Raw genomic sequence first — 576,716 nt, 5'->3', positions numbered from 1 at the left:
ATAAGGAAACACAAGCTTTAAATGATACATTAAACAAGATGGACTTAATTGATATTTATAGGACATTCCACCCAAAAACAACAGAATACACATTTTTCTCAAGTGCTCATGGAACATTCTCCAGGATAGATCATATCTTGGGTCACAAATCAAACCTTGGTAAATTTAAGAAAATTGAAATCGTATCAAGTATCTTTTCCGACCACAACGCTATGAGACTAGATATCAATTACAGGAAAAGATCTGTAAAAAATACAAACACATGGAGGCTACACAATACATTACTTAATAATGAAGTGATTACTGAAGAAATCAAAGGGGAAATCAAAAAATACCTAGAAATAAATGACAATGGAGATACGACGACCCAAAACCTATGGGACGCAGCAAAAGCAGTGCTAAGAGGGAAGTTTATAGCAATACAAGCCTACCTCAAGAAACAGGAAACATCTCGAATAAACAACCTAACCTTGCACCTAAAGCAATTAGAGAAAGAAGAACAAAAAAACCCCAAAGCCAGCAGAAGGAAAGAAATTATAAAGATCAGGTCAGAAATAAATGAAAAAGAAATGAAGGAAACAATAGCAAAAATCAATGAAACTAAAAGCTGGTTCTTTGAGAAGATAAACAAAATTGATAAACCATTAGCCAGACTCATCAAGAGAAAAAGGGAGAAGACTCAGATCAATAGAATTAGAAATGAAAAAGGAGAAATAACCACTGACACTGCAGAAATACAAACGATCATGAGAGATTACTACAAGCAACTCTATGCCAATAAAATGGACAACCTGGAAGAAATGGACAGATTCTTAGAAATGCACAAACTGCCGAGACTGAACCAGGAAGAAATAGAAAATATGAACAGACCAATCACAAGCACTGAAATTGAAACTGTGATTAAAAACCTTCCAACAAACAAAAGCCCAGGACCAGATGGCTTCACAGGTGAATTCTATCAAACATTTAGAGAAGAGCTAACACCTATCCTTCTCAAACTCTTCCAAAATATTGCAGAGGGAGGAACACTCCCAAACTCATTCTACGAGGCCACCATCACCCTGATACCAAAACCAGACAAAGATGTCACAAAGAAAGAAAACTACAGGCCAATATCACTGATGAACATAGATGCAAAAATCCTCAACAAAATACTAGCAAACAGAATCCAACAGCACATTAAAAGGATCATACACCATGATCAAGTGGGGTTTATCCCAGGAATGCAAGGATTCTTCAATATACGCAAATCAATCAATGTGATACACCATATTAACAAATTGAAGGAGAAAAACCATATGATCATCTCAATAGATGCAGAGAAAGCTTTCGACAAAATTCAACACCCATTTATGATAAAAGCCCTGCAGAAAGTAGGCATAGAGGGAACTTTCCTCAACATAATAAAGGCCATATATGACAAACCCACAGCCAACATTGTCCTCAATGGTGAAAAACTGAAACCATTTCCACTAAGATCAGGAACAAGACAAGGTTGCCCACTCTCACCACTATTATTCAACATAGTTTTGGAAGTGTTAGCCACAGCAATCAGAGAAGACAAAGAAATAAAAGGAATCCAAATCGGAAAAGAAGAAGTAAAGCTGTCACTATTTGCAGATGACATGATACTATACATAGAGAATCCTAAAGAGGCTACCAGAAAACTCCTAGAGCTAATCAATGAATTTGGTAAAGTAGCAGGATACAAAATTAATGCACAGAAATCGCTTGCATTTCTATACACTAATGACGAAAAATCTGAAAGGGAAATTAAGAAAACACTCCCGTTTACCATTGCAACAAAAAGAATAAGATATCTAGGAATAAACCTACCTAAGGAGACAAAAGACCTGTATGCAGAAAATTATAAGACACTGATGAAAGAAATTAAAGATGATACAAATAGATGGAGAGATATACCATGTTCTTGGATTGGAAGAATCAACATTGTGAAAATGACTCTACTACCCAAAGCAATCTACAGATTCAATGCAATCCCTATCAAACTACCACTGGCATTTTTCACAGAACTAGAACAAAAAATTTCACAATTTGTATGGAAACACAAAAGACCCCGAATAGCCAAAGCAATCTTGAGAACGAAAAATGGAGCTGGGGGAATCAGGCTCCCTGACTTCAGACTATACTACAAAGCTTCAGTAATCAAGACAGTTTGGTACTGGCACAAAAACAGAAATATAGATCAATGGAACAGGATAGAAAGCCCAGAGATAAACCCACACACATATGGTCACCTTATCTTTGATAAAGGAGGCAAGCATATACAGTGGAGAAAAGACAGCCTCTTCAATAAGTGGTGCTGGGAAAATTGGACAGGTACATGTAAAAGTATGAAATTAGAACACTCCCTGACACCATGCACAAAAATAAACTCCAAATGGATTAAAGACCTAAGTGTAAGGCCAGACACTATCAAACTCTTAGAGGAAAACATAGGCAGAACACTCTATGACATACATCACAGCAAGATTCTTTTTGACCCAGCTCCCAGAGAAATGGAAATAAGAACACAAATAAACAAATATGACCTAATGAAACTTAAAAGCTTTTGCACAGCAAAGGAAACCATAAACAAGACCAAAAGACAACCCTTAGAATGGGAGAAAATATTTGCAAATGAAGCAACTGACAAAGGATTAATCTCCAAGATTTACAAGCAGCTCATGCAGCTCAATAACAAAAAAACGAACAACCCAATCCAAAAATGGGCAGAAGACCTAAATAGACATTTCTCCAAAGAAGATATACAGATGGCCTACAGACACATGAAAGAATGCTCAACATCATTAATCATTAGAGAAATGCAAATCAAAACTACAATGAGATATCATCTCACACCGGTCAGAATGGCCATCATCAAAAAATCTAGAAACAATAAATGCTGGAGAGGGTGTGGAGGAAAGGGAACACTCTTGCACTGTTGGTGGGAATGTAAATTGATACAGCCACTATGGAGAACAGTATGGAGGTTCCTTAAAAAACTACAAATAGAACTACCATACGACCCAGCAATTCCACTACTGGGCATATACCCTGAGAAAACCATAGGTCAAAAAGTGTCATGTACCACAATGTTCATTGCAGCTCTATTTACAATAGCCAGGACATGGAAGCAACCTAAATGTCCATCGACAGACGAATGGATAAAGAAGATGCGGTACATATATACAATGGAATATTACTCAGCCATAAAAAGAAATGAAATGGAGGTATTTGTAATGAGGTGGATGGAGTTAGAGTCTGTCATACAGAGTGAAGTAAGTCAGAAAGAGAAAAACAAATACAGTATGCTAACACATATATACGGAATCTAAGGAAAAAAAAAAAAAAAAGGCCATGAAGAACCTAGTGGCAAGACGGGAATAAAGACACAGACCTACTAGAGAATGGACTTGAGGATATGGGGAGGGGGTGGGGTGAGATGTGACAGGGTAAGAGAGTGTCATGGACATATATACACTACCAAATGTAAAATAGATAGCTAATGGGAAGCAGCCGCATAGCCCAGGGAGATCAGCTCGGTGCTTTGTGACCACCTAGAGGGGTGGGATGGGGAGGGTGGGAGGGAGGGAGATGCAAGAGGGAAGAGAAATGGGAACATATTGTATATGTATAACTGATTCACTTTGTTATAAAGCAGAAGCTAACACACTATTGTAAGGCAATTATACTTCAATAAAGATGTTTAAAAAAAAAAAAAAAAAAAAAAAAGAAAATACTGTGTTGCCAGATTGTAAGCAAAGGGCCTTTAATATGGAATAGAAAATTTAAATAAACTTCGCACCTTTCTTTAGCTTGCATCCAAAAAAAAAAAAAAAAAAAAAAATGTCTATGGTCACTTTAAGAAGCAAAATTGTCCCAATTCAATAAAAATGCTTAGCATCATGTCGTAACGAGAATTTAAAACTAATTTAATGTTAAATCATCTTGTCTTCCCCAGATGAAGCTAAATATTGCCTGAAATCTCTCTTGCAAAAGCTTCTTTGATCAGAATCACTTCACTCTTAAATGACCCCAGGCTGCAAGTCCTTCTGTGGGTTCCATATCTTGTCCCACAGGTTGTACATACTTATCATCAGAGGTGTGCAGCCATTTCCTAAATGAGCCTCTCCTTTTCTGTTACTCTGGTGCTTTAGCCAGTCTCTCCTCTTTTAGTTTGCTTAATGTGGTTACACCTCAGAGTACTGTGTCCACTGACTGCAGCGAACACATATCAAGTTCCCATAGAAACCCCACTCTGAGGCCAAGGGCAGCCAGCTCCCTTCCACTCTCCAAAGCAATCCACAAAACTTTCCCAACAAACCTTCCTCAAAACCCCAACGCTCTCCAGTCTCTCAAAAATCCTATCCTTATATTTTGGCCATGTTAGTGAGTTGCTTTAAGAGGTTTATGACCACTTGCTACAAAATCTTTCATTGTGGACTGTTTCATCAGTCACTTTGGAATGTAGTAGCATCTGTTGCTTCCATGACTCAACTGAAACTGGGTTGGAAGAATTCCATGTTAACTTGATATGCGCATATATACACATAGAATTACAGGAAATGTGTTTAAAATAGATTGCAGCATCTATTGAATTCTAAATGAAACATATAAAAAGGCAACATTTAAATGTTAAAAAAAAAAAGAAATGTTATAGACTGACCCTGTATAGCTCCTATATTTTCAAGAACGCTTGTTTTTTAGGTTTTTTCTTTTGTGAAATTTCTTCAAATTTTACCTTCATCACTTTTCTTTCTCAGAAATAATGCTTTATTATTTTTTCAACTTTGATTTTTGAAAGTTTTCCAATATAGAAAATCTGAATGTTAGTGTGTTTGCATGTGTGTATCTTCTAGAGTCAACAATTGTTACTATTTTGCCATACTTGCTTTATCCCTCTATTTTTTTTTTTTTTCTGAATCATTAGAAAGTAAGGTGCAGATCTTTACTAGACCCAGGTTATGGAACACCCCAGAACTTCTCATCCTGTCTTTCTCAGGCCTCAGCTTTTTGCTGTGTTTCCCAATCAGAACAGCTGTAGCAAAGGATAATGCTGTTTCTGGTTGTAAAATTGTGGACACCGGCGCTACCATAGACCTAAGAGCCCCATGCACGGTACCTGTGTGGAAAAGCCCCTATGCTTGCTCCATGGCCAGACTGGACTGCAAAGACTCTGGCTTCACCAGATGCTGCCTGTTGCTCAGGTGATACAACCTGGAAATTAGGTGGAGCTCGGACTGGTGGGACTGACTTTGATAATGAGACATGGGACTGGGAGGAAAAAGCAACTGATAATTTGCTTTTGCTCCCCCTCTTTCTCTGTTCCCAGACTATTTCAAGATGTAGTAGATTTGCACAGGCTCTCTGGAGGAGACCAGTGAAGCCAAACAACCATTTGTAAGACTGTGGTCAGTTCAATAATGCAGCCCCTCCTAACAACTGTCCCTCTTGCCTTGCCTCACCTTCCCGTTTCTTTTAACCCTGCTTCTCTGAAATTGCACCCCCTGCCTCCATGAAGGGTTAGCACATATACTTTGTTCCCAGGCTTTATTTTCCAGGGAGATAAGAATTGGTACAATTGGCACCAGCAAGGGCACTTTAAAGTAGACCCCTGGGGGCGGGATTTTGGAGTTGGATTGCTTTCCAGTCTGAAAGCAATAGAAGCCCCATTGCTATTGGTGAAGGAATGGTGATAATCCCTTGTATGTGGTGACATCATGGTGGCGTAGATGTCAAAAACATGTAGTGGGAGATCCAGTGCCTGCTACACATGACTGACTGGTCTGACACAGTTATAACTACAAAGATATTACTGTGGCTTGACTGTTTCTGAAGGCAGCGAAAGTCTGGACAAGACTGACAGATGAATGGCGGCGGATGGATTGTCAACTTAAAGGCAGATGGTGAAAACCAGAGGGCTTTATGGCAGGTTTAACGGAGACTCATCTTCCTCTAGTCTTGGATCAGTTTCTGCTCTTGGTGTACTTCTTGGCCCTAACAGAGTCTAAGCAACTAAACTTGAGACATCAAGGGACTGTGGCAAGAGCAGCCAATGATGAGCTGGCTGATATCAGATCAACTGAGTCACACGTTTTGCAAGAGCAGAAGTAGCAACAATCCACTGAAAAATAGAAATGGTAGATGAGGGCTCAGGCTCAAACTTTTCCAGATGGCATGGAAAAATTACGTGAATCAGTGGTCTGCTTTCCCTTGTCACTTATCTTGCTCCCTGAACACACACTGGTCTCCTAGTACATTCTCTATGATCAACTGTAGAGGATGAAAGGACTTAGGTATGGCTTACAGATGAACAAATGTGATATGTCAGCACTAGCCAGAAATAGACTGCTGCTGTATTACAGCTCCTCTCACGGATTGTCATGAAGGGCGGCAGCAAGAGAAAAGGATTCAGGGTGCAGACTCTGAGTGGTACACTTGATTGACCATTTAATGAGGGAGAGAGGTGGCCTGAGATAGAAATAAGAACTGACTCCTCGGCTGTAATAAATAGTCGGGACACTGGTCAAAAGCCTGGGAAAACGACTCCAAGTGGTCAGGAAATGCTCTATGAGACATATATATGTGAATGGACTTGGGAATGGGGAATACCTAGACAGATATCTGTCTCACTTTACTGACCACCAGAGAGCATTTACTCAAGTAGGATCTTACAAACAGGATGGCGCATCCTATGGAGGTCAAAGATCCTCCTCCCTTGACTACCCAATGCATTCATGGACACAGAGGGAGCCTTCTCTAAGCAAGATGGAGATAAGTTGCTTCCACTACTGAATATCAAAATGTCTAGCATCAGAAGCTCATCTTGCATCCCTGTTGATTTCTCAGCAAAACCAGCTACCCAAATTGGGGCATGACAGTTACTTTGAATTCCTTCCAGTCTGGAGGGGGCAGCAGTGCATCCTTATTGAAATGAACATATACTCCAGATTTGGGCTTTCCTTCTCTGACTTTGAAACTTTAAGTGTCACCACCATTTGAGGGCTTATAGAATGACAGACACATCCATGTTGTATCCTACAGTGCATTGCTTCAGATCAAAGGGCTTGTTCATGGTCAAGAAAATATAACAATTGGCTTATAATCATGGAATTTACTGATCTTACCATTTTATTCCAAATCCCAGAAACTGCTGGCTTGAAAAAAGTGCAAAATAGCCTGTTGGTTGTAAAGCTAAGGTACTAATCTCAGGCAACACTTTGCACATTTTGGGTGCAGTCTTATAGGCTGTGATATAGGCACTTAATAAATGGGAAATGCACAGTGATATGTCCTCAAGAGCTGGAATACATTAGTTCAAGAATCCAGAGGTAGAAATAGGATTGTTCCTTTTTATCACCCCTCCCTTTACTTGTTGCTTCTCTTCCTTGAAAAGCAGTCTCTGCTGGGTTAGAAGTCCTGATACCCAGGTTGGAAAGTGTGCCAAGAGACACAGCAAGAATTACATTAATTGGAAAGTTTCATTACTAACTGACCATTTATGAATTTTTTGTCCTATTGAATTATTAGACAATGACAAGAGTACTGTTATTGCCGAGGAAAATCAACCTTGATTATCTTGAAAAGTTGGTTGTCACTGAAAATTCGATCAGGGAAGAGTATGCTTTTGAATCCAATAGATTTGCTTGGATTACAACCAGTGATAGATCTAAATGGGAAATTACAAAAACTATGGATCAACTGAGATGAGGTGATTAATGGTTTAGAATACCATTCTTTCATTGGGAAAGACACTCTGGAACAACTTAACCAGGCAAGTAACCTAGAATATCTGAAGAGCTGGCCAAGTGTGATGAAAATCTAGAACGAGAGATGCAGATAGGAAATGAAAAATATCAATTTTGACCCAGAACTAGCTGCACATGAGGGCAATCACTTGGTTTGCTAACAGCCCTTATCCAATCTCATATTCAGAGATTGCAGCTACCCCTCACCTTGAAAAATTGGACAGCATCTCTATTCTTAGAAGAGTGAGAGGATCTTGATCTCATATGATGTATGGATATGGTAAAATGGGGCATGTGGCTCTCAGAGGCACCAACAGTGAGCCATGCCATGCACAAATTGTGTACCACACCAGATCTGCTTGGCTTCTCCCACCGTCTGCACACCCAGCACGGCTGCTTGTCTTGCTTCCTGGCCAGAGTGCAGTTTACAAGTTTCATCACTATTTCAGTGATATTAAAGTACCAACCTATGTTTTTGACATTGCTTGTAACACAGACCAAAGAATCCCATGTATGTCGTCTACTGACTGGAGAAACCCATGACCAGGCCCTGGCTGGACTGTATACACTAAGAATTTTGCTTCACCATGGGTTCTCTGGTGGGACCAAGAGACACAACCTTATTGGTCAGGAGAGAACTTTCTGTTGGGTAGACTTTGACCAATAAGAAATAAAAGATGGGAAGAAGTAACAGACGAATATCTTGCCATCTCATGCTTAAAGGTACTGTTCAAAGAAACAGTAACTTCATACAGTCTCTGGAGATCAACCAGTTGTGGTTTGTTCTTTTGTTTTGTTGCGAAGGTATGTCTCAGATATTTAATTCACTCCCTTTTTGCCTGTCCTCTGTGCCTCACTTCCATTTCCTGTCATGTTTTCTTCCCTGGGATTACACTCCAATAAAGCTTTAGCTCATCTGTATTTGTCTCAGCTCCTGTTTTCTAGGTAACATGAACTAAAACAAGATGTCATGATTCCTCAGCATTCATCTTTAAAAATAAAGACATTCTTCTGCATAACCACTATACCATTATCACAGCCAGGAAAATTAATAACAATTCCATGATATACTTACATTATCTCCTAGAATATCTTTCGTAGCTATTCATTTTGAAACAGTATAGAACCAATATTCACACACTGCATTTGTTGTTGTCCTATTTAAATTTTTTTACTCTAAAACACTCCCCTCCCCTTTTTCATGACATTGATTTTTGAAGTGTTCAGGCTAGTATTTTTGAATACTTCCTCACAGTGTCATTTACTTTGTGCTACTCTCTTCTTTTGACTAAAGCAAGCTGAATAGGTAAGGGGCTTCCAAAATACCAGAATATGCAGATCTTTATTCTGAGATAACGGTATCCACTGCCTATTTTTCCACAAACCACTCAATAAATTTATTTAGAGATGGGCCCTTTAATTCTTGCCTCCTGTTACTAGGCTTACTTTCAGGAATTTCACAATTCTTTATAAGGTAATTATTTCTCTTTTACTCTGTCATATTTGTCACTCCTTTTATAAAGATGTTTAATCTGGAGCACTTCCTAGTCTTCTGTGGCAAATTTACTGTCTTTTTCACGGTACTAAACTCAAGCTATGTTATAGGCAGTAGCTTTTTAAATTGCATGCTCTATTTATTGGTTAATATACCTTTATCTTTCTCCTATATTGCAGAAATTCATTGAAAACTCTTTTATATTGATAGATCAACTTCTTTTCTCTCCATACCTTAGTTTCAATTAATCTATTGCCATCTAATGAGCTCTCAAAAAGGAAAGGTTAAAAATATCATTTATAAAAACGTGACCAGAAAGTTGTGTATCTCACATCTGCTTGCATCCTTTGGCACATACTTAGTCAGTGGTCACACATAGCTACAGCAGACCTTGGGAAGGGCATTCTCCAGCTGGATAACACTGTGCAAGAAAAGCCAGATTGTTCTATTGCAAGATGGAAGGATGAATCATGGAATAATTAGCGCTCTCGGTAACACAGTTCCTCCTAAATTTCAGAGAACTTCATGGCATGTTTAGGGATTCTAAAAAGAGGTTATCATCTCAGTTTTGTGGATGCTGATTGTCCTAAACTGTGATCATTTATTTGTTCTATTACATTCTTTATAATTATTTAAATCATGTCATCTTTTATTTCTTACTTCACATTGAATATTTCAAACTTTTATTGCAGAAGTGAATAGTGCTACTATGGGCTGAATTATGTTCCTCTCCCCCAGATTTCTCATGTTGAAGTCCTAATCCCCAATACTCAGAATGTGACTGTGTTTGGAGATAGGGTCCTTAAAAAGGAAATTGAGTTAAAATGAAGGCATACTCACATGGGCCATAATCCAACATGACTGGTGTCCTTATAAGAAGAGATTAGGACATAGGCACACAGATAGAAGACCATGTAAAGACACAGGGAGAAGACAGGCATGTACTGGCCAAGGAGAGAAGCTTAGAAGAAACCAACCCTGTAACACCTTGATCTCAGACTTCTAGCCTCCAGAACTGTGAGAAAAAAAATTCAGTTGTTTAAGCCAGCAGTCTGTGATACTTTGTTTTGGCAGCCCTAGCAAACTGGTACAAATGCTTTCTGCTTTCTCTTCTGAGATTGTGTCAAATATCCTATGCATTTTTCAATCAACCATATTGTGTGTATTATCTTCCTATAACTGTGTACAGTCTTGTGGTTTAGAAATTCAGCTCAGTTCACTATGGAGAAATGAAACAGTGATTTCTCTTGCCTCTGCTAAAATGCTCAGATACTATCATAGGGACATCTAATACAAAAGATATTTTTATTCCTTCTCAGCCTGCCAGCTCTTTCATTCTGCATGCTTGTGTTTATATTCCAAAGTATTTGTTCTAATTTTCAGAACTTTGACAGTTAAATTTTGTTGTGCTTTGGTGAGGGTCCTCCTCCTGGTTCATAGCTGGCTCCTTCTCGATGTGTACTCACATGGTGGAAGGGGTTAGGGATTTCTGTGGAACCTCTTTTTTAAGGGTACTGATCTCATTCATTAGGGCTCTACCCTTGTGACCTAAGCATGTTCCAAATGCCCCACCAACTAATACCATCATGCTGGGAGTTAGGATTTCAACATATGAATTTGGGGGGGACAGAAACATTCAGACCAGAGCAATTATTATGCTTATATTTTAAATGATAGAAGCAGGGACTTATTGTAGAATTCAACAATAAATAAGCTACATATAGCATTTAAAATACAACTTTATTGCATCATAATCTTTACGTAAAATTATTAGATATTAGATATCATAATTAACATCAAATATTAGTTGAATTTAGTCTTGCTTTCCTAGAAATTTGATATGAATGGGACATGATGGAGTAGGTACTGTGTCTTTCAAACTTCTCCAAAGAGAGTGAATACTTTTTTTTCCCTCCAGGAAACAGAGATGTTTAAAATCATTCTACTGACCTTAGAATTACACTTACACAGGTGTGTTTAATAAATGTTTTTCTGTTGTCAATACTGATGATAGTGTTTCTCCCAGTGAAAGTCATTTTTTACAGTAAGGGCTGACCCAACATCCTTTCTCTTTATCACTTTCCACCTCCACAGCTTATTCAAAGTTACAGACACTACTTCTCAGTTTCAGGTGAAAGCAGCTCCACCAGGACACAGTACATCCTGTTAAATCACTCTTTCTCAGTCATTGCTTCTGCAGGCTTCCTGCTCCCCAAGTGTTTGCAATTCCACCAAAATGACATAGAAAACCTTGTCATGTGATCAGCATGGAATCTTTACAAAAGGATCTTCAAACACCCCTCACAGGCTCCTCTTAACTAGTAAAGGGCAACATCTTTGCTGCACATCTTGCCTCAGGTGGTACTCAGATGTTGGTGAAATATCTTTTGAAAGAGAATTCTTGAGCTGTGATGAAAACCAGAGATTTTGACCCTGTTTGTGTGAGCAGGTGATTTTCTCTTTGTTATTACTTAAAGGCAGAGTGTTTGGAAGTATTTTGGTCAATAGAGCAAGTCTAGAATATCTGAGAGGAATTGCACACCTTTTTTCACAGATTAGATAAGAAATAAATACAAGCACTCATACTTTCACCCAATTCACATGATTTTATACTGGTACTTAAAACATAAAAATAATTGTCAAAATTACACAGAAAAGGATCATATTTTGTTGGTAACTTTAAAAACTGCAAAACTTGAATTGGGAATATTGGTAGAAATAACAACCATGATTCCTGGCAGTAAGTCTAATAACTGAAATTTAAAATAGACAAGTATCTAAACAGTGACAGAAATCTTCATTGCAAAATTTGTAATAAAATTATCCTTATTAACTCATTATATTAATATAAAAGGAAACTAGAAAATAGGAAATGTTTTTACTGTGTGGTTTATAAGTGTCTATAAATTAAAGAGATTTAATTTGACTTGAAAAATGTTTTCTAAATAAACTGAAAATTCTGATTAAAATATTTTTACTAACAAGAGACAAAATGGCCTTAAAGTCAAACTGGAAAGATCAAAATATTCATCACATAAAAGTAAAAGTTAAAATTATCTTGTATCTCCAGCTCCATATGTGTAATAAAGTTGGAAGATAATTACCTAAATCAGGATGCGTGCAGATTAGCTTTATTATGGTAAAAGAAAGAAACTGGAACTCCTGGCTCTTCTATGTGATTAGATTTCAATCAGTTGTGTAGTTTATGGCAAATCACATTACTACGTTGGTCACAGGTTACTAATCTTTTAAATGACATTGTTACTAAATCTTTTAGTTAGCTTTATTTCCACTCAGTCGTGAATTTCATTTGTCCTTCACTTTGGTTTTACTTGCCCCTCTCTTGAGCTGCGTCATTCATGTATTCTGTACAGTTGAAGGAACTTAGATGATACGATTTCATGAGGGGGGATACTGCCTGAGATAAGGTAAAGAACTGGAGGATTGAAACCTCAGACATTGAGGGGCAGAAAGTAGGAGTAACTGAGCCTTGAGGAAGCTCTTATGATTTAAATCTCTTTTAGAAGGTGCCATCCTAAGTAAAAATATTTTATTGTAAAATCAAAGGCCTTTCAAAATAGCATTTTTGTGTTCCTGTGAACACCTGTTCATCATAAGTTATAAGAAACTATATGTATATGTATACACATTTTATGTCTACTTTTTTATATCTACTTAAAATAAGGCCAAGTACCATTTTGAGTCCTTTCCATGTATTAACAAGTATATTACATGTTTTTATATAAATAATACAGTTAAGAAAAGAGATAAATTAGGAGTTTGGGATTAATATATCCACATTACTATATATGCAATAGGTAAACAAAAAGGACCTACTGTATACAGCACAGGGAACTATACTCAATATCTTGTAATAACCTATAATGAAAAAGAATCTAAAAAAGAATCTCTCTCTATATTTGTATAACTGAATCACTTTGCTGTACATTTGAAACTAAGACAACATTGTAAATTAACTATACTTCAATTTAAAAAAGAGAGAAAAAGAAAGGAACTTTCCCCAACTTATTTGCCACTTTTTAAATTGCTGATATGGAAAATATTCAATGAAATTTTAAAAATTTCTATTGTGGTAAAATACAAATAACATAAAATTTACTATCTTAACTAATGTTAAGCGTACAGTTTAGCAGTGTTAAGTAAACTCACATTGTTGTGCAACGAATCCCCAGAATGCTTCATCTTGCAAAACTGAAACTCTGTATCTATTAAACAAGTCTCTATTCCCCTTTCCTCCTGGCCACTGGCAATCACCATTCTACTTTCTGTCCCTATGAACTTGACTATTCTGTGTACCTATATCTAGGTATCAAGAGTACCTATACTTAGATATCAAGTGGAATCTTACTGTATTTGTGTGTGTGTGTGTGTGTGTGTGTGTGTGTGTGTGTGATTGGCTTATTTTCACTTAGCATAGTGTCCTCAAGGTTCATCCATGTTGTAGAACATATCAGAAAGCTTATGTCAAAATATTCTTCTTCCTTTTTGAGGCTGAATAACTTTCCAGTGTATGTATATACCACATTTTATTTATCCATTAATCCACCGATGGATATTTAGGTAGCTTCTACCTTTTGGCTATTTGTAAACAATACTGCTATGAATATGGGTAGACAAATATCTCTTCAAAACCCTGCTTTCAATTCTTCTGAAGGTGGAATTTCTGGATCATATAGTAATTCTTTTTAAAATACTTTGAAGAACCACCATACTGTTTTCCATAATGGTAGCATCATTCTACACTCCTAAAAACAGTGCATAAGAGTTCTAATTTCCCCAAATCCATACCAACCTCTGTTATTTTCTGGAGTTTGTTGTTGTTTGTTTCTGCTTATTTTTGGTTTTTGCATAGTTACTGTCCTAATGGGGGAAGGATGGCATTTCATTGTGGTTTTGATTGCAGTCCATGATTAGTGATGTTGAACATATTTCTTTTGCTTATTAGCTATTTTTATATCTCCTTTGAAAAAATATCTATTCTAGTTTGTTGCCCAGTTTTTAGTCAGGTTGTTTTGTTTTTTTTGTTGAATTGTAGGAATTCTTTATATAGTCTTTATATTATCCTTATCAGATGTACAATTTGGAAACTTTTTCTCCTGTCCATAGATTGCCTTTTCACTCTGTTGACTGTGTCCCTGGATGCATAGTAATTTTAAACTTTGATATCGTCCAATTTCATCTATTTTACTAAACTGTCATAAGAATTTTGAATTATTAGAGTTGTGATAGAAGCTCTAGACTTACTCTTTCTACCAAGGTATTCAATAAGAACAAAGACAGATTCAATGAGAGCATTTGTGTTATAAATATAGCAGTTAATTTGAAGATAAATGTGTCTAGAACATGAGCTCAAAGAAATCTGGGCCATTCAAAGATACAAATAGATACAAATCATAGATACAAATTCATAGATAGATAGATCCAAATCATTAGATTTCATAGATACAAATCATTCATAGATACAGATCATTAGTTGAGTAAATTGTTGAATAGCAGGAAGGTGAGACTATTTTAATCAATATTCGGCATTTCCTTCTCCTACACATTTACATGTTGATGTTATCAGATTACCTTGCCTGTTTATTTAGCTTGCTACTATAGTATTTATTTGGCATGTTGTGGTTTGTAAACTGGATTAGATTTTCCCAGATATGGGCCAGGGCAGCATGACATCAGCTCATTCAAATTTTCTTTTTCAGTCAGACTAAATCTAAGTTTACACATTTTTCCATTCAGGTTAATCATCTGACTATTGGGAAATTTTGCTAACTTTGACTAATAAAATAAAAATGTACTTGCTAAAAAACTGGTTTACTTAATGCTACATGATATAGTATCCTTTAAAATATTTTGTTCACTAAATATTTAAATGAATTATAATGCCTTAAAGAACGTTGGTACCTTGTCTTTGTCAGAGTTAATAGTCAACAGAGAGATCCTTGGGTTAAATGAAGACTAATGTTCAAATAAATGAAGTGTAATTGGCAACAATTTTTCATTCTGTTAATTCTTTCCATAGCAATTTCAGATACTGAAATGTGACAATTTAGACTTAGAGTGTTCAAGGTGTTCTGTTAATACCTGTGACAATCACTAGTCTGACTTGTAATGACATCCTGCAGACCTTTTAGTATGAGCTGTAAATCATTGCATAAGGCTCATTTACTCAAATGACCTTTTTTATATGATACTTTCATTTTGTTCTTTTAACAATCATAAAGTGAAATTCTGTACGAAACTGCTTAAATAATATTTTACTAGTCCAATAGCATTTTAATTATTTTATAAATTCACTTAAGAAAAATGTTAAAATGTTTGAGATTCAAGGCAAAATATCACAAAGTATTGTGATTTGCAATTAAGGAGGGAGAAGATTGAAATGAAAATAGGACAGTTAGTATTGATTTAGTATTTTCTCCCATTAGGCTGGTACTAACACTAAATAAACTGCTGATGAAGTATTATTGTTTAGAATATAATTAATAACAAATAGTCCTGTTCTCTATAGCAGTAAATCATGTTAACTAGTGTAGCTTTGGGAGATGGAAAACAAACAACTCTTAAAAACAAACATAGTTTTAATGAACTGTACTGAATAAGGGCAATCAAATCTTTCTATCAAATGTAATCCAACTCTACCTGGGTGTAAAAGATCTGAGCATAATTGATGAAAACATGGTAAATCTTAAGATACAATTTGATACTTGAATGAAATAAGATACTTGAATGAAAAAAAAACAGCATATTTTAAAGGAAATTATATAAATATAATTTATATTATGTAATATATATTATATTAATTATATATATATAACCAAATAGCTGAGAGAACATTAAATGTGTTGTGTTGATCTGGGTCCTCCGAGGAGTAGACACTGAGATGAGAATAAATGTTCAAGAAATTTATTAGTAGAAATGCTTATAAGAGAAAATGGAAGTAGACAGCTGAGGCTGAGAGAGCTGTCAGATGCAAGTATGACCTAGAGTGAGGGAAAGAGAAGGAAGAAAGGAAGATTATGAGGAAACATTGTAGACTAGTGCAAATCTGAGAAATGTACAGCAAAATTGTTACGAAGAACTCAAGGCAAAGTTACACATCAGTGGATCCCTGTGTCAGCCAGGAATGGGCCTGCCTTAGTATCCCTGCCACACCCAATCACTAGCTGAGTGCAGTCCATGGGAAGCATGGTCTTGGTAGAAATATAGCAACGGATTTCAGGGTGCAGCAGCTGGGACCCTCAGTCAGTTATGCTTCCTTGTGGTAGGAAATCTGAAATGTATCTTTATAGCAAACATTTAAAAATAGGGTATTGATTAAATAAATGATCTATAATCCATATAACGGACCAATCATAGTAATTTTTTTAAAAATTGGGTAAATCTGTACGTATTATGGATAAAACCAACATTTTTTTTTAGTAAGAGAAACAGGTTTCAGGAAAGAATTTAGAATGTTATCCCATTTGTACAAAAATAACACCTCTTTAAATATACCTGTCCATATACTTATATATGCATAAATGGTTTCTGGAAGATCAAATATAAAGTCAATGACATTGGTATTTCTAAGGGAATGGGAGAGTGAGGATTGGGACTTGCACATACTTGTGGGAATGCATGTTTTTAGTCTAATCTGACTCCTCCCATCTTTAAAGAATGCATACTGTACTTACTATAGCAACTAATATAATTGACTTTATTCTTTTGATGTTTCCTACTGTTTATTATGTGTTTAACTTGTTATTTTATAATTTCTGTTCTTTTTTTTGCTAGTGTGAACAAAATGCCATTATAGTATCTTAATTCTAAACTTACCTTGGGTCACCTATTTTACTTATGCAGTCAATTAACGATTGTCTCCTTTTCCTCAGGACACATGAGAAAACTTTTTAAAAATTATACAACAATAGAAAATATTTCATGTCAATCAAGTTGCTGTGATCTACCTCTGATTTTTTTTTTTTAGTTCTCTCAAATATAATGACACATTTGAATACTTAAAGTCCCCAACTTCATTCTTTTCCCCTATTAGCAAATGAAACTTTTGGAGCTCTTTTCCTTTCCTCTCCCTCCATATGTACAATTTCTTGGGTCATCTAATATAAATAAGTATTTTACTTCCAAAATATTATTAAAATTTTCCTTATATCATTACTCTTCTATTTCAAGAATCCTTATGAAATACTTATGCAATACGTCCCCATAGTATCTCATTATCTAAAGGTATATAGCATTTCATTGTATTATCAATTGTTAAGACCCAACATTAAGTACGACATTATTTATTTCCTCTGGAAAGGAATAAAACCTTTCTCATAAAATTATAACACAGTCCTCCCATTCACTAGATTTGTTTTAATTTTGTCAACCCTGAAAGAGCATTTTTAAAACTATTTAATTAAAAATATTTTTAATATATCACTCCTTAATATATCAAAAATTTTATAAGCATGATTTTTAAGGTGTTACTAAAAATTCTTCATTTTCTAAGTCAATTGCTGTTAATACCTTCATGGGTTGTTTAAGTTTTCCCACAAGATGTCATCATCCTCTGTGGGGTTAAGAGCACTGGTGACGCAGACATCTCAAAAGAGGAGTCTATGCTTGTATTCGGTGGGATGGCAGTTTCCTGTCACATCAAAGTCTTCTGCTCTTCAGTCTCTGCATATTTTTCTAGCTGCAGATTTGGAAAGGATTCAGACAGTCTCTTTGATTCCACATCAACTGAAGGTGTTTAGAAATCTTCATGCACAATTATTACACACTTCTCCCGGGTAGTCCACAATCTCAGTGGGCCAAATTTGACCTAGGATCCACTTTATTCTGATTCTTAACACAGGACTGTCAGCCTTGGGATCACAGGCTCTCATCTAACAGAGGAAAATAATACTGCACCAGCTTTCTTCTTCAGGTTTCAGTCTGAGTTCTCACTTGCCTATTGGAACCAGATGTTCATTGGCTCAGGAAAGGCACCTCAGGACTTGGAAGTAAAAATGAACGAGATGCATTAAGGTTGTCATTTTCCTGGAGTCCTTTGTTTGTATATTTACATATTTATATTTTATTTATTCTTTAGCTTATATATCCTTTAGCGTACTTTTATTATGTCATTTTCTTGTGCTGGTTTTAATTCCTTATTCCCTTCTCAAGCATTTATTCTTCATGTAAATAAGAATATTTTTACATTTTCATGAAATATAAAGATCTCATTCAAATCTCACTCAGTTATTGAACTTCAGTATGTCCTATAAATGCTATAGAGAGTTCCTTGATATTTATGAGCTATTTTGTGTTCTAACTGTGACGAGCCAATCTTCTACCCCAGATACAATTGAAGGGAGCAAGCAGAGCTCTGAACAGAGCTCACCCAAAAACTCCCCCACCTCCACTGCAGGCCCTTCTCTTGCCAACACGGATTCAAAAATCCTTCAGAATAAATATATTTTAATAATACTTCACATTTTATATATCTTTACCACCTAAAAATCACACTAATAAAGAACAAGCTACTCTCCCTCTCTTCTCTCATTCTTTTCCCCAGTCAAAAAACTTCCAGTCATTCAACCATGCTTGTCAAGCACACAATTGATATCAAGTTTAGAAAAATGCTTTTACTTTTGCAAATAATGGAAGTTCTTTCAGCCTATTTAGCAAGGTAACAATTGAGTCTATTACCTAAAGTATACCTGCTGTACGATTCACTTCTTTGAAATAAACGTCCCAGTTTCAACTCACTGATACTTTCCTTGCAGTACAATTTCTACATAATTTCCTTCTCTCCTTTCAAACTGTGCTATTGTTGCTACTGTTTACAAAAGCCAGAGTGACTTTACAGTTTTGTTGGTTTGTTTGTTTTGTTTATTTAAATCCCTAACGTTGGTGTGCAGAGCATTTTTTCCCTTTAGATTTCCTGTTTTCTTCAGTTATCAAGAAGATATTTTTCAGTTATTTTGCAGAGAAATTTTCGTATTTTCTCCATTACCACTTCTGAATTTTAAGCTATAAAGACCTTGTGGTTTTAAATCAATTAACTCTCGATTTCTGTGTAGAAAATCACCTCTGCTTTTCTTTTTACCGAGTGCTGTTTCTTTCCTCTTTTCCCACTCTTGCGTTATATAATTCCAGTAAATTCAAGCCCTCTGAAGAATGCTTACTATGTGCCATCCTGAAGTAATATCTTGAAATACAAAGTTGAATAAATTATAACTTATTCCCCTAGAATAATCCTATCTGTTAGGACAGGAGATATGTAAAAACGTTATAAAACCATGTGATGTCCTTCAATTGGTGCACTTACCAAAATTACAGGATAAACAAGGAAGAGATGATAAATGCCTGGAGTGGAGGGGGTATGGGGAACTATCATAGGGAAGGAGTTACTGGGAGTTTGGGATTGACATGTACACACTGCTATATTTAAAATAGATAACCAACAAGGACCTACTGTATAGCACAGGGAACTCTGCTTGGTATTCTGTAATAACCTAAATGGGAAAAGAATTTGAAAAAGAATAGATACATGTATATGTATAACTGAATCACTTTGCTGTATACCTGAAACTAGCACAACACTGTTAATCAGCTATACTCCAATATAAAATAAAAAATTAAAAAAATAAAAGTACTTTTTAATATGTAAAAAAGGAATAAATAGCATAGAGTCGGATATAGATTTAGGCTAAAAAACGGAACTAACTTCAAATGTATACTTGCTTTAAAGGTCTAATGACTATTAACTAAAAAGGAAGAGGGGGGGATAATAAACAAAAACCAGAATGGTTATTCATGAGGTACTTTCATTCCCTAGACTCTGAGGAAAAAAACATTAGAATGATAAAAAGGAAAAAATAATAAATGTTAAGTGGGAGGATATTTACCTTTCCCACTGATGTTACTATTTTTCAAAATGTTTTCTAAACATTTCTGCAGAATTATTTTCAGAACCAATTTATGAACATAATGAAACTGCTCTCAGTATCCGATCAACTTGCCTTTTTACCTCTAAAAGTATTACATAAGTTGATATATTTATTCACTAAGCAGTGTTCTAAATAAAATATGACTATTTCAAGAATTCATAGCTAAAAGCTAAAAATGTTTCACCATTGAAAACAAGCCAAAGTTTCAGAAAGTTCTGAAGGAAGTCTCCAGTGAGGAGTTTTAAAAGATGGGTAGGACAAGATTATCAAGACTGGAATCATGTCAGATTGGCAGGATCTTGCACACATTTGGAAAGATTTGCTATTTTCTAAAAGTATACACTTCATAACCTAGCAACTCACTTCATTATTTTAGAGCTCCTTTGCCATCATAAAAGAAACAGAGTTTGATTAAAGAACTATTGATACATGTGGAATTTTCCCCAAAGATCTAGGGTGCTTAAATTCCAGTAGATCAGAGAATCACTAGTAGATTTTTTCAATGTCAATTTCCTAAATTTTCTCTGTGCACTCCTCTTTGAATTGTAGCTGTTTGCATATCCTTTAATGCTACCCTAGAAATCTGTTTTTATTTATTGAGTAATAATAATTTTGAGTGCCTTAAACTTTAACAACACACTAAAGTTGAGGTCTTTGCATCTTATTGACATTGATTGCTTGAGGCCTTGATACAGATAAACCATCATTCTGTTGGTAGCTTACTACCTGAAGTCCTTTGATTAAAGTAATAGCCATATTCTAAATTCCACTCTATCAAAAAATACATGTTTTATTAATGATCCAGATTACTTACTACTACACAAGTTCAATTTTTTGCTACTCCTAATAAAATTAAAATATTTACTGAAGATAAAGTATCATCTACATATGTACCATTTATTGACTAACTAGCAAAGATGTTGCTATTTTGTCTGTAATTTGAGCAGTTTGACTCCTATATCTGCTATAACTCTCTTCTGGTATATGGTAATAGAGGGGCGTAAAAAAGCAAGGAAAATCCATCTTAATACCTCTGCATTTTGATATCTTCAGCAAGCTACCTATTGCCCACACTTATGTCTGTCTTTGATCAGAAGAAGGTCCACTTTTCCCTCTTCTGGTTCCTGCATCAACTACCATTTCCTGGACACGAAGCACATGAAAATCTGAAAAGATGATCTTTATGTAAAGTTTTTCATAATTATATCAAGACTATGTTGGAGAATAAAAGTTGAAATAAAGACACACAGACGCATTTATACACAGACTCACACAAAGACTCACACTCATATCCCACAGGCTTTATTTTCCCCAATTTAAATAACTTTGATCTTTGTTGTCTTATGAAAGTTTGAGACCTCTCTGGCCAAATTACCAAGGCTTCCTATATGTTTTCTATATGAGATTGGTTTACAAAAAGACCACTCCATCTGGACCTGAATTTCTTATCTTTATTACTCTAAATAAGAATCTAAATTCTTATCTATTTTGGATTATAAAACAAAAAAGCACCTTTCAATTAATTTGATGTCCAAGGACATTGGTGCTAATAACTCCTTTCACTTTCCTAACCACATCCTTCCCTGGGTAAGTAGGAAGAGGGTGGGGCATGAGCAATGGCAGGGCTGTAGTCCTTCCCCAGGTCTTTTTGGTGGCTATCTTTTTTCAGAATACCAGTATACCCTGTACTCTTTAATAGTGTAGTATAACAATAGTGAATTAAATCATCATTCAACGTAGTTTTATTATGGTCTTATGTTTTAATTCCACTTACCCGCATAAGGAAAAATGTAATATATGAGGAACTGACCAGGTTTTTTTTTTTCTTTTTTTCAGTTTATTATTATTAATATAATTTTTAAAGGTTACTTTCCATTTACAGTTATTACAAAATATTGGCTACATTCCCTTTGTTGTGCAATACATCCTCAAGTCTATCTTACATGCAATAGTTTGTACCTCCCACTCCCCCGCCCTTAGATTGCCCCCCTTGCCCCTAGATTACCCCCCCTGCACTGGTAACCAATAGTTTGTTCTCTATATCTGTGAGTCTGCTTTTTAATTTTTTTGTTATATTCACCAGTTTGTTGTATATTTTACATTCCACATATAAGTGATATCATACAGTGTTTGTCTTTCTCTGTCTGACTTACTTCACTTAGCATAATGCTCTCCAAGTCCACTCATGTTGTTGCAAATGGCAAAATTCCATTCTTTTTATGGCTGAGTAGTATTCCATTGTATATATACCACCTCTTCTTTATCCATTCATCTGCTGATGGATACTTAGGTTGCTTCCATATTTTGGCAATTGTAAATAATGCTGCTATGAACATTGGGGTGTATTTATCTTTCTGAGTCAGTGTTTTTGGTTTTTATTTTTTTTTGGATATATACCCAGAAGTGAGAATTGCTGGGTTATATGGTAGTTCTATTTTTAGTTTTTTGAAAAACCTCCATACAGTTTTTCACACTGCCTGCACCAACTTACATTCCCACCAACATGTACAAGGGTTCCCTTTTCTCGACATACTCACCAACATTTATTTGTGTTCTTTTTGATGACTGCCATTCTGACAGGTGTGAGGTGATATTTCACTGTGGTTTTGATTTGCATTTCCCTGATGATTAGCAATGTTGAGCATCCTTGCATGTGCCTGTTGGCCATGGGCATTTCCTCTTTGGAAAAATGTCTGCCCTGGGTCTTGGAGTGTGTGAGATTTTGTGTGTGCCCTTTAAGAGAGGCATCTCCATTTCCTACAGCCCCCTGGTTCTCCTGAAATCAAACACTGTTGGTCTTCAAAGCCAAACGTTCTAGGGGTTCTTCTTCCTGGTGCAGGATCCCTGGGCTGGGTAGCCCAGTGAAGGACTAGGACACCCTCGCTCCTTGGGGAGAACCTCTGCAATTGTGATTATCCTCCCATTTGTGGGTCACCTACCTGATATGTGGGTCTTTTTTTTTTTTTAACATAATGTCTTTTTTAACATTTTATTTTATATTGGAGTATAGTTGATTAAAAATATTGTGTTAGTTTCATGTGTACAGCCAAGTTATACATATACATGTATCTATTTTTTTTTCAAATTCTTTTCCCATTTAGGTGGTTATATAATTTTGAGCAGAGTTTCCTGTGCTATATAGTAGGTCCTTGTTGGAGGTTGGAGGTTTGGTTTTTGTTTTTGTTCTTGTTTTTGTTTTTTGTTTTTTGCTTTAGCAGTACCCTCAATAACTACACTTAAATTAAAAGTGTTGCTTAATATTACAGTTCAGTGTTTCCTCTGATCTACATTTGATATTTGCTAGCTCTTAGAGCTGCTTTTACTAGTGCCTTACACACTCTTCCCTCAGTCCTCATTATCAACTGGATTTTGACTCTTCACATTAAGAACCTTTCCTTAATTCTACCACAGCAGGGTTTTTGTTTATTTTTATGTTATATCTTAAGCACACTTTGATTAAGTAATATTAACAGCATGGTCAGTTGGTTTGCAGTTCTCACTTTTTTTGTTGGTTAATTATTCTTTGTTTTAGGAAGGTTGCTGTAAAATAGAGTAGTCCTTATAAATAGAGTTATTATCTCTTTTGTCTAATTCAATCCAATTTATATATGGAATTCGTTCCATGGTTTGAAGGTATTTTTGAACTTTCTCTGATCATTGTTGAAGGCCTCCAAATCCCTGTTGTCAGATTCCTTAAACCTTGCCCATGTTTTTGGAGCTACAAAAATTGACCTTAGGCTTTCGTTTTTCTTTCAAAATTTACTAAATTCTTGATAGCCTCACATTTACCCCGTTGATAACTGTTTGCAAATCTATAATTTAGGGAAACCATGTATCTCTCTGCCTCTCCTTTTCTCATGGAATAGAAGAGTCCCAAACAGTATAAGTATTTACTCAGTTGAAAAAGTGTCAATTTTCATCAGTACTTTTCCTAGTAGTCAATATAGCTATTAGTGTACTATACACTTATTTTAAAACCCCATATTAACTAACAAAGGGAGAAATACTATATGTTTTCCTTATAAATATGTATATTAATTGTGATGTGAAAGTAGGACTTTGCTGAGCACTTTCTTCTTAAGATGACTAGCACCGTAGCTTCCATTTAATATGAGAAAATGATACATACAGCAGGCAAGATTTTATAACTTACAAAGAAGTAAGACAACAGTTCTCTTTTCTTATTTTAAAATTATTTTTAAAAGAATTAACAAAAATATCAAACACTGAAATAATAACTAGGGATAAGTTAGATACACCTACATTATCACAAATAATTCAAGGGGAAAATAACATGGTTTTGAGTAAAATGTTAATTGTTTTTACTTCATGACAACAATTAAATACACTTGAAAAATCAGCCCAAAACCAGACAAAGATACTACAAAAAAAGAAAATTACAGACCAATATCACTGATGAATACAGATACAAAAATCCTCAAAACTACTAGCAAACAGACTCCAACAACACATTAAAAGGATCATACACCATGATCAAGTGGAATTTATCCCAGGGATGCAAGGATTCTTCAATATATGCAAATCAATCAATGTGATACACCATATTAACAAATTGAAGAATAAAAACCATATGATCATCTCAATAGATGCAGAAAAAGCTTTTGACAAAATTCAACACCAATTTATGATAAAACCTCTCCAGAAAGTGGGCACAGAGGCAACCTACCTCAACATAATAAAGGCCATATATGACAAACCCACAGCATCATTCTCAATGGTGAAAAACTGAAAGCATTTCCTCTAAGATCAGGAACAAGACAAGGATGTCCACTCTTCCCACTATTATTCAACATAGTTTTGGAAGTCCTAGCCACGGCAATCAGAGAAGAAAAAGAAATAAAAGGAATACAAATTGGAAAAGAAGTAAAACTGTCACTGTTTGCAGATGACATGATACTATACATAGAGAATCCTAAAGATGCCGCCAGAAAACTACTAGACCTGATCAATGAATTTGGTAAATTTTCAGGATAGAAAATTAATGCACAGAAATCTCTTGCATTCTTATACACTAATGATGAAAGATCAGAAATAGAAATTAAGGAAACAATCCCATTCACCATTGCAACAAAAAGAACAAAATACCTAGGAATAAACCTACCTAAGGAAGTAAAAGACCTGTACTCAGAAAACTATAAGACACTAATGAAAGAAATCAAAGATGACACAAACAGATGGAGAGATATACCATGATTTGGATTGGAAGAAGCAATATTGTGAAAATGACTGTACTACCCAAAGCAACCTACAGATTCAATGCAATCCCTATCAAATTACCAGTGGCATTTTTTACAGAACTTGAACAAAAAAATCTTAAAATTTATATGGAGACACAAAAGACCACGAAGAGCCAAAGCAGTCTTGAGGGTAAAAAACAGAGCTGAAGGAATCAGGCTTCCTGACTTCAGACTATATTACAAAGCTACAGTAATCAAGACAATATGGTACTGTCACAAAAACAAATATAGATCAATGGAACAGGATAGAAAGCCCAGAGATAAACCCACGCACCTATGGTCAACTAATTTATGACAAAGGAGGCAAGGACATAAAATGGAGAAAAAACAGTCTGTTTGATAAGTGGTGCTGAGAAAACTGGACAGCTACATGTAAAGAATGAAATTAGAACACTCCCTAACACGATACACAAAAATAAACTCAAAATGGATTAGAGACCTAAATGTAAGACCGGACACTATAAAACTCTTAGGGGAAAACATAGGAAGAATTCTTTGACATAAATCACAGCAAGATCTTTTTTGATACACCTCCTAGAGTAATGGAAATAAAAACAAAAATAAACAAATGGGACCTAATGAAAATTAAAATCTTTTACAAAGCAAAGGAAACTCCAAACAAGACGCAAAGACAACCCTCAGAATGGAAGAAAATATTTGCAAACGAATCAATGGGCAAAGGATTAATTTCCAAAATATATAAACAGCTCATGCAGCTCAATATTAAAAAACCAAACAACCCAATCCAAGAATGGGCAGAAGACCTATATAGACATTTCTTCAAAGAAGACATACAGATAGCCAAGAAGCACACGAAAAGGTGCTCAACATCACTAATTATTAGAGAAATGCAAATCAAAACTACAATGAGGTGTCACCTCACACCAGTTAGAATGGGCATCATCAGAAAATCTACAAACAACAAATGCTGGAGAGGGTGTGGAGAAAAGGGAACCATCTTGCACTCTTGGTGAGAATGTAAATTGGTACAGCCAGTATGGGGAACATTATGGAGGTTCCTTAAAAAACTTAAAGTAGAATTACCATATGACCCAGCAATCCCTCTACTGGGCATATCCCCAGAGAAAACTATAATTCAAAAAGGGGACACATGCACCCCAATGTTCATTGCAGCACTACTTACAATAGCCAGGTCATGGAAGCAACCTAAATGCCCATCGACAGACGAATGGATAAAGAAGATGTGGTACATATATACAGTGGAATATTACTCAGCCATAAAAAGGAATGAAATTGGGTGATTTGTAGAGACGTGGATGGGTCTAGAGACTGTCATACAGAGTGAAGTAAGTCAAAAAAGAAAAACAAATATCATAGATTAATGCATATACTTGGAACCTAGAAAAATGGTACAGATGAACCGGTTTGCAGGGCAGAAGTTGAGACACAGGTGTAGAGAGCAAACATATGGACACCAAGGGGGAAAGTAGTAGAGGGGGTGGTGGTGGCAGGATGAATTGGGAGATTGGGATTGACATATATACACTAATATGTATAAAATAGATAACTAATAAGAACCTGCCATATAAAAAAAATAATAAAATTCAAAATTCAAAAAAAAAAGAAAAGAAAAATCACCAAAAAACCCAATATTGTCTTTGTAAAACAGATTTGTACAAAGGAATAAAATTGCTCAAAAGATATAAACCAGAGAATCATTTTATTTCTAAGGATTCAGATAGAATGATTCAAGGAGACTTAAATTTTAAAGTTATATTTACAAGACAATCAGCATTACTTGCATTTTTAAAAAATTATATACTTGTTAAAAACTGAAATAAATACACTAATCAATTTCTAGCATTTGGATTATTTTTCACTGTTATTTCATTCCTGACATTTTCTATATTTTTTAAATATCAGAAGTAAAGTAAAATTAGCATAAATGTTATATTTAAAATCCATGATCCTTTTTTCTTAATTGAGCAGGGTTGATTTACAACGCTGTGCCAATCTCTGCTGTACAGCAAAGTGACTCAGACATATACACATTCTTTAAAAAATTTTTTTTCCATTATGGTTTATCCCAGGAGACTGGATATAATTCTCTTTGCTATACAGTAGGACCTTGCTGTTTACCCATTCTAAATGTAATAGTTTGCATCTACCAACCAGTGAGGTCCTTAATCTATGTCCAAACAGAAACAAAATTGAAGCTTATATTTTTATTTAAATTAAAATTTGAATATGCCATTGAGATGAACATTAAATGCAAAAGTGCAGATACATAAAGTTAAAATTTGAAAACATAAACAATATAAATTGACATGAATTAGGTTCTACATTGAAATACATGAGTACGTAGTACATGGAGGTAAGTGATAAAGGTTTGCTAAAGGAAGCCAGATCCTTAAGGTAGTTTTTTAGAAACAAGTAAATTCAAAAGAAATTATAACAAATTTAACTGAAAGGTTAATTAGTGCAAATAAAACAAAATCTTAGTGTATTCCTATGCAGTGCATGGGAGGAATGTGCTTGTTTACCTGTGTGTTATAATTCTGAAATTTAACCCTACTCTTTTGCAAGTATCAATTTCCTTCTTTGTTGCTGTAAGTTATTACTGAATTTTTATTAAAATACCTGAAATTTTGAATAACAATTGGTAGATTTATCTTTGTAGACAATTCTGTCTTTATATTCACTGGTATGATTGAGTTCTAGTTGCAACATTGCATTTGTATGTGGAAAAGGCTGAATAAGTGCCACCATATTACAGGTTTCCCTTGCTATCCAAAAGTAGGGCATTCCTCTCAAACCTTTTGTAAGCTGAAAGGGTGTAAGGTGAAGAAGCAATTACCTTAGGACACATCTTGCTAATGGATGCACAAAATAAATCAAGTTAAAGCACAGATCCTCAGAAACACAGTTCAAAGCATTGGCTGCTCAATGCTGAGGTGCTTAATGTAGTTCCCAGGAAAAGCTTGGCCCTGCACTCTCACTGCTGGAGGTGAGCACTGCCCCTATAATGGCTCACTGCAAAGCAAACATTTAACGTGACTTTCACTTTTTGCCATTTTTGTAAAAGTGAAAATCCTCTTTGGATTTTTTTTTGGTTAATGAAAGCGGGTACTAATGTAGGTCTTTCATAAAAGCTAAGTGGCATAAAGGGAACTTTCAAAAAGCATGTGATGCCTGTTTATTTAAGTCCATAAAAATATACCTACCTCTTGTAGAACCAGACAAAAATTATGTCAGGAAAAAAATCAGTGAAATTATCAACTTCCTTTATAGGTGGAAAACCATGAGTGGCTTTTAGCAAATGGTAATTTCAACTTCATGTTTTTACCATGCCTGTGTCAAAAGGCTTTTAAGCCTGATCGTCCAATGAATCATAAAAAAACCCAAATAGTCCCAAGAGAACAGTGCTTGTGTATTATATGTTTCCAATTCACCACTGAAACTAAACCTGAAAATTTGATTTATTCTCCTTGAATTTCTTGGGAAATACATAGAAAGTGGGTGTAGATAGAAATCCCAGATCTTTGCAATTTTTGAACATGAGGTTAATGAGAGTCTTCTAAGACATATAATTTGGTTTAATTTTAGATAAATCTTTACAAAATTAGATCAAAATGGAATCTTGTATTTTGCCAATAACATAACGTACTTAAATTAAAAACCTAATGATTCAGCTTTGCAAACACCCACTTGTCAAAATGAGTAATAATTTGTTTTCAGAGTCATAAGGAAAGCTAACTTTACCTTAGTATATCTGTAAGTTAAATAAATGTACACTAAAAACACTAAGGAAACACTTAATGGAGCCTATAGATGGTAAACCTACAAACATTAACAAAGAAACCATATGTAAATTACATAAATCTATTTACCTTGATTTTTTCTAAATACAATCTTAGGTTCTGCACTTAAAATTATCCCCTTTTATATAGCTTCAAACAGGATTTAATTTCCATCGTTATGTGCTACCTGTGAAAGTGTGCCACTTTAGTCGAGTTCACAAGTCTGGCTGGTGCTTGCATTATCTTCTGTTAGTTTGGAATAAATTTTTCTGTTTGGTTTTGGTTTAAAAAAATAATTGGGGTAAATTACATAGTTATGTTTTGTCAAGACAAGTATTGCCATTTACTGTTAGAAAAGTAAGCATAACATGAGCAGTGTTTTGCACATATGTCTTAGTGTATTCAAATATAATCTCCAAGGTTTCCCATTTTACACATGGGAAAACAGAAACAGATTTCAGTGATTTGCCTAAGGTCATGCAATAAATCAATGATAGTGTACAAGTCAAAAAATATCCCTCTGGAAGTTTAAAATGAGATTCATTAGTAGTGAAAGCAAAGGACACAAGAAGAGGTGAATAAATATTAAAAATTATAATTGTGAGTTGGTAAGGTTTTATAAGATGGGAAGAGGAATTTGAAACTTGCTTTAAATGTATTTAGTGTCGAGTATGAATAGCATATCAGTAATAGAAACATTTCAGGAGTAACTGTATAATGAGTATAGAGCTTTAGAAATCAGACTAGAGGAAAATTGTGGGTGGCGTGGACTTTTCTTTCAAAAAGGAGATATGGAGAAAATACTCCAAAGGATTAAAATGAATAGAATATTGCAAAAGTGTTTCAGAAAACACAGACAACATTTTCTAAAAATATTTTTCAGGCTTGATTTATGCTATTTAGACAATTACTTCTTAAAATTTCAGTTTCATAAATTTTGTATCTAACTTGTTAATAATAAATCTGGAAATGTCTCACAATACTCAATAATATGTATTTTTTCTATAATGTAATTTATTTCAAAGTAAAATGCTTACAGGAAATAATACAGAGTTCTTACATTAGTATTTACCAGGAGGTGAAAAAAATTGAAAGAAAAGTGATTCATAGTATGGGACAAACATTTTTGTCCAAAGGAAACCAAAAGTTTATTTGTGAATCTTTAATATTTATTTATGTGGTTTTTATGTCATTGAAAATGCGGTCACTTAGCCTAATGAGTGAGCCATTCAGCTTTCTCAATTTCCGTAAGAATGAGAAAAATGTATCCTGCTATACCAATTCTTAATAAGCCCTTAAAAAATCATGATATAGTTTCATAAGAAGTACTCAGCAGTAACTGTAGTTTTCCATAGAATGCTCATACCTCATTTTCAAATATGAAAGACTAAAAGGGGATTTTTATTCCATGGTAGGTAAATTAATATGTGACACATTCAAAGTACATGTTGATAATGAGCTTGAATGTTTCCTGAGACAATTTGTACCTTCTTAAATTATACATTATCAGAAAATTACCAGTTTTGTTATGTTGCAAGATTGTTTCCTAAGAATAATATGTATTATATTCTAGTGGATCATGTGTATCTTTTGAAAATATTGTTTCCAAAATTAGCTTTTTTAGACTAATTTTTTAATGCAAAATGCAACTCTTTTTTGCTCATTAAATGGCAAAATTCTAATTGCCAGGACCAAAGGTTAATCTCATACCAGCACACAAGACCCTTAGAGTTTAAATATTTTTATTGTTGTATTATTATTGAAAAATAACATGGAAAACTAAAATGAATGAAGAAATGAATAAATTGCTCTAGTGATGCAAATAACTTCTCACTAAGTTTTTTGCTTTTCTGTTGTTTATTTAATTCTAAAGTTACTAATTAGTAAGTGTGGATTTAATGATATTTCAAAATGTTTAACTTAAATAAAAATACAAAATAAATAGTTTTCCTTGAGAATATCTAAACTCTTTCACAGGGCATTTTTACTGCTTTAACCCATTACTTATATTTTATGCAGAAAAATTTCCTATTGCTATTAAATGCAAATTCTCAGTACAGTTTTATTTTGGAATGGAAATTATATGCCTGTAGTAATTTGTGTTAAGCCATATGATTAGGTGCTAGCTATGCCGACATAAAGATACATGACTATAGAGACTATTGGAGTGCTGAACCCTGAATTATAGAACATTTTATCCCCTAGAATTTGACAACTCTTCCAGTGGCTGACTCCTTCTTGGCTTCCTTGAGGTCTTAGTTTAAATACTGTCTTCTTGTTTAAGGACTTCCTCAACCCTTCAAAATAAATCCAAGCCGCCTGTCTTGTTATAATTTCATTCTATTGTTATTTTCCTTCATAGAACTTATAACCCATATACTTATTGTGTATGAATATCGTTTTTACTATCATTCAATAAGTTTCTATTTTATCATTGGATACCTGATGCCTAGTACAACTCTCCATATATATTTTGAATGAAAAATTTAATAAATGAGCATAAATTCTTTCTCACATTTATAGGATTACATAATATTGTGTTTGAAAAGGATATGTACAAGAGGTCTTGTATATGATGGTTGATTCTGTTCTAAAACATCTCTGACAAGGATGTGGTCAACTAGTCTCTGAAAACCTCCTGTGATTGGATATATATTAACCCTGACTGCTCCCATTTCATTATTACACAGATTTCACAGTGTAGTCATTCCTATTTCAAGCTTAATCCATCTCCATTGAATGTCCACACATTGGCCTCAATTTTATGCTTTTAGCTACACAGAAAAAAAGCATTCTATCTTCCACATGAAAACTTTCAAATACAGTATTTGAAGCCTTCTATATTTCCCCCAAGTATAATTATATCTAGACATAACATTGGCATTTTCTTCAATCAGAATTGGTTCCATGATCTTCCATATCCAGGTTACTTTTATTTAATGAGCTCTACTTTGACTGAATTCCTATTAGTAAACTGAGGTTTCTGAGGATAGCAATCATATGTTGACTGAATAGTACAGTATTGTAGAAAAGATAAGTGTAGTAGACACTTGTGATGCACCAGCCATATCCCCTCAGCCTGTTTGATTTAGTACAGCTGTGGTAAAAAAATCCCTGATTCTCTTTTCAGTATGCCACACTAAATAAATATAGTAGGGTCTCTCTGTTTTGCTTTCTCAGAGGATCAAGGCCAACCAGCTACGTGCAAGCATAACCCAGAAGTTCAAAGGAGTAAATCAACATGGAATGGGGGTGCATGGATCAATGCTGCATTCTCCCCTTTCTCTGATACAAGAATTCTGAGGATTCTCTAGTTGCCCATCATTGTAACAAGCTCATTATCAGAATTTGATTGGTGTGTTTCCTCTATCTTGTTCTCAATATCCTCATTTTTTTTTTTTTGCTACTGAATTCATGAATGATCTGCCAAATAAACAATGGCGTCCAAGTCCTTGTTTCATGGTCTGCTTTCAAAGGAATGTAAGAACTATGCAATTCTAATTAACTATACTTGTGTTATTACAACTTGATATATTCTGATATTTTTTGTGAAAGCAAAAAAATATTGAAATACCATTGACTATCTTAAAATATTTGTTTATTTTTCATATGCTCTATTAAGTTATACACTAAAGATTTTTCTAATCTACATTTTTTTTAATGCATAGACTATATCTTTATATTTATCTCTTTCAAATATCTTATTGTTGGGTCAAGCCCAATTCAATAACATGTCAACATGTTTTAAGGCATATGACATATCTTTCTGCCTTTGTGTACACCTCAGATGATCTAAGCGCTGCTATTATGGTTTTCAAAACTGATGAAATGAAGCATTAAAGACAAAATAATCAAGGACAGAAAATGTTTTCATTCCTCAGTTGTGGTGGTTCTAAATTTAATCCACTCACTGTGCTTCTAATGTCTTTCTGGAATAATTTTTAAAAATCTTTACCTACATTTCCTTTTGTTTCAAAAATCAAAAAGTATAAATATTAAGTATTATCTAATCTTTTATTTAAAATCAGTATCATGATACAATATAGATATAGATATATTACTTTTCTATTATAGGTTACTACAAGATATTGAATATAGTTCCTTGTGTTATACAGTAAATCCTTGTTGTTTAACTATTTTATATATAGTGTATCTGTTAATCCCATACTCCTTATTTATCCCTCCTGCCTTTCCCTTTTGTGACCATAAGTTTGTTTTGTATGTCTGTGAGTCTGTTTCTGTTTTGTAAATAAGTTCATTTGTATTATTTTTTATATTTCACATATAAGTGATATCATATGATATTTGTCTTTCTCTGTCTGACTTCACTTAGTATAATAGTCTCTAGGTCCATTCATGTGGCTGCAAATGGCAATATTTCATTATTTTTTATGGCTGAGTAGTATTCCATTGTATATATGTACCACATCTTATTTTTCCATTCATCTGTTGATGGACATTTAGGTGGCTATCATGTCTTGGCTATTGTAAATAGTGCTACTATGAACATTGGGATGCATGTATCTTTCTGAATTAGAGTTTTCTTTTCCAGATATATGCCCAGGAGTGGGATTCCTGGATCATATGGTAATGCTATTTTTAGTTTTTTAAGGAAACTCCATACTGTTTCCATGGTGGCTGCACCAATTTACATTCCTACAAACAGTGTAGGAGAGTTCCCTTTTCTCCATATACTCCTTAACATTTATTATTTGTAGATTTTTGGATGATGGCCATTCTGACCATCATCAGTCAGAGTGTGAGGTGATACCTTATTGTAGTTTTGATTTGAATTTCTCTAATAACGAACTATATTGCGAATCTTTACATGTGCCCATTGGCCATCTGCATGTCTTCTTTGGAGCAATGTCTCTTCAGGTCTTCTGCCCATTTTTTGATTGGGTTGTTTGTTTTTCTGATATTGAGTTGTATGAGCTCTTTGTACATTTTGGAAATTAAGCACTTGTCAGTTGCATCATTTGCAAATATTTTCTCCCAGTCTGTAGATTGTCTTTTGTTTAATTTATGGTTTCCTTCCTTTGATGTGCAAAAACTTATAAGTTTGATTAGGTCCTAATTGTTTAGTTTTGCTTTTATTTAATTTGCCTTGGGAGACTGACCTAAGAAAATATTGCTATAATTTATGTCAGAGAATGTTTTGCCTATGTTCTCTTCTAGGAGTTTTATGGCATAATGTCTTATATTTAAGTCTTCAAGCCATCATGAGTTTATTTTTGTGTATGTTGTGAGGGAGTGTTCTAACTTCACTGATTTTCATGAGGCTGTCCAGCTTTCCCAACACCACTTGCTGAAGAGACTGTCTTTTCTCCATTGTTTATTCTTGCCTCCTTTTTCGAAGATTAATTGACTGTAGGTGTGTGGGTTTATTTCTGGGCTCTCTATTCTGTTGCATTGATCTATATGTCTGTTTTTCTGCCAATACCACACTGTTTTGATTACTGTAGCTTTGTAGTATTGTCTGAAGTCTTGGGGGAGTCTTGCCTCCAGCTTTACTCTTTTTCCTCAAGACTGCTTTGGTAATCCTGGGTCTTTTGTGGTTCCATATAAATTCTAGGATTATTTGTTCCAGTTCTGTGAAAAAGATCATGGGGAATTTGATAGGGATTGCATTAAATTGGTAGATTGCTTTGAGTATTAAGTCCATTTTAACAATATTAATTCTTCCAATTTGAGAGCATGGGATGTCTTTCCATTTCTTTGAATCATCTTCAATTTCCTTTATCAATATTTTATTAACACAATAGTTATGCTCAGAATTACATTTTTAAATCAAATAATTTTTTTGAGCATTCTATGTTTGATATTTCACTCTGCTGAAGGGGAAACTATAGATTGCCTACTAAAACATCCAATTTAAAGAAGAGGATATCACAAGGTAACAGGGATTATATATTAAATATTCCCTTTTTAAAAATATATATAGTTTCTGCAGCAATACCCACAAAAATGATTTTTGGAAACAAATTTTAAAAGGAACTCTTGTTTAACAGTGCAATCTTTCAACAAAACAGAAGCAGACTCACAGATATAGAGAACAAACTAGTGGTTACCACATGGGAGAGGGGAGGGAGAAGGGGAAAAATAGGTGAAGGGGATTAAGAGCTCAAACTACCATTTTTAAAGTAAATAAGTCACAAGAATGTAATGTACATACAGCACAAGGAATATAGTCAATATTTTATAATAACTTTGTGTGGTGTGTAATCTTTACAAACATTGAGTCATTCAGTTTTACACCTGAAATTAATATCATAAGTCAACTATACTGCAATATTTCCGCTAGTGGCTTAGGTCTAATTAAGAAGTTATTTATTCTTGTCCATATCTATCAACATAACCAGGAAGAAGTATGAATGTATTTGCTAATCTCTTCTCTCAAATTATTTCTATGGCTGGTACCTTCTAGTCCTCCAGCCTAATAGCATTATTTTAATGATACATTACACATACAGTATACATTTACCTTGGAGTGTGCTTAAAATTCTTGAGTGACCATTTGGATTTATGTAAAAGTAGATTATCAAGGTTAGCATTTTTTAAATATTACATTGTGTTGGGGGATAGGTCTTTAGGTTTGCAGTTTGTTGTTTCTGTTATTGTTACTCTTCTGACTTACTGTTTCATAACATTTTAAAAAGGGAAAATAGCTTTCCTGAATCCTTTGTTTCTTTGGAATGATTCATATAGCTCATTATGTAAGCTCAATTTTTGCCTTCTACTTTGTATATTCTATTCTAAAAATACTTTATATACTACCTAATAGGCAATTAAAAACTGAATGTAATTTATTATGTTGCTGAGCATCACTTTTTTTTCTACCATCTCCCCAATGGCCTTGTGTAGTTCTCAGTCAGCTATTGAGAGTTTTCTTCTAGTGTCTTGAGCTTCATATTTCTTTACCTCATTATACGTTTTTCTATCTAAATAGCAGTTAATTTGGAGTCAAGCTCCTTGGGTTGTGAAGAGTGATTCACATTTCATATTTTAGTTACTAACTTTATAATAACATTTTACTTTTCATTCTTATTTAGACACTTTGACTTGTGTTTTTTCATATTGTTCTTCTCCCTGATTCATTTTAGCCATGAAAATACTTATTTTGAAAGTTCTCCCATCTACATCAATGATTACATAAAGGATTTACTAAAATATCATGAAGAACTAAAACTTCATTATAAGACCATTGTTCTACATGATATATATTCTTTTAATGCAATATTGTTTCTTTTCAGACTAAAACAAAATAGAAAATGTGTCACAAAAAGAAAATGTGTGCATTTTGACTCACTTTTTTTCAGTTTTTGTTATAATTTTGTGTTAGGCCCTCTGAATAAATGAATATAAAAGAGCAACCAAATTTTCAAAAACGATTTAAATGTTTCATATCTTACTGTTGTGTTTTATAAATTCTAAGACAATTCACAACTTCACCAAAACTCAGTGTTTTAAAACGTTTTTGTTTTAGACACGAATCATGCTTACAAAATGAATGTTTATGTCTATACACATACATGAACATGCACACACTGTTTCTCCTTTTACACAAGTGGTGTCATGTCATAAACACTACTCTGAAACTTGCTTTTTTCTCTTAACAATACATCTTTGATATTGTTTTATGTCGATAATTAACTAATGTCCTTATTCTCTTTAAGGGCTGCATAGATTTCCACAGAAGAACAGCAATGTATTGCATCACTCCTTTACTGATGATCATCTAGATCATTTCCCAACATTTATTCATTCAAGTGACACACGGTGACAAATTTGAACACAAGTTGTACTGACCATGTGTGAATATATTATACATTAAATTAGTAGATCAAATAAACATACAAATTTTTTATTAATTGCTAGATATTAACAAATTGCCTTCTGTTGAGTTTTCAAACTTAGTATTCTGCCATCAAAGCATATCAGTTTATTAGTGTCTTTACAATAATTTATTTACCTAGGGCTCACAATATCTATTCTTAATGTATCTAAGTCTATTTTGATTCAATATGGTGCCATTCACATATCATACTTCACAGTACATCTCCCTTCACAATGAATACTTCTTACTTCATACCAACAAATCACACTTTCATATTATAGTTCATGCTTCCAAATTCTAGCATCAAAATTCTATTTTTCTAATTACAATAACCATAAAATATATAATTTCATTTACTTTCCACTAACATGTTTTAAACTATTGTTGTTATATTTTATGCACACACATATACTCAGAAAATATTTCTTGTGTTATCCCTTTTCCCATACTGATTAGTGTTTTCATCTAGTGTTATTTCCCTTCAGCCAGAAGGAAATCTTTTGTTATCTCCTGTGGATCAGGTTTGCTAAAGACAAATTCTTGCAGTTTTTCTTTATCTTCAAATGTCTTTCATCAAATTCATAAAATTTCACTCTCATTTGTGAAGAAAATTTTCACTGTGTATGAAATTCTAGGTTAATATTTACAGTTCAAGAATGCCATTCCATTGCCTTTTGTTCTCTGTTGTTTCTATCAAGAAATCAGCCATAATCTGTTTTGGTGATCTTTACATGAAGTGTCTTATATCCCTGATTGCATTCAAATTTTATACTTTCTTTTATATCAGTTTTCAGCAGTTAAATTCTGATGTACTTAAGTGTGACTTTCTTTGTGTTTATCCTCCTTGGATTTCACTGAGCTTTTCATATTGTATGTTGATAATCTTTTAAAGTCACATTTGAAAAAAATGTCCAGTTTTCTTCACAGGTCTAATACTGTAATCTTTCTCAAATTCCCCGAGTCTCTTTCATTTTTATTTTCATGTGCTCTTCTTTAAATTAGTTAATGGTCTATTGTAAAAAAAAAAAAAAAAAAAAAAAAACCACTGATTTTTTTTTTTTCTGTTATCTCCAAGGTTTTTTTTTTTTTAATTATTTATTTATTTATTTTTGGTTGTGTTGGATCTTTGTTGCTGTGGGCGGGCGTTCTCTAGTTGTGGCAAGCGGGGGCTACTCTTCGTTGCGGTGTGCGGACTTCTCATTGTGGTGGCTTCTCTTGTTGTGGAGCATGGGATCTAGGTGCGCAGGCCTCAGTAGTTGTGGCACGTGAACTCAGTAGGTGTGTCTCGCAGGCTGTAGAGTGCAGGCTCAGTAGTTTTAGCACAGGGGCTTCGTTGCTCCATGGCATGTGGGATCTTCCCAGACGAGGGCTCAAACCCGTGTCCCCTGCATTGGCAGACGGATTCTTAACCACTGCACCACCAGGGAAGCCCCCAACCTGCTTTTAAGGTCATCCAATGATATTTTAAGTTGCATACATACTATTTTTCTTTTCCGTAAATTCTAGTGTATTCTCTTATAGTTTCCATTTCTCTGCTAACGTTTGGTTTCTGATCATTCCTTACCATCACAATTTCCTCTAATTCTTTGCACACATACCCTTTACTTCTTGGAATATATTTATAATATCTGCTTTCAAAATTTTACCCACTGAATCTAAAATTTGGGTCATCTTATGTTGAGCTTCTTTTGAATGTCTTTTATTTTTATATGTGTTAAAATTCACTTATTTATTTTCACTTCTTATAACTGGACATCATGAATAATAGATTGCAGAGGATCTTGATTTTGCTATGTTCCTCTAAAAAGTTAGTTTTTGTTCTAGTATGCACTTAATTGCAGATTGATCACATTTCAACTCGTTTAGGTTTCGTTTTATGCTTTTGTAGAGTAGATTTTATAAGTTCAAGGATTTTCCTAAGCCCCTCTAACTTACTGGGACTCAAACTCCAAACTCTAATTTTAGATTTTGTTTGGAGGAATCTAGAGTAGAATACTCCTAAGGGATAGCTTTCCTTGTGTCTCCACTTAGTTTTAACAAGGTAGTAATAAAGACAGTGCACAATAATTAAACTAGTTTTCTAGTATCTCTCTCACTGCTTCACATCTGGTATTTCTATTCTGTTCTCAAACATATCAAAGCTGCTCTCCAGTAAGCCTCAGCGAGTTGCCCTAAGAAATAGGTGGCCCAGTCTTCATTCAAGGACCGCTGAGGATCTTCACCTAACTGTTGCTCCACACACACACACACACATACACAAACAAACTCTGCAAAGCTCTCTTCAGTACAGCACTGTGTTCTATTTGGCATCCAGCACACTTCATTATATTTGGAAAATTGTCCCAGGCAGAGAATTGGGGAATTATGGGACTCACCTCATAAGATTTCCTTTTCTTGGTGATTATAGTCTTGCATTGCTTGATGTCCAAATCCTGAAAGCAGTTACCTAATATATACTATTCAGTTTTATTGTTTATTGTAGGAGCACCAGCTGAATACTAGTTATTCATTCATAGCTAGAATTCAGAATAAAGTATTAATTTATGCAAATAGGGATTTTTAAAGAATGTGTTGGGGACTTCCCTGGTGGTGCAGTGGTTAAGAATCTGCCTGCCAATGCAGGGGGCACGGGTTCGAGCCCTAGTCCAGGAATATCCCACATGCCACAGATCAACTAAGCCCGTGTGCCACCAGTACTGAGCCTGCACTCTAGAGCCCACGAGCCACAACTACTGAGCCCCTGTGCCACAACTACTGAAGCCCGCGTGCCTAGAGCCCATGCTCCACAGCAAGAGAAGCCACTGCAATGAGAAGCCCATGCACTGCAGAGAAGAATAGCCCTCGCTTGCCACAACTAGAGGAAGCCCACGGACAGCAACGAAGACCCGATGTAGCCAAAAATAAATAAATAAAATAAATAAATTTATAAAAAAAAAAAGAATGTGTTTATGCATCCATTTTGAATTATATCCTTTGGTTTTAAAAGCATAACGATAGCATTCATTAAAAATACTTAGTGAAGCAAACAAAACAATTAGTAGTAGATTTTAATTCTCATTATCCATGACAGGTGAAGTTAAAAAATATTCATGAAAATATAGCATATTTCAATGATATAAGTTACATAAATAACATATAAGTTATGTTGATTTATAGTGAATTCTAAAACAGAGACTTCTTTTTAAAAAATATACATGTAACATTTACTAAAACTGAATATATGTTAGTCTTAAACTTTAATAATTTTCTCAAGGTAGAATATAGGAATTATATGTAAATTTTCTGATCACATGGTCTTCAACTAGAAATTCATAAGAAACTTACATCAAAAGGCTCTACCACATGGAACGTGATATTATTATTTAGTAAACTATTGAATCAAAAAACAGATACAATCAGAAATGGAATGTAATGGTTATAAAAACTTTATTATACTTTACTTTATATAATTAACTTATTATTCAGATAAATAAATACGACCTAAATACTTGTCAGTTTCTGCAATACTGCTTTCAACAGTATAGCATGCTTGGGGTTCTATCAATACCTTATTTCCACAGATTTATTATTTTACCTGTGATAATTTAGAATTATTTGATTGTATCTATTTTATGTTATTTACTTTATCATTTATGGCCTCTGTGTTTCTTTCTTTTTTTTTTTTTTTCTATTGTGTTTCTTTAAATTTTGCTGTCATGTTATGTGATTATTTTGTATTTTTTCTTCAATTTTTTAGATTAGGCTCAACCAGCTCACATTTTCTCTCCTTATGTTTTCTTACCATCTCTTTCTTAAGCTCTTATAACTCCAATTATGTCTCTGATTTTATTGGTAGAAACAATTTCTTGAATAAGATTTTTTTAAAAAGACAATTGAAATGCTAACACAGTTTTCATTTATGCTGCTGTAACAGTTTTCTGGTGAGTATTTTTACTTGCCATTTGGTTTTTCTATGCTTTTTTTGAATATACTATTATGTTATCTTTGCATGTATTCTGTGTGGTGCCTTTGATGATTCATTATTGAAGGAGTTATGTTCCCTTGACAATTCTCTTGTCAGCAGATTAGTATAAAGGAAGCACCAAGGCCCTGTGGTAGGCTTTCAGTTGATCTAGGGGTTTTTTGTGTGAATTTATTTAGCTTATATTTTTTACCAGTAAATAGAAATAGGTAGCTATGAGCTGTGATCAAATTAGTATGTATCTCTTCTCACTTGTAGGCACAGAGAGAGAGAAAGTGAGAGAGAGAGAGACAGAGAGAGACTGCTTTCTGGAAATCCTCACCTGTCTGATTCCTCTTTAAGTACAGGTTTCTCTGTTCTTCGTTTCTAATTTGAGCTCTGGAAGCTCCTGCTGCCAGCTGGTGCATCCCATTTCCATTGTTATAGGTAAACAATTTAGGTTTACTTCTTAGAATGTTCCCTTTATCCTAGAGAAATGAAACTGGTTGACTCTTTCCTGAGATTTTCAGTGATATTACCTTCTCTAAAGACTTCCTGCTCTGTCTCCATACTTTTGAAAGCTGTTCTACGTATGTTAAGCTTTTGTGTTTCAAGTTTTAAAAGGTTTGTTGAAGAGTTTGTATGTTTCTCATTCCCCTTGTTTTTTACTGATTTCTAGGAGGGAATTGTCTTCTGCTGTCCTCAATCTGGCAGGCATGCTCTAGTGACTTACACATGTAATGGATAATTTTGTATTATAGTAGTATGTTTTAAAAATAAATAATGCAGTATGCATTATCCTAATGATGTAAATCTGTGAAGAAACTTCATCAAGGTAATCCTCTCATATCATATGGGGACATTAGACCCTAATCTCTCATTTCAATTTTCATACTTTGTTTAAAATCTTTGATTTTTTAATCTAGTTTCCTTTATTACATTATTATTTTAAAGTTATTTATCTATCTTTTAAAAGTTCATGTTGACATTTCCCTTATGTTTTCTAGCCATACTGACAAAACAAATTTGTATCTCTTACACATGAACAACACTGAGTTGACTCTGAAAGCTTTTTTTTCCCCCTGTATCACTAAAGTCAAAAAGTTGTCTGATAGTTAAGCTAGCATTGATTTCTTTTTAGTTTTTTCATAATGTGTGATATGCCCCCTTTTTTTAATATTAAAGATTTTGTTTATTTTTGTAAAGTTCCTTTCATTATTATTTAATTAATATACATTCATCGATAATCAGAAAAAATGAAAAGATTCATAACACAGTAATAAAAGCAACAAAACCATATTAACAGCATTCATGCTCTAACAATATACATACAACAATTTTAAAATTAAAATTTTGAAAAGTGAAAAAAGGGCATTAAGACAATCAAAGGGATAAATTACCAATAATTTCCAAGACAGCAACTGAAGTTATTCATAACCAAACTGTCACTTTGACAAGATCATCTTTGTCTGTGCTCATGTTTGGCAGTGCCGTACAAGTACCGTGCCTCCTGGTGCACTGACAGAACAGGCCACCAAGAAAGTTCCAGGGTCCTCTCCCTATAAATGCGCTGCATTCTTAGTCTAGTTAACTTTTTTTTCTCTCCTTTGTCTCCTGACCTTTGTTTTTGTAAGTGCTATTGCTATTACTCTTTAAAACCTAGCTCACATACCTCTTTCTAAGACATTGCTAAGTTATCTGCCGTTATGCTGTTTTTGCTAAATCCTTTCTCTTTTCCTGAAATTATCATACTGCAAAATGATTTATTTTACTTGTGTACGATTCTTCAGAGGATAGTATATTATATTTTTGTGTTTAAAGATCTGAGTATATTTTCTGGAACCTAGAAATCACTCAATAAATAGTTGAAAAATTGATCATGTGACAGAATTACACTAATTGTTGATCTTCTATCTGAAGGAATAGATTATCTTCTATGATAAGTTATCTAAGAGTTGAGAATGTTTTAAGATGTTTCTAAAATAATCAATTTACATTGCGCTTCTGTCTTTTAGGGCGCACACCCATGTAAACTAAACACGTCATAGAGTTTATTTAATCTCATCATTATTTCTTAATATCTGTCTGAATTTTGATATGTATTCTCCTCTCTCCAAGTTTTTGACCAAAATAATGAAAATTGAATTGCCTTGTGGTACACTATACATAGTATTATATTATACAAATACATTAAAAGTAAATTATAAGTCAAAAGGAATTAGCTGAGTACTTAAATCACTGCTATAGATGCTTTCATATACTTTATTCCATTGAATTCCATCTGACCCTCATTTAATCTCTGACAGGTATTAAAATATATATATTTTTAAACATCTTTATTAGAGTATAATTGCTTTACAATATTGTGTTAGTCTATGCTGTATAACAAAGTGAATCAGCTATATATATACAAAAAACCAACACATAATAATTATTAAAAATATGGACTGCAATGAACAAGAAAATGGAAGGAAAAAACCCCAATAAATAACACCATCCATGGACAGCTGCACTTTGTGATTGGTGGATTTCCTACTAGCTTTTCTCCTTTATATAAAAATAATTTAGTACTTATAAAAGTAAGAAAATATAGTATTTTAAATGTGTAATGATTTTCCCCATAATATTACATAGAAGTGTTTTATTTGTATTTTGGATTGAATGTTGTGCGGTCCTTGCCCCACAAATTCACACAGTGAAGCCTTAACACTGAGAGCTATATTTGGAAATGGGGCATCTTAGGAAGTAATTAAGGTTAAATGAGGTCATAAGGGCAAGACTCTGATCTTATAGGAATAGTGTCCTTATACTAAGAGATATCAGAGAGCTTTCTCTCACTCTCTCTCTCTGAGAATGCATGAAGAAGCCATATGAGCACACAGCGAGATGGTGATTGCCTCTCCAGGCCAAGAGAAATGGCTTCAGAGCCAAACCTGTCTTGCCACCCTTGATTTTGTACTTCCCAGACTTCAGAACTGTGAGAAATAAATTTCTGTTCTTATAGCCACCCAGCCTGTGGTATTTAATTATGGCATCTCGAGCAGACTATGACATCACATCATACAATATACTGTTAAACATAAGTTAATTAGCTTTATGCTATTTCATCTTATAGATGCGTTTTATTTTATTTTTTTATAAATTTATTTATTTGTTTTTATATTTGGCTGTGTTGGGTCTTCATTGCTGTGTGTGGGCTTTCTCTAGTTGCAGTGAGCGGGGGCTACTCTTCTTTGTGGTGCGCGGGATTCTCATTGTGGTGGCTTCTTTTGGTGCAGAGCACGGGCTCTAGGCACGCGGGCTTCAGTAGTTGTGGCACGCAGGCTCAGTAGCTGTGACTGGCGGCGTCTAGAGCACAGGCTCAGTAGTTGTGGTGCACGGGCTTAGTTGCTCCGGGACATGTGGAATCTTCCCGGACCAGGGCTCGAACCCGTGTTCCCTGCATTGGCAGGCAGATTCTTAACCACTGAGCCACCAGGGAAGCCCAGATGTGTTATATTTTAAATTTTCATTTCCCTAGTACATTATTTCTGAATTTTAAATATTTGAAAATTTCCTATAATAATACCCCATATATAATTTTTTTTAACCTCATCTTAAGATAGATCCCTAGAGAAGGAAATACTTGGTCAAAGAGTGTAAACATTCTAAGGATTTGATACACATTGCATTGGATGAAGATTCAAAATGATCTTTTCAAATATAACTTAGTACTTTACCAGTTTAATACACAGAGAAAACCACAAACTAAACTTTAAATGGCAGTGTCCTTTGTAAATGAAGCACTGGCTGCTGTTGTATTCATTGTACAAAACAATCTTTTCCAAAGCAGTCTTACCTGTCTTTGAGTTGGCCTAGACATGCATTCAACCAGACATTTTTTTTCTTGTTTTGCAGTCAAACACTGGTTGAGAATTTCTTCACCATTATTTTGGCTTTTAGCAATTTGCAAATTACTGTGTCTTCATCAAATACCTTCATTGTAAAAGTACCAAACAAGAACCAAGAAATGGTCATGGAAATAATGTCCATATTTTACCCAACTCTAAGTTAAACAAGTGTCTGTGCCTCAGTCTTTCAGTTTTTCCAGAGTATCCTTTGAACACATTAAAATTCTTTAGTTGAGGATTCCGAAAAAGGCATTTCTGGGGTCAGATTATTTACTTTTCTTGGAATAAAAACATTCAGCCATTGCTACAGTGAGAATTCATCTAATTCTCTCCATTACCAAGATCTTCCCATGTAAAAGACATCTAGATACAATTACAAAGGAATTTGAAATTGCCAAGCTGTATACCTGCAACTATATACACAGCTCTATATAGTTATATATAACTATATATAAATATATAGTTTATAATTGTATTTTTACTGTATTGTTCTCAGCCAAGACTTGTCTCTTTTAAGATGTATAAAATATAAAATATTGTTCAGTCACTGACAGAAGAATAGTCATTACTCAAGTTAGTTTTTAACCAAAAAAAAAAAACCAAAAACCTATGTTTAGGCTTAGTTACATACCCACAACTCTAAAATTCATATTTAACATAAATATGCTGTACAAGTTTTAGATTGATTGCTGATGTTTCCTACTCATTTTCTGGATCCAACTGGAGCTTAAAAAAAGCTAAGCAGTTATATTGAAATAATTAACTTTCTCCACGGCAAGTAGTCCATTCTCTATAATGAGAATGTCATATTAATATAAGCTAATACAGGTTTTCCTGCTTACACAGAGGGGACATTTTATAGTAATGTATATCACACCAAAAATATTTCTCTTTTCACATTAGATTGTCTAACATGGGAAATCAAGATTCAAGATACTTTCTTAAATATTTGAGGAAAATTGAGATCCAGAAAAATCACTATATTTTTCCTATGCCTTCATTATACCTAATATTTATCATTGGTTCTTATTGGGGTGGTATTTTTATACATATGTAAGTTTGAAAAACAAAGCTGCATATGTTGCTGCTTGATTGATATTTCCACTGTTATGATTTCTTACTAAAATGCAATACTAAGCACTGACATTGTTAGGCAATCTGTAGTGTTTATACATTACAACATTATTATAAATTAAATTTTTTAGAAATTTTAACTTTACATTACAAAAATTTGAGGTTCAAATGAGACTTGAACCCAGAAGTTATTTAGGTTTTATTTTATATTTTGTTTAAGCAAAGAGTGAGCTACTTTTAAAAGCTATGTGTGTTTATTTTACATTTAGAGTTTTGGGGACTTCAGCACCTTAAGTGTAGGAAGGTTGGTGCTACAGGCCCTGAACATTTTCCGAGCACATATGCACTGAAGGATGAGGGCATGTGTGGGACTCAGTGTACTCGCTACCCCAGATCGGGGCTCTTGCCTGGCTTTCCAACTGGGGCTGCACTAGCAACAATTTGCGTGTGGCCCCACTGTGGTCATGGGGCCAGGTCACTGCTACCTGCTACTGGCTCTGCTACAGGCACAGAGGTTACCTACAGTGACAGTTTTTATATCACCTGTGAGTGTAAACTGATAGTGCCTTGCTTCAGTTCTCTGTGCAGGCACTTTTCTCCTAATCTAAGTCTTCCCGGTTACCACTGAATTTCTTAAAAATGAAACATCTGCTCAGACCCCCAGCATGTGCAACCAAGAAAGTAGAAGAAGTTGAAGCTTTTGAGGCAAACTTTAGCCACTAGAAATGAAAGTCTGTAGATAAATTATGTTTCATCTTGTCACCTCCTCTATGATTTTTATACACTTCCTAACAGCTTCATAAACCCTCCATAAAAGTCTCCATTGAGACCTTAATAGTCAGCCTGCTGTGATGCTCTAACCATCTTGGTAATATACTTACTTGTATTTGTTCTCCCTTCTTCCTTTCTTCATTTTCCTTTTTTCTACACTCTGCTTCCCTGGAAGTACGCTGCCTGCTAATCTGTTGTCACACAAGCATTTCCTTAGGCTCTGCTTTCTAAGAAACTCAAGCTAAGATAGGGAGATGGGAAGCAGAATGAAATTGAATGCAGGTATTTTTCCTGATCAATCGTATTAAAGGGCAAGTTGTAGACCCTAGCTGATTTTATGTGTGGAAAACATATAAAACACGGGTGAACTTTAAGCAATAAAATAGTTCTGCCACATTTAAGAATGCCTTTATTATTGGTACGTGTCAAAGAAGAGATGATAAGTAATAAGTGGACTCTGCTACCAAAGGTTGTCAAATGTACCTTCCCTATGAAACGGTACTTAGGTATTGAAAATTTACATATTAATAGGTTTCTAAAATCTTCCAGTCATTGATCTCCTAATATAAATTCATTCATCCACTTAACTAATATTTAATGAGTACCTATTATACAACTGTGTGGAACTTACTATGTACTATGTATTCTAGCCACCAATGTGCAAGACAAATCCTTGTTTTTGTGTAGCAAACATCCTAACAAGATGACAAAGGAAACATGGAATGTGGTAGATGATAAGCAATAAGAAGAAAAGTAAAACAGGATAAGGGTTTTGAGAAGAAAAGAGAAAAAGTTGGCAAGGCCTTGGTGGTGAGGCCTTGGTGGTAACTACCTCTGTTAGTAGCCCAGTAGATCTGTCATCCGTGGACACGATGATGCGAGTGAGTACAGACATTTTATAATTATAATAAAAGAAATTTAGAGGATACTATATGGAGTAGAAGGAATTGGGACTCTTCCTCTGTAATAAAACTAACACAATTATTTATAGCTTTAATATTGTTCTTGATTCTTAACTTGAATAAAGGTATAAAACGAAAATTTATTGAGTGTTCATAAAACATGCCAGGCCCTCTTCTAAGCACTCAACATGCATTTGATCATTTAACCTTCCCTGGAACCCTGTGTCTAGATAGGTGCTGTTATTATCAACATTGTGCAGATGAGAAAACTGAGGTTTTGAAAACTTAAGTAACTACCCTAAAGCCAGTAAGATAGCTATTGCATAAAGGAACCAGAATTCTGAGCAGAGGCTGTCTGAGCATATAGCCCAATGCCTAACCACTATCTTATGCCTTATAAAGTTCTTTTCCTTTAGAAAACCTCTGGTTGATGTTCTGTTGCAATTTCAAAGGCAAAGAAAAAAAAAGTAGTGAGAGAGAAGTAATTGTCTTAATTTTATTCTGAGAATTTGTCAAGGCATAGGGAAAAGGACAACAAAATAGTTCATATGTTTAGACTGAATAAAATAAACTTTGATCACCTGAATCAAAACTGGTGAGCTTTACAATTGTTGTGTTGGGTCTTCAAATCTCAACTAACTTCTATAGCCCGTGTACATTTCTATTGCTCCAGCAATCATCTTAATGTGAGAAATATCTGGAAATACATTTAATGGATCTTAATTAAAGCAAAATTTCATTAAGCAAAAATCATCAAAAATGTTTGATCTGTATTCACGTTTATTGTCTTTAATTATAAAATATCAATTTCACAGTTTAGAATAATAAAGTTTTGACAACAAATTGTTCTAAATAAAAATAAGTTTAGAAGATTGTTTTTAAAAACAATTTTCAAAACAAATAAAAAATGTTTATATTTCAAAACCTCCCAGCAGAATAATATCTTGAGTAGATAATGTAACCTTTGATGAATATTAAGTACAACCCATTTCTTATGTGAAGCTTTGTACAGTAAGCACATTCTTAAATTTTTTGAAAAACATAATTGAATTGAATACTTAGACGTGAATACTTATTTTGTCCCATTGTTAAACTGAATTGAGGTAGATATACCTTGATTAACCTCTGTGTAGTAGTTTCTTTTAGTTAACAGGTCAACTATTTTCTCATTAATGCATTTTAATTCTAATGAAATTTGAATTGAATACACTGTTGAAAATATATTATGCATTAGGAGAGAGGAAATCATCTTTCTCTATATTCTCCAAATAATATTTCCTCCAGCCAAAGGGAGAATTTTTTTTTTAATTTCCTCTCTTCCTCGGTCATCCTCACACAATCATACTACAGAGAGTTTCTTATGACATTTCTTTAAATGAAATTGCAAAAATGTATTTTATTATTAGGTCAGTAATTGCAGATCTTTTGTTATTTCCATAGGATACAGCGAAAGGCAGGAAAATGTAACTGTCAGTATTTTAATGTTTCTATGTTTTTCTTAAAGATTTAAATATATTATTCTTCAGAAATTATAAAGAAGTCTATTTGTTATAAAAGTGAAGGCTTTATTTAAAAGTCATAATTCAAGTGAGCCTACAAATTATTGCAAGTGAAATTTTAAAAAAAAATCTATCTACTGATCTATCTAGTAAAATGATATCCCCATTATTCAAGGGGCAGATTTTCAGTAAACAAAATGTTTTAAAATATAGCTTTTGTGCTTAAGTTTCATATTTGACATTCTATTTTAAAGCTAAATCCAGAAATACACACAAAGTTTCTCAGAGAAGCAAATTTACCTTCAGGTTCACTAGGAAACCTATGTAAAATGGGACAACAATTTTACAGACATTTGGCATTCTTCATTCATAGGTAAATAATTGCAAAGCACTAAAGTGGACTTGAAGGAATTAAAAATTGCTGTTTATGATCCTAAACTTTAGTCAACCATAGAAATTTAGAACATGTTTAGAACACTAAATATTAATAAAAATTTTTATTAAAAGTTTATGTAAAATACAAATTTCTGTTGTCTAGAGTATCAGTATTTTTTCAAATGGTGCCAGATAACTAAAATACCTCTACATATTTAAGGTTATATTCTAGACAGAATACTTAGTTGCAAAATGTTTATAAGTTCATCTAGTTTATATAGAATTTGGTGACGTGAGTTTTTCAATGCCCCATGACCTGGATGAAAAACAACTCTGCTTAGTGCTAGTTTTTAACCAAAACTTTCTTAAACTTGGTGAAAGTGTGTTAATTTTTGGAATGTTCCCTTAGATATTAGGATGTCTATTTGGCTGACCAGAGCTTTCTATCTCAATTCAATCTGACAATATACATAGACTCAGCCAACTTATAGTATTTTGTTTAATTTTAAAAAATTACCCTGGGACTGCTGTGGTTTTACAGTAAATGAAATGAAAATACAGTGATATGTGAGACAATGTAATTTAAAATTTAGTCCTTTGTGATATAGAGGAAAACAAGTTGTCAGTGAGTTTCACGTGTATTTCCCTTCCCCAGAATTATGTGTGATTTACAATTCATAAAAAGTGTTTTAGGGGAGAATAAGAATGCCTACAATGTGATCTCCATGTCTCTCTGGGATAGTTTTAGGAGACTGTGCATTTTATTTACTAGGGTTGTATAGCAAGAGAGTACTTAGAAATCTCATCTCTCCTTGAAGCTGAAGGAATAGTGTATATGCATAAAACAATATTTACTACAGTGCTGGGAGGTCTATAAATATCACTGTTAGGATGGCTGATTAGGTTGTCTCACTGCACTTTCTCTGCCTCTATGTATTTGTAACTTTTCTATGTATTTGTAACTTTTTGCTCAAGTTATTTTGTCTTTTGATTCCATCTTCTTCAGAGGCTTTCCATAGTATGACTGCTCAGCACTTAAGGTTACCTCAGTGATAGGAAAGAGTTAATGTGATTGCATCCATGTTTAAATTACTTCCAGAAAATAACTCCAGCTTTGGAAAGACTAAACCCAACTTTGGAGATGCTAGAACCCAAGATGTAGGGTGAAGTTTTGAACTATTAAAAAGTAATGAACAATTAGATATGACCTTGATAAAAAAGAATAAGGAAGATTTCCCAAATCCTAGTTTCCCTCACAGTGTCCTGTTACTCTAGTTTGAATTGACACTATTATAGAACTCATTCCCCATGAATGAAAGAATTATCCCCTATTAAAATGTAAATGCCCCAGAAAAGACAGTACAAGAATCGATCAATCATTTATACCTTAATGAGAAATAGTCACTCAAACCCTTTCCAGCACTTCAGTTATCTGAAATTGAGCATTGATAGGATGGAGATGAGAAAGAAGCACTTTGGAAACCAGGAGTAAGGAGGAAAAAAATAAAAGGGAAATGAGAGAATGCTGAGACTAAATGGCATGATTTATAATGTTACAAAGACATTGAATCACAGTTGACAAACAATTATTGGAGGTAGTGTGCTGAGCTCATAAAAGACTGCTACTGGAAAGCCTTTCAGTGGCATACTTGCACTTGAGGAAAAACATTTTATTCTTTCTGTCCTCTTCTTTGCCTAGAGGACTACCATTCATGGTGAAGGGTGCTGACATATCACTCCCATATGGGCATGGATCTGTATTTATGCAGTCAGTTTAGGTGTACCTGCTTTGAGAATACAAATATAAGCACATCTTCTGAACTTATCAGTGTAACACAAGAGACAATAAAGTCTTCACTTTTTAATTATGCCCTGTATATGATTTAAATAGAATGGTTTTTGGATCATGCAAAATGTCTGTGATTTACAAATATTTGGTGTAAATGTAAATTTTTGGAAAAATGTCTATTTAGTAAGGCAACACATATTCCAATCTTCTGCATTTATAATATTTCTTATGTAAATTGCATGATACCGTGCTTTGCGTATCACTTCATATAGTTTATCAGTCTATCATTGTCATCATCATTATCATTATTTGTGTGTGTGTGTGTGTGTGTGTCCAGAGTTATATAGGAAAGTCACACATGAGCAAACAGGTGGTTCACTGGCTTCAAGGACAATTCTTGAAGGTACTTTAAGAAGAATTCTCTCTCCTCTTTCAGGATAATCTGTTATCTTCCCACACAATCATGAAAGGCAGACTAAGATAATTATATTATGATTATTAAATAGATATATATATATATACAATATCATATGCAACATATTATGCATTGCATATATTGTATGTGAATCTATATAATATATATTATATAGGAACACATATGTTACTGGATCGACACCAGCCATAACAAATTACAATAAAATGAATACATATTATATGAGAACATTAAGAAATCTCTCTTAAGTCTGAGGCTTCAGAAACATGATTTTGATATAATAATAAAGTTCATAATAAAATTCATCTAATGATTTAATTTGAGGCAATTCAATTAGTTCGTTTTTACCCACAAATACTTTAAAAAGTTTATAATTAGTGTGACTACCAGAATGGCAATGTATATATGGTTGTGTACTTGAATGTTCATGAGTAAGATCTTATCTTTATTTTGTCATATCTTATTAAAGCTATTTTCAAATAGAGTTTTGTATTAACTGTGGTCATTTATTAACTCAACTAAGCAATTTTCTTATAGGTATTTAGTTATAATTTTCTGATTAGCCATTTGTTGGATTGCTAGTCATTTTATAATCCTCTTTACATTTTGTTTTTGACTCTTTGTATTATTTTTATTTAGCTTATTCTTGGGGTAAAACTGTAAGATAATAGGGCTCATGAGCAAATTAAGTATATTTATCTGTTGGTGAGAAATCATTTGTTATCCCTGTCAATAAGTATGCAAAATTTTAAAAACTCATCAGTTAGCTTTGTAATGTCAAACCAGATTTAAATTAAGAACAGAGAGAAGTAATACATTAATTATATGCTCATAGTCTTCTGTTTCTTTCGTAAATCTGTTATCTATTGTTTTACTCCATTACTCAGAAACGAGAAACACCATCGTGAATTTATGCTTTTTATTAAAGGTAAAATTTCATGTAACTGTAAATCTGAAAATCTCACTATACAAAGTTCTTACTGATGTAATTTGGAGCTTTATCTCCAATAAAAATTGTAGTTTTATTCATAACTGAAAACAATCAAAAGAAAACCTGAAAAGACAAGTCACAACTGTCCAAATTTTACAGAATTTTTCTCTTTTCAACAGTCAGCATCAACACTATGAAGTAAATTGCTTTTGAATACTTCTGTAGCAGATGTCAGCCACCTTGCTTATCACTGAACAAGCCACATTTGAACTAAACAGCTCAGCATCGCATTGAGGGATATGCGGTTGCTGATTGAACACAGGTGTAATGGTTGATATACTGTCACACAGTCTGACATTAACCTAAGATCTTTGTTGAAATAGCTACTACTGATGGCACAAAATGTAATTGCTAATTTTCTGCCTGAGTGGTTACATATTTTCTCTAAATCTTAAGAGTTATTCATCCTTTTCCCACTGCCCATTCCTCAGAGTTTAAGGCAGCTGTGTCAGTGGTCCATGGACCAGTAATTGAACCTGTCACTTGCAATCTACTGATTTCATTCTTCAGAAATGTGACTACTGTTTTATTCACTCTCCTGCTTATTTTTCTCTAGGTATCAAACGTCTTACTTGAACCTAAGCTAACCAATATTCATAGTTTACCTTTAAGAGACTTTTTGGTCACCGAGCAAAGGGATCGTGGATGACTCAAATCTGACTGTATTTCCAGTTTTAGATGCCTGGCTTTCAAATGAATTGTTTTTTTTATGAGCCTAATTCTAATCAATCAATCAATTGTACTGTGGGTATAGAAGTTGTGGAGTTATAGTGGAGAAAGGGCTAGGAAGCTGAGATAGATTTACCATTCCTATATGAATGAAAACCTTCTTAGAATGACTTACCATAACTCAGTCTACTTATACATCTTTCCAGAACTTTACTGAGTGCTAGTGCTTAGTGACTAAAGATCAACCAGTGGTTAGTTGGTTTGACAATAAATATGCCAAAATAAATTTAGTCATAATACATTTTCTACTTTAAATTTTAGTTTCTACTAAAATAATTAAGTCGTGGTCCACAGTAAAATAAAGGGGAGATAATATACAGCAAACTTATGCTTAAATAGAGGATTTTTCCATCAACAGAAATTGTGGGTTTTGTCAAAATCCTTTCAAAATTAACTCAGACTCAAAAGAACTATATGTTTCATAACACCTTACTTTAAATACTTATTTATTTGCCAAAGATAGGAAAAATTTTCCTAAAACTATGCCTGACTGATGAATAGACATGACTGTAAAGCTATTGGTTGAAATTTTAGATGGTGGATCTTGTCTCTTTAAGTGAAAAAAATTTTGATAAAATAATCAGTTTGGCTTAGTGGAAAAAAAAACAGACTCTGGTTTAAAATTCTGCCTTTACTCTTTCGTGACCTAGGGTATATCACCTTCATCTTAGTGTCTCTATCTTTAAAAGGGGTAAAATAATCCTTGTTTTATGAGTTGACGTCAGTATTAGAAATATGTGGATAAATTACCTCAGGCAGCATCTGTCACATAACAGAGACTTGACACTATTGTCATGGGATCTGCTCTGAATCCTGAAGTTCTAGTAATAATGAGACAATTTACTAATGGAAGAGTCAGCTACCAGCATTAGGATCGAGGAGAATGCTTTCAAGATTAGATGAAAGAAGAAAGCAGAGCTCTGGGTTGTAATTCTGATTGAGGAAATATAAGACCAGGTATGCTTCTTATTGTGGTTTCAGTCATCTGGGACTGCTTGACCGTGGAAGGAGGTAGTGTGCATATACATGAGAGGTGCACTAAAATGCAATGTTTAGTGCATATGTTAAGATGCTCATTGACTGATTTTATACAAACGCTACATTATGAAGCAGAATTATTATTTGGTGCCACAGTAATGGGGAAAGTGGCATGCCTTAAGTTAGTTTTTCAGAGTTGCATATTTATAAGATAAAATTTCTAAGTTAAAACTATAACTAATTTGCTTCACTTGAGTTTTCTTTGTATGTGATTTATGAAGCATTTTAATCTGGCCTCTAGATGTCATGTTCCAGGTTATAGAAGCAAAGGACGTACAATGGATGGGTACACTTTGAAAAAGGATGGGCAATAAAGAACCCAGTCTGAGGGATGGAAGTTGGTTAAAATTGAAATTAAGAAGTAGAAATCATGAGCATTTGGAAAAGATAAGTTACAGAGCAAGCAAGCTGCAGGGACAGGGGTGTAATGCAGTTTTCTTTTGTTTGGAAATGCTGTCTTGACCCAGTTTTTAGGTCCTGGTTAGAGGCTGGTCAGTTTCCCTTTGTGAGCAGCTAAGTAAATCCACATCCCAACCACTTCCCTTCTCACACTCTCTTTTCTAGGACCACTCTCTTTTCTCTTGTCTAAGTATCAGGCAAGGTGGGTCAGTTCCTCCCTAACTCTCGGTCATTCAAATTAGCCAGTCCACAGGGAGTCTGCTAGAGCTAGCTTACCCCACCTGGCTTGCCATACATAAGCTGCCCCCTTTAACTCCAGCTTGCTATTACTCTGTCCTCAGGTGCAACCCTCTGTGTGGCTCTGACTGGCAGCCTTCTCTGGTTTGGAGCTTTGCCTTTCATCTATCTGAATGGCATTGTGTTGTGTTCTGCCATCAAAAGAATCTTTAAGTCATATAGAATAAGGAATGTCAGGTAATAATGTGAGAGATAACAGATATCAAAGGTCAAGATGTCAAGAATCCATGAGTTAATACAAGAGCAAAGGAAAACAGTTTTCAGAGTTTGATTTCCAGGAGAAGGTATGGTCTTACTTAGGTTGATCATGCCATAGAGTTTTATTTCTTTGCCTAGTAAAGAACTCATGATTCAAGCTGCCAAACATTTAAATCTTATAAAATGAGTCATATTTTATGGCAAGACAAGAAAAATTTAAACATAAAAATTTGTTCTTTGCCCTTTGGCCTCCTCTCTCCCCACATTGTGCATTGTATGTATCTGCATCATGCGTCGACAAAAACTCCCCTATCAGCAAAAATATCTGTAAAGAACAACATTCTCCTAGCATCAATAAGACAACTCCTTAAAATTGACTTAAAATTGAATCTGGTTAAAATTGACTGATGACTCAGACTGGATTGTGTAAACTGTCAATAATACATCATTTAATATATAGCCCTCTGTCTCAAAAACTTGTCTAACTGTGCCTTGACTTCTGATGCACGGAACAGTTCTCAGAGCTTTCTGAGATGCTCTTCCCAGGTTATAATCCTCAAATTTGGCTCGAAAAAAAATTTCCATTGCTTTCTTGGATCGACTGATGAATTTTTGGTCTACAATCTCATCTCAGAAACTGCCAACATAATCCACTCACTGGCTGAAGGCAAAAAATAGGCATTTTTTTTCTTAAGAGCATACTTAACATAGAATAAACTGGGCATGTAGAAAGTGTACAGTTTGACAAGTTTTGGCATATGGGTATACCTTCAAAATCATCACCACAACCAAGAGCATAAATACATGCATCACCCCAGAAGCCTCCTCATTCCCCTTCAGAGTCTCTCTCCCACTCTTTTTCAACCTTTCTCCCCCCAACTCTAATCCCTGCCTCCAGGCAATCTCTGAACTACTTCTGTCACTATAAATTGATTTGCATTTTCTAGAATCTTACATAAATAATACAGTATAAACTTTTATGTTGGACATCATTTATACAATATTATTTTAAAATGTATGCATATTGTTGCATGTATCAATTGTTCATATTTTGTTTTGATGAGTAGTAGTATTTTATGTGGCATAGCGCAATTTTTTATAGATTCACCTGATGATGAATATTTAAGTTGTTTAGAATTTGGGGTTACTACCAAAAAAAAAAGCTGCTGTGAACATTTGTGTATACATCTTTGTATGGACATACATTTTCATTCTTTCATTTTAGGGTTAGTACTTTAGAGTAAAATAGTTGGAGCATATGAAAGCTGTATTTTCAAATTTTTAAGAAACTGTCAAGCTGTTTTCCAAAGTGGTTCTAACATTTTACATTCCTACCAGCAATCTTACGAGGTCCTGTTCCTCTACATCCTTGTCCGCACTTGATATGGTCAGGCCCTTTAATACAAGCCAATTTTATAAATATATAGTGGTATCTCATCATGGTTTTATTTTGCATTTTCTTAATGACTAAGGATGTTTAGCAGTTACATATGCATATTTATGATTCGTACATGTTCTTTGTTGAAGTTATGAATTCACTAATAAATAAATTATGCCCAATTTATTTATTGAGTTTCTTGTTTTCTTATTGTTTCATTTTGATTGTGTTTATTTCAATATAAATCTCTTATCAAGTATATCATTTGCAAGTACTTTGTCTTTTCCTCTTTCAATGAAGTCTTTTGAAGAGCAGACATTTAAAATTTTGATGAAGTCTAAGGCCGTGTTCTTGATTCTTCTGGGAATTCCACCTTTAAATTTATCTCTAAAATGTCCACTTTACATTCCTATTACTACTCTCCTTTTTGTAGCAGCTCTCATTCCTTTTCTTCATGATCACCATGTCCTCTTAAGTCTTTGCTTCCATATTTTACCCTCCATCATAGCCACAGTACTTAATCCAACTACTTTAAAAAATATAGTACAGATATTAATACTTCCCTGCTTAAGAATTTTTCAATAGTTTCCAATTGGGTTTTTAAAAGTAACAAGTTTTTTTACACAGCCTATAATAAATGTCCTTCGTGGTCTGGCCCCTGCCTGACTCTTATACTTTATTTTGTACCATAGTCTCTCTTGATCACTATAGTTCATCAATAACACCCTCCTTTTTATCCATCTGAAAAATACAGTTATTTTCTACTTAGGGGCTTTGCTCTTACACTTTTCTTTGCCTGGGTTATTTGTTTGACTACTTGATTTGTCTGCTATCACTGACTGCAAAATGAAAGCTTCTTGGTAGCATGGCTTAAGTTTAAATTCTATGTTTCTTTGTTCCTCTCTTTCTAGACTTGGGACTGGAATAAAGTGAGCATTCATAAACAGTTGCTGAAAAAATATACAAATTTGTAAGTATACAAATTGTTTTGACAATTCTATACATCATTAATCCAGACTTTAATATAATAATTTAATTTTCTTTTTATTATCAATGACCATCTTAGAGGATGGTATCATTACCATCAACAATGTGTACTTATTGAATAGATGAGATTGTGAGCAATACCACAGTTTTAACTAGCAAGGATTGATTGGATTCTTGTAGAACACAGAAGTAAAGACACATAAAGACTAACAATAATGCAACTAAAATATGAATCAGATTCTGGTCCATACAAATCAGATTTGGTCCATTCTCCATTTGTCCCTTCAAATCTTCAATCCACATTCTTGGCAATGTTCTGTTCCCTGGAGACTATCACATGCATCAGCTGTTCTTTTTTCCTCTTGGACATTATGTTTTGCAGCAAAATGGAAGTTGGATAGAAAGTCCTTTGGGTCGTTTTTTCCCCCTTTATAGCTGCTTCCTCCTCAAACCCCTCAGACCTGGGATTGGTAAAGGCCTGCTATTTCTACCTTCATACCTTGTTGGTTCCTCTTAACCCTGCTTACAACTTTAAATAGCCCCTTCTTTTAAACTCTGTTTGATCCTCCTTTTGAATATATTATCCATTTTTCTCTCAGACCTTGGCTTACATAAGATTTTTCCATTACTAGAGATATAGTGATTCTTTGTTTTAGTTCCAGATATGGGAAAGGCTATTTTGGGGCTGCTCAATCAACACAAACAAGGGACCATAAAAGCTATGCTAAGTATTTCCACAATTTTTAAAACATACTTATTAGATAGATTTCCTTCACTGTTGGATTTTATTTCATATATTATTCCAAATGTGTGACAAGAATTGGAAATAGTAGGGAAATAGTAAGACACATTTCACTAGGCACTTATTTTAAAAAGTGAATTTGTTTGTATGTATGCTGCTTAAAATAAACTGTTGCACAAGATTTATACAAGGTTGAATTACTCAGAATAGTACTGGAAGTTTCTGTTTTTGTATCAAGAGTTCTTACTGATATAATGATGAGAGTGAGGAAGATATTTGTGTCTTACTATCTAGGACATATTCTTACCTAAGGTGAGAAAAGCTAATATCTGAAGGAAGCTGAAGAAAAAAGATGATAGAATCTATGAGAAAATGTTATAAAAGGTTGCATATGTCAGGTGTCATGTCTGCCACTTAATATGTTCTTAGAGCATCCTTTTCATAATATTAACTCAAAAAATGAAGGTAAAAGGTCCAAATGGAATGATCTACATTTAAAAATGACTAATAAACAAGAATGATCCAAACAGAATTCACAGAGATTATAAATTCCCTTCCACACACATACACACACACAAAATAAAAGGAACATAGCATGGAGAAAAGAGTTGAAAATATACATAAGATACACCCTTAAACAAAGACATTTCAAAATATTTCTATTTTCTAAACACATAGAACATGACATGGACTCTAAAAAATTGATAAAAGTATATCACAAGAAATCGAGAATTGAAAAATAATGAGGTAAAGAGCTTAGTAGTTACAATGAATATTACAACAAATGATTTTTGTAAGTAAGAACTCTGTTGGAAACAATGGAATGTAAAATATATCCTATTGAAAATGAAATTGGTGACAAGAAGACCAGCTTGAGAAAAAAATAAATCAAACAAATCAAGTATAAAGGAACAAAGACAAATAGGTAACTCTTGTTAATGATAACTAAGAATGTAAAATATAAAGAAATAATTGATGTAATTGAGAAGAAAATAAAATATGTGAAGCAAATGAAAATTTTTCTAAAATACAATGAAAGAGATAACTATCTAAAGATAGAATAGATGAAAACTTTTATAAGACCTAAATCTACAGAATGCAAGAACTTTTGTGGTAAAAATGTGGATCTAATCTAGTTCTATGTATAGATAGAGGTAAAATTTTAGATATATAGATATATATTGTAAAAGATATCCAGCAAGAGAGAAAAACATTGAATAATAGTTTATCTGAAATATAATATACATATATATGAGTCAAAAACCTTAGAAGGACAAAAATTAAGCTCTTCTTAATTTCTTTTTTGCCATAGTCATTGTCAGAGTACATGCTAGTAACAACACAGTGCTTAGAAGAAACATGAAAGTCATGGTTCTTGAAAGTTATAACCAATGAAGTTGCTATTCAATGTAATAAATTTAAAACAAATGACATTTATAAAAGCCATTTGAACATTAGGAGCTATTTATACTCAAATTAGGACTCATATAGTATATTATCTATTTGTCCTCCTTGAAAATGTATTTGATGATGAAATCCAGCTGTGGTAGGCTGATAAATGCTCCCAAAGATTTGTGTGTTTCCTAATTCCTGAAGACTATAAATATCACCATATGGGGGGGGGGGGAACATCTATGCAAGTGTGATTAAATTAAAGATCTTGAATTAAGAAGAAAAACCTGAATTATCTGGATGAACCTAAATGTCATCCTTGCAAGAAAGATGCAGATGGAGAACACACACACACACACACACACACACACACACACACGGAAGAAAGCAATGTGAAGATGTAGTTGAGTGACACCTGGGATGGTGGCTCCACTCTCCGGAACCAAGAAGGTTCTGTTGGCCCAGGTCCTTGAATCTGTGCCCTCAGTGTCATTCTTCTTTTATTTCATCCCATCTCTGCTCCTTTCAATGAGCTGGCAGTGTTTCTGCTGATACAAAATTCTCAAAAACCGTGGTCATTCCTTGTTTGTATTCTGTGGATATTGTGGAAATCCACACCATTAGATACAAGGATTCTCCACAGATTCTTCCTGGACAAACACATCTCTATTCCTGGCTTGTGCTGAGATGGACAATTGAATCCATAGTTACACACAATCTCTTTTTCAAATGTTTGTCCTGTCACAGACTTAAGGCTATCTCTAGATCAAGGTAGTCCGAATAGGCTGATAATTTTATAAATCATCAAGTGCAGACTCTTTTTTGCCTAGCAGTTTCTTCTTCAATTTATATTTTCTCTCACATTTTTCTATAAGCAGCAAGGGGAAACCGGGCCATGCCTTCCACACTTTGCTTGGAAATCCCCTCAGGAAAATATCCAAGTTCATCAATTACAAATTCTACTTTTTACAAAACAGTAGAACTTAATTCATCCAAGTTCTCTGCCACTATAGCAAGAATCAGCTTCTCTCCAGTCTCCAATCACATGTTCTTCATTTCCATCTGAGATCTCATCAGAAGAACTTTTAATATTCATTTTTCTAAGAACATTCTGTTCACTATCATATATGTATTTTCTAAGATGATAGAAGCTTCCTCTATAGCCTTCTTTTTCTCCTGAGACTGCTAGAATCATTGTTAACATCCATATTTCTAAGAACAGTCTTTTCAAGGAAATCTAGGTTTTTTCCTATTATGCACCTCAAAACTCTTCCATTCATTACTGTTACCCAAATCCAAAACCACTTCCACATTTTCAGGTATTTGTATAGCTGCAACCTACTTTCCAGTATCAAAATCTGTATTTCTTAGGGCTGCCATAACAAAGTACCATAAACTGGGTCACCCAATACAATGGGAATTTATTCTCTGACTGTCCTAGAGGCTAGAAGATATCAAGAAGTTGGCAAGGCCACACTCTCTCAAAATCTCTAGGAGAGAACCCTTTCTATGCCTGTGTCTTAGCTTCTGGTGTTGCCAGAAATGCTTGGCATTCCTTGACTTGGTGTGTGTAATTTCAATCTCTGACTCTGTCATCACAGTCATCACATGGTGTTCTCTCCCTGTATCTTCACATTGTCTTCTTATAAAGATACCAGTCATAGTGGACTAAGGGTCCACTCTACTCCAGTATAAGCTTACCTTAACTAATTACATCTGCAGTGGCTCTATCTTCAAATAAGTCCCCATTCTGTTTTATTTAAGATTAACACTTCAACATGTCTTGTTTGGGGACACAGTTAAACCCATAAAAAGTACTGAAGCATGTGACAACATGGATGAACTTCAAAAAAGTTATGTTAATGAAGAAAGCCAGACAAAAAAGTTCACATACAATATTCATATTATATTAACTATCCAGAATAAGTAACTCCATAGAGATAGAAAATATATTGGTGGTTGCCACAGACTGGGGGAATGAGGGAATAGGGGATAACTCTTTAATTGGTATGTGGTTTCTTTTTAGAATGATGTAAATATTTTGGAACTTATATTAGTCCACTCAGGCTGCCATAACAAAATACCACAGACTGGATGGCTTAAACAATAGAAATTTATTTCTCACAGTTCTAGAGGCTGGAGGTCCAAGATCAAGATGCAGACAAGTGTTGGTTTCTAGTGAGATTCTTCTCCTTGGCTTGCAGATGGCCACTTTCTCTCTCTGTCTTCACATGGCCTTTTTTCTGTGTACGCACACTCCTGGTATAACTTCCTTTTTTCATAAGGACACCAGTCCTATTGGATTAGGGCCACACCCTATGACCTCATTTAACCTTGAATACCTCCTTAAATGCTCTCTCTCCAAATACAGTCACATTGAGGGTTATGGCTCCAACATATGAATTTGGTGGGACAATTCAGTCTATAACAGAACTAGATAGAATGGTAGTTGCACAACAGTGTGAATAAACTAAATGCCACTTTGATGTTCACTTTAGAATGGTTAATATTATATGAATTTTGCCTCAATAAAAAAACTTAAAAGCACATTTAATTGATAACCTCTTCCATGCCCTATGTATAACTCTATTCACAGTTAAATTATGTTCAAGTATAACAAAGACTTGGTTGTATACGTTCAACTTCATTAAAATAAATATAATGAATTTTATTCCATAAAATATTTAATAACAGCATCTAAATTAAATTCATATGGGATTTCATTTTAGGGCCTGAAGAAAGTTTAACCTCAAATTGAAATACTGATCTATGAATGCTTAAACTAATATGCTGTTTGGTTTCGAAAACTACTATTTGAAAATAATTATTTGAAAGTAATTATATCCTAATTATTTATGTGGCAAGCCACCATTACTGCTTTTCATCAATTATTTGTTTAATTATGTATCAATTGTTTATTAAAATAGGGTCAGTTATAAAATCTCACACAATCCAAGTAGCTAATTTTCTCTTTATATTTGGTCAGTTTTAAAGGTCAGTATTAAAAAATGAGTTTTAAATAGCAATAATTATGTATTCAGATTTTAACTATTATTAAGTAAGGAGTGACAAATTTAATTGAGATTATGACAAGTATATAACCATCTTTATCATTCAAGAATGTTCCCTTTACCTCCTCCTATAATCCATAACATTGTATCATATATAGTTATGTCTGGTAAACATCCTGCTGTTTTTGAGTACTTATTTATGTAACTCAAAGGTAAAATAGGGCTAATATTCCTTCTGTTTTAATGAATATGTATATTTTTTTAACTTTACAGTCCAATTGTGTTGAAAGTAATGAACTCTCTCCAAAAGTGACAATTCAAACTAAATTATTGAATTGATCAACAGCACTACTTAAATTAACTATTATTGTCCCATTCCTGGAAATACTGAAAGCATGCAGGTTTCAGCCTCCTTTCTTTACCCACAATAGTAACTCAAAGTTATGAGGAGATATATAATTAACAGAGATTAATATTACAGAAAACATTAGTTTCTGCATCTTTGATAGGCACAGGGCATTCCCAGGGGAAATTTCAGTCTTCAAAAACAATTTTGGGTCATTCATAACAGCCAAAGATAAAATGGGAAGACATAGTCCCTTGATTCTAACCAGAGGCCTTTCTGTATGTGCTAAATTGCAGATGAGGTATATAGCAGTTGGTCAGCCTTGAATGTGCCATTTCTCATACTTTCTTAAATGCCTGCAAGGCACAATCTCACTGTCAGTGCCCCAAACCGGTTCTGACACACAGGAAACATCTAGTCTTAAGTAGTGTAACAAAATAAAGGACACAAAAGAAGCAACGATGAAAAGGAAAGAGAGGAGGGAGGGAGGGAGGGAGGGAAGGGGGAAAGGAGGAGAGGACAAAAAGGCAAAAAGCAGGAAGGATGAAAAATGTAGGATCAGTCTGTTAGATTTACCTCCAGAATACCTGACTGTTCTTTTGTCATCTTTTAGTCTGTCTTCTCTCATAGCTCAGCAGCTGAACTATGAAAAATATTTCCATAATTAGAATAGCACTTTTTTCCAACAGAAAACAAATTAATCCTGCAACACTTATCTGATTTTTAACAAAGTTTACCTGGAGGTAAGAAAAAAGGATAATAACAAAATCGATTCCACTTACCTCACTATATATTTTGATTTAAAGAGTGACTATTATCTATTCAATTCTTTTGCATGCCTATATTCATTTCTTTCACATTTTCTTATGCTGTTAGATATGACATACATTTTAATCAACAGTTCTAAGATTATCAAAGTCCCACATGACTGGATCATAACCAAAGATAAAACAGACAGCCAAGGATTCAACCTCCATGCTTGAGACCTCTGGTCTTAACCTTAACTAACACAGAAGACTATGTACCCAAGTTCATCTTCATAATTTACCTCTATCCTCTGAAGCTAAGAGCAAAGTACTTATCTGAGACTAGCAGAACCTCCTTGACAAAAGAAGCCTTGGCAATTGTCTTGGGCAGCTACTCTGGGATCCTCAGTCACTGTTACAGCATGCTTTTTTCCTTGCCTCCCTACGGAATTCCATCATTTTTGATTTTTCTAATGAAAAATTATTTCACTGTATTTACAAAGAAAAGATCAACCTGGTTTTGTAGTCCAAGCAAAATAAGTATACATCAGACTTACCGAGTATGCCATAATTTCTAATTAAAGAAAACTCAAGCTTTATGTAGTCATATCTTTGGTGCTTTGAGAAATCTTAGAGATTATCTACTGCATTGTTTCAAAAATCTAGTACCATGAAAAACTTTATTAACTGATATCATTGAATTACAGGGGTCACAAACACAGTTACCAGACAATATCATAAGTGAATGAGTCTGGACAAATACTATACAATTAGGAGTGCTAAGAACTCTGGTGAACATGAAAGTTTATTCTTATTCTCTGTATTTTCTTTCTAAAAGTTGCTAATATTCAGCCCCATCTGATTGTTGTCATGCTGGATGTGGACTCAGTATCGCAAATCAACATTTTTTTAAGAGAAAATGAATATATTAAATTTATATTAAATATCTTAAATACAAGCAAATATATCCTTAAAAAACATAACCCGGAGGCAGATCCAACCAATTGATTATCGTGTTGTGAGCTCTATTTATTAGATGCCCAACCAAAAACTGATCCCATGATTAAATATGCTATTGAAATTTTGGCATAAACAATGTAAAAATGATTTCTTTGTCCCAAGACTTCAGAGTCTATAATATTTAAATGGAATTGTGAATTCTAAAGAAGAATATGATGTGTAGAAGATTTCAGGAGGCTAACATTTGTGAGCCCATTTTAGAACTGTCAAGCTTAGTTCAACATTTATGGATTGGCTGCTAGAGTTATTTTCCAGTTCTACAGACAGATTTTTAAAAGTGCTTGAGGAGTTTGCAGGCAAATAGGAGGAACATATGTCTAATGGGGTCTCAATATAATCTAACAAATGTTAAAAAATTATGTACTCTCCTAAGAAAGCAACATATTCTTCCTTGGAGGCTGGCTACCTTCTTGTGAGTATTAATCCATAAGTAAATCATGGCCTAGTCCTAGTGAACATTCAACTCAGGTAAAGAAATCCCCATATTCTGTTTTCAAGCTCACCAAATATTATCCTTATGAAGTTTCTTTGTCAAGAGAAATAGCAAGTTAAATACCAGTTTAACTAGCAGTTGTGACTCTCATTGTAAATTAATATGTGGGTATACTGTTTTAAATATTAGTCTCTTGTGACTTTGCCAGAATATGTTAGCGTACTCAATTCTAATCTATCTATAATAAACAAATTAAATTTGTAGGGCAATTCTGGGAACCAAAGCCTAAATGATAATTAACTGATGATGTTAAATTTCAGTTTATGGGCAACTGCCTATCTAACTAGACAGACAACATTACCCAGGTTTTTATGGACTCCTGTGTTAGCCACTTTTGAAATACGTTTTAAAGCAAAATACCAGGATAAAGTACAAATAGAAATTTGGAATATTCTGAACACATAGTAGTTATTTATTGTACCACCATGTATGAAAATCTATAAATTCTTGGAAGGTTTGTAATGATAACATAAATTGGAACTTCCAAATAATAAATTTAAAATGATTGTAAAGTGAAAAAAAATTAACACATTTTATTTTATTGAACATTCAAGCAATTGATGTTACACAAAACTAAGATGTTCTTAACAGTAATAAAAAAAGAAAAATACTTTACAGAAAATGCTATTTTAGTTTTCCAGTTTGGCTGTACAAAAATGGAAATAAATTTTATATAATTAAAATTAACTGCATAGGTTTAATGAATAAATACCAAATTTCTTCTTATCTTTCCCAGTAAAAATTTCAGAAGTATTACAAATGGTTTTAAATATTAAAATTACTAAAATATTAAACATTTTGCATAAAGAGGTATACTCTGATTAACATAGAATAATGAACAATTACATAAGTGTCTCTAGGAACTCAGCCTTCCAGTATCACCCTTAATTAATTGCGAGGTAAGTATTACAGCTTAATCTTAATGTATTTTGTGTGAGTTTATTAGATTTTATGGACTTCTAAAAGTTAAATATTTCTATAAAATGTATAACACAAATTTATTCATTTGCAAAGAAATTATTAAATGGTCGTTATATGGAAGGGTTGGTATTAGGAATTAAGAAAACCAAAAAAAAAAAGCAAATTTAAAAGTAAAAAACAGACAAGAAAAGAATAAAAAGCAGATGATCCCTCAATGAAAACAGATAAAATTTCATACAAATAGTCAACAGATAAGAAAGATTCCCGCTATTATTCAAGAATAGGTTGAAATATAAAAATGGCAACAGTTGGGTCCAAGGGAAGCAGTGACAGTTAAGGGTAAACCATGTTCAGTGTTTAAGCAAATTAGGAGATATGGAAGGCTTTTAAATGGGAAAGAACTAATGAGATCACTGCTTCCAGCACAGTGAGTGAAATAGATGGGGCTGACTAAAGTAAAATGAATCATGTGTCCGGTTATTTCACTAATTCAGTTCTGAAGCTCATAAATTTTGTGAATTATAAGATTATAGTACACTAGTGTGCAAAATACTACCTGTAGGACAGATTTGGTCTGCCAATTGTTTTGTAAATAAAGTTTTATTGGAACACATCATAGACTTTGTTTATGTATTGTCTATGGCTGTTTTCATACCACAAGAGCAGAGTTGAATAGGTGAGACAGAGATCATATCACTCACAAACCTAAATTATTTACTTTCTTGCTCTTTCTAGAATATGTTTGCTGATCCTTGCTGTAGTTGATAACTACAGTTATATATATGATTGATGAGATTATATAGGGAGAATGTATGAGATCTGAATAGCACTCAGAGTTGATCTCCAAGATGTTCCTAAATTAAAATGGCAAAGAAAAAACGTAACCAGAAGATAGAATGAAAAAGGGGGTCAAATATCTAGTAAGAAAAGGAGGAATATGGTGCTATAGAAGGCAAGAATTTATAGTGACATATGGAAGAAGAATGGTTAACAGTGCCAAATACTGTCTAAATTCAAATGAGGTGTAAAGTGAGAACTAGGAAAGAGTGATTGGTGTCTTAGATAAGAGTAGTTTCTATAGACTAAGAAACTAAGAAATGTGTAGTGCATGAAGAATAAAGGGAAGGTTGGAAAATAGAGAAAACTTGTACAAATATCTTTGAGGAGTATGTAGGATTAAAGGAAATTTTTGTAATATTTATTTTTATGCCAGAAACTAATGACAAAGAACTATGAGAGAGAGAGAGGAAAGGATTGAAAATTTAATAGTTTGATAAACCCTTTTGAATATGTGAAGGAAAGGTATTCAGAAGAAGACATGTTGTATGGAAATGCGGTGTTTTCCTTTGTATCTAGAGCATTTGGTAATATCTCCTCTGACACTTTTCTCATTCTTAGAAGGAAGTGTTAAGAAGGAAAGTCCTCCTTAAGACTGAAGGATGAGGCAAAAGAATTGGCATTCAAAGGTGTGAGAAAAGCTTTTGATATAGTGATGGGTAGAATGTGAATGAGAACAAACCATGAAAATGAAGACTAATTAGCAGCACTGAGGACTCAACTGAAGTTGAAGTCCCTGGATTCATAAAGACATTGTATACTTTCTTCTCTGTTTCTTTCATTAGTTTTCTGCCACCTGGATATAGGCATGGCTGCAGCATGGAGCCATTCAGAAATCTACTGTGTCACATGGTCTATGGTAGACATAGATATAATTTGGAAAAACCTCAAAATTTTAAGTCAAGGGTCATGTAGGAAGACGGGCATGTGTAACCTTTCCATCCACCTAAGTAAATTGTTCTAGAACCCATTCACTAGACAAGCACAGTTGATTTCCATGACAGGATAGTGACCCTGAGTCTCTCTCATGTTTTCTCTCTTTTAATGATGTCACCATGAGCAGTCCTGGCCCTAACATTTGCTGGGTCTTGAACAAGTATACTGGCGGAAGCCTACATATAATCCATGCTGTTTGTAGGCTATGTTCACTGGCTATTGAAGCAGAACCATTAGTGTTGAGACCAGGAAATACACATTAAAAATATCTCTGTACACAAAAATGGACACTGCACTCCTGATAGCAAAGCACTCTTATACACATTAAAATACAAAAAATTCTCTTGATTTTCTGTGGTTTAGACAGAGATTATCAGACCAGACCTTAGACACTGAAACAGACTAGAGCATATTACCAGGAGATTCTGACTTATTTACATTTAGTTTCCTAGACACTTGTATTTTAATTCAACAGCACTCAAATATAACTAGGATTTATGTTGTTGTGCATGCTTCTGATGCTTTGAGGCAAAATGGAGCATTAAGAAAAATGAAAAGTTTATATAAAATATTTTTTCTCAGGTTAAGTCTATTAGATCATTGCCATGATTACTGCAGGATAGTAAAGCTGAAGCTGTGTTATTTCGAGCCACATTATTTTAGTACACATTTTGCATGCAACCTATTTATAGGCTCTAGATATGCGAAATCTTTAAGGAAATTACATGTCTATGCTATTAATTTCAGCCTGATTTACTCTCCCAAATTATGTTTTTTTAAATGAAAATGAACCAAAGTGTCAGGTTGCCTAGAGTTTGCCTTAATTGGTGGTCATAGGGTCAGTTGTTATTTTTGTAATTTGTCATCAGCGACAAAGTAAAATTCAAAGAATATATTTGGAACACCAAGAGAAAAGAGAATTAAAACATGTAAAAAGGAGGATGGTTTATTAAAATTCTAAACATTTATTTTAGATTTAAGCATATAATCTATGCTTTTTCCTTGTTTTTACCTAGGTGGGTAAGTGTAAGTTTATATTTATTTTAAGGTAATTTTTCTATGAAATTCTGATATTATACATTTGCTGATCTATCTAGATAATATTAACTCCTGTATTATTAATCACACTGGTACCAATATCAATACTAGGGAACAGTGAGGTTAAATTGACAGACCGGGGTCAAGAGAAAAATTATTAATAAAATTCACCCTTTCTGATCCTGTTCTAGGATCCCGTATCACACCTCACTCTCTAGATTCTTCGTGGTTAGACACACATTGTGTTCAATCATTTGAAATCGTTCCATTTTGAAGTTAAGGGATGTGGAAATACCAACAGACATTTTCATCATTCATAGGAACGACACAAACACTGAATGATAAACAATTGAATAATGTCTCAAAATATTCTGATTTTTACAAACACTATTATGACATGAAATGAATATTAAAATTATGTTCCTAAAAACTTTTATGCTTTCATTTTAGACTACACCTGTAATTCAGCAGGAAAATCTAAAATAACTGTGAACAGAAACATTATTTTCAGGTGAACATAGACCTAGTTGAGTGTTCTAATTTTACCTTATATATGACAGAAAAATCAGATGGTGTAACCCCATCACCATGTAAATTGCATCTAAGTTTTAAACAGGAAGTTAGGGAGTTATTATAAATGACATCTAAATTAAATTTGGGGTTGTCTGTTTTATCATTTGCAAAATAAATCAGAGTAAGCTAGTAAGATTTTAAAAAGACTTGATTGGTACGACGGTTTTGCTTTTTATTTCAGTGGTTGACTGTTTTTCAGACTCATTCAAGGGAATTGAGTCTCTCAGTCCAAGATAGATGGGAAAAATTGATCTCCAACAAGTACATGTGGGTACTGGGTATTACATTCTGAAAGTATTTCCACAGGTATTATTAATAGTCACTGCTCCAAAGGCCCTGAGTGCCTCTCTCCTGCCCATTTTTCCCAGGACCTCCCCAAATTCCATCAAATAGAGGGGTCTTACAGGACTTTGACTTGCAGATGCCTTGTATGACTGACTCTGTACCATATTGTGTCTCTCATCCATCTGACAAGTGAGTCTCCCTTTCCTAAGTTTATAAGCATCCCCCACTCTGGGGTTGGGGACTGAATGTTAACTGGCATTGTGTATTGAATAAGGGCAAAGTGGCCCTTAATAAATTAAACAAAGTTTAGCTTCCCTGAGACTAACATGGGAAGTTTTGGATTTGGGAAATTTGAGCCCTATTCTCATGGTAAAACTATGTGTCTTGGGTAAGGAGGCTGTATATATATGGCAGAATACTTCCCAGTCCAAACTTAGAATGAGGGAGTGAAGATACCCTTCTTCAAAAGGGACCACAAAATCTTAGACAAAGAATCTCAATAGTTAAGAAAAAACTGAATACAAGAATGACCTTCCCAAATTTCTCTAGTCTGGACTAGACTTCAGAGTCCAAAGGTATCCCAAATATTAACAGATATTGAACATCTTTCTACCTTGTAAATGAGAGATCAGGGTTAGATTGATTTTTATGTGGGAAACACCTATTTTTTATACCAAGGGATATTGAACAAATTTATATTTATAGGATTGTTCTGTTCTAATTTTTAAAATTGCATATGCTCATTACTAAAAATTTGGAAAACACCAAAAATTAAGACTACAAGAACAAAAATAGACTGGTATGTTATTAGACTGGTAGGTTATTAGAGACAGATGTTAGTTATTCCCCACACCCCCACGTGGACATGTAATTTTTCATCTTCATTTTGATTCTTAGTATGTTTCTTTGCATTTTTCTTTCCCTTGAGATTTTAGTTATATAGGTAGGAAGAAGAAACTGACTCATGAGTATTCAGATGTCATTTCAATGTACAGTCTTTTTGAATGTATATTTATTTTGTTAATTGATATGTTCATATTTCTGTAGCCTTGTTTTATGCTTTCTCCATATTTCCATTATTTTCTCTCTGTCTCTTTTTCCTCTCTTTTGCTTGCTTTCATCCTTTTTAGAGAATAGGAAGTGTAAATCCTGTGGATTTTTGTGTATGAAGTAGTGCCTTACTATTTCTTTATTTGTTTAATGTTTAAAGTGTGTCCAAACTCTATATATGCAAAGGCAATATTATATCTGTATTTTCAACCAATCTTATCTAATCACTTTTCCAGTTTTATTTATATCATAAATCAAGATGAAGGGTTTATTATTATTAAAACTATTTTAATATATTCTCTTTGCAATTATAAATAAAACAGATTTTTGGACTTCATTACAACCAGCTGATTTTAATATTCATTAAAATGAATATTAATGAATTCATTGTTTCCATAACTGTGTACCATTAATTTTATTAACTTTTTTATACTGAACTATATAAATACTTGTAATAAATTTAATAAATGTAAAAATAAAGTTTTCTATAAATTAAAATCACAAGCTTTTTACTAGAAAAGCAATGTTATTCTTTATGTTTCATTTTGTTTTGAGGGCTTACTAAATGCCAGGCACGGTTTTATTTATTTTTATGTTTTAAATTTTTATTGAGATATAATTGACATATTAATTTCAGGGGTACAACAATGATTTGATATTTGTATAATTAGCAAAATAATCGCCATAATAAGTCTAGTTAACATCCAATACCATGCATAGTTGCCAAATTTTCTTTTCTTTGTGATGAGAACTTCTAAGATTTAGAAACTCTTAGGAACTTTCAAATATGGAATACAGTATTATAAACTTTAGTTACTATGCTGTACATTACATTCCCATGACTTATTTATTTTATAACTGGAAGTTTGTACCTTTTGACCCCCTTCACCCATTTTGTTCAGCCCCTATCCCCCACCTCTGAACTCATTTTTTTTCATTTTTTTTTAATAAGTAAAATCATACAGTATTTGTCTTTCTCAGTCTGACTTATTTTACTTAACATAATGCTCTCCAGGTCCATCCTTGTTGTTGCACATGGCAAGATTTCATTCTTTTTTATGGCTGACTAATATTGCATCATGTATACATACCACATTTTATTTATCCATTCATCCGTAAATGGACAGTTAGGTTGTTCCATATCTTAGCTGTTGTAAATAACGCTGTGATGAACGAAGCAGTGAATATATCTTTAGGAGTTAGTATTTGTGTTTTCTTCACATAAATACCCAGAGGAGGATATACCAGATCAAAACGTAGTTCTGTTTTTAATTTTTTGAGGAACCTCCATTCTGATTTCCATAGTGGCTGCACCAATTTACATACCCACCAACAGTGCACAAGGGTTTCCTTTCCTCCACATTCTAACATTCTAACAGATGTGAAGTGATATCTCATTGAGGTTTTGATTTGCATTTCCCTGATGATTAGAGATGTTGAGCATATTTTTTTGTACCTTTTGGCCATCTGTATGCTTTCTTTGGAAAAATGTCTATTGGGATCCCCTGCCCATTTTTAAATCAGATTATTTATTCTTTTGATATTAAGCTGTATATGTTCTTTGTATATTTTAGATATTAACCCCTTATCAGATATATGATTTGCAAATGTTTTCTTTCATTCAATAGGTTTCACTTTCGTTTTGTTGATGGCTTCCTTGGCTGTGCAGAAGTTTGTTAGTTTGATGTAGTCCCACTTGTTTATTTTTGCTTTTGTTGCCTTTGCTTTTGTCAAATCCAAAAATCGTATTCAAGACTGATATCAAGGAGTTTACCACCTATGTTTTCTTCTAGGAGTTTTATGGTTTCAGGTGTTATATTCAAGTCTTTAATCCACTTTGGGTTAATTTTTATGTATGGTTTATGGTAGTGGTATAGTTTCATTCTTTTGCATGGGGCTGTCCATTTTTCCCAACACCATTTATTGAAAAGACTGTTCTTTCCCCATTGTATATTTTTGGCTACTTTGTCATAAATTACTTGACCGTATATTTGTGAATTTATTTCTGGGTTCTCTATTATTTTCCACTGACCTATGTGTCTGTTTTTTATGGCAATACCATACTGCATTGGGCAATGTTATCATTCTTGTGCTTAAATATTTTATAAAGTTTGCAATTTAAGAAACTTAGCATCCTATCTGAAATGCTGTTCTCTCTCTTCCTTCTCTTGTCTACATTTCATTTTTAAATAAATTTACTAATACCAACACAAATTCTTTGAAAATACTGATATTATCAATTATGCATAATATTTTACTTAGCTTTCTTTCTTCCTTCTTTTTCTTTCTTTCTTTCTTTCTTTCATTTAGATGTTTTTCCAACATGTAGGAACATTATAGAATATAAATCCCTTTCACTTTCTTGAAACGACTTTTTAAATGATTTATAGGATGAAGTTATTGACCCAAAAAAGTATATCTAGTTCAAGATTCTTGATATACATGTCTAATTGCTTTCCAGAAAGTTATGTTTTAGAATCCCAGTATCTGCATGTAAGAATATGTGTTTCATCATGCCTTCATAAAAGCAACAACAAAAAAAGAGCCCTAAAAAATTATCTTCATTTTGCCTTACTTTTGAATGATTTTAATACTAACAGGTTGAATATTTCATGTTTGCTAGCAATTTGCGTTTCTGTTCAGATTATCATCTGGCCATGGTCTTTGCCTGTTTTTGTATGACAAAATCTTTTATTGATTTCTTAAAGTTTAAAAAATACAAGTTAAGGATAAAAACACTTTTTTGTATTTGGGACCAATACATGTGATTTTTTAAATCTGATCTTGCACATTATGGGACATGATGTAATTTCATGTGTTCTGTGAATAATTTAAAGTATGGATAGAAATAAAAATTATTTCTTTTTGCCTGTTCACCTCCTAAATGGCAGTACTTCATCATTCCTTGGAAGGTAGAAAGTCCACCGAAAACAGGAAGATTTGTATTGATATTTCTAGTTTCAAAGGTATTTAAATATCCATCTTATTATCTTTTTAATAAGCTTTTCAATGGGAAGTAAAAGAATCTATAACCAAAATCTTACCTGAAATTTGATTTACTTCATTTAAATAATATGTGGTAGAGATATGTGAAAAGGAAATTCTAAAGTATATCAGAGATTAAGTATGTTATCAAGCGCTGCAAAACTAATAATAAATTTTAAAAAGTAGTCTTAATATTCATTTATTTTTGTGATGATTCAGGTAGAAGATATATTTTGGAAACTATTATATCTTAATTACTAAGAATTTTAATTAAAATATAAACAATTCTATACTTGTGGATTATTATTTTAAATTAAATGGCTATAATAGAAGATATTTAACTGCTATTATTTCTATATAGCCAAAATATACACAACTCCACAGGTTATATGTATCCGAATGTTGATAACTTTTTACAATTATTAGTTAAATTAAGTTAAATGACTGGTTTTAAATTTTTATAATTTAACTTTTAATAATCTACTTAAGAAAAATACGAAGTTTTCCCAAATAATATGTGTTTTGAATTTTGTAAAGGTTCTATTCTATTCATGTTAAAATATGATGATGTTAGAACATATGTCTTTAATTCACATTTTATGAAATCTTGATATGCTTCCAAATTTCTCCATGTATTGCATACAACATTACTAAGAAGCATTGATACACAGTGCCTCCATTCATTTAATAAATATTTATTGGGGAGCTTTTATTATGCATACTATCTTTTTTCAATTTTATAAATTCAAATAATGGTGGATCTTTAGAATTCAAAAATGTCTAATTTATAATTTATGGTATCATTTTACAGTATGTACACATACACACATATTAATTTATTTTAAAATTAGTCTGTGGCAGTATGTTTCTATTATCAGTAACTAGGATACATTGAGAAAAATGGAACCATTATTAACTAAAACTCAGGTGACCCTTTCCAGGCCTTCTACTCAATAGCTGTGACCTTGATTTCTCACTAACCATTCAGAAATTCTATATGCTTAATCTTGGGGGCCACATTTTTCTCCTTTAAAAAATATGAAAGTTTTAGGTTAAGTAATCGCCAAAGTATCTGAACCTTTTATTACCTTTTGTCTGTATGAATAATTTGGAGTCAAAGCCAGCAGGGATCACTGTGAATATCTTATTCCCTTTGATCAGATCAAAGGTACATTTTTTAGCTTCAGAAATGGAACCAAATCAATGTCTACCATCTCCACAGATATTTCTAGACACAAAATCACAGAGTGTAGATAAAACACAGCTCTCCTTCTGCCCTCTTAAGTAGAAGAGAAGAAAAAGGAGAAAAACAGGGATTCTTGAAGAGTGAGAAATAAGGGCATTGTTATCATTTCAAGCAGGACTATTTCTTCAAAGAGTCAGAGAAATTGACTAGAAGTAGAAAGTCTAGGAAACAAGTCTTCTGACTTCTAGTTAGATATTGGTCCACTTTGTAGTATAACAATTTATTGAGTATAAACGTATTTTTATAGTCTAAATTTAAAAACGATTTCTTCCTTTTATGCTAGGGTGAGGTCTTGAAGACAGTGAATTTGTTGTAAATGTTTACAGAGTCTTGTTTTTTCCAGTGAAACCCAGACAAGTCACCTGAATACTTTGGCTGGATTGATGCTTTCAAGAATTAGGGAGTTGAGACAGAAAAAGTGAAGTGATTTGGACAGATATGTAATGCTTAGTAAATATTTTTTAACTATTAATAATAAATGATTATCAAAATTAAAAAAATTCAGAATTAACTTAATTGAAAGTTTATTTGTGTTGCAGAAATAATATGTGTCAGAGCTTTATTCAAACCTAAGCCTTCAGACTCAAGAACCTATATTCTTAACACTGCATTAAGTTGGGTTCAATGATAGGTATCCCTCATAATAGTAGTTATTTTTATCATTATTTTCATGATCATGATGACTGTTAGATATGTCAGAAATACCTGAGACTGTATCATATCCCTGAGTTTACTGTAGTCTCAAATTTCTAGACCTCTTTCCTTGCATATCTCCATGCATATCTACTTTACATTAAGATTTTCATTGATTGAACTACAGAAAGAGGATTCTTTTTGTCCCTGACTTATTCCCTGGAATTTCTACTTTTATTTCCTTTTTATTCTTACATGACAAATGTACTGCATGTTCAACTAATGACTTATCAAAAGCTGTGCCCTTCAACACCAGTGATCCAGAAAATGTCTTACTTAAGAGGTAGCTGTATAATTCATTTATTAATTTTATTTTTTCTATTTGTATATTATTTTGGATTTTTAGCATAACATACATCTGCAAATAAAAACAGTATTATCAGTTCCTTTTCATTGCTTATATTTTTATTTTCTTTTGGTTGCTTGGTTGATTGATTGCCTTACATCATAGAACTCTAGTACACTGTTGAATAGAAAGGGTTGGTAGCTGGCATCCTCTTGTTCCTAACTTCAGGGAAAAGCTTTTAGTATTTCCACATTAAACAGGATGTTTGCTATCATTGTATCAGATTAAAGAGGTTTCCTTTGTTTTTAGTTTTCTAATTTTTACAATAAATGAATTTTGAATCTGAAAAAAAAGAGGTAGCTATAAATTTATTTCCTTGCTTTTTATTGAAAAAATGTGTTTTCATTCTTGTTAGTTTTTCTATTTAACTGAATTCTATAATACTTATAGGGTAAAAATTGGTTTTTATTTTAGATACATCACATTCTCTCTATCATTAAAATGTGAATTATTTTGATAATTTCTATTGTTATTTTCTGGCTCACAGACTTGTTATTCTTCATACATGTCATTTAATTGACAGGTAAAAATCAACACAATGAACTCAGATTGTCGTTTGAATCTTCACTCCAGTTACATATTAGGAAGCTGACATTATCTGCCTTACTGTACCTAAGCCCTAGTTTCCTCACCTATAAAATTATAATAATGATACTTTCCTTACAATAGCATAAAAATAGAAAATATAAAAACGTGAAATTTTTGGTTATTTTTGACAGGTTAGTAAATATTGGTTTCTTACTATTAATAGCAAGTGATTAGCAAAATAAAGACATTTCAAAATTAATTTAATTGAAAGTTTATTAATACTGCCAGATGTGGAAGCAATTTTATAAAGTATTATTTATTCCTGGGAAAATAAGAAATCTTCTTTAATCTCCACATACGCCATTATTGCAGTGAGATCTCTTTATAAGTGACTTTTTACTAGCAGCAGTTTTGGTGAAGCTTTTCTTGACTCTAATTTGCTCTGAAAGATTCATGTGTTTTTTTTAAAGTTCCCATGAACAAGTTTGCAACTGAAATTGAAAATTCGCCTGACCATATGTCATTTTAGATTTAGTTCCAGAAGAGGATAAGATAATCAGGATGAATAAGGAGTTGCCTACTGAAATGTCTGACCATAAACAAATGTGAAAATATAACAAAAAAAAAAAAAATAATAAGCTGCATTAAAGTGCATGATTAGGCTTTGCAGCAAAATTTGAGACTCTCTTGAAACTGTTTCTAATTTCATTAGTGCACTTAGTTAACTTAAAGCCATTTTTAAAGATGTAAATTTCAGCTTCCAAGTCAACCTAAACATTTGTTGCAAAAAAAGAACTCTAGTTCAAGGCAAGATTGTACCGTTAACCTCATCAACCTTTTTTTGTATAGGATGCCACTAGTCTTAAACTATGTGTAGAAAAAACATTGATGCAATCTTTACTGCATCTAACGTGTTCTGCCTTGTAATATCATAGTTATTTTTGTACATGCATTATTTCTCCAACTATCTAGCATGGCATTTTAAATATATTAATCATAATTATAAATAGCTGTATATTCTCCTCATGTGCATAAAAATGTGTAAGTAAGTAAGGAGTGAAATACTGAATAAGCCCTACCTTTGGAAGAAAAAGAACAAGACTCAAAATAAATGTCATTATTCTTTGACAGAATAACTATAAATTCAGCTTCATATATAAGACATTGGATTATTTAGTTCATTTGTATTTATATTTTAATTAATTGTCTTATAACAGGCTTTTAATTTGACATACATGTCTCAAGATTCTTTTTTCCTGTTTCAGAATTAATCAATTATTTTTTATTTGTAATGTTTCCCTCCATGTTTTCAAATTGGTTTTAGTGGTTAACTTAGAGATTATATATGCATCTTTGCATTATGACAGTTATACAAATATTGAGAGTAATGAAAGTGTAATGCAGGTACTTTTTTTTTTTTTTTGCCTTTATTCCCATGGGTTCTACTCACTTCTTTTGTTTCATTCTTGCCATGCATTTTAACTTACATATATTTGAGGCCATATAAAACACTACTGTTATTATTTTAAACAGTCAGTATCCATTTATATTTACCCATGTATTTAAGCTTTACAATACTCTTTATGCACTTTATACAATCCTTTATGCACTTTCATATTTTTATCTGAAATCATTTTACCTCTGCTGAAGAATGTGCTTAAATTTTCTTTCAACACTTTAAAGATGCCAATCCACTGTTTCCTGATTTCTTCCATGTTATTTCTCCAATGAAGGTTTTTTCCTGACTGTTTTCAAGACTTTTCTCTTTGTCTTTGGTTCTTGGCTGTTATTCCAAAGTGACTAATACTTGATGTTACAAGATGAATGCATAGATATAAGATCCATTCAAAGTGCAAATTGGGTCTTTGGATTTGAATGTAATAGAATACAAAAAATTTGGTAATATTCGTTCACATTCCATATTATGACTATCTTTATAAAACTAATACTTGTCAATTTTTTGTTTACTAAGGAAAAATATCCCCATTTATCTGAAAAGATTATTCTTATCCAATTCTCCTCTATTTTCTTATAACATAATTGTTTGAGCCCAGATTTTATTCATATACTTCTACCAAAATAATATAACAGATTGATTTTGGAAGCAGATATGATAATCCAAGTATCTTCTAATAAACCGGATATGAAAGATATTTACAAAAATGTGAAGCAAATAATTATAGCAGTAATTATATTTTGTTTTGGAAAATATAGTTATAGTTTGTAAATATATGTTCTGCTACATTAGCATAATGAATATATTGGTATTTTTTAAATGAATGTGTATTTTGAATATTTCTGCCTTAATTTCTAATACATTAAACATGTATACATATGCAATTCATGCAAAAAAAGTGCACTTTGGGGACTTCAATATTTTTAAGAACATAAAGTTTGAAAAATACTCTTTCAGATGTGCCTGCATGTGGTCTTCTTTGTATTTATCTTGATTGGTATCCACAGAGCTTCTTGATATTGTTCATCTACTTTGGGAACTTCTCAGGCATTACCTATTCTAATATTGTTCTGCTCAATTCTGTTTTATCTTTTTCTGTGATTCCAATTAAACATGTTAGACCTTTTACTCTGATCTACATGTCTTCTATGGTCTTTTCTATTTATTATTTTTTCTCTGTTTGTCTCTGCTTCAGTTTGTAATTTTTTAATTGACTTATCTTCCATTTCAGTAAAATATCATTGGCTATGTATTCTATTTTTATACCCATCTACTGAGTTCATAATCTTATGCATTATATTATTTACTTTTATAATTTCCATTTGAATCCTTTTTTTATATGCAGACATTCCTTATTTTACACAGTATGGTTAACTAAACTCTTGCATCTTGGAACTGTGTCTTTGCATTGCCCAACTCTCTAGTCACTGGAACTGTGCAAAACAAGAACACATGTTTCAGTTAGTACAGTGATGCAAAGTGAGGACTCTTGGTTTTCCAATTATCTCTGATATTTTATATTTTTCCTTTGTTTTCTTGAACACATTAATTATATTTATTTAAAATTTATTCTTTGTTAACTCTGTTAATTACAAGTAATACTCAGAATACTATCATGTGATGAGAAAAGGAGTTGCTCCACAAGGTAAATTTACTACATCACCGCTTAATTCAGTTGATTTTTTTTAAGATCAAGAATTTCAGTGACAGATGCAGCATATTAATTTACACTCTGCAAGCAGCTCTTTATCTTCTTGACCTTACTGATTTTTGTTACAAGTCATTATACCATTTCATGTATGGTATAAAAACCTTATAAGATTCTCCCATCCTGACTTTTGTGCTATAGTTATCATTCACTTTACTTCTACATATTTTATAAACCTCATAATGCATAGTTACTATTTTTACTTTTAACAGTAAATTAACTATAATATGATGTAAATAATAACAATGAACATATTTTGTGTTTTTCCAGGTTGTTTCCAATTTAAGTATCATTTATGTTGCCTAAAGAGCTTTAGTCAGCCTTCCTTATAATTCAAGTCTTCTGGTAATTAACTAAGCAACTTTTGTGTATCTGAAAGCTTTCAATTTACCTTCAGTTTGAAAGATATTTTCACTTTTTCTAGAATTTTAAGTTGATAGTTTCTTTTTTTTCTTTCTTTTCTTTCAAGACGTTTAAAGATATTTATCCACTGTATTTTGGTTTATGATTTTTCCAACAAAATTCTGCTGTCAAGCTTTCCTTAGTTCCTCTATAAATAAGTATCATTTTCTGTGGATGCTTTTAGGATTTTACTCTTTATCATTGGTTTTAAATAATTTGATTATGAAACACCTTTTTCCTTTTCACATTTAATATACTGTGTTTCATTGAGTTTCTTAGTTCTGTGGACTTATAATTTGCATCAATTTTTTTTCAAAAACAAGTTTTTAAGAAATAAAACAACTTTTATATTTCAAAATTGTTTTTTCAAAGTTTTTATAACTCTTCTTTCCTCAGGGACTCCAATTACGTGTATATTATCCCACTATAAACAAGTCAATTTTTCTTTTTCATCCCAAGTTTCATTTGGATAGTTTCTATTGGTATGTCTTCATGCTCATTAATTTTGTCTCACTTGCTCTTAATTCTTTTCTTAAAGGTCTCAAATGTTGTGTTCCTCACCTCTAAAATTTTGATTTGGGTCTTTTTTTTATGTCTTCTATGTCTTTAACATATTCAACCTTTCCTTTAGCTTTCTGAATTTGTAGAATGAGGTTATAATAACTGTTTGACTCTCCCTGTCTACTACTTCTATGCTCTGTGAAATTTCTGGGATGATTTTAATTGATTTATTTTTCTCATTATGAGTCAGCTTTTGCTATTGCCTTACAAGCCTGGAAATTTTTGATTAGATATCAGATATTTTAACTTACATTATTGGGAGCTAAATGTTTTTGTATTCTTATGCATATTCTTGTGCTTTATTCTGGGAAACTGAATTTTTTGTAATCCTGTAATTCTTATACTTTAATTTTTTGTGTCTAGTTTTAAGTTTCTTAGGTAGAAACAAAGCAACATTTCTTCTAGGAATATTTTCTCCCACTGTTGAGGCATAATCTTCTGAGTACTCTACACCAGAGGTCCCCAATGCCCAGGCCATGAATCAGTATCAGTCCATGGCCTGTTAGGAACCGGGCTGCACAGCAGGAAGTGAGTGGCGGGCAAGTGGGTGAAGCTTCGTCTCTGTTTACAGCCACTCCCGATTGCTTGCATTACCGCCTGAGCTCTGATTCCTGTCAGATCAGTGGTGACATTAGATTCTCATAGAAGTATGAACCCCACCATGAACTGTGCAAGTGAGGGATCTAGGTTGCATGCTCCTTATGAGAATCTAATGCCTGATGATATGAGGTGGAGCTGAGGCTGTGATGCTAGCGCTGGGGAGCAGCTGCAAATACAGATTATCACTACTAGAGAGGTTTGACTGCACAGAGACCATAATAAATCAATTGGGAAACAAGCTCAGGGCTCCCACTGGATCTACATTATGGTGAGTTGTATAATTATTTCATTATATATTACAATGTAATAATAATAGAAATAAAGTGCACAATAAATGTAATGTGCTTGAAGCATCCTGAAACCATCCCCCTCCTCCCTGGTCCATGGATAAAACTGTCTTCCACAAAACCGGTCTCTGGTGACAAAAAGGTTGGGAAACACTGTTCTACACAGCTCCCTATGAATTTTGAGGTTCTCCACTATGGTCTTTGGGAACAGGAACTATTCCTGATTCTGTGTGAGACCTGTAATTGTTCCCTCTAATCATTCAGGTGGTTCTTTACTCAGTGATGTCTAGTTTCCTCTGTATATGCACTAATATTATGTGTCTGATGCCGTGAGGAAGACTTTCATGAGATGTTGGGAGTTCTCATTCTGTTCAGCTCCCTTCTCTTTCATACATTGTCCTGTGAACCAGTACCATCATGGCCTCTGGGACACATAGCTACATCTCCTTAAATCTAGAGATCATGGAAATTCCAGAATCCTGGAAATAGAATGGAGAAAATACAACAAACGTTTAACAAGGAATTACAAGAACGAAGAGCAAACAAACAATGATGAACAACACAATAAATGAAATTAAAAATTCTCTAGAAGGAATCAATAGCAGAATAACTGAAGCAGAAGAATGGATAAGTGACCTGGAAGATAAAATAGTGGAAATAACTACTGCAGAACAGAATAAAGAAAAAAGAATGAAAAGAATCAATGACAGTCTCAGAGAACTCTGGGAAAACATTAAACATTCGAACCAAGATTCGAATTATAGGGGTCCCAGAAGAAGAAGAGAAAAAGAAAGGGACTGAGAAAATATTTGAAGAGATTATAGTTGAAAACTTCCCTAATATGGGAAAGGAAATAGTTAATCAACTGCAGGGAGCACAGAGAGTCCCATACAGGATAAATCCAAGGAGAAACACACCAAAACAGATATTAATCAAACTATCAAAAATTAAATACAAAGAAAAAATATTAAAAGCAGCAAGGGAAAAATAAGTAACATACAAGGGAAGCCCCATAAGGTTAACAGCTGATCTTTCAGCAGAAACTCTGCAAGCCTGAAGGGAGTGGCAGGACATATTTAAAGTGATGAAAGGGAAAAACCTACAACCAAGATTACTCTGCCCAGCAAGGATCTCATTCAGATTCAACAGAAAAATTAAGAGCTTTACAGACAAGCAAAAGCTAAGAGAATTCAGCACCACCAAACCAGCTTTACAATAAATGCTAAAGGAAATTCTCTAGGCAGGAAACACAAGAGAAGGAAAAGACCTACAATAAAACCCAAAACAATTAAGAAAATGGTAATAGGAACATACATATCGATAACTACCTTAAATGTAAATAGATTAAATGCTCCAACCAAAACACACAGACTGGCTGAATGGATTCAAAAACAAGACCCATATATATGCTGTCTACAACAGACCCATTTCAGACCTAGAGACACATACAGACTGAAAGTGAAGGGATGGAAAAAGATATTCCATGCAAATGGAAATCGAAAGCTGGAGTAGCAACTCTCATATCAGACAAAATAGACTTTAAAACAAAGACTATTACAAGAGACAAAGAAGGACACTACATAATGATCAAGGGATCAATCCATGAAGAAGATATAACAATTGTAAATATTCATGCCCTCAACATAGGAGCACCTCAATACATAAGGCAAATGCTAACAGCCATAAAAGGGGAAATTGACAGCAACACCATCATAGTAGGGGATTTTAACACACCACTTTAACCAATGGACAGATCATCCAAAATGAAAATAAATAAGGAAACACAAGCTTTAAATGATACATTAAACAAGATGGCCTTAATTGATACTTATAGGACATTCCATCCAAAAACAACAGAGTACACTTTCTTCTCAAGTGCTCATGGAATATTCTCCAGGATAGATCATATCTTGGGTCACAAATCAAGCCTTGGTAAATTTAAGAAAATTGAAATCGTATCAAGAATCTTTTCTGACCACAACACTGTGAGACTAGATATCAATTACAGTAAAAAATCTGTAAAAAATACAAACACATGGAGGCTAAACAATACACTACTAAATAACCAAGAGATCACTGAAGAACTCAAAGGGGAAAATCAAAAAATTCCTGGAAACAAATGACAATGAAAACACGATGACCCAAAACCTATGGGATGCAGCAAAATCAGTTCTAAGAGGGAAGTTTATAGCAATACAGACCTACCTTAAGAAACGAGAAATGTCTCAAATAAACAACCTAACCTTACACCTAAAGCAATTAGAAAAGGAAGAACAAAAAAAACCTAAAGTTAGCAGAAGGAAAGAAATCATAAAGATCAGAAATAAATGAAAAAGAAATGAATGAAACAATAGCAAAGATCAATAAAACTAAAAGCTGGTTTTTTGAGAAGATAAACAAAATTGATAAACCATTAGCCAGACTCATCAAGAAAAAAAGGGAGAAGACTCAAATCAACACAATTAGAAATGAAAAAGGAGAAGTAACAACTGACACTGCAGAAATACAAAGGATCATGAGAGATTACTACAAGCAACTATATGCCAATAAAAGGGACAACTTGGAAGAAATGGACAAATTCTTAGAAAAGCACAACCTTCTGAGACTGAACCAGGAAGAAATAGAAAATATAAACAGACCAATCACAAACACTGAAATTGAGATTGTGATTAAAAATCTTCCAACAAACAAAAGCGCAGGACTAGATGGATTCACAGGCTAATTCTATCAAATATTTAGAGAAGACCTAACATCTATCCTTCTCAAACTCTTCCAAAATATAGCAGAGGGAGGAACACTCCCAAACTCATTCTACGAGGCCACCATCACCCTGATACCAAAACCAGACAAAGATACTACAAAAAAAGAAAACTACAGGCCAATATCACTGATGAACATAGATGCAAAAATCCTCAACAAAATACTAGCATATAGAATCCAGCAGCACATTAAAAGGATCATACACTATGATCAAGTGGGGTTTATCCAAGGAATGCAAGGATTCTTCAATATATGCAAATCAATCAATGTGATAAGCCATATTAACAAACAGAAGGAGAAAAACCATATGATCATCTCAATAGATGCAGAAAAAGCTTTTGACAAAATTCAACAACAATTTATGATAAAAACCCTCCAGAAAGTAGGCATAGAGGGAATTTACATCAACATAATAAAGGCCATATATGACAAACCCACAGCCAGCATTGCTCTCAATGGTGAAAAAATAGGAAATACCCAGCAGCTCTAGAGGAAATACCCAGCAACTCTTAGGAAATACCCAGCAGCTCTAGAGGAAATAAATTGCTGAGTTCCAGCTTCAAGGAAGAGCTAAATATTGCATCATATGATATCTCTCTTGACTGAACTATTAAAGCATTGTATCAAAAAACAAGAAAATGTGACATTGTAAAGCCTTTGGAAATATAAGTTGTAAAACAGCAAATAAATTGAATTGCAAAAGTGAAAAAAAAAAAAAAAACCCAAAGTTAGCAGAAGGAAAGAAATCATAAAGATCAGATCAGAAATAAATAAAAAAGAAATGAATGAAACAATAGCAAACCATTTCCTCTAAGATCAGGAACAAGACAAGGTTGTCCACTCTCACCACTATTATTAACATAGTTTTGGAAGTTTTAGCCACAGCAATCAGAGAAGAAAAAGAAATAAAAGAAATCCAAATCAGAAAAGAAGTAAAGCTGTCACTGTTTGCAGATGACATGATACTATACATAGAGAATCCTAAAGATGCCACCAGAAAAATACTAGAGCTAATCAATGAATTTGGTAAAGTAGCAGGATACAAAATTAATGCACAGAAATCTTTTGCATTCCTATACAGTAATGACGAAAAATCTGAAAGGGAAATTAAGGAAACACTCCCGTGTACCATTGCAACAAAAATAAAATACCTAGGAAGAAACCTACCTAAGGAGACAAAAGACCTATATGCAGAAAACTATAAGACACTGATGAAAGAAATGAAAGATGATACAAACAGATGGAGCGATATACTATGTTCTTGGATTGGAAGAATCAACATTGTGAAAATGCCTGTACTATCCAAAGCAATCTACAAATTCAGTGCAATCTCTATCAAACTACCAATGGCACTTTTCACAGAACTAGAACAAAATATTTCACAATTTGTACAGAGACACAAAAGACCCCGAATTGTCAAAGCAATCTTGAGAAAGAAAAATGGAGCTGGAGGAATCAGGCTCCCAGACTTAGACTATACTACGAAGCTACGGTAATCAAGACGGTATGGTACTGGCACAAAAACAGAAATATAGATCAATGGAACAGGATAGAAAGCCCAGAGATAAACCCACACACATATGGTCACCTTATTTTTGACAAAGGAGGCAAGAATATACAATGGAGAAAAGACAGCCTCTTCAATAAGTGGTTCTGGGAAAACTGGACAGCTACATGTAAAATAATGAAATTAGAACACTTCCTAACACCATACACAAAAATAAACTCAAAATGGAGTAAAACCTAAATGTAAGGCCAGACACTAAAACTCTTAGAGGAAAACATAGGCAGAACACTCTATGACATAAATCACAGCAAGATCCTTTTTGACCCGCCTCGTAGAGTAAGAAAATAAAAACAAATATAAACAAATGGGACCTATTGAAACTTAATAGCTTTTGCACAGCAAAGGAAAACATAAACAAGATGAAAAGACAATCCCCAGATGAAATATTTGCAAATGAAGCAACTGACAAAGGATTTATCTCCAAAATTTACAAGCAGCTCATGTAGCTCAATATCAAAAAAACAAACAACCCAATCCAAAAATGGGCAGAAGGCCTAAATAGACATTTCTCCAAAGAAGATATACAGATTGCCAACAAACACATGAAAGGACGCACAACATCACTAATCATTAGAGAAATGCAAATCAAAACTACAATGAGGTATCACCTCACACTGGTCAGAATGGCCCTCCTCATAAAATCTACAAACATTAAATGCTGGAGAGGGTGTGGAGAAAAGGGAACCCTCTTGCACTGTTGGTGGGAATGTAAATTGATACAGCCACTATGGAGAACAGTATGGAGGTTCCTTAAAAAACTTAAAATAAAACTACCATATGACTCAGCAATCCCACTACTGGGCATATACCCTGAGAAAACCATAATTCAAAAAGAGTCATGTACCACAATGTTCATTGCAGCTCTATTTACAATAGCCAGGACACGGAAGCAACCTAAGTCTCCATTGTCAGATGAATGAGTAAAGAAGATGTGGCACATACATACAATGGACTATTACTCAGCCATAAAAAGAAACAAAATTGAGTTATTTATAGTGAGGTGGATGAGCCTAGAGTCTGTCATACAGAGTGAAGTAAGTCAGAAAGAGGAAAACAAATACTGTATGCTAACACATATATATATGGAATCTAAAAAAGAAAAAATGGTTCTGAAGAACATAGGGGAAGGACAGGAATAAAGATGCAGACATAGAGAATGGACTTGAGGACACGGGGAGGGTGAAGGATAAGCTGGGACGAAGTGAGAGAGTGGCATGGACATATATACACTCCCAAATGTAAAATAGATAGCTAGTGGGAAGCAGCCGCATAGCCAGGGAGATCAGCTCGGTGCTTTGTGTCCACGTAGAGGGGTGGGATTTGGAGGGTGGGAGGGAGATACAAGAGGGAGGGGATATGGGGATATATGTATACATATAGCTGATTCACTTTGTTATACAGCAGAAACTAACACACCATTGTAAAGCAATTATACTCCAATAAAGATGTTAAAAAAAAAAGAATTTTGTTTATCATAATTTCATGTAAATAAATGATCAAACCTAATGACAATCTATGCTCCTATGTGTTTACTGTATATATTACTTTTCATGAGGCAATTTTAAAATTCTTGTCTTGCATTATATATATAAGAAACATGTAATCATTATGGTTATCAATTAAAAACACATCCATCAGTAACAACTAGAAATTATTTGTTCACTGAGTAGTAGCAGCTATTAAATAAAAGCTGAAGCAACAACCACAAAAAGGCTAAGGATATTAAAAAGACTCTGGATGGGTAAAGATGCTTTTATTCATTAGAAATTGAGATGTGAAAATAGCAACCCAAGAGGAAGATTTGGATAATATCCTTAAGGTTGAACACAATATAAGTTTAAAGCTTATATTATATATAAGCTAATATATAAGAGCAAGTTTTCATTTGCTCCTCATGCAGCTATGAGTAAAATATTAAGAAAAAAAAGATGGAAAAAACCAAAAGAGATTATATATATATATATATATATATATATATATATATATATATATATATATATATATATATATATATATATATATGTTTACTCACAGACCATTAGTCCTTCTTTATCTTTTGAAATGTGAAAATAGAAGAGTTTCTGGAAGATCAGCATATACTTTCAGTATTTTGAGCTAATAAACATCTGAAAACCAAGTCACTTTCAATATCCACAAGAAATACAGTGAGTAATATTTTCCTTGCATACCAGTTATAGTGTATTTACATCTTTAACATTGCACAAAAGATAAATGAACCTAAGTTCATTAAAAAGTAGCTTATATAAAGATAATATTTTAAACTTGTGGCCAATCACTATTCTAGTTTTATACATTTAAAGGAACTCCATTAGCAAGATAATAACTTATTAAACAAATGGGCCTTGAATATAAACAGTAGTTTTGACTAATTTTATAGAAAACCCTACATCTAATAACAGAAAAAAAAATTAATCCTTTTAGAACATTCTTTGAGCAATTAGCTTTATCATTCAACATTGTTTAAAACAATCCCTGGTCTTTGCAAATTTATGCAAAATACATTCTATGTACATCTCACTTAAAAATAACAATTTTTAGAAAGAATATTTAAGAAGATATAAAGGGCTACTATGGTTATTAGCTTAAGAAAGATAATTTGCCCCCTCCCTATTTTACTTTGCTGTTTCCACAATCTGTGGGAATTAGAGTCTAAACTAATTGAGTAAGCTAATATAAATAACAATGAATCAAACCCAGTATCAACCCCAGGATAGACAGGAAGGGCACACCAAGAGATGATGCAAGGTATCATCAATTCCTTTCCTCGGAAAAACAGTTTTAAAAGGATAGAGTCCAGTTGATGCAAATGAACAGCAAATATATCACCCTTGCAGTTGTTTCCTCCTTCTCCAGACATTGACAATTACCTTTTCTGCAACAATGTATTATTGTTGTTTTAATATTTGAAGTACTTCTTAAACTTCCCACTTTTTCTCCTTTTCTGTAAATTGTAATAGTGTACCATCTCTGTATTACTTTAATGATCTATTGAATCAACATTTGTCCATATCAATCAATCTATGCAATGATACTTGAGTACTTTAAGTAAATTCATATCTCCATGATATCCTCTTCAAAAATCTACAATGGTCATTTTCTAGCCTATTGAATCTTGACTTCTGTGTAGGAACCTCAAATTTAAAAAAATTTCCTTTGACTTATTTGGACCCATTTTCCAATGATTGTATTTTTATTCACAGCAAAAGGTATAATTGTTTTTAAAGAGTTTTTTTTAACTAAAATTATTTTTATTTTTTAATGTATCACAGGAGCATTAAACTGAAAGCTTTACTGCTGCCCTGAATATATATGTAGACATCAGATGCTTAAGGATAATGGTTTAGGCCTTTTTGAAATTACTATGAGAACAGGTATAAACTAAGCATAGAAGGTTAAATAACAGTTAATAAAATCAAATTTTGTCATAAGTATTGGTATTAATTACAATTTGGAAAATGTCCCTACTTGTCCTGACACTGTATCTGTGATCTGTTATTGCTAACACTTTAAAGAATGGAGTCACTGGATTAAATGTGATAGATTTTTTTAAACTGAGGGCCATGGCAAGCATTAATCAGATTTGAAGTATGGAAAGTAGTAATATTGTTTAAAATTTTGTGATGATGGCCTGTCAATTTATTGCCACTGCAAAAAGAAGATCACTAAAGTGATATGAGAGATAGGAAATGTTAGAGTCTTACGGATGATATACTCATTAATAAAATGTGATCTATTGAACATTGCAGAGTCATGATATGAGAGAAAAATATTGGTAGATCTATCAAGGAAGACAACAAGGTTTTAGTCATGAGCAGTTAAGTAGGGCCTTGTAAATTATTTGGCAGTGCAGAAGTGACAGTAAGAGATTGAGGAACACCTAGACATTGAAATTGACTAGCTCATAGGACATCCAAGAGCAGAAGGTCAACAAGCAAGGAGACAATTAGGTTTGCCAAACATTACTAACGTGAGATACAAATTTGAAAAAAAAAATCATCATTTAAAGTCAAGTCACAAGTTATAAAGAATGGTGCAATTCATAATTATGTGCATGGGAAAATTTCCAGGATTTTGTATAATGTGATTAAAGGAGGTTAAAGAATAGTTCAGTATGATTCTGTTGACATAAAGCCAAGGTCCAAACCTAAATTACCTGTATTTATATTATGCTAGATATTAAAGAAGAAAAAGTATGGAATTGTTAGCTATCATTTACTCTGGGGTAATTTTTAAATGGAATAACTTTTTTTTAATTTAAAAATATGGAAAGGGTAAAGAGATCGTTCACTTTTAATTCAATATGCTTCTGTTTTTTCTTGAAAAATAAAAGGATATAATTTACTTCAGCAAAAACTATTTATTTGAAAGAGGAAAAATTTAATTACGTATAATACAAGTTCGAGAAATAGGTAAATATATTATGAAGGCAAAGGAGAAAAATATGGATTACAACTGTTTTATTTCAAAGAACTTTTAGAGTAGTCATTAAAGTAGGCTTAAAGACAGCACTTCTGGATTCTGTATTACTTCCCCTTCACTTTCTCTTTCCCTTTCCATTTCCATCTTTTACCACTTCACAGGATCTCCAAAGCCCTGCTCTGAGTGAAGATGGTAAACAAAGAGGAACATTCAGACCACACAATGTTAGAATGACTGATCATTCTCGAATATGCCAATGTTACTTCTTCCATCTTTTCATTCTATCTTTTAGAGAACATAGAATTCAGTTATAAATTGCATTCTATCTGTTAGAGAATTCATTCTTTCAGTGAGTATAGAATTTAGTTACAAATCACATCTGTTTTTTTCCCAAAAATAACACTGCTTTTAATGCTGAGTTTTCTGAACATAGGTTTTAGTTGGCATCATAATCTTAACCAATTTATAGTCTAAGATTGGTTTGTCAATCTATTTTAGATGCAACAAGCTAAAAGTGTATTAACATAGACTGATGTTTGGCTACTTCATTCTCAAACTATTGTCTTTATCACAGGAGCAAAATAGAGTTAACAAATAGAAAGGATAGTATACAATTAATTATACTCTGAGTCATCCAACCCTAATTGTTAAAATTCATCATTACTCAGCACTGCTGAGTCTCTTCCCATATTCTGATTTCTGTAATAACTGAGCAAGTAAGAGGAGATTAAAATGAAAAAAGAAATATGTATCTCTAATGGCAGAATTGTCTCAGGATTTGTCAGTTATGATTCATACTAGGTTTCATAATTGCCCTTGATTATATGTGCTATGTTCCAAGAATGATCTTCTAATAAGGTATTACTATATGATTATGATTGTGAATAAAATTTTTGAATACAGAGGAAAAAAAATTATGAACACAAGGAGAGCAAATTTTGTATTTATTCTCTTTTCTGACACTTTTTGAGTCAGTTATAACTGCATAAGAAGTTTCCAGGAACTGTATTCCCTGTCTTAAAATCAGTACTCCAAAGAAATTCTTTCTTTTTAAAAAATTCCTACCATTAAACGAGCAATTTTATATGATTGGTGTCAACTTGGTTTTTTTCCACATCTACAAAGCAGCTGCTGTCAACCTTTCAACGTTTACTGAAAATAACCCTTCATCAGAGCACCCAGATTCATACACAATACTATTTCACCATTAAGTCTGAAGACTTGATTCATGTGACTGTGCAACTTTGAAATTTCCTATTTTCCAAACTTTTAGTGATTTAGAAGAAAGTGAATAAAGTAGAGAAGCAACTAAAAAGTCACACTCAAATTGAACTTTTCTTTCTTTTTCTTTTAAGAGATGATGAGAATTCCACTACATTAAGAGAAGCCTTTCTCCTTAGCTTTGTTAAGATAGCAGAGAACCCATGAAATAAAAGAATATTACAGGATTGCCAGAAAAAAATTATTGCTAGGATGATTTTTAAATGATCATAAGAAAATGAAACTGTATAAGTATGTAGATTTGCTTTCCCATAGCTATGTCTAGAATATTGCTCTTTGGGATATATAAAAATGTCCTTAAAGGTGGGCTCATCTTTATGATTAATACTTTGAAACTTCCCAACAAAGCTTGAAATCAAGGTTGGTACAACCTCTTATTAAAATATGGCAGTAGGTTTGCAAACATGTTAAATTGTGTAGAAAATAATTGAAAAATCACATTCAAAAATAATATTTGGAATAGGAGAGAAAAATATATATATAGTAAACAAGTCTTAAAGTGTGTTTAATGTTAAAGGATCTTTAAATATAAAAGTCCACACAAGAAAAAAACTATCTTGATCCAAGTCTTTAATTGTTATTCACTAGACTCTCTTAATAAAACAACAAAGATAGTCTAAACTTATTTTTTTAATTGAGAATTAATATAGTGTATTCTAGGGATTTTTAAATTAAAAGGATCTACTTAATAATAAAATACTATGAGAACTACTGATTTCAAATTCAACTTATTTGAATTTGGTAAGTTAAAAATCGTATATTTCTTTGTTTCTCAAAACTTTAGTTTTTAGATTGGAAATTTAACTGTATAGAATTATTAAGTAATGCCACAGTTATATTCCCTGCTTTGTGAGGTAAAATGCCTGCGATAGCTTCATAGGCAGCCAGTGTTTTGTCTCTGATCCCTCTCTCTCTATTCTAAATTTAAAGAGAATGGTTTCTCTTAGTGATCTCTTTGCTTCTTTATTGTGTTCTATTTCTACTGCTCTAATGCAGTTTACTGGCATTATGGTATTCAAAGAGTTATACGGATTTTAAAAATACTTTTTTTCAGATATTAAACAGTGAACAGTATATAAACATTAGTAAGTTAAATGCAAATTATGTTGTTAGATCCTAGAGTCCCTTAAGTCAGCCTGCCTCCTCCCTGAGAAGTGATGTTTCTTTACCAAGTTGTATATCTAATCTGTCTCTCTTGTTCTTATGATGCTAAGCATTTATCTGATTCCCTTGGAAGAATCCATTATGTTGGCAGTTAAGCACAATATCAAGTAAACATTTACCACACTAAGTATCTGGGTCACTCTAGCCCTTATGCATTTTTCTCATATAAATGTTTAAATCTCCTCAGGACTACACAAACACTTTCCCCTGTCCTTACTCAACTAAATTTCTAGGCTAAAATTTGTCTAACTATCTTCTTTCTCCCATAGCGTCTGAGATAAAGACTTTCGTTTGTTTAATAGCTGTCTCACAGTATTTCTTAGGTTCATCACATACAAATATGTGCACAATCACTGGATGTGTAAAGGATAACTCTTTGGCAAGACAGAATACGGAAAATATAATTGCGATTTTGTTGCAAGATGTGATTTCATCACATGCTATTACATTAAGAAAAATATAAAATATTATAATCTTTATTTCTTAAAACAATATAGATGAACTTATTTGCAAAGCAGAAATAGAGACATAGACATAGAGAACAAACGTAGGGATACCGGGGGGGAAGGGGGGTGGGATGAATTGGGAGAATGGAGTTGACATATATGCACTACTATGTATGAAATAGATAACTAATGAGAACCTACTGTATAGCACAGGGGACTCTACTCAATGCTCCATGGTGACCTAAATGGGAAGGAAATCCAAAAAAGAGGGGATATATATATACACATATAGCTGATTCACTTTGCAGTACAGCAGAAACTAACACAAAATTGTAAAACAACTATACTTCAATAAAAATTAATTTTTAAAAATATGTGTATTTCAGATTGGTGAACTGATTCACACCCTTTTTCTTTTTCAAAAATGGTTTACCCAAAAGACACTTATTTTGTTAATCTGTATATTTTATTATCAAAAATTTATCATATGCAGATAAGCCACACACCCAGAGCTTTATCCTCCAACAAATTTGCACAGGAAAATAAAAACACCTGATGCTAATTAAGTAGGTAAAGAGGATTAAACAATGCTAAGAAATAACCTTGGCTTTAATCAGTAGTAAATTTATTTAAAATGTTAAGAAAATGGAAGAAAAATGATAAAATAATTTTTGCTAAAAGGGGTATTAAGAACAATGTTTTGATTCTTTAAATTCTATGGGCAATATGCTTACTGGTGGTCTTTTAATTACTGGGTAGGAAGCTGAGAAAATGGCCCCCAGCAGGAGTACAGAGTTTTCATTATGCATATAGAATAGAAACCTTAGCTTAGGCTTTTAAGATATATTCCTGCATGAAAAGAAAAATCTGGTAAGCTGTGCAAGTATGACTTAGATTGCTCTGGTACACAGTCAAATGCTAAGCAAGTACATTATTGCATACAGAGGAAACTTGTGTTGTCCAGAGAAGAAGGCAAGCAGTTGTAGATCCTGCCACATGAAAGGAAGTTTCCTGAGTATTTTATGAGTGACAAAAATAACATCGGGTAATCATCCACATTTATTTTTGAGGAGTCCAAAAGATTCATTGGTAAACACTCTTAATTTCTACAGAAATCATACATTGCCACAAGGCATGTCACACTGACATAACACTTCTGCAGAAGCCAGAAGCATAGACTGAGGTAACTTACAGAAACAGCAAGAATTATAGTATAACCTTAGTCCATCTGGACTTATGAGATAGTTTTAAGTTTCATTAAGCTTTTATTAGAAGTATGACAACTGTCCCAGTCTATTTTCAGAAGCTTGTCTGTCCAGTTGCCCATGAATTTTATCAGGGCAAAAGTGCAGATAGTGTTCAAAGTGACTAAGGCTATTATTTTGTAGAAGATTGTAAATACCAAAAGTGACAACTTTCTACCATGTCTATTGAACTAAACGTTATTATCTTCTTCCAATGGAATGCAATGCATTGTACCTCATTTACACATATTTATGTATTTATTCAAATGTTTCTAATTTTTCTTATGATGCTTTCTCCCCAACCACCTTCACAATTATTTACTTTCTCATGCTCACCCCACAATCCATAATAATAATTTTGATCATGAATTTGATCAATACCAAAGTCCATAGAACTGATAATATCTTGTAATCTAAGCATCACAGAAATATTTCTATACCATCAAAAAGAAATAGTGGCTTTGTTCTGATGGCTAAGCAAAAATTTAGAATTTATTTTTAATGTAGGTCCAAAACTGAGTTTGATTTTTGAAAAATTATTGAATATTAATAGTTCAGTATTTTCACATTTAAAATCAAAACAATTTTTGTTGTGCTCAAATGACTTTAACTGGTGATGAACTTGATGAAAAAGCAAAGAAGAATTTTCTGATAAGAAGATGATAGATAACTTGTTTTTAGAGAAAAAATTTTCATGGCTATGTGAAATAATAGTGTCTTCATTTTCTGACATTAATATTGCTTTATGTAATTTTTTAACAATAAAAAATGCTGCTTTGATTTTGACATTTTGAAATAGTTTAATAAAATTTACTAAGGTTTAATACTTAGTCCTTTGTCAAGATATAATACATACAAATTTAACAAAATTTTTCAGTTTGAAAACCATGCAGAAGTAAAAAGCCATTTCTAGAATAGGAAAAAAATTCACTTTGTATGATGAATATAATACTATGATTTGGGGCTCAACTTGGATTCTATGGATAGGAAACATAATTACATTAGCAATATTAGTTACTGCCTAAACAGTAAAACAAAAGGAAACACTACAATATTATAACATTCTACAAGAATTATATAAAATTCTAGTACTCATTTGTGACATTTGAGTAGACATCCTAATATTCTGTTATTGCTTTAATAGCTCCCAGTCTGTGTCCTATTACTGACTTCCATGAACAGTGTGAAACAACTGGGTTTTTGCAACGCAGTTGTAGATCAAAGTGGTTTATCATATAAATTGCTATCCATAGGAGTAGATAATTCTGATGAGATTTACTTCATTTACTTTTAAGAAATAAAAAAGTATCCCTAGATTTCACAGAGCATAATTAAAATACTAATTGAAATACTATGCTATATGTGTTCTGCATGTCATCTCATTTTTCAGAGTTCTGCCAGTAGTTTAAACATATCTTGCAAGCATATAATAATAGCAAGCAATGCCTTTGTGATCTTTTTATCCAATGTTGTAGACCAGATGTTTGGAATTTACCCTCTATTATAAAAGTAGTTAAAAGTAAGTGAATGTAGAGTTCGTTTATTACGAAAATTGATAAAGGCATTAGCAAAAAATTGACAGAGACATTAGAATCCATAATGAAGCTTTTCTATGTGGTTTTATAGGTAGAATCAACTGTACCTAAATATTAACTCTTTCTTTCTGGCACCTTTCACTGTTTTAATCTTAAAATACACACATTAGTTTCTGATTGTGTGAATTAATTCAAATTGACATGAACCAAAGATTAGCTTAGACAGTGAAATAATCAAATTTTTATAATTTTTGTTTTTAAACTTTAGTTTTCTGTCAGAAAAAAATGAAGAAAATAAATCTAAGATAGAATGTTTGTAAAGAAATTGAAACCAGTCCAAATTGGCAAACTATTTTAAAGTATATACAATTAATATATACTGCTAGCCCTTTTTATAGTTGTAGTCAGTAATGTAACTTTAGATTCCACTTATCATAATAAGTTGCAATTTTATACTATAAATCAAAGAAGAATATTTTGCCTGTTGCACCAAGAAAATAACAGATTTATTTGGCTAGTAAATGAATCTCCTGAATTTGCTATCAACCAAATATGTGATATTTTATTATAAATGTTATGAAATTAAAGGGAACAGAAAATTATTAGTCCAATAAATAAGGATATGGTTATCCTTATTTAAAGTTTTTACCTTAATCAGGACATGACATTATATATTACAAAATGTGTATTTGGTTTTCAGGTTTGTGTTGAGGATTAAACAAAAAACTGCACAGAATATAAAGTACATAAGTACTTATGTGGATAAAACATGTCCTTACTCCTATTTCTACATATTATTTTTCTTTGTTTACTTGTTTTATTTTGTTTTCATAGCAAGCTATGAAAATGGTCATACATTTGTGTTCTCTAAACTGATGCTAGCACTCATCTTTTCCCCCCTAAAAGTTTCCCCACAAAATATAATATGTTTTTCTATTAGACCGGTTGTGGATTAGTAGTTTTCAGAAGAATTAGATGAATTTTAATGTGCATATATTTTCTTTGTAATTTATAAATGAACCTTTCATATTCACCAACCTTCCATATTCACCTAACATAAACCATATTACCAGTTCTCAGTATTTTAATCTTCTGATATAGTATTAAAATATAGAAGATACAAGCAGTAAATCTTAATGTTTTATTTTCAAAATATGTTCCACTTTTGCATTTGAATTTATTCTCAGTCTACTTAAAAGCAAATGTTAAAGCTCACGAGAGGATAGCTGTTATTTTCAGCTCCTCCTCAAACCATCCTTGCAGCCGATTGAAAACCAGGATGGAGGAAATTAGCCGAATTTGATACAGTTCAGCTGAAGCTGAATGTTCCTTTATCTAATCTTAAGGGGATCAATAGCAGAAAATTCTTTTCCCTTAAACTTACGGACTTAAAACAACTTTGAAAAGCTAATAAATTACTAGGCAAAACGGGTTTTATTCAATAACCATGAAAGAAAATATACCAAAATGACTCTCTATAGTTAATATTTGAATAAATAATATATTCAAGACATTTTTATTAAAATATTTTTTTAAACTTCTCATTTTAAGATCAGATGAAAGATATGCCTCTTGAAGGATTTTTACTTCGATGAACAATCTTATACTTCCACATTTACATAACGTTCAAAATAAAATACATTAAATACATGGGGCACTAATTTTTATTAAAGAAGCAACAAGAATCAAAATATTTCTTTAAAATGTGATCAATCTAATTTAAAATAAGATAAATGGAAATTCAATCTATTTATGCAGTAAGCAGAATAATGCCCCTTGCCTCACAGATATCCATATTCTAATCTTCAGAATCTGTGAATATATTCAGTTTCATGGCAAAGGGGAATTAAGGTTGCAGATAGAATTAAGCTTACTACTCAGCTGACTTTAAGATAGGCAGATTACCCAGGATTATCCAGATGGATCAAATTTAATTGCAAGAGTACTTAAAGGTAGAAAAGAGAGGCAGGAGAGTGAGTCAAAGGAAGATGTGAGTGTTGAAGAAAGGCACGCAGAGATGTAACAGTTGTTACTCAAGATGGAGGAAGGGGGCCATGCGTTAAAGACTGTGGGCATCATCTTAAAGCTGGAAACGACAAGGAAACAGATTATGCTCTAGAGACTCCAGAAGGGAATGTAACTCTTCTGACTCCCTGATCTTCTTTTAGCCCAATGAGACCCAGGCTGGACTGCTGAACTACAGAACTGTAAGTTGTTTTTCATTGTTTTTAAGCCACTCAGTTTTTGGAAATTTGTTAAAGCATCAGTAGAAAACTAATGCAATACATCATACTTTTCGTATCAGAGCAAAAGGGCAAAATACACACACAATATATGGGTTTACAAGGTGTGTGTGTGTGTGTGTGTGTGTGTGTGTGAAGTTGACTTTAGTTGAGTCAATTTTACAATACTATCCAAAATTTCAAATATGCCTTTTGTCTTTATAATCCCATTTCTGGTAGCTTATTCTAAAGTTGTATTTACATGTATGGAAAATATGTGCACAAAAATGTTGATTTAAGACAATTTAACTTAAAAAATTTGAAATAATGAAATACAGATCAATGAATAATCGCTTCCTATGCCTCTGTGTTTGTGTAGGTGTTGCTTTCATAGACTGTATAGCTATAGCTTCAAAGAAAGACATCTTGGCAGATGGAGACAACTGAGGGTTAATTACTTTCAAGAATAAATTTTTGCAAATTTGAATGTTGTACCATGTGCATAAACAACTTATTAGAAATGGGTTGGTGAATTTAAAACTGAATGATATCTCAAATTTCAGGGCTAATGGATAGTGATTTTTTAAAAATGTTATAGAGGTTTGGGTGAGAGTTGGAAAATCTAGTCTTCTAATTCTGGCCCACTTTTTGTTGGGGTTAAAGAGTTTTTGCTGACATCCTCATAGATTTTTCTTGAATCATGATAGATGAAATTGCAACAGTTTTCTTTGTCATAAGGTTAAGCGAAAAAACATAAAATGAGTAAACAGCAAATAGAAGACTTTGTAGAACAGCTGATAACTATCTTGTTTGAAACAAATTAAGTCACTGGTACTTGAGCCATTCGATAGGTAAGGTTTCAGGTGTATCAGGGTAAACAATTAGAATAAAAAAGCCCTTCTATAAGGGGTTTGTGCTGAGGATGAAGTGATTCTTCTCACCTGGGACTTGCAAAGGAGACTACGGTATGTGTAGCTCACTTCGAAGTGTGCTGTAGGTATGATGAGAAAAACCATCCATTTGTAATTGCTACTTTTAAAGGCAGATGGGAGGAATGGGAACTCTCCCAATAAATCAGTTACACTTTTAAGAGAGCCGCGTTGGACTACTCCCATGGCATTTCCTCCAGTGAAGAAAGTTGTAACAAATAACCTCGGATATTCCTAAAGTCAGCAATCCAAAGAGTGTTTATCATTCAGTCTTGGTTCCAAACCCCTAGGAAAAGAATATGGTGATGGCCATATGGGCCTCCTAGGAAATGTTTATTATATGTTGCATAAGAACCCTATGGGTCATAGGTCTGCTGCTATACATAGAGTGGAGAGGTACCACTGGGTGAAGACAAAATACAGTGGCTGGGCACTTGGTGGGATAGGGCTCAGATGAGCAGCTGTATTTTCTCTAAAATGAAAATGAGTCTAAGTTTGATAGGCTCAAGAAACAGAAAAAATAACCACAATATGGAGTAGGGTACATGATGGTAAATCCTCTCATACAGATCAGAACTGTCTTAACTTAATTTTGTTCTTATTTAATTTTATATGAATTTTTGCATAACACTAATCAATGTATCCAACAAGGTAATAGAATAAATATATTGAATTAAATGAATTATGAAAAGTAACAGTTTAAAGAAATATGCTATTTTAATTTTAAATACAATATAAAGTGCTTAGATAGTATGAAGTCCTTAGAATCAGTTAGAAATGTTTGGACAATGCATAAACATCCTATATATTTCAAAATAACAACTATTGAAATTCATTAATACAAATATATCTAGTAAGTCAAAGTGCTTTTATAGCTCTTAAAATTTTTGCTATAGTTACAAAAGATATGATTGCATATTGCTCTGAAAAAAAAAAAATAGAATAGAACAACAAACAAAATCAATGGAAAATTATATATATATATATATATATATATATATATATATTTTTATGATCTTGTATATAAGCTTGATTCTGGAAAAACTTTTTCCTGAAAACTAAAGAGGACATTTTTTTAAAGCCACAAACTTCATATAAAGAGAGTTAGGAGAGCTGAACTCCTTCCTCATCTATGCAGCCTCGGTGCTTTCAAAAAAGCAATTTTAAGTGTGTCACAAGGTCAACTGTGGACTCTAAAGTAGTAAATCCACATATTTCCAGCATAGTTTCATGGCAGAATTACATGCTTTCTTTCATAGGACAAAAGGCAATGAAAAGGAGAAATAGCATCTGCTCAGCTTTAGGCCTGATTAAGGGAAATTAGTTCCATCAGCATATGTAAATGCCGATTACTTACCTAGCAGAATCTTAGAGCAGTAAAGAAGCATAAATGTTAGCTGGTACAAACTTGTCTCGGTAGTCTGGGCTTGAATACTATTGTCCTAAGTGGTTTACTCAAAATCAACCAACTACGACAAAACTGAAACTTGAATACATGTTTTGTTATTTCTTAATGGACTAAGCGTCTCTAATATTTGCCTGCTTGGTACCAACTTGTTTGAGGAACTGTCCCCATTCTACACGTGTTTCTGATTTTCTACCAATCACAGAGCCTCAGGTGCAAACAATGGTCTTAGGACCTAAGTTTTCACTTGGGGCATTTTTCTTTAGGGAAATTTTCTCAGTAGTGATTTATTGGGACAGTAGTCTATTTGAACTTAATCATGTTATGCAGCATCGTGAAGAAACTTCTCATGAGTCACAGCTATTGAAAACTGAGTCGACATCTTTGCCTTTTTTTTCTTGGTTTTGGGGTGAAAGCTGAGTATAATCATTAAGGTTGAAATCAGGTATAGATTTTTCATAAATGCCTTTTGTCAGGTTGAGGAAACTGTCTTTATTCCTGTTTTGCCTAGTGCTCTTTATCATTATTCGATGTTGATTTTTGCTAAAAACCGTTTTCTGCACAATTTGAGATAATCATATGGTTTTCAAGAATTTGTGTGTGTGTTCACGGAGGATATTTGTTTGTAGTTTGTCAGGTTTTGGTATCAGGATAATTCTGGTCTTATAGAAGTATTAGAAAATGTTTGCTTTATTTCCTGAAAAAGTTTGTTTGAATTTACTTCTCTAAATGTTTTGTAGAATGCATGGTGATTCTTCACTGCATGGTTCACTTTCCAATTTCTTTAAGTGTCAGCCCCCTAGCTTTTCTAATTGTCCTCAGTGGAAAAAGTAGTCTGAATTACCTGGTCATCTGGTACAAAAGCATAAAAGAACTTGGTAGTGGCTCTTCTTTCTTGGTTGGAGATGCTGATGAAAGAAGTCAAATTGAAATTGACTCATCTCAGTACCTATAAAGGGAAGCAGAAATGCACAATATCCTCTTAGCTTTACCCCTAAAATGTGTCTAATTACCTGGGTGAGTCAAGTGAAGGAGAAATATTCAAAATATTAAAGCGCTGATTAATGATTACTAAAAATGCATAATATCACAGACGTTTTAATCTAACAGTCATTGTAATGACACGTAAGACAGGCGATTATATAAATGCTGTACTCTGTTTGCCCTTGGTTTTTCTAACGTAACCCTGAATTTATCTCATGCCTTTTTCTTCATGATTGCAACACTTCTGTTCTATATACTGTTGCTACACAACAAATTATGGTGCTGTAACACATTTTATTATACTCAGGGATTTTTTTAAGGTCATCTATTGCATATAGCACATAGGAATGCCTTCTCTTAGATATACAATGTTTGGAGCTTCAACTGGAAATAATCAATAGGCAACTTATTTTGCTCACCTCAAGATACTGAAAACCTGCCCTTGTGAAACTTGGGCTCCCATTTGTCCCAGAGCATTTGGGGAAAATATGTATTGAAGAGTCATAGGCAGTTCAAGGCCATGAAGAGTCATGGCCTTTGTGATCAGACAATGATTTTCAAAAGGCTAATCCAGTGATGCACTTAATTAAAACCTTCAGTTTAAATGCCACTTTAATTTTAGGTTTTCAAGTTTTATATCATTGATCCATTGCCTTCCCCTTTAGAGGGGAGAAATGCATTACCCTATAAACTCCATTACATAGTGTTGTGAACAAGGAGTATCACTGATGGACCACTGGTTTTTGTCATCTCACCATTGCTAGGAAGGTGGTGAACCAACTATTCCAAAAGTTATCTGAATATATTTAATGTAGTCTTGAAGACTGAATGCTAAAACTCTTTAGCTAAAAAGTCTTAAAGAAACTCAATTGCTTATGCAGGGAGTATTTTGTGATTACAGAGCCTTTGATAATCTACCAGGAGTTTATATTACCTAATGCATTTCGATAAAGCATAACTTTATTAAGGTTTGTTAATGTGATTTTCTTTTTAGTAAGTATATGTATTAGTCAATCCAAAATTTTCTCCAAGCAAATACCATTATAGTCATATTCAGTGACAAATATCCGTGTTTGTCTTTTCTGCATTTTGAAACAGAATAATTTTATGATAAATATCTTCAGTTAATGGATACTTCATTACTTCTACACATTGTACAAGCAAGTCTTGATAGGTTTCTATACTTTGACAGGCAAATTTCATTCCTTATCATAGCTCAAGTTACTATTAAAATATAAATCTATAATATATATCTAGATACTTTTCAGAGAATATAACTTCAAATTTTCTATGTTATGCTTCTCAAAATGTCAAGATACAGAAGTCTACATAACCCTTCCTTAGAGATGTTGAAGAAACCATATAATTTCCATTTGGAGATGATTCACAGTGCAGCTACTGAGAAAAATCATATCCGTTATTGACTCTTTTGACTATGACTAATAGCGTAAGACGAAATTTGATAAAAAGGACCTATAAATTTGATTATCTAAAATAGAAGAGTATTTCAGTTTGCATCTTTAAACATTCCGTAGGAGTTTGTTGTTCAAAATTTCAGTCATTTTTCAGTTTTTTGCATTATATTTATCTTATAAACCTCTCTATATTAGAAAATTTATTTGGCTATAATTTGAGAGCCAGTAAAATAGAGTAAAATCCTTTAAGTTAATACATTTAAAGTCATACTTTGACCCATAGTATATGCTTCGAGAAGCAATACTTGGACTACCCAAGCCTTTGCTCAAGATTTCCAAAATTACAGTAACAAGTACTTAAAAAGTAGTATTTGGACATGCCTTCCCTATTATGCAATTAATCTCCTCTTTGACAAGAGACCTCTCAGGGATCATTCATAGATTTAACCATTAAGCACAAAGAGGCCTACTGAGGACCATCTTTTTTTAGTTGGTCATCCGGCCTCGTAACAACAGCTCTGTCATGTGGCCAGAATGAACTATGATTTTTAGGTATGGGTTAGATAGGAGGGAGAAAGAAGTATGAATGTCTTGCAATGGAGTTTAGCCTAATGAACTTTAGTAAAAATGGGGGCTTTACATATCTTTCCTTGCTCAGTGGAGATGTCAGCTTTTGGCTGTGAGGTCACAACATATTTCCAAAATTATTACTGTGATGTTGTTATTCTTTGTGAATATTGACAGTCCTGAAGGTCCTAGAGTCAAGGAGTAGGGGATATGAGTAAAGGCAAGACTCAGGTATTCATGACTCCCTAAAAATGTTAATTATGTAAAACTTGTTTATATTTTATTTTTAGATTATTTACATTTTTATATGAGTATCTAGATTAGTGTCTTTTTTCCACTTTGTAAGAGGTGTAGTGAAGTGAACACTGAATAGACTCTCTCAACTTCTAATTTTTCAGGCCAGATGAACTAGAGTTTATATCTAACTAGTACTATTATCCAGGAGAAAAAAAGGATCCAGAAACATAAAGTATGAAAGGAGAGGTAAAAGATGTGGAGTTATACATCCCCCAAATCCCAAATTCCCTAACATGTTGAATAGAAAAGCTTATGAAGAATATACCCAAGCTGTTGTCAATTGTTACCTCTTAGGAGGAAACTTAAATTAAGGGTTGGTGATTAAGGGTTTATGGCAGTATTTGGTTTTGTTTTTCATCTTTTGCTGTTAGAATACCTTTACAGTGAAAATGTGTGTATTCCTCCTGAGTTTAAAAAATGTAAAATATGAAATATAAATGTCTAGGAAAATAACAGCAATCATAACTATGAAAAGGATAGTGATCAGGACATTTTGCATTCTTTAATTTTATACCCTTTTGTGTTTAATTTCTTTTTACAGCTAGAATGTGTTCATTCATGTTTGCAGCACTTAATTTTTAATTCTTTTCCACTTGACATTGACAACTCAAGCTTCTTTCCTTCCCTCTCTTCCTGGCTTTTTCTGTTTCCTTTCTATTCACCTGTGTTTGTCAGCCTAGTCCTCCACTGTTACATCTCATGGATTAATAATGGCAGTTGATGCTTAGATGTGAGTTATATCTTAAGAGTATGGTAGAAAACAGTGGAGTAAGCTATTAACCTGTAAAATTGTGTTCGACACATCAGCCTTATGGAAAGTATGCATGTCATTCATGAATTGGCTTATATTCTTGTTCCCAGAAAATTGCCAGTGAAAGATCTATATTCATCAGACCGCCTTATATCTTAAGGAGGAAATGTTGGCAGGTGTTAACATAGTTTAGAATATACAATATAAAAAAAGTTTGCTTATAAATATTACATAGGCCTCAAATTTTCCACATTTTTTGCTAAGATGTTTCTAGCATTTAGGACATAAGTTTAGCAGAAATAAACATAGCAGCTTAATGTGTATTTATACATTGGGAGATGACAAGTCAACAGTGCAAATTTCCACTTTTCTCAGGCACAATTAGGAATTCTCACATCTAAAAACATATCTGAGGAACTATTATAAATGGAAGAAAAGTCCATCTTTCTTAATAATTAACAATTTAACAAGAATGGTTTTTTGTATTCACCCTGTGAAAATACATTCTGAATGCAAATAGAATCGTAATTTTTGTTAGACATTTTACTTGCTGCTTCTGTTTGAAAATAACTCTGCACACATGAGCTCATCAAGAGACCATTCTTCTTATTCAGATTTCAGCTAAACTGTCAATGCTTTAGAGAATTCTTCAAGAAACTAGGTAAAACATCTCTCTCTTCTCCCTCCCCAACCAAGATACTATTTATCACATTATCCCCTAAATCCTTAAAAACTCTAACCACTGTTCAATTATCTCCTTAAAATAATACTTAAGCACCACAGTAGTAAACAAAAATAAATAAACAATCTCTTTGTTTATTCCTGCATCTCCATTATCTATAACGATATCTAATATCAAGTAGCTACCCTATAAATATTTTTGAATGAATACATTTTAATTATTGAATAAATACCAGCAAATGAGTAACAAATCTAATATTATTCTACTGGTGTACCCTGCCTTCACCTTGTCTAGATTATATTTGATCAGAAAGAGAAGGGTAAGATTTCTTCCAATGCCAATGGAGATGATCCATGTTACGACTATCGCTGCGAATTTTCTCAGCCATATGGTTGGCGAATTCTGGCTTCCACAATCTTGCAAGTGCTGCTGGTCTATGTCTTTCTAAAATTATGCTCATCCGGCTCCCTGCCTGGTCTATAGCAGTTGTTCAGGAAGGAAATTTCTGCATCCAGTTACCCCACACTGATAAAACATGGACAACAGGTAAAAAAATTTCAGTATCTCAAGTAGCCACTGTTTATTTCAAGTAACTAACTTTTAAACTTCTAAACTCTTGATTACAAACACATTTTCTATTCTGATAATTATTAGCCACAACGTACATTTCTTTATATGCCACACTGAGCAAGAATGTTGGGCCAAGAAATTTTCTAAATATTTTCTTACTGAGATACTTCTCATGAAGATCACATAGTAAATAAATAGTATGATAAATAGACATAGGTATGCATGAAAATATAGAAACAGAGGTAGACAGCATACTAATTTTTAAGGAGCATAAACTAAAAGAGTAAGGCTCAAAAACAGTATTCATACAAAAAGGAACAGAAATTGAAACATAACAGTGGATAACACATGGGCTTGCTGTGCCGTAGGTGTGAAATAGGCAGTGGCAGCTGAAAGTTCAGTTCCTGATAAATGGAACTAGAAATGCTGCACAAGATATGGGAAACTAACTCTAATCTTACTGCTTGAACCCTGTGTCCAATCAAGGTGTATATCAATGAGTGAAAAACTACAGTTGATTTGACTTAAATTCTTAAAATTTTAAGATAATTATAGATTAACTACAGTTCTAAGAAATAATAGAGAACACATATATTCTTTCCCCCAATGAGAATATCTTGCAAAATTGTAGTGTAATATTGCAACCAGGATATTGGCATTAATATAATTAGAATACAAAATGTATCTATGACGCCAAGGATCCCTTATGTTTTTCTTTTACAGCCACATCAGGCAAGCACTAAGCTGTTCTCTATCTCTACAATTTTGTCAGTTCAACAGGTTTTTTTTTTTTAAATGATTGACTTTTTTTTTTTTAATTATGTATTTATTTATGGCTGTGTTGGGTCTTCGTTTCTGTGCGAGGGCTTTTTCTAGTTGCGGCAAGCGGGGGCCACTCTACATCACGGTGCGCGGGCCTCTCACTATCACGGCCTCTCTTGTTGCGGAGCACAGGCTCCAGACACGCAGGCTCAGTAACTGTGGCTCACGGGCCCAGTTGCTCCGCGGCATGTGAGATCTTCCCAGACCAGGGCTTGAACCCGTGTCCCCTGCATTGGCAGGCAGATTCTCAACCACTGCGCCACCAGAGAAGCCCAGTTCAACAGATTTTTTTAAAAATAATATGCTATCTAATATTTTAGGATTTACTTTTTTCACACCATATAATTCTCTGGAGAGTCATCTTATTTTTTGTGCATATCAATAATCTATTCCTTTTTATTGCTGAAAAGTATGTAAGGGATGGATGTACCAGTTTGGTTAACCATTCATTCATTCATTGGAAGGCATCTGTGTGGTTTGCAGTTTTGGGACATTATAAATAAAGCTGCTAAAAAAAACTTGGGTACAGGTTTAATTACTAAAGTAATTCTTCATTTCTTGGGGATAAGTGCCAAGGAGTGCATTGATTGTTTCTGGAATCTAGACACTAAGTGACCCTAAAACTCAGTCAAAATCTTTTCCAGAGAGAATCTACCATTTTACCTTCCCACCAGCAGTATAGAATGATCTGTTTTTTTCCATACCCTTGGTAGCACTTGGTGTTTACACTTTTTAAAAAATTTTAAAATTTTAGCCATTCAGTTAGGTATATACTGCTATCTCATTGTGGTATTTTAAATTGCATTTCCCTAATGACTATGATGTTGAAGATCTTTTCATGTGCTTATTTGTCATCTATATATCCTCTTCTGTCAAAAGTCTCTTCATATATTTTGCCCATTTTTTAGTTGAAGTTCTTGTTCTTAAGTTTTGTTGATACATTATTCACATAGTCTAGATACTAGTCTTTGTCAAATACGTAGTTTGAAATGTTTTCTCCCATTTTGTAGCTGCTTTTTTTTTTTCAATTCATCAGTTTTTCCTTTTATATCTTGCACTTTGGTGCCAAATCTAAGACCTTTCTTCCTAGCCCTAGATCTCAAATATTTCCCATTTTTGCATGAAAATGAAATAGTCTTATGTTTTACATCTTGTTGCATGAACAATTTTGTGTAATTTTTGTAAGGTGAGACTTAGGTTATGGTTCATTTCTTTTTCACCTGTTGAGGTACAATTCCTCCAGGACCTTTTACTTTTGAGACTATCATTCCTCTGTTGAATTGCTTTTATGTAGTTGGGCATATTTGTTTCAGTGTCTCTCTAGGCTTTTTATTTAATTCCATTGGTCTACCTCTACCTCTCCATCAATTTCACACAATCTTGATTATTATGAACGTATGTCTTGAATTTGCATAGACTTGTATGAGCTATTCTAGTGCTGTTTGCTATTCCATATAATTTTGGAATAATCTTATCTATGTCTGTAAAAATGAATTTGTGATTTTGAGAGCAGTTATTCTAAACCTTTATTACTTTGGAGAAAATTGACAATTTAAAAATTGAGTTTTCCCATCCATGAAATTAGTGTGCCTCTTTATTTAGATCTCTGGACTTATTCATCAGTGTGATGATTTTTCAGCATACAATTCCTTTACATGTTTTTTATATTCACACCAAAGTATTTCATAGGCATATGCAATAATAATGTATTTAATTTTGGTGTACTTGTGGTCATTGCTAGTGTTTCAAAATAATTTTTTTGTATATCATGTATTCTGTGATCTGAATGGAGTTGCTAATTAGTTATGAATGTATATTCCTTGATTTTCTATGTAGACAATCATGTCATCTGAAAATAGGGCCAGGTTAATTTTTTCTTTTCTAATCTATGTGCCTTTTATCTCCCTTATTATGCTTCATTATACTATCTAGAAGTTCCAGTTGTGTGTTGAATAAGAGGGCTGAAAGTGGACATCTTTGTTAATATGTCGGATTATACTGATTTTCAAATATTGTACCAGTCTTGCATTTCTAGTGTAAATCCCACTTGATCATGGTGTAGAATTCTTTTTATATATTGCTGAATTTTATTTGATAATATCTTGCTAAGGACTTTTGTGCCTATTTGATTGTGGATATAAGCCTGCATTGTTCCTTTTTGTTCTGTCTTTGGTTTGGAATTGAGAAAATAATAGGGTCCTAAAATAAATTGGAAGTGTTTCCTCCTTTTATTTTCTACAAGATAATATATAGAATTGATGCTAATTCATTGAACATTTGGTAGAATTCTTCAGTGAAATTATGTGGGTCTGGGAATTTATTTGGGGGAGCTTTTAAATTATGAATTCAAATTCCTTAGTTAAAGGCTAATCATATTGTCTGATTTGTATTAGATATGTTCTGGTAATTTTATATTTTTCCAGGAAATGGTTCATTGCATTTAAGTTATCAGGTTTAGGTGTGTAAAATCGTTGATAATATTCCCTATTATACTTTTGCTGTTTATATTTCAGACCTGATATTGGTAATTTGTGTCTTTGTCAGTCTTGGTAGCAGTTTATCAATTTCATTGTTCTTTCTGAGAACCAATTTTTTGCTTTGTTGAGTTTTCTAAATCTGTGTTCTCTTTTAAATTCCATTTATTTCTGCTACTTTATTTTCTTCCTTTTTTGTTCTATATTTATCTTGGCCTTTTTAATCTAGATTGTTGATGTGGAACTTGAGAATAATATTGTAAGACCTTTCTCCTAGTCTAATATATACTTTTACATATGACCACTTCCAAAAGATGGAATAAAATAGCAGAAAAAAACACAAAATTCATGTGAGAAATCATATTATGGTAGATATAACAATCCCTTATAGAAATTTAAGTGAACAAGTGTAAATGAGTAAGATTATCTTAAAAGATTTTTAAAATATGCTGTTTACAGAAAACATAGCTTTAAATATAAGAATGTAGAACATTGAAAATTAAAAATAGAAAACATGTAACATGTAAAACTAATCAAGATAAAATAGATTAAAAAATATATATAGACGTTGTCCTTGATATGATGTGATTAGCGTGGTACTTTACCTCAATGGTTTACCTACCAAAAAAATAAATAAATAACTTCATTCTAATCATGAGGAAAACATCATACAAATTCAAATGGAGGAAACCTACAAAATCATTACACAGTACACCCCAAAACTGTCAAGGTCATCAAAAACAATGAAAGCCTGAGAAACTATCAGTCAAGAGGGAACTAAGGAGATAAAATGGCTAAACGTAATTTAATTCCTGGATGGGATCATGAAATAAAAAGGACACTAGGTAAAACTAAGGAAACCTAAATAAAATATGGAGATTACTTAATAATAGGTCAATATTGGTTTATAAATTATAATAAAACTACCATAATAATTAGTGTAAGATGCTAATAATAGGGGGAGCTTAGTGTAGAATTTATGGGCACTCTAAAGATGTATACAACATGGTTAACAGGTATATCCTTATTAACAACAATAAAACATGATTTTAACGTTGAAAAACTACTTTTTTAAAAAAGCGTACAGGAGTCATCTCATTATAGTGTGTCTTAACAAACTCCCCCCAAAATAATTATGAATATAGTTTGAGACCACAGTGGAATATAACTAGAAATGTTCAAATTCCTAAAAATTTGGAAAGTGAATATTGTACAAAAAGATAAATCCATTATATGAAAGAAATTATAATGTAAATTAGAAAATATTTTAACTGAAGGTATATTAATATGCCATAAAACTTTGTAGAATTCAACTTAAGATATGCTTATAGTGCAACTTACAGTCTCAAGTGTGTATATTTGAAAGGAAAAAGACTGATTATCAGTGATCTAATTAGAGAAGCATATAGAGGAAATAATGAAAATAAGAATGATAAGAAATTAGTGAAATAGAAAACAAATGAACAATAAGGAAGTTAGCAAGCCGAAAGTTGATTTTTGGAAATACGTTGAATGATGGAGGCATAGAGAGAAAATAGATTACCAATATCAGTGATTTATAACAATGTAGCTTATTTGGTGTCAATTTAGCTTTTCAATTTTAGCTTTTAGGAATAATTCTGTTCCTACACACCTCTGCCCACCCATTTATACTGATGTTGTCATAAATTGCATATTTAATTTTAATGAATGTTTCTTTTAAATCATGTAGGAAATACAAAGTAGAGTTACAAACCAATAATGCAATAATACTTGGTTTTATCTTTGCCTATGTATTTACCTTTACCAGCACATTTATTTCTTTATGCAGCTTTGAGTTTTTGTCTAGTGTCTCTTCATTTTAACCCAAAAAACTCCCTTTAATATTTATTGTAGGGAAAGTCCAATGTTAACAAACAAAAGCAAAGGGAGTTTATCTGGGAATGTCTTGTTTTATCCCTCATTTTGAAGGGTCTGCCACAAATAGAAATCTTCACTGGCAATTTTTTTCATTCTTAGTGCTTTCACGATGCTCTTTGTCTTTGACCTTTAGCAATTTGACGATATCGTTCTTTGGTGTGGATCGTTTTGAGTTTTTATCCTACATGGAGTTTTTTGAATAACTGGTTTGTGTTGATTCATGCCTGCCATCAAATTTTGGACTCTTGGGCCATTTCTACAAATACTCTTTCAGTTTCTTCCTCTAAGTCTTATCCTTCTGGGACTCACATCATGTATGTTCGTCCTCTTGGTCATTTTCCAAGGATCCCTTAGGCTCTGTTCTCTGTTCACTTTTCTTTTCCTTTTTTATTTTTTTTCTCTTCTACAGACTAGATAATCTCAATTGTCCTATATTCAAGTTTACTGATTCTTTCTCATGCCTATTTAAATCTACTGTTGAACACTTTAGTGAAATTTTCATTTCAATCATTGTACTTTTTAGCTCCAGAATTTCCATATGGTTCCTTTTCATAATTTTTATCTCTTGATTGATATTCTCCTTTTGTACAAAAATTATTTTCCTGGTTTCCTTTAGTTATTTCTCAATGGTTTCCTTTAGTTCTTGAGAATATTTAAGATAGTTGATGTAAAGTTTTTGCCTGGTAAGTTCAATGTCTAAACTAACTTCAGGGATAGTTTTTATAAAACGTGTTCCCTTTTTTTTAAAGGGGGGTGTACTGCTATGATTCTTTGAATTTGTTTTTTGTTGTTGAAAACTGGACATTTTCATATTATAGTAACTCTAAATCAGATTTTTGCCATTCTAACTAATAAGTTAACAAGATCAATAGAGACTACAATTGAAGTCATTTAACTAGAAATATACAACTAGAGAATCACATTTAACAAATGGTGCAATTTACAGAAACATCAATACATTTAAATGCCTATGAATAAAGCTGACAAATGATATGCATGCTCTCTGTCCCAAACTGTAAAACAGTATCATAACTCTCACCACTATTATTCAACATAGTTTTGAAAGTTTTAACCACAGCAATCAGAGGAGAAAAAGAAATAAAAGGAATCCAAATCGGAAAAGAGGAAGTAACTCTGTCACTGTTTGCAGATGACATGATACTATACATAGATAATCTGAAAGATGCTACCAGAAAACTACCAGAGCTAATCAATGAATTTGGTAAAGTAGCAGGATACAAACTTAATGCACAGAAATCTCTTGCATTCCTATACACTAATGGTGAAAAATCTGAAAGAGAAATTAATGAAACACTCCCATTTACCATTGCAACAAAAAGAATAAAATACCTAGGAATAAACCTATCTAAGGAGACAAAAGACCTGTATGCAGAAAATTATAAGACACTGATGAAAGAAATTAAAGATGATACAAACAGATGGAGAGATATACCATGTTCTTAGATTGGAAGACTCAACATTGTGAAAATGACTATACTACCCAAAGCAATCTACCAATTCAGTGCAATCCCTATCAAAGTACCAATGGCATTTTTCACAGAACTAGAACAAAAAAATTTCCCAATTTGTATGGAAACACAAGAGACCCTGAATAGCCAAAGCAATCTTGAGAAAGAAAACCAGAGCTGGAGGAATCAGTCTCCCAGACTTCAGACTATACTACAAAGCTACAGTAATCAAGACAGTATGGTACTGGCACAAAAACAGATATATAGATCAATGAAACAGGATAGAAAACCCAGAGATAAACGCATGCACATATGGTCACCTCATTTTTGATAAAGGAGGCAAGAATATACAATGGAGAAAAGACAGCCTCTTCAATAAGTGGTGCTGGGAAAACTGGACAGCTACATGTAAAAGAATGAAATTAGAACACTCCCTAACACCATACACAAAAATAAACTCAAAATGGATTAAAGACCTAAATGTAAGGCCAGACACTATAAAACCCTTAGAGGAAAGCATAGGCAGAACACTCTATGACATAAATCACAGCAAGATCGTTTTTGACCCACTTCCTAGAGAAATGGAAATAAAAACAAAAATAAACAAATGGGACCTAAGGAAACTTAAAAGTTTTTGCACAGCAAAGGAAACTATAAATAAGAGGAAAAGACAACCCTCAGAATGGGAGAAAATATTGGCAAATGAAGCAACGGACAAAGGATTAATCTCCAAAATATATAAGCAGCCCATGCAGCTCAATAACAAAAAAAACAAACAACCCAATCGAAAAATGGCCAGAAGACTTAAATAGACATTTCTCCAAAGAAGATATACAGATTGCCAACAAACACACTCAAGGATGCTCAACATCACTAATCATTAGAGAAATGCAAATCAAAACTACAATGAGGTATCACCTCACAGCAGTCAGAATGGCCATCATCAAAAAATCTAGAAACAATAAATGCTGGAGAGGGTGTGGTGAAAAAGGAACCCTCCTGCACTGTTGGTGGGAATGTAAATTGATACAACCACTATGGAGAACAGTATGGAGGTTCCTTAAAAAACTAAAAGCAGAACTACCATATGACCCAGCAATCCCACTACTGGGCATATACCCTGAGAAAACCATAATTCAAAAGAGTCATGTACCACAATGTTTATTGCAGCTCTATTTACAATAGCCAGGACGTGGAAGCAACTGAAGTGTCCATCAACAGATGAGTGGTTAAAGAAGATGTGGCACATACATACAATGGAATATTACTCCGCCATAAAAGGAAATGAAATTGAGTTATTTGTAGTGAGGTGGATGGACCTAGAGACTGTCATACAGAGTGAAGTAAGTCAGAAAGAGAAAAACAAATACTGTATGCTGACACATATATATGGAATCTAAAAAAAGAAAAAAAAATGGTTCTGAAGAACCTAGGGGCAGGACAGGAATAAAGACGCAGACATAGAGAATTGACTTGAGGACATGGGGAGGGGGAAGGGTAAGCTGGGACGAAGCGGGAGAGTGACATGGACATACATATACTAACAAATGTAAAATAGATAGCTAGTGGGAAGCAGCCACATAGCACAGGGAGATCAGCTAGGTGCTCCATGACCACCTAGAGGGGTGGGATAGGGAGGGTGGGAGGGAGACGCAAGAGGGAGGAGATATGGCGATATATGTATATGTATAGCTGATTCACTTTATTATACAGTCGAAACTAACACACCATTGTAAGGCAATTATGCTACAATAAAGTTGTTAAAAAAATAAACAAAGCAGTATCATAGAATTTTTTTAAATAAATGAATAGATGACTACACCATTTTCCTACATTCAAGTTAATCCCAATCACAACCAAGTATTTTGTTTGTTTGCTTAAACAAAATAACACCACTTCAAATTTGACTGATAAAAAGAAGATCTGAATAGTCATATATCTTCTATATGATAAAACGAATTAATTCTCAAAGTCTCCACAAAGAAATCTAGGAATAAAATTTCCTGGGTTTGACCATTTCATTTTATCCTTATCAATCCTCATTAAAGTGAATATTAACTATAAAACTTAACTATAAAATAATTAAAACTTAATTATAAAATAAGACTGTGATATTAACACAGTAACAAATCAGTGAAAACAGAACAGTGTCCAATAACAAACCCATACACGCATACAAACTCACGAATTATAACCAAGGTGACATTGCAGTACTGTAGCAACAGGATGGCTTTTTCAAAAAATGGTGTTTAGTGGATTATATATCCAGATGAGAAAATGTAACCCTTGAGCTCTACATTTTTCATACTGTGTTCTGAAAAGAGAAAGTTTTCATATTTATGACATTACAATGTCAGTGTTAAAGTTTGCTTGTCTGAGTATCTGAAAAAGAAAGGGAAAATTTTATGCTTTATCTTAGTGTTTTTCTGTACCTATTATCCAACTGGGACTAAAGAACAATCACAGGAAGAATAAATACAGTAAGTCCCCTACATACAAACGAGTATCATTCTGAGAGTGAGTTCATAAGTCCAATTTGTTCGCAAATCCAACAAAGTTAGCCTAGGTACCCAACTAACACAATCGGCTATATAGTACTGTACTGTAATAAGTTTATAATTTTCTTCACACAAATAATACATAAAAAACAAACACACAAAAAACGTTTTAATTTTACAGTACAGTACCTTGAAAAGTACAGTAGTACAGTACAACAGCTGGCATACAGGGGCTGGCATCGAGTGAACAGGCAAGAAGAGTTACTGACTGGAGGACGGAGAGGAGGTGGGAGATGGTAGAGCTGAAGGATCGTCAGCAATAGGAGACAGAGGGCAAGCTGCAATTTCATTCACCCCTGACGTTGATGGTGCAGGTTCTGATTCCTTGCTAGATTCAATTCTGTCTACCCTCTTGAAAAAAATGATCCAGTGATGTCTGGGTACCAGCTACATCACCGCTGCTTTTATGCTTGCTTCCGGACATCCTGGGCTTGAAATAAAGATACTGCACTACTGTGCTCTATACAGTACTGTACGGTAAAGTATACAAAAGTACAGCCACTTATAGAGGATGCACACACGTCACGATGTACACCAGGCACGTGAACTAATGTGATTGGACATGCGAATTCACGTTTGCATCTTTGAAAGTTGCAACTTGAAGGTTCGTATGTAGGGGACTTACTGTAGATGACTAAATGGGTCAATATTCAAAACTGTAGCATTAAGTTAATGTTGTCTTTACAAAATGAGCTTCATGCACTGAGTTCCAAAAGAATGCATGTAGAAATATATTCGCACTCTGGTGGCATCTTATATATGAATCAGATTTAACAACTTATTTAACTTTCAAAACTGTTAAGATGAACTTTGTAATAGTACTTTCAACATAGCTGGAAAAACAAAGAGCTTCAAAAAGTACCAGTCATTCTCTGCCCAATATATCATTTAATTTTAGCTGTGCATATTCAGAATTAAACAGTGAATACTAAAAGAAGGGGGCATCTTGGTTCCTGTGCTTTTCATAGTTCACTCTTCCCTCTAGGTTCCCTTTGTGGTACATTCCACTGTCTTCCTAATGTGGTTCTAAATGATATAAAAAAGAACCTACTGCTTCAGGAAGAATCTAGAGGAGGAATAGTCCATGTTATCTAATTGCGTTATTTGGTGTGGACTTACTCGTCCATAGGCATTTCGTTTAAGTTGGTTTTGAAATGTGTGAAAAATATTAAAGATGAAAATCTCTTTCTCATGACCTAACTTGATTTCCAACTATCACTTCTTCAAAATAGAGCATATAAAAAGATTCTACTACTATCTCTTCTATTTAATTATGGTAAATTTTCTTAAGGAACAGAATGTATGATTTAGTCCTCTCCGTCTTAATGAAAATATATCAAATGTCTAATTGATCTAGCAAAAATATGTTGGCGCTTTTTAGGTATTGATAACACTCTCTCCTGGCTCAATGCTGAGGCACACTTTTAAATGTTTTTACTGTTTAGTCATCGACAGGGGGATTATTTTGGTGGGGAAGAAGGAGGAGAATAAACTCTATAAATCTGTACTCACTTGGATGAATAGTAACAATAATGAAACAGGCAATATATTTTAGTGCAGTTATTTAACCTTAGGTTGTAATATTGATTACTGTTTTTCTTTTAACAATGCCACATATGTACATGCAACATATTTGCCAACAAATTTGGGAAAATTAATTTCTTACAAATAAAAGCTCTAAAGTTTTGATGGACAAATTATTTAAATTTGAAGATAAGTTTTGCGTTTGTATCATCAATATGATAATTTTATACTTTATTGTCAGAGAAATTTAGAAATTTTATCCTTGCCCATTTCAGTCACAGAAAATCATGTTCTAATTTTAAAATTTACTAAAACAATTTGCAATTTTAATTTAGTCATGTTATTCAGTGAAAATATCACTTAATTCAGGCCTATAGAGTTAATAACTTTCATGAGTCATTTAGATTTTATGAAGCAGTCCAAGGCTATGCATGACAATCTGTGGAAACAGAGTTAGCATATCATCTGGATTTAATGTTGAAGGGACTTTATTTCCTTTCTTTTGAAATACCTGCTGTTTGACAAGCTTTGAGGAGTGTAATCATTATATACATTATGCAGCTATCTATTTCCATTGCCATAGGTGTGATGTGAAAATTTAAATAACTGAATAAAACTTTCAAGGCCACACTAAAATTTAATATATTGCTAGTAGAGGAGGAGGGGTACTTGAGCTTAGATCAAAGTGATACATGATCTACCAGTAAGTGTGAGTTTCCGCAAACACTATTTTTTATGAATAAAAATATGTATAAACAGATACTTAGAAAAGGTGAGTAAACTAACATCCAGTCACTAGAGGTAATGATCACCCTGATCCTGGATAGGTAACTTAAACTGTGGTCCAAATAAAGTTCAAGCAAAGCTTCAAGGAACATTTCCTTTAACTTACCCAGGAAAAATCTGCTTGTTAAGCATCAATTATCCTTTTTATTTTTTTAATGTTTTTAAATATAAAAAAAGGATGATATGTCTTTTAATCCTTGCTTTGATGGCAAAAAATATGTGTACACATTTCATCTTTCCAGAATTAAGGCCATGTTGAGGTTAGCTACTCATGTTTTTCTTTATTGCACTCCTTTACGAGTAGCAGCCTGCATTATTGCTTATGGAGCTAATGATCTCAAAGTCATTTGGAGGAATTTTAAAACACAGAATGAAGCCCATTAGAGCTCAGTAGCTGTTCATTTTACACAATATAAGTACTGATGTTCCTAAGTGCGTAGACTATATAGCATAACATAGAAGAATTTCATCAAACTAGAGGCACAAATGCATAATTATACTACCTAATTATATTTTTCTCTCTTCCTGAATTTAGAGATTCTGGAGTCCCTTTAAGGTATATAATGAGTATAACTGAGTTATTAGAAAGATACAATAAAATAGTATCTTGATAAGACTCTTTTTCCTTTTGTTTTCATAGTGATTAAACTGTGGATAGAAAACCCTTTAAGAATAGTCTATTAAATGAATGATTGATTTTTATGTTGGGGTTTTGTGATGGATAATTACACTTTTCCTTTTTAAACACTGCCACAGTAAAGGAATTTTCATTTTAGGCATGTTTGATAATCAATGAACTATTAATTGCACCACTTCATATTTTTTCTCCAGTGCCACTTGGCTTGTTATATACTAAATCAGTAACTTATTGACATCAACATGTTTCACTTCTCATTTCAAAGTAGATTTTAAATGAATTATTTTTCTTTATTCTATTCCTTGAGATGAATGAATTAGTAGGTGAATTATTTTTTTTTCTTACATTTGCTTTTATGTTAAAATCCTGTTCTCGAATTAAGCATATTGGGAAAATGTATGTCTCAGTTATATTAAGCCTCAAAATAACAAATATCATCAATCCTATTCTAATTTAAAGCATTAATGTTTAATTTAGTGTATATTAAATTCTTTCAGACCTTTTATATTGGCTGAGTTATGCTTTCCAGAATTTATATTTAAAATCTTTTATTTGAAATGTTAAATTTAGCACCTGTAAAATGTAATATAAGGAGGCATTTGGGTAAGCACTAGAAATCATTACTATTTATTTAACTCTCTCTTCTAAATAATAAACATCAGGTGCTTGGTGAAATGTGTTTTTTAGATGTCCTGAGGTTTATACCCCTTTGTTCAATGTCAGTGAAAGACATTTATTTTCAGGTTTTGCACAACAGTTTATGGTGTAAAACAGTAAAACTACATATGCTGAACAATGAAATCATTTTTTGGTGCTTGATGGGAGTATAGTATCCCTTGACATCTGAATTCTACTTGTATTATCAAAGTATCTAATAGACAATCAAACACATCTTGATAAAATCAGTTTTTATTCAACCGATCTTCTTAAAGATGAAAAGGACATCTCTGACAATGATAATGCATATTGTATCAACTCCTATGTTTTTACCAAAAATGTTAGCTTAAGATCTACTTAGAAGCTGTAAACTTCTGAAATGTAACAAATAAATTAGAAAGCAGAATTACCTAATGACTATGGAGGTTTAATCCATACACTAATTAAATGAGGGAAACAAGAATCTATACATATTTTATAACAATTTTTTCTATGGTTTTAGAACTATGGGGAATAAGTGAAACACAGAGATAATGGAATTTGTATGTATGTGAACTTTTCATGGTACATGATATCATTGATTTATGATTTTTATATTTTTCTTTTCTACATTTACATCAAATCAAATTTTTTGAATTTTAAAATGTAATGTATTTTTAAAGTAAAATGTTTTATAATATTTATCAGTTATAGGCTTACATTTTACATTCCATCAGTAATTTTCTAATTGGAAATCAATAGAAATAGAAATATTTTCTCAGGAATTTGGGATCTAAATAGGTAAATGTGAGTAATACATATGTATTATTACTAATTTGGCATATTAGATCTGAGTCAAGAATAATTAACAAAGGTAACTGACTACTGATCTTTATAGTTATCTGTATTTCATTAAATCTAAAATTACATCTGTTATAAAATTCATCATCATCTTAGGCGTCACCAAAGAAGAAAAAAAGCAAACCTGCTGATCAAACTAGGGTATGATGATTTCTTACCACATCAATGGTAAGGTCAATCTACATTTCAGAGAAAAGCAAATGTGGAAAAATAGGCATCTTTGAATCAAAGAAATTAACTGAAAACAAGTTAAGGGATTTTCTAAATTTTATGAAGAAATTGTAGGCTTGCTGTTTTTATCTGGGGAAAAAGTCATATATTTTTATAATGTCTCTGACATAAAAGGAAAAGTAAAGGTCACTAGAATGCTGAGAGATACCCTGCTTTTTCATTTTCCCTTGGATCTTTTATTGTTTTTGTGTGTTCAATCTCCATTCATTTTACCTGTATCTCTGATTTTCATCTGTCTACATAATATCTTTATATATCTTTAGAACTCTCCTCTAAAATATAAAGACCAGTTATAATGTTTTTTTTTTTCTTTCCTTCTCAGAAATTAAGTATTTTACACTTAATCATTTGTTCCTTCTGTTACCTTTTTCTCCTTTGAATTTTTTGACAGCATTTTTCTTTACCTCCCTGATTCCCCCTTTATAGTCATCTAGTCAATGTTTTTGTTGTTTTTCCTCTTAATTGCTTTATTTGCTCTCATCACTTCAACAATAGTCTGTACTGGAAATGCCTAAATCTGCATTTCATTCCCAGACCCTTATTTCCTCATTTTTCAAAATCTCTGTTCAGATGCTCAGATATCTTATATTTAATACAAGGGAAAAAATGCATATTTTCCCTCCTTTGGAGCTTGTCCAGTCTTTCAAGCTGGAAATCTTGGAGTGATGCTCAATTCATTCTGCTCCATCACCACTTACATTCATTTGTAGTGGATTCTATTTCATAATTTTTTAAAACCTGTCCCTTCCTCTAAATCCCTAATATAACTTATTAGTATTCAAATCCTGTCATTCCTCCACCTAGACCTGTATAAACAAAACAACAAAAAAGTTACTATTTCTTCATCAGAGAGCTCTTTTTGCCTATGCCAGATTTCAGGTATCTTCTGTATTTTCCATCTTTCTCTCTCTCCCTCCAGTTCATTCTCAAGAATTTGTTGTGATATCTTCCACATCACTGATCTCCTGCTCTGCCTCTTCTGCTTTTAAACCCATTCATTTAATTCTTACTTCAATGTATTTTAGTATTTTATATATTCAGTTTCTAGAATTAATAGAAATTGTGTGTGTCTGGTGTTTTGGCTGCCTCTAGGTTTTAGAGTCTAGTTTCCTCCTGTGCTTGTTTTTGACCATTTGCTGAACATAATATTTGAAATATAATATATTTATATAGATACGTTGAGGAACGCAGTAAAGTTATTTCCATTCAAAGGGGATTTATATTTGCTTCTGTGAGGCATCTGGTGCCTTTTTCAATTAAAGATCACATTAAGCCATTTTCAAGATTTGAATTTTTTGGTATTACCTAGGGGATTTGAACTGGGTTATGATTTTGCATGGGCCAGCTTTACCCTGAAGTTGCTACCATTTGACCTTGTGTGTTTGAGGGAAAAGGTCTTATCTTTTATTCATCCCTTTGAATGTAAGCTGAGCTTTGATATTTTTTGTTCTAGAACTCCTTCAAAATAAGTTTGTAATATGTGGAGAAGAGAAATACTCTTATGGCAAGAATGGTTCTCATGCCTGTCTGCATCTGGATTCTTGTTTCACTAAATATTAGGACTTGACAGCTTTTTGATGCTTCTGTGATTTAAAAAAAGACAAAAACACACTTTATCATTGTGTAGTATATTCAGCAGGAAGGTTAACACAGGTAATCTAGCCCGCCAGAAACAGGAAACTGCTCATACTGTTACAGTACTCTGTTTCTATATTGATACTCTTTCTAGAACATAAATTGTTTAAGGGTAAATGCTTTGTCCTTTTTCATACTTGCTTATCCCACTGAAACCAGATGAATGCTTCTGATAAGGTAATAGACAAAGTATCTCTATACCTCATTTAATGAACTTTGGAATCGAATACCACATGGTCATTAGATTTGTTATGACATACACTACATGCCGTATTGGATATAATACTTAACCTAAGTCTCAGCTTATTCATCTATAAAATGGTATAAGAGTGACAATCTATACTAAAATGAGACCCTGCAAGTAGTTAGTATTACTAAGAGAAAAACACACAGATAAATGCTTTACCTGCATTATCAAATTTAATTAGACACAGCCCTTAGGGTAGGTAGAATTATGTTCCCCATTCTAGACCTCAGGAAATCGAGTCTGAATGTAATCTGCTTGCCCAAGGTGCCACAGCTTGTAAGTAGCAGGACATGGAACAATAACCCAGATATGACTCATTCTACAGTCAGTACTTTGAGCTGGACTCAGTATGTAATAGAAGGTCTTATTTATATTTGTATGCATGTATTTTTAATAGTTATTTTTATTACTGAAATTGTTTTCATGCATCTGCTGTGCATTGGAAAATAATTCACAACACACATTTAGACTTGAGTAAATAGTTTTAGTCCAAAATATTTTACCTTTTCTATGAAGAAAATCAGGTAACAAGATCATTCCTGATTTTATTCTCTACTTTCGTGTCCTCATTTCTAATATATATCCCCTTATGCTTTGGATTTAACAGTGTTTCATGTTATCTCCTACTCTTGTTTCTTTGCGATCATTCCCTGGTGATCTCATTTACTAAGTGTGTTCCTTAGCAGTTTTCATATTCCTAAAATTGAAAAGAAATTACAATGCATATTTTAGACCTATTTGTATATAAATCATAGCAATTGTCAATTTATTTTCTAAGCTTTCCACCCTAAATCAACTTTCTCTATTATGGAATAACCACCAGATAATGAACATCATTAAAGTAAATAGGGATGATTCATATATGTGAATGACTAATATGAAAAATTATCTAAAAGAACATATCATGTCTATCTGCTCTAGGGAGAAAAAAAGTCAATTACATTATTTAAGGACATCATTAACCATAAGAAGAATCTGAATCTAGATTGCCATATAATGTAACAAATTTGTGTTTACAGAGCTATTTAAAAGTAACATTTTCTAACTGAAAATTTCATTTTTTTTTCAAAATAGCTTCTACATAGATGAAGAAACTAAATCATTTCAGTAACTGACTGTAACTGACTGGGTTTGCATAGATGATTATTTTACCCAAACCTAGTAAAATCACATTATTTAATATATTTAGTAAATAATACATTCAGAAAAGCATTGAGGTAGAAGTGAGATATACCAGCCTAGTAATGGGAATATTAAAAGAAGGAATTAAATTTCACATTGCAAGAAAGATGTACAGTACATCTGTACAGATTACAGAAACCCTGGATAGCCTCATTTGTCATAAGCAGAAGTGACAAAAGGGACCAAAATTTAAATGGCATCTTAAAATACTGTCGGCAAAACTGTCTCAGGCTTGTATATCTCCCTGCTTCCCCATATCACATTCACAGATCAGTTGTTTACCACCACTTTGAAGCTGGAGAATTAGTCCTGAAAGAAGACTGCACTTGGTTAGGTGGATCTGAGGCTTCCCGAAAAAGACTTTTGCAACAGAGTAGAGCGTTCTTGTATTGGTATTGCTAATGGTAGTTGAGAGTGGAGTTGACATAACTTCATGATTGTTCTGCTTAAGCACTCAGAGAAAGCTGCCAGTAGATACATCTACCCCTCAAAAGAAGTAGACCTTTCAGTATCTTTATACGTTAGAGAGGAAATTAAGTAACATTAAACTGCTTTGATTCAAAACATCAAGCAAAACAATCAAGGATCTCAAGGCAAATGAGAAAAACCATCAACAATAAAAGAGGGTGCATAGAGCCGCTCATCACAGAGGAAACACATAATTCGGAACAGAAGAAAACTTTGAAAATCACATACTTTGTGTGTTGTGACATTCAAGAAGATAAGCATCCATAAAAGAGGCTACTGTGATAATAAGTGTAATTGGGAAAAAATATGCCTAAGGAAAAATTCACTAGACAGGCAGTAAGAAAATAAATATCTCAGAATATAGAGAAAATAAACACTTTATGGTGTTAAGGGCTATGTGGAATGAGGAAGATGAGATTTGATTTAAAAATCATACATATGCTGTATTAATCCACATAGACCAAGGTGTATTTGATAAGCATACCAAATAGGAAGACTAGAGGAAACAAAGGAAAAGAAACAAAGAAATAACATATCTCAGACCAAAAAAAAAAAAAAAAAAAAAAAAAAAATTCAGTTATGTTATTGTTGTGGGAAAATTATTAAACACACAACTCTGATATTTAGACATATTTTTGTGAGATTTCTGGATACCAAGTTTAAATAAAAACTCAAAGTTTCTGTGGAGTATAAGTTTGTTAGTAATTAAGAAGATAAGAATCAAAATAATAACACTATCAGCATCACTGACATTGGAACACAATAAAACAAAGTCTTCACATATCAGGGGTATTGTCAGTATCACCTATGGATACAGACATAAAATTTAGAGGTTTGGGGGTAAGCACCAAAAGGAAAAATTAAAGGAATAGTCCAAAATTGATACATGAAGACAACTTTAAGAAGAGTACAGAATAAGAGATGCCTTAGTAAATCTCCCTGATAGCCTGATTATCCTGTGTTGAACGATGGTATCCACCTGAATTTGATATTTGCCATTTTGTATCATAATATGATTATTCTGAAAAACAAGAAGGAGGTATGACATTGAGGTTGAGAGAGTGAATACAGACAGGAATATTTAAAAAGCCTGTACTGATGATTTGGTATCCAAGGCATCTGATGATTTCTGTACTTTTTTTTTTCTCATTTCTGGATTAAGTAGAAGCATCTATGCATGCTGAACCACAGCTTATTCTGTTTTAGTGGCTGTTAGTGATCGCACTGGTCAAATCCATCATGTACAACAACCTAAAACAGGCTAGTTTTACATTTTTTATAGAAAAGAAAAACACAAACTGTTTTCTGCTAAGTCCATTCAACATAAATTCATGATTCAATATAAATTAACATCATCAACAAAATTAGCAAAAATCAGACGTTGACCTCTGCTTTTCTTCTTAATTATACAAATAACTCTTGGGGTGGGGGTAAATTTCTCATTGCTCATGTCAATATATTCAGTCCTTGAATCACTGAAATTAATTTGGTCCACTCAAGTTTATGTTTACTGCATGATCAGATTGTGGGCCCCAATCTATAACATCAAATTACTTAAATAAGAATTTTGGGAAGGTTTGTGCAATCTGCTAACGATTCTTACATATATACTGGCAAAATGAAGTATCAAAGTGGGCTTTCATCCGGAAAAGTGCTTTACTCTGAGGTGGGGGTAAGAGGGAATAGGAATGCATGTAGAAGTTGAGTGAATTTTTAGGTCATGTACATGAGAATATACAATGCTAACAAACTTGATTTGAGGTAGAGGTGTCTCTACAGTTTGATGAGACCAAGTGAGACTTCACAATGAAAAGATTTCATAGGTATGAAGGGACAGAAAACCCTCATAAATTGTTATCCATCTTGAACTTGGTCCACTTGGGCATTATAAAGATAGGAAGTGTGATTTTGTTTACATCAATTACAAAATGATAAATGATTTAATGATGAAAATCATCTAAAATTCAAGCTTAAACAAAAATAAAATGATAAAAATATTTTTTCTTTTCACCATTAGCACAAAACTTTTATAATATTTTGGTACAGGTATAACATTTTTGTAAACCAGTAAGCCAGGCATAATTAATTTTTAATGAGTGTTTGTAAAATCTGCCGAGTGCTATAATATACTATGTGTAATAATATGTGGTAGGGGAATAGGGGGACACAATGAAAACATAAAGTGACAAGGTCCTTACTCTTCAATCAGTTCTCATGACTTCTATATTCCTTAGACACCTGGTACAAAATATAAAAAACAATTATACTGTAGCTTTCTAAGTTTTGGGATCAGGAAGTATGAGTTCTTCAGCTTTGTTGTTCAAGATTGTTTTGGCTATTCAAGGTCTCTTGGAAATTCTATATGAATTTTAGATGGGTTTTTCAGTGTCTGAACAAAACGTCATTGGTATTTTGATAGAGATTGCTTTTAATTTGTACTATTTGGGTAGTATTGACATCTTAACAATATTAAGTTTTCCAGTTCATGATCATGGGATGTATTTCCATTTATTTATGTCTTAATTTTTTTTCAGCAGTGTTTTGTAGTTTTCATGGTACAAATCTTTGACTCCTTTGGTTAAATTAATTCTTAAGTATTTTATTCTCTTTGATGTTACTGTAAATGGAATTATTTCCTTAATTTCTTTTTAAGGTTGTTCATAGTGTATAGAAATGCAAAATAACTTTGAGTGCTAACCTTGTATCCCACTATTTTTCTGGATTTATTATTTCTAACTTTTTTTGTGGAATTTTTAGGATTTTCTACTTACAAGATCTGCGAACAGAGATAATTCTACTACTACTTTCCAATTTGGATGCCTTTTCTTCCCTTTTTTGCATAATTGTTCTGGGTAGTATATCCAGTACCATGTTCAAAAGAAATGACAAAAGCAGGCATTCTTGCCTTATTCCTAATCTTAGAGTGACAGTTTTCAGTCTTTCACAGTTGAGTGTGATAGAAACAAAACAGTGTGGTACTGGCAAGAAGACAAATATATAGACAAATAGAATACAGAGCCCAGAAATAAATGCTTACATATATGAATAAATGATTTTTGGCAAGGTTGCCAAAATAGGAAAAAGACAGTCTTTTCAACAAATAGTAATGGGAAAACTGGATATCCACATGCAAAAGAATTAAATCAGACCCTTACTTAGCACTAAAATTAAAAAATTAACTCAGAATGTACCAAAGACATGAATATATAGCTAATACTGTAAGACTCCTAAGAGAAAACAGAGATAAATCTTCATGATGGAAATTCAGAAGAATTTTAATTCTTTAATCTTGAAACATCTATAATTTTATTATATTTTCACATGTTGGCATCAACCAAGTTAATCAAAATAAAGTATTGAATTGCAGGGGGAAAATGAAGAATATAAGACTGTTAGAATCAGAAATTGCTTTATGTTTTCCCCAGTTCATTTGGTCAAGATGTTTGTACTTAAGAGTATGCCAAAAGATATTTTTCCAACATTTTAGTATGTACATTGAAGATACAGCTGTTTGCTTGTAAATAAAACTTTGCAAAAAACTCTTTATGAAATTAGAATACTAGCATCATGAAACTATTTCATACTGATTTTTTTAAAATAAAGAATTAAAACCTATTTTTAAAATTTCTCTCTTTTCAATGCCTTTATTTACTAATCCACCAAAGACTTTGTCATTTTGTCTGGTCTACCACACTCCTCTGCCCTTTATTTTCCACTCCACTGTCCTTAGGCAGACTTTCCTGTTCCACTGTGCTGAACATGTCTCATATACACTTTCCCTTACAATGCATAATCTGGACTGTGTCATGTCAGGGATGGAAAAGTGCTTTAACCATATTTAACACTTTGTTCCCTACTGACATATAGTGAAACTTATTTTGATGAATTTTTGTGTTTTTAAGCTCTTGGATAGATTTATTAAAATGTTTTATGCAATTTAATAGAATGACTTGTTCAGATATAAAAGGAGACTTTAGAGATTATATATTATAAACATCGATGAAATGTGAAATTTTCAAAATTATTTACTTCACTTAATGATTTCTATAGTGAATGTTATAATAAATACAATACATTTTAGACATAATATAAATTCACGACTGAAATGTAGGCTTAGAAATACCTTTATAAATCTACAAAACAAAACCGCTCGTTTTATGGAAGTAAAGTTCCACATATACCCAAATCAAGGCAAATAACATGGGCAGGTGTAGAATGAGGTCTTTCTTCTAACTCATAACAGCACCCCTCATCCACTAATTTGCCAGATGAAGTACTATACAATGTAAATTCTAAATATGGTTTACCTGAGTATAAAATGTCTCTCATTGACCTGTTATTCACTAAAATATTTTGAATATATTTCTTGATAAGAGCAAATATATTTCGGCTAATTACAAAAGTATATAGTAGGTCTATACGATGTTGCTACTCATTTGTTTCTTTATATAGCTGTCCAAAGATGTTCAAAATGTGTGCTAAATTCCTTCAGTATGATACCATAGAGTAACTGTTAAAACTGTGTTTGAAGTTAGAAAGATTTTCTGTAATGTGATATGGAGAATACTTGAATGACAATATATTTATTTGGTTCCTCTCTCCCATGCCCCTCCCCATACTTACACACACACAAAAGTACACTGGAGTGTGGGAAGGAAATTGAGAGATGGAGGAGAAAGAAACTGAACTTATTGCTGTTACCAAGATTTTGATATATCAAAATATTCTATCTTTATTTGACATGTTCTGATTGTCACAATTAAAGTGCCAAATGCCTAATCATAGACACGTAGCTCACCCTAAACATTTATACAACCTTAAAGTTAAGTCCACTTTAGACCTAGCTTTGTGACTAATTTTTAATATGACTATGAACATGTAATATTGATATATGTCCATTTCCTTAAGTGTAAAAACAACACTTTCCCTTGTTTTATTTCTAAATTCATTCAACTTGTTTCTTTTTTAAAAAATACGGTATGGGAAGGGATTCTGTGGCTGCTATCAACCTCAAAACATCACTATCAATTAGTGATATCTGCTTGGCTGTTAGAAGAGATGAGATACATATCATGTTTTGTTAATTCCAACTAGATAGATATTCATCTTAATTCTTATTTATTTTTAAACATAAAACATTCATTTAAAAACAAAACTATTACTAGATCTAAACTGCTTTTGGGGAGCCCATATTCATTAATGGATTTAATTCATTTATTGCTCACTCATTCAATAAATATTATGTTTCTAATTCTAGGGCTTGTTATTTCCACTACTACTCTTATAATTTTTGTAGGTCTGTCATGGTTCCCCCAATTTCAAATACTTAAAACACTCAAGATCTTAATCATACTTTAAAATAATAAAGTCCTTCACCCTTCCTACAGACATGAAGCAGAATTTATTTTTGCCATCTTAATTGTCATAATTAGCAAGAAATAAGGGCTCAAAGACAGAAGAGTAAGTAATAGGAAATGCTTACATCATTTTGTGCCCAAATATTTTAAGTGTAAGTTAAAAGAAATTGTGCTCCTAACAGGTTGTTTATTCCTTATTACTGACTCTGAGTTTGATAACATTCCTTTTATCTTTTTGTCTCCTTCCAGGTTTTTTACTTCAATTTAACATACTTAAAAATTACCTTGTCTTGCAAACTACTTTGTGCTCTTGAAAGGTTTTGAAAAGCTTAGTGGTTTCCTATTGTTCTTAATTGCTTGAAATGCAGGAAAATGAGTAAAAGAAATCTTATTTCCCTTTGAGATAGTTCCCTTTCCATTTAGAGATCTTTGCAGAAATTGTGCCATTTTTCTGACTATTTATATGATTGGATTTATTATCATCTAACGCTCAAGTGACTGCTTAGACAATGATTAACTAATAGACTATAATCCAAGAATAAAACTACCTGGTTTTCTTCAGAACAAAATGAATATGCATATATATATATATGTATTACAATAGACAGATATATAAAATACATCATATTAAACAATACACATAAACATACACATATGTAGTATCAAAACCAGAATTATTAGTGTATTTTTCAAAGATTCTTTTCACAATGCAGTGGCCTTTGCATTATTCTTTCATATAGACAACATAGTCAGCACTCCTGGCATAGATTCTCAACCCTGGTGTAGACTCTCAACCCTAGAGAACTTTGTAAAAATTTCTCTATTACTTTGAAAGAATGGACAGCTATTGGATTACAATTAAATTTAGGTAGAAATTGAAAGATGATATTTCAAGTTCTCAATATCAAACTTCAGAGCCTAAATATGATAATCAAACACTGAATTAGATTTTCTGTTAGACTGATACATATATTAGCAGAAAATCAGGTTGACATTTTATCAGTAGCTGCTCTTCTCATCAGAACTATTTTACTCTACATTGCCTACATTCATCTTGCTCTCCTTCCAAGGGAGATCACACTATAGAAAACTAACATTTATGTTAGAATTGGCAACATACTTAAGGTAAAGAAAATGCACCCTGAAGGTTAGCAAATGTTTTTGGATAAAAGAATGTTCCAAGTAGTACCTTTAGTTATCAGAGCCATGTCATATGATTGTATATTATTTAGAATGCATTGATACTAATATTCTCCTTAACAAAGATTTCTTATTTAATTTTTGCACTTCAATATTTTTCCCATTACTGTATAAATCTTTATTTGATCTAGAAATATTTATATTTCATATATCAAAATATCTGTGACAATATGTGAATTATGAATTAATGTATTATCAAGATAGAGGAAATGCATAAGATTCAGTGTTCTGCAAGCATAATTTACTTAAAAATTTTCTCATTAATTTGAATTCAGTCAGTAACACGTATCAGTAGATAAATCCACAAATATTTTTTAAATATTCATATTAGATTTACTCTATTCCCTTGTTTCTCTGTAACCCATCTCACCATATGTCTTTCTCTTGAGTTAATCATAAGTATTTTCTCTTTCAGATTTTAGTAGTATAGCCACATATTCAATCACCTCCTTAGGGAATTTTGTTCAACTGAAATGGCTTACTGGATCCTATATTCTTGGATAGACTCTACTGCTGAGTATCTTAATTTATTCAGACATTTAAAAATGGAAATAGCCATCATAACCTTCGAGTTCACATTTTCATCAACACTGATTTTAGTTGGTGCTTGTCTATCAAAGGCTTTTCATTTTTTTTTTTTTTTTTTTTTTTACAGGTTGTTGGTGACTAACAGCAAGTTTTGTCTATACTGCTTGTTCCTTAATCTGTGGACCCTATTTATTCTCCAGTTGTTTGCTGATATCAAGTTTTCTGCTTCCCCTTTTCCTTCCCTTCCCTTCTCTTCCTTTTCTTTCCTTGTTCTCTTCCTCTTTCTCCTCTTCAACCCCTTTTTTTCTAATTCTTTGTTAAACACAGATGGATGTAACTTACCCATACTATTAATAGTCAACTTTCCAGGCTTTTTACCTAGGGCTGCATGATTATTTGGTGTATGGCCTGCCTTAAATGTTATCCCAGGTAACATTTCACTGATAATCCTCTTTCAAAGCTCCAATCCATTTCTCTAGAGCTTGTCACCCATCCCCAAGCCACTGTCATGTATTTTAAGTTTGGGTTATGGCAACTCCTTAATGTGAGCAACGTCAGTCAGGAAAGACTAAGCTCTGCAGCAATAACAAATAATTTCAACTTCTCAGTGGCCCAGCCCAACAGCATTTTCTTTCCTACTCATGCAACTTAGTCATTATGGGATAGCAGGGGACCTCTGCTCGTTGTAGTCACTGCAGAAGACCCAGGGTGAATACAATTCTTTCTTAACACATGCTGCCATAGACCACCACGGAAGGGTGAAGATAGTAGGGATCTATTTCACACTGGCTCTAAACTTTATGCAACAAAGTGAGACTCCCTACTTCTCACATTTTATTGACCAAGGTAAGTAAGAGCCTAACTTTGAAAAGCGCAGGGAAGCATAATCCTTTTTGAATTGTTCTTATTATCTTGTTCATTTTTATACTATCAAAATTTCTCATTTACTCTTTTTCTATTACTAAAATACTATCGTTTGAACAACATATCATAGTAATTTAAAACCAATATTTAATTGTAGCCACAAAAATAATTTTTGAAAATCTTGTATATAGTTGGTATGTAGCTCTAAATAAATATACACCAAATTTATGAAGTTTACCAATATTTATTGATCACTTATATAGTGAGAGCCCTATACTAGTACTTAGAACAACTCTGTAATAGAGGTATATCACAACTGATATGGAACAAATATTTTTAGCCATGTGGTGCTTCAATTAGTTAATAGCCACATCCATGTCCATGTAATTTTACTGCTAGTTGTAAACAGTTGCCTACTTATTAGATTATGTCTATAATCAAAAGTGGAGCCAGCTAATGGTCTTACCTCTTTTACCTAGTCTTTGAAATGCATAATTGTAACTATAAATTAAAATCATAGACGACTCTATTTTAGAAAAATACTATCTCACTATAGGACATTAAACTAAAATCTGGTAGTCTGTTACCTCTTTAAATAAAATATCTCAATGAGAGTAAATAACAGGTGCTGATAATACGGAGAATATCGTTTTGCAGTATTACTAAAAAGCATTATTTTTTGTTGCCCAAACTTGACAGAACACCAACTGCCTGAAGTTTTGTCCTTTAATTGCCTGTGAATTATGTGTTCTGAATGTGTGGTAGTTTAAGAATATGTTCATGGTAGTTTAACGTATATGTAATATAATATGTATTGTGTATGAGAGAGAAAATGAATTAGAGTCTTAGTATGATTTGATTATATTTGGAGGCTATAAATTGAAACAAAAATGCTGGATTTTTGTAGTTTAGTCCATAATAACTGAAAAATTCTTAAAGAACTTTGTTTTCTCAATTCTGAGCCTTACACAGAAAATCAAACTCTTCATGGTAGTGAAAAAAATACTTGTAAGCAGCTGTAAAATTAGTTTGTGATATTTCTTCTTAAGGCCAGTTTCTTAGAATATAAATATCCATGCATGCACTGGCTTGGGATCAAATATTACAGCATAGTATCAAAGGTAACTAAAAAACTATGTTAAGGCTATTAATCATCTAGGAATAAGTCCTACTAAAAGTTACCAGGCTCTAGTTACATAATGAAACCAAGAAATGATCATTTGTTAACACTTTTCTTCTCCCCCATTATTTCATGATGCTTGATTTGCTGTCATAGTTTTAGTAGTAATTTGTACAGTTACACAGTAAGTGGACCATGCTTTGAATTCAGCCCAATCTCATAAATATACATTGATCAGTAAACCTATATAAGTCATAGTTCTTATCTGGTTTCTGAAACTAGACTTTCAATGTTACCCTGAGACTTGTGGTCAGGATGAGACCAGGAAGTACATGCACATTTTGTTAGTTGAATTTCTACCTTAGAAATGAATTACAATGGGAAAATTGCCTTTCACTACACTATTTAATGGGGTTCATCTCATACAGAGAATCTGGAAGATCACACAAAGAAATAACTAACAAAACCACTTTCTGGTCTCCACATAAGTGCGTGCAAAAGAGAGTAGAATGATACTGGCTGGAAATTTTCCCTAAATCCTTCATAATCATAATGTACAATAAAGTTAACAAAAGCAAGAACAATAATTTAAATTATGTGTTGATACCCAACTATAAAGTTTATATATTTTCTTATATTAAGATCAGGAAAGTACTATTATAGGTGTTTTTATAACACTCTGTGAGAATTATGTCATTGTAGGGAAATTGTAATGAATTTTTGAAACATTGGTAAATAAAATTTATATTTGTAGTTATATATCTTATTCATTAACTGATATGCAAAAAGTCTGTCTTCACTTCATTTTGAGATAATCATCAGTGACTATAGCCCTCAAAGAGGTTTTTTTTTAAAATATGTATTTGATTTATGCATATACCGCCTTGTTACTTAAATAAGTCAGATACATTAGATACATTAAACAACAAGAACATTCTATTCATTTGCTTTAACAGGCTAACAAATTATTAAGGGTAGTATTTTTAGGTGATACAGAACAAAGAGCACAACAAAATAATTTGATGTCTTCAAGTTTAAGAAAATTTAAATCAGTGTTTCTTAACTGATACATTTGAATTTTATAAAAATAAAAATGCAGTGATAGACTTGAAATAGGTATCAGTGACATTGACAGTAGGTGTTTTAGGACCATTCTCTATGATTAAGCTGCCATCGTTGCCTCAGATAACATGAACAAGTGTTACCAGAATTGGCTTGATGAAGACCAGACTGCAATTGAGCAATACAGTTAAAACATGATATAAAAAGGCAGAAGCTAGGGGGAAGCAGCCGCATAGCACAGGGAGATCAGCTCGGTGCTTCGTGACCACCTAGAGGGGTGGGATAGGGAGTGTGGGAGGGAGGGAGATGCAAGAGGGAAGATATATGGGGATATATGTATATGTATAACTGTTTCACTTTGTTATAAAGGAGAAACTAACACACCATTGTAAAGCAATTATACTCCAATAAAGATGTTAAAAAAAAAGGCAGAAGCGTACATAACTAAAAGTTCGTATAGTAAGAGTAATGAAAATAACCATAGCCTTACAGCATCAGAATACAAGTATTCCAAGTGAGATACTATTAAATTCCATTGGGAAACTTCCATGGTATTCATAAGGATAGATTGTGAAGCTTAAGAATATTTTTATGTGTTAAATTTTCAAAGACAGGGAAATTTTATTAAAACTATCCTATGTTTCATATTTAGAAATTGAACATGGCATTAGTAGAAGATCAAATTCTACATCAACTTCACTGCCACCTGTACACCTATACTGGTATAGAGTTTTAGGTTTAAACCTATAATGAATCAGTTTATCAGGATACCCTTATTTAATATTAAATCAATATATTATGATCATTAGGTGTGAGAAAAAGGAGACCAACATTCAGTTTGCATATCCATCCAAGGTCTATACTTAGCTTATCTTATGATTAAGGTGTATAATGAAAAGTTGTCCAATTGTTGAGATGAAATAAATTGGGAAAATGCATTGTGTGTAAAATACACTACAACCAGCAAGTGCGCTTGGGTTCAAATCCCAGCTCTGTTACTTAGTAGCTGTGTGACCTTGGGATAGCTAGTTAACCTCTCTATGCCAGAATAACCTGACCTGTAAATGGAAGTAATAGCCACACCTAACTCATAAAGTAGTTAAGTGGATAAAGTGAGTTCATATTTGTAAAGCATTATAGCAATTTTTGATACATTGTAAGTAACCATTAAAATCAGGTCTGTCTCAGACGTAAAGGAATGCACAACAGAATATGTAATAGAAGTGTGATCAAGTTTTGAATAGAAAGAAATCCAAAGCCGAACTTTAACTCAGCATAGTAAAGTAGATTAGAAGTTGTAGAGTTCCTAGGTACTGTCCCTTGACCTGCCAGTGACAAGCTGAAGCACTTTTTAATGGGTTGATACGTCATCTTATAATGAGTGAAAATATTCTCTTGCCTTTCTTTTGCATAAACGTGGTCAAAAAGGTTTGTAGGTTTTGCTTGCTAATTTGCTTAGGGCACCTTCTTTGGAAAAATTAAGAACAAACTGACATCCATCACCAGAGGGAACTAAGACTTTGAGACCACCTGCTACTTACTTTGACACATCAATGCCAACCTTTCGGAAAGTGTCTAAGCCATAGGGGGTAATGACCAGGTGTGCTGGCATACTTTGCCACTTCATTTCTGTGTTCAATCTGATTAAAGTGCAAGCAGACTATTTTAGAAGTTTTTAGTTTTTGCTAAATGAATTTCTTATATTAGGTTACACTGGTTTTTCTTGGAGAGAAGTTTTTTAAAATGGCTTGATTGGAGAACAATTTTCAGATATTCTTGCTTTTTGTTTTTATTTTAGAGCTTTGCTTTTAACTAGTAACTGACGTTCTCTCTTGGCACTCCCTCTATTATAATGCTTACCACTTAATATTTTAATTGTCTCTGTAATTTTAAATTCAATTCCTTAAAGGTAAGGGCCTTATTCTTTATATCTGTTTTGAATAGCCCCATAAACATGGCATAGGTGGAATATACTCCTGCCAGTCTGATAGAGGACAGAAAAATTAACTACTAGACCCACCATCAAAAATCATGTTTATTGAGGACTGCTTCTGTTAACAGAGGTCTAGTCCTACAGTGATTTAACGATAAAAATGAGACCTCATATCCAAATAGAATGCCCTTAGACTGACAAGCAAGTATACTCTGTGTTTCCCTATATCCAAGTTAAGAGTTAGGTATTAGGTTTTCAAAGAGAAGACTAGAAAAAACACTGTGATTTGGGGATAAACATCTTTTGAGGGTTTCTCTTCAAATAAGGCTTCTAATGAGATTTTTCTTATTTTCCATGGGTGATTGAGACCATAGGCAAATGAAATCAGACAGACCTCTGCCTTCCAAAAGGAACAAAGCTACTCAATTGAATATTGGTCCTAGTAACAAGTTCTGATAATAATCTCATATTTTATTTCATCCTTTTGAACTTTTTTTGACCATTTCTTTATCTTTATTTTTTATACAATTTTAAAAGTTACTTTACGGTTATTACAAAATATTGGCTGTATTCCCCGTGTTGTACAATACATTCTTGAGCCCATCTTATACCCAATAGTTTGTGACTCCCACTCCTCCCATGCCTATATTTCTCCTCTCCCCCATGCCCCACTGAAAACCATTAGTTAGTTCTCTACATCTGTGAGTCTGCTTCTTTTCTTGTTTTATTTACTACTTTGTTGCATTTTTTAGATTCCACATATAAATGATATCATACAGTGTTTTTGAACGTTTTGGTTCAGTTCTCTGGTTTATATTTTTTCTCTTAGCTACCTTACCCTCTGACATTTTTTTAAATAAAAATTCTAACTCGTTTTCTAAATGATTGTAATTGAAAGTAATGACACTAATAACAGACTATAAATCAAGATAATTTTCTGGATTTGAGATTTGAATAATCCTACAGTATGCCTACTTCATCATTAAATCTTTACTGGATTCAAAGACAAGTCTCTTAACTTACTTATTCAATTACTAAAAGATATTAATTGTTGGATTCAATTAGGAGACTGATGCCTGAATTTCTACATTAGTTCCAAGGTTCCTGTAAAGAAAGACTAGAATATATTTTTAACATATATTTTGTGAAATTATATCTAATTTAAAATAATACCCCTTAATATATACCCCTCAATATCTGATTCAGCACTGAACTCCATTACTCTCTTTATTTGGGAGATTTTGCTGATGAACATCATTTAATCTATTGAATCCTGCTAATTCTTTTTTCACTCATCCTGAGATTTATCTTATTCACTTATGTATATTTATATGAGCTTATACTTTCTTCTTGTCAATTCTCTGGCATTTGTATTATTTATTTTGTCTCTAAGATCTGTCCAAATTCTTAGTATAATGTCTTCAAAGAGAATAATTCATGTTTGATTTTAAAATTTTAAATGTATTAAAAACAAATATATTTCCATTCAGTGATGAAAATAATCACCCCAATTTTGCAGTTAAGACACTAAAAGAAGTAGCAATCCTTGAAAAAATTTCAAGTATCAAAAACTTGCTGAAACCTAAGATATATATTATATATACGATGTATATAAAATATATCATGTTATCATCAGATATAACATTTTATTAATAAGATTTCATATTTTTCATTTGTAAATTTAAATAATGTTGCTACCAAGTTTAGAGATCAGAAATCATTTAGAATTTAGTAGAGACAGCAAGCATTTCACATTGTGACATAATGCCAAATATTCATACTCCTTACATGAAGGAAAAATAAATATATAAAAAATAAATACAAAAAATGTTTTATTGAGATGATTAATTTCATGTGTTTCATGCTCCTTTCTCTCAAGTATAATTCTCAGAGGGAAATCTTATTATTCCTCACATAATAATTTTAAAATATAATAACTATAAATATATTTTGCATGATAAGCAAAAGAGAATGCAAAACAGTTCACATTTCTCTCATTGAAGTCTGGAGTGGAAGATAAAGGTCTTTATTCTTAAGATCTATCCCAGTGCCTAGAACAATTGAAATCCTTAAGAAATATATGTAAAATGGATTTAAAAAATAATATTTTAAGGAACTAGTTAACAAATCAGTTATGTACTCAATTCCTTAATTCAACACTAAACATATAAAAGTCAGTTTTTTGGGGGTACCTACTTTTTTTTCTCTAATCCTTTATTATACAGAATTCAGTATATATCAGTACAACTTTCCAGAGGCCAGGTAAAAATGTACATAACGTTTCTTTTTCATACAGCAGCTAGAGTTGTGGCTATTGCAATCAAGATGTAACAATTTTTGCTTTTTCTAGAAACCAATACGTGTAAGGACTATAACTGAGTATTTTAGAGCATGTTGTTTTTTAGGTCTTACATATTTCACAAAATATACAAATTGTCAGTACAAATGCCTGTACTTCTGAAGTTTTAAACTTTATAATCAGAAAACATTTTTATCTGAGGAGATTGCATTTAAAGTAGTAGAAAATTATTTTATGGTTCCCAAATGTTTTTTAACAAATACTTTGTGAGTAAAGAAGCCATCAAATAGCTCAATTAAAATAATTAGTGGATTTAATCAATGGATTCACAAACTAAACAAAGTTCTTAGCAATACCATCATCCAGTGAAATACATTTATTTAAATATTTGATTAGTGTTTAACACAGTTCATTATGTGCTTTAGCAATATTGAAATAATGTGCTTAATAGTCCTAGAATATAGCCTTGGGGCATAGTATACTATATTAAACTCTTAGTGGAGATGAACTTAGGGTATTGCAACTCTGCTTCAAATTGGAAGCTTAAGGAAAATTAATGAGAGACTTAGAGATATTAGGAGAATAAATAAATAGTCACTCTGTAAATAAAAAACCATCCCCTGGGTGAACTCTGGGTTAATTTCTGGTCCTTGTTGTACCCATTGTATAATTAGAACATCTTTGTAGAATGTAGAAATATATTGGCATACATATTGTCTCACTCAAAGCAATTTAAAATTAATCTGAGAAAATATTTCCATGTATAATTTAGTAATAACAACTTTTTTTATAGAGATAATGTTATCTTAAATATCCATGTAACTCATTTACATTTCACATGGTTGTTTTGGGGATTATTTCTGATTATTCCATTTTGGCATGTGGCATGTGCCAATGAAATGTGACTACTTTATTACTCCTGGGTCCTCAGTGCCTAAGATAGTTTATGTATGTATATATATATAAAGAAATCAATAAATGTATTTTAAGTAAATAATATTTAAACAGACAAATATAAGACATCAGGCCAGGATGATATGGCTGTATGAAAAACAAGTATCATAACCTTTCAATAATATGAGATATTGAGACTATTGATACTTTAGTATTAATCCATTAATCCTCTCCTTTTCACTATTCCTGTGTACCTAAAGAGACAGCCCTATTCACTTCCAAATGATCAACATCCTCATTGTGAGGAAGAACAAACAAAAAACAAAACAAAAACAACAAAGGTAAAACATGATAGAGACCCCAAGAACCTTTCTTCAGAACCCAGAGCTACTGAGAAGTAAGTCATTTAAAAAGAGTGATTATTATTTTGACTTGAAAGGTAAAACATGATAGAGACCCCAGGAACCTTTCTTCAGAACCCAGAGCTACTGAGAAGTAAGTCATTTAAAACGAGTGATTATTATTTTGACTTGCAAGGTAAAAATATACACTGAGAATTGATTTGATTGCAGATTGAAGATGTATAAGAAAATGCAAGAATAAGTATAATATATATATAAATGTTCAAAGTAGACACTAATGAAAGAAGCCACCAGCTGAAAGTTGTTTTAAATTATGATTTTATATTTGCCTTTTTTTTTTTTTAATAATTTTTAAAATTTATTTATTTATTTATTTTTTTTTGGCGGTGTTGGGTCTTCGTTTCTGTGCGAGGGCTTTCTCTAGTTACGGCAAGTGGGGGCCACTCTTCATCGCGGTGCGCGGGCCTCTCACTATCGTGGCCTCTCTTGCTGCGGAGCACAGGCTCCAGACGCGCAGGCTCAGTAATTGTGGCTCACGGGCCTAGTTGCTCCGCGGCATGTGGGATCCTCCCAGACCAGGGCTCGAACCCGTGTCCCCTGCATTAGCAGGCAGATGCTCAACCACTGCGCCACCAGGGAAGCCCTGTATTTGCCTTTTATATAGGTATTTCTCTTTTAAATCAGGAAACTTGTTCACTTTTTCCAATTACTTATGCTAGGCGTGTCCTTACTTTCTCTCTTCTTTTTCCTTTTACTTTTTAAAAAGATTAACACACTCATTTTTTAAATATTAAATAATGAACAATTTAATTTTTTAAGAATCAGTTGTTTTTTTTGTTCCTGTCCTCCGCATTTTCTCCCATACCTGTCCTCAGACGCACCATTTTGGTAATTTAGTTATTTTCAATGAGATTTACACTTCTACATGTCGTGAAATACTAAGCACCTCTACTCCTACCTTCTCATTCATTAATTTTGGACTTAACATATTGACTTTAATTTTGGTATGTCAGGATATGAAACTAGTGAGGTAAATTGTTATTAAATGTAATACTCTTGCAAATACATATGAGTATTGTAGTTGACCCTGGAACAACATCAGGCAGTTGAAAATTCACCTATAACTTTACAGTTGGCCCTTCCTATCTGTGTTTTACGTCTGCAGATGCAACCAACCATGGATTACTCATCCAGTAGTATGTGTCTATTAAAAAAAAAAAAAAATCTGTGTATTAGTGAATCCTGGCTATTCAAATCCGTGTTTTTGAGAGTCAACTGTACAATGTATCATGGTTATGTTTTGAGTACTATTTTACAAAATCTTATATTTTGAAATCATAGATATACTTACACTGGAAGTTGCAAAGATAGTACAAAGAGGTTCCCTTGAACTCTTTAACCAATTTCCCCCAAAGTTACATCATACATATTTAGAGTGCAATATTGGAACCAGAAAAGTGAAATTGATAGAATGTGGGTTACATGTCTTTTATTACAATGCATAGCTTCCTGTAACACCATTGCAATCAAAATACAGCACTCGTCCATGATCACAGAGTTCTCCCTATAGTGTCACACCAACTTTTCCATATACCTAACTCCTGGCAATCATTATTAATCTGTCTTCCACCTCTATAATTATGTCATTTGGGAATGTTATATAAATAGAAACATATAGTATGCAAACTTGAGTTTTTTTTTTTTTTTTTTCACTCAGAAAAATGCTGTTGATGTTCACCCAAGCTGTTATGTGTAGCAATGGTTCATCCTTTTCATTGTTGAGTAGTGTTCCATGGTATGGATGTACAACTGTTAACCATTAGCCTATTGAGAGATATTTTGATTGCTTCCAGTTTGGGACTATTACAAATCAAACTGTTATAAACAATCAAGTAAATATTCCTGTGGACATAGCCATCACTTCTTTAGTCTACAATTGCAATAGCTGGCATTTATGGTAAGTGTCCTTTTAGTTTTTAAAGGTATTGCCAAACTGTTTTCCAAAGTGGCTGTATCATTAAACATATTCACCACTTACCACAATCTATGAGGGATTCCTCTTCTTTACACCATTGCCAATATTTGGTATTGTCACTACTTTTTTTTTAAAATTTCAGCTCTTCTATTGGGTGCATAGTGATATTTCATCATGGTCTTAATTTGTATTTCCCTAATGACTAGAGATGTCAAACCTATTTTCACATGCTTATTTTCTACTAATATATCCTCTTCAGTGAAATGTCTCTTCCTGTATTTTGCCAATTTTCTAATTGTTTTTCTAATATTTTATATATATATATATATATATATATATATATATATATATTATGAGTCCTTTGTCATTTAGTTGGCAAATCTTTTTTCCCAGTCTGTAGCTTGTCTCTTTTTTTTTTTTTTTTTAATTATTTATTTATTGATTTTTTTTTTTTTTTTTTGGCTGTGTTGGGTCTTCGTTTCTGTGCGAGGGCTTTCTCCAGTTGCGGCGAGCGGGGGCCACTCTTCATCGCGGTGCGCGGGCCTCTCACCGTCACGGCCTCTCCGGTTGCGGAGCACAGGCTCCAGACGCGCAGGCTCAGTAGTTGTGGCTCACAGGCCCAGTTGCTCCGCAGCGTGTGGGATCTTCCCAGACCAGGGCTCGAACCCGTGTCCCCTGCATTGGCAGGCAGATTCTCAACCACTGCAAATGGGTGTTTCTTGGGGCTGACTTCGGTCTGCGTTGCACATGCCCTCAGCTGGAAATTATTAAACCCCTGGTCACTGGGGGTTCCCCCTGTCCCCTTAGGTGTTTGTGGTCCCCCACTGGTGCCTCGTAGGTGCCCTAGTTGTGCAGAGACGCGAATTCTGCATCCTCCTAGTCCGCCATCTTGACTCCGCCTGCCCCTGTAGCTTGTCTCTTAATAGCGTATTTCAGAGAGAAAAAAGTTTTCATCATGATGTTTAGTTTATCAATTTGTTATTTTATGGATTGTGCTTTTGGTATCATGTGTAAGAATTATTCACCATGCTCTAGTTCCAGAAGATTTTTGCCTGTATTATCTTCTAAAAGTTTAACAGTTTTACATTTAAATGTTTTTCCATTTTCAGTTAATTTTTGAATAGGCTGTGAGGTTTACATTTTGGTTTGTATTTTTGTTTATGGATATCCAGTCGCTTCAGTACCATTTTTTGAAAAAATATTAGCCTCCTCCATTGAATTATTTTTGTACCTTTGTCAAATAATAGTTGGTCATATCTGTGTGGGTTTAATTCTGGGTCCACTGTTCTGTTCTATTGTTCTATGTTTCTATTCCTTCATAATATCACATAATCTTAATGAGTGATGTATATCTTATGTCTTGAAATTAAGTAGAGTGATCGCTCCCACTTTATTCTTCTTCAGAACTGTTTTAGCTATTCTAGGGCTTGTGTCTTTCCATATAAATTTCAGAATAATCTCATCTAGTTATAAAAAATATTTGGGAGATTTTGATTAAAATTACCTTAAATTACATTAAAATTACCTTAAGTCAATTTGAAAAGAAATGATGTCTTTACTATGTTAAATTGTCTAAGGGATAAATGTTATGTCACTCATTTATTTAGGACTACTTTGACTTCTTTCACCACTGTTTTATAGTTTTCAGCATAGAGGTGCTATACAGGGTCCTTTGATTTGCACCCAAGAATTACATTTTTTGGAATGTAAATATTATTGTAATTTTCATTTTAATATCTTTGTATTCATTGTTAGTATATAGAAATGCAATTGGTATGTGTATGATAGCAATGGTGAGAGCAGACATATTTGCCATGGTTCTAATCTCATAGGTAAAGCATTTAGTCTCTCATCATTAGTTATGATTATAGCTGTATATATTTTATAGATGTTACTTATCAAATTGGGGATGTTTCCTTCTATTTTTCTGAGAGTTTAATCACAAATTGGTATTGAATTTATGAAATGATCTTTATCAGTTCCTATGATCATGTGGTTTTTATTTATAGACTTTTAATATGATGAAATATATTGATTTTTCAATTATTAAAGTAGCTTTAAGTCCCTGGAATGTACCTCAGTTGGTCATAGTATACAGTTCTTTATAGATATTGCTGGAGTCTCTATGCTATTATTTTGTTAAGGATATTTGTGTCTATATTCATGAGAGAGATTGACCTGTAGTTTTCTATTTTTGTACTGTCTTTGTCTGGTTTAGGTAACAGGGTAATACTAGCTTCACAAAATGAATTGGGAACTATTCTCTCCTCAGTTTTCTGTAAGAGATAGAGTAGAATTAGTAGAAATTATTCCTTAAGTGTTTGTAGAATTCTCCTGGAAACCATCTTGGCTTGGAGATTTCTTCATTAATTTTAATGAATGTGTTAAGATCACAGTCTTCATCTAAAATGCTTCTTAAAATTTTTTTTACCCAAACATTTGTATAATTATACCAAGTTAAAGTTCAGAATGAACTACCACAAGAGAAAAATGAAAGAATACTATGAAACTTCTGAGTTAGGTGATATTTCTTATCAATAGGTGGGATAATACAATAACCTTATCCCAACCTCTATCTTCTCATATAAGTATTGCCCCCATAGGAATCTACACTCATAATTCATTTTTTTAAACAAATAAACTATATTTTTGGAGAAATTTTAGGTTTATAGAAAAATTGGACAGAAAATAGAGTTCCCATATACCCCTCCATACATAGTTTGCCTTATTAAAGTCCATAGTTTACTTTAGGGTCCAGTCCTTGTGTTGCACAGGTCTTGAACAAATGCAAAATGTTGTGTATATATATTATTATAGTATATCATATAGAATAGTTTCATTACCTAAATATCACCTGTGCTCTACGTATTCATTTCTCCCTCCCTCTCCCTGAACCCCTGGCAACCACTGATTTTGCATTAGTTGTTTTAGTGAGTTAATTGCTACAAAAACTCTGAAGTTATTATTAATGTTATTACAACCATTATCCTCATTTAATAGATGAGAAAACTTGCTGAAGGTCATGCTGTTAATAAGTAGTAGAGTCAAGATTTAAAAGCAGAAAAATGTGACTATGGGACTCAAACTCTCAATCACTGTTGTACTGCATTATTAGCCACATGAATTAAAGTCCCAAGAGACAAATTTTTTTTTTTTAATTTGCTAGAATATTTTATTATCTCTTGGTTTCAATAATGACAGCTCAAGTGGAATGGAGTAGGTAAAGAACGGAGTAGAATGAAAGGATTAAAATCTTTGTCAATTTTAGTATATACATATTCCCACATCCCAGGGTCACTGACTAAAATAAAAGGAGTCAATAACATGGATTGTACAATGATTTCCTCCCCCCATGCCTTGACATCACTCATATTTATAGCTATAAGTGTCAAAGGCTAATATTTTCTATTGTGTCCTTGTTTTTATCTCCCCTGTTGTCTTTGGGTTTCCCTAGGGTTTACTTCTTAAATAGGTTATGAGCCTTATAGTTCTTTGAGCTGTAATCCACTGATATTTTACAGGAGTCTGATTGATATATGGGAAAGGTGCAATTAATACAGTGTCTAGATAATTTTGAGCACTCAAAAATCTATTGTTAATGGTCATTTTGAGAGGAGAATAGTTTCCTTACAGAGTGTATAGCATATATTTGACAAACTCTTTGAATACCAAAACATTCTCATCAATGAAAAGAAAATAGTGAGTCATTACTGCATGTTCTGTATCTACATAGCCCTATATGTTCAAAATTTTCAAAAGGAAATGCTTTTAGATCTACTTTCAGAAGAATAGAGGCTATAAAGAAATTGCTCTGACCTAACAGATTCTTCACACTAACTTATAAACTTAGAGGTGCAAAGGAAGAGAATTGCATTTGAATGGTCAAAGTATTGTCACTCTAGATCTTTTTTATGCAAAGAATCTCTTCATATAGTGCTAACGGTAAATGTACAGCCACATGGGTACTACCATGGTCCTGAGTGCTTGACAACTCCCAATCCCCTGTTCTTAGTGTGAGCACCTGTGTGTCTGAATTCCCACCAGCAGTGCACAAGTTTTCCTTTCTTTCCACATCCTCACCAACACTTTTTTTGTCTGTTTTTTTGTTAACAGCCGTTCTAACAGTTGTGAAGTGGTATCTCATGGTTTTGATTTGAATTTTCCTGATGAGTAGTTATGTTGAGCACCTTTACAAGTACGTGCTTACCATCTGTATGTCTTCTTTGGAAAAAATGTCTACTCAGATCCTATACCCATTTTTAAATCAGATTGTTTTTGTTTTATTGAGTTGTATAAGTTCTTGGTATATTTTGAATATTAACCCTTTATCAGAAATGTGATTTGCAAATATTTTCTCCCATTCAGTAGGTTGCCTTTTCATTTGTAGATGGTTTCCTTTGTTCTGCAGAAGCTTTTTAATTTGATGTAGTCCAACTTGTTTGATTTTGTTGTTGTTGCTTTTGCTCTTGGTGTCAAATCCAAAAAATTATTGTGGAGACCATTGTCAAGGAGATGTCCACCTATGTTTTCTTCTAGGTGTTTTATGGTTTCAGGTCTTACATTCAAGTCTTTAATCAGTTTTGACTTAATATTTGTGTGTGATATAAGACAGTGTTCCAGTTTCATTCTTTTGCATGTGACTCTGCAGTTTCCCCAGCACCATTTTTTGAAATGACTGCCCTTTCCACATTGTATATTCTTAGCTCCATCGTCATAAATTAATGGAACATATATATATATATATGGGTTTTTTTCTGGGATTCTATTCTGTTCCATTGATCTATGTGTCTTTTTATTTCAGTACCATGCTGTTTTGATTACTGTAGATTTGTATATACTTTGAAGTCAGGGAGCATGATGTCTCTAGTTTTGTTCTTCTTTCTAAAAATTGCTTTGGCAATTTGAGGTCTTTTGTGGTTCTATAAAATTTTATGATTTTTCTATTTCTGTGAAAAATGCCAGCAGAATTTTGATAGGGATTACATTAAAGCTGTAGATTGCTTTAGGTAGCATGGACATTTTAACAATATTAAGTCTTCCAATCCAGGAGCTTAGAATATGTTTCCATTTATTTGTGTCCTCTTCAATTTCTTTCATCAATGTCTTAAAGTTTTCAGTGTACAAGTCTTTTACCTCCTTGCTTAAATTTATTCAGAGATACTTTATTTTTCATGCTATTGTGAATGGGATTGTTTCATTCTTCTCTCTTATTGTTTATTATTACTGTAGAGAAATGCAGCAGATTTTTGTATATTGATTTTTTATTCTTGCAAGTGTACTGAATTTACTTGTTCTAATAGTTTTTTTTGGTGGAATCTTAGGGTTTTCTAGATAGAATATCATGTCATCTGATAATAGTAAAGAGTTGCACTTCTCCCTTTCCAATTTGGAAGACTTCTATTTCTTATTCTTGAATAATTGCTCTAAATAAGACTGCCAATACTGTGCTGAGTAAAAGTGCTGTGAGTGGGCCTCCTTATCTTGTTTCTGATCTTGGAGGAAAAGTTGTCTGCTTTTCAACATGGAATATGATGTTGGATTTGGACTTGTCATATGTGGCCTTACTATGTTGAAGTATGTTCCCAATAGACCAGCATCAATTTTTGCATCAAGAATATTGGCCTGTAATTTTCTTTTCTTGTGGCATTCTGGCTGGTTTTAGTGTCAGAGGAATGCTCTCTTTGTAAATTAAGTTTGAAAGTGTTTCCTCATCTTCTATTTTTTTTGGAAGAGCTTAAGAAGGATTGGTATTAATTCTTCTTTAAATATTTGGTAGAATTCATCAATAAAGCTGTCTGATCCTAGACTTTTTTGTTGTTATTAGGAGGATTTGATTACTCAGTCTATTTACTAGTAAGTACTTGGCTCATATATTCTATTTCTTCTTGCTCTATTTTTTCAAGTCTTGGTAGGTAGTATGTTTCTAGGAATTTATCCATTTTTTCTAGATTGTCTAATTTGTTGACAGATAAATGTTTCATAGTAGTCTCTTAAATTTCTTTGTATTTCTGTAATATCAGTTGTGACACCTCCTCTTGATTTCTGCTTTTCCTCTCTTTTTTCTTTGTGGGTCTAGCTAAAGTTTTGTCAATTTTCTTTATTTTTTTTTAAAGAACCAGCTCTTTGATTCATTGATCTTTTCTATGGATATTTTAGTTGCAATTTCACTTATTCCCCCGGGATCTTTGTTATTTACTTCCGTCTACTAACTTTGGACTTCATTTGTTCTTCTTTTTTTAGTACCCAGATGTGTAAAGTTAGGTTGTTTATTTTAAATCTTGTTTCTTGATGTAGATATTTATCATTAAGACCTTTCCTCTTCAAACTCCTCTTGCTGCATCCCATAAGTTTTGATAGGTTGTATTTCTATTTTCATTTGTCTCAAGGCACTATTTTATTTCTCTTTTGTTTATTCTTTGACCCATAGGGTGTTCAGTAGCATGTTGTTTAATCTCCACATACTTGTGAATTTTCCAGTTTTGTTCTTGTAAATAATTGATTTCTTGTTTCCTACTATTGTGGTTGGAAAAAATGCTTGATATAATTTTAGTGTTCTTACATTTATTAAGACTTGGTTTTTGGCCTATTATATGATCTACAATATCATGGAAAATATTCAATATGCACTTGAGAAGAAGGTATATTCTCTTGCTATTGGATGGAATGTTCTGTATACATTTATTAAGTTTATTTGATCCAATGTTTTCTTAAGGTGGAAGCTACTATTTATTTTCTTTCATTTTTTTTAAGCTGAGGTATTGTTAATGTACAATATTATATTAATTTCAGGTGTACAATATAGTGATTCACAATTTTTAAAGGTTATATTCCTCTTATAGTTATTATAAAATATTGACTTTATTCCTTGTGTTGTATTACATATCTTAGTAACTTAATTATTTTACACATAGTAGTTTGTACCTCTTAATTCCCTAACCCTATTTTGCTCCCTTCCTTCTCCCCCTCTCTACTGGTAACTACTAATTTGTTCTCAATATCTGTGAGTCTGGTTTTTTTTTATTGTTGTTTTTATATTCACTAGTGTATTTTATTTTTTAGATTCCACATATAAGTGATACCATACAGTATTTGTCCTTCTCTGTCTGTCTTACTTCACTAAGCATAATACCCTCCAAGTCACCTACGTTGTTACAAATTGCAAAATGTCACTCTTCCTCATGGCTAAGTAGTATTTCATCATATATATATATATGTGTGTGTGTGTGTATATATATATTTATAAATTTATCTGTTGATGGACACTTAGGTAGTTTTTATATCTTGGCTATTGTAAATAATGCTGCTATGAACATTAGGGTGCATGTATCTTCTCAAATTAGTGTTTTTGGAGTTTAATGGATAAATACCCAGGAGTGGAATTGCTAGGTCATATGGTACCTCTATTTTTAGTTTTTTGAGAAACCTCCATAGTATTTTCCATAATGCCTGCACCAATTTACATTCCCAAAAACAAGATGTGAGCATCCCCTATTCCTCCACATCCTCACCAACATTTGTTTTTCGTAGTCTTTTTGAGGAGAGTCATTCTGACAGGTGTGAAGTGATATGTCATTATGGTTTTAATTTGCATTTCTCTGATGATTAACAATGTTGAGCATTGTTACATGTGCCTGTTGGCCATCTGTATGTCTTCTTTGGAAAAATGTGTGTTCAGGTCTTCTGCCCATTTTTTAATCAGGTTTTTTTTTTTTTGATGTCGAGTTATATGAGCTGTTCATATATTTTGGATATTGACCCCTTATTATATAATATGCAAATATTTTCTCCCATTCAGTAGGTTGTCTTTTCATTTTTTTAAAAGCAAGTAATTTTTAAATAAGACATTTAATTGTTATTAAAATGATATTATTAAAGACTGTCTTCTGAACAGGCACAACTTTGTATTGAGATTTTTAAAAAATTCCTCTCAAAATCTTACAGTTTACAGGAACTATTTCTTAGTTGTTTCGTGGTAGCAATAAGATTTTTGTGTTCACAGTTGCTTTAGATTACTTACTTCAGATATGAGTCCTAATTTTAAGAAAACTTTTTTCACTCATTTTTAGTATAGTCAATTAAAATGAGAAAAGCTATGGCAAATGAATGCTCTACTACTATACACAGAAATATGGATAAAGCTCACAAATACAATGATGTTCATTAGTTCCCCAGATAACTATTCTATCATTCCATTTATATATAAAAGCAGGCAAATAGTTTGGGTTATTAGAATCCTGTCTTGAAATTTGATTGTGACTGCAAGGGAATGTGAGGCTTCTGGGTTCCAGGTGTAATGTTTGTTTCTCACTCTGTTGTTGTTTATCTGAATATATTCAGCTGATGAAGTATACCAACCTGTACAATTATGATTTGTGCATGTATAATAAAATATAAATTTATAAAACAATAATAATTTCAGGGTACATGTTTCTCATTTTAAAGAGGTACCAAATTTTGATGAAATCTCAGTTTTACTCAGATTTTGAAATTCTTAAAATCTTCAAATGTATTTAATTATTTTTAAACTCTTCATCTATACTTTTAATAACACAAAACAGGATTTATGGCTTAATGTCTCCCTGAATTTCTTTTTTTTCCAGGTTTATTGAGAAATAATTGATATATATCACTGTATAAGTTTAAGGTATACAACATGATGGATTAATTTACATATATTGTGCAATAATTACCACAATAGTTTTAGTTAACATCCATTATCTTCTATAGATAGAATTTTTAAAATATTCTCCTGAAAATGAGAGCTGTTGGGATCTATACTCTTAACAACTCTATGATATATCATACAACAGTGTTAATTATAGTGATCATGTTTTACATTACATCCCTAGTACTTATAACTGGAAGTTTCTACATTTTGACCACCTTCTTCCAATTCCCCTCTCCCTCCAACCCCCACCTATAGTAACCACAAATCTGCTTTCTTTTTCTATGAGTTTGGTGGGTGGTTTTTGTTTTTAGATTCCACATAAAAGTAAGATCATAAAGTATTTGTTCTTCTCTGACATATTTCGCTTAGCATTATGCTTTCAAGGTTCATCCATTTTCTAACAAATGGTAGGATTTCCTAGGTTTTTATGGCTAAATAATATTCCTTTGTATATGTGTGTGTATATGTATATATATGTGTGTGTGTATACCACTTTTATGCATTCATCCATCAATGTACAGCGAGGTTTTTTCCATATCTTGGCTATTGTAAATAATGCTGCAGTGAACACGAGGGTACATATATCATTCTGGATTAGTGTTTTTGTTCAGAAAAATCCCCAGAAGAGGAATTGCTGAATCATATGGTAATTCTATTTTTAGTTTTTTGAAGTACCTCCATATTGTGTCCCATTGTGGCTGTATCAATTTACAAGCCCACCAGCAGTGCACAAGGGTTCCCTTTTCTCCATATCCATACCAGTATTAGCTTTTGGGTCTTTCTGATGTTGACCATTCTAAGAAGCATGAAGTGATAACTCATTGTGGTTTTAATTTGCATTTCCCTAATGGCTAGTGGTGCTGAGCATATTTTTATGCACTTGTTGGCCATTTGTATATTTTCTTTGTAAAAATGTGTGTTCAAATTTTTTCATATTATTTAATTGGATTATCTGGGTTTTTTGTGCCATTAAGTTGTATGAGTTCTTTATATATTTTGAATATTAAACATTTAACAGATACATGGTTTGCAAATATTTTTTCCTATTTCGTAGGTTGTCCTTTCATTTATTGGTTTATTTGGCTGTGCTGAAGCTTTTTAGTAATTTATTTTTACAAGCTTTTTAACTCAGTTTCTTTTTTTAGTTCCTTAAAGGATAGATTTTGGTTGTTTATTTGGCACTTTCTTGCTTGATGTTGGCATTTCTTGCTATGAACCTCCCTCTTAGAACACCTTTTTGCTGCATCCCATAAATGCTTGTATGTTGTATTTCTATTTTCATTTGTCTTAAGGGAGTATTTTAATTTGCCCTTTAATTTCTTCATCAATCCATTGGTTGTTCAAGAATCTGTTGTTTAATTTTCATGTATTCATGAATTTTCCAATTTTTCTGTTACTGACTTCTAGTTTTATGCCATTGTGGTCAGCAAAAATACTTGGTATGATTTTGTTGACCTAAATAATAGACTGCCACATATTTTCCCAACAAAGATGTATTTTGGGGATCAGTAGAGAATTGCAATTCGAGATCTGCTACCATGGAGAGCCACTTGCAAATTTCTGGCAGAGCAAGGAAAGGAGAACACTTACAGAGGAGAAAAGGAAGTTAGGAGCACTGTAGTAAACAAAGAGTTCATGACTCTTGATTGACTGTGTCCTTGCCAGGAGAGAAGAGGTGTTTTCTTCCATTTGGGCTCTGCTTTCATTGCAGAGCATGAAGCACCCCCTTCTGGTCTCCAACTGTATTTAACTGAGGTTTCGGTTTATTCATTTTTTACAGTTTCAGCCTTCTTGAATTTACCAATTCTTTTTTTGTGGTGTAACATATAGTCTGCCCTAGAAAATGCTGCCTGTGCACTTGAGAAAAATGTGTATTCTGCTGTTCTTAGATAGGATGTTCTGTGTATGTCTGTTAAGTCATTTTGGTCTATAGTGTTGTTTATATCTGCTCTTTCCTTATAGATATTCCTGTCTGGATCGATCTATCCATTGTTGACAGTGGGGTATTAAAGTCCCCAACTATTATCATATTGCTGTTTATTTTTCCTTTTAGCTATGATAATTTTGCTTTATAAATTTAGGTGCTCCAATATTGTCTGCATAAATATTTATAATTGTAATGTTGTCCTGGTGAATTGACCTCTTTATCATCATATAATGACTTTATTTGTTTCTTTTTTACCATTTTTTATTCAAGTCTATATTGCCTGATGTGAGTATAGCTACCCTTGCTTTTTTTTTTTTTTTTTTTTTTTTTGTGGTTACCACTTACTTAAAATGTCTTTTTCTATTTTTTTACTCTTGGTCTATTTGTGTCTTTAAGGCTAAAGTGACTCTCCTGTAGGCAGTGTATTGCTGGATCTTGTTTTTTTTTTTATTTCTTCAGGCATTCTATATTGTTGATTGCATTATTTAATCTATTTGCATTTAAAGAAATTATTGATAAGTAAGGACTAACTATTGACATTTTGTTCATTGTTTTCTGGTTGTTTTGTAGATCCACTGTTCCTTGTCTCTTATCCTGCTGTCTTTTTCATGTTTTGATGTGTTTTGGCATCAGTACACTTTGACCTCTTTACCATGTTCTTTTGTGTAATTGCTACAGTTTTTTCCATTGTAGTTACTGTGGTGCTTATATAAAATATCTTAAAATTATAACATGATATTTTAAGCTGATAACAACTTAACTTTAATAGAATGCCTAAATTTTGCATTTTACTTCTCCTCCCACTCACATTTGGGTTGTTGCTCTAACAATTTACATATTTTTATATTGTATAGCCAATAACAGATTATTGTAGCTATGGCTATTTTTATGCATTCTTTTATTTGAATTTTAGAGTTGTAAATGAATTATGTACCACTATCACCAAAGTATAGAATCTAACTTTGACTGATTTACCATTATCAGTGAGTTTTACACTACCTTTTAATGTTTTTAAGATGTTAGTGTCCTTTTACTTCCACTAAAAGAACTCTCTTTTGCATTTCTTGTTAGGTGGTCTAGTGGTAATGAACGACCTCAGCTTTGTTTGTTTGGGAAAGTCTTTATCTCTCCTTCTTTTCTGAAGGACAGTTTTACCTAGAATAGAGGTGACAATGTTTTCTTTTAATATTTTGAAAATGTCATACCATTCTTTTCTTGTTTGAAAAGTTTCTGTTGAGAAAGCTGTCAGTGGTCTTATGCGGCTTCCTATGTCATGACTCTTCTCTTTTATCTTGCTGCTATTAAAATTATTCCTTTGTCTTTGACTTTTGAAAATTTAATGTTAATGTTTCTTGGTATAGCACCATTCAAGTTCAACCTGTTTCATGGATCTGGATGTTTATTTCTCTCTTTGTTCGGGAAGTTTTCAACCATTATTGCTTTAAATATACATTCTGTCTCTTTATCTTCTCCTTCTGATTTCTTTTCATTGTGTCCCATAAGTCCCCTAGGCTTTCTTTTTTCTTTTTCATTCTTAATTTTCTTTGTGATCCTCTGATCGGATAATATCTAATGTCCTATCTTCCAGGTCCCTGATTCTTTCTTCTGCATGATTGGGTCTGCTTTTGAAAGTCTCTGTTGAATTCTTCAGTTCAATTATTGTAATTTGTAACTCTAGGATGTTTCTTTGTTTGCTTTTTGATAATTTCTATTGCGATGTTGAACTTCTAGTTTTGTTCATGCATTTTTTTCCCCTAATTTTGTTTAGTTGCCTGACTCTGTGTTCTTCTTGTTCACTGAACTTCTCTAAGGTGATTATTCTGAATTCTTTGTCTGAAGACAAAGTTCATAGGTCTCCATTTCTTTAGGATGAGTTACTATAGCTTTATTATTTTCCTTTGTTGATGTCATATTTACCTGGTTCTTTGTGATCCTTGATTCCCTATCTGATCATTTGAGTAATTAGGTTCCTCTTCCAGACTTCACAAGTTTGCTTTGGTAGAGGCAGTCTTCACCAATCAGCTCAGTTTAGGTTTCTGGGCATGTCTGTTGGTAATGTCCAGATCCCACCTGCCCAAGGACACTACCAACAGACACATCCAGACACCCAAACTGAATTTTTATCAACAGTCTTTTTGATATTTGTATCCTCAAACCCATTAAATTTTTTTCTCTGAACCTTGAAGCGAAAGTCTCAGTCAATAATGTTGTCTAAAATGTCCAGAATGACCATCTGTTTGTTAATACCTTCTGAACATTCTTCATGTTTTCAGGATTTAAAATGAAGTTTTTATATTATGATAGTCTTTCTATTGATTTAAAATTGACAAGCAGATAGTGTATTTCTAAGAATCTGAATTAACAGGTTAAAATTTTAAAAAGCACTAAAGTTTTGTGGCATCTTTTGTTAGAATTTAGGTTTATTTTTATTCAGCAAATTTATTTTCTAAAATCAAATTTCAGAAAGCTAGAGCTTTGAATGACATGTCCAATTCAAATCACTTCTCAAACTTGAATTAGAGTTTTACCAGTTGGTTGGCATTCTATTCTCACCATCATGGTCTACTGTTTTCTTTTCTAAAGTTTGACAATAAGATGCAAAAAAGTGTCATGCTATCAAATGTGAAGTAGATATTTTCCCCCTGAGAAGTAACTTTCTACAACAGGTCAAACAGTTGTCTGAAAAACATTTAAATTTATGAACTCTTCATACATTTACATGACAATGGGTCACAATATAAATTCATGTATCCTTGTTGTGTAAATCGAGAATAAGTACCAAGATTAACTAAAGTTGTATCTCAAAAATGACATTTAAAACCTAGAGTGTTTTTTTCTGTGTTCTTGCTGTTACTCTTCGTCTGCACTTAAAATAATAACTGTTAAAAAGTTTAGGACACCAACACTGTATTCAAAAGGGAAACTAAATTCATGCAGAAACAGAATTGTACTCTGTCAAGCATTAAACCTAATCAGTTTCCTCAGTAATGAATCTATAAATTCTAAGGATAAAGATAGCATTGTGTAGGAAAAAAGGAAATGGGTTAGAATCTCTTAGAAAATAAATTTGACAATACCTGGATGAGTACTTTAAAAAATCCTTTTGGTTCATCTTTCCTTTATTTAAAAAAAGGAAGCAAATTATGTTATTTGTTAGATCCTTGAAAAGATTGTTATATTCAGTCTTGCTCTGTATCAAATAACTTGTAGAGATTTTAAAAATACATATGAGTATGCATCTCCAGAAAAATGGGAACTGTAGTGATGGGATATAGGCATCATATTTCTAATTATTAAATTATGTATATGTATATAAATAAAATATATATCAGATGGATAGTTATATCTATATATATTTATTGTAAAGGTGTTGTTTAATCAATTTTGCTATTAATAGTTTTCAGTTTATTTTTACAAGAAACAACCTTTAGAGGCGCTTGTGAGGTGTTTCCTTGCTTATAATCAAATATGTCCAATATGTGATTCCCCCACATAACCAAATATTTACTGGCAAATAGTCACAAGAACAGTTTATACTACATATGGTCAATGACATATCATCTATCTGCATTTAAGCACTCTGCAAGAAAGGTACATTGAAATAAGCAAAAATATATCAACAGCATGACTGACAAAACTTGTAGTTTAAGAATGGTATAAAATCTTTTATGTTCCACTGGAGAATGTAGTAATGAAAAGAAGACTAGGCATAGAATGAGACTCAAAATGTTAAGCTGTTTGCCTACCAGCCACTAGAAAAAATTACATGCAAAGGTAAATATATCTGTAAAATATATATTTTATGAACACCAGTTATTTCAAGATGGAAAATAAAATCAATAGTATTTATGCTAATTAATAAATAATCTGTGTAGCAATGGTCTTGTGGTATTTAGATCTGCTGTAGAGACTCATGATTATGGTTTCTTTAGTGCTAAAAACCACCCATTTTGTATTTTAATGAGTTGCATACTTCAATCATCTACTTTAGGATGTAAATTGAGACTAATGCACACAGACTTCCACCACTGGCTATTAATGAAGCAACAAGAAATAAATTAATCCTCCCCCATATACTACTGTAAAACTTGGGTAAAAGAAAACAACAGTTTTCAAACTGAGCACTGAAGAACTGTGATCCCTGTCAGAAGTGAAACAAACAAGATGTACCCTACAATAACCCTGGAATTTTGCATAGAGATAATTTGTGACTATGATAAGAAGGAGTAAAAGAAATAATAAGGCTGAAAGTCTGGCTGGTTTAGGGAAATTGGATTTTGGAGATGGTGAAGGCTGAGGAAGCTGGAAGTTTTGAGTCATTTCTCATGAGAGGTAGGAGTTATGCAGAAGGAGATATCCCAAGGATTCTATATAGCAGTTGTTTGAATCTTTCCTGAGTACTATGTTAGTCATGCTTATGGTGAAACTCCACAGTACAGACCTTATAAGGCTGGCAGATTTTTAGGTGAGCAATTTCCAAAACTCACACACATTAGGTAGCTAGTAAATTCTGACTATCTAGAGTGAAAAGTCCTTGTTGAACACATTAGGTATTCAGTGGAGGTTTCAGAGGGGTCATGCCTTAGTAGAAAATTTGAATTATTAATGAAATGATGGAATAAGGACTTGTAGGGACCAACTCAACTTCTTGCTGGAACGAAGTCCAATAATCTTTAAAGAAGAACAGCAAAATAGAGACAATGAACAATACAATAATCATAATGTCTGGCATCACATTGTCTAGCATATAATAAAAATTACTAGATTTCCCAAGGAGCAGGAATATGTGACCTAAAAAAGGCAAAAATCAATTAATAAAAGCAGACCCAGAAATGACAGAAGTTATAGAATTATCAGACAAGGACCTTAAAATAGAAACTATAAAATATTCAATTATTTGAAGGAAAGATTAAACATAAGACAGAAAATTAAGGTATGAGATATAACCAACTGAAATCTCAAGCTATTAGTTTAAATATATTAAATTATAAATTCACTGGATAGGATTAACAGATTTTGCACTACAGTAGCAAATATTTCTACAATGAATCTGTAATAATAGAATCTTTCCTAATGAAAGCACTGAGAGAAAAAAATCTTTAACAAACTCACTGCATACAGAACAATTCAAGCTGTCTACTGTGTGTAATCAGAGTCCCAGAGGAAGGAACTATAGAAAAATATTTGAATAAATAGTGACAAAATGTTTTCCATGTTTGATTACAAGTTAAAATAGTAAAAATTCAAGAATATTATAGGAGCTACTCAAAAGAAGGAAAAAGATGAAACTAAGATACACCATAATCAAACTGGTTTAAACACGTGACAAAGAAAATCTTAAAAGTGCAACAATGAGGGACACAGATAGGCAAAAACAGCTGATTTCTCTGAAACTATGCAAGCATAAAGACAATAACTTCTTTAAAGTATTAAGGTGTTGTGGGTGGAAGGGAGGGCATGAAGTTAAAATTCTATACCCAGAAAAGGTATTTTTCAAAAATGAATGTGAGGGACTTCCCTGGTGGTGCAGTGGTTAAGAATCCGCCTGCCAATGCAGGGGACATGGGTTCGATCCCTGGTCCAGGAAGATCCCACATGCCACAGAGCAACTAAACCTGTGTGCCACAACTACTGAGCCTGTGCTGTGGAGCCTGCGAGCCACAACTACTGAGCCTGTGTGCCACAACTGCTGAGCCTGCGTGCCACAACTACTGAAGCCCACAGGTCTAGATCCCATGCTCCACAACAAGAGAAGCCACTGCAATGAGAAGCCTGCACACTGCAATGAAGAGTAGGCCCCGCTCTCCACAAGTAGAGGAAGCCCGCACGCAGCAACAAAGACCCAGTGCAGCCAAACATAAATAATAAATAAATTAATTTTAAAAAAATGAATGTGAAACAGAGACACCCAGCAGAGTTGCAGGTAGAGATTAGGGTACTTGAAGAGATAAAATGAAGACTGATAGAGATCATAAATATATGGTAAATGTAAATTATATATTTCTATTGTTTAATTTCATAAAACCTAATTGACTGTCAAAAGAAAAAATATTAATGATATACTGTGAGATTTCTAACGTGTAATAAATCAAATCTTGACAATACTGTAAAGGTAAGTACATAGAACACTATTGTAAGTTTCTAATATTATGTGTAAAGTAATATATGTCAGAAGAATTTTATGTTAAAAATGCATTATAAAACTGATCACAAAAAATAAGTAATGATAACAGTTTACTTATTCAAAAAAATTAAGAGAACAAAGGAAAAATAGAAAGCATACAGCAATATAATAGACTTAAATCCTATCAAGCCCAAACTTGTATTAATTACAAATGATCCAATTAACCATTAACCCTCCAAGTAAAAGACAAAGATTGTCATACTACATAAAAAGGGAGCCAGGACTGATCGTAGTCCTCAAAAAAAAAAAAAAAATTAATTAATTAAAAAAAAATTACATGTATAGATATTTTAATATAGAAGGAAATAAATATATGCACCCTGAAAACAGTAAGCATACGAAAACTTTAACAACTATAATATCATACAAACTGGACTTCAGAACAAGGAATGTTACTAGGGAAAGTTTATGATAATTGGATTTGATTCATCAAGAAGACATAACTGTTCTAAATATCTGTGAATCAACCAACAGTTTTATAACACATGACAGAAAATTTGACAGAAAAGAAGAAAGAGAAAACACTTCTCTCCTAGAAATTGAACGGTACATAGAAAATCGTGATGGGTTAGGAAGACTACAACATTAGTGACCAACTTACCCTATTTGACACTTGCAGATCAATGCCCCCAACAACAAGAAAACAGGATACACATCTTTTCAAGGACATATGCTTCAAAGTATTTTATATTTCTTTCTTTTTTTTAAAATAAATTTATTTATTTATTTTTGGCTGTGTTGGGTCTTCATTTCTGTGTGAGGGCTTTCTCCAGTTGCGGCGAGCAGGGGCCACTCTTTGCGGTGCGCGGGCCTCTCACTGTCGCGGCCTCTTCCGTTGCGGAGCACAGGCTCCAGACGCGCAGGCTCAGTAGTTGTGGCTCACGGGCCTAGCTGCTCCGTGGCATGTGGGATCCTCCCGGACCGGGGCACAAACCTGTGTCCCCTGCATTGGCAGGCGGATTATCAACCACTGCTCCACCAGGGAAGCCCTATATTTCTGATAATTTCTATTTGTCCATAAGATATTAGGTTTGTTACTCAATTTTCAAATATTTGTGGATTTTTCTGATACCTTTATATTTATTTCTAATTTAATTTCATATGGTTAGGACATATACTCTGCATAATTGAAATTTGTGTTATGTCATAGCATATGGTCTATGTTGGTGCTTGTAACCTGTGATGGGCAAGGATTTAATTGGAAGGGTCACAAGGGAGCTTTCTTAGGCTTATTAAAATGGTTTTAATTATATTGGTAGTTACACAAAAGTATACATATAATCAAACTCGTCAAATTACAATAATAGTGGATGCATTTAATTGTATAAATTATACCTCAATAATTCAGTAAAGGAAAACAAGACACATACATTTTCCACCATCTATTTTATTTTAGTTTAGAGACAATATAATGTCTGTGAGACATGTTAGCAAAACATACACTCCCAAATTTGCCACTAAACATGAACAGTAGTAAATACATTTAAGCATATGGAGAGAAGTACACTTTCATAACTCATCAGGGAATGAAAATTAAGACTGTAGAGAATTACTATATTATACCCACTAGAATTGCAAAAATAGATAAAATGTTTGATCATTGTGAGTGTTGTTGAGGAATTAGAGCACGAGAAACAATTACTATAGGAAGTTAAACTGTTAAACAGCCTCTTTTAATGTACATTCTCACATTATCGGGTTGAACACGCACAAACTGTCAGTTATCCAGCTTTCAGATATATATACCAGGGATGTGTACAAAAATGTGCTCAGAAACATAACTTGTAATAACAAAACACTGGAACAGAGATCAATCCAAAAATGTATTCAACAGACAATGGATGGTTATACTGTCATATATTTACACCCAAAAAAATATGATTCAAGAATAAAAATAAACTTCAACTGAATTAACACATGAAATTTAGAGGCAAAATGTGACTCAAAAAAGTGTTGCAAAAGAGTTAACATATGACTTTCATAAATCATATGAAAAATGATTTTATTATCATTTTTATTATCTGTATTCTAAAATACAAATAAAAATATCTATATGTTTAAAAACCAAGATCTTGTAAAGATTATAGGTTAAGCTTAATACATAGCCAAGGTTGAAAATTATTTTTCTAGAATTAACAGGTAATATTTTTTAAAATTCTGTAATTCCTTACCACCATATTTTCCTTGGAAAATTCAATTTTGAAGTTTTGTTTGTTAATTTTGTAACACATTTCAGAAAGTGACTGGTGTTACAAAATTAATAAATGGATTTGGGCAACATGGATATCTATATAAGCATAGGAAGGAGAGTAGCAATTAATGTTACTTTGCAGGAAAGAAAAGCAATTTTCCATTCTTAAGAACCTAGAAGTAGATGAATATTTTCCAAAGAATTAAATATGGCACTCAAAGCCATGATCCATCATAATCTCTTTATTTTTTTTTAGATATTTTAATTTTTATTGGAGTATAGTTTGTTTACAGTTTTGTGTTACTTTCTGCTAAACAGCAAAGTGAATCAGTTATACGTAAACATATATCCAGTCTTTTTTAGATTCTTTTCCCATATAGGTCATTACAGAGTATTGAGTAGAGTTCCTTGTGCTATACAGTAGGTCCTTATTAGTTATCTATTTTATATATATAGTAGTGTATATATGTCGATCCCCAATCCCCCAATATATCCCTCCTCCCCTTGCCCCCCTGGTAGCCATAAGATTGTTTTCTTCATCTGTGACTCTATTTCTGTTTCATAAATAAGTTCATTTGTACCCTTTTTTTAGATTCTACATACAAGCAATATCATATAATATTTGTCCTTCTCTGTCCGACTTACTTCATTCAGTATGACAATCTCTAGGTACATCCATGTTGCTGCAAATGGCATTATTTCATTCTTTTTATAATGGAGTAATATTCCATTGTGTATATATATATATATATTATATATGTATATAATATATATAATATATTATATACATATATAATATATATATACACACACACACACACACACACACACACACACACACACCATCTTCTTTATCCATTCCTCTGTCGATGGACACTTAAGATGCTTCCATGTCTGGGTTATTTTTAATAGTGCTGCAATGAACATCAGTATGCATGTATCTTTTCAAATTAGAGTTTTCATGTTTTTTAGATATATGCCCAGGAGTGGGATTGCTGGATCATATGGTAGCTCTATTTTTAGTTTTTTAAGGAACCTCCATACTGTTCTCCATAGTGGCTGTACCAATTTACATTCCCACCAACAGTGTAGGAGGGTTCCCTTTTCTCCACATCCTCTCCAGCATTTATTGTTTGTAGGTTTTTTTTGATAATGGCCATTCTGACTGGTGTGAGGTGATACCTCACTGTAGTTTTGATTAGCATTTCTCTGATAATTAGTGATGTTGAGCATTTTTCATGTGCCTCCTGGCCATCTGTATGTCTTCTTTGGAGAAGTATCTATTTAGATCTTCTGCCCATTTTTCAATTGGATTGTTTGTTTTTTTGATACTGAGCTACATGAACTGTTTGTATATTTTGGAGATTAATCCCTTGTCAGTTGCTTCGGTTGCAAATATTTTCTCCCATTCTGTGGGCTTTTTGTTTTGTTTATGATTTCCCTTGCTGTGCAAAAGCTTTTAAGTTTAACTAGGTAGCATTTGTTTATTTTTATTATTTTCATTACTCAAGGAGGTGGATCAAAAAAGATCTTGCTGCTATTAATGTCAGAGAATGTTCTGCCTATGTTTTCCTCTAAGAGTCTTATAGTATCTGGTCTTATATTTAGGCCTTTAATCCATTTTGAGTTTATTTTTTTTGTATATGGTGTTAGTGAGTGTTCCAATTTCATTCTTTTAAGGGTAGCTATCTAGTTTTCCCAGCACCACTTACTGAATAGACTGTCTTTTCTCCATTGTGTAATATAGTCTTGCCTCCTTTGTCATAGATTAGTTGACCACAGGTGCGTGGCATAATCTCTTTAATATAAAGATCCCACCCATCAAATTCTTTTCAAGTATCTAAACTTTGGATCATCTCAGTGTCAGGACACTGGTGGGCCTAGAAGTTGGCAGGAAAAAGCTGTCTGTCCAGGAAACAACCCCTGGTGTGCAGGAGGCAAATGAAGCTGAATTCTACTCTACTTGAAATCAAATTTGCTAAACCTCAATGTCTTTTAAAGAATTGTGTACACCCTAATTAGTAAAATCTAATCATTAGAATGTCTTTGACTCATAAATATTTGACTATGAAAGATTTATCACATGTCCTTTTGTTGTTGATCATTGTTCACATTACTGTAATGTCTGACAGGACTCTAATGGTGTCATAAATTCCTGAAAGAATTAATGAACTCTCATGTCTAGCTTACTATCATATCTAGCTTAATATTTGGTTAGAAAAAGCATACTATAGTAGATTGTCCACTTAGTTCCATAAAAATAACTAAATGAGTAAAGAACACTATTTCACACCTGTAATATGCCTTACTTTATAATTCATATCTTTTAACATGCTTAGAATATAGCTTTAGGCTTTGCTGAAACACTTTTAAAAATCTTCAGTAGCTAATGATATTAAATGTGCATTTGTGTCAAACACAGAAAAACTCATTTTATTATCCTTGTAAAATATTGTTAGCAGTACTGAATTATGGTAATTATCATGGACAGTCTTAAGATTTTCTCATAACTGCACATGTAAACAAACTAAGGATGATATATATTTTTTCCATATCCTCTAAGAAACAAGTATTTTTCTGATATATAGAACATTTCTAACTCAATATAATCCTTCTAGAATGAAGCAATTTTTACCACTATTACCATCATGAAGTAGTATTGAAACTCCTTTTGAGGAAACTGAATATACGAATTTAAGAGTACTGATCCACTTGATTACTCAGATTGACTATTCATACGCCAATTGCCAAGAAAGGAATTGTAAAGCCAAATGTTAAATTTGAATCATAATCATAAAAGGAAGAGATGCCCTGTTATCCAGTTACCCAGAGGGCAGTGTGAGTGCACTGCTGTTTTATGGAGACCCTTAAATGTTCTGAAGATCCTTTCCAACTTCCTAATTATTTAATCCATTCCTAATAAGTAAAATATTTAACTAGTATAGCCAATGGCATAGAATCGTTTAAGCTATCATTGGCGTATTTTCCTTGGTATGAAAGAAAAATTTAGGAGTACATTTTGAGGAAAAGTCAGAGCAAATGCTATCACCCAAAGATAAAGAAGGAATCCAGAAGCTTGGATAGAATTTTAGCAAAGACCTTACAGAGAGTATTTACTTACATGACATTCATATGCATATTGAAATGCATTATTTGATGTACATTGATCCTTGCTCATAACAGTATCTCCTTATTTATTTTAAAAAGAACAACCATTCCTTTGTAATTCATAGTTATTGCAACACAGGGTTAATGAGCAATAATTTAGAATCACTATTATGTAACTGAGAAAATATAAGTATCTCTCAGCTCTCCAAGACATCATAATATTTTCAATTCTACACTTAAATGACCTCACCAAAAGTGCTTTCCAAATGTGCCTATCCTGTTGGTCTGAATTGCGGGAATACACAATAAAGTGCTCTTTCCCTGTATATAATTTATTTTAAGCAGAGGAGCTATTATAGCTGCCATCTGTTTTGGCTACTTCTCATCTTTTTTTGGCATATGAACAATGGTTTAGTGAACAAGTGAATCATGGACTTATTTAAAACTCTAGACAGTGCTATAAAAGCTCACTGTCACAGTGAAAATATACACAAATTATGGTTCAACAACATTTATTGGGGACCAAATTTGCAATGGATGTTATCTTTCTCTTCTATTTGACACTCCTATTAATTCTGACCAGATACATTGAAGTTTTTACAGTAAATTTTCTCCAAGAACTTGCCTGGTATTTAAACCTTTTAGAATTAATTCAAGGAAAAGAGGGAGAAAAAATGTAACTTCTTTTGAAAAGGGTTCATAAAGCATAACTATATTATATTAAATGAAAAGATACCATCAGAACTCACAGTACTTTGATCAGTTAAATTCTAAATTTATATTTATTTAAATTTTAGAAAAAATTTCCTTTCATCATAATTAAAAAATTAACTAATAATACTGTATTTGTTTCCTGTGGCTGCTATAATAAATTATCAAAAAACTGAGTGGCTTAAAACAAAGATTTATTTTTTCCTCCCAGTTTTGGAGGTCAGAAATCAAGGTGTCATCAGGGCCATGATACTTCTCAAAGTTCAAGAGGAGATCCTGTTCCTTGCCTCATTCAAATTTTGGTGGCTGTCACATCCATTAGTTTGTGGCTGCATTAATCCAATCTCTGCCACTGTCTTCACAGGACCTTCTCTTCTGTCTGAGTCTTTTCCTCGCCCGTCTCTTAAAAGGGTACTTTTAGTTGAGTTTAGGGTTCATCCAGGAAGATTTCATCTCAAGATCCTTAGCGAAATTTTATCTGCAAAGACCCTTTTCACAAATAAGGTAATATTAACGGGTTTTAGGGATGAGGATGTGGGCATTTCTTTTGGGGGGGCAACATTCAAACTACTATAGATTGTATCTGCCAAAACTTAAATATCAGGATAGCATATGATAAACTCTCTTAAGTTTAGGAGTCTAGTTTATGAAGAAGTAACAGAAAAGAGAAAAAAAAGGCCATTTCTTATAGCATGCCTACACTCCATAGGGTCCATCTTCATTGCCCTTCCCTATAAATCATTGTTTCTGATATTCAAATCTTTATCTCTGTTTGATACCATTTGCCACTGCCCAAAGGTATGATATATCCTTATCTCACACCACTTTTTCCTCAACTGAAAGGGGTTGATTAAGTGTGCCACTTGAGGCTTACCAACGGGGGGATTTCCCCTTAAAGCTGTTTTTTTGTTTCTTTGGTTTTTTTTTTAAGGGCTGCACTTGATTAGAACTGCTGTGCCAAGCTGTGCTTGGTGCTTGTTCATGTACCCATAGACCAAGTCAAGCATTTTTTAAAAATTCTATGTATTGTCCATAGGGAACTTCCCATGTTGCTATGGCTGTAGTTGAGGAAAAAGTCTATTGATGCCTTTCTTAAAGTTCAAATTTAGGAATAAAAGGAATCAAAAGATTTATTGTTTGGGCATAATTATCAAGTTTGTGCTGGAATATTTGGTGAAATTAAAGCTATTTTTTTTAAAAACAGCAAACATAATTTAATGATGCAAATAATATCTTGGCAGTTTTTTTTTTTTTTTTGGTTTCATGTTCTTTAAATAGTGCAAAAAATGGAAGAGAAGGAAACATACTGCAATTTATAATTTAATAGGTTTGACCAAGAATCAATGGTAGACTTATGGAAGTAATTTACAGCTGGATTTGGAATTCTCCACCCTTATTTCTGGGGATATTTGGATGCATGGATTTAACTCTTAGCTAAGATAAGGGTAGTGGAGTTGATGATGTGCTACCTCAAGTCCAAAATTCCCCTGGTAACCCCAAAGGACAACTGGTTTATTGATGGTTTCATTTGGCATAACTCGGTGGAAAACATGATTAGAAGGCAATAAGATCATGCTGGGAATATCTGCCTTGAGCAGATTTCTAGAAGACCTTGCCATCTAATCTTTTTTATACTTCATAATTTTTGTGACCTGTTGAAGAAATCTCTTGCCTTCCAAGATTGTAAAGATACTCTTCTATGTTTTCATGTAGAAGATGTATTGTTTTAACTTTTGAAATGCATATCACTTCATCTGGAATTCATTTTTGTGTAGTACAAAATAAAGGCAAAGTTTCCCATATGGATACCAAATTTTCGCAGAACTCTTTATTGTAAAGCCTACCTGTTCTGCAAAGCACTATAGGATCACTGTTTAATAAGTCCAGTGAAATATATCTGTGGGACTGTTTCTGCATTCTTTATTGTATTCCATTTTTCTGTTTTATTTTCATTCACAGTATCTTAATTAATGTAACTTTATAATAGATCAGTAGGTAGTGAAAGTTTCCAGCTCTTTTTAAAATCAATATTGTCTAGATTTTTCCTATATTATTGCATTACCATGTATACTTTTTAAGTTGACATATAATTGACACATAACATTGTTAGTTTCAGGTGTACAACAAAATGACACAATATTTGTGTATATTGTGACATAATCATAAAAATCTATTTAACATCCATCATCATGCATAGTTATAAATTTTTTTCTTGTAATAAGAACTAAGGTCTTTCAAATATCTAATACAGTATTAACTATAGTCACATGGTATACATTATATTCCCATGACATATATTTTATAACTGGAAGTTTTGTCTTTTAACCATTTTCATTCATTTTGCCCACCCGCACTCTCCCATGCCCTCACCCGCCAACCCCGGCAACCATCAATCTGTTCTCTGTATCTGTGAGAACATTTTTTGATTGTTCTGTACATTCCACAAGTAAGTGGAATCACTTAGAATTTGTCTTTTTCTATGACTAACTCACTTACCATAACGCCCCCAAGTTCCTTTCGTCACAAATCACAAGATTTATTTAAATCACTGAATAATATTCCTGTGTGTGGGATATATAAAGATACCAATTTTTTTAATATATTCATCCATCAGTGGACACTTAGGTTTCTTCCATGTTTTGGCAATTGTAAATAACGCTGCAATGAACATGTGGGTGCATATATCTTTAGAAGTTAGTGTTTTTATTTTCTTTGGATAAAACCCAGAAGTGGAGTTGCTGGATCATATGGTAGTTCTACTTTTAGTTTTTTTTAGGAACTTCCATACTGTTTTTCATAGTGGCTGCACCAATGTACATTCCCACCAAGAGTGCAAAGGGTTCCCTTTTCTCCATATCTTCACCAATACTTGTTACCTCATATTTTTGATAACAGCCATTCTAATAGACATGAAGTGATATCTCATCGCAATTTTGATTTGTATTTTCCTGATGAGTAGTGATGTTGAGCACTTTTTCATATACCTGTTGGCTATCTGTATGACTTCTTTGGAAAAATGTCCTTTAAGTTTGTCTTCCCATTTTTACTCAGATTATTTTTGTGCTATTGACTTGTATGGCTTAATATATTTTGGATATTAACCCCTTATTAGAAATGTATTTTCTTCTAGGAGTTTTATCATTTCAGGTCTTAGACTCAATTCTTTAATCCATTTGAGTTATTTTTGTGTATGGTGTAAGATAGTAGTCCAGTTTCATTCTTTCACATGTTACTGTTATTTTGTTTTATGTATTCCTCATGTAATCACAAAGCAATAACCTATAGCAGAAGCACGAAAGATACAGGAGTCTAAGCATAACACTTCAGTAAACTATCATATTACAAAGGAAGAGAGCAAGAAGAAAGGAACAGAGAAATTATGAAGCAGCCAGAAACAATTAAAAAATAGCAATAATTATGTATCTGTCGATAAACTTTAATGTAAATGGACTAAATTCAATCAAAATACATAAACCCATCTGTATGCTGCCAACAGTAAACTCACTTCAGATGTTGAATGTTGTCACATGCTTTTTCTGAGTCTTTTGAGATAATCATATGATTTTTTTATCCTTAATTTTGTTAACATTGTATATCATATTGATTTGTGGACATTGAACCATCCTTGCATCCATGGAATAAATTCTTCTTGATCATGGTGTATAATCCTTTTAATGTATTTTTGAATTCAGTTTGCCAATATGGTGTTGAGGATGTTTGCATCTATGTTCAGCAAGGATTTTGGCCTGTGATTTTCTTACCTTGTGTTGTCCTTGTCTGGTTTTGGTATCAGGGTAATCATGACCTCATAAAGTGAGGTTGGAAGTGTTTCCTAATTTATTTTTGGAAGAGTTTGAGAAGGATTGGTATTAATTCTTCTTTGAATATTTGGTAGAATTCACCAGTAAAGTCATCTAGTTGTGGACTTTTTGTTGTTGTTCTTGTTGGGAGGTTTTTTGATTACTGATTACCTCCTTACTAGTGATTGGTCTGTTCAAATATTCTCTTCATGTTTCAGTTTTGGTAAGTCGAATGTTTCTAGGAATTTATACATTTCTTCTAGGTTATCTAATTTGGTGGTGGATAAATTTTCATAGTAGTCTCTCATATTCCTTTGTATTTCTGTGGTATCAGTTGTAACATTTCCTCTTTCATTTCTGATTTGTTTATTTGAGTCCTCTCTTTCTTCTTGGTGTATCTAGCTAAAGGTTTGTTAATTTTGTTTATTTTTTAAAGAACCAGATCTTAGTTTCATTGATCTTTTCTATTAACGTTTTAGTCTGTATTTCATTGATTCCATTCTGATCTTCATATTTTACTTCTACTAATTTTAGAGTTCATTTGTTGTTCTTTCTCTATTTCCTTGATATGTAAAGTTAGGTTGTTTATTTTAGATCTTTGTTTCTTGGTGCAGACATTTATCCATATGAACTTTCCTCTTCGAACTGCTCTTGCTACATCCCATAAGTTTAGGTAGGTTGTATTTCCATTTTCATTTGTCTCAAGGTAATTTTGTATTTCTCTTTCGGTTTCTTTGAGCCATTGTGTGTATGATAGCATGCAGTTCAATCTGCATATATTTGTGAATTTTCCAGTTTTCTTTAATTTATTTATTTTATACAGTGGGTGGTCAAAAAAATGCTTGATATGATTTCATCTTCTTAAGTTTATTAAGACTTCTTTTCTGACCTAACATATGATCAGTCCTGGGAATACTCCATATGTGCTTGAGTAGAATATGTATTCTGTTGCATTTTGGTAGAATGTTATATATATTTTTGTTAAATCCACCTGTACTACCACGTTGTTTAAAGTCAATGTTTTCTTACTGATTTTCTGTATAGGTCCTCTATCCACTGATGTTAATGGGGAATAAAAGCCCCCTACTATTATTGTATTGCTGTCTATTTCATCCTTTACGTATGTTCATACTTTGTTTGTTTAGGTATTTCTATACTGAGTGCATTAATACTTAAACAATGTTATATTCTCTTGTTCGATTGACCCCTTTATCATTATGTGATGATCTTTGTCTCCTATGAGAGTCTTTGTCTTAAACTTTATTTTGTCTGGTATATCTATCCCAACTTTCTTTTGGTTTCTATTTGTATGGAATACCCTTTTCTATCCCTTCATTGTCACTCTGTGTTTGTCCTTATATCTGAAGTGAATTTCTTGTAGGCAGCAAACAGATGAGTCTAGTCTTTTGATTGGAGAATTTAGTCCATTTACATTGAAGTTTATTGATAAGTATGTTACTATTGCCATTTTGTTGTTTTGTGTTGTTTTATAATTCCTCTGTTTCTTTTTTCTCTTTCTTTGCGATTTGATTATTTTCTTAATTGGCATTCATAGACTCCATCTTTTGTGTGTCCTCTGTAGATTTTTGCTTTGTGGTTCACAAGAGGCTTTCATAAAACAACTTACTTTATAGCAATCTATTTTAAGTTGCTAACAACTTAAGTTTGAACGTATTCTAAAACCCAGCATTTTTAGAATTGCCATATCTTTAAAACCAGCTTGTCAGAATCTTTCTTATAAACAACATGCTATTTTGATTATAATGAGACAACTCTATAAAGAATTAATATATTTATAATATTGAGTCTTTCAATCCATTAACATTCCCTATCCCTCCATTTATCTAGTTCTCTTTTTAATACTTCTTAACTTAGAATAACTATAAAACATTGTTTTGTACATCATGTTTTCTTAGCTTGATATTTTATTTTTGTATGTTATTAAATGGTATCATTTTATATTTTATATCCAAAACTTTTGTACGTATATAGAAGTATAAATATATCTAGATAGCTAACAAGGTAAGTATATAGATAGGCATGCATATAAATATTTGTATACATCAAGCTTTTTTATTTACAAAATTGTCATTTATAAACAGCAAATTATTATTTTTTTCTTGCCTTGTTTTACTGACAATATATCCAACACAATCTTGGTGTGTTTTATTGAGTATACCTTTTTTATTCTGGATTTCAGAAAGAAAGATTTCAGTACTTATTCTTTACTGAATCTGTTTTTGCTCTTGTTTTTGTTTGTTTTTTAAGTGAACATTCTTTATGAGATTAAGATAAATCTTCCAAATTATCTTAGCATCTTTGAATGTTTGTCAATTATATGAAATGATATTTTTGCAACTACATATACACCTTTCAATAGATACCATATGTATGTTTTTCTACCTTATTAATATGGTGAATTATATTGCTTGATGTTTCTTTATTGTGTTTCTGGGAAACAAATTATGTTGAGATATATTTATTTTAGTTAAGTAGATAGATGATAGGTGGATGGATAGATAAAGATAGATTTGATTTGTTAATATTTTGTTTTGAAATTTTACATCTATGTTTATGTGAAAGGTTAGCCTATAATTTTCTTATTTTGTAATATCATTGTCCAGTAACTAAGTTATATTGTACACATAGACAACTTTGCTGAGTATTTTGTGTATAATCAGTATTATTTCTTCCTTAACTGTCTGGAAATAATGTAGGTGACACCATCTTGACCTGGTAATCTCATTGAGTAAATTTTGGTACACATTCTGATATATTTATTAAATATAAGTAATATTCTGTTTGTCAGTTTTGGTAAATTGTGTTTTCCTAAAATATTGTTAAATTCATCTGAAATACAAAATATTTGGTGTAAAGTTTATCATAATTATTTTTATTTTCCTTTTTATTAATGCCCATAAAATTAGTAGTTTTCATGCATGTTTTTCTCTTTTTTGCTTGATTAATTTTGTTTTTTGGTTTATAAATTAGCTTTTAAGAATAACTAAAGTGCTTTTGTTGATTTTCTTTAAGGTATGCTTGTTTTTTTATTTCATTGAATCCTACTCCCACCTTTTTATTGTTCTTTATTAATTAAAATAAAGATGAAATTCAATGAGAATACTATAAATCAACTTGGAAGAATGCTATGAAACAAAACTAAACATTTATGTAATGAATATGGATCATTTGACTTATTTTCTAATTTTAGTCCAGATGTAGTATTGTTTTCACAAGTTTACAAATGATAAGAATTAGAAAGAGAAAACTTAAGTAAATTACCTGTAGGTTGCAGAGATAGGGTTGGAGGTGAAACTAGCATTTAAATCAAGGTTTTCCAGAATTGAAAGTCCATTATTGTCTCATATTACTATACTGCTCTGGCAAATGTTTTGTGAAGTTACACTTATAGATCTTAAATAGGTGTCCAGAGTTTGTCTACCATCTATCATTTGACCCTTTGCTTTCACTAGCTAAATTTTCACACCTTATCCTCCTCGCATATTTTTTGTAAATTGCAATATTCCTTTTTTTCTTTCCTTTTCCTCCTTTTTCTCACACAATTTTATTTTTATTTCCTTCCTTAGTTTTCAGCCAAATATGTAACTCCAGACTATAAATGCATAGCAATAAGATAGAATATATTTTGAAAAACATTCTTCCATTTCTTTTTTTTTTTTTTTTTTTTTAATGCACCTGGATTAGCTTAGCCAAAGTTTGTGGGTTTATTTGCTCAATTAATGGCCGCTGACTGATGAGCTGTCTGAAAAACACCCTATTGTTCCTAAATTAGTTGAAGCAAATAAATATGTTTCTCATTCATTATTTGGAAAACATCTGCATTGGTAAGCAGCTTTTGCTACAGTAACAGATTCTTGACTAGAAATGACCTAAATAAGTGAGTATATTTTTATATAACAAGTTTGAGGGCTGGAGTTTGAGGGCTGCTAGTATTGGTTTAGTGGTTCAAAGATGTCAAACACAATATCTCTTTGATTCCCTTGACTTTTCTCCCATGTCTGCACGGTGGCTCCTCAAGAGCCAAGTCTTTTGTTAACATTCAAAGCAAGAAGGCAAAGGCAATCAAATGTGAAGGGAGTGGTAGATGGTAGTTACAGATGTCACTGACTTATGAAATAGTTAGCTAAGGAATAGGTCAGGAAGGGATTAGAGGTCCTGCAAGGAGAGGAATATGGGACAACTATTGGAAGGAATGAGTCTTGGGGTAGAAAATAAATGATTAGTAGAAATTCTAAGCAATGGTCAGGGTCAGTGAATGCTTGCTTTTTACCTGGATTGTTATAGGTTTATGAGAAAAACAAAGAAAGTTTATTAAAAATATGCATGGAGGATTACAAAGTCAATAATGTAACTTAGGACTCTGGTTTATAACTGATATAAACCCAAGTCAAAATCAAATAAATAAGTAAAGCAATCTCTGGCTTTCATAACAGAACATTTCAGTAGTAGAGCTGTTTCCAAGCATAAATTATCTCATGTACTCAAGATTACATGAGAGGTATATCTGTAACTCAGTGCTGATTTTCTCCATGTTGGCTTCATTTTAAAGAGGTTACTCCTGGGTGAGACAAAATGGCTTGATTCTACTGATTTGGCAAACCTAGATGAAAGAGAGTGCTTCATTCACTATAGTTTCAACCCAGGTGTTGGGATTTGAGTTTCTCTGATTTGGTCTGAATCAGAGCAAATGATCAACTTTATAATCAAGTTTAAATCATTTATTGTGGCCAGGAACATCCAGGTGTGGTCACCCATCTACAATTACAAAGACTGAGATTGGGAATAATTACTTCCCACAAGGAAATTCAAGGGAAATTGATGTTAAAATAATAGATACTTATGGCCAGGTAAACTGGTTCAAGTTAAGTTGTCTGTAAAATGTGGAAATTTAAAAATCGCCATGGTTTGGTTTTGGGATTCTAAGAACTGCATAAGTAAAAGAAGAGGGGTTTTTTTGGTGCAGATTTGCTTCAATGGGAACTATTAGAGTAGATATCCAAGGATAATAATAGAGCAGAAAAATCCAGATGAGAAAACCTAATGGGAAGTAATATGAGAAAATTGGGTAGGGTACAGATGCTGAAGGTGTAATTTCACAGAGGGTGCAAATTAATGGTAAATTGAGAGAGAGGAAAAAAAAAACCTTAGAGATATAGATTAAGACAGTGTGTTCAAAGGGAATAGAAATTTTTAAGATGCCAGTGACTAGGACAGTGCCTGGTACCAGACAAATATTTGTTGAATCTATGCAGGTAAAATAGAACATTATAAAATCCAGGGATAATTGTATTGGCAGTTAAGTACTTTGAAAAGATGATGTATGATGATGTATTCAAACAATAATAGATCATAGTTTCAGAGTATTTGACAGGTGAAGAAAGGAGCTCTACCTAAATTCATGGCTGCTACTGGAGTTAAATAAGCAAAGCATAAGGAAGATGAATATGAAACCTACAGCAAAATTTCTTTCTTTCAGAATGGGTCAAAACCAAAGTCACTTTGTAGAAATGGATTTTCTGGAAAAATGGAAATTGGCAATTTCCCTTAATACTCTCATTGAAAGAAAATCTCATTTTATTAGAGTAATGGTAGGTAATAAAACATGACTTCCCTCTTGTCCCATTTAATGAATTAGAATGTGCAAAACCCTGGTAATAATTGACATAAAAAGGCTCATAAGCATCATTAATGTCTTCCTTACCAGCATTTTAATTTTACAAAACCAGCATTTTTGTTAAAATTATAGTACATTAAAATGAGTTTTATCCTACTATTTGCTAAAGAAGTATGATGACAGTCTTTAAAAAGATAAGCATGGGTGGTGGAGAAGGCAGTTCAGAATTTGGCCTACACCATGTGAGAATTTTTTCTTAGACTAAAGATGTAAAATGAGATCAACTAAATATTTTTGGTTTGAAAAAAACATGATAATTTTCAAGTTTTATGTATTTAATTTCCAAGGATTTTTATTTGAAACTTTGAATAGTTAAAATCATTGAAAAAAAAAAGAGCATGAATCAAAATCTAAATGTAGGTTAGGCTCTGAAACATTGGAGAAAGTGCTGAATTTGGCAAATATGCAGATATGTTTCTGGCAATAATAACGTATAGCTTTATCATCTACTGCTTGATCCTCCAGTGGATAATTAAGCAAGTTCCCTCTCCAAACAGTTTGTCCTAAGTGTACATAATAATATCACTAATTAAAATGTCCCATTAATGTCTTCATTTTATTTCATAGCTCAGTTAATTTTCTAGGCAGGTGAACTAATACATGCCTATTATTAGCTTACATTTTGAATCATATCCAATGGTAATTCATAATCATTCTATGCCATTTCCAGCTTTGAACTAACTCCATATGCTGAAGACTTAAAAATACTCTCCCACTCTTTGCTTCTTTTGTATTACAAATTTTGTAACTTTGCCAAATACAGTCTTAGATGCTTAGCTCTTTTGACAGCTTTTATTTATGTATACTTAGATTAGAAAATACTGTATCTTCCATTCCAAATGTCTTTAGTTCATGTATATTATGAAATGAATTTACAGACATTTTATTCAGTTATTTGAATTTTATGTAAGGTTAGTTTAACCTGCTAATATCTATGACTGAAAAAAAAATTGATGGCAAGTCTATAGCGTACTGGGTTCACAAGATCTAATCTGTGGGGTAGGAAAAGGAAGGGGAAGATGACCACCGACAGGTAACAAAGAAGGCCTGAGATAAACTGTATTCAGCTTTGTCTTGCCCTTGACTTGTCTCCCACTGATAGATTTAAGCCTTATATGCATGCCAATATATTACTAATTTAAAAATTTTTCTAATAACTTGTTTTAAAATTAAAAATTTTTAAGGTCTTAAGAGATGTTAGTATAATTTTGGGGGAATATCTCTCCTTCTACAAGACAGTAAATACTGAGTCATTAACCTCCATGTGGGGACTGGTTATGGACTTTAGTAACAATGATTCTGAGATGAGGGAGGCATATGATGCTCTTGACTTGTACCGAGGTGTTTTACATAACTTAATGCACTTCAGACTCATCAGACTAATTGCCATTGAATTTCCTTGATTTTTAGTTTATTCATTTTTTAAAAATAAATGATAGTTTTGGAATACATGATCTGGTATTCATCCCTTCCAACTGTAAGCCCAAATACTAATGGGAGATTGACAACCCCTAACTAAAAGTGTGGAACTCATTGTAATAGCAGTCCTTTCTCTCTTGACATTGACTTCTGTAGGACTGGGAACATACACACTGGTTCAGGGATGGCAGGGAATAAATTTGTTAGTGAGACTAGAAAAGAAATTTACCAGATGCCTCTGGGAAGTAAGGATTTTTTTTTTTTTAAACACTCTTCCACTAGACACATATTATGGTTATAATGCATATTTCTTTATTCCCAACATAGTATCTCATTGTTTATTGGAGAGTGAGACTATTCTTAAATAGAGCATACAAAAAATAATTATACACTTCAGTATTAGCTATCCAGTTAAAATTCCTATGTGTATCTTAATCTTTCACTTGCTGAATAAAATGCAATCACAGACTATCCCTTACACCTTGAATCTATGTGACATCATTGGAATTGGTTGAATAGTTCCAACTGAAAATAAAATCTTAGAGCATATCTGAATAGTGAGTAATCAACTTTTGGAACTTTGCTGCATATTTCAATTATGAAATTGAAATGCATACCCAGTACTCTTATTTTAGTAAAATGGTTGCAAGCCACATATCCCATTCAGATAAAATCTCCTTTTCCTCTCAAAATTGTCCCCACAAAACTACTCAAATAGCAAGAATTAAAGTTTTATGAAATTTGCTTATAAACACATGGTTGCAGTTGGGGTCTTTTGCTGTTTCTTTGTTTTTTTCTTTCTGATTGAAAGAAATGAAAGAAAAGTTTTAACGTATAAAACAACATAACACTTTTATTCTGGGTACATTATCAATGTATTTTAAAATAAATGTAACTCAATACTAACTTGCCCCATCAAGAGAAGCTCAGTAGGTCTTTAAATACAAGGTAATGTAAAGAAAAAAGTTTGTAGAAAATATAATTAAAGTGGGTTAACAATAATCTCAATAAGGCAGCCAACGATTTTTTTTAGCTTTGCTCATCTGACATTTGGTGTTGTTAACAGTATAAAATTAATTTCCTCAAATCAAAATACATTTTTATTAAAAATCATTAGACACATCAGATAGTAAATATATCAATTTGGTGTGATGCTGTCTCATAGCTTTTCATTTCAGATTTATAGAGGAAATTACAGGCCTATGATACAATCATATCAGATATAACAGCCACGTATTTGAAATATTCTCAAAAAAAAAGAAAAGTTGCTATTTTCAAACACTTTTATAATTGACACCTGCTCAGTAGGGCTGTCTTCCCCAAAGTATACATCTCACCTCAACAGTCAGTAGGGAATGCCCTGCCTTTTAATCATTTCCGGAAGTGCTTCAACACTTATGGGAATGATAGTGCTGTGTCATTCCACATTGATTTAATCAGTGACATGTTCCTGGAAGTCACTTCATGGTACACTATTATATAAGAAATGAAGGGAAATTACTGCGGAAGAGGGGGAAAAAAACCATATGGTACTGGACAACAGTGATCATTTCAAATACTATAAAGCATGTCACTTAATCTATTTCTGCCTCAATGTAACCTCCCTCCTCTGTATCAATATTATTAAGGTATATCAGCTACTATGAAGAAGCACTTACCTTCTAAGAAATGTATCTTAAATATAGCGTTAAAGAAGTATGAATTGCTATCCTGAAGCTGAAAAACTATGTTTTACGGCTTTAATAAACATCATTATCTCCATACATTATTCACATTCATGCACATGAGTGTGTGCACACATACCCCTCATGCATGCGTGCACACACAGAAACACACACACGCACAAAGGGAATAAATTTGTGATAGTTGTTGAAATTGCTTTACTAAATGTTCTGTTCTAAAAAGTGAAAACTGCCTGGATTATTTTAATTAACGTAGGCTTTAAGCATTTAATCCTGGTTTCCTTGAAATGCTTTTGGTAGGGGCAATGTTTTAAAAGTTGTCGGTAACTTATGAATATTAAAACAAAAGAAAATCTTAACATGAATTTGGGAAAGTCCAGTGCTGAGATGATGACTTTATTATATTCACTATTTCAAGTTTCAAAGCTAATCTAATGGAAGTACACATAAAATCAGTTTAAACAGGTTTTGAATAGACTATAAGCCATTTATTTTTAGAAGTTTTATGCAATGTAGATTTTTAGTATTTCTAATTCCTGGTGTTATGTTTGTATTGTGTGAATTTCTTAGTATTAACACATTTTTCTGTAAGGTGCATTTTGTACAGAAAAAAATTCTTGTCTTCAAATGTCTATCAAAGTGTCTGTACCCTGAATCTTTTCAGATCTCCCTTGTTTCAGCAGTTTCCTGAGGCAGGAAGGAGTTTCCTAGCGTTTTTGCCAAAAAATCTGAATAATTTGTTCATGTACATAGTTACCTCCTAAAAGGGATTTGAGGCATGCTCCTTATAACATCAAAAATTTGTTGTTCTTTCTCCTACATTTTTACAACACTCTCCCAAAATTCTGAGACACCAGTTCCAATAAATGGTTTTTTGTTTGAGTGAGAACTGGTCATCTGCTTTCCTGTAGGGGTCATCTGGACTTGTTTAATCATGACATATTTCTAACATCACCAGAAATAGAATTCTGTCTTAGTATTCTCAAATAACTAGATTCTAACCCTCTGATTATTTCACATATCCCCAAATCTGACTTATATCCCATCTCATTCCCAGTCCACAAATCCTTTCAATGTGCCTCTCGACTGTCATCAAGTATCATCAAGGTATGTCTTAAATCCTCAACTTTCTCTGAATCATCCCTTTAACTTCTTTTTCTAATATGACCTTGGCTGTCTTCTGAGGTCACTAATTCCACTATGCCCTTGAGATGGCTAATCTTTCCGCTTTAGAGTAGGCGATTCTTTTTTACTCTTAATGGCTGCTTTCAGACTATCAGACCTCTATCCCCTCACACTACACACATACACACACACTCACACTCTCTCAGCTCCACTGAAGTTCACATGATCAGACCATACCCCTATTATCACTCTTTGTGCAGTCTTTCTGGTCAGTTCTCCTTGTTCATGGATAATTTTAGTATCTGCTTTACTGACACCTACTCTATCACTGTCCTGGTCAACATTCTTCAAAATTGCATTACCGTTTGAATAATCCATCCAGCATCCTGTCCATTTGGTTCCTTGTCTTCACTTTTATTGATTTTTCCTCCATCTTACACTCCTAATATGATACCCTAAAACTTGTCATTATAATAAATGCAACACATTCCAAATCTCCATTTCAATTACCTTATCCTTAGAGCACTACCTGCAATATTTAAGACTTATTCTTTCTAGAACTGAAGTTAATTAATAATCCTATTCTCCTAGGTGACTATTTTGCAGGTTATTTTTTATCTCCTTAAACTTCCAAAATCCACCTTCTTCTCAACCAGTAATCTTCCTCTGTCAGTGCCCTGAAGCCAACAATCACTAGGGATATTTGGTATTTTTGTAATTTGTACAGTGATCAAAATTTGTCTGTGCTTAAACAAGATTATGAGGTGGTATTTGTTTGTTTTTGTCTTAGTCTCACTTCATCATAGTTCTAGAGTGATATTCCCACCCACACATGTCCTTAAATAGTTTAGAATAATTATAAATAACTGTATATATGAGATAATAAATTTACTCTGAAAACTTGGCATTTGAAAAAAATTGACAATATGGCTACCAAGGGTGGCATTTCCTTGGTAAAATCACCACAAGTAAAAGTTTATCCAATTTTGAGCTAGCATCCACATTTTTTTAGTAATCTCAATTGTAAATACCCATGTAATATAAATTTTGATTTTTTCCAGAAATTATGCTTTTGACATTAATTGGACCTTACTGCATAGATATGTGTACAGTTTTATCTAAGTTCTGAGATTAGAGTTGCACAACTAAGACAACTCAGTACTATATATTGAAGTGGAATGAGGGTGAGGTATTATTTTGGAGTAAGAATTGATTTTGTTTTGAAATGCTCACCTGATCCTACATTCAGTGGTAATTATCTTGATTTATGTTCTCAGAAATATACCTAAAGACTCAATTCCTTTTTAACTTCACTGACTTTTTTTTTCTTTATCAAGGTATAATTTACATACTATAAAATCTACTTCTTTTAAGTGTAAAGTTTAAACTTTGGTAATTGAATACAGTTGTATAACTTCCACCACAATCAAGATATAGAAAATGCCCACCACCAGTGTGACCTTTTCTAGTATTATTCTGTGAGATTACTTATGTTCAATAAGAGAACATCTTGACCTAACTGTGACTGCGAGGCCAGCTTCTAATAACACTGAATACTTGCTCTTAGGGTTAGCTGGTTCAGAATATCAGGGGATTCTTTTCTCTTTCACATTTCTCCCTTAAATAAGAACAAAGTGTTAATCAGAAGATAACTTCTACATCTTCCCAGTACCAAATATACTTATTTTCAGCTAGTTTCTGCTACATATATAAAATGTCATTATTCCTATACAAGGCAAACCTTTCTCCCTATGTATTGGATTCTATCCCATATCACTAAATCAAGGAGCTTCCTTCTACAATTTTATTTTCTCGCTTCTTTTTAAAATATCTTTTATTTTTTATTGAGGTATAATTGATGTAACATTATTACTAGTTTCAGGTGCACAACATTTTGATTTGATATCTGTATATACTGCAAACTGATCATCACAATAAATATCTGTCACCATACAAAGTTACAAAGTTTCTTATGATGAGAACTTGTAAGATGTACACTCTTAACATCTTTCAAAGATGCAATACAATGTTTTTAACTATAGTCACCATTCTGTAAATTACATCTCCATGACTTATTTTATAACTGGAAGTTTACCTCTTGACCCTCTTGAAACATTTTTCCCACCTCCCATTCCCCTTCCCTCTGGCAATTACCAATCTGTTCTCTGTAGTTTTTTAGTTTACTTTTGTTTGTTCATTTGTTTTTTTGGATTCTGCATATAGGTGAAATTATACAGTATTTTTTCTATCTATGTCTGACTTATTTCACTTAGCCTAATAGCCTCAAGGTCCATCCATGTTGTCGCAAATGGCAGGATTTCATTCCTTTATATGCAGTTGAATAGTTTTCTATCGTATATATTTACCACATATTTTTTATCCAACATCTATCCATGGACACTTAGGTTGCTTCCATATCTTGGCTTTTGTAAATAACATTGAAACAAACAAAGGGGTGCATATATCTTTGCAAATTACTGCTTTCGTTTTCTTCAGATAAATACCAGGAGTGGAATTGCTGTATTGTATGGTAGTTTTTATTTTTAATTTTCTGAGGAAATGTCATACTGTTCTCTATGGTGGCTGCAATAATTTATATTCCCACCAACAGTGCAGGAGGTTCCCTTTTCTCCACATCCTTGCCAACACTTTTTTGTTTTTGATGATAGCCATTCTACAGGTGTGAGGTGATATCTCATTGTGGTTTTGATTTGCATTTCACTGATGATTAGTGATATTGAGCATTATTTCATGTGTCTATTGGCCATCTGTATATTTATTTTGGAAAAAATGTCTATTCTCATCTCTGCCTTCTAAAACATTTTTTTTCTCTACACTGTATCATTCCTATGAGCAGACAAATATTTCGTATTATCTCCCACTTTAAAAGTAAAGGTAAAAAAAACAGCTTTCCCTTGATCTTCATTCTCCTCCAGCTTTTATCACTTTTGTAATATACTTCCCTCATTTCAAATGAGATTGCTTAACTACTGTACATATTCAGAGTCGTGGCTTCCTCTCCTCCTTTCTCCTTAAATCTCATCTAATTGTCCCCAGCATTTGCCAGCAGCAGCTACGGTCAAGGTTACTAATTCCTCCATATTGTCCAAACTATGGGTTAGTTCTCAGCCCTCATTTTTTCTGAAAATCAGCAACATTTGACATGATTGCTTCCTGATTTTTGAAACATCGCTTTTATTAAATTTGCAATTGCAGTATCTTTGTTTTCTTCTCAGTCCTTCTGAATCTCCTTTGATAGAACTTTTCTTCTTGCTGCTGTGCATTTTGAAGAGTAACTTCAGATTGTGTCCTGTCACAAATTTTCTTCTCTTTTTTACAGTTATTCTTTGGGTGATCATATGACCTATAGAGAAATAATTATTTCCATCCCAGACCTTTCCCTTGAATTTTAGACATTTATATCCACCCAGCATATAAAATGTGGCCTGCCTCAAGCTGTTTTCTTCACTCTTCTGTAGTCTACTATCTGATATCTGTTAGTATCCTAGGAATCTGTCTAAACCAGTCGCCATTCCTGCCTGGGATGATACAAACTATATTTCACAGACTCTCTTTCCAGTGGTTTTCTGTTAGGTTCTGCTAATGTGAGACTGTGGCAGGAGATTGGAAGCTGGTAAAATTATAAAATACTTTTATGGCTTCTGAGTGTCTCTGACAGTGGTTGTCCCAGCTGTGCTAGTGGAGATGGTGGTAGTGAGAAAAACTTGAGAAACAGTAATAACAGCAACAGTGGAGACAGCGACAGGAATGTGGTAACAGTACTTAAGGCAGTAGTAGCATTTGCAAAAAGAGGGAATGTGAGTGAGCCCCTGGCTTCCTGCTTAGCCAGTTCAAACACAGCAAGCAGAAGCTTCAACTGGGAGAACAATCCCAGGCTTGGAGTGACACCATTCTCCCTATGCTTCTCCAGCTCTAAGAGTAATAGTGTCTTCCTGCAATTGTTCATTATTTGCTAACCTCACCTATCCCTTTTTGTTCCTTCAGTTCTTCAATCAAACTTTTGAAAACGAAATTCTCTAAATTACCTCCATTTATATTTCTTGAGTTGTTTGTTTTCATGATTGAAGACTGACTGATAAAATATTTGAGCCAGAAGGGCTCTGAGGAAACGGATATTTTGGGATTAGTTAGCTAACATAATTGCTTTAAAACAGCGATTACATCCTTATCAGTGGAAAATAAACTGGAAGATAAATTGATATTACTCAGAGATAGATGCAGTGACTGAAAACTTTGGTCTTCCTTGTTTGGAAGAGTGAAATATCTTCCTCTGGATGAAGGATAGTTACATCCTATTAGGAAGAAGCATGGTTATTCTCTTTGACTGAATAACCAACATAGTGGACAGTGTCAAATAGTGTCTTGTCTCTTGGTACAACACCCATCCTTCCATACCTCATTTTTACCTTCAAGTTAGAAAATGTAAATTATGTTTCCTAATCCATTTTGCCAGCTGGCTTCCCCATTGCATTCCTCTAATGGAAGACAGAGGCAAAGGATCTGAATACAGGAAGAAGGGAAAAACCAAGCCATTCTAAACTGCCAACTAGTCTTTCAGTAGTTAAAAATTGTGGGTCAGGAAGTGATCGTTTAAACTGCCATAACAAAGAACTCCAACATCTCACTGGTATATTTATTGCTCAGACTACATGTCCACGACTGGGATAATCTGGGGATTCTGTTTCATGTCAATCTAAACCAGAGATGCAAAGGTACAGAGCATCCACCATCTGGAACATTGTTAGCTGCTGTTGGCAGAGATAAAGAGCTTCTTTTCACATTTTTTTAGCTTAAGAATGTCACTCGGCCACGCCTATCTCCAAAATTGTCAGGAATCTGGAGATAATTTGTGAACAATATTAATAAGCACTACACTAACCTTCCACCATAAGAACATGTACTTCCCACACCTTCGTAAAAAAAAAAAAAAATGGCCAGCATTAAAATCTCTATTAAAAAAAAAAGAAAAGAAATACAAATTCTAGGGTATTTTCAGCTTTTGTACTTATCTTTAATAGAAACATCATCTTTAATCAGTTTTTTCCTCCTGTGTTCCTCATTGAAATAATTGGTACTCCATAAACTCAAGTTTTTTAAGCAAAAAGGTTTTGGATTCCTTTCTTTGTCTTACATCACATATCTAGTATATCAGAAATTCTGGCCACCTCCAACTTTGAGATGTTTGCCAAACAAGAATATTTCCAGCACTTCCACTGCTACCACGTTGGTCCAAGCCACCATCACTTTTTGTCCCAGTTACTATAAAAACTTCCTAACTGATCTCTCTGCTTCCACTCTTTTTCTACAACAGTCCTGTTGGCCCTTTTGGTATGTAAGTCTGTTTGTTGCTCCCTTCACCAAATTCATGTGATGGCATCTTATCAATTGTGAAGTAAAATATCAGAGCTGTTATCTACCATGCTCTACAAAATCTGATCCTTAACCACTTGATGGCTATGCCAGTGATGGATACAGTTGTATTGGTATAGGTAAGTAGGTAGACAGATAGATACATATATACATATGTAGATAAAATGGAAGTAATGTTATTATTAGTCAAAATCCTTAGTGTATGCAAAAGCATTGGCTGTTTAGAGACTTTTAATGGTGATTCACAGAAAAGCATATGGCATTTGGTAGCACTTTGTCACTAGATTTACTGCTCCTATTAGACCTTGGATATTCCAGGGAATAGCAAAAACACTTTTTTAAGTTTGCACTTGTGAGTAAATGATAAAGAGATTAAATGAAATGTGATAGAAGTGGAATAAGGTTGCGATTCATAGAAGGGTAATGACTTTGACTTAGGGCTTTACAGGGATATTATTAATTACATGTCAATATCAAATCTTAACCATGAATAAACATTCTTAAATTCCTTCTAAAAATGAGACTTTTAAATGAAAATACTGAACAAAATTCTTATCTTTATAATACATGAATATTATAAAAGTTTTTTTGATCCCTTGATTTGTTTGATAAATGTGCTATTTAAGATCTTCAGAGTCAAATTCATTGTTTGAAGGTTTTTTCCTTAAGATTTGTTAAAAAGGTTTTTATGTTATAATCTCTATAAATGGTTCCTATTTACATTTTATTCAACAGTATTAAAAATTGCCATCAATATTCCAACAATCAATAGAACTATTTATGAAATTTCATCATTATAGGAATATGTATATAATTAACTATAAGAAAATTATTGAGCTTGTATAAAATTTTTTTATCCACCATAATTTCAGTATTTCATAAATTATTTAATTCTAAAATAAACCAGAAAGAAAAAATTGTACAGCCTATCAGAAATTACAACACACAATAGAAAAATAATAAAATTTAGAAATAATAAAAATAATATGTAAAATTACTTTTGCCTAATCACACTTACTACATTAGGGATTTTATCAGGGTCAGGGATGTGAGGCAAAAATTTAAGAATCTTATACTTGGGAAAACCTGTGATAAAGAATAGCTAGTGAGCATATCAGGGAAAGATCTGGGGAATGAGAGGGAAAAAATGCCTATCATACCAATGAACAACACAGAAAAATGTATACATAAATACAGTTTTATCAGTTTGTACTGATATTTCCAGTGTGTAAAGGTTAGTTAGAAATATGAATCTCAGGCCCCATCCCAGACCTATTGCACAGAATTTACATTTTGGAAGGCTATTTTATGTTCATTAAAGTTTGAGAAGCACTGGTCTAATAAGCTACTGAGAACTAGTTTGGATTGAATGGAATGTCTACCATATTGGAGATCCTTTTCCTGGTTTCTACCTTCCTTCCATCTATCAAACAGCTTCCAGCTGTTCCATTGAACACAAGATACACAGCTATTAATGAGCATTCTTGACATTTTTCTAAACACTGAGGCTTGGATTTCTATGGTAGTAGAGAAAAACAACAAAAGAGAGGTTAACTGAAAGCTTACCCCGAAGTATTACATGCTTTGACAAAGGAATAAATTCATCTGGCCTTACATAGTAAAGGGAACACCAACTCCGCTGATGTTTCATACAGTGGTTCTCAGATAGTCTGATGGTATTCCAAAAGAATATAGTAAGTAAAGCAATTCTGCTCATATATTTTTGAAATTTTTAAATGAAGGATTATGTTGGTCAAAACATGTTTTGCTTCTTTAACAAATTCTTATACATTGTACATGAGATATGATGACTGCCTGGGTGATTTCTTCTTTACTATCATGAATGGTTCATTTTGTTTAACATTTTATGTCTATAAATAAGTTATTTGTTAAATTTTCAGTTTATCATTTCACTTGCATTATCATCCAATAAGCAAAATAGATCAAAGTTTAAATGGCTGAGAATTCTTTATTGGAATGGAAGTATAGTTGTTAAAACAGCAATTTAAATGTTATAACAAAATTAATCAAATGGCACTATTGAATTCTTTTTTTTTAAATTGGGGTATAGTTTTTTACAATGTTGTGTTACTTTCTACTGTACAGTGAAGTGGAGTTCCCTGTGCTATATAACAGGTTCTCATTAGTTATCTATTTTATACATATTAGTGTATATATTGTCCATCCCAATCTCCCAGTTCATCCCACACCATTATTCAGCCATAAAAAGGAACGAAATTGGGTCATTTGTAGAGACGTGAATGGACCTAGAGACTGTCATACAGAGTGATGTAAGTCAGAAAGAGAAAAACAAATATCGTATATTAACACATATATGTGGAATCTAGAAAAATGGTACAGATGAAGCAGCAGTATTGAATTCTATACAATATTAATAGCATAAAATATGGAATAAGCAATACTATCCCAACTCTCTAATGTTTTTCTTTTTAATGGGATGAAAACATTATTTTGCAGAATATGAATTCATTCTTGTCATATATAAGGTTCGTATATGAAAGAAAACTGATCAATGACTTTTTTGTTGAGTTCATCACTGAAAACTACACAAAAACAGTTTCCTTTGTTGATGATTATTCTGAATAATGATGTAAGCTAGAGTAGGACCAGAAATGATGAAAACCAAGTAAATATGAAGTGAAACCAGGTATTTCTATGTAAAATGAACAAAGGAGTTTCCACATGATTTTGGATTTGTACATTCCTTCATTCAAGGAGAACATTAGGCTTTAAAAATACACCCTCTGATTGGAAAATTGTAGGTTAAGAAATAGCAAAAAATGTGTCCATGAACCAGTCACAGAAAGAATCTCCAGTTTTTCATGTGCAGTGCCAGGATATATGCAATAAATACAAGACTTCTGTTTCACACCAATGTGTATTAGCTATATAAGGAAAAAGATGCTCATATTTTTTAAATGGGAAGTGATTTTATTTTATTTTTTATACATTTTTTTTTATTTTTATCTGCATTGGGTCTTCATTGCTGCACGTGGGCTTTCTCTAGTTGAGGCGAGCAGGCACTACTCTTCATAGTGGTGCACAGGCTTCTCATTGAGGTGGCTTGTCTTTGTTGCGGAACACAGGTTCTAGGTGCGTGGGCTTCAGTAGTTGTGGCACAGGGCTCAGTAGTTGTGGCTCGTGGGCTCTAGAGTGCAGGATCAGTAGTTGTGGCGCACGGGCTTAGTTGCTCCACGGCATGTGGGATCTTCCTGGACCTGGGTTCAAGCCCATGTCCCCTGCATTGGCAGGCAGATTCTTAACCACTGCACCACCAGGGAAGTCCTGGGAGGTGATTTTAAAAAGTAAATATTTTCTATGATTTCAAGAGCCTTGCTCAAGTGATGTTTTTAAGTATCTTGAATAGACTGAACTTAGCATACTTTGCTGCAGAAACATCACAGTATTTAATGCCGGAATAAGATCTCAGCCTTTTTAAGACCAAACTGTGTAGAAAAGCATTGACTTATCTAGAGTTTGACATTTTTACCACACCTAATGATTTTCTTCCCTTATAATAGAAAACAGCTAATGGTCATATTTAATAACCACATCCAACTACAGCAACAAACTCTGAGGAAAGAGCTTCCTACCTGAATTTGATCAGAGAGTAGATGTGAAATTGATATCTCTATTTTTAAGCTGAAACATTGAGTCTTCCATGTCTTGAGTGTAATGTCCTTCAGTTTTGTATCTGACAGTGTGCTTACAATATTTTTTAGTGGGAAATTTTGCTTTCATTTCCAGGTCTTTGTCCTATCCCCATATTCTGAGACATCTGACCAATGATATCAATTATTCTCAATGATATTAATACTGAGTTTTTTATATGGAGTATCAATAAAAGTGAGAAAAGAAACTTAATAAACATCCAGAACATAGACTGTAACACATGCTTTAACCTACATATCATCAAGCCAGATGGAAGTACCTTACCATCCCTCTAACTTACATGAACAATCATTTTATTATCAATTAAATATTTACATTAGTTCAAAAATATGATTTACTTTTAAAATTATTTAAAACTGGCAGCCTATGTTTTCATAAATGCCATATATTTGAGATAAACCATCTGGATATTGTTAATGTAAAATTTTTTCACACAGGTAGAAATGTATTTCTCCTTTAGCTCCCCATCTGCAACTACAATCAGTATAAGCAATATTTCAGAGCAATAAAGATATTGATTTACACAAACTGTGAAAAGATAATTTAATTAATATAAATCAAGTGTTTTCCTTATTCCTCCAAGCCAATAGGTTGAAAACCAAGCCAGTTGTCCTTAATATGATTTTATTTCCTGATTTTGTATTTTCTGTCAGTAATTATCTAGACTCCACAATTTAGTTTTTAAATTTGATTCTCTACCTCACTTGCATATTTGTGCAATATTTTCTCATAATCTGTTAAATTTACTCCCCAACTCAGACACTCATTATTTCACACCTATATTAAACACTAAATAAAATTTCCTCCCATTATTGTGATTTTTCTATTTTAGGTTCGTTCTGTCAATATTCATTACATGTGTTTGGACACTGCTATTAAGTACACACTCAGGATTATCATGCCTTCTTCATTGATTCACCATTTTTTCATTATGCTATACGTCTTTTCTTCTCCAGAAATACCCACTTGAATTCAATCAGACAAATGGTACTTTGTCTCACATTAATAGAGCTGTGCTAACTTTTTATTATTAATGTTTGTTATATTATTTCCTCCCTTTTATTTTCCACCACAGTGATTCCTTATATTTAAAGTAGTTTTTAAAAACACCATATAGTTGTGTCTGAATTATTTTCTACCTAGTCTGACAGTCCTTGACTTTCAAATGACATGTTTATCCTCTGTATATTTCCTACAGTTTTTAATAATGTTGTGTTTAAGGTCTATCACTTGCTTTTTGGTTTTTCTTTGCTTATCTTCTTTGGCATGAATTACAAGTATTTTTAGAACTTAGTTTTTTCTCATTTGTTAGATATATATGTACTATTTTAATACATGATAAAATATGCATATTAAATTTTTTACTATATTCTTTCAAATGATAACAGAGTACTTTACTGTCTAATAACCTTACCAGAGTATAATTCCATTTACCTCACGTTTTTGCCTTTGTAAATTTGTGTAATATTTTTCTTCTACCAACTGAAAATAAATGGTTATTTCTCCTTTAAATGTGCTAAAAAGTTTTTAAACATTTATACAAATATTTTATTTTTCTAGTGCTTTCTATTCCTTCTCACAGAGTTATCGTTTATGAGATAACATTTTACTTCAGTTTGAGTAACTTCTTCAAGCTTTTAATGTAGCTTAGTGTTCCTGATAACACATTGTCTCAATTTGTGTCTGTCTGGAAATAACTTTCTCTTTTATTAAGAACTTTTAGTTGAATATAGAACTCTAGATAGACCATTTTCATCTTTCAGAACTTTCAAAATATTGGTTTTTGCCCTCTGTTTATTTCTATTAAAAATTGGCCTTTAAGTGTTTTGTTTCTTTTATTATTGTTTCTTTTTCTCTGGTTGCTTATAAATATATGCACTTTGTATTTTGATTTTTTTTTTTCAGCAATTCAGGTATAATATGCTTAGATGTGATTTTTTAATAATTCATGATGCTTGTTTCATTTATCTTCACGACTCTGTATTCTATATCTATCATCAAATTTGGGGAATTTGGTGTCATTATATTTCTAAATGTATTTTCTGATTCATTCTCCTTTCCTTCTGAGACTTAAATTATACTTTTTTTGGACCATTTAATACTGTCCTACATATCTTGGACACACTGTTCTTTTATTTTTCTTTCTAAAAAAATTCAGTTTTGATAATTTTTTATTGATTGGGCTTCAAATTTACTTATTCTTTACTGTGTCTAATCTGCTCTTGCGCCCATTACTTGAACTCTTCCTTTCTGATATATTTGTAAATGTCTAAAAATTTTCATTTGGTCTTTTTTATAGTTTCACTTCTCTGCTGAAAGCCTCCATTTCTTCACTTAGTTTACCTTTTCAAATACATCCTATAGCTATTTTATCATAATAATAGGAGTTATTTTAAAACCCCATCTGATAAAACCATTTGCTCCATCTCTGGTCTATTTGTATTGACTATTTTGTTTCTTGATTATGAGACACATTTTCTTCTTCATATATATAAATAAAACTTATACATAGTCTGTAATTTTTATACAATATATAATTTTCATATACTATTTAAAATTTATGCCAGGTATTTTATATAGAAGACTACTAGATAGCAAAGTGAATAATATATACCCTTAGGAAATAGTACATCACTTTTAGGATGCTGCAGTGGGGGACTGAATTTATCTGATCTGCACTTGAACTTGCCTGGGTTTGTTAAAGATGTGGCTTGATTCAGTTGACCACTGGCTTAAAATGTTTGAATGCTGTTTTTGGACTCTCTTTGGCAGGGTTTGTCTTCTTTGAACTGTCAAAGTTTGAGAGATTTCTTTATCCTTTACAGAGAATCCATCAGCTTTCTGCATATGAGGGAATCTCTGTCTGCTTTAGATTCTGGCTGGCAGTTTTGTGGGTTGTTGGCAAGTTCTCTCTACTTTCTGCTCTCTGATCCCAACTCTGTCTTTGTATCCTTTGGGCAGTCTCTCTCAGCTCACTTCTTTGCCCCACTGCTTTATATTTTATAAAAGCCCAGATGGCTTAAAGAGGCTTTTTTCATCAGCTCTCCTGGCCCACTCCCAGACTTCAGTAGCTAAAAGCCTAATGTGTCTTCAGGAATTTCTTTCAGATTATCCCTACTTGACCCAAGTCTTCTATAGGTGGAAGCAGGGAGTACTTAGATAAGGTTATTTCAGCTCTGTGTACTGCTCTATCATTTAGTAGCTGAAAACTATTAAAGACTAGTTAAATATTCAGCTGGTTTTGCCTTACCCCATATATGGCAGATTTCTCTTTTACCTCCACCAAGGATAAAAGGAATTGTGCTTTATTCTCTTCCAAGAAGGGCTTGCCCTTTTCTGGAATTTAGTTTTTTTAGGTTTCTTCATGTCTCTTTGTGGTCACAGTGTCTGTTTTTCATACACATTATAAAAAATAAATCAAAAAGTATGCAGCCCAAAACTGTAAATATAATTTGAGAGAAAAGTGTTAAGCAATTGATAAAAAAAAAATTCTTATTATGCTTTTGTTTTAGGGCATTTGCTAACTTTTTAATATTCGTAATTTGTTGTGATTTTACTTATTCTAAAGAGTCCCTTTTATATGTAATCTTATATTACATAATTTTTATTGAAGTATAGTTGATTTAAAATACTGAGTTAATTTCAGGTGTACAGCTAAATTATTCAGTTAAACATACATATATATCTACTTTTTTCAGATTCTTTTCCCTTATAGGTTATTATAAAATATTGAGTATAGTTACATGTGCTGTATAGTAGGTCCTTGTTGGTTATATATTTTATATATAGTGGTATATGTATGTTAATCCCAAGCTCCTAATTTATACCTCCCCTCTTTTTCTCCTTTGGTGACCATAAGTTTGTTTTCTATGTCTGGGGGTCTATTTCTGTTTTGTATATAAGTTCATTTGTACCATTTTTTTAAATTTAACATGTAAGTGATATCATATGTTATTGGCTTACTTCATATAGTATGGTAAATTCTAGGTCCATTCATGTTGTTGCAAATGGTATTATTTCATTCTTTTTATGGCTGAGTAATATTTCAGTGTGTGTGTGTGTGTGTATACACCACATCTTTTTATCCATTCATCATCTGTCGATGGACACTTAAGATGCTTCCATGTCTTGGCTATTTTAAAGAGTTCTGCAGTGAGCATTGGTGTGCATGTAACTTTTTGAATTAGAGTTTTTATGTTTTTAGATATATGCCCAGGAGTGGGATTGCTGGATCATAAGGTAGCTCTACTTTTAGTTTCTTAAGGAACCTTCATACTGTTCTCCATAGTGGCTGTACCAATTTACATTCCCACCAACAGTGTAGGAGGTTTCCTTTTCTCCACACTCTCTCCAGTATTTATTGTTCATAGATTTTTTGATGATGGCCATTCTAACTGGTGTGAAGTGATACCTCATTGTTGTTTTGATTTGCATTTCTCCAATGACTAGTGATGTAGAGCATCTTTTCATGTTCCTCTTGGTCATCTGTATGTCTTCTTTGGAGAAATGTCTATTTAGATCTTCTGCCCATTTTTTGATTGGGTTGTTTGTTTTTTCTTGATATTGAGCTGTATGAGCTGTTTATATATTTTGGAGATTAATCCCTTGTCGGTCGCTTTGTTTGCAAATATTTTCTCCCAATCTGTAGATTTTCTTGTTTTGTTTATGGTTTCCTTCGCTGTGCAAAAGCTTTTAAGTTTAATCAGGTCCCATTTGTTTATTTTTGTTTTTATTAACATTAGTCTAGGAGATGGATCCAAAAAGATCTTGCTGTGATTTATGCCAATGAGTGTTCTATGTTTTCCTCTAGGAGTTTTATAGTATCTGGTCTTATATTTAGGTCTTTAATCCATTTTGTGTTTATTTTATGTGTGGTGTTAGAGAATGTTCTAACTTTATTCTTTTACATTTAGCTGTCAAGTTTTCCCAGCACCACTTATTGAAGAGACTGTCTTTTCTCCATTGTATATTCTTACCTCCTTTATTGTAGATTAATTGATCATAGACGTGTGGGTATACTTCTGGGCTTTCTATCCTGTTCCATTAATCTATACTTCTGTTTTTTGTGCCAGTACCCCACTGTTTTGATGATTGTAGCTTTGTAGTATAGTCTGAAGTCAGGGCACCTGATTCTTCTAGCTCCATTTTTCATTCTCAAGAATGCTTCAGCTATTCAGGGTCTTTTGTGTTTCAATATATGTTTTAAGATTGTTCCATTTCTGTGAAAAATGCCATAGGTAATTTGATAGGGATTGCATTGAATCTGTAGATTGCTTTGGGTGGTATAGTTAATTTGACAGTATTGATTCTTCCAATCCAAGATCACAGTATATCTTTCTAAAAGCAAGACCCATATATATGCTGTCTACAAGAGACCCACTTCAGATCTAGAGCCACATACAGACTGAAAGTGAGGGGATGGAAAAATGCATTTAATGCAAATAAAAACTAAAAGAAAGCTGGGGTAGCAATACTCATATCAAATAAAATAGACTTTAAAATAAAGACTGTTACAAGAGACAAAGAAGGACACTATGTAATGATCCAGACATCAATCCAAGAAGAAGATACAACAATTGTAAATATATTTGTACCTAACTTAGGAGCATCAAAGTATATAAGGCAAGTGGTAATAGACACAAAAGGAAAAATTGACAGTAACACAATAATAGTGGGGGATATTAACACCCCACTTACATCAATGGACATATCATCCAGACAGAAAATCAATAAGGAACCACAAGACTTAAATGACACGTTAGAGCAGAGGGACTTAATTGATATATATAGAGAGAGCATTCCATCTGAAAGTAGCAGAATACACATTCTTGTCAAGTGTGCATGGAACATTCTCCAAGATAGATCACATGCTGTGCCACAAAACTAAGCCTCAGTAAATTTAAGAAAATGGAAGTCATTTCAAGCACCTTTTCTGACCACAATGCTATGAGATTAGAAATCAACTACAAGAAAAAAACTACAAAAAAAACACAAACACATGGAGGCTAAACAATATGCTACTAAACAACCAATGGATGACTGAATAAATTAAAGAGGACATCAAATAACACTTAGAGACAAATGAAAACAAAAACACGATGATCCAAACTCCATGGGATGCAGCAAAAGCGTTTCTAAGAAGGAACTTTATAACAATACAAGCTTAACTCAGGAAACAAGAAAATCTCAAATAAACAACATAACCTTACACCTAAAGCAACTCGAGAAAGAAGAACAAACAAAACTGAAAGATAGCAGGAGAGAAATCATAAAGATCAGAGCAGATATAAATGAAATAGAGATGAAGAAAATTGTAGAAAAGATCAATGAAATTAAAAGTTGGTTTTTTTGAAAAGATAAAATTGATAAACATTTAGCCAGACTCATTAAGAAAAAGAGAAAATTCAAACCAATAAAATTAGAAATGAAAAAGGAGAAGTTAAAACCAACACCACAGAAATACAAATGACCATAAGAGACTACTACAAACAACTCTATGCCAATAAAATGGACAACCTAGAGGAAATGGACAAATTCTTAGAAAGGTAAAATCTTCCAAGACTGAACAAGAAAGAAGTACAAAATATGAACAGACCAATTACAAGTACTAAAATTGGACCTATGATTTAAAAACTCCCAAAAAAAACAGAAGTCCAGGACAAGATGGCTTCACAGGCAAATTCTACCAAACATTTAGAGAAGAGTTAATACCTATCCTTCTGACACTATTCCAAAAACTTGCAGAGGAAGGAACACTTCCAAACTCTGAGGCTACCATCACCCTGATACCAAAGCCAGACAAAGATACCACAAAGAAGAAAATTACAGGCCAATGTCACTGATGAACATAGACACAAAACTCCTCAACAAAATACTAGCAAACCGAAGCCAACAGTACATTAAAAGGATCATACACCATGATCAAGTGGGATTTATCCCAGGGATGCAAGGTTTTTTCAATATCCACAAATCAATGTGCTACACCACATTAACATTGAAGAATAAAAACCATATGATCATCTCAATAGATGCAGAAAAAAGCTTTTGATAAAATTCAATGTCCATTTATGATAAAAACTCTCCAGAAAGTGGGCATAGATAGAGGGAACATACCCCAACATGATAAAGGCCATATATGGCAAACCCACAGCTAACATCATAACTCAACAGTGAAAAGCTGAATTTCCTGTAAGATTAGGAATAAGACAAGGATGCCTACTCTCACCACTTTTATTTGACATAGTTTTGCAGTTCTAGCCATGGCAATCAAAGAAGAAAAAGGAATAAGAGGAATCCAAATCAGAAAAGAAGAAGAAAAACTGTCACTGTTTGCAGATGACATGATACTATACATAGAAAATCCTATAGACTCTACCAGAAAGCTACTAGAGCTCAACAATGAATTCAGTAAAGTATAAGATACAAAATTAATGCACAGAAATCTGTTGAATTTCTATACACTAACAACAAAAGATCAGAAAGAGAAATTAAGAAAACGATCCCATTTACCATCACATCAAAAAGAATAAAATACCTAGGAATAAACCTACCTAAGGAGGCAGAAGACCTATATTCTGAAAAGTATAAGATGCTGATGAAAAAAATCATAGATGGCACAAACAGATGGAAAGATATATATATATTTTCTAAAATTGTATAAGCTTCAGACTATATAAAACCTGGATCTGCCCATTCTCTGTAAAATAGCATTCAGTACTCTGAAAGATCTAGCTCCTCTATCTCCTAGAATTGTATATATAAATTCCTCTGGAAGACACTATTTATTATTGCTACACCTCCAATCTCTGTAGTCTGAGTTTAGGTGACCTTTCATGCTGCTCTCTGTGCAGCATTTGTTCATAATAATTACTCTTTTCTCAATATTTGTGTGTTCTCTACCTTTAATGTAAGATCTATATATCTTACCAATGCATCATGCATCATTTGGTACTTAGAATCTTTTTGTTGACACTTTGCTATCTACCAGAGCCATTGATAAATATTATATATATTATTATATATATATAATTATAATATATAATATAATATTATATTATATATATTAAGTTGTTTAACTCTCAGAACAAATCTATGGAATAAGTATTATTATCTGCATATCCAGATGGGAAATTATGACTTCAGTGAATTGATCAAGGTCACATAGTAGGTTATTCTAACAGTGGAGTTAGAATTCCAATTCAAATGTGGAATGGTACATATACACCTCTGCCCATTTGCTTGGTGATTTTTAATTACTACTTCATAATTAATGTATGTTATAGAGAATAAGCATGAATTTGTATATCACTAAAAATGCCATTGTTTCCCCAGAGGTAATCACTATCACTATTGGAAATTAATTGTTTATCTTTCTAGTGCATATTTAAAAAATTTTACTGTGTATGTAATAAAGTCTTATTTCTCGTTCTTAATATTGTTTATTCAACTTCTACTTCTTGTTCAATCTTACTAGGAATTGGTCAATTTTATTAGTATTGTTCCCCAGTGAACCATATATATATAGGATTGATCCTCTCCTGTCTTTTTGTCTTCTACATCAGTAATTTCTGCTCTTAATTGTTTTGTTCTGTTTTCACTAGGGTAGTTCTGCTTTTTTTTCTAATTTTTTAAGATTACTGATTAACTCTTCTTTCTACACAGGAGAATCTCACATTCATAAGATTCACAATTGAAATTTCTGTGATGTTTCTATAGTTTGTGCTCCTAGAGGCCTAGGAAAAACTACCTTAGGGTGTGGCATTGGCCATCTTTCTCATTTTAACCATTCTTGTGAGTAAGTGATATTTAGTATTTCCCAAAAGTTTAATAAAATTGAGGATCCTTTCATATCTTTATTAGCAATTTGGATATCTTCTCTTGTGAAGAATCTTACCAAGTCTTTTGATCATTTTTCAAATTTGTTGTTTATATTTTTATTGAATAATAAAAAATTTATTTGTGCATTCTCAATACAAGTTGATTTCCATATATATATATATACATATATGTATATATACACTTCTACCTAGTGGATTACTTTTTCACTAGTTTCATGATTACTTTTGATGAATAGTGGTTTTTCACCATAATGGGATCCAGGTGATCAGTGTTTCCTTTAGGTTACTGTTTTTCTGATTGTATGCATGTATTTACTTATGTGTATGTATGTATATTTATATTGAAGTACAGCTGGCTTACAGTATTATATTAGTTTCAGGTGTACAACATAGTTATTCAATATTTTTATAGATTATACTCCATTTAAATTTATTATAAAATAATGGCCTATTTCCCTGTACTGTACAATATATCCTTGCTGATTATCCATTTTATACATAGCAGTTTGTATTTCTTAATCCCATACACCTATTTACCCCCTCTCCCTTCCTTCTCTCCACTGTTAACCACTAGTTTGTTCTCTGTATCTCTGAGACTGTTTCTGTTACATATGTTTGTTTTGTTTTTTAGATTCTACATATAAGTGATGAAATAGAATATTTCTATCTCTCTGACTTATTTCACTAAGCATAATACTCTCTAGGTCCATCCACATTGTTACAAATGGCAGAATTTCATTCTTTTTTATGGCTGAGTAATATTTCATTGTGTGTGTGTGTGTGTGTGTGTGTGTGTGTGTATGCACCACATCTTTTTTATCCATTCCTCTGTTGATGGACACTTAAGTTATTTCCATATCTTGGTGATTGTAAATAATGCTGCTATGATCATTGGGGTGATCATTTTCCATTCCCTCACTTTCAGCCTGATGTCAGTCTCTTGTATGCAGCACATAGATGGGTCTTATTTTTTTTTATCCAGTCAGCCACTCTATGTATTTTGAATGGAGTATTTTGTCCATTGATATTTCAAGTAATTATTGATAGGTATATACTTACTACCATTTTATTACATGTTTTCTGGTTGTTTTCATTTTTTTTTTCTGTTCTTCCTCTTTTTGTTTTTTCCCTGTGGTTTGATGATTTTCTTTAGTAGTATGCTTGTGTTTCTTCCTCTGTAGTTTTTGTGTATCTGTTGCAGGTTTTTGATTGCTGGTTACCATGGGGTTCATATATGTTGATCTATACCTATTTGTTTGAATCAGTAGTCCTCTAAGTTCAAACACCTTCTAAAAGATCTACCTTTTTTACTCTCCTCCCCCACATTTTGTGTTTTCTATGTCATATTTTACATCTTCATGTTTAGTCCTTTACTGGTTATTGTAGTCCTATTGATTTTATACTATTTTGTCTTTTAATCTTTGTAGTAGCTTCTTTAAGTGGTTGATCCTCAGCTTTTGTTACATATTTGCCTTTACTATAGTGGAGCTTTTCCTTTCCTACAGACTTTTACTTCTTCTTATGGCCTTTTCTTTTTCACTTAGAGAAGACCCTTTAACATTTCTTTTAGGGTATGTTTGGTATTTTTTTTTAATTGAAGCATAATTGATTTACAATGTTATGTTAGTTTCAGGTGTACAGAAAAGTGATTCTGTTTATATATATATAAAGTATTGAGTAAGATATGTTTAGTTTTGATGAATTCTTTTAGTGTTTGCTTGTCTAAGAAATTCTTTATCTCTCCTTAAATTCTAGATTATAATCTTGCTGGGTAGAGTATCCTACGTTACAGATTTTTCCTTTGAGCACTTTGAATATATCATGCCACTCCCTTCTGGCCTGCAAAGCTTCTGCAGAAAAATCAGCTGATTGCCTTATGGTAGTCCCATTATATATGATTATTTGTTTTTCTCTTGCTGCCTTTAGAATCCTCTCTTCACCTCTAACTTTTGCAATTTAATTATGATATATCTTGTGGGTCTGTTTGTGTTCATCTTGTTTGGGACCTTCTGTGCTTCCTGTACCTGGATATCTGTTTCCTTCTCTAGGTTTGGGAAATTGTCAGCCATAATTTCATCAAATACATTTTTGAACCCCTTCTTTCTCTTTTCTTTTTCTGGGACCCCTATAATGCAAATGTTGATACACTTGATGTTGTCCCAGAGATACCCTAAACTGTTCTCATTTTTTAAAATTTGCTTTTCTTTTGGCTGTTCTAATTGTATGATTTCCATTATTCTATCTTCCAGATTGCTTATGCATTATTCTCTATCACCTGGTCTGCTGTTCTTTCGTTTCACTGTTTGTTTTTTTTTTCATTTCAGTTATTGTATTCTTCAGGTCTGACTGGTTATTTTTATATTTTCTAGTTCCTTGTTAAAATTATCACTCTTTTCATCTATTCTTTTCCCTAATTCAGTTACCATTCTTTATTACTAATGCTTTCAATTCTTTATTTGGTAAATTGTTTATTTCTGTTTCATTATTTTTTCAGAAGTTTTCTCTTGTGAGACGAATTCCTCTATCCTCTTATTTTGCTGAACTTTCTCTGTCTTTATGAAATTAGGTGAAAGAGTTACCTGTGGTGACCTTGAAAAGGATGTTCTTTTGTGGAAGTGTCCCTCTGCAGTCTGTGTGTGCCCAATGGCTTTGGTGGGAGAGCTAGATTTGACCTGAACCCAAGTCATGTCTTTGCTTAGGGTGTGCTGGCAGCTATCACCTTGGTAGAAGGTGGGGCTGGAAATGGAAGGGCTAGGTCTGGAGTCAGGGGTGAGGCAAGGCTTCCCCTCTGCCCAGTGGCTGTCACTGCCCTATCAGGGGGTATGGTATGTCCCAGGTTAGTGGAGCAAAAGTCCTGAGAGTCAAGACTGAGCTGGTTCCATTAACTTTAATGTGTGCTCTCGCCCCTCCCAGCACTGGCATCCTCGCCTCAGAGGGAAGCAATGCTGCAGCAAGAGGGGTTGACATGGGCACTCAGCATGGGTCAGTGCAAAGGCTGTGGTGGTCTAGCCTGGGTCAAAGGCCTAGACTGCTTCTGACATGCTGCCTGTGTAAGTGCTAGTAATGGCTGCCCCTGCCCTACTCACACACCACTTTGGTTCTGAGCCTCTTTTGTCCCTCAGAAATGAGCTCTCCCCTTGAGCCTCTGCTACCCTCACCCTGGTGTGGGGCTTCACAGCAGGGCATGCAGAGCTTGTGTAGGATTTTGGCATGTATCACAGCACAGGCCTTGCTGGTCTAGCCACAGGTAGAGGTCAGAGATGCTTGTGATGAGCTGCCTGGGTAAGCTCCAGTAATGGCTGCCTCCCCACTTCTCAGATGCCTCTTCAGGTCCTAGCCACCTCAGTGTCTTGCAGCCAAGCCTTCACTCCAGTGTGGAGCTGTGTCAAAAAGCAAGCAGGGATGGAGCATTTGCTTGGCTCAGGCTGGGGGGTGGGAGACTAGACAGCCACTCCAGCACTTTTCAATCCACCATTTCCGACCTGTTTCTGCAGGAGGCAAGCATACATGTAATCCTCATGTACAGAGTACCGGCTTCCCACAGCACTCCTGTTAGTCGCACCAGCCCTCCAGCCCTCCAGCCAGCCAAGGGGGCTCATCTTCCCTGTGTCAGACCCCAGGGCTGGCAAAGCCAATATGTAGTTCAAACTGCTCAGCCCTCAGAGAGGATCTCTGCCCGGGTAATCTCCCTTTTCCTCTGAGCCCTCTCATAGGGTCACAAGTCTGGACCTGATGGCTTGACTTCCCTTCTTACCCAATTTCCTGTGGATATTTCTTATAGCCTTCGTTGTAGTCTTTCTGCCAGTTTCCAGTTACTTTTCAGTGAAAATTATTCCACAGGTAGATGTATTTTGATGTGTTCGTGGTGGGAGGTGAGTTCCCCTACATCCTCCTACTCTGCCATCTTGATCTCCTCAGGTTACTAGTTTTTTAATGTGTGTGATTTCTTCCAGTAAATTTTGCCCACCCAAAGTTCTTCACTGTTCTCCCAGTTGCATCATGTTACCTTACACATTTAATCCCAAAATGTGTCTGGAACTGAGTTTTGCATATGATTTTAGGAAAAGATAAAAGTTCTTTTTTTTCTCAATATGGAAACTCAGTTGCCTCATTAACATTTCTTTAAAAGTTTCTCTCCCTGTGTGCATTGCAATGGCACTAAAACAAGCAGTTATTTCTATTCTCCTTCATGTCTTTCTGTTCTTTCTCATTCTTCACTATTTTGTCTCTAATTGCACTGATTCTATACTCTTATTTTCTATAGCTGTACCTTAAGACTGCATGTCTGATGGTGTAATTCTTCTAAAATTGTTCTTCATCGGGTTATTTTGGCTATTTTTGGCTCTGAACTTCCATTTATTTTGTAAAATCAACTTACAATTTTTCATGGAAAAAAAGTGCTTTGATTTTGTATGGAATAAGGTTGAAAATACAATTTAACTTGGGAGAATTGTCATCTTTAAAATACTGACTTTCAAACTATGAATATGGCACATCACCCCATTTTTAGCTTATCTTTCATAGGATTTATCCCTAATTGCATTTTGTTTTTGAATCAGTTTTAAATAAAATTGTTCTAAATTTCTAACTCTTCATTCTTAATATGTAGAAATTCAGTTGATTTTTGTGTGTTGAATTTTTATTCAGCATCTTTGTTGAATTACTTTATTCTAAAACCTCATCTCTAGAACCTTTAGGATAATCTTCCTAGACAGTTATCTCAACAAATATTATGGTACTTTTATTACCTTCTTATTAATGTTTATTTTTGTGTTATTATTATGCTGTCTAGTAACTTCAGAATGCTGAATAGAAATGGAAATAGTAGATATCATTATATCATTCTAAATTTCCAGAAGGAAGTTTACAATATTTTATCACTATGAATGATGATTAAAGATTCTGGGAAGAAGGCAGCAGCAACTGTTGGGAGAAATTTCTCAATCATGTTAATTCATGTTCAGGCATAAAAAGCCTTTTTTTTCAGATTTATTATGTTAAAAGATAATAAAGATAGAGAATGTCTTGGTAGAGACATTCCAGGATAGTAAAAATAAAGATCTATCCCTCACCTCCTTCTAAAAGATTTGTTTAAGTTTTAATGTAAGAAAGATAATGTTTTTCTCGAGAGGCAATAATGATCAGGTTTACAATAGTCCTTGAAAAGTCAGGGGAAGGAGTTGTCATAAGCTGAGTGTCCTTTTGCTATGAAATTGAAGCCCTGTGTGTATAGCACCCACCTGGTCTGCCTTCACATCTTCATGGAATTTAGGATCAAGGGAAGCTGATGTGAAAAAGCAGCTCTGTCTACTACCATGTCTGTAAATAATAACTGTCTAAATCCGGTTGGGCTTATTGTCTCCTTACTACGTGAAAGTATGGCAGGACAACTTAGTAATAGCCACCACAAGAAATGCTTGACCACCTGATAACCCTATAACTGAAGACCCAATTAATTTTACTGCTCTCCTTATTCTCAATCCTAATGGTAAAAAGAAGCAACTCTTGAAGCTATCTGTTCTGCTATTACTAATTTATAATTAAGATGAATATACTGCTATCTCTTATTTCATAAATTGAAGATATGTTTGTTTATACTATATTATGTTAGGTAAACATTTTAGCTCATTGTAAACCTAATACAATTTACTGTTTAGTCAAGTACTATACAATACTATGATTACATTCTTTCATTTATAATTTATTTTACCCTTGGAATTAATCATTTCTTTACTGTTTTATTAGTCTAGTTCCTCTGCCTCTTCCTTCTCTTCTTCTTCTTTTACTTCTGCTGCTTCTTTTAAATTTGACTCAGTCTCTCCATGCATTTCCATATCATACATTTACATATTTCCTCAAAGTAAAATGGACAGATAATTAATAGATATTTTTTCCCTTGAGTTGTCTCTACTAGATTCCTCTCTGTCTCCCTCACTGTGGATTAGTAATCCTTTAGGCCTCTTGATTAACTCTGCAACTTTGTTAACTTGTTAATTGCCTTCACCTTTCTCTTGTGTTGTTTCCCTGTTTTCTGAAACCTTTATATTCTGCTTTCTTTGCTTACTCTATCATTGTGTAAACTATGTAATCTTTAAAGAATCCTTTTGTAATCATATTTTTACTCTAAAAGTAATTTTCTTTTTAATACATGTGCTTAATTTGGTACTTTTATGTGCAAGAATAAGTGCTGATAATGAAAAGAAGACACTATTCTAAGGGCTTTAATCTTCACAAAACACATTTAATCATCTGAAAAACAAGTAAAGGTATATTTTATTATTACCTTTATTTTACATATGAAGGCATTGTAACATAGTGAGATTAAATAATGTATCAAAGACTATACATTTAGGAAGAAACCAAGACAGATTTCAAACCTTCACAGTCCCTGGAGCTTATGCTGTTAAACATTACACTATCCTGTTTCTCAGAACAAGCATATTGTCTTTTTTTGCATATAATTTTTTATTCTCAGACTTTTCTGTTTACTTGTTTTTCTTTTTTTTCTTGTCGATAACTGTGTTTTAGTGTTTTTCTCCAGTAATTTGGAAGGCACATAGACTATTTTTCAAAATAATAGTAGTTGCTTTAAAAAACCACATAGAGTATTCATGGAATCTGTTTCTCTAAATACTAAAAGTAAAAATTGTATAGCATCAGTTGATGGCATCATATATAAGATGAAAAAATTAGTATGTGTTCCCTTACTAAGCCTTTTATTATGTCTTAATTTTTAAGTGACATAGAAATGTTAACCAAGTCTAATGTTGTTAATTTTTTAAATATTTTTCTTCTTGAGAAAAATGTTAATTTTTAACATTTGCTTTCAAAAATAAGCACAAAGCTTGACTTTTCATTAATTACCGTCTTTTAAATTTGACTTTTTTTTCCGCTGGAAAGTATTTTTATATGAATCAGGGAATTTTTTCCCTTGAATCCTTATTTTTAACTCCCAATATGCTAGATAAAAGAAGAAACCCCTTGATAACAGACACTCTGTTTATACAAATGCCTGTTTTGGATAATTATTTGTATCAGATCCTCAATTTCTCTGAACAGTGATTAGAAAATCCCAGCTACACAGTGAGTACAGGATTTTATTTTTAAGGTTTTTCAATGATACTGGGACATATATACTTCAACATAAGAATTAGATGGTCCAAAATACAGAAGTGTATTATCTTAAAATGTATGTGGCCTTAACTATTATATGAGATTTCATTTGCATTAGGTGAGTGCATAGGTAAGCAACATTTAATAATAATAATAATAATAATAATAATCCATTATAGTATCAGACTCCCAGGTGAAGATGTATCAAATATTAATTTTATCACATAAAAGTCCTAGGCAGTATTTGCATAATTACAGTGAAGTAAGTGGAGATAAACCCTCTATCTATGGTTTCAGTGAATCATTGTGTAGTGAAACTGGACATAGATTGTTACTAAGCAAATAAATGTGAGAAATAAATTGTACTTCTACAGAGAATCTCCAAGAGACCTGTCTTCTTTCAGTCTCAAATGAATCCTATAAATTTGCCTAGAATATCTAAAAATCAATCCCAGGAAATATTTCGAAATAAGTTTCACTTATATAAAAATTAATGGTCATATTTACTTAGAAATTATCTTAAAACAATATTATCAGAGGGCAAAACATGAAGGAGAAAAGGGAAATGATGTTAGTTGGGTTCCTAAAATATATTAGACAATTACATATTATCTATTTGATTATTACAGTAACACTTAGAGTTTAGTATTTATATCACTGTTTCATAAATGAAACAATGGAGACTCAGGCTGATTTTAAAACACACCTAAATACATATCGATAGTTATGAGTAAATTCAGTATATGTACCCTGGCATTTTGGCAATCTGCTTTATCAAGGAATGGAGAAGATGTTTGAGGAAAGTGAGCTGTGTTGATTACAAACACTGACTCATAGATGTTCCTTGGATTATTCTAGTTACCAAAGTCAGTAAAAGTTTTTTAAATATTAAAAAAATTAAAGTTTTAAACTGAATTTAAATATGTTTAATGATTCATTAATTATATTACTTTTTCTATAGTTTATTTTAAATTTTTATTGTCTGCTTCAATGATTGTTTTTAGGATCAGATAGCCATTCTCTTTTTCTCATGATATACTTATAAAACTCAAATGCATGGTTATCTATATATACACTGTTCTCCTTTCCTCTTTATTTCTTGTTGTACTCTACATTTATTTTTTGTCTATTTTTATCTCTCTCTTACTTTCTATTCTTTTTTCCACTCCTCTATAATATTCAATCTTAAATAAGAAATACTGTTATTTTTTTCCTATTCATCTTATAACTGAAACTTTGTACCTTTGGACTGCCTTCATCTAACTTACCCTCCTCTGACCTCTTTTTCTATGAGTTTGTTTCTGGGTTTGTTTTTGAAATATAATTGACCTATAACACTATGTTAATTCCTAAACCATGATAGGTCTAGTTGTTATCTGTCACCATATGAAGATATTACATAATTATTAACTATATTCCCCTCACTGTACCTTTATACCTGTGACCCATTTATTTTGTAACTGAAAGTTTATCCTTCCCTCACATATTCCTCTCCTCTACCAATCCATTCCCTCTGGCAACTGCCTGTTTGTTCTCTGTGTCTATGTCTCTGTTTTTGTTTAGTTATGCGTGTTTCATTTGTTTTGTTTTTATATTCCATGTATAAGTGAAATGACACAGTAGTTGTCTTTATCTGACTTATTTCACTTAACATAATACCCTCTAGATGCACCTTATTATTGCAAATGGCTAAATTTCATCCTTTTTATGACAAATATTTCATTGTACATGTTATACATACCACATTTTTATCCATTCATCTATCAATGGGCATGTAGGCTGCTTCCATATCTGGGCTCTTGTAAATAATGCTGCAATTAACATAGGGATGCATATATCTTTTTGAATTAATGTTTTCATTTTCTTTTAATAAATACACAGGAGTGGAATTGCTGGATTGCATGGTAGTTGTATTTTTAATTTTTTGAGCGATCACCATACTGTTTTTCTTAGTGGCTGCACCAATTTACATTCCCACCAACAGTGCATGAGGGTTCTCTTTTCTCCACATCCTTGCCAACACTTGTTACTTGTTGTATTTCTGACAGTAGACATTCTGACAGGTGTAAGGTGATATCTCATTGTGGTTTTGAGTTGTATTTCCCTGATGGTGAGTGATGTTGGGCATCTTTTCATGTGCCTGTTGGCTATCAGTGTGTCTTCTTTTGGAAAAATATCTAGTTGGGTCATCTGCCCATTTTTTAATTGAGTTGTTTGTTTTGATGTTGAGTTGTATGAGTTCTTTGTATATTTTGGATATTAACCCCTTGTTGGACATATCGTTTGCAAATATCTTCTCCCATTCACAAGGTGGCCTTTTTGTTCTGTTGATTGTTTCCTTAGCTGTACCAAAGCTTTTTAGTTTGCCCTAGCTTTTCTGCTTGTCTTCAAGTCTTTCTCATCAATAGTTGCTCTATAAATAGTTGTAATTTTGCTGTGCCCATGAGAGGAGGTGAGCTCAGAGTCTTCCTGCTCCATCATCTTGACCACTTTTCCTATTCACCAATTTGTCCAAGCTCCTCTACTAGGTGCTTCACTCTTTGGCTCATGGCCTCATTTTTCCTTCTTCAAAGCCAACAACAAAGCTGAAATCTATTCATGTTGCCATTTCTCTGGTTCTCAATGCTGTTTTTTATACTTAATATATAAATATGTATAATATAATCTTTCTCTCCCCCTCTCATTTTATTGCTTACTTTCTCTGACATCTTTATTCCTAATTATGAAGACTTGATTTCTCTGATCAACAGGCATATGAGTCAAATATGACTCTCCTGGCTCCCAGTCTACCATGATTGACCAATGAAATCTCCATAAACTGACTATGATTTTTGACGTTTCACTTCCAGATTCCCTGGATAATCTGATTGCTGCATTCATTGCTGCATATCTTTTTTTCATCAGTCTCATCCCTTATGCAATCACATATGTCTTGGGTAGCAGATTGGTAGAGTGTGGCTTTAAACTTCTGCCTGCCTATCAAATTTTATTCCTTGTTACACTTTCACCTGTATTGCCAAATGTCTGACTATAGAGAGACACCTTAATAAGTGAGCCACCAAGACTCAGCTAATCATCACCTTTGTTATTACTGCTGATCTTCCACTACTGTCACTCTATATGGGCAATTGAGTGGAGTAGAATACTTTTTTTTGTTGTTGTTGTTTTTTAAGCATATGACATGAATTAAGTCTTCAATATATGTTTTGGATGAATAACCAGAGAAAGCATTATTTGTCATATACAGTAGACATAAAATTTATTTCGGTTGGTAAGGCAAGAATTTCAAACGTGATAGTTTTCCATTTCTTCATAGCTGAAGAAAAAAATGCAAATAATGGCAAAAGTTTGCATTAGCAATTTGAAAAAAATCTACAGTCCCTCAGTGGTCAAAAGTTTGTTTACAAATGATGGCACAAGGACCATTCCAACTTTATAATATTTTGACATTTAACTTGGAATTACTACATGTGATCAATATACAGTATTGTTTTCCATTTATATTCAATAATGAAATCTGAATTTATTATAACAATGTAACAGTTGCAAGTAACTACTAGGTAACAGCATCTAAATACTGGACTCTTTTAAAAAATATTATTTAAATAAATTGCAACAGGCATTAGAAGAGGACATTACAAAATACCATATATAATCATGATATTAAGTCATTGCATATCCATTAAAAATATATTAATATGTTTATAGAAAGCCTATGAGATAATGATCATATAATTGAAAAGAGATGTGTTCCCTCTTCTCTTTCAGCCTTCTGTGAAGCAGCAGATCTAGTGCACACTTTCCCATAAAACCTTGTCATGATTAAGCATCTATATCCTAAATCACAGCAAAACATTTTTTTACTGTAAGGAATCTCCTTATTATGGAGAGTAACTTTATATTTCCAGTCATTCTATCATTACTAAACAATCTAAAGTTTAGTATGAAAATCATATAGTTTCTTTTTCTTTTTATAAGTTCATAGCTTACAAACTTGATATATGCATTTATTATATATTAGATATGTATGCTTGTGTGTATTATAAAATAACAAATGTACAGTAAAATATGTAAAATTTACTTTGAATTTTTCTTAGGCTTTGGTTATTAATACTTCAGCTTCTTTAAGAGTATGTTTTTATAAGATATGAAAGAGCAACATTTTAAGATTTATTGTAATTCTTGCATTACCCAGGGATCAACTGTTTACTGTAAGAAAAAACATGTTCGGTTTTGCTATCAATATTTAGAAAACATGAGTTATCTTTTCTTACTAATCCAAACAAGTAAGCTCATATTTTCTAAGTACCCTAAAACTATATAAACTTATCTATATGGTTGCACAATTTTCTTTGGTGCTTCAGTTCACAAATTCAAGTCCCAAATTAGGAGTTGTCAAATGCTGACACAACAGCTAAGAGAAATGACTTTCCATGGAAGGTGTTCACATTTTGAAAGGAAAGTAAAACCAAGTTATCTTACTCTATGGTCCTTGGAGAATATCCAGATAAAACTCCCATGACATTTTTTAAAAAGAATGAGAATAACCCCATCTTTATGTGAACTGTGGTAATTATTCTTACTCCAACAGTTCAAAATTCTAATGGTTTATGTGAAATATATATAACTATATATTAGCTATACTATTAGCCCAGTAAATTGTGAACTTCAAACTATTCAGTCCCCAATTTATAATATAGCCTTAGTGTTCTTACAATATATATTTAACCTAATTTTTTAAATCCTTGCAGTTGAAAATCTTTCCAAAATGCACTAGTTTACCTTTCTGCCTTGGATAGAAACAAAGAATTTCAAATTATTAGAGTTTTCTCTTAGTAGTTTTGGTATCTAGAGTGTTGAATAATACCATTACCAGTGCGAGAAACCTTTGTGTATATATAGGTGATGTAGAGAATTGGTTTAAATGTATATCATGGAAGTTCCATTTTTAATTAAGTCCCTAGTTATTTGTGTGTGTGAATTTGTCACTTACTTTTCGCTTATAAAAAGAGAGGTTAGAAAATTTTATTAATGAAATAGTGTAATTAGATAGTCCTCAGTCAGTTGATGATTTATTCTTTTGAGAAGTATACTCTTTATTACTTTTATAGAGTAAAGCAAAAGTAATTCATGAAATAAATTCTGCCTAAAAAAGAAAATGTCCTTTGTCCCATCCTCCAGGAAATACTGGAAAAGATCCATTTAATCAGTATTTCAAGATACACAAAAGTGTCCATGTATTGTCCCAGATTCTCAATGGAAATTCCAAAGGTGATTAACATTTTTATAAGAAAAAGGTAGATATCAGTATGGAAAGAGCATGGAATTTGGAATCTGAGAGCCACAAATTTGAGTTCTGGTTGCTCAAGTGACAAGCTCCTTGGCCTTGCCAAGTTTAACTACTTCCTAAAACTAAGTTACCTCTTCTTCTAAATAGAGATAATAACATTAGAATTGTTAAGACTAACTAACATAAACTTCTTAAAAACAATATGTACTCAAGAAATACAAATTCCCTAATCTTGCCCATATATAATAATATGCTTTTCCATGACTAGGTCCATGGCTAAAATTGTCCAGATAAATGTAATATGTATAATAGCATATTGTAATATTTAGATATGAATAAAAACAATTTTCCTTTAAAAGAGATAGTAAGCTTTAGTACAGATTCTGTTAAAAATATACATTTTTATATTCTAATCCTAGAGATTCTTATTCATTTACTTTGATGTGAGAATCTGAGAAATAACATTTTTAGTCTTAATTGATTCTGATGCTTGTTTCCTGGGAAATCAGATTTTGATAAGCATTACTAAGAGCTGATCAGTTCACAATAGGAAATACCTGTATACTTATGACAGCAAAATAAAATGAAGAAATAAGGAATTTTCCACTATTAATTAGTTATATTGAACAATTTTAACTAAATAGTTATATTGTCCCAAATACCAATCAATGAAAATGTATTTAATAAACTTGGCATATGATAGTTTTGAGTGAAAATAACCAGATAATATAAAATTCATGTCTAAATAAGGGGAAAAGGAACATAAATTCTTCTGGAGTTGAGCCAGGAAGACTTATTCAGTAAGTGACATTCCAGAGGAGTTTATGTTGTGAGAAAGTTTCACTGTGCATAACCCTTTTACAGACCTTAGATTCTAGGGTGCTGAATCTCCTATATAATTGAGCAAATGACACATTATTGAGAATAAAATGGAGTGGAGATAATCCCTTTTCCTTTTCTGGATAACATGGGGAAAAAGTACAATACTGATATTAGTAATGAAGTTTATTATTGACACATATTTATACTGTTGACACAATTTATTGAATTGAGCATTTATATTTAAGTGTATTTCTACTTTTACTGTCGAGAATGACTTCTTTTTCAAATTACACTTATTACCATTACCTTCTGTTCCTGGAGGAGAATATAATATATTTTAATGTCATTGGACAACAAATTAGGATGAGACATGAATGACTTTTAAGTCCAAATTTTTAAGTTTGGAGAAGCAACAATTGAAATAAACCAGTGTAGCTTTGCACATATATGAAGTTGTTCACTTTCTTTCTAAAGGTTGTCTGCTGTCTCTAATAGTATAGTCGATTGTTGTATAATTACCCTAATGCTATTTTATGAAATGAATAATGAAGATGAAAGGCAGTGTATATAGAATTATCTTTCTGTTAGTCTTTTACGGTTTTTAGAATGCAAAATGAAGGTAATATTAGTAGTAACTGACACTCCACGTAGCTTGTTTATGCTATTAACAATTACTTTGAAATCCCCTGTACAAGTAATAAACACAACATTTACCAAAATTGTTTAAATTAAAAACTAGGTTGTCATTTGCTAACTAAATATAAATTTAGGAATTCTTTTCACACCACATATTCTTGATTATAATCAGGTCAGTTTTATTCCTTACTTTCTTAATATTTACTTGAGTATTTATCAAAAGATAATTTGTCCATCACCGTGAATAGGTAAATGTTTAAGAAGGGATTTCATCACAATCAGAGCTTCCTCTCAGAAATGTTGTAAATTAATGTGTCTGAGAGGAATATGGTAAAAATAATGCTTCAAAATCAGTTGATAACAAAGTATTCCTGGTAAGGAAAAATTGATATAAAGAATGACTTGACTCTTAACTGTATTAAAAATTATTGGTTCTATTTTCCATGCATGTTTTAACTTGTATAAAAAATAAAATGCATGCTCACATTTTAAAAATACACTTATTAACAATGGTCCATATTATATTTTCTAATCCCCGAAAGAGATGTAAAATTTTAAAGCACAGACAAAAGTTAAACTCTCAAAAAATTGATACAATATTTTAAATGAATTTAAAAAAAGAAATATTTCTAAGTCTACAAAATAACTACAGGGAGTTCTGTTTTTAAAAAGATAAAGGTGATTTTTGCCTTCAGGAGATAAGTGTGGACATTTGAGGATTAAAAAGAAAATACCCAACTTGCAAACTGTTCTAGTCATAGCAAGTTTCTTTTTTTTTATTTTTGCTTTTATTATACACTGAGCTGTTGTCACAATTTTACCCTCAAGCTTCATAGATAATAAATATGTAAATGAATAATGATATTAGATGAAGAGGATGTACTTAATTTATAAAATGACCTATGTAGTTCGAAAGCCTGTTAACACACAATGAACTGAATTCCTGAGTTTCTAGAGGAATAACAATAAAAGAAGATATTTTAAATATTATTTTTAAATTATATAAATTGGGTTTATGTTTTATCATCTTTGTATAAAAATAAAGAATAGCACAATCATAGTTCTTTTTTAAATTTAACTATAGTTGATTTAAAATATTGTGTTAGTTTCAGGTGTATAGCAAAGTGATTCAGTTTTATATATTTATATATATATTTATATATATGTATATACTCTTTTTCAGATTCTTTCGTATTTCTTTTTGACAACTCTATATAGAAGTGGAACTTTGCAAAGTCTCCCAATCTTTAAAATAAATACTATCAGGAAAATAGTAATGATAATTTATACCAACCTTTTATTAAATGTTAACTAAGTGGAAGGCTATTTATTAAAAATTGTATAGATATATATCACTTGCTCCTCATAACATATTTATCATATTTATGTCATTTTGTAGACAGAACCAAGTTTCAAAGAGGTTAATTAACTTGCTCAGAGTCATGCATTTGGCTGAGTAGTTTCATGATGACTTCAAAGTTGTTTAATCACTACATTCTACTAGCTTCCACATGCTGATGTTTCTTTAAATAAATTCAGGTATATCATTAAAAATATGAATAGTCCCTTTCTTTACTTGATTAGAAAGTTTCATCAGTAAATTTACCTGTTGTTACCTCTCATCTGACAATGCTGTATTTTAAGTGCAAAATGCCTTAGTGCTTTCTAATTCTACTATGTGAATAATTTGGTCTACCACCTTTATTTAAAGTTTAACCTTATAGGGTACACTTAGCTGGAATTCCAGTGCTAGAATTAGAAGAGTCCTTCAGTGAACATGTTATTATAGGTTTGTGTTCATAAAGTTAAATTGGCTCACTAGAGGAGGTTCTCTCCAGGTGCATTGAGCAAGGTCTAGTTTTTCAGTAGCTACTTGGAGGTAGTTGCTTAGAAAACCAAATCAGATTCACAGGTAATGAAACACAGTCTCACGCAACTGGTTTTGTTTGGGATTATCCAGCTCTTTGCTTCCCATGCAGGTGGCAAGTAATTTTTTCAATGTATTATTATTTTTAGCAGTTCATTGAAGTATACTTTACATACAATACATTGCAAATATTTAAAGTATGTAAGTTGATAGGTTTTAGTATATGTTTACAACTGTGAAACCATCACCACAATCAAGATAATGAACATATCCATAATTTCTCCAAGTTTCCTCATGCTTTTTGTAATCCCTCCCTCCCTGCTACTTTATACCCCAACTCTCCACATTCACAGGCATCTGCTGATCTGCTTTCTGTACTTTAAGATAGTTTGTATTTTCTAGTGTTTTATATAAATGGAATAATACAGTGTATATTCTTTTTGTCTGGCTTCTTTAACTCAACAGAATGATTTTAAGGTTAATCCATATTGTGTATATTAGTATTGCCCAGTAGTTTGCCAGTGTATGGATATACCAGAATTTGCTACCTATATGTTCACCTATTGATGAACATTTGGATTGTTTCCAGTTTGGAGCCATTATTAATAAAACTGTTATGCACAATGTTGTGTGTATGTCTTTCCATGGATGTATTCTTTCTGTTCTTTTGGAAAATACATAAAGTCAAGTGGCTGATCATATGGTAGGTGTATATTTAACTTTTTAGAGAAATTGCCAATCTTTTGCAAATTGTGCCATTTTGCATTTCCAGTAGCAGTGATACATTCAGATTTTAAATTTTGGCTATTTTTATCATTGTGTAGTAGTGTCTTATTTTGCTTTTAATTTGCATACCCCTGATAACTAATGAAGTTGAGTGTTATTTCCTATGCTTTTATGCTATCTGTATATCTATTTTGGTGAAGTGTTGGTTCAAATATTTGCCCACTTTAATTGGGTTGTTTTCTTATTCGGAATTTTGAGTTCTTTACACATTCTAGATAACAACTTCTTTAATGAGATATATGCACTGTACATATTTTATCCCACTGTATGACTTTTCTTTTCATTCTCTGATAGTGTGTTTCAAACAGCCAAATGTTTTAATCTTTATTATGTCTAATATGTTTTTAAAAGGATTGTGCTTTTGGTGTCGTATCTAAGTTTTTCCCTAATCTAAATTCCCAAATATATCTCCTATCTTTTCTTCTCGAAGTTTTATAGTTTAGGTTTAGATCTATGGCATTTTTTGAGGTGTATACGTATAGTATATGAAGTATGGATCAAAGTCCGTTATTTTCCACATGAATATCCAGTTGTTTCAGTACAGATTTATTTTAAAAGACTATCCTTTTTTCCATTGAAGTGCTTTGCATTTTTGTCAAAAATTAGTTGTCCACATATGTGTGTGTCTGTTTCTGGACTCTGTTCTACTCTATTGATCTCTTTGTCTGTTTTGATGCCCATAACACACTGACTTGAGTAATGAACTTTCGTGTGTGTGTGTGTGTGTGTGTGTGTGTGTGTGTGTGTGTATACACACACACACACACTGTTTTTTAATTCAGGTGTTAGCCTTCCAACTTTTTTCTTGTTTTAGGTTGTTATGAGTCTTGTATTTCCTTTTCATTTTCATACTAGTTTTAGAATCAGCTTGACAATTACTATAAACAGTTGGCTGTTTTTCTGTTGTATTTGCATTGAATTCATAGACCAATTGAGAGAAAATTAACAATTTAAAATTATTAAGTCTTCCAGCTTCTTAACAAGGCAAATAACTCCATTTATTTCTATCACTTCTAATTTATCTCAGCAGAATTGTGTGGTTTTTACTGTACAGGTCTTACATATCATTTATCAAATTTACCCCTAATGGTTTCACATGTTTGATTGTTATAAATTATATTTTTAATTTGAATTTCCAATTGCTTATTCCTAGTTCATAGGAATATAGTTGATACTTGTATGGCTGTTATCTCACAACTTTGGTAAACATACTTATTGGTAGTAGCTTTTGTGTAGATTCCATTAGATTTTCTACATAGATGATGATGTCATCTGTGAATAAAGACAGTTTTACTTTCTGTGCAATTTGATGCCTTTAATTTATTTTTGACCATATTGCACTGGCTGGAACCTCCCATACAGTGTTTAATAGAAGTATTAAGAGTTAATAGCCATTTGCTTTTGGTAGTGTTGTTCTTGAACTTTAGGGCTAAAACATTCAATCTTTCTCTTGAATAGGATGTTAGTTGTAGCTTTTTTGTAGATGGACTTATTTAGGTTGAGGAATTTTCTTTCTATTTCTAGTTTGCTGAGAGTTTTGTTTGTTCATTTTCTTAGATGTTCGATTTTGTCACTTGCTCTTTTTCTGTCTATTGAGATCATCATATGGTTTTTATTCTTTTGTGTGTTCATATGATGGATTTAATTGATATTTTTCTAATGTTTAGCCCACCTTTATTCCTGGGATAAACTCCATATTTTATCTTTTAAATGTTTTGTTTCATATTTGTTTGGCTTAGTATGAGGCAGCTGATGGCTTTAAAGAATTGTTGGGGAGTAATATTTTCCTCATCTTCAATTTCTGGATAAATTTTAGGATGTAATAGTTCTCCATATATGTTTGGTATAATTCACCAGTGTAGCAATATGGGCTTAAAGTTCTCTTTGCAGGAAAGTTTATAAAAAGCATTTTCCTTAATAAAAATCAACTCTTCAGTGTATCTGTTTCTTCATGAGCAATCTTTGGTAATTCATGTCTTTCAAAGAATTAGTCATTTCCTTATAAATCATCAAATTTAGTGGCAGAACACTGTTTTAATATTACGTTCTTAGTACTTTGATATCATCTTTTCTATTCATGTAATTGACAGTTTCTCTTATCTATTTATTCCTCATCAGTCTTGCTAGAAGTGTATCATTTTATTGATCTTCTTAAAGAACCTGATATTGACTTTACTTATTTTCTCTTTTCCTTGTCTATTTTAATGACTTGTGCTATCATTTTTATTTCCTTCCACTTATTTTGGGCTTAATTTGCCCTTCCTTTTCTAGTTTCTAAGGTTGAAGCAAAGGTTGTTAATCTGAGATCTTTCTTCTTTACTAGAATGGATTTTTAATGTGATAAATATCCTCTTAAGTATTGCTTTAGTGGCATCCTGTAAATTTTGATGTGTTTTATTTTCATTCAGTTAAAAAACTTTATAATATCCTTTATCTTTTTTGAACCATGGTTTATTTTAAAGTGTGTTGTATAGTTTTTAGATGTTTGGTGATTTTTATATAGCTCTCTGTTATTGATTACTACTTGAATTACACTGAAGTTACAGAAAATCTTTGAGTATTTTGAATCATTTTGAAACTATTGAGTATTTTTATGCCTGTAGTATTTTCTACCTTGGAAAATGTTTTGTGTGCACTTAGAAAGAATGTCTTCTATAGTGGTTTAGTGGTGTTTTCTAAGATGTCAATTATATCATTTTGCTTTGTAGTGTTTTTCAGCTCTTTTATCCTTGCTGATTTTCTATCTGTCCTACCAATTGTTGATAGAGGGGTATTGACATCATCAACAAAATTGTGTATTTATCTATTTTTCTTCGAGTTCTATCAGTTTTTGATTTTGAATCTGTTATGAGGTTCATGAGTTTTAGGGTTTATATATCCTCTTAAAGAACTGACCTTTTTTATCATTATAAAATAAACTTTTGTATCCCTGGAAATAATATTTGCTCTGAAATCAACTTTACCTAATTTATAATATAACCACTCCAGCTTTCCAGCTTCCTTTGACTATTGTTAGCATCAAATATCTTTTCTCAACATTTTACTTTTAACCTATTTGTTTCTTTATATTGAAGTATGTTTTTCATGAGAAACATATGATTAGGTCTTGTTTTTTAATCCAAACTGACAATATTTGACTCTTAATTGATATGTTTAGTCCATTTAAATTAATGTGATCATTGATATGGTCAGGTTTAGGTTTACCATCTTGCTCTTGTTGAAAACATATATCCCATCGGTTCTCTTTTATTCCTGCCATCTTTTGTGTTTTTATGATTAAGTTTTGGTTCCTTTGTTGACTTATTAGCTATAATTGTTTTGTTATGTTAGTGCTACTTTAGGATTTACAATATATATTTTTAACTATTCACAATTTGTTTTCATGTCATATTATCCCGTTTCACCTTTAGTATAGGCATCTTACAGTATTATATTGATAATTCCATTTCTCTCTTCCAACCATTGTATTAATGTTTTCATGTATTTTACTTACTCATATGTTATAAACCCCACAGTAAATTATTACCTTTTTAAAGGAAGTTATTTTAAAAAGCTAATTAAATAAAAATAAATCACTTATTTACTCACGTATTTACTATTTCTGGTACTCTTCATTCTTTTGAGTTGATCCATATTTCTATCTGCTGTCATTTTTCTTTCTGCCTGAAAGATTTTGTTCAACACTTCTTGAAGTGTGAGTTTGATGGTAATGAATTTTTCAGCTTTTCTAAGTCTGAAAAAGGTTTTATTTTCATCTTCATTTTTGGAAGATTTCATTGGGCATAGGGTTCATGATTGACATTGTTTTTCTTTTTTTCTGTTCTTTAATGATGTTGCACTACAGTCTTCTGGCTTACATAGTTTCCAATGTAAGGATTCTGTGGCATCCTTACCTTTGGTTTTTTTGAATATACTATGCTTTTTTTCTCTGGATGCTCTTATAATGTTATGTTTGTCATGTTTTGGGTGATTTGGTTATAATGCACATTGGTGTAGTTTTCATCATGTTGCTTGCACTCTAAGTTTGCTGCATTTCTTTGATTTATAGTTTCCATCAAAGTGGTAATAATTTTGGCCATATTTTTTTTCAATTTTTTTTTTCTGTGATCCTCTTTCTCTCCTTTAGGTTCTCCAGTTACAAATATATTAGACCCCTAAGTCATTTAATGTTTTCCCATGGCCCACTAATGATTTTTAATTTTACTCCTTTTCTGTCTTCATTTGTAAAATTTGTAGTGCCCTATCTTTAAGTTCAATAAGTTTTTCTTCTAGAATGTCTAATCTACCGTTAATCTCATCTAGTACATTTTTCATCAAAGACATTATAATTTTAATCTTTGGATGTTTAACTTAGACCTTTTAAAACATTTTTCCATGTCTTTATACAAAGTTTTTGAATATATAGAATGAATTTCATAACTATTTTAATGTCCTTGTCTGTTGAACATCTGGTTAAATTCTGGGTGAGTTTCACTTGGTTGATTTTCCTTCTCAGTAATGGTCAAATTTTTTTTAAATTCTTTGCTTCCCTGGCAATCTTTTATCAGATGTTGTACTTTGTGAATTTACCTTTTTCTTTCCTGGATTTTTTTTCTCTATAGATTTTCATGGGTTTTGTTCTGTTCTGAGGTGTAGTTAAATTTCCTGAAAACTTTTTAATGTTTTTGATTCTTGCTTTGGGGGGCAGTACCAGAGTAGTGTTTAGCCTAGCATTTTGGCACAAGATCCTTTTGTGTACTTCATTCACTGCGCCATGAATTATGAGGTTTTCTAGTCTTTCTAATGGGAACAGGCCATATTCTCAGTCCTGTTAAGCACTGGACACTCTTACCTTTAATACTCTCAAACATTTAATTACCTGTCCTTGGGTACTTTTCTCTCATGTATTCAACAATCAGTCAAATAGTTGAGAGAAGTCCTTTATATTTATCTAGATTTCTCTATCTGCACAGAACTTTATTCTCCTCTACTTTGTTCTGCAAACTCTTTGCTTTCACTAGAATCTCCACTCCATGTTTCATCTTAAGATTCTTCCCAGCTTCATATGAGTTTCCTGTTTTTATATCTGGAAATTTTCTCAGGGCAGTAGGTTGGAGAGATCATAGTACTCACCTCATTTCCTTTTCACCTCTCAATGATCATTCTCCTTTTTTGTCTTAAATTTTTGGCTGTTTCCAATAGGAGGGTGAATCCTGTACCACTTACTCCATTTTGGCTGGAAGCAAAACTACTCAATGAGTTACTGAGAAACTGATTTGTTTTTAAGAGCAATAATTGTTAAAAATATTCCTCTTTGGTAAAACATACTGAAATATTGACACAGTGATATTATTTTATAATGTTTCTAAAAGCCCCCAAAATATTGTGTTGTGTTCCTTAGTTTGGATTTAGCCACAATCCTTTTTATACAACATTGCTAACATTCTGATTTGCTTCTCACAACTTTGTACAGTATTTATGAGAGGTAAAATTTTGGCTCATAAACTTCAACTATTTGGAACTATTTTTCTATGAAACCCACTGTCACTCATATATCAGAAAAGAAACCCAGAAATCTGGCATGATAAAGACGTGTGAAAAGTTTTTATTTTTGGTCCTGACACTTTACAAATCATACGATTTCTCTGAGTTTGTATTCTCATATAAAAAATAAGTGTAAGATCTAAAATACTATGACTACTAGAACAGACTCTTGTACAAAAACACTGTTACAAAAACTTTATGAGTGAGATATACTGAGAAAGAGAGATAACTGGAATAGTACAATATTTAAGGATGAAGGATGATAGGACTCACATTAACACTGAGGGTTCACCTTGAAGCTCAGCTACTTTCAGTACACAAAAATCATCTCAGTCTTGAAACACATAGAAATATTCAAAAAATGAGAACAACAATAAAAAGAAAATAAATCTTGAAAAAGTTACAGTTGTATATGTACAACTTTTGTTTTAAATTTAATCATTACCATAAAGACTGAACATATTATATAATAATACACTTAAAAAAATTTTCATATGTTGTGGGTGTGTCAATATAAGTACAAGGTACTTGTGAACTACCTTAAGTTTCTACCTTAAGTACTATTTTTAATTTTGTTTTTTTTGTTAAGTAAAGCAAAGAGGGAAGTACATATTTATTTTATTTAAATAAAATCAAGTTTATATAAGAGATATTTATTCCCTGATACTAAAAATTGATAGGAATTTATTTACATGAAAATATGTGTGTTATATATATATAATTTGAAATAATTGATGTAATATATATAATACAAAACTTAATAGACAGTAGAATTAACTTTGCAATCTCAACGAAAAGAATGGCTTTCATTCATGCTTTATTTTTTCTTTTAAAGTGCAATGTTCCTTGGTATCCTCTTTCATTTTTTTTTTGACTTTCAAGTTACAGAAGAATTTTCTTTATCAAATTAATAAAAACTGTGACAGCTAATCACAGCTTCCACTGTTAGAGGGGTAGAAAAATTAAGTAAGGATAAATTGATAAAATATATTTCAAAGGACTCTCCATTTTGTTATCTTTTAATGAACTTAGTCATTTAAAATCCTTCCAGAATTCTAGATGTTCTTTCTGAAATATGGTAGGTACTGAAAAAATTTCAGCCTAATTTTGTTCCTTCACTCTGCTCTTTGAGCCTGGAGATCTAAACTTTCTAGAAAGGCATTTTTGGGCTTAGGCAGCTACAGCTGGGGCAGCCAATTGGCAAAACTTTGATCTCAGTTGGAAGAATATGAGGGTCTTGGGGCCAAATTCTAATGATCTGTGTTCATGTTTCCTTTTCCTATGGTTAAAAAACTCAGAATTTTTTTAGTCTAAAATTTAATACATTTTGATAAATATTTAATTTGCATTTATAGGAATTTTCCAAGTTAAGCTCAATATCAAAGTTCTTAGAATGTATTTTGTTTTGAATTTAAGAGATATCCTTATTATGTAATCATAACATTTTTTAAATTTTATTTATTCTTTTATACAGCAGGTTCTTATTAGTCACCCATTTTATACAAATCAGTGTATACATGTCAATCCCAGTCTCCCAATTCATCACACCACCACCCCCACCCCCTGCTGCTTTCCCCACATGGTGTCCATACATTTGTTCTCTACATCTGTGTCTCAATTTCTGCCCTGAAAACCGGTTCATCTGTACCATTTTTCTAGGTTCCACACATATGCATTAGTATAAGATATTTGTTTTTCTCTTTCTGACTTACATCACTCTGTATAACACTCTCTAGATCCATCCACGTCTCCACAAATGACCCAGTTTCATTCCTTTTTATGGCTGAGTAATATTCCATTGTATATATATATACCACAACTTCTTTATCCATTCGTCTGTCCATGGGCATTTAGGTTGCTTCCTTGACCTGGCTATTGTAAATAGTGCTGCAATGAACATTCGGGTGCATGTGTCTTTTTGAATTATGGTTTTCTCTGGGTATATGTCCAGTAGTGGGATTGCTGGGTCGTATGGCAGTTCTATTTTTAGTTTTTTAAGGAACCTCCATACGGTTCTCCATAGTGGCTGTATCAATTAACATTCCCACTAACGGTGCAAGAGGGTTCCTTTTTCTCCACACCCTCTCCAGCATTTATTGTTTGTAGATTTTCTGATGATGCCCATTCTAACTGGTGTGAGGTGATACCTCATTGTAGTTTTGATTTGCATTTCTCTAGTAATTAGTGATGTTGAGCAGCTTTTCATGTACTTCTTGGCCATCTGTATGTCTTCTTTGGAGAAATGTCTATTTAGGTCTTCTGCCAATTGTTGGATTGGGTTGTTTGTTTTCTTAATATTGAGCTGCATGAGCTGTTTATATACTTTGGAGGTTAATCCTTTGTCCATTGATTCATTTGCAAATATTTTCTCCCATTCTGAGGGCTGTCTTTTCGTCTTGTTTATGGTTTCTTTTGCTGTGCAAAAGCTTTGAAGTTTCATTAGGTCCCATTTGTTTATTTTTGTTTTTATTTCCATTACTCTAGGGGGTGGATCGAAAAAGATCTTGCTGTGATTTATGTCAAAGGGTGTCTTCCTATGTTTTCCTCTAAGAGTTTTATAGTGTCCAGTCTTACATTTAGGTCTCTAATCTATTTTGAGTTTATTTTTGTGTATGGTGTTAAGGAGTGTTCTAACTTCTTTCTTTTACATGTAGCTGTCCAGTTTTCCCAGCAACACTTATTGAAGAGACTGTCTTTTCTCCATTGCATATCCTTGTCTCCTTAGTCATAGATTAGTTAACCATAGGTGCATGGTTTTATCTCTGGGCTTTCTATCTTGTTCCATTGATCTATATTTCTGTTTTTGTGCCAGTACCATATTGTCTTGATTACTGTAGCTTTATAGTATAGTCTGAAGTCAGGGAGTCTGATTCCTCCAGCTCCACTTTTTCCCTCAAGACTGCTTTGGCTATTTGGGGTCTTTTGTGTCTCCATACAAACTTTAAGATTTTTTGTTCTAGTTCCATAAAAAATGCCATTGGTAATTTGATAGGGATTGCATTGAATCTGTAGATTGCTTTGGGTAGTATAGTCATTTTCACAATATTGATTCTTCCAATCCAAGAACATGGTATATCTTTCCAACTGTTGGTATCATCTTTAATTTCTTTCATCAGTGTCTTATAGTTTTCTGCATACAGGTCTTTTGTCTCCCTAGGTAGGTTTATTCCTAGGTATTTTATTCTTTTTGTTGCAGTGGTAAATGGGAGTGTTTCCTTAATTTCTCTTTTAGATTTTTCATCATTAGTATATAGGATGCAAGAGATTTCTGTGCATTAATTTTGTATCCTGCAACTTTACCAGATTCATTGATTAGCTCCAGTAGTTTTCTGGTGGCATGTTTAGGATTCTCTATGTATAGTATCATGTCATCTGCAAACAGTGACAGTTTTACTTCTTTTCCAATTTGTATTTCTTTTTCTTCTCTGATTGCTGTGGCTAAAACTTCCAGAACTATGTTGAATAATAGTGGTGAGAGTGGACATCCTTGTCTTGTTCCTGATCTTAGAGGAAATGCTTTCAGTTTTTCACCATTGAGAATGATGTTTGCCATGGGTTTGTCATATATGGCCTTTATTATGTTGAGGTAGGTTCCCTCTATGCCCACTTTCTGGAGAGTTTTTATCATAAATGGGTATTGAATTTTGTTAAAAGCTTTTCCTGCATCTATTGAGATGATCATATGGTTTTTCTCCTTCAATTTGTTAATATGGTATATCACATTGATTGATTTGCATATATTGAAGAATCCTTGCATCGCTGGGATAAATCCCACTTGATCATGGTGTATGATCCTTTTAATGTGTTGTTGGATTCTGTTTGCTAATATTTTGTTGAGGATTTTTGCTTCTATATTCATAAGTGATATTGGTCTGTAATTTTCTTTTTTTGTAGTATCTTTGTCTGGTTTTGGTATCAGGGTGATGGTGGCCTTGTAGAATGAGTTTGGGAGTGTTCCTCACTCTGCTATATTTTGGAGGAGTATGAGAAGGATGGGTGTTATCTCTTCTCTAAATGTTTGATAGAATTCACCTGCAAAGCCGTCTATCTGATCCTGGGCTTTTGTTTGTTGTAAGATTTTTAATCACAGTTTCAATTTCATTACGTATGATTGGTCTGTTCATATTTTCTATTTCTTCCTGGTTCAGCCTTGGAAAGTTATACCTTTCTAAGAATTTGTCCATTTCTTCCAGGTTGTCCATTTTATTAGCATAGTGTTGCTTGTAGTAGTCTCTTAGGATGCTTTGTATTTCTGCGGTGTCTGTTGTAACTTCTCCTTTTTTATTTCTAATTTTATTGATTTGAGTCCTCTCTCTCTTTTTCTTGATGAGTCTGGCTAATGGTTTATCAATTTTGTTTATCTTCTCAAAGAACTAGCTTTTAGTTTTATTGATCTTTGCTGTTGTTTTCTTTGTTTCTATTTCATTTATTTCTGCTCTGATCTTTATGATTTCTTTCCTTCTGCTAACTTTGTGTTTTGTTTGTTCTTCTTTCTCTAATTCCTTTAGGTGTAAGGTTAGCCTGTTTATTTGAGATTTTTCTTGTTTCTTGAGGTAGAGTTGTATTGCTATAAACTTCCCTCTTAGAACTGCTTTTGCTGCATCCCATAGGTTTTGGATTGTCGTGTTTTCATCGTCATTTGTCTCTAGGTATTTTTTGATTTCCTCTTTGATTTCTTCAGTGATCTGTTGGTTATTTAGTAACGTATTGTTTACCCTCCATGTGTTTTTCTTTTTTACGTTTTTTTCCCCTATAATTGATTTCTAATCTCATAGCGTTGTGGTCAGAAAAGATACTTGATATGATTTCAATTTTCTTAAATTTACTGAGGCTTGATTTGTGACCCAAAATGTGATCTATCCTGGAGAATGTTCTGTGCGCACTTGAGAAGAAAGTGTAATCTGCTGTTTTTGGATGGAATGTCCTATAAATATCAATTAAATCTATCTGGTCTATTGTGTCATTTAAAGCTTGTGTTTCATTATTAATTTTCTGTTTGAATGATCTGTCCATCGGTGTAATTGAGGTGTTCAAGTCCCCCACTATTATTGTGTTACTGTCAATTTCCTCTTTTATAGCTCTTAGCAGTTGCATTATGTATTGAGGTGCTCCTATGTTGGGTGCATATATATTTATAATTGTTATATCTTTTTCTTGGATTGATCCCTTGATCATTATGTAGTGTCCTTCCTTGTCTCTTATAACATTCTTTATTTTAAAGTCTATTTTATCTGATATGGGTATTGCTACTCCAGCTTTCTTTTGATTTCCATTTGCATAGAATATCTTTTTCCATCCCCTCACTTTCAGTCTGAATGTGTCCCTAGGTCTGAAATGGGTTTCTTGTAGAGAGCATATATATGGGTCTTGTTTTTGTATCCATACAGCAAGCCTGTGTCTTTTGGTTGGTGCATTTAATCTATTCATGTTTATGGTAATTATTGATTTGTATGTTCCTATTACCATTTTCTTAATTGTTATGTGTTTGTTTTTGTAGGTCCTTTTCTTCTCTTGTGTTTCTCACTTAGAGAAGTTCCTTTAGCATTTGTTGTAGAGCTGGTTTGGTGGTGCTGATTTCTCTTAGCTTTTGCTTCTCTGTAAAGCTTTTGACTTCTCCATCAAATCTGAATGAGATCCTTGCCAGGTTGAGTAATCTTGGTTGTAGGTTCTTCCCTTTCCTCACTTTAAGTATATCATGCCAGTCTCTTCTGGTTTGTAGAGTTTCTGCTGATAAAGCAGCTGTTAACCTTATGGGAGTTCCCTTGTATGTTATTTGTCGCTTTTCTCTTGTTGCTTTCAATAATTTTTCTTTGTCTTTAATTTTTGCCAATTTGATTACTCTGTGTCTCGGTGTGTTTCTCCTTGGATTTATCCTGTATGGGACTCTCTGCATTTCCTGGACTTTGGTGGCTATTTCCTTTCCCATGTTAGGGAAGTTTTTGACTATAATCTCTTCAAATATTTTCTCTGGTCCTTTCTCTCTCTCTTCTCCTTGTGGGACCCCTGTAATGCGAATGTTGTTGTGTTTAATGTTGTCCCAGAGGTCTCTTAGGCTGTCTTCATTTCTTTTCATTCTTTTTTCTTTATTCTGTTCCACAGCAGTGAATTCCCCCATTCTGTCTTCCAGGTCACTTATCCGTTCTTCTGCCTCAGTTATTCTGCTATTGATTCCTTCTAGTGTATTTTTCATTTCAGTTATTGTATTGTTCATCTCTGTTTGTTTGTTCTTTAATTCTTCTAGGTCTTTGTTAAACATTTCTTCCATCTTTTCAATCTTTGCCTCCATTCTTTCTCCAAAGTCCTGGATCATCTTCACTATCATTATTCTGAATTCTTTTTCTGGAAGGTTGCCTATCTCCACTTCATTTAGTTGTTTTTCTCGGGGTTTATCTTGTTCTTTCGTCTGGTACAAAGCCCTCTGCCTTTTCATCTTGTCTATCTTTCTGTGAATGTGTTTTTTTTCCCACAGGCTGCCAGATTGCAGTTTTTCTTCCTTCTGCTGTCTGTCCTCTCAACATTTTTCTTTATATTTTCCTATGGTACAGATGAGTTTATATGAATATAAGATTGATTTAAGCTTTACTTGAAGTTCACGTTTGAGTTTAATTTTAAATAAGGAATTGATAGCAGTGGCAGTGGTTTTAGTTTTTTTAAAACTAAAACTACATTTTCTAATTCTTTGACTTGGCCTTAATAGTGTGTTATGCAACTTACAACTGTGTCATTAAAGCTTTAAAACTTTGTCACTAAAATAAAACATCTTGTTAAAGTTTAGTTCATCCTGGAAAAAGTAAGGATGGGGCCAAGCTTGCAAAAGACAGTGTACCAAAGTTGGTAGAAAATTATTTTTCTCTGTTTTGTAATTGAAGAAAAATAGCCAATATGGCAAGTATTAGTTTGTATCCCTCTCTTAAGTTATTTCAGTGTATGTCTTTTGGTTGGAAAATAATCAACTTTTTGTTTTCTCTGAACATCTATCTACCGGTTGATAAAACAAGCTATATGTGGAAAAATTCCAACTACTCTAGACTACTCAAAACATCCATGTGTGACAGCACTGCATTTTGTAGCAGTGTGGTTTGTTTTGTACAAGGAATACTGACATTTTAAGTGAGGAAACATCAAGGAATAGGATGAGAAATACTAGAAACTCTTGAGGTTGGATCTCATCTACAGTTTCAAAACATGATTATTTCAGCCCTATCCATTTTCTCACATCTTTAAAATATACACAACTACAGAGAGCAAAGGATAAAAGTTGTTAAGTCGTGCAGACCCTGATTCTGGGATACTTAGTAAATAGCAATGCTGTAACCAAAAAATAAAGTTTCAGTACCTTTTTCCCCAGGGTACCTAGGGTCTCTGGAGAACGTGAAGGTCACCACTTAGCTGGCATCTGAATTTATTTTCTCCCTTCTATTCTTTAGCACAACTTACTAGTTGTACTTAAATCTAGCAGATTCTATTGTCCTTGAAAGATAAACAAATACTGTAATTTTTTTCACATGCATACAAAAAGGTATATGCAGTATTTATTGGTTAAATAAATATGCGGTATTTGAAATTCATATGGGGTCTTCTAATCTGAGGTTTGTTTAATAATTCAAAGTAAACCAGTGATAAAGAGAGCAATGCATTGGGTGAATTGCTTATTAATTTTGTTAATAGAATTTAATGAAGGGATTCCATTGTATAATATATAACATGTTTTTTAATGAAAGTAGTTTTATCTGAGTAATTAAAGTTTGAGTTATCTATCACAATATGATGGATTATTTATCTTCAGATTGTGTACCAAATTATAAATCCTGTTTCTATGCTCTGAACAGCTAAATTAGAAATATGGTATGGCTCTAGGGAAGTAAAAATTAGAAATTGGTGCAAATAGAAAATAATTGATACAGATCTCAGTCCTCAGTGACCCTGGTAGCTTCATTACCACCATACTGAAAGTGATGAGTCAGAAATGTGTCTATCCCCACCATTTCTATAGCCATTGGTTAACTTGGGATTTTTATGTTAGAAATATTATTTTACATATTTTGGCAATTAGGTACAATTTTCCTCTTGAACAAGTTTCTTCAAATATTAAATAAGTTTTTTTGTTTTATGGATAAAGAGAGCCTGTAAAATTTAACATCTAAAATTTTTCCTGCTGAAAATTTCAGTTCTTGAAGGTAATAGTATCCGCCTGCAGTTAGAACATATAGCCATCAATTGCACTGCTGATGATCAGTGTTGCTTATTTTCTTAATTAGTAAAGTAATGGATTCAGATATGTGATAGGTGATTTAGTTATGAAAATAATCAAGAAATGAAATGGTTAATATGCATCTTACATATATTGGAGATGAGTCAAATCTGTTCTGATAATTGTTCCACCCATTTTGCAATTACTTTGGTACTTGTTTTTCTAGATAAAAAATGTCCTAGTACTTTTATATGCAAAGGATCCCAGCTGACCCAAGGGAGCTTTTGCTGCCTTGATCCAGGTGGCCACAAGCTACGCTGTAGGTCAGAGCTTCTCAATATGTGTTGAATGACCAGTTCATATTTTATTTTTTTAATATCCAATTCATTGGGAACTGAAAAGAGATTTTTAGTGTAATTTAAGGAAGCACAGAATATTCACTTCAGTTTTTGTTCAAAAATAACTCGGTGATATTACACGTTTCATGCCTATCTTCAATCTTTCAGCAGTCACTAAACTTTATAGTTAAATTCTCTTTCAATGAAATAATTTTGATATTGTATTATTTTTACCTTTTTTTTTTTTTTACATATGGCAAACTTACCTTAAAGCATCAGTGTTGTAAAATGTTCCCAGCACATAACTTTCTCCACTTGTGACTTTGACAGCCCACTAACTGGACTATAACTTGTTCAATAAGACAAGCTCACTGATCCCATTTTAGGTTGTTGAATCAATATCAAATTGCTATAAAAGTTTCTAAATACTTACTTTCAATTTCTGTACTTAAGTCGTCATGGACCAAAAACAAACAATTCACGATCACTAGCAGCAATCCTTAATGACACTTTGTATAGCACCATTCTAGGTAGCAACAGCTCGTAAAAGATTTGTATAAACTTCAGGGGAACCACAAGTTTTAAAGTAGTATCACTTTTCTGTGATCAATACAGATAGGTTCTTATGATCTTAGAATGCCTCAACAAAATTAATTGATGTATATCCCTTTTTATGTGGATATTTAAAATAATTAATTTGCTTGTTAATTTATCTAATCTAGGTTGAATTCACACCAGTGCTGCTCTCACAAGATGCTACTCTAAGTATGTCTGAGTTTAGTAACTCCATTTGCTAAGGTAAAAATAAATAATAATAGGGTTGTACTATTATTTTTCTCTCAGTCTTTATCATCCCTCTTCAGCAAGGAGGGAGGACAGGCATTAAGAAAGAAATCAATTAAAATTATTAAGTTTATATTAATTAATAATACATCAAAATAATGGGCATCAGAAGAACAAACTCTGACTTTACCATGTTTGAGTTCCCTTTTATATGAAGACAACAAGTAGGATAGTTGAGAAGATGAAATAAGGATTCATGGATGCTTGTTTTGTTAATGCTGGTTGCAAGAATCTCGGGAGGTTGACAGACATGTGAAGCACACGAGATACTGTCAGTTACGCAAGATAAGCACACATCTTTTACTTAAAATGCCCGTCCTAATGAAATCTTGTTCCTTAATCTCTAAAAAAAATAAAATAAATCTTCACCCCAGAAGCTTTTCAAGGTGAAGTACTTTTTTGCCCCAGTTACTTCCCTGGATGTGGCTCTGTTCAATTACATCCCATTAGCGAGAGGTGGAGGCTGGTGATTTACTATGAGTTAGCCTCCAAAACTGCCCCTGCCACACTTTGTTTTTAGGTTGCAAATATGTAAAATACTTAAAATTCTTAATTATGTGTCTGAATGCACATTATCAAACTATTATATTTTATTTTCACTAAAAAACACATATACTCATGATAGAAAGTGTAAGTATATATTATATATGTAAACACATATCTTTATATCTGTATATAGATATATATAGATATACACATGGACACAGTTGTAGATATAGATAAAAGTAAATATAGATGGATAGATAAAATACTGATAAATATGAATGTAGATACTTAACCTGATAAATTTCTCCACCCTAGTAAAATAAACTGTCATTTTGATTAATAATGTATATCACAACCAGTTGGGAAGTACGTCATGTATGATAAGTGAGAAAACACAAAGAATTAAATTTTGAAATCAGACTCACTCAAGTAAATGATTTTATCATGCATCAAGGATATAAGTAATTACAAATCATTAGTGAAGCAGGGAGAAAACAAGGACCACCAACCATAGCTCTGCATGTCCTTCTTAGCTACATCCAAATGTACTATGGCCAAAATTTGTGTGTTAGTTCTCTAACATATGAATCTACCTTACTGAAGATGAAAGAGCTATTTTGATCATGCAACATCTGTATTTTATAAGCATATAGTCACATAGCTTTTAGGACATTTTCCAGAGAACCATGCTCTATATATCTGCACATTCCAGGTTACCATAAGCACCAGGTTACCATAAGCAATCTTAAGCAAATTAGGTACATCCTACTAAAAGCATTCCACAGAAAAATCTCTCCTACTAGTAAACAGCATTAGTGTGTTTTTCAGTAGACCTATCATCTTGTACAGATTTGTAAGCATGTTATGTCATCGTCTTTCTTCCCCAGATGGAAATCCCCAGAAATGGAAAAGAAGGGTTTGTAGACCTCTCGTGTGACTATTTCCTTCTCATTGAGAAAGAAAGAAAAAAATTGAACAGGTTATATGAACTTTAGAAGATATTCAGTGAATGTCACTTAAATCTATTTGGAAGAGGTATGGAAATGACTGAATTGACTAACTGAACAACTTTCATTTCTGTTGCTCATAGAAAGAATTTATTCTCACACACACACAACATCCCACTATACCATTTTCAAATCATCTAAGATGAACACATGAGAATCTCAAAAGATGTAAAATCAATCCAATAAAGGTCTTTCAGGATGCATGTGAATAAATTAGTGAACTAATATAAAAATTGAATATCTTGATTTTAACTGATGAAAAGTGAAATTTTAAATTGTAACTAAATAATCTTGAATTAGTAGAGAATAATAGTGAAATTTACACATGGGTACTTAATTTGAAAGAAGTTTTAAAGTAAATTTTTATTAAAATATTTGTAATTTTAATGAGTATATACTACATAGAATATTGAGAAATATCAAAAGATTATGGCATTACATATATACTATTCTTTATACTTGATTTAAATTCTATAGAGAGCTGATGAACTAATATTTCTTAAAATCATTTCCTGTAAAACTATTTTCCTTATTATCTGATTAGAAATTCATCTGTTTCACAGTCACCTGGGGTCAAGTAATAGATGCATATATCTAAGTTCCAGATATATCAAATTAAATGTCTCTTGTTGGACTTAGAAAACCTGCATTTTAGCAAGCTTCAAATGTACTTTTATTTTTTGCAGTACAAAGCATGAGCATCATAGACTCTAATAATGGGCATAATATCATGATATTATAAGCTAATAATAGTCCAGTCCTGAGACTTGAATGAGGTAATTCATGTAAGTTGCTTATCATAGCACCTGGCCATTAGACAGTACTCAAAAAAATATGTTCCTGTATAGTGTTCTTAAAAGTATTAAAATTATCCTGAAAAAATTTTAAGATAAAAATAAGCAATTTAACTGAAGAGTCAGGCGTAAAGAGTATGTTTTATCCAAGTAAAATTAATAGAATAATCATATAATTCTTTAATTGTGGAGATGGGCAAGCTTAAACTGCAAACCCATTTTTAAAAAATGCTTCAAAATGTAGAGCTGAAAGATTAAGCATAACAGAAGGCATTAGTAGGAAACATTTTTTTAAGTAAAAATAAATATAATCCTTGTTCAAGCGTTTGATTAGCCTAAAACTTGTTACTAGAACATTTTAAGAACTAGGAAACAGAACTGGAAAAGGTACACAAAAGAAACAAAAATGATGAAGATAATGGTTTCAAATGACAAAAGTCTCACAAGATTAAGACCATACAGCCAGGAAAGATGAAAACTAAGTGAGCATATAGTTTAAGATGTACTGTTTAGGCAAAAGAGCCTCATTACCAAGAAATAACCAAAATAGTGAAAAAGAGCATTATTTGTTGAAGTGAAAACACAACTTTAGAACAAACAAAATAAGCCCAGCAGGGATAAATATATAAAATACATATTTTCTACATTAAAATGTCAAAATATAAAATCACTTGAATGGAATTTTGTTAAATTAGTGGATTGTAGAATGTGGGGAGGAATTTAAAGATATTTACTATATGTCTTAAATTCTGAATAGGTCAGTATAACATAGGATGAAGGGAGGGAGGGATGGATAGATGGATGGATGGATGAATAGATAAGTAAATAAAGTGACTTTAAATGGCACACTGTTACCCTAAAAGGGAAATATCAGTGAACTGGCAATAGCATAAATTTGAAACAATCTATATTGTCATGTTACCTTAAAAATATGTGTTTGAATCAAAACTCTAAGCCCTATTTTCTTTAACTTAATAAGCTATAGTTTTATAATCAAATAAGAATTTTCCAGTCAATTATTGATATTTTTCCATATGGTTAGTGACCAAGAGGGTCTGGTCTTAGCATTCCTTTCAACTGGTCTAAATGTTAGGCAGGTTTCTTCTTGACTCCAGGCCCCTGACCTTTCTTTTCTTTGAGCGTTTACTTTAGGGAATTTGCAATTGTAAATTCTTTCTCTGCCCTTTTGACATGTAAATCTCCAGTCTCTTGCCAGTTTTAAAACTCAAGAATGTCTTTCTCAAAGACCTGGGATCCAACTCTTTGAAATATAATCAGGAAAGATAGAGCCTCTCTTTCCTAGTCTCTGTGGGAGGGTAAGACCCTAATTCAGTAGAAGTCTATTAGAAAATACAGATCTCTTGATCACAGTGACGAACCTCCCCACAATGTCCTCTAGTCCTCTCCACTAAAGCACTTAAAAACTCTCCTATCTCTTATTTCACTGGAGTTGAGTTCAGTCTCTCTCTCCTATGGATTAGATAAATAAACTGACATTGGATATTAGCATAACAATTAGATATGTTATTATTTGATTGTTTGACATCAGGTAGACCAAGTACAAGTTAAACTATCTAGTTAATCCTAAAGTAATAAAAAAGGTTCTCTAAAAAATAAAAAAAAAGAAATATGGCCCGTGTCATTTATATATTGCCTGTGTTTACAAGAGTTTGTATTAAACTGTGTAATGTTGTCAATGAGTGCAAAATTATCTGGTTTATTTTAAATGCTCACCACTTGAAACACATAGTTAAGAGTATGTTACCTTTATCTGTCAGTAGGAATAATCTAACATTCGGGCTCAATTACTATTTTTATCCTCCGACAGAAAGATATATAATCTTGAGTTCTGTGTAATTAGTATCAGAGGACCCCCAAATTATTTCAGGTGAAGGAAAGAAAAAAATTGCAGCTTTGTACCTGATTTTTTTACTTTTGGAAAACTTTGAAATGTTCTAAAATCTGTAGTGTAGCACATATCATTCTCTGATACCTGGAGCTATTAGATAAAATGACTAAACTCCCATCAATCACTCCCTGTGGCAGCAATAACAATGTTAGTGGAACAGAGCGTTGTTACAAGATCAGTGCCTCCTGCTTTGAGAGTAAGCATCTCAGCTTTACCTCATTTATTTTTCATAACTTCCTTCCCTTTGACTCAGCACTTAGGAAGTAGTAGGAGACTGTTTTCTGACGATGTTCAATGTCATTTAAGTATTATATTTAGAGGTAATAAAAGTGCATAATAATTGAGAGTCATATTTAAGATGCTAAAATACTAAAGTATGTAAAGAGCTTAACCAATTAGAAACAGTTTGGGACATTATGAAATGGATTTTGATTAATCACTGTTATTTATGCATTTGAAGATTACTCTTAAATCCATAGAAGGCCTCTTAATCATAAAATATGTCCAGATTTAGTTTACTTCCTGGTGTCAGCTCCTGGGGAATATCCAACAGTCTCCATGTCATCTCATATTTTAACATAGAGCCATGGCACTCTGGGCAATATATAAGAAAGTAAAGACACAAAGATCATGTAAGACTTTTTAAAGGTGAATCTGCTGGCAAATATTATTGAATACTCTGTATTAGTCAGGACTACTCAGAAAACAAATTTCCCAAGTACATCTACCAGAAAACAATTGAACCCAGGGATCTGGATACTTATCTAATCTTTGGAAGGGATAGATAAGTACAAATTAGTACATTGCTATTAGGTCTTTGGATTTTAGACCTCGCCACTACCACTGCCAAAGAGCCGGAGAAGGTCAGGTTTGCACATGCCACACTCATGTAACTGGTGACCAGCAATAGATGCGCAGGCCAGTTCTGGCTATCACTCACTTCTCTCAGAGCATTTCTGTCTTCCTTTAGCATCTGAAAATGCTATCAGCCTTCCCATTGTCTGATTTTCACACAAGTGCATCTAACTGGCAAATCTTAATTTACATGCAGTATCTTAGCTACAAATTAAGGTAGAATTTTTTTTAAACCCTATTGTCTTTGAATAGAAGGAGAGTAGAATGAAGCTGGGGAAGGCAATCCAAGTACTTTGCACACAAACCTACTAAGGCATGCAGAAAGCTTTCCTGTCTGTTGTAAGAATGCAGAGGTGGAGAAAGTGAACATTTCATTCCAGTGTTTTCTTACCTCAGGACAACTTTTCACGATCCCAGCTTCCTGATTGGGATTGTTTGCTCTACTTCCATTAAAAGAAAATCTTCCACAGAATCAGAAGCTCTGAAAATTAGGGCAATAGTATCAAAACTAATAACCTCATGAAATATTGATGGAAAACACAGGATTCAAAATTAAAAGGCTTAGGTTTCATCTGGACTTTGCATTAACTTGTTGTTTGAGTTAGGCAGGTAACTCAGTCTCTTTAGACCAAAATTTCCCTTAATTGAACTCATATTACTGTCACCTACTAGGTTCTACTAAGACCTGGAAGAGTGTGGAGAGGTTAAAACCTTGTATGATTCTCCACTCTTAAAGACATTACTATCCAGGGGGCAACACAGAATATGTAATCAATGATTATATCAATGGAAATATAAGCTGGTAAGGATGACAAATGCAGGCTGAGATTTTGGGAAGGCTTTAAAATGGGGGTAGCATTTTGTAAATGGTCACAAAGACATTTGAGAGAGAACTCACTGTATAGGCAGGTAAGAAAGCCAGTAAAATACAACAGCATGAAAATTTCCTTCTCTTTTTGAAGTTTCCTCCTATTCCCTAAGCACCAAATATGGGAAAAATTTACTCATTATTTAATTCTCATGATAAGACTATTTCTACAATGAGGCTTTCCTTGATGTCCAAAACTAGTTTATATTTCCATGTTAAAAGTTTTCGAACATCGTGTTCTTCCTTTCCTTTTTTCAAACTCTCATATTTATGTATGTTTTAGTGTCTGATTTATTTATTAGATCTTAAGCTCTTTGAAGGCATGGATGTGGTTTAATCTTCCTGGATCCCCAGCCCCCAAACAGCATGGCATGCTTCATACTCTGCACTTAAGAAATACTTAATTAAATATATGAAGAGGTAAATGAGTTTTTTCTGGATGGCAAGAGAATAGAGAACAGACTGGTAAGGTGGTAGCAGGAAATATAAAAAAAATTAGTGGGTTTCAGAAATGTTATAAAGCATCTTGTGAAATTAGTTAAGGGTTTTAGACTTTATTTAATAGGCAAAGGAGGACTTGTAAGACTGTTAAGCAGTAGGAAGTGATTCTATATGATATATATTATAACTAGGTAGCTGGTGAGAAATATATTGATTTATTAACTTCTTTCTGTGTTCAAATTGAGGGAGATGACCTTTATGGGTTGTTGGCAGTTTCAGCATCTGGAGGAAGAGAATAAATTACTTCTGGAAGGGAATTCCTGGGTTTTGGGGAAAAAAATTACCATGGTGGGCCTTTTTTTTAGACTAATTTAAAGCAAGTGCCTGCCTATTCTTCTTGGAGAAAACTGAGATGTCACTATAAATCTGAATTCAGAAGCTGAAGATTGAGAGATATGAATGTGCTTTGTTGAGAAACATATATTAAATTTGTCTCAAGCAGTCTGTGCCCTTGAAGAATTAGAGATTCATTTTTCATAACTATGCATTAGGTCAGATATTACTTAAAATGTAACTGATGTAACTGAATCTATTTAAGATGTAAAAATCTAGACTTTGGGAATTGCACTGTTGATTACTCTGATTATTTTGTTCTGGTCTCTTGAAGTCAGCCACCTTTTGGGTGTGGGATATTTCCTCTGGAGAGCACAAGTGTCCTCACTTGAGGCCCTTCTGCTGTAGAATCTGAACACTTTATGTGAGAAAAAGAGGATGCTTTTGCTTTTGAGGTCTGAATAATTTGAAGCTTGGTCTCTGAAAATAAAGATATAGAAATTTTTGTTGGCTTCCTGTTATATAGTAATCTAACTCGATTTAGGAAGAAGCCCTGAGGTTCACTTATTAGGACTTGTTAACACAAGGGGTCCCTGAACACAGTGTTAGCTGCAGTTCATTATTGACTACAGTCTTGGTCTCTGCTGAGCCTTCGGGAAATTATGGAAGTGGCTTGGGTCCACACTTGGACTAGAAACAAGGTTCAGTGACTTGATGAGATGGGCTGAGGTTGTCAGAAGTAATAGTGATATAAGTTTGGGTCTGCAAATAATGGAAACATATCAGAGCAACTACCAGAAATTAATTATGAAAGGAGAGGAACCTCAAAGAACAAATGCATATTCTGCCAATAAAGGCACATAGGCACAGAATGTTTATGACTTCATCATGCTTATCTCTAACCACTTCTCACCTGTTGCTTTGTCTTTAATCCCTACTAATAAATGTGTATAGCCATGCACCTAATAATCCATCGGTATAGTTGTACTTTTATTTGAGATTCAGGAATGGTGGGTGTTCTAATCAAGCTACTTGACAATGATGGAATTCAATCCCCCACTCGATACATAAACACTGGAGATAGAGACATGAACAGGGAGATAATTGTATAATCTTCAACAAGCCTTCTTTACAATGAAATGCAGAAAATAAAGAAGAAAACACAACACAATTTCAAGTGGTGGTAAAGTCTATGAAAGAGAATGAAACAGGATGAGGGCCATAAAATGGAGAGAGGTCTTCAATGCAGAAAATTCAGGAACACTCTTCTTCTGAGGAGGAGCCATAAGAAGAAGTTTGGGTTGTATTTTAAATGTGAAGACAGTGTTTCAAATGGATTTGAAACAGGAGAATGAAGTAACATTTATCAAAAGTTCATTCAGGCTGTTGTGTGATAAATACATTGTAGAACACAGGTGGAAATTCAGAGTCAGTTTGGACACTGCTGCAGTAGATTAGGTAAGAATTGTTGTTGACTCCTGCAGGATGTTAGCCATAATGGTAGTAAAGGATGGTAGAATTTGAGAATTATTTTGAAATTAGGATCTGTATTCATACAAATATACATTTTGAGCCAAAGTGGTTGAATTCATATATTATTTACCTTTCCTTTTTAAACCACAAGCACTTGGATAGCAATCAATTAATTCATGCATCTTTATTAAACTCATATAATTCAGGAGGCATTCTTTTTAGCTTTTAATATTTTTTCCTCTTTATAACTTCTTTGCAAGCTATTCTTCTTTATTTATTAAATGCCTATGTTACTTATGGTATTGTTTTCACCCCACATCCTCTTCTAACTGGAAGTAATCTTCTTGAAAAGCCTCATATAGATCAATAAATTCAATAACCACCAAGTGCCTAAAGCTTCTAAAATCTACGTGTTCTGCCCAGGTTTCTTTTCTGCATTCTATATGCCTATATCCAAATACCTATTAGTATTTTGCATTTTGTGCTGGCAATTCTCTATTTGTCACTACAAATCCAGTCCCCATTCTTTTCCATCATATCTGTGACCTGGGAAGCTGTACTCTGTGGAGTACTGGCCTCCCTTGCCTCCTGACTTTCTGATGGATTTGGCCAATGAGAGGCATTGTGACAGATTGAAAAAGACAGGAGAGAGAGATCAGGGTATCCTTTCTGCAAACTTGTCAGGGTATTTATTACTCCCTGCTGTGAAGAGGTTTGCCAGTAGCTGAATTCATTAATTTCATGGCTCTTGTGAGGCAGCGTCACTTCTGGGACTGTATCTCCAACTGAATACCAGTAAAGTCTTCTTTCCTTCGGCTTTTAGGTCCATGAGATGATAACAACTTCCTGTGCTTCCTAATCCCTGGGTGATTTACTTTCACTCCTATTCCCATTAATCTTGCCCATTTCTTTCTTAAAGATCCCTTAATTAAATATTTTAATTACTCCTTAGAGAAAGTGTCAACAAACTTTCTTTAAAGGGTCAGATAGTAAATATTTCAGACTTTGCAAGCCAAGAGTCAAAATTGAGTATATTATATTTTTATATCAAAACTACACTGTATTTTTGACTGTTCAAAATATAATGATTGAATATATTTTTATAATAATTGTCTAGTAATGAGAAGAGTGGGATTAGTTTTTTGGGAGCCGGGGATAACATATTGCTTAATTGGATTTTATGGTGAGTGTTCCCTATCATCAAATTAAATAGAAATGTTCATCTATAAAAACTACTCTTAGCTCATGGTTTATAAAAAATAGGCAGCAGGCCTGATTTGGCATCTGGGCCATAGTTTGCTAACCCCTTCCTTAGAGTGTGCCATAGTTTACTGCTTGGGACCTGAATAATAAACATCAGCATGCCCGACAGATACCTCAAACCTGTACATCCTTTCATAGCCCTTCTCTTGATAACCAATAACAACATTTACATCATTCCAGTCAAAATGTTTTCTTCATATGTTCTCCTTTCTCCAGTATATTCTATCTAAAATACAAATTTGTGTCCTTACTCTATTCCTTTAATTTCCTCTCAGCTGCTCACAGTGTTCAGAAAGAAAAGCTTCTCCAGCTTATGCCTTCATTGCTCTTCAACATGCACCCTGTGCTCTAGTTATATGGATCATTTGCAATTCCTTGATGTGACCACCTTCCTTCTTTTACCAAACTCCTGAATCATCTGTTGGCCCTTTCATTCTTCCTTTCCTGGCTAATACTTCATGAAGCTTTCTGAAGTTACTTCTTCCATAGGCTGAATTTGATAACATCAAAAAAGGCTCTTTATACATGTGTATACCTCCGTCATAGGATAATAGGACTGTATTGCGAATGGTGACCCATGTGTAATATCCTCCTGTTATAAGTTCCCCAACAACTAGGACAACTCCAGACACATAGTGGGGCCATAATACATGTTTATAGAATTAATAAGTGAATGAATAAAATCAATGATTTGTTAGGCTAGATCTCAACAATCCACAAAGGCAATGCTGTAATTTTAAAAAAGTATAAAATGTTTGTACTCTATCTCAGAATTCAGTCTACCATGTTACTATAGACTGACTGATTTCGTACAAACCCAGAAAAAATTACTGCACACACAAAGAAAAATGATGCAGTAAGGGTAAGAGACTACCTAAAAGATCATATTTTCAGCAGTTTAAAAGAGAAGAAGGGTCAGTCAGACATGTAAGTTTGGAATTATCCCTTCTGTGAAAGCTGCTTTGATCCTAAATAACTTTTGCTGATCATTCAACATAACAGTGGTTCAGAGCCTATCCTTAGGGGTTAGATGTGTCCTGGTCCCATCCCATCTGATCCTTATCTGCTCTGTGACCTTGAGCAAATTTCTCAGTGTTCCACTCTCCTCTCTTCTTTCAACTATGGAATGAGAATAAAAATAGATCTTGCTTAACAGGATAAGACCCTTAGCACTTTAACTGGTACAACTTAATCCCCAAATATATTCTTTTTAAATTATTGTATCAGTATTCCTGGCATTAATATCACCAAGCACCTACTGAATAAGAGGAACTAAGCTCTGGAAATATAGAAATAACACTCACTTCAGTGTGTTAGAAAAGAAATCTAAATAAATAAATAAGAGCAAATCAGGGTGAAAGCTATAAAATAAGCAGATAAAAGGGGGCACAACAGAAAAATTGTCAATGTGAAATAGAATTTTGAAAAGGATCTTGAAAGAAGAATATGAGTTAAGATGGAAACAATATTTCAGGCAATAGCATGATATGTAAAAAGGCCATACATTTATAAAAGCCTGGTAAAGAAAAGTAAAAGTTAAGAAATAAAAAGTGGTCAAAGGTTAGAGTACAAAAGTAAAATTCTACTTGGACATCAAGTGGGGTTTACTTTATCTGGGATGCCTCCTCTTAATGTGAGACTGGCTTAGGCCCCCAAGCACTTCCTTATGTTTATCTTTACTATCAAACATTTCGTACCATATTGAAATTACCAATGAACTCAAGAACAGGAACTGGGTTCTTTTCAGTGCTGTATCGTCAAAACCCAGCACATAATAGGTGATCAATAAACACTTAAACTGGTGCCAGGCAACTCAAAAGGAGAGTTGCTGTAAAAGACCTAGTAAGAAATAACATTCAGGTAGGGAGAAAGGTCTTCATATGTAACTCTTTTTTTTTTTTTTTTATAAGTCAATAGGGTTTTTTTTTTTAATTTTATTTATTTCTTTATTTATTTATGACTGTGTTGGGTCTTCGTTTCTGTGCTAGGGCTTTCTCTAGTTGCGGCGAGCGGGGGCCACTCTTCATCGCGGTGCGCGGGCCTCTCACTATCGCGGCCTCTCTTGTTGCGGAGCACAGGGTCCAGACGCGCAGGCTCAGTAGTTGTGGCCCACGGGCCCAGCTGCTCCGCGGCACGTGGGATCTTCCCAGACCAGGGCTCGAACCCGTGTCCCCTGCATTGGCAGGCAGATTCTCAACTACTGCGCCACCAGGGAAGCCCTGTAATTCATTTTGGAAGCAGATTCTAACAGCATTATTATATTGTATGAGTTGGAATAAAAGGAAGAATTAATGATTACTTTAATGCAGGGGTTAAAATAAATGACTACAAGAGCCTTGGAGGTAATGTGTCTTAAAGTAAGATACTGAATTTTTTTGGTTTCTGTCAATCTGAAAATGACTATGGGTGAATATATGCCAAGTAGTTAGTCTGGAGGTGGGAAAGTGTTCAAATTTGGGTGCTATTTACTTAATAGGATAAATCATATTAGAATTCATGATATTTCCCAGAAAGTGTATAATGAGAATTTTTAAAATGCTGGATCCTCTGAGAATACAGATATTTAAAGAATGGGTTGCAGAAGGAATGTGGGGAAAGCGCTAAAGTTGTTGAAAATGTTTTTTATTCCAGTGATACTGAAATAATTAAGCTATATCATCAGATAACAGTCTACATATTATTGTAAAGATGATGAAATTCAGAGTTAGAAAAGGTTAAATAACTTACCCCAAAGGGATGGCTCATCCCTGAGTCAAAAGATAGACTCTGTGAACCTGAAACTATGTTTTTCACTCTACCGTGCTGCCCATGGGTTTCTCCTGCTATAAAATGAAGAAGTTGTGTCAGACACTTTCTAGGGGCACTACATAACATTTTATAATTTCAGGTAAAGAACCTCTTATTTATGTATTTATTACTGTGTCAAATAATGTTCTAAAAGGTTTGTATATATTAATCCTTATTTAATTCTCACAACAAGCCTATAAGATAATTGATACTGTAAGATAATTTTTTCCACTTAAATTCTGCCAGAACTGAGGCATGAAGATATTTGGTGACTTGACCAAGGCCACATAGGCAGGAGCAAGCAGTGCAGCTGTAGAGCCTGTGCTCTTAACTGATAAGCTTTATTGCTGCTCTGCTTTGGCAACCATTACTGCAGAATTGTTCAAATTCTTCATCTTACAAATTCATGAATACAGTAGGAGGTAAATCTTGGAAGAGAAAATTTCTAGGCCTTTGAAAAAATAGAAAGAAAATAAGAGCTGGAAAGTGTGAGATGTGACTTAAAAGCCCTATAGATGTCCCTAAGACTTGTCGTCATCAAAAGGGAGGCTGTCAGTATACTGCCATGCTCTCAGATTATAGTTATTATATATATATTATATATATATATATAATATATATATATATAGGCAATTCAAAAGCTTTATTTTCTGGTATTTTGTGTGTTTATGTTCTTCACAAGTATTTTGAAATAGTTTAAATATTTCAATTGAATAATAATTCAGAAAAATTTTGTGTATGGAATCATTAAAGAAGTTCTGACTGTTCTTAGTAACAGGTACTTTAATGAAGCTAAAAGGGTAAATGAGCAAAGTGGCCTTGAAAGTTGATAACCATGTGTGCATTATATGAAGTACATGTGTAATGGATAAAAAGATTTTTACTTTGAGCAATTACTATCAGTGTGAGAATTCTATATATGAGCAAATATTTCAATCAAATTTTTCATAACCATAATTATCTAAATACAGTTCTTCGTGACAAATATATAGTTTACCACATTTAGTAATTTATCACAGTGTAGCGAAATTTGAAGATTATTTACAGCTTTTACAAGTTAATTATGAAGTATTTGATATGTAAATTATAGAAACAATACAACAGGAAATGATGACTCTATCCTTTGAATCAAAAATACACAATATCAAAAAGGATCCTATAAATTTTTTCTACCTGAAATATAAATAACTTATACCTTCATCAGATTTCTGAGGAAGACTTGTATTTTTATATTGGAAAAAAATGAACTCTACCTCACTGAAACCTGAGTATATAGGCATATAAGTTGAGAATATCAAGTACTGTGAAGTAAGGTGCACATCTAGGAAACAGGTACTTATGAGTCACTTTTTCTGTTATCATGAGATTAGATGCATGAGATGGAAGAAGACTATCCAAACTGCCATTTGGAACTATGCTGACATATTTTTTTCTTAGAAGCAACACCAAATATGGAAGAACAACATAAGAACAGTATTTATAACATTTGTTAAAATATCTTCAATAGAATATCTACTTTTAGATAATGTCTTATATGTGGGATATAAATAAATATGGCAAAGGTATATCCCCTACACTCTAAGATTTTCTTATAAGGGAGAGAGACTTGGAAGAGTAGAAGGATTTATGCATGAGTGAAAGGAATCTTTCCTACTGAAAGGAAAGATTGAAAAGCTTAATTTGGGGGATGGGGGGAGTGTATTAGTTTTCGATTACTAAATAACAACTTACCGCAAATTTAGCAGCTTAAACTATACCCAATATCCATTTATTTATATCACAGTTCTGTAAGTCTAAAGTCTGGGTGGGGTTGGCTGGTTTCTTTGCTTAGGGTCTCTAAAGACCAGAGTCAATATGTTGGCCTAGATGGGTTCTTATTTGGAGCTCCTTGGGAGAAATTCTCTTCCAGACTTATCCATGTTGTTGGCAGAATTTTTCTTTGCAGTTGTAGGACTGAGAATTCTGTTTCCTTGCTCGCTGTTAGCCAGGGACCTCTCAGCAAATAGAGCCTGCCCACCTTCCTTAGCATGTGGCCCTTTCATCTTTATGTCTAGAAACTGTGGCTGAGATGCTTCTCTTGCCTCAAATCCTTCTGATTTCCTCTTCTTTGTACTAACTGGAGAAAATTCAGTGCTTTCAAAGGGGCTTGTGTGATTAGATCAGTCTCACTTAGATAACATCCCTATGTTAAGGTCAACTACATTATAAAAACATGTTATTAAGGGAGTGATATCTCATTTATTCACATGTATCTGAGATTAGGGTGTGGAATCCTAAGAGAACTTTTTTTTTCTAAAGAATTCTGCCAACCACAGGACCTGTTGGAAGAGTCCTCAAATGATGTAATGTATTAGCTGACCAAAGAAGGAAGACAGGCCTTCAAGAGGTCATTGTATGGGAAAGTATTTTGGGTTAAGGAAAAAGCTCAGAAATGCCTAGATCTGAGAATGTACAAAGTGTATTTAGAAAATAAGTATTGCAATGTGACATAGAACATACATATTGTAACAAGAAACAGGATTAAGGGATAAAAGGTTATAAGGGATCAGGTTTTTGAGTGCTTCTGTGAGCTTCCAAAACTTTGTTCACTATTTGGTATGAAATAAGATAAAATATGTCAATATTTGCAGATACTCATTTTTATCTGGAGTAATTGAATGAATGAATATTTTTCCTTCCATGAACTGCTTAGTATTTATCTTTTTTCTTGAATTAAACCCTAAGTTTAGATATTAGCACATGAGGGCAAAATGTCACGTACACCTATTAAAAAACAAGAAGCAAGAGTCTCTTAAATATTTTGCTTGGAACTTCTAGATTAACAGACTTAATGATAACATTAGCCCATACCATTCACTAATAGTGGAAAAAGATATGATACTTCAAAAATAATTTCCTTTATTTCAAATTCCTTTCCTACATCACAGATGTTGCCTTTTCTCAAAAGATATTTTAAACTGGACAATTCAATTTCTTCAGGGATTGATTTATAGAAAACTGATCTTTCTGCTTCTGCTCTATGAAACAAACTGAAAACAAAAAGAGAAATGAGGAGCTTTTTGATGAAAAAGTAATGAATATATAGTGCTACTATGATATATATGAAGATGTGCTACCAGAAGAGAGGGGAACACCTGACCAGGCTGAACCAAAAGTACTGAAATAGGAATGGCAGGAAGAACAGGCGACAGGAGACACACGAAGAACACACACAAAAACTTTGGTTAAAGAAGAGATGAAAGTTATCTTCAAAATTTTCCCCAAGAATTTAGAGGAATTGTTGGAAAAATCAGTAAAAAATTACAAAAAAATATTATTAAATGAGCTATTGGTGGTGCTCAAAAAGAATGGGAAATGATAAAAATGAAAGCCATATGGAAATAACAGAAAAGAAAAAGATGCATCATAAAAAGGCCACCATAAACCCAGAGCAGACTTCAGAAAACCAGGCAAAATAAATTAAGCAAGAACAAAGAATTAAAATAACTGGAGAAAACAGAAGAAATGTTACAAGAGAGAAATAGTAGATATTTGCATAATTTGCATTTCCAAAAATAAAACAGTATTAAGAAACTAAAATATAATTCAAGAAAATTTATTGAAAGAAAATGAGTGATCCCATCTATTGAATCAGATATAATTCTAGAAATATGAATGCAATTAATCAAAGTGATGGCCTTGTGGATTTGCCTCATTTTAAAGGTAAAGAATATATTCTGCAATTAAGTAAAATACAAAATTAAGAACAAAGGAAAAACAGACTAGTTATAAAACTTTTCCTCGTTGAGATATAAATATAAAAATATGACTAATTTTCATCAGTAACTGGTAAAGTGAAGTGAGGAACTGTAGAGCAAGAGACAGAGAAAATTACATGTATATGCTACAGTTAATTATTAACTAGTTAATCAAAACCAAACACAAATAAGAGACAACTATTGAAATGAAAGTTAAAGGCTTCAGGAGTGGTAAATGATAGATAGATAGATAGATGATAGATAGACAGAGAGAAAAATGTACATTATTAGAGTCAGTAAAAATTGTTGGCATTTATTGAATATTTAAATGTCATAGTCAATTTTCAGTGCTTACATGTGTGTGACTGTGTGTGTGTACATAATATCATTTAATTTTTACATCTCTCAAGAGGTAGTTATTATCACCTTTTGAATATGATGAGAATGAGACAAATATACTTAGGAAACCTACCCAATACTCCACAGCTTGTAAGTGGTGGCTCTAGAGATGAGGTACCAGGCAGCCGAGCTCCATGAACTGGTGCTCTGAACCATTGCAAACTGGTGGTCTTAACAAGTGTAAACTGGTTCTTAATGGGTGCAAACTTCATCTGAGGAAAGATAGTTAAAATTACAATTTTAACAGCTGTTTATTGGCCACAGTCAAATCTCTGAAACATAACAGATAGTCTTAAAAGAACTTTATACATGGGAATACCTTAATGTATGACAATCCAATAATAACTAAGGAATAAATGAATGATCTTCAACTTCTAACCACTGCCAAACCCACATTCACAAATCTCAGAGGCTCACAGATTAGATCATAACAACTTGTTAATATTTAAATAGTCTTATGACCAGAGAGAGTTTTCAAAGTATTCAAATGAAAAGGCAAACAATTTTACAAAGAAATGATCAAGAGAATAAATTCTTCAAAATTTAAAAACATTTTTGCCAAACACCATAAAAAGATACAGTATCAATTTAAAAAAAGAAGTCTAAGTGAAAATTGAATATCCATAATCTGTGAAGAGCTTTTAAAATTAAAAAAAACAAGTTGCAATAATTGTAATTTTAGTGATTTTTCTTAGGAAATAATCAGAATTGAAGGCAGTTTTAAAAATATATGATTGTTTATTTTTGAAACTACACATTCACAAATATGGTCAAATAAATGATGACGTGTGTCAGTTGGCATATTTTGCTGTCCTAAAAACCATCATTCAAGTAATTTTCCATGAAAGGGTAAAATTCATTGTTTCCTGGTTAAAATGAAAAATGTATGATATATAACTGTATATATGAGTCCAGTCTTTAAAGTAATATTTATGTAGTCGATTCATGCCAGATATATGCACATATTGATATATTGCCTGCGGCAATTGCCAGAGACTTTGTAAGGGCCATTTCATTTTACACATGACTGGGCTCTTTGAAACAAAAAATTTGTACACTGGGCTCTTCCTGCTCTAATTCTGAGAAATATTGTTGAGGATTTTTCCTTCCAGAATATACTTGTTTTTGTTGTTATTTGATGCCTTACTGCACAACCAACAGGAGGTAACACTGAGTTTACTTCTTTTTGGGGGATCATAGCTGATTACATAATATGTGAGGCCCAGTACAAAATAAAAATGTGGGTTCCATTATTCAAAAATCAGGAAAGCTGTGTCAGTAAAGGTACTAATAAATACACAGAGAGAGAGAGAGAGAGTGTGTGTGTGTGTGTGTGTGTGAGAGAGAGAGAGTTCAGACACATAAGTTAAATGATGCTTTTTATATTTTATCTGTAATTTCTAGGTGTTTGTAGGAGGATATTTTCCCACAGAATACTTCCAACTACCATACTATTCTTGACAAAAAAAAACTTAGTCGATCTAAGAAAGATATGGAAAATTTTATTTGAGCCAAATTGAGGATTATAACCTGGGAACAGCTTCTCAGAAAGCTCTGAGAACTGTTCCGCCCATTAGAGGTCAAAGCACAGTTACCTAAGTCTTTGAGACAGAGGGTTGTACATTAAATGACATATCATTAACAGTTTACACAGTCCAGAGCTACATGTACAGAGTGAGTAGTGGGTCATGGGTCATGGTGGCCCCTTACAAGATTAAGAAGAAAGGTTATCTCTTAAGGAGTTGTCTTGTTGAGGCTAGGAGAATGTTGCTCTTTATAGTTGAGCAGGAATTTCTGCCCATGGGGAGGTTTGGTCGATGCATAATACAGATACACAATGCACAGTAGAGGAGAGAGGGAAAAAATGTTAATGTTCAAATTTTCCTTGACTTGCCTTAGAATACAAATTTTTATTTCATCACTATTCTAATATTTTTTTAAAAGCTATTTGATTTTGTTGATCCTTTCTCCTACTTACTTTATGTTTACTTTATTTATGGCGTAGTTTCTTGAGTGGAATCCTTAGATCTTTTATCTTCAGGCATTTTATGTATTGTTTTAAAAAATGAATTCCTACCTTGTATGAGGAGACATGAGCCCTTTGTTTCCTATGGCCTGCATTGTCCTGTGACTGCCCTGAGTGTGTTAACTCAACAGACTGAGCTGTTCAGGAGGAACCACCAGCTTTCTGATCTCCAGCAGAAACAGGTAGTAGTACGCTACTTCTTCTACATACCCGACTTGATTGCCTGGTGTTCTTCTGGTTGTTAAAGTACCCTCCCACCCAGCCAGTTTCTGATGCAATCATTACAAGTTCTCACGGTTACATAGTAAGTTAGGCACAGTTGTCCACCTCCTAACTTCACTGAAATTATGTAAAATGTTACTTGGGTGGGTTCCCTCTCTTGAGCACTTATGTTTGCTTCTGAGTTTTGTCTCCACCATCTGGAATAATAGAGTAAAAACTTTGCTATAATTGTCACTTCAGTTTTATCCCTAAATTTTGATATGTGATACTTCTATTGTTTTGTCATCCCTATATTTCATCCCTATATTTCATAGTGATTTTCTCTATAACACATTGTTTAGATTTATGTCTTCACTTGTAAATATCTAAAATATCTCCCTTTCTATTTTCATTTTTACTTTCTAGTTTCATTTTATTTTGTTTAATCCATTCATATTTATTTTTATTTTTGTTATGTTTTGAAAAATGTCTAATATGTGTTTTCTGTGTATCATTTTTTAATCTTTGCTTCTCCCACTTTCTGCTTTCATGACTTCCTGATTTATTTGTATTTGTTCATTTGTGTATGCATTTTTATTGATTCTTTAATTGTGCTTTAGAGTTTTGACAGGCTTATGGTAGAATGAGAGTAATAATCGATCATTAAATCATACATCATTGAAAAGAATATGAAATAATTAGGCATATAATGGTTTTTACATACAATAAATGTAGAATATGCAAAATATAACTAAATTTGGAAGAAAATATTCGACAGAACACGAAACTAATTAACATAAAAATTGGGTGAAAATGTCTTCTTTAGAGATAGATTCTAGTCCTTTGTGGTTTACTCTATTTTAACTTGTGGTCTTCTAGCTTCAACCATTTTTGATAAAAAAAATTACCATGGTAATTATTTGAAATAAGATCAAGTCATGTAATAAACATATTGTGAATTAAATAGAGGTTAATCAGTTGTAAACATTCATAGCACAATATATTGAAGGAGGAAAAAGAGCAGAATTATAATTAAATTTGAGTGAGACTGTTTCATTTTTATTTTAACAATCATTTCAGTTAGGTTCCCACTAAAGTGGTTGTTTTGATAATTCATTTTTAAAAATCTCATTTTAAATAATTTTTAAAATCTTATTTGACCATAAAGAAATTACCAGGGATGCATTTACTTTATTGCATTACTGCAGAGATTGCATTATTTGAGGGGCTTAACATAGCTTTTGAAAGAAAATATAAAAATTGACACTTCTCTAAATGTTCAGTTATAATGTTACAAATATAGTAGGGCTGAAATTTAATAATTTTTAAAGAAAATGATCACACCAAAACTTAACATGCAGGTACAAGTGACAATAAAGAAAGAAAAATCCTAGTTTTAAATCATATTAGACAGACAATACAGTCTGACATAATTTGCAGTTGAATAAAATTAATGTATTCACTAACCAGTTCTTATCAGCAGCACATTAAATGTAGTATAAAGCATGTAAAATTTAGCAAATCCAAAAAGTAAATATTCTATAGAGCTTTCATTGATAAAATGGAAATTCAATGAATATTTTATTATCTATTTTCTACAAAGCATATTTAGTACTTCTCTGTGGGAAATATAACAATGGATAAGGTATAATTTCTGTCCATCAGTAATTTAAAGTTAAATGTGGCAGAAAACTTAATTATAAAATATCACAATTTTAAGTTAATATTATATATGTTACAGAGCATATGCTGTATAATATTTGTGTTATATGCTTTATATATATAATATATAATATTTGTTTTAAATTTGTGATAATTTTATAGTTAAGTTTTTCTGTCTCCAATTTTAAATTATTAGGGTTAGTGCCTGGAGGTGCATATGTGGGGAGCTTCAGATGTGGTGCTAATATTGTTTGGTTAATTTCTTGATCAGCTTAATGGGTAGATGGATGTATTCAGTTAGTAAAAATTCATTAAGCTGTGCATTCCTGATTTGTGCACTTTTATGAGTGTATATTTTATTTCAAAAATACTTTAAAAAATACATTTATATTACTGAAAGAGATTCAAAAGTTTGAATGTTCCACTAAAACTTGTTTGGAACAGTCCCAAATACCAGCTGGACAGGTAGAGGAAAAGCTTTATTTCTGTGGGTTTGTTGCCTAGTATAGCAATTTATGATATTCCTGGCCAAAGACTGGGGTCATCAGAGAAACTTGTATATTGTAGTCTATTAAGAGTAAAGTGAAACATTTAATTTTTCATCTTGAAACCAAAAGTTCTCACATAGTATTTTTGATTTTTAAGTGTTTAGATGGGTGACATAATTAAAAAGATGTATTGTTTCTTCATGGTTTTAATTGCATGCTCTTTAATTGTGTCCACATTATGTGCCCAACTTTACCCTCTTTTAAAATTATGTTGTGGACCATCCAGAAATAAAATTCAGACATAATCTAAACATAGACATTTTCTTCATTGGGTAGAGTGATTGTTTGCTACTAACATAAATCTAAGTGAGAAAAGCTTGACTCATCCATTATAAAGGAAAATCGCAGCGCAGTATCTTTCATTATCTTTTTCCAGATCTTTCTTTTTACTTATATTTTGCTGTTTCTTAATCTATCCTTTGAGGTTAGAGGAATTCCAGTAATGACAGAAGTCAGTTCTCTTCTATCAGTGTTTTCTCTCAGGGTCTTTGAACCATGAAACACTCCCTTGTCTCATGTGAATCAGCAAATATCAGATGAATTAAATGATAAATAGGTCATGTAGAAATTCTAAAAAGTGATGTGTTAGTATAAACTCATCCACCAGGGATGGAATTGGGCGTATTAGGGTGGTTAGGATTTTGGTAGACAGAGAAAAATAGAAGATGCTTTCAAGGGAACTGTCAACTTTAGCAGAGGCTGAAAATTTCAAAAACGATATCACCAGTATTCCTAGTTTCACAAAATCTGGGGACCATTGTCATCATCTCCCATATCTGAGATTTTTGAACAACTACATTAATTTCCTCTTTTATAATTTTGAAACAGGCAGAGACAACATGGAAAGTGAGGCCCATAGGCTGTGGGAAACTACTTCAGCTACCTTTAATCGGGATTTAAGTTGGCTGTAAAATCACATTTTGAAATTAAAAAAAAAAAAAATTTGCTACCAGCGATGTAGAAATGCTGTGATTTGTCATGAACATTTGTCCAGTGCAATGAAGAGGCGTATTTTCAGGAAAGGCAGAGAATTCCAGTAGTTTCCATCAGAAATGGTGCAACTCTATCTACAAGTATTGGTTGGCCAAAAAGTTCATTCGGGTTTTTCCATTAAGATCTTAACGTTTTGGCCAACCCAATATTTATTATAGTGAAAAACTGTACATTTTAAAAGATGCATTATTTATGTTCATATACCCCACACTACCCACTTATACCACACATATTCATTAAATGAATAAACTGACTGAATCTTGTAATATCTTATAAATTCCCAAATAATGTTAATAGTCCTTAACTCAGCATTTAGGATTTGGGGTTTTTTTTTTTTCTTTTTTTTAAAATTTTATTTATTTTTGGCTGCTTTGGGTCTTCGTTGCTGCCTCGGGCTTTCTCTAGTTGCAGCGAGCGGGGGCTACTTTTCGTTGTGGTGCGCGGGCTTCTCATTTCAGTGGCATCTCTTGTTGCGGAGCACGGGCTCTAGGCGTGCGGACTTCAGTACTTGCCGCAGGCTCAGTAGTCATGGCGAATAGGCTTAGTTGCTCTGAGGCATGTGGGATCTTCCCGGACCAGGGCTCGAACCCATGTCCCCTGCATTGGCAGGCGGATTCTTCAACCACTGCACCACCAGGGAAGTCCGAGGATTTGTTTTAACTTGATGGTAATGGATGAATTGTAGTGCAAAAGCAAGAAATGTATCTTGAAATAGAGCAGACTTGGATTCAAAGAGCTGCTAATAGCTATTTTTCTAATTTTTAGAGTAAAATTGTGTAGATATTTAGGTTAGAAGCTTTACATTTAACAACAAATGAGTTTGTTGCTTTGGCACTCACTGCATAAGCTATTGCATAAGGAATTTCATAAAGGGGGTGTCTTAATTATTAAAAAAAAGTATGTATAAATATAATCGTAAGACTTTTTCCATTAGTTTGTTTGAAGAGCTAATCTGCCTGAAGAAGCAATTAAAATGCTTTCATTTTAAGTGTATATTAAATAAATCAAATATGTTGTAAACATTCATTATAGATTTATTTTGATATTTGTTCTGCATAAATTACAGATATATGCATAATTTTATCTTTAAACATCTAATAACATTTGATAATCAGGGCACACAACCATGCACTATAAGTGTTGATGTTTAGCTAATAAAATGACTGTTTCATTGCCTGATTTATAAATAAACCAAAGAGATCCATTAGCAAAGCTAGTCTTTAGCTTCTTTTGCCTGCAAATATCTTTTTTTAGCTTCATTACATTTACAATTTATATTCCTGATTTTTTGATAATTCCCATCAGTATCACAATTTTTCCATCCATCAGTATGATCGTATTTTTATATATTTGGATTGCATGAGGGACTAATTTATTTTACTTTTCTTAATTTTGGCCATCTTTATTCAAACTGCTAAAGAGATATTCTCTAGGTGTTCCAACTCAAAGCCAGGGGTTACTTGGGCACTCAGTCTTAGTATGTGATCTAATTTCAAAATGGAGGGTATGTGCAGTCTATCTTATTGGCACTTTTCTGGCCAATAAGATAGGTAGGAAAGTCTGCTGAGGTGGTGCAGTGTAAAGATGATACCTCACACTGGGAAAGACTTTAAACCCTGCCTCTTCTCTATTACTACATGTGCTAGAATAAGGATGTGGTATTTGGACCCAAAGTGGCTGTATTATAACCATCAGGGGGAAAAAGTTGATAAAAAAAATTGTAGATGTAATTGCAATGACATAATATTAATGAGTTATTAAAACAAACTGGAACTGCCTAACTCTAGCTTTTCTTATAGAAAATACATAATCATTTCATTGCTTAAGCCAGTGCTAGTGAGATGATTCTGTTATTTGCAGCTGGATGCATCCTAATTGCTGTATACTTTTTGGTAATCTATACATAACTACCCACATCAGTTTTTATTTTCTCCTTTAATAATTAACTTTGGGGAAGATTTTTATAAAATTTTACATAGATAAGAAGTTATTGTTTGACAGGAAAGCACCAATAAGTGTACCATTGAGTTTTCTGAATAGCTTGGTAATTCTTTCTGCCCCCATTAAGCAGCAGAAATCCTATTTTCCTCCTGATAACCAGGCTAAGTAACACTTAGCATAGTGACATAGTGAGCATAGTAACTCCTTTCTTTGACTCCTGGGCTACTGGTATGAGGAGCACAAGATGGGAGGTGACATTAGCTTTAAGTTTAGCGAAACCCCCTACCATGGCTTCTGATAGAAGCATTGTTCCTCTCTGGGAACTAGGAACTCTAGTGCATCAGAGATAAAAATTGTGGAGAAGGGAAGCTTACATTTCTCAGGTGAATCACAGGGGAGAATGATGAGCAGGGAATCTTCTCCATCCACTCCTTTGTTGAAGACACAGCATTACACTCATCAGGGATATAACACCAATTCATTAGTTTAAAATATATACCATGTCTAGAAGGATAGCACTCCAATCCCACAGTGCTTCCAGTGGAACTATCCACAGGGTCATCCTCTCAAAGAACGAGTTGTTGTACTTTCCAACTCCTACCACCAAGAAAGAGGCACATGTCTTGGTAGGTCAGCTTGAGTTTTGGAGATGGTGTCCACCACAAAGGGAAATATTACTTCAGCTTATTCATTGGGTAATTTGGAAGGCTATCAGACTTGAGCAACATCCAGATCAAAAGATGGCATTAAAAATGTATATGCTCTGATGTAACGTAGCATGCTACTTAGGCCGTATGACTGAAACAGCTGTGGTTTTAGAGGACTCAATGGTAGAAAATATTCTGTGTGGAGTTTCTGCCAAGTTCTTTACACTAATAATATTTACATTATCTCTGATAGTTAAGTGCAGTCAACAGGTCTCTGCTATTCCAGAACTCTGTCTTTGCCACTGACACCATCAAGTCAAGTTCCACAGAAGATATCCCTATAATTAGCTCTGGCCTACAGAGGAACACCACTGTTAAGCTTCTTAGTGATATTAATGCTCCCTTCACTAGTGCATTTCTTATTGTTTTGGTGAAACACACACAATGAGTTGGGTTTTCTAGTCTTACATAATAAATCTGTCCTAGTGTACCTGTATCTCAGAGTATGTTCCTCAATACTTTGTCAGAATCTCCACTTTATTAACTATGGGCCATCATTGTACCCACATGTTCCTACCAGGATTTTAAATACTGAAGAAGGAGAAAGGCCTCCACTGTCACTAAATTCTTGCTTATCCAGCCTTATATTCCATCCCTGTGGTCCTCTACATTCAAAATCATTTTCCCATGAATGTTACTCTAGTACCTTCCAGTACTTATTAGTCGTTATTTCAGTTCTTTTCATGATTAAGCTCTTATTTCCTGTATCAGACACAATACTTCTCCAGTTATTCCATGTTGAAATTTGGCCCTAGTTATTTATCTAGAAACAATTAGGGGTAGTGATTTCAGACCCTGAATAGAGCGAGTATTACCTTGCAAGACATCATATAAAGTCTTTGCATGGTCATAGTCAAGGGCAGGCCTCTTGACTTACATTGTAAGCTCAGAGGTTCCAGGGAAATCTGGTGGTTCAGAGTTCTCTAGTATTTCAGTGTAGGTATCCTTACCTCAGATCTCAGGGTATCCTTGTCCTTAATTTAGTCTCAGAGGCTTGCCAGTGCTTTATATTCAGCCTTATTTGTAGCATTTTTTCTTCTTATAATCAGGGCTTAAGCATGAATTTGAGCACAGACTTGCCTTTTGATGCCAGAGATCAGGGTCCCTTTACAATGTGATAGAGGCTCTTCTGTAACTTTTGCACCATGTTTGAGTTAGCAGCTGACTGACCTGAGCTTGTTTTCTTCCATCCTTGCTTCAGTGGTACTTAATAACAAATAACCAACTCCACATTCCTTATAATTACCGCTACCTCTGTATCTCTCCATTGTTAGAGATATTGCATAAGTCACAGATCTCCTTCCACATCTGTTATATCCCAATTCATCACATGTGAGAGTTGCAGTAATTGTGATGATTCAGCTCACCAAGGGTTATCACCACCCACTTAGCACCAGCAATGTAATCCTTGTTGCCATTTGGACAACAAAAATTCAATTTCCAAATTATATCCTAAAAAACTGCCTCAAAAATTCATGGTTGTTAATACCTGTCTTAGTTTGGATTTTGCTAGAAGCAGACACTTGGACAAATAGGATTTAATTAAAGCAATTTTAATGGGATATCATTCTAAAAAAGTGTTATGGGAAGGAGGAAGGAAAACAGGAAAGGAAAGGCAGGTGATAAAGTGTATCTTATTATCCAACTGTCATCATGGGCAACGTGAATTTAACTCAGTGAAGAACTCAGAGTTAGTAAAAAACATGAGCTTCAGGATAAACTCAGTGGAGGGGCAAGAAAGCTAGGATAAAATCCTATCAAGCATGGATCAAAGTCTGCTCTTCAGGGCTTATATTTTTATCGCACATCCAGTTTACCATGTGCACAGGCAGGGAGGTCTCCAGAAGCTGATAAAAAGCTTTCAGGAAAAGAGAGATGCTGGTAGTGAAAGTGTGACTAATGCACTGAAATGGTAAGATACAAGAGGAGTGGGGAGGGCACCATAAGTATCTGTTACAGTTATATCCTATCTGAATCTTTTCAGGTATTCCTCTATTTCTTTTTCATTTTATTTTTTTTTCTCATTCTATACTCCATATTACCTCCTGAACTTTTATGGGGTCTATTCTCTCTCATGCTCTTATAATTTAATTTTTATTTCTGAATAACTTTCCCTTCAATCTCTTTCCTAAAATAGTACAATTCATGTTTCACATCCTCTGTTTACTACACACCACTTCTTGTTGTTTGCCTGAGTTCCTGTATTTGCTTTGAGTTGTTTCATTGTAACTGTAATTTCTTCAATAATTTTTCAAATTCATGTCGGATTGTTGTGGCATAATATTCCTGTATTTCAGGATGAATTTTATCTGTTTTTGTTTATTCTATGGAGGAGTTGATGCTTGTTTTTTAATTCTTTTATATATGTATGCTGCAATTTCATTTTGGATTATTAATACTTGAAGAAGGTGTAATTTTGTACCATTTATTAGCAAACCATCACATATTTCCTGCCACCTAGTTTCAATTAATATATAAGTTGTGTTTTTTCTGTTTGTTTTTTCTATTCATCTTGTTTTTCAATATGCCTTATAGGAATTGATGTAGTTGGATCCAGATCCAGAACTTGTAATCAATCTAAAAAGCGTTTTAATGAATTTATTTTTCATTTTCACAATTTGTATTTAATGTTCTTAAACAGTTTTTCAGACACTTTGTCTTGCCTCTTGGTCTAAAAAATTTTTTTCCTAACATAATTGTAGATTCACACACAGTTGTAAGAAAAATATAGAGAAACTCCATGTACACTTTACCCAGTTCCCAGCTGTGGTAACATCTTCCATTGGTATTGTACAATATTATAATCCATATGTATCAAAAAAGGACATTAATAAAATACATCAATCTTATTCAGACTTAATTAGCTTTACATACTCTGCATGTGTATTTAGTTCTATGCGATTTCATAACATGTAGATTTCTGTCACAACTGCCACAGTTAAGATATAGAACAGTTCAATCAATCAATCCCCTTGTGCCACTAACTTTGCCATAACCACCTCCCTTCATCCCCCCTCCCTAACCCCTGGAACCAACTAATTTGTTCTCTATCTCTATAATTTGTCATTTCATGATTGTTATATGAATGGAATCGTACAGTATTTAACCTTTAGAGTGGCTTTTATCACTAAGCATAATTAAATTGAGATCCATCAAAACTGTAGTGGATATTGATAGCTGTTTCTTTCTATTGCTGAATGGCATTCCACGGTACTGATGGTTTAACACAGTTTGTTAAACAATTGATTTCATCCTTTATGTTTTGAAATATCACAGCATATTTATTTTGGGTTAATTTCATACTACATTATTTTTAAGTATCAGAGTATAAATTCTACACTTCATTCCATCTTCTAAACTCTCTCTCAAAGGAGATTACCAACTCATGAAGTTTTTAAACTCTAGCCATGAGCTTTTTTTTTTAAGCTAAGAAAACAACCTTCATAGGTATGTGAGCATCTTATAACAACAAAATAATCCTAATTTCTCCTTCCCATACCTTGTATCATTGCTGTCATTTATTTCACTTTTATATAAGCATATAAGTGTGTATGTGTGTGTGTATATATATATGGTATTTACCTAAACATACATAATTGAATACATTTTTGATATTATTATTTTGAACAAACTTATATATTAGAAAAATTAGGAATAAAAAATAAAAGTTTTTATTTTACCTTCACTTATTCTTTCTTCAATACTCTTCACTTTTTATGTAGATCTGAGTTTCTAACCTATATTATTTGTCTTTTCTGTAATGAACTTCTTGTAACATTTCTTGCAAGGCAGGTGGCAACAAATTCCCTCTATTTTTATCTGAGAAAGTCTTTATTTCTCCTTCACTTTTGAGAGATAATTTTGCAGGGTAAAAAATTCTAGATTGGCTTTTTTTCTCTCTCTCTCCACTTTTAATATTTCACCCCACTCTCTCTGGCCTACACAGGTTTTGAGAAGTCAGATGTAATTCTTATCCTTGTTTTCTTTTTATAGGTAAGGTGTTGTTATTGTTGCTACAGTTGTTGTTTTTTCTCTGACTTCTTTCAGGATTTTTTAATCTTAGATTTTCTGTAGTTTGATAATGATATGCCAAGGGATAGATTTATCTTTAGCATTTATCCCAATCGGTGTTCTCTGAGCTTCCTGGGTCTGTGGTTTGGTCTCTGACATTAATTTGGTTAAATCCTCATTCGTTGTTGTTTTAGATATTTCTTCTATTCCTTTCTCTCTTCTCCTTCTTTTATTACCATTAATGTGTATGTTATACCTTTTATAGTTGTCCCCTCATCCTTGCATACTCTGTTCTATTTTTGTTGTTGTTTTTCCAGTCTTGTTCTCTTTGCTTTTCAGTATTGGAGGCTTCTATTGATATATTCTAGCTCAGAGATTATTTATTCAGCCATGTCCAGTCTGCTAATAAGCTCATCAAAGGCATTTTTAAGTTATGTTACAGTGTTTTTGATCTCCAGCATTTCATTTTGGTTCTTTTTTATGATTTCCATTTCTCTACTTATACTGCCCATCTGTTTTTACATGCTGTCTACTTTATCCATTAGAGCGCTTAGCATATTGAGCATGGTTGTTTTAAATTCCCAGTCAGATAATTCCAACATTGTTGCCACGTCTGGTTCTTAAGCTTGTCCTGTCTCTTCAAATTGTGTTCGTTACCTTTTGCCTTATAACTTTTTCTTGATAGGTAGGTATGATGCAATAGGTAAAAGCATCTGTTGTAAATAGACCTTTAGTAACGTGGTGGTAAAGTGGTGGAGGGAAGGGAAGTGTTCTGTAGCCCTACAGTTGGGTCTTAGTCTTTGGTAGCCTATGCCCTTGGACTGTGAACTTCACAAGTACTTCTCAGTTTTCCCTCCTTCCCCTTTAATTGGACAAAATGACTGGAGTGGACTAGAATTGAGTATCTCCCTTTTCTCACATGGACAGCTAAGAGCTGGCTGGAGTTGGGTATTTCCCTTCTCCTATATCAGTTAGACGTTTCTAAAACCCCAGCAGGTTAGGCTCTGGTTAGATAGTTTTTCCTGAGTACAGGCCTTGTTAAGAAGAAACAGTGCTCTGGAATATTTCGAAATGATTCCTTTTCCTCTCCCCCTGCTGGAAGCATAAAGAGATTTTTCTCCAATGTTTACTGTGAAAACCTAGTCCAGCTCCTGGAGGTAAAACTCACAAAAGTATGAAAAGTGTGGACACCACCACACACACCCCGCCCCCCCCCACAATGACTGAATCCCAGTGGAGTTTTTAACTCTCTGACTTTTCACACTGAGCCTCCAGTAATTCACCAGTTACAGTTCAGGTTTTCCTTCCCTGGCACTGATTTCTGTTTATGAGTCTCTGTTCTGGTAAGTCCTGACTCCCTGTGTTCGCCTGTCTCTGCAGTCTTGGGGGCAGCAGTTTGCCCTGTGTCCTCCCCTCTCTTATGAATCCAAGAAAAGTTGTTGACTTTTTAGTTTGTTCAGTTGTTTACTTGTAGTTGGGATGGAGTGGTGACTTCCTAGCCCCTTACATGGGAACCAGACCCAGCTTGTTTTATTAAAGTGTTGGTTACTATGGCATATCCAAGTGCTTTGGGCTTTGGAGGCATACTTGCATGGTAATTTTCGTGTTTGTCATGCACAATCCTCTGGATATCAACTGTTTCATTTCTATTAGCTTCTTATTTTTAAGGTTTTTATACTACTTTAATAAGACAAATGTTTATTGAATGCATGTGTGTTGTGCAGTCTCAGGTTCAGAATTCATTTGGATTATTGTTTGATCATAGCTACACCTAAGCAGAGAGGAAACTCTTTTTCTTTTCTTAAGCCAGTGGGAAGATACTTTTCAGCCCGAAGTTTCATAGAAAGGGAAAATTCTTGTGTCCTCACATTGGTTAAACTAGGTATGGAATCTCCAACTCTCATCCGTGTACAGAGAAAGAAACTATGTTGAAGACTATGTTGAAACTATGTTGAACAAATCCAGAAAATCGACATGTTTTCCCTTAAAATTACTTTCTGTTAAAGAGGCACATTTTGTTTGTAAATAGCCATTTTGTATGTATGTATGTATGTAACTATATACATTTTGTATATAAACAGCCATGTACACAGGTAAGCAGTTTGTGCTCTAAGTAAAATGTAAAGAACTATACAAAGTTGGAGGTAGGGACATATGAAAAGAAAAACACTGTGTTAGCACTGAACAAATCAGGGTGAGAGATGTGGGTCACTGCCACTGTGTCCTCTTTATTATTCCTAATATTCACCATTCCTCCCAAACTTACTCACAGGTAGTATGAAGTAATCACTAATTATCCTCAAAACATAGGTAGAAAAAAACTGTGCTTTACTAAGCTGAACAATTTATCATTTTCTATATGTGAACATTTTTCTATTTGATTATGCTGCTAGAGAGCACAGCATGAGCAAAAGAGAGACGGCGCACGTTTTTGGAAATTGAGTTTGAGACCAGATTATAAGGAGATCTGATCCTAAGGAGTAAGAGTTTTATTCGTTAGGCAATGGGGCATCATTGATTTTTTTTTTTTTTTTTTTTCTGAACCAGGGATTAATGTGATCTAATTGTACATCAGGAAGAAGGCTTAGGAAGAACTGTAGAATTGATTAGAGAAAAGTGACTGAAAGCTAAGTAGTTTTGTATATTCTTAAGTATAAAATGTACAGTTCTAATGATGAGAAGCAGTTAAATATAAAAGTAAAATAAAGTTAAATTTAGATTAAATATATTTCAACTAGATGATACGTAAATATATATCCAATGACACATGAGCATTTGGTTTAATGCAGTTTTCTGTGATTAATCCTTCCCATCTTTCTTATGATGTCAGTCCACTGGCCTTCCTCTGATGTTTACATCTGTGAAAGATCTTGCAGTGATAATTATTTCATTGAAATATTTTTAATTTGAGGTATTTATAATAATCTGTTATGATAATTATTGTGCCCTTCGAGCATTTCTTTTAAAACTGAAATCCTATTTTCTTTAACTTATGAGAATGTTACAGTTTTGATTGAAAATATTTTCTCTTTTCATCTGAAATTCTCCACAATCATTTCTGAAAACAACCATAGAATGGAATGTTTGCTAACTTGAATGAGTTTAGGAACAATTTTTGACTCAGTAAATAAAACATTTAAGTGATCGGAGTATTCATGGATATGAAAAATCTTTCTTCCCTTGTAAGATTTTGTGAACACTCACAAAATGATATGGAGAATCTATAGTTAGTTATCTCCACATTAAGGAAAAAAATAATTTAGGCTTGATTGAATTCAGAAATTCAGTTACCAAGCAGTTAAATATAGGGACAAATTATTCGTACATAGAACTTTAAGTCAAAATCAACAAACTCCTATTTTAATCAGAAATCTTTCCATGGTAGTGTGCTTCTTTCGCCCTGTCGGAAAATATCCTCAGTCTTTCATGGTGTGGTATTTCTCTTATTTCTCTTTTCACACAACATTTGTGTTACCCTCCTGGTCGGATATGTTTTTACTGAAAGTAGGAAGAGCCTCAGTTTCATACTTCTACCAATTCTTTTGCTTAATTTTGTATTTGATTATATTTGATTGTATTTGATTATAGCTACTTTGGAGCTACTTCTCTTAGAATAGGAGGAGATATTTGGATTGTCCCAGTAAGTGACAACAGTCAGATGTAATTTGTTTTCTGTCCTGGCTATCACAGCTCTCAATATTTCTGAATTTTCTTTTATCTGTTAAACAGTGTAGTCTTTTATCATGGATTCTCTGTCTTCAAAGATTGAAACATATTTGGTATTAGCATAAAATTTGGGGGGAAAGACTAACTTGAAATGCATATTGCCAAGAATGTTGGAGTAGAAAAGTTATTCAGTCAACATCTGAGAGTTCATAATGGGCATAAGAGGCTATGAAATCCTGAATAAGGACATAATGAGACCTCAGAAAAAAATAGCTGAATTGCGGGTACCATCATTCTTTCCTGACTTTCCAATGGGTAAATTTGCCAAATGCTTCAGACTGCACCAGATATACTATACTTGTTCATGGGGAAAGGGGGTAAATAAAATGAGTGGTTGGAAAAATGCATAACATGAATACATTTACAAGATAATTAATCAAAGAACACAGTCCATGGGTAAAAAATAGAGCGTGAAAGTTAGAGCACAGTATCAGAGAAGATAAATTACCAGGAAACAGTGAGTTTAGATAATTCATTTTCCACATTTGATTCTTAGGCCTAGGTAAGAATGGTATAGCTGCAAATGTATCTGTTGAGAAGGGGCGTTTGTCACATAAACATATAGTACATGTAGTATATTCTAATGATATAATTCTATCTTGAAGCATTAAATATAGGAATATGTTCTTGCAGGGTAGGAAGTAGAAAGTGGAGACAGAAGTTCATGTGGAAAATGTATCTCAACATTTCTTTTATGTGTATTTGAAACACTTTGTTTAGGTTCTGGTGTGTTGTAAGTGCTTACTAATTATTTGTCAATGCAATGGATGAAGGTCTAAGACCTAAATTTCCTATTGTGCTCCCTAGTGGTAATTGCTTGAAAGCTGTAGTCAGACTATATAAAATATAGTAGGACTAGGGAAATTTTATAATTCTTTCAGAATTTAGCCTGGTTCATTGCTCAGCCTGGTTCATGGCCATTTTCTTAATGGTTATTGCAGCTCGAGCTTTACAATGGCCTTTATAGCTCCTATTAATAGCAATATTTTCCCTTATATATTTGTCAAGTATTAACTTCCTATCTGTAACTCTTATTATATTCATTCAGTGTATCTTTCTTTTTTGTAATACATGATGTTCCCATATATCATGTTAGTTATTCAGTCAACATGATATTAAACATGTAATATATATTAATAAACTATGATAAAAGTAGCATTGGCATTTTTCTGCAGAACTGATGGACTAGTTATTCAGATAAATATCACAACAACTTACACTTATTTGTTCATGGAAATGGGTTATTTTCCAGGAATATTTGATGAAAAATTTCCATTCAGCATTGTCTTTTAATACATAGTAAAATCTCACTTATTTATCCGTTAAGTAGATTATGCACATTCAAGCCTATGTCATCCATATTTAGGCATTATATTTTATTATATTTCTTAAATTTGATGCCAGAGCTTACTCATTTTTATCTCAAATGCTTTTTTGTCACAGGGACGCCATTCACTAGTGTTATACTTTATAAACATCACAATTTGTAAGACACACACACACAGAGAATATATATGTGTGTGTGTGTGTGTGTGTGTGTGTGTGTGTATGATTGCTTAATACATTCATGAAGCTTTGTAGCAGGTGAATAATTACTTACATAAACTGACCTTAGTGGCTACCATAAAACAGTCTAGTTATTGCATTCTTAAAGTGACTGTAATTAATGTAATCTCCAAAGCTGTAAAATATTATTTCAGGTTGCAGATTATCTGTAACATTTGTTGCACAAGATGGTAGTTTAATGTGCAGTCAGTGTTATAATTCACTGTTAATCTTTCAATACTGAACATTTAAAGTGCCAGTTCTTAATAAATTACTGCTGTAGTATCATAGGTTTGAACTCAACTTCAGGTAAAAACGAGCAGTTAAATGTGCAGCAAAACTGAAACATTAGGAAACATGCTAACCTTAAAAATGAATGTTAATATCTGTAATATTTCATAAGCAAGAAATCTGAACACTGGATAAGAATTTAGAGTATTTGATAGCTTAGCTTTGCTGCTTATTGCAAAAGCTTTGCCATCCTATGAAATAACAAAAAGCTATATATGAACTGGCACAAAATAGTCAAAGAAAACATGATCTATGAAATGTATGTTAGAAAATTATTTATTTTAGAAATATTATTCTTATTCGGCAGGTACCAAAATTGTCAATTTCAGTTGTATATATTGAATAGTTTGGGCCTTTAACCTTGTGGTGACAAAAATGTGCAGGTGTGGAGTGGGTCAATAACTAAATAAAAAATCTATATAGTGTTATTTTTGTATCAAAAGTTGTCTTAGCCACCAGTGCACCTTGTTCTTGAGACACTGCTAAGTATGCTTAAAGGATTTGAAACTCCAAAAACTTTTATTAAACTGTAGACTACAGTAAATGTGTTATTAAAAAGTAAAGAATAGGCTTCTTTCAATAAAACTGCCCTTGGAACTGATAGACCCTTTAGAAACAAACTATAGTTGATCCTCTGAGACTATTTTCTTTTTATTACTTACTCTTAGTTTTTGCTTAGTTTCTTACACTATCTTAAACAGTATATTCTTAAAGTACTTAATTATGACATAAAAACTTTTGATCTTCCCTTAAATTTGGACCCTCTTTGATCAAATAAGCACAAAGATCATTCTGCTATTATGTATTCCTACTATTAAAATCTATAAATAAATTAGAATATTTATCAATAAAATATGTTTATAATATGTATAAAATTCCACTGAAGTATATAAGTAAAAACAGTTCTTGTAAAGGAAGATAAAGGAATGAAGTAGAAATACTAGTGTGTGGGCCTCTTCTAAACCCTTCCTTACCCTTCCAAGTTCTCTGTATTCATAAATCAGGGGTATTGACACCTGACTGAAGTGAGGAAGAATATACATCGTGTTCAGAAGACAAGCTATAAGATAGCAATGAAATGTTGTCTAGACTAAAAATGGAAATATTGTTTACATTCAAAAAAATTATCATTTTTCCAAACTATCAATTCTGTCAGGTTTTTAAAATAGATGTAGAAACAATAAGAGTTAAAATTTGGAGAGTTGTTGGTATAATTTAGACTTTGGAGGAAGAAAGAGGTGGACTTATAGTGAAGAAGGCATTTTCTTGACTTAAACTTACTGTGAATATAGTTTGACCACATTGACCGAAGTATATTTAATGGTATTTAACTCATTTAACTGGCAACTGTATGAAGCTTTCTAAATACAACACACATTTCTCTCTGAATAACGTAAGTTATATGTTAAATCAGACACTGTAAACTATTCCTGAGCAATAACTTTAAGAATTACAAATTATTTTCTAGGGATAGTCTGGGAATTGATACAAAAGCCTGAATTCTATACTCTCTCTCTCTCTCTCTCTCTCTCTCTCTCTCTCTCTCTCTCTCTCTCTCTCTCTCTCTCTCACACACACACACACACACACACACACACACACACAGACACACACACACACACACTCTAATATATTTCTTTATATACTACTGTATTTATATAATAGAAATGTCTGTAATTACCTTTACTGTAGATATATATGCCTTTATGTCTTATATATGCTGTCATGGATTAGATTATTTTATAATCTAATTTACTTATTCTGCTTCCAGAGTTTCTTATATTTTGAGGGTCATTTCATACAGAAATGTGTTTGCACCTTAAAATTTCCCTCTATATTTATTTGTTTTTGATAGATTTCACTAAAAGGATGCCTATTATGACAATCTCGCATAATAACACTGATGAACCATGAAATATGAATGTAAAAACTATGAATGTATAAAAGGTGCCTTTAATCTCAGATATTAGAATGAATAAAATTGTCTTGTAAAATTTTCATGAAGCCATATAGGATTAAGTATAAAATTTTAAAGCCTTCAGAAGGTAAGCTTGTTGTTCTTTATATTCACAATCCTAAGTCAATTTTTTATGAATTAGATTTTTAAACTCAAGCATCTTTAATTTTTACCTCTGAAAGATCTTAAAATAATCTATTCAGTTTTACCACATCTCTAGATATACATAAATCAATTGAAGAAAATATGTTTAATAGTTAAATAAAAGCTTTGTCACTTTATTTTAAAATGAAATTCTAGTCATAGATTAGGTGACCATAGGTGCATGGTGCTGGGAAAACTAGATAGCTACGTGTAAAAGAATGAAATTAGAACACTCCCTATCACCACGCACAAAAATAAACTCAAAATGGATTAAAGACCTAAATGTAAGGCCAGACACTATAAAACTCTTAGAGGAAAACATAGGCAGAACACTCTTTGACATAAATTGCAGCAATATCTTTTTTGATCTACCTCCTAGAGTAATGAAAATGAAAACAAAAATAAACAAATGGGACCTAATTAAACTTAAAAGATTTTGCACAGCAAAAGAAACCATAAACAAGATGAAAAGACAACCCTCAGAATGGGAGACAATATTTGCAAATGAAGCAACTGACAAGGGATTAATCTCCAAAATATACAAACAGCTCATGCAGTTTAATATCAAAAGAACAAGCAACCCTCTCAAAAATTGGGCAGAAGATCTAAATAGACATTTCTCCAAAGAAGACATACAGATGGCTAAAAAGCAAATGAAAAGATGCTCAACATCACTAATTATCAGAGAAAAGCAAGTCAAAACTACAGTGAGGTATCACCTCACACCAGTCAGAATGGCCATCATCAAAAAAAAATATCTACAAACAATGCTGGAGAGGGTGTGGAAAAAAGGGAACCCTTCTACACTGTTGGTTGAAATGTAAACCGGTACAGCCACTGTGGAGAGAACAGTATGGAGATTCCTTAAAAAACTAAAAATAGAGCTACCTTATGATCCAGCAATCCCACTCCTGGGCATATACCCAGTGAAAACCATAATTCAAAAAGACAAATGCACCCCAATGTTCATTGCAGCACTATTTATGATAGCCAGACATGGAAGCAAGCTAAATGTCTACCAACAGAGGCATGGATAAAGAAGATGTGGTACATATATGCAATGGAATATTACTCAGCCATAAAAAAGAAAAAAAATGCCATTTGCAGCAATGTGACTGGACATAGAGATTGTCATACTGAGTGAAGTAAGTCAGACAGAGAAAGACAAATATTATATGACATCATTTACATATGGAATCTAAAAAAAAGGGTACAAATGAACCTATCTACAAGACAGAAATAGAGTTACAGATGTAAAAAACAAACTTATGGTTACCAGGGGGTAAGGGGGGGAGGGATAAATTTGAAGAGTGGGATTGACATATACACACTACTATATATAAAATAGATAACTAATAAGGACCTACTGTATAGCACAGTGAACTCTACTCAATACTCTGTAATAGCCTATATGGGAAAAGAATCTAAAAGAGAGTGGATATATGTAGATGTATAACTGATTCACTTTGCTGTACACTGAAACTAACACAACATTGTAAATCAACTATACTCCAATAAAAATTAATAAAATAAAATAAAATTCTTATGTATTTCCAGGATACCATCAAAAGTGTTGCTCAGGAATTCTAAAGAGGCATTTGGGGAAAAAAAAAATGAAAACATTCAACTTGAGTCCATTTAATTAAGAGCTCATTTTCTTGACTTCCTACTCCTCTTACCAATATTACTTCAGATTTTCTGTCTATTGTAAGCAGATTACAAAACATGAAGTAAAATAAAGAATATAAGGAGATCTTAAATCCTATTCCAGTTCTGCCACTGTTAGCTGTGAAATCTTACATATATCAGATAAGCTCTCTTGGATGCATTTTCCCCATCATTAAATGAAAGTGTTGGACTAGTTGAATACTGTATTTTATATATATCAGCTGTAGGGATGAATAAAATTTGAAAACCTGGAAGGCTCAGTGTGTTTCTGCACATAAATGCACATTTTTACATTTTGAATAATCATGTGTCTGAGTGGCACTCAACCAAATATTAATTTTCAACATTATATTAATTTATTTCTACTTCATGTATTATGTTAATATGTCAGGCTTTGTATTATATTTAAATATCAATATAATATAAAATAACATGTTATTATGCAGATAAAATTTCTGCTATGTATATGACATATATTTGCTAGTAAAGGATGAATGATTTAATGCTTTATTGGAGTACAAGTATAAAATTAAAAAGGCATGAGGTTAGATATCCCCCTTTATCCTTAATAGGTGAGTATTTCTGCTAAAGAGTACTTTTTAGGAAATAAAACTTAGGTAAGTTCCGTAAAAGCAAAGTTTGTGATTTCATTGTTATTTAAAATATCTGTGTAGAATATTTCTACCAAAAATTTTAAAAACGTATAAATTTGAAAAAATATTATCAGTACATAAACAGTACAGGTTAACACCATTACCATATTAGTGCATTTTACTCATTCATGTGACTAATGATCTAAAACAGTAGGAAATTTAGGGAAGAATACAGAAGTCACAGAAAGAAATACAGATAAGCAATAGACTTGTAGAAATATCTTTATTTTCTTTAGATTAAAAAAACTTAAAGTTAGGGATATATTTTTGTCTTGCAAGCTTATAAACATTAAGAGACTGGTGACGACTACTGTTTGTGGGTATGTGAGGAAATAGACGCTAGAGGGAGATTTGTCCATGGTTGTCAAAAAGTCTTTAAGTGAATATCTTGGGATGTAGCAATTCCACTTTTAGGTTTTTCTCTTACAGAAAAACTACGCGAGTGAAAAATAATGAATCAAAAAGATTTCATAGCATCAGTGCAGCATTTTTTTCTCAAGCTGTCACAAGATCTTAACCACACCACTGGCATCCTTCATATTGTCCTACCTGCTGACCATCGTGGTTCCTAACAAAGTTTGACCAAAGGCTAGATATATCTCAATAGATCTTAAAATTATAATCAAATGTAATTACAAAGTTAATCTGACTAATATTTAATGATATGCATGGCTATTATGATGCTGTATAAGTAAAACTGGCCAAGTATTCATTTAAATCACTACAACTAGTATTATGCTTAGAAATTAAATCAAATCTCAGCTCAATTCAAGAAATATTAAGTTTATGCTGTATGAAAATAACTATTCTATGGTTACTATATCATGGGAAATGACTTTCATCTATTTTATGGGACTTGTTCTGCCCTTTACTGCACGCATATTTATGTTTATCTTAGCCATTCCAGGAAAACTACAATTTACTGCTGGCTAGGATTGTTTATGTGTGCCAAAATATAAATTTTTATGATATATTTTAAAATATACAGTTATGAATATGAATGTTATTGATAATATTAAAATTCTTTTATTGTGACATATCTCTTTCTCCCTGCCCCCCAATTCACTCAAATTGATTCCAGTATATAAGAGATATTATATTTCCTCACTGAATTAATATTAAAAATCTATGAAGTTGGTAATGCTTTTCTAAAAAATTCTGTCATATTCCTTCAAAATATTAACATTATAGAAATAATCTCGCATGTATGTTCTCAGTATGACACATTTTAAAATATTTTATTGAAGTATAGTTGATTTACAATGCTGTGTTAATTTCTACTGTAGAGCAAAGTGATTCAGTTATACATATATATGCATTGTTATTCTTTTCCATTATGGTTTATCACAGGATATTGAATGTAGTTCCTTGTGCTATATAGTAGGACCTTGTTGTTCGTCTATTCTATATATATATTTTACATCTGCTGATCCCAAACTCGCAGTCCATCCCTCCCCCCTTGGCAACCAAAAGTCTGATCTCTATGTCTGTGAGTCCGTTTCTATTTCATAGATAAGTTCATTTGTGTCATGCAGAATATGACATATTTTGATATTTAATACTTCTGTTTCAAAAATAGATAAAATCAACTGAATAAATTTAATACATATTTAAATACTCTCTAAGTAAAATAGATTTATAGAGACTTGTGTTTCATTCTGTATCAATGAGTTCAGCCAAAGGAACACGAGTTTTACCAACATTATATTTATATACATTTAAACACTAATAGATAAATATTGCTTTCTAAAACAACATATGTATTATCTTTCCTGTAACCATCATTTCAAAAGTAAGCATTTTGAAGAGCCTTAAACATAGACATAATGTTTACAGTATCACCACTAAAGGGAATTTGGCAAGATATTGTCAACAGAATAAATACTAATTCGTCAAAAATAAATTGAAAAGGATGAACAGTGAGGTATTTTTAAGGTTTTAATGGTAAATGTTTAAATGTTGTTTTCCTTGTTTTTTTTGCAAAACTGATTGCTAAGAGAAAGACTTGACTAATAAAAGCAATTTGAGTCTATAAAATATGTAACTGATGTAAAAGTAAGTACTATTTTGGACTTATAACCTGGAAAACATGGGAAATATGGGTTAAGAGGATTTTCGTATGGCAAATCATTAATAATGATAATATTTTATAATTTCAATAAGTAGAACTAAAATCTCATCAGTATAAAATAACATACATCATGTGCACTTATTTTAAATAAGGAGTTTTAAAACAAGCAAGTAAAAGTGGAAATTTGTGACTGCAGTTAATAAATACATGATATTTAAATTTTCTGGGATGTAAATGATTCAAGGAAAATTCCCTTTAGGTTTTCATTGAATGAGAATTCTTTATGTTATTACTGAGCAGTAACACAATTAGAGCATTTCTAAGACGTTCTTAAGATTATCTTGATAAATCTCTATATATTAGGACTAAGGAATTTCATTGTGAATTGAAACAGAATCTGTGAATCTGGAGCAAAATATTAGGACAGTACAGAAGTGCTTCACACACATACTAACTATGCCCATCATCTTATTGGCAGTTATCCTGCTGTTTCCAGGACTTTCCACTTATTACATAGAATCACCAAGAATTCTTAATTTTCATATGATTTTGCTCAAAAATAACTTATTTCACCCCCTAATTCCAGTATAGTTTAATTATAACTATAATTATCAATACTGGTCCGTGGTTTGAAGCATTATTGTAGATTACATTTTGGAGGTGCTGGGGTTTTTTTTAACATTAGAGTTTTGTCATTTCAGTTCACTCTAATGGAGCTAAAAATGGAACACAGTTGCTACATATCATGGTTCTAACTTGACCGTGAATGACAATTTCAGTTTTTCACTGGATGGTGGGCATTAATCAATTACCATTATGACAAAATTTGTTGAGGGAATAAAAATATATGTTGTTTGGATATACAACAGTTGGAATATAACTATAATTATGTCTTAGGAATAATTTATTAACTGCTATCATACCAATAAAACTTAGAGTAACTCAATGACTTAATAAAAAATATGAGTGTTCATTACGTGTTTTTTTTCTTAAATAAAACATGATTCAACACCAAATGTCAAAACAGATTTGATTACAATCACACACGATTTTTATCTTACACTTGGAAAGGGAGATGCAATGTTGTTTCCCTCTGTTTCCATTTTGACAAATGCTATTAATTTTTACAAAGAAAAAATATAAAAATTATCATAAGTTGCCAATGATTATTTTTGAAATAAACTGTTTCTTTTTTCATTTTATTGAAGTATAGCTGATTTACAATATTATATTAGTTTTGGGTGTACAACGTAGTGATTCAATATTTTTAGAGATTATACTACGTTTAAAGTTATTACAAAATCAGGCCTATATTTCCCTAAGCTGTACAATATATCCTTGTTGCTTGCTTATTTTATACATAGCAGTTTGCTCTGTAAATCCTCTACCCCCTCCTACCCATCCCCCCTTCCTTCTCCCCATTTGAAACCACTAGTTTCTTCTCTCTCTGAGTCTGTTTCTGTTTTTCTATATATATTCATTTTATTTGTTACATTCCACATATAAGTGATAAGATGTAATATTTGTCTTTCTCTAATTTCACTAAGCATAATACCCTCTAGGTCCATCCACATTGTTACAAATGGCAGAATTTCATCTTTTTTTTTTTTGCTTTCTCTTTCTTTTTTATTTTTTTAATTGAAGTATAGTTAACTTACACTATTGTGTTAGTTTCAGGTGTACAACAAAGTGATTCATTTATATATATGGAAATATATATTTCCATATTATTTTCCATTTTAGGTTATCACAAGATATTGAATATAGTTCCCTGTGCTATACAGTAAATCCTTGTTGCTTATCTATTTTATGTATAGTAGTTTGTATCTGTTAATTCCATATTTCTAATTTATCCCCCCCCTTTAGTAACCATAGGTTGTTTTCTATGTCTGTCAGTCTGTTTCTATGTTGTATATAGATTCATTTGTATTCTTTTTTACATTCCACATATAAGTGATATCATATAATGTTAGAGTTTGCCAATATTCTACAATTAGGAGTAAGCATCAGGGAACTTTATGGGATCCGAATATGTTTTAAGTCTTTGTTTCAGTTGTGATAAAATGAGGGTATACATGTGAAAAATAGTTGAGCTGTACACTTAAAATTTGTGCAGTTACTTCTCTATTCTATAATTCAATAAATAAATTAAGCACCATATTATGCTACTACTTACCCTCAAGATGTTGAAAATTACTAAGACAAACTGTATCAAGTGTTGGTAAGAAACTGTAACTACCAGAACTCACAAAGAGATTGAGTGCAAAATTAAGTACTACCACTTTGAAAAACTGAATATAAATATATCCTAGGACCCAAAAGTTCTTATGGTTTATAATCCTAAGAATAAATGTTCACAAAATGCGTCTATAAACATGTTGTTGAAGTACTGCTTGTTAAAACCAAACACTGGGAGGGTAAAAGAAAGAAATGTCTATCAAGAGTAGGCGGGATAGTAAATCGCTATGTTAAAGTAATAGAATACTGTACAGCAATAGATGTGTGAAACCTAAAACAATATGGTTGAGGGTCACAAAGATAAAGCTGAGTGAAAGAAGCCTGACTTAGAAAAACATATACTGTGTGAATGCATTTATATAAAGTAGAAAATGGGCAAAAGTTAATCTACTGTGTTAGAAGGCAGGAGAGTAAGTACCCTTGAGAAAGAGGGAAACGGGCATGACACTGATGGGGCATAAAGACTAGCAACATGCTACTTCCTGAACTGATTGGAGGCTTGATCTTAGTAATTTATTTAATTTATTTAATTTCATTTAATTGTACATTTAGGTTTTTATGTTCTCTGTATGTTGATTATAAAATTGAAATTTTTAAAAAGCAGCCAACTCTGGAATAGCCCTGTTATATCTATAGCATGACCACTACACAGAGATTAAAAAGGATTTTTGAGATTTTAAAACACACACACACGCACACATACACACATACACACCATACCTTTTTATTTTGGAGTGCTCTTAGATTTATAGAAAATTTGCCAAGATAGTAATGAGAGTCCCAGTTCCTCTAATCCAACTTCCTCTAATCTTAAAAAACCATGATGCACAAAAAATCTACAAACAATAAATGCTGGAGAGGGTGTGGAGAAAAGGGAACCCTCTTGCACTGTTGGTGGGAATGTAAATTGTTACAGCCCCTATGACGAACAGTATAGAGGTTCCTTAAAAAACTAAAAATAGAACTACCATATAACCCAGCAGTCTCACTACTTGGCATATACCCTGAGAAAACCATAATTCAAAAAGAGTCATGCACCACAATGTTCACTGCAGCTCTATTTACAATAGCCAGGACATGGAAGCAACCTAGGTGTCCATCGACAGACGAATGGATAAAGAAGATGTGGCACATATAGACAATGGAATATTGCTCAGCCATAAAAAGAAACAAAATTGAGTTATTTGTAGTGAGGTGGATGGACGTAGAGACTCTCCTACAAAGTAAAGTAAGTCAGAAAGAGAAAAACAAATACTGTATGCTAACACATATATATGGAATATAAAAAAGAAAATAAAATGGTTCTGAAGAACCTAGGGGCAGGACAGGAATAAAGACGCAGATGTAGAGAATGGACTTGAGGACACGAGGAGGGGGAAGGGTAAGCTGGGACGAAGTGAGAGAGTGCACTACCAAATGTAAAATAGATAGTGGGAAGCAGCTGCATTGCACAGGGAAATCAGCTCTGTGCTTTGTGACCACCTAGAGGGGTGGGATAGGGAGGGTGGGATGGGATAGGGAGGGTGGGATACAAAAGGGAGGGGATATGAGGATATATGTATACATATAGCTGATTCACTTTGTTATACAGCAGAACTAACACACCATTGTGAAGCAATTATACTCCAATAAAGATGTTAAAAAATACCCAACACGATGCATTTGTCAAAACCAATAAATTGTAAGGACACAACACTACTAAATAAACTAAACTACAAACTTTATTCAGATAACACCAGGTGCAGCTAAAGTCTTTTTCCTCATTGAGGAACCCAACAAGATACCATATCACATTCAGTTTTCAGGTCTCCTTAATGAGTCGCCTCTGATGTGGGACAGCATCTCAGTCTTTGTCTTTCTCAACCTTATTTAACAGTTTTGAAGAGTACTAGTCAGGCATTTTGTCAGATGTCCCTCAGTTTGAGTTATTCAGATGTTTGTTGACGATTAGACTGAGACTGTATTTTTTGAAAGGAAGAATATCATGAAGTGCCCTTTTTGTTACATGATATAAGGGAGGGTGCATGATATCATCATGATTTTTTTTGATAATGTTAAGCTTGATCAGTTGGTTAAAGTATCACATGCCTGGTTTCTCCCCTACACTGTTATGATTTTTTTCTCTTTGCATTTTCTATACTTTGGTAATGAGTCAATGACTCTTGCCCACTCCCAAAGGGGTGCTGGGGAATGAAGCTATAGCTCCTGAAGTGAGGAGTATCTACATTTATTATTTGGAATTCTTCAGCAATGAGGACTTGTACTTTCTCCTCCATTTATTTATTCAAGTATTTATATCAGTATAGAAAAATATATAGTTAATTTATTATTAGAATTATAATCAAATAAATTTATTATTTAAAAAATTTTCTAATTTTAGAACTTTAAATATTATTGTGGTTTGATTTGCATTTCCCTGATGATTGGGAGCATATTTTCATGTACTTGTTTGCCATTTGTCTTCTATGGAGAAATGTCTGGTCGGGTTTATTGCCTGCTTTTTAATGGATTATTTGTCTTTTTGTTGAGTTATATGGATTCTTTTTTATTTTGTGTATTTTAAAACCTTATCACAATTATTTTCTTAGTTTTTTTTCAGATTGTTCATTGCTACATGTATGTAAACACAACTGATTTTTATTTGGTAATGTTGAACCCTTCAACTTTGCTGAATTCATTACCTTTAGTATTTTTTTCTTGTGAATGCTTTGAAATTTTTGTTTTATATATAGAATCATGCCATATGGGAATAGAGATATTTTTACTTCATTTCCAGTGAGAATGATTTTCTCTTTTTTTTCTTGACTAATTGCCGTGTATAGAACTTCTGATACAATTTTGAATGGAAGTGGTGAAAGCAGAAAAAAAACTTAAAAGTGTATTTTTCTTACAGAAAATTTGCAAGATAGTACACAGAATCTCCATATGCTATACACCCAGTTTCCTTTATTATTAATAACTTATACTTGTTTGGTATATTTGTTACTATTAAGGAATCAATGTTGATAAATTATTAATTAAACACATACTTTTTTCAGGTTTTCTTACCTTTTACATAATGCTATTTTTTCTGTTCCAGTATCCCATCCAGTATACATTGTTAAATTTTATAGTAATGTCTCTTTCGGCACTTGTTGACTATGACGATTTTTCAGCCTTTCTTTGTTTTTGACGGCCCTCAGTTTTAAGCAGTACTGGTCAAATATTTTATAGACTACCCCTCAATTAGGATTTGTCTGATGTTTATCTTACAATTGGGCACAGATTATGATGGGTTTTTTGGAGGAAGAACACAAAGAGAAAGTGTCATATCAAGAGTATCATCGCAACTTATCAGTGTTGACGTTAACCTTGAGGTAGGGCTGAGGTAGGAATCCTAAGTTACTCTTTTTGTTCTCCTTTAATACTGTACTCTTTGGATGTACTCACACTAGAAAGAGTGATGAGCTATACTCCACCTGCTGGAGGAAAGAGCATCTAAGTAAATTATCTGGAACTTTTCCATATGAGCCATTTGTATATGTTCTCCTTTATTTATTCAGGCATTTATATATATATATATATATATATATATATATATATATATATATATATATATATATATCAGTATATATATTATATATATATATATATATATATATCAGTATAGACTAATATTTATTATATATGCATATAAGTTTATGTATATATTGTGTATATATGTAACTATTGGGTTGGCCAAAATGTTCATTTGGATTTTTCTGTAAGATGTTATGGAAAAACCTGAATGAACTTTTTTTTTTTTCTGAATAAACTTTTTGACCAACCCAATATACATGTAATAATACAATAATACTTGATATATTTTTGCTCAAATTATTCTAGCTTTAACCATTGGAAGTGATTTCAATTGGCTCCTATGTTACTTTGGCACACCCCTATTATTAGGCATGTGCATGTGTGAGAGAGAAAGAGCACTTCCCTTCTGACCTGTAAGATGCTCCAGGTTCATCTTGTATATTGCCTGCCCTGGCACTAGAATCAGCCATTTATTTCAGGACCCCTGGTTTCTCTTATTACAAAATGGTATTAGGACTAAGATCAAGGTAATAAGTGTGCTTATAGCTACTGACATGTTGTTGCTTCTAGGTCCTCTCAGCTGACACAACAAAGGAGTACATGTATGTATGTATACTAATCCGTGTAATATACATACATACTATATATATATACACATATATATATTCACTTGTTTATCTGTTAACTTCCCACTCCAACAGTGAGAAACCTGGCTACCACCATTTACTGCCCATTTATTTAATTGTATAATTCCAGTATACATACCTAGCACAATCAGAATTATTAACAGGTACCAGCATAAGAAAGAACTTTACTGAGTAGAGTGCAATCAATGTGTTCTGTGGGACTTATGTTTACAGTTGACCCTTGAACAACTTGGGGTTAGGGACCCTGGTCCCACACACAGTGGGAAATCTGTGTATAATTTACAGTCAGCCCTCCATATTTGTTGTTCTGCATCCGTGGATCTTGTAGTACTGGACTACATGTTTATTGAAAAAAATCCCCACATAAGTGGACCTGCACAATCCAAACCCATGGTGTTCAAGGTCACTTGTAGTTTCTTTTGTCTCTAGCCTTACATATTCCACTCATTTCCAAAGTTTCTTAGGTCAGCACCATTTTTCAGACCCCCTTCATTGACGTAGTTTCATACATTTATAATCTGTTTTATAACATCTTCATTTCATACCAGGATCCCCCAACCACCTAAATTATTTTTTTCTAATTTGTATACACTGTGGTTCACTCCTTGTGCAGTAAAGTTCTGTGAGTTTTTGCAAATGCATTGTCATGTATCTACCATTACAGTATCATAAAGAATTGTTTCATTGTTCTAACAATCCCCCGTGCTTCACCCATTCAGTACTTTACCCTCCTCCATCCTTTTGGCTATCACTGATATCTTTACTACCTATCCGTTTTTGTTTTTCCGAAATGTCATATAATTAGAATCATACAGTATGTAACCATTTAAAGATATGTTTCTCTCACTTATCAATATGCATTTGTAATCTACCTATGTCTTTCCATGGCTTGAGAGAGGATTTCTTTTTATTGCTAAAAACTACTCCATTTTATGGATGTACTACAGTTTGTTTATCCTTTCACCTAATATTAAAGGACATTTTGATTGCTTCCAGTTTTTGTCAGTTATGAATAAAACTGGTATAAGCATTTATTGTGGGTTTTGGCATGGACCTCAGTTTTCAAACCAGGAATATGTGTGTTGTGTAAAAATCGAGAATATGATTGCTTAAATGTATGTTACAAAGTGGTTGTAATATTATGCATTCCCAACAGCAATGAATGGGGGTTCTTATTGCTCCACATCTTTGCCAGCAGTTGGTATTATCAGTATTTTGAATTAAACTATCCTAATAGGTGTGTAGTGTTATCTCTCTGTAGTTTAATTTGTAATTATCTCTTGGTGAACAATTTGAGCATCTTTTCATATGCTTATTTTCTATCTCTATATCTTCTTTGGTGAAATATCAGCTCAAATATCAGCTTCTATATTTTACCCATTTTTAATTGAGTTGCTTTCTTGCTGAGTTTAAAGAGTTTTTGTACATGTTGTACAAAAATCCTTTATCACGTCACATCCGTGTCTTACAGATATTTTCTCCCAGTCTTGACTTGTCTTTTCATTTTCTTACTACTGACTTTTGAAGAACAGAACCTTTTAATTTTGATGAATCCAGTAAATCATTCTTTTCTTTCATGGATCATATTTTTGTTTCCTATCTAAACTCATCAAACCCAAGGTCACATAGATTTTCACCTGTGTTTTCTCCTAGAAGTTTTTATGGTCTGTAGTTTACATTTATAGATATGATCTGGTTTGAATCTGTTTTCATGAAAGGCATAAGACGTGTATCTAAATTCATGGGTTGGTTTTTAAATTTTAAAAAAAAAATTTTTTTTTTTCCAATCTGGACTTCCAGTTGTTCCAGTGAAATTTGTTGAATGTTCAGCTAGCCTTACATACCTGAAATAAATCCCATCTTGTCATGGTGTATTATTTTTATTATATATTGTTGGATTTGATTAATGTTTAATAGGGGATTTTTTATATCTATGTTCATGAGAGATATTGTGTAGTTTTTCTGTTTTGTAATGTTTTTGTCTGATTTTGGTATTAGGAAAATTTTGGCCTTACAGCATGATTTAAGTGTTCCCTTTGCTTAAATTTCTGAGGAGAGATTGTGAAGATTTGTTAACATTTTTCTTTTAAATGTTTAGTAGAATTCACTGTTAAACCATCTGAGCCTACCTCTTTCTGTTTTGGAAGGTAGTTAATTATTTGTTCAATTGATTCAAGTAAATAGACAAAGGCCGATTCAAATTATCCATTCATCATTGTGTTGATTTTGGTTTTCTTCATCTTTAAGGAATTGGTCCATTTCATCTAAGTTATCAAATTTTGGAGCATGGAGTTGTTCATAGGTTTTCTTTATTACTCTTTTAATGTCTATGGGAACAGTAGTGATAATTTCATATCTAATATTGGTAATTTGTGTCATCTCATTTTTCTTAGCATGGTTAGAAATTATTAACTTCATTTTTCTCTTTTCAAACAATTATTTTTTGGTTTTGTTGATTTTTCTGTTATTTTCCTATTTTCAGTTTCACTGATTTCTGATCTAATTTTTAATTTGTTTTCTTCCACTTCCTTTAGTTTTATATTGCTCTTCTTTTTCTGCTTTCGTAAGATAGAGTTTTAAGTTATTGATGTAAGATATTTCTTTTTTTAATATATATATTTAGTGTTATAAATTTCCCTGAGCACTATATTAGCTGCACCCTACAAATTTTGATAAGTTATATTCTTATTTTCATTTAGTTTAAAATAATTTTACTTTACATTTGAGATTTCATCTTCAACCTACTGTTATTTAGAGTATGTTATTTAATATTCAGATATTTGGGAATTTTCCAGCTATCTTTCTGTTACTGACTTCTAGTTGCCTTAATAAATTTGGGCTGCTATAACAAAATACTAGAGTCTGGGTAGTTTATAAACAACAGAAATTTACTTCTCACAAATCTGGAAGATGGGAAGTCCAAGAGCATGGTACTAGCAGTTTTAGTGTGGTGGCTGGTGACGGCTTACTTCCTAGTTCATAGACGGTGCCTGCATGTTGTGTCCTTACATGGTGGAAGGGGCTAGGGATTGCTGTGGGATCTCTTTTATAAGAACACTAATCCCATTCTTGAAGACTCCACCCTCAATCACCTAAGGTCTTCCCAAAGGCCCCACCTCCTAATATTGTCACTTTGGACATTAAGATTTCAACATAAGTATTTTGGTGGAAAACAGACATTTAGACCATTGCACTAGTTTAATTCTCATGTCTGAGAACATTTTTTAAATGACTTAGTATTTTCAGAAACTTAAAAAAATATATTTTTTGGCCCAGAATGTGGTTCATGCTGGTGAATATTGAACGAGCCCTTGAGAAGAATATGTATTCACAGGTTGTTGTAGTATTGTATAAGTATCACTTACATTAAATTGATGGTTAATGCTATTTGGGTTAACAGTATCCTTTCAGATTTTCTGCCTGCTTTATCTAACAGTAATGGAGAGGTATTGAAGTCTCCTACAATAGTAGTGGATTTCTCTTTCTCCTTTCAGTTCTATCAGTTTTTGTCTCTCATTATTTAATGCTCCCCTTTATTCCTGATAATTTTCCTTGTTTTGTTGTCTTCTTTGTGTAAAATTCATAATAACTATGCTAGCTTGCTTTTGATTAGAGTTAGCATAATATATATTTTATATTTCTTTTAGCTTTTTTGATTCTTTAATAGGGGTTTCTTATAGACAGCATATAGTTGAGACTAGTTAGCAAAACTTCAATAAAAAAGACTTCAGAACAAGGAAAATTATCAGGAATTAAAAGGAATATTACATAATAAGATTTAGAAGTGGATAGAACAGAAAAGAGAAATAGAGAAATCTATTATTATTGTTGGAGCCATGTAACCCCTCTTTCAGGCTTCCTTGTTTGTTTTTACTTTTGACATGTCTTCCTCCTGAAAGAGAGGCAGCATCTTACAGTTTAATTCAACTGTAATCCACTATTATCCTGAAACTCTTTTCATTTGTTTTTTAGTCATTAGGTAAAGGAAGTATTCTATAATCTTATGTTTAAACCCCAAGAGTTTTAGTGGGCCTCTGTCTGGGCTGTGTCCACCACAAGTGCTATTTCAATGGCAGAGCTATTTTTTCCTGTTAGATAAGGTAGGAAGCTAAGGCCTGCTGGTGTGGAAGGAATGTCCTTCTCCAGCTGGCGTAAGTTTCTAGTAAAGTCTTTTACCATGGAGAGTAGGACTTTGGTATGGAGAACATTCTAGGTATATTTCACAATGATTATTATTCCCTTACCTCTGCCAGAGTTGTGAGAGGATCTTTCTTGGAACTTCACCGTAGAACCTAGTTGGTTTCCTAGAGTTAAACCCATTAAAAATGTGGACCCTACTCCCCAGACTTTAACATCCATAGTTTATCACTCTTGACCTCATCCATAATTGGCCTCCAGCAGTTCATAAAAGTTACCATTCAAGTGTTACTACCAGTTCATGGCTCCTGTACCTTCTTGCTGTGTAAGCTGATCTCAGCTATGACTCTGTATTATGCTGTCTCTCTAGATTTGGGGGTGAGTGTTTGTCTTGCAACCTCAGTTCTCTGACAGTTACAAGAAAAATAATTTATTTTTGGTCTGTTCAGCTTTTTCTCCTTGCAAGTTGAGAATGACAGCTTCTAAGCTCTTTATATGTTGGTGCCAAAACCGGAAATTATGAATATCATTATTTATTTTGTTGATTAAAATGTTCTAATTTTGGACATTGAGAAATCTCTCAGAGCAACCTCCATTTTCTTTAGGTGTTGTTGTTGCTATTATTATTATTATTATTTAACATTTACTTTCTGGCAATACAAGAGGCCCTAGTCTCATCTTGTTTTTTCCCTGCCCCTTCATAGAAACAGCCATTTCTCCAAGGAATCCTCTGTTTCCTTTTATAGGAGAATGACATTTAGAAACCAAAAATGGTCACTGGGTTTGCTTGTTTCTGTTGCAGTTCTAGAAATTTTCAACTATGCCTCCATGCAATTTTCACTACCCCAAATTTATTTTTCCTGCAAACATTATCTATGCTTTTTGAGTACAGGAAAAGTACAAAAAACAAGAACAAGGTACTTAAAATATATTCTCTTACTACCTGTGAAAACTTAAATCAGAGCATCTAGGCATATGACAAAAGAATATCTATTGTTCACGTACTCTATAAGGTGTTCTAAGGCCTCTAAAGTTCAAAAAAAAAAAAAATTGTCCTAGAAAAAAAATGATCTCCACACTAATTTAGAGAAGGAGGATATTATATATTTTAATTTTTATTACAGGAATGATATGTGTGAAGTAGAAATATAACCCCAGGAATATTAGGAAATCTAAGGAAATAATCACTGTTTTTAGCATAGCAATTTTAGGAGAGTAATAAAGTCAACAAACTTGAATTCATGTAGGAGATGCTGTACTGTACTTCTGTATATCATTGCAATCACCCTTTCAAGATGGAAGCACTTTTTTCCTACTTGCTATAGATGTTGGTGGCTGAGTCTGTGTGCCTCTCTGGTAATTGCCCTGGTTGAAAAGAGCTACCGATACCAAGGTTACCCTCCCCTACTTTCAGGAGTAATCCATATCCAATGATTGGTCAGTATGGGGCTCTGGAAAGCCACTGCCCTTGCCTCAGCTGGGACAACTTTAAGGAGCAATACCAGCTCTAGAGCCACTTTTAGGATAGCCTCGCCTGCTGTTGAAAATGTTCTGTAGTTCAAAGTCTTCCTCTGCCCAGTCCTGCTTTTCTCACGCCTGACTAGTGGTACTTTTTAGAGTACGTCCCTATAAAGCTCCTGCACCCAAATCTCAGAACCTCAGAGTCTCTTTTCAAAGAACCCAACCTCTGACAAGGTTATGTCCTCATAATGCACTATGTGATGAAACAATGGAAGAATAATAAAATAGTTTAAAAGTTTTATTGTGCAATTAGGATTTGGCTGACATATATATTTACTTTTTGCATTTAGTACTTCCAATAACCCCTTGAAGCTAATTTTTGAAATAGACATCCATCCTAATTATGCCATCATTCAAATTGTATCTATTTTGAACTTTGATTCTAGTCAGGCTGTTGATTAAAGTACTTTTAAATAAATAAATAAAAGGTACTATCAATATTTAAAAGGTACTTGCAAATAATCAATGCATCTGAAATTAATTTTCCTGACTTAAAAACAAAAACACTGAAGTTTACAAAAAGCCTACAAAAAGTGTTATGTCCTAGAGATTGCCATAAGTACTTTTATTCCATTTGCCATAGATTAAAGGGGAAGATAATTCTTTTGTTAATTGGTTTTTCTTTTATATATTCTCATAATAGCAAATACAGATAATAAGGAAAGAGAGGAAGAAAGCTAAAATAGTTAAATCACTGAACTATTACCACATTTAATGTTTTTGTATATCTCTTTTGTCTTTTGCTTTAGTTTTGATTGAGCTATGATTATATTACCTATATAAATTAACACACCTCTATACCTAATAATCCAATACTTTTATATATCATCAACTTATCAAAAACATTGATTACAGAAGTAAAAATTATTCTGAAATATTTTAATGAATATATAATATTCTATTGAATATTCATAGTTTATTTCCCTAATGTTATTTTATGTTGTTTTGAATATTCCCTATTATGGAAGTAGTATAATATTTATTTATTGCATGATGCTTTCATAGTATTTAATAAAATTTTGGTATTGTGTCTCTGAAATAGAACTATAAGTGAAATGGTATACAGACATTTTTTCATCTTGAAATATATTACAAAAGTTTTATCAAATATATTTTAAATCATTTAAAGTGCTACCTAAAATAGAAGATACCTATTTTATCATGTCCTTGCCAGCATTATATATTCAATATAGGCTAATTTTAATAATGAAAATTGAAGTTGAGGGACAGTCCACTGAATTTAAATGTTAATCATTGTATAATCTGTATGTGTTCTGAAATAGTTACACAGCTTAAATTATACAAAATAGATTAGAGAGGGCGAAATAGGCAGCTTGAAAAATGTTAGGATGTTGGTTTGTCTAGGTAGTGGTAAAGAAAATGGAAATATATACAAAATTTTAGGTATATTTTTGAGAAGGAATTAACAATTTTATGTGAGAAAATTAGAGTGGAATTGTGAGGAAACTGTAGACTTCAAACTTACTTTTAGAAAATGAGCCAGAATCTGAAGGTACATTTTGAGCCTGTGTCCTCAAATTTCATTTTAGGCACATATGCACATACTCCAAGTCTGAAAGAAGTGTGAATGTGGTGTGAATGCTTGAAAGTACATGAGTGTCTATATGTGGGATTTGCATGTGTGTATATGTGAGTGACTGTGTATGTGGGGTAGGTGCATATGTGCATCTCTGTGTGGGAGTATGTGTATGTATAAGAAGATGTTGACGGAGCTGGGGTGTACATTTATATGAATATGTGTGAGTGTGGGTGCGTGTATTATACATGCATGTGAGTATGTGTGCGTGAGGAATGCACATGTGTCAATTTGGGTGAGGGAATACAAGTGTATAAGTGAGTGCATGTGTGAGGGGGTGGTATGCATACATTTATATGAGTATCTTTTGGTAGTGTCTGTGAGTGTGTATTTACAGAGATATTCATATGCTTGTATGTGAGTGTACGTTTATGTGGGGAAGTGCGTGTGTGTATGGGAATGTGTATGTGAGATGTGCACATCTGTGTATGTAGGTGAATTCACATATCTGTTTGAGAGTGTGCTATGTGTGTCTTCTGAAGGAATATTTACTCCCATTTTGGGCATGTCAAGCACTGGAGACTGAGATGAGATAATCAAATATCAAGGGAAAAATTAGGATTTGGTACTATCACAGATGCAAAGAGAGGAAAATATTTAATGAAATAGAATCATCAGTAGAATCATCTGAGATACAGAACGAGGTGAAGTAAAAGAATAATTATTGGATTGAGCAATGTGGAATCATTGGTGACCTGAGCCAGATCAGTTTGAATCAGGGTATAACCCAGACTGGAAGATATCAAACAATAGTTAGGAATTCAAGAAGAGGCAATGGTATATACAGATTATTTTTTCAAGATGTGTGGTTATGAAGGGGAGCAGAGATACGAGGCTCTAGTTGGATGGTGTTATAGGCAAATAGGGGTTGGGGAGTTTTGTTTTGATTTTTAGTGTTATAGGCAAATAGGAGGGGTTGGGGGGGGGCTTGTTTTGATTTTAGGATATAAAATAGTACATGTTTTTATATTTATAGGAACAATCTATCAAAGATGGAGAAAGAAGGACATCCAAAGGATAAAATGAGGAGGATGGGATCCAGTGGACAATTAGAGATTTTGGCTTTGAGAGGAGTAGGGACATTTCTTCTTTTGAAATGGGAGGGATAAAAGGAAGATGTGCTTACTGAACAGGTAGATTTTAATAAGTAGTGAAGGGAAGGGAAGAGTCCTCCAGTCTGATGGTTTCTATTTTATCAATAAATTATCAATAATAGGTAATATTATAACTTGTGTGAGAATAGCTTTTGCCAAAATAATTATGAAATAAAAGACAAATATGATTGAGTTGCAGGGAAGTTTTGAGTGTCAGTTTGACCCTAATGGTCTTGAACATGTTTTGGACACTAATATGAATGTATGATTCTCAGAAGCAATGTTCACCCAGTCAGAGATGAGCATGGAAAATGTAATATATTGAGCTCATCATGATTTTGGATTTATTAGGTAATTACAACTGAAGGAAAGAAAGACTAAGGTTTTGAGCCGGTTGCAAAGCTGATTTATAATAGTAATTCACTGAATATAAGATAGAAAATGAGAACATGATGAGAAAAAGATAGAAAAAATATTTTGAGGTCACTGGATTGAGTTGTATAACTGCATTTTATACATTTTACATTTCGTACCTCCTTCAGTGAAGCCTGTGGTGATTCAAAAACAAGTGGGAGAAAAGATAGGATGTTTCATTTGTTATTTGTTACCATAATGAATATCTTAATTCCTACTACTTGCCAATTATTATTCTAGGTACTACAGAAACACAGTGTAAAAAAAAGAATAAAGAAACTATCCTTCACCCCCTGGAACTTAAATCCTAGTGCCAGTGGCAGATAGTAAACAAACTCATGTATAATATGTTAGCAAGCAGTAAATGCTATAAGTAAAATAAAACAAACAGCTAAAGATTGAAGTGTATATTCTTAAAATTGGTTTGTTTAGACCAAGCTTATCTGAAAAGGTGACATTTAAAAAGTGATTTGAGGGACTTCCCTGGTGGAGCAGTGTCAGGGGATATGGGTTCGAGCCCTGGTCCAGAAGATCCCACATGCGTACATGTCGCGGAACAGTTAAGCCCGTGCGCCACAGCTACTTGAGCCCACGTGCCACAACTACTCAAGCCCGCGCACCTAGAGCCCATGCTCCGCAACAAGAGAAGCCACCACAGTGAGAAGCACGTGCACCATAACGAAGAGTAGCCCTTGCTCGCCACAACTAGAGAGAGCCCACGCACAGCAACAAAGACCCAACGCAGCCAATAAATAAATAATTACATAAATTTATTAAAAAATTTTAAAAATAAAACATGTCTCAAAAAAAAAAGTGATTCAAGGAAGTAAAAAGCAATAAGCTGCAAGAATACTTGAGAAAGTATATTTAGGCAGAGGGAATAGCAAATTAAATGTCCTGAGTTTGTGGCACACTTGACAGGTTTGAAAAAGAGCAAGCAATTGTGGCTGGAGAATATGGCATCTAATTTTTAGAGATAACCAAGGAACTATGATGGAAACTTTAAATTTCATCATCAGAGTAGTGGAAACTTATTGAAGTGCCCTGAACAGAGGAATGGCATAATCTGATTGACATAATAAAACCACTACTGTGTTTTTGGTGGCCAATAGGAAGAGAAGGATGGAAGGCTATGGAAACATTCCAGTTGAGACATATGTGGAATAATGTTAGTGATGATGGAGAATGGTTGTAACCAGTTGATGTTCCTTATAAATGTAACCATACATTCACCATGTGACCCAGCCATTGCAATCCTAGGTATTTATACAACAAAAGTGAAAACGTGCATTACCCTGAAAAGAAAAGCTGAAAGTATTGCTTGCTGCAGCAAGTAAGACTCATAATTGTCTGGTACAGGTTTACTGTGCAAAGCATAGATCTCTTCTAACATAAGGTTTTAAGAGCCTTTGAGTTTAGCAATTGATACACTTTCAATTCAGGAGTATTTCTGAAAGGGATTGGTTAAATCTTAAAGGTAGAAAGAAGTGCTTCCATTGTTGCAGAGCTGACAGTGGATTTTTTTTTTTTTTTTTTTTTTTTGAGAGAGTGGGTACTTTTAATTCTCACTTAGGATTTTGTCATAAAAATGTTGATGCAGAAGTAATAGCTTAAGTTCTGTGATAGTCCTCCCAGGTGTGGTAACAACATGAGGAATTGGGAAGATAAGTATGGACTATCCCTTTGAGTTTATAATATGGGAAGAAACAAAAATTTAAAACAAGTGTGAAAAGGAGAGTGGGAAAAAAAGAGATAATGGAAAAAACTAATTCCTCTAAGAGCTGGGACAACATACCTTAGACAACAATAAGTATACATAAAGGAATACAACCTGGGAGAGAGTGTACACTTTTTTTTCCCCTAAGGAAAAAAAAAAATGGATATGTGAAAAAAATAAGTATCGTTGAGAGGGAGGGAATGTGGTGCATTACACATTTTCTCAGCAAGTTAAATTTCTGAAACTGAAGAGTGTTGGGAGTTGTGTTGGGTTTTAATGGAGAGCTGTGAGAAAATTAAAGATGATAAGCCTAATTTAGAAACTTTAGGATTTGGAGGGCATCTGTCTGTAGCTGATCAAATTCTGTTTTAAAATATAATTTTTAAAATATAATATATGCTACTTTCTTCTAAATTATTATTTCATGGCCCTCTGGGGTATTTAACCTTGTAAATCATATTCATTTTCAAAATTTGCCATTGAACTACTTCTCCTAAAGGCTCTATTTTAATGTATTTATGATCGTATTTATATTTTACATGTTGCTAATTGGTCTTGTATTACCTTGAGCAGGAACGTCATTTATCTTTGTTGCTGGACTTTAATGCAGTCTTAGGTAGCCTGTAAAGACTCTGTGAAGACACTGCAGGGGAAAAAAAAAGAGATTTTAGGAAGGAACACATTAAACCTTTGTATCTCATTTCATTTCAAAAACAAAGTAAAAAATGGGTAGCAGTCCTAGGTGGGTGTCTAATTATTTTTGCTTCAAGAGTATGAACTGTTACAAGTACTTTTGTCTTTAAAATGAAAGAGAATATATAATAAAAGAGCTAGTGACTCAGTATCATCTTAGTGCTTTCAGATTTTCAAAAACTTATTTTAAAATAGTTAATAAATTGTCAATCACCCATTTTTTTCTGACAGGAAAGAAGAAATCATTCACTTGATTTCCTACTGACTCGATCATGGAAGATTAAGCTATCAGAGAAAGGGAAGGAAACAAGTTTAGGAAAAAGGAAGTAAAGATGTATATGCATATGTTCTCTGGTGCTTATTTTTTTTTAAAAAAGTCCTGTGTGTGAAATATCAATATCCATAACATGGAAGATAATATCCATATGTAAAATATTACAAAAACTTCCTACATGCTTTAGAGACATACATGCTTTTGAATGATATTAATTTGCTATTCTTTAGTTGCTTCACTAAAAGTTATATGCATCCTAGATTCTTAAGAATAGACAATCATGACAGTTTGAAGCAAAAATCTAATCTAGAACATTTTTTTCTCTAACTCCCTTACATATGAAAAAATTATGGAGAATAATGGGGAATTAAAAAGTAAATATGGACTTTTGAGAAATATGTGATTTTGTAGTCACTTTTCTTCTTGAGTATCTCAGGTTATTGCTGAAGTTTAGGGCCACTGAAGCCTAGCTTAATCCAGATTTTATGAGGCACTAGAGTGCTCTAAATTCAGACAAATAAACCAAACAGCAAACATACACGCAGAAACAAGCAAAACAGTGTCAGCAGTATGAGCCTTCATTCATTTAATGGATGTTTATTGGACATCTATATGTCGAGCATTGGACTGTATCTAGATTTATATGACATGGTATGGTATTTTAAATGAGAAAATTTTCAAATTAATGAGTGAACCAATTACTTTGTGTTAAATCTTACAATTTCATATAGACTATAAATTTTTAAAACTATAATAGAATATTGTTTATAAAATCCTTTCCAAAATATTATGTGAGAATACCTTTAAAAAGGAGAAAGGGAAGATCCTGACTTGGGAGTGAGAGTATTGCAAGGGGACCCTAGAGGAAAATGTTAAATCACAACTAGCTTTGCAGTCTTTACCCCTTAGGATTTTGATTGAAAGGCTTCATAAGTATCCTTCTTTGCCAAATAATAATAAAGGGTTATGGGTGAAAAAATTTCCAGCTTCACCTTTTTTTGAACCAGATAGGATTTTCATACATGGTTGTTTGTAATATGGAGTAGATTTGGGGGATGGCAAGATAAAGGAGAAACCTAATTTCCTTTTCCTTTATATAGTACATAGTACAGTATATTCTTGATACAGTATATTTTACATCATGATTATGTGAATTTTCTAATAAAAATTATTATTTTTAAAAGTTTGAAACATTCAGAATGTGAGTACAGGTATTTAATGATAAATGATAAAGTAATGCAAATATTTTGGAATTACTTCTATTTTATGAAAGGAAACCTAAGTTCTGAAAGATAAAACTAGCATATGAATTTACTAATTTTAAGAAAACCTACTAACAATGAGAAAGCTTAGGACAACTAAAACATATTCACATTTGGTCTTCTGTCTTCTGTTGTAAGAAATCCCACATGCTTTGTACTGTGTTATTAGGTTTCTGTAGTATCCAGAATTCAATTCCTGAATCTTGTTTGACTAAGCTTGCCACTATTCTTTATGAACCTGGCATCACTCTCGAGAAACAATGATGTTCCAGATTTCATGATTCTTTGAGATGGAAGAAAGACTTGTATTATTTGTAAATGGGCTTTCTCTCCTCATAGATAGATAGATAGATGTTATAGATATAGATATAATCTTTATAATACATATAGTCTTTACTTTAAATATATATTTCATATATATATGTATATAAAATCTTTGTCCAGCTTCCTGGTCTGTATATTTCTCTGATTACAAAATGTAAATATCTTTTTTTTTTTTTTTTAAGGGGTGTTAGTTTAGCTGCAGAGTTCGTTAGAAACTTAAGTTCTCATTTTTTTTTTTTTTAAATAAATTTATTTATTTATTTTTGACTGTGTTGGGTCTTCGTTTCTGTGCGAGGGCTTTCTCCAGTTGCGGCAAGTGGGAGCCACTCTTCATCGCGGTGCGCGGGCCTCTCACTATCGCGGCCTTCCTTGTTGCGGAGCACAGGCTCCAGACGCGCAGGCTCAGTAGTTGTGGCTCACGGGCCTGGCTGCTCCGCGGCATGTGGGATCTTCCCAGACCAGGGCTCGAACCCGTGTCCCCTGCATTGGCAGGCAGATTCTCAACCACTGCGCCACCAGGGAAGCCCCAAAATGTAAATATCTTTAATTTGACAAGTAGTGTATCTAATTGTTAAAAAAAAACATTAGCAACTGGATCTCTTTGATTTATATATAAACTGAAAAAATGTAGAAAATTCCCCAGTTTTTGTCAGCAGTCTTTATTTTCTTTATATATCAAAAATGACCATATTTTGTCTCTATTGTTTTATAAGTCACATATTTATAAGTCCTTGGTATATTCATTTCATATCCCAAGATCTATTCTTTTATTGGTTTTCCACAGTTTATAGAATCTCATTTAAAAATTGTAGTTTATCTAGCTCTACCTTGTTAATTAAATTTAGATTCTGTGTATTTTACTTCCATAACTCAATTTTAACTAATTGAAGGTTCTCATATTGAGTCTAAAATTAAAATGTCTAGAAGAATTGTCTCTGTGTAAGAGACAACTAATATTTTGAGAGATTAGATAAATGGAGAGAGTACTATACTTACCAATTAAAATATTTTGCCTCAAATTTTATTCTACCAAAAAAAAAAAAAATCCTTAGCAGGCATAATAAGTACAACTTCTGTTTTTGATTAAAGAAATCTGGCTTTGAATCCTAGATCTATAAAACAATAATACCTCAACAAAGTGGTTTAAAAAATAAATACATATACATAGACAAATATTATACATCCAAGAAAAAATAATAAGACATCCTTTAATTTTAAAGTGATTTTCTGATTATTGATTGACTACTTGGAATATAAATTATGTTTAGAAGGGGCCTGAAAAGATAGTTGAGTTCCTAGATGTAATTATCCTTAAGATATTTTTATATTGTCATTATAAACCATTAGAATTATTTGTTTGATTAAATACTAAAAACTCTTCTCCCCAACTGCCTGGTCATTACATACCGCATCATTATAATAGAGAAGAGTAATACTGTAATACAGCATGTAACATGATTCTATGATGGCTTAAGAACACTTTTTTCCCCTGAATCTCTTGTCACATTTAATAGAGTATATGATAAAAGAAAGGTATAATCTAATCCCAAATTTCTGGGACAAAATTTTGGGTCTGATACTGTTTGGAAATCAGCTAAAATTGAATGTCTACTTGAATGTTTCTATTATGCATTTAGGACAGGAATGGCAACTTACATATTTGGTTGGTATAGACTATTTCTTTTTTATCCGAGAGATTTGATTTGTTTAAAAGTGGAGATTTTCATCTGTAGATTACAGCAGAATATTCTTTTACCAATTAAACTTCTTTTCCATTTTATAAGAGGTAGATTTTTGTTTTAGGAAATACATCATAGTTTCCAACTCTTGATAAGAAGATTTTTTTCATTGTTTCATTTATTAACCTACATGAGCATCTGTTTTAATGAAACGTATTTTTTTATTAAGTTGAATAAAATTTTGAAAAAATATGTAATGTGCGAATGGAAAAATTTATTTCAGGAGAATAGTCTGCTTAAAAATATTTTAATAGTTTCTGCCTCTTCTAAAACAATTTTATTTTAAAAAATATTTTCCTTTTGAAGTAACAATTTGTTTAAATATATTAAACTGATTGAATAATATTAACTATTTCTTGAAATTTTTCATGGGTATTCTATATTTTTTTTTTAAATGCTGAAGTTGTGGTTTTTTGAGAAGATATTTTAATTCACTTGTTTAATCCTTTTTTTGGGGAGGGGAGAGGAGCAGGGAGGGTAGGCAGGTAATATTTAACGAGCACATTTTACCAAAACTAAAGGTTAATGGCACAGAAGCTGATGTCCAAAGCATAGTTTACTTTCTCATTTTCACTCTGCTCTTGTGTGATTTAGAAAAAAGCACTTGAGTTTCACAGGAGAAAAAGAGGTAGTTAATGAAGAAAGACAGGCTTCATTCTGTGAAATGAGCAAAGTTTGGTACTCTTTCTGCTTATTTCAGTTCCTAGCAAGTTACAAGAAGATAGCTACTCCTGTTTTTTGATGAGGAACTTCAGCTTCCCACAGTGACCCAAGTTGGAAAAATCTCTCTTTATATTACTCATTTAAAATTTTTGCATTTCTTCATGATGAAAATACTTAAGTTTTACTCTCTTAGCAGTTTTCATTTATGCAGTACAATATTATTAACTATAGTTTTACCAAACTCTCCCTATTTCCACCATCCCCCAGCCCCTGGCAACAACCATTCTACTCTCTGTTTCTATGGTTTCATTTTTTTTTAATTCCACGTATAAGTGATTTCATGCAGTATTTATCATTCCTTGGCTGGCTTTCCTCACTTAGCATAATGCCCTCCAGTTTCATCCATGTTGTTGCAAAAGACAGGACTTTCTTCTTTTTTAAAACTGATAATACTCCATAGTGTGTGTGTGTGTGTGTGTGTGTGTGTGTGTGTGTGTGTATACGTATCACATTTTCATTATCCATTCATCTCTTGGCAGACACTTAGATGGTTTACATAACTTGGGTATTGTGAACAGTGCTGCAGTGAATATGGGAGTAGTACAGATGTCTCTTAGGGATACTGTGTTCATTTCCTTTAGATATATACCCAGAATTAGGATTGCTGAATCGTATGGAAGTTCTGTTTTTTAATTTCTTGAGGAACTTCTATTACCGTTTTCCATAATGGCTGTACAAGTTTAGATTCCCACTAACAGTATACAAGGGTTCCTTTTACTTCACATCCTTACAAGCATTTGTTACCTCGTCTGTTTTATAATAGCCATCCTAGCAGATATGAGGTGATGCTTCACTGTGGCTTTGATTTGCATTTCCCTGATGATTAGTGATGTTGAGCACCTTTTCATGTACTTGTTGACCATTTGTATACCTTCTTTGGAAAAATGTCTATTTAGGTCCTATACCCATTTTCAATTGGGTTATTTATTTCTACTATATTGAATCATATAAGTTCCTTCTACATTTGGGGTTTTCTGCTTCTAGTTTTATTGAGAATCTAATTGACAAACAGCACTGCATAAGTTTAAGGTGTACAGCATAATAATTTGACTTACATACACCATGACATGATAACCACCATAAGTTTAGTGAACATCCATCATCTAACATAGATTCAAAAGGAAAAAAATTTTTCATTGCAATGAGAATTCTTAGGATTTGCCTTCTTAACAACTTTCATGTATAACCTATAGCAGTGTGAATTATATTTATTATGTTGTACATTATGTCCCTAGTGCTTATTCATCTTAAAATTGGAACTTTGTACATTTTGACTCCCTTCATCCAATTCCCCATTTCCTGTGGTAAGCAGAAATCTGATCTCTTTTTGTGATTTTGTTTGTTTTTGAAGTATAATGAACCTAAGGTACTATGTTGGTTCCTGGTGTACAACATAGTGATTTGATATTTCTATACATCACAAAATGATCACTACTACAAGTCTAGTTACCATCTGTCGCCAAAGATATTACGTTATTATTAACTATATTCTCCACACTGTGCATTTCATCCACCTAACTCATTTATTTTGTAACTCAAAGTTTGTACCTCTTAATCAACCTCACCTATTTCTGTCATCCCCCTTCCCACTTCCCCTCTGGCAAGCACCTCTTTGTTCTGTATATCTGTGACTCTGTTTCTGTTTTGTATGTTTGTTCATTTCTTTTGTTTTTGATATTCCACATATAAGTAAAATCATATGATATTTATCTTTCTCTCTCTGGCTTATTTGACTTAGCATAATACCCCCTCTAGGTCCATCCTTCTCGCAAATGTCAAGATTTCATTCGTTTTATGGTTAAGTAATATTTCACCATATATATGTGTGTGTGTGTGTCTGTGTACACACACACACACACCCCCCACATCTTCTTTATTCTTTCGTCTATCTGTGGACATTTAAATTGCTTCCATTATCTTCACTATTGTAAATAATCTTGCAATTTACAAAGTTGCTGTTCTAGGTGCTGGGGCTGTACAGTGAAAAACACAGAATCTCAGAATGAATCTACAGAATCTCAGAATGAATCTCCACAGAATGGAGCTTATTTTCTGGGAAGAGAGAGACAGCTGCACCTTCCAGGGACCAGTTTCTGTGCTCTGTACTACTACATTCTGATTCTCTTCTTCTGATAATATTGCCTGAAGTGTGGGAGGTCTTTGTGGAAATTCTGGATTAAATTCATAAGAAATTTACATGCTATCCCCACACTTACACACTTGTAAACGGGCATATTAAGGTATATGTTTGTGTATGTGTATGTGCCACACACTCTTCTTAGCTAAGTAACCTCGTTCAAGTTACAACTCTGGGCCTCAATTTCTCATGTGAAAAATGGGGATTATCCTAGTACCAATCTTACCTTGTAGGGACTAAATGCATGTACATAATTTAGCATAGTGTCTGGCACAAACTAAGAGCTTAACAAATGATGGATAATATTTATTATCATTATTCTTACTAATATGTATATATTTATGCACATGTGCCTAATATTCCTCAATAGAATAAAATAAATAATTGTGGACCTCAAAAGTAAATAAATAAATAAAAGGGATGCATATATCTTTTCAAACTAGTGTTTTTGTTTTCTTCAGATATATATCCAGGATGGAATTGATGGATTGTACAGTAGTTTTATTTTTAATTTTCTAAGGAAATGCTATACTGTTTTTCATAGTGGCTGCACAAATTTATATTCCCACCAACAGTGTAAGAGGGTTCCCTTTTCCTCACATCTGTGCTAACACTTGTTATTTCTTATCTTTTTGATAATAGCCATTCTGACTGGTATGAGATAATACCTCATTTTGGTTTTGATTTGCATTTCCCTGATGATTAGTGATGTTGAGCATTTTTTCATGTGTCTGTTGGCCACCTGTATATCTTCTTTGGAAAAATGTCTGTTCAGATCCCCTGCCCATGTTTTAATCAGGTTGTTTGTTGTTTTTGATGTTGAGTTGTATGAGTTCATTGTATATTTTAGATATTAACCTTTTGCCAGGTATATCACTTGCAAATATCTTTCTAAGTAGGCAGCATTTTCATTTTGTTGATAGTTTCCTTCACTGTGTGAAAGTGTTTTAGTTTGATGTAATTTCATTCATTTATTTTTGAAGTTGTTTGTCTTGCCTGAGGAGACATATCCAGAAAAATATTTCTGAGATCAGTGTCAAAGAGCATAGTGCCTATGTTTTCTTCTAGGAGTCTTGTGGTTTCAGGTCTTTCATTTAAGTTTGTAATCCATTTTGAGTTTATTTTTATGTGTGGTTTGAGAAAGTAGTCCCATTTAATTATTTTGCATGTAGCTGTCCAGTTTCCCCAACACCATTTGTTGAAGATACTATAATTTCCCCATTGTATGTTGTGACCTCTTTGTCATCGATCAATTGACCATGTACATGTAGGTTCATTTCTGGGCTCCGTATTCTGTTCCATTGATCTGTGTGTTTGTTTTTGTGCCAGTACCATACTATTTTGGCTACTGTAGCTTTGTAGTATAGTTTGGAGTGAGGGTGCATGAAACCTCCAGATTTGGTCTTTTTTCTCAAGTTTATTTTGGCAGTTTGGGGTCTTTTGTGTTTCCATACAAATTTTAGAATTATTTGTTCTAGTCCTGTGGAAAATGCCATTTGTATTTTAATGGGGATTGCATTGAATCTGTAGATTGTCTTGGATAGTATGGTCATTTTAACAGTATTGATTCTTCCAATCCATGAGCATGGTATAGCTTTTCATTTGTTTGTGTTGTCTTCAATTTCTTTCATCAGTGTCTTAAAGTTTTCTGAGTGAAGGTCTTTTACCTACTTACTTAGATTTATTCCTAGACATTTTATTCTTTTTGATGTGATTGTAAGTGGGATTGTTTTCTTAATTTCTCTTTTAAATAGTATGGTGCGAGTGTATAGAAATGTAACAGATTTCTGTATATTAATTTTGTATCCTGCAATTTTTCAAATTCATTGGTGAGTTCTAATAATATTTTGGTGGCCTCTTTAGGATTTTCTACATATGGTATAATGTCATATGCAAACAGTGGCAGTTTTACTTCTTTCTTTCCAATGTGGATTCCTTGTTTTTCTTATCTGACTGCTGTGGCTAGGACTCCTAGTACTATGTTAAATAAAAGTGGTGAAAGTGGGCATCTTTGTTTTGTTTTGATTTTAGAGGAAATGTTTTCAGCTTTTCACCAGTAAATGTGATGTTAGCTGTGGGCTTGTCATATATGGCCTTCATAATGTTGGTTATGTTCCCTTTGTACGCACTTTATGGAAAATTTTTATCATAAATTGTTCTTGAATTTTCTCAAAAGCTTTTTATGCAACTATTCAGAGTATCATGTGATTTTAATTTTTCAATTTGTTAATGTGGTTTGTCACATTGAGTGGTTTTTGGATACTGAAAAATACTTGAATCTTTGGGATAAATCCCATTTTATCATGGTGTATGATCCTTTCAATGTACTATTGGATTTGGTTTGCTAATATTTTGTTGAGGATAATTGTATCTCTGTTCAGCAGTGATTTGTTCCATAATTTTCTTCTTTTGTGGTGACTTTTCCTGGTTTAGGATCTGGGTGATACTGGATTCATAGAATGAATTTGGAATTGTTGCTTTCTCTGCTGTTTTCTGGAATAACTTGAGAATGATGTGTTAACTCTTCTTTAAATATTTTGTAGAATTCATCTGTGAAGACAACTGGTCCTGGACTTTTGTTTGTTGGGAGTTTTTCTTAATTACTTATGTAATTTTACTACAGGTAATTGGTCTGTTCATATTTTCTATTTTTTCCTGATTCATTGTGGGAGACTGTACATTTCTAGGAATTTGTCCATTTCTTCTAAGTTGTTCATTTTATTGACATATGATTGTTCATAATAGTCTCTTATGATCCTTTGTATTTCTGTGATATCACTTGTAAGTTCTTTTTCATTTCTGATTTTATTTATTTGGGCCCTCTCTCTTTTTCTTGATGAGTCTGGCTAAAGCTTTATCAGTTTTGCTGGTCTTTTCAAAGAGTCATATCTTAGTTTCATTGATATTTTCTATTGTTTTCTTAGCCTTCATTTCAATTATTTCTGTTCTGATATTTATTTCTTTATTTCTACTAACTTTGGGTTTTTTTCGTTTTTCTTTCTCTCATTCTTTTAGGTATAGGTTTAGCTGTTTACTTGAGATTTTTCTTGTTTCCTGAAGTAGGCTTGTATTGCTATTAACTTCCCTCTAAGAACTGCATTTGCAGTGTCCCATAGATTTTGGATTGTTGTGTTATTATTATTTTTTATTTCCTTTTTGATTTCTTCAGGTAACCACTAGTTGTTTAGTATTGTAATGTTTAGACTTTACCTGTTTGTGTGTTTTGCTGTTTATTTCTTGTGGTCAATTTCTAATCTTAGAGTGTTATGGTCAGAAAAGATGCTTGGTATGACTTCAGTCTTCATAAAGTTTATTGAGACTTGTTTTGTGGCCTTACATATGATTTCCCCTGGAGAATGTTCAATGTGCACATGAAAAGAATGTGTTTGCTGCCTTGGAATGAAATGTTATATATGTGTAAAAGTCCATCTTATCTAATATGTCATTTAAGGTCAGTGCTTCCTTATTGATTTTCTGTCTGGATGCTCTGTCCATTGACGTAAATGGGGTGTTAAAGCTTCCTATTACTGTCTTACTGTCAATTTTTCTCTTTATGTTTGTTAATATTTGTTTTATGTATTTAGGTACTCCTATGTTGGATGCACTTACAGTTATTAGATCTCCTTGTTAGATCAATCCCTTTATCATTATGTAATGACCTTTGGCTCTTGTTACATTCTTTGTTTTAAAGTTTATTTTTTTCTGAAAAAAGTATTGCTACTCTGGCTTTAGTTTTATTTACATGGAATACCTTTTACCATCCCCTCACCTTCAGTCTATATGTGTCTTTAGACCTGAAGTGAGTGTCTTGTTGGCAGCATATGTATGGGTCTTGTGTTTTTGTTTTGTTTTAGCCATTCTATCTCTTGACTGGAGATTTTAGTCCATTTACATTTAACATTATTATTGATGGGTATGTACTTATTTCCATTTTGTAAATTGATTTCTGGTTGTTTTTGCTGATTTCTGTTTCTTTCTTCTTTAGTTCTCTTCCCTTGTGATTTGATGACAATTTTTAGTGTTATGCTTGGATATGCTTGGATTCCTTTTTTTTTTTTTTTTTTGTATGTGTATCTGTTATAGATTTTTGGTTTGTGGTTAGCATGAGGTTTATATATAGTAACTGTATATATGCAATTATTTTAAGTTGATGATTTCTTAAGTTGGAACACATTTAACAACCCTGCATTTTTAATTCCCCTGTTCCATGTTTAATGTTTTTGGCATCATATTTTATATATTTTTGTATTGTGTATCCCTTTACTACTTACTGTGGATATAGATGATTTTACTTCTTTTGTCTTTTAACCTTCCTACCAGCTTTATAATTGGTTGATCTACTACCTTTACTGTATATTTGCCTTTACCAATATTTTTCCTTTTGTAATGATCATATTTCTTTTTTTCTTCTTACACATATCCCTTTAACATTTATTATAAAGCCAGTTTAGGGGTGCTAAACTCTTAGTTTTGCTTGTATGTAAAACTCTTTATCTCTCTTTTAAATATGAATGATAGCCTTGCCAGGTTTGATTACTCTTGGCTGTAGTTTTTTTCTTTTTTTTTATCATGTTAAATACATCATGACACTGCCTTCTGGTCTGCAGAGTTTCTGCTGAAAAGTCAGCTCATAGTCTTATAGGTATTCCCATGTATATGACTAGTTGCTTTTCCCTTGCTGGTTTTAATAGTCTCTCTTTATATTTAATTTTTGCCATTTTAATTACAGTGTGTCTTGGTGTGGACCTCTTTGGGTTGATCTTGTTTGGGACTCTGTTCTTCCTGATGTCTGTTTCCTTTCCCAGGTTAGGGAAGTTTTCGGCATTTATGTTTTCAAATATGTTCTCTGCCCCCTTTCTCTCTCTTCTCCTTCTGGGACCCCTATAATGTGAATGTTAGTACTTGATGTTGTCCTAGAGTTCTCTTAAACTGTCCTCATTTTTGAATTATTTTTCTTTTTTCTGTTTAGCTCTAATGATTTCCACAACTCTCTCTCCCAGTTTGCTGATTTGTTCCTCTGTGTCATCAAATATACTGCTGATTACTCGAGAATATTTTTTATTTCAGTTATTGTATTCTTCAGCTCTGTTTGTTCCTTCTTTATATTTTCTAACTCTTTGTTAAACTCTCACTGTATTCATCCATTCTTCTGAGTTCATTGAGCATCTTTTTGATCATTACCTTGAACTCTTTATTGGGTAAATTGCTTATCTCACTTCTCTTAGCTGTTCTTCTGGGGTTTTATCTTTTTTCTTCATTTCAAAAACATTCTTTGTTGCCTCATTTTTGCCCAATTCTATTGTTATTTCTGTGTATCATGTAGGTCAGTTAAATTTCTTGATCTTGGATAAGTGGTCTTATGTAGGAGATATCATGTGGGATCAGCAACACACTCCCTTCTGTTCACTAGAGCTAGATGCTCTAGAGGTGACCTTTTTACAAGCTATGTGAGCCCTTGTTGTGGTGAATACAACTACTGTAGAAGTGCTGGGAAGTGTGGCTGGTACCTGGCCCAGTTGATTGCTAGCTCCTGTCTCATGTAGAGGCTGCTAGCTGCAAGTGGGTGGGGCCATGTCCATGACTAATAATGTAGAAGGAGGACTCCAAAATGGTGCTTGACAGCACCAGTGTCCTCATAGTACAATGAGCTCCCACAAACGGCTGCCACCAGCATCTATATCCCCAGAGTGATTGCACCTGCCTCCTGCCTCTCCAAGAGGCTCTCAAGATCAGCAAGTGTGTCTGACCCAGGCTCCTTTCAAATTATTGCTTCTGCCCTGGGTCTTAGAGTGTGTGAGATTTTGTGTGCACCTTTAAGAACAGAGCCTCCATCTCCTACAGCCCTATGGTTCTACTGAATGCAAGCACCACTGATTTTCAAAGCCAGACATTCTGAAGGCTTATCAGATATCTAATTTACAAATATGTTCCCTCATTCCATAAGTTGCCTTTTATGTTGTTAATGATTTTCTTCACTGTGTAGAAGCATTTTATTTTGATACAATCCCACTTGTTTATCTTCGCTGTGTTGACTTTTCTTTGGTGTGAAATACTAAAATCATTGCAAAGGAGAATGTCACAGAACTTACCCTCATGTTTTCTTTGAGGGGTTTTATTTATAGCTTCTTGTTTTACATTCAAATCTTTAATCCATGTTGAGTTGATTTTCATATGTGGGATAAGATAGGAGACTGGTTTCATTCTCTGCACGTGGTTATCTAGTTTTTCCAGTACCACTTAATAAAGAGACTATCATTTTCCTATTATATATTTTGGCTCCTTTATCTAAAATTAATTAAACATATTTGCATGGGTTTATTTCTGGGCTCTTTATTCTGTTCCATTGTTCTATATGTCTGTTTTTTGTCAATACCAAGCTCTTTTGATTACTATTGCTTTGTAATACAGTTTGAAATCAGGAAATGTGATGCCTCCAGCTTTGTTCTTCATTCTCAGGATTGCTTTTGGTATTCAGGGTTCTTTGTATTTCACATTAATTTTAAAATTAGTATTTTTTTTCTGTGAAAAATGACTTTGGAATTTTGATAGACATTGTATTTAATCTGTAGGTCACTTTGGGTAGTATGGACTTCTTAACAATATTAATTCTTTCAATTCCTGAACACAAGACACCTTTCCATTTATATGTATCTTCTTCAATGTCTTTCATCAATGTTTTGTAGTTTTCAATATATAGATCTTTAACCTCCTTGGTTAAATTTATTTCTAAGGATTTTATTTCTTGACGCTATTAATGGGATTGTTTTCACAATTTCGTTTTTTGGATAGTTTATTTTTAGTGAATAGAAACACCTGATTTTTGTAAGTTGATTTTGTATCCTGCACCTTTACTGAATTCATTTATTAGTTCTAACAGGTTTTTGGTGGAATCTAGTTTTCTATGTAAAAGACCATGTCATAATGCAAACAGAGAGTTTTGCTTTTTCCTTTCCAATTTGAGTGCCTTTTGTTTCTTTCTTACCTGTATGCTTGACTAAGACTTCCAGTACTATGTTGATTAAAAGTTGTAAGAGTGGGCATCCTTGTCTTGTTCCTGATTATTAAAAAAAAAATAGCATTCATCTTTTCACTGTTCTGTATGATGTTAACTGTAGGATTATCATATATGTCCTTTATTATGTTGAGTTATGTTCCCTCTGTACTCACTTTAAGAGTTTTTGTAATAAAAGCCTGTTGAAGTTTTGTCAAAAGTTTTTTTCTGCATTTAGTCAGGTGATATTATTTTCCTTCATTTTGTTAAAGTGTGTGTCACTACTATTGATTTGTGGATGGTGAACCATCTTTACATCCCTGAAATAAACCCCACTTGATCATGGTGTATGATCCTTTTAATTTATTATTTGGTTTGCTAATATCTTGTTGTGGATTTTTACATCAATGTCCATCTGGAATATTGGCCTGTAATTTGTGTCTTGTATTATCCTCATCTGGTTTTGGTATCAGTTTAATGCTGGCCTCATAAAATGAGTTTGGAAGTGTTCCCACCTATTCTATTTTTTTTTTGAAGAGTGTGAGAAGGATTGGTATCAGTTCTTTAAATATTCAGTAACACTCACTAGTGAGGCCATCTGGTCATGGACTTTTCTTTGTTGGGAGGTTTTTGATTACTGATTCAGTCTGTTTACTCATTATTGGTCTGTTCAAATTTTCTATTTCTTCATCATTCAGTCTCAATAGGTTGTACATTTCTAGGAATTACCCAGTTCTTCTAGGCTGTCCAATCTTGAGGCAAGTAATTGTTCATAGTGGTCTCCTAGAAACTTTTGTATTTCTGTGGTTATATTTATAATGTCTCCTCTTTGATTTACTGTTTTACTTACTTGAGTCTTCTCTATTTTTTTCTGGTAAATCTAGCTAAAGATTTGCCTTTTGTAATTATCTTAAAAAAAAAAAACCCAACTCTCAGTTTTGTTAATCTTTTCTATTGATTTTCTTGTATCCATTTCATTTCTCGTTTTGCTCTGATCTTTATTATTTCCTCCTTCTTACTTTGGGCTTAGAATGTTCTTCTCTTTCTAGTTCTTAAACGACAAGTTAGGTTGTTTATTTGAGATCTTTCTTTTTTTCTTTCCTCTTAGAACTACTTTTGCTACATCACATAATTTTTGGTATGTTGTGTTTCCATTTTCATTTGTCTAAAGATATTTTTAGATTTCTCCTCTTTTTTTTCTTCAGCCCATTAGTTGTTCAGGAACATGTTGTTTAATATCCACATTCTGTAAATGTTCTGGTTACCGTTTTGTATTTCATTTCTAGTTTCATACCATGAACATGTGGCCAGAAAAGATGCTTGATATGATTTCAATGTTCTTAAATTTGCTGACTTGTTTTGTGGCCTAACATATCATCCTGCTTCATATATGCTTAAGAAATTTTGTTTTCTGCTGCTATTGGATGGAATATTCTGTATATGTTTTTTAGATTTATTTGGTCCAAAGTATAGTGACAATTTAGACCAGTATAAACAATTAAGTCCAGTATTTCCTTATTGATTTTTTTGTCTGAGTGATCTATCCATTGTTGAAATTGTGGTATTGAAGTCCCCTACTATTACTATTTTGCTGTTTATTTCTTTCTTCAGAAATCTTAAAGATAATTTTATATATTTATGTGTCTGGATGTTGTGTGCAGAAGTATTTACAACTGTTATATCCTCTTCATGAATTTACCCCTTTATCATTAACTAATTACTTTCTCTGTCTCTTAATACACTCTTGGTTTTGTTTTGTTTTTTTCTGATATAAGTATAGCCTATCCATGATTTCTTTTAATTTCCACTTGCATGGAATATATTTTTCTATTCCTTCACTTTTTTTTTTTTTTTTTTTGCAGAACACAACCTTTTTTATTGAAGTATAGTTGACTTACGATATTGTGTTGGTTTTAGGTGGACAACATAGTGATTCAGTGTTTTTGAAAGTTGTATTCCATTATAGGTTATTACAAGATAATGGGAACAATTCCCTGTGCTATATAGTAAATTCTTGCTGCTTATCTATTTTATATATAGAGTTTGTATCTGTTAATCCCATACTCCTAATTTGTCCTTCCCCTGTTCCTTCTCTCCTTTGGTAACCACAAGTGTGTTTTCTAGGTCTCTTAGTCTCTTTCTGTTTCATATATACATTCATTTGTATTATTTTTTAGATTCCACATGTAAGTAATATTATACAGTATTTGTCTTTCTCTGCCTGACTTATTTCACTAAGCATAACATTCTCTAGGTCCATCCATGTTGCTGCAAATGGCAGTATTCCACTCTTCTCTGTGGCTGAGTAATATTCCATTGTATACATATACCTCATCTTGTTTTTTTCCAGATCAAATCCTCTTTATTATAATTATTATAATTTTTTCTTTCTCTATCATAATTCTTGATTACACTTACAACATTTTCATTGCTCGGCTCAGAAGGATCTGTGTGTTTTTCTTGTTTAACATCAGTAACTAAACAGCAAGACTTTGGACAAACATTTAAGACAAATTCCTGTCATAAAACCCAAGAAATATCAATCTCCCTTTTCAAATTTCAACTAAATATTATTCTGAAAGTGGTCCTACATAACACTGTTTTTTTTTAACTTATTATTTTATATTGAACTATAGTTGATAAACAATGTTGCATTAGTTTAGGGTGTACAGCCAAGTAATTCAGTTATACATGTATCTATTCTTTTCCAAATTCTTTCATCTAGATTGTTACATAATACTGAGCAGAGTTCCTTATGCTATACAGTAGATCCTTGTTTGGTTATCCATTTTAAATACAGCAGTGTGTACATGTGAATCCCAAACTCCCTAACTATCCCTCCCCCCAAACTTCCCCCTTGGTAGCCATAAATTAGTTCTCTAAGTGTGTAAGTCTGTTTTATAAATAAATTCATTTGTACTTTTTTTTAGAATCCGCATATAAGCAATATCATACAGTATTTCTCTTTCTCTGTCGGACTTACTTCACTCAGTATGAAAATCTCTAGGTCCATCCATGTTGCTGCAAATGGCATTATTTTGTGCTTTTTTATGGCTAGTAGTCCATTGTATATATGTACCACATCTTCTTTATCCATTCTTCTGTCAGTGGACATTTAGGTTGCTTCCATGTCTTGGCTGTTTTAAACAGCTCTGCAATGGACATTGGGGTGCAAGTATCCTTTCAAATCATGTTTTTCTTTGGGTATATGCCCAGGAGTGGGATTGCAGCATCATATGATAGCTCTCTTTTTAGTATCTAAAGGAATCTCCATACTGTTTTCCATAGTGGCTGCACCAACTTACATTCCCACCAACAGTGCAAGAGGGTTCCCCTTTCTCCACACCCTCTCCAGCATTTATTGTTTGTGGACAATTTGATGATAGCCATTCTGACTGGTGTGCGGTGATATCTCAGTGTAGTTTTGATTTGCATTTCTCTGATAATTAGCAATGTTGAACATCTTTTCATGAACTTCTTGGCCATCTGTATGTCTTCTTTGAAGAAATGTCTATTTAAGCCTTCTGCCCGTTTTTGTATTGGGTTGTTTGTTTTGATGATATTAAGCCACATGAGTTGTTTGTAAATTTTGGAGGCTAATCCCTTGTCAGTCAAATCATTTGCAAATATTTTGTCCTGTTCTGTTCATTGTCTTTTTGTTTTGTTTATGATTTCCTTTACTGTGCAAAAGCTTTTGAGTTTAATTAAGTCCCATTTGTTTATTTTTGTTTTTATTTCCATTATTCTGGGAGACGGATTGAAAAAGATATTGCTATGATTTATGTCCGAGTGTGTTCTGCCTATATTTTCCTCTAAGAGGTTTATAGTGTCTGGTCTCACCTTTAGGTCCTTAATCCATTTTGAGTTTATTTTTGTGTATAGTGTTAAAGAACGTTCTAATTTCATTTTTTTACACGTAGCTGTCAAGTTTTCCCAGCACCGTTTATTGAAGATGCTGTCTTTTCTCCATTGTATAGTCTTGCCTTCTTTGCCATAGATTAGTTGATCATAGATGCATGGGTTTATTTCTGGTTTTTCTGCCCTGTTCCATTGATCTATATTTCTGTTTTTGTGCCACTGGCATACTGTTTTGATGACTATAGCTTTGTAATATAGTCTGCAGACAGGGTGTCTGATCCTTCTAGCTCCGTTTTTCTTTCTGAAGATCGCTTTGGCTCTTCAGGATCTCTTGTGTCTCCATACAAATTTTAAGATATTTTTTTCTAGTTCTGTGAGAAGTGCCATTGGTAATTTGATAGGGATTGTATTGAATCTGTAGATTGCCTCGGGTAGTATAGTAATTTTGACAATATTGATTCTTCCAATCCAAGAAGATGGTATATCTTTCCATCTGTTTGTGTCATCTTTGATTTCTTTCATCAGCATTTTATAGTTTTTGGAGTACAGTTCTTTTGTCTCCTAAGGTAGATAATTCGTATATATTTTATTCTTTTTGATGTGTTGGTAAATGGAATTGTTTCTTTAATTTCTCTTTCTGATCTTTTGTTGTTAGTGTATAGAAATGCAACAGATTTCTGTGTATTAATTTTGTAACCTACAATTTTACCAAATACATTGATGAGCTCTAGTAGTCTTCTGGTAGTGTCTTTAGGATTCTCTATGTATAGTATCATGTCATCTGCATACAGTGACAATTTTACTTCTTTTCCAATTTGGATTCCTTTTATTTCTTTTTCTTCTCTGATTGCCATGGTTAGGACGTCAACAACTATGTTGAATAAAAGTGGAGAGAGTGGACATCCTTGTCTTGTTCCTGATCTTAGAGGAAATGCTTTTAGTTTTCATCATTGAGTTTGATGTTAGCTGTAGGTTTGTCATATATGACCTTTATTATGTTGACGTATGTTCCCTCTATGCCCACTTTCTGGAAAATTTTTGTCATAAATGGGTGTTGAATTTTGTCAAAAGCTTTTTTTTCTTCTGTTGAGATGACCGTATGGTTTTTATTCTTCAATTTTTTGATGTGGTGTATCACACTGATTGACATGTGGATATTGAAAAATTCTTGCATCCCTGGGATAAATTCCACTCGATCATGGTGTATGATACTTTTAATGTATTGTTGGATTTGGATTGCTAGTATTTTGTGAAGATTTTTGAATGTATGTTCATCAGTGATATTGACCTGTAATTTTCTTTTTTTGTGGTATCTTTGTCTGGTTTTGGTATCAGAGTGATGGTGGCCTCATAGAATGAGTTTGGGAGTTTTCCTTCCTCTGAAATTTATTGGAACAGTTTCAGAAGGATAGGTGTTAGCTCTTCTCTAAATGTTTGATAGAATTCGCCTGTGAAGCCATTTGGTCCTTACATTTGTTTGTTGGGAATTTTTAAATCACAGTTTCAATTGCATTACTTATGATTCATCTGTTCATATTTTCTATTTCTTCCAGGTTCAGTCGTGGGAAATTTTACATTTCTAAGAATTTGTCCATTTCTTCCAGGTTGTCCATTTTATTGGCTTACAGCTGCTTGTAGAAGTCTCTTATGATCCTTTGTATTTCTGTGGTGTCAGTTGTAACTTCTCCTTTTTCATTTCTAATTTTATTGATTTGAGTCCTCTCCCTTTTCTTCCTGATGAGTCTGGCTAAAGGTTTATCAATTTTGTTTATCTTGTCAAAGAACCAGCCTTTAGTTTCATTAATGTTTGCTATTGTTTTCTTCCTCTCTATTTCATTTATTTCTGCTGTGATCTTTATAAATTGTTTCCTTCTACTAACTTTGGGTTTTGTTTGTTTCTCTTTCTGTAGTTGCTTTAGGTGTAAGGTTAGGTTTTTTATTTGAGATTTTCTTGTCTCCTGAGGTAAGAATTTATTGCTATAAACTTCCCTCTTAGAATTGCTTTTGCTACATCCCATAGGTTTTTGGTCATTGTGCTTTTGTTTCCATTTGTCTCTAGGTGTTTTATGATTTCCTCTTTGATTTCTCCCATGATCCATTGCTTGTTTAGTAGCATACCATATAGCCTCCATGTGTGTGTGTTTTTTACCGTTTTTTTCTTGTAGTTCATTCTAATCTATGGTGTAGTGGTCAGAAAAGATGCTTGATATGATTTCAGTCTTCTCAAATTTACCGAGGCTTGCTTTGTGGCCCAGTATGTGGTCAATCCTGGAGAATATTCCATGTGCACGTAAGAAGAATGTGTATTCTGCTGCTTTTGGATGGAATGTTCTATATATATCAATTAAGTCCATCTGGTGTAATGTGTCATTTAAGGCCTGTATTTCCTTATTGATTTTCTGTCTGGATGATCTGTCCATTGATGAAAGTGGGGTGTTAAAGTTCCCCACTATTATTGTGTTATTGTTGATTTCTCCCTTTATGGCTGTTAGTATTTGCCTTATATACTGAGGTGCTCCTATGTTGGGTGCATATATATTTACAATTGTTATATCTTCTTTTTGGATTGATCCCTTCATGATTATGTAGTGTCCTTCTTTGTCTCTTATAACAGTCTTTATTTTAAAGTCTATTTTGTCTGATATGTGTGTTGCTACTTCAGCTTTCTTTTTATTTCCATTTGCATGGAATACCTTCTTCCATACCCTCACTTTCAGTCTGTATGTGTCCCTAGGTCTGAAATGGGTCTCTTGTAGACAGCATATATATGGGTCTTGTTTTTGTGTCTATTCAGCCAGTCTATGTCTTTTGGCTGGAGCATTTAATCACTTTACATTTAAGGTAATTATCAATATGTATGTTCTTATTGTCATTTTTTAATTGTTTTGGGTTTGTTTTTATAGGTCTTTTTTCTTCCCTTCCTCTCTTGTTCTCTTCTCTTGTGGTTTGATGACCATCTTTAGTGTTGTATTTGGTTTGCTTTTTCTTTTTGTGTGTGTGTATCTATTGTAGTTCTTCGGTTTGCTGTTCCCATGAGGTTTTGATATAGCAGTCTGTATATGTCCAGTGTTGTTTTAAGTTGCTGGTCTCTTTCCTGACTAGAGAAGTTCCTTTAGCATTTGTTGCAAAGCTGGTCTGGTGGTGCTGAATTGTCTTAGCTTTTGTTTGTTTGTGAAGCTTTTGATTTTTCTGTCAAAACTGAATGAAAGCCTTGCTGGGTTGAGTATTCTTGGTTGTAGTTTCTTCCCTTTCATCACTTTAAATATATTGTGCCACTCCCTTCTGGCCTGAAGAGATTCAGCTGAGAAATCAGCTGATAACCTTTTAGGAGTTCCCTTCTATGTTGTCATTTTTCCCTTGTTGCTTTTAATTATTGTTGTGTTTAATTTTTTTCAGTTTGATTATTATGTGTCTCAGCATATTCCTCCTTGGGTTTATCCTGTATGGGACTTCTGTGCTTCCTAGATTTGGGTGACTGTTTCTTTCCCATGTTAGGGAAGTTTTCAACAATTATCTCTTCAAATATTTTCTCAGGTCCTTTCTCTCTCTCTTCTCCTTCTGAGACCCCTATAATGTGATTGTTGGTGCATTTAATGTTGTCCCGAGGTCTCTTAGACTGTCCTCATTTCTTTTCATTATTTTTTCTTTATTCTGTTCCATGGCAGTAATATCCACCATTCTGTCTTCCAGGTCACTTATCTGTTCTTCTGCTTCAGTTATTCTACTATTGATTCCTTCTAGTGTATTTTTTCATTTCAGTTGTTGTATTGTTCATCTGTGTTTGTTTGTTCTTTAGTTCTTCTAAATCTTTCATAAACATTTCTTGCACCTTCACAATCCTTGCCTCCATTCTTTTTCCAAGATCCTGGATCATCTTTACTATCATTATTCTGAATTTTTTTTCTGGAAGGTTGCCTATCTCTACTTCACTTAGTTGTTTTTCTTGCATTTTATCTTGTTCCTTCATCTGGGATATATTCCTTTGCTGTTTCATTTTGTCTAACTTTCTGTGATTGTGGTTTCCATTCTGCAGGCTGCAGGATTGTAGTTCTTCTTGCTTCTGCTGTCTGCCCTCTGGTGGATGAAGCTATCTATGAGGCTTTTGCAAGCTTCTTGATAGGAGGGACTGGTGGTGGGTGGAGCTGGGTCTTGTCCATCTTGTGGGCAGGGCCATGTTCAGTAAAACTTTAATCTGCTTGTCCATTGATGGGTGGGGTTGTGTTCCCACCCTGGTAGTAGTTTGACCTGAGGTGACCCAGCACAGGAGCCTACAGGCTGTTTGGTGGGGTTAATGATAGCCTCCAGGAGAGCTTATGCCAGTGAGTACTTCCCAGTACTGCTGCTACCAGTGTCTTTGTCCCCACAGTGAACCACAGCCAACCCCTGCCTCTGTAGGAGACCCTCCAGTAGTAGCAGGTAGGTCTGGCCCAGTCTCTTAGTGAGGTCACTGCATTTTTCCCCTGGGTCCTGGTGCACATGAGACTTTGTATGCACCCTCCAAGAGTAGAGTTTCTGTTTCCCCCAGTCCTGTGGAAATCCTGAGATCAAAGCCCTCTGGCCTTCAAGGACAGATTCTCTGGGACTCTTCCTCCCATTGCCAGACACCCAGGCTGGGAAGCCTGATGGGTGGGACTTAGAACTTTCACTCCTGTAGGATAACTTCTGTGGTATAATTGTTTTCCAGTTTGTGTGTCACCCACCTGGCTGGTATGGAATTTGATTTTGTTGTGATTGTGCCATCTTGTTGTGGCTTCTTCTTTGTATTTGGATGTAGGATATCTTTTTTTTGGTAGGTCTCAGCATTTTTTGCTCAATGGTTGTTGAGCAGATAGTTGTGATTTTGGTGTTTTCATAGGAAGGGGGTGAGCTCATGTCCTTCTACTCCTCCATTCCTTCACTTTCAATTTCTGTGTCTTTAAGCTAAGGTGAATCTCTTATAGGCAGAATATAGTTGATAATCCATTCAGCCACTCTATGTCTTTTGAGTGGAGAATTTAGTTTATTTATATTTAAAGTAATTATTGATAGGTATAGATTTACTCTTACCATTTGTTAATTTTTCCCTGGATGTTTTCTACTTTTATTCTTCCTCCCTTGCTCTATTCCTTTGTGATTTGACGATTTTTGAAGTGTTATGCTTTAATTCCTTTATTTTTATCTTCTAGTTATCTAATGTAGATTTTTGCTTTGTGGTTACTATGAAACTTAAAATAGTCTATTTTAAGTTGATAACAGTTTAACTTTGAATACTACAAAAGTGCTACAGTTTTACACCTTCCTCCCATATTTTGTTTTTGTTATCACATTTACATCTTTTTATATTGTATAATCATTAACAAATTATTGAAGTTATAGTTATTTTTTATACTTTTGTCTTTTAACCTTTTACTAGAGTTATAAGTGATATAGCCACCATCATTGCAATTTTTGAATTTCTGAATCTAACTGTATCTTTACCAGTGAGTTTTCTACTTTCATATATTTTCATGTTAAGAATTAGTGTCCTTTAATTTCTGCTTGAAGAACTCCCGTTAACATTACTTGCAAGGCTGGTCTATTGGTGATGACTCTTTCAGCTTTTGTCTGTCTGGAAAACTCTTTATCTCTCCTTCAAGTCTTAAAGGTTACCTTTGTTGGGTAGAGTATTCTTGGTTGGTCACTTTTTGTTTCAACACTTTGGATTTATCATTCCACTCCCTTCTGTCCTGCCAAGTTTTTGCTGAAAAATCCTCCTTCCCTTGTATGTAACAAATTGTTTTTCTCTTGCTGCTTCTAAGATTCTGTGTCTTTAATTTTTTTAATTTATTTTTATTTATTTATTTTTTTAACATCTTTATTGGAGTATAATTGCTTTACAATGGTGTGTTAGTTTTTGCTTTATAACAAAGTGAATAGAGAGGTTGTGTCTTTAACTTTTGACAATTTTAATTATGTCTTCATGTAGGCCTTATTGGATTCATCTTAGGTGGGCCTTTATGTACTTCCTGTATTGGATGTCTGTTTTTTGTTTTTGTTTTTTTCTCCAGGTTAGGGAAGTTTTCAGCCATTAGTTCTTTGAATAATTTTCTGTCCCATTATCTCTCTCCTCCTCCTCCTAGGAACCCTATAGTGTGCATATTGGTCTTGTTTGTGGTATGCCATATGCCCTATATGCTGTCTTCACTCTTTTTCATTCTTTTTTCTTTCCCTCCTCTGACTGGATGACCTCTACTGCCCTGTTTTGAGTTAAATGATCTTTCCTTCCTCTTGATCTAGTCTGTTGTTGAATCCACTATTGGATTTTTCAGTTCAGTTATATTCTTCAGCTCTGTGATTTCTTTGGTTTCTTTTATATTTTCTATCTCTGTTGAAATTTTCACTTTGTTCATTCATTTTTTTGTCTGACCATGGTGAGCATCTTTATGACCATTAATTTGAACTCTCTTCATGTAAATCACTTAATCTCCAATTCATTAAGGTTAGTTCCTATAGATATATTTTGTGCCTTATGTTCCCCAGTTCCTTCATTTTCCTTGACTCTCTGTGTTGGTTTCTGTGCATTAGATAAGGCAGCCACCATTCCCAGTCTTAACAGACTGGTATCTTATAGGATATGAAACTTGTTAGTTAACCCAGTTCAAACTCCTAGTTGTTTCTCAAACCTTTTTGATTTGCCAAGCCTCTGTCCTTCTTAATGGCTCCCAGTAGTTGAAGTGTGCCAAGATCTGTCAGTATCCTAAAGGGGAGGGTTGCAATCAGCACCTAGATGCAGACTGATTAGAACTTGAATCATTAAGTTTGGAAACTATATAATTAAGCCCTTTCTAAGGAGAAACTGGGATATGGGAGTTTTGCCTGCTACTTCCATGCTAGTTCCTGGTGTATAGCTATGTGGGGTACTGCATACCTGTTAACAACTGCTTCTTTGTTTGATAATGCCCTGTGAGACTTGTGAATGTAAGCCTCATTGCCTTTCAGAGCTAGGTGATTTTGAATTTTGAGCTTTTATTGGCAACTGTAAAGGTTGGAGTGCTAGATGTGTAGACAAGCTTCTTCCAGGGAAACACTGGTAGCTTGGTTTTATTGTTCATGTGAGCCAGAGAGAGAAGGCAGAGGAAGTGCCCAACAGCTCTCTAGGACTCTAGGGAGAATTGCAGTCAGCCTGTGGAAGCCGGACTCTCAGGCAGCAACTTATAAAGCATGCAGTCAAACCCTTTCCAGGAAAAAATGGGGGATGGGCATTTTTGTCTTTTCCCTCTGACCTGAGCTCAAGTGAGAGAGCCATGGTGAGTACTCATGTATCCATTAAGAGCTGCTTCTGTGGGACTCAGGATATAAGCCCTGTTGGCTTTTAGAGCCTGGTGTTTTGGGATCCCACTTCTCTGGTGGAAGTCTTAAAAGTTGGGGTACGTGATGTGTGGTCCAAGCCTTTCACTCCTCTGGGATAAACTGGGAGTTAGAGTGTCCCTCCTGATTTAATGGTATTGTGCCAGGGTTAGGGTTTATTGTAAGAGTGTGTCTCAGCCTTTCCCACCCATTTCAATGTGGATATTTTCTCATTTGCCCAGTGTGGGGGAGATACTCAGCTAGTTTCTGGGCTTTCTCTCAGAAGGAATTGCTCTGTTTATACTTGTATATTTGGTGTGTCCATGGGAAGAGGGAAGTTCAGAAGCCTCCTTTGTATCCATCTGGTCCTTCCATTAGTATTCTTATTTGTTTATTACTTGACGTTGATTAGTTGTCGTGATGGAATGTTTGTAAATAAACCTACTTTCATATATTTAAGTGACTAACAACTTATGGCACATAGTTTATACAGCCAACTGTGTGCTGGACATTGGAGATAGGGAAATATGAAACAAGGTCCTTGACCTCAAGTAATTATTGGGAGCTATATACATAGATTTGCAATACATTATAATTAATGTTACAGTAGAACAGTGCCTAAGAATGCACAAAGATGATGTTCCTAACTGTGACAAGGGGTAGGAGGCACCACAGAAATCTTTACGGAGAAAATAACATTTGACCTCACTTGGGAAATGCACTCGGTGAACTCTAAGGAATTGTAGACAACATAGTGAGTGCAAAGCATAGAACTGAAAAAAGGATGGAACACATAGAGAACAGAAATATGTCAAGACTGGAGCATTGCATGTGTATTGGAGAGTGATGGGGAATGGACAGAAAAGGTAAGAGTCCTATAATGATGTCTATGTTGTACTGAAGAGTTCCTACTTTAGCACATAGGCAATGTGGGATTATGAAAGTACTTTAACCTTGTGGCAATGCCACCCTTTTCTAGCCCCAGTTCAATAAAAGCAGTAGGCTTTCCTGATTGCCAGGTCAATTCTCAGATGCTGTCAAGAGAGCAAATTCACTTTTCTCCATGTATCCTCTTTTAAGAGTCAGTCCTTGTTGAAATAACAGGAAATAGAGGAGGCAAAGCAAGCTCTAATTGTCTCAATGATTTACACTGAACTAGGACAGGATGAGTGGCAGAAGCAAACCTATAGTGCTGCACACCTTCTCAAACATGCATGCTTCAATGTACATTTTTATAGGAAACCAAAAAATAATAATTATCTCTTTTGACTCCACCCATGTTTCCTTATAATGCTTCCCACTCATAAAATAATCTTTAAAATCAATTTCAGGCATACTGGTATGTTAGTGAGAATAGTCATTTTAGGGAAGGCAATGTTATCCATGTAAAACAAATAAATAATACCAGTTGCTACTTGTGTTTATGATTTACACAGAAAGGGAAAGGATGAAGATAGGTAGAAGCAGGCATTAGCTTGGGAACAATATACAGAAGGGTCAAGAAAAAAAAATTGATGAAGGGACTTGTATGGAAGAGAAAGACATCAAATTTCTCAGACATAGGTAAAAACTAGATAAAGAATATTAATAAAATTTGGTGTTTAAATGTTAATATTTTCTGAATAAGTGGTAATTTATTTCTTATTTGGAAAGTATTTTATAGCATCATAAAAATCACTTATCTTACCATCTATAGAAAACCTTGTGAATACTTGATAAATTTCTCCTTAAATCTTTTTTCTAATTCCCTATTTTAAAACTTGTTTTCTATATTTGAGATGATTTTTTTAAATTGTAAAACATGTACATTTATGAGAGCAGGTCTCTCTTTTTTTCAGTTCTTGCTTATCAATGGGAATGTCTAAAGCCATGGAAGTGACCTTGGCCAAACACTGAGAATGAAGCTTCTGGAATGTTCACATAGTCACTGATGAGGGTGTTTTTCTGTATATCTGAAGCAGTGAACCAGGATGTACAAGGCTCTCAGCATTGTTGAAAGTATACATAAAGATTCATAATAGGCAACTGGTGCCTGGTTTGGTGTCCACACATAGCCATGCGACCAGCTCTCTTTTAAAAACTCTGCACTCTAAGAACCAAGTGGGCTTCCCCAGTGGAATGATTTGCAACTGAAGGGAAAAGTGAATCCATGTAAACCATGCAAAGAAGAAGCTTGTGCCTAGCCTCTCAAACGTTCACCTAATGTGTATATTTATTATGAACTGAATTGTGCATCCCCACAGTTCATATGTTGAAGTCCTAACCCTCAGTACCCCAGAATGTGACTGTATTTGGAGACAGAGCCTTTAAAGATGTCATTAACATTAAATTAGGTTATAAGAATGGACCCAGGCTTCCCTGGTGGCGCAGTGGTTGAGAATCTGCCTGCCGATGCAGGGGACACGGGTTCGAGCCCTGGTCTGCGAAGATCCCACATGCCGCGGAGCAACTAGGCCCGTGAGCCACAGTTACTGAGCCTGCGCATCTAGAGCCTGTGCTCCGCAACAAGAGAGGCCGCGATAGTGAGAGGCCCGCGCACTGCGATGAAGAGTGGCCCCTGCTTGCCACAACTAGAGAAAGCCCTCGCACAGAAACGAAGACCCAACACAGCCATAAATAAATAAATAAATAAATAAACAAATAAATAAATAATAAACCCCAAAAAAGGTAAAAAAAAAAAAAAAAGCTTTAAAAAAAAAAAAAAAAAAGAATGGACCCTGATCCAATAAGACCAATGTAAGAACATAAGAAGTAGAATAGACACCAGGGATATGTGCACACAGAGAAAAAGCCACATGAAGACATCCAGAGAATACAGCCATTGGCAAGGCAAGGAGAGAGATTTCAGGAAAAACAAATTTTGCCTGCACTTTGATCTTGGACTTCCTACTTCCAGAACTGTGAGAAAATACATTTCTGTTGTTTAAGTCACCTAGTCTATGATGTTTTGTTTTGGCAGCCATAGAAACATAATACAATATTATTCTTTTTTTTTAATATTTATAATTTCTTTTTTTTTTTTTTACAATATTATTCTTGCTATTGCTTCATTGTATCCTTTGTAATGAACTTTACATGACTATAACTTGTTGTTGAGCTGCCTGAGTCCTTAAAGTGAGTCACTTAAACTAGTGGGAGTGATGGGATCCTGAGTAGTATATTTTCCACTTTTTTTGTAATAAGCCTTTTGGTACATTATGTATATGTTTTCATTATATTAGAACATATGACTGTGCCAAAATACATTTAACTCTTTTCCTGTTTGTGAAATTTAAATTTTTATCCAGTCTTTTACCATGGTAAATGACACTCTGAATAGATTTAGAAATGTCTTAATTCACATTTCTGATTATTTTCTTAAGGTACGGTTCTAGATTTTTATACTATGGATCAAAGAATACACATATATTAAGGATCTTGGAACACATAGAGTTTCTTGTCTATTGTTAATCAACAGGTGTATCAGTAATAAATGATCATGTTACCCTCTGTACATTGGCTACTAGCAAGGTTAGACCCTTATTTTTTTTTTTAATTAATTTATTTATTTTTGGCTGTATTGGGTCTTTGTTTCTGTGTGAGGACTTTCTCTAGTTGCGGCAAGCAGGGGCTACTCTTCATCGCGGTGCGCAGGCCTCTCACTGTCGTGGCCTCTCTTGTTGCGGAGCACAGGCTCCAGACGCACAGGCTCAGTAGTTGTGGCTCACTGGCCTAGTTGCTCCGCGGCATGTGGGATCTTCCCAGACCAGGGCTCGAACCCGTGTCCCCTGCATTGGCAGGCAGACTCTCAACCACTGCGCCACCAGGGAAGCCCTAGACCCTTATTTTTGGACCAGTACCAGCAAGTATGTAGTAGTACCTTTTTTTTTTTTTTTAACTAACCAAATATCTGTTCTTTGATCCATCACATTTTTCTATCATTTTCCTTTTGTCTCATTTAAAAATATTTAAGTTTGCTGTATTGTAGACAACTTTTTATGCTAAAATGTATATTTTATTGAAAAATGATTTTGAATGCATAAATATATTACAGTTTTGCTAAATTCTGTTCCATAAATATGCATTGCCAGATGTTGCATTTACAAGGATTTTTTTCTCAATGCCTTTTCCCTAAACTCCTTCCTTATTTTTCATTGTGATTATTTGCCTCTTTGCTGTTCCTTGATTTTAAATTCCACTTGACATATCTGAAGTCTTTCAAAACTCCTCTGCATCCAAACATCACATGACATTGTAGGTGTAATCTTTTCTCCAATCTTTTACTTTCTAGGAACTTTCAATTTTATATTTCTCTATCTAGTCTCATTCTATTCTTCATAAATACTAATATCAATTTTACTCAGTAGGTAGGTAAGTAGATATACAGATAGATATTGAGACTTGGACAAAAGAAAGAAAGAGACTCAGTATAATATGTGATGGACATAGCCTTTAATTAAATATTTAACTCCCTTTTTAGATTCTGTGTTTACATAGTGAAACACCCCTTATATATCAAAAATATTCCTAATTTTTCACAGAAAGTGCACATGGAAAAGCATGTCACTTTTTAAAAATCAACATCCTTATATTATGATTAAAGGTCATTAAAGAGAAAAAAATTAGTGCAAACAAGGAAACATTTGTTATTTTAGTTGTCACAGTTTTATAACTAAACACATTAAACTGTTTCTTTCCCACTTTTAATTTATAATTGTTATGAATATAGATTTATGAATATAGATTTGTTCTATGTAAAAATGTACCATTCATTTTTCCTGTAACATTTTAAAATACAAACTCCCATCTTCAGTGTACTGTTAAGATCATTTGACCTGGATACTACAAACATCTAAATCAAAGCCTCAGTCTTTTTAGACACAATAATAAATATGATGAAATCAGAAAAGAAACATTGTAAAACAAAAGTTAAATTAATATTGTTAGGTCACAGAAATGTGTCTTCAAATCTTTTTGTGGGTATATGAAAGAAGGAAAACCAAGTTTTTTTAACAATTGCGTCAAAACAACCAAATTAAAAATGTCAGAAATGAATGCTTGGCTTCCATTAAATTAGTTCTCTTTTTAATCTATATAGCAAATAGAAAATAGAAACTTAGTTCTTATTAGATATTTAAACCATTAGCATTTATGGCAAAATTTATAAAAAGTTATTTTAAAAATCTATTTCACTTTTAGGATTTAGTATTTATTTATAACTACTAATATTGAATTACTAAAGTGAAGCCAGTAATAAAAATCCACCTAAAATAAAAGAGAGGTATTGATTATTTCCAGAACTTAGAGGCTTGATATATTTGAGTCAACTTATTAAGTGTCATTATTTTTTTTTTTTCATCCTTTCTGGCCATATATCAAACTGTGGTATTTTCTACATTTTGCCATGATATCTCTTTAACAGATGGGATAATTTAGGGGTATTGTAGAAGGATAATTGAAGACAGTATATTTTATTTTCTGTATATATGAAGAGCAAATGCTTTAGTAAATGGGCAGACTCTTATACTTTCAATTAAAACATACTTAGATTACTTAAATACTAAATAAAATAGATATAAAATAACTTCTAAATTTAAAGTAGGCTCTGGGTTGTAGTAGTAAAAGTTTATTTTTATTAATTATTCCCCCTATGAATTTATTCAACAACTATTTATTGTCTGTGATATTTGAGCAGTACTTTAGATCCTAAATATAAAAAGGTGAATTAAAGATACAGTCTTCAACTTAGAGAAATATCATTGCTGGTGAAAGTTGAATCATTGCCTTCTTCATGTATAGTGTCTGTCAACTTCTACTCATGATCCCTCTTTTTGTCTTTCTCTCTCATTTTTACCTGCACAAATATCCTGGTTGGCAAAATTTCATAAAAGAGCATGAGACTAATTTTTAAAGAGAAATGTAGGCAACGTTTGCAATGAAAAGTATAATTAAATGACTTTGAAGCCATTTATATTGATTAAACTACACTGGTCCATTATTAATCAACTAGTTGCTGTTTATTGGAACATTAGATCTCCTAGGGATAAAAATCTCTGCAATATTACTGAGTTGAAATATAAAGAGTTGAAATTTTGGCATTTTGCCTACAATCTACAAACTGTCAGTGGTTGTGACCATGATTATTTTCCACATTTAAGAAAAGTTAATGCAGAACAATTTTTTACATTTTTACTCAGGGAAATATTTGGCAGCTGATGAGAAGAATGTATAAATGAGAAATCAGATATAAAGCTGAATGCTTCAGAAGATCAGGTCATTATAGACAAAATAAAATTAAAAGAAGAAAGATGTAGTTACTTCCTTTGAGAAAATAGTCACCTTCTGTTGTTATTGTGTTGCTGCTTCTAAACATGTATATTAATTACACCAACTCTTTGAGTGATATTCCCTAGTGATTATCTACTTTTCAACACTGGCAAAAATTGGTAATGTGTGTACACATATTATCTGTATACTCTTCATATGAAGGTATCAAAGATGTCTTGATAAGTACTTGAACTCATTGTACTTATATGAGTTAGATTCTTTTCTACCATAAATTACAAATAGAGTCTTCCTAGTACCCAACGATTTTTTTCTGTTGGTTCTACCACCACATTTGTACAAAAATCTGTGTTAGAGTTCTCCAGAGAAACAGAACTAATGAGTTTTGTGTATGTATGTAGGCATGTGTGTGTGTGTGTGTGTGTGTGTGTGTGTGTGTGTGTATGTATGTATATAGTGGGCTTATATATTTGTGGGGGTTGGCAAGTCTAAAAATTTCAGGGCCAACTAGAGCTCCAGGGGAGACTTGATGTTGTAGCTCAGCCCCAGAGGCAGAATTCCTTCTTTTTCAGAAGAGGTCAGCCTTTGTTCTATTAAAGTCATCAACTGATTGGATGAGGCCTACCCCCATTATAGAGGATAATCTGCTTTACTCAAAGTGCTTTGATTTAAATGTTAATCTCATCTAAAAAATATCTTCAGAGTGACATTTAGACTGGTTTTTGACCTAATATCAGGGTATGGTGGCCTGGTCAAGTTGACAAACACACTCACAGTGGCTGAGCAATCTGCTAACTTCTGGTTTTCAAATGCAAAGGGAGAAATGAAAACCATTTTGGCGAAGTAATTATATTCATTCAGTAAACTTTCTTTGTTAGGAGAAAGAATGAGTCATAGGTTTCTTTAGCGAGAATATTCATGGAGAAAATATTTGCAACAATGAAAGAAACACAAAAATACACAATTTATTTTTTCTTCATGGACTTATTACTAACAATTCAGCACTTATTCATAACCCAGAAAGATGTTAGCCAAAATTCACATTTTTAGAATGTACTTCCCAGGCTACAGTCTTAACTTACATGGTTTTGCTTATCTATTAACACTAAAATATCCATTGGGCCTAGAATGGTGTGACAAACAGTAAATACTTTTAATGTGTTTTAAGAACAAAAGTAGGAATTAATCAAAGTATAAGTAAATGAATGCAGCACTATTCAAGCCTACATTCTTGTTTTGAGTCCCCACAGTGTTATATAATTATGGAAATTAGGAATCTGCTGTCTATCACTTTCTCTCTTATATTTTCAAGTTTTATATTAATTGCTGTACCATTTCTGTATACTTAGAGTATATCTTATTTGATTAATTTTCTCCAAATTCTTGTTCCTTTTATTCCATTTTCCCAGATAAGAAAAATGAACTTTTCCTGATACTTTTCAAGTAAGACCTACTACCTCAATTGATTCTAAAATGCACTTTATATAAACGGAAACAAATGGAGTAGTTAAGCAAAAACATGGGCCCCTTCTTTAAGTATACGGTAGATATTTTAAGAGCTTTCAAATACTCAGTTACTGTGTTAACTGTGAATTGTGGCCAGAGAAAAAAGAAATGCGAACAAACATCTAGTCTGATGAAAGCTATTTCTATTCATTAAGAAATCCTCTGAAATGTTTTTCCCTGAGACCAGGGTACTCCTGACAGTACGGCTAACAAATTGTATATTCCTTGCCATTTATTTTCATGAACTTAATTGACCATTTTAGGAAAGAAATGGCCCTTTATGATAACAACAAGATAAAAGCCGGTAATTGACTGAAATGCTTGAGTACAGCTAGCTAAAACCACTTTCAACTAATGGAGACCTGAATGAAAGGCCTGAAAGTTTCAGCCAATTGCAGAGAAGGTCACAAGATTTTTGAATCTTACAAAAAAATGTTTTGATGATGCATCAACTTGAAAAAGGTGTGAAAGAAAAGAGAAAAGATCACATCGAAAATTCTTTTGTAGAGCAACTGATTATCATGCACCATGCATGATGTATTATGGAAAATTGATATTATTTTAAAAGCTTTTTTTCAGTATTATTATGCTGTCAGCACAAGGTTATTTCATGTAAATAAGACCAAGAGGATTTATTAATATTTTCAGAACATGGTAAAAAACAAATTCCATTAAACACAGGATTGATAATCTAAATTAAACAATTACGGATTTTTTAAACAGTCTTATAAATTATTGAAGATTTTATATTTATTGGCCCAAAAGTAATAGATAATTCTAAATTTACCTTAAGTCATTTTATCTATATAAACTAATTTTAAAATACCCAAATTGCCGTGCATGTCATTACTTTACATGATTTAATTTACTTATATATTTATATCTAAACATATTATGGCTTATATAGTCTCTCACTAAGCATAATATATTTTTAATGGTTTATAGCTATTGATGGTTTTATTTTCTGTCTATTCATTTAACAAAGACCTTATCTTTTTACTGTTTTAATAAATTGAGAGAGTACCCAAGTCAGAGTCCTGCTACAAAAATCACTCAAAGGTACACATTAATTCATACTTCTGCTAATTGTTTTCAATGGACACTCTTAATGCATCATAAGAAATTGTAATATTTGATTTGTTTTGCTCATCTTTGTTTCTTATTTTTAAAAAATTTTAAGTGAGGATATGTTGCTTTATTAACAACAAAAAAAGGATTTTTAAAAATGTATATGATTGTGAAGAAAATTATAGAAAAAGGTGTAGCAATAGAAAATAAAATATTAAATGCCTGTTGATTTAATGCATCCTTAAAATTGTAGATAAAAAACCGTTTTTTGTAACTAATTGGATGTTCCTTCTCTAGACCCTGAGGATATAATTCATATACCAAAAAGGTAGAAAGCACTGAATACTTTATCATCATATATGAACTTATTTTCCTTTCTACTTTGGCAAATTAGACTAAAGAATCTACATCCAATAAAAACATATGCTCCCCTTTACTCTTTTTAAAAACAGATCACTACGAAGACACAGACTTCCTATTTTCTTGAAATTTGCCATTTTCCTGTTAATGGTAAAACCCAGTGGATATTTTAACCCCACTTTAAGACAATTTTACAGCACTTTATACTACTGATCATACAACTTTTGTAGATTATCCTCTTTTGGCCGTTGGGAATAATCCTATTGTTACACAGTTTCAATGACCTTTTCTTTATTGTGTTTTCACAGTAGGTATAGACAGTGCTTTCACTTCTTCCTTGATAGTGATTAATGCATATGTGCCCTTATGTCCAGATAATCTGTTTGGTTTTTTTTTTTTTTTTTTTGTCTTTTCTATCGGAGAGCTTATTGACTCTGTGTTTCAACTATTACCTTAAAGTAAATGGTTCTCCTTTTATACCACAAGCCTCCTGAGTTCTTTTTCAGTTGCCTACTAAAAAACCCCACAAATGCGTATTTTCATTTTCACAAGTAATCTACAAAAATAACCTCATATTTTCCCTTCCAAAACAACTCAGTGATTCTATTAATCATCGGTGAAATCTGATTTATCTTGAATTCTTGAGTCCCAATATTTTTTGGTCATTTAAAATAAATTTCATCAGTAGGATGCCACATCTCTCCTTTCAAGTATTAGTCTTTTTGACAAGTGTTAGTTCCACCTTACACCCTCTACTCTTTCTCCCATGTTTTCTCCAGTGAGGAGACTGAGCTTGAGAAAGATAAAACTCATTTAAAATTACTGTATATGTAGTTTCTAATACATTATATACGTTATCTATGATAAATGTGAAATTTGATAGGGCAAGTATTAAGATGTCTTAAATACATGGCTGTAAATATTATAAAGTTAATAAAGCCATGGAAATAGTAAGGTTATGAGATGATAAGAACATGAACTAGGTGGATAACAATACGAGGAAGAAGAAATGAATTTAAAGAACATTAAGAAGACTGAATTAGTAGAGTTATTTAACTGAGTTTAATCAAGTGCCTCAAAGGAAGTTGTTTCTGAAATTTTCTTATTTTAATTTTGACTAGAATGACCTGATCTTTTGAAACATTCAACTTTGTATTCTCATTTACACACTGCCAAAATAATGTTAAAGTTCGATGAGATATATAAAATCCCTGTGGCAAATTCCACAGGAAGTTAATTCTTATTGACTATTCACTAGAAGAATTATATAGAGAGCTTGTCCAATTATGTGACTCACAGGGTGAGGGAAGAGGAAAAGTTTTCCTCTAAAGAAAAACTTATACTAAGGAAACTTAGCAATCCTGTGCTTTGTAAATGAATGGTTAATGCATTCTTCTTTAACTCCTTTGTAAACTTCTCAAAGGAAGCTTTATTAGAGAGCATTGTTTTCCTCAGCAATACCTGTCTCACAGATATACCAATCCTTCTATAATAATCTGTTACACTCTTCCACAATGAATGCTACTACTCAAGGCTATGACTTTACTTACTTTTGCAGTTATTTGTGTAAATTGATACTTTCTTACATCAAGTTCCTAGATAGTATAGCTTATTTTAGTACTTTCTGATTTAAGTATATGCGCATGTTCACAGGTTTCAGCTGGAAGAATTTTAATACAATCATGTCCATAATTAATTTAAAAGCTTTCTCATTGACTGTTTCCAGCAAGTGAATCCTAAAATCAAGAAATTTTTGAAAGTTACTAAGTTTATATTGACCATTCTGATAATCTTATGATGATTATATTCGTTTTCTAGGCTGCTATAACAAAATACCACAGACTGGGTAGCTTAAAAAACAGAAATGTATTTATTCACTGTTCTGGTGGCTAGAAGTCCAAGATCAAGGTGTTGGCAGATTTGGTTTCTTCTGAGGCCTCCCTCCTTGGCTTGCAGATGGCTGCCTCCTTGTAGAGTCCTCACATGGTCTTTTCTCTGTCCATTCATATCCCTGGTGTCTCTTTGTGTGTGTCAAAATTTCCTCTTAGAAGGACACCAGTCAGATTGAATTAGAGCCTATCTTAGTAGCCTTATTTATTAACTTGATCACTTCTTTAAAGGACCTTTCTCCAAAACAGTTACATTTTGAGGTACTGGGGGTTAGAGTTTCAACTGTGAATTTGGGGGGATGTATTTAGCCCATAGCACTCTGTAGTCTTGACACCAAAATTCATGTCCTCCTCATGCAAGTTACATTTACCCCCATCCCAAAAACCCAGAAGTCTTAACCCATTCCAGTATCAGCTCTAAATCCTAAATCTCAACTAAATCAAAGTGTAGTTGAGATTTGAGGTATGATTCACTCTGAGGCAAAATTCCTCTGAATTGTGAACGGTGAAACCAGACAAGTTATCTGCTTCCAAAATAAGTGGAAGTGCAGGCTTAAAACAGACATCCCCTTTCCAAAAGGGATAAATTGGAAAGAAGAAAAGGGTCACAGGAACCAAACAAATCCAAAACCTAGTAGGTTGAGTTCCATACGATTTTAATGATGAAGAATCATCAGCCACCAGAATGGTGCCCGACTTCTAGGCCCAGCGGAGCAGCAGCCTGGCCCACTGAAACAAAGGAGCATGGCCCTGCCCCCTGGAACTCAGGAGGAGATAGCCTTGCCTTGGACCTGTGCCCTCTGGTCCGGTGGTGGCAGTGGCAGGCTTGAGGATATCAAATCACTTTCAGGGTCATTCTTCCATTTTCTTGAGTAGCTCTATAGTCCCATCCAGTAGAATCTCAAAAGCCCAACAGCCTTCCTTCATTTTGCCCTATCTTTGTCTCCTTTAGTCCAAGCTGGCAGTGTTTCTTCTGGTTCTGGTAGAACCCCATCTTTATTCTTATTTCTGCTAAGATGGCTAATTAAACCCATAATCTCTTTATCAAATGATTGTGCAGACACACCCTCTGTATTCTCTCCAGCACACACTTTCTCATTTTTTACAATATGGATAGGCTGAGAATTTCTCATATCTTTCAGTTCTGGTTCCCTTTATCTTAACAGTTTCTTCTTTAATTTATAATTCTCCTCCTACATTTTACTATAAGCAGTAAGGAGAAACCAGGATGAACCTTCAACACATTCTAAATTCTTTTCATTGCTAAAATTTCACATTGCTAAATATCCAATTTCATCTCTTACAAATTCTACCTTCCACAAAACACTAGAATATGATTCAGTTCTTTGCCACTTTATAACAAGGCTCACCTTTCATCCAGTGTGAAATAACGTATTCCTCATTTCCGTCTGAGACCTCACCAGAAGCACCGTTAATATCCCTATTTCTACTAACAATCTTTTCAAGACAATCTAGGCTTTTTCTAATATGCACCACAAAACTATTCCAGCCTCCTACCTATTACCCAGTTCCACATATTTTGGTATTTATTACAGCAGCACCCTGCTTCCTGATCTGTATTAGTACTGATCTGTCTAGATCTGTATCAGTCTAACCAAAATCTGTATCAGAGTTTTTCAGAGAAACAGAACCATCAAGAGTGTGTGTGTGTGTGTGTGTGTGTGTGTGTGTGGAGAGAGAGAGAGAGAGATTTATTTTAAGGAATTGACTCATAAGATTGTGTAGATTTAAGAAATCCAAAATCTGTAGGGTAGACTGGCAAGTTGGAGACCCAAGGAAGATTTGCAGTTTGAGTCTACAGTCTGCTGACAGAATTCCTTCTTTCTCAGGGGAGGTCAGTCTTTGTTCTATTAAAGCCTTCAATTAATTGGATGAAGGCCACCTGCAACATGAACGGTACTCTGCTTTGCCATTTTAAATGTTAATTTCATCCCCCAAAACACCCTTACAGAAACATCCATCTGTAATGACGTTGGACCAGATATTTGGGCACCATGACCCAGCCATGCTGACATATAAACTTAACTACCCCAGTTATGCTGCTTTTTCGTTTGTAATACCTATTTGGTGATACCTAGAAGTTAATTGACATTTGGCTTCAGAAATGTATTGAATTAATGTCTTTGAACTTCCTTAATTATTACAAGCCTATACATAGAACTGTTTAGAATTGGCTTCCAATATATGTGTAGAGACATAGTTATAAACCATATATTGTGAAATCCAACTGAACTTGTCCCAACTTGATTAGTTAATAGTTTCTGCTATCATTTCATTTTTCTCCAGCTTATGCTATATCAAACCCTGCATGGAGAAATCATTAAGTACTTTTATCACTTGCTATTTTTATGATTAGTCTGGAATTTTACTTAACTAATTTGGCTGCAGTCCATCTAAATAATAAAATGAACTAGCTGCAACAGTTCTGACCAATTCTGAGTTCTTCTCTTTTTATTAAATATTACATTTATATATTTTGCATCTATAGACAGATCATCTATAGTTTTTTTTTTTAATTTCATCAATTATCTACTACATTTAAGTACCTTAAAGCACATGCAAACAATAAGAGAGTTCTCATTTATATTCAGGTAATACTATGCACCATTTATTGATTAGTATAGGAACAAGCAATTACAGTATTTTATTGTGTAAGACACCAATAAAAAGCTGATTCAAGTACAGTAGCCCTAATAAAGAGCTCTAAAACTATTTAAGGACTGTATAGATAATGCTATTTCACATAATTTAGATTCACATATAATTCTTGCTTACAAGAAAATAAGACAACAGAACAATATCTTGATGATCTGATTCCTAAAGTGTTATATCAACAAGATCTGAATATGTGTGTACTGCATATAAACAGCATGTCTGTACTTTATACTGTTTCATAATTTTATATGGTCAAGCGATGATGATGTACCTCTAGATAAAACCTGTCAGAATATGTGAGCATATGTAATCAAATCATTCTAGGTGAAAGTGATGCCAATCTCATCTAAACCTTTTCTTTGTTTTTCCCCCTTAAAAGACCTCGGTTTTGCTTGACTGAGGAAATCATATATAAATGGAGGACTATTTCAAGATTTCAGGTGTAATGTTTGCAAACAGACAGCAGTGTCTGACATGATGCAGAATTCTTCATGATGTACCCACATCTATGTAAAGTTCAACTAATCTGTTGAATTATCTTTTATCGTCTCTGGAACATACTGTCTTTTGTCGCCTGAGATCTTTCATGAACAGATACTAACAAAGTATCTCACGCTAAAAGCTTGAGAAATTATATTTGGCATATATTCTCTGATTTTCTGTATTGATAATAGCCTCACATTAGAGATAATGAACTTCAAAACATGCTATAGGTATTTCTATGTAAGTTTCAATAGAGGAGACACATCATTTATCTTCCTATTAGACAAACTAAATATTCCCGTAAAGTATTAGAGGAAACAAGTCCTTAGGGGAGAAGATTTGAAGTAAAATTTACACTCATTGAAAAAGCCCTTGTTTCAATTATTGTGGATTATTTTCAAGGCAGTATTGTGGGGGAATTGCTAACACAGAGTAAATTTAGTGGGTTTAAGAGGAAAAGGAAATAATGGAGGATCTAGAGACCAAAGATTCAAAGGGGAGGATTGCTGTAGTATGTTATTTTTGTTTTTGCAAAATGATACAGAAATGTATGGCCCTATCTATGCTTGACTTTTGTACTGTCTAGAGATAGAAATATTTTAGCCTCAAATTTTGGGTCTTATAAGCATGGTAGACATTTTGACACGGGGAAAATTGAACCTGTTGTTATCTGTGAAAGTAATGCACAATTATGATCTTCCTGAGATGCCTATTATGTAATAATCAGGAAATTTACCTTGTTGTAATGTAAGGAATTCAAATGTGTCTTGAGGACAGGAATTTGCATGTGTGTGTGTGTGTGTGTGTGTGTGTGTGTGTGTGTGTGTATGTTAATTGCTCACATTTATTATGCAGCTGACCATGTGCAAATTAATCACTATATATCTGCTTATGGATTAACATTTGAATGGATAATCCTAAATCAATGGAGTTTCTGTTTTAAATAACAATACACAAAGGAAAATCACAAGTAATATAAAAAGAAATCCAAGGATGATATTTAACATTTGAAAGGATTTCACTAAACAGTGCATTCAATAGTATATTACTAAAGGAAATTAATTAGCATATTTATTTAGGTATAGCTTTCTGTCCAATTTACAATAATTATATCATCATTCTAATGAGATGATGATTTTGAATTTTTTCTGCAAAAGTAGAAATCTATGCTTCATTCCTGAAGTAGTAAAACAAAATTCTAGTCAAAATGGTGCTGTCAGCACTGGTCTTAAATTCTGCTTTTACCTCAGCACCATAGATAAAATATATGAGGTGCATATTTTATAATAATTAAAGGCATAGCCACAATGAAAAATAAAATAAATATATAATGAGCAGAAACACAGGGAGGCAATCTGGGACTGAAACAAAGGAACTTTTGGTTTCCAAGATGATATGTAGTCATGGGCCTCAGGGAGTTTGATTCCTGCCAGCTAATGGAGACTAAGTTGACATAGATGGTAGGTGATCATAGTATATATCAGTTGATAAATCTAGGAGCTAGAGGATACCTGGAGAAATATAAGGTGCACTAACAGAGGTGTACCCATTTATAAAGTTAAATACTCAAGGCGGTAGAAATCAACAGAGAAGCCTTGCAGTATGAGTAGCTGAGTTACCCGTAGGTATGTGACTGGATTTCTAACATACTAAATTTTATGTTAGAGTAGAAACTCCCATTAGCAAAAACAAAAACCAAAAAATGTTTTAAAATTAAAATAAATAAAAATAAAAAACAAAAGAAAAACTGATTTTGCACTTGTACTTTGGTCCCAGTAGTGTAACCATAGAAATTTGATGGAAAAGAGAGAAAAATAACAAAAACAACAATAATAAAACCTCCCACCACAGATGAGCATGCAATGGCACCGACTGCCCTTTGCTCCAGATAACTTTTTCTAGGATGTCTATAATTAATATCCTTGGAAGATATAAACAGTATGTCCTTCTGGAGCAAAGGGCAAGCATGCAAAGAGTCTGGTTCCCTAAGCTTATGGTTCCTTTTCTGCAATGCTAATCACTGCAAGTACAAGCATCCATCTGGGCCCATCCATACATTGCCCCTGTATTATCTGGTTGCAGGGAGAACTGATACAAACAGGCTGATGCCTATGAAGTTTGCTATGTCTTTGACTCAGGAGTCTTACGTATTTTATCAGTATCCATGAAATTGTGGCATGCTGATTTGTAAGATTACAAATAAAGATCCAAAGAATAATACGGTGGTGAGTTCCCTGGCTTTTATTTTTTGCCTTATATATCTCACACAGGGGGCTAGAAAATCTGACAACCTGGAACTCTCAATGAGTATAGACAGAAAATTGCCTCAACAAAAATGTATTTTCTCTAATCAAAGACCAAGAAAGTGGTAGCCTATCAAGAAAAAATATTTAGACAATAACCCCTCTATTCCAGCCAAACACCACAGAAAACACTGTGCTCCCACTCCCACCCATGCTGAGTGGGAAGCCACAGACCTTCATGCAAGGTACAGTGAGACACCCTAACTTTCTGCCAGGGTGGTAGCTGAGAGCACTGGGGGCTTTGATATCTGCTGAGCAGTAACAGGATCCCCCTTCCCTTTACTGACTAGTATAGACCACATGAGGAACCCCAGACTCCCACCTAACCCAGAAATAATGAGGGACCCCATTCCTTCCACACTGGGGATGGTGTCAGAGGAGGTATAGTGGAGAGTAAAAACTTTTACTACCATCACCCATTGGTAACGAGTCCACAGCCCCATCTTCAATAGTGCCAGCGGAGGCCACCTGCAGAGCTGAAAGTCCCATCCTTGCCCAGCAGTAACAGGAGTCTCCACTCTATAGATTAATGGAGGCTGAGTGGAGACCTGGATTTCTACCCCCACTTGTCAGTGACAAGGCAGAGCACTCTACTTCCCATGCTAGAGCAGTGTCAGGAAAAGCCAACTAAAACAGAAGGCTTAAATAAGCTAGAGTATTATAACATAATACTCAAAATGTCAACCTTTCAGTTTAAAAAAATCTTTCACCAAACCAAGAACCAGGGGGATCTCAAATTGAATGTAAATAATACTAAACAGATGCCAACACTGAGGGGACAGAGATGTTAGAATTATCTGACAAATATTTGAAAGCAGTCGTCATAAAAATATTTGAACAAGAAATTATAAACAAGCATTAAAAAATAAAAAGATAGAGATTCTGAGCAAAGAAATAAAAATGTCAGAAATAAAGAAATATAAGGAGAGCCAAATACACATTTTATAAAATAAAAATATGATAACCAGAAAAAAATTATTGGGTGGTCTCAACAGCAGAATGAAGAGGACAGAGAAAAGAATCAGTGAACTTGAAAATGGAATAATGGAAATTACTCAACAGAACAACAGAGAGAAAATAGACAACAACAAAAACACAAGACATGTTTCTCCAGGGATGTGTGGGAATATTAACAAAAGATTAACATTTGTGTCATTGGATAAGAAGAAAAAAAAAGACAGGGCTGAAAAAACTACTCAAATAAGTAGTGGGTGAAAATTTACATTTGCAAAATATATAAACCTACGGATTCAAGAACGTGAGCAAATCCAAACAGGAAAACTGAAATAAGTACACATCAAGGCATATATCACAAACTTCCGAAAAAGAAAGAAAAAATTCTAGACAGTAGTGAGAGGGAAAAGGTATCTTAGCTACAGATGAAAATACAAATAATAGCAGATTTTTCATATGAAATCATGGAGGCCAGAAGGAAGGATAATACCTTTTTTTAAGTGGTGAAAGAAAAGAAATGTCAACCTATATTCAGCAACAATATCCTCAGGAATTAAGGAGAAATCAAGACATTCTCAGATGAAAGAAAACAGAATTTACTGCTGGCAGACCTGCTTTAAAGAACGGCCAAGGAGAGTTTATTAAACAGAAAGAAAATGGTAACAATGTAAACTTGGAACATCATGAAGGAAAAATTATGTAGTAAGCAAAAATATGGGTAAATACAATTGACTTTCTTTCTCCTCTTGATTCTTCTAAATTATATTTGACAGTTGAAGTAAAAATTATAAAACTGTCTGATGAGGTTCTCAATATACAGCAGAAATACTTGGGACAATTACAAGTTGTGGGGGATAAAATGGGGGTAAGGTTTGTACACTTCACTCACACTGGTAAAATGATAATACTAGTAGACTGTGATAAGTTATATATAATATAATACCTAGAGCAATGACTCTAAAAGCTACATAAACATACGCATTTAAAAAATCCCTATGGATAAATCAAAATAGAGTTTCAAAAAATTGTTTAACCCATAGGAAGGCAGGAAAAATAAAGAAATAAAATACAGAAAGAACAAACAGAAAATGAAAACCAGACTTAAGCTCAAATAGATCAATGTTACATTAAGTATAAATGGTCACAATACAACAATTAAAAGACAGATAATGGCAGAGGAGATCCCAAAAACATGTCTCAAAAATATGCTGTCCATAGGAAAATCACTTCAAGTATAATGATATAGATAGTATGAAAAAATATATCATGCAAATATTAAATCAATCAGAAGAGGCTCTATTCATATCAGGTGAGGTAGACTTCAGAACTAAGACTTAGGGACATTATATAATAAAAAATATTTAAAGAAGAATGATTCTAATTCTACATAATCTCTTCCAGAAAATTCAAGAGGGGGAAGAGATTCATTTTTTTTTTTTTGTTAGTATTACTCTGTACCAAAACCAGACAAAAATAGAACAAAAAGAGAAAATCACAGATTTATCTCTCTTGAATATAGATAAATATCTCACATGCAAAGATCTTTAACGGGAAATAACAATTAATAATTATATATCATAATCGAGTAGGGTTTGTTTCAGTGATGCAAGTCTGGTTAAATATTCAAGAATCAGTTAATATAACCCACCATATTAACAGGATAAAGAAGCAAACTCATATGATCATATCAGCTGATGCAGTAAAAGCAATGCATAAAAAACAAAATTTGCCACCCACACATGTAAAAACCTTCAGAAAAATAGGAAAGGGGGGAGGCATTCTCAATGTGATAAGTAGCAACTACAGAACACCTACAGTTAAACTTAAACTTAGTGATAAAAGACTGAATGCTTTCCCACTAAGGTCAGTTCTAAGACAAGGGTGACTGCCATTATCACTCTTATTTAGTGTAATGCATTAAGGCAAGAATCAGAAACAAAAGGCATGCAGATTGAAAAGAAATAAATAATACTGTCCTTATTTGCAGATGGTATATTTGTCTAAACAGAAAATCACACAGAATCTATAAAAACAAACTCCTATAATTAACAAGTGAATTCAGCAAAGTTATTGGTTTCAGGATAAACCTAGAACAATTAATTTCATTCAATATGCTACCAATGAATACATGGGCACTGAAATATGTATAATCCTAAAAAGTAAAATAACTAGATGTATAGCTATCAAAACTGGTACAGGACATGTATGCTGAAAACTACACATGATGACAAAAGAAATCAAAGTATATCTAAATAAATGGAGAGATATATATACCATGCTCATAGGTTAGAAAACTCAACATAGTAAAGATGTCGACTTACCCATTGTTATATATGTTTAACAGAATTCCTATAAATATTTCAGCAAGACATTTTGGAGCTATAGACAAAATTATTCTAAAATTTGTATGAAATGTCAAAGAAACTAAAATATTTAAATCAATTTTGAAAAAGAAGTATAAAGTTAGAGGAATCAGTCTACCCAGTTTTAAAGGATTATTGTATAGCTAAAGTAATCAAAAATGTGTAGTATTGGTGGAGTTACAGAAACACAGATCAATAGTACAGAATAGAAAACCCAGAAATAGACACCCACCAATATTCCCAATTGATTTTTTGGACACAGGATAAAAGGCAATTTAATGAAGGAAATAGCCTTTTCAATAAATGTTGTGGGAACAGTTGGACATCCATAGGCAAAAAAATGACCCTCAACCTGTCTCACACATTATAAAACACTTAAAATAGCCATGTACTTAAATGTTACATAGTTTTACATTTTGAAAAAATTAACAAAACCTTGGGATCTAGGACCAGGCAAAGAATACTTAAAATTGACCACTAAAGCAAAATCCATAAAAGGAAAAATTGGACTTCATCGAAATTAAGAACTTTTATTCTGTTAAAGCATCTGATAAGTGATGGAAAATTTTATCTACAGACTTGGAGAAACCATATGCAAACCACATATCCAACAAAGGACTAGATCTAGAATATGTAAAGAACTCTCAAACACAACATTTTTTTAAAAAAAACATAGAAAATGGACAAAAGACACGAATAAACATTTTACAGCAGGGGATTTACAGATGGCAAGTAAGCACATGAAAGATTTTCAACATCCTTAGCCATTAGTGAATACAGATTAAAGCCACAGTAAGATACACACCTATCATAATAGCTAACTAAAAAGTAGTGATAACACCAAATGCTGATGAAGGAACTGGATCACTCATACATGGGTGTTAAGGATGCAAAATGGTATAGCCACCTAGAAGTCAGTTTGGAGGTTTCTTAAAACACTAAATATGTTTAACTGCTATACAACCCAGAAATTGCACTCAGAGAAATGAAAAGATATGTTCACATAAACATCTATACATGCAAGTTTATAGCTGCTTTATTCATAATAGTTAAAAACAGGAAATAATCCAGATATCTTTCAATAGATGAATAGTCAAGTAACCTGTGGTACATCCATACAATGGAATATTACTCAGTAATGAAAAGGAACAAACTGTTGAAATATGCAGTAAGCTGAGTACATTTTCAGAAAATTATACTGAATGAAATCCCAATAGTTTATATCCTGTATGATTCCATTTATATAATATTTTTAAAATGACAACATTGTGGAAATAGGGAGCAGATACGTGGTTGCCCAGGGTTAATGAAGCTTGGGACCTGGAATGAAGTATTTGTGATTGTAAAAATGCAACCTAATTTATCCTTGGCGTGATGGCAATCTTCTGTATCTTCACTCTATCAAGATTCATATCCTGATTATTATATTGTACTATAGTTTTGCAAGATGCTACCATTGGAGAAAAATGGGTAAATATACATATGATCTCTCTGTATTATTTCTTCCTTTTTTAAATTTTAATTTTATTGGAGTGTAGTTGATTTACAATGTTGTGTTCATTTCAGGTGTACAGCAAAGTGATTCAGTTATACATATACATATATTCATTCTTTTTTAGATTATTTTCTCATATAGGTTATCACAGAATATTGAGTAGAGTTCCCTGTGCTATACAGCATGTCCTTGTTGCTTATCTATCTTATATACAGTGGTGTGTGTATGTTCATCCCAAGCTCCTGATTTATCCCTGCCCCGACCACATTTCCCCTTCTGTAACCATAAATTGGTTTTCAATATCTGTGAGTCCGTTACACTTTTGCAAGTAAGTTCATTTGTATTATTTTTTAAATTAGATTCCACATATGAGTGATATCATATGATATTTATCTTTGTCTGACTTACTTCACTTAGTATGATAATCTCTAGGTCCATCCATGTTGCTGCAAATGGCATTATCTCATTCTTTTTAATGGCTGAGTAATATTCCATTGTATATATGTACCACATCTCTGTATTATTTCTTAAAATTACATGTGAATCTACAATTATCTCAAAATTTAAAAAAATAATTTTTAAAAACTAAATGAAATTTTGTTCAACTGAAGAAGTTTTGGGTGTCAGATTGATAATTCAAAGATTTCAGGATAATTTCATTGAATGATCACACCCTCTTAAATTTCACATTGAGCAGAATTATTATAACATTTGATTATTTATGAACGTTTATTATCTATGGAGCTGCCTCACAAGATTCTGGATTAGATTTAACCTACTAGGGAAAAATATACAATCATCTTTTGCATTGTACTATCTTTGCTTTATATGGGGAATTATGCAAAGACTTTTAATTATTGAGAAGGGTAATTAATTAACTTCAGGAAAAAAAATTGTTTCATGGCTGTTCATTGATTGTGGTACTGCTTTTAGTCACGCATGTAGAAAGGGGCATAATCATCAGCTTTATCCCTCATAACAAACATTTCAAACCAAAATTTCAATATGTGATTTATAATATGTTCCTGCAGTACTAGTGTCCCACCATGGTTAAAAAACATCTTTATGAAACTATTTCAACATACCTGACTTAATTTCAGCATTGAACAAAATTTTTGTCATTGTTTAGACTTCCCTTAAGCTGTATTTGATTATTATAATATATAATTTGAAATATTGGAAATTCAACAAATTTAGTACTCAAACAACAATGTTCAAGTTTACCTTCCCAAGTACCAAAAAATAAAATGAGGAAAATAATACATTTCCTAATTATCTAACAAAGTGATTGTGAGAAATCAGTTGGAAAACAAGTGAGAGGACAATTTATAAAAGTATAACAAGCTAAAAAATAGCCTCTTTCCTATAATTCTTGTAAATATCAATTTGTTGCAATCTAAGTATAGTATGAAATGTGATTCTTCCTCAGCTAAATGTAATGGTAACATTCTCCAGGCTTTTGTCAGGACTACTTTTCTTTCTTACTTTGTTTTGCTTCCCTCAGTAATCATCACACCTTAGGATTCAGGTGCCCACTATAAGTTGATGACCATTAAGCCTATATCACTGCCTAAGACTTTTTCACTAATGTTTTGAAAATATACAGTTTCCTGCATATATGTGCATTTGATAGACTCAGTCATCTCCAAAATTGTGCACTTATCTTTCTTTTTAAATTCTATTCCTTTTCTGGCTCTATATCTCATTTAATGACATCATCCACCACTTTGTTTAGCTAGATACTTGGGAATCATCTTTGAGTTTTCTCTCTTCCTTAATTCCTACAATCTATCAATAACTGTCACTAAATTCCATTAATCTCCCTTAAATATGTTACCTTTAGCCATTGACTTTTCTCTGTCCCTGCCATTTTGGTTCAGATGCTCATTCTTTATCATCTGGACTCTTGTAATAGTCTGCTGCATTTCCTCTGTGAGCTCAATCACAAACCCCTACTTAAAATGCATAAAAAGTTCTACCCTGACCAAAGTTTAACGTTCAACATTAGAGAGAATGCAGGGTCCTTTCTAACCTTTATTGCTCTATCCTCAACACAAGTTTTCATCTCAGTTGAATCAACACTTATTTTGTACTTCTGTGGTTTCAGAGTCACTTCTACAGACGCTCTCTCTCACACCCATATCAGTGATAAGATTTCACTACCTTGTGCCCTTGATTAACTCTGTTTATCTTTCAGAATTCATCAGAAGCATTACTTCCTAAGGTATACCTTTCCTAATACTTCCACAATAAATTAGGTGTCTCCTTCTTTTATGCTCCATTCACATTCTCACTTATCACAAATACTTGCACACTATTTAAAATGCTCACTTGGTTGCCTCACACTTCAATCAGACTGTGGCAAGGATTGTGTTTTATTCACAACTTTATTTCAAATCCCTTGCAGATTGTTTGCCACAACTAGGAGTTCAATAATTGTTGAATGAATAAATGAGTGAAGGCACAGATAAATTAATTTGATTGTAAAAATCTCTAAAGTGTCTGCTTATATAGCCTTCTTGATTTTGAAGCACATAAAAAGATATTTTGCAAATATCTGAACCAAAGCCCACTTCATACTTTTCTTTTTCTTAGCAAAAGGAGTTTAGTTCACAAAGTGTATATGTGAAATCAGTTTTGAGCAGTATCTCTTTCCAGTGAACAATGCAGTATATCATGTGAAGGCATTTTCAGTCATCTCGCTCTCCCCTTAACCCTCGCTGCCACCCTTAACCTGAGTAGCTATGAAATTAGAAAGTCTGGCTTTTTCTCCTTAAAGAGGATTGACGTGTAAGAATCAAATATTTTCTCAAGGTTGGAGGTGAACACTTTATTCATCAGGCAATTTAACAGATTCTTTTTTCAACTTACTTCCAAGTGCCTATCTGCAACAAATGTTCTTAGAAATGATGTTCAAAGTAAACTTCAATAGTTCATTTTTGATTCATTTTCAGTCCTCCTTCTAGGTAAGGATTTATTGACTTGGTGTGTTAGTTCCGGTGCTCTGCAATGCAGACCCCAAAATGGGATAGGGCAATATACATCTGTGAAGAATAAAGGGGCAGGGGATCAGGAGTAGCCAAAGAGAGCCCATTGACTGTAAGCAGGTCTGACACCTGTGAGAGATGAGGGTAGGGAGAGGTGGATTACACAGGTGGAATCAGACTCCTGTACAGCTCTATGAAAATTTCAACTAGTCTGATGGGAAGTCCTTAAGCCAAAGGTTCCTATTAGAGTACGAATATCCCCACCATGTATAGACATTGGCAAGTGGAAATACGGCCTCAGTGCAAACATGGTTGTGGACTCTCACAGGTGGCAGCTGAGGCTGTCAGTTGAATATGCTCTGTAGCAGGGTAACTGAGAACCCTATTTTCCTGGTGTCACACTTAGGTCTGAGCAGGGTATACAGAATTATGCCTTTATGGATAATTTTGACTATTATTATATTTTTTATCCTCCAGAAAAATAAAGCTACTTCTAATCTGAGATTTCTAATATGAGATTTAAGTCATATCGGGTTATCAAGCATAGTGTGGGAGAGCACCACACTTGGAAGAACAGAGCCAGCATTTTCCTGCAGGTTTCACTACCACTTTTAACAAAATATGATCTATAAGTATTTGTCTGAAATATCCCTGTGTATATTTTAGAGGATTTGGAATAATCTGTCATAATATCTCAAAAGTCATTTGCTCTTATAGTATCATTTAATTTCTTCAGTTAAAACAAAACTAACGGGGGCTTCCCTTCCCTGGTGGTGCAGTGGTTGAGAATCCGCCTGCCAATGCAGGGGACACGGGTTCGAGCCCTGGTCGGGGAAGATCCCACATGCCACAGAGCAACTAGGCCCGTGAGCCACAATTACTGAGCCTGCGCGTCTGGAGCCTGTGCTCCGCAACAAGAGAGGCCGCGACAGTGAGAGGCCCGTGCACCGCGATGAAGAGTGGCCCCCGCTCGCCGCAGCTAGAGAAAGCCCTCGCACAGAAACGAAGACCCAACACAGCCAAAAATAAAAATAAATAAATTAATTAATTAATTTTTTTAAAAACCCACAAAACTAACAATTGTTCATTTAAATTACCCCAAATCCCTAATTTATTAAGGTCTTTCAAAGATAATAGACCTTGCCAATATTTTGACATAACTAAATCCTATGAAATACTTATTATATGAATTAAAGTAATGTACACTGCTGGGAATCACTGTAGTAGTAAATAGAGCTTAGATTTTAGAGTCAGAATTGAATTGGACCCCTGGCGCTTCTTTTAAGTAATTGAATATCTCTGAATTTGTTTCATTGTCTATTAAACAGGAAAAAAATTAAGAGAAACTTTGTAAGGTTTTGAGGATCATCTGAGATAAATTTTGTAAAGAATTTATTGTAGTGTTGAGCATATAATAGGTACTGAAAAAAGTGTACGCTTGGGAGTCCAAGTATGGTCATCAGTCTTACTAAGGAAATTTATTAATTTACAAGTTAATATTTGTAGAAGCTAATACATCTAAAAATAGTCACTATTTTAATTTAATAAGCATTTCTAATCTATTTTCTTAATTGCCTAATGGGGATATTAATAGTACATAATTTACAGATTGCTGTGAGGATTACATATGAAAGTGAATATCAATTGAATTACCCATGCATGTATGTATGTATCTACTAAATGCCTATCAAGTTTATAGTATGAAACAAGTATTCAAAAATATTAGCTATGGTCATCCTTATTGTTCTCATTTTAATAATTCTCATCTTTCTTTTCTGTCATCATCAAAAATTTCATCAAGTTCCATGAGGGACAACTTTGTATGTTGTAGCAAAACTTCTACGAGGTAGAAAAGGTTCATTAATATTTGTTTTATGGATGACACTGGCCCTGAGAAAAAATATAACTATTAGGAGTTATGAGGATGTGCAATCATTTAAAAAGGTGTATTAGGAAGTAAAACAGAAGGCAACTGCTTTCCAGTTCTTTTGATTTTTTCCCCTTTTCATTATGTGTTTTTTTTTTTAATGTAGTGTTAGTTTCAGGTGTACAGCACAGTGATTCAGTTATACATACATACATATCTTCTTTTTCAGATTCTTTACTCTTATAGGTTATCACAAACTATTGGATATACTTCTCTTTGCTATACAGCAGGTCCTTGTTGGTTATCTATTTTATATACAGTAGTGTGTAAATGTTAATCCCAACCTCCTAATTTATCATTCCACTCCCTTTCCCCTTTGGTAACAATGTTTGTTTTCTATGTCTGTGAGGCTCTTTCTGTTTTGTAAAAAAGTTCATTTGTATCTTTTTTTTTATATTTCACACATAAGTGATATCATATATTTGTCTTTCACTGTCTGACTTACTTCACTTAGTATGATAATCTCTAGGTCCATCCATGTTGCTACAAATGGCATTATTTCATTCCTTTTTATGGCTAAGTAATATTCCATTACACACACACACACACCCCACATCTTCTTTATCCATTCATCTGTCGTGGACATTTAGGTTGCTTCCATGTCTTGGCTACTGTAAATAGTGCTGCAATGAACATGGAGGTGCACATATTATTTTCTAATTATAGTTTTCTCTGGATATATGCCCAGGAGTGGAATTGCAGGATCATATGGTAACTCTATTTTTAGGTTTTTGAGGAACCTCCATACTGTTCCCCATAGTGGCAATGCCAATTTACATTCCAACCAACGGTGTAGGAGGGTTCTTTTTTCTCCACACCCTCTCCAGCATTTATTATCTTTAGACTATTTTTTTTTTTTTTTTGTCTGTGCCGTGCAGCATATGGGGATCTTAGTTCCCTGACCAGGGATCGAATCTGTGCCCCCTGCAGTGGAAGTGCGGAGTCCTAACCACTGGACCGCCAGAGAAGTCCCTATCTGTAGACTTTTTGATGATGGCCATTCTGACTAGTGTGAGGTGATACCTCATTGTAGTTTTGATTTGCATTTCTCTAATAATTAGTGATATTGAGCATTTTTTCATGTGCCTGTTGGCAATCTGTATGTCTTCTTTGGAGAAATGTCTATTTAGATCTTCTGCCCATTTTTTGATTGGGTTGTTTGTTTGGTTTTTTTTTTTTTTTTTTTTTGATATTGACCTGTATGAGCTGTTTATATATTTTGGAAACTAATCCCTTGCCGGTTGCATTGCTTGCAAATATTTTCCCCATTCTGTAGGTTGCCTTTTCGTTTTTTTTATGGTTTCCTCTCCTGTGCAAAAGCTTTTAAGTTTAATTTGGTCCCATTTGTTTATTTTTGGTTTTATTTCCATTTCTTTTTTTAATTTAATTTTATTTATTTTTTTATACAGCAGGTTCTTATTAGTTATCCATTTTATACATATTAGTGTATATATGTCAATCCAATTTCTTTGGAGGCAGATCCAAAAAGATATTGCTGTGACTTATGTCAGTGTTCTGCCTATGATTTACTCTAGGAGTTTTATAGTATCCAGTCTTACATTTAGGTCTTGAATCCATTTTGAGTTTATGTTTGTGTCTGGTGTTACAAAATGTTCTAATTTCATTCTTTTACATGTAGCTGACCAGTTTTCCCAGCACCACTTATTGAAGAGACTGTCTTTTCTCCAATGTATATTCTTGCCTCCATTGTCATAGATTAATTGACCATAGGTGTGTTGGTTTATTTCTGGGCTTTCTCTCCTGTTCCATTGATCTATGTCTGTTTTTTGTGCCAGTACAATACTGTTTTGATGACTGTAGCTTTGTAGTATAGTCTGAAGTCAGGGAGCCTGATTCCTCCAGCTCTGTTTTTCTTTCTCAAGATTGTTTGTCTATTCAGGGTCTTTTGTGTTTCCATACAAATTTGAAATTTTTTGTTGTAGTACTGTGAAAAATGCCATTGGTAGTTTGATAGGGATTACATTGAATCTGTAGATTGCCTTGGGTAGTATGGTCATTTTAACAATATTAATTCTTCCAATCCAAGAACATGGTATATCTTTCCATCTGTTTGTTTCATCTTCAATTTCTTTTATAAGTGTCAGAGTTTTCAGAGTACAGGTCTTTTGCCTTCTTAGGTAGGTTTATTCCTAGGTATTTTATTCTTTTTGATGTAATGGTAAATGGCATTGTTTCCTGAATTTCTCTTTCTGATCTTTTGTTGTCAGTGTATAGAAATGCTTCACATTTCTGTGTATTAACTTGTATCCTGCAATGTTACTGAATTCACTGTTGAGCTCTAGTAGTTTTCTGATAGCATCTTTAGGATTTCCTATGTATAGTATCATGTCATCTGTAAATAGTGACAGTTTTACTTCTTTTCCAGTATGGATCCCTTTTCATTATGTGTAATGAAAAAGCTAATTAAAATAATATAACACAAGTTGAAAACAAAAAATACCAAATGGAATTTGAAGACAGACCTAAGTGAAGTCTTGATATGTTGCACTCATTGCTAGTTTAGTGTACTGTCAGTTTTTCTTTACTTCACAATGAGTAATAGCATAAGAAAAAATGTATTCAATTTAAGCTGCATTGAGAGAATGAAGTGATGAATTATTAATTTGAGGTAGCTTGAGAGAAATTCAAGTATTTAAAGTAATGAAGTTTATTGAACAGAATGTAAAAACTCCTAATGTGCTTTATTTATTTTTTTAATTAATTCATTCATTCATTCATTTTTGGCTGTGTTTGGTCTTTGTTGCTGTGCGCAGGCTTTCTCTAGTTGTGGCGAGCGGGGGCTACTCTTTGATGCAGTGCATGGGCTTCTCATTGTGGTGGCTTCTCTTGTTGCGGAGCACAGGCTCTAGGCACGCAGGCTCAGTAGTTGTGGCACACGGGCTTAGTTGCTCCGCGGCATGTGGGATCTTCCCAGACCAGGGATCAATCCCATGTCCCCTGCATTGGCAGGTGGATTCTTAACCACTGGGCCACCAGGGAAGTCTCCCCGAATGAGCTTTAAAAGGCACAGCCCCCTATGTACATTTGATATAATTACTGCTAATTTTAATATATTATAGAAATAGTTATCACTTGTAGTACTGTTCATAAGTAAGAAGGAATGTGACCTAAAGTTGTATTCAAATTTTCTCTTTCTTGACATCTTGATCTCTTATTTGTGGACAAGACAGAGGAAAATGTTCATGTCCTGGAATGCCCTGAGTAAAAACATTTCAGTGCAAAGGAAAAGTCCATAAAATCTACTGTACACATCACTTTTGTCTGTTGAAAGATATTTTGCTCTTATCTGATTGTAGTGAAAGAGAAACAACAAACAGGCAATTTTTTATGAGTTTAGGATTACGGAATTTAGTGTAAGGGATGGGCATAGTGTGTGTGTGGATTCAACATTTTATTTGCTGTTATAATTTAAGTGAAACTATTTTCTCAAGATCAGTTGTTGTTAACAATGATACTTATGTCTTTTCATGTGATTGTAATAAACTAATCCAATTCTCCAAGCCAAGTACAATGGTCATTTAGCAGTGAATATGCAGTTTTATCTTATTTCATTGTAAAACCTATATAAATTGGTTTTGATACTGTACTCTTATGTTACTTTCAAGGAATTTGTTTCCTCTATTAAAGAAAGACTTGTGTTTTTCTGTTTCCAAGAAATAGACTACTAGAGTTCTCTGTTTTCTTTCTGCTTTCTTTCCTAGGTTGTGGATATAGGCATTGTTTTGCTTTGGTATCCATTGTTCCATCAGTTACACTGTTGATGTCCAGACTCATTGTCATTAAAACCCTTACAAGTAAATACATTTGATTTATATTAAATAAAGCTTGTATTCCCTTCTTACTACAAAGTTCATAATCAAAATTGTAAAATACTTTATTATATATATATACATAGTAAATTCTAATTCAATTTTCTGATAACTTATTGATAATATATTTAAACTACAGTGTAGTGTCATTGAACAACTAGTTAAGATAAACATATAGAAGAAAAACTTTGCCCATTTCAAAATTCAACTTTACTACTCTCATCTAGATCTATTAACTCAGCTTGTGGAACTAAGGCCTGGTAGTGTGAGGTTTTTTCCTTATTTTTTAATTCAGCTTTTAAAAATGGAAGTATAGTTGATTTAAAATATTATGTTAGTTTTAGGTGTACAACATGGTGATGCAGTATTTTTAGAGATTGTACCCCATTTAAAGTTATTACAAAACAATTGCTATATTTCCCTATGCTGTACAATATGTCCTTGTTGCTTATTTATTTTATACATAGTAGTTTGTATATCTTAATCTCCTACCCTTATCTCACCCCTTCCCACTTCCCTCTCCCCACTGGTAGCCACTAGTTCGTTCTCTATATTGGCTAGTCTGTTACTGTTTAGTGATATACATTTGTGTGTTTTTTTTTTTTTTTTTAGATTCTACTTATAGGTGATAACATAGAGTACTTCTCTTTCTCTGTCAGACTTATTTCACTAAGCATAATGCTCTCTAGGTCCATCCAGTTATTGCAAATGGCAGAATTTCATTCTTTTTTTATGGCTGAGGAATATTCCATTGTATATATATTCCATATCTTTTTTGTCCATTAATCTGTTGATAAGCATTTAGATGGCTTCCCTATCTTAGCTATTATAAATAATGCTGCTGTGAACATTAGGGTATGCATATCTTCATATCCTTTAGAATTACTGTTTTTGCTTTCTTCCGCTATATAGCCAGAAGCCTAATTTCTGGATCATATGGTAGTTCTATTTTTTAGTTTTTTGAGGAACCTAATTTACAATCCCACCAACAGTGTACTAGTGTTCCCTTTTTTCCACATCCTACACAATATTTGTTATTTATAGACTTTTTCATGATAATATTTTGAAAGGTATGAGGTGATATCTCATTGTGGTTTTGATTTGTATTTCTTTGATGATAAGGAATGTTGAGCATTTGTTCATGTGCCTGTTGGTCATTTGCATAACTACTTGTGAAAAATGACTATTCAGGTCTTCTGCCCATTTTTTTTTATTGGGTCCTTTTTTGATATTGAATTGAATGAGCTGATTATACATTTTGGATATTAACTCTTATCAGTCATATCTTTGCAAATATTTTCTCCCAGTCCGTAGGTCATTTTTGACTACATCCCATAGTCACTTTTGTTGATGGTTCCCTTTGCATGCAAAAGCTTTTAAGTTTAATTAAGCACCATTTGTTTATTTTTTGCTTTTATTTATTTTGCCTTAGGAGGCAGACTAAAACAATATTGCTACAATTTATGTCAAAGAGTGTCCTGCCTATGTTCACTTCTAGGAGCTTCATAGTTTCTGGTCTTACATTTAGGTTTTTAATCCATTTTGAATTTATTTTTCATACATTTGTGAGGAAATATTCTAATCTCATTCTTCTACATGGACCTGTCCAGTTTTCCAAGCACCACTTACCGAAGAGAATGTGTTTTCTCCATTGTATATTCTTGCCTCTTTTGTCATAGATTAATTCACCATAGTGTGTGGGTTTATTTCTGGGTTCTCTATTCTGTTGAATTTATCTGTATGTTTGTTTTGGTGCCAGTACCATGCTGTTTTGATTGCTGTAGCTTTGTATTATAGTCTGAAGTCAGGGAGCTTGATACCTCAAGCTTTGTTCTTTTTTTGCAAGATTGCCTTGACCATTAGGGGTCTTTTGTGGTTCTGTATAAATTTTAGGATTACTGGTTCTAATTCTGTGAAAAAAATATCATGGGTATTATGATAAGGGTTACAGTGAATCTGTAGATCACTTTCGGTAGTACGGACATTTTGACAATATTAACTCTTCCAATCCCAGATCATGGGATATTTTTCCATTTCTTTGTAATATTTTCAACTTCCTTCATCTGTGTTTTATAGTTTTCAGATTATACGTCTTTCATCTCCTTGGTTAAGTTTACTCCTTGGTATTTTATTTTTCTTGATGCGATTGTAAATGAGATGGTTTCCTTAATTTCTCTTACTGATAGTTCATTAATAATGTATAAAAAAGCAACAGATATCTGTACATTAATCTCATTAATTAAAATCTGCAACTTTACTGAATTCATTTATTAGTTCTAATAGTTCTGGAGACTGTAGGGTTTCTTACATATAGCATAATGTCATCTGCAAATAAGGACAATTTTACTTCTTCCCTTCCAATTTGAATGCCTTTTATTTCTTTTCCTTGTCTGATTGCTGTGGCTAGGTCTTCCAATACTATCTTAAATAGAAGTGGTGAGAGTGGGCATCCTTGTCTTGTTTCTGATTTTAGAGGAAAAGCCTCTCAGTTTATCACCATTGCATATAATATTAGCTGTGGGTTTGTCACAATTGTTCATTATATTGAGATATGTTCCCTCTATACCCACTTTGATGAGAGTTTTTTTTTTTTGTTTTTTTTTTTTTTTATTTATTTTTGGGTGTGTTGGGTCTTCGTTTCTGTGTGAGGGCCTTCTCCAGTTGTGGCGAGCGGGGGGCCACTCTTCATTGCGGTGCGCGGGCCTCTCACTGTCGCGGCCTCCCCCATTGCAGAGTACAGGCTCCAGACGTGCAGGCTCAGCAGTTGTGGCTCACGGGCCTAGTTGCTCCGCGGCATGTGGGATCTTCCCAGACCAGGGCTCGAACCCGTGTCCCCTGCATTGGCAGGCAGATTCTCAACCACTGCGCCACCAGGGAAGCCCGAGAGTTTTTATCATGAATGGATGTTGAATTTTGTCAGATCCTTTTTCTGCATCTGTTGAGATGATCATGTGATTTTTGGTATCAGTCGTTATTTTTCATACTTCATTTTTATTTTTTATTTGGGTCCTCTCTCTTTTCTTCTTGATGAGCCTGGCTAAAGGTTTACTAATTTTGTTCATCTTTTCATAGAAGCAGCTTTTAGTTGCATTGATCTTTTCTATTGTTTTTTTGTTTGTTTGTTTATTTGTTTGTTTTTTGGTCTGTGTATTATTTATTTACTCTCTGATCTTTATTATTTCCTTTCTTCTGCTGACTTTGGGCTTTGTTTTTCTTTTTCTAATTCCTTTAGTTGAAAGGTTGGGTCATTTATTTGAGATTTTTGTTTCTTGAGGTATGCTTGTATCACATAAACTTCCCTCTTAGAACTGCTTTTTCTGCATCCCATAGATATTGGAAAGTTCGTATTTCCATTTTCATTTGTCTTGAGGTATTTTCTGACTTCCTCTTTGATTTCTTCATTGACCCAGTGATTCTTTAGTAGCATGTTTTTTAGTCTCCATGCATGTGTGCTTTTCCCATTTTTCTTCCCATAATAGATTTCTAGTTTCGTATCATTGTGGTCTGAAAAGTGTTTTATATAATTTCTATCTTCTTAAATTTGATGAGATTTGTTTTGTGACCTAGCATGTGATCTTTCCTGGAGAATGTGCTATGTGAACTTGAAAAGAATGTGCATTCTGTTGTTTTGTGATAGAATGTCCTGTAGATATCTATTAAGTCCAACAGGTGTGTTGTGTCATTTAAGACCACTGTTGCTTTATTGATTTTCTGTCTGTATGTGCTGTCCATTGATGTAAGTGGGGTGTTACAGCTACCTACTATTATTGTACAGTTGTCAGTTTCTCCCTTTATATCTGTTAGTATTTGCTTTATATATTTAGGTGGTCCTTTATTAGGTGCATATATGTTAACAAGTTTAATATCTTCTTCTATATTGATCCCTTTATCACTATATAATTCCCTTCTTTGTCTTTTGTTATAGACTTTGTTTTAAAGTCTGTATGTCTGATATGAGTTCTGCTACACCTGCCTTCTTGTTTCCATTTGCATGAAATATCTTTTTCCATCCCCTCACTTTCAGTCTGTGTGTATCTTTAGCTTATAAGTGAGTCTCTTGTAGGCAGAATATTGAAGGGTCTTGTTTTCTTGTTTTCATAAGTCATCTATGTCTTTTGATTGAAACATTTGGTCTATCAGCATTTAAAGTAATTATTGATAGGTTGTACAATTGCCATTTTATATCCTGTTTTCCGATTGGTTTTTTCTTTTAGTTCTTCCCTGTTCATTTTTTTTTTTTTTTTTTAGTTTCTTTCCTTGTACTTCGATAATTTTCTTTAGTGGTATAATTTTGTTTCTTTCTCTCTTGTATTTGTGTGTCTATTATAGGTTTTTGATTTGTGGTTACCATGGGGATCATATATTTTGACCTATAACTGTATCTATTTATTTTAAATAGGTTGTCCTTTAAGTTCAAACATGTTCTAAAATAACTACAGTTTTACTCCCTTCCCCCACACTTTCTGTTTTTGATGTCATATTTTACATCTTCATCTATATCCCTTTACTGATTATTATAGTTGTAATTGATTTTTACAATTTTTTTTTGTATTTAATCTTTATATTAGCTTGTTTAAGTTGTTGATCTCCAGCCTTTACTACAGACTTGTCTTTAATAATGGGATTTTCTTCTTTTCTATGGATACTTAGTTCTTGTTATAGGCTTTTATTTTCTACTTCAAGAAGACTCTAACATTTTTTTAGATTCTGGTTAGTACTGATGAACTGTTTTAGTTTTTCCTTGTCTGAGAAGTTCTTTATCTCTCCTTTAATTCTAAATAATGATCTTGCTGGGTAGAATAACCTAGGTTGCAGGTTTTTCCCTTTCAGCACTTTAAATATATCATGCCACTCCCTTATGATCTGCCAAGTGTTTGTAAGAAAATCAGCTGATAACCTTATGGGGGTCCCCTTTTATATGACTGTTTTTCTTTTCCTGCCTTTAGAATTCTGTCTTTAACTTTTGCCATTTTTGTTATGGTATGTCTTGATGTGGATCTGTTTGGCTCATCTTGTTTGGGGCCCTGAACTTGGATATCTGTTTCCTTCTTCAGGACTGAGAATTTTTCAGCTGTAATTTCATTAAATACATTTTTGACCCCTTCTCTCTCTTGTCTCCTTCTGGAACCGCTGCAATGCGAATATTGATACATTTGATGTTGTACCAGACATCCTTTAAATTATTATCATTTTTTAAATTTGTTTTTCTTTTTGTCATTCTGATTGGGTGATTTGCATTATTCTATCTTCCAGATCATTTACGCATCCTTCTGTATTACCTGGTCCACTGTTCATTTCTTCTATTGTGTTTTATTTTATTTTTTTCAGTTATTGTATTCTTCAGTTCTGACTGGTCTTTTTCATATTTTCTAGTTTCTTATTAAAATTTTCACTGTGTTCCTCTATTCTTTCCCATAATTCAGTTAGCATTCTTACTAATAATGCTTTGAATTATTTATCTATGAAGTTACTTATTCCTATTTCACTATTTGTTTTTAAAGGGTTTTCTCTTGCTCTTCAATTGAGACAAATTCTTCTGTCTTCTCATTTTTGCTTATCTTTTTATATCTCTATGAAATTAGGTGAAACAGTTACATCTGGCAGTCTTGAAGAGGCATCCTTATGTGGGAGTATTCCTATACAGTATCTGTGTGCCCAGTGGCTTTAGTGGGAGAGCTGGATTTGACATGAACACAAGGCATGTCTTCCCTCAGTGTTTGCTGGCAGCTATCACCTTGGTAGGAGGTGGGGCTGGAGATGCAGGGGCTAGGTCTGGAGCAGGTGTGAGGTGGGGCTTCAGCTCTGCCCAATGACCATCATCACCCTGTCAGGAGCAGTGTCAAGTCCCAAACTGCTGGAGCAGAAGCCTTGAGAGTCCAGTCTGAACTGACTCAGTTCTCTTTAAATGTGTGCTCTTCCTTATCCCAGTACCAGGACCCTCAGCCCCAGAGGGGAGCAGTGCTGGAGCAAGAGTGGGTGGTGTGGGTATTCACTGAGGGTCAGCACATAGGGTGTGGCAATCTGGCCACTGTCAGAGAGCCGGTCTGCTTCTGATATACTGTGCAATCACCAGTAATGTCTTCCCCTTCCAGAATCAAAATTATTTAAAATATTTGGTTTACTGCCATCTTCCAGAATCAAAATTATTTACCATCTTCCAGAATCAAAATTATTTAAAATATTTGGTTTACTGCATTCTCATACTTTTGCATTTATTATTAAAACTATTAAATAGAGCCCAATTTGCATCAACTTGTTTCATATTTTTTTGTTTTAAGGCTCCATGTTGCTTTTTTACAATTTTTGACTTTATCTTTAACAATAGAGATTATGGTGCTTTTGGCTTTATTCTGTCCAGTATCTGGAAGAGCACAGAGCTCTTTTTAATCATCTTAGTGCAATGTTTCTCAAATGACTGGCTCTTCCTTAAAAATCATATTTAGATATGAGACTTTTAAGCTTCAGTTGTTTTGAGAGTTGTCATATTTTCCTCTGATTATAACAGCAGTCAGATCCCATTTCCTTCTTTCTTCTATTAGGTGAACAGAAAAAAAAATATATATATATGTGTATATATATATTGCCTAGTTCTGCACCTCTCCCTCCCACTGCTAGTTTCTTGCAAAAAAATATTTATTTGGCACTTAATCTAGCCAAGCACTGCATTTGGCACTGGGGATGTATAGTTCAAAAAAGACACAATTGCCATATTTAAGGTGCTTTACCTAAGCAGAGAGAGGTTAAGATTGATATGCTCCTCTTATTACTTTAAGGGCTAGACATTTCTGTGAATATATCAGAAATGAATGTGTGAAAATTTATTTCCACTACCAGCTTCTTGCACAATTTCCCCACTTGTCTTAGATTATAACTTTGCTTCCATCTAATCATAAACAAATTTCGAGAGAGGGAGATAAACTATACTTTCTGTAAATTCTTCTAGCATCCTTGGATGAAATCTTTTGTGGATTAAATATTGCTTCATACTTTATGAATATTCAATTAAAATAGTTACTCTCAGTTTGACTATGGAAGAGCTTTGAATTCATTGGAATATGTGGGTTTGAAAAATGTGAGGGTTATTATTAGTGAAATTTTTACAAGGACATTCTTATTTAATTCCAGATTTTGAATTAAAAGCACTTTCAGAATCACCATTAAGAAAAGTTATGTTGCATTTATTGAGCATAGGTTGTTTTAGATATATCAGCTCATTTTTTCCCTACATCAACCATGGAGTGAGAAGACATTTTACTGTAAAGTGTTGCTTTTCCAAGTTTACTGTGCAGAGGAATCACCTGGGGATCTGTTAAAAATGCGGATTCTGGATCAATAGGGGTCTGAGGTCTAGACAGCTTTTCTGCATATCTAATAAGCTTCCCAGTTATGCTGATTTTGTTTCTCCAGGGACCATACTTTGAAGAGCAAAGCTGTAAATAAACCCATTAAACACAGAGTCTGGAAATGTAAACTTTAGCCTCACCTCTCATTGTTCAGTTGATGACCTAAAGCAAATTACTTTACCTCTGGGCTAAGTCTTTTCATTAATAAAGAAAAGATATTTGAGTTTTATTATTTTTCATAATCAAGAAGCTACTGATCACTGAGGTAGAGATATTTCTCAAATTCACATGAGTAGTGACTACTCTTGTTTTCTGACTGTAGGTGTTCTAATGGCAAGTTGAAGCTTTCACTTTATCATACAAGCAACGGAACCTGAACCCATTTATATAGAGCATCATAGCTGAAAATAAGAGAAATCTTTCAGAGCTAGTTTACAAGATACCTTGAGAAATTTTAGTAAATTGGATGGTTATTACTTTAATGGATTTTATATTTTTCATGCTATAACAATAGTTTTCTATTTTATTCATTTCCACTATTCATTATTTTTATACCATAGCCCTTTTTCTACTTTTAAACAACCCTTGACCAAGTGATAGCAGCACCTTTAAGCAAAGCTATTCTTCACAGCAGTCTTACATAAATGCCAGCTGTGATTTCATTTATACTGAATCACTGTAATTCCTGAAACAATTTATGAAGTCGTTTATGCAACCCTGATTTCAACTTATATTCTCATGAAATCAAGGTATGTGGAAACCATACTCATCTGTATTTTTCTATGGTTCATTTTTGTAACTAAGGTTTGGCTTGTAGATGTAAATTTATTGGCATGCCTTCATTGCCTAGTAGAAGCATCCTTCTAAAGCAAGTGTGGAGAAAAATCTAAATATGCTTACATGCAGGTGTATTGTGTACCTCACTGGCAGTGTTGTAGTTACTGCCTCTTCCAGTCTACACGATAGTGTTTGGGCATGGATAAACAGGTGCACATGAGCATAGGACCAAGTCTACCCCCAAACACAAGTGACCAGTGTGTTTCTGCATATTTAGGCCAACTGGTAGTTTTTTATTGACTGCAGATGGTTACTGCCTATGCAATAAGAAGCTTCCAGTTGACTGATTACATTCTTAAATAACCCTAAAGTTTCTTTTGCTCATGGCTGGGAGCTCCAATTGGTACTCAAATGTAAAAGGATAAATTTGAGCCCACATGAAGGCCTTACAACCCAGATGTGCCCTTGAAGCCAATAGAGATTTCAAGCCTCATTTACAGCCTCAGGCTCGTCTTGATATTTTAAGAACCCAAAGAAATGAGCCAGTTTCAACTCTACTCATCTTTCCCTGAGGTCTTCCCAGGTTTATAAATATGTGCTTCCTGGGGCCCAGCTGAAAGCACTGAAGGAGACCCAGAGTCAAAATATATATGTAAATTATTTCATGTTTGGAACATTTCTTATAATAGTCCTGGCTGCGAAGGTGCTTCAAAAAAATGCAGTAAATGTGTTTTTAGGTGTCAACAATGTTTACTAAGCAACTGGATGTGGGGGGCCACACAGATATACGCACATGCACACCTGCACACACAGTAATGTATGTTTTACCCTCCATTGTTCTATAATCATGATGAGTCCATATGGATAAATATAGAGTGAGGAAGAATGTGATTGGAACTATAAGAATGATATGAAAAAATGCTATTAAAAAATCTGAAAAAGAGTGGGCAATACTCTTCTTGCTGTGGGGATAGAGAGAGGAGTACAGGAAAAAGGTCTTGGCCTTTCCTCAGGTATAATTTTTGATAGCAAACTTGGAACACTGTGGAACAGGTTAGTAATGTAAAATGGCCACTGTATCTGGGAATACATGATTTGGTTTCCAGGTCAAATTTGCCAATATATGATCAGATAAGATGGCTGATTCATTCCCCTACCCACGTTGGGCAGCTGTATCTTCATGTGTAAAATGAAGAGCTTGGATTTCATGATCTCTGAACTTCCTAGTATCCCCTAAAGTTCTGTAACAATTTTAAAAGCACTTGAGAGGAATTGTAAGCATTGTTACTCCCCTTCTTCTCAAACCTCCACTTTCTGTGCACAATCCCTAGTTTACGTTTGTAGCATTTTATCATTAATTGACAGATACGTATTATTTATTTTATGTACTCCCCAGCCGCTAGAATGTAAGTTGCATAAGAACAGGACTTTATTTGATTACTGTTACATCCTCAATGTCTGGCATGTAGTACACATTCAATAAATATTTCTTTAATGAATGATTGAATGAATCAGTAAACATCTTCCAATGCAATGATTTTTTAAAAAAATAAAATAAAATAATATATATGTGAAAGCCAACAGCCTCATTCTGTTTTATCCTGAAACACTTTTTCAAAAGTAAAAAACCTGTTATTATATATTGATAATTTGAATTGTATCTAGTTAAAAGGAATACATACTTTAGAGTCCAAAAAGTCAAATAATAATTCAGTGTGCAGCAGACAATACATATGGCCTTTTCAATGCTGCAACTTCTATCTTCTTGATATGTTGACAGAATGAGGTTGATAGGGAGCAAAATGATCATTCATATTAAAATAAGTCCGGGAATTCCCTGGTGGTCTAGTGGTTAGGATTTGGTGCTTTCACTGACAGGGCCTGGGTTCAATCCCTGGCTGGGGAACTGAGATTCTGCAAGATGCATGGTGCGTCCAAAATAAAAAAATAAAATAAAATAAAATAGTCCTTGTTTTCAAGTAACACGCTGGAGTAGATTTTTTTTTTCTCAGCTTGCTAGAGATAGACTATATGGTTAAAGCAATAAATGTCTTTGTAATGATAAAATCATAATTTTATAAGATAAAATGTTTAGTAGTGGGATAGTGAAAAAAAGCCTAAAAATGCTATAAAACATTAAAGAATTTTTTAATTGAAGAAAAAAGTGTTATAGTCTACTGGTCTTTTACAGAATGACTTCTAGATTAAGGAACAGTGGTCAGGAATGTTTAAAGACCTAGAAATATCAATACCTGTAAATGGATTATGTGACAAAGAACATAAAAACAAAGATCTGATATCAAAAGAGTAATGTTAGAACATTAACTATAAAGTACTACATGTAAAATAATAAAGTAAACTGAATATAAAGCAAGTTTTAAAATAGAAATTAAAATATACTGATAGGCTTTTAGAAATTATTATATTTTTATTTATATCTTCTAGAAAGAGTAAAAAAATAAAATATCAAAAAACCTTTAAAAATTAATTTAAAACTTTTTAGCTAAAGTCCTTTTGACATATAAATTTTTTTCACCGAATTTGAATTAGTGTTTTATAGTGGGCTTAAGTTGTTATTACATGTATTGAGATTAGCTAATGAAATTAGCTAGTGAAATTCTTGACATCTTGCTTAATCAGATACTAATTAATATCATATGCTAAATTCCTAACCACAGCAAGCATATAAATATAATGACAGATATCATTGGCTTCAAAATACAGCTTTCTAAGATATAAAATCTTTCAGATAATATAATACATAACAAAAGGGGAAATTAAGACCCATTAGACATATGGTATGCCTGAGTCAGAACAGAATTATGTTAAATATCCAGAAGCAGAGCCATAAAAAGAAATACATTTGTTTAAAGAAAATCAATATCTTAGTGACTGATGGAATGTACAGGTAAACTTGATTTTCTAGCAGTTACTTCTAACAAAATATGGGACAGAATATGTAATATACGAAATCGTTTTAATTTACTTTCTGTCTAATACACCAATTATCATCATGTACCTTAGGCACTGAATTTCTAAATGTTATATATATATACATATATTAATTGCATTTATGTTAACTCGGTGTGGCAGTTTCTAACATAGCCCCCTCTGCTCTCCACTTCCTGTTACTAACAGTCTTGGGGTGTGGGATTTCTGACTTGCTTCTAGCTAATACAATACTGCAAAGCTGATAGGATGTCACTCCATCATTACTTTACATAAGCAAGTCACCTTAGTGGGGAGACCCACATGGCAAGGAACTAAAGGCTGCCTCCAGCCAACAGCCAGCAAGGAACTAAAGCCCTCACTCTAACAGCCAATGAAGAATTGAATTCTGAAAACCACATAAACTTGGAAATAGATCCTCCCCTAGATGTTAGCCCTGAATCCTTAGTTGCATTCTTGTCAGAGAGTCTGAAGCAGAAGACCCAGCTGAGCTGTGTCCGGACAGAAGCAGAACCACAGAAACTGTGAAATAACAAATATGTGTTGTCTTAAGCTGCTGAATTTGTGGTAATTTGTTATGCAGCATTAGAAAACTAACACATAGACTATTAATGATGATTTACTTAAAATGAAGTATCAATGATGACTTTATTTCACAAATGTTAGAATAAGATAGCACTAGAAATGCTAAAGATTTCATAATATTTCTATTTTCTTCCATTTTACTTAATTTAGGTTTATTGACATATAACTTACATACAAAAAAACTACCTTTTTTAGATGTACAGATTGATGAGTTTTGACTAGTATAGACAGTTGAGTAACCACAAAACATTTGAGATAAAAATAAGTTGGGGATGATGGAAATATTTTATAATACCTGGCTATTTTCATGGTTAGTACAGTTCTTTATCCTAAGTGAAATCAGAACCTCTGCTTTATTTCTATCTCTGTATTCAATAATTAGGAAAATATATAAAAAACAAATAAGTAGTGCAATGTAATAAAATTTTAGTTTAATAAGGGGCATTGTAAACTTTCCTAAATTTGATAAATTCGCTTAAAATTAGCCTGAAGTCTTGGGTCTTTGGAGACAATACATTTCAAGATACCACCTAGAAAACAAAATACCACCCAAAGTAGGGCAGTGTTAAAAAGTGAAGTTGAACTAAAACCATTTATGTAGAAAAGCTATATCCCTTCCCATAACCCACAGCAACACACACATAGACGCAGATACAAAACTATGCACATTTCTATAAAATAATAAAGTTGATATTCATTTGTAGAATCTGTCATTAATACATGAGCCATAAAGACTCTTGCACTGAGGAGGCAAAATGCTTTTGCTATACTGAAACAGATGTATCTGCTGTGTAGTGATTAAAAAAAAAAAAAAAAAGATTTGTTAGAAATCCGTTGTGATTACTATCTGGACTTCCTGAACACATTTGTTTGCTCCCTTACAAGGATATGTTTTGTTTGTTTTTTGTTGTTGTTTGAGTTTTTCCCTCCAGGTAAAAAAGAAATGCCAGATTATATATGTATTGGATGTATGAATTTTTCCCTTCAGATGTTTGAGCATGATTTTGTTGAATTATATCTGTAAGCAGAATTGTGGTTTTGTAATAAAGAATTTGCTGCTCCTAGGGCAAATTTGGGCTCTGAACTTTTATTATGCAATATTGGGGGATCTGTATAATAGTATACTTGGTCAGTCAAGCAAGTGTGTTTGTAAGTTCCCTGACCAGTTACCAATATATGAAATTTAATGTGTCACTCTAATAAAAGAATTTACAATAAATTGAGAAAAGTATTTTTTAAAATAGGGGCAAATATTTGAATAATTATGGAGAGAACCAATATAGAAATGGCTCGTAAATATTATGCTATACAGTTGACTGAATTGAGCAAAAAGATGCAAAGGGATGCATCTTTTTGTTCAATTCAGTCAACTGCATTGCTCTCAAACTACAGGAATCTCACACTAAATGCAACTCAATCTCTTTTGCCTTGAAAGAATGTGAGCTTGAATTACCTGCTTTGTGATTGCATTCTATGATTTCTGAGAGTACAGGTGACGCCAAAATCACTGAGTAGACTTCTGTAAATTTCAACTTTATCAGAAGGAAGCAGAGTAGATTATACTGGAAAATATACAGAAGCAAGAATAAGGGAAGCGGTGGTATTGTAAAATTTAGAGAAGAATTTCATAGATATAGTGCTGTTTTGGCTTCAGTTTATTCTTGCAGTATGCATGCCATCAGCTTCTACAACTAGTTTATCTTAGGTATAGAAATCTGAAAGAGTTATAAAGCATCCATTTATGTGAAAAACCTTTAAAAAAAAAAAAGCATGGCTCTTATCTACCCATCAATGTTTACTGAGATTTATCATTGAAAATGAGGATGTATTTAGCATGTGTTGTCTGGGAAGTAGTGAATTAGAACAGAGAAAAATGACTATAAAATGACTATTTTACCATTGAAGTAAAATATTCTATTTCTTTTCTTTAAAATTTTTTTTCTTTCCTTTGAAGAAAGGGAATCATGACAGTGAACAAAAGAATGATCAATACTTTTAAAGCACGTTAAAAAGCTGCTTAAAACAATTTGTAATAGCAAATGTTTTATAACCATAGTTTCCTTTTATTTTCCTGAATAAGAAACATCAACGGTAATAATAGTGATAGCTAAGTAATGACAAAAATAACTAACATTTATTGTCCTAGATGTTGTGTGAAGTAACTTTTAATCCTTATTAGGTGCATTTTTATTTCCATTTTGTGGATGAGGAATCTGAAGTACAGAGAGGTTATATAACTGGCCAATGATTCCACGGGCAGTAATCACAGTAATTATGACCAGAGGGATTCAAGAGCAAGCAGACTAGCTCCAGAGCCAATACCCTTAATCTTGATAACATTTGAATGATTATACAAATAATTACTCCAAAATAACTCAACAGGGCTACTAGTTTATTTTACAAAGTATTTTTTATATAGAAAAACATACTGCCTAGCAAGCTTTTTACAACTTAGGCTTCAATCTTCATGAGTCAACTAAATTGATTAAAATGTCAGTGTTACACTTGATTAAATATCTACACTCCTCTAAATTTAACCTCTAACTTTATCAAAGAACATTCACATTTTCTTAATAAGGCATATCACTTTTTAATAATTGTTTCTATCTTGAGGCTATAAAATTATTATGGCTTTTATGGCTTTATTAAAACCTGTGATTAGGAAAGCCAAAGTATTTTGAAACATCCCATTTGTATTATTAGCAAAACTCACTAAAACATAAGATGGCATTTATGTCTGGTTAAACAAATTGACGATGAAACTGTAGAATACTGACCAGTCCTCTTCTCGAGTCCTTACAATGCTGTGTTGAGGGTCTGAGTGCCAAAATGTTAAACCAGGCAATTGACAATTTAAAATTATATGCTGATTCCCTTTGTGAATATTTGCAGCTTCAACTGCCAATTTTAATTTACTCCACTGAGCAATTCTCCCATTAAAAACTCAATAATTGTTAGACCACTGCAATAAAACCTTCAAACATTTCGCCTCCAAACACAATATTTGTTTCAAATAAACTTTTGGTACAGAAGCCATATTAATTTATGTGCTATAAAATGTTAGGCAAGTAATTAGAATCATTTTTTAACTCCCTGTGAACTTCCAATAGCATAAACAAAGAGGAAAAACAACAATTAATTAAACAGATGTAAGATGAGGCTGCTATATATTGAATTTATATAAAACATGCATATGTATGTATTTAGTTTGCCAAAGAAAAGGCATTTTGTTGACCCAGACTTCATTAACTTGTGTGCATATGTATGTAGACATGTATACATACATATATACTTTCATACACATACAAGTTTATGTAGTCTGGGTCAACAAAATGCCTTTTCTTTGGTAAATTTACCAAAATATAGGATATGACAAAAAATAACCAAAAGATGTATATTCTGGCTACAATAATACTGCCATGTCATGTAATTTTCACTTCCTTGCAAGAAGGTTACAGCAATGTATCACAGTCCAAAAAGAAAGAATAGTAACTCAGTCCATTTTCCTCACTCCCATTTTCAGCCAACTCTTTCGTGGAAAGAGGTGAATGTTCTTATATATAACTAGGATTCAACTTTTCTAATTTTTTTATTGGCTTTCCTGCAGGTTTTAGAATACATTCTTGGTGAATAAGATACTAACTTGTATATTTACAAGAGCAGTGTTAATTACATATTGAATTGAAACTTAGTGATACATGATTGAGATAAAAAAAAAAAAGTCATCTTCCTCTAGGCTTTTTTCAGTTTCCAAATCATGTCTTCCATCACTGGCTGATTTTTCTAATTTTCTAGTATACCAGTTTTTTTAAAATGTCCTCTATATTTCCATCTTTTTTCCTACAGGATTATATTGAATTACTTCTATTTGTTAGTTTTGTGCTTTTCTTTTTTTTTTTTTTTTTTTTTCATTTTTCTTTTTTATATCAGTGATGGAAATATTTGAAGAAAAATTTCTCTGAATCACCCTTTTGGTTTGAGTATATTAGAAAATGATTGAAAATATCAGTAACAAAGAAGTCAAATAACTTATACACTTAATAATTTTCCATTTTTAGAATTTAAGTGTATTGTTAGTCACTTCTGCAGGCTTTCCCATTGTCCCTTTCATTCTCCTTTGGGAATTTTCTTAACGCTGATTCTTCTTTCCTATTGAGTGGGAGGAAAATCACAGACTATAGATTCACTACAAATAGAGATTTTTGATTTGAGAGTTTTCTTCCTTATACTTATGCATGGTGCTTTCCTTATATCTATAATAACACGTTTGCCCAATCTCAACCTGCCCACCATTTATTGTCTGTGGTAATATTCTAAAAGGACCTTAAAAATTCTTTGAGATGATTCGAGAGTATTGGCTTATTATTATGAAGTTTTACATATCAACTTGAGTATTATATTATACTCTTCCCTCATCTTTGCTATCATTGGCAAATAGATCCTAGAGCTTTTCTCAAGTTTTCTGACCTATTCGATCAAAATTTATATTAATACTGCAATCACCTCCATAGGGCAGGAGTTCAGAACATCAGGTATAAGCTCCTCTTTATGATATACATTTTTACCATTTCCTAGTAATATTTGCTAAAGGAATTTTTTTTCTGCCTGTCATTAATTCAACTGCATCTACCACCATTAAAATCCTACTACCAAGGAATTCACATAAAAGGAAACTATTATGTATCAATATAGACAAGTTTCTTTTTCCTTGACAGATTAAGTGAGGCCTTCATGTGTGTGAAAAGAGTAAACACCATTTAATTAAATGAAGCAGTTATAAAGCATAGGGACATATGAAGTGAAGTGAAGGAAAATAAAAGTAATCTATTAATGTCTCCAAAACCAGTGGTGTAAGGTAAATTTTAGACTTGAAAATATTTGTATGCCTCATACATGTTATGCTGTGCTCCATACATATTATTACACATGTGAATTACTTAAAAGATTTATAATATATCTCATGAATTTTGCAAGCTAAATTTCAGTTAAATTCAATGTGGTATCAGCAGAAATGATCAGCTATATATAACAAATAATTTTTGAAGTCTGTGGAGAAGGCAAAATATATGAATACATATACAGAGAGAGATTTACATTTTTAATCAACGGAAATTAGAATAGTTTTAGTGCATACCTATACTTTTATTATTGTCTCCAAATTACTAAAGCACCAACTGATCTTGCTTTTTTGCTATTGACTTCATTTTTCATTACACATCAGCTGATGCTCTAGTTTGCCGTCAAATGGAACAGATTACTTCTGATACACAGATAGGGTATAGGGTGGTGCTTCAGCTTGAGATAATCCACAAACAAAACATCTGTCTTCTTTAACTGTTAGGCTCAACACTCCATAAATTAACTTACTTACAGTTCTATGGCAGCAGTCACTTCCTAAACGTAGTCTACAAACTCCTCCATATCTTCACAGTCCTTCACAAACTCTGCATTTGTTCCCAACCAAAGCCAGCATAACCTTTTCAAAACAAAGATAATGTCCATCTCATGCTTCAGTACCTTCCAATTGTTCCTACTTAAGATTCATGATATCTGTCTGTCTTCTTTTTCTTTATTAATATTCCGGTTAGATCTTCTCACGTAAATGATTACTTCATCACCTAAAGATAAAGTCTGCCTTATTACACTGTAGTTGGTATCAACCTCGGTGAATTCAAAGCTCCATGTAGACAAATATAGCTATATCCTAGACAGTTGATTTCCTTGATCTTCAGATTCTTCAGTTTCCAAGGCCTTATCTGAATATTAGCATCACTGACAACTCTTCTAGTCTGATATATTAAACTCGAACATCTTATTATCTAAGTACAATATGCATGTAAGTCTCATTCTTTGTTTCCATTGTACCCTACTTACTAACCTCATTAAATGTCATTCATTTTTGAGGCCCTTAAATTTCTCCTAATATGTCAATCAACACCATGTTTAAAAAAAATAGTTTGTGACTGTTTATTAAGAGGCAAGTTCAAGTCACTTATATGTTGTTATTTCTGATATATTTGGACATTTTCTATGTCATTTTGTGTTTTCTTTGTATACCATTTTAGTTTTTTTTCCCCCCCCAATCTTGCTTTCCTGTGGCTGCATCAGGTTTTCTTAATTATTCTTCTTTTTAAAAACACTGTATTTTGAATTTTATTTGTTCCTTATAAATTACTAATATGCATACTATGACAAATTGAAAGTTAATCAACACACTTATCTTCTGAACAATACAGGAACCATAAAATGATTTATCTGAGATCTTCTCATTTGGTGTTTAGTATTATTTTTTGTATAGTATGTTGTTTCTGACCTGACTAATTTTTAAATTCTCTGAAACTTTTCATCAAATGAGTAATAAAGTAGCTAATATATTTACTAATTCCTTAATTTACCATTTCTTTTCCTTGTATATGACTTCTTCCTCTTGTTTTCTGTGAAATTCATTATAGTATTTTTTTCTTTATGAAATTCTGAATGTAATCTAAAAGCTCTTTATGTTCTTCTTATTTTTGCATGATAATCTAGGTGGACATAGAAGTCTAGTGACAGCTCGATATTCCCTCAGCTATTTGAACTTGTTAATCACTTGTCTTCAGTCATCTATTCTTATTAATGAGAAGTATTGTCAGTCTAATGAGATAGTGAAGTGCTTTTGATTTTCTCTAAATTTAATGTTCTGCATTCTCTCTATGATGTATATAGGTAAGGATTAGATTTTTATAATGTTTGAAGATTGGCATACAGTCAGTGTATGGATTCAGTATTCTCTCTGAACCTAGAAAACACTCGATATTATCTTACAATATTGCTTACACTTCCTTTTTTCCCCCCCCTCTGGATTTTCTCAGTATATCCTTAGCATTTTTAACATCTCTTCCGTATTTTCCACCTTTCAAGATTACTGTACTATATTGCATGGGTTATTACTGCAAATCTTTTATATAATTCTATATATTTTAAATGCTATTTAAAAATTTAATTACCGTATTTTTAATTTTAGAAGTTATACTGAGTTATTTTTCAAATATTTTTATACTATCTATGAATGAATAAATAGCGTTTATCATTCTATGCCTTTAAATATTTTTGGTCGTTTTTTATAGTACTTTTATAATCTCCTTTAGTTTCCTGTTATTTATTTTCTGGTACTGCTAAATCTCCTGTTTATAGCAATTGACTCTCCCTCATGGTAGTTTATTTCCTTATGAGGTGGCTTGTTAAAATTTTGACTCATCTTTGAGGAGCGGTACTTTTTGTACCCACCCCTGTAGAGAGTTCCATATGACTTGGTTCTAAAAACATTTCCTTCAAAATCATTTTGCCACTCTGGCTTATATTATTCTAAGATAGCAACTGAATGTGGACGTGTTGCAGGTCATTATCTTATTTTGGTGTTGGTTTCTACTCCCAAGTTGCAATGCAATTCTAGATCTCACATCCATGTGTGACAGAGACTCTGATTTCCTATTTCTCATGACTAAGTTTCCTCCCATGACTTCAAGTGTGGATCAAATGGTCTCAGTTTTCTAGTCTTTGAGCAAAGCAGGCCTTGTTCTAGCTGCCTGCTTCTACAAAGCCTAATGCTATATCTTCTCTTCCAGGTAGCGTTTAAAACCCTACTCTGCAGGTTTCTAATCATATCTCCATAGACCACAAAAGTTTAACATATACATATGATTCTGTTTTTTTGTTTCACTTGGTTTCCAGCATCAATGGTTTCTTTTACCTCTTTAAAATGTGATTTTATTTGTTTTTATGTTTTACGTCATGTTGACTGGTATTTTTCTTATACTAAAATTGGCTACTAGAAATTACAACTGGAAACAAATATGCAATCATTATTTTGTGTTATAAAAAAGGAATGAAGCAATTATTTAGACTGGCATCTTTCCCGGAATGGATGTCTACTTATGCACTCTACTGACTGATCTATCCCAGAGGCTTATTTGAACTTGGAAAAAAGAGTATTGTTGAAAAAAAGAATATAGATATGGGAATGCCACGGAACAGCCAGCATTACACTTGCTTAGGATGTTAAGGATAAAGGAAATGTCTGACGGGTCAAGTGGACCCTGTGAAGACAGTCCACTTTGAAATCACTTAAGATTCACCACTTGGGAGGCTGGCTGCTGAGCAAAGATGCTGTGGTGTAGATAGCTGTGGAACTGAAGAGACCATGCTGGATTACATTTCTTACCTTGGGAAATTGTGCAGAGGGTCCTTTCCCTGCAGGGTTCCCTCAAGTATTCACACATTTCATCCATTTGATAAACAACTTTCTGTTCCCTGTCTCACAGAGAACACACATACTGTGTCTTAACCAAAGGAGAAACAGAAGCAAACAAAGGTCTACAATGTTGGATAAATACATAAGCATGAGGTACTTGCCTCTCAGATCTACTCCTCCTTCCCACATGAACTCGCCAGAGGAGTGGGAGCCAGAAAAAGAAAAGGAGGAGGGGGAAGTGGAAGAGTTGGAGGGGGAAGAGGAAGAGTTGGAGGGGGAAGAGGAAGAGTTGGAGGGAGAGTCATTTCAGGAAAAGAATACAGTCTACATTTTCTCCCCTAGTCCCTCCTGCTAAAGTCTACCCAGTGCTGATGGGAGGGAGCAAAGCTAATATTAAGTGAACATGGAGTAGATTCTTTAATTTGACTAGGCTTTTACATACTTGAACATGAACACAAAGTAATGGAAACTGTACAAAATGTAGTTAAGGGAAGGAAAAAGGAGATTCAAGGAAGCGTGATAGAAGGCAATGATTGGAGAAAATTAAAATCAATTCATTTTGATGAATTGTGTAATAAAGTAGTTATGTTTTTTTTTTGTTTTTTTTTTTACAGAGAGTGAGGCTTGTCTTTGTCAGCTCAGCTCTCCTTATTGATGGCATGTCATTTATTTTATAAATGAAATCGTCTTCAGTGTGGTGAGAAAAGCATTTTGCAGGTTTTTCTAGTCAAAATGTTGATTTATGTTAAGGATTACATTTTTGAAACTCATTGGAAGTTAAAAATATTGAACTTTTAAAGGAAAGCAAATGTATGATTAAGCATTTATTACCAGGAGTCAGTGAGTGTTCTTAAGCTATAAGAACTGCCCTCAGACACATGGGGTGTTCTGCCAGTTTGACCAGTAAGCTCACATTTTCACACTGAGATGGCTCCTCATCCACCCTATTCTTTTCTTCCAGTAGACCTTAACATTGGGCCATTTGTCTTTCTAACTGCCTCATGCCAATGTTCTGCCTGATTTCTATCCACAAATCCCTATTTTTTCTGTTCAGCTTTCTCCAGATACGAGCACATGAATTTATTTTTTAAAAAATGTTTATTGTGGAATGTAATAGTAGGACCTATGTAGAGAGACAGAAATTAACAAAAGTGACAATAAGAAAATTATAGACACTGCTAAACATATGAGAAATATAGCTTATTAAAATGAAAATAATGTTGTATTAGATTAAGAACATGTGATTTGTATCCTCATTTCCTATTACTAATGTGCTGTGGAAGAACCTAAATTTAAATCTTAGCTCCATATTTTCTAGTTAGAAGTAGCATTAGACAAATCACCATACTTTTGAATCATACATTGATTTGTAGTGCAGAGTAAAATACATCCTTGTGTTGTGGGGGAGGGGAGGGAGAAGAGTGGGGAGGGATTAGGGAGGGGAGTATGCAGTGTGTATTTAGATATATAGGTAGGTATTTAGATGGTGCTTTTAGTGTAGGGCATGTGATAGGCAGATGTACAATAAAGGATAGTTTGTTTTCTACCAACACATCTTGAGTGTCGACGCCTCCCTTTGAGTCAAGAAGCAAGAAATTCAGAAAAGCAACACAAAAAATAGGGCAGGTTTTTGGCAACAAGGTGAGCTCTTTTGGAGCCACATATCCTCTAGTAGACAAAATAAACAGGCAAGCAAGAAAACTAATTTTCTTGGAATAATAGGTTATGAAAATTTTCCCTCTTCATGGAAGAGATAGACCAGCACTGGAACTACAATCCCAAGTGATAAACATTCAAGCCAGATATGAAAATATGTTTTCTCAATATACTACTCTAGATTTTTCCATAATGGGACCAGAAGGATTATCACTTGTATATTAAAGGTCCTCATGATCTTTCTCAACACATTCAACCAATGTTTATTAAGTACTTACTGTGTACAATGATTTAAATTGTTCCTGAATTGTCTAGACATCATGTCCTGAGCATTCACTATTTACTATTATATCTGTTTCTTCCCTTGAGTTTTTTTTTTTTTTTTTTTTTTAAATACGGGCTGGTTTTCTTTTTTTTTTTTTAACGTGATGATCCATTTATTTATTTATTTATTTATTTATTTATTTATTTATGGCTGTGTTGGGTCTTCGTTTCTGTGCGAGGGCCTTCTCCAGTTACAGCAAGTGGGGGACACTTTTCATCGCAGTGCGCGGGCCTCTCACCATCGCGGCCTCTCTTGTTGCGGAGCACAGGCTCCAGACGCGCAGGCTCAGTAACTGTGGCTCACGGGCCTAGTTGCTCTGTGGCATGTGGGATCTTGCCAGACCAGGGCTCGAACCCATGTCCCCTGCATCGGCAGGCAGACTCTCAACCACTGCGCCACCAGGGAAGCCCCCCTTGAGTATTTTTATCTGAATGTATTTTTCAACCTGATTTTACATGTCTTCCTTAGTTACATAACCTTGAGCTTTATCATCATAAGTCACAGCAGGGCCTCGTCTCAATAGTCACAATATTATCATGGGCTATAGATTTATTTATGCTGGATATGACAACGTCAAATTTCTCTGCTCAACCTCACTGATATTTTTCCTATTGCTTTTTATAAGTTTCACAAATTGTTAACCCTCATGCACATTTTTTCTTACCAATTTGAATAACATTTATAAAATTTTTGCAGAGTAGAATGGAGTCTAATCCAACGTCAAATTAAGCTTTTATAACCTCCTAACCAATATTTCCTCCCTTTCTCCCAGATCCTATTTTGTCATCTGTTACTCGGCAATTCTCACTGACCCAAGGAAGCTCTTCCAAGACTTTCACTTCAGATGAACTATTTAGCAAAAAGAGCCTGAAAATTTTTTTCACATGGAGAATTATTTCCTTACGATACTGAATCATCCGAGGGCAGAGACTCTCAAGGATAGACATGGATATTAAGGGAACAGATAGATAGATGATTTAAAGGATGACAGAATCTTCTAATCTGCATAGAAATTAACAAGGCCATGGTAACTAAGGAATATTTGCTTTTATCAAATAGTGGAGGATTTAGATTACATACCTAGGACTTTGTACACCTAGATCATTTCCATTTTGATTATATCACTCTACCCCCTAAATCATTCCAATTAATTCACACCCAGGGCCTGACATTTTCATCATCTATGGGTTTAGATCTTTAGAAAATTATTGTTGAAATGTAACCATGTTAATTAGGAGGGAATTAAAATTATTGATAATATCTTAGACACTAGCATATTATTAAGATTATTTAAATTACAGGTCAAACTGCAGTAATGTGTTCTTAAAATTGGAAATTAAAGTTTAAAAGTTGTGATATTGACACACACTGGTGAGATAAATAACTTGATTTGGGAAAGTATGGAAATGATGAGAATGGGATTTACCCAGGTTGTACTTTGGAATGGTACCTCATTGAGGGGCAAGTCCTATATTCCTGGAGGTGGAGGGGAGTAAGGGAAATGGTGTCGGGTCTTAAGGAGATGTGCCAAAACAAGGAAAGAGAGGCAGGAATCAAAAATTAATATAATTTAATTTATGTATTTTTTTCTAGGTCCTGTACCTGGTCCGGGCCTCTTTCTTTATTGTTACTATTTTAAACTAGCTCAGGATCCACTGGATTTGATCAGATCTTCTTCCTTTCTTGGTCTATCTTGTATTTACTCTTGTCTCCATTATCTGCGGTCATGAAGCTTAGAGCTTTGATTTCTGAAAGCTCTCCATGTCCCTTGGTCTCTCTTTGTCTCTACTTCCTCTTCTATGTCTCTGTCTCTCTGTCTTGTATCTCTCTCCCTGTATCTCTCTCTCTTTCTCTTTTTCCACACACACACACACACACACACACGCACACAGAATACAAAGTACAGGTGAATCTCAATGCCGTAGGGTTACTAAGAATGGGCACTTTTGATATCTCAAGCCTGAAAAGAGTTAGGAGACAGCAATGGTTATTATTTGTGCCTAAAGAGAGGGAGCTGAGTCAGGGCCACCCTTTAGATAAAAGTGGACAGTTTGTATTAACCTTTCACAGAAGAAGTCAAGGGAATGATTACTTGGATCTTACTTTCCTATCTAACTCTCATTTCCTGCCTGTGTTCCCCATTGACTAGTCCCCATCCCCCAGAAATGATAGAGCAACAGACCCCAGTGATATAGCTCATAGAGTCACAAAGCAGGTAGAGGATCTTAGAAGGAGATCTAGAGGAGCAAATGGAAGGTATTGGGTACAATGTAAATTTACTTGAATGAATGAGTATCGTCAGCAGCTTTTTCACAGTATTCAGACAATTTATTGACCACATTCAAAATAAAATTATGAAAGGCTTACCTTTTATTATAATTATTCAACATAATTGTTCATCATATTTGTTCACAAATATGCATTACTGGGCAAGAATATCCGGAGTATATATTCAGTGATAAACTGATAAACCTCACACGGTGGAGGAAAATAATACCACGCAAAAAAAATAGCCTCTTCATTGCTTCAAAGACACTTCTGGGAATTCTTCAGAAGAAATTATACAAAGTTATCTAGCTAATCCAAGAGATCAGATGATCAAAAGAGCAGAACACCTAAATTATCTCCATGTTCAAACTATGTTAAATATTTTAATAGCATGTTAAATGAAAAAAAAAATTAGAGAATGTGAAATAAATATTTAATTTTACACAAAAGATAAATTTATATCTTCATCCTTATTCTGTTTCTCATCAGGTGCTGCGCTCTAAGTAAATTAGCCATAAGTCAAAGATTAAAAGTAAAACAACCAAATAAACAACTTGATTTAAACTTCATTTTTTTTTCTAGTATTATATGTGATAAGTTTCCAAGATTCGTGTTCACTTAAAGTTTAGACTATATATTTCTCTAGTGTCAAGAGAAGCAAATTCATAGATTTTAATTATTATACTATGACTATGTAAGTTATTAACATTTGAAGATGGGTGAAAGTATACAATGCGAACACTATATACAATTTTTGAAACACTTCTTTCAACGTAAAATTATTTTAAAATAAAAAGCTAAAAATCAACAACTACCAGAACCAACTGCCTTAATACTGAATTACTTTTGTTTATATGTAAGTTAAAAGCACTATTTGCAAAAGTACAAATCTTCTGAGTAAAATACCTTCATTTTGGGAAAAAGTAAATAGAAAAGTAGCAGTTATGAATTCATTAAAAAAAAAGTCCTCTTGCAAGAGTATTTACTCTAAAAGCCTAGAAAAATGAGAACAAAAAAATACTGAACTAACCACTTACAAATTTCAAAAATATTGCTGCATGTTTGATATGAAGTTCTAGGGTTTAATTTTGCTAGTCTTTTGAAAAGAGAAATGTTCATGTCAGATTTTGAGATGGAATTTTTCTTGCATGAGACAAAACAATGGAATTATATTGAAAACCCTGTTTTAGGAAACAATTTTAATAATAATTGACCATGAAATATAATAAAGCAAAAACATCAATCTGGTTGTCCTTGACTTAAATGACTCCCATCAAAGAGTCATTTTTTTCACAGCAGAGTGAAAATATAAATTGTGTATTTATACCCACTATATTTTTTTAGAGTAAAAAATCCTTCATTTCATCCCTTTCCTTAACTCAGAACAATGAATCACTTAGAGAGTTATAGTGAAAAGAGCATGCTAATTCCAGTTCTTCTACTATTAAAATTTTTAACCTGAAACAGGTAGTTTAACAATTAAAAGACTGTGTCATTCTTTTTAAATTAAAGTAATAAGGTTAAAATTCATTATAGAATTATTGAGTAACTTAAAGGAAAAATATATGAAAGCTAGTTATAAAATAAAATATCAATACTAGTGTTAAAATTACTGCTTATACTTCTATAATGATTTGGAAGAATAACAGCAATAATATTTATGCCAACTAACATGATGCAGATGGAAAAACTTTATTGTTCCTTGAACTTGTGCCCTTCTGACAAGTTTCAGGATTAGCTTGGAGATGTGTAACCAATACATTTGTGAAATATTCACCTCAAAAGTCCAGGTAAAATTGACCTCAAAGTTTAGCTCCATGATCTGGCAAAGTCCAAAGCACTCTCCTCAGTATTTGCAAATTCCCAAGGGCATGTTTTCAAACTACTGTCTGCTCATGGTATCTGTGTTCTCACAGGCTAACTATCTTTTGCCTACATCCGCCTGGAAGCAAAATTTCCTTCTGCTGTTCTTTGGCATACAACACACATACACACACACTCCAATCACATCAAGTATTCTGATATAGAATAAAATGAATCTTTATAGATTACACTCATGATTCATACTGCACACAGCTGGTAACTTCCTCTTTTTCTACTCCCTCATATTCTTATTTTTGCCTAGATTCCTTTCTCTCAAGGGCCAACATATTTTTGGTTATGGTCAGACTCTTTGAAAACTCTGGGTTTTCATATTCAATATTACATATATATAAACATTTATATATATATTACATTTATGTATAATAATTATATAAAGCAGTATATGTATATATACACACTTATGTATGCATATATATTTATGTATGCATACATATATACACACACATGCAGTTTTTCTCCTTAGATGAATTATGCTTCCAGTGGTTGAGGTAAAATATCTTCTTGATATAATCATCCAAGTTTTGGTGGTGGATTGGCCACCTGATGATTATTTAGCTCCATTGGAGAAGCCCAGATACCATCTTAAATTTAATTCAGGTATGAATTCTTTCAAAAATATTTTATAAATTATCACTGGCTATAGTAGAATATCTTTTCTAATCTCATTTTGGGTATCAATTTTCTAAGTATCATAAAATGGTGAATAGCTAGAAATATCAACAAAAAATGCTTGTTTATGAGTGGTGGAGGGTGATCTTTAGTTTTACTTGACTTTAAAATGCCTTTGGGGCTTCTCTGGTGGATCAGTGGTTGAGAGTCTGCCTGCTAATGCAGAGGACATGGGTTCGAGCCCTGGTCGGGGAAGATCCCACATGCCGCGGAGCAACTAGGCCCATGAGCCACAACTACTGAGCCTGCACGTCTGGAGCCTGTGCTCCGCAACAAGAGAGGCCGCGATAGTGAGAGGCCCGCACACCGTGATGAAGAGTGGCCCCCGCTTGCCACAACTAGAGAAAGCCCTCGCACAGAAACGGAGACCCAACACAGCAAAAACATAAAAAATAAAATTAATTAATTAATTAAAATGAATAATAAAATAAATAAATAAATAAAATGCCATTTTTGTCATTCAAGTTTCAGATGTCTCCAACCCATTATAGTATTTTATATCCATATATTTTTGTCTGTGTGTTCAGCATTGTACCTTGTGGCTTTCAAGTCAAATTCAGTTAGGAAAACAAAAGCCATGTAGGTATTCCAAAGAGGAACCATTTTTTAAATATCAAGAATAGAGTCTTCCTAAAGATGCCACCAGAAAACTACTAGAGCTAATCAATGAATTTGGTAAAGTTTCAGGATACAAAATTAATGCACAGGAATCTCTTGCATTCCTATACACTAATGATGAAAAATCTGAAAGAGAAATTAAGGAAACACTCCCATTTACCATCGAGACAAAAAAAAATAAAATACCGAGGAATAAATCTACCTAGGGAGACAAAAGACCTGTATGCAGAAAACTATAAGATACTGATGAAAGAAATTAAAGATGATACCAACAGATGGAGAGATATACCATGTTCTTGGATTGGAAGAATCAATATTGTGAAAATGACTATACTACCCACAGCAATCTACAGATTCAATGCAATCCCTATCAAATTACCAATGGCATTTTTTACAGAACTAGAACAAAAAGTCTTAAAATTTGTATGGAGACACAAAAGACCCCGAATAGCCAAAGCATTCTTGAGGGAAAAAAACAGAGTTGGAGGAATCAGAATCCCTGACTTCAGACTATACTATAAAGCTACAGTAATCTAGACAATATGGTACTGGCACAAAAACAGAAATATAGATCAATGGAACAAGATAGAAAGCCCAGAGATAAACCCACGCACTGATGGTCAACTAATCTATGACAAAGGAGGCAAGGATATACAATGGAGAAAACACAGTCTTTTCAATAAGTGGTGCTGGGAAAACTGGACAGCTACATGTAAAAGAATGAAATTAGAACACTCCCTAACACCATACACAAAAATAAACTCAAAATGGATTAGAGACCTAAATGTAAGACCAGACACTATAAAACTCTTAGAGGAAAACATAGGAAGAACACTCTTTGACATAAATCACAGCAAGATCTTTTTTGATCCACCTCCTAGAGTAATGGAAATAAAAACAAAACTAAACAAATGGGACCTAATGAAACTTAAAAGCTTTTGCACAGCAAAGGAAACCATAAACAAGACGAAAAGACAACTCTCAGAATGGGAGAAAATATTTGCAAATGAATCAACGGACAAAGGATTAATCTCCAAAGTATATAAACAGCTCATGCAGCTCAATATTAAAAAAACAAGCAACCCAATCCAAAAATGGGCAGAAGACCTAAATAGACATTTCTCCAAGGAAGACATACAGATGGCCGAGAAGCACATGAAAAGCTGCTCAACATCACTAATTATTAGAGAAATGCAAATCAAAACTACAGTGAGGTATCACCTCACACCAGTTAGAATGGGCATCATCAGAAAATCTACAAACAAATGCTGGAGAGGGTGTGGAGAAAAGGGAACCCTCTTGCACTGTTGGTGGGAATGTAAATTGATACAGCCACTATGGAGAACAGTATGGAGGTTCCTTAAAAAACTAAAAATAGAATTACCATATGATCCAGCAATCCCACTACTGGGCGTATACACAGAGAAAACCATAATTCAAAAAGACACATGCACCCCAGTGTTCATTGCAGCACTATTTACAGTAGCCAGGTCATGGAAGCAACCTAAATGCCCATCGACAGACGAATGGATAAAGAAGTTGTGGTACATATATACAATGGAATATTACTCAGCCATAAAAAGGAACGAAATTGGGTCATTTGTTGAGACATGGATGGATATAGAGACTGTCATACAGAGTGAAGTAAGTCAGAAAGAAAAACAAATATCGTATATTAACACATATATGTAGAACCTAGAAAAATGGTACAGATGAACTGGTTTGCAGGGCAGAAATTGAGACACAGTTGTAGAGAACAAACGTATGGACACCAAGCAGGGAAAGCGGCAGAGGGGGTGGGGGTGGTGGTGTGATGAATTGGGCGATTGGGATTGACATGTATACACTGATGTGCATAAAATTGATGACTAATAAGAACCTGCTGTATAAAAAAAAAAAAGAATAGAGTCTTAAAACATATGGACATGGTTAGGAAAGTAACTGTCAGGGAATCCACCGTTGAGTGTTCAAGAAATCAGGAAAGCAATATGTAGGTTCGTCAAGAAATTAAAAATAGAACTACCATATGATCCAACAATCTCACTTCTGGATATATATCCAAAAGAAACTAAACTATTATCTTGAAGAGATATCTTAACTCCCATATTCATTGCAGCATTATTCATAGTAGCCAAGTTATGGAAACTGTCTGTCAATGGATACACACACACACACACACACACACACACACACACACACAATGGAATATAATTCTGCCTTAAAAAGGAAGGAAACCATGTTATTTGTGATAACAAATGAAGCTGGAGGACATTGTGTTAGGTGGAATAAGTCAGACAGAATGACAAATACTGTATGGTATCATTTATATTTGGAATCTGAAAAAAAACCCGTCAAACTCATAGAAACAAAGTAGAATGGTGCTTGCCACAGAGTTGTGGGTGATGGAAAGAAGGAGAGGTTGGTAAAAGTGTTCAAGCAGCAGTTGTAAGATGGGTAAGGTCTGAGGATCTAATGTATACCATTTGAGACTATGGTTGATAACACTGTATTGTATGACTGAAATTTGTTGCAAGAGAGTAGAACTTAAATGTCTCAACAAAAAGGAAAGAAGAACAAGTGAGGTGGTGAATGTTATTTAACTGGATGGGGAAAATCCTTTCACAATATATACATATATCAAATCATCACATAGAACACTTTAAATATATTACATTTTTTCAATTATACCTCAATAAAGCTGAATAAAAAAGAAATTTTGCAAAGTTAATAAGTGGTGGAGCTGGGTTTCAAACCTAGGTAGCCTGGATCCAGAATCTACACTTTAAACCACTAATCCTTACTGACAGAAACTGTTCTCTCAAATTACATCTTAATGGCTTTACAACTTATTATGCTTATAAAGTAAGGCCGTTAATTAAATTCCAGGCTGCCACAGAAACATATAGCTTAGGGACATCCCTTCTTCTGTGGGTTCCAAACCAATGAAAGGATTGTTTGAGCTCCAACAGTTTGTAAGTATTGTGTCATGTGGAACTTATCTGAGTCAGCTCCCCATATACTTACATAAGCTGGTATAAGGGAGCAATTTTAACAAACTTCATGAACACTGCAGAGACATTAAGCTCTTCTTGAGATTAAAAAAAAAATAGAATTCTTCAAATCCTTAATGACTACAAGGCATGTTTGACCCATGCTGACACAGGGTCCTCCCAAAAGTGATGTAAATATACCCTTTTCTTAATGCATGAATCTATTTAATATATATTTTGAACACTTAAAGCTACACCACACATATTAGACAAAAGCAATCAATATTTGAATCATCTAACAGATAAAGTGCAACAAAGGCAAAGGAGCCACACAGGTGTTTCAAGAAGAGAAAAATAGTAGGGAAGCCCACTGCACATTGAAACTAATGATATTTCAACAGCTGATTTTTAATTGTATATAATTCATTGATTGCTAGTTGGCATGGAGTTTCAAATGATCAGATTCTGGGGAAAATAATTATGTTATGAAAAGGTTTTGCTATTATAAACTAAATTTCATAATTGTGTTATTTTTTCTTGCCTCTGTTTTATTTTGGTAATGTTGCCACTTAACATAAGGAGTTATTTTCTTCTATTAGTAAAATCGATGCTTTGGTAGAGACATGCCAAATGTATATTTTAGAATGTTATAGCAGGTAGAGAAATAACCCTGTGATTCTTTGTTTCATTATTTTTAATCTTTTATTATTATTCATACATTTGGCAAGTTTAAGGTACTGCCTTTTTATAGTTTCCCTTGTTTAAATTTCCAGTCATTAATGGAAATACTAAAACAAAATATGATGATAAAAATAGTCCTTAAATAATTCCCGAGAGAGCTCCTAAGACTGACTTTATCTATTCCTTGCAGGCACAGCCTTAACTTATCATAAGATGTGAACTCTATTTAGCTGACACTTTGGTGGTGTAAGTGTTTTTCACAAGTAATCAGCCCCTGAATAATCAAAGGTGTGTACCATCCATCAGCTTTAATGAAGCATTAAAATACTTTAATGGAACTTAGGATAATTAGAAAGTCTCTTATGCAGTTCATCTACTATCAAGAACATTTTCAGGATTAATAATAGTGGAGTGAGTTTTCCAACAAGGAATGGGCCCTTACTTTACTTCTGCAATCTCATTTGTAAAACTAGAATTGTTTTATGTGTTTCAAGGGGATGTTGGGTATAATTTATGATTAAACTGTTATAAAGTATTAATAGTTCCTTTGCTGAAATTATAAGTCTGTTCTCCTTAAGGACCGATCATAACAGAGAAAAGGAAAAATAATACAGTTTTTCAAAGATTCAAAATTATATTCGAAGGAATATAGTGACTCAGAGAAGATATTTTACCCTAGAGATTGATATTTATCTAATAATGCCCTAAAGACTATTGGGATAAGGTAAAATTTACTGTGAATTAACAGGTTATGTATAATAATTTAACAAAATTAAGTTGTATAATTGACGTTCAACATTATTTTTGTAACTACATGAAAATCAACCACTTCTTCAACAATGAATATTAAGTCAGCTGAAAAGCAGGAGAATTATTACATGACTTATTGTTGATCCAGTTGTATTGACAGTATCTCAGCAATTGCTTTTCTACTGAATATCTAATATTTATTTCTCACTTATAGAACCTCTATTATATTTTGGATGACAACATACGTACATAAAAAAACTAAATTTCCCAGCCTGATTTGTCCCCAGTGAGATGATAGAAGTTTGTGAAAATTATTCTGCTAGGACTATGCCCTTTTGCCCTTCTATCCTCTCCCATCTGAGGTTTGGAATTGGTAGTCTGGTAGTTAAGTTGAGTTGACCTCTGTGCTCCAAGATGGTGGAGCAGAGGGAGGGAGAGAGTCTAGGTCTCTGAATAAGCATGGAGCTTCTTACAAACCCAGGACTTCTCACCTCAAGTTATTTTATGTGAGGGAGAAATAAATATCTGTCTTGTTTAAGCAATTTTATAATTCTACTGAATACAAATTATGAAATAATATGACTTAAGAAAGTTAAATATGTGGTAAACAACAATTTTAACAAAGGAAAGACATAATATTTAAATGGTAAAATAAGTAAATTAATAATTTAAAATAATAATACATTTAAAAATAAAAATGACAAAATAACAAAAAATAACATAATCTTAAACGCAACATGATACACTGAAAAATAATTTAAGTGTGTGTTCTGGATAACAAAATCCTGGGTTTTAAACCCAGTTCCACCACTTATTAGCTGTTCAAACTTGGGCAGTTTATTTTACCCTGTACTTCAATTTCTTAACTTGTAAAATGAGGATAATCACTGCCAATTCAATTACATACATATAAAATCCTTAGAAAACCATATGGTCCTTAGTAAGCATCCAATGATAAGTTTCATTTATAGAATGAAGTTAAATTGCAAAATTATGTTATATTTTTATTTTAATATCTAATTTTAACTAAAAATTATTTTCTTAATCTTATTCGTTTCAGTATTTTATGTTGGGCTGTTGTAATTTTTTACATTGTTTTTATTCTTGGTTTAAAAATAGTAGCCAAGAGGGCTTCCCTGGTGGCGCAGTGGTTGAGAGTCTGCCTGCTAATGCAGGGGACACGGGTTCGAGCCCTGGCCTGGGAGGATCCCACATGCCGCGGAGCGGCTGGGCCCGTGGGCCACAACTACTGAGCCTGCGCGTCTGGAGCCTGTGCCCCGCGACGGGAGGGGCCGCGATAGTGAAAGGCCCGCGCACCGCGATGAAGAGCGGTCCCTGCACCGCGATGAAGAGTGGCCCCCACTTGCCTCAACTAGAGAAAGCCCTCGCATGAACCGAAGACCCAACACAGCCAAAAATAAAATAAAATAAATAAATAAAGTAGCTATAAAAAAAAAAAAAAGAAAAGTGCTTTAAAAATAGTAGCCAAGAAATGTCTTAAGATAGAAGTGTGTTCCAAAACAAAGAATAGATCATTTCTCTATTATAGTTGATCACTAATAATATTTTAAAATATTATCATTGAAAATATTAGTTTAAATCTTTTTTGGTCTTGTGCATTTGAATTCTTAGGCAGGCATACAGAGGTAGTGTATGACAGGGATTCTTAAGGAATGGTAGGAGAAGATCTGCACGAGCTTGTAAAGGAAACTCACCAAAGAATTTTGAGGAAGTAGGTGATAATTAAAGGTGAATGTGATCCATTTTAACATGTTGCAGTGAAAGTGGCAAGACCTACAGCAGTATGTGAATATACATTCTGGAGCACTTGCCTGTAGTTGTGGAGAATGGCACACTCAAGGGACATGTAAGCCATTAGAAATTTAAGTCTGGGATTCATTGTAGAAGACATTTGGGATTTAATGCCACTGGCATTGATGAAAGAGAATAGAAAAATGAAAGAGCTTTTAGTCTCCCTAGTGGAGCCCCAAGCCATTCCAAATATAATGATCAGTTTTATGGAATGCTGCCTAAAACAATCAATCATGTGAGAAAGTATATATTATAAAGGAAGCTCAGAAAAGAGAAAAGTTTAAGAACAATGGAATGGCCACCTGGGCCAAACTGTCTCTCTCCTTCCTCCCTCCCTCTCTCCCCCTCCTCCACTCTTCCTCTCCCCAACCCCCCACCCCCTTCTCTGACGAAACTGGTAGGAGTGAAGGTTCCAGTGAATTTGGCAATGTGAGGTCTTTGTGACCTTGGCAAGAGCAATTTCATCAGAGTTTGAGAGGAAGCTAGGTAGATTGTTGGAGTGGTTTGAAGAGCAAATGGGAAGTGAAGTGTTGCATCCACAAAGTGCAGACAATACTTTTGAACAGCTTTGCTGTGGAGAGGGTGGCAGAGGACACTGGGCAACAATGTAGTGTAAACGTATTAGGGGTAACAGAACATATCATTATGCTGATCTGAATGAAAGGAGAGAAAAGCTTCGATGAACAACAGAGGATAAGATAGATGAGGAATAGTGGAGTAATATACTTACTCATCCTGTACTTTGATGGGTAGAGAAAATAGTTTCTTTGTCTCTAACCTGATTTCTTAAGGTCCTGTTGTTCTGTGTAGCTGATGCACTAAGTTTTTCCAATTAAAATTCTTTTCCATTCTTTTTAGGTTTAAACAATGTCTTTTCAGTTTAAAACTTCTGTCAGTTTCATAGTGAACTTTCTGTCAAAGTTGGTTAGGCTTATATATCACATTTTGTATTATTTTTTTTTTCCACTAAAGTGGTACCTGAATATGAGGAAGAGGGACAGGCTTACCGTGTTTTCAAGAAGAGGTGAGAGAGGGAACCAGGTTTCCCCATACCCATTTGCATTTTAGTTAACTCTGTTGCTGGTGTCCATTCAGATGTGACTGGTCTCATCACTAGACCAGCTGGCCTGAACAATTTATCTGGCCTCAGTGTCCCCGTCTGTGGCATTTGCTTTTTCCGATTAGCATGCATGTTCGCCAGCAAGCTTGATATGCTGGTGTCCATTCACTGCAGCACACAGGATATTCATGGTATCCCGAATAAGACATCACATTGGGAGTCAAGAATACTGACTTAATCACCATCTTTCTACCTCTTTCCCACCACTGGTGCTTTCTTATTTCTTACGCATAACATGGGACATTAAGCCAAGCCTATATTTCAATTTCTCCTAAGCTCATATCTTTCTCAAGTTAAGTCCAAGAAAGAAAGCCATTAACCTAAAGTCCTCAATTTATCCATTTATGTCCAAATATATCTAAAGTACTTTTCTCACCTATCAGTGTTAGGTCCTGTTATCAGACTTCCTAATTTCCTCTCTCTTACCTTTTTTCTTCTCAGTCTTTCAGGAATAGGAGGAACCATATTAAGGATTTTAGTATGCCTTATGTCATATATACCTGCCTTAAATCTGTATGCCTCATGACCTAGATCATAGAAGGTTTCCTTGCCATTTCCACTCCAGGGACTAGAAGAGCTAAATATTTATTTCCTTAGCCACCCTGGCTGTTAGGAGTAAACATGTGACTGAACACTAACCAAAGGCCTGGATGTGGAAACCTGCTGGAGCCACTTACTTATAAAAGACAAAAGGGGTTGATGCTGTCACCTTCCTTCCCACAGCCTTTTTCGTGCTTGGAATTTAGGAGGAAAAAAACCCAGTGATGACCATGGGGAAAAGAGAGTGAATCATGGATAAATAAGTTCTACAAAATGTTTGAATCTATTTATGTGAAGAACCCAGGCCAACCCTTTCCTATCCACAAACTATTTAGTATCTGAGGGAAAAAAAACCTTCAAATTTGTACTATTTGGAGTATTTTCAGGCTTATACCCAAAAGCATTTCTGACTGACGTGCTCTGCTTTCTGTCTGTGTAAAATGCTCTTTCCTCCTTCTCTCGTGTCCTTAAGATCCCTAGTTTAATATCCCTCCTCAGAGCAGAAGATATAAAGCAGGTCCCAAGATTATGCTTATTATAAAACCCTATATTTTATGATAAAGATTATTATAAATTTTTAGTCAAAATGTTATCTACCTAGGGCTATCCTATGTAAGAGAATTACTGTAACATAGATTTTCAATAACTGGAATATACCCTGAAATTTTGGAGACTTCAAAATGCAAATTTCTATCATTTAAAGACTTTTCTTTTTCAAAAAGAAAAAAAATTGTTTTGGATATTATTCTTTTGTTGTTATTGTAGTTGCTTCTAACCAGGTATTAGAAGTTATAGTAGTGGGCAAGCAGATGGTGACCAAAGCTGAGTAGGAACAGATACAGGTGCCAGAATGCTGGTTAGGCACATTTGGTGGCTCAGGGATGTGTTGCCCTTCATGAGACTTGCAGATCAAGAACAGAAAACTTGCTTCTCAGTAGCATTTCATAATAAAATAGGCAGTGAATTTTGGTGATAATTCACACATAAATGCAAATGATGAATAGGTTAATGACTTAGATCTACTTTATTTGTGTATGAATTTTTTACTTCAGTAATTTTGTTTCATCCAAATAGTATTAAGAAAGCCATTTTTGTCAACAAATATATCAACCTTAAAGCAATAGTTACCTACCATTGATAGCCATTCATCAAGTTGGATGTTTGGAAGAGTGATCCTGGCAGGCAATCTCACTGTGATCTGTGACAGGGATGAGAGGATGGTGGGCTTAGGGACACTTTTAATCTTGGGTAATTTCATTCGATCTGTGTACTACATTGTCGTGTTCAGTGTCAATTATTTTTTTTCAGTGTCAATTTTAATGAGTGAATGTCTCTGTCTCTAGCATGCTCATACCACTTCATGAAGTGCTGCCAAACTGTCTACCTGGCTTTATCACAGTAACTCAGGGAGTTTTATAACAATATATATTTTTTACACTACTCCCAGATAGACTGACTCAGCAGGTCTTCAGTGTGGTGTTAGAATATATATGTGTTCTCTCTCTCCCCCTACTTCTCTTTCCTCTTCTCCCACCCTCCCAAGGATGAGAGTTCTGATTCTCAGCTCAGGTGATATATACATGGGACTCATTGTTCAGGAAATGCACCTCTCAGGTTACTCTGAAGTGCAACTGCAACATGAGGTGTCTGTAAATAACTTATCTATGTTGCCTTTTAAAGACTATAGCCCAACTCTGACCCCCACATTAAATCAAAGCTATTCAATGTACAAGAAGGAGCTGCTCTCACTGATGACCACTTTTGAGGCTACAAGGTACTCAGCACTTTGAAGCTTGGGCTCTCTGATCCATAGGTATGCAATTTTTTTCCACCTATTATTTTTCAACCATGTTGCTCAGTTCTGGAAAGAAAGTAAAAGCAAGAAGAGAAATTCCCTAATTGTATTATGTTTGTATCTTGGGTTGATAGAAAGATTTGGGTTGTCAACAACCCAGAACTTTTGAGAAGGTGATAAATAAGCTGATCTCTGGAAAGTCATGTAACATAGTGGAAAAAGAGGGCATTTTTCCCCTGTTCTGGAGTATCCACTGCAGAGAAAGCAGTTCATAAAATCTTCCCTCTTTAAGGCCTCCTGGGTCACATTCTCTTATGATATTGGCTTCAAACCATGTTTTACTTTTGTAAGGTCCTTGTAAAGTGTGTGAGGCATTCTTTTACTTCATGACTGCCCACCCTCTACTGCTTTTCTACCTTAATCATATTGGAAATTCATTCTAGTGATTAGCTGCTTGTTTTTTGTTTTGTTTTGTTTATTTGACAAATAAATCATTACCACCCTTTACTTTGTAACAAAGGGGTGCTTTTCTCAGAGGGGAAACGATTACATGCAGTTTGCGTGAGATTGATCCCCCTCCACAAGCCAGGGATGTGGGAAGGGGACCTGGGCCCAGCTAAATAGAATACTCTAGATAATTGTTTCATCTAGGTGACTGGTTCAGTGTTGGGCCCATGATCCAACACATGTCCATCATGGCTTGCAATGAAAGTTTTGTTTCTCGAGTTCTAAGGACAGGCTGTTTCTAGCCAGTTCAAAGCTGGGGGTCTGGAGGCTGATAGAAGTATATTTCCTGCTACAGGGAATCTCACTGTCTAATCAACAAAGAGGAATCCCCTGGATTCCTAGTTACATGAGTTAATAATTCCCTTTTAAATGTTTACACAAGCTGATTTGAAATGTTTCTATCATCTGCCAAAAAAGCAATCTTAACACACTCATTTTTTCAAAGCCAAATCACATAAAATGAACCAATTGACATTTTTTAAATAAATGCATGTATTTCCCATATTCAAAAGTTCATACACTATACCATTTGACGTGTCTGTCCTGAATTTTATTATATAAAAATATTTTTTTCATTTTATTTCACATCCCACCTTTTCCCAATTTAATAAGGATATAGAGAAGAGAGTGCCAAAAATTAACGTCATAATGATACTGGTTTTGTGTAACAGTTTACCTAATGAGTAAGGCAAGTCTTAGCTTTTAACATTTGACTCGAAGTTTGTATAAATAAAATATGAATAATTTTCTATTAAAATTATGATTTGCATTTGTTTATATTTAAGCTTCTATGAAATGTCTCTCTATATTCCAAGAAAATATTCAGTTGTTTATTCTTATTTTGCCTGTTCACTGTGTACTCTATCATCTAAATAATTCATTAAAATGTTGAATCAGACTTTCCCAATACTTATTCACCTTTGTTTCTTGTCTCTAAGCTAGTTTCCTCTCTATGACAAGCCAGTAACCTTCCATTTTACAGTTCCTGTAAATTTTTTTGTAACTTTAGGTATGAAAACCTGTTCAAGGCATTTCAAAAGTTTAGAGAGATTGTATTCTCTATTTTCCTCATTATCCAAGAATATTTATCCTGCAAAGAATGCCAATAGATTTATCAGGCACAATTTTCTCTTGACAGGAGCCGTGCTATTATTATTATTGTCTGAGGTATCTGAAATTCTTGCTAAGGTTTCTACAATTCTTAATAGTTTTACCTCCCCTCCCCCACCTTTTATTCCTCTGGAAAACATTCATATTTAACATAAAAGGAGCCGTCTTCCATTTTAAAGCTTGATTTTTGTTAGATGGTAGTATAATTAATACGAGGCACTCACACATTCTTTCTACTAACATATTGGTTATCCCCTACGTATGGACTGAATGTTTGTACTCCCCCCTCACATTAATGTGTTGAAGCTCTACCCTCCCAGTGCAACTGTTTTAGAAGATAGGGCCTTCATGGAAGTAATTAAGGTTAAATGTAGTCATAAGGGTAGGACCCTAACCCCAGAGAATTAGTGTATTTATAAGAAGAATAGGTGAGACCAGAACCCAGCCACTCTGTGTGTGCACACACCGAGGAAAGGCCATGTGAGCACCAGTGAGAAGGCAGTGGTCTACTACAGAGTCCTCACCAGAAACCAACTATGCTGACAACCTAATCTTGGACTTTCAGACTCCAGGACCATGAGAGAGTAAATTTCTGTTGTTTAAGTCATGCATTCTATGATATTTTGTTGTGGCAGCCTGAGCAGACTAAGATACCATATTTATGAAACAAACATAGCATTCAGGAGTGAGCAATGTCTTTTCCAGCTCTAGGGTTTATTCTGCAGACCACTTTTTCTAGTGAACTTTTTGTTGTTGTTGTTATTGTTGATGTTTTCTGGTGTGTCTCATTTTTTTCTGTTCCTCTGATCTCATACATACTTACTCATTGGGGAAATAAAGCTAGAAATAGAGGTGAAAGTATAGCATATTTTTATAAAATAAAATTGTATCCTCAACCTTGTTAGAGTGTATGGTTAATTTTGATTGATTCAGGAAGTATTTATTGAGTATCTGTTAAGTGCTGGGATCCTGCCAAGCAACTTGGGATAAATAAATGACTAAAACTAAGACTGTTATCATTGACGAACTTTCATTTCAGTGGGAGTGGGAGTGTGTAACCACACAGGACACACGATAAAAAATATAAGTGAATCAAATCGTATTTCAGAGAGTTATATATGGTATGGGAAAAAAATGAGGACATAAAATCTTGGGTGCACATTGGCAGTATTATCAAGGAAAAAAGGTAATAAAAGTTGAGGTCAAAGAGATATTAGTGGCAAAGGCTTTACAAGGCAAGATTTCTTAACCATGGCATGGAATAAAACACAGAGAGTGTTCATGAATTTTGATGGGAAACGTTTTTTTTCAGTCTCACTGTGGTGGGCTGAAGAGGGGAATCCCCCAAGATATCCACATCCTAATCCTCATAACCTATGTGGATATATTATCTTACAACATAACAGGTACTTTGCAAATGTTATTAAGGATCTTGACATGGGGATTATCCTTAATTATCTGGTGAGCTCAATGTAATCACAGGGGTCTATATAAGAGGGAGCCAGAAGGATCAGAGTTAGAGAAAGAAAATTAAAGGACAGGAGCAGAAATAGGAGTGATATGCTCTGAAGATGAAGGAAGGGGCCACTAGCCAAGGAATGTAGGTGGTCTCTAGAAGCTGAAAAGGCAAGGAAACATTCTCCTCTAGGGCCTCCAGAAGAAGCAAAGCCCTGCCAACACCTTGATTTTAGCACAGTGAAAATGATTTCAGACTTCTCACTTCCAGAATTGTAAAATAATAAATGTGTGTTGTGTTAAGCTACTTAATTTGTGGTAATTTGTTAGAGCAACAATAGGAAACTACTATACATTTCTAACTGAAATGTATTATCTCTTAATATAGGAGTATTAATAGTACATGTGACTTTACCACAAAAATAAACTACAGATATTTTTATGTCATATTACAGTTCTTGAAAGTATCTAAAACTATTGTTTATGGCCATGATTGCTTCAAAACTCCAGTAGTTATCAGGTCCAGCACTAGGGCAAATCAGTGCTAAACTTTACATAATACATTACTCAAAAAACATATGTATTACTGTACCATAAATTTCTTAATGTATTGAATATTTTGAGAGCAACACTTCCATATAGTTGAGTTCCTTTGGAAGCTTAAAATATTTTGCATTTGGAAACATTAATTTGAAGAAGGGTCCATAGGTTTAACCAGACTTCAGAAGGTACCCTTGGCACAAAAAGTTTACAATCCCTACTATAGGGCTTCATAGGCTACTGTAAAGACTTGGACTTTTACCTGGAGGGAAGGGGGACCTATGACAGAAGAGTAACATGGTTTCACATAACTTTTTAAAAGGATCACTTTGGCTACCATGTTGAGGAAGTACCACTGGAGGCAAGTATCTAGGCAAGAGATAATGGTGTTCAGACCAGTATGGTAATGGTGTAGGTAGTAAGGAAAGGTCAGATTCTGATTATATTTTGAACTTTGAGCCAATGGGATTTCCTGATGGCATGTATGTATAGTCAGCAAAAATAGATTTCTATATTGTTGTTGTCTGTGTGTATGTTTGTTTATCTGTTTGATGATTTTATTTATTTATTTTTTGGTGGTGATCCAGTAGAGATCTTCATGATGTAGGAAAGTGAGGAAAGAATTGCTAGAGGAAGTTCTTGAGTATGTAATAGGGATGAGCTATGATATATAACAAGAAGACTGGTTTTACATAGTAGCATGGATAATCCTCTCTATGTCTAGAAATTAAACTGGAGTAACTTATTTTGCAGGTCCAGTTCTCTAACTTCCAATTCTCAGTTCTTGAACTTCCAATTTTCCAAACTAATTTATAAACTTCCAAGGATACAAGGCAGAGATAAATGTATTACTCAGTAATAATAGTAGAAAATAATTGAGACCAGGAAAGTCATGGAGAATGTTGTTATAAAAATATTTTTCAGTTGTGCAAATAAAAGCTCAAAATTCCTTTTTAATAAAAGCAAACAAACCCAGTTTCAGCACCTCGTTTATGCAAAACATTGTGCTATATGCTGCGAATAAGATGGGGTCTTTGCTTCCAAGAACCTGTATTATTTGAGAGAAAATGATATATACTTGTGTGATATTAAATACTAATAAAACATCTGTAAAACCAGTGATAGAAGTAAATGAGGGATTGACATAAGAAAGGTTACGATAAATTTCAGTCATAAGTGCTGTAGGAGCTCTGAGGAAGAAGTCACTTTATACGACAAAAATGAATAAATTGTTAGATCTTCTGCTAATGTCTCCCAATCAAGATACTTAGAGAGAAAGGTGGAAAAAAGCCCTGCAGATAATCCCTGGACATATAAACTTATGAAGTTACTAAATACCTGTTTACACACACACACACACACACACACACACACAAAATGAGAAACTGTTTTCCTATGTGCCAATTGTCATTATATACAACATCATTAGTTACCAATATAGACATGAACTTCAGAAGGAGCCAATGAATTTTCTTCTTTTCTACAACACGTGAATGTGGCAGTTCTGACTTCCAAATTGTTGTAGTTGCTGCTCAGTTTTGGTCAATGTTATGTCACTTTTGATGTTAAAAAAAAGAATAGTGTTAGCATTTTAAAGATTTTTAACTTTTTGGATGACTATTTTACTATTATTGAAAAAATTTACCCTGTATAAAAAAGATGCAAACTTGTATTAATTTTCTAAGGATGCTATAACAAATTACCACAAACTTGATAGCTTAGAACGGCAGAAATTTATTTTCTGATATTTCTGGAGGCCAGAAGTTCAAACTTAAGGTGTTGACATGGTCAGGGAGAATCTACTCCACAAGTCTCTCCTAGCTTCTGGTGACTGCTGGCAATTCTTAGCATTCCTTGGCTTGTAGTCACATAACTACACTTTCTGCTTCTGTCTTCATATCACCTCCCCTCCTCTGTGTGTACAAGAGTTCAAACTTTGCCACAGCCTTTCCCACAATTGTTGTCCCCCTTTTTTTTTTAATAACACTCATCCTAACTGGCATGTGGTGGTATATGACTGTGGTCTTGATTTGCATTTCCCTGATGATTAGTGATGTTGATCATCTTTTCACATACCTGTTGGCCATTGTAGGTCTACTTTGAGAAACATTTATTCAAGTCCTTAGCCCATTTTAAAATCAGGTTATCATTATTATTATCATTATTTTGCTATTGAGTTGTAGGAGTTCCTTATATATTTTGTAAATGACCCTCTTATCAAATATATGAGTTACAAATATTTTCTTCCATTCTGTAGATTACCTTTTCACTTTTTTCTTTGTTTCCTTTGCAGTGTAGAAGCTTTTTAGTTTTGTATAGTCCCACTTGTTTATTTTTGCTTTTGTTGCCTGTGCTTTGGGTTTAATAACTATGAAATCATTGCCAAGACTAAGGTCATGGAGTTTTCCCCTACTATTTTCTTCTAGGAGTTGTACAGTTTCAGGTTTTATGATATATAAGTTTAAGCCTTATGGTGTTTAATACATTTGAGTTGATTTTTGTGTATGGTGAAAGATAAGGTTCCAATTTCATTCTTTTGCATGTGGATCTCCAAATTTCCCAGCACTATTTGTTAGATTCCATCCTTTCCCCATTGTGTATTCTTGGTACTTTATCCAAGATTAGTTGACCATATATGTGTGGATTTATTGTGTTCCATTGGTACATATAGCTAGTTTTATGTCAATACCATACTGTTTTAATTACTATAGCTTTGTAATGTATTTTATAATCAAGAAGTATGCACCTCAAGCTTAGTTCTTCTTTTTCAAGATACTTTTAGTTATTCAAGGTCCTTTCTGGTTCCATATGCATTTTAGAATTTTTTTTTCTATTTCCATAAAAAATGCAGTTAGGATTTTGATAGAGATTACATTGAATCTGTAGACCAGTTTTGGGTAGTATGGACATTTTAACAATATTAAGTCTTCCAGCCAATGAACACAAAATATCTTTCCATTTGTTTATGTTTTCTTTAATTTTTTTCATCATTGTTTTATAGTTTTCAGTATACAAGTCCTTCACTTCCTTAGTTTATTCCTAAGTATTTTATTCTTTTTGATACTATCATAAATGGGATTGTTGTTCCAATTTCCTTTTCAGATAGTTTGTTATTAGTACATATATTATTGTATTATTATACATATATGTTTATATATTATATAGTATATATTATAAATAATAGTGTGTATATATATTATATATACTGAATATATATTATATACCATATATAATATATGGTACATACATATTATACCTACTGTATATATACACACATATATACAGTGTGTGTGTGTGTGTGTGTGTGTGTGTGTGTGTGTGTGTATATTAGTGTGTGTGTGTATTAGTCTAGCCCCCCAGAGACTAGTATATGCTGGGCCCCATTAGCTCTATGAGACAGGTGAAATAGAATCCAGTACCTCAGGTAGTACTCAGACAAATAGGAGCATTAGATGTGCAGTCCAACACCTTTTTTGTTCAGAGGGAAGCTGGGAGCTGAGGGTTTCCTCCCAATCATATGGCACTGTGCCAGGGTGTGGATTTTGGTGAGCAAGTGTCTTCATTTTGCCTACTCTTTTCATTGTTGCTGGTTTCACATTCTCCTGGAGTATAGAAGCCTCTTGGTTAGTTTCTGCATATCTCACAAAGGGAACTGATATGTGTGTTGCTTTTGAATTGGTGTGTCGGGGATTTTGGGGGGAGGGGAGTGTCCAGGGCTTCCTATTCCAGCATATTGGTAAAGTCATTCCTCTGCAGTTTAAAATAATATGGTCAGGGCAGATCCCACCAAGGTGACCTTTGAGTAAACACCTGAAAGAGGTATTCAAATATACAAATAAAATAGCATTCTGTTCAAAATATGATGTCAGGTATTACATATTAAATGTATGTGAGAAAACATGCAGTTTGCTCTCAAAACACCATTTTTATCTAAATTCAATTGTTATAAATATGTTAGTTTCCTACAATTGGTAAATACAGTTAGGGAATGTATATTTCAATGATATTATGATTTCATTTAAGTACAACAGCTATTTATTTGCTGTTCAGGCAATGATCACTTAATATATAGAACCATTCTTTAGACTGTACATGCCATGAGCTACTCAGGGATTTAAGTGCACTCTTGAAAACTGTAAACTATGATTCAGTGAATGACTCTGGTGCCCAGCTAAAACCACTTTAATTTCAGTGATGGACTTTCTTGAACTTTCTTTCCCCAAGTACCTTTGCAAGAATGGAAAGGTTATAAAGTTAAAATCAGTCAGTGCTGGAATGGACTATTTAACTCTTCTATATTCCTTCAAATAATGTTTTTCAAACACCTGGGCAGCATTTCATGCTCAAAATCACAGTGATTCAATAAGGACAAAAGCAAATATTAATTCATTAAAAAAAAAAGAGGTGTTGCATTTTAGATGTGATGCAAACATTGCCCAACACGTTTATTTTCTGTGTAGTATGGTTTGATTTCCATCAATATCTAAAAAAACATTTTTATGTGGATCTTTTTTAGATAAAGATACAACAATTTCCTCTAAGGAGAGGGGAAGGAAATTAGAAAGTGAAAGAAGACAAAAAACCTTCAGTTACAGTGTTCTGCTCCATATAGAGAGCAATGTCTTTAATTACCAATCAGTGTTTTTGAATTAAATCTTATCAAGTGAAACTAAATCTAAACTACATCTCATCGGAATTTAGTACACTCTTAATGAGAAGTGCAATTTAATAATTACAGTTTAACCAATCGTGGAAGTTAATTGCAAAAATGCTATCTAATTGAGATCCTAAGAACTTAAAATAGTATATAGTGTAATACTAAGGGTCTTATGTGCTGATACTCATGGTAAAATTTTTAATAGATTAGGTCCAATGGTGAGATGAAATGTAATAGTTGTATACAACCTTATATAATACTTGTATATAATAGCCTTTTGCTGACCAAAAAAATCCATACATCTTTCCTTTTCTCTGTTTTTGTGCATTAATTGTTAATCTTGTACATTACCAAGATTTGAATGGATTTTATTGAAATGTCATTAAGTTCTTAATGATATAGTGAAAAATTAGTTCCTTTGCAAGTTAACCTTCCATTAATCTGTTACTTGAGATACCATTCGTGTCATTTTATTGGCAAATAAACTTATCCCTGCTTCCAGAAGTGAAAATAGGTTCTACAGTACCTAACTAGAAAGAACATAAAAATCGAAATATATGTCGTATAAACTTTACCAAGTTGTTCAGCATCCAGCAGAATATCAGCTTAGAGCAATTACCCATTAAATACTTGCTGATCATTTGATTCTACATGTTCAGAGAGCCTCAGAGATATGGTAAAGAAATATAAACTACTGTATCTTGAACCAAATGAATGAAAGCTGATATATAATTCTCTGATACTGTTATGATTGCATCCTTCACAGTAGCTTTCCATGGTATAAAATAATTATTCTATGCAGATATAGACATGAAATATAGATACCTAAATACTTGTATCACATTATTCTAGTGTTAAAACATTCAATTGTTGTAAGTATTTACAAAGTCAGGAAAAAGACAAATATAGATCTGACAAGTTTTAGTTTCTAGATCCTTGAGAATGCTACAGCTAGATTTCAAGAACTCAATTCTAATATCTCCCTCCTGCTTTCCCTTTGCTTTATTTTCTCCAATATGTCTTCAACTTAAAAAGCATAATGGTCCATGTCATATCTGAAGATATAAATAGTATCTAGAGGCAGGTATACCTTGCTAGGCATTTGAGAGCAAGAAAATACAGCATCTCTCCTTTTTTGGTGCTCAGAAACTTCATGACATAACGCATCACCTTGGTTATTTGGCAAGTCAGAAAACAAAGTACAATACAACCTGGATACCAAAAGGTTATTATTTTAGCCATTTTAAATAGAACTATTTTAATATAAATGTTTCAACCATATTAAATTCACTGAATATAATTTAACTAAGATTTACTCACATGACTCAACATAGTCTCTGTGAACATTGGTTGTGTTTAACATGATGACATTCCTTAATTATGAAGATGTGCTTTTGTTTTGAAACATTCATTGTAAATTTCTGCTCCATAGTCCTGAAGCTTTCAAGGAAGCACTGTACAATGAACCTCTTAGGAAGTGCTGAAATAAACAGTGACTTTTAATCAAATTATCACAAAATCTGTATGCCACTGTTTTTACAGTGCCTGTCTGATTAGCTGGGATCTTGTTAAATGCTGTTAAATGATTCTGGTTTAGGAAATTTGAGCTATGGACTGGGATTCTCCATTTCAAACTTTTAGTTGATGTTACACCACTGGTACAAGGACCACAATTTATGCAGCGAGATTTTACCAAAACAAGGTACACCCATTACAACAATTCAAACATGTGATCCTTGCAGAATTAGGTGTAATATTTCTACTACTGAAAAGAAAGGAGCCTTCCCATGGACTAGGCCTCAAATAAGGTAATAAAATTATCATTTGTTGTGAATATGATTCATTATTTCTGCTCCAGATAAAGTCATAAGAATAGGCTTCTACCCCTTTGAAGTGGCCTTCTGGTTGTGGCCTTCTGTCTGTCACAAGCTGTCACTCCTAAAATGAATGTTCTAGATCTGTTCAGGTTTTTCTAAAAAATGATCTCACCAGCTATGGTCTCAATATAAGTACTACTTAAAGGTTAGTTAATATAATTACCCTGAAAATACATAGGGAGTATAAAACACTTTGGCTCTTGGTGTTATAAACTTCTGCTTTGATTAATTGGGACCTGTACTCTCCCCTGATGTTAACAAGGTCCCCAAAAATACCTGTTCAATAAATACCCAGACTGTCATGTTCTGACATCCCCCCACTCGAAGCAGTATTTCTTTTTTACTGTCTCTTCTAATTTTTCAGCTGCCAAGTCTTACAACTGTCACTTTGCCTGCTTCTTACAAAATTACCCCCTTCTAATTTGTTGTTGTTGCTGTGGCTTAAGAAACCAAATGAACAGTCTCATTAGAGTCATGTCTAAAATAAGAAAAAATAGACTGTGAATAAGGAGGAACTTTAGGGTGTTTTATGAATAATATGTAAGGGCTTTTAGTGATTTCATTTCCTACTTTCTAGTTCATGAGAGACTTTATTTCTTATCTCTGGGTTTTCATCTAAATTCCAGATATTTAATGATAGATAAGTGATATCTAGAAAAATTGTCTTACTGGTTTTAAAGCAATAATAATTAGCATAACTTGGCAAGAAATCCAAGTTAATTAAAATAACAGAAGTGTATTTTATTCCTGGATCTAATGATTGATAGTTTAGAGAGGAAAGAAACCTCACAGTTTCCGTTCTTTACTCAGCATACAAACTTTTACAAGCAATTCCATCTTACATTGTTGAAAAACTAAAAAGGAGTTTTAAAGTCTTCAGATAAAAAGCAGTTGGGGATTCCAGAGCTCATCTGTATTTTAATTTTTCTTTTGGATCAAATAGCCTTTCACTGAATTGTGGTTAGTCTATTCACAGAGATCTGTATCTATAGTCATGTCAATATAAATGAAGCCAAAACATAATGAAAAATAAATTTCCATCAATTTGTTTTATTGTTTGGCTAAGATCCAAAAACCCTATTTCCATTGTTGTTACAGCATTCTTATTCCAGGCAAATTAAATCAACCTCATCTCATGTTCATGTTAACAATTCACCCGCAGTGTATAAATTCAAAGTGTAATTTGGCTCAATACAAGGATAATGGTGTGCATATAATCTAAAAAAAAATATTCTTGTAGACTGAGGATGTGTGCACGCCTCTCCATCACTAGCCAGATCTCTCCCCCTATAGCACTGATGAAAAGAACTCCCAGTGGCTTGGCAGACCCAGCACTTGTGGGAAAGATTTAAACAGTCTTGGCAGGCTGATCATCCAAGGCCTTAGCACACTTACCATAATCCAGATGTTACCACAGTTAATTCTGGGCTCTAAATGTCCTGACATTACTTGTTAAGTTTTTCCAATCTACTTAGCCCTTTGTTCTCTGTTTTTTTGTTTGTTTGTTTGTTTTTACTGTTTTGATTCTTTCCTTCCTTTCTACCTACCTGCTCTCCAGCTATGTCATATATTATGCAAGGCACTGGTGATATTGTGATATTTGTGCCTTTTACATGTCCTCAAAAAATACAAAATCTTAAAGCCAAGATCATTTGAGAAATACGATCAGAGATATATTACTAGACTCCTGTGTAGTTTTTCTCAGCATATTATATTTTTAAGATTCTATTGTCTTAAATTTTATTTTCATTAACCTTCCCTTCTCTCTCTCTCTCTCTCTCTGTCACTTGTGATGGGCTGCAACCCTATTTTGCCTTCCTTTCTTTATCATGCAGATTACAATACCACCTGTCTCATAGAGTTGTCATGAGGATTAAATGGGAAAAACATATAAGGTGCTTTGATCATTACCTGGCATGTAATAAGAGCTCAATACATTTAGCTAAATAATTATCATTACTAACATCATTATAATTAGCACACCTAAATTTTCTCTGCAATTAAAAATCATAGAGCATTGGCCATTAAAGGGAGCACACATGAGACATCACTGAGCCTGGTGTTATGCTTATAAGACACTGCATTAAATAAACACAAAGAGGTTTATTCCCCTTTTAACTCCCTTTTGAGTATTTGGATTATGTTGAGGAAATAGATAATTTGAGTCAAGCTGTCTTTGACATTCCTCTAACAGGAGCTAATCTTCCTTTTCTCCAAAGAAAGATCAAACAACAGAATGAGTCTTGCCTGTGCAAGACTATCCAGCTCTATTTTAATTACAATTTTATGATTACCTTCTATTAATAAAATGTAATACTGGCTTTCATTGATGGTAGAATATTATAGTTTCCATTTATGGTAGAATATTACAGGCATATATGTAATTCAAATGAGTTAATTAAACTATTAAGTAAATAAGATAACAAGACATTTGTGGATGTCTCAATAATTATAAGGACAGCACATGAGTAACTCAAGTTTGGGAAACACCAATATAGTCCAACATCTTTATTTTACACAGGGGAAATCTGAGTCCTTGAAAGCAGATGTGGCTTACCCAAGATTAGGATCCGGGCCTACTTACTTTAAAAACTTACTGATGTGCATCAATATCATACCAGGTTTTATTATAGAGAATAATGTTCTATGGGTTCTCATTTTAACCCTATTAGACAATTTAGATTTTTATAGAGCAGGAACTTTTATCATTATATAGGTCTCATGTGCCTACTTTCCAGAAAGGACCCAATAATATTTTACCTGATCTCAAAAGGAAGAAGAGAAAAATGGCTAACAAGATAAAAATTTTTAAAGAGATGAATTTAAGAATTCTTAAACCTAGATTACTTTTAACCTGAGGTATGATATAGAAATGTAGTGTTCATTAACATACTGGACTATAAAACTGATGGTCACTGATGGAGCTATTATATTTGAAATTTGTTCCATGTAGCACATACAGTATACTTCAAAATATTAAAGGAAAGGGGTTTTCTGGAAATTATTTAGAGAAATGGTATGTATCTCAAACTTCACTAGCTAAAATATCATGAATATATTATCAAAACTGAAACCTGAAATTTTTGCTCACATTAAAAAAAAAATCAAATTCAATATTAAATTGCCTGCTAAATTATAGCCTAGAAGCTGAGGGTAAATCTGGTAACTGATGATTTGGTGTTAAGAAGGCAAAGAATTTCTTTAGAAAGAAAGAACTAAATCTTCTCAACCTTAGTAATTTTGAAGCACAGTTTTACAACTGTTCAAAATAAAATTGAAGGAAAATAAGAAAGTGTTGAAAACTGATTTTCTGAAATTGTGAATAAATTTTAAAATTCTCCACAATTTTTCAATATTAAGATAGAGGATTAATTAATCAGCATTCATGTAAGAATATTTGCATGTTGTGAAACTTTGAAATATGTCTGGGTGAGGGCATCATGTATGAATTAGTTTATAATAATACCATTATTTCTTGACTGCTTACTTGGAAGTCACTGGGCTTAACTGTTTGAAATATCTCATGTAATTATTGCAATATTGCAATTATTGCAGAATGAATATTGTAATACTCATAGTATTTCTCATACAGGAGAAAACCAAGGTATAGACTGGTTAAAACTTAATCGGAATTTGAACCCAGGTTTGACTCCAAAGCCATGAATCTCAACTGCACTCATTTTTTGCTGACTTACATTTATATTCATGCTTTACATCTTATCTTTATCCTAAAAATAAATTTCTTAAATCTTTTGGCTTTAACTCAAGACTAAAACCACTTTGACATGTTTTAAAATAATATTTTATTCCTTGTAATTGGAAAAGTAGCTGTAAAATGCATTTGTCCTTTTATGATTGATTATCTTAGATTTAAAGGTAGTTATTCATACTATGTTGCCTTTTTTTCTTTTTCTTTTTTTTAATCCTTGACTTGTTAAAACGAGTTTCTATTTTAAGCAGTTTTAGGGAGGAGACACTCCTGTGCTCAGCACATTCAGGGGAGAAAGATCAAGATGGTGGGAGGGTACTGAAGCAGCTTTTACACTGAATGGTTAGTGAAACTGAGTTTGTTTGCCTGGAATAAAACAAAAATGGGGAGATGATAAAAAAGCAAAAGAGCATGACTACTGTCTTTAAAAACACTGCACTTCATAACACTCACAAAGAATCTTCATATAAATGAACTAAATCTTCAAAACAACTACAGGAGTTATAAAAGGATAGGTATTGTCATTCCAGTATTATAATTGAAGCAACTAAGGTCAAAAGAGTGCTGGTCCTTTCGCAATATGACACAGTTAGCAAAGTGGCAAATTCTACATTTGAACTGAGATTTTCTGACTCCAGATTCTACACGTATGTGTGTGCCTCTGTGTGTGTGTATGTGTTTATAATATCACAGATGCCCCTATTAAAATATGTGGGATTGTGGGTAAAGAGGGTCTTTCTAATAATGATGACTGTTTCCTAAAGATAAAATGTATTTTCCCAGAAATAAAAGGTTTTTGTAATTCTAGCTGTTTAATTATAAGTTTGATAAGCCCTTGGAAGAGCTATCTTAAAAAAAGAATAAAATAACAAATGACTATAATACTAGGTAACTAGAACCTCCTGCTCAATTGTGGAATTCAATAATTGTATGAGATTTCATCATATTTCCTGTTTTTGATTATGAAATATTTAAAATATATGCAAAATGATAGAAAATAGTACAACAAATAACTGCTTACCCAACAACCAAGTTAATAACTTACCATTTTATTCAGATCATTTTTTTAAATTAATTTATTTATTTTTGGCTACGTTGGGTCTTCATTGCTGAGCATGAGCCTTCTCTAGTTGCGGCGAGCGGGGGCTACTCTTCGTCACGGTGAGGAGGCTTCTCATTGTGGTGACTTCTCTTGTTGCGGAGCATGGAGCTCTAGGTGTGCGGGCTTCAGTACTTGCAGCACGTGGGCTTGGTAGTTGTGGCGCACCGACTTAATTGCTCCACAGCATGTGGGATCTTCCCGGACCAGGGCTCAAACCCATGTCCCCTGCATTGGCAGGAAGATTCTTAACCACTGAGCCACCAGGGAAGCCCTACTCAGATCATTTTTAAAGAGATAAAGCGTTACAGATACTACTGAAGAGCCTCACTTAAAATTTCCCTTGATCCCATTCCCTTTCATCTCTCCTTCCCTCCCCAGAGCATTAGCATAGTCTATGGATCCATTTCATTTCATATATATGTATATATGAATGTGCCTGTGTGTGTATGTATATATACACACATATGTATATATGTATGTGTGTGTGTGTGTGTCTGTCTGTATATATATATATATATATATATATATATATATATAGACACACACACACACACACAAAATTATCAACATGGGTTGTCAAAAAACTGTGATGAGTCTGAAATATCGCTCTACTTGCATGCTAACAAGTTAGCCTGCCACATTTCATGGATGCTAGTAGAAGATAAACCATCCTGGATCAAAGAAAAAGGACTTTATTATTTGAAGCAATAATAGTAGACAGAATAATAGCATTTTTATGCAGTGTTTTCCCAAATCCTGGTTCTCAAGTGTAATTGAGAGAAGGCCCCTGCACTTACAGGGGATACTATTACAGGAGAGGAAACTTGAGCTTAGAGATTCCAAAGATTTTATAATGGACAATATATATATAATGCACATGTCTGCCCTTTGTTCCAGAGTGAGACTTTGCCTGTATCTCTGAAGGATGTTCCCTATAAAAGGAATCCTTGAAAGGACAGTCCAGTATAGTTTGGGATGATTTATATAACAGCATTGTTTTTGCTCTATTTTGTGTCATATTGTGCATGGGAAGAAAATATTTTAAGATCTGAGACATAGACTTGGCCATCACTTTTGAATTATCCTTTTCATGTAAGAAATTTTTAAATTCTATTTGATTCAAATTATTATATGTACCTTAGTTCCTGAATCTTGTCATGTCATAGCATACATAGGAGGTATATTTCTGCAAGAGTTCTTTAATGTTACAGCAAGTATAGTGACTTAAATATGTAGTAGTTAACTCTTTTGATAGGATTTTAAATTTGCTAAGAAACAGGATGGATTATTATCTCTAAAAGAAAGTGCTGTCGTAACTGCAATAAACTGAAATTTTATTATTATGCCATTCTCCTAAGTATATTCAAATAGTTATTTAGTATGCCGAAGAGTGCAATTATGATTACTCATTTTTATCCTAAATTGGCATTGGACTGTGCAATATGAGCCAAAAAGGAAAAAGAGAATATTTGTAAACAATATTTAAAGTGTTACTGAAGAAATGAAATGAAATGTGATATGCATATTTTCTTCCATATTGCTTGGGAAGTTTGTTCCGCTTAAGAGATTAATGGTTTTACAAATAAGAAAACACAATCATTTTGGGAACTTAGCTTGATATAATCAAAGCTGGACAAGTGTCACACTTCCTTCTGGTCTGGGAATACCCAAGATGCTGAAATTGGAATTCATGAATAAAACCACCTCTGGAGGAAGCCCCGTCTGTTCTTTTCAGCTTATTTAGGAGAGTAAAGAAAAACAGCATCTTCCAGGAAGATAGTATTCAAGTATAACTCCAAACAGCCAGAAGAGAAATAACCAGACATCTGCACGTTACTAGATGATCAGAGAACATTCTCAGATAAACTCAAACTTTTATCTGACCTTAATTCAAGGAATTACTCAGAAAGAATATGTTCCTTCCTGTAAGGTTTTAATACTAATAAGAACACATTGTACAAATCCACACACACCATAAGGATTTCCTGTGGATATTTAAATTTTTCAGTAATATATTTATATACGGTTCAAGAAGGGTGTTTAGTAAAAGTAATTGGTCATAAAAATCATTAGAAAGTCTTCATCTATAGAATTAGTATTTTGGCTCTTTGAATATAGTAATGCACAATTATATTTGTTCAATTCAAGTTGTAATAATTGTTTAAAGTAATTAAATATCTGCTAGGAGTGGCATGGTCCTAAGCACCCTACTTGTGTTGTCTCCTTTGTTTTTATTAACAGTCTCATAAATATGTACACTACTTTGTCTTATTTACAAAAAATTTCAATTGTGGACACTTGTATCCATCTTCTCTAACATCTTCATCATCTAAGATATAATCGTGTTCTGCTTAGACTAGCTTATTAGGCTATTTTCTAGACCAAATGACATTCCTGGACTAATATTCTCAAATAAAATGTAAAGAAATGGACTAGGTTATTTCTAAGGTTCTTCCTTTTTTTAATTCTCTGCTGGGGAGGAACAATTTTTGAGCAGAAAGTAGAGTGGAAAAGCCAGGGGTTTTGCTCTGCCATTTATCTCTGTGATGTTGATCAAACTGCCTCTTGTCTCTCAGCCTCAGTGTCCTAATTTGCAAATAATGAATATGAATATTGTGGGGAAGGTTCAATGTGATTATGCATATACAGTATTTAGCCTACTTTCTGGCATGTGTAGTAAAGCCCAATAAATTGGTAGCTATTTTAATTAGTGTCATTATTAGATAATTGATAATTATATGTGAAACACAGTAGGCAGGGGCTAGGTTTGCCAGGATATTTGGACATAATTCTTTGGGAAATGTGCAGGTTTTAACAGATTTAAGAAAGGGAGTGACATGTTCACATTTGCATTTTATAAACATCACTGGGATAATATTAGGGAGGCCAAATGAAAAAGCTACATTGGAAATTTTTTCCCTCATTAACTGTTTTGAAAAGTATCCCAGATTCTATACTTTAGCTTATGTTGATCTCATCTTTGATTACAGATTGACCAGTTATAACCAATCATCATATCCCATCCTCCTGGACTGTATTACTTTATAAGTAGGCACATGGCCCAATTCAGAGCAGCCAAATAAAGGAAACTATATTCTGGGCCTTGTCCTATTTAATGTGTGTGTGTGTGTGTGTGTGTGTGTGTGTTTCTTTTTCTTACTGGAATGCACTGTAGAAGTTTATAGCTTCAGAAACTCCTGACAGCCATCTTGTGGCAAACAAAAAAAAAGGAAAAAATAGTGCTAAGAATGGAATCAACACCACCCAAAATGATGAAGGCCTGGACCAATGCAGTAGCAGTAGATATGGCTTAATGTTTTGTCATAAAGATTAGAGAACACAGTGATATGGACTTAATGGTATTTGGTTCATTTGAAGAAGATGGTTTGAAAGGAAAGAGTAGATAACTATCCTTACTTTTCTAGCTTGCACAGCTATATGGATGACAGTAACATTTGCTGAGGTAGGGAATACTGAAGGAGCATTGGATAAGGAATAGTTAGATATAGGTAGGTAGGTAGGTAGATTCATTTTAGAATACTCTATCCATCAGGTTTCAATTCAGGAAATAGAAAACAAAAACAACTCCCAGTCACTCATATAAAAAGGAATTTAATTCAGAGTTAGATGCTTACCAAGTCATGGAAAGGGCTACAGATGATGCCTACAGTCAAGGTATATCATATTCGGTTGATTACAAGGCCATTATCCTGTAATAGATCTATAGATCAGGAAGCTACAACCTCTACTTCCAATCTTCACATCCATGCACACTGTCACCATGTGCTAGTGGTATCTAGTGCTACAAACACTCACTTCTGTCTCACCTGGATTGCCAGAAAGTGTGGCAGAAGGAAGGTAGTCTTCATCTCATCTATATCTACCAAATATCAAATCAGGACCTCTCACTGTCAGAATCAAAATCAATTCTAGAAACTTATTTGCAAAAATTTTATAGTCTCTGTGTTATAGGCAGAAACATAGACTTAAGATAGATACTTATGTGCCAAGAGATCATCTCCAGTTAAAGCACTCATGGGTCTTTAGATACAAATGATTAGTAAACAACTAGATAAACAGGTCTGAAACCTGTGTATACAGGTCTCAGAATGCAAACAATTTTGTAAGATGGATGAGAAGAGATGAACCATTGTTCTGAATTGTTAAAAACCTAACCATCCTCTTCAGACTAAGGATTTTGGCTAAATTTCAAAGAAAAAGCTATCTCCCTGGATACAAAGCCATGTGTTTGCTTCCCACAAGGGCACTAAGTTGTCACGATGGGAGTTGGAAGTTCTAATCCAAGGTCCGTGTTGTGAGGTCCCATAGGGTCTTCAGGCAGTCATCAAATTGTAACAGTCATGTCTGTGCATGCACATGTGCTTTTTCTTCTGGGGAGATAATAGCTTTAATCAGAATATTTAACACAGCAAAAGGTAAGAACCATTGTTTGGAATTTCTGCCAACCCAACACAAGAGATACCGCTAATAAACTAACCTCAAATTGGGTCAGAAGAGGGCTCTTCAAGTCACTGACTATAAATAGAAAGCTCACTCTATGCAGACCAACTGTAAAGCACACTTACTTTGTCCATGAGGAAAGCAACAGTGAGGTCAGAACTTTTGCCTCAACACAATTTCTCTCAACCGGAAATTGGATCAGCCTCACAAGATCGGATCTGAGAAGGGCCTCACAATAATGGAGCTTATTCTAGGAATCAAGAATGACAAGGGGGATATTATGAGTCATTGAAATCTTCAAGCCTTTATGCTACTTCCATAAAAGTTAATCCCGTTTGACTGTTTCTTAATTCAAATGCCAACTTTGTCAGTGAGAATAGAGTCTTGATTACCTCACGTTTCCCACCAAGCAATAGGAGTTTGATACCCTCAGAAAGGTAACCTAACACTGAGTACTTGTGTTCTCTCTGGGCCAAGAGCTAGGAGTTAATATAGCACAAACTACCTGATAAAGTTTCTTTATCTTGGCATCAAAAATTGGGGATTAATTATGACTGTAACTATAATCAATGTGTATATACTCACACCTAGGTCCATAAAAAATGAAAGAAAATGAAGAACATTTTAGGGTCCAAAATATTTGGTAACAAAAATATACAGATTCCAAGATACGTAAAGCTGTATAAATATGGTGTGATTGAGTTTACTTTTTAAAATGAGTTGAATAAGACTGAGAAGGACAGAGAAAATGGAATGAGCTAAGGCAGAGAGGTGAGAAAGAGCTTGCAAAAGGAAAGAGACAAAGTTCAGTAAAAGGACACGGTTTATAGTTTACAATAATAATTATACCTTATTAGCAGGAATGCTTCCCAACAGAGACATGTGAAAACACATTTACTGTTCTTTATGAAGTCAGTTGCCCTGTCTCTTCTCCAAAATGCTATTGAGAAGCAGTCATCCTGAAATATAATTAATGTAAAATATGATATAGTGTGGGAAATTATGGCATGTTATAAAAGAATATTGAAATTTTAAAAAAGGAGAAGTAATGATAAATGCTAAAAGGTGATGAAGGTCACAAAATGGAGCACTCTGTGAAACATTTCTCCAGAATTAGAATAAGTGGAAAAACAAATACACTGTCATGGTGTCTTTAATGCATGTTAGAGGGGAATACTTTTCAAATTGATAAATACAAATCTTCCTCTTGTCCTGGTGAGCATGTAGAGAAGGGTGACTGAGGAAGCTACCATGCTTTCTTGCAATACATTGTAGGATCATTCAACTCTAATAACAGATTCACCAAGTGAAAAAAAAAAAAAGTTTTGATTTTTAAAGTGATTTTCAAGTTGCTTTCCCATCTGGGAAGATAATATGGTGAGCAACTAATATATGTATTCTGGCCTGCTTAACAATAATCTTTTTGTGTGAATCAATTAGTGTTCTGTCATAAACGAAATTACATGTATGCATGGGTTGCAAAACCCAGGTTTCCCAGAGTTTCATGAGCTCAGTAGAAGCTGATTATAAAAGGTGAGGGTCTTGCATACGTGGTAAACATATTAAGGTGCAGGAATTGTTTAATTTCATTGTATACACTAGAGCTACTAACTTACTATAAACACTTAATTTTCAAGAAAATGAATCTGTCTCATTGGGACTTTAATGAAATAAATATAATCTTTCCTTTTTTACTGTAAATAGCATAGATAAGACGATAACGCTTAAAATTAGTGGGAAAATGTTGTAGTATTTAAACAGTAAAGAAAAATAATCAGTCTCTGCAAAGTTACTGCATATTGATCTGCTTTAAATCACTATCTTAAATAGTGTAGTTTATATACTTCATCTAACAAAAATACAAACCTGATGTAAATATCTACAGGTTAATTGAACAATTGTAGAAATTCTTTAAGCTTGTTTGAATTTGAATTTGTCATGTGTGATGTATTATTTTTGCTTACTTTAAGGCACTGGGTATACTTGGCAGGAATCAGAATGACTGATGACTCACAGTATAAAGATTTTCCTAACACAGAGTGGTTGTACAGGAACACGACTGAGAAGTAAACAGTTGAGGTGGAAATAAGTAAGCCTTCAGCTGAAAATGTGCGTTATGCAATACCAATTCCATGAGCTGACTATAAACAGACACCAATATCAGGTTTCTTGTGCTTTCTGGCTTAGGGTTCATTTTCTGCAAAGAAATGAAATTCATTCTGAATTGTCCCCTGAAATTAATCTTCTTCTATGTGTTAAATCATATGTATGAACTACGCACAGGAAGCTGATGCAATAGTTTGTACCTTGAAGTCAGAAAATTTACCAATGTGCATGCTTTTTATAGTCGGTCAAACAGAGAGCAGGCCTTTGGCGCCACATAAGATATACATTAATAGACTACCCTGAACATTATGCATTCTTTACCTCCCTTTTATTCTCTGTTCACAGTCATCATTTTATTCATCTAACTGTTCCCGTCCCCAGTATTTGTGCTACAGGTTGGGTCTCCAGGAAAGCCATCTTCGCAATCCTTTGTGTGGTGATCTAATCCTCTTGTTTAGGGGGCTCACAAAACTGGATCAATAGTCCATTTCTTTCTGACATGGGCATACAGCCCCACTGCCACTTTGCTCCGTATGGGGGGAAATGCTATAAGTTGTTATCATTTTTCCTCTTCAAGGTAACAACTCCAAGCTTAGTAGAGATTCTTTGTATTTCTATTTTTATGGTCTTAGTTCTAGTTTTCTTTTGGGGCTCAGGAGTGTTGAGGAAAGTGACACTGTAGTTGTCATCCTAGCTGCTGGTCTCGAGATTTATTTTACTTCAATTTCCACAGTGTACCGTCCTCCAGTTCCGATCCACATTCTGCACAGATTTTCACTCTGTCAGTGTCTCATCTCTCATCTTTCCATTAAATATATCTGTAACTCTCTCTACACTCCTGCTGTACGTCCCTTGTCACTGCCTATGTGCAGGAGCAAATGAAATCAGTGTTTTATCACCAGAGGAGTTTGTTTGGGGTAAGGGTTTATGATCTGGAGAATCTACTAGAGAGGAATAATTTATTCTTCAAAATTTCCCCCTTCCCATTAAGAATAACTATTGGATAAATTCCTGATTTCACAAAGTTTTATTTCTATTTTTCATCAAAAGACTGTCAAATGGGAAGAATTACAATATTGTGAGACGGAAAGAGATATTGGCTTATAGATCATGTCAGATTAACATTCCTGGAGAGTAGCAGCTGAGTCTACTCACTACTTTTCATAGCCAAAGGTAGAAAAGATTTGTAACATCTTCTCCAGACACAGGCTAGATACAGGTCAAATGAAGATACCTCACTTTATTTTAGGAAAGAAGAGTATAGTAAACAGAAAATCAATAATTTTACATTTTAAAGCTCTAGTCAACAATGATCTATAATTTTTAAAGCAGTCATTATCTTAAAATAGCTTATTCCTTTCTAAAATGATTATGTGCCGCCCAAAATGGGTAGATTCTAAATGCTTTACATGTATTCATCTATTTAGCAGCTTTATAAGTATCGACAGGTAGGCTGATATTTGCTCAGCTTTCCTTACCTCACAAGGTGAGAGATCACAAATAAAACTTTAAGAAATCACTAAACGATCTCTAGACCTACTGAAACATGACTACCAAACATGTGAAAAAGAAACAACCAAGTAGAAAACTCATAAACAATCTGTTTTACTTTTTTAAACTCCTTCATTCTTTAAATTCTCCCCAAGCCTGACCTATTGCTTTTACAAGCTCATGTGTTTTCTCTAGCTTCAAAGGTTAGCAAAGGCAGTGACAATGAAAAAAAATATGTATATGTTTCTATAGCATACTATATATATAGTATATATTTTTTATGTCAGGTATTTAATTAAGTATTTTAATTATATTCTCTTTGTTATAGACTATTCATCTCCACAATAACCAAACCTATGAAGTAGATATTATTATCCCCATTTCATAAATAAGGAAATTTAAGCTTATACCATTTAAATATCTTGTGCAAAAACACCCTTTGAGTTAGGGGCCAGGTCAGAATTTCAATCCATGATTGCCTGACTCCAAAGCACTTATTCTTTTCATCATACAATCGTGTCTCTTATTCCACTTGGGAGGTTTCATTATTTGAGATCTGGTTAAGAGCATTTACTAATGGTTTACAAGGCATATTTGAAACATCAGAAAAAGTATAGTCTTATTTTAAAATAATGGTTATGTTTTACATTTTTAAAAGTAAGACATGAGGATTGTAGAATTTAAAAATAATAATAATAAAACCAACTAGGAGCACTTTACCTGGACTTGGTGATGGAGAACCAACACAGTGTATCTACTGCAGTTATTTCTTGATCACTTTTCACTGATTCTGCAGGATTTCTTCTTCAAATCCCATGTTCAAGTGAAATCTGCTATGCAGAGTCTGTGTCAAAATGTTGGTGGTTTAGCTGTTCACTCTACTGAATTGGGTCTGAATTATCTCCTACTCTCGTTGCCTGTCTCTCTGTGAGCAAGCAGCAAGATTATTCCCACAGAATAAAACTGGTTTGTAATTTTTATTTACCTGGAAATGATTTCTGAGAGGCCAGGAACTCTTGAGTGCACTGATCTCAGTACTCACCCTGCCTCTCCACTATCTATAGCAGCTCTGATATCCAAACGTATTAGATCCCTTACCATCCATTGCCTTCTGTCTCAGGTCTTCTTGCAATAGGGAGTTAGAATCTTTTGATTGCATATGGCATGAAAGATGCTGAGGTGGAGGTAAATTAAATAATATTGTGTAGTCAGAATTTTTTTCTCTTTGTGTATTTGGTCTCAAGTATGGGCAGATAGGAGACTGAGAAGTTTTTTAATACATTGTTAGGGTCCCTACTCTCTGATAACCTGTGTCAACATTTTTCCTATCTTCTTCCTGAATGGCTGTGTAGCTCTCAGTAAATGTTAGCTAACTGTTACACTAATGACACATGGTAATGTGAGATAATTTATCAGACTTAGCATAATCAGAAATAATTATTTGCAGAAGTTGACATAGTATTGATACTGTGTTCATCATGTCTATGATTCCATCTTTCCTGATGGAAGATAAGAAAGCCTTAGAAGGCATAACTAACTTTTACCACAGTTGGGAGAACTTCCAAGGTATTTCTTTATTTTTATACATCTTTTCTTAATATATTATTGCTCCTTCACCAAAAGGAAGAATCTATATTCTTAGTTAAATTTGTTTATATATAAAATGCAGTATCTACTGAGTTGCTAAATATTTAAATGTATCAATTTTGTGCCTCAGGGCTTTTGTAAGGATTGTAATTTATAAATGTAATTAATAAAGAAGTTACTAAGACTCCACTGAATTTACAAAGCATACTATAGGGCATTTGTAAACCCATTTGGAGTAGAATATAAATAATTTAAACAGCTACACTTGTCAGAGTAAATGAGCAAAGTCTATTTTGATGTAATGGTCTTGTTTACTCACTAATTTGAAGGAGCTACTATTTTCCCATAGATTTTCCATCAAGGAAAATGAAGGCATATCTATATATATTAGGCATATGTAAAACATATATTATAGGTTTTATTTACACCACATAATGGAAGGATGTCTCAGTAAACTACATCTCTTCTGCAGATAAGTCACATAGCACTGAGCTAATTCATGGTCAGGGGAGGTGGCAAGCAGGGGTTATTCCAGTTTGATAATATACATTTTTTTCAGAGTCTAGTCTACAGCATTATGTTTAATTTTTTCACCTAATTCATTTTTATCTTCTTTGAAATATTTATAACCCAAATTGTGAAAAAAAGTAAATTTGTTAAATCAATAAAATGATTACTTTTCTCCAAATAGTTACAAACTTAGCATATGGTATTCTGTTATCATCGTCTTTCAGGGTAAAATCTGATATTTCTGGGAAACATGATGGTAAAGCCTTCCTGTGCAGATTATCTCTAGGGTAAAAGCCTTTAATTGACTGCTAACTAGCTTACTAGGATGAGAATGCTAAGGTGCCTTCTTAACACTGCCCATTTTCTTACTCCCCATGTGTAGAAAAGCTGCTTTCAGTCTCACTAGAAAAGCAAGAAAAGAAATTATGGACTCATATGTTGTACAGCAGGGTGAACTGCATGTATTCAACTTCTTCCAGCCATAGAAAGGTTTCAAAGCTGCCTTCTCTTTCCAATCAGATATTTTGCTGCTTGACATCGCTGATTTTTACAACCCCCTCTAAATTACTTCATTTACTAATGTAGGAGGATATAAAACACCTTGGAAATCTGCTTCCAATTTTCATCAGGTTGAGAGTCCTTTATACATACACAGACACACTGGCACACACACACTGGTACACACTCAGGCAAGCATACTCATGATTTTAAAATATAGTCATGATTATTTAAATTGAAAAATCAAGCAATAGAAAAACTAAAAAAAAAAATCTTCTGGGAGAAGAAGGAAGGGAGGAAAGAGAATTGCTATATATGTGTAACATCCTCAGCTTCACACAGGGGAAATTCATTTGACAGCCTCTGTAAGTTTATACCTTACAACAGTGTCTGGGGCACAATAAGTGCCACCAGGTGAAAACCAGGGAATACTAAAGAGTTATCTTTTGGTCTTGGATCTGAGGTTCACACTGAATAGGAATAGACTCTGCTTTCATCATCTCTGCAGTCTCTGTAAACTCTGTAATTTTCATTTTTGAATAATTTGCAAAATTTGAATCAAAGATTATTATATCCATATTAAAATATAATTATCAAGGAATATATTTATAAACACGTTGATAGATTATGTCACCCCATCTATTGATCCACAAATGTGAGTAATTTTTATAAATAACCAAAGAAAATTTAAAATAATCATCTCAGATTTAGATGTAACTACACACAGGTGTATGTAATATTTCTGATGAATTTAATTATTATATTTATTGTTGCTCCATGACTTGAGTAAAATTTTTGGTTCTCTGGCTTAAATAAAAAGTAACACCAAGAAATAATCATGTTCTCTTGCTTTTGGTAATAATAGGCATTGGTGTGAGAATTTAAGATAATAAGCAAAATTATATGAAAGATATACATTACTGAAAGGAAACAAAGTGATATGAGGTTGAAGAACTGTTTCTATCCAATATTTTATATTATCTCAAAACTATATAATTTTTATATATGAGATTAATTTTATTTCAGAGTACACACTACAAATACTGGGTACCAATACCACATATAATTGAAAAGTACATGTCTTTGTGTCCATAAATTAAGGATTATCAAACAGAAATTACCTATCATTTAATGGCCTTAAATCATGTGTACGCCATCAAAAAAAATTGAAAATTTACACATTGTTTTATATTGCATAGACCAAAATTAAACCCTAATTGTATTACACAGTTTAATTTTGTAATGTTAATTTGAAAAGTTTTCTTTATGTTTAATTTTGTAAACAGATTTTTAAAAATTATTTGATGAGGGGGCACAATATGATTCTGTCTTACCTTCTCCTTTTAACTGTTCCTCTTTTACTTATTTCTTTTCCCTAATCCTTGTTCCTCTTTTTACAAGTTTCTCTTTCATTCCTAGAAGTGGAAAATAAAATATATATCCATACACATACATACACATATATACAAATATACATATATACATGTACATATACATATAGAGAGAAAGTTAATAGTGTTGTCATGCAAGCAAATAAAGATTCAGGAATTAATTGAAAACATTTGATAACAGTATTAATCTTTTAATTCTAAAGAAACCTAATCTATGACACATGTACATAGAGTTATGCATATAAAAGTAGAAAATAAATTGTGATGTGGTAGAAATGGTCAGTGTATTTTTTTTTTTTTTTTTTGGCAAGTCTTTTTCATATTCAAACTTGGATGAAACTAAATAAACCATGAAGATTGTTTGTTATATTTGCTAGTGGAAAATGGCACTGAGTAGCTCAGCAACATCAGAATTCTGACATATTCATCCATGAAATTTTTATAAACTAGGTTTTGATTAATGTATATTTATATCTATGATTATAAATATAATATTAAATTAATCACTGCATCTGCCCCAAATTTTACTATATAGTAAAAATTACCCTAATGATATTAATTGAGGAAAATAAATATCAGAAAAAAAAAATCAAGGGAAAAGTTCCTTAACATTTACCATATATGTACATATATATGGGTATACATGTTTATATGTATATGTACATGCATATGTGTATGAATATTAATTTTTCAACATAAAATAAAAATTTTAATACTATTGGTTTGGGTTCACCTGGTCCATGACTTGCCATTTTATGGAATACATGCAATCACAAAAACTCACATGCAGAATTTAAAATATTTATTATATCAGACCTTTTTTATGTGAATGAATTATGAGAAATTATACATTAAGCTTAGAATGAATAGAACTATTAGAAAACTAATAAGGGTAGTTTAACTGAAATACTCTTTGTTCCTTATACATTTACCAATTGAAAATTATATATTTGGTTTAAAATTCATTTTCAATATATAAAGTTGTTTTAGATGATAATCTGAATGTATTTAGCTGCTTATTTGGAGAAGCCTAATAATAAAGTCATTAGGGTATTTAATGAATATTTTTTGTACTCCACCTTCAGAGGTTGCCTTTCTGACCTTCTTATGTTTGAATAGGGCCATGTGACTAGTTCTGGACCAAGAGTTGTAGGTAATCGTTGTATGTGTTACTTGTAGGCCTACAGTTTAATTTGCCGGTGTAAGACACTCCAGAAGGCTCTATTTTTTCTCTGACATGATTATGGATAATATTTGAAATGTAAGCTGCCCCATCAGTTTGGTTTCCTGAACAAATATAATTATCAGAAACTTCACCAATGACTCATGATGGACATATAGGCTGAGTAAGAAATAAATACTATCATTCTAAGGTAGTGAAATTTGGGGCTTGGTTACTGGTGCAGCATAATCTAGCCTATCCTGATTGAACCGCTTTATAAATTACTTTCTATTATAGATTTTGACAACATTGAGAATGAACATAGTGAGGCAAATGAGGCAGTGGATAGTATTATACTTAAAGAGGAAAAGTTGGATTTTAGAAAGATGATTAAACATAAAATTAGAAGAAAATTTCCTACATTTTTCCTCTCGCATTATTGCACTTACTCTGGACGACCTCCAGGTTTACTAAGAAATGCAACTGTGGCTTTCCTTTACAGGTCAGGTTTGGCAGTAGGAAAAGTGGTCATAGAGATGGGCATGATCTGATCCTGGAGTAACTGAGAGTCCAGCCAAAAGCCAGTAGGCTTCAATTGACCATAATGACCTGCAAAATTGAAGGGACAGCCAATGGGGCTTGATCTACAGGGACTTGTAAAGATGGTTAATAAACTATGATACCACTAGGGATAAGATACACAGGTAGCCAACAAGGGTGTCTATTAACATATATAGCTGGAAATTATAAGAGTGGAAAACCAGGAGGTTGATGGCAATTACCATAATAAAAAGTCACAATTTCTTGCTCAGTTCCCAGATCCAAAGAGATAGCCATGTCCCAAAGAGGAAGGACTCTGTAATACTGTGGCAAGGGTCTACAGTAATAATTCACACAGTTGGTTTTTTGATGTTGTTGTTGTTTGTTTGTTTTTTAATGAACTTATGCCCATTTACTCAAGTGACTGAATATTGTAGAAGGAGAAGGATGGATACTCAGACATTACAAGGACTATTGGCCCCAGGATCTGAGTTGACGTTAATCCCTGGAGATCCAAAGCATCATCTTTGTACCCCAGTTAGAGTGGCTTGCAAGGGTCAGGTGTTGAGTCAAGGCATCATATTCTACCTAAACTGAATATACTAACAATGGGTAATGAACAGTCAAAATAGCAAATATATACCTTTCCAAAACCTCCCCCCAGATGTACTGATCCTTATGTATTATACATCTTGGCTCCTAGCACCACTATTTGCCAGTTGCCCAAACCAGGACCTCTGAGTGTCATCCTTAACTCCCCACTAACTCTTACTCTCAATCAGTCATTCACATCTTTTGATTCTACTGGTTTTATGTGCCTTAAACTGATCAAACCTGTATCATTTCCTGTTCAGCCTCCTTCCAATCTCAGGTTTCCAAAATATATTCCAAAGACATGATGGATAAATTTATCCAAAATAAATTTAGACACCTCTCTTCCCTGCCAAAAATCTTTCAGTGGTTCCAATAGCACTTAGGACAAATTCCAAACTCCTTACTTTTGCATATAAGGACATTCATAGACTGGCCCCCACCTAACTTTCAAACTTCATCTCTCAACACCCTGACTCTCTCCTAAAAACTCCAGCTGCCATCTTTAAACCCATGCTCCCACCATGTTAAAATGCTTAAGTTTCTCATCTTCCTCTGGGAAGCTTTCCATAATCCTGACAGCTAGATTAACTGCAGTCATATGTACCCTCATATCATTCAAGGCTTATTCTATCTGAGCAGTCATTATGCTTAAACATTAGTATATTTATTTTTCTCTCCCATTAAACTATTTTATTTATCTAGTACCTAGTATTTTCCCAGATACACATATGTTAGGTATCCCACAGATGGTTTTTAAATGAAACAGTATTTCAAAACATTCTAAAATCCTTGAAAGAAAGACAAAGTTAACTTTCAGAGATTTATTACCTCACATTACTTCAAATGGAGGATATATCACATGCAAATAAATCAGGATTCGTAATTTAAGTGTAATTTAACTGTAAACATGGAATTAATAGAAATAATGATCTCATTTAAAGCAGTAAGTGATTTTTCTTCCATCTTTATTCCAGACTGTAGAAATAAATGTTTAAAACATAACATCTGAATGAAGTCAAGAGTAGTAGAGTCCTTGACCAAAAAAAAATGTACTGTTCGTATGTGTTTTATGTTGGGTTATCAGGCTTACACATAGTCTTAATGTTAAATATCAGCACTGTATTTTAGTTTGCATTATCTTTGCCAACCCATATAGAATCCACAACATTTGAGAACTGAGAGGGACAACTTTGTCCCACAAAATGCTCGGCTATTTAATTAACATGAAACTGGTCATTCTAGACTCAGAACTATGCATCCAGTGAACACTCCTGTCTTAGACATTTAGGAAACCCCCCTCTGAGTATAATATCTTTATTCTCTCTCCTATTCCCTTCATGTATACCAAAATTTTTTTTTTTGGCTGCATTAGGTCTTCGTTGCTGCACGCGGACTTTTCTTTAGTTGCATCGAGCGGGGGCTACTCTTCATTGCGGTGCGCGGGCTTCTCATTGCCGTGGCTTCTCTTGTTGCGGAGCACGGGCTCTAGGCACGCGGGCTTCAGTAGTTGTGGCTCGTGGGCTCTAGAGCGCAGGCTCAGTAGTTGTGGCACACGGGCTTAGTTGCTCCGGGGCATGTGGTATCTTCCCCGACCAGGGCTCGAACCCGTGTCCCCTGCATTGGCAGGCGGATTCTTAACCACTGCGCCACCAGGGAAGCCCTCATGTGTACAAAATTTTTTAACTCTCCTACCAAGGATATACACTTCTTCTAAGGATGCTGGGTTGTTCTTCGTGCAATTCCATCCAGTTTCACAGCTGGATGAGGCTACATGGTGCGACATTCCAATTCATGAGTGTGGAGGAGGGAGGGGAGAAAGAGACCTTGGCAATTTTGGGGGGAAAAGAATCTTTTAAAAAAATTATATCTTTCTTCATGTCATTCCTCTTAGAGTCTCTTCTAAGTGTTACTTTAAAGAATGGAATGTATGCTGGGTGGACAGCAAGTCATGTCCACCACACTTAGTAGGCATAACTAGAAATTAGGGAGTCAGAATTTGATACTATTTCATCTTTTTTACTCAGTAGCTGTGAGGTTTAATGTGAGTTACTTGGGTTTCTTAAGCTTCGGTTTCCTCATATGTAAAATTAGCATCAATATAATGCTACCTACTCCATAATTTTTTTAATTAGAAATATATATATTATAATCTATATAATGCACTTAATTTAGTGTCTGAAACAGAGCAAAAGGCAAAGAATGTAACATCTATTATGATTAATAAGCTTTCCTCTCTTCTAGACCCTGAAAAACTGGGCTCTAGCCAACAGTGTTTGTACTTCAGGACATCCCTCTACTAAAATACCTGCTAGCTGTCATCCATTTGTGGGTAACTTTGTAATAACAAAAGTCACAGTATGTTCTGGGTTCTGCCACTGCTATCTGTTGTAATCTAGGATACATTATTGGTGTCTGTGTTGCTAGTGCCATTGATGCTGCTCTTAAAAGAGAGATTTAGATAAATGTATTACTTGGTATTGCACCTGGAGGATGATTCCCTCTTTAAATTGTGTCTGTGCTGGTGAGGGCAGGGAGTTAATTTGAATGTAGAATTGGACATAAGGACCAAAAAGAGTCTCAGAAAAATAAAATACTTGAAAAGTCATGGAGAAGAGACTTGGAACAAATATCTCCTTATGCAGAAGTATTATTTGCGACACATAGAAGGAATAGTTTTTAAAATGCATGATATCACTACAGGTGATATAACAAAGTGTACTGGAAATTGTTTAGTCAACTTGATCAGTATATGCAGCAAAAGTATCAGATTGAGAACCCCAAGTAATTTTACTCTAATTTTTTATTCCAAATAATATAATCAATTAGATCATATTAATCCTATATTTCCAGTGATCTACTACATTTTCATTGTTTATACATGTAGTAACATTTAACACTTTTAGGTTATTTGGGAAGGTAATGGTAGAACCACTATGATTTCATTGTTTTCTCCACAAAATAATGAATCATTTTTTACTCTTTCTTTCCTAAATTGCCTGTTCAAATTTAGTTTATGCTGGGTTTGTGTAAAGAATGATTGTCCTAACCCTCGAGGGGCACAGGAAGCCTGGGAAGAACCTGGGTGGAAGCCTGGGAAGGACCTGGGTAGATGCCTGTCCAGATATTTCACTAAATTCTCCTGACACTTAAAGAGATCCAGGGCAATACTCTAAGGAGGGAAGAGTGTCCATTAGGGTTTGCCACTTGGTCACTCATTGGTCCTGCCTTAAGGTTTATTTTGAGACTGTTCCAGTTGGAGAGGAAAAGGAAGAGGAGAACACAGAACTGTAATACTGTTGTACTCTGAAATCCTTTAAAGTTCAGAAAGATGCCTTCTAAAGATTGATGGCATTTGCATTTATCAGTGGTTAATTTGGAGAAACAGATCAAAGTTGGCTGCTTTTATTTCCAATATGACGTAAACCTTTACTAATGCCCAAAAGGTTTGGGAAGAAGCATTAAGTGCACATCAATAACATAACTCCTATTAGATGCTCATAGGACACCCAGAGTCTTATATGTAATGCAATTTTTTAGTTTTCCCATCCAGTCCATAAGAAAATCACCTTGGATATGTCTCATTAATTTTTCTCTCTCTGAGATCTTTTAAGCTCTTGTGTTCTCCAGAAAACCTTCTGTCTTTTTCTACCCCTCCTTCCTCTCCCAGGGCCTACAGTATAGAAAACATCGTATCTTTAAGTCTCTATGACTTGTTGGATGAGACTTGAGGAATTCAGAATCTTCAGATTAAAACATCTATAAGCAAATATTTGTATTTTAATATCAGTAAATTTTCAGAGCATAACTTTGATTAATTATTTTAACAGAATATCTGTCTCTTTACCTGTCTTATGAAAGAGATCTTTTCAATATATAGTAAATGAACAGAAAGGACAAAAAAAAAAAAGGATGGCAGGAAAAAATCTTGTATTGCCTACATATATATTCTCTTCTCTTTGGGACCCTCAAAGTTAATTATTTCTCCCTAAGTGCATTTGCAAAACCAATTTATTTGAGAAACCTTGATAAAAGACCTTACAAATGATATGTTCTGGTGACTGACTCTAAACTTTCTACCCCTTACTCACAGTATTGATAATTTTGATGGATAAAAATGTTCTAGATAGAGGTCAAATTTAGGTGGCTCAAGCCTATAAAAAGAAGCCTAATTTCATTTTTGAGTAGATGGAATGGCCTGAGTGGCCTTAAAAGTCATTGCAGTTTTATATGAGGCTTGGCAATTTCCCAGTCCTCTGATAGGGACTCATGCATAGGCATAGAGTACAAAGGCCCCGTGCAGGTTGAGATGATCTCAGTATTTATGTTTTGGCACCAACAGTCCATGAAAAATAAATGACTTATCTTAGCAGGTCCTTCATATTTTTAAGAAGTCATTTCCCTTTAGCTCTATTTCAGGTTAAGAGCTATTCAGTTCTTTAGTGTACTTAGATGCTTACATTCAAGTTAATTTCTACATCATTAATTCACTATGTCTGCCTCTTTTGTTTTAAATTACTATATATGTGGATATAAATGTTTATTTCATTAGGAGGTTAAAAAAAGTTTCCCTAGAAATTATTCTCTGAGTAGGGCCACTCATTCCTCTTCTTGATTAGAGTTGGTTACACATGATAGCTTTTACAAAATGCTCAAGTCTATCACAAGTCTGGAGTTACCAAAACCAAATATTTTTCTTATTTTTTTTTGCTTTTCTATTTTGATTTCATATAGTCAAATCCAAATTGTAAAGCTATGCCTGTCCACATGCACTGTCTATTCTGCTCTTCTTCTGTTGTTTTTCTTCCCCTCAGACACATTATACTTTTCAGACTAAATTGATTTCATTAACTTCCATCCTTCCACAAACATAAATTGCTACTCTCTCCCAAATCATACAGAGCCACATAAAACCTACAAATATGAGATAGTTGGTTGACTATTTTGAGGCTTTCCCAGTCATTCACACTACTGAAATATCCATTCAATCTGCAAATGATATTTAGTGAGGAACTACTAAAATTGAAATACTTCTAAGAATTTAGAGGAGCAAAAAGAAAACACACAGGTACACACACAAATATAAATGGCCATTTCATTCTCCTCAAGAAGCTTGCAAATAAGTAGGATGGATAAGATAAACATAAGAGATATAAAGAATAATGTGTGCAGTTTGGGGGGGGGGGTTGTTTTTTTAAGGGATCATAGAAAATCTACTGGAACCCTGCTGTACTCAGTGTTGTCTTCAAACCAAGAGTGTGGGTGTCCCTTGGTAACTGGTTAGAAATGAAGAATCTCAAGGTCTACCTCAAACCTAGTTAATCAATATTTGCATTTTAACAATATCCATGGTTAAACGCTATGCATATTAAGTTTAAGAAGATCTGTGCTGGAGCTATCAGGTTCTAAGAGGAGATCAAAAGCTTATGCGTGGAAGTGAAAGTGTTGGAGCTGGATCTTAAACATAGCAATAAAGAGGGCAGGAGCAAAATATCAAAGTCATGTCAATTGTACAAAGAAAGGCACTGTCCAGTCTATAGCTTACTTGATTTGGATGGGTTATGCATAGGCCGTATGGAATGATACCAGAATGATAAGCTTGTCCTTAATATTTGATCAAGTCAGAAAATGACATATGACTACAGAAAGCTGTGGGTAGTATTATTTTTTTTCCCCCCAGGAAGCTGGATGCCAGAGAAGGAGTGATACTATCCCTAAATTTAGTAATGAGGTAGAGACTTAATAATTGGAAAATCTGCAGTTATAAACAGAGACTGTCTTAGCCCATTCTGGCTATCACAAATACCATAGACTGGGTAGCTTATAAACAGCAGAAATTTACTTCCCACATTTCTGGAGGCTCGGAAGTCCAAGGTCAGGGCTCTGATATGGTCACGTTCTGGTGAGAATCCTCTTCCTGGTTCATAGCCAGTGGCTTGTTGCTTTCTTCCTCCATGTAAGGGACCTCTGTGGGGTCTGTTTTATAAAAACACTGATCCCATTCATGAGGGCTCCACCCTCATGACCTAATCACCTCCTGAAGGTCTCACCTCCCAATACCATAATCTTAGGGGGATGACTTCAACATAATAATTTTGGGGAGACACAAACGTTCAGGCTGTAGCAGATACACTCAGAAATATTAGCCAGATCCATTCTCTGCTTGTGGTCCTATTAGTTCTTAGATTGGTAGGTGTGAAAATCGTGAATTTTATATTTGAGAAATGGTGGCCCCTGAGTTTCTTTTCATCTGCCATTATTAAGATATAAGAATTTTCTTCTTCCTCTGTAGTACTATATACTAAGAATCTGGATTTTTGTCAGAAGCTTTCTTTTTGGCTACTGTACCAGAGAAAATGGTGCTGTGGGAAATGAAAAGTCTTCAATTAATGTAAAAAAGGATGTCTTAGTTACTAAACTGTGTGAGTTGATGGAGAGAGTTATGAGAATATGCTCATATCATTAATTTTATATAAAAATTTGGATTTCTAATAAGCCACACATATAATGCTTTCCATATTCATGTGCCAGTATAATCCTCATATACATATATATACATATATATATTGAGTTGGCCAAAAAGTTCATTTGGGTTTTCCATAAGATGTTATGGAAATACCTGAATGAATTTTTTGGCCAACCCAATATATGTATATATATTTTAAAGGAACAAAGAAAAGACCAGTTTTTGAACTGAAAAGTTTTTATTTTCAAAGTTGAAAAAACTTTACATATATCTTCAACTAATAAGTACTGATCCAGGTCCTACCTGAGGAAAATGTTATGTCACTGATACAAAGTAGTCACCAAAAGACATGCACATTTCCTTTTTGGTTTTTTTGCACAAACTTTTTTTATTATATAAGTTTCAGATGTATGCACATTTCCTTTTTAGTCTAACAATTAGTCTAACAATTTGGATAAATAATAATGAATATGTCACTGTGTCTAGCAAGATGTATTTTGCTCATCTGTTTGATCTGGATTTTGATCTAAATACACGTCTAGGAGTGAAATTAACAATCATATTTCATGGCCCAAGATCCTCCCTAAGAAACTATACAAAACAAGGATGCTACTAGAAAAGCTGCTATCTCCCTCACTCAATTCTAAATTCAATCCAAAACATTTGCTAAGCACATAAATGATCTGAGTATTGGTCTAAGTAATTAAGGTGTCAAAATTAAGAATACAGTGGCTCAAGAAACTATGAAAGGAAACAAGTATATTCAATAATTATTATACAAATCTGGCTACTACAAATACTTTAACAGTGAAATTATGAGTTTACTTAGAGAAAACAGAAAATTCTTCACAGAGGTGCTATTTAATGAGTATTTTGAAGGTTTGGTAGGATATGAAAAGTCAGAAAAGTGTTGTTGAACCTAAGTTCATGTGCCTGATGCACAGTGAGGCCAAACAAACCAAACGATGGCATTTGGAGCAGAGAAAGGTTTATTGAAAGGGCCAAGAAAAGAGAACAGGCAGCTCAGGCTCAAAAGACCCAAACTCCCTGATAGTTTTCAGGGAAGAGTTTTTAAAGGCAAAATTTGGGGTAAGGGTTGCAGGGTGTGTGACTTTCTTCTGATTGGTTGGTGGTGTGGTAAGAGCGTGGTGTTTCAGGAATCTTGTGCAAGCCATCCTTCACCTGGGTGGGAACCTTAGTTCCTGTAGCAGAACTCAGATATGTAGTTTGTATATCCTTTGAGGAGGAACTAGGACTCTGCTTTATTGCTGCACTCTTGTTTCTTGACTGCTTTTCTTTTGCTTCTGCATTCCCTCACTTACCTAATTAGTAACTGTTTGAATCTGCCCTTTGGAACTCAGGGAAGGTCTAGGAGGCCGAAGCCTTTTTCCTACAATCTAGAAATAGGGCACATGGAAAGGCTTTTGTATCAAAGAGTACCCCACAGGTTTCAAAAGAGGGGAAAAGGCTTTTCAATTCTGTTCAATAAGTTGACCATAGCCCAAGACCTATAAGCAGTCATGGCACATTCAGGAAATAGCAAAATTCTGATGCTGCTGATGAAAATGTTGTGTTAAGAGGAGTGTTGGGAAAAAGAAGGGGAGAAAAAAAGGTGCTGAAAATGGGTGAATGGGTTTAGGGAGTGTGACACTGTGATTTATAATAAGAAATATATATTTGGTTTTTGTCTCTGTACCTGACATAAAGCTCCTAAAAGCCTTGACATGTCCTAAGTGATAACAGCAATAAAGGTGAAAGGATAGTCTTTTTTAATTCATAACAAGATCCTTTCAACCACACCTGAGTTTATGTTAATGAAGTGACTTTGGAAAGCCCCAGGGATGGGAGCATATTGCCAGGGGAAGTAACTGTGTAATTAGAGAGTTGGAACTTCCAGCCCTATCTCCTAATTCCAAGGAGGGAAGAGGGGCTAGAAGTTGAATAAATCACCAATGACTGTGATTTAATCAATCATGCCTATGTAATGAAGCCTCCATGAAAATCACTAATGAAAGGGGTTCAAAGAACTCCAGGTTGCTGAACACAGGGAAGTGCTGGGAGAGCGGCATACCTGGAGAGAGTTTGGAAGCTCTGCACCCCTTGCCACATATTCTGCCTCATGCTTCTCTTCTATCTGGCTATTCCTGAGTTGTATCCTTTTTTAATAAACTGCTAATCTAGTAAGTAAACCATTTTCCTGAGTTCTGTGAGCTGCCCTAGGAAATTATTGAACCTAATGAGGGATTTGTAGAAACTTCTAATTTATAGCCAGCTAGTCAGAAGCACAGGTGACAACCCAGACTTGCAATTCATGTCTGAAGTGGGGAACAGTCTTAACTAACTCCAGCAGTTAGTGTCCGAATTGAGTTACATTATAGGACACCTAGTTGAGGTATTCCAAAATTTGGAGAATTGCTTGGTGTGGAAAACCCCACATATCTGGTTTTGTTACCCCAAAACTGGGTTCACCTCTTGGTGGGTGTCGAGCCAATAGACACAACCAAGCCACAGATCAGGAGAAGGAAGGATTTACTACTTGCAGCAAGTAAGGAGAACACCAGCAATCTCTCCCAAAGCAGTGTCTCCCCATCAACAAAATTAGGGAAGTTTTAAGCTAATGATAAATGCTTATTCATGAGGGGGCTTGAGCAGGGGAGAATTTAGCATAGAATCAGGGGTTGACAGAGTCCAAGCTTTGGTTGATTGAAGTCAGGAGAGTCAACATCATAATTCCATCCTCCACCTGGATGGGGGCCTTAGTTCCTGCAGAACTCAAAGACATATTATTATGTATATCCCTTGAGGAACCAGGACACTGCCTCAAGACTGCACTATTGTTTCCTGACTGCTCCTCCCTTGTTTCTGCATTCCCTCCCTTAAGATCAGTAATTACTGAGGCCTGTTCAAGGACAAACATTGTGGCCAAGCTTAGATCACAAAATGGCTTAGGCCAAAATGGCTTATTTTATGCCAAAAAAAAGAGAAGCCCAGTCTAGTTCTTTTCCTCGGGGGACCCCATACTCTGCCTACAGTTTCAGAAGTAAAGTGTCAGAAGTATTGAGTGTGGTAGTTATAGGAAGCAGAGTAGGAAATACTGTTTTTCCTTTCAGGGAGAAAAGTCCTGCAAATAAGCAACTATGTCAAATGCTATTGTGATAGTTGAGACAAGATATCTTAAAGAACTACTTTATTTAAAGGGGTTCAATAGAGAATGGAGAAGAGAAATAGAGACAGTGAGTTTAAACATTTTTTTTTTTCCAAAGAGTATAGCTGTAAAGGGAAAGAGAAAAACAGAGTGATAGTGTTACCCCAAAACTGGGGCTGCCTTTTGGTGAGTGTTGAGCCAAAAGACACTACCAAGCCAAAGATCAGGAGAAGGAAGGATTTATTACTTGCAGCAAGCAAGCAAGTGGATCATAATAGGAAGACCTGCTGGACGTGGAAATTCTCTTAATTGCTTCAGTGTTCTCTCTGAATTAGAATAAAATAGTGTCAACTTATAATGAGGATGGGGAAGGAGATTGTAGCTTTTAGAGATGACCAGAAAATATGAAATCCTATTTCACAGAAAAGACAATGGACTAAGCATCAAAATCCTCTTTTGGTGATTAATTACTAATTTAAAATGAGACTAGTAACATGATTGTGCATTATTTTGGGGATAAGTTTAGCTGACTGAAACAAGAAAGGGGTAAGTCATTAGATATAACTAGGTTGTGTGGCAGAAACAAATAGTGCAAAAGGATAGAGAAGCAAGGGAGTGAAGAGTATATGCAGTAGAATGTTCAAAATGATTGACAACAGAATAACGTTAGCTAAAAAGGAGTAAAGTTCATGGGGAGGGGGATGAGAGGTGAATAAAAAGTGTTTGCATTACTGGATTTAAACTTCCATTGAATTAAAGATTTGCTGTCAATGGAGTAATAGAGTGTGATTTGGGAAAGTTTTGGTTTGATAATGGACTGACTGAGGTAGGATTGAGGGCAAGGTCTTTAGATGAAATTAGATCATGTGACAGAAAGGATATTGCAAGTATCATTTACATGGATATCAAGAATAATAACTGGAGTGTTGTTGGAGAGGGAGATAGGGACTCAGGAAATAAAATATTCAAGAAGGAGGAGGAGGGATTGGGTGAGTTGTAGATGATTACAGGGGGTAGTCAGAGAAAGTAGAATGCTTATGACTGAAATTGCAGCTAAAAAAAGACTACAAAGGAAATACTCACAGAAGAGTCTACCGATTAAGAAGGCTTCTGTTAGGAATCTTACATTTAACCTAGCACAATGAAAGTTAAGGAAATGGAGAGGTGTGGCAGGGTCAGAAGGAAGAGTATGTGTAGGATCATATGAGGACTATAGTCCAGCAAGTAAAGTATGGCCTGTGATCCTGACTTTCTTGCGGTACAGGGCAAGGAAGAATGACAGAGTAAATCCTGAGGTCCCAAGGCTGCAGATGTTGAGGGATGGCACTGTTGGAGAAGTCTTGTTAAAATGGAGGATGAGTTCTGGAGCCCCCACCTAATACTGCAGATTGAAATTTAGATTCCAATAGAATTCCAATATTCTTACTTGTAAAATCAGTTCAAAAGAACACAGTGGTTTTAGAATCAAAAGCACTTTTTTAAGTTTAAGAAAATATAGAAAAAAATATCTCTACAACCTGCAAGTAGGCAAAGATTATTTAAACAGGCACAAATTATAAATGAAAAACTGAACATATGAGTCTACCTTACTCTTCAAAATTCAGTATTTTAACAGGAAAAATAACAGTTTGCTGACTGGGAGAAGACATTTTCAATACTTATAACCAGTGAAGGTTTCACATCTATAGTATTTAAAGAATTCCTACAAACGTATAAGGAAATTATAAATGATCCTGTAGGAAACATAAAATAGGCAATATTATTAAGAAAGTATCTGAGAAAAAAAATGCTCAACCTCTTTGGAAAATAAAAATAAAACCACAAGGAATGAGAGACCATCTTACATCCCAAATCCTCAGTTTGAGTAAATATATGTTTCACAAAACTAAATGTTGTGAAGATCTGAACCAAACATAAATCTTTTTTTTTTTTAATTATTATTTATTTATTTATTTATTTATTTTTGGCTGTGTTGGGTCTTCGTTTCTGTGCGAGGGCTTCCTCTAGCTGCGGCAAGTGGGGGCCACTCTTCATTGCGGTGCGCGGGCCTCACTATCATGGCCTTTCGTTGTGGAGCACAGGCTCCAGACGCGCAGGCTCAGTAGTTGTGGCTCACGGGCCTAGTTGCTCCGCGGCATGTGGGATCCTCCCAGACCAGGGCTCGAACCCGTGTCCCCTGCACTAGCAGGCAGATTCTCAACCACTGCGCCACCAGGGAAGCCCCATAAATCTTATTATGGTAAAAATAAAACTGGTACAATCACTTTCAAAATATACCTGCAATATCTAGTAAAGTTAAAGGTCCCGGTTCCCATGACTCTGAAATTCTAGTCTAGATATGTCATTTTGAGAAACTTTGACTTATCCACAGAAAGAGAAGTAGAGAATGCTCATGGCAGCATTGTTTATGAGAGCAAGAGTTCTTGGAGTCCCTCCAAATTGGTTCATTTCCAGAGGGTCCTTGAATATCAGTGTTCCAAAATCTCTTCTAAAAAATGTTTGCTTATTTCTCCTGGTATAAAGAAGAAAAACACCTTTCTCAGTTTAATCTTAATCAGGCCATCCAACAATCTCAGCCTACTTTATCTGAAGCTACTCAATATGTCAACATTCACGTCCTCAACTGTTAATTCCACATCGATTCCAACCTAAAGTCGCTCCCATTTCCCTGTGTTCCCTCTCCTTATCACATTGCTCCTCCAAACATGTTCCTGTCTCCTCCATCACCATGTCCTAACCCTCTTTGTATTTACACACCCCTCCCCAAACCTGTTCTTATTTTTCCCACTCCTGAATTTCCTAAAATTACTTAAGACTTTGGTTTTGCTCCCCTAGTATTCAGATTCAGGGGGAGGGAAGTTAAATGACTCAGTCACCTTCTCCTCTAGTTATGTTTAAGCCTTGGTCTGTATCTGACTTACATGCCCTGACCCACAAAAAACAACAACAATAAAAAAACAAACAAAAAAGGGAAGGATTTCCTATAAGATTGGGAGTTGAGACAACATCTTCATCAAAATGTTTCGTACAAATTCTAAAATACAAACCCATAGGACAATCATCTCCTGAATGGCACACAGTGAGACATATTTTATTTATGGCAAATGTGCCTATTAGTATCTGCCTGCTAACTGGATTGGATACTGTTATCTAGCTATTCTAATTAGCCCTCATCAAATCTTTAACTAGACTATCTTCTTTTCTCACTTTACTGTATGAACTCTGATTTAAATTTTTCAGACACTAGGTGAAGCAAAAGGTCTGTAACAAGGTGTTACAGCTACAAGCTTAGGTGTAAAATTCTAGCACTAAAAGGAGTCCATGAACGTCCTTTCTCACAGGGTACCCAAAAAGACTTAGAACAAGAAGCTAAGAAATTTGAATAAAGCTAAAATGTTTGACTCTCATAGTAGATCATTTATGGGTAATCTTTGTGCCTGTTGCTGCTGACATATGGACTGCAAAGGAAGTTCACTGGAACTACTGCAATTTACATGCTCTGCTCTAGGAAATAACCAGGACTCTGGACTATTTTACCAAACCAACAAACATCATTACCAGAGAACTACAGGTACTCCAGTGAAGGGTCCTCTACAATCATATAACATTGGACATGATTCTGGTTTCCCAAGGATACACTTGTGCAGTGGTCACAGTGACTGCTGTGTATATGATCCCTGAAAACTCTGTTGTCTGTGCCACCACTGAAAATATGTAGACCATAAAACAGGAAATTTGTTGAAACAGAACTACTCTCCTCATTCTACTATCTAAGGACACTTTGAGTCCAATGTTCTGAATCCCCTGAATTTATCCCCTTCAAACCTCCAATCTTGTTTTTACTCTCATAATCAGATTTTAACTCATTAATTTTCTTATGTATTCTTTTGTATGTGAGTGTGTGTGTTGCATGATGTGCTTTGACTGCCCCCCGCCCCCACCAGCTTTATTGAGGTAAAATTGGCAAAGAAAACTAAGATATTCAAAATGTACAATGTGATGGCCTGGCAACCACTTTTCTACCCTCTGTTTGTTTCTATGACTTTGACTTTTTTTTTTTTAGATTCCACAAATAAGTGGTACCATGTGGTATTTGTCTTCCTCCATTTGACTTATTTCACTTTGCATAATGGCTTTCAAGTTCATTCTTTACCATGTTGTCACAAATAATAGGATTTACTTTTTTTTTTTTTAAGGCTGAATAATGTTCAATAATACTGTGTGTGTGTGTGTGTGTGTGTGTGTGTGTGATGATTTTTTATCCTTCCATCTATTGATGGAAACCTGGATTGGTTCCATACTGTGGCTATTGTGAATAATGGGAGTACAGATATCTCTTCAAGATAATGATTTCATGTCTTTTGGTTATATACTTAGAAGTAGAATTGCTGGATCATCTTAGAGTTGAATTTTTAAGTTTTGAGGAACCACCATAGTATATTCCATAGTGCTACATTCCCACCAACAGTGTACAAATATTCCTTTTTCTCCATATTCTCACCAGCATTTGCTATCTCTTGTCGTTTTGATAATAGACATCCTAACAGATGTGAGGTGATAGCTCACTGTGGTTTTGATTGCATTTCCCTGATGATTAGTGATGTTGAATACCCTTTCAAGTACCTGTTTATCATTTGTATGTTTTCTTTGGAAAAAATGTCTATTTAGGTCTTTTGCTCATTTTTTTATTAGGGTTGTTTTTTTAGCTGTTGAGTTACATGAGTTCCTCAAATATTTTGGATATCATCCCATTGTCTAGTATGTGGTTTGCAAATATTATCTTTTATTCCATAGGGTACTTTTTCATTTTGTTGATGGTTTCTTTTACTCTGCAGGAGATTTTTAGTCTGAGGTAGTCCTCCTTGTTTATTTTTGCTTTTGTTGCCTTTGCTTTGACAAAGGCAAAATATCATTGCCAAGACCAAAGTCAAGGAGATTACCTCCTGTTTTCTTCCAGGAATTTTATGGTTTCAGGTCTTATATTTAAGTCTAATACATTTCAAGTTAATTTTTGTGATTGGCTTAAGATAGTGGTCCAATTTCATGCATTTGCATACGGGTTTCCAGTTATTCCAGTACTATTTATTGAAGAGATTGCCAATTCCTCATTGTATATTCTTGGCTCCTTTGTTGAAATTAATTGACCATGTATGTGTGAGTTTATTTCTGGACTCTTTCTGTGAAAAATACCACTGGGATTTTGATAGGGATTGCATTAAATTTGTAGATTGCTTTGGGTAATATAGACATTTTAACAATATTAATTCTTCCAGTAAATGAACATGGAATACCTTTCTATTTATTTGAGTCCTCCTCAGTTTCTTTCGTTAATGATTCATAGTTTTCAGCATACAGATGTCTCACCTTCTTGGTTAAATTTACACCTAAGAACTTTATTCTTTTTGATATTATTGTAAATGGGTTTGTTTTCCTAATTTATAACTTATTTTTTGCATAGTTTGTTGTTAATGTATAAGAACCCCACTGACATTTTTTTTTTAACATCTTTATTGAAGTATAATTGCTTTACAATGGTGTGTTAGTTTCTGCTTTATAACAAAGTGTATCAGTTATACATATACATATGTTCCCATATCTCTTCCCTCTTGCTTCTCCCTCCCTCCCACACTCCCCATCCCACCCCTCTAGGTGGTCACAAAGCACCGAGCTGATCTCCCTGTGCTATGCGGCTGCTTCCCACTAGCTATCTATTTTACATTTGGTAGTGTATATATGTCTATACCACTCTCTTACCCTGTGATATCCTCCCCCTCCCCCTCCCCATATCCTCAAGTCCATTCTCTAGTAGGTCTGTGTCTTTATTCCCGTCTTGCCACTAGGTTCTTCATGACCTTTATTTTCCCTTAGATTCCATATATATGTGTTAGCATACTGTATTTGTTTTTCTCTTTCTGACTTACTTCACTCTGTATGACAGACTCTAACTCCATCCACCTCACTACAAATACCTCCATTTCATTTCTTTTTATGGCTGAGTAATATTCCATTGTATATATGTGCCACATCTTCTTTATCCATTCATCCGATGATGGACACTTAGGTTGCTTCCATGTCCTGGCTATTGTAAATAGAGCTGCAATGAACATTTTGGTACATGGCTCTTTTTGAATTATGGTTTTCCCAGGGTATATGACCAGTAGTGGGATTGCTGGGTCGTATGGTAGTTCTATTTTTAGTTTTTTAAGGAATCTCCATACTGTTCTCCATAGTGGCTGTATCAGTGTACATTCCCACCAACAGTGCAAGAGGGTTCCCTTTTCTCCACACCCTATCCAGCATTTATTATTTCTAGAATTTTTGATGATGGCCATTCTGACCGGTGTGAGATGATATCTCATTGTAGTTTTGATTTGCATTTCTCTAATGATTAATGATGTTGAGCATTCTTTCATGTGTCTGTTGGCAATCTGTATATCTTCTTTGGAGAAATGTCTATTTAGGTCTTCTGCCCATTTTTGGATTGGGTTGTTCATTTTTTTGTTATTGAGCTGCATGAGCTGCTTGTAAATCTTGGAGATTAATCCTTTGTCAGTTGCTTCATTTGCAAATATTTTCTCCCATTCTGAGGGTTGTCTTTTGGTCTTGTTTATGGTTTCCTTTGCTGTGCAAAAGCTTTTAAGTGTCCTTAGGTCCCATTTGTTTATTTGTGTTTTTATTTCCATTTCTCTAGGAGCTGGGTCAAAAAGGATCTTGCTGTAATTTATGTCATAGAGTGTTCTGCCTATGTTTTCCTCTAAGAGTTTGATAGTGTCTGGCCTTACACTTAGGTCTTTAATCCATTTTGAGTTTATTTTTGTGTATGGTGTCAGGGAGTGTTCTAATTTCATACTTTTACATGTATCTGTCCAATTTTCCCAGCACCACTTATTGAAGAGGCTGTCTTTTCTCCACTGTATATGCTTGCCACCTTTATCAAAGATAAGGTGACCATATGTGCGTGGGTTTATCTCTGGGCTTTCTACCCTGTTCCATTGATCTATATTTCTGTTTTTGTGCCAGTACCAAACTGTCTTGATTACTGTAGCTTTGTAATGTAGTCTGAAGTCCGGGAGCCTGATTCCTCCAGCTCCATTTTTCGTTCTCAAGATTGCTTTGGCTATTTGGGGTCTTTTGTGTTTCCATACAAATTGTGAAATTTTTTTTCTAGTTCTGTGAAAAATGCCAGTGGTAGTTTGATAGGGATTGCCTTGAATCTGTAGATTGCTTTGGGTAGTAGAGTCATTTTCACAATGTTGATTCTTCCAATCCAAGAACATGGTATATCTCTCCATCTATTTGTATCATCTTTAATTTCTTTCATCAGTGTCTTATAATTTTCTGCATACAGGTCTTTTGTCTCCTTAGGTAGGTTTATTCCTAGATATTTTATTCTTTTTGTTGCAATGGTAAACGGGAGTGTTTTCTTAATTTCACTTTCAGATTTTTCGTCATTAGTGTATAGAAATGCAAGAGATTTCTCTGCATTAATTTTGTATCCTGCTACTTTACCAAATTCATTGATTAGCTCTAGTAGTTTTCTGGTAGCATCTTTAGGATTCTTTATGTATGGTATCATGTCATCTGCAAACAGTGACAGCTTGACTTCTTCTTTTCCGATTTGGATTCCTTTTATTTCTTTTTCTTCTCTGATTGCTGTGGCTAACACTTCCAAAACTGTGTTGAATAATAGTGGTGAGAGTGGGCAACCTTGTCTTGTTCCTGATCTTAGTGGAAATGGTTTCAGTTTTTCACCATTGAGGACAATGTTGGCTGTGGGTTTGTCATATATGGCCTTTATTATGTTGAGGAAAGTTCCCTCTATGCCTACTTTCTGCAGGGCTTTTATCATAAATGGGTGTTGAATTTTGTCGAAAGCTTTCTCTGCATCTATTGAGATGATCATATGGTTTTTCTCCTTCAATTTGTTGATATGATGTATCACGTTGTTTGATTTACGTATATTGAAGAATCCTTGCATTCCTGGAATAAACCCCACTTGATCATGGTGTATGATCCTTTTAATGTGCTGTTGGATTCTGTTTGCTAGTATTTTGTTGAGGATTTTTGCATCTATGTTCATCAGTGATATTGGCCTGTAGTTTTCTTTCTTTGTGACATCTTTGTCTGGTTTTGGTATCAGAGTGATGGTGGCCTCGTAGAATGAGTTTGGGAGTGTTCCTCCCTCTGCAATATTTTGGAAGAGTTTGAGAAGGATAGGTGTTAGCTCTTCTCTAAATGTTTGATAGAATTCGCCTGTGAAGCCATCTGGTCCTGGGCTTTTGTTTGTTGGAAGATTTTTAATCACAGTTTCAATTTCAGTGCTTGTGATTGGTCTGTTCATATTTTCTATTTCTTCCTGGTTCAGTCTCGGCAGTTTGTGCATTTCTAAGAATCTGTCCATTTCTTCCAGGTTGTCCATTTTATTGGCATAGAGTTGCTTGTAGTAATCTCTCATGATCGTTTGTATTTCTGCAGTGTCAGTGGTTACTTCTCCTTTTTCATTTCTAATTCTATTGATTTGAGTCTTCTCCCTTTTTCTCTTGATGAGTCTGGCTAATGGTTTATCAATTTTGTTTATCTTCTCAAAGAACCAGCTTTTAGTTTTATTGATCTTCGCTATTGTCTCCTTCATTTCTTTTTCATTTATTTCTGATCTGATCTTTATGATTTCTTTCCTTCTGCTAGCTTTGGGGTTTTTTTGTTCTTCTTTCTCTAATTGCTTTAGGTGCAAGGTTAGGTTGTTTATTCGAGATGTTTCCTGTTTCTTGAGGTAGGCTTGTATTGCTATAAACTTCCTTCTTAGCACTGCTTTTGCTGCATCCCATAGGTTTTGGGTCGTCGTGTCTCCATTGTCATTTGTTTCTAGGTATTTTTTGATTTCCCCTTTGATTTCTTCAGTGATCACTTCGTTATTAAGTAGTGTATTGTGTAGCCTCCATGTGTTTGTATTTTTTACAGATCTTTTCCTGTAATTGATATCTAGTCTCATAGCGTTGTGGTCGGAAAAGATACTTGATACGATTTCAATTTTCTTAAATTTACCAAGGCTTGATTTGTGACCCAAGATATGATCTATCCTGGAGAATGTGTCATGAGCACTTGAGAAAATTGTGTATTCTGTTGTTTTTGGGTGGAATGTCCTATAAATATCAATTAAGTCCATCTTGTTTAATGTATCATTTAAAGTTTGTGTTTTCTTATTCATTTTCTTTTTGGATGATCTGTCCATTGGTGAAAGTGGGGTGTTAAAGTCCCCTACTATGATTGTGTTGCTGTCGATTTCCCCTTTTATGGCTGTTAGTATTTGCCTTATGTATTGAGGTGCTCCTATGTTGGGTGCATAAATATTTACAGTTGTTATACCTTCCTCTTGGATCGATCCCTTGATCATTATATAGTGTCCTTCTTTGTCTCTTGTAATAGTCTTTATTTTAAAGTCTATTTTGTCTGATATGAGAATTGCTACTCCAGCTTTCTTTTGATTTCCATTTGCATGGAATATCTTTTTCCATCCCCTCACTTTCAGTCTGTATGTGTCTCTAGGTCTGAAGTGGGTCTCTTGTAGACAGCATATATATGGGCCTTGTTTTTGTATCCATGCAGCCAGTCTGTGTCTTTTGGTGGGAGCATGTAATCCATTTACATTTCAGGTAATTATCAATATGTATGTTCCTATTCCCATTTTCTTAAATGTTTTGGGTTTGTTATTGTAGGTGTTTTCCTTCTCTTGTGTTTCTTGCCTAGAGAAGTTCCTTTAGCATTTGTTGTAAAGCTGGTTTGGTAGTGCTGAACTCTCTCAGCTTTTGCTTGTCTGTAAAGGTTTTAATTTCTCCATCACATCTGAATGAGATCCTTGCTGGGTAGAGTAATCTTGGTTGTAGGTTTTTCTCCTTCATCACTTTAAGTATATCCTGCCACTCCCTTCTGGCTTACAGAGTTTCTGCTGAAAGATCAGCTGTTAACCTTATGGGGATTCCCTTGTGTGTTATTTGTTGTTTTTCCCTTGCCGCTTTTAATATGTTTTCTTTATACTTAATTTTTGACAGTTTGATTAATATGTGTCTTGGCGTGTTTCTCCTTGGGTTTATCCTGTATGGGACTCTCTGTGCTTCCTGGACTTGATTAACTATTTCCTTTCCCATATTAGGGAAGTTTTCAACTATAATCTCTTCAAATATTTTCTCAGTCCCTTTCTTTTTCTCTACTTCTTCTGGAACCCCTATAATTCGAATGTTGTTGTGTTTAATGTTGTCCCAGAGGTCTCTGAGACTGTCCTCAGTTCTTTTCATTCTTTTTTCTTTATTCTGCTCTGCAGTAGTTATTTCCACCATTTTATCTTCCAGGTCACTTATCCGTTCTTCTGCCTCAGTTATTCTGTTATTGATCCCATCTAGAGTATTTTTAATTTCATTTATTGTGTTTTTAATCATTGCTTGGTTCCTCTTTAGTTCTGCTACATCCTTGTTAAAAGTTTCTTGCATTTTGTCTATTCTATTTCCAAGATTTTGGATCATCCTTACTATCATTATTCTGAATTCTTTTTCAGGTAGACTACCTATTTCCTCTTCATTTGTTAGGTCTGGTGTGTTTTGACCCTGCTCCTTCATCTGCTGTGTGTTTTTCTGTCTTCTCATTTTGCTTATCTTACTGTGTTTGGGGTCTCCTTTTCACAGGCTGCAGGTTTGTAGTTCCCATTGTTTTTGGTATCTGTCCCCAGTGGCTAAGGTTGGTTCAGTGGGTTGTGTAGGCTTCCTGGTGGAGGGGACTAGTGCCTGAGTTCTGGTGGATGAGGCTGGATCTTGTCTTTCTGGTGGGCACGTCCACGTCTGGTGGTGTGTTTTGGGGTGTCTGTGGCCTTGTTATGATTTTAGGCAGCCTCTCTGCTAATGGATGGGGCTGTGTTCCTGTCTTGCTAGTTGTTTGGCATAGGGTGTCCAGCACTGTAGCTTGTTGGTCGTTGAGTGAAGCTGGGTCTTGATGTTGAGATGGAGATCTCTGAGAGATTTTTGCCGTTTGGTATTACGTGGAGCTGGGAGGTCTCTTGTGGACCAGTGTCCTGAAGTTGGCTCTCCCACCTCAGAGGCACAGCCTGGATGCCTGGCTGGAGCACCAAGATCCTTTCATCCACACGGCTCAGAATATAAGGGAGAAAAAAATAGAAAGAAAGAAAGAAAGAGGATAAAATATAGTGAAGTAAAATAAAGCTATTATAAAGCAAAGCTATACAGACAAAATCTCACCCAGAAGCATACACATATACACTCACAAAAAAAAGGAAAAGGGGAAAAATTAATATATCCTGCTCCCAAAGTCCACCTCCTGAATTTGGGATGATTCGTTGTCTATTCAGGTATTCAACAGATGCAGGCACATCAAGTTGTTTGTGGAGTTTTAATCCGCTGCTTCTGAGGCTGCTGGGAGAGATTTCCCTTTCTCTTCTTTGTTCGCACAGCTCCCGGGTTTCAGCTTTGAATTTGGACCCGCCTCTGCATGTAGGTCGCCTGAGGGCGTCTGTTCCCCACCCAGACAGAACGGGGTTAAAGAGCAGCTGCTTCGAGGGCTCTGGCTCACTCGGGCGGGGGGAAGGGAAGGATACGGATGCGGGGCGAGCCTGCGGTGGCAGAGGCCAGCGTGACGTTGCACCAGCCCAAGGCGCGCCGTGTGTTCTCCTGGGGAAGTTGTCCCCGGATCATGGGAGCCTGGCCATGGCGGGCTGCACCAGTTCCCGGGAGGGTCGGTGTGGAGCGTGACCTGTGCTCGCACACAGGATTTTTGGTGGCGGCAGCAGCAGCCTTAGCATCTCATGGCCGTCTCTGTGGTCCGTGCTGATAACCGCGGCTCGCGCGTGTCTCTGGAGCTCGTTTAGGCGGCGCTCTGAATCCCTTCTCCTTGCGCACCAGGAAACAAAGAGGCAAGAAAAAGTCTCTTTCCTCTTCGGCAGCTGCAGACTTTTTCCCGGACTCCCTCCTGGCTAGCTGTGGTGCACTAACCCCTTCAGGCTGTGTTCATGCATCCAACCCCAGTCCTCTCCCTGTGATCCGACGGAAGCCCGAACCTAGGCTCCCATCCCCCGCCCACCCCGGCAGGTGAGCAGACAAGCCTCTCGGGCTGGTGAGTGCTGGTCGGCACTGATCCTCTGTGCGGGAATCTCTCTGCTTTGCCCTCTGCACCCCTGTTGCTGCGCTCTCCTCCGTGGCTCCAAAGCTTCCCCCCTCTGCCACCCACAGTCTCCGCCCGCGAAGGGGCTTCCCAGTGTGTGGAAACCTTTCCTCCTTCACAGCTCCCTCCCACTGGTGCAGGTCCCATCCCTATTCTTTTGTCTCTGTTATTTCTTTTTTCTTTTGCCCTACCCAAGTACGTGGGGAGTTTCTTGCCTTTTGGGAGGTCTGACGTCTTCTGCCAGCGTTCAGTGGGTGTTCTGTAGGAGCAGTTCCACGTGTAGATGTATTTCTAATGTATCTGTGGGAAGGAAGGTGATCTCTGCGTCTTACTCTTCCGCCATCTTGCCCTATTCCCCCACTGATATTTTTATATTGATTTTATATACTGCAACGTTACTGAAATTGTTGATTAGTCCTAACAGTTTTTTGGTGGAGATGTAAGGGTTTTCTATATATAATACTATGTTACCTGCAAACAGAGACAATTTATTCTTCCTTTCTGATTCAGTTACCTTTTATTTATTTTTCTTTCCTAATTGCTCTGGCTAGGAATTCCAGCACTATGTTGAATAAAAGTGATGAAGGTGGACATCCTTGTCTTGTTCCTGATCTTAGAGGAAAAGCTTTCAGCATTTCACCATTGACTGTGATGTTAGTTGTGGATTTGTCACAGATGGTGTTTATTCTGTTGAGGTACATTCCCTCTATGCCCAGTTTGTGTAGAGTTCTTACCACAAAAGATGTTGAATTTTGTGAAATGCTTCCTCTGCAACAATTGAAATGACCATTAGTTTTTATTATTTATTTTCTTAATGTGGTCTGTCACATTTATAATGTGTGATGTTGAATCATAATGCATCCCAGAAATAAATCCCATTTGATCAAGGTGCATGATCCTTTAATGTACTGTTGAATTCAGTTCATTAATATTTTGTTGAGAATCTTTACATCTATATCTATTAGGGATATTAACCTGAAATTTTCTTTTCTTGTTGTGTCCTTATCTGGCTTTGGTATCAGGGTAATGCTGGCCTCATAAAATGAGTTTAGAAGTATTCTTCCCTCTTCTATTTTCTGGAAGGGTCTGAGAAGGATTGGTATTAATCTTCTTTAAATGTTTGGTAGAATTTACCAGTAAAACCCTCTAGTCCTGGACTTTTCTGTATTGGGAAGTTTTGATTACTGAATCAGTCTTCTTACCCGTAATTATTCTGTTCAGATTTTCTATTTCTTCATGAGTTAGACTTGGTGGGTTTTCTGTTTCTAGGAATTTATCCATTTCTTCTATGTTGTCCACTTCGTTGATGTATAAATTTTATAGTACTCTTTTACAATCCTTTGTATTTGTATGGTGTCAGTTGTAATGTTTCCTCTCTCATTTATGATTTTATCTATTTAAGTCTTCATTTCTTTTTTCTTAGTAAGTCTAGGTAACATTATGTCAATTTTGCTTATCTTTTCAAAAAAACAACTCTTAGTTTCATTGATCTGTTCTCTTTTTTTAAGTTTCTATTTCTGCACTAATCTTTCTTATTTACTTCCTTCTGCTAACCTTAGACTTAATTTGCTCTTCTTTTTCTAGTGTCTTGAGGAGTAGGATAGCTGGTAGGATAGCTTGTTCTAATTACTTCTTTGGTGCTTGCTTTGGCAGCACATATACTAAAAATTGGAATGATACAGAGAAGATCAGCATGGCCCCTGCACAAGGATGACCCTCAAATTTGTGAATCATTCCATATTTTTTACTTATACAGTGTTATATGTCAATTATATCTCAATAAAACTGGAATAAGAAAAAAATAAAATTAAGAAAAAGAATTGCTTCTTTGTTTGCTACAGTCCTATAGGATTGGGACTGACAAATGGAAGCCCCTTTGGCTATCAGAGCCAGACATTTGGAAACCTTTCCCTTGGCAGCAGCTGTAAAACCTGCAGTGCTGAGATGTTTGTAAAAGCTCCTTCCAGGAATTTTCTTGAGCATGTTGGAGGGAGAAGGCAGGAGTGGTCTCTATCAGCAGCCCTGGTCTCTGGGTAGACTCACAGTCAGCCCCTAGAGCCTGCCATTTTGATGTGGATATTTTCCTTTTTGTCTAATGTGTAGGAATCACTCAGCTATTTTCTGGATGTTTTTCAAAGAGAATTGCTCCATGTGTAGCTGTTCATTCAGTGTGTTCATGGCAGGAGGGGATCTCAGGAGCCTCCTATAGTGCCATCTTGCTTTGACTCTTCCTTTAGTACATTCTTAGGCATAGCTCTTGTCAAATCTCTTAGCTGTTCCATGATTTCTTAGTCCTAAACCATGCTCAACAGATGATACAACTAGTCCTTCAAGGCCAGCAAGAAAGTGAAGACCAACCCATCCTTGGAAACTATAAACCTCAAAAATGACTCTTATTCCATCTCTAATAATATTTAAAACAGACACCATCCATCTGAAATAACAAAGAGGCTGACCAGTTGTGCAAAATTGCCTGTTACTCACTCATGTGGCCCAGCCAAAATTTAATTAGGCTTTGACCCTTCCCACAATCCTATGAACTTTAAAGACTCCTATTTTCAAGGAATTACTAAGAGGCAGTACATACCCCCTTAAAAGCTCACTCTGATAATTAGCTGGCCACAGTAAGAAACAATGCCTGTTAAATCACCCCAGCCATGCTGTCTGCTCACCCCTACCTGCTTGAGTGATTTCGCCTCAAAGTTCTTGCTGACCTTGCTTACACCTTCCTATACAAGAAAAGCTTTTTTTTTTCTGTTTGATTTTGAGATGCTTGCAGATCTCAAGGTCTAAGTGTTCTTCCTGTTACAATAGTCTTTTCAAATAGTTTTTCTTTAGCCAAGTTCAGATTTGATTTTATTTAACAATATATTTAAAATATTATACAAAATAAAACAAAAAAATCTGTTATAATTATACTGTCTGTTTCGTACCCACTGATTATAAATCCTGCATATATACATTTTTTTTTTTAACTTTTGGACCTTTATTTTTAAGGTTAAACTTTTTTTTTAACTTATTTATTTTATTTATTTATTTTTGGCTGTGTTGGGTCTTCATTGCTGCGTGCAGGCTTTCTCTAGTTGCGGTGAGCAGGGGCTACTCTTCATGGCAGTGCGGGGGCTTCTCATGTGGTGGCTTCTCTTGTTGTGGAGCACGGGCTCTAGGCACACAGGCTCAGTAGTTGTGGCTCGCAGGCTCTAGAAAGCAGGCTCGGTAGTTGTGGCACATGGGCTTAGTTGCTCCAAGGCATGTGGGATCTTCCTGGACCAGGGCTTGAACCTGTGTGCCCTGCATTGGCAGGCGGATTCTTAACCACTGCACCACCAGGGAAGCCCTATACATTTTTATTTCATGTAAGATTCCACGGGAATGATAACCACCTTATTAAGTTAGTAGACTGTGTTCATAGGAACTATGTAGAGAGCCTCAGCAATTTGTTAGCACTTCAGTTCTTAAGCTGGATTGGGGGTACATAAGTGTTAATTTAATATTCTTTATATTGTATTGTATCTAAAATTCTTCAATTTCTTTTTAAGACAGATCATAAAGAAGGGAACCATGTAACAATAATAGAAGTGATAACAAGAGAAGAAGCAGGGCTGATTTTGGCATTTAATAGTTTTACATATTTGTTTTATTAGCAAGAGTTAAAAATAAAATGAAAACTAAGATGGTGATTTTCAAACTATTTTCAATCAAAAGCTTGGGAACTGAGTTATCTCTTGGCGTAGTGTTTACAAGTATAGGATTTGGAGTCAAATAGTCTAGGATTAAATTTGCTGTTGACATCTTCTATTTCTGTCACCTTCAGAAACTGATACAACCCTTTGAGCCTCTGATCCCTCATCTGTGAGATGTGACATAAGCACTACCTCTTTGGGCTATTATGTGGTAAAATAGAGATAACTAGGTGCTTAAAATGTAAAGGTTATTCTTTAAATAAAAGATTATGACAAAAAATTCATAATAATCTGTCTTCCACATGATTTCTACAGCCGGACTCAGGACCACAACAGAGCCCGAGATTGCAGATTTGAAGAAATTCAGTCTCCTGAATTTGAGGGGAAAGCAGGATTTAAGAGATCTTCTTTGAAGGTAAGAGACTTACATTTTAGTTCCAGCCCTGACACTAATAAGGTATGTTACCTTGGCCTCTAAAAAACATATTGTTGAGCATATATTAGTAATATGCCACAGCAAAGTGATGAATGCTGAGGATAGGCTGTTATACATGATAAATTTCTTCCCTTTTGGAGCTTACATTTCCTCATCTATAAAAGTTAAGAGTGGCTTAAGTTAAATAATATGTTTGTTTTATTAAAGCTCCAAAAATTTCTAAACAACAGGTGCCTTGCCAGAAGTGATCTTGGTTTTTTGGTTAACACTCAACTACCATAAATGAAGAACAGTCAACTATATGCACCTAAGGCATAAATCTGCACCTGGGCCTAAGGCAAGGATTTTTGATAATGTATCTTGATTATCTAAAAGGAGGAAAATAAACAACTGGGGCAAACGTTGGGTTGGGGATATGGAGGAGACTGAAGAACACTGTGTATTAGCATCTCAATACTATCCACATTAACCCTAAAATATTTTTGAAATGGGTCTACTTCTTACCATTTTTGCTTCTGCAATCCTTGTCCCAACTTCTATTCTGTCTTGCCTGTACTACTATGAAGACTTATTGATTTCATTGATTAATCTCTAAGCTACCATTTTGCCTTGTCAATGAAAAATTAATCACTCGATCTAAGAAATAAATGAAAGTTTTTATTCAAACCAATATAACCTTGGAAGAGCATCTCAGAAAGCTCCGAGAGCTGTTTCACCCATTAGAAGTCAAGGCACAGTTGTATAAGTTTTTTTGAGACAGGACTGTATATCAAGTGATATATTATTGACAGTTTACATAATCCAGATCTAAGCCATCATTGTAATGGGTCATGTGACCCCTTACAAGATCAAGAAGGAATGGTATCTTTTAAGGAGTTGTTGATGCTAGGATAATGTTGCTCTTTATGGTCCAGCAGGTAGGGAAGGTTTGGTCGATGCATAATGCAGATACACAATACAGTGTGGGGAGAGAGGAGGTCAAAGGTCAGAGGAGAATTTTTATGTTGTAATTTTTCTTGTCTTGCCATAAAATATGAATTTTATTTCACAGCCTCAACCCCCTACAGTACATTTTATTTATTTTTTTTATTTTTTTATAAATTTATTTATTTTCTTTTTGGCTGCGTTGGGTCTTTGTTGCTGCCCGTGGGCTTTCTGTAGTTGCAGCAAGCAGGGGCTACTCTTCGTTGCAGTGCGCAAAGAACGGCCAGAATAGTATTTTTTAAATAATCATATCCTGTGGTTTCCTACTTAAAATCTGGAAATGGTTTGCCAGTGCAATTATAATAAGAAACAAACCCCCATTCTGGCCTGCTCAGCCTTTTATGATGTGGCTTTGGCCTGTGCATCTCACTTCTGGCCCCTTTCTCCCTTCCCTCATTTCCCTGATACATCACCAGCACTATGTTTCTCTTTCTATTCCTAGACACCACTGATTTCATTTCTTTTTTTGGATCTAGGAACAGTCTAGTTTAAAAAAATTTTATTATAAGCTCTTTTAGCGAATTGTTAGTTGGTTGTCTCCTTTTAATGGCTTAGATAGCAGCTTAAACTTTGCTTTCCTTATGCTGCAATGTAAAGTAGCTTCTTGGTCAAGAATTCAAAACCCTATAATAGTACACTTTAGGCAGGTGTTTAGTCAGGTTCTCCAGAGAAACAGACCCAATAGGATAGATGTAGATGCAGATGTAAATGTAGAAATAGAGGTAGAGCTAGAGCTAGAGCTAGAGGTTAGAGATAGAGATAGAGATTGTATTTATTACAGGAATTGGCTCAGACTGTTATGGAGGCCAAGAAGTCCCATGATCTGCCATGATCTCCAGTGAAAGCTGGAGAACCAGGAAAACCAGTGATGTAGGAAATTCAGTCTGTGTAGGAAGGCCTGAGAACCAGGGGCCACTGGTATAAGTCCCAGAGTCCAAAGTTCAAAGAACCCGGAGCTCCAGTGTTTGAGGGAAGGAGGAGATGGATGTCCAGGCTCAGGAAGAGAAAGATAATTTGCCCTTATTCTATTTTTTTGTTCTATTTGGGCCCTCAGTGATTGCATGGTGCCCACCCACATTGGTGAGTGCACATCTACTTTATTCATTCAACTAATTCAAATGTTAATCTCTTTTGAAAACACCAGCTATCTGGGCATTCCTTAGCCCAGTAAGGTTAACACATAAAACTAATCATCACTGTTTATTTTATTTATCTATCATTTGTTCCCACTACATACACATATAATACATAATGAAAATGTAAATTCTTTATTTTATTTTATTTTTATTTTATTGGAGTATAGTTGAATTACAATGTTGTGTTAGTTTCAGGTGTACAGCAAAGTGATTCAGTTATACATATGCATATATTCATTCTTTTCCAGATTCTTTTCTCATATAGGTTATTAAAAAATATTGGATAGAGTTCCATATCCTATACAGTAGGTCCTTGTTGGTTACCTATCTTACATATAGTTGTATGTGTATGTTCATCCCAAGCTCCTGATTTATACCTCCCCCACCATGATTCCCCTTCGGTAAGCATAAGTTTGTTTTCAATATCTGTAAGTCTATTTTATTTCTGTTTTGTAAATAAGTTTATTTGTATCATTCTTTAAAAATTAGATTCCACGTATGAGTGATATCATATATTTGTCTTTCTCTGTCTGACTTACTTCACTTAGTATGATAATCTCCAAGTCCATCCATGTTGCTGCAAATGGCATTATTTCATTCTTTTTTTATGGCTGAGTAATATTCCATTGTGTGTATGTACCACATCTTCTTTATCCATTCCTCAGTCAGTGGACATTTAAGTTGCTTCCATGTCTTGGCTATTGTAAATAGTGTTGTAATGAACATTGGGGTGCATTTGTCTTTTCAGATTATGTTCTTCTCTAGATACATGCCTAGGAGTGGGATTGCAGGATCATATGGTAGTTCTACTTTTAGTTTCTTAAGGAACCTCCATACTGTTCTCCATAGTGGTTGTACCAATTTATATTCCCACCAACAGTGTAGGAGAGTTCGCTTTTCTCCACACCCTCTCCAGCATTTATTGCTTGTAGACTTTTTGATGATGGCCTTTCTGACCAGTGTGAAGTGATACCTCATTGTAGTTTTGATTTGCATTTCTCTGATAATTAGTGATGTTGAGCATCTTTTCATGTGCTTTTTGGCCATCAGTATGTCTTCTTTGGAGAAATGTCTATTTAGATCTTCTGCCCATTGTTTGATTGGGTTGTTTGTTTTTTTGACATAGAGCTGCATGAGCTGTTTGTATATTTTGGAGATTAATCCCTTGTCAGTCACCTTGTTTGCAAATATTTTCTCCCATTCTGTGGGTTGTCTTTTCATTTCATTTATGGTTTCCTCTGTTGTGCAGAAGCTTTTAAGTCTAATTAGGTCCCGTTTGTTTTTATTTTCATTACTGTAGGAGGTGGATCAAAAAAGATATAGCTGTGATTTATGTCAAAGAGTGTTCTGCCTATGTTTTCCTCTCAGAGTTTTATAGTATTCAGTCTTACATTTAGGTCTTTGATTGGTTTTGAGTTTATTTTTGTGTATGGTGTTAGGGAATGTTCTAGTTTCATTCTTTTGCATATAGCTGTCAAGTTTTCCCAGCACCACTCATTGAAGAGACTGTCTTTTCTCCAATGTATATTCTTGCCTCCTTTGTCATAGATTAATTGACCATAGGTGTCTGGGTTCATTTCTGGTCTTTCTGTTCTGATCCATTGATCTATATGTCTGTTTTTGTGCCAGTTCCATACTGTTTTGATGACTATAGCTTTGTAGTATGGTCTGAAGTCAGGGAGTCAGAATCCTCCAGCTCAATTTTTCTTTCTCAGAATTGCTTTGGCCATTTGGGGTCTTTGTGTTTCCATATAAACTTAAAAGTTTTTTGTTCTAGTTCTGTGAAAAATGCCATTGGTTATTTGATAGGGATTGCATCAGATCTGTAGATTGCCTTGGGTAGTATAGTCATTTTGACAATATTGATTCTTCTAATCCAAAACGTGGTATATTTTTCCATCTGTTTGTGTCATCTTCGATTTCTTTCATCAGTGTCTTACAGTTTTCAGAGTACAGGTCTTTTGTCTCCTTAGGTAGGTTTATTCCTATGTATTTTATTCTTTTTGATGTAGTGGTAAATGGAATTCTTTCATTAATTTCTCTTTCTGATCTTTCATTGTTAGCATATAGGAATGCAAGAGATTTCTGTGTATTAATTCGTATCCTGCAACTTTACTGAATTCATTGATGAGCCCTTCTGGCAGCATCCTTAATATTTTCTATGTATAGTATCATGTCATCTGCAAACAGTAACAGTTTTACTTCTTCTTTTCCAATTTGGATTCCTCTTATTTCTTCTTCTTCTCTGATTGCTGAAAATGTAAATTCTATGACATCAGTGTCTCATTAGATTTATTTACTGATGTATCCTAAATGTTAGTACCACCTCTAATAAATAGCAAGTTCTCAATAAATATTTACAGTTAAAATGTATAGAAGGGTGAGTGAAGGTAAAGGGATGGAATGTAAAATCTCCATATTACATATATATCCACATTACATATATAGTGTCACATTTTCAGGAGACTGAAATATATGTATTTATATATAATACAATATTGTATAACCCAGTATCACTGGAATTGTATCCTTTCTAATTAACTTGAAATACACTTTTTAATGTCCTTGGGCAAAAATAAAGAGTCCATGCCTAAAAGTAAGATGCTTTTAATCCGTAATATTAATAAATGAGCTCTGATACATATTAAAACCACAGATGATGTTATTCTTCACCAAATCACACACAGATTTTAAAGATCACTGTTAAAAAAGTGATAAAGAAAACATGTAATTTGAATTTCTAAAAAGTTCAAATGAACTGCTCCAAAAATAATACAGGAGAGAGAATATTATTTTAAAGTATTTCCCTCTTTTTAATTTAATACCGTTAATCAATTTTAAAAAACACATACTTTCAAAAATAATAAAAACATCTTTGTATAATTTTCCAGTGTATTCAAGTGTCTGTTTATGAATTCAGGACCATAGGTGTGCATGAAATAATTTTTGACAAAATAGTTTTTTAAAAAAGAGAAAATCCTCAATCACCCATTATGCAAGTGAACTTTTACTATACGAAAAATGCACATACAAACACACATAAAGTGAATTTGTAAAATTTTATTTTTTATAATGTAAAATTTAATACAACCTTATTTATATGAAAACTTTTTTCTAGATTTTTTAGATATTTGAGTTAATTTATTATAAAATATTGTTTCCTCATGAATGAAAATTAGAAAAGACAATAAATATAAATAGTATCTCTCCACATTTATGCTTCTAAATCTTAAATATTTAACTACGTTTCACAATATTTGAGGGAAAAAATGAACTATAAAACTGAACATCAAATTGCAGTATAAATTAAGAAATTGTTATAAAATAAAGCCATATTGTTATTGAAAAAGTTTACCTTCTTCCCAACCCAAAGCAAACTGAACTAAATTTAGTAGTATAATAGGATGTTGTTTTTAGTTTACTTATGTTTTATGGTAAACATTTCCAATAAACCATATGGTTATACAATATTTGTTTCCTAGGCAGTGCCTATTGTGCAAAACTGGTTTATCCTTTTCATTGAATTTATTCATCATTCTAATCAAATAGTATATCAATTCAGTACACAGATAAATCAATCCAAAACTGATTTAGAGAAGTATCGGGAAGGGAGTGAAGATCACTGTGTAGTACTTTGAGAACAGAATACGTCAAATACTTGTAGAAATGTGAATGGTAGATATCTAACTGAGTTAACCGATGATTTCAATGTAAATTAGTGAAGTACATGTTCATCAAAACTTAGTACTGAGCTTCTGTTTTGTATGGTCAAAATGGAAATTTTGAATTTAAAATGGTCAAAGAATTTTTACCTAAAAAAAAAAAAGATTTATTGTGTATATAATATCTGGTCCATTTTATTCCAGGAGTTCTATTAAAGAAATAAACATGTTTTCATGATTTAGAGTGCAGAATTCTAGGACAAAAAGAAAATGTATCTATTGTAACTACTATATTTTTTTCAAAACAATATGTGCCCAATATCTATCATAAAACGAATCTGTTTACAGTACAAATTGGTTCTCTGGTATTTGGAATGTTAATAAAAATTTAAGGCAGAAATTTTCCCAAGGAAAATTTATAAATAATAAATAAATAGATAATAAATAATAAATAAAATAGATAGAACAATTCTATTTATTTCTAGAAAAAAAATAAAGTCTTTTCTTTAGAGTTTTTATTTTATTTAGCTATGTTATTTCCCTCATCTCTCCATTTTTTTCTTCTTAGTTTTTCTTAGAAACGGAAACAGCTGAATACAGACTCTAATAGTGTTTTCAGTACAATTAAAATTAAAACTACAATGATCCGAGGATTTTTACAGAGCAGGACCATAGATGTTTGGGAATTGGCTCATCACTCATTTCTTCTATTGGCCAGTTCCTCAGTGCTTTAAATTGACATCCTCCAGTGGTTCAGAGCCCCTGATACTGCACAGCACAGCATTGAATGAGCATAAATTGAAAACCTCACTTGACTTCACAGTTTAATAGATATAAAAGTATTATAATTGTAGCCACAGAGTTGGTTTATTACCTTGTTCAATTGTTTTGTCTACCAGAAGGCAACTGTTTTGATGAATGACAATGAGGCAGGCTCTGGTACATAAAAATTAGGTATTCATGCTCACACTTAGGTTCATTGTTAAAGACTGAATAGCCAAGTGAACTATGAATGCATAGACTATAAGTTGGAGAAGAAAATCAGTTAATAAATGGAATAGATCAGGTGTTAGAGGAGTCATTTCAACTCTTTCCAGTCAATTCGCATGCCATTAATATTCTGTTATTTTCATGCAATACGTGCCTATTATATCTTAGGAAGGATCTTACTTTTTCCAAATTCATGATATTACAAATACTTAAACTTGGAGATGAAAAATTGGGACAGATGGTCATTCAATCAGTATGCAAAATAAGAAAATTTCAATGTAATAACAGCAAGAGTACCTGCCAATAACTCATATTCTAGCTTTCCCTAAGTTGACTGGATACAAAGAATAATAAAATGTTAATTGCAATATAATACCAATTATACTAATTAAAACAAAATGGCAATATTAACAACAAATAACAAAAACAACAAGGAAATATACCCTGAATCTAATATTAAGCGTGCTGATAAATGTGATTTTCAAAAGGTTGTAAAATGTGAAGGTATTTTGAGTGATGATGTGTGAAATGGAGGCTTGGAGGTGATGCTATCCTTATTCCCTTTTAGAAACCTGAATGATTTCATATCTTCTGGGCTGAGCTAACACCACAATTCAGGCCAAGTGAATTTCACGAATGCCAAGTCAGTAAACAGTGTTTCCAAGGGCAACATGTTGCTCCTTATATCCAAAGGGCATAAATATGGATTAACGTTATGTCCCACCAAATAACATGAGATGGTCCTCTTGAGTAGAATGTTGAAAACATTTTCCAACTGTATAAATTACTCTTTTCATGAATATTATTTTATAAATATTTATATATTTTTTTTATTCCTCCTGAGGTAACACCAACATAAAAGCAGTATTAAGCACAGTAAAAGTGTAATGGGCCGAAATAGTTAAAAATAACATTTAGCGATTTCTTTCAACATTAGATATCAAACTAATGAAGAGGATTAGTTAAAGATAAATACCTAGAAAATGCCTCAAAACACGTTAATGATAACACATTATTATGAAGTTGGTGGGAAGTATATTTATGATTTCATCTCATTTTTAACTCTACCAAAGCATTAAGAACTTTAAAGTAGTATAGTTTAAAAATGAATTAAATAAGAAAATATAAATTAAAGAGAAGGAGAAGAAAAATTGTCTGAATAGACTATAAGATTGACTTTGGTTTTATTCTCATGTTATTTGGAAGAGATGAATATTTGCCAACTGGACAGTAAGTCAAGTGAATCCCCAGGCCATCTAAAGGCCTTGTGAATTAAGAACCGTTGAAATGTCTATAGCAATGACCATAAAATAATAACATATTTACTGTTCTATCTCAATAAAATAGTATGTGGTCTAATGTTTGTGGATAATCCTATATCTATTCTTTATAGTGTCTTGATTTGAGTGGATCTTCAAAAATATTTTTAAATAGTTATTAAAACAACATTGTTTTATCATAGACTCACTGCCTTACTTCAAAATTAATACAGGATACTTTTATTATTGCCCATTATCTTCATAAAGAAATACTGCAAGAGATAAATATTTAAGTTACAGCATATGCAGTAGACATTTATTCCCTTCTTTCCTCTTTTTAGTAGTATCTTAATTTTCATTCAGTTATCCAAACTTATTCTGAACGCTCTATGTGTTCAGTGTAAGCTGATTTCATCAAGGTATCAAGAATGGGCTGGATTTATTTTTTAATTTTTTAAAACATCTTTATTGGAGTATAATTGCTGTACAATGGTGTGTTAGTTTCTGCTGTATAACAAATGCTGGAGAGGGTGTGGAGAAAAGGGAACCCTCTTGCACTGTTGGTGGGAATATAAATTGATACAGCCACTATGGAGAACTGTATGGAGGTTTCTTAAAAAACTAAAAATGGATTAATTTTTAAAGTAATCATTCCACCTTATTACTTTATGCAGGAACACAAGCCAAACCAGTGAATGCATGGTATACTTCTGGCCACAATTAGATATCAAAGACAGTGATAGCAATTATACATCACAATTAAACCTCATTTAAAAAGAAGTTTGGTGATTCTGGCAGGGAAAAAAAAATGTTTCCTTGCTTTTCAAATAAAGCTACTTGAAAAGATAGCCTAAGGACTCCCCTAGTAGCCCAGTGGTTAAGACGTCGCCTTCCAGTGCAGGGGTGTCGATTCGATCCCTGGTCAGGGAGCTAAGATCCCACATGCCTCGTGGCCAAAAAACCAAAACATAAAACAGATGCAATATTGTAACAAATTCAATAAAGACTTTAAAAATGATCCACATCAAAAAAAAAAAAAGAAAGAAAGAAAAAGAAAAGATAGCCTAAGTTAGAAGCCCCCACCCCACTCCAGAAAATGAATCATTAAAAATAATTGCAGAGGATAGGGAGAACCACTTATTAAACATACCTGGAGCCAGCTCTTTTTCTAGAGTTTAAGTAATAGGAGCCTAAGGAAGTACTTGTTTCTTAAGTCTTCTGGTGCTTGAAACCAATAGCATTCTAAGTGATTTTATGTGTTTATGAATTGATCCTTTTTATACTTTTGATAAGTGATTAACAATGCTTAATCTACTTTCTTACAATTGTTCCCCACTCATAGTAGAGTTAATTTGTATAAAATAACCTGCTTATTGGTTAAAAGACTTGACAGAATGTTGTAGTTGGAACTCTTTGCTATAATGTTAGAAGTATATAGACATTAACAGGGGTCACTTGATGTATATGTGGAAATAGGGCTACAAAAATAAATTTGTGGATTAAAAGTTAATTTCTGATTTGTTAAATGTTAAAACTTTAAGGAAAAGGTACTGATGGTGAAAGGGATATCACACCACATATATTTTTTTAGAACAGAAATCCACAAATTACCATAAGACTAATCTTTGCCAACCTTCATATTCCCATCAGAACACTCTTCGGGAATATTGTAAGACCACCGAATCACTCAGGACAATTATACTACAATAACACAATTCCAAAACATCAGAGACTTACAACAACAAAATTTCATATTTTGCTAATGCTATGTGTCCATCATGGATGGCTGTGGCTCTGCTCAGTATCATCTTGATACTGACAACAGGCTGACTTATCAGCCTATCACAAAAATTATAGTGTTTTAGCAGAAGTAAAAGAAATCTGGACAGGCAAGGGTGACACTTAAAATATTCTGTTAAGGAGTGGCAGTTCACTTTTGCCCACATTTCATTTCCCAAAGAAATTCATATGACCACTCCTGAGGTAAGCAGGATGGGAATATCAAATTCCAACAGTATCAAATCTTCCTGCAAGAAATGGCAGCGAGGGAGACGTAAGTCACATGCCCAGGCCTAAAATCAGAGGACCACAGATGTGTGATCCTCCTACAAGAAGAATTGAATATATATATATATATAATTAATCATGCAGTCTACCACAACCACAGCCATCCTTTTTCTTATCCTGCTTGTAACCCGTAGCCTTGCCACTTCTATCAGCCTTAGTGATATTAGAATGAATCTCATTGCCCATTTCCTCCATTTGAGCCACAATATGCAGTCTAGATACCCTCAGTCACCCACCATCCTGTGGACTCTGACTTCCACGTAGCTCTGTGAATTCGGTGTGTTCCCTTTTCTGACATGATTTATCAACTTGAGAAACCCTTCCTCTGATTCCTTTCGAACTCATATTCTTTCCAAACACAGTTCCTTATATTTAGAAACAAGTCTCTAAATGTCTCTTTCTATTTCTTGTTCTACTTGGAACCTGGCTCTCTCTTGAGCACGCTGCTTCCTCTGCTGCCCTTCCAACTAGTTAATATTTTTTCTCCCATATCATCTTACCATTGGAGTTTCAGATAGGGTACCTTTCCTCCTTGTTCTATATTTGTATATCCAGACCATTTTACTCACTTTGGTGTAAACACCTTCCTACCCCCAGTGTTGAAGTGTATATCACTGGCTACTATGTTTCAGTCATTTCCTACCCCCAGGTACTCTACTGATAGCTTGAAGATTTTAGTCCTTTCTGTACTGTCAGTGTCTCCAAAATTACTCCAGTCGTATTTTGTTTAATTTTTATATTCAGTGACATATTTCCCATACTCTATTCTCTCAGTTATTCAAACACTAGTTTAGATGCTGTTGTGAAGGGATTTTGCAGATGTAATTAAGGTCTCAAATCAGTTGAAATTAGATAAAGTCATTATCCTAGGTGGACCTGACTTAATTAGGTGAGCCCTTAAAAGGGCCTGGGCTTTTCCTGATAAAAGAGATTTGAAATGTGAGAGGGATTTGATATGAGTTATATTCTCCATTGCTGGCTTTGAAGATGAAGGAAGCCACATGGAAGGGATGCAGTCAGCCGCTATGAGCTAAGAGCAGCCCCTAGATGACAGTAAAAATGAATATGGGGACCTCAGTCCTACAACCACACAGGAATAAATTTTGCCAACATCTTAATGAGCTTGTACATGGATTCTTGCCTGGAGCTTGGCCAGCACCTTGATACCTGTCCTGTGATACCCTGAGCAGAGAAACAAGTCATGCCGTATTTGAACTTCTGACCTACAGAATTGTGAACTAGTAAGTGGGTGTTGCATGCCACCAAGTTTGTCGTCATTTGTTATGTAACTGTGGTATACAAAAACAATAATAATTCAGTGCCTTCACATATCACTGAGTCAAACCCAGTCTTTCTTAAGAGCCTGCGATTTCCTCCATGACCTGTCCCCTCATTCCTAAAGGTCTCATACGTAGAAGACTCACTACTTTCATCCCTCCTCACGTGCTCTCCAGCCCACACTGACTTCTTGCCATTCCTTGAAGTTCCATGAACATGCAAGTATGTTTCAAACCCATACTTTTTCTTTGTCCTTCTCACTTCCTAGAGTGTTCCTTATGAAAGAGCTGTGTGGTTTTCTCTTTCACAAGCAGTAGGTCTTTTCTCAAATGTAACTTCTCAATGAGACCTTTACTACACCTTCGTGTGAAATTACAACTCCTTTCCCACCTGCAACACTCTGCATCCCACTTCACTGCCCTACTTTTTTTTATATAATAGTTATAAACTACAGTTGACCCTTGAGCAACAGAGGTTTGAACTGTGCAGGTTCACTTATATGTGGGGTTTCTTTTCTTTTCAGTAAATACCTATTACAGCACTGCATGCTCTGAGTTTGGTTGAATCTATTGATAAGGAACTGAGGGTATGGAAGCCCGACTGCAAAGTTATACACGGATTTCTGACTGCCTGGAGGGCCGGCATCCCTAACTCCTATGTTGTTCAAGGGTCAACTGTATACTGTATTATGGTGAGAACTCGTTTACCTAGTTTATTTTTAATCTTTAGGCACTATAAAAATACTTTCCTGCTTCATCAGTGAAGGGACTTTTTTTTCTATGTTAAGTGATGTGTCACTAATTCCTGTAAGAATATCTAGCATATAGAAAGCATTCAATGCATATTTGCATTAAAAATGGAAAAAAATATATCTTACCTTTTTCTATTCTGAATCTTGGTAATCTTAGGGATAGTAGAAGGTTAAAGAGAGATTGTGGCTATGATAACTGGATTTGGAATCTACCTTTTAGAATTTCACTGCCAAATTTTAGACCCACTCAATGTTTGGGGTATAGTGAACCTTCAATAAGAAAGCTTATAAACAAGTTATCATAATTACTGCTAATAAATACCAGAATAAATAAAGATGCACAAATAAGTTTCAGAATTATGTAGATAAATTCTCTTTCTATGAATACCATCGTAATTAGTTGTTCCATATCCTTAAAATATTTTAACTCTAATCAATGAGCAACATAGGTTGAACAATTCCAGAGCACTGACATTCAAATACAGTATGAAACTTGAAATTCATTACAACCAGAGTTGATCTGTGGCACAAATTCTATCTCTTTCGCATTTACTTTACTGCCTAGCTACTTAGCTTTATGGTAGATTAAAAAAAAAAAAAAAAAATCTAAGGAACCATTGCATGCATAGATCAGTTTTTCATCTGTTTCCCACTTCTGCCAACCTCATACACTCATATTTATATGTAGTTGTTTCATATGTATATATATACACACACACACATACGTGTTTTCCTTAAACACACACACATACGTGTTTTCCTTAAAGATAATTTAAGACTCCTTCCTTTTTTAATAATATTTTTGAGCTAACCATATTTCCCCCTTACACGTAAACTGCCCTCTTGAATATGAACTATTGCATAATCCTGCTTGTGTCAGGCTTTCCTAAAAATTACCATTTTAACCAACCTTTAAGAAAGATGCCAACTCCTGAAATTTTATATATATATATATATATATATATATATATATATATACACACAATATAAATATATACAATTTAGACATGTAACAAGAATAAACAGGAACTTATTTACCTTCAATTCATGTAATAAATATAGAGTAATGTGATTTTATTACTATGATTATTGAAACACTATTCATAGCTATTCAAAATATCTTTAAAAATTACCTCTGCTTAATTTGTGTTTACACTCACATGTTTGTCTGATACGTAAAACTGGCTAAATTGACATACATTGCTCTTTTCAATTGTCCATGCTTTTAAAATCTCCTTGGATATGGCAAATCAACATTAATCTGTATCCGATTCTCTTTGTATATCTCTGATTCCTTTTTTTCATGCCCTATCTCAAAAGTGTTCTTCTTCAACTTGTAATACGTGCCATAGGAAAACACCTGGAATTGAAGATACGTATTCTGATCTTATATGTGGAGCAACCAAATTTCTGCTAGTCCCAACAATTTTCAACTTGCTGGCAGAATGAATAACTGATATTCATTTCGTCATGCCAGAAGGTGCCATACAAACCTGTTGTAGTTAGCTGCAAACACATACATAGAAGGCATGCTGAGACTCAGTTGGCTACAGTGTAATAGAGAAAAAAAAAGGAAGATTCATTCACACATAGCAAAACAATGACTTGAAAACTAAGATATCTCTGTTCTAGTTCTGGTTTTCCTTCATTCTCTCTATTAACTCTAGAACCATGCTTTAACGTCTCAATGAAATCAGGAGATTAGACTGTCGGAGGTTTTAAATTGGCAACTTATGTTTTTGTTTTGTTTAGTATAAAATTAAGTATTGTTTGTACAATAGTCTGGATTTATTGCTTTTTTTGAAAAACATCAGCAGGTGGTGACACATGACATATCCTGGCATGCATGACAACAGTGTTTGCTCTCAGAGGGCCACTCTCTCCAGTTGCCACCGTTCTCGTTCTGAGTGAAGTACAGGGCCCACTTCACTCATTTTTGTTACTTGCTTGTCTCTGTTCATATTTGTGTTGGCAACACATAGACTAAATGATCTCTTTAGTCCCTTCCTGATGGGATAGTTATGATTTTTTGATGGCATTTTGTGTGTGTGTGTGTGATAATCATGCAGTGACCTCCCTCCTACATCAGCAGATCACAGCTGGTATATATCACTCCCCAGGCTGAAACTTCTGTAGTCACTACTCTGGGCACCCCCTTAAGCAGAAGGAAATGTGTTCAGAGGATTTGGATATTTTATTGGGACTAGGCAAAAGGTAGTTTGATTCTGGTAATGAATGTGTTCTGACATGAGGTCCTCAGTTAATGGATACAGGTGCCAGAGGGGCCAAAGGGTAAAGGGGAGCATAATATTCATCCCAAACAATATCTTAATGTAGAAAATAAGATGAGGGAACATTCGAGCAACCGCAGGAGGCATTCTACTGTGATGGAGGCTTCAGCTCTTCAGCTGAGTTCCTCAAGCCAGCCTAGCATCTGGCAGGAATGTTAAGTCATAGGGTTAAACTGTTATGTGTTGCTTGATTGAAAATTTAATGTAATGGTAGTTTTTAAAATGCTAATAAAAACTGTAATTTAGCCTCTGAGATTTATGCAAAATTACTGGCACTTTCCTTTTAGTTTGTGAGGAGGTAGGGGTTGAGGTTATCTAATTCAATATTTGATATGTGTTCAGGGTTATGTTGATGAGGAAATCCCAAAGATGATAAAAAATAGGAAATAAAATAGTGCATCATCATTTTAAAATATTCTTTATCTCTTCAGTTAATGCACATATTCAAATTGAGAGGCAGAAAAGATGGTAGTCCCATTTCACAGGAAGAAACCATGGCATAAAGTGTTATTTTAGTTACAAATATAACCTTTTTTCCAAATCCCTAAAATGATATCACTAATGGCATCTACCATCATTTTCCATATAGCTATCAGACTATTTAAACACTTAATTCAGATTATATCACCTCCCTGAATAAAATCTTATTCTCAATGTGTTCAGAATAAAATCTGAAGCCCCTTATCATGAATTAAAAGCCTTTGGGTATTTTTCAGTGGGGAAAGATACGACGGTGGTTCTGTTGCCATTTTGAGTAGAAAGGTTCTACACTGTGAGGGGCATTCCCTTGCACTGAAGAATGGTTACCATCACAAGTCCCTGGCATTAAATGCCAGCAGACCTCCAAGCCCATACATTTCTAAATGTCACCAAAGTAGATGATACTGCACACCACTCATTATAAACTACTGGGAGGAGGGGGAGGACTAACTACTGTCAAGCTCTCTGATTGCATCTCCTGTATTCTCTGCCTTGCTTTCTGACTTCAGCTTTTTTTTTTTTTTTTTTCCATTCCTTAAACACACCAAGTGTTTCATGGGATGAGAGTTTGCATTGCTTTTGACATGGCAGGCTCATTTTCATCCTTCAAGTCTAAGCTAAAATTCCATTGTTTTCATAGTAGTCTTCACTGATCTTCTTTTCTAAGCTTACCCAACTCATCCTCGACCCTTACGGTAAAATCACTTTATTTTTTCCACTGTCTTTTACACAATCAAAAGCACATGTCTATTTGTTTACATGCTCCCTGCATTAGTATGAAAGCTGCATGTGAGCAAGGACCTTTTTATTTCCATAACATATCACCTGGAATGCAGTAAGCTCTCTTTCTCTCCTCCTCCTTTTTTCCCTTTCCCTTTCTTTCCACATACACACACACACACACACACACACACACACACAAATGCACACCTCTTTATTTTTAATTTTTTAAAATTTATATTTGAAACAAAAGCAATGTCATCAGTGCAGAAAAATTTCCTGAATATCCTACCCCCATTTTAAAGAAATGGTGTATATTTATAGTTTACTTTATAAAGAAACAGATGCTTAAAATTAAAATTCAGGTGAGATGAATAATATAATGTACTAGAGCAGTGACTCGGGTATTAGTTGTGAGGATACCTGGCTCCTTTTTGTGTAAATAAGATTCATTCAAGTTTCATAAGACTTGTGAGGCCATATTATTATATAAAATACAGTTGTCATGTGATTTTTTGGAATAATAGTGACTACAAATACAGAGCCAGAGTCCAGTACAGTTACTTCAGTGCTAGGCCTCCACGTGACAGGAATACAAATTCTTTTATACCAACATGTCCAACTTGCTCCACTGTGGTGACTTTTCCTCCTACCATCCCATGGGAATTTAGAAATTTCCATAAGTAACTTCTCACCCATGTGACAGTTTTACGTACTAAGGATGAGCCATATGTCGGTGCTTTAAAAATATAACTATTTAGGTAATTGTGGGTTATTTCCTGGGGATCTTTTGAAGGTATATAAATTAGCTTAACCAATTCACAGTTTTCTCTAGTGCTGGCAGTTTATTTCCCTGCCCTCCTGATTCGCTTTGAGGTAGGTTGAAAATCCTTAAGATACTTAAGAGCTCTTGGTTCGTAAGTTATTTCTACTTTTCTAATAGAGCTTAGAGAATAGAAGAAAATAATTCCCCCAAAACTTTATAGCCACTAATATAAATTTTAGATTTTTTTTTTTTGACTTAAACAACAAAGATTTATTTTCTCACAGTTCTGGAGGCTGGGAACGTCAAGGTGCTGGCAGATTCAGCATCTGGAGAGAGCTCATTTCCTGGTTCATAGACAGATGTGTTTCCTTGGTTAAACAACTAAGAGTGAGATTTCTGGAAATTTTAGAATTTTAACAGCAAAATTTAACTTAGTTATTAAGAATCATGTTCTTAAAATGGTTGTGTTTTCATGTAGTGGCACCAACCCACAATTCTCTATTTTAACACACGTTGCTCTTGGATAACATTTTAAAAAATTTTGATAGGGCTGTGCAGTTCATGAAACATTTCCAAATATATTGCCTCATTTAATTCTCACAACTCAAAGTACAGGTATTATTAAATGCATTTTCCCCATAGTTCTCATTAGGGCAGGATCAGAATCAGACCGGAAGCTACTTCTTTGACCTCAAGTTCCTCTTGCTTCAACTCACCAGAACTGATGATTCCTTAAATAAAATTACATCTAAATGTTTAATCCAAGGTTAATATTGTCAAAATCTTTTAGCTTTCCTAACAGATGAAATAAAAATGGGTAATAAGTAAGGGTGGCCATTTGTCACATTTTGCCTGGGATGTTCCTGTTTATGCCTATCTGTCCTGTTGTCCCGAGACCTGATTGGTATATTATCTGCCCCACCCTCTTTCACTTTCAAATGTATTCTAGCTTGGACCATATACTCTATGACACCTACTATTATATAGTGAAATACCTGCTGAGAGAAAAAGAGGTCATTTATGAAAAGAAAATGATATAAGGTGGAATACAAGAAAGCCATAGAAGAAATGGAGACTATTTACAGATTCTATCTAAGAAAGTTCAAGTTAAACCATACTCGGAAGCCCTAGTTTACACAACTGGTGTACATCTGGCAGATAATCCATTCAGGTAGTGATCAGAGCAGCACTGTAGGTCAGTGTTTACTCAAGGCTCTATTGCTTTCAAGCAATGTGTTAGAAAGCTTACTCCCTTCAACTCCTATCCTCTTCTCTCAGCCCTTTGTTCAAAACAAACCTGCTTGTCAGAAAATTGAAGTCAGAACCATCAGGGTCAGGCAAAGGGGATTTTGCCACTGCTCAGAACTTGAGTAAGAATTCCAAAGACTGGGCTGGACTCCAGAAATCTGTTGTGGGATGATCACAGAATGGGCTGTCAGATCATCTTTGTTCTCTGCTCCTAAAGCAGAATTGATGGCAGTGCTTTGCAGTTGCTTTTCAAGGATAAAAAGAAGATATGGGATAGGAAAAGAGGTAGAGACCATATGGAGATTTCCCTCCATTGTACAAGGAGCCTAGGGGTGCCCATTCTTTCTTCAGAGCATTCACACAGCTGGTAAGAGTTAAGTGACAGTTTTCCAACCATCATACCCGACCCCTACCTTGGTTCACTGAAGTGAACCAAAGGGGGCATATCCCACACTGGCATATTGTTCTATGCCAGAAGATGTAAGTGAGCAAATTAAAATGGACAACTTTCAAAAACTTCAGAGGCTAAGGAAGTGATGTAAAATAGTCCACTGATATCGAAGACCTGAGGATGGCAAGAACCACGTTGTGGCTGAAAGAAACACTTATAAACCAATGTCACAGCAGCTCAAGGCTTAACAGCTTCTATCAAAATAGTCTGTGTATATAAAAGCAAAGCTCAGGGTAAATCCTAGATAACATTAGAATGCAGGTGAAATTGTCACTCCTTTTTACTGTGTTTTCTTTCCAGGATCTATTCTTTTCTTTTCTTACCCTTATATAGTCTGTTCCTTTTTCCTGGGATGAATTTAGAGCCCTTAACTCATATCTCCCACTGTTTACACCACATCTAATCACCATCAGAACCATTTCCCAAATGCAGTACCCTCTGAATCAAATAAATTCATTAGCAATAAGATGGAACAATCAAGAAAAATGTGCACACTACATTCCTGATTGGGTGCTTTGTGTTTCATGCCAATTCTATTAGTTTTTCTCGAAACAACGTTTAAGTATCATTATTCCCAATTTATAGATGAACTACCCATTCTCAGAGAGGTTTAATAATTTACAAAGGTCATGTGAGAATTGACTTAGCACCACCATTTAAGTTTATCTTGCCCACTGTCTTCACCAAAATAAGTTTTTCATATCTCTAGCCTTTTTAATTTAGATAACTGGTAAGAAACAAATCTAAAATTCTAATTTGTTTTAAATCAGGAGTATGTGTTTAACCTAATTTGTTCTATATATTGTAATAGTTAACTCTTAAAGAAAAAAATGACCTCAAGGAAAATAAAATTCAATAAAGTTCATTCATAATATCAAAATAATAGGAGACATTTTTGGGGTAGGAAGATTTGAGGTTTCTAAAACTTTCTCAATTTTTTAGTTTCCTTCTCTATCTAAACACATTATAGGTGAGTGAAGTGTTTGAGGTTTTTAAAAGATGTTGATACATCATGGAATTTATTGTCCAAAAAAATTAAAAGGGGGAAAGTTCAGCCTGATCTTGACTTTAAACATTGAAAATATTCAAGTTAAATTCATGACTATAAAATAATAAACTCTCTCTAAAATAGACAAAAACTATTAATTCTTTAGTGTGCAACAGTGAACTAGCATACCACAATGTAATTTTATTTTGCACCTATTATTTTAAAATGCAAAACTTCAAAGAGTCTTTACCATGAAATGCTTCACACCGTGTCTGAGCTCTGAGAAAAGACTACTCCCACTGGGGAAGACATTTTTGCTGTACTTCTTTCTTTAATGCTGTCACGCATGATCAGAGATAATAAAAAAGTATTTACCACATTATATGCTCTCCATTATGGTAGAACTTTTCTATTTGAAAAGTATTGAGCACCTGTGACTTTAACCACAGTCCAGAAACTGTACTTTTCAAAACCATCTTTGTTACCTGGTTGGAAAGGGTATATTCCTTGTTGTCTGCTTTTTATGTAATACTTGCACACAGTCTTTGAATTTTACTTTGAGAATTGATTTTTTTTTTATACCAAACCATTTATATCTCTGGGATAACACTGAGAGAGGGAGAGGAAAAATATATATATATATATATATTTTTTTTTACCAAAGCAAAGCTAATAAATGTGAAATCCTCTCTCCACACTCAAGATATCAAGGTAAGGAGGATACATTTGAAAAATTGCTCTAATACGTCAGAAAATATAAAAATCAATAAGCTATAAAAGCTAAAAAGCTTCTTCAATTTTGTCCCTTATTGCTCAGTGTAGGTGGCCAGGTCCTGGAGAACAATCCAAGGTTGCAAAAAAGCCATTATATATCTAGTTGTGTATTTCAGACAATATGTGAAGCTCTGCCAAGAAGAGACAAGTATGTATCTGCCAAAGAATAGGGAGGTCTGAATGGCCTTTAAGTTCCTGTTTGTTTGATTGAGAGCTAGAAAGTGTGCTTGAGGAATCAGGCAGTGGAAACTGTGTTTTTCTGTCACTTTTGTGTGAAAATAAAACAGGCCCGGAGAGCATTTCCCTCTTCCTTTTCTTCCTCTGTTATTTTTCAGGCATAGGAGGGTGCTTAATGTCAGGACATTACTATCAGACTGGGAAGGCAATGAAATGCAGCACCCCATGCTAAATAAAGCCTCAATCCTATAGGGCAAGAATAATCTTCTTGCCAGAAAAATTTAAAACTGTGTAATACTTTTCCTAGAACATGTATAGGGCATGCACGTGTGACCAGCCCCAGTCAACGAGGAATATGGCTAAACAAAGTTGTTTTAGGCCGCTGGTCTCTAAATGTTTTTCATCATGCATCACTATTACAACAGTATTTCTGAATAAACATCATCATCTATTTTTAAATAAATGCATAATATATACTAATAAATGATGTATGTTGTACATCATATTTAACAAATGTGAATGTAAAGGATTAGATAAAACATGAATACACACAAAAGTTCTTCTGTCACCACAAATCATCTTGAATACGGCCTTGGATGTTAGAAACACACCTTAGAGGTTGCCGTTCTGGTTTGCTATAAGGCTGCAGCCTTTTTACACTAATGTGCAACAAAGTCTTTCTCCTCCCTGCCTTTATTTTTTCCTTAAATGGAACTTAAGTACAGTATATAATTACAGTGTAAGATCCTTACATTCAAGAAGAATCATTCTACACTATTTTTACAAGATCTTAACAAAATCTTAAGTTTTTAAATATAATTCCAGCATTTTGGTAGAATATGGTCAACTAACTGTCAGCATCCATTCCCATCTCTGGTGTGCTTTCCTGTACTACTGAGGTTGGAAATCTATATTCCCTATAGTCCTTTTCAGCTAGGGTTCTGAATACAAATTAGGTTTCAACAATTAGATGTACTCCACAAGAGTCACAGCAAAGAGATAAGGCAGATGCTATCTCACTGATGATTTGGGTTATCTCCTAGCAAGTATGACTGTGAACACGTGAAATTTTTTCTGCAACTGCCTTCTAGCATCCAGCCACAAGCTTCATGGGTGTCAAGAGACAGTGGCCATGGTTGTAGGGGTTACTTCCTAGAGAAGAGCTATAGTGGTATTTTCTTGAACTAAATTACTCTAGTGGTAGTTTCTTGCTTTCCTGTCTTTCTGACAGTGACAGAATCAGTAACTCTCCTAGTGGCTCAGTTCTGGGGCTTCTGAGACTCTTTGTCTCCTGGGGCCTAACATAAAGTTCACTCTTGTGGTCCTTCTAATGTGTCTGTATACTCTTAATTAACTCTATTAAATCACTTTCTGCTTAAAATGTTTGGTGTAATTTCAGTTTCTTGAACTCAAACCTGGAAAAAATAAGCATAAAATATGCACATGACATGTTGAGAAACACAAAGTAGCCCTGAGATGAGTTTTCTAGGTAGACCATCAGCTTCTTTGTCAACAAAAGCCTCAATTCAGGAGTGATTTAAATTAGTACTTTAGTACTAATTTTACCAATTAGTAAAATTACTGATTACTATTTGTCGTGTAACTTTAAGGTTGATTATGAATATTTGAAATTTGATGCTGAATGCCTAAATCCCAAGAGACTACTATAATTGTTTAGATTTAAATTTGAAATCTCTCACCATCTCAATAAAGGAAACACAATGTAATCATATAAGCACTAAGACAAACATACTCATATTAAATTTTAGTTGCTATTTTATCATGTTAAATTATATACCAAAACATAATAATATTTAATACTGGAAAAGTCACTTGGTCTGAAAATATAGGAGAATGTCAGGTAAGGAAATGCTGTGCTAAGTTGATCTCTCACCAAGGTTTACTGATTTCCATTCATTTTCAATTTCTAGCCAAGTACTCTAATCTTCACTGTGAAAAATAATCATGTACATCTTTGTAGCCTAAATTCACAAGTATAGATTACAGAATCATATAGAATCAAATGTTAAGTATTTCTATACATCTGGATAACTCAGTCTTTAAGGAATTTGTGTAAAATCTGTCATTTAAAAAGAAATGTAGAGTCCATTGAATGGTAGAAGTTGTACAGTTAAATTTATCTTTTGAATTTAGATAACTGAGCAGCCAAATGTATCTTTTCCTCTTTTTAGCATGAAAATAAAATGTTTCCATTTTTTGTTAAATTTACATATGTGTGTTTATGCCACAGTTGAAGAAAGATGTTTAGTTAGATGCTTAACTGAACAATAACTCTATAGTTACTTTATGTAACATATATAGTAAATAATGTTAGAGAAATCTGCTGAGTTCATAAAATATTTTGCACAGCAATGAGAGAATCAAATATTCATTTTGAAGTTATGTATGATATTTCTGCTGCCTCCAATTACTAGAATGATAGAAAGGAGAAAAACATAAACCTGGAGGAAAATAAGTGTGCAGTAATCTCTCATGGTTAAAAAACTGAGATCAATTTATCATTACCAAACCAATAACATTAGCTTTGTTTAATGAACACAAAGGGTTAAAAGAACAAGGAGTGTAAACTTTTTCAATAAATGGAAGACTTAGAAGTACATTCATTATAGAATCTGATGTATTTATATGTATATGCATAATTATAAACATAAATACATGTGATTTCTCTTAGTTTTTATATGTACTAAAGTGTCTTCATAGGTTGTTACCGTTGTTATAATTCAAATATTACATATTATCTGGGACTTGCCTAGCCATTCTTCTGCATTACTCTAGAGGCTAATATTAATATAATTATTAAAGACACAAAACACATTCATGGGCACACATACTCACACACAAAGTCCTATCATCAAAATACTTGAAAAGTTGGGCCAAGCTTCACTAAAGTCAGGCTAGAGAGTACATCACACTGATCATAAGAAGACTTCATAAAAGAATCCTCTTTAGATATTTTACTCTTTTGTTAAAAGTTTCACACCTTTCAGAATCTCCTACATCTATTTTTTCTAACACCTTTTCTCCAACTCCTGATTTACTGCTGTTTTTGCTCACTTTTCTTAACTTTCCTTAGGCCTTGTTTAATCTATCCCCATGTGCACAGTTTAGCCTCTTGACTTCTCCAGTTCTTCTTCCACTACTTCCCTTAATATACAGCCTCAAAAATCCAAGTCATCTCACTACTTAGAAGGCAAAATAGAGAGGTGATTGCAAATACCAATGGCTTCCAATGTTTTCCTTGTCACACATAGTGGCTGCTCAATAATCTCATAGAATTAATTGGTTTTGTTAAAGACAATTCACGTAGATTAATGCTATTTAATTCATTGGAGAACAGACAAAATGAGCAGTTAAAGTGAGTATGTAATGTTTACAACCATTTAATAGTTTCAATTTTGAAATAGGTATTTCCTCTGAGCATGAATTAACATTATGTATGACCACTGTATGCATATCTGCTAACAGTGGGTCTGATATGGGACAATATAAGCTATGAGGAAAAACAGTCAAAAGCTTGGATAAGTACAGAATTAATCTTGTGTTATACTTTTAAATCCATCAAAGGAAAAAATAGTGGAAGAGGTGGTGCTAGTATGAATGAGTAAAGTTATTTTAAAAAATTGATTAGGTACATGTAATCAGTAGCATAAAATGTAAACTTTGAGGTAAAATAGAGCAAAAATATTAATGAGGCATCATTTCGTTAAGGTTGCAGAATCTTGTAACATCTATTTTCCTGTTCTTCCGTCAAGGTTATCAATGATACCATTTACTACACTTTGCCTTTGTAAAAATGAATGAATGACAGAGAGATGGTGAAATCGACAGTAAAATTGTTTCCAGGACCAGAATCCTCAATACAATAGCCACCAGTGCACTAAATTTTAAGCTCAAAAATAAGTTCTTATGCCATAACAGACATATTTAATTAAATATTACTTACCAAAATATGCTAACAAACTTTTAAAAAGACACTATTTTGACCAAGACTTAGAGAAGTTAAAATAGATGGGTAGATTCTAAAGACACCTGCACCCAGTTCTATATGTGCTTTTAAAGTTGAGGTTCTCCTTAAACTCCAACTAGCAACTCATCCTCCTTTTATTATTTTGAAGAAATTGATATTTAATGGCTTAGCATAAAACAATGATAAATACCTCTAAACTCTCACACTCAGTTTTCTGATCCTGCTTTTTATGCAGGCCCCTCAAGGAAGATGCTGGTTCTTTTCTTAGTCAGCACAGGATCATGGAAGAGGCAATGTGGTTTTAGATCCAGTTCTACAGTGTAATAAATGACTTTAAGCAAATTACTTCTCTGAACATAAATTTCCTTATTTAAAACATGATGATAATAATGTCTTTCTTAAAGAGACTTGGGGGGATTAAAAGAGATATATGAAAAATGTGCCCAAAACATCTAATGTAGAATCGATGGGTCTATATTTAATATTCTCTTCCTCTTCCTTCCATAATAAAGACAATAAAATAAATTTTTAAAATAGCCACCAGTATACATTGCTAACATATATCTGCAATTTGTTCAAGTCATCCTTTTCCAATTAAGAGGAAGTTCCTATAAAATTCAGAGTTTCTATGCCCTGTGATTTTAACAAAAAGAGTGGCTAGGGTGGGAGCCAACTACTTGTGCTACCACCTTTTATTGAACCCTGATAACCCATGTCCCTCTGCAAGATATCTACTGCATATTCTCTCATGGGCTAAGTTCTCCTCTTTCTTCAAAACTAGAGCCGAAAGAAGGTATTGTAGTGCTGTTTCTCCATAAAATACAACATAAAGACTTGACTGATTATAGTTATTATTCAGACATGGTTATTTCTGGTGCTAGGCCTCAGCCTTATTTCAAACATTCGTATTCAGTTTGTCAGGGTCTGTTATTGCTGCTTCCTCTGTCCATCTTTCAGATTTAATGCCTGATCTCCATTTCAGACTACCAGTTTAATTAACCTCACTTCTATTAACTATCTAATGATTTTATTCATTTATTCAACATATGTTTACTGAATAGTTGTGACATTCCAGAGACTGCATTGGGTTCCAGGGATTTAGGAATGAGTAAGAAAATAAGTCTAAAGGCTTAATGAACATCCCCGAAGGGACGATTGAGTCAGGAAACATCGGCCACCGCTGTGTGAGGGAGGTCAAAGCCTGCATCAGTTCTGAGAGCAATGGTTTGGAAGTTTGGTAAAGAACCACAGAGATTTCCAAGGTTGTTAGAAGAGCCTCTTAATGGAAAGGAGGCACAAATATATTTTTAAAAACAGATTGGCAGATACTGTAGATGGCTCAAATAGAACTGAAAACAATGATATTGGAGTTGTATCAGTCTACCATTCCAAGTATTTTTGCAGTTTTTCCAAAAGTCATTGCTTTCTTAGTGCAGGAAAATAGATAACAAATTGCAGTATTTAACCAATGCTGTGGGTTGGATGATAGATAGAGTGGAAGGATACAAGGACTGTAATTTTGAGACTATTAATCAGGTAGTAGGCCAACTCATCATCAGTCTGAGTAGGAAATTAGACTAAAATGACCACGTTTTCTTGTAGAAAATTGTGGATAAAAGCACAGCATATCTTGATGGATTATAAACTAAATAAAGGAATGATATTTGTTAACAATGAAGGTTTTGGTCACAAAGTGTGGTACTAGAGTTTAAATGTTAAAAGTAATAAATTACACCTAGGTGATAATAAAGTTTAGAATGTGGCTATGTGTTGGGATTAATGATTTGTGGTGGCACTTTCTGATCTTCTTCACTAATAACTGCATCATAACTTGATTACATCTCTACTTTTCCATGAACATTCCACTCCTAAATGTTAGATCCTGACCATATAAGTATGATATTATTTTACATATGCTGATTTTACATATGCTGGCTCTTTCTGGTTAGTGTAATTACCTATGCCTTCCTCTTCAATTATGTATTTAATCAACCAACACTTAGTATCAGTGTGATAGTCACTGGCAGAAGAAAGATGAATACATAAAATCAACCTTCAATGAGTTCATGACCTAGTGTGGAATGGAATTAGTTACTAGGCTCTCTGAGTCTCAATTACCTTATTTGTAAAATCAACATTATAGGACTGTTGTAAGGAGCTGTATAAATGAGCTGTTGTAAATGAGCTGATCAATAAAAAGCACTTGGCATAATGCTTGGTATATTGTACACATGTAATAGTAGTTAAAGTTAACATTCCTGGCATGAGACTGGCAGGGGCCAATGTGCAGAAGCAGCTGAGTAGATGGTGTGTTCAGAGCATGGCAAAAAGCCTGATGTTGCTACAACATAAGACAAACTTATTATATAAACTCATTTTAATATCAGTGTAACAAAAGTAACTGGTAAAATAAATATGCTTTGATGAATTTTACTAAGCATTCCAAAGCTAAACCAAAATTACTTTCAGATTTTGAGTTCATTAGTCATGGTTCCTTTCCAATAATTTAGGTAAATAAGAGCTGATCATGTGTATACACCTGGGGTGTGTATATGTGTGTGTATGTGTGAAAAAAAGAGAAAAGAATTATAAAACAAATAAATCACAGGGAAGAAAGAATAGCTACTTGAAGATAATTTCTTTTCCTTTTTTGGTATACACATAAACTTATGTTGGAGAATCTGTCCACTTGCTGCTCTAGAAGTCAATTTCCCCAAACAAAGCCCCCTAATAGAGTCCATCACTGTCATCCCTCTGATCAGGATGATGAGGAATCCTTATTCCTTAGAGGAAAAGATCCAACTTTTGAAACGGACTTTTCAAACTCTTCTTAGTCTAGATGAAATTTACCTACCACCATGCCCCAACAAGACAGTCATTTCCTGTGAGACTCACATACCCTGTTAAATCTTGATTTTTAAGATTTACTTCTGTGCTGCACTTTCTGGAATGCTTGTCACTGTACTTTTTAATCCATCAAGTCCTTCTTTCTTTTTTCTTAATTTATTTTTTTAATTGAAGTATAGTTGATTTACAGTGTTGTGTTATTTTCAAGTGTACAGCAAATTGATTCAGTTATATATATATATGTGTGTATATATATACATATATATATAATCTGAAAAAGAATATATATGTATAAAGTACATACACATTCTTTTTCAGATTCTTTCCCCCTTTCATTTTTTCTTAAAAATTCAATTTAATTCTTGAATTTTATATAAGCCCTTTCTTAAACACCCAAGGTGTCTATATTATCATTAAAAAAAAAAAGATTATCCTTTCAATAATCATACTGTCCACAACACTCTACCATTTAATATTTTTGTAAACATCTTATATCCCCAGTCAAGACCATTAATTCCTCTAAGTCAAATATTCCATTTTATATAGTTTACACTTTCAACATTTCTGGTATCTGCTAGATACTCAATAACTATTTAGTAAATTTAAAGGTCATTTTTAGGCAAAACTGTTATGAGTGCAAGTATAGAATTTTGTTTTATTTATGAGGAGCAAATAACTGAGAAACACAATCTTAACTCCGTCCTTTCTCTGAATCTTCAAACGGTTTATGCAGGATGTGGGAATACATCATGGCACAATTTATAAAAACAGATCACAGTTTACAGCTATGCAGAGCCTCATTCCTGTAACTGGCTTTTGGAGAATATGAACACTGTCAGTAAATGGCAAAGAAAACTAGATTAAAAGAGGTATATAATTTAAATGACTATGTTACATCCTGGCTATTATTTTTGAAAGGGTTAGGCCTTTCATTGAATATTACCATTGAACTTTGTATTGCTTTTCCTTATTTGTGGAAATGAGGTAAGTATAAAAGCAATATGTATATTTACTCTAAAATTGTCTCTTGACATGAGAACTCAATACTTCATGGCAATTCAAGCTATTAGTTCACCAGTACTAAAAGCCAAATTTCTTCTATTAATATATGTGATAGGTGCATAAAGGGTAATTCATTTGTTAGAAAGCTGAAGCAAATTTCATCCTTTCCTATTGGTATATTGCAAATACTACAAGCATAAAATCAGATAGCTTTTGTCTGACCTCAGATATTTGTCATGCCATATACCCAGAAATGTTAATTTTCAAAGAAAATTTGAAATTGTATTATTTATTGTTACTTTATACCTCTATTTAAAAAATAATTTAATTGATTAAGTATAATTTGTAATGAGTTCTATACACACTCATTCACAGTTCATTCTGAATTATCTGCATTAATGGAAAAGAGCCATATCTGAATATCTAAAAATAATTTCTATTTGGCTTCAGAATATGCTCTAAGTTTAACAGAGAAGATTTCTTTTACTAATTATGGTATACTAACACTAATATTAAAATAAGTTTATATTCCCTAGATGCACATTCATGGAACATATTGTATGTCAGAATACATGACTCACATTGTGAAAACAGAAATAAAATCAGTTTAGTGGCAATACAGATTTTTTCCCCTCACATTTAGATATACATGTCCATAAAAAATAATGTATGCTAGGACATTTAACAAATGCACAAAACTTGATTTCTTGTCTAATTAAATAATAATGATAGTTAACTTTTTTTGTTGTTTTTAGAATTAACTATATGTAAGTAACTTAAGCTTTTGTTGATAGACTACCTATTATAGTGAAACCAGAAAATAGAGACACTGATGTAAGTGACCAACTAATATTGGAAAAAATATTTTGAGATTCTAAGAAAAAATAAACATATGCTAATTTTATGGGTTTTATACATTTTTTTTCAGAGAGATTCAGATGTTTTTCCCTATTCTTTTTTTTTAAGATTTATTCATTATTTATTTTATTTTATTTTTGGCTGCGTTGGGTCTTAGTTTCAGCACACAGGATCTTTGTTGAGGCACGCAGGACCTTTCGTTGCAGCACGCGGGCTTCTCTCTAGTTGTGGCGTGTGGGTTTTCTCTTCTCTAGTTGTGGCACGCAGGCTCCAGGGTGCACGGGCTCTGTTGTTGTGGCACGCGGGCTCTAGTTGAGGAGCGTGAGCTCAGTAGTGTGGCACGTGGGCTTAGCTGCCCCGTGGCATGTGGGATCTTATTTCCCTGACCAGGGATTGAACCCCTGTCCCCTGCATTGTAAGGTGTATTCTTTACCACTGGACCGCCAGGGAAGTCCCTCCTTATTCTTAATGCAAAGAAAGAGTGAAATTTCTTACTTTTTTTGAGGGCGAAAAATTTGGTATGATATGCTTCAGGTAAAGTTAGAAATTCTGCAAGATAGATTATTCTCTAAAAAAAATATGCTTTTCTTTTCCAGTATCTGTAGCTGAAAGCCCTAATCCAGTAGTGGTCCTGGCAAAAGTGCCTTATAATATTTATAATTATTTAATGAGGCAGGGGCAGAATACCTGGGTTTGCTGTAGTAATCATTTTCTTTCTCAGATTGTTATTTGAGACAGCAATGATTTTTCTTAGTTGAGCAAAATCTATACATAAAATATTAATAGGATTGGCATTTTTTTCAATAGGCAATCATTTTTAAAGACGTTTCCACATATACTCTTTTTCCAATATCAAATGTAACATCCATACACTGTTTCACATGTTTCTTTGAGACCATGTGGGGGTTAATAATATCCAAAGAAAACTACCACCATGTGAAAGTGATTACATAGTTAATTCAGATATAAGCATTAATTAAACTTCTGTTTAAAAGATCATGCCTTCCTACAAATTAAATTTATAAGTTCAGTCAAACATTCAATTACCTTTTAAAATATGTTGCAGAATTAAGTAATGTAGCTGGATTTTTTCACTTCTTAAACAACTACGTTTATATCATGTAGCTATATCTCTGAGTTCTTGCTCAGAATGATGGAAACAAGCCAGACTTGAGTTGAATTGTTCTGATGTAAATGATGCTCAGGGTGACCTGAAGGTGCACTGTAGAGCTGAGCAGCCAAATGCCTACTCGTATCCAATTTTTCATATACCTGCTTGCAATTTCAGAGTCTCAATAGCATATTTAAAATAGAAATTTAGAACTGAAATGCCTTTCCAAAAAAAGAAACCTTGCCATTAGCAACTCTTTACAATCTTTCCTGTTTCTCATTTCCATGTAAAAATCTTATGAGTAAAATAGAGTAAACAATTTATTTCACTTATGTCTGTCATGAAAAGGAAGTGTAATATATGATGACAAAGCTCATAGTGTTATCTTCAACACAAAAGAAGTTACATTGATTAGAAAAGTTAATTATAGAGAGCCAAGATGCTAACAGCTAATTACTCATAAAGGGAAATTAAATCTAATTTTCTAACTGACAGATGCTATCTGGCAATATTTTTATTAAACAAAACAAATTCCAATTTACTATAGTGGGAACTCTAAAATTTTATGGGGCACGATCAGATGTATATAAATTAGGTTAAAATCCAGTAAGTACAGAGGGTTGCAGCAAGTGAGTACATTTTTTCAGTGAATATTTTTTGTTGTTTTTATTATCACTGTTAACTATTAGTAGCTAAACTAAATCATAATTGCAGAAATCCTTGGGATCAGCTTCTCTTTGTTGCTTTGCCATTTGTTTGCCTAGATTATAATGTAGAACTAAAGTGAGAAACTTGCCTAAGAGATTGAAGCCTCATGAACAATTAAAGTTACTTCATAATGATGATCTTATCTGTCTGGTATTTGATCTTAACTATTGACCCAGAACTCACTCATTCATCTCATAATGAAGCAAGGCCTAAAATTATACAGTTCTAATTAGGAAAATGTTACTGCAGTTCTGGTCAAGGATGGAACAAAGGAAGAACTAACAATAACAAAAGCATGAAGGAAAAAAATATTATTTTGAGTATTCCTCAACTGTTTTAAATACTTGGATATAAAGGTTTTGAATGAAATAGATCCACTCAGAGTACGTCTCCATTGAAGGCATGACCTCCAGGCAAGAGACCTTATTAGTCAAGACGGCAGGACGATTACATTGAGTCTAAAAGACATTCTTTGTAGTATATAAATACAGGCATATTAAAAAAAAAAGTTGTCCCATCACTGAAATATTGGTGTTAAACACGTTTTTTCTGAGGATAATTCCTTTTCCTTTTGTTTAGAGCAAGTATGTTCATTAACAGCTAAATGGGCCCAAAGACTAGTCTTTGTCTTGTTCCAATTATCCAGTTGTAAATGACCTTTTAAAAGTACCCAACTCATTTTTGTCATAAGGCGATGAACTACAGGTAGGAGTACCTGACAACTTAGAAACATTTCACAGTGATCTTCATACATAGCCAGGTGAACAAAACTAAAACTCTGCATTTAAAATAAATCCTAAAGTTAGTCTTAAATTATTGCAATTTGCTCCAAAATTTTAGCAAACAAAATACACAGTGTATTCTTGTCTCTCACTTTACACAGACTCTGACACTTGAGTTCAACTGGCATTATGTATAATAAAAGTTTGGATGAGAACAAAACAAAGAAAAAAAAAAAGAAATGAAATTAAGAGATAAATTATTCCAGATTTGTAAGCATGAGTATTTATCAAACGAAAGTCATTGCATCCAAATAAGAACACACATCTGAGCTCCAGCACCATCACAGCATGTATGGAAGGTATTGGTTTTCTCTAGGAAATAAATTTTAAAATAACCATGAATTAACTTTAAATCTTCTAGTGAACAAACAAAGAAACTGTATATTAAACACTGTGATGATCATGCATGATCTGGTTTGTAAGAAAATTCTGTGGAAATGTTTTAAGTGTTGTCATAATTTTGTAGCATCATTGGGAGATTTTGTTAAATCAATAATATTCTGGCTTTGCAATACATAGTAACAGTATTTTTTATCTAATTTCTCTCTTTTAACATCAATAATATAGCACGAAAATATAAGAGAGTGCACATCAATTGGTAAAGAAAAAATCATGAAAATCAAAGATTTAGAGACAACTCTTAGATAACTTGTCAAATTTTATTTTATGTATTTATTATTATGCATACCATACTTTCCTATGCAAACAAAGCAAAGTTGAGGTACCATATGATTCAGCAATCCCACTCCTGGGCATATATCCAGAAAAGACAAAAACTCTAATTGGAAGAGATATATGCACCACAATGTTCATAGCAGCACTATCTACAATAGCCAAGAAATGGAAACAACCTAAATGTCCATTGACAGATGAATGGATAAAGAAGATGTGGTGTATATATATGTATGTGTGTATACATATACACACACACACACACACACACACACACACATACAATTTACAAAACAGAAATAGACCACAGACTTAGAAAACAAACTTATGGTTACCAAAGGGGAAAGTGAGGGGAGGGATAAATTAGGAATTTGAGATTAACAGATACATACTACTGTATATAAAATAGATAAACAACAGGGACCTACTATATAGGTATAAAGCACAGGGAACTATATTCAATATTTTGTAATATCCTATAATGGAAAAGAATCTGAAAAAGAGTATATATATATATATATATATATAAATACATATATATATATAAAACATAGAGTATATATATATATAAAACATAGAGTGTATATATATATATATATATATATATAAACATAAACAATTAATTTAAAAAAACAATTAATAACTGGGACCTCTGATACTTTCTCCAAAAGATTATCCAACAAAGCTTTCACCTCAGAGCATTGCTGTGAGATATCCATAACATATTGCCTTGCATAGAATCCATCAATAATATTTTTAAGTTAAATTTAACTCTAAGTTTATTTTATTATTAGTAGAAATACTTTAGTTTCCCAATTATTATTTTTGTTGATAATTTTATACAGGTGAATGTTTCTCTTACTAAATAAATAACCCTATCTCTCCCCAGATTCACTTTTCTGATTCTCTTGAACTTTACATAAACTATATAAAGGCAACAAATTATTTTTCAAAAAAGATGAAACTTCTTGCTCTATAGAAATCTATGGAACTCAAATTACTAGATGTAAACCTGGCTAAAATTTCACCAAGAGAATTGTTATTACAATTTACTAGAAGAAGGCAAATGGAAATGAGACGCAAAATCCAAGTATTTCACAGTACTTCCAGGACAATGAGCTTAGATTTATACTTAACTCAAAGCCCAAATATCTAGTAAATGCTTTTCAGTACTGTTATCATGGGTTCAACAAATAGCAGTACCTCATTCTTTCTCATCTTCTATGATCTGAGCTCCTTCAAGCTCCCTCCCACTTCCTAATTTTCTAAAAGTAGAAAAGTCTTCACAATTCACTGCTTTTCTCCTCTACCATACACAGCTTTGAGAAGGTAATATTCATGTTTACATTTTTAGAACATAGTCATTTTAGAGTGGAAGTATTTTTAAATCAGTTAAATACAAGTATTTTTAAACCAATTAGAAGAATAAGGAGAAGTAAATCTGTATTTCTAGTGTCTATTATAATTACGTAATTTCTTTTACTGGAGATCTTTGTTTTTTCTCGTGGATTTGAATTAATATCTGGTGTCACTTCCTTTATGCTTGAATAATTTGTTTAGTATTTCTTGTGAGGCAGGTTTCATGCCTATAGAATATATCAGTCTTGTTTATATAGGAATGTTTAGTTTGTTTGTTTGAAAGATAGCTTTGCTGAATATAGGATTCTTGGTAAATCATTTTATTTCTTTCAGCATTTTGAATATGTCATCCCACGGATTTCTGGCTTCCTTTGTTTCAGATAAAAAGTTATTTGTTAATTTTTTCAGGGTTCCCTTGTATGTGTTGAGTCATTTTTCTCTTGCTGCCTTCAAATTTTTCTCTTATCTTTGGCTTTCAACATTTTGAGTATGATGTATTTGTGTTTAGATCTCTTTGTGTTTATACTTCTTGAGTTTTATTGAACTTCTCAGATGTGTAAATTAATGTTTTTCATCAAATTTGGGGCATTTTCAACCATATATCTTCAAGTATTTTTTTCCTACTCCTTTCTCTCCTCCCTCTTTCTGATATTTCCATTACATGCATGTTGATATGTTTAGTGGTATTTCACATTTCTCTGAAACTGTTCATTTTGACTTTTTCTTGCTTAGAATACACTATCTCTACTGATCTACTTTTAAATCAAATCTGTTCTGCAACTCAAATATACTGCTGAACTCCTTTAATGAACTTTTAATTTTGGTCATTGTAGTTTTCACCTCCTGAATTGCCTTAAAAAACAAAACAAGCAAAAAAAGGTCTGTCCCTTTATTTGTAGTCCCTTTTTATGAGCCATTATTATTATACCTTCCTTTAATTTTTAAAAAATGGTTTATTTTAGTTCTTTGAAGTATTTTTCTGCCAGGTCCAACATCTGGGCAAAAACAAACACCTCAAAGATAGTTTCTATTGCCTTTAAAATTTTGCTTGTGTACAGGTCACCTTTTTTGGTTTAGTTGCATATCTCCTGTTTCTTTGTTGAAAATTTGACATTTTAGATAATCTATTGTAGCATTTTTGGATACTGAAACACCCCCCCCCCCCTTTTCTTGGGACTTGTCTTTGTTTTTGTTTACTGGTCTCTATTTAATGACTTGGTTAAACAAATTCTTTGCAGTCTTTTTCCCTCACATTATGCAACCTCTAATGGCCCTGCTCAGAATTTATTTCCTTATTTTTATCCTAACCTGGCTTCCCAGTGTCCATATTTCAACATCTGTGCCTAAGCCACCTTAGGCAGTTATGTGTTCACCCTTAACTTTTGGATGTATGTGTAGCTTGTAGAATGTTTCCACAGTTCATGGAGTTTACATTTTTTTCTCCCAGGTTTAGCCAGAGACAAGTAGCTCAGTGATTGTCTCTTCAGGCACTCCTACGAGTATGCCCAAGAAAGAGTAACTCTTAGGCATGTAAACAGTCTTTCAGACCACCAGTCATTAGTGTGATTTTATTTTTTAAGTCTGGATTCCTAGCATTTGTCCTGGGTCAGAGTAACTTAGTGTTCACATAGTATTTGGTGAGAGGCTAGTGAGTGCCTAAGCCCACTGAGCCCCTTGTGTTTTGTTGTTGGATCTGTGAGTGGCTTGGGGAAATACTTTCCTGTCTTCTTATTGTGGGAACTCTGATTGCTTCTGAAGGGGTGCAGTATAGATTATAAACACAATTTTCCAGACCCACCAGGGAATAGTATGATACCAGAAAGGCTCTTTTTGGCTGCCTGTTTTCCTGGCTCTCTCTAGCTAGTCTGCCGTTTTGCTTGTTTCTACATTAACAATAACACTACCAGTCCCTCTTAATTGCTCACCATTTTTTTTTTTTTTTTTTAAACACCATTAGGCATGGACTTCTTTCAGGCTCTATTCCAAATAGTCAGTTTTCTCAGACAGAGTTATAGATCTTTCTATCCATTATGTCCTGCCTCTCCCCCTGAGCAGAACTTCTACTCTACTCCATTGAATCTGTTAGTAGGGTAGGGTAGCAGCCCACTTTTCCTTGAGTGACACCACTGCTCTAAGAATGGGCACTGAGGTGGTGGGCTCAGGGGAAGCAACATAGGATAGTCTCTGGTCTTCTTGGCTTGCCCCTCCTGGCATGGATCCTCCATTCTACCAGCAAGCTGTTTTGGGTGTGATCAGGGCCGCAGTGTTCTTGGATCCCTTATCTTAGGAATAGGAGCTAGGTGGGGGAAGAGAGCCCCAGTGTTTTCAGTTGTGCCTGCCCATAATAGCACTTCTACAACATAGGACTGGGGAAGACAAAAGACACTGGTGGCCTACCCCTCCTAGGATACAAGATGTAGCCCTAGACTAGGAGCTGGCAGGAGAGGGATTCCTGTCTTCATGGTCAAATCTGCTCGGAGAAGAGCACCAAGAATAGAATGTCTGTCATTTAGTTGGGGAGGGAATGTTGTGGGAGAAGGTCATGACTCAAATGATGTAGACTGTTGCCATTCTTAATGAAATTTACTCAGTTTTCTTGAATAAATGTCCATTTGCTGTATGTCCTTAGGAAAATTTCCAGAGTTTTTTTTTTTTTAAATAATTTTCACCAGATAAATGATTGTTTTGCTGGAAAGAGTATGCATCAATTTCCCCACACCACTATTCTAGAATGTTTACAACATCCATTTGAGGTCATACTGTTGTAATTCCAAGTTTCAGGTGAAAAACTTAGGCTTGGAGAGAATACATAATTTGCTCATTGTTGAATTTCCTTAACGTAGCACAATTCTCTGGCCTATAGTATTGGATTTAACACATACTTCAGAAAAAAGTGGATGAATGAAAAAATATATCTGAGCATTCTCCTGGCATTATAGAAGCTTTAAGTAATTAGAATCTAATATTCTTAAGTGTTTTATAGAAAAATTAGATCAAATACATGTAAATGTCATGAGTTGAGTCACACTACCATAATTATAAGCCTGAGATTAGTGAACAATTTGGGTCTTGTTGGTCCTATCTTTTAGAATACAGAGTCTTTCACTCAAGAAGTTGAAAGTGAATCATCATGAGGTTTGTTGAAATTATTACTACAACGTCCTTGTAAGAACCCTTCTTTGTGTAACAAAACTAGGAGAGACACATATTGAGAGATAATTGCATTGACTGTTAAAAACTTTATGTGATACACATCCTTCATGCATGAGTACATTGAGTGACCTGGGATTTAGGTGGAATTCAGTGCCTGGGGCAGATGTGCTTCTCAGAGCTGAGCACCTCTCTTGACTCTGAACTTTGCCAGATGACCTCTGCTTTGGGAATAAGGTAAAGTGCTGACAGGGGCTCTGTATGCAAAAAACCACTGCCATTGATCAATGATTGGGTGCTTTCTCCAAGATACATGTTATCAGTCATGTTGCTTCTATGGGATCATTCAGGAAGACATTCATGTTGTGGGGAAATCAAAATTGTATAGAAATTCAGTTACATTAACTTAAATGAGTTGTTATAGCAGGCCTCATGTACTTAAAATTTAAGAAGAATGACTTTATAATGTACTTAAAAGGAAAATTTCCTAGTGGAAATCCTAGGAGGTGGATTTTTTTTGGCTTTTAACAATTTGGACATGCAGACTTTCTGATTGAAATTTGCAATATATTTCCTCTCCTTCTTTCCTTTCCTTATGTAACTATAGCTTAAACAAGTTACAATGTTTTGAAGAACAAAAGTAATAAAATTGGAAATACTGAGTTGGTTCATTTGGACAATCTTAAAAAGCTATAAGCCAAAGTACTGTTTTGTTGTGGTTGTCAGTTTTAATTGATGCAGTGATTTAATCCCTCATCATGGGCTATGCTAGGAAGAGTATTGGACATCTGGGTTTGCTTTCTACCTCTGCCACTTAAAAGATCTATGATGCTGAACACCTACTTTACAATCTCTGGTTAGCAGGTTTTTCATTAAAACTTCCTTAATAATGTCTACTCCATGAGATTTTTGTAAACATTGACTAAGATGACTATGTAAAAATATTCCTTTGTTCACAGTAGTGCTAAATGAATACAGCATATACACACATATACACATATACAAATATTTTCTGTCTTACTTTTCATGTAATGGAGTAGAGATTTGATTAAGTGAACATACTAAGTTTGTTGATTCTTAAATGAAACTATATATAACTGTAAATAAAACTAAATAAAATATACAATTTACATATATAATTTATCAATATGTTTTATATATGTATGTGTGTAGATACATAAAATGTCATATATATAAGCATGTGTGTCAATTGTTCAAGAAAAAACATTAGAGGAAGGACTGTTCAGTGGTCTGGGGCCACTGAATATCCGTATACAAAAAAAAAAAAACCTCTTTGATCTATACTTCACATCATACACAAAAATAAACTCAAAATGATTTATAATACTAAAAGTAAAACTTTAACTGTAAAACTTCTAGAAGAAAACCTTTGTAATCTAGTAGTAGGCATCAATTTCTTACATATGACATCAGAAGAACAATCCATAAAAGAAGTTTACAAATTGATTTTCATCTAAATAAAGTGTATATTGTCTCCCCACCCATACACACAAAAACCAAAACAACAACAACAACAAAACACTAAGACAATGGAAAGACAAATAAAGACTAGGATAAAATATTTGCAAATTGTACATATGATAAGGAACTTGTATCAAGAATACATAAAGAACTCTCAAAAGTCTACTCAAAACTTAAGAAAACAAAAAACTCAATTAAAATTGGCCAAATATTTCAACACTTTAACAAAGAATATATATATATGGATGGAAAATATGCAGATGGAAAGATGCTACACATCCTTAGTCATTTGGAAAGTATGAATTAAAATGAAATGAAATAGGGGCTTCCCTGGTGGTGTAGTGGTTAAGAATCCGCCTACCAATGCAGGGGACACGGGTTCGAGCCCTGGTCTGGGAAGATCCCACATGCCGTGGAGCAACTAAGTCCATGTGCCACAACTACTGAGCCCGTGCTCTAGAGCCCGCGAGCCACAACTACTGAGCCCGTGTACCACAACTACTGAAGCCCGCGTGCCTGGAGCCTGTGCTTTGCAACAAGAGAAGTCACCACAGTGAGCAGCCCATGCACTGCAACGAAGAGTAGCCCCCGCTCGCCGCAACTAGAGAAAGCCTGTGTGCAGCAACAAAGACCCAGTGCAGCCAAAAGTAAATTACTTACTTACTTAATTAATTTTTAAAAATGCAATGAAATAATAATATACATCTACCAAGTATTGGAAAGGCTCTGAAGAAAAGTTTTTTACAGTAGTGGGAGGAACGCACAGTAGTAGACCACTTTGGACAAATGGCAATATCTTTAAAAAAAGTGAACTCTACACCTACTATGTGATTTAGTCACTCCTGTCCTAGCTAAATAGCTAAATACGCAAGAGAAATGAAAGCCCATAGAAATATTCGTATAAATACTTTTACACAAATGTTCATGAAGGTTTTAATTTGTTATAGCCCAAAATGGAAAGAAGCTAAATGTCCTCAACCTGTAAATAGACAAATAGTAGCAGATTCATACAATGCAGTACTGCTTATCAAGAAAAAACTAATGAATAATTTATACCTGTTATAACATGGAAGAAGATCAAAGTAACATTGAGCGAAAGAAGTAAGACAAAGAGTATATACTGTATGTTTCCATTTATATAGAGTCTAGGTCATATAAACTAATGTATAATGACAGGAAGCAGATCAGTGGTTACCGGAGAATAGTCTGAGTGGGAGGAAATGATTACAAAGGAGCACAAAGAAACTTTAGATATGTTCATTATCTTGATAGTGTTGATGGTTTCACAAAGATTATATATAATCTGAAATTGTACACTTAAAATATGTGTAGTTCATTTATGTCAATTATACCTCAGTAAAGCTTTAAAAGGTTAATAATGTTGAATCTTAAATACCCTGTGTATCTCTCTTATTGTTTCTCTATGATATAGTGGTTGAAAGTATAAGTTACAAAATCAGAATTTTGAAAGATGAAAAATCACATTGGTAGCTTCACAAGTTGAATATGAATCTCTAAAATACAAGTGAAAATCTAGTACATAACTATTAGACATTCAAGAATAAAACCTTGGTATAGCCTATTAGTTATTCCCTAGCTGCTGGCTACATTGCAGTAGGTAATATTTTGGCTTAACCAAATGTTGCTTCACTCAGAGGGGACTTCTACTCTACAAGCATTTGAATTATCTTGTTTCTTAAAAGCCATTAAACCTCTCAAAACACATAAATTATGCAACCCTATGAGTGGTTATATTTAGGCAGCATTTCGGTTTTTTACATATATTGTATTCAGCAATGAAGAGTTCAAATATAGATTTAAATTAAATTGTAAATATTAGTTGGTTACATTTCATTGCTTGTGTTAACAATTTGGGGTTCATAATATTAATATAAATGTAATATAATATATAACAATACATTATAATCAATATATTATTATAATATAATACATTATAATCAATATACTATAATCAATATAATATATATATTTAAAAAACAAAAGTTCACATGTTTCATAATATCATTGCAGAATGCAATTATTTTCCCTTATCCAGTAACGTGTAATGTAATGTAATTTACCTTTATGATAAATATTGTGTTTTTAACCCCACCACAGAAAAGTAAATCTGTATGTGGCTTTTATGAGTTTCTTGGAATGTGTAGAAATGTATTTTTCTCCCCTCCTTTTTAGTACTTCCTTTACAAAGTGATATACTGACTTCATTGTGGGACTTGAAAGGTACCTCCACTACCCTCTCTCTAAGAAAATGATGAGTGATGGAATTAGAAGTTAATTGGAGAGGCTATGCAGAAATCAGAAAGTGGTCTTTGTATGTCTGAGATCTGGGTTGCATAGAGGTAGCTTAAATCTACAACTGAGAAAGTTAATGAGCTCAGCCATGGCAGGTCGTAAGTTTAGAAGTAACAGAGAAGTGTGTGGAGCTGGACTCATAAGAAAAATCTGAAGCCAGAAGAATGCCAGTTGCACAGTCTGACAGTGACCCTGGAGGAGGCAAATCCAATGAATTGGAAAAAGGATGACTTTGAGGAGACTCCTCAAATGGAGCTTGCCAGAAAGGATCTATCTCAGTAGTGCATTTGACAAACAACCAGCAAGTCAGGTGGATTATCAGTGCTCCTGTGTTAATCCTTCAGTTACTGTATGAAATAGTTCATCCGTATTTTTTAGAAGCTGCCTTCCAATTAAGATATGATTTAGAAAAACAATGCCCTGTATACTCTTAAGTCCAAATTACTCTGAGAAACCAATAGTAAAAAAAAAAAAAAAAAAAAAAAGCAAGGAATACTGGCTACAACAAGTTACTTTCACCAGGAGAAAGAGCTTAAGTACCAATACTATGGGGATGGTCTAAAACAAATTAATGTAGCCTCAGCTGTAAAAAGAGCAGAGGAAGCCCTCTATTAAATATAAGTTAAATTCCAAGAATAATACATTTCACAAGAAAGAGAAAGCAATGAAAGCATCTCAAGCTAAAAAAGATCTTTTTGTTTGTTTGAAGAAAAAGTAAAACAAATCACATTCATTTATTTTAACAAGACACAAAGAATTATTAACCTTGGTATTTTGTTTTAGAGACTACTCTTATTGTAATGATAGACATTTAACAAGTAAACTTACCTGAGTTTGTGTTAGACTTTATGAATTCACAAAATAATAAGAGCTAAGTGTTCTCAACAAACTTATCATAGAGGTTTGGAGGGGTGAAAGAAAGATCACTAGCAAATAAAATAAATAGCAATAGGTATCAAAGAGATACATGCATACTGTTATATCACTTTAATTTTTTAGAATGTTAATTTAAAAATCATAGAAATATGTGCTGCTTATGATGGATAATAGAAACTTTACAAATTTCAATTGTTTTACAAGCTTTCTATGTAATTTCCTTCTGATTCTCTGATCCTACCAACTATACTCATCAAAAGTCTTTATGTGAAACACTGGGACAGGTCTTATCACTAATCAAGGTCAGTGTAAGGAATACTAGGTACATAACTTTATGACAAACCTTAACATAAACATGATTTTTTTTAAATTTATTAATTTCTCAAAACACTTACCTAGTGCCTACTGTGAGTTTAAGAACATTATTGGAAATAGAGATAAAACAGTGAAAAGATATAAATCTTTGCCATGGAAAGCTGTTACTTTACTGAAGAAGACATAATAAACAAATTTATAAACAAGTCAACTTATACTATTATATGACACAGTAACAAATTAGGTGAAGCAAAGTTAAGCTTCTTATACTCAAAATTAAGAGTAAGAGGTAAAGATTGAGGGAGGAAGGGGTATTTTGGATAGGTGACCAAAGAAGACCTCTCCAAAGAGTCTTCATTAAACAGAGACCAGAAAGGATTGAAGGATTGAGGAGCATATTGGGTGGAAGCGTACCACTAATAATGCTCTCTAATTTGAGAGCATGCTTGAAACATTTGAAGAAAAAAAGGCCAGAAAAGCTAAAACAGTGAGAATAAAAGGAAACGAGTTTTCTAGGAAATCAAAAAATGTGGAGATCTAGGCCATGGAAAAGACCCTGAGTGATATTTTAAAAGAAATTAGATAACTATTGTACACAGGTATGACATGATGTAATTCATTATTATTACTTCTTAAGTACTGTAGCTCTGGTGTAGAGAATACCATGCAGAGGCAGAAGCAAGAATGGAAGCAGAGAAAGCAGTTAGTAGGCAATTGCAGCAGTCCAGATGAAAGGTGATTGAGGTAAAAGTGAAGAAACATGATTAGATCTGAAAGTAATCAATAGAATTTGTAAATGATGTAGATGTGGTATATGAAGGAAGGCAGGGGAGGGGGGGATTAAAAGATAATTCCAAGGTTCTTGACCAATAAAATAAAATAAATGTTGGAGATATTTACTAAGATGGAGACCAATAGGAACATGGGTTCTGCGTGTTTGGTAATGTCTGAAACTCCTATATTGCATACAGGAAATAAGCAATTAAATCGGTATTAGATAATGTGAGCTAGGTTTCTCACAGTTGGGGTGGGAAGCTAATATAATCCATGTGTTAATGGATTACAGTTGGAGACATATTTATGTCTTAATACAGACATAAATGGTTATATAAAATATTTATAGATATTTAGCTTAATACAGACATAGATGTTTATGTAGAAATATTTATAGATAATGTGTATATACACTGGTTAGGATATGCCATGTATATTTTCTTGCTCTGGCAGCTGCTATAACAAAATAATAGACTGAGTAGATTATACACAGCAGATGTTTATTTCTCACAGTTCTGGAGGCTGGGAAGCCAGGACTGGGGAGCTTGTAGATTCAGTGTTTGGTTCGTGTCTGCTTCCTAGATGGCAGTCTTTTCGCTGTAACCTCACATGGTGGAAGGAAGGGACAAGGGAGTTTTGTCAAGCCACTTTTATAAGAACACTACTTCCATTCATGAGGGTTCCACTCTCATGTTCTAAGCACCTCTCAATGGCATCAAATCCCAGTTCCATTACTTTGGACATTAGGTTTCAACATATGAATTTTGGGGGGACACAGACATTCAGTCCATAGTAGGCAATAACAACTGAGTTGAGAGAACAAAACCAAGTTTGTTTTTGGACACTCCACATGCAGTGGTCACTCGGTATCTGTGGGGGATTTGTTCTAGGACCCCTGCAGATACCAAAATCTGAGGATGCTCAAGTCCCTTATATAAAGTGACATAGTATTTATGCATAGCCTATTCAAATCCTCCCATATACTTTAAATCAACTTTAGATTACTTATAATACCTAATACAATGTAAATGCTATGTAAACATTTGTCAACATGCAGCAACTTCAAGTTTTGCTTTTTGGAACTTTCTGGATTTTTTTTTTAATATTTTCAAATCTGCGGTTTGTTGAATCCTCAGATGCCAAACCTGGGAATACAGGGGACATACAGTTCTGTGTGTGGGAATGGTTTCTATTCACCACTGTTTTTCAGAGCTTCCCCCAAGGGAGGCTATAATGTGCAAGAAGACAATTTGCAACTGTTGCAGATGTATTTCTCCAGTCCATTGTGAGCAAGGACTAAGTTCTTTTCTCTCCTATGCATTAGTTTTAAGGAATGGGACCCTTCTCCCCATGAACCCAAACATAAGATAAGGGGGAGGCACTGATGTAACTGACCTAAGTAACATGAAAATCTTAATCAACTGTTGATGTATTTTATTTTGCTTGAGTCCAGATATTAATACAGATGTATTACTTTCATATTATAGTTGATGAAATTATACTCACTTGATCTTATGCCTATTTCCAATAACAACTACGTCATAATGGGAAATTCAAGTCACATAGTCACTTGGTGTTCCATAGTGAGGAGCTAACTCTCTACTAAAGCCATAGGGCCAGTAACATGCCAGAAGTACCACTCCCTCCTGCCCCAAGTGGAAAATGGTTTCCGCTACAAAGACATTACTGCTCCACAATAGTAAGGGCCTTGTCTGAATATTGCAACATCCTTATCAACCAGATATAGCTCCAGCACCATTGATGTGCTGGGTTCAACAGGCCAAACAGTCAAGCAGAATGCTCTGTATCATGAACCTTTTAGAGCCTTTTCCAGCTCTGAGGTATGAGTTGTATGCCCAAGTGTTGTGCATACTGCATATACCTCTTGCTTTGTGATGTGAGATGCAAGGTGGTATGAGATTTGCTTTGTGGTATGAGATTGCTCTTTACCTTAGAGAAGTTGTCCTTGGGGTTTATTTTTGACATATGTCCTCTGATAGACATGTGGCATTTTAAGGCAGTTAGAGTACTTGCCGCTTCGCTGCGTTCACTTTATTCTCCTAGTTTGATGGTTGAAGCTCTTAGATATTCTTCAAACCCATTTTTTGGTAATATACCATGAAGTATGATGTTAGCTGTAATTTTTTTGTTAATGATCTTTATCAAGAAAGGAAACTGTTCCCATTTTACTATCAGTTTTTATCCCAATGCTTGTTAGATTTTAACTAATGCATTTTTTGGCATCTGTTTAAATAATCATGCTTTTATCCTGTGTTCTTTAAATATAGTAGGCCAGGATAGAATTTCTAATTTTTACCTACTCTTGATTCCTAAAATAAATCAAATTCAATCCTTGTTGATTATGCTAAACTTGATGTATTCAATTCGCTAAAAATTTTTTTTTAGTCTATGTTCATTAGAAAGATTGGCCGTATTATTTTTCTCTGAATATTATTCTGGCTTCATGAATTGAATGGGAAAGTTTTTTTTATACCATTGTAATTTATGAAGAAATATTAATAACATTGGTGATCTTTCTTCTTTAATGTTGAGAACAATGCACTAATGGAGCCAACTGAGACAGATTTCTTAATGAGAAATTTTAAAAATAATTATGCAAATTATTTCCTGATTAGATACATGATTAATCTGATTTTATTATCTATTATTTTGGATTTAATTTTGGTAAGTCTATTTTTCTAAGAATCCATCTATTTCACCACAATTTTTAAATTATTGTCATAAAGTGATTCCGAGATCTTCAGTCTTTTTAATTTCTGAAAGATTTATAGTGGTGTCTTTTGTTTATAATTTCTAATGTTGTTGAGATTTACCTTCTGTCTCCCTATTTTACATCATTCTTCTATTATGTAGTTGCTTTCTATTCTAATTTTTATTATTTCTTTTGCTTTAAATTTTTTCCTTTTGCTCTTAATACACATTTTCTTTCCTGACTTGTCGAAAAGGATGCATAAATCATTGATTTGATCTTTTTTTTATTTTCCAATATGAACTACAATTTTTATTTTATTTTCCAGATTTATTGATGTGTAACTGACAAATAGAAATTGTATATATTTAAAGTGTACAATCTGATGTTTTCATATATGTATACAGTGCAAGGATTACCACAATCAAGCTAATGAACATATTTATCACCTTACATAGTTACCATCTTGTGTGTGTGGTGAGAACACAATATTTATTCTCCTAGTATAAAAATATCACCTCAAAATGGATTAAAGACCTACGTATAAGACCTGAAACTAAAATTCCTAGAATAAAACATAGGGATAAAGCTTTTTGACATTGGAATAAGCAATTACTTTTTGGGTATGACTTCAAAAGTAAAGGCACTAAAGAAAAAATAGACAAATGGTATATATCAAACTAAAAAGCTCCCACACAGCAAAGGAAACAAAGGAGACAATCAACAGTATGAAAGGTAACTTATAAAATAGGAGAAAATATTTGCAAATCATATATAAGATAAGGGGTTAATATCCAAAATATATAAGGAATTCAAACAGCTCAACAACAAAAGAATAAATATTTGATTAAAAAATGGACAAAGAGATAGACAGTTTTCCAGAGAAGACATGCAAATGGCCAAAGAGTCCATGAAAAGATGCTCAACATCACAAATTTCAAGGAAATGCAACTCAAAATCACAATGAGGTATCACTTCACATCTGTTAGAATGGCTACTATCAAAAAGACAAAAGATAGCAAGTGTTGGTGAGGATGTGGAGAAAAGGGAACCCCTGTACATTATTGGTGGAAATGTCAACTTGTACGCTCACTGTGGAAAACAGTATGGAGGTTCCTCAAAAAATTAAAAATAGAACTACCATATGATCCAGAAATTCCACTTCTGGGTATATATCCAAAGGAAGTGAAATTAGTATTTCTAATGGAGATCTATGCTTCCATGTTCACAGCAGCATTATTCACAGTAGCCAAGATATAAAAACAACCCAAGTGTCTGTTGATAGATGAATGATAAAGTAAGTGTGATACATATTTTTAAGGCAATATTATTCAGCCTTAAAAAAGAAAGAGATCCTGTCATTTGTGACAACATGGATGAAACTGGAGGACACTATGCTAAGTGAAATAAGCCAGGCACAAAAAACAAATACTGCACCATCTCACTTATATGCGGAATCTGAAAAAGTCAAACTCATAAATGCAGACAGAAGACTGATGGATGCCAGAGCCTGAGAGGTGGGAAAAATGGGGGAGATATTGGTCAAAAGTTACAAAATTTCAGTTATGCAGGGACTAAGGTCTTCTTCTCTCCCACCATCCCCTTGCCTGAGCCTTTTCTTCGTGCTGATAGTTCCTCTATTTAGAACAATTTCCTCCTTATTTTCTTATTACTGACTCTTCATATTATTGAGATCCCAGCATATATCACCTGAATGGCTTTCCCTATCATTTTTATTTAAAATATCTCTTTCCTCCACTTGCCAACCTGTCACTTTCATCCCTTTACCTGACTCTACATTATTTTCTTCATAGCTTATGCCACTATTGAAAAATTATTAAATGTATGTGTTTTGATGTGTGTGTGGATATGTGTGTATGTGTCTATGTGTGGATATGTGTGTGTCTGTGTTTTAACTTCTTACTACGTTTCTCCCCTACTACAATGTAAGATGCATAAATGGCAAGCATTTTGCCTGTCTTTTTTACTGCTTTATTGCCAGAGCCAAGAAAAGAGCCTGGACATATAAAGACAGTAAAAGCTGTGGCACTATATACAAATGAGATATACAGAGTTTAATTATTATCATTGAAATAGCTACGAGTCATATGCCACCAACAGGGATAATAATAAAGTAATTCAGAATCAATTAGTAGATAGATTCATTAAATCAAAGAAAGTGTTGAGTCAATTTGTCTGGGATGGGTTGAGTTTACAAACATGAATGAGATCTAACAATCAAGTAATAGTTAACTTTAATTTATGGATGTGGGTTAAGAGACCAAAACCTTTGCTATAAGGAGCCTCAAGCAATCTCTACCCAAATTCACCTTTCCATCCCGGATCTCTGGTTGATATGCAACTCAGCCGGGGGAAAGTATAACAACAATTTTTTTGAGATGTTATCATCAAGTGTTGGGACTGTGTAATTATTTGCTAATGACTAAGGAAAGTTTAGAATTAAATAGAAAGATGAAATAAATGCATAAACCCTTGGCATTCATATTTAAATTTTATCATTACATTGTGTATATTTATTATTTTTGGACTCAATTGTTCAATTCGTCAGGGAAAATTTTTATTCCAATTTAAAATATGTAAATAAGTAATTGCCTTAGTCTTTAAGTTGTAAGTAAAAGATAATTTTACTTTAAATTCACAAAAACAATTACAGTTCACTATATTTAAGCTTGAGTCATTGGAATCTATGAATTTGGGCATATACCAGAGAAACCCGTAATTCAAAAAGACACATGCACCCCAGTGTTCATTGCAGCACTATTTACAATAGCCAGGTCATGGAAGCAACCTAAATGTCCATCGACAGATGAATGGATAAAGAAGATGTGGTACATATATACAATGGATTATTACTCAGCCATAAAAAGGAATGAAATTGGGTCGTTTGTAGAGACATGGATGGACCTAGAGACTGTCATACAGAGTGAAGTAAGTCAGAAAGAGAAAAGTATCATATATTAATGCATATATGTGGAATCTAGAAAAATGGTACAGATGAATCTGTTTGCAAGGCAGGAATAGAGACACAGATGTAGAGAACAAATGTATGAACACCAAGGGGGGATAGTGGGGGGGGGGTGTTGGGATGAATTGGGAGATTGGGATTGACAAATATACATTAATAGGTATAAAATAGATAACTTATAAGAACCTGCTGTATAAAAATAAATTAATTAATTAAATTTAAAAAAAGAATCTATGAATTACTTAAGTGCTTGAGAGAGTTCATTTGGTTATTCAGACAATTTAAGGACTTAAAAAGAATATAAATTATTAAAACTATAAATGCTGATAGCATGTATATATGTAAGTCACAATAGTATAAAAGCCTTTTTAACAGTGATAAATTGTGCTAAATTGCTAGAGATATTAATAAGATTTGTTGATTGAATTTAAATGTTCAATCTGTTTCTCATATATTGAATCAACAAATTGAACATCAATTTTAAAAATTAGGTTGCTACAAATGAGTTTCTCTGTTTACAAAAACCATCATCAAAATACACCATAGAACTTACCTTGAAAGTGTATATTTATTTCTCAAGAAATACTTGTTGAATGAATTGAGAATGAATAATTGGTGTTTTAGTTCTTTTAGGATAGTTCCTTTATTTAATCTGCAGAATCATCCACGATATGTGTTAAATACAGATTTTTCAGAGGTTCCCTCATCTGGAGCTACTGATCTTGGTTGAGTCCAGAAATCTGTTTTTCACAATGCCTCTTTTGATTCTCACAGTAGGCAAATTTGTGATACACTGTCCTAAGGCATGCTCCTAATTTGCTTCCTAGACAGTTTAGGTCTAAAGTCTTTTGACTAATTCCCATGTCCTATGCCACCAAACTTCATGACACAAACCATTCCTCTGCATAGATATGTATAATGCTATTTGATACTCTGCTTGCTAGCTGGGATTTTCTACATCTACAGAGGCGTGTCAGCTCTCTATGTTCCAAGTCACCCTAAGTTAAATTCACTCACATATTTGTCCTTATTTTCACTTGGTTTTTCATAAATTAAAAGCAGAATTCAGTCATTTTTACACTAAAAATAAGAATAACTTTTGTTATTCATGTCATCTCCTGCTTGAGGACAGAAAGATCAAGAAAGCAGTGTCTTGTAGGATCACTGTAGCTGCAAATTTGCAGCACCGTAATTGCCCAGCATGTGCTAACAAACTGTTCAGCTCATCCAGGCACACTCAGTCAGCAAGTAAGGAAGGGAAGAGGAGGAAGATAATCAATGGTAATCATTTCTGTATTTTTTTCCCCTTCCCTTCAAATGCCATTGTCATCTCACTTATGGAAGAAAAACAAAAAGCAATTTAGAAAGTTATCAAAGTGAAAAGGAGAAAAGTACTATTTAGAGACAAGAAATATTCATGTGAGTTGAAGGGAAGGTTTGCTTTCTTCAAAATTGAATGAGTACACTTTTGCAACAAGAAAGGATAACAGCATGTTGTTATAATGACAGTGGTCATTGCAACGGAAATCCAAAAGTATTGTACAATGAATTGAATTATGCTGTATGTATCAGCAGGAGATAAGCAGACAAATTGGATTAGAGATTATAATGATAGTCTGGTCCACAGTATTTTAGATTTTGAACATAACCAGTTAAAAATGAATACTCCAGTATTCTAAATATGTAATTAACTGGTAATAATTTCTATACTAATATGGCTGATCATAATACACATTAACTATCTAGTATACTTTTCTAGTGTACAGTTTTGTAGGTGTCATTGTTTATAGCAAGGCTAAAATGAACTCAAAGTCACTTCATTTCATATTCATTTGCATATATAGGTATATTTTCAGGCATGAGCTTAATTTGAATAAAAACATGTATTCAAAGTAATTTAAAATTGACATCCTAATCAAAATACCTCAAACATATATTCAAACTGCAAAATTTAATTTTGTAATATCCTTATGTCTCTTAGGAATAATAAGGTGAATTCAAATGGATGCCCTTAGATACTTGGATTTTTTGAAATTTTGGGGTTAAATAGAATTGTCTTAGTTAAAATATTTGAGAAAAAGGTGACTATTTTCTTCAGAGTTTTTTTTTTTTTCAGGTGTTTTTGCTCATAATTCATGGTGAACATCAGATCTTATAATATTTACATTTGGGGAGGTTATCAAATCTTAGTTTATGCATATTAACATTTACTTTATCATGATAAACTTAGAATCACTCTGCTGTCATCATATTTCTTGTTTCTAATTTCTACTTTAATGGCAGGAGTCATGGAGGTAGGCAGCAGTACAACCAAAGAAAATCTGACCCAACTTTTGGGCATAACCTTGGTGTTTAGATCTCACTTGCTTTCGTTTATTTAGTTTACCAAGTCATTTGACTCCTCAGATAAGCATTATACTAAAGTCTATCGATCTGGATAATGTTCTGTATACAGTTTTCCAGATGCCCTGGTCATATATAGTTACCTCCGGGCCTAATGGGTAACTAGTTCTCTAAAGTGATAAGTACTTTTCAGCAAACATTTTCATGATTGATCACAACTCAGGACTGATCACAATTCAGCATGTTTACCTCTTAGATAATATGACCCACTAAGAGTCCTCAGCAAGTTATGAGCCAGTCAGACAGGAATTTCTTTTACACTGTTAAAATGATCACACGTGGTCTCTTCTCTCTCCCTGTAGGCGAAACTCTGCAGATAAGAGTCTGCAATTTTCTTCCTTAAAGCTATAAGAGTGCCTATGTGTTGGACTTTTCTGTAATTTTGTCCAAAACACCTGTATCATTTCCTTATATGCCCCTGCTCCTATTGAAGTGTGCATACAAGTATTCCACCCTTATAATTATCTATTTCTGTCCCTAACATCTTGTACTTATGAGCCCTGGATTTCTTGGAGACATGAGTTTTATTTTTATTTTTAATAAAAGGTTTATTCTAGATTAGCTTTAGATTTAGATAAAAGTTGTTAAGGCAGTAACATACGCTCCACATGCCCCATATGCCCCATACCCAGTTTCTCCTATTACTAACATTTTATGTTACTATGGTATATTTCTCACAATTAATAAACAAATATTGAAACATTATTAACAAAAGTTCATAATTTATCCAGATTTCTCTGCTTTTTATCTAATGTCCTTTTTCTGTTCCAGAATCCCATCCAGAGAACATTACATTTACTCCTCATGACTCATTAGGTTCCTCTTAATATAACAGTTTCTTAGACTTCCCTTGTTTTCAGTGACCTTGACAGTTTTGCAGCATACTGTTCAGTTAATTTGTAGAATGTCCTTTAACTGGGATTTGTCTAATATTCTCAAGATTAGACTCTGATTATGGGTTTTTTTAAAGGAAGAACACAATGGTAAAATGGCATTGTTACATCATGGCAAGGGTGCATAATAACAGCATGACTTACTGCTGTTGGTATTAACCTTGCTCATTTGGCTGAGGTAGTGTTTGTCAGGGTTCTCCACTGTAAGTTATTCTTGTTTTGCTTTTTTCCATACTGTACTCTTTGGAGGGAAGTGACTATGTGCAGCTCACTTAAAGTGTGAGGACTTATGCTCCATCTTCTTGAAGGATATGTGGAAATTAAACAACACACTTGTAAATAACCCATAGGTCAAAAAAGAAATCTCGAGAAGTTAAGAAATATAGTACTTGAACTAAATAAAAATGAAAACACACCTTATATCAAAATTTGAGAGCTGCATCAAAAGCAGTATATAGCATTGAATATATTAAGAAAAGAGGAAAGATCTAAAATCAATAATCAAAGTTTCCACCACAGAGAACTAGAAAAAGAAGCAAACTAAATCCCAAGTAATCAGATGAAAATAAATAAAAAGAATAAGAACAGAAATGAATATAAATAAAAATAATTAGAAATGAAATTGAAATCAGGAACAAAATAGAGAAAATCCATGAAGCTAAAAGTTGTTTAAAAAAAAAAGAAAGATCAATAAAATTGGTAAGCCTTAGCCAGCCTAACTAAGAAAAAGACAGAAAGGTCACAAATTATTAATATAAGAAATGAAAGGGGTTCATCAATACAGATCCTATGGACATATAAAGGAATATTATGAACAACTCTGTGTCCACAAATTTAAGAACCTAGGTGAAATGGACCAATTCCTTGAAAGTCAAAAGCTCCCAAAACTCACATAAGAAGAAGGAGACAATCTGAATAGGCCTATGTCTATTAAAGAAACTGGATAACCTTGGGCATAGTGATGAATTTTTAGATACAACAACAAAGGCACAATCCATGAAAGAAACAGTTGATAAGCTGAACTTCATTAATATGAAAAACTTTTCCTCTGCAGAAGACTCTAACAAACGAATGAGAAGATAAGCCACAGACTGGGAGAAAATATTTGCAAAAGACACATCTGATAAAGGACTTTTATGAAAATATACAAAGAACTCTTAAAATTCAACAATAAGAAAATAAACAAAGTGATTAATAAATGGCCAAGAACCTGAAAAGACATTTCACCAAAGAAGATATACAGATGGCAAATAAACATATGAAAAGATGTTCAGCATCATATGTCATCAGAGAAATGCAAGTTAAAACAACAATAAGATACAGCTATACACTTATCAGAATGGCCAAAATCCAGAACACTGACATCAAATTCTAGCAAGGATGTGGCAAGGATATGGAGTAACAGGAACTCTCATTCATTGCTGGTGGGAATGAAGAAGGTACAGCCACTTTGGAAGGCAATTTGGCTGTTCTTAATCTTAAATCTAAACATACTCTTATCATGTGATCTAGCAATCATGCTTCTTGGTATTTATCAAAAGAGTTGAAAACTTATGTCAACATAAAACCTGCACATGGATGTATAGAAGATTTACATATAATTGCCCAAACTTGGAAACAATGAAGATATTCTTCAGTAGGTGAGTAGATAAATAAACTGTAGTACTTCCAGACAATGGAATATTATTCAGTGCTAAAAATAAATGAACTATCAAGCCATGAAAAGACAGGGAGGGAACCTAAATGCATGTTGCTCAGTGAAAGAAACCAATCTGAAAAGACTACATACTATGTGATTCCAACTATATGACATTCCAGAAAAGGCAAAATTATGGAGATAGTAAAATATCAATAGGGTGGGGATGAATAGGGTGTAGTGCAGAGGATTTTTCAGGCATTGAAAATACCATGTATGATACTGTAATGGTGGATTCATGTCATTATAGATTTGTCCAAACCCATAGAATGTACAACACCAAGAGTGAACCCTAATGTAAACTTTGGATGATTCTGATGTGTCAGTTAGGTTTATCAATTATAACAAATGTACCATTCTGGCAGGGGATGTTGATAATGAAAGAGGCTATCCATGGGTGTGGGCAGGGGTATATGGGAAATTCAGGATCTTCCTCTCAGTTTTGCTGTGAACCTGATAGTGCTTTAAAAAAACGTCTTAAAATATCTATTTGGTTCTTTTAAAGTCTTTGCTGAGACTTTTTATCTTCCCATTTGTTTCAAATGTCCTTGTAATTGCTTGTTGCAGCATTTTATGATGGTGATTTAAAATCCTCATCAGATAATTCTAATATCTGTAGCATTCAATGTTGGCATCTGTTGATTTTTTTTCTTTTTTTTCCATTCAACTTCAGATTTTCCTGATTTTTGCTGCAGGGGAAAGGAATAGACACCAATTATTTGCTACCAAGTAGAATTAAGTCCAGCTTTCCCATTCAGCCTCTGTTGACACCTAGTGGGGAAGATTCTCCTGGTTTCTCAGGGGAAGGATGGGAATCAAGGCTACCCAATACGACCTCCATTTGTACTACATTGGCTGGGAGGGCAACTCCTTCTTGGCCTCCATGGTCATATGGTAAAAGGCAGAGTACTGACTCCACCAGATCTCTTCTGAAACTTTCTCCACATATAGGGGAAGGAAGCTATTTTACCTCCACGTAGAGGTAGAAATTCAGACTCCCTTTGAGGTCACTGACAGGGGCCAGTGGGTTATGGCTCAGTACTGCTGGGCAGTGATGAAAGCCCCTGTTCCACACTGTGCCTTGTTAGATACTACACCAGCAGCGGTCAGTGTGGGATCAGGTCTCCTCATTACAACCTTATGCCCTTGGAAGTCTGGGCAGCTGTCAATGGTGGAGGTTGGACAGCACTTTTTCTGTAGAGTAGAGTGGTCATTGTCTAAATGATTTCTATATTGCTAGCTGTCCCTTTTGGGGTTTGTTGGTTTGAGAGAGTAGTTTTTGAGTTCTTTGAGTTTTTAAGTGGTTCTATGATTATAAAGACTTTTCTTCACTTACCAGACTCTATTTCATATTTTAATATATAAAAAAAGAATCATAATCTAAAACATGGGACATTTTAAGGAGAAAATGTGCTTTAATCAACTGCAAGAAGGTGCATAGTGGACCAGAATAACATATTTATAGTAGCTACATTACTAGCTAAATTCAGTGTCACTTATGAATTACTGGAGAGTAAGGTGATATAATAAGAAAAATTGGAAATTTCATAACCCTATGTTTGAACTCTAGAAAACATGAGACAAAAAAATCAGATTCTAGTGATAATGATTCTCCAAATGAATGCTTAAATGGTAAAAATATTACTTTTCTCTTTTTGTTCAAAAGAAAAAGAAAAGAATCAGGTAAGACAAAGAGCTGAAATTTTGAAAGGAAATAGTTGAATAGTGACAAGTAAACACGTGAAATTTATATGTACATATATTGAGGATATATATAAATATATATGTATATACACACATATATACATACACACACATATATACACATACACGCATGCACACACGAGATTTTAGAATCTCAGAACCTTGTATCTTATTGAAAATATGTTTGTAATGCTGTTTTTGATAAAAAACAATAGCAATGGTTTCACCTCTGGAAAAAAATACCTTCTTTAGTAAACCTGAACTAAAAACAATTTCAATGGGTATGAAATCTCCACATATTTACAATTTGATGATATTGGGTATATTAACCAAAATCCAACTCCAGTGTTCAGCATTGAAACCACACACACAAGCACACATACACATGTACAGAATGTGTATACAACACTTTTTTTGCTGGTTAAATACAAAAAGAAAAACACATTTGGTTTATCAATAGTAAAATTGGGGGTTTTTATTCAGCTAGTATTTACTAAATGTCTACTATGTGGTAGGTGCTGTTTAGGATCTCTCAAGACATACAGTGTACAAAATAAATCAAAACTCTTCCCTTACAGAGATCACATTCCAGTGGATGAAAACACAACATAAATAAATACATAGGAAAATATAATTTATGTCAATGGTGACAAATGCTAGGGAGTGACAGTGCTCCGTAAAAGGGATGGCTATTGCCATAGACTAAAAATTTGTGTACCCCAAATTTCATATGTTGAGACCTATTCCCCAATGTGATGGTATTTGAAGGTGGAGCCTTTGGAAAATGATTAGGTCATAAGGACAGGGCTCTCATGAATGGGATGAGTGCTCTTATAAAATAGACCCCAGGGAGGGAGCACCCTCTCTCCCTCCAACAAGTAAGGACACAGCAAGAAGATGACCATATATCAACCAGGAAGTGGACCCTCACCAGATACTGAATCTGCCAGCCCCTGATCTTATACTTTTCAGCCTCCAGAACTGTAAGAAACAAATGTCTATCGTTTATAAAGCACCCAGTCTATGGTATTCTATTATAGCAGCCTGAACATACTCAGACAGCTATGTAAACTGGGGAAGCAAGAAACTTTAGTAATATTAATCATCACTGGAATAGTTCAAGAAGAAAGTTTGGTAATATTCATGTTCATTAAACCTGAATGCTGTGAGATATAACATGGATCTTGGTGTCCTGCAATGATGATTAGGATATACTTGTTAATCTATTAGTTACTAATATTCAGTAATTTTTATAAACAATCAAATATTTATGGATCACCTAATGTGATCTTTTTTGATTTTCAACCCACTTCAGAGGACTTCAACTTTTGCATAAGGAGAAATTTGAAAGATTGGATATTTAAGACATGAGATTACTTCAGTTGGAAATGAGGAATATCAAATAATATATTATTAATCAAACATAACTACAGTGAATTCCCATATAGGAAATATTAATATCACCTTATAGCAATTATAGGAAAAGAGCTTAAGGAAATTGGAAAACTCCAGCTAAGAAGTAACTTGCAGTTTCTTAGACAGTTTTGTCAAAAGAGGTTGGAGTTTACTCTCCGCATGTCAAGATGCTCCTTAGGTCAATATGCAGTGTCCTAAGATCCTCTCAGATGGTTTCAACCTGAATGGAAAGAAACACAGTAATTACCTGCATTTAATGTAATATAATGAAGTGGAAACCTCAAGTCCTATACATGATGATGTTGCAGGAAGAGAACCTTAGGCACATCATGGTTTAGAAATTTGCTAGAGTTCATCTTAAGTTAAATATAAAAGTAAATCTCTAAGTTTCAAGGGTAAAGGATTGATTTGCTATAGTTGACATTATTTATGTGTCAAAACATCTTAAATTTTAGAATTTAAGAATGCTGCATTTTTATTAAATTTGAATTTAAAACAATTTCAATAATAAGAAATCTCAAAACTATGTATTCAATATTGCTGATGAAAATTCATAACCTGACTTTTATTATATATTCAGCACTTAAATTTTGACAAGTTCCTTCAGGTTCTAAATGGATTTATAAAGCTTTATGTCAAAATTTTAATTGTAAAATTTATATAAACCCAACTGATTGTTTAAAGATGCTTTCCTCTCATAAAATTTGTAATTTTGTCCTGATACGAAAGGTGATAATCATGATGAGAAGGATGATAAAACGATACTGATTTTTTAAATTAAATTTTAATTTTCTATTAGAGTATAGTTGATTTACAATGTTGTGTTAGTTTCAGGGGTACAGCGAAGTGATTGTTATACATGTGCATATATCCATTCTTTTTCAGATTCTTTTCCCATATAGGTTATTACAGGTTATTGAGTTCCCTGTGTTATACAATAGGTCCTTATTGATTATCTATTTTATATATAGTACTGTGTATATGTTAATCCCAAACTCCTAATTTATCCCTCCCCCCACCTTTCCCCTTTGGTAACCATAAATTTTCAAAGTCTGTGAGTTTGTTTCTGCTTTGTAAATAACTTCATTTGTATCATTTTTTAAAGATTCTTCATATAAGCAGTGTCATATTATATTTGTCTTCTCTGTCTGGCTTTACTTCACTTAGTATGGTAATCTCTCGGTCCATCCATGTTACTGCAAATGGCATTAATTCAATATTTTTTATGGTAATATTCCATTGTATATATGTACCACATCTTCTTATCCATTCCTCTGTCGATGGACATTTTAGGTTATTTCCGTGTCTTGGCTATTGTAAATAGTGCTGCAATGAACATTGGGGTGCATGTATCTTTTCAAATTATGGTTTCATCCAGATATATGCCCAGGAGTGGGATTGCTGGAACATATGGTAGTTCTATAGTTCTATTTTTAGTCTTTTAAGAAACCTCCATACTGTTCTCCATAATAGTTATACCAATTTACATTCCCACCAATAGCACAGGAGGGTTCCCTTTTCTCCACACCCTCTCCAGTATTTATTGTTTGTAGACTTTTTGATGATGGCCATTCTGATTGGTGTGAGGTGATACCTCATTGTAGTTTTAATTTGTATTTCTCTAATAATTAGTGATGTTAAGAATCTTTTCATGTGCTTTTTGGCCTTCTGTACTTCTTTGGAGAAATGTCTATTTAGATCTTCTGCTCATTTTTTTGATTGGGTTGTTTCCTTTTTCAATATTGGGTGGCATGAGCTGTTTGTATATTTTGGAGATTAATCCCTTGTCAGTTGCTTCGTTTGCAAATATTTTCTCCCATTCTGTGGGTTGTCTTTCATTTTGCTTATGGTTTCCATTGCTGTGCAAAAGCGCTTAAGTTTAATTAGGTCCCACTTGTTTATTTTTGTTTTTTTCATTACTCTAAGAGGTGGATCCAAAAAAGATACTGCTGCGATTTTTGTCAGTGTGTTCTGCCTATGTTTTCCTCTCAGAGTTTTATAGTATCTGGTCTTACATTTAGGACTTTAATCTATTTTTAGTTTATTTTTGTGTATGGCATTAGAGAATGTTCTAGTTTCATTCTTTTACATGTAGCTGTCAAGTTTTCCCAGCACCACTTATTGAAGAGACTGTCTTTTCCCTATTGTATAGTCTTGCCTCCTTTGTCATAGATTAATTGACCATAGGTGTGTTGGTTTATTTCTGGGCTTTCTCTCCTGTTCCATTGATCTATATGTCTGTTTTTGTGCCAGTATCATACTGTTTTGATGACTGTAGCTTTGTTCTATAGGCTGAAGTCAGGGAGCATGATTCCTCCAGCCTCATTTATCTTTCTCAGGATTGATTTGGCTATTCATAGTCTTTTGCTTCCATACATATTTTAAGATTTTTTGTTCTAGTTCTATGAAAAATGCCATTGGTAACTTGATAGGGATTGCATTGAATCTGTAGATTGCCTTGGGTAGTATAGTCATTTTGACAACATCAATTCTTCCAATCCAAGAACATGGTATATTTTTCCATCTGTTTGTAACCTCTTCAATTTCTTTCATCAGTGTCTTATACTTTTCAGAGTACAGGTCCTTTGTCTCCTTAGGTAGGTTTATTCCTAGGTATTTTATTCTTTTTGATGTGATGATAAATAGAATTGTTTCCTTAATTTCTCTTTCTGATCTTTCATTGTTAGTGAATAGAAATGTAAGAGATTTCTATGTATTAATTTTGTATCCTGCAACCTTACTGAATTCATTGATGAGCTCTAGTAGTTTTCTGGTAGCATCTTTAGGATTTTCTATGTATAGTATCATGTCATCTGCAAACAGTGACAGTTTTACTTCTTTTCAAATTTGGATTTCTATTATTTCTTTTTCTTCTCTGATTGCCATGCCTAGGACTTCCAAACTATGTTGGATAAAAGTGGCGAGAGTGGACGTCCTTGTTTTGTTCCTGATCTTAGAGGAAATGCTTTCAGCTTTTCACCATTGAGTATGATGTTAGCTGTAGGTTTATCATATATGGCCTTTATTATGTTGACGTATGTTCCCTCTATGCCCACTTTCTGGAGAGTTTTTATCAAAATGATAATTTTTTAATATTTAATGACAACGCTAAAACAGGCACTGTACTAAATGCTTTGTGGATAATCTCAATTACAGTTTACAGATTCCTCTGGGTGGTTGCTCAGAATCACACTTAGTAATGGATAGGAGCAATACTCAAACTCTAGACTATCCCTGAAGTGGGTGTACTTAATCCCTATCACCCTATCTTGAATCAGAATCTGATTATTTTTTTAAATCATTGTGGTTATGGATAGAATAAACAAAATATGTTCCCCAAAATCATAGAATAATTGTACCATGTGATGTTTTTAGCATCTAGAAGAGGTAAAATTACTATAAACATAAGAAAAGAATCATTTAGCTTACTGTTGAAAAAAATAATACTTTGGCTAATAGTTTGACAAAAGTGGGGGGAAATTTACAAATACCTTAACCATAATATATTTACTAAAATTAGTTAGGATCTCTATAGATTTTGCTATACCTGTGGAGAACATCAATTACGATCTTATTTTTATCATCCCTTCAAGCCACTCACAGATTCTAAAAAATTGAAAGATTCTGCCTAATACTTACAACATGATCATTTTTATTCTTAAAACTAGTATTTAGCCCATAGTCGGTTTTTAATTAATTTTTATCACCTGTGTAATAACGCTAGGGAAGTATGCAGGCTTTACATCTTGCCATATACATTAATACTGTCAGGTTCAGCCTCCCCATTCATGCATATCACCTGCAGCTTTGCTCAGTTGACTTTCAACTATGGCTCCAGGAACACATGTATAAGATTTATCTTAGATTGAGCATGTTTACTAATAGGAAGTGAAATGATGAAGCTTTTTCTACAAGGGAAAATAAAGCAAGTTGTATTTTTTTAGTTGTCCTCATATATAATCTCGAATCCTGTACCTGTAGCTGACTTTAAGATCAATTTAAATTCTAAATGTCAAAGGAAGAACAAAAAAGAGAATATATTTTATATTTTGAAAAATAAGTTCTGGAAAGGAACTTTGCATCAGCTTTCAAATTTTTATTTAAGAATTATTTGAGTAGCACTGTACCTAATCATTGCCAAGACACCATCATGGACAGAGTTGTCTGTAGACCATCAAGCTGGTGAGGGTTACCAGGTTCTGGGTAGGACAGGCTCTTGCAGGTACAGTGCACACACATGCACATGGAGTTCAGGTAGGTCACCAGCTGCTCCATCAACTACAACGTGAAAGGCCCTGTATGGAGGGCAATGTGATCATACTGTTGGAATCAGAGCAAGAGGCTCAGAGACTACGTTGATCCTGCGGAGCCCTGGATGTCTGGGTCAAGCACTTAGCCCATGTTTAGGATCTGTAACAGTTACAAAGTATCTAGAATTAATGTTAAAAGATAAAAATAAAAAACAAAGAAGTATTTGAATAAAATAAATACCTATATTTTGAAATAAACCATTTCCCAGAATGGATAGCATATTTTTAAGGATAATTTTATGTCCATTGACGTCCTAATGGGCAGTCAATAGATTGACAAAGAGAAAGATGCTAAATATAACTTATTCAGCTAGTCCCAAAATGAAAAATAATATTGACAAATAATACTTATAACTGTATAAATTTTAGTTCTTTGCAAAGTCATTCACCTCACATAGAAAAATGCACACATGCATGTACACACACACACACACACACACACACACCTAGACTGCTATACTTGCAATAGTACCTGAACTAATGCTGAGAACAAATACTTTCTACATACTATGCTTTTGCTGATTCTGATAGCAGACAAGGAAAACAAACGTTTCATCTAAAAATCCATCCGGCTCTAAGTCAGTAGTGTACCTTCCAGTTTCTCCCCTTACCTCTAATACCTTACCACATCCAAAGAGTGAAAGATGGGGGGCTATCGGTACTCTAATCTATTACTTTTAAGTGGGTAATGTCAAACTCTTAAAATCAGAAAAATTGAACATTATAAATGTGGGCTTCCAGCTTCTTCTCTGAAGCTTTGTTTTATCCTATATAGTTAACTCTATATGATATTGAGCATAAAGTTAGCTGCTAAATTTACTGAATGTGTAATGATATTAAATAGACATCACGGTCCAATTTCTATTCAGACTTCAGGATAAATTTAGCTTATTCCATCATAAAGGCGTCAAACATCCATTTTCATAAATAGAATACATGGATGGCACCAATTAAAGCAAAATGATAATTAGAGTTAAAGAAATGGAAACTATAGTATCACACAGTCACAGCCAATAACTGAGCATTTTAGATGGAATCAAAGTCAATACAAAAACGAATTGATCAAGTCTGCATAATTGAAAATTTTTCTTTGCACAAATGAATAAACAATGACTAAGCTTTAGAAATGATAGTCCTGAAGCAAGAAGCAGATATCTCTGCACAATTTCTCATTGTAGAGTATGGAATTCATTAAAAAGAGACTAAAAGAACCATGATTGTTCATGATTGTATTTAGATAGTTGGATTCAGTGAATTATTTTTAATCATTACCTAGGCATCTATATTTGGAGAAATCAAGATAATAGTCTTGATTAAGGATATATTTCTCAAATAGATTCTTTGGTAAGCAGAATTCTAGATGTTACCCAAGGTTCACACACACTGGGGTACATATCTTCTACAATCTCTCTCCTCGATTGTGGGAAGGGCCTTTGAATATGATGAGATAAATTCTAGTGATTATGTTATATGACAAAAAATTTTTTCAGATGTAATTTAAGCCACTAATCAGTTGTCTTTGACTTAAATGGGAGATTACCCTGTGAGGGCTTGACCTAATCAAGTGCACTCTGTAAAAGAAAGACTGCGACCTACATGTAGGTCAGATATGTTCTCTGGCTGGCCTTGACAATATAAGCTGCCGAGTGACAGTGTTTATGCAGAGGCCAAAGGGCAAGGACCTGATGGGCACCTTTAGAACTAAGAGTAGTCTCCAACTAGCAGCTAGTAAGAAAATGGAACCTCAGTCATACAGCCACAAGGAAATGAATTCTGCTAACAACCCCTTGGGTTTGGAAGAGGGCCCTGAGCATCAAAAAAGAATGCTGCATGACAACCACTTTCATTTTAATTTTTTGAGACCCTGAGCAAAGGACCCAATGAAGCTATGCCCAGATTCCTATCCCACAGAAACTGTGAGGCAATACATGTATATTGCTTTATACTGTTTAGTTTTGGGTAATTTTTGTAGTCATAAAAAACTAATACAGACTCTAACCCTAAGAGTAATCTCCAGCTCCTACCTTTAGAAACAGCCTAAGCATTCCCTATTATTTTTATGAAAATAAACAAATTTTTAATTTTTTATAATAGTCATATTAATCAATTTCTTCTCTATTATTTTATGATAATGATATTTCTTAATCATGTCTCTTAATATCTTATTTTTCAAAAATATACATTTTTTTGTCAAGAATATAATTCATCACAAATCCCCTACATATTCCTACCTGAGGGAAAAATATTCTCTATTCATTCAGACACAGGTATAATTTGAATAAATCCCTACTTTTTACTTTCAAACAGGCCCAATCTATTGATATTTCACTCATTAAGGCATATCTAGTTGTGAAAACTTAACACCCAGAGTTGAAAAAGTAAATGTTTTATAGTGCATGTAGCAGCCAAATTTACAAAGTACATTAATGCAATACACAAAGAGTTGTAGAAACATGCAAGTCATGTACAAACATAACTACTTGAGGAAGGAAATCATTGCTGAGATGAGTTTTAGTTTGCTGTGTTTGTAAATGAGACACAATAAAAGTAATATTTTTTAGGAAAAGCAAAACATATTGTTATCTCTGATATTCACACATTTGCTTATAAAGGTTATTTGTCCAACATTTATGAATGTGCTAACCAGGGAGTTATTGATACTACTTGTAAAACACTCTTAAATATACTCTCAGGGATACCTAGATTTTTAACTCCTCACAAAGGGCTTAAGTCTCTTCGCTAGACTGTAGTTATTGTTTTCCCTTCTCAGAAATAATTAACTCTTGATTCAAAATGTTTATCCATAAGGATAGATAATTAGAATAAGTATATAACATTGATTTTATCTTTTTCTTTTTTTTTTTTACATTTTTCACATTGTGGGAAATCATAACACTTCAGACTAAATAATAATTCTTCATATGCTTGCACTCTGTATGACTAGAAAGTGGTTTGATTTCCTGCCCCTGACTCCCTGCTGATAAATCTTCCCAAACAACTTTTACAGTTTATTAAGCTTCCACAATGGGTAAGCCCATTGTTCACATTCATCTTGTATTTCTTACAGTAACTCTAAAAGTTAGGTTTCAACCCCAAATCTTAAGGCTAAAGTTTAGCAACTTACCCTGAGGTCATAGCCACTGAAGCAGAGAAGAGATACTAACCATGTATCTGACTCTGAAGCCGTTTTTCTTTCCCAATTCAGTGCCACTCCATCTTGTCTATGTCTATTTTATCAGTAGCAGCTAAATAAATTGGTTTCCCCTCTTTGATTTCCTCAGAGTTCATCCTAAGGCTCATGGCCCCTAATCACCCAATTCCAAAGCCACAGTTAATGAGAAGAAAAAACAAGATGGAGAAAAATAAAGAACCATGTTCTTCCTTTTATAGGCTTTCATTGTGAAGCTGGTAAAAAGACTGACTAGGGAGGCATGCTTAGAGTTTTTATTCTTCTATGGGACTGGGCAATCTTATTTCTGAATCACTGAGACTAAAAGTGATTTGGGGACTGTTTCTGATATATAATGTCAAGTAAAATTATGATCCTGTTAGAATTTTCATCTGGATCAGGGAAGTTTACACTCAATCAACAAAGCTTAAGAGGCCAGTGGACGATGATAAGTTGGTCTTGCTCCAAACTAAAGTTTGAACATCTTCTTACCTATGTCTGTTTGCTTTCCATGCTGCTCTATAATCTTGCTCAAATAGATTTAGCCTCTATAATTAACTATTTTGGTGACAGAAAAATCAGTGCAAACTGGCTTAAGCAACCAGGGAATATATTGACTCAGTAAGCACAAAGGAAAAAATGATGGCATTGGTTCCTGGTTTATTTCTACCTTCTTCAGTGTGTTCACTTAATTCTGTGGCTGTGCATAAGAGCAAGGTACGTGTATACAACAGATATCCCCTGGTTAAAGTCCCGTGGAAGGAGATATTGTCTTGAGGTGGTTTGAAAAAGCCTTGAGAGTCACCTTTATCAGATTAGCTTAGCTTGTGTTCACCGCTAAATGCATTATGTGGCCAGGAAATCTTGTTCGGGGATGGACCTGCTTTACATATTCCAGGTTGCTAGAGGTAGAACCTCAGTTTCAGGCCACGTAGACTGAGAATGGGGGAAGGATGGAAGACCAAATGAAAAGCAGGGGCCATCTCAGGAAGAAAAAGGAATAGATGGTGGGAAAGCAAATAACTGTCCACTGAGAACAGTTTTTATGGAAGTTCTGTTCTAGCAGGATTTCTTTATTTCTGAAATTTCCAATAATTATACCAGATTTTAAGAACCAGATTCTTTCTGTTGTGTAACTCCAGTCTTCATACTTCTTTTCATATTAGCTTTTTACATCTTTCACTGTTATCTACCAACTGCAGGTGTTCAGCCCTGGGTTATAATAAGCCTTGTTCAGAGACTTTTCCAGAAGCTTGATGACAGTCTTTCTCCCTTGCCCCATTGTCAAAGGTGGATTCAAGCATTGCTTATAAATGTTTCAAGAAGTTAGATGAAATGTCTAAATCAGCCAAATGAACAGTTAAATATGATTTGCAGTCCGTGTAGATTTTGCTTGATGCTACGTTACTGAGATTTTCTCAGAAAGACTCCAGAACTACAATTTTTCTAGAATTTCTTTGTGAAAACACCGAGTTTAAAAAGCTGAACTGCAGTGGTGAAGCCATATAATGACCTTCAATTCCATAGCCATTTGCTTCCACTTGTTCATTTAAATCTGTGGTAGAAATCCGTTTAGCTTAATTGCCCTGCTATGAAATACAGAGATTTATGAAAAGATGTTAACAGCCTGTCCCCATGCCATCATTGAAAAGGCTCACTGGGTATTCAATAATAGGAAAGAAAAAAAGCATAAGTATAAAGAGGCAAAAATTATTTAGATCAACATGGCAAAGGTTTCTAGGGTACAAAGGAAAATTAAATCAAACAGTGGGTTTCTTTTCAATTGAGTCCTTTAAGGAAACAGGCAAGATGTAATGTTCTTTATTTGTCAGACAAGTGACAAGGTTAATCAGTGCTAATTGCCCAAGATTGGCCTCTCAGTTACGTCAGTTAATTAAAGTACACTCTCATATATACGGACCGAACCCTTCTGTGTGGTGGGTAGGCAGAGAAAAGAAAGGCATATATAGTAAGACCCTCTTCTAGTTGGAAAAAGAAATCAATACTGATTTAGTTGTAGCAGAATTGAGCCATTTCGTCTGCAGTCTTTTTATCTGCAAGGCACCCTGGCCAATAGTGTGGGAAAACATTCATGGAACGAATGCATTTAGCAAGAGTAATCATCATCATTGTGAAGTGCTTATCAGAAACGAAGACAAAATGCAATTAGGCTAGATTTACAGTTGGACCAATAATTACCACTCAGATGTTTCAGCTGAATGGAAAATACTTGATTCCAAACCATGACATTTGTGTTCGATTGCTTTCTCCTCCTTTCTCTTGTGATCTCTAACCCTCCTCCATTTTCTTTTCTTTTTTTTTTTATTTATAAAATATGTCAGTCATGATGTAGCACAGCTGAATAATTGTCATAGAGTCAAATGCTTGCAGATGGTTAATGGAAACAGAAAATTAAATGAACAGCAGTAAAGAAACTCATACAAAATTAAAGAACTCTATTGCAAATTTAAAGGGTCATTTGGTTTCATCAAAAATCAAATAATATGAATATGTTATCCTCTGCATGAAAGAGACTATGTTAAATTGTTTTGAGAGCTGAAAACTGAGCAATCAATGGTGTGCTAATGAAATTTTTGAAAAAATCATGCACTATTGAAATATGCTGTAAATTGTCATTTATTCCCTACAGAAGAAGGTCTACTTTGGGGGATCAATTTTTTTGAGCTATTGTTTACTTAAATTATTGAACTGATGATGGGACTTGAAACAAGTTAAGACTGTTACTAGCAAGAAATGAGAGTAGGATTAAACTTAAGCAGACGTCTCTGAGTTGCAAGGAAAAAAAAAAAAAAAAAACCCACCAAACTAGTTACTCTTTCAAAAGTGTCTTGTCTGAGATTTTTTCCTCATATGACAGAAACCCAACAGTTCATAACACATTCATGATCTGTCCAAAGAACAGAATCAATGGCCTCATTGACCTGCCAGGACTTAAAACGGTTTAGGCCAACTAAGCTGTCATCTGCCTGGCATTTTTCAAATATATAACTGATAAAACTTTTGTGAAAAGAAAAGCTGTCTTTCTGGTGAAGCACTGGATATAATGTTGTACGGTGTCGTTCAGAAGTGGATTTCAGTTACAGATTCTTTAAGAATAGATTTCAAGATTACAAAGCATTACATTCTTTATTCACTCCTTTTTATTTTTCATTATCCTCTCCATTCTCTGGAAAACCTAGACGTCAATATGAAATGTCTTTTGTCCATGATAGAAATGATTTTCGTGTTTGATAGTTGCTCATATCAAAGGGAAAGAAAAATAAAGACATATAATTGAGTCTTCATTGAAAATAACTCAGGCATTTGTGACATTGCCTTGAATGGCTATCTAATAGCTGAATATTTTTAATGACTAACAAAGTCTTAGAGGATGTTTGAAAGTGAGTCAGTTTTTCACACAAAAAAACAGGTCTACAAAATAAATATTCCTAATAGAACAGCTTTAAAAAGGTTAAAATAAAATATGTTTAAAAAAATAAATCCCTTAAGATGCTTCATAGTCTTTTCAAATGCAAAACAAAATGTATCTTACCTTGCACTAATGAGAAAGAAATATTATAAATATATATATTTTTTCTTTTCAATTACACTTCATGCTTTAAACCATTAAAACTATCTTTGATAGTTTTTTTTTCTGCTCTCACACTTCTGAGCTGTCAGTAGCTTGTATAAAATTGATTCTATCAATATAAAATTGATACATAGATGAAAATATTGATTCAACTTTTCATTTAAGTACAAAATACCTTACTTTAAATCATACCTGACAAAGGTAACATTTAGTTGCTTCTTATTTCATGTTAAAGTAAGGTGAGAACAAAAATAGCTCAACAATTTGAATAGTTTATATGAATAAGTTATAATGAAATGTCCAATTTTATTGAGTTGAAGCATTTTTCTGTACATTTTCAAATGTTACTCCAATTTAAAAGACTTTATGCCTTTTTTCTAACTAAAGCTCTTTAATATGCCTTTTTTACATGAGAGTGATATTGTTGTCATTTTAAATCCAGCCATCTAAATACCAAATGTAGAAGCATTATCTAGACAGTATACAACAACGGAACTCTTTGAAGATTCATCACTAAAAAATAATTATCTGTAGAAGAAATCTGTAGCAGGGACATTGCTATTAATCCCACTTAATATCATCACTCTTCAGTTTTTCTTAAAAATTTACCTTTTTTTCTTTTCAAATAAAATGTAAGAGATTTTCATGCCAGAAGAAAACTCTTTATTTTGTTGTATTAAATTGCAATTTCTACAAATATCCCAACTCTATTAAAGGCCTGTATTAAATACTTCTGTTCAGTACCAAGTACATTTCATACACATACAGTACAGTGCATGGGTGTGCCTGAAACATTATACACCTTGATAAATAAATTCCATTTTTGATAAATATATTCCCTTAAATTAATACATATCACAGCTGCAAACTTGAGGGGAAAATACAAAACATTTATACTACTATTTAGAGTGCTCTTCTGGGTTCAGGATGGCACTAGAAGTTAGGGAAGATGTTTTTCAACAGTTTGAGATTCCGTGGATGAGACAAGTTTAACAACCATGAAATAAGTACAAAAATAATTATAAGTGCATTGTAATTTTAAAGAGCTGTCAAGGTCAAAAAAAGCTGCAGAAAGACGACAGTGGGAGGCATGTTACACTGCTCAGGTCCACCTTCAGAATTAGGGCACTCATTATCCCAGTTGGCGGGAGTGTTTTCCACTGACAGCTCACAGCTGAGTCCCTCCCTTAGAATTACCCTTCAGCACCTAAGGGAGCTGCCTCACAAACTTGTCTGCCTTCACCTCAGGCTGCATCTGGTGATTAATGTGGGTAAAAAGTGTCAGCACCCTTGTCTCACTTCCAGGCATTGTTCAAAGGCCACCACAGTTTCAGTGTTCCCCATGAGATCAGACAAAGCCATTGTTATTACTTCCTTAATTTGCCCAATACTACGTTCCTCATTTAGTCATTGTGGGTCACTTGAGAGTAAGCCTTAATAAACTTCTTGCACAGAGATCTTAGTCTCAGAGTCTCATAGCCAGTAACCCAATCTAAGTGTGAGACCTTAATTCGAACTTGAGTGATTGGCAGCATTTGGATGATAGAGAAATGAAGGGAAACCATCTTAGCCTGGTGTGGCATGGAATACACAAACCAAGGTGGAAAAGTGGAAGTGGCTTGTTATGTTTGTAAGATGGTGAAGAGACCCTGGTCTGATCATCTGAGGGATTTTCAGGGAATTATTTGAAATGAGAATGTACAAGACAGATGGCAGTAGAATGTGACAAGTATTAAAAGACACGCAAAAGATTTGGATTTTATTGAGTAGATGTTTGCAAGTCAATCTAAGACTTGAATAAAAATGTAATGTTTAAGAAAGCTTGATATGACAAGGATATGCAGTGTGGAATAGAATCAGGAATAACACCACAAATTCATGTCTTAGAGAATGAAGGCCTGTGTAGGTGACAACAGAAAAGGATTTCTTCTCTCTCTTTCTCTCTCTCTCTCTTTCTGGTTTCTCTTTCTCTCTCTTTCTCTCTCTCTCTCTCTTTCTGCGTTGAGAAAAAAAGGAAAAAAAACCTCACATATACATTTTTTTAAAGATTGTATTAAATCTTTGATCCAGGACATCATCACATCATCTCTTGCTGAGTTAGGTTATATCCACAAGTGTATTTTCGCAAAGAATACATCAGTCATCTTGGCATATTTTTTTAAAATTTATATACAATTTTTAAAGGTTACTTCCCATTTAAAGTTATAACAAAATATTGGCTGTATTCCCTGTGTTGTACAATACACCCTTGAGCCTATCTTATACACAATACTTTGCATATTTACTCTTTGCATATTTAGAATGCCCTTCTGCTGACTTTTATTTTTAATTGAGGTATAGCTAAAGTACAATATTGTGTAAGTTTCAATTGTACAACATAGTGATTCACAATTTTTAAAGGTTATATTCCATTTATAGTTATTATAAAATATTGGCTATATTCTCTATGTTGTACTATATAACCTAGTAGCTTATTTATTTTATCCTTAGTAGTTTGTACCTCTTAATAACCTACCACTATCTTTCCCCCTTCACTCTCCCCACTGGTAACAACTAGTTTGTTCTCTATATCTTTGAGTATGTTTCTTTTTTGTTATATTCACTAGATTGTTTTATTTTTTTAGATTCCACATATAAGTGATATCATACAGTATCTGTCTTTCTCTGTCTGACTTATTTCACTTAGCATAATATGCTCCAAGTCCATCCATGTTGTTGTAAATGGCAAAATATCATTCTTTTTATGGCTAGGTAGTGTTCCATTGTACATATAAACCACATCTTCTTTATCCAATCATCTGTTGATGGACACTTAGGTTGCTTCCGTATCTTGGCAATTGTAAATAATGCTGCTAATAAAATTGAGGCTCACATATTTTTTCAAATTCGTGTTTTCTTTCTTTTTATTTTTTTGGATAAATACCCAGGAGTGGAATTGCTGGGTCACATGATAGTTCTATTTTTATTTTCCTGAGACACCTCCACTATTTTCCATAGTGGTGGCACCAGTTTACCTTCCCACTAACAGTGTACCAGGGTTCCCTTTTCTCCATATCTTCACCTACTTTTGTTATTTCTGGACTGTCTGATGATAGCCATTCTGACAGGTATGAGGTGATACCTCATTATGGTTTTAACTTACAGTTCTCTGATGATTAACAATGTTGAGCATCTTGTCATGTGCCTGTTGGCCATCAGTATGTCTTCTTTGGAAAAATGTCTATTGACTTCTTCTGCCCATTTTTTTAATTGTGTTGTTTGGGGTTTTTTGATGTTGATTTGTATGAGCTGTTCATATATTCTGGATATTAACCCTTTATTGGTCATATCATGAGCAAATATTTTCTCCCATTCAGTAGGTTTTCTTTTTTGTGGATGGTTTCCTTTGCTGTGCAAAGGCATTTAAATTTAATTAGGTCCCATTTGTTTATTTTGCTTTGATTTCCTTTGCTTTAGGAGATAGCTCCAAAAAAATATTGCTACAATTGATGTCCAAGCATGTTCTCCCTATGATTTTTTCTAGGAGATTTAGGGTTTCCTGTCTTAAATTTAGGTTTTTAATTCATTTTGAGATTATTTTTGTATATGGTGTTAGAGAATGTTCTAATTTCATTCTTTTACATGTAGCTGTCCAGTTTTCCTAGCACCATTTATTGTTGAGACTGTCTTTTCTCCATTGTATATTCTTGGCCTCCTTTGTCATAAATTAATTGGCCATAAGTGGGTGGGCTCTCTATTCTGTTCCACTGATCTATGTGTCTATTTTTGTGCCAGTACCATATTGTTTTGATTACTATAGCTTTGTACAGCCTGAAGTCAGGAAGCATGATTCCTCTAGTTTTCTTGCTTGATATTATTTCAATTTTCTTAAATTTACCAAGGCTTATTTTGTGGCCTAGCATGTGATATCTTGGAGAATGTTCCACGTGCACTTGAAAAGAATGTGAATTCTACTCCTTTGAATGAAATGTTTTATATATATATATATATATATATGGTCATTTGGTATAATGTGTCATTTAACATTAGCGCTTTATTGATTTTCTGTCTGGATGATCTGTCCATTGATGTAGATGGGGTGTTAAACTCCCCTACTATTATTGTGTCACTGTCGTTTTCTCCCTTTATGTCTGTTAACATTTGCTTTACATATTTAGGTACTCCTATGTTGGGTGAATATATATTTACAATTGTTATATCTTCTTGGATTGATCCCTGGATCATTATGTAATGTCCTTCTTTCCTCTTGTAGCAGACTTTATTTTAAAGTCTATTTTGTCTGATATTAAGTATTGATACCCTGGCTTTCTTTTCATTTTCATTTGCATGGAATAACTTTTTCCATTCTCTGACTTTCTGTCTGTGTGTGTATTTAGATCTGAAGTGAGTCTCTTATAAGTAGCATATATAAGGGTGTTCTTTTTGTATCCATTTAGCCACACTATGTCTTTTGATAGGAGCATTTAGACCATTTACATTTAAAGTAATTATTGCGATGTATGTTCCTGTTACTATTTTGTTAATTGTTTTGGGGCTGTTTTGCAGATCTTTTTTATGCCTTTCTACTTCTTTTGTTCTCTTCTCTTGTGATTTGATGATTATCTTTAATGTTATATTTAGATTCCTTTTTCTTTTGTGTGAGTGTATCTATTATAGATTTTTGGTTTGTGGCTACCTCTCTCTCTCTCTCTCCGTGTGTGTGTGTGTGTGTGTGTGTGTGTGTGTATATATATATATATATATATATATGTTTTATGTTGCTGATCTCTTAATTTCAAATGCATTTTAAAAACCCTGCATTTGTATTCTCCTCCCCTTATGATTACTGTTTTTGATATCATGTTTTATATCTAACTATTTTCTGTACCCCTTAACTGCTTATTGTGGATACAGATGATTTTATTACTTTTGTCTCTTAACATTCCCACTAGCTTTGTGCATAGATGATTTTCTACCTTTATATGTTTGCCTTTCAAGATTTTTTTTTCCTTTCATTATTTTCATGTTTCTCATTGTGTCCTTTTCATTTCTGTATTTCCTGGACTTGGATGACTGTTTTCTCTCCCAGGTTAGGGAAGATTGAAGCTATTATGTCTTCAGTTATATTCTCAGCCCCTTTCTCTCTATCTCTGCTCCTTTGGGATCCCTATAATGAAAAAATTAGTGTGGTTAATGTTGTTCCAGAGGCATCTTAAACTGTCCTCATTTCTTTTCAACATTTTTTCTTTTTTCTGCTCAACAACAGTGAACTCTGTTCCATTACTCTGTTCCAGTTCACTGATATGTTCCTCTGTGTTATTTAGTCTATTGACTCTTATAGTGCATTTGTTTTATTTCTGTTATTGTATTCTTCATCTCTGTTTGATTGTTCTTTATATTTTCTATCTCTTTGTTAAAAACTTCTAACTTCTCATTCTCTGCATCCATTCTTCTTCTCCCAAGTTATTTAATATCTTTACAATCACTACCCTGAACTCTTTCAAAGTTAGATTACCTGTCTCTATTTCACTTAGTTCTTCTTCTTGGGTTTTATCTTGTCCCTTCCTCTGTCCTCACATTTTGCCTAACTTGCTGGGTTTTTTTGTGTTTTGTTTTTTGTTTTTTATTGAAGTGTAGTTGATTTACAAGTTTGTTTTAATTTCTGCTGTACACCAAAGTGATTCAGTTATAAATCTGTCATCTATCTATCTATCTATATCTATCTATCCTTTTTCAGATTATTTTCTACTACAGGTTATTACAAGATATTGAATATAGCTCCCTGTGCTATACAGTGGATCCTTGTTGTTTACCTATTTTATATATAGTACTCTGTATCTGTTAATGCCAAGTTACAAATTTGTCCCCCCCCGCCACCTTTACACTCTGGTAACCATAAGTTTTTCCTATGTCTGTGAGGCTATTTCTGTTTTATAAATAAGTTCATTTGTAACATTTTTTTAAGATTCCACAGATAAGTGATATCATATGATACTTCTTTGTCTGACTTGCTTCACACAGTATGATAATCTTTAGGTCCAGTCATGTTGCTGCAAATGGCAATATTTCATTCTTTTTTTATGGCTGAATAATATTCCAATATATATATCATGTCTTCTTTGTCCACTCATCTGTTGATGGACATTTAGGTTGTTTCCATGTCTTGGCTATTGTGAATAGTACTGCTATGAACATAGGGGCACATGTACTTTTTGAATTATAGTTTTGTCCAGATATATTCCCAGGAGTCGGTATACTGGAGCATATGTCAACTCTATTTTTAGTTTTTTAAGGAACCTCCACAATGTTTTCCATAGTGGCTGCACCAATTTACATTCTTACCAAAAGTGTAGGAGGGTTCCTTTTTCTTCACACCCTCTCCAGCATTTGTTATCTGTAGATTTTTAATTATGGCCATTCGGAGCAGTATAAGGTAATACCTCATGGTAGTTTTGGTTTGCATTTCTCTAATAATTAGGGATATTGAGCATCTTTTCTTGTGCCTCTTAGCCATCTGTATGTCTTCTTTGGAGAAATGTCTATTTAGGTCTTCTGCCCATTTTTGTATTGGGTTGTTTGTTTTTTGTTGTTGAGTTGTATGAGCTGTTTGTATATTTTGAAAATTAAGCCCTTGTTACATCATTTGCAAATATTTTCTCCCAGTCTGAAGTTTATCTTTTTGTTTTGTTTATGTTTTCCTTTGCTATACTAAAGCTTGTAAGTTTGATTAGGTCCCATTTTTTAATTTTTTCTTTTATTTCTATTGCCTTGAGAAACTGACCTAGGAGAACATCGATATGATTTATGTCAGAGAATTTTTTGCCTATGTTCTCTTCTAGGCATCTTATGGTGTCTTGTCTTATATTTAAATCTTTATGCCATTTTTAGTTTATTTTTGTGTATGTTGTGAGAGTGTGTTCTAACTTTATGATTTACATGTGGCTGTCCAACATTCTCAACACCATTGCTGAAGAGATTGTCTTTTTTCCATTGTATATTCTTGCCACCTTTGTCAAAGATTAATTGACCATAGTTGTGTGGATTTATTTCTGGGCTCTCTATTCTGTTCCATTGATTCATATGGGTTTGGTGTGTGTGTGTGTGCCAATACCACACTTTTTAAATTACTGTAGCTTTGTAGTATTTTCTGAAGTCTGGAAGGGTTATGCCTCCTGTTTTGTTCTTTTTCCTTAAGATTGCTTTGGCAATTCTGGGTCTTTTATGGTTCCATATAAATTTTAGGATTATTTGTTCTAGTTCTGAGAGAAAAGGTCATGGGTAATTTGATAGGGATTGCATTAAATCTGTACATTGCTTTGGGTAGTATGGCCATTTTAACAATATTAATTCTTCCAATCCAAGAGCCTGGGATATCTTTTTATTTCCTTGAATCATCTTTAATTTCCTTTATTAATATTTTATAGTTCTCAGCATATAAGTCTTTCACCTACTGGTCAGGTTTATTTCTAAATATCTTTTTGGATGCATTTCTAACAGAGATTGTTTTTTACATTCCCTTTCTGATATTTCATTGTTAGTATAAAAAAATGCAACCCATTTCTGTATGTTAATCTTGTATCTTGCTACATTGCTAAATACATTTTCTATATATAGTATCATATCATCTGCATTTAATAACAATTTTAGCTCCTCGTTCCAATTTGGATAACCCTTATTTCTTTTTATTGTCTGATTGCTGTGTCTAGGACTCCAGTACTATGTTGAAAAGAAGTGGTGAGATTGCACATCCTTGTCTTATTCCAGATTTTAGTGGGAAGGCTTTCAGCTTTTCACTGTTGAGTATTATATTGGTTGTGGTTATGATCTATTTTATGTGTTGTTGGATTGGGTTTGCTAATATTTTGTTCAGAATTTTTGCATCTATATGCATCAAAGATATTGGCCTCTAATTTTTTTTTTTGGTAGTGTCTTTGTCTGGTTCTGGTATCAGGGTTATGGTGGCTTCATAGAATGTCTTTGGGAATATTCCCTCCTCTTCAATCTTTTAGAAGAGTTTGAGAAGGATCAATGTTAGTTTTCTATTGTTTTTTAAAAATATCTTTTTCATTTATTTCCTCTACATTCTTGATTATGTCCTTCCATCTGCTGACTTTAGGTTTTGTTTGTTCTTCTTTTTCTAAGTCTTTTAGGTGGTAGGTTAGGTTGTTTGAGATTTATCTCATTTTTAAGGAAGGCCTGTATCACTATGAACATCCTTATAAGAACTGCTTTTTTGTTTAGTCTCTGTGTAATCATATTTTTCTCATTTATCTTCTAGTGGTTGATTTCTAGTTTCATGACGTTAATGGTCAGAGAAGATGCTTGAAATAATTTCTATACTCTAAAATTTGTTGAGGTTTGTTTTGTGTCTTAGTATGTGGTCAGTCCTAGAGAATGTTCCATGTGCACTAAAAAGGAATGTTTATTCTGTTTTCTTTGGGTATAATGTCCTGAAAATATCAATTAAGTCTAACTGTTCTACTGTATCATTTATGATCTATGTTGCCTTATTGATTTTCTGTCTAGAAGATCTACTCACTGATGTGAGTAGGGTACTACTCCTACTATTACTGTATTCCCATCAGTTTCTCCCTTTATGTCTGTTAGTATTTGTTTTATGTATTTGGGTGCTCTTATATTGGGTGCACATATGTTGAAGAGTGTAATATACTCTTCTTGTATTGATCTTTTTGTCATGATATAGTGTCCTTAATGATCTTTCTTTATGGCCTTTGTTTTAAAATCTATTTTGTTGGATATGAGTATTGCAATTCCTGCTTTCTTGTCATTTCCGTTTGCATGAAAAATCTTTTTCCATCCCCTCACTTTCAACCTATGTGTGTCTTTTACCCTAATGTGGGCCTCTTGTAGTCATCATGTTGTAGGCTCTTGTTTTTCTTTTTTTAATCCAGTCTGCCACTATATGTCTTTTCATTGGAGCATTTAGTCCATTGACATTTAAGGTAATTATTGATAAATATGTATTTATTGTCATCTTAAACCTAGTTTTCCCATTGGTTTTGTATTTCTTCTTTGTTACTTTCTTTTTGTTTTTCCTTTTGTGGTTTGATGGTTTCCTTTTATATTATGCTTGTGTTCTCTTCTTTTTGGTTTTTGTGAATCTATTGTATGTATTTGATTACTGGTTACCCTGTTTTTCAAGTATGTTAATCCCTTCCTGTATCTACTTGCTTTAGACAGATAGTCACAGAGGCTCCAACACATTCTAAAAAAAAATCTACATTTTCTTACTCTTCTCCCCCACATTTTATGATTTTGATGTCCTCTTTTACATCTTCATGTTCATCCTTTTTCTGTTCCTTGTGTTTATCATCACTTCCACACAATTTTTTTTGATTTTTTAATCTGTATACTGACTTATTTAAATGATTTACTTTCCAATTGTGATTTTCTCTTTCCTATAGATTCTTGCTTCTTTTCTATTTAGAGAAGACCTTTCAATATTTATTTTAGGATAGGTTTAGAATTGTTGTTTTCTTTTAGTTTTTGCTTGTCTGAGAAATTCTTTATCTCTATATCTATTCTAAATAATAATCTTATTGTGTAGAGTATCCTAGGTTGCAGCTTTTTCTCTTTCAGGACTTTGAATATATCTTGTCACTCCCTTCTGGCCTGCAAAGTTTCTGCAGAGAAGTCATCTGATATCCTTATGGGATTTCCATTGTAATTAACTCTTTGTCTTGCTGCCTTTAGATTCTTCTTTTTATCTTTAACTTTTGCCATTTTAATTACAATATGTCTTGGTGTAGGTCTGTTTGGGCTCACCTTGTTTGGGACCCTCTGTGCTTCCTGTACTTAGATATCTGTTTCCTTCTTTAGGTTTCAGAAGGTTTCTGCCATAATTTCTTCAAATACATTTTCAATCTTCTTTTCTCTTTCTGTTCCTTCTGGAATCCCTGTTATACATAGATTGGCACACTTTATATTATCTCATAAGTCTCTTACATTGCTTTTTCATGTGTGTGGTTTTCTGTCTGGTGTTTTGATTGGGTGATTTCCATTATTATATCTTCCAGATCACTTATTCATTATTCTGCATTATTCAATCTGCTATTCATTGATTTTAGCTCAGCTTTTGTCTCAGCAAATGAGTTTCTGAACTTTTCTTGGCTCTTCTTTGTAATTTCTAGTTCCTTTTTACAGTAATCTGTATTTCTATTGATAGCCTTTCTTATTTCCTTCAGTATTTTCATTATCTCCTTTTCGCCCTCAGTATCTATTAGACTGTAGAGGTCTGTTTCAATTTTTGTTCTTTCAGAGGAATTCTCTTGATCTTTTAATTGAGAGTGGTGCCTCTGCTTCTTCATTTTACTAATATTTCTCTCACTCTATGAGTTCAGGAGAAACAATTATCTACTGTGGTCTTGGAGGGCTACTTTTATGTGGGCACATCCCTATGTATCCAGTGTGGGTTTAATATTTTTGGTGTGAAGGCTGTTTTTTTTATGGTTGCTTGCTGCCTCTTTCCTTAGTGTGTGCTGGCCATTGTCCCCTTGATAAGGGGTGTGACTGGTGTTGTGATGACCAGAGCCTGCACTAGATGGTTAGCAGGGCCTCCCCTTTGTTCTGTGGTTGTCACAGCTGCATGAGCTGTTTGTAAATTTTGGAGATTAATCCCTTATTGGTCACATCATTTGCAAATATTTTCTCCCATTCTGTGGGTTGTCTTTTAGTTTTGTTTATGGTTTCCTCTGCTGTGCAAAAGATTTTGAGTTTAATTAGGCTCCATTTGTTTATTTCTGTTTTTATTTCCATTAGGAGACAGATCAATAAAGATATTGCTGAGATTTATGTCAAAGAGTGTTCTGCCTATGATTTCCTCTAGGAGTTTTATAGTATCTTGTCTTACTTTTAGGTCCTTAATTCATTTTGACTTTACTTTTGTGTATGGCGTTAAAGAATGTTCTGATTTCATTTTTTTTACATATAGCTGACCAGTTTTCCCAGCACCATTTATTGAAGAGACTGTCTTCTCTCCATTGTATATTCTTGACTCCTTTCTCATAGATTAGGTGACCATAGGTTTATGGGTTTATTTCTGGGATTCCTACAGATTGCTTAAATCTGTAGATTGCCTTGTGTAGTATAGTCATTTTGACAACATTGATTCTTCCAATCTAAGTACATGGTAAATCTTTCCATCTATTTGTGTCATCTTCAGTTTCTTTCATCATGTCTTATACTTTTCAGAGTACAGGTCTTTTGCTTCCTTAGGTAGGTTTATTCCTAGGTATTTAATTCTTTTTGCTGCAATAGTAAATGGAATCATTTTCTTAATTTCTCTTTCTGATCTTTTGTTAGTGTATAGAAATGCAACATATTTCTGTGTATTTATTTTGTATCCTGCAACTTTACCAGATCCACTGATGAGCTCTAATAGTTTTCTGGTAGCATCTTTAGGATTTTCTATGTATAGGAACATGTCATCTGCAAAGAGTGACACTTACTTCTTTTCCAATTTTGATTCCTTTTATTTCCTTTTCTTCTCTGACTGCTGTGGCTAGGACCTCCAAAACTACGTTGAATAAAATTGGTAGAGTGGACATCCTTGTCATGTTCCTGATCTTAGGGAAAATGCTTTCAGTTTTTCACCATTGAGAATGCTGTTAGCTGTATGTTTGTCATATATGGCCTTTATTATGTTGAGGTAGGTTCCCTCTCTACCCACTTTCTGGAGAGTTTTTATCATAAGTGGGTGTTGAATGTTGTCAATAGCTTTTTCTGCATCTATTGAGATGATCATATGGTTTTTATTCTTCAGTTTGTTGATGTGGTGTATCACACTGATTGATTTGCAGATATTGAAGTATCCTTGCATCCCTGGGATAACTCCCACTTGATCATGGTGTATGATCCTTTCAATGTATTTTTGGATTCGGATTGCTAGTATTTTGTTGAGGATTTTTGCGTCTATGTCCATCAGTGATATTGGCCTATAATTTTCTTTTTTTGTGGTATCTTTGTCTGGTTTTGGTATCATGGTAATGGTGGCCTCGTAGAATGAGCTTGGGAATGATCCTTCCTCTGCAAATTTTTGGAATGTTTTCCAAAGGATAGGTGTTAACTCTTCTCTAAATGTTTGATAGAATTCACCTGTGAAGCAAGCTGGTCATGAACTTTTCTTTTTTGGGAGTTTTTTAATCACAGTTTCCATTTCAGTACTTGTGATTGGTCGGTTGATATATTCTATTTCTTCAAGGTTCAGTCTTGGAAGTTTGTACCTTTCTAAGAATTTGTCCATTTCTTCTAGGTTGTCCATTTCATTGGCATATAGTTGCTTGTAGTAGTCTCTTATGATCCTTTGTGTTTGTGTGATGTCAGTTGTAATTTCTCCTTTTTCATTTCTAATTTTATTGATTTGAGTCCTTTCCTCCTTTTTCTTGATGAATGTGGCTAAAGTTTATAAATTTTGTTTGTCTTTTCAGAGAACCGGATTTTAGATTCATTGATCTTTTCTACTGTTTTCTTCATCTCTACTTCATTTATTTCTGCTCTGATCTTTATGATTTCTTTCCTTCTACTAACTTTGGGTTTTGTTTGTTCTTCTTTCTCTAGTTGCTTTAGGTGTGAGGTTAGGTGGTTTATTTGAGATTTTTCTTGTTTCCTGATGTAAGATTGATTGTATTGCTATAAATTTCCCTCTTAGAACTGCTTTTGCTGTGTCCCATAGGTTTTGGAGTGTCATGCTTTCATTTTCATTTGTCTCTAGGTATTTTTTGATTTCCTGTTTGATTTCTTCAGTGATCCATTGTTTGTTCAGTAGAATACTGTTTAGCCTCCAAGTGCTTGTGTTTTTTACACTTTTTTCTTGTAGTTGATTTCTAATCTCATAGCATTGTGCTTGGAAAGGATGCTTGATATGATTTAAATTTTCTTAAATTTACTGAGGCTTGCTGTGTGATCAGTCTTGGGGAATGTTCCATGTGCACTTGAGAAGAATGTGTATTCTGCTGCTTTTGGATGGAATGCTCTGTAAACAACAATTAAGTCCATCTGCTGTAATGTGTCATTTAAGGCCTTTGTTTCCTTATTGATTTTCTGTCTGGATGATCTGTCCATTGATGAAAGTGGGGTGTTAAAGTCCCCCACTATTATCGTGTTAGTGTTGATTTCTCCTTTTATGGCTGTTAGCATTTGCCTTATGTATTGAGGTGCTCCTATATTGGGTGCATATATATTTACAATTGTTACATATTCTTCTTAGATTGATTCCTTGATCATTATGTAGTGTCCTTCTTTGTTTCTTTTAACAGTCTTTAAAGTCTATTTTACCTGATATCTGATATGAGTATTGCTACTCCAGCTTTCTTTTGATTTCCATTTGCATGGAATACCTTGTTCCATCCCCTTGCTTTCAGTCTGTATGTGTCATATGTGTCCTTAGATCTGAAGTGGGTTTCCTTTAGACAGCATATATATGGGTTTTGTTTTTGTATTGATTCAGCCAGTCTATGTCTTTTGTCTTCCTTTTTCTTTTTTGTGTTTGTATCTATTGTAGATTTTCGGTTACCATGAGATTTTGATATAGCAGTTCATATATAAACAAGATTAAGTTGCTGGCCTTTTAACTTTCAATATCCTGAATTTGTGCTCTCCTCTTCTCACAATTGCTGGTTTTGATATCATATTTGTGTGCAGATGATTTCCTACCTTTACTGTATGTTTGCCTTTACCAGTGAGCTTTTCTATTTGTAATTTTCTTGTTTCTAGTGTGGCCTTTTCTTTTCTACCTAGAGAAGTTCCTTTTGCATTTGTTGCAATCCTGGTCTGGTGGTGCTGAATTCTCTTAGATTTTGCTTGTCTGTAAAGCTTTTGATTTCTCTGTCAAATCTGAATGAGAGCCTTACTGGTTAGAGTATTCTTGGTTGTAGTTTTTTCCCTTTCATCACTTTAAATATATCCTGCCACTTCCTTCTGGCCTGCAGAATTCCTGCTGAAAAATCATCTGATAACCTTATGGGAGTTCCCTTGTATGTTATTTGTTGCTTTTTCCTTGTTGCTTTTAATATTTTTTCTTTGTTTTTAATTTTTGTCAACTTGATTACTATGTCTGTCAGAGTGTTCCTCCTTGGGCTTACCCTGCCTGGGACTCTCTGAGCTTCCTGGACTTGGATGCCTGTTTCCTTTCCCATTTTAGGGAAGTTTTCAGCTATTATCTCTTCAAACGTTTGCTCAGCCCCTTTCTCTTTCTCTTCTCCTTCTGGGACACCTATAATGTGAATGTTGGTGCATTTCATGTTGTCTCAGAGGTCTCTTAGACTGTCCTCATTTCTTTCCATTATTTTTTCTTTATTCTTTTCTGCAGCAGTGATTTCCACCATTCTGTCTTCCAGGTCACTTGCTTATGCGTTCCTCTGCCTCAGTTATTCTGCTATTGATTCCTTCTGGTGTGGTTTTCATTTCAATTATTGTATTGTTCATATCTGTTTGTTCTTTAGTTCTTCTAGGTCTTAAACATTTCTTGTATCTTCTCTGTGTCTCCATTCTTTTTTCTCCATTCTCTACTTCACTTAGTTATTCTTCTGGGGTTTTATCTTGTTTCTTCATCAGGGACATATGCCATCTCAATTTGTATAATTTTCTGTGATTGTGGTTTCCGTTCTGCAGGTTGCAGGGTTGTAGTTCTTCTAGCTTCTGCTGTCTGCCCCCTGGTGGATGAGGCTGTCTAAGAGGCTTGTTCAGGCTTCCTGGTGGGAGGGACTAGTACCCACCACTGGTGGGTGGAGCTGGGTCTTGTCCCTCTGGTGGGCAGGGCTCTGTGTGTGTGGGGTGTGTTTATTATCAGGCAGCTGTTTATATAGGAAGACTTTAAGCATCCTGTCTGCTGATTGGTGAGGCCCTGTTACCACCCTGTTGACACTTTGGCCTGAGGCTTCCCAGCCCTGGAGCCTACAGGCTACTGGGTGGAGCCAGGTTTTATTGAGAAAATGGCAGCCTCCCTCCAAGAGGGCCCATGCCAGTGTCCCTGTCCCCACAGCCAGTGTCATCCCCCACCTCCACAGGGGACCCTCCAGTACTAGCAGGTAAGTCCAGCCCAGTCTCTTAGGAGGTCACTGCTTTTTATCCCTGGGTCCTGGTGCGTATGAGAACCTGTGTGCACCCTCCAAGAGTGAAGTTTCTGTTTCCCCCAGACCTGTGGAATTCCTGCAGTGAAACCCCACTGGCCTTCAAAGCCATACTCTCTGGGGGATTCTACTCCAGTTGCCACACTCCCAGGCTAGGGAGCTGACATGAGGCTCAGAACTTCACTCTTGCAGGAGAACTTCTGTGGTATAATTATTTTACAGTTTGTGGATCATCCACCCAGCATGTAATGGGATTTGATTTTATTGTGATTGCGCCCCTCCTACCATCTCACTGTGGCTTCTTCTTTGTCTTTGGATGTAGGGTATCTTTTTTGGTAGGTTCTGGCATTTCTTTAGTTAGTTGTGATTTTGGTGTTTCTGTAAGAAGGAGTGAGCACATGTCCTTCTACGCCACCATTTGTCCTCAGTCCCACTGTGCCATCTTGTACAGTCCCAGCCTCAAATATATTTATTTTCTAAGGAAGCACTGTGAAGATGTGAATAGGTCCTTTATGACTTTGCTGTTATGAATTGTTTTGCTAGATCTGTCACCAAAGAGATAAATTGCTTGGTATATTTTTTCTTTGATTACATATTTTCTATTTCTCTGCTGTGGATATTCTAATGAATGAAAAAGAGAACAGACACAGGAAGAAGGCCAGAGAAAGGGGGAGGAAAATCAGAAGACCTGGCTAATGGTACATAAACTAAATTATTGGCTTCTGGCATAACTGAGAGTTAATTGTTTTTCTTTTATCAACCTGAAATTTGTGTTCAAATCATCTCCCCAGGATCCAAGTTGAATGAAAAAATGCACAACTGTAATAGTATCTTATTTGAGGTATGGTGAAGAAGTAATTCAGTTACAGAAAATTCACTAAGTGCTCACCACAAATCTTGTCCCCCTGGAATACTTTCAATATTGCTCTTTCCCACTAAAAGCAGTTTGAGGGAATCCTTGAATATGACAAAAATCTTTCACCCTTCAGTGAGTTAGTTAGCAATTATATCAATATATTATCATTAATATCCAAATAAAAACCCTAGGAATAAATAATTCCTGACAGTCTTATTACCCTCAAGTATTACTCTACTCTAGTATTTCTATCATTTATTTATTTTAACTTCTTCAAAATTAGGAAGATGTCTAATTCAGACTAGAGCTATGGGCTCTAAATTTTTGTCTTCCTAAGAAAGGAATCCTTCACATTCATTGGTTTAAAGAGTTTGGTGTAATATCATTTGAATTTAAATGGTTCGCCTTCATTTTTAGTTTACCTTCTTAAATAATCCAATATAGACCCAACACCTAAATTCCTCCAAGTTAAAAGGAGGGTGGAATAGAATACCTACTTTAAACTTCTACAAAATATTAAAGTTTCATCAACTTAACTTAGGAGACTCAGATTCACATTTAGAACTATACTATTTTTCAAAAATTCTGTCTTGCATGATTATGGAAAGCTTGAGTCCTGATGAAATCCCTTATTAAACAAACATGGCCTATTCAAAAAATTAAGAAGGACATGATTTTTTTCACAAGTCATTGATTCTTATAAGCATTATCAAAGAGCAGTGATGTTTCACTATATCTATCTAGCATAATATAGGCATTTAATAATGAACAATAATGTACTTTGTTGCTCTTTCTGCCTACTTTTCTAAGAGTGTTTTGACTTGATTTTGTGATACAGCAGAGGGAACTGGATCTATAATTTTCTCCTCCATTTCTATTTTCTTGTTAGAATTGTACATATGGTTTTGAACAAAATGACAACAGGATGTCTTACATAATATGAAAATTAGAGAATTCTCATAGCCATGGTGACACTGGTGCTATAACTCTATTCTGGCATTACATTGTTAGTAGAAATTCAAGTTTGATTACTGGAACTCAAGTTGAAGAGTCAGTGCTTGAAAATGCCTGGAATCCTCAAAAGCCTCTTTTTATAATAGCCCCTCCCCTACTGTAACTGAGTAGAACCCTATGGGGCCTTCCTGGGACAGACACCCCTCCCCCTGCTGTGCCCTCCATGTGCCTCTTATTTTTAGAAAGACTGTAGTCTCTGAGACCTCCTCTGAGTCACAAAATGCTACCTCAAGAGTTAATAATTTGAAGAGTCTGAACATGTAGTAACAAAAAATAGCAGTTGGGCTAGAAGAACTGGTAGCAATTTTAACAGTAGGTCATCCATATAGCAGAATCAGAAGGATATAGGTAACAGTGTCTGACACACATTCCTGAGTTGTTTCAGATACGAAAGAAAGACCCCACCAGATAGAAGAAGCTAACTGCATGATGATCATGAAGACAGCTCCCAAAGCTCCAAAACCATCTGGAGCCTGAGGATTGATAATGTTTACCTCCATGACATCACTCTGTTACTGCACCATCAACAGGTCAGAGAATTGGGCAGGAGCTGATCAAATACCCAGCAACTCTCCCCCTTGCTTTGCCTTTAAAAACCCTTCCCTGAAATCAATCAGGGAGTTAGGGTCTTTTGAGCACTAGCCTCCCATACTCCTTGCTTGCCCTTGCAATAAATGTTGTACTTTCCTTCCCCACAACCTGCTGACAGAAAATTGGCTTTACTGGGCACAGGCAAGCAGACCCAAGTTTGGTTTGGTAACATGCTGACTGAGCCAAATAGCATTTTCTAAAAAGTTTCCCAAGCAGGTCTTTTTATATGAAGTAAAAGCTATTCATTTTTACTGCAGTTATTGAGCCCCTGCTTTGTTCAAGGCTCATGGTAGGCCCCAGTAAGAATGACTGATTGATAGACATGGATTGAAAATCTTACTGATTTCAAATTTTAATGAGAAAGAAAGATATGTGCTGGTAGAGGAAAAATGCAGCCTTTTTGTATGGGAAAATATAGTAAATTAAATTAATATCAATCTAGAGATAGTGTCTCTTAGGTGATGATAAAACAAATTAGTCCACATAAATTAATTCAATTACATCCATATTTGATACTCTTTACTTGAGCTGTCTTTATAACACATTTTATTGTGCTTTTAAAAGTTACAAACATTAAGCTAATCATGGAAAGGATACCTAAGAAGACACCTCTTCTGCCTACCTCAGACGCCAAATACAGAAAGATCCCTATTCTTAAGGCAAATCGGTAAAATGGGGCATTGATAGCCACAGACTTCCATTCATTAATAATTAAATTATAAGGACAAGATTAAGCTAAATAATGTGATATTAATAATGAAGTGTCAGTTATATCCTAAATGCACTCAGTAATAGTGCTGGTTGGGGGTCATTTCAGTATGGTGGAGTAGGAAGATGTGGAGCTCACCTTCCCCCACAAACACATCAAAAATACATCTACATGTGGAACAGTTCTCACAGACAACCCAGTGGAAACTGGCAGAAGAACTCACTCCTCTACAACAAAAACTGCAAGAAAGATTTCCATGTAATGAGGTAGGATGGCAAAAAGACATACAATTGAGACCTCCACCCAGGGAGGGATCTGAAAGGAAAAGAAGGTACACACTAGCAGACCCTCTCCCTGGGCAGCAAGCAGGTCAAGCCACAGACTGGGCATCCCAGTCCTGGGGTCCTGTGTGGAGGACACAAGCCTCCTTGGCTGCTGGGAGAACCACTGGGACAGATAAGAGGGTGGAGGAGCCTAGACAGACACTCACTCCACCTGTAAAGAGTGCATGAGTGCTGGCTTGCCAACAAACATGGCAGAGAGAGTTCTGCCCTGGTGGCTGCCACCTTGCTATGCGCCCAATCCAAGTGAGGCAAGCACCCTGGCCCTTCCCATTCCACATCACAACTTGGTGCAGGATCTGGGCCAGCCACGTCCTGGGAAAAAACTTCCCCTAGCTATGCAGAGACAGACAACCTAGTGGCCTGGGGTGTGATCCTGGTGGAACAGCGGCAGCCATTGCCAGTGCTTTCTTAAGCTGTGCCTCAGAAACCAGCACAACCAGCAGGCCATGGCTGGTCCTGCTCTCAGCTCCACCTACCCCACACCACAGTCTGGCACTGGATCTGGGGCAGACAGGTCCTGGCGGAAGAGTGGATCTAGGGACACAGAGAAGGCTCAGAGGCCTGGGGTGTGGGTGGGGTAGCAGCAGCCCAGATCTCTGAAGTCTGCACAGTTGCTTCAGTTCCCAGAGCCACAAGGGCCTGATCCCCAGCCTGACCACTCCATGACACAGCCTTGCACTAGATCTGGAATGAACACAACAGTGGAAGGGACACAACCTTGGGCTGTGCCTCAGTGGAGCTGTGGCTTCCTACATAGGCAGCTCATCAGACCTCTGCGAGCACACAAGCCTCACTTACTTCAGTAGTCCCGTTCTTTGGGGCAAAACACACACTCAAAGGGAAAAGAGACTGCTTGGGCCTGACCCTCTGGGTTATTCCTCCAGCAATTTGAAAGCAGACCTTACCCCTGACAGTGCAGCACAGCTACAGAGCAGAAAAGGAGTCCTGCCTCACACCCTATGCAGGCTTTAGATCCTCCATCAACCACATTCCCTACCTAGGTGATAGTGGCCAGTACACATTGAGGAAAGCTGTGGCTGGTGTCCACATCAAAACCAGCCCTTGCACAAAGATATTGGACACATAGTGTGCATAGGAATACTTCCACCCAAAAATTCCTCTTCAAAACCACAATAGATAACTATTTCTCCTAAATTCATAAAGTTAAGTAAAATGAAAAAGCAGAGGAAGTACTTCAAATAAAAGGGCAAGAGAAATCCCTTGAAAGAACAAATAATGAATCAGAGATCATTAGTCTACCACACGCAGAATTTAAAAAGGTGGTAGTAAAAATGCTAACTGAATTAAGAAATATTATCAATATAAACACAGATCATTTTAACAAGGAACTAGAAAATAAAAGATGACCCAAACAAAGAAAGATAATTGAATTTCTGACATAAAAAGCAATCTAGAAACAATTAATAGCTGACTAAATGACACAGAAGAATGAATGAGTGATCTGGAATATAGAATAATAGAAATAACCCAATCAGGGCAACAGACAGAAAAACAAATTAAAAAAAATGAAAGCAACATATGAGCTCTATGAGATAATATAAAATGCCAAGTTATGCATAATAGGGATTCCAGATGGAAAAGAGAGAAAAGGGGATGGAAAATGTATCTGAAGAAATTATGGCTAAAAACTTCCCAAACCCAAAGAAGGAAACAGATATCCAGGGACAGGAAGCACAGAGGGTCCCCAACAGGATAAACCCAAATAGATCCACACCAAGTCATATTATAATAAAAATGGCAAAAAGTAAAGATAAAGAGAGAATTCTAAAGTCAGTAAGAGAAAAACAAAGAGTCATATACAAGGGAATCCTCATAAGACTATCAACTGATTTCTCTGCAGAAACTTTGCAGGCCAGATGGGAATGGCACAATATAGTCAAAGCCTGAAAGGGAAAAACCTGAGACCTCAGATGATACTCTACCCAGCAAGATTATCATATATAGTAGAAGAAGAGAGAAAGAATTTCTCAAACAAGCAAAAACTGAAAGTATTCAGCAATACTAAACCTACCCTAAAAGAAATTATGAAGGGTCTTCTCTAAGTGGAAAAAAAGCAAGAATCTACAGAAAAGGGAAAATCCCAGTAGGAAATGAGAATATATAGTAAGGATTGAAGATTGCTTAAATAAGCCGGTACATAGATTTTTTAAAAATTGTAATATCAACTATAACTGCAATAAACAGTAAAAGGATAAGCATGAAGATGTAAAATAGGACATAAAAAACACAAAATGTAGAGGAGGGGAGTAAAAATTATAGACCATTTAGAATGTGTTTGAACTTCAATGATTATCAATTTAAAGCAAGTAGATATAATTATGGGTCAAAATACATGAACCCCATGGTAACTAAAAATCAAATAGCCACAAAAGATCCAGAAAAATCAAAGGAAAGGAACTCAAGTATACTACAAAAGAAAATCATCAAACCATAAAAGAAAAAACAAAAAGAAGGGAAATGAACAAAGAACTACATAAACAACTGGAAAGCAGGGAATAAAATGACAATAAGTACATACCTATCAATGTCAATGGACTGAATGCTACAATCAAAAGACATAGGGTGGTTTACTGGATTAAAAAAATAAGACCCTTCAACATGCTGCCTACAAGAGACTCACTTCAGGGTGAAAGACACACACTGAAAGTGAGGGGATGGAAAAAGATATTTCATGCAAATAGAAACTATAAGAAAGTGGAGGTAGTACTACTCATATCAGACAAAATAGACTTTAAAACAAAGTCTGTAAAGAAAGGTAAAGAAGGGTGCTATATAATGATAATGATAAAATCAATAACAAAAGAGGATATTACAACTGCTAACATATATTCACCAATACAGAAGTACCTAAAAATATAAAGCAATACTAAGAAGCATAAAGGGAGAAACTGACAATAATCCAATAATAGTAGGAGATTTTAACACCCCATGTACATCAATGGACACATCATTCAGACAGAAAATCAACAAGCTAACAAAGGTCTTAAATAACACAATAGACCAGTTGGCCTTAATAGATATCTATAGGACACTACAACCAAAAATAGCAGAATATATATTTTTTTCAAGTGCACATGGAACGTGCTGCAGGATAAACCAAATACTAGGTAAAAAAATAAGCCTCAATAAATTTAAGAGGATAGAAATTATATCAAGCATCTTCTCCAACCACATGATACAATATTAGAAATCAACTACAGAAAGAAAACCAGGAAAAGAACAAACACATGGTATCTCATAAGAGGATATTATGAAGTTATATGCCAACAAATTGGACAACCCGGAAGAAATAGACAAAATTCTAGAAACATATAGCCTGCCAAGACTGAGTCAAGAAAGACAATTTGAATAGACTGATCACTAGAAGTGAAATAGAATCTGTAATTAAAATAAAACTCTCTACAAATAAAAGTCCAGGACCGGAGGGCTTTACAGGGGAATTTGGCCAATGATATAAAGAATATGAGGACTTTAGATGCAAAAATTCTCAATAAAATATTAGCAAACTGAACCCAACAATATATAAAAAGTATACAACATGATCAAGTTGGATTCATTCCAGGGTCGCAAGGATAGTTTAGCATGTGCAAATCATCAATGTGACACACCACATTAACAAAAGAAAAGACAAAAACCACATGATCATCTTGATAGATGCAAGAAGAACATTTGACAAAATTCAACATCCTTTCATGATAAAAACTCTCATCAAAGTGGGTATAGAGGAAACATATCTCAACATAATAAAGGCCATTTATGACAAACCCACAACCAACATAAGACTCAAATATGAGAAGCTGGAAGCCTTTCTGCTAAATTCAGGAAAAAGACAAGAATTCCCACTCTCTCTGCTTCTATTTAACATAGTATTGGAATTCCTGGCCACAGCAATCAGACAATAAAAAGAAATAAAAGTATCCAAATTGGAAGGGAAGAGGTAAAACTGTCATTATTGGCAGATGACGTGATACTCTATATAGAGAACCCTAAAGACTCCACCCAAAAACTATTAGAACTAATAAATGAATTCAGCAAAGTTCCAGGATACAAGGTTAATATACAGAAATCCATTGCATTTCTATACACTAATAGTGGAATACCAGAAAGTAAAAAAAAAAAAAAAAAAAAAAAAAAAAATCCCATTTAAAATCACATTAAAAAATACCTAGGAATAAACTTAACCAAGGAGGTGAAAGACCTATATGCTGAAAACTATAAAATATTGATAAAGGTAATTGAAGATGACTCAAAGAAATGAAAAGATATCCTGTGTTCTCCTAGAAGAGAACACAGGCAAAACATTCTGACATAAATTGTAGCAACATTTTCTTAGATCAGTCTCCCAGGGCAAAAGAAATAAAAGCAAAAATAAACAAATGAGACCTAATTAAACTTAAAAGCTTTTGCACATCAAAGGAAACCATCAACAAAATGAAAAGAAAACCTATCAAATGGGAGAAAATATTTGCAAACAATGTGACAAGAAGTTACTATCCAAAATATACAAAGAGCTTATATAAATCAATATTTTAAAAAAACAATCCAATCCAAAAAACGGGCAGAAGACATGAATAGATATTTTTCCAATAAATGCATACAGATGGCTAACAGGCATATGAAAAGATGCTCCACATCGTAAATCATTAGAGTAATGAAAATCAAAACCACATTGCAGTGGTTTCACCTCACACCTCTCAGTATGACTATCATCAAAATGTCTATAAATAGCAAAAGTTGGAACAGATGTGGAGGAAAGGGAACACTCATACACTCTGGGTGGGAATGTAAATTGGTACATGGAAAACAGTATGGAGTTTCCTTAAAAAACTAAAAAGAGAAGTACCATATGATCCAGCAATTCCACTCCTGGGTACATATCCAGCAAAAACAAAAACACTAATTCGAAAAGATACTTGTATCCCAATGTTCATAGCAGCAATATTTACAATACTTAAGATATGGAAACAACCTAAGTGCCCATCAACAGATGACTGAATTAAGACAATGTGTATATTCTACAATTAAATATTATTCAGCTATAAAAAGATGAAGTATTGCCACTTGCAGCAATGTGGATGGACCTAGAGAATATTATGCTAAGTGAAATAAGTCAAAGACAAATACTATATATTGCTTATACGTGGAATCTAAAAAATAATACAAATGATTCTATATACAAAATGGAAACAGACTCGTAGACATAGAAAACAAACTTATGGTTGCCAAAGGGGAAAGGGAGTGGGGGAGGGATAAATTAGGAGTATGGGATTAACAGATACAAACCACTATACATAAAATACATAAGCAACAAGGATTTACTGTACAACATAGGGAACTATATTCAATATCTTGTAATGACCTATAATTGAAAATAATGTGAAATATATATATATAAAATGGAATCACTTTGCTGTACACCTGAAACTATCACAATAATGTAAATCAACTATACTTCAATAAAAAATAAAGTGCTAGTTATATCCTCAACTATTGAAAATGTACTGTGTATCAGATATGGCACTAAAAGCTGACTTACTCTCAGTCTCCGTAGTTTTAGTAGTCTAGCGTAGCACAAAGCTATTGACAAATAATAGTTAATCTGGAAGTGAGAGCATCTCTGATGAAGAAGTAGCAGATACCTGAAGAAATACTGAGTCGAACTAAAAACATTTCTTGCAGAAGAAACAGTGTGCACAAAACTGTCTAGCTGGGAGGAAACAGGTGAGGCTGTATAATAGGGAAAATTGCTAGGAATGCCCTTATGTCCTAAAAACTGCAATTTGCCCAAAGTAACTTAGATCCAGCCTTTATTTATTTCTATTTGGCATGATTCCTTAATTTTTTTCTGATAATTTTTGTTAAGTTAGTAAGGATTCTCAAATGGCATTGCTCTGACTAATGGTTTCTCACAGATTACACTGAAATTTATTTGTAAAAATATCTTTTATATCTCAATTTTAAGGGATTTCTGGATCTTGAGATTCTGAGACTATAACTTATTCCAATGTTATTGTAATCTGAAAGAAGGTACTGATAATCTTATAGATAATAAACTCTGACCTTCAAAATATATATTATTTCAATGTCCAATAAAAAGGCACAATTTCTTACAGTATTTCTATATTTATTTAAATAATGTATATCTTTTCAGAATGCTTTTCCACAAAATTAGTTTTTCTGTAGTTGTATGCTCAGATTTTATATTGCAAGAAACTTTATTAGACTATAAAACTTTCAACTAGAACAGCATTGAAAAAAATCTTAAAAGAATGCAAATGGAGAAAAACCATCTTTTGTGACAGCTAAAACATAGGTTTTTCACAAGAACACCTTTGTTATTGATTCTTGAAAGCAAAAATCATTTCCACAATGGGGAGATCCTATCAGCTATAGCACTTAACATCTTCCTTTTCTTCTCGTTGTCAGAGTCTATCAGAATAGTTTAATATGAGGAGCAAAGATCTCAAGGAGAAAAAAAATGAAAGAAAACTGAAATTGCTGGAACTAGTTAAACATGTTTTTTTTTTTAAATGATGTTCAATACTGCTTCAAGCTTTTTTTTCTCATTTATCATTTATTCTCAAATTACTACATAAGAATGCATTTGACATTTTCACACCATCTTTCCCTCAAAGATATATTTTAAGTTAGTTGTTAAAGAAAAAGGCAAGTGAATATGAGCATTCTAAGAACAGAGGCCTTTAAAAAAAATCACTGACACTGTTATAAAACTGTAGTATAATATTATGCAGAGGGAATCAGGAATCAAACTGATTTGGAGGAAATATTTTTAGAGGAGGGAATGAGAACAAGATAGAAATGAAATATTGAGATGGAGGAGGGATAACTCTGGATAGAAAAAAAAAAATTTTATAAAGGAGGTAAAGAAATGGTGATACCAAAGAAATAAAAATTTCTTCCTATATCAAAACTAGAGAATATACTGCATATTGTCTTTGGGTTGTAAGAACTGACTAAAGGTATTTGAAAGTTGACAGCTGTGGAGGGCTGTAGAACTCAGGAAGGCCAGGAGAAGAAGTGACGGTGCTGTGAGCATTGATAAGCTTTCCACTTGGTGAAAAAAATGGGGCCCCTATCTCTAGGTAACAAAAGATGGCAACAACAGGAGGTTGGGGACATTGCACCATGTTAAGAGGGAAAGTAGGATTACCTAGAATGTCATTATCAAATTCAAAGTAAACACATAATTGTGTTAAGTGAATTATGACTATTTGTGATACACATATACGACAGATGGTAACTACCTGGGTTAGATTAGAAGTTTACAATTTATGAGAAACACTGGCATCCTCACAGTGTGAAAGTCTCATTTATGTTTTGTCCCTCCTGCCAGCTATAGAAAGAGTAAAAGGAAATAGCACATGATTCGCAGTAAAATAGAACAAGGTGAAAATCTTACTTCTACATCCTACCTGTGCAAATCATAAAACCTGTCAATTTCCTCATCTCTAATATGGAAACATGTATCCTCATACAAACTAGTTCATAGGTCAAGAATGGGAAAGAGCTAGGAAGAATATCACTCATATTAAATGTTAACTATATCTTTCCTTCCTTTTCTATTCCTTTCCATTTCCATGGCCTCATTTAGATTCTCATCTCTTCACCTTTAGATTACAGCAAGTTATATCCTCCATGCTTCCTGGTTATCTCTCTGAACAATTATGTATCTGTGTCCATCACTAGTATGTGTGAAATGAATCTCATTTTATTCTCAGCCCACTAAGCTATGACTTCCCCAATGAATTAAACTACTTGGTATAGCTAACATGGCCTTCTTTAAACTTGTTTCCTACATTCCCACTCATTTTTATTTCCAATTGTTAACTCACATGAATCCTAGCCAGCTCTCTCTGTTATTCACATTATCTTTACCATCTCCCCTATAATTTCACATTTTCAAAAATTTTGAGGTTCAATTCAAGGTCTAGCTCTTCCTTGAAACTATATATTTGTGTATTTAGCCCAAAATTATTTCCTACAACTTTGATCTCTTATTACATTTATTCCCAGAACACCGTAAAACAAGTCTTTCCACATTTAAAAGACTTGGGGGAGTTTGTTCCCACAAATAGATGATAAGTTCCCAGAAACATGGATGTTTTATACTATTTTTGTATCCATTGTAGAGACTAGCAGAATTCTGAGTGCATGATCATTAATTCAATAAATCCTTACAGATAGGTTATATCTGAAGGTTACAGGTAGCTTTCTAAATATTAAAACTGGACTGCCCTTGAAAGGCTGTTCAGTGGAAGGTACTGATTAAAATAGTCTGTTCATTTACAAGAGGAGGTTTCCAGCTGATAGATTTTATTGCCTGTTATTTAGACAATCCAAACACTGTAACAGGGAGTATCTTGTAAACAAAATTTGCCTTGACTATTGGCCATAACCAGCTTTAACTGCTACTTTCAATCTCCCCTAAAGGCTTAGAGGGAAATGAAATGTGAAGTGTTTAGCAGGGAGATGGACCAAAAATCAAGTTACAGCAGAAAATAACTTGAGTAAAAAACAGAGAAATGCAGAAATCGTGCATGTTATAGGAATGATCTGCCCTATATTTCTTCACATTTTTCATTCATTCATGATTTTGTACTGTACATATTATATCCTCACTCTTCCAATACTCACAAGTCTAACTTGCTGTAAATCTTGTCTTCAAAGAGGTTTATACATTTTAGTCTTCCATTGATTTATCTATTTCTAGCTCCTATCGTTTGGATAATTGAAAGCTGCCCACCTCCTTCCTTTGTCCCACCATCCAGTTTAATCATGACTTTTAATCATAATTTATGGGGTTGAGATTAAACCAAAAAATAAAAAAATAAAAACCTCACGGATGGCAAGAGTGAAAAGGATTCACAAAGTAGAAACATTTCCAAAAGTGAGCCAGAGAGTCATTGGTGACCTAAAACCTAAGACATAAGCTATACTTTGTTTTTCTTTTCCAGGTTATAAGAAATAGCAACAAAAGATGGGCTGACGGAGGCATGACTGGACAGCTTGGAGATGTTACTCTGTAAATTGAAAAGAAAGGACTTTGCCATTTATGTCTTGTAGATCACCTAGAATTTTATAATAATAGAATTACAGAGTTAGAGTGAACTTTAGAAATAATCTTGTTGAAACTTCTGGATAATTATATTTGCTCCTTGATCTTTATGATGATTGACTGAGATAAAAATATGAAAGTCACTTGGAATTACAAATATAAGAAGTTTTATAAATGAATTCTTAAAAATGAAATACTCTGGTTCCTCAAAATGTTAAGCATAGAATTAACATAGCACCCATCAATTCCAGTCCTAGGTATATAACCAGAAGAACTGAAAACAGGTATTCAAGTAAATATTTGTACACATATATTCATGGCCCAAAGGTAGAAACTACTTAAATGTCCATTAACAGATGAATGGATAAACAAAATGAGGTGTATACAATGGAATATTATTCAGTCATCAAAAAGGAACGAAGTACTGATTCAAGTAACAATGTGGATAAAGCTGAACCTTGAAAATATTATGCTAAGTGAAAGAAGCCAGACATAAAGCTTACATATTCTGTGATTCCATTTATATGAAATATCCAGAGGAGGTAAATCCATAGAGGAGGAAAGCAGATTAGTAGTTGCAAGAGGTTGGTGGTTGATAAACATGGTACCCTGCTTGCAGGGACTCCTCTGTGGATAATAAAGTGTTTTAGAACAGATAGATAGAGATGATGGAACAACATTGTGAATGTACTAAATGCCACAGAATTGCATACTTTAAAAGGGTAAACTTTATGTTATATGAATTTTATCTCAACTAAAAAGAAAAGAAAAAATCCCAGAGGTTGAAATGTTTCTATCATACAGCTCATGTTGCAACTGACAGCATAATCCAGTTTAAATCCTCTAATTTTTGGTTGTACCCTCACCACTTTCTCTTCACGATCCATATTAATTTCACTAATATCATATTTAGCAATTCAGAGATCTGACATAAATATCTGCTTTTGTTTTAAAGTATGTCCATGTTAATTGGTTGATTTTAAAAAAGAAAACAGTGCACATGACTTTAAAATAAAGATTATAACTCTCCTGTGGTTTACATTTGAATGTCATTTATGTTGCATTTGCACAGCCTTTGTGCAAAAAGCTGCATGCTTCAGTTTGTATTCAGCAATATCCACCGCTTTAAATTGTTGGCAGGGAGTAGCTATTTAGCATTAGTCATTTTGTACAGTTTATAATGTAATGATTATAATCCAACCCAAAGTACAGAATACTATATTGCCAAGAATGGGATTGGACTAACATTTCTCTTTAATGGATAAGTACATTCTATTTTAAAATCCAGGAAAAAAAAATTTGTTTTAAGTAAGCAGCAGTCTGGACTTCCCTGCCAGTCCAGTAGTTAAGACTCCAAGTTTCCACTGCAGGGGACGCAGTTTCCACCCATGCCGGGGAACCAAGATCCCACACATGCTGCACGGCATGGCCAAAAAAAAAAAAAAGGCAGCAGTCATGGAGGGTCAGAGTTGGCAAAATCTGTTATAGACGAGCTCAGGCATTACTTTTTGACTGTTCAAGCAACTAGTGAATCACCTATGACAAGTCTAATTAAAATAATCTCATCTCTGTAACTGGGATACTAAGCAGATGATGGTAGAAGAAAGATGTGCTGAACTAGCCATAAATAACTGAGATAGATAGATAGATAGGAAAATGTACAAGGGGAAGTGCAAGCTAGTCCCAGCAGTTCGTGTGAGCACGTGTCGTCTCCCAATATGGTGGCATATGCCTTTGGTATTGTACCTTTGCAAACACACGTTGTGAGATATATGACATTATCCTTGGAAGCTGAGACTTTTAGATGCTATAAAGATAATCCATAAAATGTAGCTAAGGCTTATGACATAATAATCTATTGAGGAATGACATAAAAATGAAAGCATATAAATAAAATAGACAATTGGAAGGCAACATAAGGGTTCACAGTCCCTACGAGCCGTGAATTGATAGTAGTAATTTGATTATATAATTTCCCATCATAAAGCCAATATTCATTTTCATTGTGAAATCTGTTTCTCTTCCTCTGCAGAGGCTTCCAACAGAATGGAATTTGACTGTGATGGGGTTTAAAACGTTAAAGGGGAAAATGAGCCTTTACAAGTCTGTCTAAACCATACAATAGTCAGGAAACTGCACAACACAAACACATGACGTTGTGTTCACAAAGCATACATTCCCAGAGCAGGTTCCTTGACCTACACTATTACCCATGACACTCAACCAAACAGCACTTCAAGGGCTCACTTAGGAGAAATGGGTGAAATAGACCTAGGAATTCTGGGGTGAAAATAAACAATGCAGGCAACCTAACTATTTTCTCTGTTCTATTTTCTCAACATGCATCACAAATAGTAGTGAAGTTTGAATATTAAACAAGAGATGTCATCTGCTCAAGAGGCTCCTGGCAGTCTGATCTAAATGTAGTGCTGGCTTTGGTATAATATAAAAGCAGCAATGAGAAGTCATCGAATATCAGAAGGATAATATTCAATGTTTTTCCTCCTCTTTAAAAATACTTCCTGGATGAACACACAGTCTAGAAGGGGCAGCAGCAATCTAAAGTGAAGAGAGACCAAACTTTAAGTGAACTATAGGAAAGGGCACCACCTCTTCTACATGATGCTTACCAATACCATCACTGGGACCACCTCCGAGCTTTCTCACCTTCATTTCCCTTGAACCTTTATTATTATTTCCAGTATCACACTATATCAATGTTTGCATCCCATAATTAAAACAGCTTGAATCTATAAGAACTTGAGTTACCAAAGAAATGAAAAAGAAAATAAAATGCAATGATGAACAGTGGCATGAAATTAGCCCATAATCTGCTTGCCCCAAATGGCAATGTTCTAAAGTGATGTGAGGTTCTTTAACATCTGCTGACTTATGAATATACTTCTTTTTTTAAAAAATCATACAATATTTCTGTTCTTTTCTATTGTGATATTTACCTTCTCTGTTGACGCTAGACTTTTAAAAGTACTTCCTGTACTTGGGTTGTTACTATTTAAGAACTATCTGATAGTTGGCATACATGTTTATTTGATTACCTGCAAGCTCATTAGTGAGTACTTTTGGTTAAGGTATGTTTGATTCCTGTTCTAATTAAAAATAAGTAGAGAACATCTGAGGTTTGATTTGGGGAACTGAGCTAATGCCTGGGTATAATGAGTGGAAGAATGGGATTTTACTAAAAATATTTAAGAATTACTGCAGAAGATTGGAAATAAAAGTTGTTTAAAAATTTGAAGTACCATTTGATACTTTATGAAAACACAGCCATTTAGGAAACAAATAATGACTCTAGAATAAAACAATGATTCCAGAATGATTATTAAAAAAACTGAATTCATTTCAAAATTATTTCTAAATAACTCTTAGATTTTCAACTAGAATTTTTTTTTTAGCTTTTTTTCTCTCTTGCTTTTTACAGTCCTCTTGGGTTTTGATGCTGCTTTTAGAGAAAATGTTCTTAATTTTAACTCAGCTGGGTATGCTCTCCCAATATATATTTCACAGACTGTGGAATTATTACCTTTCTTAAGACAATATAGTTTAAAGAAAGCTTTAAGTCCCTATTTTCCCTTCTAATAAATGCAGCTCTGTGAAAACTGGTGAATATAAAGAGATTCTTAAGTGGGGTGGAGGGAGGAACAATGCAATTATTGGAAATGATAAGTTTCTAAAAGTGAAAATAGAAAATGGATCAACAATGAAATGTAATTTTGCTTTGTGAAGGCTTAAAGAATAATTGCCTTGGGGGCTTCCCTGGTGGCGCAGTGGTTGAGAATCTGCCTGCCGATGCAGGGGACACGGGTTCGAGCCCTGGTCTGGGAAGATCCCACATGCCGCAGAGCAGCTGGGCCTGTGAGCCACAATTACTGAGCCTGCGCGTCTGGAGCCTGTGCTCCGCAACAAGAGAGGCCGTGGTAGTGAGAGGCCCGCGCACCGCGATGAAGAGTGGCCCCTGCTTGCCACAACTAGAGAAAGCCCTCGCACAGAAACGAAGGCCCAACACAGCCATAAATAAATAAATAAATAAATAAATAAATAAATAAATAAATAAATAAAAATTAAAAAAAAACAAAAAACAAAAAACCCTGCTTTCTGATGGCCCTACCATCCTGGAGCAGTGTTATTAAAAAAAAAAAGAAAGATTGCCTTTATGAGGAATGATAAAATTAAATTTTAGAGGCAAGGAATGTAGAGGTCTATAGAGCAAGACTTATCCTTTCTGTTAAGACTAAAAATGATAGTTATACTTAAATCTCTTTTGGCACTAGAAAAATCTTGTGAAATTGAGTTTCATATTCCATTGACATGTCAAGATATCTTATTCACCCGAGAAACAGTTTCCCCTAAAAATATGACTTGTTCTGCACCATCACAGGGCTTAATTTAAGCATAGCTCTTCTACTTTCAAGGAGCATCATGCTTGTATCAGCTCCATCAGGGTTACAAGGCAAGTGGAGAATTGAGGCCATCAATTTTAAGGCCATAGAGTTGAAAAGTCTAGTTTTTAGAAACTGACTTAAAACGTCTTGTATGGGTTATATTTATTGGCTTGGTGCCACAGCATAATGAAATCTATGAAAAAATTATTTTGTCTGAATTTATGATTAAATCAGTAAGCTTAACTTGTCATTCATTTACAGAAAGATATCATAAGAGAGTGCAGTATTAGAAAAGCAGAGGTCATTTAAAAATGCATCTAAAGGTCACTAGTTCGAAACCCTTTCTTTCACATAATAAGCGTGAGTACAGTCTGTTTTAAACAGTGATAGAGGAAAAATGAATATATAAATAAATATTAAAAAATACAGACAAGGAAAAAACAAGCCTCTAATGAAAGATAACATTTTGCTTTAAAAAAACTGAGCTAGTTTCTCTTTATGGAAATCTCACATTCAATTAAAGGAAATTAAAGATCCAAATCACCAATATTGAACCACAGCAACTTTCAAAAGGGGTAGCACAAATGCACTTCAGGAAATATTTTAATTAATAAGTGATTCACTTGGGTGACTTTGTCTCAAATACGTAGGTGGAAAATTAAGCTGATTATACTCTGACAATTATAGTAGCCAGGAAAATGTTACTGCATTCTTCAGTTTATGCTAATAAAGAATATCCAGAAGGTAATATGAATAATCAGCAAGATGGTAGTAAAGGAGAAACTGCTAATGGACTTTCTGTTGTAGGAAAAATTACACAGGGTTAATACCTTTTTAATTGAAATGTGAAGCCATCTATTTTCGGATCAGCAATCCCAATGATTGCCAGGTTGGTCTATAGATCTTTCTTACTTGGAGAAGTATCCTTCTCATCACTTACTAGCCCTGCATGCAGTGGAAAAGGATGTCCATCTTGAGAAAGAAGTAACATTCTTTCTTCAAAGATACTGATTTTCTTTATTCAAAACTATTTGTTAAGCATTTACTTTACCAACAAATGTTCTAGCCACTGGCAACAAGCATGACTTGACACATTTCTCTCCCTATGGGGGAATGTTGCTTATGCAGTTTGTCCTCTGCTAGATGTATGAGTATTTTTATTTCTCTGCTAGAATGGTTGGAGTGAGCAACATGGGAAGACCACTCCAGCTCGTTTACACTCTGGACCTTGACTATTAATTTAGTGTTTCTGAACCTGCTTGCTTTCATGCTAGTATTTCTTCTCAAGACCAAAGGGATACTAATCAACAACGTTGAAACAAAAAAATCAAGAATCAATTAAAATTCTTTTACCCTTAACTCTGGTGAAGGTCATCCTGGCATTTCTTGAGACATCAACCCATTAATTAGTCAGTATAATCCACTCATGTTTTTAAATATGGGATAACATGTTTAGCAACAAGAAGCCTAAGAAGCTTGTTAGCAATCTTCTCCCCATCACCTTCAAGGTATCATTAGTAGATAGTACCATCCTTTCAAACCAGCCATTTGCCTAAAAGTGATAAGGTATAATTATGACAATTCTGATAGGGTTTGTGCTCTCAAATTCTTTAAACACTACTGGAGTAAATGTAAATCCTTTATCAAACCCAATACTTGTTAGCCACTCATGTGTTGCAAATAACTGCAAAAGAACTGTTCTTTTAGAGTCTGAAGTGTGAACTGGAGTTAAAAGCACTTCCCATTATTTTGAGGTGAAATCTATTATAATCAAGATGTACTCTCCTTGGATTAGTCCAACTCTATCAGGATAGAATCTTGACCAAGATTTTTTGGTCACTTTTCATGGAAAACTAGGAGATTTTGGTGATTATACACATGCTAAAAAAATAGGTAATTTTATGTAAAGAATTTGAGTATGAGCTAAATCCTCTATTTCCTCCTCATGCTATAATGCCAATTGAAAAACCTGTTTCACATCTTTACTCTGGGACTCAGTCTAATAAAACAGTTTCCATCCAGAATATTGCCAATCATTATGTCACAGGACAGAAATATTTCAAAGCAAGATCTGGCATTTAAAAATATTCTGCTTCAAACTTGCACACACACCAAACCAAGTCTAATGGCCATGACTGGCTTCAGCAGGGTGGGGATATAGAATCGTCCCACAGACAGGAGTACCACAGAAAAGGCAACATGAATATTTAATGCACAACATTTACATTTATCTTGATGGTAAACCGTTGAAAATTAAATATCATCATGTCATGTGATATAGCCAGTCTTATATTGGGTTGGCCAAAAAGTTCGTTCGGGTTTTGCACGTTACAGAAAAACCTGAACGAACTTTTTGGCCAACCTCAATATTTTACATATCAGTGGTGAAAAGAGAAATTTATATTAATTTTAAAGTGATAATGGAATAGAAAACAAAAAATATGCTTAGCATCATGTATCATCTTGGCAAATCCCTGAATATTGCTAAAAAATACATTATGAAATACTGTAGTAATAGTTATGCTTGTAAAGGTGGGAAAAGAACTCTGTATAAATGTATTAGCAACAGGAAGCTTTGAAAATCTTGTTTTGACATTGAAAAAACTAAGTTATATATCACTGTGCCTTATTTTCAGTGAGGTAAATCCAGGAGCAATGATATGACATCTAAACTGGTGACACTGGATGATACTTTTCCACATTTTTTCTTTCCCCCAAAATCTCATATAGCCTGTGTGGATCTATCTAAAGCCATTTGATCATCTATTTATTACATGAACATGATTCTCTGTAGTTTGCATCATACTTGAAAGCCCTAGAATTCAGAAAAAAAAAATGAAGAAATAACAAGGAATTCTAAACTGAAGTATTTTCTATGGAAAGAACTTTAATAAGTGATGGTAATGATCCATTACTAGCCTAATGTGCTTTCAGTGAGAAAAAAAAATCACATTCTCTGAGTAAGTACAGTGCTTTTGTGCACCTCTCCTTCCAGATGGATATAGTCATGTGCCACGGCACAAGGCTTGGACACCACAGCGTGGACTAGATTTCAGTTTCCCTAACTCTCTTTGGCTAGACAACAATGAGCAATTCAAAAGCTATTCAAGTGTCGGTAGTTTGATGATTGAGCACCTACTGTAGTTTAGATAAAATAAAGTCTTGATGAATTTGGCAAGACCCAGTTGCACAAAGAGTTTGCTCCAGAACAAGTTTGGGGTATAGGTATTGCTCAAGTGCTTATTTCACGTTTTATTTCCACTCTCTGTGATGATCTGGCTTCTAGCTAAGTCTCTGGCTTATTCTCCTCCACTGTTCACCCCCATCAAAAGTTACATTCCAATGATACTTGCTGTATTTGTACTTTCTGAGTCATAAATTTGCTTCAAATGTCCATGCCTTGCAAATATTGGCCCTTCACTTTAACAGTTTCCCATCCCACCTTTCCACCTGACATAGCTTCTAAAAACACAGCTTGCAGTTTCATGTTTTCTATGGCAGCCAGTATAATTCACCATAGAGATGTCCTGCCATAGGAAGCATTGATGGGTGGCCCTGCTACTTCTACCAAAATATTTAATAAAAGGCCACACTTTTCATGGGCTGCTCCTGGCATGGATACAAAGGCAGATCCATTCCTGCAAAATACAAGACTCACCTGACAGATGACTTTGGTTCATGGACTTTCCATTGGTGTGACCAAATCTTTCGTAGAACAGTCTGAGACTGTTCCTACCCAACACTATCTCCTTCTTACTCTCCTTCCCAGGAGTCAGATTGTGTCATGCTTCCTCTTACTCCCTCCCCTTTTTCTCTTATATGTATTTCCCCAATAAATGTCTTGCACAAATAAGCCCATTTTGGTATCTTTTCTCTAAGGATCTGAACTAACACAAATTTTACTGTAAGAGGTCAAAAAAATTAGGTGGCAAGATTAGGATTAGAGACAGGCTCAATCACTACCCCACAGGTCTTCATCATCCTACGTGATACATGAGGCATAGAGAGCATGTAGTACAATAGAGTAGGCTAATTGCTAATGATTTCACCACTTCTGACCCGGAAATACATTCCAGGGGAAGGAAATGCCTTTTTAAGTGCAATGATTCAGGCATTTGAAAAATATGAGGGTAGTGGGCAGCATCAAAAAAGACAGGGGGCTTCTATGTTATATTGGTGCTCTGCAGAGAAACTGAGGGGTATAAACAAGCAGTTAACAGCTAAATATGAGTTCCATAGGGTATCTCTGGTAGTGTAAAAGGAAATCCTTATCTCCTAGAGTGGAAGCACAGACACAGCAGCAAATCAATGATTTGATAATTATAGATGCAAAACTCCAGACACATCTGAAGACTCCTTCAATGCAGATCTTTTGTGCTAAGATCAAAACCTTTTTCTGGGGCCCTGAAACATGAATTGGTGACATCTGGAAGGATGTCCATGTAGACGATGATTCTGTAGATCCCTGAATTGGCAGAGCTTGGAGAGGAGCCCCATCCTTGCCCAGTAAGATCTAGTTATCCCAACCGGCTCTAGAATACAACACAGCCTTCCTCCCCATGAGGCAACAAGTGCTCCCCTCAGCAGTTGCCCCCACTGCTTCTCCTGACTACTAGGCTGATAACTAGGGTTAAATCCTACTGTAATGTAGATAATGACCTGCTTGGTCTAATGTGAAGAGAGAGATACAGTACACTAAGAAATTGGAAAAATTAGGAGCAGGTATATACAGTAACTGGGATGTACTACTGTGGTTGGATTTTGAGAGTACTTGATCAGAAGAATGAAATGCAAGACCAGAAAGGCAAGAACTCATTGACATGGAGAGCCCTAACCAAACTTGGGTTTAAAAGCTTGGCAAAGATCCCAGGCAATGGGCAAACTCTCTTCTAGGATTGCTCTTAGAAACCCAGAGAAAGGGATGGCTAATATTAAGTAGAATGGAAAGATCTGACTTTTCCTGGAAGAAAGTAAAGGAAGGAATAAAGAGGCTGAGGCAAGTAGGTATGTTGGAATGTATCTATTATGTGAGGTAAGAAAACCTACCACTTGGTTATGTTCCATAGGAGGGCCCAGAGATCACACTATTCATCAAGGCCATCAGCATGTGCTGATGATAGGTGCACAGGCTCACTAAGAGGTTCGGTGGTAGTTCTCCTCTGTAGGCAAGGACTGACAGTAGGAAGAGTTGTCTCAGAACTGGGCTTTATATATCTGTGAGATGATGGTGCCCTAAAATAATAGAGGTACTTGAAAACCAGAAGCCATAGGGCAGAAATTACTGTACTGACTGGCAAGGTCAAATAGACCATGAAGGGAGCTTGACTCACAGAGAGTTGTGGAGATGATTAATAGAGCAACAAGACTCTAGGACAAAATAGATGGGTAGATGACACAGTTGCTAGTTGATATCTACAACCCTGTCCCCAAAAAAGCAAGAATGAAGAAAGGGGTTTGGAGAGGTCACCTCAATAATCTCAGTTTTCAGACCTGTGCCAATTTTTAGTTTTGGAAGACATTGACTGAAAAAGTGGTTAGTTCCCTCAGGGGAGGTACCATGCAACGTGACAGAACATTATAGGTTGAAGAAAGGGAAATACCCACACATGTGAAGATAATTGGGCACAGAATCTGAGTGTGGGTTGACATTGATAACTGAAGACCCAAAGTGTCATCATTGTCCCTGTTTGAAAGTGGAGGCTTAGGCAAGGCAGAAAATAAAGGGAGTACTGACTAAAATCTAAGTCACAATGGGCCTACTCTGTCCACATATTTACCCAGTGGTTGTTTCCTCAGTCCCCAAACATAAATTTGGACTTTATTTGGGAATTAGAGTAATAGTCACATATGGTTCTTGGCCTGTGGTGTAAGAGCCATGACAGTGGGGAAGGTCAAGTCTCGACTTCTTAAAATGCCATCCTCCCTCCAGGTAAGATAGTAAATAAAAAACAATATCACTTTTCAGTGGAGTGTTGGAGATTATTACTGCTACTAAAGATCTAAAGGTTACAGAGGTGGTCCTTATCACATCTCCATTTAATTCACTGGCCTGCCCCTGCAGAAACCTAGATAGACTTGGAGACAGACTATAGAATCCTACAGACGTAACCAAGTAGCAGCTCGAGTTACGGCTGCCTTGCTGGGTGAAGGATCATTGCTAGAACAGTTTAACAAGGTCTCAGATACATGGTATTTAGCCACTGATTTGGAGAATGAGTACCTTACCATTCAGATAATAAAATAAGATAAGAAACAGTTCAGGGGGCTTCCCTGGTGGCGCAATGGTTGAGAATCCGCCTGCCAATGCAGGGGACACGGGATCGAGTCCTGGTCTGGGAAGATCCCACATGCCGCGGAGCAACTAGGCCCGTGAGCCACAATTGCTGAGCCTGCGTGTCTGGAGCCTGTGCACCGCAACAAGAGAGGCCGCGATAGTGAGAGGCCCGCGCACTGCGATGAAGAGTGGCCCCCACTTGGCGCAACTAGAGAAAGCCCTCACACAGAAACGAAGACCCAACACAGCCAAAAATATATATATATATAAAAAAAAAAGTTCACATTCTTATATGAAAGTAAAGAATATTCATTTGAAGTTTTGCTTTATGAACACTTTAATGCTTTCTCCCCTCTGTCATAACCTCTGTTATATGGTCTAAACTGAACTGCCTGGCAATCTCATGGATTATCACCCTGATTCATCACATCAGCAACATTATGCTGATTATACAGCATGAGCAAGAAGAGGATACTTCACTGGCAGCCTTGGTAAGATATGTGTTTCATATAATAAATGTTGGAGAGGGAGTAGAGAAAAGGGAACCCTACTACACTGTTAGTGGGTATGTAAATTGGTACAACCACTATGGAGAAGAGTATGGAGGTTCATTAAAAAACTAAAAATAGAACTACCAAATGATCCAGCAATCCCACTCCTGGGCATATATCCAGACAAAACCATAATTTGAAAATATACATGCACCCAGTGTTCATTGCAGCACTATTTACAATAGCCAACACATGGAAGCAACCTAAATGTCCATCAACAGAGGAATGGATAATGAAGATGTGGTACATATATACAGTGGAATATTACTCAGCCATAAAAAAGAATGAAATGCCATTTGCAGCAACATGGATGGACTTAGAGATTATCATATTAAGTAAGTCAGATAGGGAAAGACACATATCATATGATATCACTTTTATGTGGAATCTAAAAAAAAATGATACAAATGAACTTATTTACAAAACAAAAACAGACTCACAGACTTCAAAAACAAACTTACAAAGGATAGGTGTTAGCTCTTCTCTAGATATTTGATAGAATTTGCCTGTGCAGAGGGAGGAACACTCCCAAACTCATTCTATGAGGCCACCATCACCCTGATACCAAAACCAGACAAAGATGTCACAAAGAAAGAAAACTACAGGCCAATATCACTGATGAACATAGACACAAAAATCCTTAACAAATTACTAGCAAACAGAATCCAACAGCACATTAAAAGGATCATACACCATAATCTAGTGGGGTTTATCCCAGGAATGCAAGGATTCTTCAATATATGCAAATCAATCAATGTGATACACCATATTAACAAACTGAAGGATATAAACCATATGATCATCTCAATAGATGCAGAAAAAGCTTTCAACAAAATTCAACACCCATTTATGACAAAAACTCTCCAGAAAGTAGACGTAGAGGGAAACTACCTCAACATAATATAGGCCATATATGACAAACCCACAGCCAACATCATCTCAATGGTGAAAAACTGAAAGCATTTCCACTAAGATCAGGAACAAGACAAGGTTGCCCACTCTCACCACTATTATTCAACATAGTTTTGGAAGTTCTAGCCACAGCAATCAGAGAAGAAAAAGAAATAAAAGGAATCCAAATCGGAAAAGAAGAAGTAAAACTGTCATTGTTTGCAGATGACAGGATACTATATAGAGAGAATCCTAAAGATGCTACCAGAAAACTACTAGAGCTAATCAATGAATTTGGTAATGTAGCAGGATACAAAATTAATGCACAGAAATCTCTTGCATTCCTATACACTAACAACGAAAAATCTGAAAGAGAAATTAAGGAAACACTCCCATTTACCACTGCAACAGAAAGAATCAAATACCTAGGAATAAACCTACCTAAGGAGACAAAAGACCTGTATGCAGAAAACTATAAGACACTGATGAAAGAAATTAAAGATGATACAAACAGATGGAGAGCTATACCATGTTCTTGGATTGGAAGAATCAACACTGTGAAAATGATGATACTACCCAAAGCAATCTACAGATTCAATATAATCCCTATCAAACTACCACTGGCATTTTTCACAGAACTAGAACAAAAAATTTCACAATTTGTATGTAAACACAAAAGACCCCAAATAGCCAAAGCAATCTTGAGAAAGAAAAATGGAACTGGATGAATCAGGCTCCCTGACTTCAGACTATACTACAAAGCTACAGCAATCAAGACAGTACAGTGCTGGCACAAAAACAGAAACACAGATCAATGGAACAGGATAGAAAGCCCAGAGATAAACCCAAGCACTTTATCTTTGATAAAGGAGGCAAGAATATACAATGGAGAAAAGACAGCTTCCTCAATAAGTGTGCTGGGAAAACTGGACAGCTACATGTAAAAGAATGAAATTAGAACACTCCTTAACACCGTACACAAAAATAAACTCCAAATAGATTAAAGACCTAAATGTAAGGCCAGACACTATAAAACTCTTAGAGGAAAGCATAGGCAGAACACTCTATGACATTAATCACAGCAAGATCCTTTTTGACACACCTCCTAGAGAAATGGAAATAAAAACAAAAATAAATAAATGGGACCTAAGGAAACTTAAAAGCTTTTGCACAGCTAAGAAAACCATAAACAAGACAAAATCACAACCCTTAGAACGGGAGAAAATATTTGCAAATGAAGCAACTGACAAAGGAGTAGTCTCCAAAATATATAAGAATCTCATGCAGCTCAGTATCAGAAAAACAAACAACCCAATCCAAAAATGGGCAAGACCTAAATAGACATTTCTCCAAAGAAGATATATAGATTACCAATAATCATATGAAAGGATGCTCAACATCACTAATCATTAGAGAAATGCAAATCAAAACTACAATGAGGTATCACCTCACACCGGTCAGAATGGCCATCATCAAAAAATCTAGAAACAATAAATGCTGGAGAGGGTGTGGAAAAAAGGGAACCCTCTTGCACTGTTGGTGGGAATGTAAATTGATACAGCCACTATGGAGAACAGTATGGAGCTTCCTTAAAAAAATAAAAGTAGAATTACCATATGACCCAGCAATCCCACTACTGTGCATATACCCTGAAAAAACTATAAGTCAAAAAGAGTCATGTACCACAATGTTCATTGCAGCACTATTTACAATAGCTAGGACAGGGAAGCAACCTAAGTGTCCATCAACAGATGAATGGATAAAGAAGATGTGGCACATATATACAATGCAATATTACTCAGCCATAAAAAGAAATGAAATGGAGTTATTTGTAGTGAGGTGGATGGACCTAGAGTCTGTCATACAGAGTGAAGTCAGTCAGAAAGAGAAAAACAAATACCGTATGCTAACACATATATATGGAATCAAAAAAAAAAAAAAAAGGTTCTGATGAACCTAGGGGCAGGACAGGAATAAAGACGCAGATGTAGATAATGGACTTGAGGATATGGGGAGGGGGGAGGGTAAGCTGGGACGAAATGAGAGGGTACACTACCAAATGTAAAATAGATAGCTAGTGGGAAGCAGCTGCATTGCACAGGGACATCAGCTCGGTGCTTTGTGGCCACCTAGAGGGGTGAGATAGGGAGGGTGGGAGGGAGGTGCAAGAGGGAGGGTATACGGGGGTATATGTATACATATAGCTGATTCACTTTGTTATACAGCAAAAACTAATACAACATTGTAAAGCAATTATACTCCAATAAAGATGTTAAAAAAAAAACAAAAAAAAACAAACCTAGGATTACCAAAGGGGAAACATGGGGGGGAGGGATAAATTAAGAGTTTGGGATTAACATATACACACTACTATATATAAAATAGATAATCAACAAGGATGTACTGTATAGCACAGAGAACTCTATTCAATATTCTGTAATGGTCTATATGGGAAAAGAATCTGAAGAAGAATGGATACATGTATATATACAACTGAATCACCTTGCTGTATACCTAAAACTAACACAACATTGTAAATCAACTATACTCCAATATAAAATAAAAATTAAATTAAAAAAAAAGACGTGTTTCATGTGATGTGCAGGAAACTCTACAAAGATTCAGGAATAAGCAACTCAGTGACATTATCAGGGTCCAGTGTTCAGGAGTATATTAAGAACCATCCCCAAGGTGAAAGGAAAATTGATGTATTTTGTATTCTTTACCACAAAGAAGGAAGCACAGTGCCTGTTAAGCATCTTTGGAATCTATGGAAATATATTCTATGCCTTGGAATGTCGCCATGGCCCATGTATCAGATGACATAGACAGCTAGCCTCCAGCTTTTACAAAGGCCCAAAGGAGGGAAGGAACTCTATTGCTGCAGCTGATCTCAAGACCTCAAATCTCACCATTAACCATCACCTTGGGAGGGAGCTACAGTTCACTCCACTAACCTTCTATATTTCCCCCCTCAGCAAGTGAGGCCCCTGAGAACAAAGGAGAATGTGCTCCCTAAAGCTGAATTCAGAAGTAGATATTTGTGGAACAAGTAGTAGACTATGGCAGACAAAAATATTCTCTTAAGATCTCTTGCTGCAGAGAACGTGATGGACAGCTAAAGCTGCTTTGCTCTGAGTTCATCACTACATATATGCTGTGTCCATGCTTTTCAATGGTTGCTCCCAGCCAACTACTGAACATAGGGAGGTATCAGGAAGACCAGTTTCTACAAAATGCAGGACTCCTCTGACAGGCTATGTTGGCTCAAGGACTCCATATCATCCTGGCCAAAACTTTCTTAAAGCTTTGCTACAATCTTACATCTTCCTTTGCATCCTTCCTTCCCTCTCTCTATCGCAGTGGTCATATTTTTGTCATGCTCTGACAGGTCATCCCGCCTGCTCCAGCTTCCTCCATTTTCCCCCTCATAAGCATTTTTTTCCAATAAATCTCTTGCACTTCTATATCTGTTTTGTCATCTGCTTCTCTGAGGACCTGAACTAATATTTATTCCAATAGGCATGAAACTGAAATGTTATTCCAAAATCCATTCTCTAGGCAGTCATAGTCTTCCTGGACTAGTGATTTAATAAATACACTTTAAAATTATATCAAGTAAACTTTTTTCTTTAAGGCATTGACATGGTAAAAGTTGATGGATATTGTCCATTTCCTGAGAAGCCAGTTTCAAAGTTTCTCTCTGATGACAAGCCAGTTTTTTTCCATACTTACACACATGACCCAGAAAATAGTGATTTTCTATCCTTCCATCTCATTATACATATATACATGTGCAATCCTTAGTTTTGTATAAGCTTAAATATATCTTAATATTCCCAGATTAGGAGGAGGGAATGAGTTGAGAACAGAAATCTGAGTATGCTTATATAATTCAAAGTTCCCTAGGATCTACCCACTTCTATGAAAAATGCCACTTTAATGGTGATATCTCTAATTTCAATGAGTTGTTGATTTCAGAGTCCTTCTTTCCAGGAGTCACTGTTCTTCCAGCATTACAAATGTGTGCTATATTATGCATAATGCAAACACTGGGTAATAATTGGAGAAGGAGGGAGAATATTTTCTGTGGAAGTCGTTTTGTCTTTGTTATTGTTTGCTTCTCTTCATTAGTAGGCTATGAACAGAACCTGTGTATGAGGTCCCTCCACCAGGCTAAAGCTGGGTTAGGCTCAGACTAACATGATCTATGTGTGCAACTGTCATGTCTTATCACATAATAAAGTATATAACATTTTTCCACCTGCCTGAACATAGTTCTTTTCCAGATTAGTTTCTAATATTATTATCATGGGTTGGTTTTTTCAGGTCTTTATATTAGTTTAGAGAGTTTACTCTCAAAGCAGATATCCTCATTTTCTGCTTCTAGATCTCACCTGAACTTTCATTCTAAAAAGGAAAAAAAAAAAAAATAAGTTCATGAACTGTGCTAGGCGGAATTGTCTCTCAGAAATGTCTATACTTTAATCCTTGAACCTCATGACTATGTTGGGTTACATTGCAAAGGAATTTGCAGATGCGAATTAAGGTAATGAATTTTAAAATAGAGAGATTATCCTGGATTATCTGGATGGGCCCATTCTAATCACATGAACCTTTTAAGGCAGAAAATGTTCTGTACAAGGACCAGAGAGAGGCCTCTAGGAGAAACAGGGACCTACAACTTCAAAGAACTGGATTCTGCCAACAATTCAAGAGGCTCCTGCTGAGAGCCCAACCAGATATCATCTTGATTTTGGTCTTATTAAACCAGGAGGAGAGGAACCAACCAGGCCAACGAGACTATGACCTATAAATTTGTATTGTTTTAAACTACTCAGTTGTTTGTAATAATTTGTTATGGCAACAATAGAAAACTAATACATGAATGATCCATAATCACTTTTTTGCCCACCTCAGGAAAATTTAATCATCTGTTACTCCATGCAACTTGTGTATTGTCTTCACTTATTCTTTTATTAGACTTTATAACTTTTTAAAAATGCCCATCTTTCTTCTTAACTAGTCTATGAGATCCTCAAGGGTCTCATTTATCTTTGAATTTCTGGTGCCTACTACAGTAGTTGAACTTTTGAAATAAATAAGGTGTACAATATTTAGTACTGGCACAGGTAGTACAATATTTCACCCATGTATAAGTGGTTTAAATACATCATAAGTGATAAAAGTGTAACTGACTTTCCTTATCTACTCATTGCAATATATTCTGCCTTAGCTTTAAGTGAGTTAGTGAAATATTTTTAATTCAAATAATATTGTTTTTTCCATATAAACTCCAAAGTGCACAGAAAACCTTTAGTAGAAATCTACTTACATATTTCTTAGAAAAATACTTTAGATACTGATTCCTAAAAGGTTTTTATGCCTATTTCTCCTTGGAATAATGAAAAACTGTTTTTCTATAGAATATTCATATTTTATATTCAAACACAGCTTTCAACAATATCAGTTCTGTGGTTATTTAATTGCAAAGAACATTTCACAATGGCTTTCACAGCTGATACCGTGATTGTACTGTATAGAGTTGATATCATCATTAATCACTGCTGAAATCCCCAAACAAATCAGGACTTCCATCTTGCACTCTCAATACTCTTACAAATAACATGTTTTCCATCAGCTTTCCCTCAACTTTCTGCATCTGATATGATGCCTGGATTTTGTTAACGTGTATAATATATGTAACCTAAGTAATATGACTCCTACATCATTTATTTATATATAATGCATAGCTCCATGCTTGGTAAGATCAAATAATAAATGATAGTCAATATTGTGGTTTCTATAGTTTATTGTTAAGTAATAATGTTTTTAAATTTTCATGTGATTCTTTTATAGAGAATTTATGCTCTGGATATTTGACTCTGAGGAAAAAGCATATGTAATTATCTGAAAACATGTTTGATATGTGTCTCCCTTATTTATTTTTATGTAAGAAATTACTTCAGAAGATGATGACTTAAAACAACAATCTTCCTAATATAGCTCCCTTATCTGTGGGACAGAGATTTTGGCAGTGCTTGGGTGAGCGATTCTTCGGTCCTGTGTGATATACAGGAATCACTTGGTGGTATTTAGCTGACAGATAGGCTAGTCCAGTGGGTACAGGATGGCTTAACTCACATGTCCACTGCTTTGGCAGGGATCTGACTGGAATCTGACCTCAGCTAGTACTGTTGACTTGAGTGCCTATTGTAAATTTCTTCAGCATGGTGGTCATAAGTAATCAGATTTCTTAGATTGTGACTCTGATACCAAGGGCAAATATGTTAGCAAACAAAGGAGAAACTGCATGGCCTTTTGAAAACTAATATTGAAATTATCATGGTGTACTTCAATTGTAAACTATGGGTTGATTCAGTCACAAGCTCACTTTGATTCAAAATGAGGAGTTATTTATGGGAAGAGTATCAAAAAATTGTAATCATAGTTTAAAACTCACATAATTACAGTTTGGGGAACACTCTTCTATCTTGCAATTTACTGTTACTATTACTTATATTAATCTATTACTTAATTACTATTACTAATAAAAACACTATTTCAAGTAAACCAGAAACTGTGTAACATCTGTGGTATGTAGTAAAAAATAAAAATAAAGTGGAACTTTCTTCAATCATTTCAAATGCTTAAATTGCATCTGTCTAAAGGCATAATTGAATGATATCATCATGTATTCATATATGTCATCATATAAACTTTTACATTAAAATTTCTTTCAAAATAAACTACTGAAATATATAGAACAGTTTTGTTACTATAAATAATGTTCTTTTCCCATCTGGACTGAGAGTCAGTTGTATATTATATGAACTAATAATTGATATTACAGGTGAAAGGAAAATTTTTTATAACACTATAAGTTTATTTAGTCTTCATCTTAAGGGGAAAAGTAACAATTAATGCACATGCCACATGATTGGATCCCACAAAAGTAAGGCTCTCTACTTTTTGGAGAAAGATATGATTGACAATATTTTATCATCATATAAATTCCAAAATAGTAGAATGAACAGCACCAGTGATTTCCAAGGCAGTTATTTTATGTACAGTATATTTGGAAGTTCTGAGTGGGACCTCATATTCTATCATTTTCTAAACAGTTTAGAATGAAATTGATCTCTGCTTTAGATTATTCAGATTTTAGATTATGTAGATTTTTCAGACAGTACCTATCCTTGTCGACAGAAAACAAATTGTGCTGGGTGGCAATGAAAAAAAGAGGGATGGAATTAACAGTCCTCCAAAAATATAGTCCTTTATTACTACAAAACTAATCCTGGTTAACTCCATTCTGAAACACAGCAGAAAACAACTAAACACACGCACACACAAAACACAGGAGGGTATTAATCCCTATAGCTGTAAAATGAACTAACATTTAATAATTTCAAGTCCACATTTTGAATAGTGTCAAGAAATATAAGCGTCAAGCTTATATTTTTGTTCTCTGAAATTTTCTCTGAGGTAGTAATTTTTCCTTGCTGCACACCACATAAACTAAATACAATATTTGTGGCATATAAGAGAAACAAGTAGCATGCACACACGTTGGCATGCATATCTGTACAAAGATTTTCTATATCTATCTCCAAGGTCTAGAATGAGTATATTCTGCTATGCCTTCTTTTAATCTCCCTATTTCTTCTCTGACAGCAATGCAAACTATTACTTTAAGATACCCTTTACAGCCTTTAATAACCTTTAATATCATATATATTCAATTGAATATCTATTTATGTAAGCAACAAGAATATGCTTTCACCTATTATAAAATAAAAATAATAATAATTATAGTATAATAATGCATCCGGGGCAGGGGTTAATACAGTAAAACTAGGAGGGGATCAAGATGGTGGGGGAGTAGGACATGGAGCCCAGCTTCTCCCACAAATACATCCGTATGTGGACCAATTCTCACAGAACATCTACTGAACACAGGCAGAAGACCTCAGATTTCCAAAAGGGAAAGAAAATCTCCACAAAACTGGGTAGGACAAAAGAAAAAAAAAAGAGAGAGAAAGAAATCAGTACAGAAACTGTGCCCCTGGGAGGAAGCTGCGAAAAAAGAAAGTTTTCTGCACCCTGGGAAGTCCCGACACTGGAGGGGAGATCAGCCAGGACAGAGGGGGAGCTTCAGGGCCTCAGAGGAGAGTGCAGCGACTCGTTTACAGAGGGCAAAGTAGAGAGATACCTGTATAGATGGTCAGTGCTGCTGCCCAACAACCCCTAACCTGAGACGCTTGTCCACTGGTTTGAGACGGGGCTGGGTAGTGAGGCTCTGGCTTCGGAAGTCAGACCAGGGGAGAGGACTGGGATTGGCTGCATGGAGACAGCCTCAGGGGTCTGGGGTGTGGTGTGCCACAACTGAGGGTGTATGGGAAGAAGCCTGAGACTGTCAGAGAGGCAGGGCACCATTGCTGGGGGGGTGTGTGAAGAGAGGAGGGGGAGATGGCCATCAGAGCTTCTTTCTCCATGCACTCTCAGGCAGCAGGTCACTGCCTGCGTGAGCTCCAAGTGTGGGCACTAGTGGGTGCAAGCTGCTGCTGCCATCTTGGACTCCAGAGGTGGGTGTGGGCCACTGCCACAGCTGAGAGTCCCACAAGCAGGAGCCAATCACTGCCCCTTTCTTCCCAGCAGTGTGTGCAACCTACTGACACCACCGCCGCTGCTGAGAGTCCCAAGACCAGGTGCCAATTGCTATCCCCACCTCCCCAGGAACATGTGTGGGCCGTGCACCTGAACATCCCCTATCAAGGGGATAACAGTCAGCACATGCTGAGGAAGGAGACAGCAAACATCCAAACTAAAAGCAGCCCTCAGTCCAAAAATTATTAAACCCACACAAGCTACACAGGGACACTCCCACATATAAATAGCCCTCTAAGACTACAGTAGATAATTGATCTCCTAAACTCACAGAATAAGAGAAATACAAGTAAAATGAAGAAGCAGAGGAACCACTCCTGGTTAAAAGACCAAGAGAATTCCCCTGAAGAAACAAACAATGAAACAGACCTCTTCAGTCTAATAGACACTGAGTTCAAAAAGGAGGTCATGAAAATACTGAAGGAATTAAGAAAGGCTATTGACAGAAATGCAGATTACTGTGAAAAGGAACTAGAAACTATAAGGAGCCAAGAAACCTTAGAAAATTCATTTACTGAGACAAAAGCTGAGCTAAAGTCAATGAATAGCAGAATGAATAATGCAGAGGAAAGAATAAGTGATCTGGAAGATAGACTAATGGTAATTACCCAAACAGAACAGCAGACAGAAAGCCAAATGAAAAAAAAAAAAAAAAATGAAAGCAATGTAAGAGACCTATGGGATAATATAAAGCATGCCAATCTATGTATAATAGGGATTCCAGAGGAGAAGAAAGAGAAAAGAGGATTGAAAATGTATTTGAAGAAATTATGGCTGAAACCTTCCCAAACCTAAAGAAGGAAACAGATATTCAGGTACAGAAAGCACAAAGGGTTCCAAACAAGATGAACCCCAAAAGGCCTACACCAAGACATATTATAATAAAAACGGCAAAATTTAAAGATAAAGAGAGGATTCTAAAGGCAGCAAGAGAAAAACAAAGAGGTAATTACAAGGGAATGCCCCCTCATAGGTCTATCAGCTGATTTCTCTACAGAAACACTGCAGGCCAGAAGGGAGTGGCAAAATACATTCAAAGTCTTGAAAGGGAAACATCTGCAACGTAAACTACTCTATGCAGCAAGATTATAATTTAGAAAAGTAGGAGAGATAAAGAATTTCTCAGACAACTAAGAATACAGCAATACTAAACCTATCCTAAAAGAAGTATTGAAAGGTCTTCTCTAAATAGAAAAGAAGCAAGAGGATGTAGGAAAAGAGGAAATCACAATTGTAAAGTAAATAACTTAAATAAGTCAGTATACAGATCAAAAAGGAAAAAAAAACCTATTTGTGAAAGCGATGATAAACACAAGGAACAGCAAAAGGATAAACATGAAGATGTAAAAGAGGACATCAAAATCCTAAAATGTAAGGAAGGAGGGTAAGAAAATTTTACCAATAAATTCAAAAAAACAAAAAGAACACAAGCATAAAATAAAAGAGAATCATCAAAGCACAAAAAGAAAAACAAAAAGAAAAACAAAGGAACAAAGAAGAAATATAGACTCAACTGGAAAACAAGGTTTAAAATGTCAACAAACACATATCTATCAATAATTACCTTAAATGGCAATGGATTAAATGCTACAATCAAAAAACATAGAGTGGCAGACTGGATAAAAAAAAAAGAAGAGCCTGCAATATGGTGACTACAAGAGGCCCACTTTAGAGTAAAAGACACACATAGATTGAAAGTGAGGGGATGGAAAAAGATATTTCATGCAAACGGAAATGACAAGAAAGTGGGAGTCACAATACTCGTATCTGACAAAATAGACTTTAAAACAAAGGCCATAAGGAAAGATAAAGAAGGACACTATATAACGATAAAAGGATCAATACAAGAAGAGGATATTACATTCTTCAGCATATATACACCTTATATAGAACACCCAAATATATGAAACAAATACTAACAGACATAAAGGGAGAAATTGATGGGAATACAATAATAGTAGGAGACTTTAACACCCCACTCACATCAATGGACAGATCTTCTAGACAGAAAATCAATAAGGTAACATAGATCCTAAATGATACAGTAGAACATTTAGACTTAATTGATATTTTCAGGACATTACATCCAAAAAAAACAGAATTACACATTCTTTTCAAGTGCACATGGAACATTCTCTAGGACTGACCACATACTAGGGAACAAAACAAACCACAACAAATTTAAGAGTATAGAAATTATTTCAAGCATCTTCTCTGACCATAATGTCATGAAACTAGAAATCAACCACATGAAAAGAAATGAGAAAAAAACGATTGCATGGAGACTAAACAACATGCTACTAAAAAACCAATGGGTCAAAAAGGAAATTAAAAAATTTGAGACAAATGACAATAAAACCACAACCATACAAAATCTATGGGATGCAGCAAAAGCAGTTCCTACAGGGAAGTTCATAGCAACACAGGCCTTCCTCAAAAAACATGAAAAAAATCAAATAAACAACCTAACCTACCACTTATAAGACTTAGAAAAAGAAGAACAAAAAAAATCTAAAGTCAGCATATGGAAGGAAATAATCAAGAAGAGAGAGAAAATAAATAAAACAGACATTAAAAAAACAATAGAAAAATCAATAAAACCAAGTTTGACAAACCTCTGGCCAGGCTCACCAAGAAGAATCTTTGACAAAGGAGGCAAGAATATGCAATGGGAATAAGACAGTCTCTTCAGCAAGTGGTGCTGGGAAAGTTGGCCAGTTGCATGTAAATCAATGAAGTTAGAACACACCCTCACAACATACACAAAAATAAACTCGAAATGGCTTAAAGATTTAAACTAAGACAAGACACCATAAAACTCATAGAAGAGAACATAGTCAAAACATTCTCTGACATAAGTAGTATCAATGTTTTCTTAGGTTAGTCTTTCAAGGCAATAGAAATAAAAACAAAAATAAACAAATGGGACCTAATCAAACTTACAAGCTTTTACACAGCAAAGGAAACCATAAACAAAATAAAAAGACAACCTACAGACTGGAAGAAAATATTTGCAAATGATGGGACCAACAAGGGCTTAATCTCCAAAACATACAAACAGCTTATAAAACTCAACAACAAAAAAAACAAACAAACCTAACCATAAATGGGCAGAAGATCTAAACAGACATTTCTCCAAAGAAGAAATACAGATGGCCAATAGGCACATGAAAAGAGTCTCAACATCGCTAATTATTAGAGAAATGCAAATCAAAACTACAATGAGGTACTACCTCACACCAGTCAGAATGGCCATCATTAAAAAGTCTACAAATAACAAATGCTGTAAAGGCTGTGGAGAAAAGGGAACCCTCCTATACTGTTTGTGGGAATGTAAGTTGGTACAGCCACTGTGGAAAACAGTATGGAGGTTCCTCAGAAAACTAAAAATAGAATTACTGTATGATCCAGCAATCCCATTCCTGGGCATATATCCAAACAAAACTATAATTCAAAAAGATACATGTACTCCTATATTCATAGTAGTACCATTCACAATAGCCAAGACATGGAAACAACCTAAATGTCCATCAACAGATGAATGGATAAAGTTGTGGTACATATATACAATGGAATACTACTCAGCCATAAAACAGAACGAAAATAATGTCATTTACAGCAACATGGATGGAGCTAGAGATTATCATACTAAGTGAATTAAGTCAGAAAGAGAAAGACAAGTACCATATGATATCACTTATATGATAAAATATGACACAAATGAACCTATCAATGAAAGAGAAACAGAAACTGGACATAGAGAACAGACTGGTGGTTGCCAAGGGAGAGGGGTTTGGGGGAGCAATGGAGTGGGAGGTTGGGATTAGCAGATGTAAGCTTTTATATACAGAATGGATAAAAAACAAGGTCCTATTGTATAGCACAGTGAACTATATTAATATCCTATGATAAACCATACTGGAAAAGAATATTTAAAAAGTATGTGTGTGTATACATATATAGACCTGGACCCCACAAACCTGTATTCTTTGCAAGCATGTAAGAGTGTTTATATGATTATCGTATCATTAATGTTTATCATAAATTTGAAAGCAGTTCTCAGAATTGTAAAATGTAAATCAAAACCAAGTCAATCAAACCACCAAGAATGAAACATCTCTGTTGTAAAGAAATAGTTAACAAGCTTCCAATTAAATACTCAAAGATTTCCTTCTAGAAAGGAGAAGGATAAGGGAGTTAAATTTATCAAACTGAACTTATTTTTCTTGTGCATGATTTAGGGGTTTTAAAAATAAGACTTAAATATATGTAATGGTATGGTACAAAATGTTATCAAATTATTGATATTTATGGCAAATTAAAATTGGAAGTTACCTATCAGATAAAAAAGTAAAATCAGGTCATCTTGAATATATTTATACATTTATTGTATGGATTTTGTTTTTCTTTAGTTTTAAAATTGGCAGATATATTATCACCACATTTAACAGTTTAGGAAATAAAATTTGTAATTATGATTTTGTTCCTTTCAATGATCTCACTATGTTAAGCAGGAATTGTTACCTTGATTTATGTTCAAGTTATATTTTGAAATATTTAAAATCTTTTCAGATATAAGGTAATGGAATATTAACGGAAGACAACTTTTTTCTATCCATCCTTTACAAACAAATCCAAATTTGAGTCTTAATTCTCCCATAAATAGTGACATTGGACAGTCTATTTAACTTCTTTGACTTTCCATCTCTTTCAAAAGAAGATAGTAATAGGAAACACCTTAAAAGGTTTTTACAAGGATTCAGTAAGTGCACATGATTGTTTATGAAAATACACTTATGCCATGTAATATGAGGCAAAATAACCCAGCTCTGAGAATCAGAAATGTCTGGACCATATCTCTGGAGGGTTCTATTGCAACAACTTACCTAACATTATATTAATCTATCAGAAATTATGAGTGCCCTTGAATTTCTAACACTTTTCTGTAGCTAATCAGAATCAGGAGGAAAACATGAAGCCTCATGGCTGTACTCAGAGAGTGACAAAAAATAACTGAGCTCAGGATAGATACCAGGCTATATGTGGGGAAAAAATGTGGGACAAGTATTCTTAAGCCTCTCAAAGCAGGATTCCAGTGAGCAAGTTTCCAGTGAGAGCAGATTAGCAGGTTTCCCATCCCCAGTCATCGATCTCTTCTCCTCCATCATCACCCCCTCCCCTAAATACAACAAATTTAATATAACTAATTCCTCAAGTTGGAGTTTTGTGCCATAATTTGCTTTTAGTATGCCATGATTTCTCACAAATGAAATTGCTGTGATCAGCCAGATACATAGTACTTGTGTTTTTTATGTCCACATGGAGATCTACATGGAGAAAACGTCATCCTATAATAATTTCAGTTTATATAAACCAGAATGTCAATGTGTCAGTCTGAAAAAAAGCTAAGAAGTGCATTATTCTTCTCTGATTCCAATGGGCAGATGTCCTGGAATGGGAGGAAATTAAAATAATGCTGACACGCTCAGTTATCTTGACAATGTTCAATTCCTGCAGCTCTAGTTTTTAGGAGAAACTTTGATAGAAATAGCTAAGGTAACCATGACAGCACCTCCATGGTGCAGGGGAAACACCTAACTCAGTAGAAGCATAGGAAAAATAAGAAGGATTTGTGACTAGGAAGAACTGTGTTAGAACAATTGTCTGAAACTTTGAAATAGGCAGATGATATTACTGAGTATTCTTTCAGTGTGGTTCTGAGCTTGAATCTTTGATTTATTTTATATTGACTGGACTATTTTACAACTGTGTAGGAGCAGAGTTTAATATATAGATTTTTTTGTCCAGAAGAGATGCAACTAATTTCTTTGGGTGGAAAAGCTAACCCCAAGGGTAGGACATTAAGTAGTTTTGTATCTAACCCAACAATTATATACTAGCAGTCCTTTATTAAATTACCCATAAATATCCAGTTCCTCAAAGGTTCTTTGAATTTTTAAACAATGTGTATCTTGCCGGTTCTCTTATTAAAAGTAATTCAGAGAATGAAACTTAGACCTGTTCATTTTATATTTGCATGAATAGGACCTTTCTGAAAATTCTACTTTAACGATGTCTCTCTTGGCAAAGGACCAAAAAGACCTAGTGGACAAATGTGAGATAACTTACATTATTCATCACATGAGTATTCAAGAAGAAAGAGTTCTTATTTGTTAATCAGCTCCTGGCCACTCCACTATTGTGGAGAGTCCAGGTTATTGTCAAACAAGAAAATTGGAAGAAGCAAGAGGGGCTAAATTAATGCACATTAAAAAAGAGCTGAGCCAGATAGCTGACAGGTGAAATGATGGAGAGCCTCATGAGCTGCATTCTGGTGGGAGAGTTTATATTTCTTTATTGGAATTGTTGAAGATGCTGTAGAGTAGTTGTGATGAGACAAAAATATAAAAATTGACGTTAAGAACCAAAAGAGACTGTTAGGGAATTGTGTTGTGCATAATGAAAATATATCTTTTAAATTTTTGTGAAAAACTAAACACATAAAGACATATCTTTTGCTTTCTATTGTTTCTTTGAATATGTTAAAGCAAGTGCTCAGACAGAATATTTGTGAGCATGTGTCCAAAGTTTTATTTTAAATTTACTGTTAGGGAAATATGCTTCTGAGAAAGCCATTTCAAATACTTATATTTAATAGAGCATTTTATAGGAAAAAAGTAACTAAATTGATAACATAGAGTCAGCTCTACCCACCACCAGAGCCTCCCATCAAGCCTCTTAGATAGCCTCAACCACCAGAGGGCAGACAACAGAAGCAAGAAAAACTATAATCCTGCAGCCTGTGGACCAAAAACCACAGTTACAGAAAGATAGAGAAGATGAAAAGGCAGAGGGCTATGTCCCAGATGAAGGAACAAGATAAAACCCCAGAAAAACAACTAAATGAAGTGGAGATAGGCAACCTTCCAGAAAAAGAATTCAGAATAATGATAGTGAAGATGATCCAGGACCTCGGAATAAGAATGGAGGCAAAGATTGAGAAGATGCAAGAAATGATTAACAAAGACCTAGAAGAATTAAAGAACAAACAAACAGAGATGACCAATACAATAACTGAAATGAAAACTACACTAGAAGGAATCAATAGCAGAATAACTGAGGCAGAAGAACGGATAAGTGACCTGGAAGACAGAATGATGGAATTCACTGCTGCAGAACAGAATAAAGAAAAAAGAATGAAAAGAAATGAAGACAGCCTAAGAGACCTCTGGGACAACATTAAACGCAACAACATTCGCATTATAGGGGTCCCAGAAGGAGAAGAGAGAGAGAAAGGACCAGAGAAAATATTTGAAGAGATTATAGTCGAAAACTTCCCTAACATGGGAAAGGAAATAGCCACCCAGGTCCAGGAAGCGCAGAGAGTCCCATACAGGATAAACCCAAGGAGAAACACGCCGAGACACATAGTAATCAAAGTGGCAAAAATTAAAGACAAAGAAAAATTATTGAAAGCAGCAAGGGAAAAACGACAAATAACATACAAGGGAACTCCCATAAGGTTAACAGCTGATTTCTCAGCAGAAACTCTGCAAGCCAGAAGGGAGTGGCAGGATATACTTAAAGTGATGAAAGGGAAGAACCTACAACCAAGATTACTCTACCCGGCAAGGATCTCATTTAGATTTGATGGAGAAATCAAAAGCTTTACAGACAAGCAAAAGCTAAGAGAATTCAGCACCACCAAACCAGCTCTACAACAAATGCTAAAGGAACTTCTCTAAGTGGGAAACACAAGAGAAGAAAAGGACCTACAAAAACAAACCCAAAACAATTAAGAAAATGGTCATAGGAACATACATATCGATTATTACCTTAAACGTGAATGGATAAAATGCCCCAACCAAAAGACATAGACTGGCTGAATGGATACAAAAACAAGACCCATATATATGCTGTCTACAAGAGACCCACTTTAGACCTAGGGACACATACAGACTGAAAGTGAGGGGATGGAAAAAGATATTCCATGCAAATGGAAATCAAAAGAAAGCTGGAGTAGCTATACTCATATCAGATAAAATAGACTTTAAAATAAAGAATGTTACAAGAGACAAGGAAGGACACTACATAATGATCCAGGGATCAATCCAAGAAGAAGATATAACAATTATAAATATATATGTACCCAACATAGGAGCACCTCAATACATAAGGCAACTGCTAACAGCTATAAAAGAGGAAATCGACAGTAACACAATAATAGTGGGGGACTTTAACACCTCACTTACACCAATGGACAGATCATCCAAAATGAAAATAAATAAGGAAACAGAAGCTTTAAATGACACAATAGACCAGATAGATTTAATTGATATATATCGGACATTCCATCCAAAAACAGCAGATTACACGTTCTTCTCAAGTGCGCATGGAACATTCTCCAAGATAGATCACATCTTGGGTCACAAATCAAGCCTCAGTAAATTTAAGAAAATTGAAATCATATCAAGCATCTTTTCTGACCACAACGCTATGAGATTAGAAATGAATTACAGGGAAAAAAACGTAAAAAGGACAAACACATGGAGGCTAAACAATACGTTACTAAATAACCAAGAGATCACTGAAGAAATCAAAGAGGAAATCAAAAAATACCTAGAGACAAATGACAATGAAAACACAACGACCCAAAACCTATGGGATGCAGCAAAAGCAGTTCTAAGAGGGAAGTTTATAGCTATACAAGCCTACCTAAAGAAACAAGAAAAAGCTCAAGTAAACAATCTAACCTTACACTTAAAGAAACTAGAGAAAGAAGAACAAACAAAACCCTAAGTTAGCAGAAGGAAAGAAATCATAAAGATCAGAGCAGAAATAAATGAAATAGAAACAAAGAAAACAATAGCAAAGATCAATAAAACTAAAAGTTGGTTCTTTGAGAAGATAAACAAAATTGATAAGCCATTAGCCAGACTCATCAAGAAAAAGAGGGAGAGGACTCAAATCAATAAAATCAGAAATGAAAAAGGAGAAGTTACAACAGACACTGCAGAAATACAAAGCATCCTAAGAGACTACTACAAGCAACTTTATGCCAATAAAATGGACAACCTGGAAGAAATGGACAAATTCTTAGAAAGGTATAACCTTCCAAGACTGAACCAGGAAGAAATAGAAAATATGAACAGACCAATCACAAGTAATGAAATTGAAACTGTGATTAAAAATCTTCCAACAAACAAAAGTCCAGGACCAGACGGCTTCACAGGTGAATTCTATCAAACATTTAGAGAAGAGCTAACACCCATCCTTCTCAAACTCTTCCAAAAAATTGCAGAGGAAGGAACACTCCCAAACCCATTCTATGAGGCCACCATCACCCTGATACCAAAACCAGACAAAGACACTACAAAAAAAGAAAATTACAGACCAATATCACTGATGAATATAGATGCAAAAATCCTCAACAAAATACTAGCAAAGAGAATCCAACAACACATTAAAAGGATCATACACCACGATCAAGTGGGATTTATCCCAGGGATGCAAGGATTCTTCAATATACGCAAATCAATCAATGTGATACACCATATTAACAAATTGAAGAATAAAAACCATATGATCATCTCAATAGATGCAGAAAAAGCTTTTGACAAAATTCAACACCCATTTCTGATAAAAACTCTCCAGAAAGTGGGCATAGAGGGAACCTACCTCAACATAATAAAGGCCATATATGACAAACCCACGGCAAACATCATTCTCAATGGTGAAAAACTGAAAACATTTCCTCTAAGATCAGGAACGAGACAAGGATGTCCACTCTCACCACTATTATTCAACATAGTTTTGGAAGTCCTAGCCACGGCAATCAGAGAAGAAAAAGAAATAAAAGGAATACAAATTGGAAAAGAAGAAGTAAAACTGTCACTGTTTGCGGATGACATGATACTATACATAGAGAATCCTAAAACTGCCACCAGAAAACTGCTAGAGCTAATTAATGAATATGGTAAAGTTGCAGGATACAAAATTAATGCACAGAAATCTCTTGCATTCCTATACACTAATGATGAAAAATCTGAAAGAGAAATTATGGAAACACTCCCATTTACCATTGCAACAAAAAGAATAAAATACCTAGGAATAAACCTACCTAGGGAGACAAAAGACCTGTATGCAGAAAACTATAAGACACTGATGAAAGAAATTAAAGATGATACCAACAGATGGAGAGATATACCATGTTCTTGGATTGGAAGAATCAACATTGTGAAAATGAGTATACTACCCAAAGCAATCTACAGATTCAATGCAATCCCTATCAAATTACCAATGGCATTTTTTACGGAGCTAGAACAAATCATCTTAAAATTTGTATGGAGACACAAAAGACCCCGAATAGGCAAAGCAGTCTTGAGGCAAAAAAATGGAGCTGGAGGAATCAGACTCCCTGACTTCAGACTATACTACAAAGCTACAGTAATCAAGACAATATGGTACTGGCACAAAAACAGAAACATAGATCAATGGAACAAGATAGAAAGCCCAGACATTAACCCACGCACCTATGGTCAACTAATCTATGACAAAGGAGGCAAAGATATACAATGGAGAAAAGACAGTCTCTTCAATAAGTGGTGCTGGGAAAACTGGACAGCTACATGTAAAAGAATGAAATTAGAATACTCCCTAACACCATACACAAAAATAAACTCAAAATGGATTAGAGACCTAAATATAAGACTGGACACTATAAAACTCTTAGAGGAAAACATAGGAAGAACACTCTTTGACATAAATCACAGCAAGATCTTTTTTGATCCACCTCCTAGAGTAATGGAAATAAAAACAAAAATAAACAAGTGGGACCTAATGAAACTTCAAAGCTTTTGCACAGCAAAGGAAACCATAAACAAGACGAAAAGACAACGCTCAGAATGGGAGAAAATATTTGCAAATGAATCAACGGACAAAGGATTAATCTCCAAAATATATAAACAGCTCATTCAGCTCAATATCAAAGAAACAAACACCCCAATCCAAAAATGGGCAGAAGACCTAAATAGACATTTCTCCAAAGAAGACATACAGATGGCCACGAAGCACATGAAAAGATGCTCAACATCACTAATTATTAGAGAAATGCAAATCAAAACTACAATGAGGTATCACCTCACTCCTGTTAGAATGGGCATCATCAGAAAATCTACAAACAACAAATGCTGGAGAGGGTGTGGTGAAAAGGGAACCCTCTTGCACTGTTGGTGGGAATGTAAATTGATACAGCCACTATGGAGAACAATATGGAGGTTCCTTAAAAAACTAAAAATAGAATTACCATATGACCCAGCAATCCCACTACTGGGCATATACCCAGAGAAAACCGTAATTCAAAAAGACACATGCACCCGAATGTTCATTGCAGCACTATTTACAATAGCCAGGTCATGGAAGCAACCTAAATGCCCATCAACAGACGAATGGATAAAGAAGATGTGGTACATATATACAATGGAATATTACTCAGCCATAAAAAGGAACGAAATTGAGTCATTTGTTGAGACGTGGATGGATCTAGAGACTGTCATACAGAGTGAAGTAAGTCAGAAAGAGAAAAACAAATATCGTATATTAATGCATGTATGCGGAACCTAGAAAAATGGTACAGATGAGCCAGTTTGCAGGGCAGAAGTTGAGACACAGATGTAGAGAATGGACATATGGACACCAAGGGGGGAAAACTGCGGTGGGGTGGGGATGGTGGTGTGCTGAATTGGGCGATTGGGATTGACATGTATACACTGATGTGTATAAAACTGATGCCTAATAAGAACCTGCAGTATAAAAAAACAAACAAAACAACTAATACTAAACTTTCATTGGGTTATTTGTATGGAAATATGTTAATATAAATGTTTCAGACATTACATGAAATTTCTAAAAATCTTATATTTGTATTTGTATGGAAATATGTATGGAAATATGTTAATATAAATGTTTCAGACATTACATGAAATAAAAAAAAAATAATAATAAATAAATAAATAAATAAATTGATAACATAGGTGCAGGAAGGAAAGAACTTGCTAAAGACTTAGGTTAGTGATTAGACTGGTTAAATTACCTTGCCACTTTAAATATTTGGTTTGAGGTTATTAGGCTGGGCACAAAGTGACAGCTGACCAGGTTATAATCTAACCTTTCAGAAATTTCTCTTCATTACATCTATCAATAAAGTTGACCTCAAGTTATCTTCTGGAAAATAACTCAAATATATTTTTCTCAAAGATGATTGATAACATGATATTGGCCTTTTCTCAGGTTTGGAAAAAAAATATTTTAATGTGATTACTTGATGGGCTTTATATGTGTAAAATGTAGGTAAAGTGCTTAGTATACTTCCTGACAGTAAAGACTTAAAAAAGAAAAAAAAAAAACTTAGTTCTTCCCTAAGAACCAAACATGAGTACTAAGAATGACACAAAATGAATACAAACAACAAATTTTTGAAATTACATGAAAAAAAATTGCACACCATTGCACACATACACATGTATTGTACAATCTACACATTCATCATTAATTCTAAAGTGAAATGAACAGCTATTGCGTGAGAAATAATTCTTTTAATTCCTCTTTTAGTCATTTCAAGGGCACCCTGGGCAGTAGGCAGTATTTATTTCTTGGAGCAATAGTTCGCCTGAGACTTTCCTAAACTGATTCCTTCCCTGTTCCATATGGAATGCCCTCCATTCCTTCTTCAGTTCACTGTTTCTCATTTCCCAAATTCTATACAGTTTTCAACACCGATTTCAAACGCTAGAGCCTCAGTTAAGGGCTCTCTGATCCTCCAGCCTGAAGCATTTCTCCCTCCTCTGATGTTCGTAGGTATGTTTTATATTTTTTTTAAGGCAAGTGTCACTTGCAACCATCTATTAAGTATATTTACATCTTTCTTCCCTATTGAACCTTAACCTTTTATACAGCCGCATTTCATCCTCTAAACAATTGCATTTTAATTTTGCTTGGTTGCCTGAATCAATACTTTACATCCACATGGTGTAATTAAGATTTTGCACAACATGAAAAGCAATCAGACTTCCACTGTGCACAGCTAAGGATGATGGGTGATGTTGGTCATCCGTCTCCACCACAAAAGTGGCAATCATAGCTATGTCTGTTCTTCTTTCTCAATTACAGGATACAGCCCCAGAAAGCTAAAGGTGACTGTAGAAGGATGGTAGCAGTTGGGTGTTACCTGCAGTCCTAAAAATTCTTGATAGGAATTCCTTTAACACAGGTCAAAGGACTGAAAGCTCATTCCCTTTTACAATCACATGCCCCTGAAGCAACTACAGCTTTTCAAGCAAGCACCTTTTTTTTTTCTTGCTGACAGATACCCTCTGCATAGAGTTTCAGACACTCAGGACAGAAGCACTATCTATGCCTCATTACCATTTAAATAGGCTGATCAATGAGAATTAGCATGTAATTTGAATTACAACACCCACCTCCTGCTTCTTAGAGCCTGGGTCCTCCAGCCTCTTTAAATAACTGCTACATTTTCCAGTGAGGATTCCTCCCTCTTTTCAAATCTGGAAACAGGTGTATGCCTGTTCTTTAGTGCAAGAACTTTAATGGAGCGATTGACCCCGGTTCTGCCTACTCTTCACCTGCATTCAGTAAAACCTCTTATCCTGTTAGAACACCAAATAGTAGCCACCTTAGCCAATCCGTACAATGAATATTTTGATTCCATGTCACCCTTAGTTTTAAGTCTATAATTTCACACTAATTTAACCAGTAAACAATGTTATCAATATGGGTAAGTGGACACACTACGCTGAACATGGATTCAGGGACTAGGATGGCTACTCACTAGCTGTAAGAAACTTGTACAAAAATAAAGAAAAAATTAAAAAAGAACTGAAAGCCACTAATCCAAGTAAAGACCCTTCATTTGCCTGTCTTGCCGACGTCATAAGGCCTTATGAAAATTAATTATGTGATAGTATAAGTGAAAGAACTTTATACATATTACAATGCCATACAAATGTACAACTGTATTGCTATTACTCCATTCACACAGATATATTGATATGACCTAATTAACTCTCATGGCAGGATTACTTTACAAGTTGACACACTTAATCATCATTTATAGAGGCAACCACTTCATATTTTCCTGTTTATATAGTTAAGATAGTGAAGAAACACTTTCTTGGATCGAGTTGTGATTGCCAGTCACTGGTACGTACTCTGGAACTATAAGCCGTTTCCAGCTGAGAGCACACAGATTATTATTTAATGTTAAGGTGATATAAAATTCTCTCCTGTATACTTACCAGTAATTCTGTTAGACCTCAAGTTACTTTCCAACTCTCGGGATTCGTAATTTTGATTTAACAGGTAAAAGAATGATAGTATTATGCAGTAGTACACAATTCTCTATGGTTTGGGACTCAAAATATTTCTATATCAACATACCAATGCTGCATTTTGGGTTCCATCACACTATTTTCATTTAAAAGTGAAATTTATTGTTGAATTTTCTCTCTTCCCCAAATATTCCAAGTTTCCTTGATACTTTCTCATTTGTTACGGTATCTTCAGTACTATCCTAGTCCCTGGATCACAGCAGTAAGTATATATGTGTTGGATGAATGAACAATGGTTGACCCAACTGTTAATGTGAATAGGTTTTAATCCCCTGTTGAACTCCATCAGCTACCAAAGCTACTTAAAATAAACACACTATAGACATAAAACTTGAGGTTGTTTTGAAAATATAGCCTCAGGGAAAGTTCTATAGACTACTTTCCCATCCAGGTTACTATCTGTAGACACCTCTCATATAGAAACAAGTGAATAAATAAATAAATACATGAAAATAGCATGGCCAGGAGACAAACTACAGAGGATTCTAATGATGTCGCAAAATGGCATAATGCTCTTTAAAGCCACTTTTAATGATGATGGGACCTTGGAATCCATAGATCTCTTATTTAGAAATGTGTGGGTCCTTAAGTATATATCTAGGGAATTTTTTTAAACTTTTATTTTTAAATAATTATAGAGTCATAGGAAGTATATATAAGGGTATTATATAAAGTCAGTTTTGCCATAAAATACTTTATTTTTATGTTTCTACTCTCATTAAGAAAACAGTGCACTATTCATCTTCTCTAGTAATCTTGTGTTTCCAAGGACTTGAGGTAATGATCTTATGTGATCATTCAAGGAGGTAAGAAAACAGCAAAAACAAAAATAAGAAGGAATTAGGAAAATCCCTCTATATTTTTCCACTAAGACTTGTTCTGTTTTGCTGATATACCCAGTATATTTAGCTAAGTAAGAGTATGAGCCACTTTTCTAACTTTATTATTTTCTATGTGCTCCAAATTGAATTGTTTAGTATTTCTTGTACATGCCCTGAGGTCTCTGCCATGGTTCCATGCTTAGGCTGAAATCACTGTCTAGAATTTTCTTGTTCTTCAGAATTTCCTGTAAATCCTATCTAACCGGTTAAAAGATAAACTGAGGCATGTTAAAAATTCTGAGTTTATTTGAGCAAAATCAATTTGGAAGGGTACTCTGACAACAGGAGCTAGGGGAAAGACTTTTAAAGAGAAAAAAGTAAGGACATTTTTGATTGACTATAACTTAGAGCTTAGTTGGCTGTTTGTGATTGGCTGTCCTTAAGTTTTGATTTCATAACCTTGAGGCATTTACAGACTTAGATTTTGGTTTGCTTACATAGGCCACCATAGCATTAGAACCACCTTAATCTAATGGCCTCCTTGTTTAATTAACTTAACAAATCTTAGAAAACAAATTTAAGCATCATAGGGTCATTGTGGCCTTCTCTAATCCCAACAGCTAGATGAACTTTCTTGTCTTCTGAATTCCCCCTTTTGTAAAATTATACTCTTCTTGGGGCTCAGGTCACTTTCTATCTCATGTAAGACCTATTTATAAGTGTCATTATCTTCCCTTTTGGCCATCATCTCCCTGAGGGCAGGGTACATCACTTAGTCACCTTTATATTTCCCAGCTTCTAGTTGACAATTATTTTTGAAAGAATTAAGGAGAATTTAAATTTATGTCCCAAAATAGCTAACTTTATTTCCCAACCTTTATGCCAAACACTCAAAACTTGAGAGAGGGATAGAGACAAAGAAAGAGAGACTGAGAAAGAGAATCTTATACTATGCCTTTGACTTTGCTCAATTTAAGTGTTTTATGTTGTGTTGTGCTAGAAATAAAGTTCATGCCAGTAGGTTCGATGTTCTAAATTCTCAGAAATAATTGTTATCCTAAGAAACTAACATATATAAGGTCAGAATGGTAAAGTTATTCTTGTTAGAAATCACATTTAAATCAAAGTTGTTTATTATGAATGTAGCCTGTATTCTGGAAATGCTGAATATAGTACTTAGCTGGAGTTCTAACCCAATTTATTACTTTACCAGCACTCACTCTGGAAGTAGCGTAATATTTGATCTGTCAGAACAAAAAATAAAATTTGTTTCTTTTTTTTAACACAATCCTAAACACAGTCACTATTTTCATAGTTTTTATTATCCCTATATATTTCTATAGAACACAGGAAATTTTACAGTAAATTATTAACTAATGATATCAAATAAGTTATTAATTAAAAAATTTGTGAAAAATTACTCCTAATGGTGAATGGAAGAAAATTCAGGGAGGACAAACTGATGTACCCAAAGTTTTGTTTTTTTGTCCTTTTGTCTTCTAATATGTAAACCATTTTCTTGCTATTTATAGCTAAAGTTTTTTAAAATAATAATTTTATAAACTATTAATATGATTTATGCTCCTTATTTTTTTAGTAAAATACACTTTTTGTAATTTTGGGAGGGGGTTAATACCAATAAAGATCTGCTGTTCTACTGTGAGGGTATAATGTTGCATTTCCAAAATTATTCCATTGATTTATCAGTGAGAATTTATGTAAATTTATATGGACTATAGTATGTTTAAGAGAAAGTGCGATTTATTAATTTAAAGCTAATTTTGAATTAAATTTTAATTTTGAAATCACTGGAAGGCATAGGATAATATCAGGATGAGTTAAAAAACAAAGACAATTACATTAATAAAAATAATTCTCTTATTTACAAATTTCACCAAATCAAATGAAAATATGCCTCCACTAACCTATGGATTCTTCTTCTCTATCAGTATCTTGGAGTCTTTAACTATCACTGAGTCAGTGATTTAACAACACACCATACCATGATGTATTCAGCATTCCATGGTTGCTAGTACAATGTCTTACCTTAGTTTTTTTAATCTATATTTTAAAAAAATTAACTGTGTTTTTCTCAAGTATTCAAATTCTCTTTTAAAATAAAAAATGCAGCTATTTCTAAATATAACATAGTAACTTAATAATAAATATGTTTCATCTTTATTTTTAATACAACACACAATAATGTTTTGCCATTGAATACCAACATTTCAGTTGAGGCTTCAGTCAAACAGTGTCCCTCAGATCAAAAGAAAGCAGCTCTAATATGTTTGATTCTGAAGAAAAGCCTTATATAATAATGAGTAAAGTGGTAATTTTTTTAAGGCTTTCTTTTTAGAGCAATTTAAGATTAACAGCAAAATTGAGGGGGGGTGGTACAGAGATTTCCTATATACCCCCTCCAACCACATGTGCATAGCCTACTACATTATCAACTTCCCCCACCAGAGTGGTACATTTGTTACAATTAACAAACCTACATTGACACATCATAACCACCCAAAGTCCATAGCTTACATTAAGGTTCACTCTTGGTGTTGCACATTCTATGGGTTTGGACAAATGTATAGTGACATAAATTCATCATTATAGTTATCATCCAGAGTATTTTTACTGCACTAAAAATCCTTTGTGTTCCACGTATTAATCCCTTTCACCCCAATTCTCGATGATCTTTTTATTGTCTCCATAGTTTTGCCTTAACCATGTCATATAGTTGGAATCATATAGTATGTAGACTTTTCAGATTGGCTTCTTTCACTTAGTAATATGCATTTAAGATTCCTTCATGTCTTTTCATGGCCTGATAGGTCACTTCTTCTTAGTGCTGAATGATAATCCCATTGCCTAGATGTACCACAGTTTATTTATCCATTCACCTATCAAAGGTCATCTTGGTTGCTTCCAAAATTTGGCAATTATTTATAAAGCTGCTATAAACATCTGTGTTCAGGTTATGGTATAGACATGTTTTCAACTCTTTTGGGAGAATACCAAGGAGTATGGTAAGAGTATGCTCAGTTTTATTAAAAAAAACCTCCAAACTTTCCTCCAAAATGGTGCACCATTTCACATTCTCACCAGCATTTGTTGTCAGTATTCTGGATTTTGGCCATTCTAATAGTGCACAGTAGTGATATTGTTGTTTAAATCTGCATTTCCCTGTAGAGCATCTTCTCATATTCTTATTTTCCATCTGTATATCTTCTTTAGGTGAGGCATCTATTAAGGCCTTTGGCCCATTTTTAATTGTATTGTTTGCTTTCTTATGGTTGAGTTTTAAGAGTTCTTTGTACATTTTGCATACCAGTTCTATATCATATGTATCTTTTGCAAATATCTTCTCCCAGTTTGTGGGTTATCTTGTCATTCTCTTGACAATATCTTTTACATAGCAAAGTTCAACTTAGTATATTTTAAGTTGAAGTTCAACTTAGTATATCTTTCATGGACTGTGCTTTTGGTGGTGTATCTGAAGAGTCATCATCAGACCCAAGGTTTTCTCTTATGTTATCCTCCAGGAGTTTTATAGTTTTGTGTTTTACTTGTATGTCTGTGATCCATTTTGAGTGAATTTTTGTGAAGGGTGTAAGATCTGTGTCTAGATCCTTTTCCTTCTTTTTGGTGGGGGGGAATGGATATGTTCCAACTCTACTTATTGAAAAGATCATCTTTTCTCTATTCGAAATGGAAATATTCAGCAAAGCAGTATCATGAAGAATAATTTCTCCACTCTAAAAATCCCCTGTGTTTTACCTATTCAATTGCCTACCCCACCTCTTGATCCTTTGGCAACCACTGGTTGTTTTACCATCCTCTTAGTTTTGACTTTCCTAGAATGTCATATAAGTGGAATGATACAGTATGCAGCCTTTTCTGAGTCTTTCACTTAGTAATATGCATTTAAGTTTCCTCCATGTCTTTCATGGCTTAATTACTCATTTTCAAAAATTGCTGAATGATACTTCATTGCACTGATATATCACAGTTTGTCCATTTACCTATTGATGAATATCCTGGTTGCTTCCGGTTCTTAGTGATTATTTATAAAGTTGATATAAACACTTGATATAAACATTATTTATAAAGTTGAAATAAACAGGTTTTTTTCTGGATGTAATAGCCATACAACTTTTTGAAAACAGAATATGGGTGATTGAATTGTATTCCTAATTATTAAATGTGCTTTAGAGAGGGCATATAAATGTAATATTTAAATATTGTGCTATTTTTTTACACAAATATATAATTCTATACTGCATCTTTCAAAATGATTATATTTATAGAAAATAATAAGAAATTTTATAGATGAGAAATTATTACTATTTCATAATCATTTCAATATAAATTTTACCAACTGTATTTGTTTTAGAAATTTTAAAAATGTCATTTTAATAATACCTGTTCTTTTAAAGATATCTCTTGGGAGTCAGAATTATATATGATTGAATTTATTATGATGGACTCAAGGAAAATGATTAGGTCAGGCTTGCCTTAGGGCTGCCAGCATCAAAAACATGAAGTTATTATAAGCAAGGTCTACAAAAAGTCATAAAGTAGCAGACTTGAGAAAAATAAAGGAGCCTGTGAAAGATACTGTACTATTTGTTCACTGGGAAGAGGTTGGGGAATGATCACTGACCTCTAAGTAACAGAGAATGGAACTCATCTTTCACTTCTGAATGAGCTCCTTGCTGTAATTGATGGCATTTCCCGAAATGGCTGTGATCATTAGGGCTCCAGTGACTGAATTAAATGAAAATGAAGGATGCAGATGGCTGTACTAAAGCACGGAAAATGCATTTCTTCCTGGTGACAGGTACAACTGATCATTTTACAAGGAAGTACCTCACTGAAAGTGTTTCAGCTGTGTAATTCTCAGGGAAAATGAAGAGTAATGTAAAAATTGGACAAGATGAAACTAGCTGTTTCATTCCAGATATTGACTACACAAGTCACTTTCAATAAATCAGCTGCTTATTGTATATAAGACAGCAGTTTGTTAATATTATGAAGGTGCTACAAAATGTTCTCTTTGGTTAGGCAATCTTTGAGCATCAAATGATAAAACAAGTTTTACATAAAATTTTTTTCTATTTGTTTTCCAGTTATCAATGCTTGAACTACTAGGCATGTTTATTTAGAAATAGGCTTGATGATCTAAAACAGTCAAGGGTCAGCAAACTTTTTCTGTAAAGGGCCAGATATTACATATTTTAGACCTTTCTGGCCCATATTGTCACTGTATAGCTACTTAACTCTACCATTGTCGGGGGAAGCATCCATAGACAACGGTAAAAGACTAGGTATAACTATGTTCCAATAAAACTTTATTTACAAAAAAAAAAAGCACAGCTGGATTTGGCCCTCAGGCTATAATTTGTGGATCTCTAATCTAGGATATTGGATGATATTGTGAATATAAACAATGAGGAAGCTTAATAGCTTGCTACAATAACAGAAATGAAATGCTAAAGTTAAATACTTTAGTCTTCTTTCGGAAATGAGAGTATGAACATTTATCCCATTTAAATAAATACAGAATACTGTTTTAAAAGAAACACACATCAATGACATCCTGCATTCTTCATCCATTAAGAGAAAAAAAAATCACTTTATAATAACTATCATGCACATGGAGAGGCTTAGTGGACATTTTTACTGGATATTTTGAGTGCTGTTGCAATCTTTGGTTTTGACTTCTAGCCTTCTACATAATATTGTTAAAGCACTTAATTATTTATTTAAAATCATTTGCAAATACTCACAAATAATTTTTAAGTCTCAAGGGTTCTCCATAAAATCAAGTAGGGGGTTTCCAAATCACTGTATCAAAGTGCTTTTAATAATAAATTGTTTTAAATATTTAAGAGATTTTGTAAAAAATTGAAATTACTAAGTCTCATGGAGTCATCACTTCAGTTTATATTTTAAGTGCTGTGGCTATGTTTCAAACTTCAAAGGAAAAAAGAACTCCTTAACTAAAGGGACTCAACAGGACAAAGGCTTTGGGAACATTTAAAATTTTCAGTATATAGAAACACTTGTTTTGTGTCAATTATTTCTAATTATTTCAAATACAACTAAACAGTTAATTGGTTTTGGCCAGAAAGTAAGTTTATTACCCTGTAGCCTAACATTTTATCCAGCATTCCTGGAGCCAATCAGGGCCTTGAAAGTCCATTCAGTCAAAATATTCCCAGTAATTAGTAATTACTTCACTGAAGACATCTACCTTAGACTTACGTTTTTGGAACTACAGAAATAAGGCACTGTATTACCATGATTTCCAATCCAATCTCTGTTCCATTCTTTTCTTCTATGACAAATCTATAAATCACAAGGTACTGCATAGGACCTTTAATCATTTTTTTAACTTAGAAAAGATTTTATGTATTCATACCCTGAAGAGAAGATTTCTCAAAGTCAGAATTGATCATTTTATTCTTCCTAGATGCTGCTTGTCACTTCCACACTTTCCCCTTTCAATGTGACTTAGAAGAGCTCCTCTGGATTTATCAAATTCAAGGATGCTCATGAACTGTCTCCTTAGAACTCAGCCTCTTGAAAGTTCTTCAATTCTTCCCCAAGGCTGAAGTGTTAACAGCTGACTTTTGCTTTGATTATATCTTTCCTTATCTTTTAGGAATCCCTTTGTTCCCATTCAGTTGAAATTCAAAAAAAAAAAAAAAAAAAATGCTGAGTTCTCCCCTGGCAAGCGACGGAAGGACAGTATAGCACTGTCAAGCTAGAAAACTTTTCTTGGGCCAAAGGGTTAAAACATTTTCTCAAGAAGATTGCTGGGAATGTATTAAATGCTATTTAAAAGTATTTATGAAGTACTCACTTGTCAAAAAAGTAATCATAAATACTGATTTGGGAAACATAAAGAATAAAGGTCTGGTTTTAATCTGTTCTTAATATTAGAAGCTCCCAATGACCACTGGTGTTTACTTTCCAAGAAGGGTATTTAACTACTCATATGGGTTCAAAGTGAATAGATCATAATTTAATCTTTTGAAATCATTATTTAATTTTAACATAAAAATCCCTTTATGTAAATCAGGCAGGAATTTGTGAATGAATGAATCATCTTGTAAAATATTTCTAAGACCACAAAAATGATGTAAGTCTTATGGATTAGCTCAACTATGAAGGGCTTCTTTAGCATATATTCTCTCTACTAATCTCAAATGCACAATGTACAGAGCCTAGCCATATACATTCTGTCTTTATAGACCACAGAACACTTCTATTAAAGGTCCAAGGACTAGTAGTAAAAAAATATGTGGACAAAACACAATTTTTCTCATTACAAAAACTTTATGTGTTAATTATAGAAAAGACACAAAGTACATCATAAATTTTAGATGCCATTATTGTTATACAGTATAACACATTATTATAAAAGATGATAGAAGTAAGTCCTGTACGAATCAAAAAAATCATTTAGGGATGTATTTTATCTATACATCTATATCTAGATTAATGAAATTCTATGGGATCATGACTGGAAATAAGTAGGAGAGTTTATGAGTTCAAAGGGTGGTTAATAGAAGAAAATAAAATTCTTCTAAAAGTGTACATATATGTGTGTTTGTGTGAGTGTGTGTGTACAAACATGCAGAGTCTTTAGGACAGTGAGAAAAAAATAAGGGCTTAGAAAAAAATGGAACCAAGAGCGACTTCCATAAGAATTCTAGAAAAGCATTCAAGAAACTATCGTTCACAAGCTAAATTCAGCCTGATACGTGTTTTTGTACACCTAATGTGCTACAAATGGTTTCTACATTTTTAAATGGTCAAAAAAAAAAGCAAAAAATATTTTGCAGCACATGAAAATTATATGAAATTCAAATTTCTGTGTTCACAAATAAAATTTTGAATTTCATTAATAAAAAGTATAAAACATCTTTTTTTTTAATATATAAGCCCCTACTTAATATCCTTGATTTTGCCTCTTGACTGTCCAAGCCTAAAATACTTACCATGTGCCCATTACAAAAAAGAGTTTACTCTCTCCTGCTTTTGAGCACATCTGCTAGGATATTCTTTATAAGTTTGTTCTCTGACTTCATAGAAAATGGAAGCTATTTATTCTTTCACACCTGTATTGTCTAGGGAAACAATTATAATAAAAGTCAGATAAACTTTTCTTTCAAAATTCTGGGCTTTTAAAACTATTAATACATATAGAATATTTTCTTTGAGAGTAAATCTCAAGTTAGAGCTATTCAAAAATATGTTAAAAATAGAAACATAAGCCAAAAAATTTGATCCATTATGAAAATGTTGCAGTAGAAAAATAGGGTAAATTTCTTTACTTCTACATAACATTGTTCTCAGTACCTGGATAATCCCACATCTTGCAACTTCCTGGGAGTCATCTAGACATAAAATTGAAAGAAAAATGGAACTGAACGCCTATGGCAGCAGAATTTTAAGATGTCCCCTAAATCCCCCTTCTCCATGTACATGCCCTGTATAATCCCATCTTCTTTAGTGTGGGACAGACCAGTAAATATAACAGGATTTCACACTAGTGACTATGTTATGTTTGTAGCACAGTGGATTTTAAGAAAGGGAGATTATCTGGGTGACTTAACCATATGAGCATTTGAAATCTGGGTGTCAAGTCAGATGGAGAGGAAGTCAGAGATTCAAAGCAACAAAAGGTAGGCTATGGGAGTTGAGAATGGTCCCCAGTCAACAGCCAATAAGAAAAGCATCACATCAGTCCTATAACCTCAAGGAACTGAATTCTGCCAATAACCTGAATGAGCTATGAAGAGGACCCCAAGCCTTAAATGACAATGCAGCCCTGGCTAACACACTGATTTTAGCCTTGTGAGACCATAAGCAAAGCAACTGTGTTGTGACATACTGATGACACACAGAAACAGTGGAAGAATACATTTTTAAAAAAAATTTATAAACAGAAAGCTCAATTAAATGGAGCTGGGAAACTCAAAAGCCCCATGAAAGCAGGGTTCTCATGCCCTGGGAGGACAGCAGAGCCCTATAGGAAGAAGAAACACTCCTCTTCTTTCCTGGCAGGACTGAGCCAATGAAAAACCATGATTCTTTGTTTATTTAGTTTACTCTTTGTAGCCCTCCAAACTTACATTTCCTCCCTATAAAAGGATTCTCCTTCACTTGCCATGAAGGGACTGGCACGTGGCTCACCATGGTTGCAGACCAAGAACTGCAATTCTCTACTAATCCTGAGTGAACCCACTTTTGCTAAAGAAATATCTGACAGTCTATTTGTTTCAGGTCAACACGTTTGTATTGTTTCAAGCTGCTTAATTTGGTAAGGTGTTATACAGCAATAGAAAACTAACACACATTCATTTCAAAGGGAAATAGCATCCTTTGTCCTTTTTCTTGAGATTCTTAGGAAACTTAGGCTTTATCATCTCCGGCTCTGTTGTCCTCTTGAAACTGAATGTTAATTTCCCAGTATGTTTATTATCCTTTACTTCTGTTCCTTTCTTACTCTTAGTTAGTTACCGTAGCTATGACACTTTCATTTATGGAATCATTTGAAGTAATTGGAGGGGCAAGGGAAAGCAAGCATGTCACCAAAACAAGGTAAAATGAGTAGTAAATATTCCTCCAATAATTATCTTTTGATCCTATGATTATGAGGGAATTTGGCATGTTTTCTACTTGTATTCCATTCTCTTATCGCTAGACTCTCTCCTTGATTAATTTGCACCATATCCCCCAATTCCTGATCATATATTATGAACAGTTAGTCTAATCTTTGTTCCTTCAAGTTTTTTCCAGAGGCCTCTTTTTCATAATCAAATATGCACATATCTGTTTGTCTCAAAAGAAGAATGTTCTTCCTTAAAAGGAACCACTTTGTTGACTGATATATTCACTATTTGGTGGTTGTGGGAGGAGGCACCATATTTTAAGATTGCAATATGTAAATGCAATATGAATGCAAGGTAGTTAAATGCACAATAGGTTTGTGGGAAAGTAGGATAGGAGGATAAATTAAGAATTACGTATGAGCTTTGCAAATAAACTTTAAAAATTGCTATAATCTTCTCTAGTGGTCTTTTCACTATTAAAAGAAAAATATATTCAAAATTTAAACATGGAGTTGGCCTGATTTCCTACCAATTTGGTGTAAATTATCAAGTGGCCAGATATATATTATACCCCAAGAGATTTGTTGTATCAGTGAGTGATGTTCCAAATGTTGGCCTATAAAATTTTAGGGGATAACTTCATAGAAGCTTATACTTTAATTTCACCTCAATTAGAGGCTGCCTTTCTGCATTTCACCTCTGTTTATTCATCTCTTTCTTCTTTTCTATACTTTGTATTCTCTATTTCAGCAAAAAATACCATATTTCTTCTTCACTTTCTGGGAAATTACATCCAACTCAACCAACTTACATTTTTTTCCAAGTAAGAAGGGCTCTATATTGCTCTTTATCAGTGCCAAACGATGCGGCTCCTCTTTTATATTTCTACAAAATTGTTTAAAAGATTACAACAAATGGGTATTTTCTTTAAATTTCTTCAGTGCTAGTCATTTCAATCATTTCAATAAATTATAAGCTGTTAGTATACAGATGAAACTAGTTTTGTGTGCAACAATTGGACAGCCATTGCCTTCTCTACTGCTTTTTTCTCTTTGAAGAACCATGTCTTCCAGGTCGAAATATGTTGCCTGTATGTCAAATTATTTAGAGTAAAAAAAATCTCAGAGATGACCTCATTCAATTTATTCACTAGGTAGATATAGACATTAAGGTTTTAACTGAGTTTAACTCACCTGCCAAATAATGTGTATTTTACATTTTCCTTCTGGTGCAAAGTAGCAGACTCAGAAAGAGCTTCAGTTCTAGGTTTTAATTTTTTTGTACTACTGTAACAATTTTTGTAAACATGTTTTTTTGTCCTGTCCTCTTCAGCTTGATATTACTGCTAAATTCACTTTATAATATCACTCTGCATACCTTCCAGAGTGACAAGTATGTATCTTCATAGTAACGGCTTAGTTGATCAACTGATCAATTGATAGACCTAAAATGATCTAATAAAAGGTACTTTATGTATCCTCTATTAGTAATAATATACTAAGGTAGATATCACTAACATTTCTGTAAAGCCTTTTTCATTCCTCTTAGACTCATTTAACTACTCCATTTTTTATATTTCTATTGTATCTTGCCTTGCTCTATTTTATATTTATCTTGAGTTGAAAATTATCATTTACTTAAATAAAATACTATATGATTCTAAGTCAATGTCATTGCCTAGTATTACCACAACATGTGTGCTTAATTCAAGATATGCTATATTTTTGAGTGGACAAATAAGAGGCATCTTCCTGAAAGATTGTGTGTACTTGGCAGAGCTCCTGTTTTCTAGTTATGTATGCTACCAGGGTTTATGCCCTCTCTTTCACATTACATAGAGAGCATACTCATAAATTCCATAGAACTATAAAGCAGTCATTTTTATGACTACCATTAACACTATATTTTTTCTGTTAGTTCTCCATTATAGTCATTTGATCAAATTAATGTTGAGTAGCTGATATGCAACTTACGAGTTTATAAACCTCCCTACACAGAGGTTTCACTACAGTAGACAAAGTAACATTTATGAAATCACCATGCACATGTTTATACTCTTTCTAAAGATTTTGTATGCTTCATACCTAATAATCTATTAGTTTAAGAAATTATAATTATACACATTTTTTTCTGTATAATTGTTCACTAAGGATATCCTCACAATAATTCGAAATTTTCTCTTTTATATATAATGCAGAATAATCCAAAGGGCTGAAATACTCAGTTTAACATCATACTTTAATTACTTAGAAATGCAGCCTTAACTCTTGACAAATTTTCATGTGGACATTTAGATGGGCCTCCATACTGTGGCTGAGCTAGCATCTTTTCTGGATGTTAAATTATACATTTTGCTTTGTGTCACCAAGTTGATGTAATAGCTGCACTTGAAAAACAAAGTAACTGGGCATAAAATAATGAAATTGTGTACCCTGAGATAATTTTTTTCCTTTTTTTTTTGAATCAGTCATCAATTTTATACACATCAGTGTATACATGTCAATCCCAATCGCCCAATTCAGCACACCACCATCCCCACCTCACCACGGTTTTCCCCCCTTGGTGTCCATACGTTTGTTCTCTACATCTGTGTCTCAACTTCTGCCCTGCAAACCGGTTCATCTGTACCATTTTTCTAGGTTCCACATACATGTGTTAATGTACGATATTTGTTTTTCTCTTTCTGACTTACTTCACTCTGTATGACAGTCTCTAGATCCATCCACGTCTCAACAAATGACTCAATTTTGTTCCTTTTTATGGCTGAGTAATAGTCCATTGTATATATGTACCACAACCTCTTTATCCATTCATCTGTCGATGGGCATTTAGGTTGCTTCCATGACCTGGCTATTGTAAATAGTGCTGCAATGAACATTGGGGTGCGTGTGTCTTTTTGAATTACGGTTTTCTCTGGGTATATGCCCAGTAGTGGGATTGCTGGATCACATGGTAATTCTATTTTTAGTTTTTTAAGGAACCTCCATATTGTTCTCCATAGTGGCTGTATCAATTTACATTCCCACCAACAGTGCAAGAGGGTTCCATTTTCACCACACCCTCTCCAGCATTTGTTGTTTGTAGATTTTCTGATGATGCCCATTCTAACTGGTGTGAAAGGATACCTCATTGTAGTTTTGATTTGCATTTCTCTAATAATTAGTGATGGTGAGCATCTTTTCATGTGTTTCTTGGCCATCTGTATGTCTTCTTTGGAGAAATGTCTATTTCTTTCTAGGTCTTCTGCCCATTTTTGGATTGGGTTCTTTGTTTCTTTAATATTTAGCTGAATTAGCTGTTTATATATTTTGGAGATTAATCCTTTGTCCGTTGATTCATTTACAAATATTTTCTCCCATTCTGAGGGTTGTCTTTTCGTCTTGTTTATGGTTTCCTTTGCTGTGCAAAAGCTTTGGAGTTTCATTAGGTCCAATTTGTTTATTTTTGTTTTTATTTCCATTACTCTAGGAGGTGGATCAAAAAAAGATCTTGCTGTGATTTATGTCAGAGAGTGTTCTTCCTATGTTTTCCTCTAAGAGTTTTATAGTGTCCGGTCTTACATTTAGGTCTCGAATCCATTTTGAGTTTATTTTTGTGTATGGTGTTAGGGAGTATTTTTAAAAGAAAATGTCCAAATTTTAAACTTGTGTTTTTTGGTAAACACAGTGCCTTTTTTTTTTTTTTTTTTTAACTTGGGTGGCAAATTTTTTTAATCCATTAAACTTTTATATAGACAATGTGATGCCTATCTCCCTAGGAAAAATGGATTAGCTAAATATTCTTTCTAAATGTTTTGTCAGTTCCCCAATGTGTCTAAAATTTCTATCATATGCCATTCAGAAAGATGTAGCAGCACTGACAGAGAGGATAAATGATACAAATAAGAGTGATGGAAATATCATTTTGAAATCTTCTACTCTTTATTCTGTTTGTACTTGAACATTTGTTAGATGTTAAGTATCATGCAGCTTCCACTCCAGTGGATGATTTCAAAACAATATTTCCTTTTCAATACAGAATTTCCTTATTTTCCCAAGTACGAAGTAAAAAGTTTGAACAGAGCTCTGAAAAGGGGAGTAAATGAGAAAAGTCTGTCAAAATGACAACCCAAAAGAGGGAGGAGAAACAAACTTTCAAGGAAGGAACACATACTAAAGGAATAAAGATATTCTTTGGAGTTCCTCAGTATTTTATTAAAAACAGCTG

General features: G+C 33.9%; 1 long non-coding RNA gene, 1 other non-coding gene and 1 pseudogene across 2 annotated transcripts; all 3 read left to right on the top strand.

Moving 5' to 3' along the window:
• The first annotated feature begins 98,391 nt into the window (after positions 1–98,391).
• Positions 98,392–526,919, top strand: LOC132363714 (uncharacterized). Its single transcript, XR_009502646.1, has 3 exons — positions 98,392–98,578; positions 431,941–432,040; positions 526,775–526,919. It is a non-coding gene; the product is annotated as an uncharacterized LOC132363714 (long non-coding RNA).
• On the top strand, positions 99,294–99,979 carry LOC132362060 (protein BTG4-like; annotated as a pseudogene).
• LOC132364266 (U6 spliceosomal RNA) lies at positions 429,580–429,687 on the top strand. Its single transcript, XR_009502805.1, has one exon. It is a non-coding gene; the product is annotated as a U6 spliceosomal RNA (small nuclear RNA).
• Positions 526,920–576,716: the final 49,797 nt, after the last annotated feature.

The sequence above is a fragment of the Balaenoptera ricei genome, chromosome 3 (genome assembly GCF_028023285.1).
Source record: "Balaenoptera ricei isolate mBalRic1 chromosome 3, mBalRic1.hap2, whole genome shotgun sequence".
NCBI classification, from domain to species: Eukaryota; Metazoa; Chordata; class Mammalia; order Artiodactyla; family Balaenopteridae; genus Balaenoptera; species Balaenoptera ricei.
Note: the sequence above shows the minus strand (reverse complement) of the source record. Positions and strands in the feature narration are given on the sequence as shown.